The sequence below is a fragment of the Miniopterus natalensis genome, chromosome 19 (genome assembly GCF_054644295.1).
Source record: "Miniopterus natalensis isolate mMinNat1 chromosome 19, mMinNat1.hap1, whole genome shotgun sequence".
NCBI lineage: Eukaryota > Metazoa > Chordata > Mammalia > Chiroptera > Miniopteridae > Miniopterus > Miniopterus natalensis.
In genome coordinates, this window is record NC_142099.1 from 23,284,490 (window position 1) to 23,861,205 (window position 576,716).

At 38.7% G+C, this 576,716-nt stretch overlaps 5 protein-coding genes and 3 pseudogenes across 6 annotated transcripts; 4 read left to right on the top strand and 4 right to left on the bottom strand.

Annotated features, from left to right (window-relative positions):
* The first annotated feature begins 25,662 nt into the window (after window positions 1-25,662).
* HMCN1 (hemicentin 1) lies at window positions 25,663-371,002 on the top strand. The gene is made up of 107 exons (XM_016224594.2): window positions 25,663-26,160; window positions 108,090-108,160; window positions 116,657-116,815; window positions 117,773-117,895; window positions 145,657-145,828; window positions 147,769-147,875; window positions 157,522-157,642; window positions 158,568-158,831; window positions 160,064-160,208; window positions 163,578-163,699; window positions 167,517-167,792; window positions 180,723-180,864; window positions 181,913-182,040; window positions 184,527-184,640; window positions 189,694-189,852; window positions 197,023-197,217; window positions 199,662-199,757; window positions 201,120-201,247; window positions 202,682-202,826; window positions 205,862-205,974; window positions 207,624-207,783; window positions 208,377-208,545; window positions 210,331-210,458; window positions 211,947-212,219; window positions 214,453-214,548; window positions 217,083-217,277; window positions 218,510-218,640; window positions 218,799-218,946; window positions 220,581-220,707; window positions 223,236-223,390; window positions 225,590-225,868; window positions 226,334-226,615; window positions 227,205-227,313; window positions 228,317-228,486; window positions 230,035-230,189; window positions 233,719-233,842; window positions 242,803-242,904; window positions 243,663-243,839; window positions 244,579-244,730; window positions 245,858-245,981; window positions 250,345-250,520; window positions 252,787-252,883; window positions 255,256-255,378; window positions 256,147-256,308; window positions 259,720-260,001; window positions 261,022-261,189; window positions 265,153-265,266; window positions 265,849-265,935; window positions 267,939-268,130; window positions 269,844-270,017; window positions 271,310-271,423; window positions 272,263-272,408; window positions 275,789-275,939; window positions 277,790-277,984; window positions 279,437-279,550; window positions 281,521-281,708; window positions 283,273-283,369; window positions 286,400-286,561; window positions 287,268-287,381; window positions 287,499-287,701; window positions 287,976-288,057; window positions 288,167-288,298; window positions 289,154-289,303; window positions 291,188-291,347; window positions 293,579-293,703; window positions 293,912-294,095; window positions 294,710-294,807; window positions 295,836-296,114; window positions 301,429-301,625; window positions 304,798-304,879; window positions 306,240-306,376; window positions 308,363-308,504; window positions 309,575-309,719; window positions 310,095-310,222; window positions 310,534-310,690; window positions 312,101-312,222; window positions 312,415-312,582; window positions 314,172-314,279; window positions 314,939-315,076; window positions 315,202-315,336; window positions 318,459-318,728; window positions 321,148-321,338; window positions 322,391-322,604; window positions 324,146-324,280; window positions 324,681-324,871; window positions 326,344-326,425; window positions 330,611-330,880; window positions 331,474-331,644; window positions 331,964-332,134; window positions 335,817-335,987; window positions 336,156-336,326; window positions 336,966-337,136; window positions 337,306-337,476; window positions 340,329-340,478; window positions 340,770-340,907; window positions 341,865-341,986; window positions 343,435-343,672; window positions 349,563-349,625; window positions 350,622-350,741; window positions 351,655-351,789; window positions 354,003-354,116; window positions 354,765-354,890; window positions 356,881-357,009; window positions 359,235-359,585; window positions 363,011-363,130; window positions 367,929-368,055; window positions 369,545-371,002. The coding sequence occupies exons 1-107, from the start codon at window positions 25,893-25,895 to the stop codon at window positions 369,909-369,911; spliced, it is 16,911 nt and encodes a 5,636-aa protein (XP_016080080.2). The 5' UTR covers window positions 25,663-25,892; the 3' UTR covers window positions 369,912-371,002.
* On the top strand, window positions 178,162-180,149 carry LOC107546258 (1-acyl-sn-glycerol-3-phosphate acyltransferase beta pseudogene; annotated as a pseudogene).
* Window positions 371,003-420,739: 49,737 nt separating the features above from the next.
* Window positions 420,740-436,454, top strand: PRG4 (proteoglycan 4). The gene is made up of 11 exons (XM_087828296.1): window positions 420,740-420,767; window positions 421,356-421,439; window positions 423,895-424,017; window positions 425,370-425,486; window positions 430,005-431,663; window positions 432,489-432,566; window positions 433,382-433,518; window positions 433,993-434,149; window positions 434,601-434,798; window positions 435,230-435,355; window positions 436,096-436,454. Exons 2-11 carry the CDS (start codon window positions 421,364-421,366, stop codon window positions 436,191-436,193), a joined length of 2,769 nt encoding a protein of 922 aa, XP_087684422.1. The 5' UTR covers window positions 420,740-420,767; window positions 421,356-421,363; the 3' UTR covers window positions 436,194-436,454.
* On the bottom strand, window positions 436,234-493,764 carry TPR (translocated promoter region, nuclear basket protein). The gene is made up of 52 exons (XM_016224619.2): window positions 493,680-493,764; window positions 493,008-493,316; window positions 491,463-491,567; window positions 490,123-490,196; window positions 488,713-488,809; window positions 487,259-487,362; window positions 486,759-486,923; window positions 486,218-486,310; window positions 485,760-485,840; window positions 485,592-485,679; window positions 484,722-484,862; window positions 483,983-484,074; window positions 483,528-483,725; window positions 481,236-481,343; window positions 480,041-480,267; window positions 479,230-479,393; window positions 478,658-478,791; window positions 478,430-478,578; window positions 476,493-476,655; window positions 474,705-474,839; window positions 474,047-474,187; window positions 472,902-473,067; window positions 471,712-471,878; window positions 470,620-470,772; window positions 470,085-470,201; window positions 468,594-468,797; window positions 468,301-468,485; window positions 467,480-467,627; window positions 465,769-465,906; window positions 465,540-465,671; window positions 464,159-464,289; window positions 462,791-463,001; window positions 461,512-461,655; window positions 460,964-461,162; window positions 459,881-460,086; window positions 459,615-459,676; window positions 458,835-459,043; window positions 457,303-457,575; window positions 456,699-456,847; window positions 455,758-455,841; window positions 453,980-454,177; window positions 453,043-453,174; window positions 452,747-452,837; window positions 445,623-445,804; window positions 444,245-444,313; window positions 444,044-444,138; window positions 442,694-442,800; window positions 441,332-441,427; window positions 441,043-441,199; window positions 439,404-439,522; window positions 437,002-437,097; window positions 436,234-436,435 (listed from the first exon to the last, which is right to left on the bottom strand). Exons 1-52 carry the CDS (start codon window positions 493,747-493,749, stop codon window positions 436,380-436,382), a joined length of 7,314 nt encoding a protein of 2,437 aa, XP_016080105.2. The 5' UTR covers window positions 493,750-493,764; the 3' UTR covers window positions 436,234-436,379.
* Window positions 478,308-478,407, bottom strand: LOC148090919 (U6 spliceosomal RNA; annotated as a pseudogene).
* LOC148090920 (small nucleolar RNA SNORA66) lies at window positions 483,162-483,277 on the bottom strand (annotated as a pseudogene).
* A 199-nt stretch (window positions 493,765-493,963) lies between the features above and the next one.
* Window positions 493,964-516,095, top strand: ODR4 (odr-4 GPCR localization factor homolog). Of its 2 annotated transcripts, XR_015716124.1 has the most exons (15): window positions 493,964-494,085; window positions 496,955-497,075; window positions 499,087-499,221; window positions 502,669-502,764; window positions 504,581-504,687; window positions 505,734-505,770; window positions 506,527-506,667; window positions 507,406-507,501; window positions 508,247-508,312; window positions 509,247-509,375; window positions 510,239-510,327; window positions 512,318-512,505; window positions 513,321-513,431; window positions 514,582-514,776; window positions 514,941-516,092. XR_015716124.1 is itself a non-coding variant. In XM_087827977.1 (14 exons), exons 2-14 carry the CDS (start codon window positions 496,977-496,979, stop codon window positions 514,647-514,649), a joined length of 1,362 nt encoding a protein of 453 aa, XP_087684103.1. In that variant the 5' UTR covers window positions 493,964-494,085; window positions 496,955-496,976; the 3' UTR covers window positions 514,650-516,095. The 2 variants fall into 2 exon arrangements, 1 of the variants encoding a protein (XP_087684103.1); XM_087827977.1 differs by having other exon boundaries at window positions 514,582-516,095.
* Window positions 516,096-531,660: 15,565 nt separating this feature from the next.
* On the bottom strand, window positions 531,661-542,557 carry PDC (phosducin). Its single transcript, XM_016224593.2, has 4 exons — window positions 542,507-542,557; window positions 536,435-536,519; window positions 534,509-534,660; window positions 531,661-532,185 (listed from the first exon to the last, which is right to left on the bottom strand). Exons 2-4 carry the CDS (start codon window positions 536,493-536,495, stop codon window positions 531,661-531,663), a joined length of 738 nt encoding a protein of 245 aa, XP_016080079.1. The 5' UTR covers window positions 536,496-536,519; window positions 542,507-542,557.
* Window positions 542,558-576,716: the final 34,159 nt, after the last annotated feature.

Below are 576,716 nucleotides of genomic sequence, written 5' to 3' on the forward strand. Positions count from 1 at the left end.
CCCTCTCCCTTCCTCTCTCTGAAATCAATAAAGATATATTTTTTTAAATGTACTCATGATCAAGTAATATAACAATAATCTTCTACTTTAGACCTAAAGCTTGTAATTTCTAATATAATCGATGCCTCTATTATATTAGCAATTTCTAATATAATTGCTGCCTGGCAATGTGCTGCTTAGAGCTTCCATACATACTTGCAGCCATGCCTATTTCTAGCTTATCTAAAAGGCCACTGATACACAAGCCCTGCGTTTTCCTCTATCTTAAAATAAGTCCATTTCCGACACAACCTGAGAACACGTACAACTCCAACCTTAAGTCAGAAGTTCTGGATTCTGAGTTGAGTTCAGCTGTGAAACTAATCTTTGCTTTAGATCTCCACCTTGTGGTTAGATGTTTAAAAGGTAAATTCCGTTGGATTTTATTATCCTGGATTATATATAGGTTGTTTTTAAAAGGAAGTCAGGATGGACATTGTCTGAAAATACCTTAGTAGAGATGACATTGTCTAAAAACAACTGACGGTTGGGTGTTTAGACATTTATAATTCAGATTTAGCTTTCTCCCGCATGAGTTTTCTCTCCAGGCACTCATTGGCCACTTTTTGTTCATCTACCTTGAGAAATTAGTTTTGGGTTCCTGAAGGATTGAAGAGACTTTCAGAGACCCTCTTTGAGTTAGCGCTGGTGTAGAAGGAGCCAGTAAGGGGAATCTCATTTGTAGCATCTGTCCACGCCTTGGGGAAACTCCAATGGGTGACACAAAAGTGTTGGAGAGCTTACAACCTCAACACTGGGGAGAAATGTGAGAGAGACTTCACCATGTGGTTTAACGTTGTCTAAGAAAGCAGACAGGCGACAGCTAGAACATCCTGTGATTTCATTTTCTGAGTTCCCTCAGGACCATATAGAAAAGCTGTACAGCACCTGTAGGTGTACAGGGGCCCCCTGTGCAGCTTCAAAGACCAGCACGTAGTTCCAGCTCAAAGTCCCTGAGGGTGGGCCTGATGCGCTGGGATCGAGACCAGAGCTCTTTGAATTTACAAGAGACTGGATTTATGTATTTGGTTAACAAAACCACAGTATTTTATTATACTCACTTGTTTACATAGCATCCTGCGCTTGTCTTTTTTTCTTCTTTTTTTCACACTCCAGCAGCAAATGGCGACTTCACCTTAAAACCATACTCCAAATCTGACAACTTCTTGTCACTTCCATTGTTCAAGGTGGGTCCTCTTAGAATGTAAGTCAGGTTCCCATCACTCCTCTGCTTAAAAACCTTCCAGGACTCTCCTCTTACTCAGAGAAAAAGCCCAAGTTCTAACAGTGGCCTTCAAGGCTCACTCTACCTGGCCCATGTTATCCCTCCAGCCTCCTGTCCCCTGACTGTCACTCACCCTCCGTCTGCCGCAGCCAGACAGCCTTCTTGGTGGGCTTGGTGCAGAAAAGCCTTTGAGTTACTGCTCTCCTTCCAGACACCCCCACGGCGAGCTTCCTCGCCTTTCAGGGGTACTCAAAATTTATGTCTTTTCTAGCCACCCTATTTAAAACTGCAATACACCCATTCTTGCTCCACTGATTTATTTCCTTTTCTTAGCCCTATTCCACACCTTATACTTTTTACTTATTTATCTCATGTACAGTACTCCCCCCCCCCCATCTGTGGTTTCAGTTTCCGAGGTTTCAGTTACCTGCGGTCAATCCCAGTCTGAAAATATTAAATAGAAAATCCCTGGACTAAACAATTCATAAGATTTTTATTGTGCTCTGAGTATCGTGGTGAAACCTTGTGCGGTTCTGCTCCATCACACCTGCGACGGGAATCACCCTTCGTCCAGGGTATCCATGCGTGAGCTGCTTGCCCGTTGGACACCTAGTAGCCGTCTCAGTGATCAGACTGGTCATTGGGGAGAGAGAGAGTGACCACGTCTGCATAACTTTTAGTACAGTATACTGTTATAATTGTTCTATTTTATTATTAGTTATTGTAGTTCATCTCTTACTGTGCCTAATTAATGAAACTTTATCCTAGGTATGTATATGAGGGGAAGAGCACAGAGCATAGTGGGTTTGGTACACTCCGAGGTTTCTGGCACCCACGGGGGGTCTTGGGATGTATCTCCTGCAGATAAGGAGGGGGATCGACTGTATTATCCATCTCCTCTACTAGACCGTAAGCCCCGTGAGTAGGGGTTTTGCTTGTTTTGTCCACTCTTGCGTTCCTCGTGCTCATGACAGTGCCTGGATCAAGTTTAAGTGACTTGCCCAAAGTCACACAGCTTGCGAGCATCAGAGCCAGGACTCGTGCCCTCAGAGCCCATTTGCAGGGCCAATAAATGGAAAATATAGGCTTGATCTGGCTACCCTGGCAGTAGGTGGATAATGGGAATTCATGCTGGAGGAGAGATCTGGTCTGAGTCCTCATTTTATAGAGGCCAAGTGACATGTCCCACTGTCCCAAACCAGGCACTAGTGATTGGCCAGAGCTCTGATTGGAACCAACCCCCGACACTCGCTCCTTTGGTGTCTTCTCCACTCTGCTTCCTTGGACTAAACGTGTTGGCCACAGGAGGTGGTCCTTTCTCCTTACATCAATTAAACTGAGGCTATGGACATTCTCTGGCAATTCCTTTCCTCATGTTACTTTAGGAATATCTTATCCCCCCTCGCCCCCCCCCCCCGCACCCCAGTGTTTTTATTGATTTCAGAGAGAGGAAGGGGGAGGGAAAGAGAGAGAAAAACATCAATGATGAAAATCATGGATCAGCTGCCTCTTGCACGCCCCCTACTGGGGGTCAAGCCCGAAGTGGAGGCGTGTGCCCTGACCGGGAACTGAATCTTCACCTCCTGGTCCGTGGGTCAATGCTCAACCCCTGAGCCACAGCAGTCAGGCAGGAATATCTTATTTTATGTAATGTGTTCTCTTGAAAGTTGCCTGTAAGTCATGGAATGGGACTGGATGGAACCTCAGGACTCAGTTGGCCAACTCTTTCATTGTTGGGTAAGGAAATCCTATCCAAGAGGGATGAATGGGTTTCTAAGGTCACCCACCACCTGTGGTACCAAAGCCGTATTCATTCTGCCACTCTGCTCTAAGTATTTGTCTTGAAAAAGAGATAGAAGGATAAGGGAAGGAAGACAAGGGAAAGTTTCAAGCCCTAGGGGGTTTTGCTCCTAAGAGGTCTTATTATGAATTGTTTTGTTCAGTGGAAAATCCTTGAATGAAGGGAGTAATTTTCTCATTTATATCTTTTCTGGTTTTCCTATTTTCAATTTACTGGATTCATCATATACCTCAGCTTTTCGTCCATGGAAGCATGGATCATTAGACTGGGAATTAGCCACAGAATTTAAAATTCAGGTCTGAAATTGTCCACACCTCCCCCCACCTCCCAAACCTTGGGTATGTGAACCGACGATCATTCATATGGCTCAAAGTAGCCACGAATTCAGCGGAAATGTGGCTCCGAGTTTTGCCAAATGGTCTCTGTGACGATGAGGATTACATATTAACAAGGTGCAAAACAGCTTAACCCAACAAGCCCGCTCCTTCAGAGCTCAGCCTTGCTTTGTCTCCCGTTGGCAGCAACACTGGAATGAAACTGTATTTCACATGTGTGATGCTAGCCAGACATTGTTAGCATGTGGTAACATGAGCCTTATCTCTCAGATCATTAATAAAGATTGGAATAAGCAAAGAAAGGGAAGCCAATAGCAATTGTTACGGCGATTCCGAACTCATTGCGAATACGCTTGTAGAAGAGGCCTTAGAACTTCTGCCAGCTGATCGCGCAGCAGCGAGGAGCAGCTGTGCTTCATTATGCCAATGGCCCGGGCGCAAGAATGCCCCTCGGAGGAAACCCGCAGAGAAACCCCGAATTGCTTCAGCAGATGCGTCGGGAAGTGATAATTCACATTGCCAAATAATTTTTCATTTTGTAAAAAAATCGTGATAATTATTTTCCTCGGAGCTTTCTCAGGGATCCTCGCATAGAATGTTTAGAAAAATGAAAACCATGACTCACATGCAAATATAAAATGAACACATGTCAAAAATTGTATTCACTCCTGTCTTAATGAGGGAGTTGGGAGATGTTAAGACTGGTTCAAAGAACATTTGAAGACTTAGGTACTTAGAGGCAATTGAATAATAATTTTAAAAGTTAGGATAAGATTGCTGGGCCAGATACCCCAAACTGGTTAATGTCCTACAGGGAAATAACCATAACTTTTGGGATTATCTGTTCCACAAATTAGACATTATTTGAATCTCCACTGGACAAAATCTGTAGGTTTCACGGTAACATCACTAAGTCTGGAACCTTTAATCAGCAGTAAATAGTAAATGAAACAGTGACATTCCCTAGATAGTCCTTGGGTCGGCCTTCAGCCCATATGATTCTGACAGGGCTTGCCATGTAAATTTCTTCCCTCCTTTTTCCAATTTTGAGTACTTTGCCTTAACAAGACATTTAAGCCAAATCCTCAATTGTTGGCTCCAAAGCTTGTGCTTTATATAGGTAACTCTATACTCTGCCGCTTCTCACCGTAGCGCGATAGGGGTAAGAATCTTAACATTTTGCACCTTTAATTTTAGACACAAATATTGACTCTCAGTACTTATCTCAGTATAAAACCTGGAGCTGATATTCGGTGGAGATCTACTGGTTGATAGTCACTGAGCAAGTGCCTCGCCCTTGCTGTCTTATCGGATCATTCTAATAACTCCATGAGGGGGTGCAAAAAAGCACCCTGAGCCCTGGCCAGGTGGCTCGGTTGGTAGGAGCATTGTCCTGTAGTTTGATTCTGGGGCAGGGTGTTTATGGGAGGCAACCCATCGATGTCTCTCTCTCTCTCCCCCCCCCACCTTCCTCTCTCTCTCTCTAGGATCAATAAAAACATATTCTCAAGTGAGGATTTAAAAAAGCACCCTCAGTTTACAGTTTAAGTCCAAACACAATGATATTTAACAAAATCACTATTTGTTCTCATTTAAGAATCTCCAAGCGTCTTGTTGCATAGTATCTATAAAATAATCTCTTTCCCTCTCAGGGTTTATAATTCAAGAGCGACTGTGCAAATGTGAGAGCATATTGACATTTATAAAACTTTGCAAATATTGAACAGGAACATAGATTAGACAGAGATGTAAGTCATGTACTGTTAGCAGCTTTCCTGGTACATTTCATAGAGAAAATGTATCATCGGTACCTTCTAACTTTTGGAAAATCATGAGCTCTATTAACGTGGTACAGAGACGAGTTCAGTAATTTAGACTTTCTGACTCTTGGTCCACAATTTAGAAAGTGGAATTTTATTCTCTGATATTCTTTTTAAATCTTTCTTTCTTTTTTTCTTTCTTCTTTTTAAAATCTCTTCATACAAGATTTCTTGGCAGGACACAAGACTTGAGAAGCACAAATTTGTCATAATAGCCACATTTTATTTTCTATTAAGGCAGTTACAATGGTTCTCCTGGTTTCAAGAGGAGGGTACACAGGCTTCATCATTGAATTATTAGAGTGTCAATAGCACTATCTTTGTAGCCATCTGCCAGTGATATCCTTGTGGCCTCTGCCAGAGGTGGAAATAAGTAGTAGTAAGTTAAGTTAAGGTTCTTATTGGTACTTATTGGAAGTTAAGGTTATTTTCTTTTGGGTGGTGGGTTCATGGGATCTTGCTACATTATTAAAAATACACAACTAAACAATCAAACATGAAAGTTAAGAACATTAAGAATATTTGTGGATCAGTGAGGAGACTATCTTAAACCAAGTTTTATGATTCTTATACTTGGGTACCCTTGAGGCCCGATAAATAAGTAAAAACAAACCTGAAGGTTACTACTTATTTTCTTCAACTTGGATGCCCCAACTTTCTTCAACGTTCCTCCTCTGATGGGCCTTTAAAGCCTCTTAACATGCCCTTCTCAATGGTCTCCAGTTAGTAAGCATTTCTCTTAAAGTGTCACCCCAGAGGGCAAAGATGGATTCTGTCTAATGCAGGATACGGTGGACTGTTTGCTCTTATGGTGGGTGTAGAATATTTCTATTAAGACTAAAATTTCCATTGACTTAGTACCCATCTCACATCATTGGCTCATACTGAGTGGTGGACAATTGAAACCTTTATTTTTTCATTTCATACCATACCGTATTTTTCAGACCATTGAGTCCAGATTCTCTCATATTAAATTTTAGATTTGTTTTCATGAATCTAATGATAGTAATTTTCATTTGTCTTTGTTAAAATTTTAAATAGATGTCTTTCAGCCCATCTTTAAGATATTTGCGATAAGGTAGAATCTCAGTTCGTTTATATAGTGTATGTCCTCACCAATTTTTTAACAGTTGCAAATCTGATTAGAATGCTGATTATGTCTTTATCCAAGTTGATCAAAACAGGGCAAAGAATAGGATCCTGGCAAGTTTGGCCTAGCGTGATTTGTTTTTAGTGAATCAAGGCTCTCTTTCTTTCTAAGGGGGTCACAATCCATCTACACACAGTCAGTCTTCACTTAACATTGTAGATATGTTCTGCGACTTAAAGCAAAACAACATGTAACAAAACCAACTTACCATAGGTTAATTGATATAAACAAGAGTTGAGTTCCTACGGCATCTCAATGATGTTATAAGGAAACAACGGTGAACGAAACGACCTTATTTGAAAACCTGCTGTATTTCTCATTTCAAGAAAAAGTAGATGTTATATTTGCCAGTCTATGGTTTTCAGAATCTGTCTGAATTGATTATATTCATTCATTCATTTTCATTCATTCATTCATTCATTCATTCATTCATTAATTCATTCATTCATGTTACAGACCCTGCTCTAGGTGCTGGCAACAGAAAAATAAATAGGATTTAGCCTTTTACTTCAACAATGTTATACTTTTGTGTCTCCTGCTCCCCACGCCCGTGAAGGTCAGGCTTTGCTTATCTTTGGCCTTCTGGCGCACCTCCATCGTTTCCCTAGAAGCGCTGACAGTGGGATCCGATTTATGAATGTGATATTGAGAAGGTAAGGACAGGGTGAGCGGACAGGAAATTGCCACCTTCCTCAGGCAAGTGTTTGTGGAGGGGATGGAATTTCAGGAAGCCTTCAACACTTGAGGGATCTTGTTTAAATCTTGGCTGGATCTTGTTAGATTTGAATGTTGTTAGATTTGTCAGATTTTGATATATAGGAATATAGTAGAACTCAGAACTAATTATTAACTTATCCTGAGCCACAAAGCAAACGTGAAATTTTTTACTGCTGTTGGTATAAACCTTAGGACGTGAGAACTAGCATGCCTCTCACACTCAAACTCGTTTTCTTTTTGAAAAGTGAACCCTATTAAATTTCTCCCTTGAAGTTTTATTTTGATAATCTGGTGCTCTACAGGTTCAGAGAAACCTCTTAGTAACAAAATATAGAAATGACCCCTGAAAGTATAGTCTTTATTTTGATATTCTGTATGTGCACATATCCTAGGCTAAAACAAAGCTTCTGGGAACAGTGCCTCAGGCATTGAAGAAACAGTGTTTACAAATTTTATTGTAGAACCAACTTTTCTTCTTCAAAGCACCAACTTCTAACTGCCTAGCTGTACTCTGTTATAGTGCTAATAAATAAATCTATAGGGGTAAGAAAGTGAGATTTTACCAGAAGTGAGCCAAGGGTACCTCCCCCCAAAGCAAGTCCTAGAACTGTCATTTCGTGGCTGACATGGACCTCATGTTACCATTCCGTTAATCTTTTCAACCAAAATTTGCCCGTTATGGGGTGTGTGTGTGTGTGTGCATTTTGCTGCTGTTTTCTTGTTTCCCCCTTTCCTTTTACCCCCCGATTTCTGTCTTCTTTCAGAGGGAGAAAATGATAAAGATTTTCTCGGGTCCTTTCTTTAGTCCTGTTGGTTCTCTGGCCAAATTGAAGGTGGCAAGAAACACTGGGTGTGGGATGACTTTAGTGACGGAGTTTTTCTTGGGGCTTCTTAAAGCCAATCCAGTCGTTGAGGGGTTGTTAAGCGAAAAGAAACAGAAGTAACAGAAAGAAGGTGGAAATGTTGGGGCCGGAGACATCGCTGCCATGCGTTCAAGGACATTTCTGCAGCTACTATGTGAGTTAGTCCTGGACTGACCCCCCCCCCCGACTTTGTGAAGGGGCAGGGGAATCGGGGGTGGAGGCCCAGGCCTGGAGGGATGTTGGAGAAAGAGCAGGGAAGGATCGAGGGGGCGCAGGATGCCCTGTGTAATTAGGAGCCCAGGGGTAGGAACTTAATGAGGCTCCTTATTAAATTCTGAGCATGAAGGCAATTTCGAGGGTACCGTTGATGATCTTGGCCAGTGCCAGGTCACACTCGGGTGCTGGGCATAGTAAGGAAAACTCAGAACTTCTGCGATTCTTTCTACGACATGACCGAGAAGAAAGATGAGCTTTGTCCTGGCTGCTTCGCTTGTCCAATGAGCAGATAGGAAAAGCAGTGAATATTGGCAAACTCCAATCCATTGATTTGTAAATTATTATTTTTTAAAGTTAGGTCTGTACTTCCTTTTCTTGGACACAGCATAAACTTATAAACTTGAAAGACGACCTTTGCCCCCCAGAAAGCCTCTTCCAGAAGTTGTTACAAACATACTTATTGTTAGTATGTTAATGAAGGTAGAAGGTGGCAGTAAAGTTTCTATTTTATAACCTACTCTTTTCAAGTGATTCATTATTTATTTCCTGTTAACAAAGATGCTATTTGTATTTAACTTTCCTTTCCCATGTTTTATTCCAATTCTATTTAATCTTCAGCTTACCCCCTGAAGTTTCCCATTGTTGATTGAACTTTTTAAGACAAGCAACAGTTATTACTTTATTTCCACTGAAAATTAACATACAGAAGGGTTTGTATTTACAGCTAATCTTCTTTACACATTTTGCTGCTGTTTCCTTGTTTCTGAATAATGGATCCATTTGAGAATATGTTGAAAGAATAAGCCTTGTCTGCATAAAAATGCACATGCCCAATGTTGCACACAATTTCCAAGGGATAAAATTCCCTTAAAGGTACCAGGATCCATCCCAGCTTAGTACATTTATCTGGGATGCGGAGCAGCGGCAGGGTGAGAATGAATCATGTTGTTAAGATCTAGACTCGGAGACAGATCCGGCACAGGAACAGAGGCGAGCAGGTGTCGCACATCTCGGTACAGCATCTTCCTGGACGGCGCGGGAGCTCCTCTCCTTAAAATACGATGGGAACAGCTGGCCACCAGCTCCCACTGGCAGCACAGCAAGAACGTCGATACATGCATCACAGAAGAAAGCTCCCAGGCGCAGCTGTTTCTAATGGAGACGCCGAGTCTGAGCCCTCACGGGCGAGGGCTTCAGCTTTTCCATTCTACTTACACTTTCTGTAGCATCTTCAATGTTCAAAATAAACGGAGAGCTCCCCCGAATTGTTTAAAAAATACCACCGAGGGCATCTAGGCTTTGTAACATGCTGGAAAAGTAGTTAATGCCAAACAGCTCACCACATGTCTCCTGGTGGGTCCCTGAGGAAGCAAGAAAAGCATGAGCTCCACCACGATGACTTGGTTACCTCCTGGAACGAGCGGACAGCCGTCCCCTTGGCAGGGGAGAGGCTTGGTGCCGGGGTGCATGCCCAGAGTGGACGACAGGGAGCACCGGCGAGCACAGAACGGCCGCCCCTGAGCAGCCGCAGCCGCAGGGCCTCCCAGGTGGCTCAGGAGTGGTCTCGGGCCGAGTCAGAATGTAGGGCTTCTGGTTTCAGTCCCCCTCTTTGGCAGCCCCCCTTTTTTCTCCCCTGAGTTTCCTTATATTTAAAATGGGGGCTAATGTGAAACGGAAGGGAGAGAGTACGGATTAAAGTGTTTTGAAATCTGCGGATCAAATCCTTAGTCTCATGGAAGGTATTCTAATGTCTCCACTTCTACTTGACCTGGAAACGACAGTAAGTAAAGTAAATTTTCCCAGTGCTTTTTCTACCATTGGTAACCTCTTTTGAAGTCAGTAGAAGCGGGAAAGCAAGCAAAACATGGGAGCTTATACGTACATATTCTCATTCCTGGCGAGGGAAAGAAAGGTTTGGCGATTTAAGCAGATAGCATAAGTACCGCACATTCTCTCTCTTGTCGTCTCCAAGCGGATCCGAGCTGAATTTGTTGCCTAATACTGATGAACAAGAAAGAGGTTAAGTCATTTACCTGAAACGAAAGGGGAGGGAGTGAAATTTTTGAGTGTTTATTATATGCCCGATACTTCACCTATCTTCCCTCCTCTAGTCCCTCCAGCGCCATCCGAAGGGAGTGTGACGTTCCTGAGACTGAGGCGGCTTTCCTGCTGCACAGCTGGGTGTCCAAGCTGGGACGCAGGGTCCAGCCCGTCCAGCTCCGGCCATGGGAGCTTCCTACATCCCACATCCCACCCCACTGGAAGCCTTTCAGCTGAGAAATAGGCCTAATTTGCTTAAACACGGTAAGTGGAAGAGACTGATTCACTTATCTATTCAATGAAGCTCTCCTTAAATGCGTGTTCTAAAGGAGGCGCTGTGCTAAGTACCAGAAATATAAAGATGAAATAAAAGTGTTAGTTTGCAGCCAAAGCTTCTACATTTACGAAAAAAAAAAAAAGAAAAACCCGGAGTGCTGTCCTGTACACCAAAAAGGTCGGGGGTTGGATCTCAGTCAGGGCATGTACAGGAGGCAAACGATCGATGTTTCTCTCTCACATTGATGTTCCTCTCTCTCTCTCTCTCTCTCTAAAACAAGTAAACATATCCTCGGGTAAGGATACAAAAAAGAGAAAGGGAAACCCATTAATGAATGTTGGAAGCAACTCCCAAGCATGATTCAAATATTTTTAACTAACAAGGAGCTTTCATTTTATAAGGCCTCTCAATCTATTAACATGGGATTGTCTAAAACTGAGAATTTGCACAACTGTGTTGAGACCGTCACAAGCCCAGATCTCATGCCACATCTGAAGTTTTAACTAGAGCAAATTCATTCACCTCAGTGGAGGAAAGAGAGGCATAATTCTCCGTTATTTGGGGTGACATAGGCTGGCGCTCTGCTCTGACACAGTGTCTTCCTTCACACAATGTAGATAGAGCTACTTTTTAAAGTATTTATTTTGGTTGGTGCTGACTGTGCTTATCATCATTGTCTAGACATTTTGGACTTTGTGGCAAAAGGAATTCCAGGTATTACTTGTAAGAAGCAAGCTCCAGTCTCTTAATGTCAAAATGTATCTCCAAAGACTAAAGAATATGGTAAAATGGCAAAACACACACAATGATGTGTACTTAAGGAACCTGCCAGCAGGGGGCAATATTAGTTTTCACACTTTCTAATACCTCTACTGATCCTAAACCATTAAGTATAAAATAGCCATTTAGTAAAAATCTTAGGCTATCTTTTTTTTTTCTTTCTTCTTCTTCTTCTTCTAGGCAAATAAGACTAGTAACGTATTAGAAGCAAAGATCAGGCATAATGCTGATTAGTTAAATTTCAACATCTCTGATAAGAAATAAGATTATTTATTAAATTGCCATGAGAACTCTTGATATTTGCTGGTTGTAACGCAGCTGGAGAGTTACCATCTCTTTATGGTTTTCCCCTAGATTCTAGCATATAGAAGGTTGTCAATGACTGTTCATTGAATGACTTAAGAGTAAATAAATGCTGATCAAATGTACACATGCTTGGGCTGGGGTGGAGGCTGAGGGTAACCTGCAATCTTCTCACACTTTCCTTTATTTAAAATGGAATCATTTTCTCATGGTTTGTCCGATTGCTTTGAATAGCACCTTGGAAAGTTGTTTCTGTTATTCTGGAAATTTCAGGGCAACTTTAAATCAATGTGCTTAATCATCATAGTGTTACATTAGGAGAAAACAAATACTATTGCTGAATTTTCCAAAGGAGGGTTCTGAGGTTTACTTAATATTAGTAAAGACATTTGGCTAGACTGTATTTATGAAGAGAAAGATTAGGGAAATTAAAATATCATTCATCAGCACTGGGCCAGCTGGTGGCTTGATTGGTTGGAGTGTGGTCCTGTACACCAAAAGGGTTGTGGGTTCAATTCCAGGTTGGGGCACATGCCTGAGCTGCAGGTTTGAACCCCAGTCAGGGTGCATCCAGGAGGCAACCGATCAATGTTTCTCTCTCTCCCTTCCTCTCTAAAATCAATTATGTGTGTGTATATATATAAATATATACACACACACACACACATATATATATATATAAAACATACATACACATTTGATCAATTGCTGGTAAGATTAAATGAACCACTTGACAGAACTAAAGTCAGAAAGACAAACTAATTTTTTTTAGGCTGAATTCAGTTGAGAGATTTAATACAAATTGTGAGTCAAGCATGTCTGCTGGATATCTGTGCATCTTATTTTGTCCATTTTGGTGTACAGGTATTTTATTATTATTTTGTTTCATACATAGGATGATAGCAGCAGTGTTGGTATTTGAATTAGTTGACATAATGCCCAATTGTTTTTTAACATCTGCTAAATACGGTTCTAATTTTGTACTCTCAGTTTCAGCATAGAGCTAAATATTTAGTATTAAGGAATGCCCTTTGGGGATGACTGAATGAGTTTTCTTGCTTCCAACAGTTCATGCGCATTTGTGTTTAGAAAATCAACTTTAAGGCACAAACTAAGGGCCCAGTGGGAAAAAAGCCTTTTTCTGTGCACTCCTGACATTTCATTCTTTGGCCAATCTATAAGTCACAGCAGAAGAAATTTGTGGCCATGCTTTAAATGTCGTACAGGAAATCCTCTGTGGACAGACCTGGGTTTAGCTGCAATGTGAGTGTGAGGCTTTTGCTGAAATTTGTGCATCAAATCTCAGCAAAGTTCTCCCACCAGAGTCACTTATAGTAGAACTTGCTTTGCCTCCGCTCATGTTCTTTTCCTGGGTCAATACAGGTCAAGTTTCATAAGAAAACCCCACACCTGATCTATCATCAATAAGACGTCCTGTTTTAGCAATTTTTCCAGGAAGGGTTCGGGTTTTTGCTGACTAGGCACACTCTTGCCCCACACTGACGAATGGCTGCAAGGCAATAAGCTGGTATTGGGCTGGAGTTTGTCCCGAATATAGTCAAACAGAGTGATACCCGTGTTAATGAGTCTGGTTCTATTAGCAAGCAGTTCTGATTGAGTACAGCCCTTGTAATTTTTTATAGATGGGTGTTGTTTTTTTAACAAATAATCATGAATCTCTTCCATCCTTAGTGTTTCAGTGACTAACACTGTACTTTATAAGCCTTGCTTGAGTGGCAGTGATTTGCCACATGGCAATGAGCAACAGCAGTCTTCTTGCTTCAGGGGACATCTCAGTGTTTATTTATGCAATATATGCCTTTTGTCTGACTTCCAATAGGCCCAACAGAATTCCTTTCAGATGTTCTGTCTTTTAAGGGTAAGACATTATTCTGTTGGTAAAGTGCAGTCATGCATCCCCAGGAATTATGTAATCCCTTTATTGTATGAAGGACAAATGACTAATAAATATTATTTGTATTTCTTGATGCTATCATAGTCATCCCTCATTAAAAATGGTTTGGGGGCTACTTTTGCTATATGTTTATCTTATTTTATAAATAACCTCTTTATTTTACAATGTAGATCTCTAAGAAAGATGTAAAGATGGAACAGAAAGTTCCCATTATAGCCCATACCCGTTTCTCCTGTTGTTAACGTCTTTCATTGGTATGGCGCATTTGTTACAACTAGTGGACCAATGTTAACTAAATATTAACTAACCTTCACCATTCTTTCTTCGTATTTGCTCAGTTTTTACCTGATGCTCCTCCCTGTTCCAGAATCCCATCCGGGATACCACATTGCACTTTAGGCCATTAGAAAGGAAGCCTGAGCGCTAAGTGTGCTCATTGCTATTGGAGTGTCATTGCCTCTAGGCTCGCTCAGCTGACAGAGCAGTGAAATCCGGGTGTGCCTGTTAACCGGCATATATACACATCTCAGTAAGTATTTTTATATGTATCCATCTGTATCTGAAGTAACTCAAACTTGGATTCATTCTTTTTGGCATGTGCTTGTTCTTTATTTCTCAGCGTAGGTCAGATGGATGTTGAGTTCCATGGGTTAAGGGAAAGGCGTGTGCTCTGTTGTGAGCCTCACCCAGCTTGGCACCTATTACCTCCTGGTGGCAAAACCCAGTCATGATGTCCTTTTTATTTTCTTTTTTAAAATATGATTTTATTGATTTTAGAGAGAGAGGATTTTAGAGGGACCGAGAGATAGAAACATTGATGAGAGAGAAACATCAATCTGCTGCCTCCTGCACGCCCCCTACTGGGGATCGAGCCGGAATCCTGGGCTTGTGCTCTGCTCCAGAATGTAATCGGTGACTTCTTTGTTCAAGGCTCAGTACTCAACCACTGCGCCACACTGGCCGGGCATCATGTCCTTTTATGCATTCAAACGCTTCTCATTTGTCTAGTATTTCTGGAGGCTGGGACGTCCAAGATCAAGGTGCTGGCTGGCCAACTGGGTGCCTGGGGAGGGGTCACTCCCTGGTTCTCATGTCCTGAGATGGTGAAGAGCTAGAAACTTCACTCTGACATTTCCAAATCTAATCTATCTGTGGTGACAGTTTCAAGCTAGCCTTCTTTCTGCTTAAAATTTTTCAAAAGCATCTTGATTTTTAACTGAATATTAAAAAAAATATTTAGTGTAGGCTGGAAATAAAAAGATTGATGTTCATGATATATTCCCTTATTTCTTCAAAGGAACCTGGAATTATTTATTGTATTTTCATTGATGTGATTTAAATAGGACTAAGGTATTAAAAAGTGGAGGCAGAAAGCATAAATCCAGTTTATTATCATTGAGGCCAACACTTTTTCCCTTTTGTTAACTAATACAGAAAAAAAAAATGTGGAAAGTTGTGACCAGCTGTAGTTCTTCGGAAAACAGGAAAAAAAAGAAGAAAGGAGATTAAATTATATTAGAAGAAATATTGAGGGAAAATATTCTAATAAAGGGAGTTACTGAATGTTGGAATGTAAGATAAGAAATTAGAAAGTTTTCCTCTTCTTTGAAATTAGGACAGATTCCCAGCTGTCTAGAATGTAGGTGTTTTCTGATTTTCAAAGCGCTTTCCTTCCATGAAATCTGGGACTTTTTACCCAAAATCAATGCCTTGGCCTAGGAAAATCCCTATTTTAAGACAGGGGTGGGAGGTCTGCAAAAAATGAAGAAACATTTCACCCTCAAAAAAAACCCACACACACCACAAAACTAACCTTAGAATAAAGGTGAAAACAGAAAACAGGTTATATCTACCACCAGAACTGTACTCTCAAACCTTTGCATACTCTCCACGATCAAGTAAATCCATCTGAGGACGTTGGTCTTTCCCTTTCCCATCGCCCTTCATGATGAACAGAAACTGGTCACAGGCTCTGATGGGTGCTTCCTTCCAATAAACAGATGAGCGGCTAGGTAGTCATAGCCTCATACTATTCCCCTTTTTTAGAGCCACTTTTTTTTTAAAGCTACTTTTTGCTAAAATGTACTTACTTCTACAACCCTTTGATTATCTGGAGATGAGTAAAGATAAGTTTCGCATAAACAAGATGGTCTAAGCAAGTATTTTGGCCTTAACTTTCTCTACAGACTATATATTATCCTAGAAATGGCATATTCAGGAGATTAAAGAAATTATTTTGCATGGTGGCAATAAAGTGTATTGGAAAGAGTCCTGAAAGACCCGCGTTTTACCCCTAGGTGTACCACGTACTACCAGTCTTGGGCAAATTGCTTGATATTCTGAATTTACTTTGCTTGTCTCTGACGTGGTTATAGAAGCACTTATCTTCAAGCTTACTATGAATATTAAATATAGTGAACATGAGTTCACTTATGTGCAAAGGCCGTGGTTAAAGTACTCATTAGATGGCAGTTGTTATTACTGCTATCATTATTATTAATAATCATGAATTCAGCAATTCATTAAAGAAATGTTATTGAATTCCTACTGGGTGTTGGGTACCAGGTGTTTATAGAAATGGCTCAGGCTTAGCCCTTATTTGCAAGGAATTCATGGCACCATGGGGAAAATATAAAATGGGCTTGAATTGGTAAGGGAGGGAGAAAGCTCAGAAATAGGCTTAGGGGCGGGAAAAGCTCATTCAAGGCCAGAGAATGCTTCGTGGGTAATTCACAAAGCAAAAGAACCAAGACTGTAATATTATTTGTTTTTCCGGAAAAGGTCAACATAGTATGTGTATCATATTAATGATGAAGTTTGAAATATACTGTCAAGGAGTTATGTATGTCAACATTTCATTATGACAATTTTAAATTTAATGTAAAATAATAGGGGAAATATGGACTAGAAGTGAAATGAGGAGAATCTAAAGGATGAGCTATGAGGCCCAGGACAGATGGCCTGAGCTGCTGGTGTGAATTTCATCTTCAGTTTCCTTTTCTGTAAACTGCAGATCACTACGTTAACTGCCTCATAGCTTTGGAATAAGGTTTAATGGTGATTAAAGGTGTTATTGTATGTAAAACACTTAAAATGGTCCTGCGACGTAGTAAATACTCAATAAATATTAGGCTAATACATCTGATAAGATGGAAGAGTGGCAATTATAGGGCCAAAATACACTTCCAGCCCTACTTGAAAATGTCACGAGTTCTTGGACAAGTCACTCCCTGGGCTCAGTTTTCTCTCTGTAAAACGAAGGCCCTGGAGTAGAAAAAAAAGATACCTCAAATCCTTTCTGGCTTTCGAATTGGGATAAAGGAGCAGAAAAGACTGGGTGTGTGAATGTTGTCTGGGCCCTGACATTACGGGGACAGCTGCTACTGTGAGAGAGGCTGGAGGTTTGAGAGGCCATCTCGAGAGGGGTCATTGAGGATAAAGTTTAATTTCTTCAACATATTTTTAGAAGGTGAAGCTGAGACATTCTTAGTTCAAATTCCTCTTGTCCATTAAGTGTTCAGTTAACCTTTTTTTTAAAAATCTTTTTTGTTGAAAGTATTATAGATGTCCCCTTTTTTCTCCATTGACCCTCTCTTCCCCACTCCCCTCCCCTCCCCAGGCCTTCACCTCACTGTTGTCTGTGTCCATGGGTTATGAGTATATGCATATAAGTTCTTTGGTTGATCTCTTCCCTCCCTCCCTCCCTCTGAAAAATGTCAGTCTGTTGCATGCTTCCATGTCTCTGGATCTATTTTGTCTGTCAGTTTTTTTGTTCATTAGATTCCACATATAAGTGAAATTATGTGATACTTGTCTTTCTCTGACTGGCTTATTCCACTTAGCATAACACCCTCCAGGTCCCTCCATGCTGTCCCAAAGGGTAAGAGATCAATAAATCACCAAACAAGTGCTGGCGAAGATGTGGAGAAAAAGAAAACCTTGTGTACTGTTGGTGGGAATGCAGACTGGTACGACCACTATGGAAAACAGTGTGGGGCTTCCTAAAAAAATTAGAAATGGAACTGTCATTTGACCCAGTGATCCCACTTCTAGGCATATATCCTAAGAAGCCTGAGACACCAATCAGAAAGAATATATGCTCCCCTGTGTTCATAGTGGCACTATTTATAACGGCTAAGATCTGGAAACAGCCCAAGTGCCCATCAGTAGATGAGTGGATGAAAAAGCTGTGGGACATTTACACAGCTAAGCTTTGAAAACTTTCCCTCAAGTAGTGGGGACAGCTTATAGGTCTTTGGGTCTTTATTTTTGGGAGTGAGTGGATAGCGGAGGTCCTTCTACAAGAAGATCACAGTTGAAACACACACCAGAATCATGAGTCCTAGAAAACTAGGACAGCAGCTGAGCCAGAAGGGAGACTCCCTTTGGACAAGGTACCAGACACATGTGGCCTGCGTCCTCCCTGTGGTGCAGTGAGCTGCTCCCTTCCCACAGCAGCAGGCTTCTTGTTCCATTAGACACAGGGAGTTTTGCCTGTATAAGGAGTAGAAAACTAGGCCCCCCCATGCTTTCCCCCTTTTTGGCTGTCCCCCTTGCTGACCACAGGCTCCATGGCTTCATTAAAAAATGTAAAAGCAGAGTGTTACATTCCCCAAAGTATGCCATGGCATAGTTATTCTGTGCTTTCTTCTCTTGACATTAGTACCAAAGAGAGTAAGAATGTAAACATCTGTTTTATATAAGCCAATTCCAGACTTATAACCTGATTAGTCTAAGAGAATATTTGATGTGATTAATTTTCCAGTTACAACATGATGGTTTTCCATCCTTTTATTGCCTTCTTCAGGGAGACAAGAGAAAAAAAAAGGATAACTATTTTTTTTTTTTTTTTAGTTTCATAGCAGTGCCAAGTATAACCATTATGGCTGGTGCAAAAGTACTCTACATTTAATTCAGTTGTAATAGCAAGTTCCTTACCCTGTAGAAATGTGCTAAAGAAAACATAAAATAATCCCGGGCCTCACTGCATAGAGAACCAGACATTTGGGGAGGGGTCCTTGGGGATAACATCAAACCATCTAGTGGTTTGCAGGAGGCAGTTACAACAAGGCAGCGACTGTACACACTACCTGACAGCAGCCGCCTTCAGAAGCCTGGTTAAGTCAGTGTGCTTCTGGCCCAGGCTTTGTCAGGCCTACTCTGATGAATGCGTCCAATGAGGTGATCCCTTGAAGCACAGCCCGTGAGCAGTTTTATCTTCTCCAGGGCAGGTAGACAATTTCCAAGGGAGAAAACTGGGTTGGAGAGAGGATTTTAATATTAATTTTGCTATAAATATGCTGGAGTATTTTTTAAAAAAATATTACTTTTTAGTCCTGACCAGGTAGCTCAGTTGGTTGGAGCGTGGTCCTGATGCACCAAGGTTGCGGGTTCCATCCGGGGTCAGGGCACGTGCAAGAATCAACCGAGTGCGTAGACAGGTGGACCAACAAATTGATCTCTCTCTCTCTCTCAAATCAATCTATAGAATATATATATTTGAAAATACTACCTTTTCATATACCGCCCCCCAAATATGACATGAATGCGGAGAATGTATGTACAGAGATAGCTGGGAGCTAATTTGGCGACGGCATGACACCGCAAAGGTCCACAGCCCACTGCATGCCACTGCAGCGTCTGCCTTTGTGTGTGAATCTCCAGGAGGAGCTAATCCCTTCTCCACTCTAAACCCCTTACCTCCTAGGAGCTTCTAGAACTTCGGGGGAGGGCGGGTTAGGGTAACTCAAGGATAGGTGTCAGGTTCCATTAAATTAAAAAGTTCTTTTATCTTTTTCTCTTGTTCCCGACTCTGTCCCCAGAGCCTTTGAAGGGTGTTTTATGCTAGTGCTTATTTGGAGCTATCTATGTAGATCTTTTCATAAAAAGCAACTGGAGATTACCACCTAATTTTGATATTACACTCACAGGCTCTCCTTGTATTATCCATGGCTGTGTCTTCATAACTTAGAGCCGAGGGCAGCCTCGCAAAGCAGCGAAGAGCCTGCATTTGGGAGTCACCCTGCCCAGGTTCAAGTCCCAGTTCAACTGCTCAGTAATACTGATTTTAGGCAAATTGTTTAAACTAAGTTTCAGTTTCCTTAAATGAAGGATGTCCTTAATATTATTACTGCAGCCTACTTTTATTCAGTCCCTTTTCCCAAATTGTTTCCCTTATTCCATTTCCCCTCGTTGTCGGAGTGATTTTGTTGAAGTATAACTCTAATATTTTTGCCCTTCAGCTTAAATTCCTTCAGTGTCTTTAGGATATGATCCAAGCTCCAGCCAGCTTCATGCCGGTGCAGCCTGACAGTGTCTTGCCTTATACGTCTCCTGTGTATCTCCTGTCTCTGTCATGGACTTTTCTGTGGATGTCTCAGAGCAGGATGCCAAGGAATCCAGATTAGCACCCATGTACGTGGGATGCAAAGATGTGGGGTTGTTTAAGCTCCACAGGGTAAGCCTTTGACCAATGAAGATAGGAGCTGATGGGTAGGTACTTTTCCCTTTCACCCTACCTACTCCCCTTTCTCCTTCCCAGTTTTGAGACACCCAAAATAAGGGTTTCAGTCAGTTTTGTGGGACTCAGTAACTTGTGGTTTATAGGAGGGGTCAACTTGAAAATGGACCCTTGTACTGGCTCTCCATTCTTCCAGCTTCATTTCCCCTATCCCTGGTGCCTACAGCTGGGACTCGTACCCCAGACTTTCATCTCAGGCTTCCTGGGGAACTTTGGCTAAGACCATCGGAGAATGTTACAGCTGAAATGAATTCTAGAAATTGTTCAGTATAATCTTCTTGTGAGTGACAGAACTGAAACAATTAGTGGATAAAGCAAGATTAGATTTGCAGATGAGCGCTCCTTCCAGCCTCGTGGAGACTGTTTTTAATAACAAAAGCAGGAAAAGGGTTAGGATATACTGTTATTTCTGGGCAATACTCTGGTTTAAGCATCACTGTCTTTGCCCAACCCTTCCTGCCCCCATCCTGGGCGTGCCCTCTTCCTAACCCAATCAGCTTCTCCCAATTTACATCCTTGGTGTCCCTGGCTGGCTGCCTGCCAAAATGTACTTTCACAGACTCATTTATATTAAAGTGTAAATAAGATTTTTATCCAAGGGGCTATCTTGTTCCCAGAGATCTGCACTTCAACAGAGATCAGAGATCAAATTTTACTGAAAAGGCGTAGAAGAGCCCATATATATGTCTCTTCTATCCTCCAGTCATGCAGTCTTCAGTTAGCTACACGAGACTAAAGGGGAGAAACACACTGAGGTTACAGAAAACAAACACGCATCTCTACATGAATGCCTTTGAGACATTAAATAAGCCTTTTCTTTGCCACCCATCTTTCCTTAACACAGTGCCCTGTGGACCTTAAACATGTGCTTAAGTGCTACCACCCACTTAAATTTCAGGATGTTAGTGAAGCTACAAAAGACCTTCTATAAACCAAGAAATAAAACAGCCTGTCTATTCATCTGTCTCTTCCAAAGCACTGTGTCCCCTGTGCATATGCACATAGGCTCAAACTTCCAAAGCTGTATTCTAAAATAAATACAATGGTATTGAAAATACTTAACTTTTATTAAGTACTTGCCGCATTGCCAGGCGCTGGGCCAAATGAGTTAAAAACATTCTTTCTTTTTAAAAAAATATATCTTTATTGACTTCAGAGAGAGGAAGGGAGAGGGAGAGAGATAGAAACATCAGGGATGAGAGAGTTGTCATTGATCGGCTGCCTCCTGCATGACTCCAACTGAGGATCCAGCCCAAAACCCGGGCATGTGCCCTGACAGGGAATCGAACCACGATCTCCTGAATCCCAGGCAGACGTTCAACCGCTGAGCCACACACAGCTGGGCAAAAGCGTTCTTTCATTTTATTCTTGAGACCATGGTTGCAGAGAGATGGATAACAAATGAAGTGAGCCCTATGAGTCCTATAATTGCCTCAGTTTACTACCTCCAGAGACTTCTTAGGTCAAGGTGTATGGTTATGCAAATGAGGAGGAGCCTAGAGGCCGGCTGAGCTGAGGAGATGGAGCTGAAAGTACAGGGAGACCCAGACAGCTGGAGTTTGCAGGAGCGAATACCTGAAGATGCTATGTAGACAGAAAACTCCAGAGTATATTCAGCTGAAGACTGACCCACATATGCAAGTGAGGAAACTACCCAAAGACCAAGAAAAAAATACTTGAAAGGATTAAAGGTGACGGTTTCTATACTCACACGAGGGTGGGGATAGGTCTGTCTCCATCAACCAGACTGAAAAACCTCATGATTCACAGAGTATTGGGTAGAGAACACAGAAGGCTTTTTTCTCAGCAGTGGGGAATACTTTGTCCTAGACGGAATACTTCTTTGGTCTAATCTAACAAGTTTTAAAAGTAAGTCCCCAAAAGATCAAATTGTTTCCAAATACTTAACTTTGTCCCAGAACGAAGCTCAAGAATATTTATAGGAATACAAAAATACCTGTATGTAGTACTGCGCAAGGTAAAATTCACAATGTCTGGTATCCAATTAAAGATGACGAGGCCTGGAAGGAAGCAGAAAAATAGAACCCATAAGAAGGTTCAATTGAAAGTGACACAGAACTGACAGAGATGTTAGGATTACCAATCAATGGCATTAAATCAGTTGTTATATTCCTACACTTAAAATGAGACCTGGGAGATATAAAAGATTCAAATCCAACTTCTAGAGAAAAGTATATTGTTTGAGATGAAAACTACAGTGAATAAGAGAATTGACACGATAGACAGTGGAGAAGAAAAGATTAGTGAACTTGAAGAAATAGTTACGGAAACTATCAAAATGAAATACAATGAGAAAAGAAAATAACAATTAAAAAAAATTAACAGAGCATCAGTGAGTCAGAATCATTTCAAGTGGACTCTTCTATGTGAACTGGGGTCCCCAAAGGAAAGAAGGTAAAAATATTTGAGGAAATTAAGGCCAAAAATTTCCAGATTTGATGAAAAACATACACTCAACTACAAGAAGCTTGACAATCTCTAAGTACAAAAAATATGAAGGAAACCACACCAAGGCACATATAATCAGATTGCTCAAAAACAGCGACAATAAGAAAATTCTTAAGCACATATAGAAGAAAAATATATGGCTCATCTAGAGGAACCCATACAAATACATAGCGATTTCTCACTGGAGACAATGCAAGCAAGAAGACAGTGGAGTAGCATCTTTAAAGCACAGAAAGAAAAAGAAAAACTTGTTTACCTAGAATCCTCCACCCAACAAAAAAAGTATCTTTCAAAAGCAAAGGTGAAATAAAGACTTTTTTAAACACACAAAAGTGAAAGAATTTATCACCAGCAGAACTGCACTACAGGAAATACTAGAGAAAGTCCTTCAGGGGGAAGGAACATGATACCAGCTGGAATCTAGAGCTACATGAAAGAATGAACAAACAGCACCAGGAGTGGTAAGTACATGGGTAAATATAGTAATTTTTTCTTATTAAATATATCTCTTTAAAAGCTAATTGACTATTTAAACAAAAAGTAACATCAATGTAGTGTGGGGTTTAAAATGCAGTAATATAAAATAGATGACAACAGCAAAAAAGATCAGGAGAGGAGTAATGAAAGCGTACAGTTCTGAGGTTTTTATAGTATACATGAAATGGTGTACTATTACTTGAAGGAAGAGTGTGATAAATCAAAGATGTTTACTGTAAACCCTAAAGCAACCACTAAAATAACAGTTATAGCTAATAAGCTAGCAATGGAAATAAATGGAATCACAAAAAATATTCAATAAATCTAAACAAAGGCAGAAAAATGGAAAAAAGAATAAAGAACAGATGGGACAGATAGAAAACAAACAAAGATGATAGATTTAATCATATGCATAATCACATTGAATATAAATGGTCTAAACAGCCCAATTAAAAGGCAGGGATTGTTTGATTGCATATAAAAAGCAAGGAAGGCCCAATTGTATGATGACTACAAGAAACACACTTTAAATATAAAACACAAATCTGTTTAAAGTGACAGGACGGAAAATGATAGGAGAGCTGGAATGGCTATATTGTTATCAGACAGTGTATTTCAAAGCAACTAGTACTATCAGTGATAAAGATGGTAACTTTATAATGATAAAGGTGTCAATTAATCAAGAGGACATGATAATCCTAAATGTTCAGGGCTTCACAATGCCTGAAGCAAAAACTCACCGCAAGGAAAAACAGATAAATGCACAATTATAGTCAGAAATTTCGGTACTGTTTTCAATTACCTATAGGACTAGTAGGAAGAAACCAGAAACCAGTAAACATGTAGATTTCAATAACACCATGGAACAACCTGACCTAATTGACATTTACAGAACATTCCACCCAATATCAAACATTCTTTTTAATGCATATGGAACGTTTTCTAAGGTGGATCATTTAATTCTTATTAGATAGGTACTATCACTGTTCCCATTTCCACCTGAATCAATGAAGGTGGAAGGTACTGTTATTAAGTGTTACATCTGGCCTTGGAACCCAGGCTCTCTGACCCAGAACTCTGCACCACCAGGCTCTGCCACCTCCCTTGAACACCTGGAATGGCTCAGGTCTCAGCGAAAACTCGAGGACTTAGAAGGCAATCCCTTTTCAATAAACAAAGGAGCAGGCTACTCAGATAGCATTCTCTAAATACTACTTGGAAAAAGAAGGCCATCCCCCTCTCCTCTCATTCCTGCTCAGCCCAAAGGGCCCGTCTGCTTCCTTTAGGTGACATGACTTATAGGTGTCATAAACTCAGGTCTGACAGAGGAGACAGTTGCTGACTATAAAAGGCTCTGGGGAGGCTCTTCCCCAGGCTGCCTCGGTGGGATGGGTGGTCTCACACACACTGCAACCGGATCAGGACGCCTGCTGCCACGCATTCAATGCCAGGATCCGGACAATTCCTTCCCCTGGAAGGAAATACATTTTTACTAAAAAGCAGCAAAGAATCCTTAGCTGATGGTTGACTTTTCTTTGCCCACCTTATCTCTGTTATTAGTATTATCATGTATATAATAATTACAAAACGGAAAAACTTGGTCATGTTTTCCAGGGCGAGGTTTCCTTCCTTATCAGCAGCAAGAAAATGCTGCGGACGGGAACAGCCCCTTGAATGGGTTTTTGGCTGAGACTTGGCACCCGGCAGCTCTAGGGGAGGAAATGTGAAATGGGGATATTATTCTGTCTGCCTCGCCATGCTAAGGGGAGGGGGGCGATTAAAACTGCGCAGCAAACGCGAATCTTGATACTGAAATTTAAAAATCAGTTTTTTCTTTAATAACCTCCCACCTCCCCCCCCCCCCCCCCCCAGCGCCGCATCCTTTCCACCTGGGCTTCCATCCTGTCTCCGGCCCAGCTTCCTCCCCCTCTCCCGTCTTTCCCAGCCACAGGCAGCGACACCCCAGCTCCTGCGCTCCCGCGTTTCCTTCCACGGCTCCTTCCCCGCTCCCCTCGCCTTCCGCCCGCCCCGCGCTCGCCTTCCCGCTCCACGTCTGCAAAGTCCCCGCGGAGATCAAAGCGCGGCGGTGGCTGCAGCCCCGCCGGAGACGTTTCCAGCTCCCCCTTCTGGCCGGGCGGAGGGGGCGGGAGGCTGGGCTGGGGCGCCCGGGCTCCTGGGGGGGGTGGCGGGTGGAAATGATGGAAGAGGGGTCTGAAGCGGCGTCGTACGCGGCAGAAGCAGACGCAGCCCCTTTGTGCTCGTTAGCGCGGGCGACCTTGGGCCCGGGTCCGTGCCGCCCGCCCCCGACCGGCCATTGTTCCCCCCGGGGGCAGGCAGGTCGGGAGCAGCGCCGGTGGGACGGCGCGCACGCCGGGCGCGCTTCCCTGGAACTGGATTGACCCCCGGATCGGCGCGGAGGCAGGGGGCGGGGGGGGGGGGGCTCCAGAGCCGCGGCGGGGGGGCTGCACCGGCCAATCAGGAGGCGAGGCCGAGCCAGGCTCCCCTCGCGGCTGCCGAGCGAGCGGCCGGCAGTGGAAAGTTGGGCGGCGCGGCGGGCGGCGCGGAGCGGCGGCGAGGGCAGCGGGACTCGCGGGCGGGGGGCGCGCGCCGCAGGGCTCAGCGCGGCCCCGGGGTCGGGTCGGGTCGGGCCGGGCGCGCCGCCCGCACTCGGCCACACGCCGCCCGGGCCGCGGGCAGAGAGCGCCCGGGAGGAAGCGGCGTCCGGACAAAAGCTGCCGCCTCTCCGCCGCTCAGCCCCTGCGGCGGGGCTTCGGGTCGGTGCCCGTCCCCGCCGAGTCTCCGCTGCAAACTTTCGGCCGGTTCCAAGAGCCTTCCAGAGTCTAATGAGTTGCTCGGGGAGGCGACCCTCTGCGTGCTGTTGAGGAGGGCTGAGCCCCGCGCCTGGACGCTCAGAAAGGGGAGGGGGGGAGAGAAAAGAAAAGAAAATGAGCTCCCGGGACACGGTGCGCGCCGCGTTCCTGCTCGCCCTGCTGCGCGCCTGCCTAGCCCAGGCTGCGAGCCCGCAGCCCGAGGTCCGCGCCGAGGACACCCCCGAGGGCGCCTCCACCTTGGCTTTTGTGTTCGACGTGACGGGGTCCATGTACGATGACTTAGTGCAGGTGATCGAAGGGGCTTCCAAAATTTTGGAGACGTCTTTGAAAAGACCGAAGAGACCTCTTTACAACTTCGCGCTGGTGCCCTTCCACGACCCAGGTAAGGGGGATGTTTGTTCTTTGTTGTTCCCCGTGACCCCGTCGCGTCTCGGGCTGTGGACTGGTTTCAGGGCTGGGGAGCCTCGAAGCTTTGTTTTAGATACATGTGTAGCCGAAAATAGTTGTAAACAAAGAGTCGCTGGTGGGCTTCTGGGGTGACTGAGACCTGCCAGGGTCTCAGCCCTGGAGCGGAGGGATGATGGCTTGTTGTTTTGGGGGGGCTCGTTCGCTGGTCCCCGCACCTGGAGGTGTGGACTTAGGAAAACCAGAATCCAAGGTCATGAGCAACGACGTCCCAGTGAGCGTTCATTGACTTGAATTTTAGAGCCAAAGGGTGTTTAATCATAAAGGCAGATTGGACGGAGGCTTTCAGCAGGAGCCCTCAGGAGCTAGCATCCAGGTCGAGAGCACGCGCGGGACAGCGCATGTGGGACGCGGGGGGAAGTCCTGGGTGCGACAGGGAATCTTGTCGGAATCACTGCCAGTGGCACGGAAGAGGTCAGAATGCGAGAAACCGTTCATTGCTTCGCAGAATCTGGTCCCCTTTGCACCAGGGCATCATTAGCGAGGCTCGCAGATGGGTGTAAACAGCCTGTCCGTGGCTCATGCAGTAGAAAGGCATGTAATTTGGTATGTCAGGGCTCTTTAGAGGTAGTCGAAGCAAAAGGAGTTTTTATTTATTTATTTATTTATTTTGCCCTAAAGCTATGAAGGTTTCAGCTGCTCCACTGTAATATGACCCCATTTCCTTTTTTTTTTCTTCCCCTTTTTTCTCCAGTGTCTCTTTAAAGTGGCACCTTTCTGTGAGGCCCCTAGGAGCCTTCATGGTCGTTGGTGAGGGTGGCCTTGCCCAGGGGAGCCCCGGGGCTTGTTCTCTAACATCCACCTAAGTTTCATTAGCACAAGTTGCTGCCCAGTTGAAGAAGTAAAGCAGTGGTTTCTTACAAGTCCCCCCTGACTGTTCTCCCACATTGTTCCGGCTTTGAAATGCTCTCTTTTTGCTAGAAGACCTTGATACAACCTGTTCACGGTGAGAGCTGGGTACTGAGAATTTCAGATTCTTTCTTTTGTGCATTTGACAAACATGTCAGTTCAAAGTATTGCGAGGTGTTAAATGTGGTAGGTGTCAGCTATTTTAAAAATAGTTGGCTAGGGAGAAATTTGGAGGAGAGGGAGAACTTTCTAGGATTTGTTTTTCATACTCTTCTGGGACATGTATACAGATATATGAAATAGACATTGGTGAAATATTCTTAATATTTGAATGAAGAAATGAAATAGTCATTTACTGTGTTGACGCTCTTAGTAAGATGCCTCATATCTTATAATGTTTCAATTTATTAAATGTGAAGATGTCAGTGTTGATGCAGTTCAAGACTTGTTATTTTGGAATAGCCTAAATGTGTTTCTTCTGTAAGAGTAAATCTGAAGTTGGCTAAAAGATAAAGTAAAAATTGTTTTCTCTAATTAACACCACAATTTGCTCTTCTCAAAAAGACTCTTATGAAATGATGTTGCTGCAGACAGAACACAGAAGTTGCCTCAAGTCATAAATGGAAACTGGATCATCATGATATTTTGATGTGATATGAAAATTATTGGAATGAATTGCATTGTGGTATGCCGCATTCCAATTGTTACCAAATGGGAAAGTTTGCTGTGGTTGACTTTCTTATAGTTTAGCAATCATGTTTCAAAGTGGGGGAAACTTGGCATGCTAATAAGAGATGACTAATAAATTAGAACTTTTAGCATTAATACACAAAAATGATTAAATTGGCCCCATAAAATTAATTGTAAGTATAATTCAGCAAAACTATTAATTCTGTCTCCACTGTGATTAAAGTAGAGAGAGGTGGCCAAGTGTTTCTGATATCTAAGAGTATTTAAAGTATTTTTGAAGATAGAGGGAAACAGAAGTTAGAACATAGTAATAACCTTTAGTTTACTAATTCATTTTAGTGGATCGTAATAATATCTTGGTGTGCCATTTTCTCTCTCACACTCTCTGAGTGTGTGTGTGTAATCATTAAATGTTTTTGATTTCCTATTACTTCTGATTGGTGATCAGCTTGGAATGACAGAAAGAGCCTTGCGTGGGGATTGGCTGTTTCCCTGAGTGATACTGGAAAAGTCGGTGTATCTTTTTGAATGTTCCCTCAACTATAAAATGAGGGACTTGTACTTGAACATCTCTAAGGTCGCTTCTAACTGTGACATTTTATGACTGATTATTTTACATGTGGTTGCTTTTCATCTTTTCTAACACATATTCCTACGGTGGAGTGATACAACTGACATGGAAAGAAGTAACGTGTGTTATTTAATATAATAATTACATTAATTATAATCATAATTACTAATTCTATTAATGACCTTGACTACAGCTTTTCAAAGCCCTTTGATATCTGCTACTTCATTTAGCTGGATGAAATGATGGAGAAGATCTGGGATAGAGTCTCAGGCATTTGACAGAGACCTTTAGGCATTTTCAGGTGACTGCTTTGGACCTCTGCATTACAGTTTGGGGTGTGTTTGCAGATGGGGGTAAAAATTAAAACACATGGAAAACATAGCCGTACAAGAGGAAGAAGCCTAACAACTTGATAAGAAAGTGATGAAATCATTCATAAAATGTGCACATAGGAAGCCAGTCTTGGAGGACCAACAAATAACACACCTGTGGTGGGAAGAAGCATCAGAGAGGACCAGGGACATGGAGCGTCCATGCCAGCTTTTTGATGCTATTATGCTTAAAATGGTTTTTTTACTTCTATAATCACATTTAATGCATTAATTTTTAACAGCTTTATTGAGATATAATTTCCATACCTTATGAACATTCATATTCACGGATATATACAACCATCACCACAATTTTGGAACTTTTTTAAAAAAAAATATATCTTTATTGACTTCAGAGAGAGGAAGGTAGGGGGAGAGAGAGAGATAGAAACATCAATGATGAGAGAGTCATTGATCGGCTGCTTCCTGCACATCCCCCACTGGGGATCGAGCCTGCAACCCGGGCATGTGCGCTGACTGGGAATCAAACCACAATCTCCTGGATCATAGGGTGATGCTCAGCCGCTGAGCCACGCCCGGCCAGGCTGCAACATTTTTATGAGCTCAAAGAGAAACCTCATGCCTTTTATTATTTATTTATTTATTTAAATTTTTCTATATTGTTGAAAGTATTACAGATGTTCCCTTTCCCCCCCTTTGATCCCCTCCACCCCACATTCACCCCACCCCCAGGCCTTCCCCATGCCAATGTCTGGGTCCATAGGTTATGCCTATAAGCATATAAGTTCTTTGATTAATCTCCCCCCACCCACTCCCCCACCCCCACCTTCCCTCTGAGACCCCTCAGTCTGTTCCATGCTAAAGAGGACATACAGATGGCCAAGAGACATATGAAAAAATGCTCAAAGTCACTAATCATCAGAGAGATGCAAATTAAAACCACAGTGAGGTATCACTTCACATCTGCCAAAACGGCTCCATCAACAAATCAAACAGCAGGTGCTGGCGAGGGTGTGGAGAAGAGGGAACCCTGGTGCACTGCTGGTGGGGATGCAGACTGGTGCAGCCACCATGGAAAACAGTATGGAGTTTCCTCAAAAAATTAAAAATGGAACTGCCGTTTGACCCAGTGATCTCACTTCTAGGAATATATCCTAAGAATCCTGAAACACTAATCAGAAAGAACTTATGCTCCCCTATGTTCATAGCAGCGCAGCTTACAGTAGCTAAGATCTGGAAACAGCCCAAGTGCCCATCAGGAGATGAGTGGATGAAAAAGCTGTGGGACACTCACACCATGGAATACTACGCAGCTGTAAAAAAGAAGGATCTCTTATCCTTTGGCACAGCATAGGGGGAACTGGAGAGTATTATGCAAGTGAAATAAGCCAGGCACTAATTTACTTTCTGTCTCTATAGATTTTCCCGTTCTGGACTTTTATATGAATGGAGTCACATTCATATGTTCTTTTATGACTGGCTTCTTTTATATAATGTTTTCAAGGGTCGCTCATGGTGTTGCACGAGGATAGCTGACGGGTGCCAGGAGACTCAACTTTGAGATTAGAGGGTTGAAACTCTCTCCCACTCCTGACCTCGGGAGGAGAGAGGAGCTAGACGTCAAATCAGTTGCCTGTTGCCAGTGATTTAATCAGTCATGGCTATGTGATGAAGCCTTCATAAAAACCCGAAAGGACAGTCTTCAGAGAGCTTCGGGTTGGGGAACACATGGAGCTGCGGGGAGAGTGGTGAGCACTGAGAGCATGGGAGCTCCGTGTCCTGTTCCCCATACCTCACTCTGTGTATCTCTTCCATCTGGCTATTCCTGATGTTGAAGCAGAAACATCCAAACCTGTAGAGAATTAGTTTACTTGAGCCAAACTGATGACAATTGGCAGGAAGCAAAATCTCAATGAATTGAGACAATGCTCCAGAGAATGGCAGTTTTGCAGCTTTATTTATACATTAGATTCAGAGGGAATCTGTAAGGAGGGTGACATGAAATCCATTGGTGGTAGATTAAGGGGGTGGGAGAAAGCAAACGGGGGAACCTCTGGGATTGGAAAAAATGTAAATCAGAAACATGTGTTTCTCTTACTTTGGTGGGTGTAGGGTAGTTAATAATTAACATTTACAGCCACAAAGAGATGGTTTGCTGGAAACAAGATAACAGTGAGGGGTTCTGCTGAAGGTTGTGCCCTGAGGGATCTGGAAAAGATTACTCTGACATTTCAAAGGTGTGTTATCGTAGATCCAAAAAGACGGTAGGCAGGCTCACTTAAGTTAAAGATTCACCTTTGTCAGGGAACTTACAGGCCTAGGACAGAACTACCCACTATGACCCACTTCTAGTTAGGAACTTCTATGTTCAGAACATCCTGTGTAGTTACTTTCTGTCTCTGAATTCGTAGGGCCTTTTATGCAGGCCTCCCCTGAACTTGTCAGGTTTTGTATGTGGCCCCTTTTTCATGCAGACTGAGTTATGTCTTTTTATAATGAAACTGGTAATCTAATGAGTAAATAGGTTTTCTGAGTTTTTTGAGCTGCTCTAGCAAATTAATTGAACCCAAGGAGGGGGTTGTGGGAACCTCTGATTTATTGGTGGTTGGTCAGGAGCACAAGAAACAACTTGGGCTTGTGATTGAAGTCTCAAGTTGGGGAGAGGGTGCAGTCTTGTAGAACTAAACCCTTTAACCTGCAGAATCTGATGCTCTTTCTGGGTAGACAAACATCAGAATCCAGTTGAACTGAGTTTAATTCTCAGACCTTGAAAACCTATAGAAATTGAAGTTTATATGAACTAAATTTGAAGTTTATATGAACTAAACTTCAAATTGAAATGTCAGTTTCAGTATGTGTAGGAAAAAGATCCAAGAAGATGAGCCTCCCTTTGCCTCTGGCCCATCCTGTGTGAAGAGTGCTTTTCATGAGGAAAAGGGTTGCCTTTTTAAATCCAAGAGAAACTAAACTAAAGTAGAATTTAAGAGTGAGAGATTTTGGTTGGCAATGATTACTTCGTTTCCTAGCATGAGAAAGTATTTTAACTTGAGAGTGGATCCCACATCACTGGATGTTTTCTGAGGACATGGAGAAGCGTTTTGCTATCCACAATGAAAACTTTCTCCCGAAGTATGAGGACCACATTTTGATAAGTCAAGTATGTTACATGTGCTAGAAATGTTACTAGTTAACAGAATCCTCTCTGACTCCCACTGTTTTGTTTGTTTGTTAAGTTGAGGAACAGTGTTCAATTGAGTGCTGGTAAATCAGAATTTGCTTTCGCTTATGGTGTGTCTCTGGTCAGACATACAATAACCGTTCTCTGTGGGCTTGATAACTCTGCTTCCCTACTTTTCTCTGTGATGAGACATTAAGCAATTTGGACAGGACTCATTTATATTACAGGCCTGGCACATAGTACATACTCCAGACACGTTTCATGACTAAATGCTGGAAACAACTGAGGATTTCTCTGGGTATTTTAATCTTGCCTTGCATGTCTGTGATTTTACTTTTTAAATCATAACAGGAGAATAAAACTAAACAACATAATAATTTGCTAAGTAGACCTTTTTGGTGATGTATGTCTCCCATCCAAGCTTGAAATGAAATGAAATGATCATTGTGACCCAGGTGATGACAGAGTCTTGGGTAGTCACTGAATGTTTGTATAGCAGGTAAACTGGGGGGGAATTTCTATGCAGTCGGGAGCGTCTCAGTTGTATGCTGTAAGACAGTCTGCCTACTTTCCAGTTTTAATTGGGCTGGTGGAAGGAGTGGCACTACAGTGGTACCTGGATTTTCGAATGTGATCCATCCTGGAAGCCCGTTTGAGTTCTGAAATGTTCGAATACCGAGGGGTCCACCGCCGACAGCGAGGCCTCAGGATCTTGCCCTCAGGAGGCCATGTGGCATGTTCGATTTCCGGGGCGTGTTCGAAAACCGAAGTGTTTCCTTTTGGTTTACGGCATTCAGAAACTGAAATGTCCACCCACAGAGATGTTTGAAAACCCAGGTGCCACTGTATGAAGAAACTGATTTCTAAAGAGCGCCGTGCAAACAAAGATCCACAGCATAGGTGGATCTCACGAGCCTACAGGTATTCTCAGCCTTGGTTTGGTTTTGTTTTTCTGATAAATCCCATGAGGATCCCCATCTCTATGGAGAATGGGAAAAATTTAAAACTGATGTTGAGCGTGTTGAGCATGTTATACAATTTTTTTCTCGTGATGAGAACTTTGAAGGCCTACTCTCTTAGCAACTTTCAAATATGCACTTCAGTACTGAGTATAGTCACCATGTTGCACATCGCATCACCATGACTTATTTATTTTATAATTGGAAGTTTGTCCCTCTTGACCTCCTTCATTTCACCCACCCCCTACTCTCTATCTCTTGCAACCACAGAGGTGTATGTTCTCTGTATCTGTGAGCTCAGTTTTTTTCTTAGATTCCACATACAGTATTTGTATTTCTCTGTCTGGCTTATTTAATGCCCAAGGTCCATTCATATTGTCACAAATGGCAAGACTTCTTTCTCTTTTATGGCTGAATAATATTCCAGTGTGTGTGTGTGTGTGTGTGTGTGTGCAGGTGTGTATATATATATATATATTCATCCATTGATGGACACTTAGGTTGTTTCCACATTTTGGCTATTGTAAATAATGCAGTGAACATGGGGTACATATAAATTTTTATGGTAGTGTTTTTGTTTTCTTCAGGTAAATACTCAGAAGTGGAATTGATGGATTATATGGTACTTCTATTTTTAACTTTTTGAGGAACCTCCACAGTTTCCCATAGTGGCTACACCAATTTACATCTCCACTAATAGTACACAAGGGTTCCCTTTCTTCCACATTCTCTCCAACACTTGTTATTTCTTGTCTTTTTGATAATAGCCATTCTAACAGGTGTGAGGTGTCTCCTTGTGATTTCGATTTACCTTTCCCTGATGATTAGTGATGTTGAGCACGTTTTCATGTACCCGTTGGCCAACTGTATTCTTCTTTGGAAAGATATTTCTTCAGATCCTCTGCCCATTTTTTTTAATTGAATGATTTGGGTGTTGTTGTTTTTTTTGTGTGCCAACTTTGATCAGAGTATTAGTTCATTCTGCACTTAAATAACCAGTCCACCCATAAGCAGCATTCCAACTGTAGTGATAGACTGTTTATCTTTATAAATATGTAATGATGTCATTACATATTTGGATCATACTATTAACTCTCCTAGTTTTGGTTTCATGCTCACCAAAGAGACGCTTGATAATTTAACCTCAAACACTTTCCTTATAGGGAGAGAAAGCTCTTGTCAGACTGGCACATACATCAGACTTACCAGACAGTTATATTCCTGATTGGTAACTCATATTTTGGCACACCAGTTTTATACATCAGTCTCTATTGTTTAAAATACTCTGACAGTGTCAAGTTAAAGTTTCTGAGTCTGTAAGTCTGAGAGCCAGACCTTAGTTGATGGTGAATTTATCAAAGTCAATGTCTTCTGAGTGGATCTGTTTGGGTGGCCTGTCTCTCTCCAGGTATCATCCCCTCAGCATTTCCGACTGTCAGTGTTAGTGCGAATAGTGCCAAGTAGCTGTTCTGTCCACTTGAAACTTATATTGATGACAGCTGAAGCCATCAGAATAAGTGAGATTATCCAAGGAGAGTATGTAGACTGAGAGAAGAAGGAAGATAGAAGTATGAAGAACATAAACACTTAAAAGACAGTGAGAAGGGCCGTTCATAAAGGATTCTGGGAAGGAAAGTCCAGGTTAGTAGGAAGAGAAACAGGCATAAGCAGTTTGTGGAAATCTAAAAAGTTGTTAGAGTTAAGCAGGGGATGTTATCAACTCTATCCATGTGTAAGATTACTGAAAATAAAAGCTAAACTAAAAAGCTAAAATGCAGTTTTATCGGGATTGTGAGGCCTGAGTGCTGAAGTGATGGATGAGAAAATTGTGGTTAAAAGCATAGGCTCTAAAGTCTGATGCCTGGGTTGGAAGCCTGGCTGCACCAGTTACTTGTCCCACGATCTTAACTTCTTTGTGCTTCAGTTTCAGTAACTGGGGATAATATCTACTCAACAAAGTTGATGTGAGGATTGAAACGATAGATGTCCAAAATTTAGCACATTCCCCTGAACACAGTAAATTCTCAATAAATATTAGTTTTTGGGACTTAGAGTTGAGAAAGAACATTTGAAGATGGGAGAGAGGAGAGAATGTTTAATTCCGGAAGAGTCAATGAATAGGATAGAAGATGCCAAGGAGAGAAGAGGTAATTTATGAAGCCAGGGCTTTGAGGAAGCAAGAGGAGATGGGATGCAAAGTAGAGGGATTGGTCGTTGGCAGGAGAAGACCTTTGGTTGATTTGTGATAGGAGAGAAGCAGACCATAGACAGCATGCATGGTCATGGATAAGGGGTAGGTTGGGATGCAGGATGATGGGGGACTTCCTGTCTGATGGACTCTTTTTTCCTGAAAGACACAGAAAGGAGAGTCATTTGATGAGAGGAGGGAGGAGTAGAAGGGCAAGTAAGGAGTTTTGAAGGTAGAAGGCGACTATGGACACAGATGGTTTCCCAGGATGAGCTGGGGTTCAGAAGATGGATTTGTAATGCTCGAACACTGCCTTGCTATGCGATTTTCTCCATCAGCTCTCAGCAGCCTGGGCATAACTGTTGAGGTTGACTACTGATTTGATCTGGGACTGGGATTTTGTAGAGCAAGTGTGACTAAAGCAATAGGATATGGCTGAGAGGATATTTACGAGAGAGAGAATGAAGTGGCGCATCATAGAGTCCAATGTGGATGTATTAGACTGACACGAGCTGAGCATTTTCATGTGAAGGATGCTCTGACAGGAAGTTTAGATTATTGGTAAGAATAGCCAGAGTGATTGATCACAGAATTTAGCTTGAGTAGAAAAGAAAGTTAAACCGGAATGACGATTGTGGGGTTGAGATCAGGGCACTTGAGTCTGCAGGGTTGAATGTGGATGTTAAAGTAACCCAGAGCTTAGAATGGTGAGAAAGACAGTGAGCCAGGCATCACATTTTTATTTCATAAGAATTGTTGAGAAGTCTCCAGGTGGCAGTTAACTGTGATGGGGAGAGTTACAGGGTGTCGTAGGTGGCATGCACCTCAAGATGGCAGGTGTTTTGTCTGAAGGTAGAGAAATGATGGAGGGGATAAAATGCTGACCCATCTCCTGACCCTGGTGTATCTGGGTGTTGGAGAGTGAGCAGATCTCACGGGGGAGCACTGTAGGATGAGGGGCGGTGCCGTCAGTGGAGAACCCTGTGTCAGCTCAAGGGGGCAGTAGATTTCCTGTGGAAAGATGGTTTGGCAGGTCACAGCATTTGCGAGGGCATCGGATGGAGAAAAGAATGGTCAGCAGGGAGGAAAGAGAGAGGATGAGAGTAAGAGAAAAGGGAGTGGTTTGCATTTGGGGGAGTGACCACAGATGGTGGTGGGTGGGAGATGCTGGTACAGAGTCTAACTGAGGCTTGGGTATTAAGTGGAAGACACCAGATCAAGCCCTGGGAGAGTTGGAGTCTCATGACGTCAGCTGTTGGCAACCGTGAGGGCAGAGGCTCTTGAGAAAATCTCATCTCACATGTCGTCTTGACACAGGCTTAGTAGCATAAGTTTTATTTCTAGTAATAACAGCTACCATTTTATTTTGTGAGTCACTACTATGGACCAGACACTAAACTTGATGCATGTTGTGCTTTATATCATTTAAGGCTCACGAAAGTCTTAAGTGGTGGGTGTTATCTTTATTTTACATAGGAAGCAACTAAGACTTATATGAATTCTCACAAAATGTGCACAATTTTCTGAAAAAGAGTAGCTTTCTGCACATAATTTTTTGCCCCTTCCTGGGTTTTGAGACGTGTGAGGATAGAGGAGCTGTGCCCAAGAAGGCATGGCAAAGGGACCTCTGTGTGTGTCGCTAGGTCTGCCATAACCAAGCACCCCAAATGGGGTGGCTCAAACAACAGAAATTTATTGTCTCAGTTCTGGAAGTTAGAAGCCTGAAACCAAGATGTTGGCAGATTCCTTCTGCAGGTGTGAGGGAGAATCTGTCCCATGCCTCTCTCCTGGCTTCTGGTGGTTTGCGGGCAATCTTTGGTGTTCCTTGGCCTGCAGATGCTCCGTTCGCTGCCTTCCCGTGCCCAGGGCGGTCTCTCTGTACTCTGTGTCAAATTTCCCTTTTTTATAAGGACACCAGTCATATTGGATTATCGGCCCGCCCTACTCAAGTATGACCTCATCTTAACTAACTACATCTGCGACAATCTTATTTCCAAATAAGTTCACATTTTGAGGTGCTGGGACATAAAGACTTTAACGTATGAATTTTGGGCAGACACACTTCAGCTCATACCGAGAGCACTCAGTAATTAACATTTAAAAACCAAAACTCTATTACTCTTTTACCAGAGAGACTCGGTTTATTCTATAAATTTCTGATAAAAATGTTTACATTCGAGAGATGATGAACTCTAAGCTCTAATCTCCTTGTGGATAGGAACGGGATCCTTGGTGGTAATGATGGAGAGAGGCATTAATAGGTTTGGGATGCTATTTCAGTCTTCGAAATAATTTGCACTTAAGAAAAAAAATCTGTGAATTTTACTTTTAAAGCATTTAATTCTTTAGAGTGTTTACTCTCAGAACATTTAATAAAGCTTTATTGGATTTTTTTGGAGATGTTGAGATATTTAATTTTGAAATGGGGAAAATCCTATAGGAGCTAGGGATTCTGGGAATTAGGTGTGGGTTCCAAAATATTTTGAGTTTGTATACCTCTAGGTTTTGTTTGTTTTTTTTCTTGGAAACTTCAAACATACTAATTGGAGCAGTTTTTCTGTGAGCACCTAATCTCTGAAAGCTAACCTTTAAGCACTGTTTTATAGCGGGGTGGGGGTGGGCGGGGGGGTGTGGATTGGGGGGACGGGGGAGGGAGGAATTCCTTGAAGTTCCCAGACTGGAAGGCACTCTTATGGCCTCCGGAAATGCTTCCACTCTGAGTTGCTCTTGTCAAGATCTGGCTGTGGGAGGCTGGGTAAATGAGACTGATGGGTGATGCGAAAGAGAGAAATACTTGAGATGGGTCTTGCTCTTGGATGTTATTTGCACCAAGTAGAAAGGTGAGAAAATACATCATTTCATTAAGCTGTAGAGAACACAACTCCAAAAGGATATACTATCTGGAATGTCAGTTTTTGAGATTCAAAGTGAAATCTGTTTTGCTTTTTGGTTAGTTCATTATTCCCACTTCAAAGCCCTTTGCCAGAGCACACAAAAAAACCTCACTTTTATTGTTTCATGCTCCCCAGAGGGTCTTCCCTGCTCTTCTTAGGTGGACGTGTTCACCACCCCTTGGATCAGATGGTTACACTTCTGCCTGGAAGTTTTCTCTGGAGCCACACCCCGTGTTGGAATGTCTCCCTGTGTGCCAGACATTTTCTCTTCTATAATTAAAAAGATTTGTTAAAATTTCACCTCTTCCAAGGAATTTTCCTGGAGTATTGGAAAAGTGTCACTTAATATTGAGATTCCCCTTTTATAATTATTGTACCTTTTATGGACTTAACCAGTGCCTTTATAACTTCACTCCTCTTTTTTTCCTTCTGTATTGTAACAGAAATGAACAGTTGTTTGATTTATCTTGACAAAGTAAGATTTAATAGAGTCAGGATGACATAGGTTTTGAGTGAATTGACTCTAATAACAAAAGGACCAACATTTGATTATTAGTCAGCTGCTAAGTTCTCAAAGCTTTAGTTCCCTTAACATTAAAGTGAAAAGAACGGTCATACTTCTTTTGTAGAGTTGTGAGCATTAGAGGAGAAAAAGCATGCAAAACATTTGGTACAAAGCCTGACACAAAGGAAGGACCCGAGAGGATTTTATAAGGAAAATAGCACTTGACATAGAGTCAAAACACCTGGGTGCTGGCTCTATAACTGGGCAGGTCACTTGATTTAGAGCCTCAGTTTCTTTCTGTCTGAAATAAAGATATAATCACTGGTGTGCTGATCAGTGTTCAACCACTGCCCTGGGGGTGGGGGTGGGGTGAGGTCCTTACTTGTAGCATTTGGCCCATTTCCATGGTGTAAATACTCCCCCACTGCCAATTTCAAACTACCAAAATGTTATCACTGGATGTGGAGCTAAGAATAGATGTGTGTAACTGTCCATTCCTGATTCCACAAAGGGGGGTATTTATGCTTAAGTGAGATGATATTTGTGAAAGGACTTAGTGTAATAGGCATTCACTAGTGTTAGTTTAATTTTGCTTGGAAAAGTCCTTTAGATGGGAAAATTAGTTAGGGCAGAATTAGTTTTATGATGGAAAAAGCAGATTGAGCATTTTCTTCTCCATGACAGTTTGAGAAATTTCAACAGTAAATACCCAGAGAGGCTGGGCAGGCACCACTAATGCAGAAGTGGAACAGGAGGACCCCACTGCCTTACATATCTGCTGGGGCATGCAAGAGATAGCTCACATTTACCAGCACCCCTCCCCGCCTCACATGCATTTTCCCCAGTGTTCCCCATCTCAGCGAAGGTGCTACATTTTCCTTTGGCTTAAAGCAATAAAAATTTATCATCACATATTTCTGGAGGTACAAGTCAGAAATGGGTCTCACTGAACTAAAACAAGATGTGCATTCCTTTTGGAAACTCTAGGAAAGAACCCATGTCTGGGCCTTTTCTGATTTTAGAGGCTGCCTGCATTCCATGACCTCCTGTCTCCCTCTTCAAAGCCTGCAGCGGGCCAGCCAAGTCTTTGTCCCGCTGCATGACTGACAGTGACATTTCAGTCTCAACGTGGCTTCTCCTTCATATCGTTAGTTATAAGGCTTCTGTTCAGCTAGTCTTCACATGGTTCTCCAGGCTGATTGTTCTATAATTTAGTTGTAATTTTGATGTGGTCCTGGGAAGAGGCGAGCACAGCGTTTAACTCAGGGTGCTACCATTTTCTCACAGTTGTTCCAGACAACACCCTTGGAGTCATCTCTTTCACACCCCACATCTAATCTCTCTGTAAATTCTTTTGGTCCTACCTTTAAGATTTTTAATTTGACCAGTACTCTCCCCTTCTACCCCTGATCTTGTAGCCCGAGAGTCACTTTAACTGGTCTTCCTGCTACTCTCCCCAGAGCTGCCAGAGGATTCTTTTAAAATGAATTGCAGGTCACATGATTCCCAGCTCCCCTTTCTGACCTCCTTTTAGCATATTGTGCTCTTTATTGATTCTTTCAAGCCAGTCACACACCCTCTCTAGAGCCATTGCTCTTGCTGTCCTTTCCCAGATCCTTGCATGGCTTATATCATGACTGATGCGGCTGTTGGCTCAAAATCACCTATTCACAGAGAACTTCCTTGGCCAAAGTCTGACATAGCTCCTCCCATGACTGTCCTATTATCCTGCTTTATTTCTATTTTTATCGGCTTAGCACTGCTTGACATTTGACACGATGTGAGCCCATTCATTGAAGCTCTATCCCCTCCACTCAGTATAAACTCCAAGAGGGCAGAGACTTAATTCTCATGACTGTTTCCCAGAGCCTCACATAGAAGGGTCCCTGGCATGTAGGAGGCACTCAACAAATAGATATTTAATGAAAGAACAAATTTTTATAAATGTTCTGTAAGTACTTGAAAAATTCTCTAATGGTTGAGTGCTGAGTTCTACATATGTTCATAATGACAAGCTTGTTAATTATGTTATTCAGATACTCTTTTTATCATTTATTGCCCAATTGATCCAGCAGTTTTTGAATAAATTATGTTAACATTTTCTACTGTGTTTGTGCTTTTGTTCATTTCTTCTTGTAACTCCAGTCAGTTTTTGCTTTAAGGACACGTTGGGTACATATTGGCTCAGGATTGTTTTATGTTCATAGTGAATTATTCATTTTATCTTTAGCTTAAATAAAGATAGAATGATTCAGTAGGAAATAATTTTTTAAAAATTATGTATAGCACCGTCATTCTTGATTAGTGGTTTAGTTAAGTGTAGAATTATGTACCTACCTTAGCCCATTGAGGATCTTATTTTTTTGTTTCTTGACTTCTTTTGTGTTGATAAGTCTTCTGTCAGTTTAGTTGTCATTCCGTTTTAGGTAAGCCGTCTTTTCTTTTATGGTTATTTTAAGATGATCTCTTTTGCTTTTCTGTCTCTGAAGTTTCTCATTTAGTGCCTAAGCATGGACTTGAATTTGCTTTTCCTATTTGCCTCCCCAGCCTGAGGACCTAAGTTTGTATTCCATTCTGGATAATTCATATCTTTCAAATATTTTCTCTCTTCTTTCTGTAATGTCCCCTTCAAAAAATCCTATTGAGTGTAATTTGAATCTCCTTCTATCCTCCAAGGCTCTTTATCTTCCCTATTTCCCATTTCTTCTCTTTGCTGCTTTTTGGGTGATTTCCTCAAATCTTTCATGCCATTGTTGGCAAGTCTAATCTACTCTTATGTCATCCATTGAGCTTTCAAGTTCAATAACCATAGTTTTCTATTTTCAGAAGTTTCATATGGTTCTGTTTCAAATCTGCCTATTTTGTATCGTATGTTCTTAAATATTATAGCCTCTTTAATATTATTGTATTATTTTTACCTCATAGAGTAGTGCAAATTCTCCCAACTGTTTGGTCTGCCAAATCTCTCATTGTGCTTTGTTTTTGTGTGGCTGCTTAATGTTCACTGTGAATGCATCTTCAGCAGGGAGTCTGGGGTACCCACACTGTGTACCACTGGTATGTCTATAGACGGGTGTTGCATTTGCTTTTGTTGGGGCCTTAAAATTCGCTTGTGGGCTAATTTTTTGGCTTTAAATTCCTGCACCATACATTTAATACAACTCCTACTAACCCTTATATGTTTCTGGCTTAGTGTTTCAACTTCTCTTAGGAGATTTATTTCCCACAGTAGAGACCTGGATAGATGGCAGGTCTCTTGCCAGTTTTCTGGCTTAGTGTGAGGAATTTTTCCTGATCCCCATTTCACTGATAGGGCTTGGCTTTAAACAGGGTACTCTATTGTACTTCTCTGATCCAAAAAGGCTGATACCACGAAAACTGTACTCACATGGACATTAGCATCTTAGCAGCCAAACTCGGTATCAGGATCTGACGCCCTCTTCTGCTGCTGTGGTGACAACTGGTTTACTTCTGGTTTCAGTTCCCTTTTTATTTTAGGTAGATGGGAGGCTTCCCTTTATTTGTTATCATCAGAGCTTGGCTATTTTTTAAAAAGGAAATTTAATTTTTATCCAGCATTTCTGTTTTGTAGAGGGAGTATCTTCCATGTCAACTTAGTCTGCCATGTTTCTGAAAGGTCACCTCTCATATCTTTACACTTTTCCTTGCCTCAATGTTTTTTCCCCACGTCTAAATTTCTACCATTTTAAAAGAAGGTTTTCTTCATATTAATATATTGCCTTCAAAGAAAACCTTCTGTTATTTAAGAGTATAGTTCTTTAGTTTCCAATATCTGTTTTTTCCTATTAAAAATTGTTGAGAGATTTTTGTGAACTAGTTTGCCAATTATTATTTTCTAAATACTTTGAGGGTGTTTAGAAAACATGAGTTTTCTCTGCTTATTGGATATATGATTCTTTACATATACTTTAGCTAAACCTATTAACTATACTGTTTAGAGAGGCACTGTAACATAGAGGTTAAGAACACAAGCCATCCTGGCTCTGCTGCTTACTAGCTCTGTGAACTTGGGTATAACCTCTCTATCCTCAGTTTCTTCATCTGTAAAATGTAGATAATAATAATAGTACCTTCTCATGGAGTTGTTTTCAGGGTTAAATTATTTAATATTTAAGTTTTTAGATGAACAAGATGGCTGCGTAGGTAACAGCTGCACCTGCCCCGCTGCCTTCCACAACCACATCAAAATTACAACTAAAATATAGAACCGCCGTCACTCAGAGCCTCCTGAGATCTGGCTGAACAGAAGCCCCACAACCAGGGAACTGAAGGAGCATCGAGACCGGTAGGAGGGGCTGGGACGCCGGCAGGTTGGGGCTGAATCGGAGACTTGGCCGCGGGCCCACACCCGGCGCCTCATGTTAAACCTGGGAGGTAATCTCAGCGGTGGCGGTTTCCCCAATGAGCGAGGGGTCCCGGCCCACATTAGGCCCCCAGCCCAGGGCTCCAGGGCCGGGAAGAGAAGTCCCCACAACTCCAGGCTGTGAAGCCAGCGGGGACTGTGGCTGAGGGTCGTGGAGGCTGCGGAAGCCCCAGGCTTTCCCCTTAAGGGCCCGGCACCGACTCACTCGGACGCTCCCTCTGAGCCCAGCGCCGGGCAGCAGCTTGAAAGGACGTGGGACACTTGGGGAGGAATTAACTTGCCTGGAATCAGGGCGAGAGGTGGAGGGGCCGCTTCTTCCCAGGCAGAAGGGCTGGCGGAGGCTGTTGGTCCTTTGGCGAGTCCTCCCCGCACACAGCCGGCAGGCAGGCGCCATGTTGGAGTCGCCAGCACCTGACTCACACCTTTGGCCCCGCCCCGTGATTCCCGGAGGCCCCGCCCTCCCCACCTGCAGCTCATCCAGGCCATTTCCAGGGGCTTTTTTATGCAAGTGGCCTCTTGAGCCTCAGGCTTAGGACTCTCCTAAAATCTCTCAAACAATCAGCAGCCGGCCTCAGCATGCCCCATACGTCTTGATAAGTGGCCCCAGGCCTGGCGCTAGTGTCAGCCTGCTCTGGTTCATAGCTTGGCCTCTGCTGGACACCTCCAAGCCCAGCACAAGTAACAGCCAACTATGGTTTGCTGTGTAGCTCATGCTGGGTGGCCCTGGGCAGGGCACAGGCAGAGGCTGACTTTGCACCTCCTGGGAGGCCCCAGAGACAGTGCATCTTGTGGTCAGACTCCACCACACTGGATTACAACCCTACCACATCCACGAATGACACACTCAAGGGGCGCACTTGGTGACACCAAAGCTCCACTGAAGTAAATCCTGATCCATAGGAGTGTCTCCAGCACAGAAGCTCTCTGGCTGTAGTTGCAGCTGGTCCTCACAGCTGATTGGTCTGGGGGTCAGTTCCTCCCAGGGATGCCAACAGCAACCAAGGCTCAACTACAACAAGACAGTGCACACAGCCCACACAGGGGAGCACCCAGAAGGCCCAGCTCAGGTGACTGGGGAGGCTGTGCCACTGGACCCTACAGGACACCTACTATACAAAGCCACTCTACAAATTCCAGGAGACATAGCAGCTCTACCTAATACCTAGAAACAAATACCTGGAAGCAGCCAAAATGCGGAGGCAAAGAAACATGTCACAAAGGAAAGAACAGAAGAAATCTCTAGAAGAGGAACTAAATGAAATAGATCAAAGCAAGCTAACAGATAGAGAGTTCAGAATTTTGTTTATAAGGATGTTTAAGCAGACTAGGGAAATAACTGAGAAAATCGATAACATAATAAAGTACCAATTTGAAATGAAGGCTACAGGAACTGAAATGAAGAATAATTTACAGGGAATCAACAGTGGAGTGGAGGACGCTGAGAATCCAATCAGCAGTTTGGAACATGAGGAAGCAAAAAAACACCCAACCAGAAGAGCCAAAAGAAAAAAGAATCCAGAAATATGAAGATGGTATAAGGAGCACTCTGGGACAACTTCAGGTGGTCCAACATTTGAATTATTGGGGTGCCAGAAGGGGAAGAAAGAGCAAGAAATTGAAAACCTATTTGAAAAAAAAATGACAGAAAACTTCCCCTACCTTGGAAAAGAAATAGACTTATAAGTCCAGGAAGCACAGAGAGTCCCAAATAAGCGGAACCCAAAGAGGCCCACAGCAAGACACATCATAATTAAAATGCCAAAGGTTAAAGACAAAGAGAGAATCTTAAAAGCAGCAAGAGAAAAGCAGTTAGTTACCCAGAAGGGAGCACCCATATGACTATCAGCTGATTTCTCAACTGAAACCTTGTGGGCCAGAAGGGAGTGGCAAGAAATATTCAAAGTGATGAAAAGCAAGAACCTACAACCAAGATTATTCTACCCAGCAAAGCTATCATTTAGAACTGAAGGTCAGATAAAGAGCTTCTCAGACAAGGAAAACCTAAAGGAGTTCATCACCACCAGAACAGTATTACATGAAATGTTGAAGGGTCTTCTTTAAGAAGAGGCTAATGAACAAAAGAATCTGACAAACTAAATAGATCCAGGGACATTGACACATGACACAGACTATCATATTTCAGCGGGAAGAGGGAAGGGGGGTGGAGGGTGGGAAGAGATTAACCAAAGAAGTTATATACATATATGCATAATCCATGGACACAGATAATAACAGGGTGAAGGCCTGGGGAGGGGGCGGGAGCGAGGTGGAGGGGGTCAATGGGGAAAAAAATGGGACACCTGTAATGCTTTCAACAATAAAGATAAATTAAAAAATAAAGTTTTTAGAGTAGTGTCTCGCACATATTAAGTGCCACGGAATACGTCTAAAATGCTGTTGTTCAAATCTATCTCTAATATTTTTATTTCCTTGCTTTATCCATTTGTGATGGAGGTATATTGAAGTTATTCACGCTGTGTTTTTCTCCCTGTACTTTCATCAGTCAGCCTTTACTCTTTGTGGTAAAGCTATAATGTTGTGAGCATATAGAATTATTGTAATATTTACTTGGTGGATTTATCCATTTTGTTATTACACTGTGGTAGCTTTTTAAATCCAGGGCCTCTCCTTGGTCTAGGTGCCTTGGTGGAGATTAGAAAAAGCCATATCCTGTGGGTCAAGCAGCTTGGCCTATGGCCAACTGAGGTGGTTGTCCCTGGTGGCTTAGAGGTGTGTAGGCCAAACAGCATCACAACTGACCAAAGCTTGTCTGGAAGGCTGCCTTTCACTGGATTTCCACTGGAGGGTGATGCTGAGCCTCAGGGCACAGTGGCAGGGAAGGCTGCAGAACTCATCCTTAGCCACTGTGAGATCACGTGCTGCTTGGACATACTTGCATGAGGCTGGGAAACCTAGAGCAAAAAGCCTCAGTATTGCCTCATCAGCTGGCTGAGGGGATCCCAGCTGCTTTAACAGCCACCCCTGGAGTTCAGGAATGGGCTGAGGAGCGTAGCAGGCCAGGGTGGCCATGCCTGATGACAATCAGAGGAGACTGGAGCCCCATTGTTGGGGCTGACGGTGTTCCAGGGAGAGAGGAATGGGAGTGAAGGGGCTACTCATGAACAGAGTAAAGGAGAACCAAAGTTCTTAACACGCTGCAGCTACCTCAGAAAGCACGGTTTCTTTTAGAATATCAAATCCATGGGCTGGACAGAAAACACTCACCAATGAAGGTTTGGCAGTGGGTGTCAGTAGGACAGCGGGTTTGGGTGGGGGAGCCTGGAGAGAGATGTTAAGCCAAGATTTTTACGGGGCATCCATGGTAAAAATCTTGGGCTAATGGTGGGATTCTGGGAGAAGAGACAGTTGTTAAAGGCTGTAGCTAAGTCAGCTTTTTATTAGTCAAACTGTGAGACTTCAGGTTTCCCATGCAGACCTTTTCTGCCCTTGTGTCTTTACGCTCACCTTTAGCTCCAAGCAGATACTAGGTCAAAAAAGCACTCAGGTTTTGATTCAGATGGACCTGGATTTGAAGCTATTCTCTCCTAGTCATGGGACCTTGGGCAATGTAGTTAACATATTTCCTCCTTAATTTACCTCAGTATAAAACAAGGGAAGGGGTGATGGTAATATTTACCTGTGCAATTACTGTGAGGATTCAATGAAATAATCTATATAAAGTAGCTATGCGTAACAAATGACCAATAACTATGAATTCTTTTTCGCTTTCCTCACTTTCAGTTGCCCGTTTTCTACCAGCATTCTAAATGGTCAAGCCAAACAATTTTACACACACACACACACACACACACACGCACACACGTCTGGATCTGCCCCTTTCTCTCGGTTGCCAGCATTATCAACCAATCAACCACTTACCATCATCTCTCTTAACTTCTGCAATAACTTTTTACCTGGTCGTCATGCTTCAGAATACAGTAGCCGTGGGAATCTTTTCAAAATGGAAATAAATCCCTTTAGAAACCTTTCAACAGCTTCCCGTAGATTCTGAACTAAACGGTAAATTCCTTCAAGTCATGTACGAGTTTCTATGTATTCTGGACCCTGAGCACCTCTCTCCTCTTCTCCTACCCTTCCCTTTTCCAACTTATTCCAGCTTTTCGACCAGTGCTCTCTTACACTCAGCTCATTCTCATTTCAAGGCCTTTGCACGTCTCTCTGCCAAAAATGTTTTCAGTTATCAACTCAAATGTCTCAAAAACTTCAGAGAGATCTTTCTTGGCCGCTTTATCTGAAGTTGCCTCCTTCTGTCCCAAATTGTTTGCTGTCAGATTACCCTATTTTAATGTCTTCAGAAAAAAATTTCAGTGTCTAAAGTGATTGTTCCTGGATCCTTAAATAGTATCTGGTATATGGGAAAAATGCCAAAATATATTTGCTTCATTCAAGAATGAATGGGTGAATATTATTTTCTTCATAAAGTCTTTCAGAATCCATCCAATGATGGAAATTTTTTCCTCCTTAGAGTCCCTATTGTATTTTTTTTGCATTTCTTCTTATACTGAACACATTGTTCCTTGCATTTTTGTTATGAATATTATCATGTATACTCTGCTAGACCATAGAGTGCTGCAGACACATTTGGAGGGCAAGCATTCAATAAAATTACCCTTATTGAAAGTCGTGATAGAAGTGGCAGTGCTGAAAATGGCCTCAGCCTGGCTCATGATCACTTCTCAACTCTTCTTGACAGTTGTGGCATTTGGACAGTAACGAGGCTCGTTGGAAGATGTATGTCTTCTCCAGGACTGCTCTCCACATGCCCATGCCCCTGTCTGAGCCTTGTTAGGTTTGTAAAATCAATTCATTCCTCATTCGTTTATACACAGCATCTCAAGCAGACCACCAGCTTGTGGCTTTATTTCTTTTTATTCTTTTGATCTTACAGCCATTACAATTCCCATGTTTGATGACATTGGTGATGTAACAAACCTTTCCATTGTCTTTCTTCTCCCCCTCCACTTATTTTTTCTTTCTTTCTTTTTTTTTTTTAAATATCTTTATTGATTACAGGGAAAAGAAGGGGGAGAGAGAGAGAGATAGAAACATCAATGATGAGAGAGCCATTGATCAGCTGCCTCCTACACGCCCCCAACTGGGGATCGAGCCCGCAACCCGGGCATGTGCCCTGACGGGGAATCGAACCTCGATCTCCTGGATCCTAGGTCAATGCTCAACCACTGAGCCACACCCGGCCAGGCCACTTATATATTTCTTCTTCCTTTCCTCCTCTTCCTACTTCTTTTTTAAAAATTAATTTTTGAGTCAGTAGCTAGGTAGCCAGAGTTTGTTAGTCATCTCATGCATTTTTTAAAAATCCATATAACAAACCTGTGAAGTAGCTGTTATTTTACAGCCGCTTTGTAGATGAACATCAGAGAAATTAAATACCTGTCCAAGACCGACCTCTACAGGTGGTACAGGTGAGATTCCAACCCGGGGATTCCTGCTTCCAAAGTCTTAACTCCAGACTAACTCCACACCGTTGCTCGGATCTGTATTAATGATAAAGCAGAACAGAAACTTTACCGAAGGCCATGGTTGGAGATTTAGGAGCACAAATTACATCTATTCCTGACAGCCTACGGCTATACTAGAAGAAGTATGCGGACATGTAAACAACTTCACTGGAACCTGTTTTTTGTGTTGTCTATGATTGTAAACACTTGAGAATGTTGTCCTTTCCCCTCATTTCCTTTTTGCCACATGAACATATTTTCACTCTTTTCACCCCAGCAGTAATGTGATGCACTGTACAGTTGAGGAGGATTGTGGAAGGATCAGCTCTATGGCTGTTGAACTTTGCTTCCCTCCTTGCCTTTTCTGGAATGTTTCCTGGTATGTCAAGACCAGGGCATTATAATGAATTGGGCATTACCTTTCCATTTGACTATATCCTGACCTAAAGACAAGGATCATAAGGAGAGAAAGTCCTTTTGGATATGTTCTATTTATATTTAGGGGAGATTTAATAGAATAATACATGTCTTCCAAAAGGGATGATTTCAGCAGCTATTCTCCAAGGTCACGATGGCACCATTTCTGTTGTTGAGCAAAATTGGATAACTGTGCTTTTACTTCAAATGCTAAGTATTATTTTAACCTAAATTTAAATCCACTAACTTGTGACCTTTTAAAGGCACAGAATATGATGTATTTGTCTTCATGCAGGAATTCAGTGCATGTTTTTGAATGGACAGATAAAATAAGGTTGTTTTAGTATCCTTGAAGTGGACTTGTATATAACCTACCAGAATCATCCCATAATTTTGTTAGTATAAAACACTTCCTCTTAGATGTCATGGACAATGGGATGGAGTTATAAATATGGAAGATGTTTAGACATTACAATTAATAAATCGCAGAAGAGTAAAGTGATACTGAATGTATTGAATCAAGTCATTAACGGGACCACTTGTAATTGTACCATAATAATGAGAGGGTAACAAACAGTAGAATTCCAGTTGATGTTAAGAACAGATAATCCTTCTCTTTTCTAGAGCTGCCTAGTTGGGGAACAAAGTCATATTTTGGGGTGTTTTGTCATCCATTTCCTTGATTACTGGTGGCGATAGGATATAGACTAAATGTGAGAAAACGCTTGTCTAGAGGGTAACCCAGAGCAGGGTATTTCTTTTGTACAGTTAGGGTACAAAGGTCTATAAACAGTCTAGGAAACAAACGAAGTCCAAACACCCAGCAAGTCTAAGAATCTAGTACTTTAGTTCAGGAGTCAAATCATCACATTATATACAGTATTCGAAGAGCTGACTCAAGTCTGAAAGACTCAGTGCTCAGTGGAACTCAGTGTGAGAGGTATCAAGGAATAATTCTGGAGCAGTTGAACCCCTGTAGTTGTGAGTGGAGGACATGGACTTGTAGGGGTACAATTCCCTAAATCGGACAGTTGGATTCCTGGCTTGGAGGCAGACTCATTGTCTGACAATAATTCACTTATACAGTGACTCATGAAAAGTTTATTGAGTGCCTTTTCTATGCCTTATATAGTATTTGGTGCTCAGAATGCAGCAGTTAATGAGCCAGGTAAGATCCTTTCCCTTACAGAGCTATAATGTTTGGAGGGTCATGGTAAGAAAATAAGAATTATAGCCCAGCGGGTGTTGCTCAGTGGTTGAGCGTTGTCCCATGCACCGAGGTCTCTGGTTCGATTCCCGGTCAGAGCTCACGCCCAGGTTTCCGGCTCTATCCCCAGTAGGGGATGTGCAGGAGGCAGCCGGTTAGTATTTCTATCTCTTCCTCTCCCTTTCTCTCTTTCTCTCAAATTATAAAAACATATTTTTAAAAAAGAAAATAAGAATTATAATAACTAAAAATCATTATAATATAAAATAATCATAGGATGTGGGAAATCTAAATTTTGCAGAAATAGTGCTTATTGAATAGTCACTATGCATCAGGCTCTGTACTTGTGTTTTACATGCATTAGTGTATTTAATCCTCACAACTCGACAAAGTAAGTGTTACTATTATTTATATTTCATGTATGAGGAAGTGGAGGCCCAGAAAGGTGAACTTTTCCTACTCAGGGCCTTACAACTAGTAAATGATAGATCTAAGATTTGAAATTCAAGATTTATGTCTAGATTCCAAGCTTTTAGTCATTACACTTCCACTTCCCTGCTGCCTGTTAATTTCTCTGGTCTTCAGTGGGAGGTGGGTGTGGGGCTGCGACAGGGAGCCCAGAAACCTTTCCCCAAGCAGGGGCATTGCGACAAGACCTGGTTGAAGGGATGGGAGGTGTAGTTGGAGAGAACGGTGGGTTGTGTCCAGCAGTGGGGAAGGGAGAGAGGCAAAGCATGTTCAAGGGCGCAAGGCAAGAAGGAGATGGTGAAGTTGGGGAGCAGTGGGACAATCAGGATGGGGTGGTGGAGGTGTTTTATTGGCAGGTGGGTGTACTTCGACATGAAGTTAGTAGGTTCATGGGGAGAGGCTTTTGACTGTAGACGCATAGAAACTAAATAAGAACGTGACCAGGAGGATGAGATGCTTGGTTGAATGGAGTCTTAGGAGTGAGATGCTTGATTATTAGTAAGATCGTAAGTCCCATATAATTAATCTCTAAAAATACTAAATTTAAGTATTTTAGCCCTAGAGAAGGAATAGTGATAAATAAAAAGTCATGTCTTAAAACGGAATCCATCGTTGAAGTTGGCCATGTACGAAGATAATTTCCTGGCCTGTTACCCCGTTTGGACAGGCTTGCCGCAGACTCCAGCCTTTCCAGTTGTAGGCGACCAGAAAGAATTTCCCACGTAGAACGCTCTTGAGTGATTTGTCATTTAGGGAAAAAAGAGGGAAGAGTATCTTACTTAGAACAGTGATCTCCTGTGTTTTTAAGGGAAGACTTAAACTCTATTCTGCATTTTCATTCTGTCTGAAAAGGAATAACTGACATTATTATTTTTTTTAAAGGGGGTTCCCTTGACTTTAGATGTCTCTGTACTTTTTAAAACTGCAACAGTGTGTTTTAATGAAGTTCTGGTTTCATCAGGAGATGATGTGCAGATGACTCACATTTACAGATGCCTGAGTATACATGGCATTTCTGAGTGCATGTCTAATGCGTACTTGAACTTGAGTGAAGTTGCTCATGTTTTGCTTCAACGCTGATGTAATTAAAGTGAATGAAATTTGTGCTTATGTCTTTTTAGGTTAGTCCCGAAACTTTAGTTTTCATAGTCATGGCTCCTCATAAATAAGAAAAGTGGGAAAACTAGAAGTTGCCGTGTTATCAGTCTATCAGTGATGAGCCAGAGAAGGAAATTTCACCCCTCCTAGGGGTAAAGTCAGGCAGAGAGGCTAACAAGACAGGACAGATAGATTGCGGCAGTATTGGCCATCAGCATAACATACGTAATTAAGTGAATCCATTTTAACACGGGCCCTGGTGATAAAAGTGTCAACGATATCCTAAAAGAAAATCACCCCAGGAGCCTGAATAGAAAGCTTTTAGTGTAGAAGGGAGTTAGAGGTTGGTTGAGACCACAAGATTCGAGATATTTTACTACCGAGGCTGTTTATGCAAAACTTTTTAGACTTTTAAAGCAATTTCTGTTCTTTCCTCTAACGATATTGTCCACCTCCTTGTTGTCCTCAAATGACAGAAGTTTCTCCCTTGGTTCACTTATTTATCACGTTTATTTACACTCACAGCTGTCGTGCCCCTAGGGTTAAGGAACAGGGCTGGGGGCATGAGAAGAAGAGGGATCTGTCCTCTGGGTGAGGTTGCCTGGAAAAGGGCAGCATTGAGTCTGGGAGTCCCTAGGCCCCCAAACCCAGGGACACTGGTAAATTGATCACGCCTGGAGAGAGTCCATTTTCTGCAACAAAATGTGAAGGAGAGCTGATACCAGATATGGTATCAGACACCCGAGAACTGGCACTGGGGCAGCTAGAGACAGGCAGACAATCACAGAGATGCATTTAGGCCTAAGGGAAAATTCCAAGGGTGAAGTATGGGGTCAAGAGCTGGCCGGAACTACTGAGAAACAAAGGCAGATTCCAAAACTGAGGATTCAGTTGCTGAAAGGATCCGCTTGAAGGAGGATCAGAATAATTAAGCTAAAGGTAGAGGCACAAAAAAGATTTTGTCTACAATGATATCCTTTATGGGTGCTCCCTCCTCCCGTTGCTGAAATCTGGCCCTTTATATTAATTAACTTTTGGAGTAAGCTCATGGTATCTGTTCCAGGAACTTTACAGTGTCTTCTCCTAAATGTCTAGTAAAAATAAAGAGCTACAGCACATTTTAATGAAGATTCTGTTGTCTATTTTATATTGTAGAAGAAAAGGAAAGAAACTTATGCTTCTTAAAAATGGATACTCTTTTGAGTGCTCACATGTGTTATGTCACTTAACTCTCACAATTTTGGCTTGAGGTAGGTTCTCTGTATCCTTATATTACGGATGAGAAAGGTAAGGCTCCAAGAGAGATTATGTAATTTATCTTAAGTTGCTCACACGCATGTTCTAAGTTTTATGAGCTATAGTATTTGTAACATTTTTATTGTATAATTTAAAGTTCAAGTGATATGACAGTGTCCCATAATTGAGGAATACCTGTATAAAAGTGATTGTGCAAGTTGTTTAATCAGGACAGGAAGAGAAAATATATTCTAGGACCTGGGAGATGGATGTTAACCCTGTGATGGGGCCCATGAGAATAAAGGTCTGTCCAGTTTCCTGAATGGGGGACAAATGTATACAGTTAAGAATAGTTCACAACTCTCTTGCCTCTTGAGTCAGCTGATGTACTCCCACAAAATGAATTCAGGAAAGATTAAGTATATACCAACATGTAGTGTTAATGGACATGTTGAGAGGAGAAACCTACATTATATTCAACTTCCTTGCATGGTGAAGTGGAGGGTTGGTCAGGGAGGCAGAAAAAGATGTGTGTGTAATGTTTCAACATTACAAATAAGTTCAGTAAAGATTTTGGTAAACTCCTAGATGATGGAGCCATAACCAGTATTTCTGTACGAAGTTAGGGCTGTAGTGGTTGGTATTTCAAGATGGTGTTTTTCAAGCAAGTACCACTTTGAATATAGAATTATTATCTGGTGTGATTTTTAGAAAGAGCTGGGTCCAGCCCTTCCTGTCTCCTGGAGGCCCCTCCTCTCTTCTCGTAGTTTGGATTGTTCAGTTACTCCTGGGGTCCTGCTCACCCGTATCTTTATAACTACCCTCACTTATTTGTGGTAGCTTGAAGTACATTTATTACTTGTAATTAAAAGATATAATTAAAAGAAACACTTCAAACACCTGGAATATGTTTGCTTTAATGAGGCTTGTTAAACTCAGGGAAGGTTCTATTCCTGGAAGCATCAGGGCCTAGGATACTCAGACCCTGAATCCTGCCACTGAAAACAGCGAAAAAAGCTGGGATGAACACATATGTAATCTTAAGAGCACCAGAAAGCCAAAAAAAATAGTAAGGAATCAACTGGTCAAAATCTCAGAAGAAGATGAGAACCCTGAAAGGTCAGTGGAGCACGGAAGCCGCTTCTGCTTGAGGACACTGGCCAGGTGTTATGATGGGCTGCAGAACCCCATCACGGAGCCCAGGGCTCACCCATGGTAGGGAGTCTAAGAGGAGACGTTTTCCCTGTGGAAAGCTGATTTTCCAAGGGCTACACTCTCAGGATAAGGGTGAACCAGAAGCCAGTACTCCCTGCCCACCCACTCCAGGAACCTGTTAGTGCTGAGTAGAAGAGGGCACGAAACCCAGACCAAAATGAAATAAATCATTGAGAAGGTGTGGCCAAATACTGATGTTCTCAAGGATACGCAGCTTAGGTCCACCTCACCTTAGGCTGTTCAAAGAATGGTTGGTGTGAATTTGGTTTCAGGTGGCCCTGAACCTGTAGTGCCCATGTGTGTGCCTAGTAGAAGCAATGAAAACCCTAGGCCTCCAGGAATTCCCACAAATAGTTCCATGAGTAAAATGGGAAAATCAACTGAAAAATTTAACCAAGCACACAAAGGAGCCAGGCACCAAGGACAAGAACCAGCAGAAACAACCAACTGCCAAAACAGACCTGCAGAAATGTAAGGGTTTAGAATTGTCAGATTATAAAACACAGTTTTTTGGTTAAAAGAAATTAGATGAGCTTGAAAATATTTTAAGGGAATAGGAAATGAAAATCCTAGCAGATTTGAGAAAAATGGAATTTAGAGGAATAAAAAAATAGTAAAAGAAATTAAACCAAGGGACTGATAACAAAAGATACACTATTTTCTCTTTGAATAACTTTCTGTATTTTTTGATAAGAGTAGATTTTTTGAGCTATGTTTTATGTAGTTAACTTTTGGTTTAAATTTATTTAATAAATAAAGGACATGCTTGGATTAATATTTAAATTGTAAGTTGTCGATATATAAAGATATTTAAAATGCATTGAACTTATATTAATCTGTATTTCAGTTTCCACATCCAACTGAAATATAGATATAGATATTGACATAGATGTATGAGGGAGCTCTCCAGTCAATTAATCAGTGACCTAATTCTGGTCTCAATTGTCTGAATGTATCATGAACACCTGTGGATTTTGAGACTAAATATATCAGTTCAATGGCATCAGTTCTCCATTTTATATATCAACTTTAATTAAAGTGTTAAAAGAGTTTAAGTAACATTGGAAGAAATGCAAAAATATGATAATAGTGTCAATTTTCTGAGAGTGCAAGTGGAAAGTTTCTGGGTTCCACTATCATGCAACTGATTCATCAGTAACACAATCTGTGTTCTCCAGAGAATAATTTCAATTTTCAGGACTGGGAAAACTCATAACTGAGGCTTAGTGTGTGGAAAGGATAGAACCACTGTTTTCTAACTGTGACTAAATGTAGCTGCAAATGATGGATATGTAATATCCAATTCTTCCCTCGAGATGCTAATTATTCTTTAAAAATGTAGTAATGAGGCAAAACATACTGTGTGCCAGCAGGCATAACAGATCATATTTCATATCATTCATTTAAATCAGAGCATTAATTTTCATTACAAGATAGAGTCAGTGATAGAAACGGAGGCAAACTCTGGGGAAAGTAACGTTTAGCAAGTACAGACAATGAGCCACACAATAGTTGGCTCTTGAAATGCTGATCTCATTTACTTGCAGCCAGACTTGTTGAAAGATGGCTATCAGAAGAAAAACAAAAATCCCCTCCATGGCGCAATATTTATGTTAATATCCTTTAGCAAGGAAAAAACATGAAGTTCAAGTTAAATGCCGTAAGAGATAATTCTTTTGAATGCACATGAAGCCAGGGGGGAGGGGGACATAGTTTCTACTCCTGTATTATTAGTCCTCAACATCCATTTACCGAACACCCATTATGTGAAAATATAAAGGGAGAAGTAAACTTTGTCCAGAAAGCTTACAGTATGTGTAACCAAGAGCCAGGGATGAAGCTCATAGGTGAGAGTAGGTTGGCATCTTACCTTTAAAGAGTATTTTCATGTTTTGATTTGCCTTCTTGCTCTGTCCTCTATCTGCTTCTATTGTAGATTAGAAGGCAGGCTGGAAAAGGTAAGAAATTTTAGATGAAGGGCTGATTTGTTCAACAGAAAAGCACATGTACAAATGAGTAGGTAGGTTAAAGTGGCTTAGTCCAATGTCACAACCTCTGAGACAAGAAAAATCAGGAAAGTAGGTCGGTCAACCCTGAGAATCAGTGCTCGAGGGAATGGTGGAATCAAAAGAGTTCACATTCTTTTTTTAAAATAAAATATATCTTTATTGATTTCAGAGAGAGAAAGGGAGAGGGGTAGAGAAAGTTGAAACATCAATGATGAGAGAGTCATTGATCGGCCGCCTCCTGCAGGACCCCGCCTGGGGATTGAGCCCACAACCCAGGCATGTGCCCTGATGGAGAATCGAATCGCAGTCTCCTGGATCCTAGGTTGATGCTCAACTGTTGAGCCACGCCTGGCCAGGCAAGAGTTCACATTCTTATGCCACATCTGCCTTTTGAATGTCAAATGAACGAACAACCCAACTTAAGGATTTTGGTCTTAGTTCTACAAGTTGACACAAAATTTAGTATATCTAAGTCTTTAAGAAATTGGAGCATTGGTCACATCCTCTCAGAGTGAGGGTAGCCAACATGGTTTAGTGGGAAAAGCATAAGCTCTGGAAGCAGAAAGACATGAAGACATAAATTAACCTAATTTCTCATAGAAAAGATGAAAGGAGATATGGTTTGCAAAATACCTGGCATGTAGCCGATTATAATCCTAAAAGGAATAGAGAAAGATTTGTTCTTATATTCTATGACAACCATATGAATTAGTATAATCTTAAAAATTTGATCTTTGAGGGGAAGTCTACGCACTTCCTTTGTTATTATGTGGTTAAGAACATCCTTTCCAAATACTTTGGGAATGAGGAGGATATTTTCATTGCACTATAAGAATTTTTATTATATTCTTAAGTGAAAATATAGTCTAGTTGATGAGAAATATTTAGCCTATCATGTAAGAGGAAAAGTAGCAAGGTAGAGAAGAAGAGGACCGTTGTTAAGAAATGTGTATGGTCAGCTGTATTAGGTAGCTTTTGCTGCGTAACAAATTATCCCAAAGCTTAGTGGTTTAAAAAAAACAAACATTTAATAAAGTTCACAGTTCTCTGGGCCAAAAATTTTGGCTGAGCTCAGGGTATTTCTTCTGGTGTTGGCTGGCCTTCTTGATGCTTCCGTGATAAGCTGCTTAGTCAGTTTTTGCAAACTGCTACAGCAGGGAAGTAAGTTCTAGTTGATTTTGTGATGAGAACAAAAGAACTTGAGAAGGAACTGCAAGTGGATGGTTTTCACCAAGTCCAACAATTTTCTCAACAGAAGGGGTTAGAAAGGCCTAGAAGGGTGATGTAGAACTTTATGGGCACCCTGTTTAGAGAGAATACTGAAGAGAGGAGCACATAGGGATTTAATTTTTTCAGAGAGAACATATATTTGTTATTCTGCAGAAAAAAGAAATTAGCATTAGAGAAAAAAAGAAATTACTTTGCTTGAATCTTTAAATTAGATAAGATGTTGGAGATAGTTGGGTAATTGTGATATAGAGAAATCTGGTAGACTGATTAAAAGTTAAAAAAGAAGAGTAAGGGAACACATAAAGAAAAAGAAATGCAGATTCTATCCAAAAATATACATATGACGTATAGCTAGCTATGATTTTTTTTTTTTTTTTTTTACTATAGACATGCAGTGCTTTTGTTTTCTAAGGCAGTGAGCTCTCTTTTAGACGACCTAAATGCAAACAGGAATTTCTGAGAGATCTGATCTTTTTGCACTTTTAAACGGGATGGGGTGGGGAAGAAAAAGTCTTTTCTCGTCAGCCCTGTGAACTGCCTCTAGTTCTGCAGTGTGGGAATGTGCTTTGCCCTCTTCATAATTTATACTCTTTATATGCCTGTCACTAATATTTAGTGGCAACCACTACACAGCAATCACTTAGCAATTCTCATTCTAGTCCAACTGATCAACCAGGAAGTGAAAATAAAAATGACATTTCAGTGCAGGACCTTAATAAACTAGATTGCTAGTTAAAGGCAGTAGGATCACGCTACAGCCGGCTGAGCTTAGGGCATCTTACTAATTTTGCCTCTTTTTTGGTGCCTGTAGTAGTTTTATGTTGTTACAGAATGGAATTGTTCCTGGCAAATGGGGTTACATAGGAATCTAAGAGACAGAGGGGACAGGGCCACATTAGAACATTGTTATGCAAATCTCACTTTGGATAGAAGATTTAGCAATGTGTTATTGGAACACTAATTATAGCCTTTTAAATAGAGTTACAAGATTGGTTTTATGTTTACACAAAAAGAGGAAGCCTGTGGAACTACAGGTTCAGAGTCCTGACTCACTTGAGCCATGGCCAACAGGCTAACACAGGTAAAGTCCCCTACAAAGAATGGGAGGGGTTAGCAGGGTTTGGCAGCCAATCACAGGTGTTCTTCCCCATGACAGACAGTGAGGTGTCCAGACTGGGACTTCCATGAGGATGCCAGAAGCTGCTAATTTTAATTTTTTTTTAGTGAAACCTCATAAACAACTGTCAGCTAATCTGTAATCTTTGGAACAATGCTGATGAAGCGTATGACTGCAGTTCTGAGTTGAATTCCAAGCTTCCCGGACTTTCCAAGAAGGAGGTGAAACTGGACCAGTTCCTCCATCAGGCCAGCAGACCTTCCTCGGTGGCAGTCCACCCAGACACTGGCCTTTCCAGGGGCGGCTGCTCGGTCATGCCTGCGCTCAGAGGCACATGTCCATGGATGAAATATAAAGTTTAGAAATTGCTTCCGCTTCCGCATAGCCATTCTCTTTTTGGGGTATATTTAGGTAGAGTCTTTCCACATACGATTTTTAAAACTAATACAATTATCAGGCGTCATAAACATCTCTGCATGTTTTCACATAGATGTCATACAGTCTTTAGAGCTAATTGCATTGAGTGGAAAATATGTAATTAATTGGTCTTCTACACTGGGTTTGTAGGTCACTTGAAAAATATTGTTTATAAAGAAAGCTGTAGAAACATCTTTGTGCTTACATGTTCCTTCTTCTGGGTTTTTTATTCTTGGCCTGGCAAAGATTCCCAAAATGGAATGTCTGCGACAGAGGGAGCACACATCTTTGGGACTCAGCACATCTTGTCACATTGCTTCCCCAATATATAGGCCCTTATCGGTTCTGTTCTTGGCATTTATCCTCTAGTCAGGCATCCTGTGACCAAGGGACGTGACATCAGACTCAAAGTGATTATGCCTCTGTTGGTGTCTCTCCCAGAATGTCTCCTTTACCCTGGTCCTTTGTTTGTTCAGTTTCTACTTTGGTTTGGCTTAAGAAACCAAAACAACCACCCAACTTCCTTCTTCTTCTAGAAATTCCTCAGACCTAGTTGCTTTGCTATTTGGCCTTTTTTGGGGTACAAGGACACTCTTACTCTAGCCCCTGTTCTCAGAGACCCACCCATTCGCTGTTCATCATTGGGGTGATGTGTGAGGAGGGATTTGGGTAATCTCCAGGAATTCATATGTAGCAGCCTCTTTGCATCATACAGAGAATTGGAAATGATCACCCTTCTTAACATTTTAATGATTTCACTGTATTTTTATTTGTCACACCAGTTTTCACTTTTTTGACTTGTTATTTGACTATTAAACAAGTATTTATTAACATTTTATGTGGGATATACATTTTTCAGAATATTTGGCTTATTGTTAGAGGTAAATACGTTTAGCTAACCAATTGGACCTTAATCCTTGAGACTTCTTATAATTTTGGGCAAATACATTGAAATCAGTTTAATTTATTTCCTTCATTTCATTAGCCCTTTATTTAGAGCTCTCTTGTTATGCTCTGAGCACTGTGCCTGAAACTACTGATATAGATAGAGATACTACCTCACTTTCAGTGGCCTATGAGCTAGCTGGGCAGACTGCATAAAACTATAATATGATGTTTTAAGTGCTTCAATTAGAACTATCTTTCTTATAAGTACTATGGGGATACAGATGCTAGAGTAATTAATTTTCTCCTGGGGAAAATAGAAGTCCCCCAAAAAGAAATAAAGAAATAATGCATGAGAAGTGTCAAGGACTTGAAGGATGAGGAATTGAGTGGAGAGGTCATCCCAGGCAGAAGGACTAACACACACAAGTCACTTATGTATCACATGGCATGTCTGGCTTTAGAAACAATAAATAATCTGAAGTGGTAAAGATAAGCAGAGTGGCTAGAGGTGAACTTGTAGCAGTGGGCAAAGAATACGTCATTAAGGAGCCTGTCTGATAGGCTGAAGATTTCAGTTCACTTTTGTGTGTAATGAGAAGTCATCAAATTATTTTAAGTTGGGGGGGGGGGGCGTGATTTGACTTGTTTTGGTCTTTAAAAGATAACTCTCAAAACTTTAGGAAAGCCCAGGAGGCAGGAAACATAGTAAGGAGGCAACCACTGAGATACTCAGGTGAGAATGGAAATGGAGAGAACACAATATGCTTTATCATCACTATTGATAGGAACTGTTGACAGTTGGACCTGGGCAATAAAGGAGGTATCGAGATGACTCCAGGGTTCTTAGTTTGGGCCATTGGGTATCTACACAGTGACATGTTAATGAACATTGGGAATTCAGGGGGAAGATATATTTTGGAGGAGAGAAGTAGAAAACAAGTTTATTTTTGGACATTGTAGTGGTGACTATTGGCTGCCTGGTCAACATTCATTTTCTGTCTTCTTTCTTAAGAGTAGATAACCTTTATTTTTGTTCCTAAGGCTATTTTATGGTTATTCTAAGCCAGCAGTTCTCAATCAAGGGTGATTTAGCCTCCCAGGGGATTTTTGGAGACATTTTTGGTTGTCACAGTGGGGAATGCTACTGGCATGTAGTGGATAGAGGCCAAGCATGCTGCTAAACACTATAGTGCATAGCATAGCACTGTACAGAATTATCCAAGGTTGAGAAACCCTGGTCTAAGCTAAGTATGGTGAACTCATTCTGTTTGCCAGTGATTGGTGTAGGAAATAAGTGCAGACCTCATTCAGTGGGACTTCTATAAAGTTTTTCTCTTAAGGAAGTGAAACACTTCCTTTAGGGGTAATGTTATGTTTGAAAATGACACCTAGAATTGTTACATCCATCTTGCCATTAGCTTGAGGATGAAGCCAACGTGCAGTGGAGGGCAGAGCCAAGAAAAATGCAAAGAAAAGGATCCAGAGCCTTGAGATACATTTCAACAGTGCCCGTAGCCTGCTCTACCTCTTGTTACATGGGGCTGTAAATTGACTTATGGCCTAAGATAGGTAAGTAGAAGTTCCTGTTACTTATTACCAAAAGCATCCTGATTCTGCTATGTTGAGTTGCTTGTGGATGATTCATAATGGTAGTGTTAAGTAAAGTGTTGAAAGTGTGATATTGGAGCTTAGCTGAAAGGTTAAGACTGGAGTTACAGCTGTGAAAGATTTCGTACAGAGGTGATAGGCGCAGTCATGGAACTGATAATCTAAACCAAGCAGGGCTTGGAGAGAAAGAAGAAAAGGCAATGAAAGTAACATCTTCGAGTACAGCTCTTAAATTGTAAAAGACTTGCTGAAAGGAGATGGAAAAGCTAAGCGCTGAATCTAGCGAGAGAGATGGTGGGATAGAGACAACTTGCCGTCTGTTGAAAAGTTGTGCTTTTTGTTCCATGCTAGGGAACAATCACTGGTATGCAGATGCTCAACCAGAGCTCCTTTCCCACACTCCTTTAACCTCAAGAAAGTCTAATGGAAGAGAACTTGTTCGTTATGAAAAGTTTGGGAGAGTTTTGAGCATATATCCCAAACAGAAGGGAAAAGAAAAGCTCTGGAGTAGAAGAGAAAAATTGATTAAAAAAGTGGAAACTGTGATTGGTAGCTTTGGAAGCTATGTGAAGAGCTGCATTTGAATTCACTGAAGGAGGTATAGCTTTGGAAAAGAAACCATGCAGATAGTAGTTTGTCTACTAACAGGAGGGAAGGTGGGACGAATGGATACAGTCTCCATGAAGAGGGCAGATGAGGGAGTTCTTGGCTTAAGTCTTCTATTTTTTTCTGATAGTTGTCTGCTAAGAATGATGCTGGCAGGAATGTTGCTGAAATAATTGAACATCACATTGTCAGTAGAAACACATTTAGATAAATTCTGAAACTTAGAGTGTTGGAGAATACATTAGGAGCTATGAATGGTTAGAATGGATTATTAGCCATCAATTAATATTTCAGGGATGAAGCTTGTGGGGTAGGGGTGGGGCTGGAATGCTTATTTAAAACGAGAACAGGAGAAAGTGTAATTGAAGGCAGCAGATCACTTCTTGGATGTCCTCTGTTTCATAATCACATTCCGAAATAGACATGGAATGACCAAATTTCTTTACCTTGTAGGTAAAGAATCTGACCTTCAGAGAGGCCAAGGGTAGATACTCAGGGTCAGGTAGCTTTCAGTGACTGAACTGAGGTTATAACTTGGATATTTTTGTTCTCAGCTGAATGTGTTCTTTCCTGAGCCGTTCTGCAGTAGACAAAAGAAAGATACTTGACAAAGACTTCATGAAAAGTACAAGAAAGGGAACGAGTGAGTTTCTTCAATTAAACAAATAAGACAAATGCCTCAGTTGCCCTGGGGAATTATCTGGAAAACATTTTTCTACCTACCATATTCTTGAAGTTCTAGAAAGCTAGTCCCATCTACAGAGGCTGGCTCCCAGGGCCTGGGAGGCGCATGCTTTGCAGGAAATCTGGATGAAAGCCAGGTGAGGCATTGTTTAGGAGTCAAGTAACAGGGTGGCAGAAAGTCACTGGAGGGAAACAAAAGGGGGTTTGATGTAACTAATTGTTTGTGAATGTAGCCTGAAGCATGCGAATTGGGGGAGACCTCCACAGTCCACTGGCTGAGTATGTGCTTTCTAATCAAGAGGTTAGTGTTCATGTGAGTCCTGTTTCTCTTTTGAAAAGGGCTTATTCACTGGGGGAGTTATTGGGAACATGTGTTTATTAGGCAGGGATGCTGAAAGCTTTAACGTTGAAAGAGGTCAGCCGTGTTCCCCAACCTCTGCTGTACACTGGGGTGATCCCCACAATGCCGCTAATAGGAGCTCCGTGTATGGACAAGCTGTGTTTCACCCTCAGGTTTTATTGACTGTTCTCTGTGTTGCAGTGTAGTGCTGCGAAGTCTGGGTTTGTTTTTTAAGTGACCCAGTTTATGGCTCAGAGCATATGGTTTACTAGGTGATAAGCCATTGGTATTTTCTGCTAATATTTGTTATTGGGTCTAGTTTATTGTTTTCATATTTAAATGCTTTGTAAGCTCACTCGAGTTTTCTTCTTCGAGTTGTTTATGAACCATTAAATTGTCTCTGTTGTGTATTTAATAATTGGGGAGCGGAGCTGTCTTTCTGCATTTTAATGAGATAGTTTGTTTTTAGGGCCACGTGTTTTCTTCACTCTGCGTGGAATGTCAGTTGTCATTGAATTTTCCCACAAGTGAGCAGCTGAACAACATTCCCTTCAGGTGGTCATCACCATTCCGTATCAACAGTAATTGTATAGGTTTGTCTGTCTGTCTTTCTTCTTTTTCCCCCCTTTCTTTGCTTTCTTTCTCACTCAGTGAAAATAGCCATACTATAATGTAGAATATATTAACGTGAGTAAATAGAAATCTCTGTTTTGAGCAGTTACATTGCCATGACTTTACTTTTTCTGTAATTAAAAAAATCGCCCCAAGGATGAAGCTCACTTCCTTAGGTCTCTGCTGGGGGTAATTTGTTTAGAAAGCTTTGTAAAATAAATAGGATTATTATGAGTGTGGGGAAAATATATAAGGTTTTAGCACACACAGATGCTTCACTTAATCTGGGACATAGAAAGCGAGATGACATAAAAATTCATAATACAAATGGCACGTATTCTGGCTGCCTATTTAGGATGCTTGCTTTCCTTTGATCTCGCTTTTTGTAAGACTGTACAGATTTTATTTCAATAGTTGCAGCTTTCATTTGGTGAACTCCACTTTGTTGTATTATTGTTCATTGTTAAAAATAGGGTCAGCATTGCCTTTCAAAGTATGGTTTGCTCATAGCCAATTAAAAAATAGGCAAGGGAGAGGGCAGTCATGCTGCATGTCTTACTCTCCCACTTCACTGTGCAGGGGTGAAAGTGGAGTCAGTAGATTAATACAGGAAAATACTTATTATTACAGCCTTATTTTGCATAATTTTCAGTACTTTGGGGCTGCTATAAGTTCCAGTGCCTTTTCCCATCCTTTATTTCTGCTCTTTCTGGTTAGTTGTCTGGTAGATAAAGACATAGAGGGTGGGAAGGAAGAGTACAGATGTAGGTCTCTGGCTGTCTCTTTCCTTCTGCCTCTGTTCAAAGGCATCGTCAGTACAGAGCCCGTCGTCTGCTGACATCTCTATCAGGTGTTTACTGGTTGCATGCAATGACTCACTCTCCGTAATCTTACACTTGTGTTACGAAACATTTTGCGATTTCAGATGGTTAACCACGTTAAAGTACGACTATGAGAATCCCAGTCTAAACAATTCTGGTGCACCATGCTGTTTCTTTACATTTTATTCATGTTAGATGCAGGCAGCTCCATCACCCTCTAATTGTGATGTGGTCTTGATGAATTCTCCTTGCCTTGACCCTACTTGAGGCCTGTTTGTTGTGTCCCTAACTGCTCTTCCAGCACTGGGTATATTGGGTCTTCAGTAGGCTTTTCTTTGACCTGGCAGCATGGGGTAGGGAAGAGTGGCTGCCAAGGTGATTTCTGTGTTTGCCTAAAGACCATTGAAAACACCTGAGCTAAGGTTTCCTCTGCCTATTTGGGGGGACTTTCTTATTCCTGTGGGTTTCAGAACTTTTCCCGGATTAAAAGTGAACTCCCAGAAAGTTCACCGCTTTCCAAGATAGTTGGCCGTAGGTGTTCACTTGCCCTGATTTCTTCCAGGAGCCCTTACTCCTTTCAGTGTGTGAGGGGACCACTCTAGGCTTTGGCCATAGCCTATTGGTTCACAGAGGTGTGGGGGCTTCCATAGGGACCCTCTGTGTTTTTCTCTCTGAAGTGTATCCCATTTCCTCAGAAAATCATTTTACTTTTTTCCTTTTGCCAAATCCTTCTTTATGGCTGGAGAGTCAGTGGGTTGGTTTTGATAGTTCTGTTTTCTCACCTCAGATTTCTTTGTAGGCAGGAAAAATGAGTTGGACATTCAATGAAACTTTCTGAACCTGTGACACACTGTAGTGGTAGGGAGGCCTTATCTTTGTGTGTGTTTGAGGTAGGCGGACTTCCAAGTTTTTTTACTGGGGTATCCACTTATCCTACCCCTTCAGCTGCATCTTTTATTCACTTATTTTGTATTTTTAAAAATTAATCATAGTATAATTTATACACAGTAAAATATGCAATTCTGCAGTGTATGGTTTGATGGGTCTGACCATGTAAACCATAGAGCAATCAAGATAGAGAACACTTCCATGTCCTTCTCTGCCATTGCTCCCGCTATGTAGCAACCATTTTTCTAATTACCGTCATCATGGATTAGCTTTGCATGTAAATGGAATCACGGAGTATGTACTCATTTATGTTTCACTTCTTTTACCAATTCAATATTTTGCATATATAATTCATTTTTCATTATTAAATATTCAGTTATACCTGAATATCTGTTTATCTATTCCTCTGTTGATAGGCTTTTTGGGTTGCTTCTGGTTTTTGGCTATTAAGATTATTCTTGTACAAGTCCTTTTGTGGGCACATATTTTCATGTCTCTCGAATAAAAAGCTGAAATACAGTTGCTGGGTCATAGATTGATATACGTTGCTCAGGCTGCTTAAAAAACGAATTGGGGATATTAGTGGAAAACGTGGGGATGTGGTCCATTCATCTCTCCTCCTTACTGCTCTGGTGTATGTAACGTGGTTTGGGATGGCTGAGCCACTTTCTAGAATCTTCTCCTTCTCTCTCCTTTGGCCACGTTTCTTAAAAACAAAGTGCCATTAGGATTGTGCCTCTTAGTTTATCTTATTGCTATGCTATATTTCCTGGTCAGTTTTAATGTTTTTTTGTTTGTTTTTTTTTTCATTTGTTAGGTTTGTGGGAAGGACGACTCTGTGATCTGGCCTCAAACTGCTAATTTTCCTTGGAAGTACCAATTTATAGCAGGAAAAAATTGAAAATTATTCAACTAATTTAGAGTCCCTTTCCATATTTTGTTTATACATTTCTCAAAGCAGATATAACTTTTAAAACTAAATTTGGCTTTATTCTGCCATCTTGCCTCAGAAGTCCAATATTTCTGTTTTGAAGGCCAGATAGGGAGAATTTTCCTGCAGCCTGGCAATCGCAACACTATCATGCTGTGGCTGATGGGAGACTCCCTGTCCTTCAAAATCAGACATGTCATTGACATGAACAAATCCTAGGGTGATTCTGAGAAAGATTCATCTTCTTTAGTTGGATGTTTTAAAAATACATGAGTCATTCTCCTCACTTATGGGATTTTAAGTGGTGATGTTATGAATATACTTGACTTTAAAACAGCACCGCCTACTGGATAGAGATCTGTTATATAAACTGGGTGATGACTTGGTTCCTAATCTTGTCTTCATTTATCAGCTATTTTTGGCAAGTCATTTTTTTCTGTGATCGAAGCCCTCAATCAGTAAAAAGCTGAATGTGTACCTCGGAAAATTCCATGCAGATTAACACAAAGATACTTGTAAGACATTTTGAGATATTTTAGAAAAGAGCGCATTGTGATTTTATAGCATCACAGAGATGTTGTTATTTATCTGGCTCCAAGGAGGCCTCTTTTAGTTTCCAAATTGAAGGCCCAGAAGTCAGTTTCCCTAACATGAGGTTTTCCATGGAAATGCAGAAAACAGTGTTTGGAACTTGCATTTATGCAGTACATGTTCTTCATGTTCTCTCTACATGCCCATTACTTTGTATTTAGCCTGTTGTTTTTCCCCATTACTGTCGTGTATTTCTTTGTAGGGTGCTCACTATTTGGCCACTAGGAAATGATCTCAGTTTTGTTGTAGGATGAAAATGCGCATAGGCAAAAGGAGGCTGGGCTTTGTATTAAAAATGGCATCTTGGCTCTCTTTGCCTCATCTGAGGTTCTCTTGCATCTTGGCTTTCTTTGACTTCCTTGGATATCTGTTCTATGGCGCAGTCTGGTTCCAGCAGTCACAGTGTATCACTGTGCAAACCTTTGCTAGCTGCAAATACCCTCTTCAAAATGTATTTAACCGCAGATTTCAATCTGCAAATTATTAATGTTAAAACTATTTCAAGAAGGACACATTTCCAGATACCAAGCCAATATGAAGCTTTTACGTAAATCAAATATGGCAGAACCAAATTAAAACGATTGCATTTTCCCCAGTCTCCAGGTTTGGGCCATAGCGATTGCCTAATTTCCCATCACGGTTAGCATCATCATATCCCACACTATATGTCACGCCTGTTGCATTTGCCAACATCCCTTCAAGCTTGTTAAAAGTTCAATATGGGATGAAGGGACATGCTTTTTTGACTTGCCTCTGGCAACATGAGATGACTCTGCTTTTCAATGTCTTCTCTTTTTCTTCTATTTTAATGTAATTTTACAGTTAAAATATGTTCTTTTTTTGAATTTGAACCTATGAGGTGAATGTGTGCACGTGTGTGTGTGGTAGAGTGGGAGAGCGAAAAGGGCATGGAACATTATGTTATACATAAGTTTTCTTGATGAAAAATTAGCCTAAAAGGCAGATACCTTCAGGGGTATCCTTTTGATCTGAGATGAGAAGAATTAGATGAAGAGGGGGCCCGAAGGTGGGAGAGAATGTCCTTCTCAGAAGCTGCTTTCAGCTCTATCCTGGTCTCCCACTAGGGGCTGGGAGAGTGGGAATCCGCCGGCCTGTGCCACACAGGATCAGAGTCCAGAGAGACTGGCAGGAGCACACCCAGTGGCCAGGGATGCCCTGTAGCCAAAGTGTATGGTATGCCACCATCACAGATTCAATTGTCATGTGGTCTGAGAGCTCCCAGGAGAGTGTGCAGGGGAGGGTGTCACCCCTGTGGGACCTAGGAAGACAGAAAAGCATAAAAATCCTGAGCGCTTCCATTGACATTTTCCAGCTCTCCTTGGCAAGGCCTTGTTCGCTGTTACTGAAATCCTCAATCACCAAAACGCTGGGATATAGTTTATCTGTGTATCTCAGGGTAGAAGGAAAAATGCTGGAGAAGAGAAGGAAACGGATCCATCGTGCTTACATGTATTTTCTACAAAGTGGTGTTTATTTGTTTGTTTATTATTTGTGGTGTTTATTAATCCTACGAAGTGGTGTTTGTTTGTTAGCTTATTAATACCATATTAGAGGTAATAAGGTAAAGCTCTAAGAGGTCAGGTAACTTATCAAAGGCCAAGCAACAGGTAGGTGGTAACTAGAACTCAGGCCTAAGTGTTTGGATTCAGAGCGTACGTTCGGATTGATTTATACTAAACCTTTCACTCCCACTCACCCCCAAATACTGATATCCAAAGTAGTAGGTCTGTGTATGGTAAAAATCGCCTTAGCTTGCTCTCTCCTACAGGCCATGACCCAGTGAATTAAATTAATTTTAGGCCAGTGGTTTGATGGGTTTGGAATGTGCGATATTGCCTTCTATTTTGATTTTTGCTTTTGAAAGACTTCAAGGATTATTGGCAGTTTTGACATTTCTCTAATGCCAGCTCCACAGACAGAAAGTGAACACAGCTTCATCTATGCATTCATTAAAGTGCTGTTATAAATACTTAATTCAACACATCTGTACATACATGTGTAAGGCATTGTGCTCAGCCTTTGCCTCCCCTCGCTCTTTCTCAAAAAAAAAAAAAAAATCCATAAAAGCAAACCACCTCAAAAACAACCCACTCCAATGAGAGATAGTGCGCATTAATCAGAAAACATGATGGTTTCTTTTTATTTTTGTGGACCATGTAAAACCCAAGGAAACTGAGATAGAAAAGATTCACTGTTGACAGAGAAATGCCCACTTCAGCTTTTAAATAACAGACTTTTACCCTACGCTAGAGGTTTGCTTGGAGTCTTGCCATATTGTTTCAATTAGCCCCGTAGCCTAGAGGGAGCTTTTGCAGGAAACCATTGTAATTTTCATCCCTAGACACTGGTATTTTCATGAGCTGAAGTTAAGCGTCTCAAGGGATAATGGAATATCACTCAGACATTTCCTGAGCGCTCTGGAGCTGGACGTGGGCATGCCCACGCCTCCCCTCCGAAGAACAGAGCTTTTGTTTCACTTTGTGACCAAATGGTGTTGCCCCAAATGCACTGTTTTTAATGGAGATTAGAAAGAATTATATTCAGAAAAGTTCAGGTAATTTATTCAGTAAAAATGCTCCATACTTAGTTTGAAGGAATTGTAGGAACTCAATTATTTTTATTTGCCTTTTAATACCTGTGTAATAAAGCAACAAATTCGAAATCTTTGGTGAACCCAAGGCTTTCTGATAAATTATGAACCAAAGCTTCATAGCCATTTCGAGATAGAGAAGTAAAAACACTTTGACTACACTTGCTTTTTATTAGAAATTCCCAAAGACTTCTAAGTTATTTTTATAGAATTAAAATTCACATACGGTATTTGTCACGACCTTTTCACCACTGATACCTATCAAGCAATAAAAGGCAGTCGTAAACCGTGGTACCTTATTGGATATTAATGGGACCTGACGGACATTTATTTTATGTCCTAGCTTTGGTGGCTGGGTGAATGGGTTTTCTGCTGGTCAAGAAAAGAAAACAAGGGCATGTGAGAAAATCGTAAACTGGTTGAGTCTTGTTAAAATTGGCTTGTGGGCCACTCACTAGTCATCACAGAGACACTGGCAAATGACTCCAGGGAGGCTTAGCAGGACCTGGTCTGCAGACCTCAGCATAGCTCAGGGAACATCTTACTACGCTATAATCAGAATGCCTGATTGTGTTCATTACAAAGCATGGCATGTACCTTGGTTACTTTGTGATTTTGTGCAACAGAAATATCAGTGTAAATTTTACCTAAATGATGCCACAGATTATGGTAACCATCTGAAGAATGACATATGACACGGCTATTTTCTCTGCCACGTTTCTGGGTGGAGATCACTTCCGTGGTTGTGGCCCTGTGATTACACTGGAAGTTCCTTATGATCTGTAATTTCAGTGACTCGGCCCCTGGCTTTTGTGCGAGGCAACTTTATTTACTATCTCTTAGCTCCCGTGGGCTCAGGCAGGGGCCCTCTGCCCCAGGGTCACAGATAATCTCTGAGTTAACTGCTCACTGGTGCCGTCATTAACTGCTCCCCCACCCCATCTCTATAGACTCTACCTGCATTTTTCTGTTGAAAAGATTTTCAGTACTTGAGTATTTGTCAGATCCTTCCTTCCTAGAAGAATAACTTGTGGTTCCATTCCTCCAAGGCTGTCGTCTGCAGTCAGTTGTAACTGGCGCTTATAGTTTCTCCTATCATTTGTGAAACACACACACAGTCCCCATACCCCAGATAGTCTCCTGATCAAAACGAAAACAGTAAGAGCAAATCTTGCTGCTACAACCTCACAACTCCTTCAGACTGCTGCTTTGCTATCATGAGACTTTAATATGCGTTGCCCAATTTATTGAAAGCACATTTTAAACCTACTCGGAATTTCCACATCCTAATCACCCCTTCCTGTATTCCTTGTAATGGACCCACTACTGTTCTCCAGCGGTTGCCAGCAACATGCCTGTTGCCAGAGCAAACAGCGACAGGCGAGTGTCATTCCCCTTCCCTTTTCTGTGGACTGTGATGCTACTCGCCACCCAGCCCTTGCCAAAGCCGCGTCCTTCTGCTCGGTTTTCGTACCACGGCTTTATCCTGACTTGCGGAAAGAACAAAGCTTTGCCATCAGATGGACTTGGTGGGAACCTCGGGCGTGGTGTGATTCTTGCTGTCTGCGTGTGGGCACCTTTTCTAACCACTGGACCTCCAGATCAGGAGGCACAGAAGGAAGAGGGAGAGAGGAAGATCCTTTGATGCCACCCAGCCTGGAGCAGTGCCTTTTAACTTGGCACTGGGGGCGGGACAATTCTTCCTTGTGAGGAACTCGTCCACACATTGCAGGATGTTGGCATTCCTGACCTCCATGCACTAATCGCTGGTTGCAATCCCCCTCCCATTGTGCCAACCCCAAAATGCCCCCCCCCCAGATGTCCTCCAGAGGTGGCACTGCGCTGGGTTGAGGGGAAATGGGAGATTGTGGTTGACATTTCCTGTGAGTGTCCTTAGCATCTCCTACTGGCCCTTATTTTTTTTCTTTCATGACACTAGTGTGGTATGTAAGTGCCAGCATCATTGATTTATTTCTATTACCCCTGTTGCAAAATGTGCACCTCCCATAGTATCAATTTTCTGTTTCCAAACTTACTTCTTCTTTACTTCCATGCCTCTTTCTTTGTTGTGGAAGTGTCATGCCTGAGAAGCTCCTACTCATCTGTGGATTCCACCAAGACCTAAGCTCCTTGACCCCTCAATAGGAGCTGCCTCCTGTGAGCTTCCTTCCCACCTGCAGAGCGTTTATTACATAGAAATCAGTGTTTCTATGTCTCCTTCTTGCAGTAACTCAAGGACAGAGACCCTGTCTTGTTTAGCTTATTATAGTGTCTGGCACATAGTAGGCCTTCCATAAATATTTGTTCTTATGCAAATCGATGGTTGCCAGAAGGGAGGGGCGTGGGGCAGGTATGAGTCAAAAAGGCGAAGGGAATAAGTGGTAGAAAAAATATACTTGCTGCTATGCGAATAAATCCCAAAAGAAGGAAAGTGTAGTGAGATTCAGAAGCATTTTTAGGTAGAAAGGAAGTACCAAGAGCTTATGTTAACTGGTCATGAACGTTGTAAAGTGAGGTGGGTTATGTTAAAAACGTGAGGTGCGGAGGGAAATTTCATTGTCTTTATCCTGACAGTGAGAGTGAGTCCACAGAGAATCAGTGGACTATGAGCTTAGAAAGAATGTCTTTGTTGTAAGGGTAATTTTTTGTTCAAGTCATTTTCTAAAACCCGGAGCAAGATTGAAAAAAATGTCAAGGCGAAATCCGAAACATGAGGAATTGCGATTATTCAGAAAGGCTTCTAAAGATTACAAATGGGCAAGAAGGAAGGGTTGGGATCCCTCAAAACAAAAGCAAATTATTAAAAAAAAGCAGTGAGCTGTGCCTCTTTAATGCAGAGACGAAATGAATTTTGACAAATTTCATCATTTCTGAAACCCTTTTCTTGATCATTGAGGATATTTAAAAGATGAACCTTTATTTTGAAATTTAGCTCTTTCTGGTTGCCAGATTATATTGTCAAAATTCTATTCCATTTACTCTTATAAGCATGTCTTCAATTCTTCGTACATTTACTTTACTCAAGCTAGTAAAAGTTGGCACAGCCGGTTTGTATAGAAGCCTTTTTTTCCTTAGCTTATAGAAAAATATTTGGTGCTATTCATTGGGCATAAGCCCATCTGCTGGTATTTTTCTGGCCTTCAATCGTCTCTTTATTAGTGCTTTATAAGCATTTTATGTGGTTCAAGAGACAGGATACTGGTTTGGTTTCCTACTAGTGTTCTAATTTGGTTCATAAACACTGTTCTGTAGCTAATAAACCAAACCATTGGCCAAGGGTCTTTGTAGTTTTCTTGTTCTGTAGTCAAGAAGTCAGAAAAGAGATCTTTGCCTTAGGGTTTGATAGTTCACTGTTAATATAACCTCTTGTTGGGAGATGAAAATTTAGTTAATGCTTAAAACCAGATGAATTCCTTTTTTTTAATGCCGGTTTTGTTTTTGTTTTTTACTGATTTTATTCAGTAGTATTTGAACTGTTAACTGCCTGAGAGTATATTTATGTCTTTGTAGAAGAAAAAAACTGGAGTACTCAGGACTAAGTTACTCAGCCTTGGTTTAAATATTCAAATTGAATGATGTAATTTTTAACACATCATGAGTGAGCAGGAGAGTTCTAAGTAGCTTAGGCAAACCCATGTAAATCCTGAGCTTGCAACAGGTAAATTTGCTGTGTTTTGCTCTGGAATCTGTTTCCCTTGGGTGTAGGCCAAGGTAAGAGTGAAGGGTATTGATAAGTAGGTGGATTAATTTAATAAACATTTAACTGAATAAATGTTTGTTGAATAAACATTAAAATGCTTACTGTGTTCTAGGAGATGAGGAAATAGACATAAAAAAATAGCTATGATTAAAAACTCAGATGCCATGTAATGGAAGGGTAGAAGTCATTCTAGAAGGACAACTCTGAAGGTGGTATGGCTTGTTGCCCCTTGCATCGTTCTGATACTTCTTCCACTGTTGTATCTCCTTCTCGGACTCTGACCCTCTTGCCTCCCTCTTGTAAGAGCTCCTATGATAACCTTGGGCCTACCTGAATAATCCAGGATGATCTCCCCATGTCTAGGTCCTTAATCACACTTGCAAATTCCCTTAGTAACATATTTTCAGGTTCGGGGTGTTAAGATGTGGACATGTTTGGTGGGGGAATTTTTTTGGTCTATCACAGGTATCAAAAATAAAAGAGTCTAGATTGTTAAGAATTATTTTAACTAACATTTTAAATGCTGATTAATGTCAGAAAAGATTGACATCCAATACTGAAATTTTTTAAACGGGATGGGAAAATATTTTAAGAAATCACCTAGGTTTTAGAAGGTTATTTTTCAAATAATATGGGCCTCTAAGAAGATTCTTATATAATCCACCCGGAGGGTTAAAGGTTGCATTCCCCTTCCCTCCCCTTGGTTGAGAATCACTGCCTGTAATGAGAGATACTACTAATTGGCGTGTCTTGTGCAGATGAACCATCTGCAGACCTAAAAAGATGGTTCAGAACCAGTGAGTTCAATTTTTGTCAAGACTATCAGAAGGTTGAGCCATTAACTGTGTTTAGATAAGGAAATCCCAGTGCATTCCAAATGCTAATAATTTCTCACTTTAATGGCATTAACGTACCACCACCAATGCTGTTATTTGATATCTGTAGAACTTCTTGATAAGTAGACAGTTCTGGGAAATGTTGTGATTCGCCTCAATTATCCAGGATTTTGTATTATTTGATACGTCCTCTTGCCATTTCTAGTTTCTTCCTTTAAAAGGAGCAAACTTTTTTTAAACCTTGTTGAAAACAGCAGGGGTGTTCTAATAACCCTGTAATGTGGCCACATTCTCAGGGCCAGATTATCTCTTTAGCTATGTCTTACTGAATGTATGTAGAACATTAATTTTTTTAAAAAAATGTCATAATAACATTTCCCCAACATGACTTTTGTAAGGAAAATGAAAGCAACGCCACTATATTTAAAGCAGGAATTCTTAGATCAGAACCTTAACTTTTAGGATATTAATATCAGTCCTGAAATTGTTTCCATTCCCGATGAAGATCCACTGTCTATTTCTGGAAACAGCTAGAAGTATTGGCTTTTTATTGAATGTGTGTGTATATTGTATCAGAAAGAAAAAAGTCCACCTTAATGAGTGTTCTCCATTAGACTTTACCAAAAGGTCCCACAAGTGAGTGTCGGATAGTAATAGGATTTTAAAGGTAGGAGAGGTCGTAGTTGAGCTTGTGAAGTATCTTTCCCATAGTAATTGGCCACTAGCTGACAGAAGCTATAGTGCCTTTGACTTACTTATAACTTTCTGTTGCCAATGCAAATATTTCGGTTTCCTTGCTGTCCAAGAAATGCACATATTTATCTTATTACTTCATATAGTCACTGAATCCTAAAAAAATAGTCATTTTAACATCTTTTCCCAAGAGAAACCTTTCCCCTCCCCAAGGATCTGCATGTTGAGTTGGTTGTGTTACAAATCATCAGTTTCTGACTGTTGAAATGACCGTGTGGTAACATAATAAATTTGTTGCCCTCATACCAGAGACACAACTCAAGAAATCATGGTGAGCGTTTGGGTGCCAGATTCTACTTTGTAGTTCCTCACAGGGTTGTCTTGAGTGCAGAGATGTCTCCTCATTGCTTGTAGCTCTCAGAAAATGATGTGATTTCTGTTTACATCGATAGGTCATAAAGAGGAGCATGTCTAGCATATGAAAAATAAGAATTTTCTCACCCTTTTAATTCTAGAAAACAGCTATTTAAAGAACCAAGGTCTTGGAGTTTCCCTTTTAAACCGCAACACTGACTTCTTCTGCTTATAGGTTTTAAAAGCTACACTGTGTAGCTTCAGTGAGGATCAAGGACTGTGTCTGTCTTTGTTCTGTTGCACCCCAAGTCTAGCACATAGTAGGTATTCCTTAAATATCTGTTGACTGATGAAATGAATAATGTTAGTGGTACATGCTATAGTTTTATCACCTTATTTTTAAATACGTGTTGAAAATCATCTAGTTGTCTGTTTAGCCTTTAACTTTTACAAGCTTCTGTAAGTATGATTAATTACATATTATATTATATTATATTTATCATATCATATCATATCATCATCAGGTTGTTTTAAAGATTTGTAATAAACACCTAATACATAATAGATACTTATTACATAGTAGGAAATTTTGTTATAAATGGAATAATTACAACTTTAATTATATCATGTTTATATTGTTTTGCAAATGAATTAGATCTTTCAGTAAAACTTTCCATGCCTCAAAGTATTTGAATTAACCACATCCAATCTATGAATTGTCTTACTATTTATGAATTGTTTATCTTAAAGAGAAAATAAGTGCCTGCTATTGCAGATGTTAGGCCAAATGTGAGACACTGATACCTGATAACATCTCTTATGTTTTATTTTTGTGGAAAATAAAGCTTTTAAAAATATATAGATTTATATGACAGCTGAGAAAAGCTATATTGCACAAAGCAAAAGATGAGCTGCTTTGGGCACATTTAAAAATAAAACAAAACAACTACACCAAAACAAATAAGCACATTAGCGTAGCACATGTTATAGTACCAAGTACACAGGAGACACTTTTTGTTTTCAGTTGAATTGAGTAGAAAAGCAGCCCCTCCTGAATGAAAATCATATACTGCAGACCTTTCCTGGTTAGTTTGGTGAGTACAGTCGTCCCCCCTTATGAATGGGGGATATGTTCCAAGACCCCCAGCAGATGCCTGAAGCCACATATTGTACTGAACCCTTTATATACTATGTTTTTTTCTATACATACATATCTATGATAAAGTTTAATTTATAAATCAGCCAATTTCACAGGCAGAAGATTTGTTCTTATATAGATCTTAGCAACCTCAGCGTACAAAAGTTTTTCCTTATTAATTGGAGAACTTTTCCCTTTTCCCTTAAAGGAACCACTTTAGGGCTTCTCTTTGGCATATCTGAATTGCCATCATCACTACTATTATGCTTTGGGTCCATTCTTAAGTAAAATAAGGATTACATGAGCACAGGCACTGTGATACTGAGAAAGTTGATCTGGTAACCTAGACACTACCTGGTGACTAACAGGAGGGTAGGTAGTGTATGGGGCCTGGCTCTGCTGGATGAGCCACATCCCCACGAGGGACAGAGTAGGATGGCGTGAGATTTCATTACCCGACTCAGAATGGCGTGCAATTGAAACCTCACGAACTGTTTATTTCTGGAATTTCCCATTTAATATTTTCGGACAGTGGTTGACTATGGGTAACTGAAACCATGGAAAGCAAAACTGCGGATAAGCCCATGGGGGGGCTACTGTAATTCAGAATGATTCATATGAGTGCTGAGCGCTAAAACAGAAAAAAGTCATTCTAAGATACTATCTTTTGCGTGCTGAGAAAAATAAGTGTTCTGGGAAAACAACAACCCAAATGGCTGGATACAGTTTTCTTCCGTTCTTGCTTGAGATCTCTAATAACCGCAGGTTATTCTGGTGGTTCAGTGCTCTGAAGGCCTAGCTTGGTCGTTTACTCTTTCATTCAACAAATATTACTTCCACAACGTGTGAGGCGCTCGTTTGGCGCTGGGATGGTTGAAAACCAATAACAGATGCAGTCCCTTCCCCCTCTGGCTAACAATCTTCTGGAATGACAGAAATTGATTAAATAGATTAAACAGTTGAAAATGTAAAATGCAACTTAGAGAGTATGACATAGCTGAGGGAGTCAGGCAAGGCAAAAATCCACGCCAAGGAGGAATAGGCGTTAACCAGAGAAAAGGGTGGAGGGAGGGACCCTCTGCGGTAAGGACACAAAGGAAAGTCCTATGGGATGAGAGTGGCCAAGGTGAGTAAGAGAAACTAAAGGGTGGGTAGGGAGACAGTTAGGGCTCGCTGGAGGAAAAGGTAGAAGCCAGGCCATGCAAATAGGAGCGTCATTAGTCCCTGTTTAGTTTCTATTTTATCCTAAGAGCAGTAAGTCCCACTGGAAAGGTTGTTAGATCATATAACCAGATTTATGTCTCAGAAAAATCATTTTGGCTCCCTGGGGAGAATGGGTTAGAAAGGAGTTCACAGTGAATGATGGAAGAACTGTTGGGGAGCTCTATCCATACATGTCTAGGTCCCCTAAGAGAGAAAAGTGGTAGAACTAGGACTGAGGCTGTGGTTGAGGAGACAGGGAACAGTGGAAAGATTCAAGAGCTATTTAGTGGGTAAAATGGTTAGGGCTTGGTGATGGTTTAGGTCATGGAGGAGTGAGTCTGGGGGGACTGAGTAATGATAACTCCTGAGTGTTTGTATTGTGCAAAGAGGTGGGAGACGGTGGAAGAAAACCAGATTGGCGGGGAGAGAGAAAATGATAAGTTTTTCTTTTATATATTGAACTAAATGTAACTTAGAGTCATTTTAGTAAAAATGTAGACTGGAGATGTACATTGGTGAGTCACCCATCGCATAGGTGTTAACTGGAGTTACTGGCATGGAGGAGGTCCGCTAGGGAAAGGGTAGGTAAGATGGTCTAGAAATGAGCCTGTAGGAACGGCAGACTCTTTCTTGGGCAGGGAAGGAAGAATGAATGAGTTTGCAACGGAGAGACCTAGAATCAGTGATAAAAGATGGCGGGGAAGGGAAAAGATCAGGACAGTGTTCTGTCAAGGTCACCAAGGAAAGAAGGTGTTTCAAGAGAGAAGAAATAGCTCCAAATGCTGCCGAGAGATCTGGCAAGATGCGGGCGAGAAGCGCTTGATTGAGTGTGACACAGGTGACTTCACCCAGAGTTGTTTTTTTAGTGAAGTGCTGGAGGGCGAAGCCCCATTGCACTCAGGTTGAGGCCTCAGAGGGAGGTGAGGAAATCCTGAGCGCAGGCAAGTATTTTGACAAGTTTGTCTGTGGAGAGGGAGACAGAGAGAGACGGTGGCAGTGGGGTCACAATAAGAACAGGGAGGTGGTTCTTTTGTTTTTGTTGAAATTGGAGAAATTGGAAAGGTTTAAAAGCTAATGGGAAAGAGCAAGGGCTGAGATAGATGCAGTAGAGAGATCCAGTAGTCCAGGTAATGTTTGGAATTAGGTTTCTGCTTTTTGGTTTTAGAATCTGGTTGCTTATTTGCAACGACCTGTAAGAAGAGGAATGTCAGGATTCTCTGTGAACTTGCTGGACCCCCTCAAAAGTACCTTGACACAGGAAAGATTGTCCTCTTTATTAAATTGCCTCCAGGAAACTTAGCAGGACCAAGAGAACACAAAGGAAATTACTTTGGGGAGTAAAAATGGTAAGATAAGAAAGAAAAGGAAAGATAACTTCCTCTAAAGTTACTCTAACCTTCATAAACACCTTCAAATACATATATTCTTTGACATTTTTATAACTATGAAATAGTCTCCTTACAAACACTCACCATGGTAACTTAAGTCTATAGAAACAAAGATGAATCTGTGGAATTCAGGCAACATCTGGTCATTTAAGCGGAAAGATCCATTATTTTTGTCAATAGCCCCTTTTCCCCCAGTCAGTTTTACCTTCCAAAAGGATTTGTTGTTGGGGGGAAAAAAGGAGTTGAAAAGCAAATTTCTAATATCACATGTTCTCCCAACATTTAAAGAATAAGACACAGAAAGGTTGAGGTAGGAAAAGTACCTTTGAATAGTTGGTACCTGCTTAGGAAAAAGAGGGAAGTAGAATTAAGTAGAATTCTAGTTGTTTGAAAGTTTTCGTATACTTCAGACACTGCTTTTTATGGCATTTCCCCCCCATTTATGTTAAAACTTTCCTGTCCTCTCTTATAATGCCTACTAACTAGATGTGTAAACAGGAGAGCCCACACTCCTGTTTTGTCATCTGTATAACAAAGGGGTAGGAAGAGATGACATCCAAGTTCCCTTCATGATTCATGAGTCCAGGACTCAGCAAACTAGCCTTTGCTCCTTGGGTATCATATAATTGTCCTCACATTGAGTCTCCTTGCATCCTTCAGTTATCTGTTAAAAAAATTAAGTTCTTTGTCTTTATTTCTGAAATAGCCCTCTTGCTTTCCCAGATGTGTGAATTGGTACAGAAAAGAGAGAAAGTGTGTATCCGTTTCTGCCCCACACTACCTAAATCAGCTGGGTCATAAAGAGTTTGCAGATCAGTGGTGCTTTTTTACATTTATTTGAAAATTTAGAGAAATGGCTAATGAGTGCACACCATATACTCTCTGCTTTCAAAGTAAATTTGTAGTGATCAAAGTATGATTGTGTTCACTCCAAAAATAACACTAATCACTACACATTGAGTACCACAAAAATAGCGCCAACAGATCCTTATTTGGTATAAGTTCTGCTCCCTGAAGTATTGAGTGCTTTGGAAATGGTAACCGCGGTCATCATGATTTTGTGTTTATTGAGTTGTTGTCTGTCTGCTTGACGGTCTTCAGCAGTACTCATTCCCTGAACTCATATATCTAGATCTTTTTCTGCTGAATATCTTGAGTGCCTCACTGACTCACTCAAAAGAAAGCCTGATTTCCCTCAAACTTACGGTACAACTTCACCTCCTGCAGGATCTCAGGAGTGTCCAGGGTCCCCGCAACTCAAAATCCTTATGAAATTTTTGTTGGACTTGTGGGAGGTTACAAACACTTTTATGACTCTCAACTCAGAGCTTTTGTGTGCGGGGAGATGGGTTCTTTTAGCACCAGGTGGAGCCCCCCCCCCACTTCAGCTTGTGGTCATTCTTCATCTGTTGTTGCTCACCTTTAGGACATTGCTGAAATATGTCCTTGACTTGACCCGATTCTGTGGAAATTCTTATTTGTGCCTTAATTGTTTCCTGTCCTGACCACAGCGGTTTCTTTCATGGCCTCCTAAGTCCTCGCGCTTTCAGCTTCAGGGGGCACTAGGCCCTAGAATACTGCGGGGGCCTGCTCTTGGAAAGGACGCGCAGTGTGTTGAAGTAATGTCTGCTGACCTAGTGTTTTGTTTTTTAAACTATACTATTTCCCTGTTGAGTTGTTATGATTGTTTGGTTAGGAAATGGATGAGAGTAGCATTTGGAAGGAGTGGTACAGCTGACAGATCTTGTTGGAAACTGCATTCGGAATCATTTCAGTTAGATTTTCAGTACAGAAAAATGATCATGATGGCAGAGTTTCCTGAAATTTATGGTAGACTGTTATTTAAGGTTCACTTACCTAGCCTTAGACTGGGAGGATGAGACAAGGTTGTGGCCCGGCCGGGTGTGGTTCAGCTGTTGAGCATGAACCTAGGATCCAGGAGATTGAGGTTTGATTCCCAGTCAGGGCACATGCCTGGGATGTGGGTTCAACCCCCAGCAGGGGGTGTGCAGGAGGCAGCTGATCAATGACTCTCATCATTGATGTTTCTCTCTCTCTTTCCCTCTCCCTTCCTCTCTCTGAAAACAATAAAAAAAATACATATTTTAAAGAAGGTTGTAAAATATTATCATCTTTCTCTTATTCTAAAGACATTAAAATGCCTTTCACAGTTATAATTATAGTAGGACTTGTAGTGTTTTGTATGATATTTCCAAATTATTTTTAAAGTAATAATCCAACCCCCAAATATGCATATGAAGTGTACAATGGACAGTTTTGCCCTCCCCCATTCACAGCTCTCAAGTGGAGGGACTGAATTCAGACATCTTACTTCTGGAAGTAGGAAATATTTCATTGTTACCTAATAACACTTAGGGAGAAAGGTCAATTTTTGTGTGTGTGAAATGAAAGTACTTGACTGTCAAAATGTGACACTTCTTAACTTTAATAAGAATTATGGTTGACTTTGTAACAACTCATTTTTTATTTTTTTGATTTATCTTTATTGTTGAAAGTATTACAGATATCTCCTTAAAAAGGAGCATGTGTATTTTATCTCCCTCAAAAAATATCTTTAGGGAATCTTCTTATTTTTGTGAAAATATTGTTTTAACCATCTGATCTTTTTGTGAATTTATTCTGGGAAAACGAATTTGCTATAGCATATGTGCTTCTGGCTCTCTCTCTCTCTCTGTGTCTGTCTGTCTGTCTCTGTCTCTCCTCAATCTCAGTCTCTGTCTCTTCAGCACATATGTCTAGTAATCATCCGCAGGGTACAAAGGTACTTCTGAAGACTGTGTTGGCAGCACAGCACGTGAGCTCTACATGCCTTCTGAAATGCTCCAGTGTCTGTAGAGCCAATGCTTGAGTTGATCCTGGTGCAGACAAAACACGTGCTCTAATCATTACCATTTGGTGCCACATTCATGATTGTGGCATGGCTCCTGGAAAAGGAAAATTTTAAAAATTAAAAAAAGTGCAGCTAACAAAAGAGGACTCAGATGTTTTTATTCCTGGGGAAGACATTCTCCATTGCAGAAGAATCTTTTTAGCTGAAGAAATGAAAGCTGGCTGGAGTGAATCTCAGCATGCACAAACTTGACACAGTGATAATCGTAGGTAACTTTTACTGAGAGCTGGCCACATACTAATTGTCACTGTTCTAAGTGCTTTTCATTTATTAACTCACTTAAATGTGCAATAATGCTACAAAGTAATTCTGTTATTTGGTAGATGAGGAAACTGGCACTAAAAGAACAGCTAAAAAGAGACAGAAATGGGATTTGAACACGGTCTGACTCTAAGGCCCACATTCTTATACCAGTTGGCTTTACTGCCTCTGATACCTTGGGGGGCTTTACCCAGATTTACCTTGTACATGTTGTTGAGGTCCAACAGGATTTTCATCCAGCAATATTTACCAAGTATCTCTCATGCATGTTAGCATTGCTTCTGGCTTCATTTACCTTCACCAATGGTCTTGCTTCTGAGAAAGCCTTTTTATTTTTCATTTAAATGTAACCCGCTATAAAGGTTTGTATTGGTGTAATGTTATGAATACCTACGTAAAATGCCCACTGTGTTTTGGGTATGTTTAGCTTTATTTGAGGTGGCTTAATGTAGGCAATATATTGAGAGGGTTGAATTAAGTCTTATGATGGGAGGCCTCCCATTCTCATTTCCTCTCTTGCAAATTTTTTTAACATTTCTTCAGTGAAACAGTTGGAGTTTTTCCTCACCGACTGAAAAAAAATTATGCATTTGACTTTGAAATAACTTTAACTTCACTAGATTTTATGATTACAATAGTAATTAGTAAAAGGATGGATGTTTAAGGTTTGAGATTCTTGTATGTTGAAGATTGTAAAATAAGTGAAAAACAGATTTTCTGTTAAATAAAGTCCCTGTCGCAACAAAGAATATTCACAAACCAGAATGTGATAAATTTTAAGACTTCAGGGTGATTGTTTCCTGAAAAGATTGCATAGTCCTTGCGAAATAAAGTTATGTTTTGGTAACAACGAGTCAATATTCAGACTTTTTTCTTTTAAATCCGGCCACTCCTTTACCCAAGATTTGCATGTAATTTTTTGGCTCTATTTAGTTGTTATACATTCTACATAGTTCACAAACAAGAAAAAATATTGCCTTGCAGAAGATGGATAAATATGATAAAGGCAAGCAAACCAGCACATTAACACATGCATTCACATGCAAACACGCACAAACACATCTATACACAGGCACACAAGCTCACGTACATTCACATACTTATGCACACTCACACAAACTTACACACATGCTTATGCACACTCATGTACGTACACGCACTAACCTGCAAATAAAAACATACATGTGCACACACTCACACATACACACTCAACAGATACACTCATCATATGAACAAATGCTAATACACACATGTATTTGAAAATAGGCTTACTTTGGGCCAAAGGCTGTTTTTGCATAACTGGTTTTGTTTTGTTTTGTTTTGGTGGGTTGTTTTTTTTGGTGTTGGGATTCAAGAACTCCTTTAAAATAAGCTTTCCAACATTATTTATAATTTCTGAGACTGAGCCTTGCATTCCTATCTTTAGTATCACTTCCTTCATGTTTATGAATTTTATATCTTTACGTTGGATTCTTTCTGCAAAAATTCTTTTATGACAGGAAGACTTTTTTCCCCCCCTTGTAGTCTCAAAGACTACATTAAGTGGTATAACTTTACTAGTTTTCTAAAAAGTAAATATCTTGGAAACACTATTATGTTCAGCAAAACAAGTGACAGAAACTTTCTCCTTTGGAAACATTTAAGGCATGGAACTTTCTGATTTAATTCTTGGATGTAGATAGACAATTCTGGTTTGTATTGACATTTCCAAATAATTATAAAAATAATTCATTGAAAAATCCCTTAAAACCCAGCCCATTATCTCTGGTTTGTCTTTGTTATTGTGTATGTAAGGGCTACTTACTAACTTTTTGAATGGGGTGTGATACTTCCCACAAGATATTTTTTGGGGGAATAAACTGCATTTCATATTACATTTCAATCTTTGCAACTTGATAATCCGCACAAAATAAGGTAACCCTTCAGAGTGCATCTATTCCTCAGGCACCCGAGTGATGCAAGAGGTTAACGGTTCCATTGTTCTGGGGAGATCAGTGTTTCTTCCTTTGGATGTTAATGATGTGATGGCATCCAACATGGATCCTTGGGCAACTCTTACAAGAGTCAAAAGTATTCAGAAGGGAAATAGCACTAGGCAGTACGTCATGGATTTGCTCTTTGGAATGGATAGCTATTAATTTATACCAGATCACTTCTTCAAGGTTACTTTACCCACCCTCTTCTGTGATCCAGAGCCAAAGGATTCAAGTGGGTAATTACCTTTTGTCAAATTATATTTTGACCTACCTTATGATAGCATTTGGTATAGAATTTTCCTCCCAAAGGACATATAAGCACTTTATTAACATCTCTTTCATTCCTAACATATGTCGAAGATTAAAATAGAGGCCAAGTCTTTTCCTTCACCATAGTAAAAACCCCATTTTACAGACAGGGCTGGAGACGAAGGCCATTTTCTGGAAACAGACTTTGGCTGTTTTCCCCAAGAATTTTAATTTTGAAATGCTCTCTTTTAACAATCTCAGAAAGATTATTAGTAAGAATCTTTGAGCTACTCATGATTAACAAAATATGTTCTGTATTCTGTTAGCAATTATACATAATTATATATACATATACACACGTGATTGTATATAAATATGTACTAGGCATTCCTAGGCACTGTATATAAAATAGTTTCAAGCATTCCTGAAATGCCAACTATGCATGTTGTGTTCGGTTCTGGGATGAAGTTGGGAAGTTAATGTTGATCAAAAGGTGATCCTTGCCCTTAATACAGTCAAGTAGGATCTTAACATACTTTCTGATATATGGATGTTGGATCTGCCAGGTATGAAGTGTTCCAAAAGTATTTAGATTTCATCTACGCTTACCAGATTTAGTAAATTACATTTAGTCATTAGTCACCACTTTACAAGGCTTAAGATAGGTTCTGAAGCAATTTAAACTCCTAGCACTACCCACTAGAAGCTTCAGAATGTTCGTTGTAGAATGTAGGCTACTTTCTTCTCTTTGTTATCAGTTTTTATTTTGTATTCTGGAATCCCTTTGGCCCGACTTATTTACGTCTTATCTAGTGAGGAGATTGAAGGTGAGGAAATAAACTCTTCAAGAGGCAAGCTCATCACTGAAGCTCTTTTCAGGGGTTACTGGTTGATTGCAAAGCAGTCTTTTGACACTTTGGTTCTATCACTACAAAGTACACGAGAGTCAGACTCATGTGAGCCTCCATCACATTATTAAGTGGAATGAGGGGGAAAACGTATTCTGCAGTTAAATTATTCAACCTGGTCCTCCTTCATGTATTAATTTTTTTCAATGATCAATAAGCTTATAGTATTTCAGTAGGGCAACTGCATTATAATTGAATTTAGGAAGTTATCCTTAATGGTTGGGAGAATTCTGCATTTGCACACAGAGTTAGGGAGGAGATGGAAGTGAAACTTTTCAAATATACACAGTGAACATTTTCAGTCTAAAAGGAAAGAAGATTATTTGGCCTAATAAAAAGATTCAGAGGCATCACAGTAATTACTGAAATATAAGAACACCTGCGCCAATGTTTTGTTTTTTTACATTTAAAAAAATTATTTCTTTCAATTACAGCTTACATTCAATATTATTTTGTATTAGTTTCAGGTGTATAGCACAGTGGTTGGACAACCATATTATTGTTGAATATTTTTTCCTATTGACACTGAGTACTTAAATATAGGTAGTTTTGCATATTATGTAAAAATGGACCAAATGCTGTATGTAGTAAAATGAAATATTTTATCCCATTATCTGTTTATGGACAACTTTAAATATGTTCCTAAAGAGTGACAGTTGAATAAATACCAACTCTGTGTGTGTGTACGTGCACACATGACATGGGAAGACCCTGAATTCGTCCCATAATTATTAAAATTTATAAAGTACGTGGAAAAAAGAAAAGTTGTACAAAGAAATATTGATCAGAAAACATCGACTGTATAAGCTCATTCACACTCAATTTGGTAAAGTCCATTTTTCAAAGTTCAGTTGGGTGGTGGTTTAAGAAAAAAATTATTCAGACATTTCAACATTGTTTGCTTATGGAAAACATTTGTAATTCTGCTAGCAAAGAACAGTGTCAAAAATCTAAACGTTTTCCCTCAACATCTGCATTTGCTTATTAAAAAACACCCCACACCCCCAATCTCTCAAACAAGTTAAGTTTGTCACGGAATGTTTTTCAAGTGTCATGAAGTACAATCTCAACTATTTCATGAATCTATGAGTTTTAGTCTTATTTGTTTATTTCATTTCCACATGACCTTACGTTTAAGGCTTAAGATAGCCCGGCCGGTGGGACTCAGTTGAGCGTCATCTCATGCACCAGGAGGTCGCTGGTTCGATTCCCGGCCAGGGCACATGCCCGGGTTTTGGGCTCAGTCCCCAGTAGGGGGATGCAGGAGGCGGCCCATCAGTGTTTCTACCTTTCTTTCTTTCTCTCTCTGTAATCAATTAAAAAACTTTTTTTTTTTTTTAAAAAGACTTAAGATAGGTGTGGTATAATAAGATTTTGAAAAAATGCTTGAAGAAAAAGTCATTTTAGGGTCTGAATCCAAGGGACACAGTAGATTAGATTCTCCTAACATGCTTCACAAAGAAGTGTGTGTCCCCCCACACAAGTGCTTCATCAACTGAATTTCATATATTTGGGGGTTGGGGGCGCATTAGGCTACTTGAAACAGGGAAATAGAATTTTGATACAAGTGTGTGAAGGTCTGTTGGTATAACTGCTTTTCTCGTAAGTCTGATTTTTAACCTTAGGGGACTAAAAAGAAAGAAAAGGCAACATGATCTCTCTCTTTCTCTGAAAGAAATAAATGTGTATAAAGTACAGATGCATAGACCTTCACTGGAGTATTTTAACTAAAACATTGAAAGAAAATGCCGAACGTACTGAACTATGAGATATTCCTCCTTGACATTGTTTTTTACATAGTTTTCTTTTTAATACTTGTTGATTGCTTCAGCTAGGGAGATGAACTAGTTTCTAGGGCATTTCCTTAAGAATTTTAATGTAGAAAACGAGACAGATTTGATCATGTTTTCAAAGGTCATTTATTTTCAATTTAAGGCAGATCCTGTGAATCTGAGCCCTAGAAGTCTCAGCTTTTAGTAACCCCATCAGCTACTCTCTAGATGGTATATAGTTTTTCAGATGGTCAACTTAAAAAATTTACAGCTGCTTAATAGTGTATTGTTATTTTTATTGCACGATTTAAGCATTGATAACAAGGAAAGAAAGGGCATGAATGATTGGTGGGTGGGGTGATCGCTGTCATGCCCTGTCTCCATTATTTCCCTGATTTCCTCTCAATCAGTATTTTTCTACTGAAATAATAATTTTAGTATTATATTTGAAATGTCTGACAAAAACATAATACACACACACACATGCTCAAATCAGTGGAAATCATATATAGAAGAGACTGGATCATATTATAAGAACTAATTGACATGGAAAAATGAGTATAATTTTGGCTTACTGGTACTATTTCTTTTTTGTCTTTTTTTTTTAAAGGTCTGTTGCCATATGCAGCTCCAAGAGAAATTAAAGTGATTTCTTACCTGAAATACCTTTCAGTTTTTCACATTCTCTGATTATTTATTGGTTGCACAACATACAATATTTGAGATCTAAGGAGTGAAGATTATAATTATGATTTGCTTCCCATTACAAAACACATTTCATGAATATTTAAAGGTAAATATTTTGTGCAGATATTAGGCTTTGGATGCAGTTTATATGTTTGTATATAAAGTAAGAATAATTTAATAATTGAAGGAAAGTGTTGAACAACCCCCCCCCACATATATATTTCTTCATTGATAAGCATCATACTGACTGAGATGGGAATGAATCCTAACTCCTTTTTAATGTAAGAGAGAAAATATATAGCATAAAATTTCCCAATTTTCAGTACTATACTTTTACAGAAATTAATGAGTTTTCTCTACACAGTGCACATGGGCATACTTTTCACATGCTTTTCTCATGAAAGTATTTCCCGATTTCCTCACTGCATCTGATTAATGTGATAGTGACAACCTGAGTAAGGACTTGTTTAATTTTTCTCCCTCCATACACGGTAAAGTCCATATCTGCCTTGCTCTATTCTACTTCCCAGAGCTTAACATAGGACTTGGCTTATAATATGTAGGTGCTCAATTAATGTTTGTGGATGAATGAATCAACAGATGTATACTTAATTGTATAAAGTTTGTTCATTTATTAAAAGTGAAACATGGGTTCATGGGAACAGGGCAAATTAAATTTAATTACTAAAGTTTTATTTTACTGCCTAGTTAAAATGTGAAAATATAAGCCAGAATAGAAACTTAGTACAATATCAGTAATTTCTATTTAATTTTACTTTTGGACACACTTTAAGCAAAATCATATCCTAATTACTCTGGTAAGATATACTCTTATAGGAGCTTTAGGTCAAGTTTTTTGTTTGTTTGTTTGTTTTAGACTTTATTTTTATTTTGAAGTCAGTTTTGGATAAATAAATTTAGCAAGACCAGCCAACAAAAGGTTTTTAACATAGATCTAGATGCCAGTAGGTGGCGCTGTATTCCAGTGCTGAATAACAAATGGACTCTTCCAGAGGGTTGACTCCATGTGGTAGAACCAAAATTCTGGTCAATCATTTTATAGTGAATTTTCTATACCCTGGTATACATTACACATCTTAAATTCTGCATACATGTAAAATAACCATAATTTAGAATTTAATAGGGAACTTTTTTTACCCTTTTACATTACTTTTGGATTTGAACTATGAATTTGCTGTCATGTAAGTAGTTATAATTTTGCTATATTACATTTAATTTATCTTTAATGTATATGAACAAAACACACACACATCAGGGACTGAAACGGGAGTCACTGCAAAATCAAGTTTAGATTCACCATGAAGAAAGATGAAGAAATGACAAGTGGCTGAACAGGAGACGGAGTTTACTCCAAAGTGGCAGAAACTAGTGGAATTTTGTGTATTTAGTTCCCGGAAGCATGTTTGCTGCGTATCACGTCCCTGCAGATGGCATTTTGCTAGTCACTGCTGAAGATGCTGCATATTTTGTTCTGAGTAATGAAGTAGAATCCGAAAAAGTGAAACTGCAGTTTTAGATGTGAACAGTTGTTTAATCCCTAATCTGAAGAGAAATAAAGAAGCTGACAACTTGCACATGGGCGAGTCCTTCCCATGCGAGTCTTTTCTTCCCTTAACCAGCAATCGTGTAAGCTGCTCTTTTCAATTGTTGGTAGGTCTCTGACTTAAATGTTTTATTCTCTTGCCTTTTAAATAGATGATATTTTTTCTGGAACATCTATGTACTATAAAATGGAAAATTAGTGCTAGACATGGGCATGGGGAAATAGTTATAGTTCCCAATATATACGGATTTTCATAGTACAATAAATTTTAATAGACAATTGAAGTAGAGTTCTTCTGAGAAATTCCCGCCAGTCCTACCTGGGTGCAGTTGATGATGAACATCTTTCATGCTGCCTTTCTCACCGAAACAATCATTTAATCAAACTATGTTCTGTGTTTCTTGATCAATCACGGTAGAAGCCATGCATTTTAAATAAAGGAATTGCTGCTCGTTTAATATATTTTCGTGTTTGTTCACATGCAACCACATCTTTTTCTAAATACTCACGACCATTTTGGATATTTTCTTGAATTTACAATTAGGTTTACCTATCCATATATGCTTTCCAGTATTTGCCACTCTTGCCCTCTTCTTTGAAAATAACATTTTTTCTCTTTGTCACTTTCTGTTACATTTTCTCTTTCAGGAACTAAAACATAATTTAGTCCGGCATTGGAGGAAATATCTCAGTCAAACTGATTTGTTTTCCTCCTCTTGTCTTTTCAGTCATTTTGTACCCGTATCTCTGACTGCAGTAGCTTTTTCTGTAAATCCCTATGATCTTTCTTCTTAAATATTTTCCTTTAAAAAAAATGCTCTTCTTTTGTTGTTGGCAAAGAATTGGAGAAAGAAGCAATCTTCTCAGAAATTGCCCCAAATATTTAAAAAAATACAAGAGAAATCTAAAACAAGTCAAGGCATTACATTGAAGCAATGAGGCGGTCACAGGGGAGTAGTCACTGAAACAGTTGAATGTGATAAACCCCAACCGAGATGCTGAAGTGTAGTTTTTAATCCCCCGTTTACTAACACTGCATTGCGCCATGAAACCTGTGCATCGTGACCTCTTAAAGGCCCAGTGAGGCACAGGAGAGAGAGAAAAACCCAGAGAAGGGGCAGAAAGATAAAGGAAGTTGCAGAAAGGAATGAAAGCACAGTGAAGCATGGTAAGGGGGCCAGTGGGGTGCGGGGGCTGCTGCCAGGGGGCTTGCAAATATATGTATGCTCTTTGCCTTTGGGGACTGTCAGCAGGGGAAGGAGTTGCTATAATGTCTGAGGCTGCTTAGGTCTTACTCTCCAAGACACACGGTTGGTTTGGGGCATGGATCCCAAACGAGAGCAGCCGCCTCTCATCTCACCCAGACCGCCTCCCCAGGAGCATTGTTTCTGTTGCACACGGATGACTCAAGTCGGGCCGTGCCGGTTGGCAGTGCATTTTGCCGAATTCATTTCACAGCCCAAGGCGTTCTTCATCTGTGTCCTTGAAACTGGGATTTAAAATGATGGAGCCGAGACAGCCCCAAATAATGGATAATTCTTGGTTTGTAGAACAGACTGACCATCGGCAGGTCCAGATCAAACTAGTTAGAAGAGAAAGGTTTGGTTTCCAGGGGCTTCAGTGTTCGAGGGAATCCCTCTCTGTCTCTGAAATGGACATTGTTGCCTTTGGTTCAAAGAAGGCTATAAGTGGTAAATTCTAAAATATGGTCTGAGAAATATATTTAAGCATGTCGGTGGTGTTCTTTGCAGTTTTAGGATTTAGGGGATTAATAGGATTAAAATCAAGCTGAAGGCCATTAGTCACATGCATTTGAGTCATCAAAGAACGCTGTGTGGGAAACAGGATTGATGAAATATGGAACATTTTAATGCTGTGCAGCGTATTTTCTGGTTGTGAAGCACTTGTAATAAACTGCCAGTGAAGTGGACCTTCTGCTGCCTTGATCTGTGTGAAGATACTGCTCAGGTGGATATTAGCACACTGATTTTTATGTATAAACTTTTTTTACATAGACATTTCCTTTGACAGTTCTGATCATCAAATTTTTAACCTTTAAAATCAAACACCCTGCCCAGCTGGGTGTGGCTCAGCGGTTGAGCGTTGACCTAGGATCCAGGAGATGGGGGTTCGATTCCTGGTCAGGGCACATGCCCGGATTGTGGGCTCGGTCCCCAGTCGGGGGCCTGCCGGAGGCAGCCAATCAATGACTCTCTCATCATTGATGTTTCTACCTCTATCTCCCTCTCCTTCTCTCTGAAATCAATAAAGATATACTTAAAAAAAATCAAACACCCTTATTGATAAAAATAGAGAGTATATAACTATAATGATATGTGTATTACCTCATAAATCACACGCATGTACTGTTGTTCTAACAAATTATGTTAACTTAAAGCCAGAAAATTATAAGGGGCTGAGATAAATAAATATGAGCAGATATTTCCTGCATACAGATGTCCGTATGCACCCTTTTGAGATGAGTGTGCCTCACTGTAGAGACCACCGATGTGAAGGATTTGCTTTTTCTGGCAGAATTTAACTAAAGACATCTACAGTGAGGGGAATTCTGAAGTTAGCTCCAAGTTTTTTCTCCCTTTCTAAATTTATAGAAGCTGTATGTCATTAGGTTTTGACATATGTTTGACCTAAGGGAAATGAATTTTCTTATGGGTAGAAGGGTTCAGGAGACTTGTTCAGTCAGTATTCATAAAAACTAATGGATAACCAAGTTTAAGGGTAGTTCACTGTAACCCCTACTGAGTTGCAGACAACACTGGACAATTTGTTTCCTCAGTATTGATGCATATAACTCTCGCAACCCAACCAACTCTCTAGAATATAATTGACTTACCGGCTGTGTGAGAGCCTGATGACAGTTATACTCTGTGTATGTGTGTGTGTGACAACTACATTTCAGCCCTGCCTGGCTCAGCTTTATTGGCTTTGCTGAGCGCTAAGGGGCCAATCTGACCATATCTTGATATTTTGAGCTCAAGAATAGTCTTAGCGGCAGGGTCTGAGCGTGGTCCCCTTGTGCTTGGCCAACTTGGGGGCCTCAGGAAAGCCAGGAAGGCTAGGCATTGGGGAAGTAGCTGGGCAGGCAGAGTAGGTTCTGGAAGGATGAGAGATAGTGGGCCTGCTCTGGGATGTGAAACTATTACCTGCTGATCACTTTGCTGTAAATTAAGCTTTCTATTCTGCATGCAGCCGGGAAACCAGGAGCCCCAAACATGTCAAAGCTGGGTGTTCTAGCTCTTGTCTGCCTGGTCAACATTCTCTTATTAACCTGCAGGACTCAACAGTGTCCACTGTAAATGAAATCAAACCCTTCCTCACACATTTACATTAATGTAGTTGACCGAGTCCATTAGAATATCCAGGAGTGCTTTCTTGCAGCCAATAAGTGTTTTTAGTTAACGGATCAGGGTTTTTTTTTGCTTGTTTTTTTAAATGTTTGGCTAGAATCAGAAATTAGTCCGTTGTTGAATCGGTTTCAGTGAGATTTAGTGGCATATTGGTTGCCCAACAGGAGTTAATGCATCCAAAATAAATAACATTTTAGCTAAAGATATGGACTTCTTCATTGAGGATTTCATAATTTTAAAAATGGGTAATGTTTTTCTTTACAGAAAACATCCATGTAGTGGACAGGAAATACCCTGTTTGACAGAGAGTACTTCAGATGCAGGATTTTTTTGTTTGTTTGCTTGTGAGAGCAACTTATGTTCCTTGTTGAAAACTTGGAAACCATATACAAGTATAAAGAAAAAAATCAGCAAAATTCTAACAGTCTCACTATTAAAATTTAGTGTATTTCTTTTGTCTCCTTTATTTCCCTCCCCTCCTTTTACTGGTCTTTCTTCTCTTTTTGTTTCAAATGGAGGTTGTATGGGATATTTGGTTTTATATTTCATTTTTTTCACCCTACCCATACATCCTGAATATTTCCACCAGCAAATTAACCTTATTCCAAAACAGCATTTAAAATATTACATATGGACCATTGTTTATTTCATTATCTTCTATTGGACATTAAAGGAATTTTTCCCCTTGAAAGAGAATATTTGATTAGGTATTATAATTTCTTAGGAACAATGTATTCTTGATATGAGACATGTCATTTTATGGAAAAAGGCAGTTCCCTTCTTTCCCTCGATCCACAGCATATCTAAGATATGATAGAGTAGGCGGCATATTAAAAAATGCTCTTAGAAATTTAAGGAAAATTGTCAATGATGTTTAATGGTAATTTCGTAGCTCTACACATTCGTAGGTATTTTTTGTTGTTCTTTGGCCTTAATTGACCACAAGTTTGATGTTGCCTCAATTTACTACAGATTTCTGGCAAAGGTGCTTATGTTTGATTGAAGTTAGTCATGAACTTCCCAGGCGCCATCTCTTGGTTTTGTGGTTTTAGCAGAATCCAAGTCAGGTCCATTGAGTAGTTCATGACTGGAAGCCAGAAGATAGAACGGAGGTAAAATATCCTGTTCTGGAAAAACAAACCACCCGAAGGACCTGCGTGTCTTTCCTGATTTCTTTTTATTTCTAAATTAAGGACTAAAATGTAAACAAGAAGCAGCATTTTCAATCTAATTAAAACAATCCAGACTTCTACAAAGAAGTAATTGAATTACCAAGGTTCATAGTGCAGCCAAGTGTGTTATTATATTTTTATTGCTTTACTACTATGCTACTATTTTTATTTTTTTCTTCCAAACATATCTGAACACTTTGGAACTGACAGCAAGTAGGTCTTTTTGGTTTGGTTGCTTGTTTTAATCACCATCAGCAACATTTTATGGGGGAAATGCCAGCATATCTTTGATAGAAATGGGATTAGATGTACAAATATTCTGTCCTCACTGTGAGATTTTAAAGCTGACAATATCATCATTAATTTGCGTGTCCTGCATGCTGGGCTTTATGCTTCAGTTGGCTTAATTCACTCAACAACTCTGGGAAGGTTTGTTAAATAACTCGTTATAGCTAGTAAGCAGCAAAGCCAGAACTGGCATTCATGTTTGTTTCCTTCCATAGCCGACGTTTTTCTGACTTTTTATTCCATCAGAGCAATAGATATGTTTTCTTAAAAGACAAACAAGCCTAAAATGGTACAGAAAACTTTCTGAGTCCGTTCTGAATTTAACTCTTACTTCTTTATGTGGCCAAAGATAGAGGAAGAAATAAGGGGAGGGTTGATAGAACTGTAGGCTAATGTATCCTTGAGAAGATCTGTGAGTAGAGTTTTGTTACCGTTGTTCTATAATATCTTAACGCAACAGAAGGGAGAACAGGGAATTGTTCCTAACGTTCCTCAGCTTCGGTAGATACTTACTGAGCACCTACTATGTCTTAGAAAATATGCTGACTGTTTACACAGGTATTAGCCGCACAGACATAATTTATTTTATATACAAAGGCACTGACCCTTAGAACGTTAAGCAACTTGTCCCTAAGAATATAGAACTGGCTTAAAAACACAGGCCTTGCCTTGAAATGCGGTGTTCTTCTATTGTGTCTTTCTTTAGTGCCATTGTTAGAGGATATCCATTAAAATTTTTTCATAAAACTTTATTTTAAAATAGGCAGGATTTGTGTCGTGCTTACTTTGTTTTGAATGGCAAGAGAAGCGTGGTAGCAATTGCTGATTTCTATCTGTAACTGTGTTTGAGATATTGGATGTCTGGAGTTTTGCTACATGTAGCAAGTTTAAAATGTTCATGAAATTATTCTATCGATTCTGCCCCAAAATGAAGCATTTTAATCTTACTCTTAAATGGTCTGTCGCTTGAATTCTCGCCTGTTTATTATTTATGGTATATTTATTCAGCGTTTGCATTTTAGGTAGGGGGTGTGTCAACATTCTTAATCTTTGTCAAATCTACTGGCAGGCACATTTATCCTAGTGTTTGGTCAGTTGCTTAGGGGACAAAACCAAACAGCATATTGGTTGTGTTATGTTGGGCTTTGTGGTTTTACAGTTTAGGAAGTCCAGTCCTTGTTCAATATCATGCAACCATTTCTGTTCTAAAATTTTTTCTACTATATGTAACCAGTGGTTTAAAAAAGTATTTGGAGGAGACTAGAGAAATTTAGATTCCAAAACGAGGCAAGGATGCCAGAATCTAATCAATCAGGAATTCCTTTGTTTCTACAACAATTAAACATTTAAAAATTACCTCTGGTGAATGGGAACTGATTTGAATGTGGTTTGGAGGAAGGAATGTGGGCTTTAGAGTCAGATAGATCCAGGTTGAAGTCTGGGCTCTGCTATTAATTTGTCAAATGGAGATAATAATACCTAACTTGCGGGGCTGCTCTGAGGAGTGCACAATAAAATCAATGCACGGTGCCAGACGAAAAGCAGACGGCTATTATTATTTCCTAGTACTTCCAACTGAACTCCTAAACATATAAAACATGTGGATTTTGAGAACGTTCAACTGTTAAGACTAAAAATTAAAGAATTTAGGAGATGACCTTGAGTTGAATGCGATAGCTTCAAGCCACATTATCCCATACTCTTCCTATAAATTATCCAAAACAACAAGGTAATGAGAAACCAAAATGTAAACAACCATTTCTGGTGAAAGTGAGAGAGTGCTAAAACCCCAGATACCCCTCTCCCCCCAGAAAGGAATTTCTGCCCACAGCTGTGGCAATGGACAGGAGTGGAGACAGAATGCAGCCGCTGAGCTAAGGGAGGGCTGCTTTTGAAGGTGGAGAGACTCACTGAGGGATGGCATCTGAACTCCATTTTTATAACAGGACAAATTGGCTGCACCGGTAGAGGGCAGACTTTCTCAGACCCAGTGTGGTTCTCAGCAGTGAAGAGAGGGGCTAACCACCCAAAACACAGCCCAGGTCTTACCAGCATGGTGGTTAGACAATCATATACTTTACAAAGTGGCCCTCCTGATACTTCCAGTACCACATGGCACTGCACACAGTTACCACAATAGTATCGACTGTATTCCCTATGTTGTACTTTATATTAATTTGCACTTCTTAAACTCTTCACCTTTTTCACCCAGTCCCCTAACCTCCCTCCCCTCTGGCAACTGTCAGTCTTTTCTCTGTGTCTATGAGTCTGTTTCTATTTTGTTTATTCATTAATTTTGCTCTTTAGATTCCACATATAAGTGAAATCATATGGTATTTGTCTTTTTATATCTGACTTATTTCACTTTGCATAATACCCTCTAGGTTCATCCATGCCATTGCAAATGGTAAGATTTCATTCTTTTTTATGGCTGAATAATATTCCATTGTATATATGTGCCACAACTTCTTTATCTACTCGTCTATTGATGGCCACTTGGGTTGCTTCCCTATCTTGGCTATTATAAATAACACTGCAGTAATATTGAATCTGAACTGTAGTTGAAAAAAGATTTAAACTATAAAGAGCCACATTTATTCTTTATAAGTATAAACAAAAAATGTAGGCTTTAATTTTTTAATTGAAAAGAAAAACCTTGGCTTCAAAATTATGTATTAATAAATGTATCATCAAGCTATTTATATGATTATATTATGTTAAACTTGGGGTTATATTTGCCGAACCTGTGATCCCCATTTTTCCCCAAATATTAAAGGAGCAAAACAGAAACAAACACACAAAACCCCCACAAACCATACTTTCAGCAAATGGCCATTCTCTGTTGCAGTGGAGGAGAAAACAGTGAGTTATGAAAACCATAGCAGTTGCTGTGTCCATTGGCTGTGTCCTTTGTTTGTTAATGTACAAACAAAGTCATTTATCATGAGAAAAAGTGCTGTTATCCTGGAACATGTCCTTGGATGCTTCCCCACATGGACCTCCAGCAAACAGCTGGTACAGAAGAAAAGAACCAGTTTCAATACTGTGATACAAAAAAGAAACAACTCAAGACCTTTAAAAAAAAAAAGAATCATAAGGAAAAAATGAGGACATGAAGGGGAAAAACCAAAAGTTAGGCAAAGAAAACTTATGAGAAAAAAGGAAACAATGTGACCACAAAAGAGACAGAAACGGTTATTGAACATTGTGCCATAAATTTAAGAATAAAGCAAAATAGAACCTTAAAGAAATAAATGTCTCTATGAAGAATTAGTATGAATAAAAAATACAAGAACTCAGAAAAGAGTTGGTAGGTGAACAGCGGAGAGGCTCACAAAAGAAATAGAAGAGAAAAATGAAACCACAGAAATAAAAGTGAAATTGGCAGGAAAACAAGAAAGATTAAACACTGCTGAAAACATAGCAAAGATCTAAAGGATGGATGTGAGGAAAGTGAACAAAATGAAACAAATTTTAAGAGTTCAAAAGGATTAGAGAGAGAGTAGTAGCTATTGAAAGCAGGCAAAGGAAATCAAGCATGCAGATCACTGCAGCCACTAATAGGGGACATGGGAATCGTGACAGAACAAATATTTAAAGATATAAATTAACTGAAGCTCCATAAATTAAAGGGCTTGAGTTGACATGTTGAAAAAGTATACCAGATCCAGTGGAAATTGCCCCAGAGCCATCAGTTAGAAATTTCCCCAGAGCCCCAAGTTAGATTGCTTAACACCTGAGATACTGAAAGAATCCTTTGAATGGCCAAGAAAGAAGTCACTTGTAGAAGAAAAAGATTAATGTGACCTCATTGAACTCTCAGGACAACTCTGAGGTGTAGGTATGATAATTATCCCTATGTTATAGATGAGGAAACTGTGTCTTTGAGATTAAGGAACTTGACAAAAATGAAAAAACATTAACACTAATACATGGCAGTGCCATGATTCTAACCCAGGTAGTTTTGATTACCATGCCTGAGCTCTTAACTGAAACCGTAGATTTGCCTCTTAGGTTAAACATTTAGTGAATGTAGGCCATGTGAGTGAACAATTCCACAGCAAATGCTGCTCTTGATCTCTGCTCGGCAGCTCTGCCGGTGGAGTCTGGAGCAGCACCGATCTGAGAACTATTAGGCAGTGTGCTTGGGAACTTCACTTGGACATAACTCCCTTTCAGTGTCTCTGCTAATTGTTATTAATGGATGCCTGTAAAACACATGTTAATTATTGCGTTTTGGTCGGAGTACAGATCGTACAACAGAGAAACAGCCCCTGCCTTTGGGAGTGCAGGTTTGAAAGGGAAGGCTCGATATGATCAGTTAACTGGAATGTTCTTCAGAGTGAAGCAGAGAAGCCTGGGAACTTGGAGCAGAGATATTGAAACCCAGTGGTGATAAGAGAGAACTGATCACTGTGATACCAGAGAAATGCAGAATGTCTCTTGTTGCTTGTCTATAGTTTGGGGAAAGTGTTGGATATGTGCCACAGCTTCTTGGTATCTGTGGGACACACATGCCTCTCCTTGAAGTGCAGCTGTGCTTTGGTGAGAGAGGGAGTGGGATGGCTCCTATGTGCAGGCTTTTCCATGACCAGGTATGGGCACAACGTGGTCTTGGGTTAAAAATACCTTTGGAGAAGGTTGACACCGGAACAAAGTAATTAACTTCATTGACCTTGAATAGACTATGGTAACTTCCAAATCTGGGATACTTTTCATCACTAACTAGAGAAAATAGACATCAATAATAACCAGAAGGGAACCCAAATGTGACTGTGGTTGAATTTCAGTGTTATGAGTCTGGAGTGTTTTATTTCATTCAATCCAAAGGAATTCTTTGTATGTTCAGTAAAGACTAACTGTAGGAAGATGACATTGCCAAAGTTGTGCACTTAAAAGGAAATGAAAGCTTGAAGTGAGAGGGTTGAAAAAGAATAGCATATCCAGATAATGACTGTTTTGATTAGCTTCTAAATACTTAAAATATTTCACCTCACAGCATTAACAGATGATTCCTCAAGTCAGTGATTTCCTTGTTGTCTTGCCTAATGTGCAGAAATACTTTTGTGCCTTTTCCTAGTGGCCGTTGTAAAGCAATTAAGAACCACACGCAGCCAAAATTCAGCCAAAATTCATGAGCACAATCTCAAGCTTGTGTGTGATCAAGTGAAATTCCTCTCTTCTTAAAGTATAAGTACAGTGATTTCAAAAATTTGAAGAAGGAAGTACTCTCTCTAGTCTGCCTATTCTAAATATTAATTTTTAATCTGGTGTGACCTTTAAGAATTTGTTCTTACGCATATTTGTCTTTGTAGATAGTTAGAACAAAGTGTGTACTCAATTCTGCTTTGCCTTTTTATTTAATATTATTTGATAAACTTTTATTTCTGTTTCTTTGCTGCCTAATGTTATTTAGAGAATCATATGTTTTTAATCATATCTTTATTTTGACATTATTTATATACTAGTAATGTCAATGTCTCTTTATTCTCTGTGAATTATCACAAAGAAGGAAATGACTTGATCACAACATAATTTTAGGACTCACACTTGTAATACACATAACTGGTAAATTCACAAAAGTGGTAGCCACTTACAGTCTTGCCAACAGTACAAATATTCCAGGTTTATTATGATCCTGATTGGAGTGATAATCTTTAAGATTTTGTGTTCTTTCTTATAAGGTACTTCAGATTTGCTGTATTCTGCATCTCTTTCATTCTAACTAAAGATGGACATTTGCTCCTGGCCTCGTTTCTTTGCTGCTGCTCTTTCAATGAGTTTTCCTTTCACCTAGTAATCGGTAATTTTTTTTTTTTTTTTTTTTTTTTTGTATAAATGGAATGATCTCTTTAGGTAGTGTAGATTTTCATCTATTTTAATTGATGACATAAATATTGTCAAACCTGGCTTTATTTTTTTTATATTTTAATTTTCATTTGATTTTTTCTATCTTAAGACCCGTCAGTATTTTCCCGTATACTTTCTCTATTACATTGAAAAGGAGAGTGTTATTTGTTTATATATCTGATACATACTCTAATTTAGGTTCAGTTAAAATAACTGTAATGATTATATTGAACCATTTAATCCTTTTGGAGCTTATTTGATTAAATACTGTAAAAGTTGAAGTTAAATGTCTTTTTAAATAAATAATCCTGTTTCATATACCTTGCCTTCAGATACTAGTCTTTCTATAGATTATTCATTCTTTTCTAGTTATTACGTATTTATTTGCATGCCAGCTCTTCTATCCTCTTAGTTACGGGTGCTTGTAATGTCCTTCTCTGTCTTGTCAGTTTTCATTGATAAAATTGCCCGTGTGCTGTTCAAAATAAATTTAAGAATATTGTTACTAAGTATTCTGAAACACACACAAGCAAAAAAGAATTCTTTTTGAGATTTGTGATATATGATATCCATAAATTAACTTGCCTGAGTACACATACTTTAATATTTAGCTTCCTTTATATAACCATGCTTTGTTTATTAAAAATATTTTATGTTTTTCAATAAGCAGTACTATGTAATTCAGTGTCATGGTAAACCTGGGCCTTCACACCATTGCTGGGGTTATAGTGAATGGTTCCTTTTCAACCTTCCTAAACCTGGTAGGCGCATGTATGTCTTTGGACAGCTGGAGGCTCCGTGTGGCGTCACCCATGAAATATGAACTGTGTAATTTGGGTGAATCCCTATGAGTTAAATGCTCTGATATTTGCATTTAGAATTGGCATCACACAAAATAAAGATGGATGCTAAAATTCACGCTGATCGTTTAAGCCACAGGGTTGCAAGGAGGACAAGGTCCCCTGGGCATGGTGCCTGCGAGGGAGCGCCCGTGGGCACCAGGATGCCTGCGGGCAAGTGCAGAGCCAGGGTGGCCCCGAGGTCGCTCTGGGTTGCAGCTGAGCTCAGCTTCTGGCCAGGTGAGCCGCCTGCCACCCCTTACTGCCAAGCGTGGGACCAAAGCCCTGTGCGCCGCTGGGAGGGAACCTGGGGGAGCTGAGCCAGACATTTCCTCTTCCCATGGCCCCGCTGCCTTAACCTTGGCAGACAGGCTCCCCCAGGGATCTTTAAACATCAGTGCTGGGGTGTGCTTGGTGTCTGGACTGGGAGATGTGGAAAGGCTTGCTCCGGCTGGGGCCTGAGACTTGGCCTCTGGCCTTGGCCAGTCACCTCAGCCAGCCCCACCCTCCCATCCAGGTCCCCGCCAGGGCCAGGGCGGGTGGGGGATGGTGACAGCCAGCAGAAGCAGCCAAGGGGCAGCTGGGCAGGACCTGGGTTATCTGAGGGTAGGAGAACAGGTGGCTGAGAACCTGTCCCCAGAAGGTGCTGAGAGGCAGGACCACACGTGAGCCACGGCTCCAAGCTCAGAGTCTAGAGCCTGTTCCATCGTCCCGTGGACCTTCACTTGCAGAACACAAATATAAGATAAAATTATTTCAGGACAGTGACTGAGAAGCATTAAACCCCAGAGTGAGGGCCCTTTTGGGGGGGGCCCTGTACTACTGCAGTGGTCATAAGTGTGCAGCGCGCCCCTTGATTTGTAAGACACACCCAGATATGTCTGACTCTGTTTCAGTGCATTTGCTGGCTTGTGCTTCTCCTGCCAGCTTGAACCAGCCTTAACGATATACTGTCTGGGTGTTGAATGAATGGATGCAAGTGTTTAGGGAAAACCATACACATATTATCACATATATATAGACACATAAAAGCATCTATTATAGTTTTAGCAATATTTCTAATTCCCATATTTTTGCAAATAAAGTGTTTATTTCCTAAATACGGTTTTGGATCATGGAATTATATTTTCCGTGAAAGCATGATCAAAGGACTGCATACATTTGTTTAGCTGTGGAAACAGTCAGGGCTGAAGTTAAGTCTATTCTCCTAACATGTGGAAATTTCAACAATATTAAGGATTCTTTCCTAAGGACTTGCAAACGTATTTTTTCTTCTTCGACATTTTACATCTCCTTTCCTAATTTTTCTTTTCTGTATCCCTCACTGATATCTAGATATATTATTTGGAAGACCATTAAAGAATTGTCTAAGAGAACAAATAAAACTTTGAAATGAATTCTGATATGTCTTCTTAAAATTTAAAACACCTGTTTCTATAAAAATACCATTATTTAAATTTAAAAATGTTCTTGTACACAGTATTAATTTTCCTTTGTTTGTTCTCAAGGTACCTTGATCACATTGGAAAGATTGTTAATTAAATTTTATTAAATAGCATGACTTAAAATACTATGTTTTCTTACCTCTCTGAGTATACCTTATCAATGCACAGATATATTTTGATGTTAAAAATGCCATTTTGTTTTTAAGATTACAGGTAAAACTGAAAGTCTGAACTTCTTTGGCCATTAAAAATCCCACGGCTGTTTTTGCAAGAGTGCTGGCTGCAGCCCTGGCCAAAGTCCAGTCTAAGCAATAACATCCTACTCAGTGTACCTCAAAGTCCTGTGTCAATTATTAAGGCATTCTCCTTTGCTTCCTGTTCTAAACAACTGTGTAACATTGCTGAATTCGTGTTCATGATTTTTCTATATCCTGTTCAGCAGTCCAAGTGAAATGACTTGCATTCATTATACATATATCATCTGCAATCTTGTTAAGTGCATATGTTTCAGGTTATCATACAACTCATTGTTAAATGAATAATCTCTTTGGATGGTGGAGCAGAATGCTATTTAATCACTATTAGCCAACAGGCTATGCATGAATTCATCATTGACCTGGATTTTATAAAACACACCAAATTCATCACTTCATGTCAAAACAATCATTAAGAGCCTTTAAGTGGTCTTGAAAATTACCTGTTTAATGTGAGTAGGAATGCACTCAATTAAACGAGTCCTGAAATATAGTTGGCGTCAGCCCAGCTCCAAGTCAGGAAACAGTTCTGTTTTTGTGGATTAGATGCAGATCATTTAAAAATGGTGCTGGACAGCAGCGTTATAATTGAATGAAGATAGAGAAATCTGGAAGAGTATATTGCAGATTAAATTGAAAACAGTAAAAGTAAATATAGTTATTTATCTGATTTTCTGTAGCACCTCAAAGCAGGAAATAGGATTTTTCCATTTTCATTTAGAGAATGTTAATGATTTGAATATGTATCTTTATACTAACAACTTTGCGAATAGAAAACATCATAATTGACTTGTGTTAAATTAATTGACTGGGAGTAGAAGTTTTAGGGAGTGGAACTTGCTGAGATTTAGCTCATTGAAGGGATTTTTGAGCAGGCCATGTCCCAATGTCTGGAACTGTTTTGCTCTGATGTCACCCTCTGTTAACCTGGTGTTTCTTCAAATCCCGACTCAAACCTCATCTCTTCCTTGATGCCTTTACGATGTGCTTCCCGAGAGCTCAGGGGGGTCTCTATCCGCTCGGGACACTGAGAAATCTTGCTGCCCCTCCACCTCTGTATCACCTGGCTGTTCCCAGAGGCTAGATTAGATTTTTAAACTTTTCATTGCTTGGTATTTTTTTAAGATTTCAAACTATATTTAAATTTCCATCATGGCAGGCCTAGTGATTTATATATTTCTTTGCTTCTATGTTTTATAAATATTGATTATAAACTAATCAATAATGCAGCTTAGAGAGTTCTCATTTTAACTTCTCACATATTTATGTGTAACTATAAATACACGGTGTCCCAGCAACATGTATACACGCTTTGAATAATAATTAATTTCAGTGGGTTAAATCTGAAGAGAAAGAAACATCAATTGAACTATCAGTTGTTAAGTGTGTACACATGTTTTTGGGATACCCTGTGTAAGGTTAAGAACTATATACACAGGTATGTTTTAAAAAACAAAGACAATTTGAACCCTTATCAAATCATTCACATGCTGTGTTTAGACCCCAAGAAGCAGCAATCAATCTTCCTCATATTATCAAGGAACCACTCTGAGTGAAGAAGAAACACTGTAAGGAGCAGAAGCCTGTTCGTGGAAAGGAAAAAGGAAATGAGCAACTGGATATCGATCTTGCCAAGTGAAGCAGTGAAAGAAAATACGACCTTGTGAATTTCTTTCCATTATTTTCTCAAATACAATCCAGCAGCAACTCAGATTACAAGAACAATGGCTGAGATGCTGGAAAAAAAATCCAAGCATCTGATAAATCGCTAGGAAACGGGCAATAACAAAATTAATGAAAAGAGGAAAGACTTCCTTAGAGTTTCATTAATAACAAAATTAATGAAAAGAGGAAAGACTTCCTTAGTTTCAGATGTTTTTTAAAAATCAAACGTGGTCTTCCGAAGAGAGACACATTTCTCCTATTTGTAATAATACAAGTTACCTTAAGGATTCTTTTGTTTTTAAAGATTCACTGTATGTGGAAAATTGTCTGTTGATTACCTACATCAATTCCTTGATTCAAGTCAAGAACAAAACGTTTTGGTTAGCAGAGGAAACGGAAAAGCTTTGGTTGGCTGATCAGTGTGACGCCGACCATGTAGCATGATCTTCGGTAGTAGCCCATGGAGCCTCCATGGTGTAATGAAAGAAAGAAAGGGTCTGGGTTTAACCTTCATTCTTTCTTTTTCTTGCCTCCCTCCTTTCCATCTTGAAACATTTATTGAGAATCTACTGTAGGTACATTGAGACCATTCATCTTTTACTGACAGTCAGGTGAGGGAGACACAAAAGCAGTGGCAGTCAGTGTCACGCAGTGTCATGTGGTAGATGCTGCTGTGTCCCAGGCACAGGGCACTGGGTGGCCTTGGCTTATCACCTGACCTCCAATTGTTCATGTAATTGTATCTGTTCTGCCTTTTTCATGAGGTTGTTGTGAGGCTCAGAGGGAGTCACTCTGTGTCACCAAGCATTGTGAATTGTAAAAATACTTGTAAAGATAGATACTTACAGGGAATAACAGTAATTTGATAGAATATGGGATTACCTAGTAAACTTGGTATATAGCATTTAAAAAGAAATTAGCCTTATAAAGGATTTGTTTTCTTTCATTTGAAATCCTGCATTTTCATCTCCTCCTTGAAATCTCCCTTGGCTCTTTCTAAAAAAAACAAACGAAACACGTTCTCTATATGAATTTGTGCTTCCACACTTCCTTTTCCATACTTATGTTTCTGCACTTGCTGCATTGTACTGTGATTGCATATTTGCAGTTTTATCTTCTCCACCAGACCGTCAGGACTTGAGGGCAGGGTTCATGTTTGTTTGGCCTTGTTACCAGGGACAACCGCATCAACCACATATACTAGATGCTCAATATGTGTTTGTTAAATGGATTGTAGAAGGAATTTTCCAGTGAGGTTTCTCTGTGTGTTTAATTATAGTATCTACTAGGCAAGGGGGAGAGATATATTGGTCTATTAAAGATGATGCCTAGGCATGTGACAGTAAAGAATTCTGGATGTTGTGTGCATCAAATTAGGTGTCTGGACCATGGCCTGTCCTGCCCATGGTCCAGAGGAAAGGAGAAAGTTAGTGGTGATGTGATCGGTGACAGAATGGAGATCTTGGGAGACAGGAAATGTTAGAGAGCTGCGCAGTTTACTCCGTGTAGAAATGTTTTCAGATATCTTAACCTCTTTCCTTACTGCCAAAGGTTTTCAGTTCCATCTTCTCTGGACCTCTTATTTTCTTGAAGGTAGAAAAGGGGATTGAACCAAATGATCTTTAATGCCTCTTCTAGCTCAATGATTCTCTTTGGAGATGGACAGTTGTTTCATTATTTTTTTGGTGGCTTTTCTTTGGAAACAGTTGGGTACCATTAATTGAACGAGGTGGAGAGGATCTCTGCATCCCGTTAAATGTTAACGCACCTTCATTCTTCCCGTGTATTTATTATACAAATACTATCAAAATAACATTAAAGCAAATTAGAGAAAAGGCAAAACATTCAAGGGGGTAGGGCTTAACTGGGGCTTTACAGAACAAGAGGTGGATGGGCAGATGAAAGGCAGTGGGGGTGGCCCCGGGGGTGGCGAGGAAGCACAGTAGCTCCATGCCAGGTCAAGGGTGCTGGTGAATTTGGAGGGTTGGATTGATAGAAGAGAGGGCCTGGAACGCCTCGGAGACTTCTCACTTAACTCTGAGCAACGGAGGACCATGTTCAGGCAGGAAGAGAAGACAAAGTTGTACCTGCTGAATGTCATCAAAGGCTTGGCAGGGGATGAAACCGGCATGAGCGGAAAGGAAGAGAGGAGGAAACTGCTCATGACGGGACTGGCACAGGCTCCACCAAGAGAAGGGAAAGCCTGGGATGGAGGCGAGTCCTGAAGGGAGGAGGGCCGGTTCTGCCAAATAGTCGTATCATTCAGTTCCAGAAGAGTTGGAAAGGATGCTTACAGCTGGAAGGATATGGCAGTTCCACAAGTCTTTACCTCTCCTGAGTATTTCTCATAACTGATAAAAGATTTATCTCAGCTGTCCATGTGGTTTGCAAAAATGTTTATTAATGAGCTGCAGCAGAGATTTCCTATCTTTTTTGAACACAGGTGGATATTGGAGTCTCTGGAAAACTAAATGAAGGCTAATCGGTTCTCTTATTTTAATAGCATTTCTTGGTCTCCACCCTTGAAGAACAGGCATATATCCAGGGCTCTTTTTAAAAATTGTTATTAAAGGGAATGTTGTTGCATGTATGCACTTTTCATTGATCCGTGATGGCTTTTCTCTAGCATTTTTTTGCATACCTTCCTGCTGCTTGAGTTTTGAGCTCTAGAATTATTTCAGTATTAAGCCATGTAGGAACATAGAAGCTTGGCCTGACAATCCTGCTGACAATTTATATGTCAGTGTGACTGCCTGGCATGTTCTGCGCTGTTTGGCATTCCTTTGCAAAGTATGCCTTTGTTTAGTCTTCAGGGAGTAGGCTTCGCCGATTTTCCATATACTTGGGACGTGACTTTTACACAGCTCATGACTGCTCCGCTCTGTATGGAATGTAGATGTTTGCATTTTCACAGTTTCTCCCATTGCCTCTCCATTCCTTTTGCATACTGCGATGTGTCTAATCTGTGGTGAAGAATGGAGATCATTTTTTCATGTAGTTTCTAAAAACAATTACGTGGGTTATAGTGGACAAATTGTGCTTCTTTTCCAATTTGCTTCTTTTGTTTTTAAAATCCTAGTCTGTTTTTGTATCACATTGAGCTCATTATAGAAGGCCTGGCTAATTAATGCTTCTCCTTTGAAGTCACAAAACCCTTTTCTAGCAGTGTTCCTTTGAAGCTAGAAAATGTCTTGTAAAAACTAAATGTTAAGTATTTTTTATGATTTTGTGCTGTAGTTGCATATTACAATTTTGAATGCTGCCTATATATTCATTAGATGTAATAACTTTTTTTTATCTACCCTGGGAATTTAAGATGGTATTGTCTGCACATATGATACTCAGATGAATTTTAATATTATTATTTTGATATATAGGTGTTTTCTGGGGAAAGTCTTTAACACCTGTAAGGGCCACTTTCCCCTTGTCTATTTTAAAGGTTGATTTTTCGTCTTTAAAAGAGGTGAAAGTGTTTCCAATAGACATGCTATATCCTAAAAACAAATATTGAAAATCACCCCACATTGGTATCTGGGATCATTCTCTTCACCTGACTTTGCTCCTGGTTTTCCATGAGTGCCATGGCTCCCACTCGTTTCTCTTGGAAGCAGCGATGTTTGCAATACATCAGGGCAGTTATGAGAGGGGCAGCGACCCCAGAAATAACCATGGTGGTCAAAGCCAGCTCAGGAGAATGGTGGTAACAATGGACATCAACCCCAGCCATGGGAAAGAAAGTGACAGGGACAATATCCTGAACTTTTAATGTTCTCATATCTTTACTTCTGCAAGATCTTAAAAATCCTGTGGAATAGGTATTGAAGGCCATTTGTTCTTTTTGTCTGTTTATTTAGTGTTCACCTGTTCATTTGAAGTGAATTCGGACTTCCAGAAAAGCTGCAGCCACATTTACAATTTATAGTTGAAAAAACAGAATCATAAGATGAATAAGTGATTCATTTAGAGTCCAATAACATAGTAGGTGTTCAATAAATACTGACCTGTGAAAGTAAAAAGGGATTGAAACTGGAATCCCCTCTTTGTCTTGTGACATTTTTGACTACTCAGTTGTATTTTGCAAGGCTAAAAACCTACTCTTTTAGGTATGCATAATTTACAGCAAATTATAAGTTATTCTTTGGTAAGTATAAATTAAGAAATAGTCTGTCTTTTTGCAGATTATTTTGTAGTAAAAAATAACCATGTAGTGCACAGTGAGAAGACATTTGCAAACACAGAGCATTAAATCTTTTATGCTGTTGATTGCTATTTATTTATCTATGTCATTTTTATCTTCACAGAAATTGGCCCAGTGACAATTACCACAGATCCCAAGAAATTTCAGTATGAACTGAGAGAACTATATGTTCAGGTGAGTGCTTACTTTCATTTTTATTTCTTTTTTAGGGAAAGGAAAATAATGAACTTCTAGCTGGTTTTCCTTATTTTTATATCTGAAAGAAGTTATTATCAATGTTTCTATTCCAAAACAACTTCTTTTTCTCACTTGAGTCTTGAATGAATTGAACAATGGATCAGGGAGATTGGGTTCAAAGTATCACCATTCATTCATGCATTGTCAGTGGCTGCTTTCATGCAGCAAAGGCTGAATTGAGTAGTTGTGACAGAATGTTTGGCCCACATAGTCTTATGTGACCTTGTACAGAAGTAGTTTACTGACCCCTGCGCTTGATGAATCTCTTCACTGAGAATCATAAGGAACAGTTAATTATTTTTCTTATTTTATTGAGAGAGAGACAGACAGACATCGATTTGTTGTTCCTTTTATTTATGCATTCATTGGTTGCTTTTTGTATGTGCAAATTCAGAGTCCAAATTAGACTTTGAAGTTTAATACCTTGGTTTCACTGTTGGGTGAATGACTTAAGAACTGTGTATGGTATGAGCATAATTAGGGCATATACGGAAAAGCCCAAAGTTTGGTATTCCAAATAAATATCCAGTCATGATCCTTGTCTTGTGCATATCTCTAGTTTAAAATTATATACTAAGTTGAGCCCAGCCGGGCATGGCTCAGCGGTTGAGCGTCGACCTGGGATCCAGGCAATCAGGGTTCGATTCCCGGTCAGGGCACATGCCCGGGTCGTGGGCTCGATCAATGACTCTCTCATCGTTGATGTTTCTCTCTCTCTCTCCCCCTCTCCTTTCCTCTCTCTGAAATCAATAAAGATATATTTAAAAAAAATAAAAATAAAATTATATACTAAATTGAATTATATTTCATAAGTATCTAAATAGATTTTATATAGTCATCCCTTGACTATTTTTCTCTTTTACTAAATTTATTCTGATAATTATCTTCACTAATATACCTCCATTTCTTTTCTCTTATACAATGTTATTCTTTCTCAGTCATTATCTTGATAATTACAGTTTACTTTACTGTCCCTCAATACAGCCAGTTCTTTGCCACTTTGGATGTCTAGATTCTCTGGAAAAAAATAAAATCTTTACATAAAAATGTCTATCCTATACATGGATCGTGGGAATTAGAAATTGTGCTGTGCCCTGGCCTGTGTGGCTCAGTTGGTTAGGCATCATCCAGTGAACCAAAAGGCCACCGGTTCAATTCCCGGTCAGGACACATGCCCAGGTTGCAGGCTCAATCCCCACCCAGTAAGGGGAGAGCAGGAGCCAGCCAGTCAATGTTTCTATCTCTCCCTTCCTCTCTCTCTAAAAAAAAATCAATAAAAACCATATATAAAAAAAGAAATTATATTGCCCTGTTGTGTACATTTTTATGGCGCCCTGTTCTGCCACGTGCTCCTGAGGCACTCGCCATGTAGCTCTTATTGAGCATCTGATCCACCCAGGGGATGAATTAGTGCCTGCAGCAGAGTGGGCTTCATTGGCTGTGGAATAAATGAATGCCATAGGAAGGTGGCTTTACTTGATGGTATAAAAAACGCCTTAAAAACCTAATCATCAGGACCTGGAGAATATTATGCTAAGCAAAATAAGCCAGTCTGACAAGGGCAAATATCACATGATCTCATTTATATGTGGAATCTAAGGAACAAAGCAAATTGACAAACAAGATAGGACCACAGACGTGGAAGCATGAAACAGGCTGACAGATCTCTGAGGGAAGGTGGGAAGGAGGGCGGGAAGAGATTAACCACAGAACTTAAAAGCATATATGCACAGCCCATGGACACAGACAGCAGACAGGGGAAGAACTGGGGAGAACATGGGGGACATCTGTAATACTTTCAACAATAAAATAAATTTTTAAAAAATCCCCCAAAACCTAATCATCCCTTTTTATTTTATTTATTTATTTTTTAAATCCTCACCCGAGGATATGTTTTTATTGATTTTAGAGAGAGGAAGGGAGAGAGAAACATCGATGTGAGAGAGAAACATCGATCAGTTGCCCCCTGTACACGCCCCGATGGGGGATTGAACCGCAACCTGGGTATGTGCCCTGATCTGGAACCGAACCCACAACTTTTTGGTGTTCGGGACAACACTCCAACCAACTGAGCCACCCGGCCAGGGCAGGTCGCCACTTTTTATTACAGAGAGATTCAGAAGGGCCAAGTATGCAGATTTCTAGCTGACAGAATATTAGGAAGGGATTTACTGTATTCTTTTTTTTGCCTCTGCAAGAATACAGCTGGGCTACATTCTTGGATGTCTGGCCAGAATAAAAATACCTATATTCTTATTGAAACCTGGCACGGATATATCCTGACTTCCTGCCTCTCCCCTTCTTTTGTTCGGAAGGATTTTCAGGGAGTACCCATATCCTTCTTGTTTCATTGGTCTCGTGAAGGACCCCGATTCCTGACTCATGCTCCATTGATTCCTTCCCCAGTGCACCACCCGCTTGTGAAACTGAACCTGATACACTCTACGGGGTCATATAATGACTCTGTTCAAGAAAATAATCTTTCTGTGTTTTTCCCTTGGAATGAAAGCCGGTGTCCATTTCTCTGGAGGTTTCCTCTGGACTGGCTGCATCTTAGGGATTCATTTTGCACTGTCTTGGGAGCCAGAAGAATGCCTGATTAGAGCAGCCAGCCAGGGAAGACGTCAGTATTTACTTTTAACCTTTATTCAACATTGGGTACTGTTCTAGGCAGTGAGGATACCACGGAAGTGTTTTTCCTTTCAAAGTTTCCAGTGAATTATTCTGTTTTAAATCTGGCAAACATTTCATTAAGTAGGGGTCGAATATGGAAAGACTCTAGGCTACATCATCACTTACCACCTAACCTAAAGAGTATATTTTGTTTTCTGTGTTTGCTTAGAGAATATGTTATTTCATAATTCAGTCTGAGAAACAAAATTTTACAATACTAAATTTTGTTTTGTGTGTAATTTCCAGACCATTTTTCATTTCCCCTTCTACCATTGTTAATAAATCCCCCTAAATCACTGATATCGAGAGCAAAAAGGATTGCCTTCCTATTAAAGCTAACTTGGATTTTTTTAAAAAAGGGAGCCTTTGAAAATATTTTTTCACATTTGTAATAGTTTTGAAAACCAGAAAAGTAAATTTAGTTTGAAGTAAATTTAAATAACCGCTCATTAATATTTCACTAGACTCGGCTATTTTTTTATAGAGATATGGAATCGAGGAAAAGCAATTTAAAATTTTCCAAGAAACACTCAGCAAAAAAAAAAAAAAAATCACTAAATTTAAATCATTAAATTTATAACATTAATTTTATTTGGCTTTATCCCTTCTAGAATACAGATAAGTTGCTTGAAAAGCAACTGAGCTTTCTCTCCGGGGGAAAGAGGGGAAGAAAAATGACAGCAAATGGTATTCAGATCGCACAGAGCTTTGGGAATTAATATCCTTGTGGATATGCAGTGTGAGGCCCTGCCTTGGGCCACATTCTTTATAAGACAGTCTAAAGCTAGTTGGTTTTTAGAAAATGGTGCTGGCAGTGACATGCTTTCAAGCCATTTATTCAAATGTTTAACAAGAGGCATATTAGTCAAACATTTGAAGTGTAAAAAAGGGTATTACTATAATAAATGGAATTACAGTTCTTTTCTATAGATAGCTGATCCCCCAAACTGAGAAGCTTCCCATGTAATTTAGTTTTCCTTTGGGAAGGATTTTAATAAAACTGACCTTTAAAAGGGCAGGAATAGGAGCGAAAATACATAGAAGAGCATCGTCACAGAGCAACAAGAGAGAGTCAGAAGATGGTAAAGGCATGGTCCAGTTATTGTCTGTTTAACAGCGGCAGGGGACTAAATAAGCAGACTGAGGTTGGCAGTTAGTTTTGCGGTACTGTACGAACACTAGATGTCCGAATTAAGTGTCCCAGGAGCATATGAAAAACCGTGGCCAGGTAGATAAAGGCTGTTCAAAGGAGATGGTCAGAGAATGGTGATTTTAGAAAAACGATTCCTGATGCCAGCTTGGCATACACACTTTATCTACTTTTCAGTATATGCTACTAGGGAAAAGTGTGCTTTTATTTCTAGATTTATAGAGAAGTCTTCTATATGAATTAAAAAAAAATTAAATTGAGGTATAAACCCCCCAAAAATAAGGAAGCAAAAAGAAAAAAAAATTGACTATAAAAATAAAGGGAAAGAGAGTATATGTCAGTAGAGATACATATAAAATATAGAGCAATAAAATATTGATCATTTTTGTCAAGGCCTAAAATAACATAAGCAGTAAAAATATATTTTATTGAATAAAAAGAATCACAACATTACAATCTCCTTCAACTACCCAATAACAGATGTGCCTCAGAGCCTGTGAAATCCGTCTGTGAGCCGTGGAGCAGAAAGGAAGGGAGATTTTAGTGGGCAGGTTAAGTAGCACCGAGAAAAGGTAAAGGCCATAGCAGGGGGAGATGGGGAGACAGAAAGCCTGTCCAGAGGCAGGACGAGCAGCATGAATGCCTCGTTCTTGAATAAGCAAATGGTGGTTGGCTACAAGGGCCTCTTTAGATCCTGCCTTGCCCCTCTCCTGGCTGGTTCTCCCTGAGCTCTTTAGGAGGGACCAGGAATCCGTCCCAACCAGGGACCAGGGCAGTGTCTTAATTTGATGGGAAAAAAGAAGCGCACAATAAAAAGGTACAGAAGCCTTGAAGGAGAGAGGAAGGAATTCTCTAAGAAGTAGGGAAGGGGAGAAGTACTGAGGGGGAGGCTGAGGCTACCAAAATATCATTTTTGCCCTGAGTTAACCCTGCTTACTGACACCTGCCTTCTGGTCATTAGACCCTGTACGCGGTGATCTTGTTATACTTGGCTGCTTCCATGTCACTTTCCTCTTCAAAGGGCCATGGTCCATTATAATTCATGTGACCTTATGAAGCTTTTGAAATGTTTCAAAGTATGAAGGCACATCACTTTCTGATTTATTTATCAAGAAATTGAGTGCCAGGAACATAGTGTATCTTTGTGATTATTTGAATGGAAGTGAACTGAATCTCCTTTTGAGACCACACATGAAAAAAGTTCCAACAGATTGGAAGATCAGTTGTTGAAGAGTTAGACCCTTGCCACTGACAGGTGGTCACCCGAAAGCCTGGATATGGCTGTAATTGTTGACCTTTGATGTGTCTGGAATCGAGGTCAGCGGTTCTTTGATCGGGACTCCGCCTTCTTCAAACTGGTGAAGGACCGCATGGTGGGCCACCTGGGATGAGACATCTCCTTTCATTGTGATTACGGAGATTTAAAGTTTGGGCTCGGATTGTCTCTCGGCGCATCCCTGCCCTGTTTTCTACAAGTGATGCAGCCCAGCACATGTTACCGACTGTAGAATTCTGCAGTTCTGATTTATTTTATACTTGCTTGGACCCAACTTTAAATCAGAGTCAGTGTAATCAGATGGTCTCCACATGTCTTCTTGGTCATAGACTCGCACAGCTGTATTGTAAGAACAAGGCCTGAGGGTTGTAAATTTTTTGTTGCTTGCAACTGGGTGTCATTCCTAAATTTTATAGGTAAAGGGCAAATTATGCACATAAGACATTTCAAGCAGTGGGTATTCCATGTGAAAGGAATACAGTGTGACTTTGAGACTAGGCTCTGCTCAGTAGGTTGTACTCATGTTGGAATGAGGGTAAGTATTGCAATGGTGGTAAGAATTCTTTTGGGCAGAGGCATGAGCCTACCAATGACTCTCATCATTCATGTTTCTCTCTCTCTCCCTCTCCCTTCCTCTCTCTGAAATCAATAAAGATAAATTTAAAGGAAAAAAAAGAGATAAAACCTTATCTCTTCCATTTGAATATTTAAGCAGATAGTATTATTAACAAAAATGGGAAAAACATGATTGGAGGAAATACATAATGATTTCCATTTTAGATGTATTGAATTGTAGAGACCCATAAAACATCTAAGAGCAGATGTGTAACAAGTAATGGAAAATAGAAAATTAGAATGTGGGTGATAACTACAGTCTGAGGATATGAGTGCACAAAATTTCAAAAGCAGTGTTATCTGTTAAACTAAATACCATGGAAATGCATATACGTAATTGAGGATAGAAGATAAGTCCTGCAAAAATAGAAGGGGCTGCTAACTCAGTAAGATTCCTGGGAGTCTGTAGTGATATCTTCGCAAAAATGAAGATAGGTCACTACAGCATCCAGCACCCTACTACCATTAAGAAAGTGACATGATACTTAATGGGTTTCCCAAATTTAGAAGCATTTTATAACAGTCGGTGCTCTTGTCCAGCTCACTTGCAAATGGCAATGAAAGGCTGCAAGTTTTGAGTGGGATCCAATGCAAGAAAAGATTCTCCAGCTCCTCCAGGCTGCAGTATAAACAATTCCAATGCTTGGTTCTTATGACACTGACTAGATCTATGATGCTCAAGATATCTGTGTCAGAGTCTGAGACTGTTTGGAGCCTGGGGAGCACCCCAAATAGAATCTCCAGAGTTTGAAGATAAAACCATATCCCTTCCATCAAGTATTATTTATTGTTAATCCTTACCCGAGGATATTTTTTTCTATTGATTTTTAGAGAAAGTGGAAGGGGGCGGTGGGGAGAGAGAAAGAGAAACATCAAAAGAGAGACACATTCATTGGCTGCCTCCTGCACGTGCCTTGACCAGGCTGGGGATCAAACCTGCGACCCAGGAATGTGCCTTTGACCAGGAATTGAACCAGTGACCCTCCGTGCTCAGGCTGATACTCTAACTGCTGAGCCACACTGGCCAGGGCTCATGGAGTATTTATTTTATTTTAGAGAAAGAGCTCTTACTGGATTCTGGCGGGCTGGGGAAGCCCAAAGCTCCCCATTATCCCAAGCTGCCTTGCTTTTTATTGGATTGTCTGTTCTAGACTATGAGTTCCTGTAGAACAGTACTTTAGCTTATTCATTTTTGTGTGTCTAAACCCTAGCAAGGGCAGTTATTAATTGCTCAAAACAGATTGGTAGAAAGTCCATTCCCTGGGCCCTGTAGTTATTGACATTTATGCTAAGGAAATAATCAGATGCGACAAGAAGTCCTCTTAGAGTGAGGATTGTTCTTTGTTTAGGAAAATTTATAGAGCCTGTTCAAGTAGAAAATAAAACTCAGAGATCATGTGTTCATGGGAAAAATGAAGCAGAGTGAAAAGAATGACACAGAGGGTGTATTTTATATACGGTGGTCATGGAAGGCTTCTCTGATAGGTAGCATTTGAGCAAAAACTTGGGGTATGGGAGATATACCAGTATGTTTGTTTGCTGGTAGGAATGATGCAGTAAAGAGGGATTGTTTGGTGATGAAGTAGAGAGAGGAGACAGCCACAGGGGCCATGTCCTTGCTTAGACACAGGTGAGTAGTCAGCCTTACCAGTGAGCACAAATGACTCCTTCACAGGAGAAGGCAGAGCATGTGGCTGCTATTGCAGGCAGGTTTGCAGGTATTGTAGCAGGAGTTTATGAAAGTTCTCTTCTGATTGCTTTCATTTCCCCGGTAAAATAGAAGCAAGGCCATCAAATAAGAGTGAGAAGATAGCCCAGCCGGGCGTGGCTCAGTGGTTGAGCATTGACCTAGGATCCAGGAGATCACGGTTCAATCCTCAGTCGGGGGCATGCAGGAGGCAGCTGATCAGTGACAACTCCCTCATCATTGATGTTTCTCTCTCTCCCTCTCCCTTCATCTCTCTGAAATCAATAAAGACATATTTTTTAAAAAAAAAGAGTGAGAAGATGTAAGAAAAGAAGAGACGTATGAAATAGTCATGAAAGAGAATGGGAGAGTGAATCAACATTTAATTAAAAACATAACAGATGAGATTGGGTGTGTTCAGGGTGGTGTGGCTTTAGACGTGCTAAGCAAAATAAATCAGACAGAAAAAGTCAAGAACCATATGGTTTTACTAATATGTGGGATATAAAGCTGAAAGCAACAAAGAAACAAACAAGACAAACAAGCAAAAACTCATAGACACAGAAAACAATATGGTGGTGACCCAAAGGAAGAGGGTGGGGGCATGAAGGGAGTCAGATACATATATGGTGACGGAAGAATGTTTGACTTTGGGTGGTAAACACACAATGCAATATGTAGGTGATGTATCATAGAATTGTACATTTAAACTTACAGTTTTATTAACCACTGTCACCTCAACAAGTTCAAGAAAAAATAAACCTATGTAACAATTTCTATTATTTTGTATATTTTGGGTGAATTTTTAATTTATTCATAGGTACAGTTTTTTATCACCTTCACATCACTGTATATCTTTTCCATTTTCTCATAACCAAAGTGGTTAATTTTCTGTGGCTAACTCACAGAAAATCAAAGTGAAGAGAGCTCGTTCAGTTCTAGAGCTCCTAAAGCCACCTGTCATAATCAGAACATCCCTTTCTTTTCTGTTTCTGAAATAATTGCATTTTTTTCCTCTCGACTTCTCAACAGGGTGGTGGTGATTGCCCGGAAATGAGTATTGGAGCTATAAAAATTGCCTTGGAAATTTCTCTTCCTGGTTCTTTCATCTATGTTTTCACTGATGCACGGTCCAAGGATTATCGGCTCACTCATGAGGTGCTGCAGCTTATCCAACAGAAACAGTCACAGGTGAGTGGGAAGCAACCCCTGAACGATCCATCTGAACACAGTTGAAAGGAGTACAGCATGTGAGAGCTCGCATCTCCTCTTTGACTATGCTATGTGTGGCCAATGTCAATAATTACGACTGTTAATCCATATATGTGTACTCCAATATGTATGTGTCATTTAATGTAAACACGTAAGTGGATATGTGACATTTGTACATTGCATATGAATGCCTTGTCGTTTTTATACAGAGAAGAAATGATTTGGGTATTAATTAAGGTGCTTGTTATCATTGTGTCCTTATAACTGAGAAAACCATAAGCCTTGCAAAATAAGGCCTATATTTAAATTGTCATCCCCTATGTGGAATCTTGTCAGAGCAGAGTTACTCATTGTATCAGTTAGCTATTGCTGTGTAACAAGGATTTCTGACTCTCAGTAGCTTAAAACTAAAGCATTTATTTCTCACATGTTAAGAGGACTTAGATGAGCTTGGCTAGGTTTACTCACTTGTATGTCTGGGGATAGTTTGAGTTTCGCTTATGTAGGCCTATCTCTGGGGTAACTTGACTCTGCCTCACAGGCTTCTCAGTTTCTTATCGATGACCAGTAAGCAAGCTGATATCGGAATGTTCTTCTCATGGTCAAAGCAGAAACACTAGAGATCAAGTGGAAATACTCAAGGCTTCTTGAGTGTAGGCTCAGAACTGATAGAATGTTCCTTTTGCCTGATAGTATGGGCCAAAGCAAGTCACATGCCTAAGTTTTGATTCAGAGATGACAATATAAGCTTCATCTGCTTAGTAAGAAGAACTTTAAAACCTTTTGCCAAGTGCATGGATATAGGGAGGAATATATAAATATATATTATACATATTCCACTTGCCTAGTTGTATGTGAACACATAATAGGTGCTCAATAAATGTATATTGATTTCTGAAAACCCTTTAAATTGTTTTCTTTTTAAAAAAATCAAAGGTGGTATTTGTGCTCACTGGAGATTGTGATGACAGGAGCCATATTGGATACAAAGTCTATGAAGAAATTGCCTCCACCAGTTCTGGTCAAGTCTTCCACCTGGACAAAAAGCAAGTCAACGAGGTGAGTTTCGTAATGCGGGTCTATTTTTATTACAAGCTACTTTAGCAACATCAGCTAGGCCAACCTAATCATGACAGCTTTGATTTCAAAAACAACTTAAACAAAAAGGTTTTATTTTCCTAGGCCACAGGTCAATAAAGGCATTAAACCAATGCAGAGAAGTATAGATTTATCTAGTGTTAATTTCTAGATTGTCTTACGCTGTACTGACAACTTATTTAGACTTAAGCATAAATGTATTTAGAATTTATTTGGTGGGATTCGAACACTTTTGTAGTTCTTGTTGCTTCGTAAGGTCAATTCATATTTCTGATGCACAGTTTTTGGATAACTGGCCAAATGAGGCTTGTTTGTATACTGAAGTAGAAAGTTATTGAGCAAAATTCTAAAGAACTTTGATCTCTAAAATGAAAAGTAAAAACTGTAAGTACTATATAGTTTTCTAAAAACTTTTTGGTAATAAAATCTATAACTTACCTACTATGAAAATCTTGGTATTTTCTAAAAAAAGTGTTTGAGATATGTCTAATTGTCCCAATTCTTTTTTTCCCTCTTTTGTCACCTTTCCTTGGCTTCACTGTGATAAAAAAAAAAAAAAAGTGTTTATTTGTCTCCCACTTAAGTTTCTAGGAACATGCCACTGTAAAGATAAGGTTTTACGTAGGCATAATTCACATTTGGTTGATATGGTCACTGTATCTACACACGTTCTGTTAATTTCATGATAGACTCCTTTGTGTCTGGAATGAAATGGCTCAGTAATCCTCTTATAACTAAAGAGTTTTCTTATCACATTATGATGGAACTAACAGGACATTGAAGATTTCCAGAATAAACAATCTAGCAAAAATATTTTTTACCAACAGACAATATACAAACCTGGAAGGTTACTTGAGTCTAAAAATTTTTTTTCTTGGGAAAAAAAGCCTCAGAGAGGGTTATGGGCTTGAGTCCATAATGCGTCCACTGTAGGGATCAGAAATGCCTGGGCAGGATCTGGTCACTACAGGGGGGAGCCCTGGGCCGTTATTTGTATGAACATTTGCATGAGTATTTGGGAGCCTGGGAAGAAAGAGTTGGGGAAGAGCACAGGACTCTCTCAGGAACTGGGTTTCCTGTCCCATCCCACAGACTGTGATTGACCCTCACGAGGGAAAAGCCACTGGATGTAGTTGTTTTTCATCTGAAATTGTGTGAGACCCTGCGGCACAATTTATGAGCACAAAGTAGGGCGTTAGTGAGAAAGGGCATTATTCTTTCCTGCATCAGTGAGGACACCACCCGCTCAGGGTGTTGTTAGGCTCTTAGTTGGAGGTGGCAGTGGAGTTCAGCACAGACAGATGGGACGTTGGTGCCAGCGGAGGATGCCACACCCAGTGGACGTGGTGGTTCTCAGCAGCGGTACTGGGGAAGAGAAGCAGTGTAAAGAGACATGGCCAGCACCCAGGGCATTGGGAAGAATAGTTGTTTGAATCTGTTTGTGAGCAGTCAAGCGCAGTTGGGTGATTCCCAGTACCAGTTGGGTGCAACTTTAAGCGGATAGCCATAGGCTTCATTAGGGCCCCATAGCTAGAAAATAACATGGCACGCCCTGTGAATATAACTCCACTTATATCCATATACCCAGGGAGATTGGCTTACACAAAATTGAAAATATTGTTGTTGCCTTAAACAGAGAAAATAAGCCCTACAGAGGTACTTTATTTATTAAATAAGTGGCCCGGTGCATAATTTTTGTAGTCCTAATCATTTTTAACAACCTCCAAATAGTTTACAAGAATAACAGTTTATAAAAATGTGTATATTGCATAACATTTTATAGATATAGGTATATAAGAGAAACTTAACCCACTGGTTTGTTAATAGTCTCTCTCCCAGATCATTAACTGGTATTCTGATCTTTAAATTTAGGTTAGGCAGAACAGGACTTGAGAGAAGCATTGCTAAAATTGCCCATTTTTATAAAATGGAGTTTGATGCCGATAGGGATGGGCCTTTAATTTATCTGTCAGTCATGGCCATTTCAACCCTCTCACCGACTGGTTCAGGAAAGATTATCTCCTCTACTTTGGCCCACTGAGACTCAAGGGGAATTTAGCTGAGGGTGTCTTGGACAAGTTCTCTTCTTCCAGATATTGTCCTATATAAATGTGAATCTCAGATCTGTTGCTGTGTCTTCATCTATGTCAGACGTGAAACAAATACAAGGGGGCATAGAGAGCTAAGAAAATCCAAAACCTTTGGATAACTCAGCATTTTAACCCATCCTACTGCTAAGTCTCCAGAATGAAGGAAATGATCTTTTTGCTTAAGTCAGTTAGAGTATTCAGTTGCCTGAAGGTAAATGCATCCTTAACTGATAAAAATTCTATATTTTTTTGTGACATGATCCCTCTAAGGCCCCAGTTTCCTTGTTTGTAAAACGGGAGTAATAGAATTATCCATTTCAGAGAGTTCTTCTAAGATTAAGTGAGAAAACACATGTAAATATTCCACCCGAGGACTGGTGCAGGGCAGGTGCCTAATGTTTTTTAACTAGAATTATTACAATCTTTGTAATGTTGTTATTTTGCTTTCAAATGGAGAAACTGGGCCAATGTGTTTGTTAGAAACCAGATGGCTAGCTGGTACTGGGAAATAAATTTGAGTGGGAGCGTGTGGGAAGAGGCTGGAGAGATGGTTTCTTTTTTCTTGTGTGCGAGGAAAAGATACTGCAGAGGGGTTCCTGGAACTGTATATAAGTCAGTCTATTTCTTGCAGAAAGCCACTGTGGTGGAAGATTTTGCTAACGAAAAGCAGAGTGACAGTGTTAAAATTGGATTTACAAAACCTTTCGTGTGTAATGTAGCCATTTGTCTTTCCTCATTGTTCCAAACATTCCTATTATATAAACATTATAAACTCTAGGGAAACTAGATGCTATAGAGATACCTGTACATTTAATAGACACAGAATTTAAGGGAAGCCATACACATCCTTAAGTTCTTTCATTTTACTCCAGAGCGATTTTTCATAATGCTGGAGAGTATTATGCTTTTCCTTAACCTAGTTCATCAACTTCCTGACCTAGTGAGGTCTATTTTTGTATCAACTCTCTTGAGCTAGCTTAAAGTTTTTTCCATGAGTTTTTTCTCTCTCTCCTACATGATTAAATAGAGGATCTAGGTATCTTTCATCTCTATTTAACATAAAGGGGAAACCAAAGTAAAGAAATTAGTTGGCCAAGCGTGAGTGGTCTGTAAATCTTTGTAGAGTATTACGTTTTAGAAACACAAGTTAAGACACACCCCAAGGATGCACTGAAACAATTCGCCTCTGAAGATGAAAACGGAACTGGACAGTCTTACTCCCCCATCTCTTCGTAAACTGGGCGATTGTCAGTGGATCCGACTGATGCTTCCTTTGGTATAAGAGAAGTCCAAGTTTGGAATCTCAGAGTTGCTCACAGATGTTATATTCTTGGGAAATGGAAGCAAAGATCCGCTGCAGGCTGCTTCTTCATCTCTTCTCATTTCCTGGTGCCTTCCATTTCCCCCAGTCTAACGGGAAAGGGAAAGGCCAGGGAGCCCTGTCGAGGGATTCCGTAAAGGTCAGCACAGAGCCAGGGCATAGAGCCGACGGAGGGTAGAAAACACACCTGGAGAGACAAAATGAAGATATCCAACACAAGCAGCATTGTGTTGAAGTGAAGACCCCAGCCTCCGGGGCTCGGGCTCACATTCCAGCCACATGGCCTTAGACAGGTGGTTACTTGTCTTTCTGGCTTCAGTTTCCTCATCTGTAAAATGGGGACAGTGATAGCACCTACTTCATACGGCTGTTGTGTTTAGCACATATCAATAACTACGAACCGCTGTTATTTTTATTTAGTGATAGGTGCTAGTCAGAATATTCCAGCCACATCTTTAGAATTTTCCCCGAAAACAAAGAAATATATATTAGCTTCCCTCTGTGATGAGATGCCCAAAGGCAGCATGATGTCGGGGGAGACGCTGGGGCTTTAGCATCAGGGAGACCTGGGTTTGAATGACCTCTTTGTCATTTGCTGGCTGAACAGCTTTACTCTACTTTATTTAACTTCTCTGAGGCTATTTATTTATGTGAACAAAGGCGTATGAATTAACTCATAGGACTGTTGTGAATATTGACTAGAATAAAGAATATGTGTAGTAAGCCCTGTAGAGTCCCAGGAGAATGGAAATCACCCAGCCTGGAGCCTCTTAGGACAGGATGTCTCTCTCATCTCCCAGAGAGGACACAGTTCTGCTTCGATTGCAGGTCCTATGAAAGGCTCAGAAGGAGACGGGTATTTTGATGAGCCCCCCACCCCTCTAGAAATAAATACCGAAGGGAGAATGGACTCAGAACTACTAAAGACTTTGTAAGAGTCTCAAACTTTTACAGTTTCCCATTTTCACATCACAATAAAACCACTAAGAAAGTAAAGAGTTTTAACTGCTTATTCTGAGATGGTAATAACATCAATAATAATCATAGTTGTATAGGTCACCCTTACAGAATGCTTATTATATTTCAGGCACCAGGCTGAGTGTAGTCCTTTAATTCTCACAGGCCTGTGGGTAATAGATACATTTTCAAACAATAAACTAAGTATATATATTTTTCTAAACAATTGAAACATAACGTACACGTGGCTTTATTTAACCATATTACTGACCTATAAAGCACTAATAATAATGACAACATAGTAAGATAATATGCACTCTCTGGAAAATAAGCCCCACTCCCCTGCGAGTCCTGGAGTGTGCATGTGTAGGTGCAGCGAAGGAGAGGAGAGGAAAGGAGGCAGAGTCCCTGGGGGCCCCGGGTCAAGGAGGAGGGAGGTGACCGGGCCTGAGAAGCATCCTGGAGCTGAGCAAACACAGGTGCATGGAGCTCTTCTGGAGGAAGACAGAGCAGACAAGCCTCTCTTCCGTTTGCAACAGGAGCGGAGGCTATAAGATAAAACATCTTTCTTTTCTTCCACTAGGGAATGCCAGTGGGAAAGGGAGAGGTGAATTCGCTAGATATTTCAGAGGAAGTAGCTAAAACCCAGGGATTGCAGCCAATCCGTGAAAAATACTGACAGCCTAGCAGCAGAAGGCCTCATGCATTAGATTAGTGGATTGATTTCTCTTGCTCGCTTTAGACTCATTTTCACTGGGGTCAGTACTGATATCAGAAAAACGATAAACTTTGCTGGAGCATGAATTCGGCACAGTCCCCTCCTGCTGCTTTGGCTGACAGCCACTTGGGACTAGAACTCGGACTGAGAGTGTTCTGCCCACGGGCCTCACGTCGAGCCTCTGAAGCCCGGGGTTTGAACAGCAAATGCTCTGAAACCGGCGACCTGCCGTTTTGTTTTCACTCTATTCTGAGTTTCGCTCCAGACGTTATTTCGAAAACATAACCTTAGCCCTGACCTTGAAAGTCAGTAGAAACCGGTGTTTCCTCTGAAATGTGAAAACGTACCCGAGACAGTTCTGACATCGGGGAACGCTGCAGGAAGTGTGTGAGAACCGTGTGTAAATGTTTCCACTTACCCTCCTTTGAAGTCACCTAATGAAATGCTGCAAGTGAAGCCCAGAGCTCAGAGCTCGGACTTTAAAACATTCGGGATGCCTGTACATCCCCAAACACACCCATAAAGGAGCACTTCCCCTAGATCCAGGGGACCGCTTGCTTCCTGTGCTGCTGGGCCGAGAGTGACATGCTGTCCTCCAGGGCCCACCGTGGGAACTCGGGCTCCAGCCGCAGGTTCCTTATCACGCCCAGGCACCTGGAAGCGCTTTATAGGTCACCCATGTGGTTAAACGAAGCCACGTGTACTTCAGGTTTCCATTTGCTGAGAAAAAGCAAAACAGAACGTAATTGACTGTTCAGAAAATTATTTGCTGCTCCTAGGTCTCTGAGTATGGGGACAGTTTTTCAAAATGACATTTATAGTGTACAGAGTACGTAATATTCCTTGCAAGAGTAGAAAAAGATGTTTCATCTCAATAGAACCCCGATACTAAGAGTCAGGCAGAGCCCTGTGTTCTGTGAAATGTGGGTGAGTGGGGAATGCGTCGTTTAAAAAGAGAAACTTCGAAAGCATGAGCATGTCCACCTCCCATTTCGTGGTGTCCTGTGTTGGCTCCGGGGACTGTTGGAAGCCGAAGTCACCAACTGTGGCAGAACATTCTGGGAGGGCAGTAGGAGTCATACCTACAAAACTCACTGCTTGTGACAATATAAGTTTCCATATGAAAGTTGCTGTCCCACAGTCCCTCATAAGACTATCATAATATGTGACCCCTGGTATCACTTGTCTATAAATTTCAGAAAACAGATGGACACTACTCACTAAAGCATCTTCCTAAGATGGGAAGAATGCAGAGGGGAAGGAGAAAGCAGCTTATCGAAATGACTGAAAGAGTATTTCTCAAAAGAAGAGAAAGATGTTATTTAAGAGCATATGTTAGCCAGTAGGTTTCATGCATTCCACAGGATGAAAACAAATAGTAAAAGAAATAAACCTGTTTACTTAGCTGACTCTATTTTGATTAGAAGTTGATTTTGAGTATGAGATATCTGCTTTAACCGAGCCAATCAGTTCCTTGCAAAGTTAACTCTGGGTTTGCAAGGTTCTTACCTCTAAAAAAGTTATAGTGTCAACCTCAAAGTCTTTGAAAAATTCAATCAAACTGGCAGTGGCTTGAAAGAGATGATCTGTGGCCCCCATTGAGAGAGCTGGTCTTTATTTATTTACTGGAATGTGATGGAAAGTAAAGATTTGAATTGAGAGAAAGATGCCCCAGTGCTTGATCGTTAAAACTGAAACAGCTGGTTTACCACTGAAGTCACTGCCCATGATCTCTTGAAGAGTAACCCACCTTGGGAACCACAAAGGAACACAAGAAAACATGAAGACCATCTTCAGTGTTGAAACAAATAAAATCCTACTGAGCCATTTTCACAGAGCATCGCCTATTTGGATACTCCCTTTCATATTTTATATCTTCAAATTTTAAAGATTCTTTTTAAAGTATTTTTTGTTTGTTTAGAGAAAGCATATATCTGTGGTCAGTTAATAAGCATCTCTCGCTCTCCACACACACACACAGACACACACACACCAGAGAGTATTTGATCTCATAAGAATTCAGAAAGAACAAGAGAACTAACCCATTTAAAAGGTTAGGTTATATACCTAGTTTCAAAAAATATTGTATTGGTATTTTGCAAAGATTTTAAATCATTGTTAAGAAAGCAATCACATTTTAATAATCTAATCTAGGAATTATTAGGGACACATACAGTAAGAATTATTTTGTGAAATCCAAGTGAGATTATGTGTTCAAAGTATTTTGAAAAGGGTCTAATTTTGAATTGTGGGAGGAAATAATTTTTCAGTCTTAGTTTCTTCTTTCCCCAAAGGTTCTTGAATATCTAGGCTAGTTGGTCAGTCTGCCCAAGAGATTTATGTACCCAAGATACCAAAGGCCAGTCTTTTGTCTATAACAAAAGGGGGCAAGCAGAAAAGGTCTGGTCACTCCATCTTTTCTCCAGGTAAAGAGGTGCCTACTGCTAGTATTTTCTTTTAATAATGATAATTTACTAATTTAACCCAAAGTAATTGGCTGTTGTTAATCCCTAGACATATAAGAGTTTATATAATTTTCTAATTTTCTTTCTTAATTACCTACCCAGGAGTCCTATTATATAATTACTATTCATATGGAAGAAAAAGTCGTAACTCTTGTACTACACACAGTAGATAAATATTATTTTGAAGTTGGAAGAAAAGATTTGGCTAGTACCTTTGCCAGAAATAATTGTGTCAGTTAAAAGTAGCTTAATACCTTTGGAGAAAACATGTAAATTTGCTTTTTGAAAAAAAGTTTAAAGGATTTCATACATAAAGAATGAGGAAAAGTCAAGGCCTTATTTTCAGTGTTTCTGTGTGATAGGAGCCAGCAGTCAACTTCAAACATACTAGGCTTGTCTAATGAAGTGGTAAGCAGTTTCATGAAGATATGAGTGGCAAATCCTGTGCAAAAGCCAGATATCTATCATGATTTATCCCTATTTGCACTTGGTTCAATGTAAATAAAAACATTCCTCAAGGACAGTGTAACTTTTGCTTATCCTGCCATAGCAAAGAGGAGATGAAAGAGTTAAGAGTCAAAGTAGGGTAAGTTTTATTTAAGAAATTTCCTTATGACCAAAGATAAATAAATGGAAACAGAATCCATGCTTCATATATTTTCCAGGTTCCCTTAAACATTCCTAGAATGAACCAACAGTAATAGTTATAAAAGCAAAACCTTATGCGAGATGGTATGAGCTACTTTTGAGAGCTCCCTTGTAACATTTTGGTTATGATTTGGCTTTGTGACAAAGATTACAAATGGCTTTTCTCTTTCTTGCTACAGGCCCCAGAAGAAACATGTACTTTAAGGTCATTTATTACGTAATTTAAACAGTTTTGGTGTGAGTGAATAGATATAGAGAAAGTAAAAAAACACACCCAACTTTCAAAACTCTTAATTATAATTTTAAATAGGCACAAATAATTTATTTATTTTAAGAATATCATTGTTGGGTTGTTTTATCACCTTCTTAAATGATAAACTTAAAAAAAAGATATGATATGGTTAAACCATTTAAAATTTGAATATTAAAATCATCTGTAAGTAGGAAGAAAATCATCAGGAATTAGTGAGCTTTATTTGTGAAAATTTGTCCACTGTTCATTCAAATAATATTTATTAGATTAACAAGTTAACTCAATAATATAATAGTGAATAAAATAAATATAAACAAATTAATAAAAACAAGTAATATCATTACTTCAAATAATGTTTATTAAAATTATATGCCTGGTAAGGTTGAAGTTTTAAAAATAGATTACTTTATTTACATATATATGTGTAGTTCTAGAAAGAAAATGGAAAAGTCATACCAAATATGTTGATGGTAATCGCTAAATAATGCAATTATAGGTTATTTGACATTTTTTTGTTCTTTGTGTTTTCTTGATTTATAAAATAAGTATTATTTTTAAAATAAATTAAAACAATGAAGGCGTTTTCTAAAAAAAGAAAATTCCAAGCACATCCCACATACTTACGGAATGAGTTTATAAGCAAGGCTCTACGCTGTGAGCTCTGGGGATGCAGGGATGAATCAATCACACATAGACCCAATATCTGAGGATGTCAGATTTTGGAATCTAGGTAGAGAGAGATCCAACCTCTCCTATCCATAATCAATCAAAATAAAACCCCAAACTTTACCTTCTAAATTTTGCTTCATCCTCAAGTATTGGGCTTCCAAGTTCTCAGCTGGGAACTCTGTAACAAAAGATAGATTAACAAGAGAAACATAAACAAAAGTTTGTTAACATGTATGCCTCATGTGTACATGGGAGATACCCAGGAAAAATCAGTAACTCTCGGAGATGGCTTGGAACTCAGGCTTCAATAATCCCATCTTCAGCTAAAGATGAATGAAAGGTGTGGAGAGGCCAGTTTCGGGGAAGACGACCAGGAAAAGGGTAGGCTTTGTTATGTGGATTTAAGTCAGAGCCTAATCCTGTCTGCTGTTCCTTTATCAGCTCAAATTAAGCCTTATGCCAGAAAGGCATATTTTATGGTAATATATTCTGTCATCCTTCAGAAGCTCTTTCAGATACTTGCTTAATTTCTTTGAATCGGCCTGTCCTTTAGCTGACATTGTCTTCTTTCTGCAGTCACACATTCAGCTTTCAGATTGTTCTTGCCACTAAATATACTTTCCCCTCCGCTTTGGGATTTTTGGTTTTCTTGATAGGATAACCAAGACTAAAGGTGGTGGTTTTAGAAAAATACATATCTAGAGGTATCAGAGCTATTAGAAATTTGTCACACAGATTTACTTTTAAGAGGCAATTGATACATGAAAGCAGGACTTTTTTGTAGTGATATCTAAGTTGGCATAGTCGGAGTGGAGAAAGGTAGTGGGTCAGCTAGGAATGTGTAACACTTTACTCCTTTTTAATGAAATATACTGTGTTATGCAATGAATTTAAGTAATAAAGTCATGAATAGGGAAAGATCACACAAAAGGACCAATTTGATATGCTAATAAATTAAGTTTCTTATTTTCTCTAAATAAATAATTTGTCTTGAATTTCAGTGATTTTCTAGTAATAGGAATGTCAGAAGAATAGGTAGCCTGATCCAAGATTCCTGGGTTTTTGGTTGTTGTTGTGTTTGTTTGTTTTTAAGCGTCTTCAATTTTTATTAGAAATATAGATAAGACGCAGTGTTGAATACATAATTTTAGAATTTTAGATAAATATCATTTATTCAGCCTGCAGTATCAAACAGAATAAAGTTTATTTTCAGATGAGTTTCCTAAGCAAACATAATAAGAATAGCCAATTTAAAAAAAATAAAAACCAATTTGTACTTTTCCCCCCAAATTTGCCCTGAATATTTTTTGCAGCTTCAAAAATATTTGGATAAGCCTTTTAGTATTTTTTTATTTCACTCACTCCTTATACTTTCTCTTTTAGATGGGTTCTGGAAGTCGAAGTTCAGACTTTCACAAGAGAACTGTTCTTTCAGAAATTTCTAGCTTAAACAGATGTGGAAAAGACTGGGGCCCTAATGGAAAACCATCATTAAATATATGAATGCCTGTCAGACCCAATAATTTTTTTTTTTTTTTTGAGAAGTTTAAACTTAGTTTTTGTTTTGGACTAGTACTTAAGTGTTATTTTAAAGGGCACATAAACTTACTTGGCTAGCTGTATGAACCATGAGGACTTTCCATATATGCATTGATTTATGCAACTATGGAAGGAAGCAAAGCTTACTCCCGCCTGGAGGGACCCTATGAGCCGATCGTCACTGCAGAAACTCTAACGGAGCGCTCCCAGTTTATTATTATTCCCTGAGCAAATTAATATACTTTCCTTGTGCCATTATTACGGAAATGAATCAGTTTTTTTTAAGTTATGAAATTTTTATTTCATAATAAATATAAAAAATTAATAAATACAAAATAATTTCAATAAATTTTGTGCTATTTTAATTAATCTGAATCAGTTTTTTTTAGTTATAATGTTATGCTTTGATTACTCAGCTAAATGGTTTTAAACTGTGCTTCAGGAAACAACCTGAGTGTCCATCAGTGGGTGAATGGATAAAGAAAATATGGCATCATACATACGTACATACATTCAGTGGAATATTATTCAGCCATAAAAGAATGGAATCTTGCCCGGCCAGCATGGCTCAGTGGTTGAGCATTGACCTATGATTCAGGTGATCGAGGTTCAATTCCTGCTCAGGGCACATGGGACCCACTGAGAATGTATTTAAAAAATAATCTTAGGAAAGACTCCAGTGCTGAATACTTCTTTCCAGTTTCTTTTTTCTAAATCTTAGTTATAGAGCAGTAGGAGCTAAGCCTATACCACAAGAGACCTAATTTAGAGGACTGAATATAAGAACGTAGTCGAATCATGCCGGTGAGTTAGAAAAAGCAAGTATTTGGGGAAACTGGGCACAACTTAAAAATAAAAAGGTGGCTTTTAACATAGCTCACAATAAAAGACTTACTATTCACGTATGGGGCATAATTTCAGAAACTGATGGAATCAGATTATCCAGTTCTCTATTTCAACTGTGTCTAAAACTCCGAAGAGAGATGGTGATAAAGGTGGTTTAATGATTTTAAAAGCGATGTAATCATGATATTTATGTCTATATGCCTATATGTAAGCGAACTACAGTTATTCCTGTTCTTTCCGATATTTTTTTCTTTGCATATTATCTTCACATTTATGAAGTCATTCAATAATGTATCTTCATTCATAAGAAGGACTAACCTTTTCTAATATACTGAATCCATAAAACCATCAGTAACTTTGCTTCCTCTGGAATTCACGTTTTTCAGGTGGTTGTGAATGAATAGATAATTTTATTTCCCAATGCCAGACGCACTGTCCCCTTAATTATATCTACTTGGAGGAAAGGAGGGACAATAGCCAGTCTTCTATCCTGCAATCGATAAAACTTCCAAGAAAAAAATTGATTCCAATTTTCTCTTTGCAGGTAATACTGTGTTTTCATAGCACTACAGCTTAAGGGAATGATTCCCTATCGTGTATGTGATGCCAAGTTTAATTTAAAAGTCGTCTCCTTATAGCTTTGTAGGCATTCTAGAAGGATTTACCAACTGGAAATCTACCTTTTGAAGTTAAGGAGGTGTGTAAATGCTTATTACGTACCTGAGATTCTGTCTAAAGATAGATGACGATCATTTGCATAACTCAGTGATGAAGACCACAAAGACTTTGCCCCATTTCATTAAACAAAGCATTTTACTAAACATTCTAGGCCTTGATGTTGGTATAGAGATTATAAGCCCTGGAGGCTCTGTGTTCTGCCTATTCTGTTGCAAGAAAACTAGCTAGAGGGTAAAAAGGAATAGAGATAGGTGGAGGTGAGAGAAACCCAATTACTTACATGCTCAATGGCTTATAGTCATTCATGACCTAAATGAAGTAAACATCCAACGTACATAGGTTAGTAGGTAAATACACAAGATATTCTTTAGGTGTCTTAGAAACTTGAGGATAAAGCTTGAATGATTCTTTTTGGAAAAGAAGATTCGTATTTCTCATTATAACTTTTTATTCATCTCTTATTTATTTCTCATAACTGTTTTATTCATTATATCTGTTTTATTCATCTCTTTTACTTGCACAAAATATATTTATAGATCAAGCGCATGTTCAAATTTCCAATCTTAAGTCAAATGTTTCATAAAAAAGAAAAGCATGTACATAGTTTCTTTTTAGGAAGTTGTACTCACCATAACATCAAGTTTAGTTTTACATATGGAATGCATCATGAAGATAAATTGTGGAAATTTGTATTTCATGCACTTTCAGATGTCAGCACTCCAGCCCAGGTCTTCATCACCTCACACCTGTGTCACTGCAATAATGTCTTCTTTCCCTACTTCTAGTTTTTCCAGCCCAGCCCAGTGAGATAAATTTCCTCAAACATCACTTCAATCATGTCTGGTCCCTGTTCTAAAATCGACCCTTCCTGCCAATTGAATGGTATCCAGATTGTTTCTGTTGGAAGTCCAGCCCCTCCGTAGCCTGGCCTCACCTTGCCATCCAGATACCTCCAGTTATTTCCCAATACTCCATTCCCCTCCCTAGTTAGTCTGTCTCCTCTCTGTCTCCACAGTGCCGAGCACTTTGCTGCCTCCGCGCTTCTGCTTCTGAAGCTTCCTTAACCTGGAGTAACCTCACCTCCCAGCTTTTAACTTCTTTCCTCTCCACCTTTCAAGGACCATCGTTTGTCCCACCAATACGGGAATCCTTCATGGGGTACACCTGCCCTGTGGACCCTTCCCTAGTCTGACCACCCACAGGACTTACTGTCTATTACGCACATGTCTCACCCATTCTAAGGGGCATTTAAAAAAATAAAAACAATATGTTTTACATGGAATTTATTTTACAATCAGTGGCATGAAGGGTTTTTTCATTTCTAACTGGCACATAAAATAAGAGTTCATCTTAGGATTTGTGGTAGCCTAAGAGTTGGACAATCAGTGTATTATATTATTGCTGATTATTTCCCATTGTTTTCCCGTGTGTCTGGCAGGTTGCCCAGCATTATTAAAATTTTTACAACCATGGACATCTTTATTTTTTTTTTTCTGTCTTTTGAATACCCTATAGTTCTAGGTATATAGTTGGGCTTCTTGAATTTAATTAGTGAAATTTTATTGTAATTAAATGTAATAAATATCATGAGTATGCTTGGTTACAAAGTGCTTTTATGAATTACTGTTAATTTTTTCTTTCATCTTAAACTTTTCATTAAAGTACATACGTACAGAAAGTGCACATAAAGATGCAGCTTAATACTTTTTTCATAAACTCAGTATACCCAGGGTAACCAACACCAAGATCAAGAAACAATACACTACCAGGATCCCAGAAACCCTTCTTCAGGCCATCTTCCAGTCATGAGGGTAACCATTATACTGGCTTTGAAAAGTATATATTAGTTTGGCAAGTTAGGTTCTTTATTCTAGGACATGTCATTTGTTATACATATGTATTAATTTATCCTGATTCAATATCTAGGGGCAAGAATGCTGGGTCACAGAGTAGGGTAAAGTCACCTTCAGGAGATGCCACCTAACTGTCTCCCAAATTCAATTCAGTTATGCTTTCAGCAGCATTATGTAAGAATCTTGACTGTTCATATCTTCAGCAGCGCTTGGTGTTCTTTGTCTTTTCCATTTTAACCCTTATGGTGGATGTGTACAGTATTGTTACTATTTTTTTTGTGTGCAGATAAAAAAATGCTTTCAGCATATTTTTTGGATTTTTCCCTCAGCAATGTGACAGTTATTAAATATGAGCATGATAGGTTGAACTATAGGGATTCTCATAAAAATAGTTACTGAAGCTGTTACAGTACTCATTTTGGATATCTGCCTGACTGTAGTTCAATGCCTGCATGACTAATAAACACCGTATTTTGGGCCATTTCTGGTGATGGGAGATGGAGACTATATAACTCACATTTTGTTCATTACCTCTTCGGATTAATATCATTTGTTATTTTTTTGTTTGCTAGTGCCTCTGATTAAAGCAGCATTATTTAGTGGGCAGATAAAGTTAAAATTAAACATTTGAGCCCCACTGCTGGTACAACTGTTATCTGTTGTGAATATATGTTGCACATGAAAGCCATGGTTTGAAATCTGTGTACTTAATCTATTTCTCATTGATTTTTCATATGTTCTAAGATATTTTATGTGCTTGAAGTATTATATAATTAGCCTATAATTCTATTTCTCTACCCTACGATTGCTGAGAGAAACAGTGTGGTCACTTTTCTTGCCAATATTCTTTCCTACTCATGTTCAGGCCAAGACATTTGGTTTCTTACTGAGTCATAGAGCTATATTTTTTAAATTGCTCTAAAATCAAAGATGCTGACTTCAGTGTATTTAAATGCAGAATTCTGCTGTACAGAGTTGTGTGGCTAATTACTGTAAAAATTAATTATGGCTCAGAAATGAGAGAGGTGTACTCCCTCCATCACAGCGATCCATTTATAGAACTAGGCCTTAGGAAGCAGCCAAGGGAACAGTGCAATAGTTTTGCGAAACCATGATGAATTTCCACCTTTTTCTTTTGTGGTCTGGAAACTTGAAGTGCTGAGTTCCATCAGCCTGTGATGGATTGGATATTAAGAGCCTCTTACTGAATGAGCATGGATAGGGCTTTTTTTACATAGTTACTGGGTAAAGAGTATCTAATTTTGGGATCTGCCTCTTCCTCTGGTATGCTGGACACTGATTAGTTCATTACCTATAAATTGCTGCATTTGATTTGTCTCCCAACTCCAACCTAAAGCACCTTATAACAATCTTATTAAATAATCTAAAATTCTGCTTCAAGACAGGAAGTCTGTCTGATTTCTTTAATATGTGGAAATGTCTGCTAGATGGATGAAAACATAGTAAGTGTTCATATATATGTACTTAAATAAAAAGGTAGAAAACTATATGTGAAATATAATCCTAATTATGTAAATAAGTCTATGTGTATCACACACACACACACACACACACACACAAATGCACAAATATGGAAAGAAATACCAAAACGTTGAAGAGCGATTATTTGCAGGTAGTGCAATAGTGGGTGTTATTTATTTTCTTCTTATGTGATTGTCTCTTTTCCACTTTTTTTTTTTAGATAGCATCTGTTACTGTTATGAGAAAATGTTTTAATGTAAAATTTGAAAATAAAGATGTAATATAAAGTTGTTTATCTAATTTATATTAGATACAGAAACAGCAGGACCCTTAGAACTGATCCCTCCAAATCTCTCGGTCAAACATCTTCTCAGTGTTACACTGATACAGAAACTAGCATTCTTCTCGTTGGTCCAATACATAAACGAGCGTGATACTCATGAACAGAGCAGACCTGTGGTCATTCTATTGTAGTGTAGGAATCCAAAACTGAGGAGTTTACTTACTATTTGAACTTACAGGGACACTATAACTCGAGCTTTTTCTTATAGAGTCATTTGTAACTGGTATACCATTTTGTCTTAGTAGCAAATTTCAATTATACTTCTGTTTTGTTTTAGTTTTCCATATTTTCCTTAGTAGTTGAAGTATTGGTTTTCCAACGTGCTGCCTCTTGAACTTGGTTTCCTCCTGTATTTCTGGTCATAATTAAAACAGCACCAGCATTCTTGTTTCTCAAGCCGGAGATCTGAGAGTCATTCCAGACCCCCCCCCCATGTCTCACATTCAGTCGCTCCCTGGGTAACGCTGAATCTAAGGACACCTCCGGCACCTGTCCCCTCTTCTTCTTCCCACTCTCCCTGGTTCTTGGTTAATTTTTTGCCTAGTCTGTTTGAACTGCCCCACTGCTGATGCTTCCCCGACCCCCCCCCCACATTCTCCCTGGTGACCCATCCAAATGTAAAGCCATTGGGCTGCTGTGTTTCTGACCCCTGTCTGTGGCCCCTCATCTCCAGCTGAGGTTGGGCACCGAGCGTGGCGAGTGAGGACATGAGAGCCCATGAGGTGTCCCCGGCCCTCGCCCTGCGCCCCGCCAGGAAGCGGGCGTGTGGCTGGCAGATCCCCCACCGTGTGGCCCACCTCTGTGCCCGGGGACCTGCCACTCCTTCTTTCCCAAGGGCTCCCCCTCCTCTTGTCTGCTGACTCCCGAGTTTCCCCTGAATCCCGCCTCAGGCCTGGAGGCCGCCTTTCCAGATGGGCCCGCAGTTGGCCTGTCTCTGCGCCCTCGCGCCTGGCGCACCCTTTTATTCTGCTCCTCCACGAGCCCTGCTCTTGCTCACTTACATGTTGGTTTTCTCCACGAGACCACGAAGCCCCCCCATTTTGATATTGCACTGCTCCCCCCCCCCCAGAGTGCGTGCGTTCGCTTTCCCCTGTGTGGGTGCTGGATGTTACAGAACACCCCTTCACCCACCCTGCCTGCCCTTCCAGTTGGTGCCTCACAGTGGGAAAAGCGGGCAGAAGTTGTTCAGTGGCATCACAGCAATACCTTAGATGGCAAAACCGAAGGGAGACCTGGAGAAGAGCCTCCTGCTTCTCACTTTATTTCATATTCACCGCCCACCCAGGCATGGGCAGTGAGGCCGGAGGGTGGTGGCCCTCCGGCCACATAGGGGACTTCCAGCGATGGGTATGATACAGAGAACAGAGCATGCGGGAGACTGGGGTGTGAAAAACTAGTCAGACAAAGGCAAAACCACTAGAGGAACCTGGGGCAAAAGTAAGATACTTAAACTGTGATTGCTTAAGATTGCTGTCGTCTTCAACTCTGACTTCCTTTCTGACCTATGTGTCTTTGTGTCCAGTGACACCAGGGTGATTTAGGCTATTTTTTTTTTTTTTTAGATCCATAGCTATAGCAATACTACAAACACCGAGTATGTCAGTGTATGAAGTTGAAAGTTTTAAAGCCTACCAGATAGGAATAAATTTTTTTTGGATAGAAGATATTAGAGAAAAGACTGAATTATCTTTCTCGTCTCTAGATAGAAAATATTACACTTTTGTGTGTGTGTCATGGGAGTAGTTATTCAAAGAGTATGCAGCCAAAAACACAGGGGAAAGAGCGTCGTGGACCCTCGTCAGTCAACAATAACACAGTTGTTACTCCTTTCTAGATTTTGTGGGGTTTGCAGTATTTGTCGGCTTTTAATGATTTGAAATGGATGTGGACAATTATGTTTCGTGTAGATAACTATTTTTGTATCTACTTTTATAGTGTAAGCTTGCTCTCTTTTCCTAAAGGGGGCCCCCAAATTGTATGAGCCTTCGGCCCACGGAACCCGGGTCTGTCTCTGAATAGAAGATCTATCTGGGGGAACATTGATGTTTTATTACCTTTTGCTGAGGCATCTCCCCATTGCTCTTCAGGCAGACACCCTGCTTAAAAAAAGCATGAATTTACTAGGGGGCGAGTCAGACGATCTGTTATCCTAGATTACAACAGCAAATGCCAAGCGCACGTGTGCTGTAGTTTTTTGAAACTGGCCTTGTAAACAGTTATAGGCAGGAAACATACCTTTCATCCATGTGTCTGTCATACCCAACCCAAGCTTTTGGTAAAACGACTGTACTTAAATGTTTATGGACTTAATACCGCGTCCCTTTTCTGGCCATAAATCACTTCCATTCTCTCTTCAGTTGTTAATAAACTGTGAACGTTAGCTCTGAAATAAATATAAACAGACCTTAATAGGCTATGAGTTGGATGTTTTTTCTTTTTCTGCCTCCTTGCCCCCCGCCCCCCGTTGGAAATGTCTCCTTCCTGCCTCTACCACCTTCACTTTGCAATCTTGTCTTTTTTCAGTCGATTACCTGTTGGAACACTGATGGGCCTGTTTTTCTCTGACGTATTCCAGTACTTCCATTTATTTCCCAAATGTGGATCCTTGCTTTACTTTTTCTCTTTTCCCCTTAGGACCTCCTAAGATTGTACAGTTGTTTCCAACTACCATCTCCGCAGTGCTGATTTAGTTGTGGGAGCTAATAAAACTTTACTGCCATTTAAAAGGGTGACTGAAGATGTCTGGCAAGTGCTGAATATTCACCTATGTTATTGCTCACGTTACCAGTAAAACCCAGCCTGTTACACATCGAAGGGTCCTTTCTAAAGATGAGAGGGAATCTGGAAAGAGTTAGTGTGACTAAGGTTTTTGTGCACGGTGCCAGATTTTAAAAGCTGTATAATGTTGAAGTTTTACCACCTCTATAAAGCGTTTCCCAGTAATGTTAGTCCACATGGATGGCTCCCCTCTTGACGGCCTGAAGCACACATGGTTACTAGCATTTATGCCTTGTGGAGCCTCTGAAACAACTGGACCTTTACAACCCTCTAGTTTATCTCCTCATTGAATGCACTTAAAGCTCTATTATGTGACATTCGAATGCACGCTTCCCAAAGCTTCTTGTTGTTGAATATATTAGTTCTTAGGAGGCTATGTGGAAATATGGAAAATATGATGAGATCTTGAAAGCTTCACTGTAAAATCAACACATAATCACAGCAGAGATATACAAAAGGCTCCTTTTAGTGACTGAAGGGCCTGGGGGTAGGCAAAACTTGCCTGTAACTTGACTACATGTTAAAATATTTAAACAAGCGTCAATCAGAGTGGGTGCAAATCAACATGGAAGCCTAGAGACAGTTAAGTCATTAAGGGGAGTGTTTGTAGTGCCCACCCAGGCACTGTCTAAAAGTGGGGGAGCCTCACCAGCTGAGTTAGGAGTCCGTTTGGTGCTATATGAGTCTGATTAGTGAAGAAAAGAATTGTAGATTCTTTTCCATGAGATTTTCCATCTCATTGATAAGAAAACTTCTGTTGTGAGATTAATCAACCAAATGCTATGAAGTGTTTAACGCATGGAAATCACTTCCTCTGTCTTGTTTCCAAACTCAACAAGCACTGGACAGTACGGTGGATTTGCATTTAAAGTGTAGGGGGACCATCTTAAACCAGGACATAGTTTGAACATTGTATATAGTCAAGGTTATGCTTAAAATCTGTTGAATCACTTTAAATTACCAAGACCTAGGTAGGCCCTTAGAATAGCTCAGAATCTAATATATTTATTTTCCTTTCCTTTCCTCCTTTCCTTCCCCCTCCCCTTCTCTTTTTCTCTCTCTTTTTTCCTTTCCCTGGGCCAGTTGGAGTCTAAGATTTCTTTCAAAGCTAGGTGTGAAGGGTAATGGGTACCTAAAGAACTTCACCCTATATTATAATCTCACAGTGTTTGAGAGCAAGAGATCTGGAGTCCTGTGCCTTTTTTTGAATCTTATACTTACAATATCTTAGTTACTTGCTTTAAAAAGTAAGTACTTACAGCTTATGGAAAAAATTAAATGAGGTCAGACCTCAGAGGGGAGGGGCGGGGGGGGAAGGAAACAGATTAATCAAAGGACACATATACATATATGCATAGCCCATGGACTCGGACTAGTGTGGTGAAGGGCTGGGGAGGGGTGGGGGCGGGGAGGAGGGGAGCAAAAGGGGGCGGGGATGGGGGACATCTGTAATACTGTCAACAATAAATTTTTAAAAATTAAATGAGGTAAAGTTTGTAAAGTTCTTTGCCTGGGTGCTATTTATGTAGTAGCTATCAAAACCACCACCCAGTTATGTTTTGGGTTCCAGAATAAGTCTACCTCTAGAAGCCGGTGGAGAAGCCATGTGGTCATAAATGTGACCCTCCTCCTTGTGAATGTGCGACTTGACATTGTCAGTTTGGGGGGTTCAATGTAAGTGTGTTTGCCCCAAAGAAATAACTTCCTTACCCCAAATTCATTTAATCTCTGTTGAAATGAGGTTCCTGAATTTAAGAGCCAGATTTTAGACCCTAGGAAATTCTTCTTGGGAATTAAATGTATATTTTGAGGTATTTTGGAGAGATCTTGCTAATTTTAGTTAGGTGTATGCTGCAGGAGACTAATAGGATTTTTACATGTCAAGCATAAACCATATCCTCTTGTATATTAGCTCACTTCCAGTAAAATGGGCGTTGTTGGGGGCAGATCAGGGCACATAAATACTTCTCTTAGTTATTATAAATTAAAACTTGTTTTAGTACTGGGGAATGCTTTGGTTTCATAGTTTCTTATCTTAATTACATATTTAATGACTATAAACAAATACTTGGAAAGAGCCTGAAATGCAGAATTCCTTTCCAGTGTGAATTATTTCATGCTTTAATTTATCTATTTTAAGATGTTCAAATACTTTTAGAAATTAGCAGTATGAAAGACTTTTCTAGAGAAGAGATGGTAGCTCTGTAAAGTTGTTTTTAAAATGCCCTTTCTATATAGTTTTGAGACTCTGGCCAAATCCTGTGTACTGTACATTTATATCAAGATCTTCATAGTATACAGTTGGCCCTCCATATCCGCAGGTTCCATATCTGCAGATTTGAGCAAAAAGGGTTACGTGGTTGCTAACAATGTAGTTAAGCCTACTTTGGTTATTTCTGTACTAAACATGTACAGACTTTTCCCCCCCTTGTCATTATTCTTTAAACAATAAGGTATAACAACTACTTACATAGCATTTACATTGTATTAGGTATTACAAGTAACCTAGAGATGATTTAAAATATACAGGAGGATATGCATAGGTTATAAGCAAATACTATGTCATTTTATTTTATTTTAAACTTTATTTTTATTGATTTCAGAGAGAGGAAGAGAGCAAGAGAGAAATATCTGTGTGAGAGAGAAATATTGATCAGTTGCCTCCCATATGTGCCCCAACCGGGGATCAAACCCGCAACCTGGGTATGCGCCCTGACCAGGAATCAAACCCACAGCCTTTCTGTGTATGGGATGACGCTGCAGCCAACTGAGCCATACCCACCAGGTCATACTATGCCATTTTATACAAGGGACTTGAGTGTGGAGACTTGGATTTTGGTAGCTGGGAGACAGTCCTGGAACCAATGTCCTGTTGTTACCAAGGGACATTGTATATTCAAATAAAAAAGCTCACTTGGATAGTGCTCAAGTACCTCCTTAATTAGGTGTTGTTTTCTTTGTTACTCATAAAGAGCCTTGAGTGCAGATTGGACTTTTTCCTGTTTTCATTGTAGCCAGGAGTGAGAGCAGGTAGTTTATGTATGTAGGCATAAATGCGTGTATACGTGTTTGTACAGATGTATGTGAATGTATGTATTTATGCACTAATTTCATAATTCCTTTTTCTAGTGTAACCAGGAAGAGGTTTTTTTCCTTTTAAAATTGTTATTATTATTATTTTTATTGTTGACACTATGACAGATATCCCCCAGTTGCCTCCTGCACTTTGCCCACCTCCACCCAGCTCCCACCAACTAGGAAGAGTTTTAATGGGACAATTGGATTCCCTGAGATTTTTTAAATTCTAAAATAGGTATTTAGTAGAGGGGAAAAAAAGCATTAAATAAACAAACTGAAAAATACCCCAAGGAAACAAAACAGGATTCAATTAAATACATAAATGAAAAAGTTAACCTTTTATTTTTATTTTTTTTTATGTTTTTCCAGCTTTATTGGGGTATAATGGACAAAAGAATTGTAAGATATTTAAAGTTTACATTGTGATGATTTGATATATGTACGTATTAAGAAAGGATTCCCTTCATCTAGTTAGTGATTACATCATCACCTCACATGTTTATCTTTAAAAAAATTATTATTATTTTAGGTGAGAACATGTCAGTTCTACTCTCAGCAAATTTCAATCATACAATACAGTGTTATCAGCATGGTATCACTTATACATGGAATCTAATAGTATTATTTTTGGTGATAACATTTATGTTCTACTCTCTTAGCAAATTTGTACAATGTGTACAAATTTGTACTATACTGTGTTGTCAGCATGGTATCACTTATACATGGAACTTAAAAAAAAAAGTCAAACTCATAGAAATAGAGTAAAATGGTGGTTGCCAAGGGCTAGGAGGTGAGGGAAATAGGGAGAGGTTGATAAAAGAGTATTAACTTTCAGCTATAAGATGAATGAGGTCTGAGGATCTAATGTACAAAAGACAATCTTTTAGATTTTTATTTTTTAAAATAATAATTATTTTTTAGCAAGCTGAATTTCCTCAATCATTTGTAACACATTGACATGGTGACACATAAGAAATTTTTGGAGATAAGTTAATGACATACACTTTGACACTTTAAAATAGCTAGCAGGAGTGATTTCACCCTTCAGAAATGTCTGAAGATTGCTTTTATTTTCTCAGCTGCTGCACACTGGGGAACTTTCATCACGTGGAAGGTGTGGTAGTTTATACAAGTTTTAGGTGTTCATAGAGTTGAAGTTGAGGGTCACTTTTGCTGTCAGTCCTCTGGAGTGTCTGCATTGAACCCAAGTTTCCTAATGCTTTTCCAATTTCTAAGCCTCCCTGCAACCCATTTTCTCCATATGAACTGGGTAAAATTGTAGTTCCACCAGAAAAACACACCTCATGACATAACTTTCTTATTTCATGGTCTGTACAATGAATGACCAACCACACTTGTTTATGAGCACTTACTGTTAGAATAGCTCACTCTGCAATTTTCCAAATTAAGTAGGCATAAGGTTCACAAAGAGTGATACAAATGGAAATTATCAGTGGATGATCTCAGGAGACCTCAAAGTGTGACCGTCTTTGGTGGATTTGCTATGATTTGCAGGCTATGAAACTGGTTTTGTCAGCGCTCTTAAGAATGGACCCATCCTCGGGAATAGACTCTTATAAAAACCGGAGTCATAGCAGTGCTGTCTAAAATCAGAATAAGTGAGACAGAGAAAGACACATTCTGTGTGATCTCACTTATATGTGAATCTAAAACAAAAATAAAAACTGAACTCAGATACAGAGAATAGATAAGTGGTTGCCAGAGACTTGGGGTGGATGAAATGGGTGAAGGGGCTCAAAACGTACCAATTTCTAGCTATAAAACAAATAAGTCCTGGGGATGTAATGTATAGCGTGGTGACTAGAGTCAATAGTACTGTACGGTATGTTTGAAAGCTGCTGAGAGACGAAATCAAGATCTCATCAGAAGAGAAAAAAATTGTGATTATGTGTGGTGATGGATGTTAACTAGACTTACTGTGGTTATCACTTTGCAATATGAACAAATATTGAATCATTATGTTATATACCTGATACTAATACAATGTTATATGTCAATTACATCTTAATAAAAAAAAGGAAAAATATTCTTCTAAGCAAAGTTTCTTTCAAATTCTGTTCTCGAAGATGTATACAAAGATTGACTTCACTTTCATTTCTACTTAATACTATTCTATTTCATGATACATAATAATGTATGCTGCTTTTTTGGTTTAAAACAATATTTGCATCTCAGTCCAGAGTGGAATGTACATATCAGCTTATTTTTAAGTATTGATTACGATTGACAATGTGAAATATATTTAAACTAAGAGAGAGTCTCAGGAACACAGGAGTTTATGTAAAAAATAACCATTGAGCCACAAGTGTCCTGGTTAGATGTTTAAAAAATACAAGAACTCTTTCAGCTATCAGTTTCCTCATCTATAAAATAAAGAAGCTGGATTAGGTGGTCTCAAAGGCCCTTTGAAATATAGACTGCTACAAATCAATAGAGAACCATTTTTATATTAAAACTCTTAATGTACAATTAATGGTTCCTTAGTGATTTGAAACAGCTTTTGTGTTAGTACAAATGCACCAGTGCAAAGCCTCTTACACTATTCTTCCTTTATTCCATTTGTCATTATAATCGACGACCGTTTCCAATCTCCTGAGAACGTTTCTCATGGTTAGATAATTTAAGGTTTTTTTTTTTTTCTTCTTATATGTGGCAACAGGAGAGGCCAGGAACCTCACTTAATGGTGATTCTCTAGTTTACAGTGATCTAGTTTTATTCAGATGTTGGCAAGATCTGTATTTTCTAATAAAATGGGTTGCAACTGTTTCCAATTTGATTTTTTCTTAAGTGGATGAAAAAGTGATTTGAGACTCCCGACAGAAGTCTGTTCTGTATCTTTCCCAACTAGTAATAGTATGGTACATGATAATCCCGTTGTGAAAGCCTCATAAATGTTGATGAATTGGAAACCGTATTAAGAGCAAATCAAAGCCTGCTTATAGTCTGTACCATTTGAACACACTTGCCTTGTGAAAATGCAACTAAATTAGATAGTCTTCCATTTTCATAAGAATGCCTAGACTTAGTGATTTCCATGCATAGAGAGTAGACAGTAGGATAGACTTCTGGTGATGATATTTGATAACTTCTCTCCCTTGGGTTTGAAAGAAAGATATATTTGAGATGCATTATACTTAAAAAAAATGTTTTTATTGATTTCAGAGAGAGGAAGGGAGAGGGAGAGGGAGAGAGAAACATCGATGATGAAAGAGTCATTGATCGGCTGCCTCCTGCAGGCCCCCACTGGGGATCGAGCCTGCAACCCAGGCATGTGCCCTCACCGAGAATCGAACCCTGACCTCCTGGTTCATAGGTCAGCACTCAACCTCGGAGCCACACTGGCCTGGCGAGATGTATTATGCTTTTAAAGAAGGGTGCATAGACATTGATATTACTTCCATTTCTACTTAATGCGATTGCATTTCATTGTTAAAGTTGAGATACTCTACAATTCTTGTTTTCTGATTTTTTTCCTCCTTTTCAATTGAGAATTATTTATGGCCACATTATGTGTCTTGCCCTTGAAACAAATATTCTGTCCATGTATTCAGTTTCGCTTTCCTTTGCTCTCTTAAGTCTCTACATCGGACATTATCCTCAAAGTTATTTATTATCAATCAAATTTATCAAATGCTTTCTCAGACAAGTCAGTCGTTGCCATTTCCTTGAGTTAAGAAGCCACCTTCTATGTTTAAGACATAAAAATGTCAGCGGTCTGATTATTGAAATATGTGTCCTATTTATGGTCAAATTTTAGTTACAGTCTGATTTCTGTAGCTAGTGTATGTATTTGATGAGCAGAATGAGCCATACAGCTTAGTTCAAGCATGATATATCACTCAGAATTCCGTTTTTCAAAATATGGCATCTGCTTCTTTAGACCATTATGTTGATATATGCTTTATTTCATATGTAAAATTCCAGGAGCTTTATAAGGTTAAAACTTGAGGAAATATATCACTTGATTTATGGGATAATTACCTATAATGCATAGATTTGTTTTTTTCTGTTCAGTTCATCTCTGATACCTCTACAAGTTTTCTTTGTAAAATACCACTTTCATTGTTTCTGCTTAAGCCCTTCCATAATTTTTCACTGGGTCTTTGGAATAAAATCTACACGTCACACAGCTTGACTTTGTGACCGTAAATAGTCTGTCCCTGACACAAGCTTCCAAGCTCATCTTCTGCTTCCCCCTTTTCTGAGCACTTAACTGTAGCCAGTTGGGGTCAGTCATGTTCCCAACAGTGTTTGGAGTACTTTTGTTTCCGTGTCTTTTCCCACGTCCTCAGTTCTACCTAGAATGACTTGACCTCTCTTTTTCATTTACAGAAATCTAATCGGACTTTCATGGATGAATATTTTCACTTTGCCTATCAAGCTGTTGTTGAGATATTTAATTAGGGGACAGGAGGGAATTTAATTGGAAAGGGAAGAAAACGTGACTGTCTACTATGTGACAAGTACTGTGCTGGGCACTGTACATACGTTATTTCAACAAGGGGTCCCTGTGTCATGAATTCCCATACCATTCTTTTAGTTATGAGAACATTATTATCAGCATTGTGACCACCTTCATGGACATTAGTGTATCTCCCACCTTTATCATGGGTAAAGCATGCCACTTGGTGCTGGGTATTCACAGATGAAGGAGATGTGGTTCTTGATCCTGGAGGAAAGGCAGGAAGATTCATTAAAAATAATGTGTAACGTGCAAAGAATTCAGTAAATACTACTAGTTCAGAAAAGTAGAGTTGTTAGCAAACACTAAAATTTTGCTCATGAATACTTAGTACCGAAAGAGCGCCTTGAGCAATGAACATTTGTTTTATGAGTGAACAGAACTGTCTCACATTATCACTTATATGATAATATGTCTTAGTCACTTTCCTGATCCTTGAGGACAGATAAAAAGGGGATACTTTTTATAGAGAGTGAAGTTATTGCACAGTATTTGCTGTTTGATTAATTGATTTGTGACTACCGCTATTGAAATTTTAAAGAAGTTTTTGTTTATTTTGAATAGCTTGACTGTAGCTTAATATCCAGCTCTGTTCAGTGTTTTATGCGTAATTCTAATAAAAATTGTTCACAATAATATATTGTCTTGAAGGATATATGGACCAGACAAAGATCTGAGGTAGACTAAAGATTATCATGATTTAGAATTAATTGTGGTAAGTTCGGCTAAGCAGCCACCTGCCTGCTCAGATATACACTCTTTGTTAAATGGGGAATTGTATTTGCTGCAGACATGCCTATGAACTGAAAGTTTTCCCTTGTTCACAGTGAGGCATTAACTCCCTTTTAGAACCCAATTTCTTAACATATTCCAAAAGACTACTTTTCAAGAGTACACTGCTTAAATTGACTCTAACCTGAAGTATTTTTCTGTCTTTTAAAAATACATTGGTTACTTTTTCTATTACCTTTGGTATTTATTTCATCATAAAAATGCATAGTTTGCTGGCATTGCCATTGTTTTTGAGTAATATACTATAATATGTTACAATATATAATATATAATTACAATATATTATGTTAGAATAATTTATATACCTAATAGGTTGAAATTGGATTTGATAATTTGCTAATTATTCTTTATAAATTGGATTTTGAAAGCAATCTAGAAAGAAAAGGTGGAGAGAAAAGAGACCTCTTGGGGAATATAAAACAGACTGTAATATCTCTGCATGTTTCACTGAACCGGTTTTGGACACTATAATCTCATTTTGAATATATTATTCCAAGACCAAGAACTTGAAATTTGACTAGTGTTCAACTAGTAATTATTCTGAATCTACTACAATAACTGGATGTAGGAAAAGCTTTGTCTTCGCTCTCATGGAAATAAACCTCACACCAGTGTAGAAGTGCCTGAGTCATGTGACTAACCAAAGCCAACCTCTGCACCTGGAAGCCACAGTGCTATAAAATGGTAATGTTTCTGATATCACTCACACTTCTCTTTTTCTCTGATAGGTGTTAAAATGGGTAGAGGAAGCAGTGCAGGCCTCCAAAGTTCACCTCTTATCTACAGATCATTTGGAACAGGCTGTAAACACATGGAAAATTCCTTTTGATCCCAGCCTGAAAGAGGTTACTGTGTCCCTGAGTGGCCCTTCTCCAGTGATTGAAATTCGCAATCCCTTAGGTGAGATATACCAACATCATATAATAAAATACAAAAGCTGTGAAATGTTTTGCACACTTACATATGTTAACGCTAGCTTTATGAATAAATTCAAAAGTGACTAGAGAAGATGTATAAAAATACAACCAATGTTTTTTAGTCATAAGTATTGAATTAACATGAGATTTTAAAAATTAAAACTCCTAATAATTTAAACAGATGGGAGTTAGTAACTTAGTTGTACTAAATTACCCAAAAGGAAAAATATGTAAGTTGAACCTGAAATTATATTTTCCTAATTTATGAAGAAATAGTTCAGTATTTTGCTATTTTTAAATGAATCACATGAAGAAAACTTTTAAAACAGCTGTCTAATTTTTAAAAAGTATATCTTTATTGATTTCAGAGAGAGGAAGGGAGAGAGAGAGTTGAAACGTCAATGATGAGACCAGTTGCCTCCTATACGTGCCTGACTGGGGATTGAGCCTGCAACCCAGGCATGTGCCCTGACCAGGAATCGAACCGTGATCTTCGGTCGATGCTCAGCTGCTGAGCCATGCCCGACAGGGCTGTCTAATTTTTTATTTTTACTGATTACCTTCTTGATAAAGTTTAAATTTTCAGATGACAGTTGTTAAAAAATAAATTTATAATTTTATTAGAATAATGTGCTAATTTACTTTGCTTCTATATGTTAAAACCCCAAGATTTGGCCTGATTCCATTTCTGGTCAAATATTACAATAAGACTTACATTGACAAGTAATCTAGTAAAAACAGAAACCTTATTTTTTCTAATATTTGCACTTAGAAATATTCTTTACCTCTTGGTGTTTGCAGAACATTTTTATTTCCATTATGGCTTTAGTATATGATACATCCTTTTTTATCTGTGAGTATTTATAAATGTGGAAGGAGTAACCAGCTTTCTTACTTTATTTAATTTGAGTCTTAGAAAATAACTAATACCTGAAAGAAAGCGGCATATGAAATTGTCCTCAAAGGCCTTGTTCACACTAGCAACCAAATTGAAATTTACAAAACAAGCAAAATCTCTTTTTTCAAGACTTCTACAGGTTTGGCCTTATAAATAGATTTGTCTGGCGATGTAGCATCCCACCTGTAATAGCATCCATACTGCCCCGGAAAGACTTGTGTTTTCCACTACCTGGATACTTAAAAGTGCCTCTACTCAATGCATTATGTTTCTACTACTTTTAAAAGTCATTGATGTTGTCATTGATATTTGAAAAGTCATTTTTAATTATTATAAAGCTTTTGATACAAATACAGAATTCATATACTTGACTTGTTCATATAACTGCAGGAGGAGTCCATAGGAGAGCCAAAAGTAAAGTGAGTAACTAAACGATGGCTTAATTCCAAATTTTCTTTTTTCTCTCTAAATTCCAGCTATAAGATACTTCAGATAAATCTCAAGTCAGTAGGGGATGGTATTATGCTACTTCATTACCCTGCCTCCTTTAATTATTCCTCTGACAATAGAAGCCTTCTCCTGTGCTTTGTGGAACCAGTTAAAGTTTTCCACTTTGTGCGAAGATATGCCCAGCCTCTCATGTTGTAATACCTTGAGTGATCTCCAAAAAGACATTTATTCTGTTTCCTATTTTGTCATCTATTCGACCTAAATGTCTCTAGCGCCTGCACATAACTTTCCAGTAGCCATAATAATTGTTATCTAAGATGGCTTTGGAAATATGGTCATAGACTGCCGGTTGTTATTCTCATTTTAAGATCAAATTGGCATAGCACATGGGAATCAGTTACTTCAGTCTCAATGCCCAGAAACCCTAAAATTAAGTGCTTTTTAGATATAACTGAAACAGTGTTTTGAACTATAGAAACGCATGTCCATTAGGCAATTTATACTGGAAATGTATACAGCTAATACACACAGCTGAAAGAAAGGTTATGCTTGTTACCTTTATGTCTGTCTTTCAGGAAAGCTGATCAAAAAGGGATTTGGCCTGAATGAGCTATTGAATATCCATAACTCTGCCAAGGTGGTGAACGTGAAAGAGCCAGAGGCTGGAATGTGGACAGTGAAGGTACTGTTATTTGACAGAGTCTGTTTATTGTTTTTTCTTGATGTTGGCATGTTCTCTAAAGTGTGTACAATAGTTGACTTATATCTTCTCTTGCAGTCATGGAGAGTGCTTTTACTGAGAAGCAATATACACACTGCACTCACAGGCCTCTTGGTCACATGAATTTGATGGTGTTCAGTCTGATGACCATAAAAGGCATCAGTGCCCCACAGATACGCTTAAAATTCTCCGATGATTTTCCGGTCATTAAATCTGTAGATTGATTGTATCATCTACCTCCTGCCTCTAAAGCAATCAGAGATGGAGGTAGCAGAGGGGCGTAGGCTCTGGCATGGAAGGCCTGGGTTTGAATCTCGACACCACTTAAAAGCTGTATTGCCTGGCATTCCTCCTGTGTGACATAGCGATGTCAAGAATAGCCCTTTATTTTATTAAATTGTGCTGAGAATTACGTTAAGATGATGCAAATAAAATGCTTAGCGTATTTCCTGTTATAAAGTTAGCACTCAAGTGCTGTTGGCTATGGTTACTTGGTGGGCCTCCATCCATTGTTTAACGCAGAGTGGTATTTATTTCCTAGGATTACATTAAGTAGTATATATTCACTGTAAGAAAGCACTGTATTTTGGCAATATGGAGGAAAGAACATACACCCGAAATTCAGGATACCATAAATCTGGGATCCAGTTCTACTGCAAATTGTGTGTGTGTGTGACGCTCTGTGGTAGACGTTCTGAGTGCCTTGCCCGTATTTCTCAGACTTTTCCGTGTGCTCTGGTCTACTTCCAACTGCAGTGTCTGCATGTCTGTGTCTGAGAGGTGTTTTTCCAGAACAAGAAAAGGCTGTTCTGCTGGAGAATTAACTCCCCCAGGAACAGCTTTGAGCCCGCTGGGATAAGCCCCGGTTGTGCAAGGGGAAGCAGGATTAACAGCACCCTTAGTCGTCTGCGTCTCTCTCCCTGGGTCACTTCACTTCTTCTATCAGCGTCCTTTGCACCTCCGAAATAAACGACTTGACCTAGAGCCCTTCTGGGACAGCTCAAATGAAGATACCCCTTGCAGCATTTCTTCTTTTGCGGCCTTGGCTACCCTACATAAAACATGGGATTCAGGGGTTCATGATTCAAATTATAGTGTTGCTGCGAAAGTGTGTGCAGGTGTGTTATACCATACACATTGGAAGGGCCCGTTCTGCATTCCAGTTTCTTTTTTTTTTTTAAAGAATACTTGAAATTTCCATTGTAACTCCATTCAAATCCTAGAATATCAGTTCTTTATCCTCAGAATGCTGAGCCTTTGTAAGGAAAGTAGAAACTGTAATACTGATTTTTTAATTTTTTTTTTTGAGGCGGATAATATGGAAGGAGGGTATAGGTAAGGCGACAATGTGAAATCATAAAACCTGGGAATTTCTTACTGAATGGACCAGAAATGGTCCCATATTCCTGTTTTATTCACCCAGTTCTTTGCACATAGTAGTTGCTCAGTATTTATTGAGTCCATTAGGTTGGCAACGGTGAAGAGTTTTGCTGCTGTATTTAAAATAAATGTGGCCAAATTTGATGTGAAAGTCATTTTGACCAACTTGCCCCAAATATGACTAGTGTTGAGTGTGACTTTCTGAGACCACAGTAGGAAAGAGAACAAGAAATTCTGAATCTGGTTTTCAAGCCCAGCCTAAACCAGCAGTGTCCTGAGCTGGCTTGTCTACCAAAGTAATTCACTGTCGCTTTCTGAATAGAACATTAAGGTGTTGATTACTAGCAGCTTATTGCGAGGCATTTGAACACATTTAGGTGATTTGGATCGCGACCTGTGGTATTTCCTCCGGTATAATTCTTGCCTAGAAGGGGGCTATGGCATGTCTGTCTTATCTTGTGACTGCCACACCTATTCATAGTCATCCATTCAATAAACATTTGCTGAGCGTCGGCTCTTGGCGGTGTTCCTGATACTTCATGGGGGCTAAGCACATTTTAATTGATAATTAGAACAGAGAAGCACTGAGGATTAGTCTGTGAGTGAGAAGGGAAGACGGTAAGGTGATGAGATGATGGGAACCCTGTTTAGACAGGTCTCTAAGCTCAGGCTCCTGTAATTAAGGAAACAATAAGAGGACAGTATGTATTATCATATTATCTTAAATTTATATCTAGTCTTCACCAAAAAGAGCCTGTGGTTCTGGTGTTACACCGTTTCTAGAGTACAATTAGTGGTAGCTAAACAAAGGATAAGTGTTTCAGTGCAACTTAATAAACGTCATTTGCTCCTGTGTGAAATACCAAAATGATGTACCAGTTTAATGCAAAGGAAATTGAGTTGAACCTACTGACATAAATATTGGTGCTGACTTTGGATCTCCCTTTTGGATGGTGAATGAGTGGTAATGTTTTACATGTGTGCTTCCTCAAGAAGAGAAATGCCTGAGTTTAGATAGTGCTGCATATCTCCAGTGCTGTCTCCTGCCTGGAAGATGTCTGCTCTATCGGTAGAATTAATCATGGCTTTTTGAATGCTTCACATAACAGCTTTTATCCCAAATACTGAGAACAGTCTGCCTAGTATTTGACCTTAGCATGGTAGTCAAGGACCAGCCGATGGAGCCTCGCTCAGTCTTTCTGGTTCTCAGTCGCTTGCCTTGACACTCTAGCAAATAAAGTGCTGTTCTTTTACCCTCTCTCCTACCACATTACTGTTCCATTCCTGGAATCCCCCGTCCTTTCAGTCTGACTTACAGCCAATCCCCTAAAGCTCGAATGGCAGTACTATCATCAAGCCTTGTCCGATTTCTTCTGCCTAAAATGCTCTCTTACCCTCTGCTTTCTGCAGTTTTTCTGCACCTCCCTTTTGGATTATTCTCACCCTCATTTCATACTTATTTCTATATGGATTTCCTATTCCTATTTTACTGTAGACCAGATTTTGTCACTAATGGACTAGCATGTGTCAGCACCTGGGAAAGAACTATACCAATATTCATGAATAAAAATTAATACATGATATCCAAGGAGGCAGGCCAAAGGGTTGACTTAGCCTGTAGTTGATGTACTGGCACAAAACGCTTCCTTTTTTCCTTGGTTTGAAATGTGATGAGAGTGGCATTCTTTATTCTGTGGTTTCCCTCTGAAATGACTTTTCTGCAACTTATGGGGACACTTTTACTAGAGACAGTGAGTCAATTTATCTGTATAGTTTGTATAAATGACTCAAGTGTTTTGGGTTGTCTCTGATCTAGGTTATAAAAAGCATGTTAAAAAAAGAGGTAACTGAAAAGAATGTGCAGTTTTACTACAAATAAAAGAGAAGGTTGTTTTATGTCCTTAAATTCTCATTTGTGGAGAAGCTGCAAATCCTGGATCTTATTGCTGAGAAGCAATATACATTTTCCATTCAGGGAGTTATATCTATATATAGAGTATTTGAACATAACCACAGAGCTCTCAGGCCAAATTTTGTCTTTTGGTCGTAAAGGGAAACTCCCAGCAAAGATATTAAGTAGTTGTCAGCACACTTTGGATTTAGGTGGTACAAACTGTTTCTATTAGTCTAGGATTATCAGTGTGATCAAGTAACTTAACACATCCCCTGGGGGATCTTTCCATTAAGTAAATTTGGATAAACTGTCCTTAGATAATCTCCCAAGGAGAGAAGGGAGTGTACCCAACCACACGATTATATTGAGATTTGGAGACTAGTAGAAATATTTTGGTTTTAGATAGCTGTGTTGGTTGCCAGAGCCTACCAATGCATTTTCTAAGGATAAAGATATTTTAGAAACCATACTGAAGTGGCATAAGCTTGTTTAGGAATCATAATTAAATAAGCCTCTAGGCTACAAAGGACCACACAAGAAGAATATTGTGCTGGCCTCCAGTTATTCTCACCTGGTGACTCTTTTGAATAAGCCTGAAGACTACCCCAGGTGTGGCATTTAAATGGATTAGGTGCCGCATTAATTCAGTGTTTTGGGTCAATGGAATGTTTTATAGATTTTTTTCCTGGAAAATTTCCCAGTTGTTTTGGTCTGCCAACATCAGAGTGTCAACCAAATGGAATGTTTCCTTTTTTAATAAAAGGATATCTGCACACTTGTGTGTATATAAATTGTGTATGTGTGTGTACATATATTGAAATAGTTTATTCTGTGCTTTGGGTATATTTATCTCGCTCTATCACATTTCTCTGAACATACAGTGCCTAATAAAATGATAGTATTTAAATCTAGCTGGCAGTATTGTATCTTTGTGTCTGGCACAGTGCCTAGCCCCAGTAAATTCTCATTAAATATTTTATTGAAACCGTCATATTCTTTAATTTGTAAAGAATGGTATGTCATTTAAGAATAAATGCTTTGAAAAGAGCTTTAATTCAAGATTCACTACTTAGTATATAAAGTTGATTTTTAGAGAGAGAGGAAAGGAGAGGAAGAGAGAGATAGAAACATCGATGAGAGAGAAACATCATCAATCAGTTGCTTCCTGTATGCCCCCTACTGGGGATGGAGCCTGTAACCCGAGCATGTGACCTGACCTGGAATCGAACAGGTGACCTCTTGTTTCATGGGTCAATGCTCAACCACTGAGCCGCATCAGCTGGGCTCTAATAATCACATTTTAATTCAATTATAAAAGGGCAGACTTCACATTTAGTACTAGGAAGAATTATCACTATATCAATATAAGAAAGTTAATTCTCTCCAGTGGTCTAGGTCCTGTGGGGGTTGACATGACATTTTACTTCACACAGTCACTCTAGAACCCAAAGTGATGGAGGAACCACCATTATTTAGAAAAGGCAGTTTCTTCAGTTACTGTAATGGGGGAAAAGACTGGAGAATATTTCTTTGAGTTAAAACAAAAAAAAGAGAGAAGGAATTTGTGTTACTTCTGGGATGAGACAGACATCTCTGTGAGTGACAGACTCACTTCATGCCATTTATATCACATTGGCCAGAAATATTATCATGGCCTAATATGCTGAAGCTCTGAAGCTGGCTCATCGTGGCTCATGGGAAGTCAATCATGCACTTTCCCTTCCCATCTCTGTGCTCAATGACATCATGTTGGGAGCTTGAAATCAGCCATGGTGGTAGCATTTATACCACAGAAACTGGAAAACGCCCAAAATTAGGGGTTTCTTTTTTCAAAGAGCATTTTAGCAACACTCCACTAACTTGACCCCTCCTAAATGAGTGTTTAGAAATGTGGAATGGCAAATGAATAGCTGGGGGCTCTTATTGTCTTCTCTGCCATAGGGTCCAAATCAACCCAGAGATTATGCTATCTTAAAATGTGGTGCATAGACTTAGATACTATAGAAAGAGAGTATTGAATTTGGAATAATTGCAATTTAACATGCTGTATAAACCTAACAAGTAATCACTTCTTTGAGCCTCAGTTTCTTTATGGTGCTCTAAAATACTCTTTGGGTATAATAGGATTTTAGGAGATAATGTGTGAACATGCTTAACATAATGCTTCTAGAAAAAAATTCAAAGAATTTTGATGAATCTGACATTAGCTGCTCCCAGGAGAGAATCTAAGGAAAAGCAACATTAGGCATTTGGATGACTTTTAATATTTATTAAACCCGCATCTATTAAGTGCCTATTGAGTAATATTTTGTAGGTGGTGACTATGACATAGCTATTGCCATAAGGGACTTTCAGTATAGAGAGGCATTTAATAGCCCTTCATCCTGAAACTCAGAAGTACACCCATCTACAACAGAGCTGACCAAGAGGATATCCGAGGAGAAACTCATGTTTCCTGGAGCTCTCCATGGTGCTTGCTCCATGGGGCTTCAGCCTCTCCTGATCCTTCATTCACTCCAATTCAGAAACCTAGACTCCGGTCCACTCTGCTGCTTTTCTCATACTTCTTTCTGAATCAAGGTTCCCTATTTACAATTTTAATTGCCCGTCGGTATCTACTACAACCTCATATTTACCTGTTTTGCTTACATTGCGGCAGCCTGTGTAATTCTGACTCAGGCCCTTCACCTTTCCACGCTTGACCGTGACATTCTATCTCAGAGTAGTAATGTGGCTCATTGTGAACTTTTAAAAATCATGTGAATAAATATATTGTTTGAAATACAACTCTCAGAATTTATAACCCATACAAGCCCTGTCCAGTGTCTAGTTTCTAGAAAATTTCCTGTTATGCTTGGAGCCATGAGGCTGCTCTTAGATTTCCCTCTTCTTAAAAAAACACTACAGAAGCCATGAGGTTAGGCTGGCTCTGTGCAGGAGTGATACCTCAAGAAATTCTGTGGAAGAGAGATGCTTTTTGGAGCCAAATTCTAATTTTAGAATAGCCTGCAGGTTAAATCTACATGATATAAAAACCAAATAGAAAAAAACCCAAACATTAAATCAGTACTTTTGGTTTTACTAAATTTATTGCATATACAGAAAAATGCTACTAAGATGGCTAAAATCATTTGGGAGAGAAGAGAGGGGGAAGAAGTACGCAGTCGACTCAATTAGAGAGTCAGCCAAATGCCCCTTGCCCCCAAGGCCTTCGTGCCATCCAGCCCTGCCCCAGCCCTGCTGTGCCCCTAACAGGTTAGGTTCCGAGGCCTTTCCCCGACGCTCCTGGAGCCTCCTGAACGCTGGTTTCCTTACAGTGCCCTTGCCTCCTAGTCATCGTGTGTTGATTCTAGCCTTTTGTCCTTGGATGCACACACAAGCTCAGCCCCTCCAAAAATGTCACGGGAAACCCACCAACAGCCATCCTTCTGTGAGCGTAGGGGATTCTCCTGCAGACCTGGGGACACGCCTTGAAGTGCCTTTTTCCCTTCTGCTCTCTCCCTGTCCCTCATCGCTGTCCCCCCATTTTGGCTCTGCTTCTCCCCCGGATTGCCCAGAGTTTTGTGTTTCTTCTGTTATGTGGAGCACGTCAGCACATTTCAGCCTCAACGGACACCAGTGCAGCCGAGTCCACGGAGATAACCGCGAGCCGTGCGTGGCGGAGCTGCACTGCGGAGGTCGGCTTCTGGAGCCCCCTGAATTCATGCCCCGCTCTGCCCCTGCTGTATCTGTGACTCTGAGCAAGTCGCCTAACCTGTCTCATCTGTGACATGAGGGGAATAATGGTACTGTCTCACAGGGGCTTCTTTGAAGATTAAAAATGATGATTTATGTAAAAGAACGCATTTTGTGTATGTGAAAACTTCTCTTTCCTGTTTTCATTTACTGGTTTGTCTTACCATCGTTAAACCTAAAACTTGTATGTTCCTATTACAGTAAAATTTGAAAAAGGGAGCTGAGCTAAGAAACAGAGTAAAATAATACCTTGCTTAAAAAGGAAAGACTAAAATAGTAAAGTATTGGTGGTTTTCACCAAGAAATTTAATGTGATGTTTTGTCTTCCTAGAATATTGTCCTAATATTGTTGCAATATTTTAAGAGAATGGGCGAAGAATGACAGTTGTGTGTGAATATCAGCGGTCATTTTAAACTAAATTAGTGGGTTTTTCTTTTTAATATGTTTTTAAAACATCATTTTGGTTTATTTGTGATGTCCTTTGCTCCCATTATCCTGACTAATACAGAGCTGGATAGAGTTGTGCATAAAAATGGGCTTGCTTGGAAATATCTTTTATTTACCAACCCTTCAAATTCTTTGCAGACATTCCCACTGTTTACAATATAATACAGAAACGTGAAGTTAACAAAAATTTTGAACTTAATTACTCTTCATGTTTTTAGCATTGCTCAGAGAATAGTCATCATATGTTCTTATTTCCACATATGTTGTTGGTGTGCTATTTTTCAGGATCAAAATTAATTTATTTTACAATAATTTTATAAAGATTTTGAGGGGCTCCCTCTTCGTCAGCTCAGTTTTATTTTAAGGTGTTATTTAGCAACAGAGGATGGCTTATTTTCAAACACTTGGGTAATCTCTAATTTTCTCACTTAGATATTAAGCACCACTTCTTTTCCATGTGAACTCTTGTCAGTTGGTGTGTGCACAGAACGCTCGGCGGACAATTAGCACGTAAGAGGCGTCGCTCGACAAATTGTGGCATATTTTTCGTAGCCTCAACAGCTGTTTTATCACAGGGGACTTTCTGAGTATCAAGGCAACTAACAGTGATATATGATGCTGGTGAATAAATGGGAATCAGCTCATCATAATACGGAACATTTGTCTGTCCTCACATGAAATCAGTAAGCAATAGTGTCTTCAATGAAGCTGTACATTATCTAAAGCTGCTGAAATTAGTAGAAAGGTGTTTTTTTAATAATCCTAAAGGAAATCCTCGATTTAAAATGGGATCATGATTCTTAGGTTCCTTTTTTGTGTCTATTATATAGAACTCATAACACTTCTTCCTTGAAAAGTAATGGACTAAGTGGCACTGTTGAGACCCCTACAGTGACACACACAGTCCTTTGGAGCCCTTCTGAAACTGAGCCACGGTCATTAATTAGCAGCATCGTTCATGCTAAGAGTACCACAGCACTTTTCATGAAGATGTGTTTTTCTTTCTCCTGACTTTCACTTGCCTTTCCTTCGAGCTCTGGCAGGTCTGCTCAGTGAGGAATAAATCTGGTAGCAACAGGGCTATGTCTCTCCCCCTTTCCCCTCCTCATGGCCAAATAAGAAGCCCCAGTGACTCAGGGACTACTGTGTAGCTAGCATTCTGTCCTTGCTGATACCTGAATATGTGTTGAAACTCTGGTAATTGTTTGGTGCCCTGTGTTGCCCTGGGGAGGCTTTTCTCTCACCCCCATATTCTGCTCTTGCTGAAATGCAGCTATCATGTAGTTACCTGTATGGGGGTGATAATGGTGATACCCCTCTGGTAGAACTGCAAATAAGCCGATATATTTAAAGCACCTGGGCATAGAGAGTGTGACCAGTAAATGGTAGTGTTGTTATTATTATTTAGTACTTACCCACCCGTGAGTCACTTTAGTATTTAGTATCATTCACCAGTTAGTCCAGCCACCATCCCCATTAGGAAGTTTTAGCTGAACTGTCCACTTCTATGCTCCTTTTATGTATTTCTGTGTACATGGCATGTATTTCTATCACTACATCGTATTAAAGATTTCCGTTTATCCATCTGTCCCCTCCCTGGCCATGAGCTCTCCTTCCCTGGCCACATACTCGCCTGTGTGTGAAGCAGCGGGTGCTTGGCTGGGACGCTGCTGAGCTGAGTGTGAGGTCAGCTTGTTGTGAATGTATCTTTCAGAGCCACCGAGAGAGGAAATATCTTTCTTAATCGAACCTGAATGGTGTTTAGGGGAGAAGATATAGCCCTTCATTCATTTCCTCGGTATTTACTGAGCATCTACCATGGTTCGCACACTGAACAAAACTAAGATCCATGTCCTCATAGAGCTTTTACAGATTTACTTCAGGTTCACTCGCTGGTGACTGTAAACACCCGAATCTTTCACCATTGGGCATGCAGGGCATTACTGAATTGTATTTCAGCGCAGTCCCCTGGCATATGTATCAGAAAACATGCACTTAAGATGGAGAATCATAGTTCTGAATACTCAGATCAGAGCCACGACTGATGGACATCGATCTTAATAAGCACCCTGCAGTTTCCAATACTGGTGTTCAGTGTGACCAGCACCCTGGATCGGCTGCTCATGGGGTTTGTCATTGATTGTTTTCAGACTTCCAGCAGCGGACGACACTCTGTTCGCATCACCGGCCTCAGTACTATTGATTTCCGAGCTGGCTTTTCCCGAAAGCCCACCCTGGACTTCAAAAAAACAGTCAGCAGACCAGTGCAAGGTTTGTATGTGTGTCTTGCTTAAACTGGAATAATAGAGATCCAAATGAAAGTATTTCTCAGAATGTCTGTGATTTTATGATTCTGCATGAGTCGATAAAATTGGGAAACATCACATCTTTAAACATGATTGTGCTCTCGGCCTAGTCACTTTTTCGGCATGTAGTCCCAAGACCAGTGGTACTGAAATCTCTCAGGGAGACGGTAAGAGATTAAGATTCCTGAGCCCTGCCCCAGCTCTCCTGCATCAGACCACAGGAGGCAGGGCCTAGGAATATGTACCTCCAGGAGTACCCCAGTTGATGGCTATACTTACTAAACTTTGAAAACTGCTGACCTAGAACTAGAGTCTTTCTCTTATTAATATCTATAAATTATCTTGTCAAGGTGAAAAGGTAGATTGCGTATGTATAAATATGGCTAAAAAATGAAAGATATTATATATCAGTATATGTTCAAAGGTGAAATTATTGATGATTTTTAAAGTTTGTTCTTCCTCTTATTTTACTCATGCATGATTTTTATAGTTTTAGAGCTATAAAAAAAGGCTCAACCCTACTGCGACTCTTCAGATTTCTTTTTGTGGTTGTTCATTTATTTTTATTGCTGCAGTTACTGGAAAGACACAAATAGTGAACTTTAAAAATGTAAATGTAATCAAATATCATATAACGCAATATTCACAATTCTATGTATAAACATAACTAATAGACTACAAAATAACCACTTAGGATTTCCTAAGTACCTCTGGTCATTAATAAACTGTCTTTTATGTAGAAAAGATTCTACAACTGGGCCACAGACTGTAGGGCAGTTCATAGTATTTATACTTACGGTGCTTGCAACCTGTTAGTATAATGCAAAAACTTGATATCAAACCTCAGTTGCACGTTACTTGTAAACAATAACAAAGTCTTTCTCTTGTAGGAATACCAACCTATGTGCTTCTGAACACTTCTGGAATTTCCGTCCCAGCTAGAGTAGATCGTCTTGAACTTCTGAGTATCTCAGGCAATTCTCTTAAGACTATTCCTGTTAAATATTACCCAGATCGGAAACCTTATGGCATATGGAATATTTCTGACTTTATACCACCAAAGGAAGCTTTCTTTCTCAGAGTAGCTGGTTATGATAAGGACGATTATCTCTTCCAGAGAGTATCAAGTGTTTCCTTCTCTAGCATCATCCCAGGTGAGACATTGTTTCATTCAACACTGGAGTATTGATAGCTTAAGGTGTGTGTGTGTTGGGGGGGGAATGTGGTCCTGTAGGTAAAGAATAGACTAGAAAGTTAAAAATAATATCCTCACATTGTTACTGGGTTAGCGAATTGATGAGCATTTACACACAGGTTAGATAACTTTTAACTTTTCTTCACTGTGAAATCCAGTGTTTCATGTGGAGTCTCACTGATGGTGGTTCTGAAAATTTCGATTATGTCAATCAATGTAAGAAGTCAAACTGGGAAACTCAGGTGCTCTTATTGTCCCTACAAAACCTGGCACATGTGTTTAATGTTTGAATAATCCATCTAAATGGGATAAATGTTTATGTACAATTGTCGGAAACCTTCTACTATGTTAGCCCTAGTTCACTCTAAACAACTGGTGATCATTCTGCCTTCATTTGGTAAGTTGGTTGGTTAGTTAATTAGTAAACTACTTATATGTTTGCTATTATCTAGAGGTGAGATCACAGCTTAAAGACTATTTGGAGACAACAGGTAGCTTTAAAGTTGGTCTGTACTTGAGCTGTTTCTTAAGGCTGATGGCGGAACTCTGATCAAAACTTTAGAATTGTAGACAAAGACATAGGATTGTTTCTAATATTGTGCTGTTGGATGGAGGAGCAGCATTTACCATTTATACATAAGGCTGTGATTTGGGAAATTCAGGAACAACTCTATAGCTATTGTTTAAAATTGTAAAATGATGGGAACAGATCCAACATCAATGCTTCCTCATTACAATATTCAAAGTTAGTTGTCTCAGCTCCTAAATTGAATACTTTAAAATCTATTGGATTCTTAAAAATAATTTTGCCATTCTTTTTAGAAAAATAATTACCCCATAAATTCAATTCGAAGATGTGGGTTCTTTTCATATGTTTACATTTTTTAAATCAAAATGTTTTCTACAATTGGTGATATATTATAACTAATTTGGTAGCTTTTTATCCTATCTTGGTAGTATAAAAAGTAATGTCACATCTTAAAATCAATAGAGTCTTAGATTCAGTGAATACTTGAGTACAGGGTTCATGAAGACATTGAAATGAATAAGCTTTGAACAAAGAAAGATAATGAAAGTGATTTAGATTAATTGGGATACAGAAGATTTACTGGAAGAATTTAAGTATGAAGCTTTTGAACAAGAAGTGCTCAATATCATTACAACCTTCTCGCCCATGCTCTTTTCCCCCAGATGCTCCCAAAGTCACAATGCCTAAGAAGACCCCAGGATACTACCTGCAGCCCGGCCGAATTCCCTGCTCTGTTGAAAGTCTTTTGCCCTTTACCTTGAGCTTTGTCAGAAACGGAATCATACTCGGAGTAGACCAATATTTAAAGTGGGTACATGTTTATATTAATAATTGATAGCATTAAACATCTAAATGCAAATAATACTTATTTGCAGAAAATACTTATTTTAATGTGTTTTTAATTGAAAATTCTCATACATTTGCTCTTTGGTCTTGGAATATAGCAATGAACAAAACAGACACAGCTCTGGTCCTTGAGGAGCTTGTATGTGATGGAGGAAGAGAGAAAAATGATAAATACGTTAATATAATAAATGCTAGAATCCATTCAATAGTTGACTTAAGCTCTGTAGAATCTGAGTTTTATACAATTTGAGGGTTCCTTGTAAGTCAAAGAATACAAAATTATGAATACAAAGGTAGGTACCGAACCTTGGAAGGATCCTTGCGAAGGAGAGGCCGTGGAGCTTCAGCTTTATTGGCTTCTGGGCGGACGTGTCTCCGAATCTAATTGGAAGTTTAGGGTGAGTGAATCTGATCAGCGTTAAGGTACAGTGGAGAACAGTTCATCGGGACGAGTGATGCTGACAGGTCAGGTGCATGTGGTCTTGGTCAAGTTGCAATTTTAAAATTCAGAATAAGGAGCATTTGTGCAAAGACCTGAACATGGTGAGAGAGCTGGATGCACATGCCCGAAGGCTGGAGCGAGCAGGGCATGTGGGGAGGAAAGAACCAGTGAGCCAGGAGGAGGGAGGCAGATGTCAGGGAAAAGTGGTGTGTGCTGGGGGGCGGGGGTGGCAGGTGGAGCACAGACCTGTGTGGCCACCGCATGCAGTGGTGGCCCAAAGTAGGTTCACAGTCGTGAGTACTCGAAACGGAGTTTATTCTTGTATTCTTGTTTATTAATTATTGTGTTATTTTCCATACTAACAACTGGAAATCTACTTTTGCCCCACCCTGTATAACAGGGGAGTGTACCAGAAGGCATGGACTGTCTTTGTGAAGATGGGTAACTTTTTTAGGCAAAAATTAAGTAGGCCTTGAAAACTAGAGGGTGATTTCTGGAAAATGGTGTTGGTTTTTTTTAACTTACTATGAAACCAACTACATTTTGGAAAAAACTCTAAGAATTATTTTATAAAACTTTTATACTGTTAATTCAATATTACTATAAATAACTTCCATAAGATGTTAAATATTTGACAGTCTTAGTTTATACAGTCTCTTTATGGGGTGGTCATTATAAGTCAAAACTAGGGCAGAAATGTTCCTTATAAATTTAGAAACTTTTCCATTATTTAAAGATTGAACTGCATTATTTCCTGCCACTCTTTTTTCCTCACATAGTCTATCTTGATGATTTACTTAGCTACATATTTAATAACCATAAATCAAACATAACTGACCAGGATATAAAACGATGAAGCTACATAACTGACTGATGAAATCAAACCATTCTGCTTCATGTTTAAATAGTAACATTTTTCAAAGACACAGGATTCTTTATAAACATTAATTCCATGCAGTTTCTGGGAGGTAAGCCACAAGAATTCTTGCTCTCATTTTTCCAGCTTTGTGATGCAGAGATGTAACATGCCTGTGCTGACATATAGTAGAGCTATTTGGATGTGAGAGGCTAAAGACAGAATTAGGCATGGGTGATGATGGATTGATACCCTAACCCTGGTTCTCTCGCATATCTGAACTAGATTTCCTAATAACGTGAGACATGGGACTGAATCCTTGTTACGTGAATCACTGTGGTCACTAGGGGATGGAAGATAATTAGTTTGCATTAACGGCAGAACACATTTTTGTTAGACGTGTTCTTTCCCCTAATCCCAAGGCCATCCCTGCAAAACTTTTTACTGTGGCCATATCGTCTTAGTGTCAACCGAGAAGGCTACATGAAAGGAAAAATTATTTTCATGACCTATTTCATAAATAAGAGAGGAACTAGGGTGACTGTAAAGAATAGCCTTCAAGCAGTTTGTACGCTGGTTATGTGCCTTGGAGCAAATTACTTGTCCTTCTTTTCTGGATCTCAACTTGCTCTTTTTTAAAATGAGGGAGTTGGGACTAGAAGAATTGTCACTTTCTGTTCAAAATTTCCATGTGCAGTGTTTTGGATGAATCTTAATATATGTTCAGCTCTGAAGTGGGCCCTGCAGAGGACACAGAAGACGTATGTATTTTAAGTGTCTGCCTTCCTGGAACTCACCAGCGCCTCTAGGCAATGAGATAACGTTGGGCATGGTTTGCTGCTGGTTAGCATTCAGGATACAGCCCCGGTGGTCAGTACAGCATAGTCAAGTCATATTCCGTTTTCTCCTGACTGTGACAACAAGGACCACTGGCACCTAGCACTACACAATTCAAAGGAAACGACCTTCACCGAATAGTCTCAGTTACTAAGGTATAGGGACAAAGGTATTGTTTAGTTTCTGACGTTTCTGAGAATGTCCTCTTACCAACTCTAGGTTAGTGCTGAACATGTGCTGAGTGCTCAGGCATTCTTCGTGGTTGTTTGTTGATGAGTATGGTTGGTTTGGATGGCAGGAGTTATTACTGTGGGGCATTATTACTCAGTTTTTTACTTCAGTGGAAGGTGTCTTGACCCTGCAATGAGATTTTCATCTCATCTGTATCTTGACCGTTTCAAACGGTTATAAAAAGCTATGGGTGATTGTAAGAAAAAAATTACAAAAACATTTATGCATTGCAGTCATATTTTAAAACAAAATAATGCCTGTTTTATGGATTATTAGAAGATTTTAAATAAGGATTGAGCTTCTATTACTCAGACATTTTCAAAAAAATAGATTCAATGAGATATAATTTGAACAGTGTTAAAGAACAAACTATAAATATTTATTAAATGAATAAATACACAGTATAGCCAAGGGATTTTTTTTTTTTTTTTTACTTAAGTGACAAGTTTGACTATAAAACATATTTTTTTCTTTTTTAAATGCATACATAGATTGCATACGGAACTTCTATATGAGAAAGTTAAACAGTATTTATCTTTTTGGAATCAAAAAGTCTGTTTTCTACCTTCAGACTGGTTGAATTGCTTTGTCTAAGAGCCTCACTGAACACAACCGAAAACTGGAAGTAATAAGGAAGGAGAGAGGATTTAAGCAGTATTTCTCTAACAGACCTTTATCTTATATTTTGACAAAGCCAGAAAATATTTCCTTAAAGAAATTTATAATCTCCATAACTTATTGTCTTTGGTGTGTCTCTGTTCAAAGTAGAGAAGCTTAACTTTCTAATTAAAATAAAGAAGTTGTGCAATTTTAAGCTAGAAAGAACTCTGAAGCTTACTTAATCAACTTATTTTCTTGATCATGTTCTTTTGAAAGAAGACTTCAGAACAGATAGTGGAATCACTGCTTTCAGCTGGGTCTTGTTGTTAGAGTAACTAACACTGTTTCTGTTTTCTTACCCCAGAGAATCTGCCAGTGTGAACTGGGATATCGAAAAGGTCACCTTGTCTGACGAAGGCCCCTATGAGTGCGTCGCTGTCAGCACTGCAGGGACCGGACGGGCCCAGACATTTTTTGACGTGTCAGGTGATTATCACCGATGGCTTTGCAGTTACCTGGGTGTTCACGTGGCTGTGGAAGCGGAGTGTTTGCTTCTCCTCCCTCACCACGCGTTAGCTGTATGACCTTCCTCGGGCCAGTTCCTTAAGGACTCAGTGTCTTGGCTTCTCTGTTAGAAAATGAGGATAATAGCTCTGGCTGGTGTAGCTCAGTTGGCTGGGCATCATCCCGTGCACTGAAAGGCTGCTGCTTCTTGGTCAGGGCACATGCTCGGGTTGTGGGTTCGATCCCAGGTGGGGGGCGTGCAGGAGGAGGCCGATCTGATGTTTCTCTCTCACATCAATGTTTCTCTCTCCCTCTCTCTAAAAATCAATTAAAAAATCTTTAAAAAAATAAAAATAATACAATGAGGATCATAACAGTAACAGTATCTCATGGAGAAACTGTGAGGATTAAATTAGATAGTAGATGGAATGCACTTAAAAGAGAGCCTTGCACGTAGAAACACGTACTAGACATTAGCTATTGTTATTATTTTGTTATTTATGTTGTTATTATTGTAGAGGCTTAATAAATTATTTTTGTAATGGCCATATAGCATTTTTCTCTGAAAAAAATAAAATTTAAGGAAAGGAAGGGATCTGTTCTGATAAAGGTTGAACTTTCTCTTTCTTTCTCCCATATTCATAATGAGCAGAGTGCTTGCATGAGTGGATCCTGACATCAAAATTGAAGATAATAGTGAAAGTGATCGCATTCAAGAAACACCGCACCTCAGCGGCAATACTGGTGTTAAGAGAGGCAGAAGACACGCTCTTTATTTTATACTCAGATAGCGTGTTTCCTGGGAATAAATGGGAGGCAAGACTCAGATTATTTTACCTGGTAGATTATCTTTTAGTGAAAAAAAAAATTTTTCTCTCTCTAATCTCCCAGGATTCTTAGGAAACAAAAAACTACCAGAATTTAAGCCCCTCATTCAGCACATATTTAGAATTTATTGCATTGTTTTGACTGAATTTTTTTCCGTCTGCCTTGTAGACTAGTGTTGCTGAGTGTTTAATAGTAAGTCTATTCTGACCTAAGTGTGGCCCCTGAGTGTCTAGCAATGTCTGTACCTGCTGTTAGCATTGGTGTGTGTTTTCTTGGTCTTCAGGACAAAAGAAGCTTTATAATTGCAAGACAGAGCTGAAGACTGTGATTTATGGTTGTTATCAATACGTCCAAGCTGAGCTTTAAAGCAGAGGCGTGCAAGCATGCTCTTCTTGCAGTAAATTATTCGTATTCTCTTATTCTTAGAAAAATAAAGTTTGTCCTCTGGAACAATTTAGCAAGTTGACATGCACCATAAAGTATTCGTGTTTTTTCATCTCCAGTAATTATGCAAAGCGTTGGAATCCTGTCAACATTCCTCAGCTTCTGGGAAAACAAACACTTGAGCACTAAAGTTGTTTTCCCAGCAATACTCGTGAAGGGAAGGACAACAGGGAAAGGTTTGAGTGAGCTGGTTCAGACATCTCGCATAAATAACGGGGAAGCGCCAGTAAGAACTTATGAACTGACTGTGAAGAATTTGGCTCTCTGGTGTCAGCAACTTCTGTATGTGTGTTCTACACAGGCCCTGCTAGCGAGAATCCGTGCCAGCCGAGCAGTGGTATCACTCGGAAATTGGACTGTGCCTAAGCCAATTTTCAGGAATTATGTCCCACTTAGTCAGTTATGAAAGAAGGAGGCAGAAGCGTTGGTGGTAACGGCAGTGACTCTAACAGCAGAAGTAACAAGCAGGAGCCCCTTTAGACTTGGAAGAGAGGCCACTTCTTTCTGGCCTGACTTTTGCTTAACCTGCCAGCCTCAAATCCGCACCCACTTCTGAATCTCCCCCAGTCTAGGCTGAGGTCCCAGCACAGCCACCCTACTTTGCAGTCTTCAGAAAGGTTTGGATAGAATTAAACACATGCACACAAATAGCCACTCCCGGATCTTTGGTGGATCTTGTTAGAATCATAGATCACACCCTCCTGTATGTTAGAATCATAGAACCTCAGCACTAGAAGGGGTCTTTACAATTACCAAATTCATTCATCTCATTTTTCAGATTGGCAAACACTGTGTGTAAATTGGCTTATCTAAGATCACATAAGTAGTTAGGGGTAGAACTAAGTAGCTTATGTTTGCCGAGTTTAGCAAATAAAAACCTAAGATGCCCAGTTAAATTTGAATTTTACGTAAATGTTTCCCAAATATTTCATCAGACCTAGTTATAGTTAAACATTATTTGATATTTATTCTAAGTTCACACTTTACAAAGCATCCTGTATTTTCTCTGTCCAACTTAACCGGACTCTAGTTCAGAGCCTCCTAACATTGCCATGTACTCTTTCCACTTGATTCACCGGCTGTTTTCAGAAGAGATTTTAAAAACATAGCAGAATGATAAAAATATGTTTATTTTTTACAATTAAAAATAGCATATGTTCCTCTAAAAATGGGAAACAGGGATAAATAAAGGAAAATCTGGAATATATATGCATTTCTTTTACTCAGAGATAACCACTGTGGTTTTGGCATATTGCTTCCAGGTTTTATTCTAGGCTTATGATATTCATCTGTACTTATATACCATTTTAAATAAAGAAGGATAGTTTGAATATCTGATACTCTTTTATAGTTAAACTAAAACAGACATGCGGGTTTCCAGCCAGCGTAGCTCACCACAGATTTTATTGCTGTATTATTACTCAATAATGGCTTGCTACAGCAGGTCATTGAAAGCATTTGGGCAAAGTGAGCCGTAGAGGGGCATTTAGATTTATTCTAAAACCTAAACCGAGCACTAAGTGATGCTAGAAATGTTGGTTCAACAGTTAATTAATAATTGGCTTTTGACCACATCTGAAATGTGCATGCGTTAGTCAATGCCTTTGTGTACGTGGCTCTTTGTATACAATTTTATTAAAGGCCTCTCCCCACTGTTAGCTTGACATCCTTAAATACAAATGTTTTCCATCCCTGCTGGGGAACATTTGTCTTACTCTGCTGTTGTAGTATTGTATCCTCTTAATGAGATTGTAACTCCCGCCCCCACACACTTAAAGCTGGTACTGCCTTATCTTTGCCATATCTACCATATTTTATGTGCTGTTTTCTTTAAAACACTAAATAAATATTTTAAATTAAATCTATTGGGGTGATATTGGTTAATAAAATTATAGAGGTTTCAAGTGTGCAATTCTGTGATACATAAATGTTTTTAAATTTAAAAAAATCTTAAATTCGACTTTCCTCAAAACTCAAATCAAGATTTGACTTATTGCACAATCCTGAATCACCCTAGTCATGTCCTTTTGCCATGTCGCTTTTTATAATTTATAGATTTAGGCTTGAATATACTTTGGTATGTAAATATGCTCTAGTTTTTAAAGCATCTTTCAGCCTTTCTTAAGATGATCGACATGTATTAATGAATAAGTTGTGTTGTGCTGCATCTTTTCTCCTAGATATTGAAAACATATTCATTACATTTTTTTAACCCTCACCTGAGGACATGCTTATTGATTTTAGAGAGAAGGGGAGGGAGAGTGAGAGAGGGGGAGAGAGATATTGAGAGATCAAGAGAGAGAGAGACATCAATCTGTTTCCTTCTCGTGCGCACCCCAACTGGGGATTGAACCCACAACCCAGGTATGTACCCTGACCAGGAATCGAACCCTCAGCGTTTCTGTGTACTGGACGATGCTCCAACCAACCGAGTCACACTGGCCAGGGAGACTCATTAAATTTTGGAACCACATCTCTAAGTGTGCACATTGGGGACTCTTGATTTGAATCTTTCTATTTTGCACAGAGCCCCCTCCAGTCATCCAAGTGCCCAGTAATGTTACCGTCGCTCCTGGAGAAAGAGCAGCTTTGACATGTCTCGTCATCAGTGCGGTGGATTACAATCTAACCTGGCAGAGGAACGACAGGGACGTCAGGCTGGCAGACCCAGCAAGAATGCGGATCTTGGCTAACCTCTCCCTGGAGCTCAGGACCGTGAAATCCACTGATGCTGGGGAGTATCGTTGTCTGGTTTCCAACGAAGGGGGATCATCAGCCGCTTCAGTTTTCCTCACAGTGCAAGGTACTGTGCCCATGCTAACTTCTCAGTTACAGTGTCCTTCCCTCTCCTCCTTTGATCTCTGCTCCCTTAAGTTGGCTACCTGAGAGTGACAGTCTCTACCGAGACAATTACAGTTTGAATGATAGAGGGCTTGTGGATCTGGAGCTGTCGGTCGAAAGCCGACTAACGTGGAAACTAAACCATCACTAATAAGTACGTGGTATTAAAGCTAACACAACTTATCCTAGTAGTTGAAGACTTTTATTTCAAGAGAATATAAATAGAAATTGTCTCTGGATGATTTAATCGTTTTAAATTCTCCAATCTATTTCGTGGATCTAAAAGAAAATCTAATTGTTTTAATAACTTGTTCAAAAAATTTCTTCTCAATTTGAGTATAGTAGTGTCATATCTAACTAATGTACTTGTATTGTTTTAATTAAGTTTTAAGGAGTTTCTCATCTTGGTTCAATTTTATTGAAACTTTAACAGAGTTGTTTTTACCTTATTTATTTTACACACACACAGAATGCTTATTGAAAACAAACTAATTGTAAGCCAAACTTGAATTATGTCTACATAGACTAAATGTTCTGATACCCGAAAACAAGTGTATTAACAATGGTTTAATGGCTACTAAATATGTATATTACTCAGGACCAACAAATTAAGATCAGAGACATTCCAAAGTATCTCTTTCAGTAAGATCATATTTGGCTTCTAAATGTCTATAGACCAGCTGACAGTCTTAATGTAATGTGCAAATTACTGTTGGCAGATTTTCACTGTTAGGCTGAAAGTTTTGGTTGCTGCCTCAGCAGAATATTTAATTTCAAATCCTTGATGTGGGAAACCGATTACATCAGAATTGGGTCTGGCTCTTTGGTTATGGTTTTAGAAACAAATTTATATCATGCCTGAAGTAACACCCTCAGATGATTTCTTAACAAGATTATCTAAGAAACTAACCAGTGAGTTTCAAGGCTAGCTCTCAGAATGTTATTAATGGCAGAAAAATGAAACTACCTAGAGAATTAATAAAATGGTTGACCTCTGATTCTAGTTTTCTCACTGGTAGTTGAGTTATGTTCTGCAGTTCGAATGTGTGCCTTTTGTTGGTTGATTTGGTGAAACCTCTAGGGGAAGATTGCTTTGTAAATGGTTCCCTACATTTCCACATGGTAAACTGCCTAGATAATTTGAGTCAATCCAAGTAGAAGAGTTACCAGAATTTTGAAACAATTTTTACTAAACTGATTGTTTCAGATACAATAAATGCTAATGGACTTTGGAAATTTAATCTTGGTTCTTTACCTGAAGTCCTTTAGAATGGGACTATAAAAATAAAATCAGAGCCTTTCTTCTTTACACAGGTTAATGTTTTAGTTTGTTAATATTCTCTTTAGTGAATTAGAGCAGTGATTTTCAGACTTTCATGGATAAAGAATTATCCAAGGAACTTATTTTTATTAAAAAAAATTTTTTTTAAGTATATCTTTATTGATTTCAGAGAGAGGAAAGGAGAGGGAGAGAGAGAGAGATAGAAACATCAATGATGAGGGAATCACTGATCGGCTGCCTCCTGCACACCCCTGACTGGGGATCGAGCCCACAACCCAGGCATGTGCCCTGACCAGGAATTGAACCCCGATCTCTTGGATCCTAGGCCGACGTTAAACCTCTGAGCCACACCTGGCCGGGCCAAGGAACTTATTTTTAAGAAACAAATTTCTAACCCTATGTTCAGAGATTCTAATTCCATAGGCCTGGTGTGAGGCTTGGGAGTCTGCATTTATAGCAGGCCTCTCAGGTGGATTCATGGATAACACTCTCTGAAAATAGCATTTGAATCTATTCTGTAGAATGAATTCTGTGATCTAGAAATGTATATATTTAAAGGAAGCCCTTGATTCTCTTCTCTTTGGTAAAACAGAGTAATTATTATCAAATGATTTAAATAAGTGTTGAGGTAAGATGTTACTTAATATACAAAACATAAATATAAAAACATGTGGCATTACATGATTACTGGTTAGTCTGTATAATCTCTAGTGGTATAAATCTGTGTAGAGGCATTATTTTATGGCCTGTCTAGTTGGCCTTGAATTTGTGGGATCAATTTGGATAAAAAAGGATGTTTTGAGAATATAATAAAAATATATTCCAGAACTGATGACACTGTTTAATAAAAAAATAAGAGACTCTAGCTAGTTGTAGCTGTCTGAATATATTATTGTATATACCTAGGGTTATAATTCAGAAAATGGAACTTCAATCTAAGGTTTATAGGTATATAGCATGTATGGGTATACATAAACAACTGAAAGTAAAGAAATAGTCAAAGATATAATTGAAGAAAATTGCCCTAGGGAGGAATAAAAATGTATCCTGGGTGAGCAAATCAAGCAAAGTCAATGAAAGGAGAACTGCATCTAGATATATCCTGGCTGAAAATTTAAATTCCTAGTATGAAAGGAAGAAACTCCACAAGAATATAGACTAAACCAATATGATGTAGAAAGAGGGATAAAGTTAAACTGGTGTCAGACTTCTCAGATATTCTGAAGGCTAGAAGATAATTACAGGGGATACTTGTCATATTTTGATCTTAGGATATGAATACTTTCCCTAATTTTGGAGGAATTCTTTATTATCTTTGTGGGAAGCAGAAAATAAATGAGATCAGAGAATTCCCTTCCCTCATCCCTTGGCAGGTCACATGACCTAGTCAGCCACCCAGATGCTCCCAGTGGGCCTTTGACTTTGCTAAAACTGTGGACACTAAAAAGACTTCAGTTTTGGCAGCATTATGGGATTTTGAGCCCAACAGCAGAAGAAACAAATGTCCCAAAAAAATGGCCTTTTTTCTGTTATTCTAACAGACTATTTCTTTAGCATTATATTGGCCTTGTTCTCAGATACCTAGCCTCCTTTGGTTTCTACCTGATATCCACTCTCCTTTTGATTCTGTAGTTCAAAAAATATGGTTCCAGTGAATTTATTCTCTGCTTCAGTTAGCCAGTACTGGTGTCTGTTGTTTGCAATTGAAAATCTTAACTGGCAGAGTAATGGAAAAGACACATGTAGTTTTGAAAGAAAACGTTGGGATCCAAGAATTTATAAGATCCAGTTAAATGACCTTTTCTATGAAAAGCCATCAAAAGAACATTCTCAAATTTTCAAGGATTTAGGAAAAATACCCAACATATAACCTTCTTAAAATGATTTATTGAAAATGCTAGTTAAATACCTTAAATAGATTTTTTTTTTTTCCTAGAAAAAGAAAAGGTATAAAAATTGGAGAGGCTATGGTACAAAGAACTGGTGAAATTCTCTCAGTGACTACTAGGCTCTCCGTTTCTGAGAGTAGAAATGCTCATCTCAGAAACGATGGCTGTTTGAAGCAGTCACACTCAGGGGCATGTGAGCATGTGAATGGGTTGATCCTGCAGGTACCTGTCATGTGGGTAAAGAATCTCTGGAAATCTCAGCATTGTGAGTAACGATAACTTGGAGAAATCACTGCTTGATTTTAATTCCCGGCCCCCCCTTCTCTCCTTCCTTTTCTGGTAAACAGTTAGATTGCAGCAGTGTGGTGAGCACTTTGACTCAAGCTCTGGTAGAGGAGCTGCTAAGGAGCAGTCTAGAGGAGAGAGAATAAATATGTTACCGAAGCAATCACGCAGAGAACATATAAGATAACTGGACCGTAGCTCTTTTAAGGCAGGACCCAGTGGTTTTTTTGGTGCCTGGCATTGTATTTAGCGCACAGTGTTACACGAATGCATGTGTGATGGGAGTGAGAAGCCGAGTGCTCAGATAACGGAACTTCTGCTGAGTGTAAAACTCTACTTACGCCGTAGCACATGCTAAAATGTTATTTGATTCAAACTCCCCCTAAGCGTCAAGTCATGTTGATTTGAGTTATTATGTTATAAATTAATTACCCAACTAAAAAAGAAATCCTGTTTCTGTAGATTAGATATGCATAATACAGGACAGAACATACTAACTTGCTCTTTTTATGTGTGAGGAAGGGGGTGCGACATTTGACTATTATGAATGAAACTGTACTAGAGCTAATACTAAATAGTGGGGATACTCATTGCTGCATCTGCAGAAAGGTGTAATATGTTAGGAGCGGTTGGTGACTAAAGTTCAAAACTGATCATGATGATGATGGTATCTTCACTTATGCTGTTTCCCACAGCGCTATCTAAATACTGTGATGTCATAGTTACACCTTTTCCCCCTAATAATGAAACAAATGCTGAAACACAGGAAGCCCCTCGACCAGAAGCGCATTGCTAGGAAGAGTCAGAACTGCTCTCTTGTTTGTTAACTTGTTTGTACATTTTTCCATTCATCCCCGTAGCCACCAAAGATGTAAGCATCAGGCATTAAGCTCCTTGCTGACGATATAAATGAAAAGAAAACAATATTCTTCCCTTTGTACGCCCGTAGTACCAGAAAGAGAGTAGCTAAGTGAAATGAATGAATGCTTACAACGCCGTGTGCTAAGAACTACACCATGGTACTCCAGGAGCCTTTAATTCTGTCTCAAGGGATGGGTAGAGATTGAGAAGGAGCCAAGAGGTGGTGCCCGGACTGTGAGTCAACATTTGCCTGGAGAAAGTCAGGAAAAAGCCTTTTAGGGTGGAGAAAACTGCACGTGCAAAGCCATGGCAGAAAGAGCACACAGAACCGTGCACTTGCTGAGAGCAGAGGGCCCTGTGAATGCAGTTGTGGCCTTTTCAGATTGGCTCCTTCACTTAGTCATATGCATTTAAGGTTCCTCCATGTCTTTTCATAGTTTGATAGCTCATTTCTTTTTAGCCCTGGATAATATTCCTTTTTCTGATTTACATAACCAACTTTGGATAGTCAAAAGAAATCCTTTCCATGATTGAGTCTGCAGCAGGAGATACACGTACATATATGTAAAGCTTTAATAGCATCCTTCCAGTAGGCCACGAAGTAATAATGCTAATTATGACTTGCCACTTTTTTTTAAGTCAGATGAGATTTAGTCTTCCTCTTTTATTTGGAAATTCTGTGATTCTGGAAAATTGTTATAAATAGACCTAGTAAAAAAAGGCAATGCAAGAGTCAATGCTAATCAGCATCCAGTTGAAGATTTTCTAAGCAAGAAAGAATAAAATTTTAAAAATTCTATCCTGGTTATCAGTTATATTTATTGTCTTAATCTGTTTTGGTTAATCACCCAAAGAAGCTCCTGAATTCATGATATTTTTTGTTGTTGTTAAGGAAAGAAAAAATATTAAATGGAAACAATATTAATGTGTAAACATTGTATGCTAGGAATTACTTAAAGTGGACATCAAGGAAGCAAACGTTTTGTACATATACATATCCTTGTATCTTATAGGAAAATAAGAACTGTAAATTTTTAAGAAATTTTGATGCATATTTGCCATTAAGATTTTGTCATTAAAATAGAACCTAGCCTAAATTTTTTATTGTATACCTCTGAAATTTTTACCCTTCCCTGACTAACTGAATTTCATAACCATACTGTTGTTTGGGATGAATTTTTTGCAAATCGAGCAAATAACTCTGTCAAGATGTAGTCCTTGCCTTGTGTTTTATTGCCAATGCACCACCTACTGGTAACTCAATGAATTAGTGGCCCTCTTTCTGAGATTTAATAGACCTCTCTAGTCCAGCACTGCCCAGTAGGACTTTCTATAATGAAGGAAATCTGTGTATCTTGTACATATGTGCTGTCCCAGGTGGTGGCTACTAGCTATATGTGGCAACTGAGTACTGAAATATGGCTAGTGCACCTAAAGAATTTATATTGAAATTTGATGTAGTTTTAGATAATTTAAAATTGCATTTAAATAGACGTGTCCAGTGGATACCATATTGGGCGGCACAACTCTAGTCTATTCTGGAGAAAGAAGAAAGGCAGAAATAGCAAGAGCAGAAGTTTTAGGACACTTATTGCAACTTCCATGTAGATTAACCACTATGAAAATTCATTTGGATTATTGCCACTTAGTAATAATTTTACTGCTTTGAAAAGGTTGTAGCCAGGTCTTCATATTTCTATTGATGAGATGATTTGGAAATGTTGCATTTGATTCCATATCTTTGGGATTTCAGTGGCCCTTGTCTCTTTTCCCAGGCAATTGATCTCTGTTCTTGTTTGTTTAGTTGATTGGTTGGTTTTTGGTTTTCATCATTTGCTCTTTGGAAGGAATCTCTGGCCACTTGTATGAACTCTCTAGTAGGCATGGGAAAACTTAAAAAATGTTAAAATATATTCCATTGCCATTTCTACTCATTGAAAATTAAGGAAAAGTTAAGTGAGTAAGCACATTTATTCAGTGTAAATCATTCCTAGTGAAATTTTGTTACTCTTATTGTGCAAGCTTCATGCTTAAAAGTTAGTTAACACCAGCACTAGCAGGAGTTACCTCCCTAATCAGAAATGAAGTAATATACTTGTGAACAGCGTGAATATGTTTTAAATAAATGGATTGAGCTAAATCAGTAGGTACACCTCTGACAGGATAGGACATAGCTACTAATTACAATTCTCAGCAGGCTCAATAATACTCATCAGTGATTTTCAACCTGTGTGCCCCCATAAATTTTAAAACATTCAATACCTGACTATTAGGGGCACTGACCTCTTTTCCCTCAGGTTGTCAAATAAAAAAAATGACAACAGCCAACACAACAATAAATCACCTCCTTTCTGAATATTGTTGGTCTCTTTGTTCTGTTTTCCTATCGAATTATTATTTTTGCCACACACTTTTGCTCTTAATCATGATCAATTTCATGTGTTTAGTTTTTTTTCCCCCCAATTGTATTACATATACTGTGAGATACTTTTCTTAATCATAGTGCCTTGTACGGAAGGAAAAAACACACAAGTTCACTCAATAGGTGTGTGTTCCATAATTGCCGAATGAAAGCCAAAGTAACAGTAACAGAAGATCTGAGTCACTAACCTAATTTTTCATGTTCCCGTGTTAACTTCCATGGTTTATCTGAATGATATCACCAATTTTAGATTTCGTTATGTAAGTACTTTCTTTTCCACGTGTTGCACATGTAAGCATATAACTGCTTACATTTAAACCCATATTTCATAACAAAATCTGATAATTACCTCATGACAAATTTATAGAGAAGTCATTTTCAAAGTATTGTTTAATTAGTTCACCCTAATTTAAAAATTATGTCATGTGAGTGAGTTTTGCAAAAACGTATGAAACAGTCTAAAGCAATTTATCACTTTTAAGGTGACACCATAGCTGCCAAATTTCCAAAGGAGTTAAAGTTAGATTAAGTGGGGTACTATTTATTTACAAGGTATGAGTTTAAGGTTTTGTTTAAAAGAGACTGTTTTTTAAAATTATCTGAGGACAGAAAAAAATTTCCTATAGATTTTATTATCTGTTCCATAAGGAGGGTTTTTGAAGAAAGAAGAACGCAGGCAATTTTTCCAGGTTAAATTTGAGCATATTCAGTATATAATGACATTTCTGCACAATCTCATGCTGCCACATGGAGATCAAAGGGCCAAAGTCTCCTTTTCTCCTTCATATTACGTCTGTATGAACATTGGGTGTATTAATTTGTCTTCTGTGGTGTCAGGAAAGGCAGGCTGTCTGTCGTTAATTAGTCCATGTCACCAGAGAGAACATTGCAATGGAAAGGAAATATTTCTCAAGATGATTGATGAAGTAAGTCCCTAATGACCAGAATTACTTCACTAACTATGAAATTGACATTATCATAACCATATGCTCATTACATCATCATAACTCTTTTTAATATGTGCAAGGTGACATAGGTATGAGTGTGCTTTTTGGCATCAATAAAATGTGCAAAAACTAAATTTATCTATATTGGAATTTCTTATAAATTTTGAGTATCTAGAAACATCTCAAATTTCAGAATCAAATAAGGTATAGTATTTTTTATTAGTAGGATATATAATCTAAATAGAATATGCACGTGTGAGGACTGTGATCAATTTTCATTTGTGAATGTCTATATATTATACATGGAAATATGTATTTCAAACACTACAGCACTTACCATTTTTGTCATACTTTATCATATAATGGGATATTAATAATAGCACAAATTACATAGTGCTTACTGTGTGCCAAGAGTTGTTCTAAGTGTTTCATGTGTATTAATTTAGCTAATCCACAGTAATAGTGAGTGAGGTACTATTATTGTTCCTACTGAGGTATGGACCAGATACCATGGATTATTTAACCAATTTGAGCCTTAGTTTCTTTAACTGTAAAATATCAGTAGCGCTTCATAAGGCTATCGTGGAAGATAAATGATGGGTCTAGCATAAGATACTCAACACATACAAGGCACTTAGTCACTTTTTCCCATCTTCCTGTTTCAATGAACTGACTACTAGAAAGAGATTTAGTCCCTAAGTATACATAATATGTTTCCGTATCCGGTATTCTGTGCGATCCTTGTGATCATAAAGTGTTGGAAACATTGTGGGTACTCAATAAATGTTTGTTGTGTGCAAGAATGAAAACACAAAGGAATCTGCCCAAGTCCTCCAAATGCACCAGTGGCCAAAAAGATTTTAAATTGTTGCGTAGGTAATTCAGTGCATTATCATTATCTTATTAATTTGTTGATTATAATTAAATCACCTTAAAGAAAAAGTACTTAGGTCTTCTTTTTGAGGATTTCCTACCAGGATCATAGCAGCAACAAATCAGATCCCGATGACTACTAACCAGAAATACAGGGTGGGGCAAAAGTAGGTTTACAGTTGTAAATACTCAAAACAGAGTTTATTCTTGTATTATTGTTTATTAATTATTGTATTATTTTTCATATGAACAACTGTAAACCTACTTTTGCCTCACCCTGTATGTCTCCTGCATGTGAGTATGATATTGAAGATCCAAGAATTAGGCAAGATTTTATCTTCTCCAGTTTTTGTAGGAAGAGCATGGGCTGTTTTCATAGGCACTTATAATTCATTTTGCCAACTCACCGCGAATAGTGTGTTAAGACACCTAAGTCTTAAAGTAGTGTTTATTATTTCTTTTAAGTATCATAATATATGTTTAACTTTTAAAAATAATTGGGGAGAAATTATAAAAACATACATATTTTGCTTTTGTCATGATTAAAATATAAAGAATGAATTAATGCCTTAATACCTTATAGCATGCCATATTCCTATTGTTCTATCAGATGAAAAGAATTTGTTGTTTATGATGATGGTTTGATGGCTGACGGTGGTGGTGGTGATGATGATGATGGTGTTGATAATGGTGATGAATGCGGTGGTGAAAAGAGACTGAAAACCAACTGGGAATGGATTACTTCTCTCCAAAGCCAAAAATTGGACTCTGGACTTTGATAGAGTTGAACCATGGTTATTTAATTCCTTGTTTTTGCTCCATCAGACTTCACTAAAACAAGGGGAGCTTTATCCTAGGAATTAAAAAAAAAAAAGCTACTGAAATAATTATGTGAAGTTTATTACATCCTTATATAAACTAATCAAGCAAAGGCTGAATCATTCTGACCATCTTCATTCAACTATTACTTGGTGGAAATCCAATGTTGCTTCCCTGTTTGTTCGTGTCCTTTCTGATTTTCTTATCATCAGCAGGAATATTCTTTCCAGGGCAATGGTGAATTTCTCACCTTCTGTGGGATGATGTCATCCCATCTGTATGCTGCACACAGACTTATTTCATGACCCTGAGCAACACCCTATATCCAGGCTTTATTTGAGAAATGACCTCTTAGCTCTCTGCATCCTGGTTTGGGTAACTGACATTTATTTTCACTTTGATATCTGAACTACAGAGCATACCAGTGGGATTCTTGCTGGGAGAGATGCCAGGTCCATTCTGGCAGACTCCATCGGAAGGCACTGTGTTTAGACAGAAATCTCGAGAGCTGCTGAATCTTTGCAGCAATCCTATGTCAAGACATGAGAAATATTTTATTTTGAGGAAGATGGGACTGAGTAGGTGTGGGTATTGAGTAAATTCCAAAGAGAAAGTAGTATTCATTTCCCGTCCCCCCCATCCCCTAAAGACTGTCTCTAACACCCCTCCAGCATGTGCAGTCATCCAGCATTTCAGAATTGATGGACTCCAGATGGAATTCCAATTTGAACTTACTGGCCATGGCCAGTCTGCCCTTGACCTCACACATTTCTTTAGTCCTATGTTGACCAAGAAGAACCCATGGAATAATGAGACTATCAACCAGGTCCAGAGGCTGGGAAAACCCTTAGAACATTAACTTCAAAGGCCGTCATTTGAAAAACACAATGTAAACAGAAAAAAAAAGGGGCACAATTGTAAGCTGCTAGGAATTAAGCAAAAATTAAGTTTGTTCAGTTGTATAGCTGCCCAGTCTAGCAGTACCACTGTATCTCTTTCAAATGTATGGAGATTCCACAGACTAAATTTTTCTTAGTGAAACTAAGCCACAATTCGCAGACAAATTTATAGTGAAGATATGTCATAAATATATCCAGATCTAATGAACTGAATTTTTCAAATTCCTTTATAGTAGAAACCCAATTAAATGGGAAGCTGACACCATGCATATCTGTTTGGCTTGTCAGTGTATCCCTTATAAGTTAGCACAGAGCTTGGAACATAATAATTGTGCAAAAAGAATCACGGTATTGAATTTATTTATTTATTTTTGTCGATACTCATGACCTCTATTTCAGACTGTGAAAATGAATTTATTTTTATTTATCTTATTGAGTAGAGGATATTTACACTAAAAAAAATTATCTAATACTTTTTGATGGTCTTTTCTTTGAAAATTAGGTCTTACTAAAAATATAGATGTAGATGTGTAATTGATTAGACCAGCTATATCAACATCCCAGTTACCCCAGATAATTTTTGTATCCTTTTTGAGAATGAATTTCTAATTTAATATTTTATTTTCAAAAATCTTTTTTTTTTCCTACCGTAAGAGTGGAATACAATTGGAACTTTGAATAATTAATATTTTTTGTTAAGCTGAGGTTCTGTGAATCTATGAACATGGGGCAGATGATCAATATAGCAGGTTCCTGAGAAGCTGGCGGACATAAACATTCTCACAGCCAAGTTAGGGCTTGATGGTCCCATATTCCATCTACAGTTTTAAGTGTCTGTTATTTACAAGTCACTGCATAGCATGCAAAGGATGTTAAGTACTGTAGGATATAATGAAATATGGAATAATATGAAGGACTTAGTCTCTACCTCAACAAGTTTATAATCTAATAAATAAAAAAAGAGCATTTCAAACAAAGCAGTCAATAGTCAGGATATGTGGTGGTCCCAAACCTGTGTTCAGTATATAGAAAGAGGTAAAAAGACCCCATCTAGGGTCTTTGCCTGAAAACAGGTTTATACTGAAGTTCCAGATTAACAGACCAAAGCCAGTGGTTAGCTGGTGGGAGTAAGTAGCCAAGAGCCACAGGGTAACTACCGGAAACAGAAACATGACATCGGGGTCATACTGATTTTCCTCTCAATGAGAATTTACTTCTGCTGCTTTCATTACCTTCAGTTTCCCTCCTGCACTGATGGGGCAGGTCCCTGATGGAATCACCCAGAGGGCCCCTTCATAGTCTCCACCATGGCCACAGTCATCTGCCTACTACACCACCGTGGCTGGATGGCGGAGAACCATGAACATCGCCAGCTGGTTCACCCAGTCCTTTGAGTATATACCTACCTCCACTTTGAGATAAAGGGCTTCTGGAAGCTGGAGGTGGGCCACCCCTGTGTTGTCATTTCTAACCACCAGAGTGTCCTAGACGTGATGGACCTCATGGAGGCCCTTCCCAAGCACTGTGTACAAATGGGCAAGAGGGAGCTGGTCTTCATGGGGCCTGTGAGCTTGATAATGTACCTCAGAGGCACCTTCTTCATCAACCGCAGCACTCCAGGACCACTGTGACCATGATGGACCACATGGGCAAGAGCAGGGTCAGGAAGAACCTCAAAGTGTGGGTTTACCCCAAGAGCATGTGGAACAGCAATGGGGACCTGCCACCTTTCAAGAAAGGTGTCTTCTACCTGGCTATCCAGATCCAAGTGTCCCTCTTCCCTGTGGCACACTACACCTTTTACAACCCAAGATGAAGCTCTTTACCTCAGGAACAGCCCAGGTGGAGGTGCTGGATGCCATCCCCACCAATGGCCTCACAGTGGCTGACATTCATGGACACCTGCTACCAGGCCATGAGGACCACCTTCTTCCACATGTCCAAGATACCCCAGGAGAATAGGGCCACTGCAGGGCCTGGTGTTCAGCCTCCCCTTTGGCCAAAGCCTGGGGCTGGGGCAGGACCTAGCTAGTGAATGGATAGAATGACCATCTCCCTCCACCTCCCAGATGCCAAATATTACTGTCTCCCCTGGCTTTCATTCAGGCCCCTTCCAGTCACTAGCCTTGGATCCAGGCCCCTGATATCCTTCAAAGGAAAGTCAGCTGGACCCTCCCTAATCTCTAAGGGCATCCTCATGCCTTCAAGACCCAGGAACAGGAGCAGGCTTTGGGGCTCCAGATGGGCTGAGCTGCTAGGCCTTGGAAAGAATGGCCAGAGGTAAGGCCTTCTGCCCTCCTGCCCCAGGCCTGTGGGGTGCAGAGGCAGGCCCCAGGGCCCTGGCCACAGCCTGCATTAGGCCTGTCCAACCTCGGCCTCAGAGAGTCAGAAAGCAGGGTCTGCCCCTCCTGCTGGCCTTGGGGAGCAAGTCTGCCGAATCGGTACTACACTCAGTTGATTGTTAATTTTTATTAATGAACTCTTGGAAGTGCAAAAAAAAAAACAAAAAACGGAGGAGGTGTGCTGGTGAGAAGCTTACCAGTCTGCTAACAGAGGGAGCTCCTAAAATCAAGGGAAGTTGGCATTTCACTCTATAAGTTTCTTTTTATTTGCAGAATCTCCCAGAGTCACTGTGATGCCCAAGAACCAATCTTTCACAGGAGGATCTGAGGTCTCCATCATGTGCTCTGCAACAGGTTATCCCAAACCAAAGATCGCCTGGACTGTTAATGATATGTTTATCGTGGGGTCACACAGGTACTGGGTTTGTATCATGTTCTTTGTTTTTACTGAGTGAGAAGGGTGAATGAAATTTCTCTGGGGAACACTAATCTGACCAAATCCTTAAGGTTAAGGGAAGACTGACCAAAATTCACAGCTTTAGATTTTTCTAAATAGGCCAGGAGATGCCCATAAAATAATCAAGGATGGATGTATAGAATTTGAGGTTCTGAGTTCTTGACTTCGAAAGCTGGGATCAAGTTCTTTCCAATACTCTGTGTTCAAAATAACACCGTGACACTTGGTTTGCCTTGAATATTTGAAATGAGGGTAATGAACTTAAGGTGTGGTCCTGAGATTTAACAGGAGAGAGTGGAGGCCAAGGACAGAACAGTAGCTCTAATTGGAGTGTGTGCAGACATCCTTCATAATCCCTGCTCACTTTTGCCATACTCCATTGAAATGCTTTTTTTTTCCTACTGGATGCTTTTGAAAGACACTGAATCCTCTCATGCTCCAAGAGCGTAATGAACATGTGGAACATAAACAGGGAAGCTTCCAGCTATTGGGCTTCCGTTACTCTGGGTTTGGCATGCGGAGCAGGGCTCAGGTGTGAGCCAGATTCTATTCCTAGACTCATCAGTGACTCACTGTGTGACATGAGGCCTTGCATCTCCCGTGCTTTCATTTTGAGGAACTGTTTAGTATAGCAGAACACGATTTCTGGGTGTAAATTCCACTTCCTCCGTCTACTAAATCCAACTTTGAGTGAGTTATAGAACCTCTTTGCCCATCTGTAAAACAGAGATAATAGTAGTATCTAACTCATTGGGTCATTTGAAGATTTAAAACATTAATACATATACAGCTCTTAGAGCAATCCCTGGTTCATAGAAGTACTGGATACATAGAATCTATTATTATCATTATTATTATTACAGTTCTGCTTGTAAAATGATGATATTTAATCATTTCTGCAGTCAACATCAAAAATGTAACTCTAAAGTATTTGAAGATATTTGGAAGAAAGATTCCTTGATACTATTATTAGGGTATTTTAGATTTTCTTTTCTTTTGTCTGTAGGTATAGGATGACCTCAGAAGGTACCTTATTTATCAAAAATGCAGTTCCCAAAGATGCAGGGATCTATGGTTGCCTGGCAAGTAATTCAGCGGGAATGGATAAACAGACTTCTACCCTCAGATACATCGGCAAGTATAATCAATTTAAGAGGCAATTAAAATAGGATGCGTGTCATGTAAAAATACTTCGCTGAAAATTAATATTATGAATGAGTTATACACAGTCTTATAATTTATTACTCATTTCCACACATTGATGAAAGCAAATATTGTGACTAATTGAAGTTAAAAGTCAGGGAGTGATACCTTCCTTAGCAGAAATCAAGGAAGCTTCCAGCATGTGGAAGAGTTCCAGGTTGCCCACAGAGTTCTGTCCTTCTAAGGTTACCTGTTCTCTGCAATATTTCACTTGCTAGTTAATAAGTCCACTATATTTTCTAGTTCACCTCAACTTCTATTTGCTCTTTTCCACTTACATTAAAAACTGTTTCTAACATTTCTGTCCTAATTAAATGTTTATAATATTTCTGTCATTTATCTTGTCTGGATATTATTTTCACTTTTCATCTTCAGCCTTCCTCTCCAAACTCAAACATTTATTGAAGATGCACTTTATGACAATTATTCTATAATATAATACTCCATAATGAAATTGAATAAAATATATTCTAATATACAATGTAATCTAATAGTCTAATATATAAGGTTGCACATTCCAATAATATATAATATAGAATAGAATTTTTTAAAAAATATGTCTTTATTGATTTCAGAGAGAGGAAGGGAGAGGGAGAGAGAGATGGAAACATCAACAATGAGAGAGTCATTGATCGGCTGCCTCCTGCATGCCCTCTCCTGGGGATGGAGCCCACAACCCGGGCATGTGCCCTGACTGGGAATCAAACCGAGATCTCCTGGATCCTAGGTCGATGCTTAACCGCTGAGCCACGCCTGGCCGGGCTAGAGTATTTTCTTTAATTTGGTCTTCCTTAAACAAACAAAGGACAGTGGCATACATGTTCAGTGTTAGTTTGTAAAACTGAATAATTAAGGGCTAGCAATCTTCCCTTTCGTTCATTCTTATTTGCCATTCATAATACGGTAGTGAAACAGGCAGCGGGGAGGAAGGGGTGTAAAGATCCATAGTAAAGACCGAGCGTTATAATTGGTGTGTATAGACGAGGAAGGTAACAAAAGTATCATAAATATTGCGCCTGAAAGCTGGGAAAGAAGTGGTCTTACTTATAGAAATGGCCAAGGTGCTCGGCAAATAAGTTGAGAAGGGAAGAGGCCTCAGATGTAGATCATTAAAAATGTTCACAGAACACCCACAATGTAGAAAGGAGGTAGAAACAGATTCTGCATTGCAGAAATGAATTTTGGTTCATTTTCAAAGAAGCCAGACTCTTGGACCCATTTATTTAACTTATCACCCGGAATATGTAAAATGTGGAGTGTAAAATTTTTAAATGTATGTTACCCAGAGCCCTTACCTTTCAAGAGCTTTCATAATGGGAGTGGGTATACTTACAGAACTATAGTAAGACAGACAGATAAGTACTACAATGGAAGTTAGGCCAGAGGGAAGATTAATTTCTATGGGGAATTTGCAAAGATTTCTCAAAAGACAGCATTTCAGCTCAGTCTAGAGGAAGGAGTGGGATTTAAAGAGTTGGGGCAAAGGGCGTTTCAGGCCCAGGAAACAGTTTTAGCAAAAGCAGGATGAGACTGGAGCGTGCTTTGGACACCACTGAGGCTCATGCTTCATGAAAAGAAAGGGACTGCAAGGCTCCATGACTGGTTATGATATTTGAAAGCCAAACCGGGGATTTGTGAAAACCTGAAGGTTTTCTAGTAGAAGAGAAACATGACCTCTGAGAGGCTGTCTCTTGGCTTTGTTTAAATTGACCTCAGTGGAAGTTAGAAAGTCCTAAAATGTCCAGTTAAGGGAAAAGTGTGTGAGTGAACTGAAGCATTAGGCAAAGGGATGAACCAGACAGAGCTAAGGAAAGGAGCTTGGAGAATGTCTACAGTTCTCACCAAGGGGAACAACAGAGTCAAAACTGAGAGACTACTCTTTATAGATGCAAATTTTAGCCTTAGCCTACAGCTATCTCTCTGCAGTTAAACATGACTATCCTTAAATCCACATAGAAAATATTCTGGCACATTCCTTTGCAGTTGTATTATCCTCAAGTCCTACTGTAGCTTGGCTACATCATCTTTCTTTTGCTATATTTTTATTACTATTATCCCTCTTTCTGCTCCTTTCGTATTGTTTCTATAAGATGTGTTCAGCTTTCCAAAATTTTTCTTTCCTTATATACTTTTTTTCCCTCCATAAAGGTTATTCCATTAATTTTCTAAATTTCTTGGACTCTGTTTTATCAGAATTATTTTTCCTGATATCCTTTTTTGGCCTTAATAAATGATCTTTTCAGCACACGCATCTATGTGCCGTGCTTCTCAGAGTTTCTTTCTGTTCATAAACACTGAAAGAGCCACAAGCGCATAAATAATGGTAAACTTTTTTCTGGGTTCTTTTAGTAAACATAGACAAGGTGCGCGGGGCTTTGTGCTAGACGTTAACTCTGTTATGTGTTCGTTGTCTTCAGAAGCCCCCAAGTTGATGGTCGTTCAGAGTGAGCTCTTGGTTGCCCTTGGGGACACAACAGTGATGGAATGTAAGACCTCCGGTGTTCCTCCACCTCACGTCAAATGGTTCAAAGGTACATTTCTTAAGTCTGTTCACGTCTGGACTTAGTTTTGTTTCCTCTTTTTTTTAAAAAAATGACTTGTTAAACATTTGTTTTGGTGTGGGACTTAGCAGCCCCATCAGATGTGTTTACGATCACACTAGAGGCACTCATTTGAAATTCTGAACTCGGAGCTTCAGGACTTGACATCTGGTGTGGATTACAGGACCGTGAAAATCAAGGCAGGGAAAGTTCGCCCGTGCTAATCCAGCTGAACATTCTCCGTGTTAGTTTAGGATTGTTTCCTGCAGAACATCGTCCAAGAGGACTCAGTTCACGTTGAAAATAGCTTCACAGATTTCGGTTCACTTTCCCTAAAGATAATGGCTCTCACTAGATTCTCAAGGACACTTTCTATAAAGTGCTCAAATAAAGACACGCTGAAGCTTGGAATGGAATGACATTTGCAGTTGAACTTACATTGAGTATAGAAAGTGTCTTCCTATATTTATAACATAGAGATTGCACCCCTGTGATTCTAGAATAAAATAGCAGTCGTGTACTGCTTGTCCTTAGTGGGCCCTGGTCCAGGCTCAGATGCTGACAGAATATATCTGTGTAAAACATTCTGCTTCTGTTTCTGTCTCAGCTCTTCCAATTCATGAGAAAGAAAAATTCCCACAAACACCCTAACAGGGAGGTTGCTAGGATTATTGAGATACTGTTTTCAAAATACTTTTTAATCTTCAGATGAAAAATGCTAAATAGCATAAAGCACTATTGTTATGATTCTGTTTGTTAAATCACAGACATTTCCATGGTGACGGGTTGATGTCATAATCACAAAATTATTAATTCACCTCGGGTTCAAATGCTCGGGGAACATGAGGTGAAAAAGAAAGGCTTTGTGTAGCAAACAAACACTTAAATAACACGAATAAAAAACAGGCTCGGAAACTAGGGGATGATACCATTTTCGTGGGTTTCCATGTTAAAGGATTTTTAGTCTTCGTGTTTTTCTGATAAGAAACCATTTCTGGTTTTGCTTCTTAGGTTGATTTCAGTTCCATAAACTAACGTTACTTATTTAAAATACCTAAATCTTCGAATTATAAAGGAAATAGAAATCGTTTCAAGTTCACATCATAATTAAATAGATCCAAAAATATGCTATAGAGGCAGTACTTTTTTATTTATCAGTCAGTGGTGTATAATAAAATAAAAAGTTTTAAAGTAACGGAGCCTGCTGATTTCTCTGCCTGTATAGAACAGAACAGTTGCAAAGAAAGTCTTTTACTCTCTCAAACTGAGGCTACTTCCCTGAATAACAGCCTTCTTGCCGGTCTTGGTCCCCACATGGCTTGGAAGCTAACGGAGGATTAGGGAGTCACACAGCCACCACATGGAAGATTCTAGAATTGACTACCTATTAGTTTCTTCTCTCAACCATAGATGTGGGAACTTAATGGGCCCAATAAATAATATCCCATTTCTCTGTCTAAGTTGTGAGCCAGCAGAGTTGGAACATGTGCATTAAATGCTGACAGACCGTATGGGACGCCAGTGTTCATTGCCAATATGCAGAGTGGCCCTGCACCCGAGGACCAGCCAGCTTGCTGTTACGCTTACCCATAGCACAGTCTGCAGCGTCAGGAGCAAGACCAGAGGACAGGCTCTTCTGCATGCAGATGGCTCCAAAAAGAAAGGGGGGAGGCCACCTGGCCTTTTCTTTGCCACCTCTGCAGGGGGTGAGACGTCGGGAAGCTTAGGAAAATCCTTGTGATGGAAACTCCAGGGGTGAAGGAGAGCAGTTACCATAATCATAAGAAGACGTTTTCTTCATACCCTTTTTCCAGACAATGCTAATTGAATAAAGTTGGTGGTTGGCTATTTGTTTGGTTGGTTAGTTATAAGAATACTTCACAGAAGATCTTCCTTCTTGGTACATTTGTAAGCGAGCAGTAAGTACAGTTTTGTTAACTGCAGGCATTCTGTTGTACAGCAGGCCTCTGGAACTTACTTATCTTGTGTTCCATTCAGACCCTCAGAGAAATTCCATAAGTACAAATGGCCAGCAAAACTTTAGATTTTTCATATTTAGATATGAGCAACACAAAGTGGGTTCCAAGGAGAAATAGGGACACTGTTAAAGTGTTATATAAAGGATATTTCTGCTAAAATATTAACTAAATTTAATGTTTAGATTATTTAGGTTTAATAAACAAACAAATTTAAAGAAATTTTAAAAACTTAAATAAATTTATTTATTTAGATCAATGGTTCTTAAAGTCTAGTTAGTCAGGAATCCCTGCAGGTTTGCCACAATATTTTGAAGGGAATCCATGAGATCAAAATTATTTTCCTAGTAATACTCAGATGTTATTTGTCTTTTTCACACTCATTGTCCTCACAACTCATAGGGGAGTTTTGGGAGGCTCCGCGACATGTGACATCCAGAAGCAAATCTGAACACTCAGTTTTCTTTTCTTTTTATTTTTTATTTGTTAACCCTCATTGGTTGCCCGACTGGGCCAAGATCGAATCCGCAACCCAGGTATGTGCCCCTGACTGGGAATCAAACCCGAGGCCCTTTGGTCGGAGGGCTGACACTCTAATTGCTGAGCCAAACTGGCCGGGGCTCAGCTCTTTTTTATTAAGCTAGCAGTTATTCCAGAGATTTGTAAAAATGTGAAACAATGCCACTTTTCTCACTAAATTTCTCTTGTTTAGGGAGATATTATTTTTTCATAAAATATGTTCATTATTTAAAATGTCATGAGTTTATGGTTTAAAATAAATTCATACATTTAAAAGTTTTTCAGTTTCATTTTCTAAAACACTAAGTACAAGTAAATATAATAAAATACAAGTAAATATAAAAAACACTTTGCAAAGTACCCAATAATTTTTAAGACAAACATGGAGACATTTTTGAGAACCACTTAATTTCCATAAACTATTTTAAAAGATTTTATGCCAAGAATAATGATTTCTCTGTTAGTCTTTACATCACAGAGGCCAGAATTGAGTTTAAACTGCAGCAAAGAGACCCCTCCTCAATGGTAATATTAAATCCTAGAGTAGATTGTCAGGAAAATTTATATATATTACTATGTATAACGTTCTTCTAATCTCATATTAAAACTAAACCTCATTTCATTTTCATCTTAAAGTTTTGTATTTCTCTGTGGCTCCTCAGTAATTCAATGATTAATTTTTTCAGGAGAAATCAAGAAAGGAGAGATTCTTACAATGTGATCAAAACGCAAACTTAAACCGGTGTTTTCCACTTTGTATTTTGTTTCATTACTGCTGTTCTTCAAACATTGTTATTTGGGGGGAGAGGGGTGACTAGCAAAAATGTTTTTATTTCCTCCTGTTATGTTCTCTGACATACACAGAAGAAATAAAGGAGAAGCAAATTCCAAAAATCTAAATGCATTTTAGTCCAAATATTTTAATTCCTGATGAACAGCTAGGTCACATTGCAGCCTCCCTTAGTGGGAAGAAAGTTTAGGTCACCATCATCTGCTTTTATTTATGAAAATTTCCCAGAGGCACATAGACACGCCTTTAGTTGCTTCTCCTTCTCGTGTGGTATGTAGTAGCAAGTTTAAAGGGATGATTGGGGTTTTAAATATTGGAATGTTGAAAATACTTTATTTTTGGCACTGGCGGCTGCTAATGTCATTTTTTGTGTTTTTAAATTTATGGCTCCTTTGACCTCTTCTCCTCCCAAAATTATAAAAACAAAAAGAGAATTGTCTCTTTGTTTCCCTGAGTCTAGTGATTGGTGTTTTTCATAATGTCCCAGAGAATGGCTAGCTCTGGGGTTTTCTTTGTCCATTAGAAGCTAAGGGAGTTACTTCTATGGACCTCAGGCCCAGGGCACATGGCTAGGCTACCATGTGACATTTTGGAGAATAGCTTTTCAGGCTTGACATCTGGGCATGTCCCTAAAATCCCCTGGAAGTTTTCAGGACTTCCACAGAGAGTTTGATAAGACCCTTTACAAAAACAGATTAAAGATAGAGACACGAAGCTGGCATTAAATATCCAGCGCTGGGCATTTTTTAATGATACTGGTCATTCTGGTTAATTACATTCTTAAGAAAGGAGAGAGCCTGGAGGAGGGGAAGCCTAGTGAGGGGCTAACCTAACTTACAGATTTGTCGAGGCATTGCCTACCTTCAAATAGAAAGGGCTCTCAGGGGACTTGGGGTGCTGCGGGCCAGCAGCACACACACATGACTCAGAGATAACTAAGCTTTCTTGGGCCGTCCTACCCTCACACTGGCGTCAAACTCAGTAAGTAGTTCCATTCCCCATACATTTAGTCTCTAACTGCTTCTTCCAAAAAACTCACAACTCCAACTTAAAGAACTTTGATGAATAATACAGATTGAGTAGAGGTAACCTGGGAGATTTATATGACATCTCCTCTTTGGTCATTGTCAGGCGTTTCTCATCCATTCTTCTGCTAACAAGCTCCCCCCCCCCCCCCCCCTTAGCTCTCTGGTTCCTTTTTCCTCAGACATCCTCAGGGTCCTTTCAGGCAGTTACACACCATCTAACTAATAGCATGTAGCAAATCAAAATGTGGTCATTCATCAAGCAAACTAAGAACACCTATGGTCTCCGAAGCATTTCCTGGGTGACTGGAATTCATCCTGCCACAGAGATAGTAGAAATCTCTTTTCAACCTTCATCTCCCCATTCCCCATTCCCTTCTCACTTCACACAGCCGTGGTGACAGCCGGTATCCTTTCCAAGTTCCCCAGTGTAGCTTCAAAGGCTTCGTTCTTATTTAGGTTACCTATGCAGTAGGAAATACTTGTACATAATTCATGTAGGACCAGATTTTTGGCCATAGGTTAGCCCATAGAATTATATAGACTAATCAGCTCAGTGCCAAGAAACACTTCATTCTTTCATTGCAAAAACGTTGTTTAAGTGTCTACATTGTGCCAGACACTTGTATTTAAAAATTTTACAATCAGTTTTCCTTAGAAGCTTTGAAATCAGACCAATAGCAAACTATGTAATTACTTCAGTGTTTAATGTTCTCTCCTTTGTTTTGACTTAGGGGACCTTGAGCTGAGGCCCTCAACTTTTCTCATTATTGATCCTTTCTTGGGACTGTTGAAGATTCCAGAAACTCAGGACCTCGATGCTGGTGATTATACGTGTGTAGCTGTCAATGACGCTGGAAGAGCAACTGGCAAGATAACTCTGGATGTTGGCTGTAAGCATCCCCGGTCTGATAGACACATTTATTTTAAAACTGATCTGCTGTTTTTTTCTGTGTTCATAACTTTGAAACAATTGGCTGGAAGTATTTTTCAGAAAGGCAAAATTAGAGTTAGCATTTAAGGTTATTACTATAATAATGGTAGTTAGCATTTACCAAGTGCTTTCTGTGGGCCATGCACTGTGCTAAGAACTTGTATATGTGCTATCTCCTTAAATGTTCATAACAATTTTAAGGGGAAGATACTATAACTATCTGCATTATCTAAAAAGGAAATAGAGGTTTAAATAAGCTAAGCAACTTGACCAGGGTTACAGAGCTATGGAGGGGCAGAGCCTGAATGTTTGAACCCAGGTTGTCTGACTTCAGACTGTAGACTGACTTGGTATATCATCTATTGCCAAATATTTTCCAATCCAGAATCATTCATTCTGACACCAAATTTCTAAGTAATAACATCTGGAGGCCATAAATTAGACCTTGGCCGTAGATGTAATTTGGAGATGTTGATGACAGCAAAGGTAGCAGATGGTGCTTTTACTTTTTTAAAAAATTCACCAGCAATGACTCCTCTGTGTATGAAATAAAGTACTAACTACAAATAAACGTCAATCACAATGTGAAGGATACAGCACGCACATGACAGGTATGGTCGGATTACTCAAGAAGTTCGGTTCTCCCTCCTTTGTCTCTCCATATCACGTTTCTTGGGGGGGGGGGGGGGAGTTCTACACAGTATGGTAACACTTGAAATGAAACAGAGCTTGCTTTTATGAAAAAGAACCTGGCAGCTTCATTTTAAGAGATAATTCAAACTTTTGCATCACTTAAACTTATAAAACATGACATTCGTTAAGTTTTACTTCCATTTATGTATGATTTCCTTCCCTCCTTCCCTCCTTCCCTCCTTCCCTCCTTCCCTCCTTCCCTCCTTCCCTCCTTCCCTCCTTCCCTCCTTCCCTCCTTCCCTCCTTCCCTCCTTCCCTCCTTCCTTCCTTCCTTCCTTCCTCTTTATTGATTTCAGAAGAAGGGAGAGAGAGAGAGAGAAACATCAATGATGAGAGAGTCATTGATCGGCTGCCTCCTGCACCCCCCTGACTGGGGATGGAACCTGCAACCCAGGCACATGCCCTAACCGGGTATTGAACTGCAATCTCCTGGATCCTAGGTCATTGCTCAACCACTGAGCCATGCCTGGCTGGGCATATGTATGATGATTTTCATGCCAAAGCTGTTTTTATTTTTTTAAGCAAAAGTTAGGAACTGTAAAGAAAATGCATTTTTTTAGGATAAAATAACATAAAACATTGTAATTCTACTCTCTAAGTCTTTAAGTAAAAATCATGACCCTCTAAGCTTAATATTTTGTTTCATATAAACTAAAATGTTTTCCTCCTGGGATCTTTTGTGGCCCCCTTTGTCCCTAGGTTGTCTGGTGGACGCTCTGCCTTCTTGGTGTTTATGCTCTTGGAGTAGAATCAACAAAGCTGGAAATGTCCACAAAGACCACTGCAGGGTCTGCCTAGGACATAGCAAGATGTGTTGCAACCATGAAGGAACTCTGTGGTCATTAAGAGAAGTGCTTTAGAAATGAGATTAGAATCCTGGGTGGAGAGTATTGAATCTATCAGCAGAGTGTGAAACACAAGTAACGCTTAGAATGTAAGGTCCAGCCCTGGCGGTGTGGCTCAGTTGGTTGTGTGTCATCATGTGCACCAAAGGTTCTATTCCCGTCAGGACACATGCCCAGGTTGCAGGCTCGATCCCCAGTAGGGGGCGGGCGTGTAGGAGGCAGCCAGTCCATGGGTGTCCCACTGTCACGTTGATGTTTCTCTTTCTCTTTCCCTTCCTCTCTCTCTCAAAAAATCAATAAAAATTGTTTTTGAAAAGAAAAGAAATGTAAGGTCCAAAAGAAGAAGGTCAGTAAGTACAGATTCTTGTTGTCAAGGAATCTGCATAGTGCCTTTCGGTTCTCAAGCTACATGCTTCTCCCTCCTGGCGCGCAAGGTCCTTGAGAGTTACCTGGCTCTAGAGGGAGAGGGAAGGAGCCTCAGTAATCGTTCCCAGCAAAAAAGGGAACGACACTCTCATTCCTCCTCCAAGATAGAAAAATAAACACCGAACACATGTTCCTTTGCTTACTTACTGCCTTCTTGATAATCTTTTTAGCTTCTGGAGTTTCCAGGTTCTCTCTTGTGACTAGCGATAAACCATATAAGGATTAAGGCTGTCTGTGCTGGAGTGACTTGCATTGGATTAGGAAACGTCCTTTCTTCCTTAAATGGAATTTTGTTTTATCTTCACTTATATTCAAGCTGATCTTTTCTAAAACAAGGCCTTTCTCAACTATTATTCCAGAAACTGCTCTGATTTTTGAAACCATTCACATAAACTCAGTTGTTTACTCACTGTAACCTTGACCATTGTTAACAATTGTCAAGTAATATTACAGTCAGTGCCTCGTGTTTCTGTCATGCCTTAATTATTCCCTCATTCACCGTCGAAGTCCTGATCCTTGTAGCTTACGAAGTTTGATAATCCACATAACACTACTGTTCCATGTCCTAGGAGATACAGGATGTAACTGCCAGGATCTGTACAAATTACAGTTGTGGGGATGGTTGTGGTTATCACTATTAGGTTTCAAAGCAAGCAAACAAAAAAACCCCAAACTTTTCCCAGAATGTTACGTAGTGGTTAAGAGGATGGGCAGTGGAGAGAAACTGGTTTTCCGCATGGCATTTAATAGGACCTACCTGATGGGTTGGTTGTAAAGATGAAATGAGACAGCATTGCCCATGTGCATTTAGCATGTCATTGGTTACTGCTGTTCTTTGAAGCTGCTTAATGGGACATGGAGCAATAGGTGAATATTAACTTCACAAACCGATTGGTCATTTTGATTCTTTGAGTCTTGGAAAATAATATAGAAATGCATATATAATAGTGGCATAGTATTGAAAATTAAGCATTGGGATCTTAATATGAAAGTCATTGTTTGTTTCCACTAATTTTTTTTAAAGTCTTAAGACAAGTTAAGTACTGCTATTAGTAGTGCATAAAATTATTCATATGCGTTCCAGAACTATTGGGCATAAATCTAAGTAGATTATGATTTAAGAAGAAAAACATGCTTTTTATCCATATCATGTTAACTGGATTTGCAGATTGTTTTTGTGGGCTTATTACTTCACATCAACTATACTCAATCAAACATTTTTATTTTATGTTATTATAAAAAGACTGTAATGTAATTTTTGAGTTGTAGCTTCTTGCAGTGAGTCTCTTTCTTTGTATTTCTCATTATGATGGCTTTAAGTTGTGGACATTTCAGGTCAACGGGGAAAGTTACCAGTGCTTTTCATCCGTTTGAAAAAGAGGCAGTGGGTTGTGAAGTCATTTGGAAGAAAAGAAGATTGGCCACATCAAACAAAAAGTTGGCCTGGCAATGATTTTATTTGCAGCATTCCACACCACACGGGGTTTGAGTTGTAGACGGTGGTTTCATGTTTTGTGGTTTGGTAGAAACAAAACAGTGTGTTCAGCCATGTTCGGAAAGAAAAATCTCTGTTTGACTAATTTAATGCAAGAGTTGCCTTAACGGAGATTAATTATCACTAAAGGAACAAGAATCATTTTATGGAATAAGTTTTAGAGCAAGACGGTCATTCTGTTTATAACTTTGATATTTTCACAGGAATGTGTACTGATAGGTACAGAAATACCTATTAGTAAATGACAAAGCTCTATGTGCATTAACCCTGAGCAGTTGTCAAGGAACGTATACACAAATATTTAGGGGATCACAGAGGATTCAGCGTAATTCTGACAGACTATCTGCAGTGGCCAAAATTGAAATGAACAATTACAGACACTCCAGAACTGTGGTTTAATAAATTAACTCTACAATATTTATGATCAGTGATTATTACTATTTGGGTGATGACTACTTGTTAAATGATTACTTAGCATTCTCTCTTTTAATAACACAAAATAAGAAATGTTGTTATCCCCTTTTGTTCATGGGGAAATTTAGACTGGGGGAGGTAAAATCATCTTCCAAGTTTACAGACTTAAATAGTGGAACTGCCATTTGAAACCACCGAGTGGGCTGTAACTTCTCTAAGCAGCACAGCCTCCTCTGTACAAGCTCAGTATCTTGTACTATAATCACTTCTGCACCCTTCCCCCCCAGTCTCTTAATCTGTTTACCATCCACCCAATATAATTCACTTGGAGTCCGAATTGGCCACACTCGGGAGTAGGAAGTATTTAGGAGGCTGCTTGGCCTGAGGTCGGAGTTGTTTAATGTTTGAGGTTCATGTCATGGATGCTGTCTTGGCTGCTTACCCAGCCTGGGCCTGGTACTTTCATTTGCCTTGTTTTCTGCTACCAATCCCTTACTCTCTGACCGAGAGCTTGTCTTGTACCTGACACTGTTCCCGAAGCTCCTTCTCCCCAGATGACTTCTCCTGTCTTTAATTGAGTTTTATGGGCACGACTTGAGTTTCACTTACTCATTTATATTCCAGTTTGTTCTTGGCATTCTTAGTTCTGAAAATTCTCGTTTGTCTTCATTTGCACTCATGGCTCTGTTCTATTGTGTCAGTAAGCTTGGTTCCCTCCCAAGTACTTGGTTGATCCCAGGCTTCTACATATCCTTTGCTCTTCTGGAATTTATTTTCTGTCCCATCTCCACATTCACCTACCCCCACTCCGAGCCTAACACATCCTGAGACTGTTCCGTTTAACTTCTGTTTTTCAGAAAAGCAACCAGCTCTGGAGTAAATGACTACTGTCTCTCCAGAGAAAAATAACTAGGCCTTGTCCACCTAGAATGAGCAAACAATGAGTAATTTTAGAAACTATTTAAAAAGTATGTTTATTTTGCCTATTAGTTTCGTAAGCCAAATTCTCTTGTAGATGGATTAAGAAAAATCTAAACCGATACACTACTTCTTTTTAAAAACACATTGCTGCCCGGCTGGGCATGGCTCAGTGTCTGAGCATCCACCTGGGATCCATGAGATCACGGTTCGATTCCCAGTCAGGGCACATGCCCGGGTTCCCGGGTTCCCGGCTTGATCCCCAACAAGGGGCGTACAGGAGGCAGCCGATCCATGACTCTCTCATCATTGATGTTTCTATCTGTCTCTCTCTCCCTCTCCCTTCCTCTCTCTGAAATCAATAAAGATATATTAAAACAAACAAACAAATAAAAAACACATTGCTCAATTGTGGTATTTAACAACTTTATTTTATTTAGGTTTTGTAAAGAAATAGGGTTTCTAAAATTGCCATTTTTGGGAAAAATGCAAGTTAAAATGCACCGGATCAAGGTGGTTATCATCATCATATGCACACACATGGACACACACAGTTCTTGGTAAAGCGTTTTAATATTGATTGAATCACTGACAAAAATCTGGCAGCCATGTATAGTGCACAAAGCACTGTGTTCGTTGCTTTGAAAGGTAAAAATATGGTTGCAAAAATGAGCCCTCTAGGGAAAAATCAAACGTATAGTCCAATAAAAGGGTGAATATGGCCGTTGCCATGAGAGTGGGTTCTCTGAAACCTCAAGAGGGAAGAAATCATACTCATTTGGATGGTAAGAAATGGCACTGAGGAGGGGCCTTTTGAACTGGGTTAAATAACTGTCAGTATTTCAAGAGGCAAGATGAACAGCAGACATTGCGTGTGAAAGGGATGGCCCCTGGGGAAGGTCAGTCCCTGTTCAGAGAAGGGTCCTGAGAATAGGGTTTGTGTAGGGACCTCATGGGAGATGAGGCTGTGAAGTTATGGGTGGTTCTTTATCCCAGGCCAATGAAGAACTAATGCTGCTCGGAAGACACGTGTACATCCGAGTCTCCGAATTCCCAGAAGGAAAGATGTGATCTCTGTACCCATTTTTACTGGCCCGATAAACAGCTGAACTGTGGGCAGTTTTAAGAACCAGTAGAAAAGGGGAGGCTGATCGAATGACAAAGCCTCGTGACTCTGAAGTTGGATCAACCTGGTTTTCAATCCTAGCTCCAGTGCTCAACTCCATGTGACACTTAGCAAGTTAACTATCTGTGCCTCAGTTTCTTCACCTATAAATTAGAGTAATAAGTAATGGAAATCAAGTAACACCCGTCCCTGGCTCTGTGAGTAAAAGTAGTTGTAATTCCTTTTGTTTAATCTTGACATTATAAAGGAGAAGAACCTCTCCTTGATACGCCCTCCTAGAGTCCTGCATGATCAGGTTTCCTGAGTTACCTCCAGTAGTATCACAGTATTGTATATATTTCTCCTTGCCTGGTGCCTCAGACATCATTACTCATAAGTTCTGGAGGACATACTGAGAGCCTCATCTATTTGGGCTTGATGACAGCATCGTCCCTGTCTTACATTCTGGTGGTTTCCAAGGTGTCCCTGACATATTTCCAATTCTTGCTCCAGGCTTCTGTGGTTACCTGAATTTTGTGGATAATTATAGTCTTATTATCTATAATTTTATAATTTCTGAATCCCCACTTAACTCTAAGATTTTAAGCACTCATTTTTTTTAATCAAATACCATAATCTGTTACTTTAATTTGTATTATTAATTCTCAAGGTTAAATGTCTTTAACCCAAAAATACGAAAAAATGAAGCATTGACAAGTAAGGATGTGATACAGAATGGATTTAATTTGGGATTAGATACTTTCAGCTTGTGTAATGATCTGTTGAAGAATGAACTCTGCTATAAATTAAGTTCATTTAAAATTTTGACTAAAAGTAAGTTTTGGAAAGGGTAAAAAATATTTCATTACAAGGCAAACTTATTTATAAGAAAGCTTAAAGGTTTGAGCAGTGTATGACATAAACTAAAATTGAAAACAGATTTCTAAAATGAAAGGTTCTATTTAAAGTAATTTTGATTTAAATTTTCACTGTTCATCATCACTTGAAACAGATAGTTGAAGTTTTTTGGGCCTCTTCAGTGAAAAAAGGGAAAAGAAATGTCTGCTATTTCAATGGCAGACAGGATACTAAAATGGTAAATTTATAATATATGAAAAATGGTTTGATTCACATTTGATCTGTTGATAGTTTAATAATTTTCTATTTAATGTATACCTATGTACTATGCCAATGACCTTTGTTGCTGTTGTTGCTGTTTTAAATACCTTCTAGCACCTCCAGTTTTCATACAAGAACCTGCTGATGTGTCTATGGAAATTGGTTCGAATGTGACATTACCTTGCTACGTCCAGGGCTACCCAGAACCAAAGATTAAATGGCAAAGATTAGACAACATGCCCATCTTCTCAAGACCCTTTTCAGTGAGTTCCATCAGCCAGCTAAGAACAGGAGCTCTGTTTATTTCAAGTAGGTTAAAGGAAATATATTTTTATTCAAGTATGTAGATGTATCTACATATAGACTATACATTCATGTTTTATGCATAAGCGTTGCTATGTTTGAAATAGTGAGTTAATCTTGCCATCACATTTGGTGTTTGTTGCATGTTACTTTAAACCAGTATTGGACTCTTACATTTAGGAATTGTCATAAATGAATCTATCTGGAGCAAAAGATTAAAATAAAATATCAAGTACTCCATCATCCAAAAAATTCATCTGTGAACTATTAAGCATTCTGATATTTATAAACACTTTGTACTTTCTAAAATAATGTTCGGAATATTTGGATAGTGGCCCCAGAGGAGTAACAACATTTAGATAATGAATTGGTTTTTTAAAAAGTAATTGCATGTTTGGAGTATTCTGTATCAAGCCTCCAACAACTGATTCCCAGGTTTAGTAACAACATTAAATGTACATTAGCCACTTAAACTTTCAAATACAAGTACAACTGTCTAATTGCAAGTGTTTAAGTGTTCAGCTCTGAACTAGGCTCTGTGGTGAAGGCAGAAGTCAAGTATAAGCTCCTTAAGGTAGGCATTTTACAATCCACCATCTGAGTGGATGGCCCCAGAAGTACCTACTGGGAAATATGGGTTGGATTGGGTCACATTGTGCAGGACCTCAAATGTGCAGGCGAATAGATGCATTTAATGAGATTGCAAAGAGAGCCCCTCAATATTCATCGGCAGGTGAAAATACTATTTCAGAACAACTCCTCTGCAGGACGGGTAGAGATGAGAGGGAGGGAAGAATGGGGAGGCCCACATAGTTATACAGGTAGGGTGATGGTGGGTTGAGAAGCATCCCAGAGGGAAACAATTAGACCTGTAAACAAATCAATTAGAGGAGGTGAAAGAAAAGGAAGAATAAGTGAGGGCAATGTATTGACCAATAATTTCCCAGTTGTCCAAATTAAATCATCTAGAAGGAAACTAGTGATTAGAAACTTAGTTCTCAGTAGTATGCTGTATTTTTGCACAGATCAGTCCAAGAGTTGATAATATAAAAAATATCTTGCTTAGAAGCAATGTATGACGTATTAGCAGGTGATCTGCTGGATTTTCCTTTGCAAATGAAGGTTTGCTATTGTTGAGAGTGGCCACTGCCTGAGGTTCCCAGATGCCGTTCTGCAGTTAATATGCTTATGGTTAACAGAGTAGGAGGACCTTTGTCCCTGCTCTGTATCTGAAAGGGTGTGGATCTACTCATAATGGAAAGATTCCTTTTTCTCTGTCAGCATCTTATCAACAGATTAAGCTGTGCTTATTTTAGTCATGGTATTTGCAAAGATGATGATCATTCCTCTATTTAAAATCTTCGCTTGCTCACAAGTCAAAACCACTTTCTCTATAAGGCACCAGGCTACCTGTTCAGGTTCAGTCTCCTGTCTCCACACAACCTATAACCCGGTGGTCCTCACCTAGTCCCCCAACACCCTTTTTAACTAAACTTATTTTGTAGTATTTTTATTATCCTGAAAAGTTCCATATATTATTTGATCTGTCTACATAATAAAAATCACTTTAGTACCCAAAATGTAGCACAGAGGAAAATAAAGGAACGTAATTTATTAGAATGATAGGTGTTCCAGATTACTCTGTGAATACGCTGGTAACATTTACTCAATAGGCATACGCATTTATGCACATCGCCATGAATTTGACAGCTCAACTGTAGACTGATATAGGAGTATGGGATTGATGACTCAGAAACTCCAAGCTGGTCAAGTGATTTTCTAAAATGGTGGATAATTCTTGCTAAAGTACTTTTCTTCCTTCCGCTTACACAGAATTGGGTTGTAGGCTCATACTGTAATTATAAACAAAGCCTTCAAATCCATGAGTTTCCTGTTGGACCTTCAGAAGTCTTGCTGGACTTGGGATAATTGTTGTTCCTTTTGTGAATCTACTCCAAGCATCAGTTCCCTAGTTTTTGACCACTAAATGCCAGAAGACCGACTAAAAAAAAAATCTCCCCTGCAAACTTCCAGAATGCCCCCAGGGAGGTGGCTTAGCTTCCCATTCTTTGAACGGACCATGATTTTTCAAGTCCAGCTTTTGCCTTTGCAGCCCATTGGGTTTGGACTGCCCTCCCTCTACTCTACCTGCAGTTTAAGGTACAACTGAGATGTTACCACCTATGTTAAATTAAGCCTTCCTTACCTCCTCCACATGCCATCATCAGTCACTCCCCTCTCTGCTCCTGCAGCTCATTGTTTGAAACTCATATGATAGGATTTATCGCACTGGGTGTGAGTGTTGGCTGCTGTGTCCGTCTCCTCCCCTAGAATGGGAACTACCAGAAGGTAGTATCATAGTATCCACCCATAGCTCTCAGCACTATGCCCAGCACATAATTAATGCTCCAGAGATGGTGTTGAGTGAGTAAATGATCTCTTATTTTTAGACTTATGGGCAAGTGATAAAGGAACCTATATCTGTGAAGCTGAAAACCAGTTTGGAAAGATCCAGTCCCAGACAACAATAACAGTGACAGGACTTGGTAAGATCGACTCACTGCTTAGACACCACACTCTTCGAAACCATCAGACTTCTTTTACTACGTCATCTCTTGCCTGTACTACTTTTATTTCTTAGACAAACAGGTAAATAGCTGATTGCTAGGTTAACCTTCCCTCCCCACCCTGTTTCATAGTTCATAGGATGTTAGAACTGAAAATAATCTTAGAGGTCATCTGCACCAAGCCCCTCATCTTCCATTTAAAGAAATGAAGGTCAATTTAAATAAATTGATTTAAGTCTAAATATGAAAACACATCCACATGCACACACATATTAGAGTAGTGGAGTTCTTGTTTGTTTACCTTTTTACATTTATTATTTTAGTTCACATGGAATTATTTGTGTATGATATGAAGCAAGAATATAATATAGTGGGCTTCCAAGTAGTAAGACATTCGTTTCAATATATTCTATTGAATATTATCTTCCCACTGATTAAAATGCCCATTTGGTCACATGCTAAATTTGTATCCCTACATTTATTCCTTGGAACTTTATGTGCAAACTCTACATTGTTTGAATTATAGCATTTGGTGTGATTTTTTAACCTGTCAGTGCATGGTTCTCATCCATACACTTCCATAAAATTTTCTTTATGAATCTCCCTTTTTTCATCTACATGTACTTAAGTTTGCCAAGTAGACTTTCTCATGGATTTGCTTTGATTTATGTCAGATTTATTCACTGATTTCTAGAAAAGGACATCTTCACAATACTTCTTTCCCATTCCATCTCAGGGAGTCCTCCTCATTTTACAGTCTCCTCCCCAATCTCATCTCTTCTCTAATAAGTTTTTCCCTTTCCCAAATAGTTCTCTTCATGATTTTCAGAAGGAAACCTTACCTTTTGAGACAGCATGGATCGACCTGGAGAGTATTATGCTAAGTGAAATGTCACACAGAGAAAGACAAATAACATATGATTCTACTTATATGTGGATTCTTATGGACATAGTAAACAACAAACAAAATAGAAACAGATTAGTATTTCCTGAAGATGGTTCTGATGATTCCTCTTTTCTGTTTATAGATGCTTTTGGGCACTGTCCACCTGTCTGTTGAATACATTGTGAATTTCTTGGCTTGACCTTTCTCACCTCCCACGCCGTAACTGAATTCTTTTACTTTCTCTGTCTCTGTGCTATTACCTGTCCTCTTGCCATTCTCCAGGCTTAGAAGGGGCTTTTATCTGTATTTTCTAATTCACACTTATTTACATTTTAAAATCTTACTCCTGAAAAATCATTTTAAAAAATATCACAAGTAGGCATGTTGGCCTCTAAAAGAGTTGCCTTCCTTTGGGTGAAAAGGAGTTGTTAGTGCCTGTGCTTTCTCTCTCTCAGTTGCTCCACTCATTGGAATCAGCCCTTCAGTGACCAGTGTAATCGAAGGACAGCAGCTGACTTTGCCTTGTGCTCTATTGGCTGGAAATCCCATTCCAGAGCGTCGGTGGATTAAGAATTCAGCCATGGTAAGAACATTTTTTTATTATTTTAGAATCATTATTTTATTTTATTTTACTTTATTTTATTATTTTTTCCATCACCATTTATCCCCTCTATGCCTTATCCCACCTCTACCCACCCCTTTCTCCTGTAAGAACATTTTAAATTCACACATTCACATTCCTAATTTTCTTGAGTAAGAGGTAATGTAGTCCAACCATTGAAATTTCAATTTGATAAATATACAAAAATATATTTTGTAAGCGCACCAAAACTTTTCTTCAGTATTAACATGTTTGTGCAGTTCATATGACTTTGGAATTAATAAGATGGAGAAATAATCAATAGTGTAATTTTTATAATTTTGCATTAAATTTAATATAATAAACTCTTCAGATTACATAAAAACTGAAAAAGTATGAAGTTTTCCATAGCATTTAAATATTTTTATATACTTCTTTGCAAGATGTAATGAAATGTTAATATTCATAAAAATTCTTCCATTTTATATATTAATTTTTATTATTAACTTCAAATGTTATGTCTTTTATTGTGACCTATTTTAAAATGTGGATCTAGTGTGTGTTGCTGTTTTTCAGTGTATGACTTTTTAATTCTGCAAGGATATGAAAGATTTTCTTATTTCTGTGCAGTTTTTCTGTAACCATGCTATCTATGGCAATAAATTTTTACCTGGTTCACAGCATTTTTTTTCTCCATTTTCCAGAGCAGTTGGACTCACTCTCTTCTTGAAGTACCAATAAGGAGTGAATTGAGTCCATGGACTAAGTTGTAAAATTGTTCATATTTGCATACAAACCTGAGAAAAAGGTGTACACCTATCAATAAAAAATGCCCTTATAACATAGGATGATACTAGTTGAGAACTAAGGTTTCCTGTGATTAAACGAAGTGCATAAATGCTACAGTGAGAGGTGATCATTCTGGCAACAGAAAATATTGCCAGCCTTCTGTGACACATTTTCCCCTCTAATATTTGTATCTGTCCCTGCAAAGGGTGGGTGTTGAGAGCAAGTCCATTCTGTCAGCTTGAATAAGTGTCTACTGGCCAAAATAAAAATGTCAAATGGCTCGCAAATGAAGGATTTCCTGCAAAAGAACAAATTAATCCAAAAGTAAAAATTACCAAGGAAATCTGGGTGCTGAGTACTAATAAAAGTTACAGAAACAAGAAGCAAGTGGCGTCTCTGTTTCTTTCCTTTTTCCAGCATGTGCGCTACTCTCCCCGATGTTAGTTGGTATCATCTTTGGTGGTATATCAGGATGACATACAATTGGTACTACCCTTGGTAGCATTTTTGCTCAGAATTCTTCACTTAAGGATGTTAAAATATTTTGTTATTTTATAAGACATCTAATAACCCAGTTGAAAGAAAGCAGATTCAGTTTTGGCTTTGGCCACATGGCCTTTTTAATTAAATGACTTTTTTTTCTTTAAGTTGGTCCAAAATCCTTACATCACCGTACGCAGTGATGGGAGTCTCCACATTGAAAGAGTCCGCCTTCAGGATGGAGGTGAATACACTTGTGTGGCCAGTAATGTTGCTGGAACCATTAACAAAACGACCACTGTGGATGTGCATGGTAAGAGACACACCCATTGTCATTCCTTCCAAACCGCATTCAAAGCTAAGTCAAAGGACTCCGTTCCTCTAGTTACAAGAAGTAGATGTCTTTCCTAATTGTCATTCTTAACAAAAAGCATTATTTCTTGAACAATATTTACATGGTTCAGGCTGTTTACAGACTTTCCTTTCCTGTATACACAGAAAGGCATTATTGGGATTTGCCTTGCTGAGTCTGGCCCAGGGCTTTTGTGAGTCATTTCTTAATTGATAAAAGTGGACTCAGTTCTCAAAGAGTTATGTTTAAAAATACATTTTAATTTCAGGCAAGCTGAATTTATTATACAATCCAAATTGCCTTGTCTTTTTGGATTGCGAAATAAGCATGTCCTTACTAATGACCCCTTTGTGTGTTCGCTAGAAATGACCTCAACTTTTCTAAAGGTCACCAAACAATCTTGTTTGCATGTTAAATAACTTAAGAGTCACAAGGAAGAAAATCCAGAAGCTATCTGTTTCCATTCCTGACTAACAGTTACCAACCTTCTACATCGCGATAAATAAGTGACAGCTTCATAGTTTGAGATATTGTCTAAACTTTTTTGTATATTCCCTTTAAAGACTTTGCAACATTGCTTTTTTTTAAAGTGTGGCATTACAAAATAGTTCTGTGTACAGAGATGAAAGTAGCACAGAACATTTATTTTTAGTAGATAATTCAGTCTTTTATTAAGACATGAATTGGAGAATCCAGTAATTTCCAAATTCCGCTTGGTCTATTGAAATTTTCAGTGGATGTGGACCATCTTCTTTTAAAATGGTCATCATTTAAAAAAATTATTTTAAGTAATTTATTTAACTGCAATTGACATTCAATATTACATTAATTTCAGGTATACACCAATAGTTAGACATCTATAGACCCTCTTTTTTAAAATATGTGTTTCTCATTGTAAATAGCCCCTTCCACCTCTCTCAATCTTATACCAATTTCCACCACTATCATATGAGATATTCTTGAAGAAATATTATTTTGAAGAAATACAGATGTAACACTAAATTAGTTATGGTCTAAATAAACATATATATATATAGAGAGAGAGAGAGAGAAAATTGGATATAGTTGTGTTGAACTGTTTTTGAAGATCAGTTCATACATTTCCTGGAAAGTGTTTATGGACTGGTTTAAGAATCCAGTGTAGAGGTACATTCATGTCATCTCCCTTTGGCTTCTATTAACAGTGTAGAATATGGTGATGAGAAGGATTCTGAGGCACCTTTTCCCTTGGGTGAAAGAGTAACACAGTTAGTTGTGATATATGTCAGATCAGGAGAGTAGGGAGAAGACAGATAAACCAATGATGTAATTTATTATGATGCAATAAATTTTAACAATTAAAAGTTAAAAGGCCATATTAGTCCAAAATGAGTAACTGATTTAGTCAATAAGGTTAAAGAAACATCAGCTCAGCCTTTCGACATGAACTAAACCAAGCATCCACTTAACCCACAGATTTGTCTTTGAGTTGGACTTGATGCAACATCCCAGGTTCTGTATTAAGAATTGCCACTCTTTCATCACTTTTAAGAATACTCACTAAGGACTCTCAATCAGTTCTTAAAAGAATGAATTAATGAATGCAAATATAAATGCAAATTAAAATGACAAATACACCATTTGCTTGTCATGTTGATTTACATAGATTGACAATCTGGAAAGAAACAGCTCTTCCATACTCAGATGACATCAGATTTGAAAACCGTTGCCTGAATTTGCTACTTTTCTTTATAGCTGTCAAACTCAATATGAATTTGAGAGTATGGCTTATTCCATGTGGCCGCAAAATGACAGCATAGTTGAAAGTTGACTAATCCATGATGATCCTGGAATTTCCATTTCTTGCTTTAGAGAGTAGCCTGACATTCTTGTTTAAGGCTGGGGATTTGCTGCCAATTCTTTAGGAATAAATTATCTAAAGAATAAACCCAGCCCTAGGAAAATATGAGTATGTAGCAAAGCTGATTTAAGCCTTCCAAGGAAGTTTTTGCATTGAGGTCTCTGGTATCTCTTGATCTCATAAACTTCTACTCCAGAGTAGCTATGATAATTCTAGAGAAATTCGACTTAAACGCAGGTGACTTAGTGAGAGTTTGAGCTCTAGTTTCATCTTTCCAAGGGAAGGAAAGGAAATGCCTGCTATTATTGGGTTTTTTTATTGTGTTTCTTGCACGATGTTAGGAACTTTCACGTATGGAAGATTTTAAAATCAAATTTATTACTTTGAGAACATTGAGTATTGGTCATTTTTGTGTACAAGTTGGTTATGACTGATGGAGATGTACACAGAATGGAATGGTGAACTTTCTGCCTTTTCCATTTGCTTCTACTCACATCTTAAATCTTCAGTTGCTTTCTAAAAAATCAAAAGGTGTGTTGTTCTTAACAATCTTGACTTAGAATCGTTTATTTTAGTCTTTTAAATGAAAACTCTTAAGGCCTTTCAAATTTTACTGTTGAATTCCTATTAAGTAAATAAGTCATTTTTTCCAGGTTAAATGTAGTAGCTCGCTAAGTGATTCTTGTGTACAGACAGGCATTTAATGTGTAGCGTTTAAACAGCCCATTTCTCTGCAGATAGGCTTATGTCAGCTCACTGCAGCTTAATGGGTAATAGTGATGAAAGATAGGTCTTCAGTGTAGAACACCTAGGATGTAGTTTTATCTATCAGTTTTTCATGGAAAAATTGGTTTTCTTCAGTCCTCTTATTTTTGTTAGAAAAGTCAACGTATTACACATAATTTATTACTTGGTTTTAAACTTTTATTAAATTCTTCAGATCATAACTATTGCATTTGTTTGGTCTATTACATTCACTCCTTTGCAAATTACCCTACATTTCTATCAGAAAATGTCGAGTCTTCACTACTTTTTTTTTTTTCGAGTCTTCACTACTTTTTACAAATACTCATCATATCCTAAAAATGTTTAACTTTAAAGCTATGGGCCTGAATGGAAGGACAGATGCTCAGATTCTGAATATTCCTTTTTTCAGTTCTTCCAACCATTCAGCATGGACAGCAGATCCTCAGTACAATTGAAGGCATCCCAGTAACTCTGCCCTGCAAAGCAAGCGGCATTCCCAAACCGTCTATCACCTGGTCCAAGGTAAACGGCACATCGAGTGATGTGTGTGAATGTTACGTGTTCTAACAATGTTTAACTGTTGTTAGTCGTACATGGAACTTGCGACTGTATCATAAAACCTTGTGAAAAAGGAAAACCCATGCAGCCACACACCACTTGGAGGGGACCTTAACATGTCCTTATTGCAATCACCTACCTGGTGCTTGAGTGGTACTCACAACACAACAGGAAACACTAATAAAACACCTTCTGCATGCCCTGGAACTTTCTAAGCACTTTCCATGTGGCCACAGGTCTCTTTTTGCCCCTTGCCACATCCCCTAAGCCCTTTGATTTCAGCGCATCTCTGGGCAGCTCTGGGCACTCTGCTGGGGTCACACTTCATGCAGGCGCCTCTCTGGTGTTTGGGCTCAGGGCTTTGTCCAAAGCCCACAAGTCCACTCAGCCTGCTAAGAGGTGTCCAGGAAGTGCAAGGAGACTAACTCCTCTCTGGGGCAGGTGTCCTACATAAATACCTCATTTCTCATCCCTCAGAAGAGTCCTTCTGAAGTGCATCCGCACAGTTTCTCGGAGGGTCCCCAACGTATTGAAGCTTCTCAGCCCAGCCACAGAGGAAACCAGAGCAGCGAAGCCCTTTATTAGCCTTCCTCTCTCTGTGCCTCACTCAAGCCTCTAGGGGTCACATCCCATATAACCTTGCTGCCCCCAAATCTTTGTCCCAGACTGTGCTCTAGCAGGAAGCCAAAATAAGACACATATGTGAACCCATATATTCCCCCTCTGTACCCGTCATGAAGTTGTACGGCTTTTACTTGTATCCTTGCAATGAGGAAAAACCCATTTCCTGAGGAAGTCCTTTTCATCTTTAAACAGCCACGAACATGGCATATTTTCTGTAAATTAATTCCAACCTGGCAGATATAAAGTAATATAAAATAATGGCACAATAATGAAATGTGGTGTTTTGTATAGTTACTAGCTACAACAAAGTATTTTGTCAGACCATCTAATGTTATCCATCTAAAATACCCCACTCTGAAAGGTAGAGAAGTTGGTGTTGACCTCAGTAAAATAAAGTTAATATTTCTGCATCTGGACACAAACGTACAATGGTGAAGCTGATCCCCAAACTGCACAGAGTCTGGTACTGAGAAGTTAAGGGCATTTTTTTAGGAAACTGTAAAAATGAAATCTTCTTTCCATGCTGGCCTTTGTGCTGTGATCAAGCCCAGAGGTTCAGAATTTAGGCTCCAGAGCCTGACTGCTGGGGTCAGTGCCAGCTCTCCCATCGCCTGCGACTCCACACTGCCCCCTAGCTGTAAAATGGTTGTGGTAGTTCCTACTCCTAAGATGTGAGCATGAACTAGTTAATTGATGAGAGGTGCTCAAAACAGTGCCTGGCTTAGCATAAGCCCTGCCCCATCCATTGCTGTTGGCATTACCTCTCCATTTTCCAGCAGGTCTGGAAGGAAGGGGGCATAGTTTGGTATGAAGAACTATCACCTTTGCTTTATTTGTTTAATCTTTCTTACAAATACCTTTCTTCAAATCCGCGTGTTTTTTTGAATCTGGTATTTTTTTCCTCTTGGAGAATTTTTTTCTTCCCCTTCCAGACATTAAGTCACTCTTTATTATCTTAAAAACACTTTGCTCTCGGTCCTGTTTTGCAGAAAGGCGAGCTCATTTCCACCAGCAATGCTAAGTTTTCCGCGGGGGCTGACGGGAGTCTGTATGTGGTGTCACCCGGGGGCGAGGAGAGCGGGGAGTATGTCTGCACCGCCACCAATGCCGCCGGCTACGCCAAAAGGAAAGTGCAGCTGACGGTCTATGGTGAGAGTTTGCCGAGGAATGTTTTTCTTCTATACTGTCTCTGGGCCAAAACTCACAAGTCTGTCCCGAATAATGTTACCAGAAGGCTATCCCCACAAAGTGAACTGCTCCCCCAGGTTTATATTTCTTACTGCCAACCAACATCTCCTCTATTTAGATTCTGATTTAAAGGGCGAGTAATTGTGCAGCCTTTTGGAAACATTTTGTGGTTTTGTCCCAAGGAGTATGCTCATTGCACCCAGCCCTCTTCAGAAGCACAGGTTAGTTAACTCCCGGCGAAGCCAGACCTCAGCTGTGACTTGGTTAACACTCTGCCTGCAGGGTCCCTTTTTCAGATGGCAGACTCTGAAAGGACCTCTCAGCTGACCTCTCTGTGGTCTCATAAGGAAGAGCTAAAAAGGGAAACTTTCGAGTCATTTTCCTTTCAGCTCTGACAAGCCATATATTTATGGAAAGTTTCAGATATGCCCCTATACCTTGGGATAAACAGCATCTTTTTCTAAATGATTTAAGAGTGTTTGTAGTCCACATTTGATTGTAAATTAAATGTTTTCAATGTACTATTTCCCTCCTAAAACATGTGTTTATTTTAGTAAGGCCCAGAGTGTTTGGAGAGCAAAGAGGACTGTCCCAGGATAAGCCCGTGGAGATCTCTGTCCTTGCTGGGGAGGAGGTGACCCTTCCATGTGAAGTGAAGAGCTCGCCCCCGCCCATAATTACATGGGCCAAGCAAAGCCAGCTCATCTCACCATTCTCTCCAAGGTAGGACACTTGGGACGAATTGCAACCCACGGAAACAATATCTCAGGGTAGAAGGTTGCACCTATCCGTCTTTTCAGTTGTTTCAAAAAATAACTTTGTACATTTGAGCCTATAGAAAATAGATGTGCTTTCTAAATCACTCTTTGGTATCAGAAATGCTAACACTCAGCTTTGATATAATTTTTCACAAGTGCATCCTACAAGTGGTTATCAAAATGGAGCATATTTGTGCAGAGATTCAAGTCAGCACGAAGTGCCTATTTTACATAGATTCCATTAATCCCACAAGGGAATAAAACACAGTAGATTGTCTGGTGTCTAGGATTTGATTTTCGTTGGAATGGTTTTGTAAAAATCTTCACTATTAAACCCTTGTACAAATAAAGGCCCCCTTAGGGAATATATTTGATAAGCTAAGTGACATGGTAGGCAGAATGCGGGAGCCTTTAAGAGCACAACCTTTGTTGCCATGCGGGCATGGCTTTACGTTGACCTCTGCCACCTAAAGCTTGCCTGTGACTTCTGGCAGTTTTTCCAGTGGACTTCTGTGAACCTCAGATTTATTTATAAAATCCGGCTAATGCTTACCTGAAGGTAATACATTCCATACTTCTTGTCTCTAGTTCTCCAGAAGTGGTAGCAATTACTATTTTAACTCAATATTATGCACAGTTTTCTGGTGACTTGTCTTTTTCTTGTTGAATGTACACATTTGGTCTTTGTTCTCAATAACATTCCTTTGTTTGTTGTCTGTGTTGAAATTATCTTCTCTCAGTCCACTGTGAGGCTTCTAACTTTACTTATGTATGGTGTCTGCTTGTACAGAATTTAAAATTTTTGTGCAGTTCAATGTATTCATCTGTTGTTGAGATTTGTACTTTGTGAAGATCATAAGCATGGCCTACAGAGTTCTTCCAATATTTTAAGTTTTACTTATCACATTTTGGACTTTGATTCATATGAATTTTTGTATTGTGCATTATATTGGGTAGTACTCTAATTTTACTTATTTATTTTCCCATGTGGAGAGCCAGTTACCCAACACCACCCAACACCACTTTTGAATAGTCAGTCCTTTCCTTGCTTTTTGTAATATCACCTCTGATATTGCATATTACTTGTTGAGTTCTCATATGTGCTTAGTTCTTTTGGGGGGAAATCTCTGTCTTTTACTGTTTATTCATTTGCCTGTCTCTGTGCCAATAGCACACTTTATTTATCTTAACTTTATAAGAAATCTTGATATTAAGTAGGTCTGTTTGCCCCCCCACCCAAAAGCTATTTTTAATACAATTAATGTAATAAAGTTTTTATATGTAGGTCTGGTTCATCCAACCAACTACATGTAGTTCTATAGTAGAAATATATTCAGTACATGTTCGAGAATTACACATGTACTTCCTTTTGCCTTGATATTAACACACTAAATTTTTAAATAAAACTTTGTAGAAGAGCAATAAAGTATTCAAACATATCAAAATTTACTAAAATATACATTTGCTTTGTATACCTGCAACTTGATAAACCAGAGATGTATAGTTATTTGATGATTTCAGACCGTTAGGTTATTTTTAAAGGAAAAATAAATTGATTTTGTATTTGCAAGAACATCATACAGAATACACAAGATAATTATAAAACTAAGCTGACTTTTAAGGTGTATAAAAAGATATTACAGCTGGGAAAATGGTTTCAGAACCTGCTTGCAGAATAGTAATTCCACGAGGCGTAGGGAGTATTTCAATTCCCATGTTCTGTTGTCAATTAGGTGTTTCTTTCTTTTAGACACACGTTCCTCCCTTCTGGCTCAATGAAGATCACTGAGGCCCGAGTTTCAGACAGTGGGATGTATCTCTGCGTTGCCACAAACATTGCTGGGAACGTGACTCAGTCCGTTAAATTAAGTGTTCACGGTGAGTTTAGAAATGAAGGCATCGAAGTCACTGGCCTCAGGGACTTCCCTCATCCCAGTTTCTTTAATAGATAACCTCCAAATTGTATACAGAGTAATTAGAGAAAAGTTTTCTAAAATCCGAGATGTGATTTTCTTTCATTGACTCTGAAAAGTTTATCTCCCGTTTCCCTCAAATGAACAGTATTAAATCTTTGGATCTCAGTTTTATTAGATGTCCACAGTGACTTATGACTATTTTTGATACACAGTAATAAAAATATGTTTAGACTGGTGGCTTTTTGTAGAAATGAATGTGAGTTCTCAAGAAGAATTTAATAGTAGTTAAATGGCCATTTTTACTATTAAAAGAACTCAGCAACTGAAAATATTCTGCTTCCTAGGATTTTTAAACTACTTTAAAACTCTTTAATTAGTCAGCTTTCTTCCCTCAGTTTATCGTAGTCTGTTCAGGTATTCATTCAACCAATGCAAACTTAGCGAGTACATGCTCTAAGCCAGGCCTTGGGTAGGTGCCAAGCATTCAAATAGAAGAAATTTTCTGATAGTATTGACCTGATTTCACTCTCAGATTAATCACTACAATAGCATCCTGGTGGTCATGGGGTTTGAAATCCCATGAGAGTTCTCCATTTGCTAGTCCTAGGGCACTAGGCATATTGCCTTACCTCTCTTATCTTTCATTTTCTCCTTCATGAAATAATGGCAATAATACTATCAAACTTATAAGGTGGTTGTTAGTGATGACCTGTAGAAAGTATTGGTTAAATATTAAGTTTAAAAGAAAGGACAGATAAATGGTTTTATTTAGGGGGAATAAGGTCTATAAATTCTAATTATATCCTTATGAGTCACTTTGATTCTATAGCACATACAGCATGCATGCAGAACCCAATAATACATGCCAGTGTTCTGATACATTATCCCATTTAAATTCCTAAAGGAAGGTAGGTAAAGAGAAATAATAGAGAATTTATCTTGCTTTTCTTCTCTGAAACTAGCAGAGGCTTTTATGGGAACCTTTTCTTACTGTCTGGCCAAAGCTTCCACAAAGAAAACAAAACCTAAGAGTATATGGAGAGAGGTGCTTTTTGGTTTAGTCTCTTATATTATAAAAATGATCTGGATTGCCTTTTAAGAAGGTTTTAAACTTTAAATTGTTTACAAATGAAAGGAAATCTAACATTTTTAAGTGCTTGCTCTTCCTCAGATTTAGAATGAGGTGTTTTCTGTTTATTACGTGCCATAGTCCTTGCAGTGTGCTGGTGTTGAAGAGCTTATTTTGCCTGGATTATGAAACAAACAGGCCTCAGGAAATTGACTGACTTGCCCTAGAACACAGAGTTAGTAAGTGGCCTGAGCCTGGGTCCAAATCCTGAGATTATTCCACTTTGTCACGCTGCTTCTTGGTAAGGAGCGCTCATTTAAGGTGAGAAAAGGAAGGACATTTTAAAAAATTGGATTATTGATATTCAATTGTTGTTTCCAGTTCCTCCAAAGATACAGCGTGGCCCTAAACTTCTGAAAGTCCAAGTTGGTCAAAGAGTGGACCTTCCCTGCAATGCTCAAGGGACGCCTCTTCCTGTGATCACCTGGTTTAGAGGTGGAAGCGCCGTGCTGGTGGATGGGGTCCAGCTTGTTAGTCATCCCGGTGGAACATTAAGCATCACCCAAGCCACGCTCTCGGATGCCGGAGCCTACACGTGCGTCGCTGCTAACATAGCGGGCAGCGATGAAACAGAGGTCACACTCCACGTCCAAGGTGATTCGGGGCCTGGGAGGTGTAGGTACAGCGGGGTGGGGAGTGGGAGAGAACCCCTGGAGTCTACACACAAAGTCTATAGTCTTGGATGGTCTGGGATCACTTTCAGAAGATGTCTGTGTAACCTTTATGACTCTTTACTTGAAAGGAGAACCATTCCAGAAAGAAAGGAAACCATACTATTACTAAACCTGCCTCCATTTCTCTATGTTTACCTTTGAAAATGAAATTGCCATGAACGATGTAGATGATGGAATCAGTCCTAGGTCACTGATTTGGGAGAAACTGTGGGCAGAGCGAGTTGGAGTAGGATTTCGCCTCATACTAGTAGGGTGCTCTCAATATAGATCCCTAGAAAATCTAGTTCCACGGTTTGTGATGATGTTGGCCTTGTTTAGAGGGTTTAAAGATCAATAATTGTTCCTCCAAGCTACAAATATTTATCAAGCTCCTACCAGGTGTCTGTCATGTTTTTGGCAGTGAGGAGGAAGCAGTGACAAAGGCAAAGCACCTGCTTTTATGAGCTGTTCTACTGTGAGTAAGCAGAGAGCAAACAAATAAACAAAAATACAGATCGTGAGGAGTGCTGGGTGTAAAATTAAAATAGGGTCATGCTCCCAGCAGTTGGCTACTTTAGGTTGGATTGTCAGGTAGGACTCCGATGAGGAGGTGATATTTAGGGTAAGATCTTGTTGACGGTGAGGGACCAGCCATGTGGAAATCAGGGGGAAGGACATTCCTGGTCCCGGAGAATACCAGTATGAAGGCAAGAAGGAAAGATAAGTAGGTGTCGGACTTAGCTTGGTACTTAGTACTTTGTCCCTGGCACTTTGCAGTGCTTTTTGGATGGGTGGCTAGGACATTGTTGAAGAGCTTCCCTGGCTCATTCATCCACTCAGCAAAGTTTGAGTGCTTATGTTTATGGTTTAATGGGAGAGATGGACATTATAAAATAACCTCATAATTACAAACTGGTTAGTGCCTTCATGAAATGGTAGAAATATCTGAGTTTTTAACACAAAGCTAAATCAAAGAAGCCTTCCTTAGGGTAGGGGCATGCCAGTTGAGATGTGAAGAATGGACAGAAGTGTGTTAGGTGACATGCAGGGTGTGGTGGGATGGGATGGGGAAAGCCTTTGGGAGAAGAGCATAGAGTGTGGAAGGAGGGAATGTGACATTTTGGATACACTGGGATAGATAAATAGCTCAGTCAATAAAAGCCACATGGCTGCATTCCAGACTGAATGCTGAGTGGCATGTGATAAAGCTGGACACATAATCATGAACCAGATTATCCAAGATCTGGGAACCCAGACTAGGTTTTCAGACTTTAAGTGTAATGAAAAGGCTTAGAGACCTTGTTATTGGGAAAGTGATGTGTCAGACTCAAGATTTTAAAAGATCACTCTCTGGGGAGAGAATGATTTAGCTGGAGAAGGTGAGAGGAAAAGTAGTTCAGGCAAAAGATGATGGTAGTTGGACTGTGGGAAAGAATAGAATGGACTAAAAAATAATTAGGAGAGGAAATCAACAGGAAATGGTGACATTATATGTGGGGAGTGAAGGACGTGGAATGACTCCCAAATTTATTCATGAAGTCAATGGATAGTGAGGCTGTTCAGAGACTTCAGATGCATGGAGGGTTCCCTGAAGAAAGAACAGGTGTCAAATTTATCCTACAGACAAAATGAATAAAAGTACCAACTTTAATCAGGTGAGCCACACGGTGAGACTTGTGGCTCAGAGAGAGTATCCTGAGGGGTCTGAGGAATATGAATCCCAGTGGGCACGTGCATGAGGAAAGGACCCGAATAAGGAGCCTATTGAAATGGTTCTTAAGGGTTTGAAATAAATAGTGACATTAAGGATAGCGGGGGAGTCGCAGGTATGGGAACATGTGGCTTTATGTGACTGATTGGATGTGGAGGTCGGGAGTAAGGGAGAAAGGCACAAACACTGGCTGAAGCCTGATGCCGTCACTGCAGGAATAAAGGAAACAGGGCAGCATTGTAGGAGGAATTAAATAATGAATTTTTGTGGGAACATTTGGAGTTTCAGATCTCTGGGCCACATCCAAGTAAAAATGTCCGGCAGTTAGAAGAAATACAAATTGTATCTGAAAGAAGAATCAGGAAAGCCATCAACTCACCAATGTAGATGGTTTGATGATACTTCAGGAGAGTGTGATGTTGCTCAAGGAAAGCCTATGATAATGCATCCATTTTTCTTATAGAACCACCTACCCTGGAAGATCTGGAACCTCCATATAACACTCCATTCCAAGAAAGAGTGGCCAATCAGCGCATTGCATTTCCATGTCCTGCAAAAGGTTTGTAACACTCAGACATGTGGGCATCGGTGTAATACTGTTATATTGTTCCTTCTACACTGAACCCGGAATGTCCATTCATAAAACTCCACTTGTGAGTCCTTGTTATAATACTTGAGCATAATAGAAACTAATCCCTCTTTCAAATAACAGCTCTTTGAATAAGTGTTTTTCCCTCTCAGGTATTTTATTTCCTTCAATGGAGAGACCTTCGAGTCTTCCAGACTTGCCTCGTCTAGTATGTCTTCCACTTAGTTCACGCTCTTTCCCTTAACTTCTCAGTTCATTCTGTTTTGACAGTATTTCTGTTTAAAATGTGGCGTCTAGGGCTATTCAAAATATTCCACATTTCTCTCACCCAGTTAGAAATATAAATTAGGACTATCCCCTTGTTTGTTCTGAATACTTCTCTTTTAAAAAACCTCTTTTCTTAGATTTACCCTCTATTGGTAATTTCAGAGCCAGGTTATAACTTGGTTCTGCCAGGCTTGTTTCAGCTCCTCTCCTTGAATTTCTGGGTTTTCTAATTACCATGTGTCCTGGCAGGAGATTGTTATTTTCTCTCCTTGGGGCATGTGGGAGAGGCACTCACTCTTAACCTTCCTCTGGGTGCTCAGCAGGTGGTTAAGAACCTCCTCTAGTTCACCTATGCATTCATCTGCAGTGACTCAGAAGGGTTCCAAGCAGTTCTGGCAAAGTCCAAGTAGTTTTCTTTTCAGGACCTAAATGTAGGGCCTTCGATGCACTGGGACTATTAGTGCCCTGCATGTGCCTCTTAGCAGTTGTCCTGGAGGAAGCAGCTGTGGAAGGGCCTCATGTCTGCCTCCTCCTGTAGCAAGATTTTGCATCTCTCAAAAGTAGCTCTCCAGTGATTGTTTCTACCAGCATTAAAAGATAACTTTCACAAGCTTTTCAGATAGCAAAAGAATTATCAGTAAACATTCCCAGAGCCACTGGGGAGGGGAGGCAAAGCCTGGAGAGGGAACCTTCAGAGAAGGGGTTAGGTTCAGGTGGGTACTGTGGGCACTCACTGCTGCTGGACCCCGGACAGTGGTCGCCTCTGCTCCTTGCTCTCCACTTGGGTCCCTGATTCCTGAGCTGGCTTGGACTCCCCCTTTCCACTTTGAAATACCACCTCTGCCCTGTTCCCCGTTTTCACCTGGGACATAATGCGTGAGTTTATTTAAACGAGCTCCATGCTTTTGTGTTATCTTTTGCAATGCCTTTCATTTTGTCCATGGTTGTGCTACCATTTATAAATTAAAGATAATGTAGCTTATTTCTTCGCTTGCTAATTTATTTTTTTCATTTCTTAACTCAACAAATATTGAGAAGTCTGATTGAAATCCATAATGGAAAGAGTGGGATGTAAAGAAATGAGGAAATAATTATATCTTTTTTTCCTTGACAACATAGACGACTGCAGTCCATCAATTTTACCTTCTCTTCCTGATCAGTCCGTGTTTTATTAGCACAATGAAATACACCTATTTTTGTTTTATTTTTCTCATAAATATAACTTTCACAGTCACTGTTATAATTCTTCTACTCAATTTGAGTTGAGCCTTACTGACACATTATGTGTCTATTTCCTGACATTCTTTTGTACTTGTCTTTGATTATATGACTATTCTTTAATATTTTATTATCTTGAATATAAAATTATTAACAATGTGTTATATAATTATTAATTTTACTAAATGTGCTTTCTTTCTATCTTTAGAGGGATTAAGTAAATTTTAAAGTACTTATAATACGGCCTGACACACGGCTTGCTAAATAAATACATTCCTAAGACAAAGTTAATGTCTCTTCCTAGTATGTCCTTTTTGGCTCTACTATGCCCCTTAGGATGGTTTCATCACCTTTATTCACAAGCCCATCACTCTGTTGGTCATATATAAACCAATCCAGAATATTAATTCTGCTCACTGGTTTCTCAACTTTCTTTTCAGGAAAAAAAAGTCAAGATTTATTCTGTAGTCCTAGGTTTAATAATATGAGATCTTCAGAAGATATTTCTCACTTCTACTCTATCAGGCCTATTTAAAATGTGAATTATAAAGTGTTATTTTATTACATCACTTATGCAGTCTATTTGGTTGGGCAGTCTCTGTGGTTATTCCTGTGATAATATCTTATTTTCGCTCTTCCTTTATTTTCATCCAAAAACTCCTCATATATCTAGTTAGTCTATTTGATTAATATAGCTTTTCCCACTAAGCACCATGAACTCACCCAGGAAAATGCTTTGCTTTGCTAACTATCATCTGAATGCCTGGATTAAAGTAACTTTGATAAAACTCTACACTAGAGATCTTAGGTCCCTTAAGACTCAAGAGGAATTAGAGGTGCTAAATACCATAATCTCTTCAAAATTCCACGCCAGAAGAAATGTCTTGAAAGTAGCAGACTACATTAGGGTACAAATTATAGTTGTAACAGAAATTTTATTTCTCCTCAGTATACCTGATATTTACTAGTGATTTCTAATTTTGTTATAAAATACCACAAGGCTTTAATTCCCTTTTTAGGTACTCCCAGACCAACCATCAAATGGTTACGGAATGGCAGAGAGCTGACAGGCAGAGAGCCTGGGGTTTCTGTCTTGGACGATGGCACGTTGTTGGTTATTGCTGCCGTTACACCGTATGACAATGGGGAGTACATCTGTGTGGCAGTCAATGAGGCTGGGACCACGGAAAAAAAATACAACCTCAAAGTCCATGGTAAATACAGATGAAAATGCTAAAATAACATAATTGAATCTGTGACATTTTCAAATTATATGTAAGTTATTCTCAGTGTAGTAGTAGTTAATATTAATGTGAATAGAAATGTTATTAAACAAAACTGGTGACCTGATTGTATTTATTGAGTGATTTGATTAAAATTTCATGTAATTTTTTATTGCAACTTTATTATTTTAAAAATTTTTTAATTGAATTTGTTGTGGTGACATTGGTTAATACAGTTACATAGGTTTCAGGTGTACAATTCTACAACACATCATCTATATATGGTCTTGTGTGTTCACCACCCCAAGTCAAGCCTCCTTCCATCACCACTTATCCCTGCTTTACCTGCCCCCTTCCCTCTGGTAATCACCATAGTGTTATCTGTGTCTGTGAGGCTTGTTTCTGCTTTGCTTAATCCCTTCACCTATATCATTCAAAATTCAAATGGTAGAAAGAGATACTTAGTCAAAATTTTCATGACCCTGAGCTGAGCCATTTACTAATCCTCCCAAGGGCCAAAGAAAGCTATTAGCTTTATATGTACGTGGGTGTATCTCCCCAGGGATATTTATACATATGCAAAGAAATATGAATATTTCCTCCTCATTACTCTGCACCTTGTCTGTATCACTAAAAAATCTATCTTTGGGATTAGTTCAATATTCCTAACCCTAATTTATGCCTACATAGTATTCCACTTTATGGCTATGCCATTATTTACTTAACCTTCCTCTATTAATGATGGCCATTTAGGTTATTACCAGTTTATTTCCTGTTATAAGTAACACTTCAATGAAACTCTTGTATTTTTGTCATTTTGTCAAAGCTATGTACCTTTTAAAATGTGATGGATATCGGCTTCCATAGACCCTGGGCAATATTCATTTCTGTCAGGACAGTAGTGAGGCCCATGTGACTTCATTAAGACCCTAGCAATTTGTATTTTAAGTGATGTGTGGAATAAACAGGTTTTCCCTTATATTTATCCTAAAGTGTATCCTCAGTTCAAAATGCTGAAATAATAAAGTAAAAATTCAATTAGGATTACTCATAAATACACTGATTGAGACTCTTCATTTTCTATTAAGGCACGTGCCTAAATATGACCAGCCTTGCTAGCTGTCAGATAGCCCAGAATTTGCTTTCTAAAGGCCTGTGCAGAGAAACTTTATAAATGATATTTATTATAAAATTACCTGGCCATGACTCCTCTCTTTTTACAGTTCCCCCAGTAATTAAAGATAAAGAAAAGGTGACAAACGTGTCCGTGTTGGTGAATCAGCTGACCAATCTCTTCTGTGAAGTCGAAGGTATTCCATCTCCCATCATTATGTGGTACAAAGATAATGTCCAGGTAAGAGGAGATTCCAGATATGCCTCATTTCTTGCCTCTGAAGTGAATCGTTCAGATGTGACGTTCTTCTTAAAAATAATACAAGAACTTTACTTGGATTTTTGATTATGCATTCTCATTAGGATTGGAAATAACACTGAGCATTTTGGCCCTTAAAGGTGACTGAGAGCAGCACCATTCAGATTGTGAACAACGGGAAGATACTGAAGCTCTTCAAAGCCACTCCAAAGGATGCGGGACGATACTCCTGCAAGGCAATTAATGTTGCAGGCACCTCTCAGAAGTATTTTAACATCGATGTGCTAGGTAAGCAAAACAGTTTTTTAAAAACACTACAGATCAGATGCATTTGTTGCATAGGATAGAGCTGACTGAAGGAGTAAAGAGAAAAATAAATGGGTAAGATGAATATCTTCATGTCTCTATCATTATTTTCATCATTAATATTTGTTGAACAGAACCATAGTGTCTGGAAATTTCAAAGGTATTACTACTTATCAGAGAAGTCTGTAGGTATTTGGTACCATCTTATACATAAAATAGTAAATTATAATCCTTGTCAATTTCTCCAGCTAGGTGGGCAGGAAATCCTGTGGGAAGTAACTGCGTAGGACGAGGCAGAGTAAAACCCACTCATGCTGTCGACATCTCCTGCAGCTACTTGATTGCACTTGAACTTGGGTGGCAGAAAATGCACCTTCCCCTGCATTCTAATTAATTTTTGTAACTAAATCACCTCAGCTCTGAGTCTAATTAAGGGGGGAGAATTCTGGGGTAGAAAACATTTTTAATTGTTTAACAGTAATCATAAATTTAAAATTTTATAATTTTAGTGTGTGAAATTATGTTTTACCAACTTGAGTTTACATAGTGATAAAATGACTTCCTCTTTTTTCCCATATTTTGCTCATCAAAATGGGCACATGATTTGTAAGTCTGGGGTGGAAGTAGGTCTAGGAATGATGCTGCATTAAAATTACCATGTAAAACTGTTATAACAGAAAATTAATCTCTCTCATTAGTCTACTCAAAGCCTGAAGTACTTTGCATTTCCTATACCAAAATTACCATCATTATATTTAAGTATAGGCTATGAAAACTAAGTCATCTTTTCTGTCACCGGTCTCATTGGCATCATTTCTCTTGGCACATTCATTTGCTTTCAATTCTACCTGTGTGCTGAGGACTCCCAGACTTTTATCTCCAGCTCAGCTTTCTTCTCTGGTATGGTAAACCGAATGTTCTCAATGAATGTCTGTTGTGGTCAACATTTGTAAGCTGAATTAATACCGTATAATAGCCCCCTAACTGCTCCCCTTCATCTATCTTTGCCACGGGAATCCACTCTCCATTCAGTAGCCTGCGTGATCTTAAAATGCAAATCTGGTCACACCCCTCCTCTCCTGAAACCCTGTGGTGCCTGGAGATGAAACCCTTCATTTCCCTGAGGATGAAGACCAGACAGCTATAGTGTATAGTCAACGCTATACTCATATCCAATTTTAGTGCAGGAGCCCTGAAAAAGAGACAAGGGTAGTATGTTTCAAGCAAGACTATGGTGTAACACGCAGAATTTCAACATTCCTAGATTGACCTTGGTTATGTCATTGAGTATCTGAAATGTAGAGCAGTAGTAAATCGTATCATATGAGATTCACTACTCACTTATATTCTGAACTCCTTTTGTACATGGGTTTAATACTCCTCGAAATGAGTTCTCTACTGCCAAGAATTGTCCTGCTATCAAGTCTCTCATGAATGTATTCCTACCCTTGAATTTAACATTTGGTTCCATAGATGTGGTATGAAAAGGGATTATTCTGTGATATGTTTAACAGTAAGATCTTGTTGAAATACTGGGGAAATCATTGGTTATCTGATCTTCCCCCTGCTCTTTTTGCAAAGTTACAGATTTTCATGATAATATGTCTTTGTTCAAGTCCCACCCACCATAATAGGTGCCAACTCCCCCAGTGAAGTCTCAGTTGTCCTCAACCACGACACCAGCCTTGAATGCCAGGTCAAGGGCACTCCCTTCCCAGTGATTGACTGGTTCAAAGATGGCAAGTGAGTATCTTTTCTGTATTTGTTACAAGGATCCAAGCGATAGGAAATAGATATGTAAACACATGTGGATTTTCTCTCTCTTCATTATTTTACCTCACGGAATATTACTGAATGAACATGACAGAAAAAACAGTATTGCTCAAAGTGGTGTCAAAGTCTTATACATAATACCTTTCATGCTTATGACTTACAAGGCTCTTTATAATCGCTGGGGGTTTTATTTGAGAAACATAGAGGAACTTAAGTCTGTTATGCACTAAATAGCCTGTCCACAAGATAAGAATGAAAAATGGAAAATGTAACATCCAAATGCAGAGGTTAATTTTGCTTTGATGTGGAATTGTTTGAATTATGTAAAAAGCAAATTTGTTTATGACAGTGAGGCGAATACTTAAGCTAGTTCTCTGTACAGGCAGAAAGGAACAGCCACGGAAGAGCAGTCAGATGGTTCTTAGGCTTCAAGTTCAAGGGCTGCTGAGGGTTGTCCACACTGATGTAACTGCGTGGTTTGTCTTGCTCCTGAGAGTTCATTTCTCACCGCATGGTCACAGTTCATGTACTAGTGTAGTTTCTGACAGCAGGTGTCTAAGACCTAAGTAGCCAAGGGTAAAAATTTGCAGTGTATGATATAAAGGACTGTACGCAAACTTTTTAAAGATCAAGAAGCCAAACAACAGTGTAGAAAAATGTATGGAGGGGTATGAACAGCCAATTAAAAATATATTAGGTAAGCAATAAATGTATTAAAAGGTGCTCACCCTCAATAACTTGGAGAACGTAAACAAAAATCATACAGTTTTATTATTCACAAGTCAGATTGGCAAAAATAAAAAAGCAACATTTGAAAAATATCAAGTGTTGGCTAGAGTGTGGGAAACTAGGATCTAGTATCCTGCTGGAGAGAATGGAAATTGGTGCTATGAAAGGCAATCGGTTGATATTTATTAAAATGTGGATGCTCCTGTGCTGTCATGGGGCACTTACACTTCCAGCATCTAGGAGCAGGAAGCGGTCCTGGGTGCCCACAGGGAGGCCTTTGCGATACATTCCCTGCAACTGTGACTGCAGAAAAGCAAAAACTGCCCAAAGCACCACACTAGGAAAATGGGTAGATAACCCATGGCATGGTCATATTAGGAAACACGGTGCAGCAATTAAAAAGAGGAAGATCACACTATATGTACCAAAACTATCTGCATAGCTATTGTCCAGTGAAAAACAACAAGAACACAATACCCTTTATGTATAAAAAAATGTTAGATTCCTTTAAAAACACATCGATGGGGAAAATGTTTAGAAAAAGGTGAGACTGATAATGGTGAGAAGTCTTGAGATAAGCCTCACATGAGGGGGAATAAACCAAGGAGGCCTTTTCTTATTATAATGCTTACTTTTTTGCTTGTTTAAATTATTATGTTACTTGCATAATTAACAATCAGTAAAAGTTTTAAAGTTACTTGAATTTGAATAACTGTATCAAGCATTCACTTCCTTAAACAGTTAAAATGCATTGAACTAAGGTATTTTATTTTTTATTCTAGCTTTGGAGAACTTTATACAGAATGTCATACCAAGAAACAGTAAAAATGCTACTGTAGAAAATTAAATGTGTTTCCATTTAATCTTGAAGTCTGACTAGTGGCTTATTAATATAGCAATGCTTCTAACTATTTATCATGTGGTTAACTCACTGCAACTTTTAAAAAACTAGCTATGAGTATTCCTAAAAGAAGATCAATGGATTTTAAAGGGATGACTCTTGGGATAGCATAGACTTTAATAACCATGATGTTTCGAGTATTAAATAAAGCTGCTGCCAGTTATATAAAAGTGAGCATTTCATTGTAGTCAGTAAGTGATTCTCTATAGTAGAAAAAACTTCCTAGATAACTGTTTATGAGCTGCTTTTGTCATAAATATCTTTCAGTATTTATGATTATAAAACCATTCATATTTACTATAATATCTACTTTTTAGAAAAGTTGGCGTGGTCATTGCGTTTAGTAAGTAATAACCATTCATTCTAGCCTGAATACTTTTCCAGATATTATAGTGATAATTGGTTTAAAAATAATACTGGTTGACCTGAAGCTCCTATACTCTTTAGTTCTTTTCTAAATGATGGTAGAAATTTTGGCTGTGCAAACCCAAAATAAAAGCAAAACAAAACAAAAACCCAACGACCAGAAGAAAAAGAGGAGGGGATGAGTGAATGAAGCAGATAATGACACTGCCCGTTTTCTATTAATATTATTCAACAATCTAAGTTTGAAATGAAGAAACTTTTCATCTTAAAGTGATAATTATCTCACTTTCATTAGATAAGTAGTTTAATAATTTCAATGTTTCATTAGATAAGTAGTTTAATAATTTCAATCACATCATATATATATATTTTTAATTTATGCTAAAAATTTCAGCTTTGATTTTTAACTTCATATGACTTAATGATTTTTGTTGTGATTAGGAAGAGAGGAAACATAGGAAAATGGAAATGGACTCATGGAATAAAATTGCATTTTTTCTAGGCCTTTATTTTTGGGAGATCCTAATATTGAACTTCTAGACAGAGGACAAGTGTTGCATTTAAAGAACACACGAAGAAGTGACAAGGGGCGCTACCAGTGTGCTGTGTCTAATGCAGCAGGCAAGCAAGCCAAGGATATAAAGCTGACTGTCCATAGTAAGTGGGATTTCTTATGCTTTTTATTGGTATCAGTTCTTAGTATAAATTGAAAAGCAGGTTTTACTCTAATGTTAACTGTCCTTTTATTCAGACTGAATAATTTGGAATTCTACCTCCTTTAGAAGAAAGTCTGTCTTTATGTGTTTTAGGCTAGAATGTTGTATCCAATTTTAATGCATTTTACCAGTAAGTATGGATTTTTTCAAGTGGTCTAGTGGTTTTTGTATGACCTCACTTAAGAGGTCACGTATTTCATACTTGGTTAGTATATACATAAACCAAATGTTTATATCCTTAAAGGGATTAAAAAAAGACCCTCTAAAAAGAGCAAAGATGCATGACATAGAATGAAGCTGATGGTATACAAACAACTCAATTACTCTTTTCACTTCATCTTGGCCTTTATCCTGACCACATTGTAATATTTTAAATGCCTTATGTTTGTGGTGTTATTTGCTATTTTCTCCTGGCTGAGTCCCCATCGGAGATATGTAGCCCTCATTTCACTAAAATTTTCGGTATCCCCTGAGGAACACTGTCAAAGTCATTTTACTTTTTACTCACAGAGCCGTAAGGAAGGCGTCTGAACTTTATGTGGCAGGTATGAAGCATTAAACAATAGAAAATAAAAGAAGTCAGTAGGTCAGCCATGCTTATTGTGGGTCTACTCACTGCACTAGTTTCTGTGTTTCCATAGTGAATGACACTCAGGACCTTCCCACCCAAAGCAGTGACTCTCTGTCGCATTGCACGCAAAGGCAGAAATGCACATGGTGCCTGAATAAGGGGGAAAATGGAGATAAGAGAAGAGTGAAAAATAAGAGATGGAGGGAAAAATAAAGGTGGGGATGGGGGTGGGGGGAATGTGAAAGAAGGAAGGAACTGAAAGAGTGTTTAATAAAATGGAAGCTCAGTTCTCGAACTTAATTCGTCCCGAAGGCTGTTCAAGAAACCATTTGTTCGAAAACTGAATCGTGTTTCTCCCCCCCTCATTAGAAATTATGTCAATTGAATTCATCCATCCAGAACCCCCCAAACGATTCTGTGTTTTAACCTTTCTCAGAATATAAATTAAGTTTTCATGAGTCCATATTGATATAAAGACATGATTGGATAAATAAATAACTTGGAGAGGAGAGACAAATCTCCCATTTAGAAGATCCCAAATAAATTATATAGGTATTCCCCTCTCAAGGACGTAGAATATCACTTCCTACCCCATAGGTATGAGCTGGGGAGAGGGATTCTCTTCCAAAGAAAAGGGGAAAAAAAACGGAAAAAACAGCCCTGACCTGCTTGTCAAGGTTTCCACCGTCAGGAATAAATGTGCTGATAGTATGTCCCCTGGACCGAGAATGGGACTTTTCCTCTGTGATCCGTCTCCCAAAAACCCATGACTTAGTCTAACCATAAGAAAAAACATTTCACAATAGCCTATTCTAAAATTTGAAAGTATAATAAAATAATGTGAAGGCACTAAACTTAGGCACATGCCATTTGGTTTCTTTTAAACTGTTGCAATTATAGCACAATCCTGGAGCGAGCATGTTCAGAGTATGCAGCAGTTTTGAGCCACTTGGGTTGTTTTTCCAACAGCAGAGTCCTCAGGTGTGAGAAGCCAGGCATGTGGCTGCTGAATTGTGGAAGATACACATGCAGCCAATTAGATGAGTAAAGTCCAGTGAATGAAGTCTTGGCAATTAAAAAAAAACCAAAAAACAAAACAAAACAAAACTAAGAAGCAAAAGTGGAAGACTGCCCAGCTATTGCCAGCAGCTGGTTCAGAAAGGACTTTAGACCTTTAGTATTTCTTGGGGACAGAGCATGAAGTTGTACCACACCTGACATTTTTGCTCCCTTGGCCTGATTTCAAACATTTTTATATCTACTTTAAGTGGCGTTTTGTTTTGTTTTGCTTGTTCGTTAAATGTAACGTTCTTAGTCCTGTAATATGATCTATTGGACTTGAATGAACCTCTGAAACTAAGGCTGTGACTTTCTGCTTTATCTGAAACCCATAAGGAGGGTGATAAAAAATAGACAAAACAGGCAATTAACTCTCAGTAGATAAATCACGGACTTCCTCGATGTCTTTATATTTACTTTGAATGCATTATTTAAACATCTGTAGCATTTAAGATTCTATGCAGATGGGAAAGCTTAGAAAACTTGTTTCTGTCCTGAAATCCTTTGTAGTTCCACCCAGTATTAAAGGAGGGAATGTCACCACGGAAATATCAGCTTTGATCAACAGCATGATTAAGCTGGAGTGTGAAACTCGGGGACTTCCAGTGCCAGCTGTTACGTGGTATAAGGATGGCCAGCCGATCATGTCCAGCTCGCAAGCACTTTATATTGATAAAGGGCAGTTTCTTCATATCCCTCGAGCACAGGTCTCTGATTCAGCCACGTATACGTGTCATGTGAGCAATGTTGCTGGAACTGCTGAAAAGTCCTTCCACGTGGACGTTTATGGTAAGGAATAAATAGGTGCTGTAATCATCCTTTATCTATGGTTTCTAATATGCCAACTTTCAGTTTGTTCACTAATAAAGTCCTGTTGGATCTGGTCATTTTCAATATGCATGGGTAGGAATTAGAAGAATTCGTCCCATGATTTGGAAAAATATTTGTAAAATCTACCATGAGCAGGAAGCGGTCCGTTCATTGAGCCAACCACTTGCCTGTGGCTCTTGGGGCTACCATACCACTTGTTTTTTATGCAGAAGGTAAATTCGTCATTAGGACTAAGATCATTCCCCACTATTTGGCCCTTCGTAAGCCAGACACAGTAGAGAGTGTCCCACGATATTTAGAATAGTCGTAGATTAACTGAACCAAGCAATTCTTTCCTTAGCTGTCTACGTGGAGATGGGCATTTAGAATTCCTATTCCATTAGGATTCAAAGAAGTGCCTGAAATATTACTTTTTTCTCATAGTTCCTCCAGTGATTGAAGGTGACTCGGCTGTACCTCTGCATAAGCAAGTGGTCCTTGCTCACTCACTGACGCTGGAGTGCAAAGCTGGCGGCAACCCTCCGCCAGTCCTCACCTGGTTAAAGGACAGTGTCCCCGTGAAAGCCAGCGACAATATCCGCATAGAAGCTGGTGGGAAGAAACTAGAAATCACCAGTGCCCTGGAAGTCGATCGGGGCCAGTATGTGTGTGTGGCTACCAGTGTGGCAGGAGAAAAGGAAATAAAATATGACGTTGATGTCTTAGGTACGTAAGGATGCCACTATCTGGATTCTCAGATTCATAGCCAAACCTGACTTGTTTATTAAAGTTGTTTTGTTTTTTTTTTCGGTCATGCAGTAATAAAATAATCTTGGAGAAGGTTTAGCTTTCTGTTCATCTCTGGACTGCACATTACTGAGTGGTGGATTTGTCACCAGAGTCCCAAGATCTAAAATCTCACATAAATCTTCCACTGATTTTGATAGAATACTTTGTTTGTAAGTGCATAGGTGCATTTTACATCTATGATAACATCTGACTGCAGTGAGGGAAAACATGGTCTTCTGTCCTGAGCACCATGCTAGACAGCAGGAAACTTTGTCTCTGGGTCTTCAGAGGTCATCTTGGAACCCCGAATCTGACTTCTTTATAAATCGAAGGCTTTTGAACAGAGGCCCAATTATTGAGGTTCCCTCTTATTATTATTATGAAAATAAGCAACATAAAATATGAATCAACTTTATATTCAGGTGACGTCAGTAACACTATAGGGCTAGATAATTGAGGAAAATCCGGATGGTGTATTTTTTCTTGTAAACATTTCACTGCGTGTCGCGTCTCTGTTGTTTTCCAGTGCCGCCAGCTGTAGAAGGAGGAGAGGAAACATCTTACTTCATAGTGATGGTTAATAACTTACTGGAGCTGGATTGTCAAGTGACAGGCTCTCCCCCACCAACTATCATGTAAGGGTTTTGGTATGTCTATTAAATACCTCCCACTTCTTTTTTGAGTGTTTTAGAGCTATCTTGAAAGAGATCCTGTGTCACTAAACAGTGGTTGTATAGGATTACGATCTTTATATTTCTCTTTTAAAAGACACACGCTATAGACAAGGTGGCTTTTAATTGATACTTACAGGGTCCTTAAATCTGCTCAATTAGAGAAATTCCATTGATGCTCTTAGAAATTACAGTTTCAGTTTATAGAAACAGACTATTAAGCAGTATCTGTTAACTCTTCCCAGGCCCTGAAATGTTTAATAAACAACTAAGTAAAAAGAAATGTACCGGACATATCAGGGAAATAGTTAACATGCATATATGTTTACCAATTCTTTTTTCTCATTTTTTCCTTCACAAAGCATATCTTAAATGCTTATCTTTCATTTCTGAAGTGCTATAGGATATGCAATTAAGGAACCGTCAACTAAGGGAATAAAATACGTTGACATATGATTATAAAACTGTATGGAAAGCGATAACTTATAAGAAAGGAAAAAATATAATGCTCTAAAATTTCAGGGTTTTATTTTACAGATATTTTAGGATTGTGTTCATTTTGCTAGTTAGTATTATTTAAATGTTTCAAGGGAATAATATTTAGGAACATTTGCCTGGTTTTGTAACTTAACGTTAATAGATGAATGACGAATTCAACACATAGTTACTGGGTTCCAACAATATGCCAACTTCTGTGTTAGACCGGGGTTCTTTTTTTTCCTTTCCCCATGTACAGTTTATTTTATAAAGTGATAAAATAGGAAATTAGGCAAATGCATAATTGAGAATTTATATATGTATATGTATAAAAATGTAATATATAAATAAATTTAGTTCCTCCAAGACACACACACACACACACGCACACACCCATACACACACACATATATGAAGATATACATATATATTCCAGGAACTTAATTATTTAAAATATATATCCATACTGCTTTTTGACTTGTTTCTATAGGTGGCTGAAGGATGGCCAGCTAATCGATGAAAGGGATGGATTCAAGATTTTACTGAATGGCCGCAAACTGGTCATTGCCCAGGCCCAAGTGTCAGATACAGGCCTTTATCAGTGTGTGGCAACCAACACTGCTGGAGACCACAGGAAGGAGTTTGAAGTGACTGTTCATGGTAGGCTGAAAAGGGCAAGAGCATTACATTTAAAATTAATTTTTGTGTTGTTTCATTATCTAATTATCAAATTGTAGCTCTGGATAAATCTTGAGGTGTGGAAGTAATGTAAAGAATGTGAATGTGTGCCCTGGCCCGCGTGGCTCCATTGGTTGGGCATCGTCCCATGCACTGAAAGGCTGCTGGTTCGATCCCTGGTCAGGCTCATGCCTGAGTTGCAGGCTCAATCCTTGGTAGGAGGCATGCAGGAGGCAGCCAGTCAATGTTTTGCTCTCATATTGCTGTTTCTCTCTCCCTCTCCCTTCCTCTCTCTCTAAAAACCACTTTTTTAAAAATGTGAATTTGCCCTCAGTTGATTGGAGCTTCATCCCGTATACCACCTAAAGGTTGCAGGTTCGATCCCTGGTTGGTTGTGTATGGGAGGCAACCAATCTATGTTTTTCTCTCACATTGATGTTTCTCCCCCCCCACTCCTCTCTCTCTAAAATCAATGAAAACATATCCTTAAGTGAGGATTAAAAAAAGAAAGAATGTGAATTTGAATTAAATAAAGGTAGATTTTAAGTCACTTTATTAACACAGGGACTTACCCGAGAGATACCACGTGAATGAGCGTAGACAGAAGTTAAATGGCAGGAAGTGTGTTCTGCATAGAATGCCAGGGTCTGAGGAAGTAGACCAAGTAAGATAAAAGGGGTAGGCAGAAAATTCCAAGTAAAAGGGTTATGTCAGCATGGGAGAGTTTAGCCAAAACAGGAGGGAGTGTGAATAGAGTCATTTCCAGAAATGGAAGCTGAGGATGTTATGCAGGATCCAGGGCACGCACGTGCATTCACAAAACTGGCACAATCGTGTTAAAACCATTAAGGCGGCGACAGAAGCAGCTTTCTGCCAGGTTATTATGTGTCTCTCCTGCCAGCAGAGCTTGGGAAGGAGGGACTGGAACGAGAAACGGGAGAGCCATTTGGAAGCCACCGCAGAGGTTTCTATGAATGTCAGGTTCATTTTCCCCTCTGTCTATGCAGACTTTTCCCCCCGCTTTTTCAGTCCTGTGATGGAATATAGCCGTCCTGTTTCTCAGTCTTAGTTCCAGTTTCCGGGGGAGGGGGTCTGGCAGGGCCAGCTTAAATCAAGTGACCGTCCTGGGTTCAATCAGCCTGGCTGGGGCAGAGTCATGCACTATAAATCTGGGTACGGGAACCTCACCTGATTGACTGAGAGAGTTCGTGAGGAAGGGAGGGTCATAATAGACTGGGAAGACACGCCAAAAGGTGGAAACAAACATAGGATTGCAGCTGCTGCAAATATATTTTACTCAGTTTTTGGAGAATTAGAGAGTTATAATTAAGAAATAAGTACTCCCTAAAATATAAATTAAGTCCATGGGATAAAATTATTTCACCCTTTGTTTACATTTTTAAAGTTTCAGGTGGTTTTGCACACAGATTTTTAAGTGTCTGACCCCACTGATTATGGTTTTTGTTTCCTCCCTCCCTCCTTCCCTTCCTTTCTTCCTTCCTATTTTCTTCTTCTTTTTTTTAAATCTAGTTCCTCCAACAATCAAATCCTCAGGCCTTTCTGAGAGAGCCGTAGTGAAATACAAGCCTATCACCTTACAGTGCATAGCCAATGGCATTCCCAATCCATCCCTCACGTGGTTGAAAGATGGCCAGCCTGTGAACACCGCCCAAGGAAACTTCAAAGTAAGTATAACTACTAGTGAGCCCCAAATGAGAAGGCTACATAGATCTTCCTGTAGTACCACATACTTCTTTCCTAATTATAGATTTTCCTGTTGTATTTTGCAGAAAATTTATTAACACAATATGTGTTTTCCTTAGCATTTTTTTAGAATTTGACCTAATGCTTTCATATGAAGAATGGAATTAGTTAAAGACTAATAACCTTAACAATGATATCAGTTTTTAACCTATCAGTGGGTACTCTTATTATTTTGATTGATGGCTGTCTTAACTATTGAAAAAATGGTGTTTTGTGGATGAAAAATGTTCATCAATACCAAGAGTATCCCCAATATGTTCATCATAAACTAAGATTAAGGTAAAGTCACATCTATATAAACCTAGCCGAAATTTCTTGAAAAACGTATTTTAACCAGTTTATAAACTTCAGGAGGGCAGAGATTCAATCTCTGAATAAATTCATTTCTGTATCCTTCATCCTGAATATAGTCCCTGACATAACTGTATCTCAGTACATATTTGTTAAATTGATAGATACATAGATACATAGATTTCAAACCCAGGTCATTTAAAAGATGCATTTAAAATCCAGATTAATAGATATTGCTACTAGGTTCAAGTTAATTGATTAATGTGCGCATGAACTTCACTTGTAGTAAGTTTTCAACAAGGAGGGATGTGCTGAGTTCTTTTCTCAGTACGAACGGTGGATATTTGTTCATTTATCACTCCCATTCCAAATCCAATGGAACGAGTCTTAACACTTTGGTGAGTGAAAGATTCAGCATGTAGCCTTCACACACAGTGCAGGTAAACAACTGTTTACTGGAAATAGATATTTACCACATAATCATAAATAGTATAATTGCAAAGTGTAATGAGTAATTTTAAGAGAAAATAAAGAGAGGTATGACAACGGAAAATGAGGGAAGCCTTTAAGCATGAGAGTAATTTGTGGAGAAAGCCTTTGGGCAGAGATCTGAAGAATACGTAGGAGTTAACTGGGTGAATTAATGGAAGAGAAATGGAAGGGTGTTTCAGAAATGGAAGGGTGTGCTCACAGGCAAACAACCAAAGTAAAGGAGACGATAACACCTTCTGAGGACCTGAAGCAACCAGTGGAGTGAGGAACAGAGAGCAAAGATGGGGTGGTATCAGGGGGGACCAGAGCGCAGGTAGGAGGCATTTAAGTAATATTAATATTATTTCCACTTCAAAGCAATGGGAGCTCTTCGAAGGGTTTTAAGAGAGGAGAGACATGATCAGGTTTGCATTTTAAGTAGTTACCCAGGCTCCTTTTGGAGAATGAGTTGAAGGATCAAGAGTAGATATGTGGCCTGGTGGGCATGGCTCCGCGGTTGAGCATCAACCTGAGACCCAGGAGATCTCGGTTCAATTTCTGGTCAGGGCACATGCCCAGGTTTCGGGCTTGACCCCCAGCAGGGGGAGTGCAGGAGGCAGCCGATCAATGACTCTCTCATCATTGATGTTTCTGTCTCTCTCCCCCTCTCCCTTCCTCTCTCTGAAGTCAATAAAGATATTTTTAAAAAAAAAGTAGATATGTGGAAATCAATTAGGATTTATTTGTGTAGGCGAGAGAAAAGATAGAAATTTAGATTCACATCTTGGCCGTAGAGATGAGGGTACATATTAGATTTGAGAGTTATTTATTGGGTATATCATTAGGGTTCAGTGATAGATTGCTTATGAAAGGTGAGAGAGAGGGAAGCACCAAGGAAAACTCATAGGAACCTAACCTACACAAATGCATAGACTGTCATGACATTCAGTGAGATAAGAGACTCTGGAGGACAAGTTTGGGGGGGGGGGAAACTGTGATTTGAGTTTTAGACTTTGGGGGTTGAGATGACTTTGAAATAAAGTAATGAAAATGTCAGGTAGACCATTGAATATGTGGTCCTGGAACTCAAAGGAGAGCTCTGGCTGGAGATGCTGACACAGAAATGATATTTGAAACTGCGGTCACGGTTGAGTTTATTTAATGAGAGAGTAAAGGGTAAGAAATAGGAGAGAGAACTGACCCAGTTCAGAGGCATAAGAAATTATGGATGTAAAGGCCACGTGCAACAGTCCAGAAGTGAATATAGACATGTGAATGTGCTGCTTAACATGTTTAGTACATATGGCTGGAGAAATGGAGTTTACGTGGGAGCTTATGGAGGTCCCACTTGGGGTCAGAATGTGGTATGCCTGGAGGGCTGTGATGAGCTGGGGTTTCATTCTGGGCAAAGTAGGGAGCCATGAATGAGCTTTGAGGGAGGACTGGTAAAAGGATCAAATTTTCATTGTGGACAAATTATTCTGGCAACGGTATGCAAGATAGATGAACAGTTTGGGAGGTTGGAGACACTGGAATATAAATTAAGCTATTATAATCCCACAGTGGCTGTGAGAATGGAAAATCAGGGATCTGAGAAACATGGAGTAGTATAATTAATAGGAGAGTCATAGTGGGCTCCAAAACCCAGCCGACTGGGAGAGAGAGCGGGTGCCATTAAACAAGATTGGAAACATGCAGTGGGAAGTCGGGTTAGAGACACAGGAAACGGTCCTAAGCTTTGTTTTGGACATGCTAAGTGCTGTGTGCTAACCTGTCCAGCAGATGGCTGGAACCACAAGTGCTGAGCTCAGGAGAGAAGTGGAGGCCAATGCTGTAAATTTAGGTGTCTGCACAGGATTGTTCACTGAAGCCAAGGGTTTGGCTGAAGACGGTCAGAAAATTAAGTTTCCTCTTTATGGGACAGGAGGAGGAAGCAGATTCTGTCAAGTCAACTGAGGAAGTCAGAGAATGAGAACTGAGGGAAAATGCTGTGTCTTGTCGTCAATACCCAGAAAGTAGAGCGACTCAAGGAAAAGGTGGTCAGTCAGCAACGCCAAGTGCTCTAGATGATGAGAGGACAGTGTGAGCTCCCTACGTGGGCATCTGGGTATTGTCATTGGAAGTCGCTGGTAGCCTCTGAGAAACAGTTTCAAACAGTAACCACTGAATCACTGCTTCCAAAATGATGGAGGACAGTTGCACTGAGTTTAAGAGGGAAGTTAGGAAAAACAGGAAAAAATTTATCTGCATTTTCATGACTTACACTTTATAATTTTTATTGTTTTTTCTGGCCCCCATGACCATTTAATCAAAAAAGATTGTTGTTTTAAAACTATTTATGAAGTGTTATATAAATGTGACCATGTTTTCTCGAATAGCTTAAATTTTAATCACATAACTCATAGTGCTAAAGTCTTTTATTCAGTGGAGTTTTATGACTCTACCAGCAGGCTGGCCTAAGGTTATTTTGTGTTTTCCAATGAATAAGAAAAGCCTTTTAATCAAATGAGTCTCTTTTCTTGTGCATGATGAAGTGATCTGGCTCTAATCGTTTAAGAGAAAATTGAGACACTGGCATAAAAATATAATTAGATGTTACAAAGTTAAGTGAGTTTGTCTATCTCCACAAAGGTTTTCAAGTCCAAGGGTAAAGTACCAAATGCTGCCATGCTTTCTGCTCCCAATTAGATACAGTCTTCTGGTCGCGTTCTACAAATTGCCAAAACCCTGATGGAAGATGCTGGCAAGTACACATGTGTGGCCACCAATGCGGCTGGGGAAGCACAGCAGCACATTCAACTGCATGTGCACGGTAATGCCATTCCCATGTCTTAACAAAAGAATATTTCTTTGCCTTTTCTTTTTTAAACACAGTGGGGCTCATTTTTATTGAATTACACTGTAAAAAAAGCCACAAGTGTTTATTTTAGTCTGTATTAAAAAACTTAGTGTAGTTTTTTTTTTTTTTTACATTATTGTAATTATAATTGCTTGTATTAAGATCTTTAGTTTTCAGGTTGACAAATAGGATATGCCAGGGCTGATAAATAAACACACTACCCTGTGTTTGAAAGTATTTGAATTCTGTTGGTAACTTTCTGCAGACAACTTTTGTTGAAAAGGCAGAAGTTGCAAGGTTGTTCATAGGATGTTCTGTGATCTCCTTGCCTGTAAGAGGGATTTTGTGAGTAGAAGCTAGCCTTGAGGCAGGATCTTCTCTCATGGTGGCCGTGGTATGGCTCATGAATAGTACAGCTTCAGAGTAAACCTGAAAGACTACTGACCTTGAATGTAAGACTTTGATCTCTGGAGGGTCATCAGAAAGAGCCAAGAAATATAGACTTGGACTTGCCTAAATCATCCAAGGATATTTGCAGAGAGCTATTCAAGATCTCTACCAAACATTGTTCATTTTCTCTAATATCTAATTGCTGTTAAATCATTCATTCATTCACTTCACATTTACTAAACAATTTAACCTAAAAGAATGACCCAGCACCTACCTTAATTCCAGGTACATAGTAGGCAGTTGGTAAATATTTAATAAACGAAAGAGTAAATAGTAAGTAAAAAAATTAGAACATTGAATTCTTCTAATCTATTTCTTTACATGTTTTATTTTATTTTAAAAGATTCAAATCATCAGTTCCCTAAATGTTTCCAATAAACCAATTTATTCTTCCCCCGGTTTCCCAAAGATGAACACCTAAGCTATGGATGTTATACACACAAACCATGTTCCTGAAGGAGGACCTTTAAAGACCAGCGTCTGATTGTAACCATCTTGGAATTGGCTCACCATGCTTGAGGCTTTGGTGACAGGCTAACCCTACTCTCCCTTAAATTGCCTTGAATTTACCTTGTTCCTCGTAAGGCCTAATCTGTCTCCCTAGTGCTCTTTGGCAGCCGTCTCCAGCAGACTCAGACCTCCACTTCCATCTAAGAGTATGTTGGGGTGAGCTTGCTCTGTTTTCCCCATTTTTCTAGCCTGAGGCTCCATTTCTCCTCCTTGTATAGGCTGTTGATCTTCTCTGTTCCAACATTTCACTCCTTATCTGGTCTCCATTGGCTAAGAGGAAGCAGTTAGGTGGGATAGCTTGTTACGGTGGCGTCATCTCACGCACTGGGGTCCAGCTCACTTTGGTGTAAATTCTGTGCTAACCACGATCTAAGTAACTTTGAACAAACCATTTATTTTCTATGACTACCTGACTTGTGGCATGCTTTTGAAGATTAGAGGTGTTAGGTATAAAATATCTCCCACTTCTACTCTCTCAGTTTATCAAAAAGAAAGATGTTTTTGTACTCAAGAATGACTTTAAAAATACTTAAATGATGACTCTGTAGTGAAGAACAGAGTGTATGTCTCCAGAACCAGGAAGAACTGAACTTTATTGTTTGGGGTACCCAAACTTTAATGTTCGTAAAGATCATACATATTGCATGTTAAAGATACAGCTTCCTGGGCCCAGCCCCAGATCTTCTGAAACAGCATCTCTGGTGCAAGTGGTCTGTGTGCTGTTACTTGGAGCAACATTGGCCCAAACCCTGAAGACTGGCCTAGAGTCTCCCTAGTGTAGTCAAGAATGACTGATAACCAAAGTCCGGGAAAGAAAGCAAGCATCCCATCAAATCCAGAGCAGTAACAGAATAGAAAAAAGAGTCAATGCCTAGGAAAACATAAGTCTATAAACCTAGGGTCTGATTATGGTAACAGAATGTCTGTTAGCAGGAGATGGAATTAGGGTACACACAGTTACATGGAAAATCATCAGGGAGTGGCAGACCAAGCTTGAAGACGTGGGTCAATGTGAGAAGAAAGAAACAGAAGGTGAGTCATTGTAAGGATTTATTAAAAACCACCAAGTCAGATGAAGAATATAAAACCATCTTCTTGATGTGAGTCACAAATAGAATAGAGGTAAGGTACAGTACCAGCTAAAAATGTTTCATTCAATACCATCTTGACTTGTCTGGATCACAGCCCATCAGCCTGAATGAGGAATCAATAATAAAGTGAGCTTTTAATTTAATACTTATTGTGATCAATCTTGAGAAAGTAGTTGGCTAAGTAAATGTGACAGGAATCTGGACGGAAAGCTGGAATGTCATCTCGGCACTCATGACAGCAATATTGTGCTGAATACAAATGACCCTAAATCTGATCTGTCTTCTTCAGATCTGTCACTTGTATTATGAACTTCAGCGAGAATTGGAGATACTAAAGAAGGGTAGGAATTTCTAAGGGATTAGTTGATGACAGATCTCAAAAAGATCTCAGAGGTTAAAATGACAAGTTAATCTGATGTGGGAAACCGCGTAAGAACAGGGTGGAGAAGAGGGGCTTAAAGACACCATGCATTGAAATAATAGATGTATTAATGGCTTTCTTCAATTACTGTACATATGGCAATTCAGTTTCGTAATAAAGTTAATCAATCTTAGATGTCAGTAATAGAAGCTTATGGTATGAAAAAGGAGAATTGATTCTATTATACTCTTCCTCCTGGAATGCTTCCAAAGTAATATATCTAATTCTGTTACTGTATATTAAAAGGGATATTGAAAAATCTGTAAGGAAGCAGATAGCCTTTAATTTAGTTCATTTATTAATCTATTTAAGCAATTCTATAGTTGCCTTTTCAGTTGGGGTTTGCCTTTATCCTAACCTTTATTTGGGAGGTAACACATTCAGCAAAAGAGCATTTATGACAAATGTCATCCAAAAGTGTTCAGTCCTAACAAACTCAGCCTCCCAGTTGTTTAATATCTTTCTTATAAAAAAGATCGTAGACGCTTCTGTTCTTCTCAAGCATGGAAAAAAGTCTTTCTAAAAGGTGAAGTAAGGGTGCATGGCCTCCTGGACTGGAAGACCAAGACATGATCATGAGAAAAGGGACGTTCTCATGACCCCCTGGGTTTTTCAGGAGCGTTTTCTGCAGTACAGAAGGCAGCGACTCTCAGTAGGTGGTCCTTTTGTTCATCAAGGTTTCCTAATTTTGGAAGTTTTAATTCTCTAGACCAAGCTGTGAAATTCTATCTAACCCTCAGGTATTTGCCAAGTAAGACAGATGTTTCCACACACAAACGATAATATGGGGTCTAATGGCTCAAGCATTTATTTCATCTGCACTTAATTATTTCCTAGGAAAAATCAGCCGTGGTAAAACACCCAGAAGTCTAATGTTGTGGATAAAAGCATGGGCTTTGAATTGGGTTCATAGACTGCCAAGTGATATCTGTAGAACAGTGCTTTTCGATGTTAAATGTTTGAGAGTTGTTTCCTCATCTGTAAAATTGGATGACAATTGTCATAAAGGCTCATTTGCTGAATGTGTTACCCCAAAAATAAAGGTTGGGATAAAAACAAATCCTAACTGAAAAGGCAACTATAGAATTGCTTAAGTAAATTAATAAATGAACTAAATTAAAGGATAGCTGCTTCCTTATAGATTTTTCAATATTCCTTTTAATATACAGTAACAGAATTAATGAAAATGCCATAATCAGGGAGGTTGTTGTGAAGAGTAAATGAAAGACTACGCATGAAAAGCTCAGCCTGGCGTTTGGTTCCTATTCGTCATCTGTAAATGGTAGCCGAACCACTGTTTGGGCCAAACACATATTTGGCTTTTTGCCCCTCTCACCGCACCAACGTTTTAACAAATATATCTAAAGCCCTTTACTGTTGGCCAGGAACAGTCTGGGAGCTGTATTAGTTGTCTGGTGAAAACATTAATGGAGCACCCCTTCATTTAATTTTATTATTTTAAAGTATTTGCTTGGCTAACATCTGCTAACACCCACTTAAAAAAGGCTTCTCTATCGTTTCTGTGTTTTACTTACTAACTCACTTGTGGCCTCAAAGAGACTTGGGAATATTGTAGGGGGAACATTTTTTTTCTTAATGCGTCACTTTAGTTCAGGACTCTACTGTTCTGTTTTTTCAGTGTAGATGAATTTATTACTCTATCGTAATTTTGGTGGTTAAGGAGGGTTAACTCATCCATATTACTTTTAGATCAGTTATGTATTAATTCAAATTTAACCAAGACTTGAAAAAGTCAATTCATGCCTTTGAGTGATTGAAATAATAGGCAGAATCTAGCCTCCGATGTGTCCAGAAGAAGGTACTGTGGTTTTGGCGTGATATGGTTTTGGAAGAAGGAAGATAGTGGAAAAAACCAACAATGTGAATGGAATTCAACCTCCTGCTTGGAGAATGCAGACATTTTCTCATTTGTAACATAACATAATGTTACCTTACTAATGCTTCTGTCTAGAAAAGTGTTCCACTGAATTCAAATTGCAAGACTATCCTTTTAAACCCTCCAAGGGAATAATTGAATTTATATTTGTATTTACATTTTACCTAAAAATGTCCCAGCACCATGTGTTGAGAAGACTATTTTTCCCCCTGCTGAATGGACTTGGCACTCTTTTTGGAAATTATTTGACTTTAAATGTAAGTGTTTATTTCTGTAATCTCAAATCTGTCCTATTGCTTAAATGTCTATAGTTATGCCTGTACTACACTGTTTTTTTTATTCATTTCCCCCCCAGCTTTATTGAGGCATAATTGTCAAATAAAATTATACATATTTAAAGTGTGATGATTTGATATATGTATGCTTTGTGAAATGATTACTACAGTCAGATTCCTTAACACATCCCTCACCTCAGGTAGTTACCTCTGTGTGTGTGTGTGTGTGTGTGTGTGTGTGTGTGTGTGTGTGTGGTGAAACACTTAAGATCTGCTCTCTGCCCGTATTATTGCGATGCTATTCATGAGATCCTCAGAGTTTATTCATTTTATAAATGAAGGCTTGTACCCTTTGACCAGCATCTCTCCATTTCCCCCATCCCTCAGCCCCTGGTAACCGCCATTCTACCTGTTTCCATGAGTTTAACTTTTTCACATATGTGACATCATATAGTATTTGTCTTTCTCTGTCTGGCTCATTTCACTTAACATAATGTCCTATAGGGTCATCCATGTTGTGTGAAGTGGCAGGATTTCCTTCTTTTTCATAGCTGAATCATATTCCTCTGTGTGTGTGTGTGTGTGTGTGTGTGTGTGTGTGTGACATCTTTTATCCATTCATGTGTTGATGGGACACTTGGGTTATTTCTATATCTTGGCTATTGTGAATAATGCTGAAATGCACACGGGAGTGCAGATATCTCTTTGAGATACTGATTTTATTTCCTTCCGATATATACCCAGAAGTATGATTGCTGGAGCATATGGTCGTAATTTTCATTTTTTGAGGAACCTGTATAATGTTTTTCATAGTTGCTGTATCAATTCACATTCCAATAACAGCGCACAGGGGTTCTCTTTTCTCCACATCCTTGTTGACACTTGTTATCTCTTGTATTTTTACCATGGCCATCCTAACAGGTGTTGGGTGATACCTCATTGTGATTTTGATTTGCATCTTCCTGATAATAAGCGATGTTGGGCACCTTTGCATGTACCTGTTGGCCATTTGTATGTCTTCTTTGAAAAAATGTCTATTCAGATTCTTTGGCGATTACTTAATCAGATTATTTGATATTTTGCAATTGAGTTGTGCAAGTTTTTTATATATTTTGGATATGAACCCCTTATCAGATCGGATGTATGGTTTGCAAATTTTTTCTCCCATTTCGTAGGTTGATTTTTCATTCTGTTGACGGTTTCCCTTCCATGCAGAAGCCTTTTAGTTTGATGTAGTCCCACTTGCTTAGTTCGCTTTTGTTGTTTGTGCTTTTGGTGTCATACCCCAAAAATCCTTGCCAAGACCAATGTTAAGAGCTTTGTCCCTATGTTTTCTCTTAGGAGCTCTGTGGTTTTAGGTCTTAAATTTAAGTCTTGAATTCACTTTGAAAGTGCCACACTGTCCTGATTAAGCTGATTGATTTTCATGTTAAACCAACCCTGCCTTCCTGGGATAAGTCTTTCTTATTCATGGTGCGTAATCTGTTTTATGTGCTGCTAGGTTCACCTTACTGGTATTTTGCTGACTATTTTTGTGCATGTCTTCATAAGGCACATTGGTCTGTAGTGTCTTTTTATTGGCAGTCTCTGTCTGGTTTTGTTATCATGGTAAAACTATCCTCTTAGAATTATTTGAGAAGTGTTTCCTCTCTGCTATATTTTGAAAGTGTTCTTGAAGGGTTCATGTTAATTCTTTTTAAATGTTTGGTAGAATTCACCAGTCAAGTCATGTGTGCCTGGCGTTTCCTTTGTGGGAAGTTCTTGATTACTAATCCAGAGATCTGAAAAAGTTGATTTTGACAATTATAGTGCTTGTGTGTGTGTGTGTGTGTGTTTAATGGAGGAGTGGATTTTTGGAGTCCTTACTCCACTGTTCTTGCTGACATCTAATCTTTTTTCTTTAAGTCCTCTAGTGGAGTGAGAAATGACCAACCCACTCCATAGCTCTCTCCTTTCTTGTTCCCACCATATTGTTTTTTGGGGGCAGCTGCGTGGTCTGCCAAGGCCTTCAGTGATCACTTCAGCCCAGAAGGCTTTAAGTGAGTATTTAAATAACTGTTTTTGAAGGAATGTGCCATGGACTAATTATTTTTTCTTTCCAGTTGAAAAAAGTCAGATAGCCATTTCTAAAGGCCTTTGCCCTTAAATGCTATATCATAAATCAGAATTCAGTAGAGAAAAAAGAAACATTCTAACCATTTTAAACCAAAAACAAGGGAAGGGGAGGGGAGGGTTAATCCATTGAATTGGATGGATAGAAAAGAACTACAGGTGTGAAAGAGGAGTGGGTTCTGAGCTTTGTCTTTAGGAATAACTTCCAGAAAAACAGAGATCTGATCCAGACAGACACCTACTTCTGAGGACAGACTTTATTTTAAACTTGTGAAAACCCAGCTTTGAATTTCATTACCTTTTTTGTTGTTTTTCTTGTTTTCTTTGGGGTTGTCTTCTGCTTTGAGGATTAATGTTTCTTTATTCCTGGCTTCTTCTGGTTTATCTAATTGGTCTTTTCCTAGAATCTGAGTTGAATGCTTAGGACATTTATTTTCATTATTAATTAGTTTTTAATATATTAATTAGGGCTGTAAAATTTTCTTTGAGTATTCTACTGCTTGGTGACATTCCATAGATTTTAATTTTAATCAATCTCATTTTTATTTTTATTTTTTATAATTTTATACTTTATTTTGATTTTCTCTTTAATGACTTTTTTCTTCATGTAGAAAGCTTTATATCTTTATTTTTTATTTCTAGACATTTTATTATAGTTTTGTTGTGGTGTAAATGCTTTATTGGCATTTTATGGCCTAATATATAGTTTATTTTGAAAATATTCTATGGGCATTTGAAAAGAATATATGTTCTTTGTTAACTGTAAATACACATGCATACATACATACATACATCTGGGTGGGTAATCTTATTTTTCAAGTTCTTTATAACTATATTTCACTACATAGTCCATTTCTGAAAAAGATGTACTAAAATATACTACTTTTAGATCTTTCACATCATCTCTGCTTTCTAACAATTTTTCTTTGTTAGTCAGTGCGTAGAACATTGTCACTATAATGGATTCTTCATAAATTGTAACAGTTTAATCACTAGAAAGCATGCTGCCCTAGTGTTTAATGATTTTTGCTTTGTATACCAGTTTGTCAGAAATTGATGGCACCTTGTTATCTTGGTATACCTTTCTTGGGCTCTTTATTGTGAACTTTTTTGTCGGTTTTTAAATCTGTTCTTTTTATCCACTTTTACTTTAAAAATCCGTGTCAACCCTCAGTGTTACTATAACCCTTTGCCTGTTGAACAAGAAAATGAACTCACTCATATTTATGTTCTTGATTTAAATATTTAATTTTATTTTTGCCATCTTATTTAGGCTTAATCATTTTATTGTTCCCCTTCTTTCCTCCTTTTCTGATTTTGCTAAACTAGTAGATTAATTGCTTGATTGTATTTGAGGTGGGGGTGAGGGGCTCAAGTGCATCGAATGAGCTAAATTTAGCAAATCTTTAAAATGTAGCTTGATTAACTTCAAATATGAACTTCTCTCTACAGCATTTCTCTCTATAAAACAAGGCCTCTAGTTTACTTGTCCCTTTTTCATCCCGGCATCTCTTACACACCCTTTGGGTGTTGCTGTTCCAGGTCATCATTCCTTTTACACCGGGCCTCTCAGACTTCCTGAACGGCCACATTTAATAATAGAGAAGTATCTTCTATGCTTATTTCAAGTTAAAAGGTAGTCTTTTGTTTTATGTTACCGACAATTTAATTGTAACTTTTATATCAAAAGAAAAACCTGGTATAAATAAGAATATGATTTGAATTTCTCTGAAGCGGTTTAAAAAGAGTACTATTCAAAGATAAGGTCAGCTAGTTTCAGGAAATGTTGATTTCTCCTTCACTGCAAGAGTTCCAACGCCATCGATTTCTTCTTGGTGAAGGCACTTCATCATTGGGCTGATCAAATTTATTGGGATAAAAACAAGTTCTCTTTAACATTTTTCACTACTCAGCTAATCTACAGTTCTAAGGATTTTCCTACCTGAGCACAGAGAAATGCTTGATCTAGAAAACCTATTAAGATCCTTTTTCCATCTTGTTCTTAAATTCTACTTAACGGTATGCTTTAGTTTTATTCCAAATTTATATATATATGTGTGTGTATATAATACATATACATTATATATATGGAAGAAATTGTAATTCCCACTGAGCAAACAATTCCACTTTAACTGTCCTACTTATGTGAATTGGTGACCTGCCTGGCCTTCTTGCAGAGCCACCCAGCCTGGAGGGTGCAGGGAAGATGCTGAATGAGACCGTGGTGGTGAACAACCCTGCACAACTGGAGTGTAAGGCCGCTGGAAATCCCTTGCCTGGTATGCCTCCTTGTGGACTCTGTAATTTATCAACATTTTAAGATTTCTGGGAAAAGCTAAATCTGTTTGTGAGCATAATACAGTAATTACTAATAAAGGAGAGATTATAGATACATTTCAAGGGTAAAAGGATATCATTGGGTAGATGGTATTTTCAAATTTTCACTGCTTTCAGTGAATAATTAATTGTCTTGTCCTTACTGTGGCCACAAAACACACAATGACATTTCATATACATTTATGTTGAAAAATTATATTTTTATCTAGTCTATATTGGTTATCTTTATACATAAAATCATTTGATGAGACTATTACTTCGTTAATTCTCATCACTGGTAAGTTATTCCTACGAATCAATAATCATACACATTTTTGAGGCTAATAGTGGATATATGTTTGATTTTGATTAGATGTGAAGAGAACGTTTTTGTAGAAGAGAGGAATATGTACAACAAAATGGAAATAGAACCAGTTAAAATTTTGCTACCAAACAATATTGATACATTAGAGAGAAAGTAAATATTTTTTATAAATTCATTTCAGGACTCTTTTGCTGGTTTGACTACTCATGCTCTTGTTAAGGTTACTTCCTCGTAAAACTCAACTCTACAGAGAAATTTAAACAGATTAAACTGAAATGATAGCTCAAGAATAAAGCAATTGTTACTATTTTAGTTAAGGTCCAGTTTAGTGTATGTGTTGAGCTTTTACAAGAAAAAAAATTAAACAGATGGGCTTCTCTCCTCTTCCCCTTGCAGTTATTACATGGTACAAAGATAACCGTCCGCTCTCAGGTTCCACCAGTGTGACTTTCTTGAACAGAGGACAGATCATTGATATCGAAAGTGCCCAGATCGCAGATGCTGGCATCTATAAATGTGTGGCCATCAACTCAGCTGGAGCTACAGAATTATACTACAGCCTTCAGGTCCATGGTTAGTGCTGCTTCTCCTAGATTTACCCTGGGGTAAAGAAACATTCAAAATGACTAAGTCCTTCTATAAAATTCTAGTGTAAATATTTAACGGAGTATGTTAGTATCGTCTTTACAGAAGAGTACAGTGTTCTAAAGCTGATAAACGTTTTTATTTCCTAATTCTTATTAAAATGCTCTATTTTCACTTGATGTTGAGCTTGTTAGCTTTATATAAATTGTTGAAATAGTTATCAACCAATCATATCAGCCGTGACAATAGCCCTATTTGTAAATACAGTACTATCAGAATCATATTTTTAAACAAATGTGTCCAACTTACTATCTCAATGCTTTTAAGAAGAGTTGGTAGTTAACACACTAGAGTGGATACTGTGGTGGGACACCAGTCACACACACACACACACACACACACACACACACACACACACACACGCCTGGAAACCAAGAAATAAAAATATACTCTGGTGTCAAAGACTGGATTTCCTAAACAAAGTAACGAAACCTTATTTCCCTCATCTGTAAGATGGAGAAATTGATCAGTGCCCTACTTACCTCACTAGATAGATGCGATTAGAATCCCAAATAAGAAAGGGAAAGAACTTACCAAAAAATATATACCCAAAACCCGCAATGTAAAAACACTACTGTGGACATTACATATAGTTTTCATTATTTTGAGGTGAAATCTTTCGTGATGTTAACACATCTTATTTTCTTTATTTTTTATTCCTTTTCAGTGCCCCCATCCATTTCTGGCAGCAGTAATGTGGTGGCGGTGGTGGTGAATAACCTGGTGAGGCTAGAATGTGAAGCCAGAGGCATCCCTGCCCCAAGTCTGACCTGGTTGAAAGATGGGAGCCCTGTGTCTGGTTTTGCTAATGGGATACAGGTACTCTGTCTTTCCTTCGGTGAAATCTACTACCCGATTATTCAATACAGGAAGTACAGATAGGTAAAGCTGCTAAAGAGATTTGGCGAACAAGGATTCACAAATGTTATCCAAAACCATAGACATATACATTCATAAATACCATGGACACACAATTGGGATTTCTGAACAATTCGTTAAAAACTCAGTATATCTAAGAGTTCCCTTGTATCATATGTAGTGCTCTATTTTAGATACTTTCTACCTCCCCGCTTCCATTCCCTGGTACTTCCACAAGAGATACTTTACACAAATAAATGTTCATCAACACCAATAAACAGGAATTTCCTGGTAGAATTTATATTTAAATGTGTGGAAATAATAATGAATCAGAAAACCATATAGAGTATATTTTCTTCTACAAAGTCATCAAATAAAAAAGTAAGACACCATAAAGGCAACATTATAAGAAATAGAGTCTGAAAAAAATGTATGCTTTATACTGATTCAGAATTTAAAATACCAAAACATGTATATCTCATTTAAAGTGTAGTTTAATTTTACTTCGTTTAGCAGAGAACATAGTTCTCCTACCATTCTAAGTCTTCAGCTTTTCTTAAAATTCCAATGCTTGCAGAATTTGGGATCATAAAAGTTGTAGAGTTAAGGTCAATATTTTAGAGGTACAACTAGATCATTGGGATAAAAAAAAAAAAAGCAATGAATGTGACTCATTAATTTATTTGGCTGCTACTTTGCTATTAATTTTAACTTCTTACTTGTTTTCCCAGGGAGAAATTAGAAGGAGAATTAGCTCCTCTTATTCCCACCTCTGCTCCTATTTCTCCCCTGGTGGCTTCCTCTTTCTCTGTAGTAAGCGTGGGTGAAATTCGACCTTCCCTTGATGCTGTGGAGACAGACTTGTTTTCAGTGGTTATTACCACATTGGGTTCTGGCCTCTGAGTTTTCCTCCACAGAGAAGATGAGATGGGGATTAAGTGATGCTTACACACTTTAAAATATCCAAGTGGAAATCCTTCTAGAGACCAATGTCCATTGATTAACCTCAGAAAATAAGAGAAAAGGTCTGTTTACATCTGTTCTTCTCAGGGGCCGTGTTGGCTATTTAGCTTTCTTGTCTTTGAAAGGTTCTGTCTGGGGGCCGCATCCTGGCTTTGACTAGCGCCCAGATCGGTGATACCGGGAGATACACCTGCGTGGCAGTGAATGCTGCTGGGGAGAAGCAAAGGGACATAGACCTCAGAGTGTATGGTGAGACATTTTATCGATGATTTCTGCTCTGATATAACTGTGTTTAAGTCCTAAGATCGTTGAGGACAGGTAAGGGAAGTTTTTGACAGTAAAGAGCTATGAACAATAGAAATGATATTACAAGATTAAGTCAAATCAGATTCTCCCTTTCTGCTCTATATTTAACTAATTTTCCTTTTTTAAGGTGTGAGAAATTAAAGTGCATACATTAATCACGTAGGGTGTGGGTTCTATGGTGTACCCCGAGGAACGTGACTACGGAGAGCAGCTTTGTAACTGGGAAGATGTAATCTCCTCCCTAAAGCAAGCATCTGTTCAAGAAGCTCTGTTGAGCTATTTTGCTCAAAGCCTTGGTTTTATTGCTTTTTAATTACATTTATCATCAGCATACACTTACAGTCAGCATTTTGTAGTCAATACTATGTCTATGAATTAAAGGCTATTTGAGAAGAAAAAGTTAAACTAAACATAAACTTAGACAAAATTTAAGTTTTGGGTGTGTTTTTTAATCTTTGCTGCAGCTATAAGGTACAAAAGGGAATGTCTGAAGCTAATGGCCCCCAGAATGAAGTTGGGGCCCATTGGACCCCATTCATAGATTACACTTGCTGTCCCACATTCTGGTGTACCTTTGAGTTTAGAACTCCTTCAAGCTTTTTCTCAGGGCCTTGGTTCATGGAATAATGAATTTGTTTCTTCTGTAGCCCCTCAAAATATCTGTCTAGTGTTGGCATTTTCTTCTAAGTCCCACCTCACTTCCAAATAATTCACTCCTATTCAAATATATTACTTTTTTTTTTAACCTCTGGGCCATGTGTTGACTCCTTTTTTTAAGTTTGCCAAAAACAAATGAAATTATCACAAATAATTTCAATAAGTTATAATTTTATAATAAAGAGGCCACTTGTTGCAACGTGGATACCATGCATGTCTCATTAAGCTGAAAAGCCCCAGGAGACGACTAAAGGCCTCTCTGTGCATCTCTTTCCTGTTTCTTCTGCATTTGACATAGGTCTATGTCACACTTCCAGTTTTGCTGGCGTGCTCTTTCTGAGGGAGAAAATGGGTCTGAAATACCCCTAGGGACTCCAACTCCTTCCCTTCATGGGCCACTTTTATGCTTAATGGAGACCTGGAATGTGCCAATCTCAAATATCTTTAGAGAATGGTTCATCAATCAAAGTATGTGACACAATAGCTCCTTCAGTCATCAGCAAGCAGACAGAGGGGTGACATTGGTATTTACTGGGTTTCAGTCAGCAGTGAAAATTGGGATTGGCTCCTTCCGTTTCTGCATGTTAAGGAGTTGATGTTTTCTAGGACTTACAGAGATGTGCGTCGCTATTATGAATAATTGGCTAAGATACTTCCACACCACCCTTTTAGTCTGAAAAAAACAGATCTTTCATTTGTTGTAAAATTCAGATGGCTAGCTAGAAAGTGCGTATGTTTGAGAATGTGTGTGTGTTTAGCATTTGAAATATATATATGTGGCAAGCTACTGTAAAATTAAAACAGGTTTTCAATCTGAAATTACTTTCCAATCTTCGTTCCACTGTTAGTATTATTTCTATACATTATATTCCTGTCTTTGTAGTAGTAACCTTGGCCATCTAGTGTCTAATTGGAGCCTAAAGAATGTGTATCCCCAAAGGTAAATTTCCTTCAGATTTACGTTGCAGAATGTGAGGATGGTAAGAGGAGTAGAGAGTGAATGAAGTACTTTTCCTTACAATTACGAGGGTAGTTCATTAACATTTTTCCTCCTGGTATAAATTCAGAGTATGTTCTACCACATTCTGAGGTGCCCAAACAAAAGTTGAATTTTTAAATGATCTGGATTCCTGTGGTATCTTTTCTTTAAACTTAAGCTCAGAGAACTTTCTTAGAGATCACACATCCCCCAGTGTCTCAACAAGTATAACCCCTATGGCAATTCTAATTTTGATAATTAAACAAGTATAATGCATAGGATGAGAAACAGGCACAACACACCCCTTCCAAAGCAACATAACCACAAAGCAAATTAGGGAGAACATCTAAGAAAGCTGAGGATCTGAAGGGTAAAAGCTTTTCTCTTCTCAGACTAAACAAAAAGCTGAAAATGAAAGACAGGTTAGAAAAAATAAATGTGCTTTGGTAATATATATCCTTGGCTGTAATTAGATTTGCTTTATGTTCTTTAAGAAACAAATACTCTATTGTTTTTGCATTTTTCCTCTCAATTTTAAAATTCTGGTATCCTTTTGAACTTGATTTAACTCACTTAGCTGTAAAGAAAAGTAACTGAAAGAAAAATATTTGGAAATAAATTAGCATTCTGCTTTCTTGAATTATTTCCGGCCTTTAATCCTACAAGGAGCCATCAAGAATTCATGCTTTTTTGTAAATTCCACAAATAATCTAACATAAATATATTTTCATGCAGTTATAGTACTTTTTAACCACTGAGACCAGACTACCTGAAATTATTTCCAAGCTGTGAAATCAGCTATTCTATTTAGTGCTTTTTGTACTGAGACTAGTGAGTGTATCTGTTTTCATAATATCTTAGGAAATGGCACTAATTGTGCTGATTTTGCCAACATTATAGCAGTTTTAACCTGAAACCGGACTAGTTGTGTATCTTTTATCTAATGTGTCCCATATTGAAAACAATCCCACTGTTTTCCATTCCCCATAGCTTACTTTAAGCTCATCGAGAGCCAGATGTCTGCGTGTGCTATTAAATTTAACAGGAGGGGCATCATCTCTACACACATGCTCCACTGGTCTGTTCCGGTCGGGGTGCATGGCAGGTCTTCCTTCAGCATCAATTCCTTTGGCTTTAGCACAAGTCCTGCATCCAGAAACAGCACATGAAAGTGCTCTTAGTCCATTGCATATGCCTTTCCCTCTGTAGTAGGTAGGCATGGTAGCAGAGAAACCTGTTGGTTGCAGAAACACACTGTTACTGGTTAAAGTCAATTGCATATTTGCCATTTTTGCCACATGCTGCAGTATGGAGCCTGAGCTAGTAGACTATACTAACATTCCTCAGCACGAAAATTTTATTTCTATCAAGGCGTTTGCAAAGTTTTTTAGGAGTCGTTTCAATGAAACTTATCCTTTCCTATAAAACAAAACAACAAAAACTAGAAATAAGGTAAATTTCCCACAATCCTAAATAGTTACAGAATTTCATGAGAAATGGCTGGGGAAATTACCCTCTGTGAGTTTTGCAGTGGCCTTTTTATAGCAACAGGCTTGATTTCATCATTCGTTTGTGTGTTTGAATTATTATAAATACAGGCCTGAAAGAGTCCTTCAGAGGTTACAGAGCCCACCCTCCCATTCTTGGCAGGGCTGTACCTAAACCGTCTAAGACAAATGACTGTTTACTTTATTTTTTAATACACCCAAAGGAAGGAGATTCCTTAAACTTCTCCAAGAACACATTTCAGCATCTGACAAGCCTTCGAGCCAGGGAATTCAAATCTTAATCTCATTAACATTTCAACTCATTTCCTCTTTTTATGTAATTGTGAGTGTGTTGTACAGCTGGTCACTGATTTAGTTTGTTCTTTATTGTGCCATTTATTCCACATGGTTTTTATTCCTTAGAAAGTTGACAAGGTACCGTGGAAAACCACAAAGAGCTCTAAACTACAAGTCAGAAGACTCCTGGCTTTCCCACCCATTAGGTTATTTCAGATAAGCTGATATCTGTCACCTACTTGGTTTTGCACGTGGTGACTGGATGGGACTGGATTCTCTCTTTCACCTCTATACCTCTATGTGTTTATTTTGCCTCTGTTACAACGAAATTTTTTTTTCTTTTGCAAAAAATATAAATAAATATCAAAAATGCATTTGCTGTAATTCATTGTTATTTCTAAAATATTTCATGAATGATTTATTCCTCTGAAAATCTTAAGTAGTAATAGCGAGTTCAAGATGTTTCTTCCATGGGCACTTGGTGAGAGTTCCAGTTCTAAAACCTTTTTCCCCCCTGTATTTTATTCTACTTTTACCATCACCACTTATCCCCCCAGCCCTCCTCCACTTCCACCCATCCCTTTCCCTCCCTCCCTCTGTCCCTCCCTCCCTCCCGCCCACAGTCACCACAGTGTCCACGTCCGTGAGTACTTTTGCTTGTTTTTAAGAAGAGATAGTGAAAACTATTTTTCTTCAGCAGCACGTTATGAGTGATTTATTAACACATGATTCTAAAACAAATGATGCAGAGAGGTTTATTAGAATGATCACAACCTTACATCTTAAAAGAACCGGTCGAGTTTCCCAGTATATATCCTGATGATTAATAATCATGAGCAGTGTGCTAGCCTGTTTGATACTGAGCGAAACCCCATCTTTCACTTAGTTCCACCAAACATCGTGGGGGAAGAACAGAACGTCTCTGCCCTCATTGGCCAGGCTGTGGAGCTGCTGTGTCAAAGCGACGCTGTCCCCTCGCCCACTCTGACTTGGTTAAAAGACGGCCGCCCCTTGCTGAAGAAACCAGGCCTCAAGATTTCTGAGAATGGAAGTGTGTTAAAGGTGAGGCCATCACTTTATTTATTTCTTCTTATATTGCTCCTGAGCTCATGGCTTCGGCATGACTGCTATGAAACTTGCCTGTCTCTACAAATGTTCTATTAATTTCATATTATAAAAGTCTAGGAACCCTTTCATTAAGGGGGTTTGTAATATTTTTTAAATTTGGGGCTAAGTAAGATTTAAAGTTTAATTTCTATCCATATTTGTAGCCAGAAGCCATCCAAAAATGCTTCTAGGAAAATATTATAGGAATGTTGTAGGACAGCCTCAGCCACAGCCATTCAATCAATCAGCAAAGACCCGTTCTAGGTGCTCTAGGTAGGGAATCCAGAAAGTGTAAGATGCATTTCCTGCCCTCGGTGTCTTCTAATGTCACAAAAATATCGGAAAACTTGACTGAGCGTTCAGTCAAAAATGCACTAAGTGCTGTAAGCCTGAGTTAATGGCCAAGTGGATACATTTTGGGAGGTAGCAAAAGATGAGGCTGCGGTTGCCTGGAATGGCATTGGAAGGCTACTTGCATTTTTATGGGGCATAAGGCCTGATTAAGGAAAGCTAGTGTGGCTGAAACAGAGAATTTAACAGAGCAAATATTTGGAAATAATTCTGGCATGGTTGACTTGAGTAAAAAGAACTAACATTTGAAGCCAGCTTAAGGAATTAGGATTCAGGAATGTTTGTAAAATCTGCATCATAACCCTATCGAAAAATTGAAAGAATGGCTCAGTAACGTGCCCACGGTTACTAAGTGGCTGAAATGGGCTGTGAATGCAGGAGCATAGCTTCAGAATCCATGCTGTGAACTACTGTACCTTCCAGCCTCTTGGTAAAAGAGGGTTATTAGTGGCAAGTAAAGAGAGTGTTGAGCAGTGGTTGATGGGTGTCAGCACAGAGGAAGCTGAGAAGCTTACGCAGAACAGAAGCATGGGGCAGAGCGGGAGGGAGTGTGAAAGTGCATTAGAGGCAAGAGGGTAGAGACCTTGTTCATTGTGATCCTGAAATAATGGAGCTGTTGAGCAAGGAAAGGCCAGAATCACTGAGGGAGGAAAGTAGGATGTCAATTGAGCTTTATAGAAAGAAAGGAGCAGCAGCAAAAAGCACAGCCCCTGCTCAGAGGCAGAGCCCAGAGTTCTAGACGGCAGCCGGTGGAATTCTCAAACCTTAACTCTCACTGCATGATAAGAGGAAACGACAATATGGATACAAGCCCCAGCACTGGTAGGGGAGAGCTCTGTGTGGTTTGAACTGTCAGAAAGTTTCACTGAGCGTAGCAGTTTATTTCTTCAGAGCAGAGATCCCAAGGGGTTGGGAAGCCCAGAGAGAGGTGATGGATGGTGAAGCAGCCCTGACATTCATTGAATCCCTACCATGAGGGTCGGCCAGGCACCCTGGAGTGTGCAGGTCCCAGTGAGGGGTACAGAGAGACCTCCTGGAAATGAAAGCTCGTAGTGCACCCCCAATATACTAAATACTTTCATTGATAACTTTAACTCCAGTGATTCAACTCTTTTGAATGATTTAATAATTGACTGCAAAGTTATTTGGCAATCGATATCACACTGTTTGTTGTAATCTCTTGTGTTATCTTCTGTTAGTATTTATACTTTGTTTATTATTAAAATTTCTTATTTTCACATGCTTTATATTCTCAACCAGATTGTAAATTCAAGTCAGAAACCATGTATCACACTAAACTTCTTTGTATTTTCTATGTGTAGTACCTGGTACAGTGTTCTCAATAACTGCTGAATGGTCAGTGAACAGATGAATGAGTATTGATGCATGTTGCAGATAAATACATGGAAAATATTTACTGATACTCAGTTATCTACCAAGCACCAAATTGGTTACTAGGAGATTGAGTCTAACTGAGTATAATATTTGGCTTAAAAAAGCTTACAAGCCCCATATGGGAGAAGAGATGTAGTAGATCAAACAAAGGGTGTTATTTTACTGAACAATATCCTAGATGTATAAAGATTGTATATTTTAAAGCCTTAAATAACTTATTCAGAAATTGTGGGGTTTTTTGCTATTTTATCTGAAATATATTTAAAAGACCTTTCTAGATCTTCAGTGACTAATATTAATGAGATTAAAATAAGGTTTGACATAGAAATTGTTGAATCTTGATAAGCGCTAGATGTAGATAATGGGTGTATAACCATGATACAAATAAAAAATAAGAGGTCACAAATAACATTAACAGAAAAGCCCCATTACTTATAAAATAGAAACTGGTCTTAAAGCTTGATTTTGTTTTCAGATTGAAGACGCTCAGGTTCAAGACACTGGTCGTTACACTTGTGAGGCAACGAATGTTGCTGGGAAAACTGAGAAAAATTATAATGTTAATATTTGGGGTAAGTGTGATCAGTTCCTGCAAAGCAAATGATGCAGCATGTGGTTTAACCTTTTATTCTGTGTTTCAACTCTTAAAATGACATCCACGTACCTAAAATTGATCATAATACATAGATGGACATGAATCAATATGCTTAGATGATTCTAAACTGCCCTGAATATCAGCTCATATAAATTCAAGAGCAACTATAGATAGACTCTTAGAACCTAAGTGTATTAGGCATAAACTACAAAGTGTACTTTATAAATTCCTCTAATAGAGGAAAACAGAATACAGTAGATGTAAGAATGAATGGGAAGAAAATGTTAAGATATCAAGGATAGATTCACTAAAAAATATTACACTTTGCTTCTGTGTTCTAGGCACTGTGCCTAGAGAGGTTATTGAGAAAAGACAGTGCCACTGTTTGGATAGAACTTATGTTCTGCTGGTCTAGGAATAGCTTTCAATAGCCAGTTTGAATTTTGTAAGAGCTATTGTAGGAAGTTTTATAAGAAAACATATCAGGGGCTCGTGATATCTACTTGGGTTGTTAAGGATGAGTAGGCATTCGCTCTGACAGAGAATGGAAGCATTACAAACCTGAAGAATACTGCCTGCATTCAGTTCCCCAAACATCATTCAGTATGGAGCCTAGGGTGGTGCAGAGGAGAGTGAGAAGATGTTATGTAGGAAAGGTTGAATGGGGCATGCTGAAGAGGGTCTCTAAAATGAATTTTAAAAGTATGGATTGGTTTTAAAGGTGATACGATGGCATTAAAGAGATTTAAAGGAGGCATGAGGTGTTCAGATCTGTACTCTAGGAAGAAAGAAGCAGATGAATTCTAGAAGTATTTAAGGAATTGAGTTACTAGGATTAATTGGTAAGTGGAGAGATGTGGAAACGAGGAGTCAAGGATGGATGTCAGTATGGGTTGGCCATCTCGGCTGTGTGGACAGTAGTGTCCTTCCCTCAGAGAGGGAACAAAGATGACTGAGTTTGTTTCCAGGCAAGCCAACTTTGATAGTGCCTCTAGGAAGGCATCCAAGTTGAGATGTTAAGTAGTCAGAGGGGGTCTGCATTACAGGTACAGGTTTGCAAGTATTTGTATTAATGGAAGCCGTGGGAGTGGAAGAGGGTAGAGTTTAGGTTGGCGATCATGAATTTATAGTGGTGGCAATTCATGTAATTGTCACTTTCTTCTGTAGAACTTTCCATCTGTTGGTATTGGTGATGACTATAAGATTCATCCAGGGTAATATAGTGTTACCAACTGGAAAGGTTACAAAGCAGTTGAGGATATTGGCAAAGGAGTAGTTGAAATTATGGGTCATGAAATCTAAGCTGAATAGAGAAGTCAGTTAACAAAAGAGTAAGCAGCGAGATAGGGAGACTTTTGAGAGGTGAAAGGACTTGAGATTCAACTGGGTTGATGAATTGAGAATTGGGGAAAAGTATATGAAAGAGCTCTAAGGATGGAGTAGTTGTCAGAGAGTAGCCTAAAGTTATAAATTTATAAGAGAATGTTCTAGATGATGAAAAAGCCTTGGATGGAGAAAGGGATGAGCAGATCAATGAACTGAGTAGCTGGGGTGCTTAGTTCCTACAGGAGGATGGCAGGTCTTCATGCGAAGAGGAGGGGTAGAAACAATGGAGAGATGTAAGCTGGTGGCCTGAGCCTCAAGAGCATAGGGCTATCGTGGGGGCGGTTGAGCAATGACTGGAAGCTGCTTTGGGAGGCGAGGAGGATTCTCCCACAGCTGCACTCGCACGGCCATCTGCCACCTGATAATCCTGCGGCCAGAGGAGTGGCCGAGGGGAGAGTCCGGCCAGCACGTGCAGACTCGGCCCCTGAGACAATCTCGGGTAGTCAGGATTCACTTCTCAAGCTCCAAGGAGAAGCTGGAGTCCAGTGGGAGGCAGGCTGTGCAGTCTAGTACAGATAACAGGTGTGTTTCTGAGATCAAATCCCTTGCCTCCCTTCTTTACTGTGTGTTATATGCCTGTTGTTTTCCAGTTCTGTTCAGCCTCTGAGATATCAAAGCTGGGTAGGTGCCACGACTGGGCTAGGCTTATACTTGGTAAGTGACTTAGCTTTTTGGTGCAAGATGTCTAAATATCTATAACAAATTAGCTTCTATTTATGCCACTCTCAATAGTTTGATAATTAAGTTTCTATCTGTGAAAATGGGAAGTCTGCTATTAGGTATGTAGGGTTCGTCTTACCGTGGTCTTTTAATGTGGTGTGGATATGTCAACCTCAGGTGCTAATTATTTTCTTTGTCAGTTGAATGCAACCTTTTTTTTAAAACACATAAAGTATTAGGGAACTTTTGTATTAAATGAGTGTGAAAATAGTATTTTGTATTTCTCTTTTTTTTATCTTTCAGTGCCACCAAATATATATGGTTCTGATGAACTTGCTCAGCTTACAGTCATTGAAGGGAGTCTCATCAGCCTACTGTGTGAATCGAGTGGCATCCCACCCCCAAATCTCACTTGGAAGAAGAAAGGTCGGTTTTCATCCTGTAACATTTATAAAATTAAATATAATTTAGATGAATTTACATTTTATCTTACAAATATGTTAATTTATTAACAAACTTTCCAAGGGTTTGCATACTAAAATACCAGGTAGCATAATAAATACTCAATGCACAATGTGATACTTCTGCACTGTCCAGCTGAAAAGCTTCGCTGCCCCTCAGGAAGAAAAATCGCATTGTTCTTTAGTCAGGGTAGCTGTAATGATCAAGAATCCACCATTCAAAGAATTCTGATTTTTCCTTAAAGCAAACATTTTCGCTATGTTTGTGACAGTTTTGTAATGTGTGTTGGGATTCATTTCTGCAGCTGGACAAGATTTTCAATTTATTCATCGACCGATATTTATGTGCATCCGTTAAGTATCAGACAGATCCTCTAAATGTTTAGCTGACCTTAAAAATCATTTTTGTTTTCCTGTTTCAATATTTAATTTTGCTTGCGTTTCTAAGGATGTTTTCTTTCAAGTGCAATATTGGTTGAAAATTTACCAAAATGTTGCTGCTTTTCTTGGTAAACGTTTCCCCCTTCCTCCTTCCTCTGTTCCCCATCCTGCTCTTATCCCTGTGCTAATTCTCATTCCTCCTTTCCCAGGTGGGGTTACTTTACAGTGTCACCTGCCTTTTAGGAGCTTGAGCTGGAAGTCAGCAAATAAGTATACACACTTATCAGGAGATGCACGCACAGTGCTTATTTCCATTGCTTCATTCATGTCCTGCCATTTGGTTCCTCTGTAGGCTCCCCGGTGCTGGCTGACTCTGCGGGGCGGGTCAGAGCTTTGTCTGGAGGCAGACAGTTGCAGATCGCAGTTGCTGAAAAATCCGATGCAGGGCTTTATACGTGTGTGGCATCGAATGTTGCTGGAACGACACAGAAAGACTACAATCTGCAAGTGTATAGTAAGTGATTGATTAGCCAGGCCTTGGCACAGTTGTCTTTTAAATATTCCCATCTTTCCCTTTTACCTTTTCTTCATAACTTTGAGATACATTCCGAGTTATATGGTTGTAATATACCTGTCGTAAGGCCCACAAATTTAAATTGTGCTGACACAATCAGAGATCAGTTGCTTATTTGTGGCTGTTGTTTATTCAGCAGTTCAGCTGCCCACTCTGTATCAGCTTGGTGGTGGCGGGCACGTGAATGTGGCTGTAATTTGTTGGGGGCAGGATAATGGATGTATGAGATGAGGAGGGATGACACTGTACCACAGAGTATATGTATAATATGTAGAAATATATGATTTTAAAGAATAATTTGTATAAGATTTTAAAGTGCTTAAAATATGTAATTATCTCATTTAATCTTTACCTGAGTTGTGATATGAGGCAAAACTATTGCCTGCCCCCATTTTGCGTTAATGAAAACATAAGCCCCAAGACGATTCAATGAGCAGCTGAGGTCCCGTGCTTGTAATGTGGTAGGAATGGCACTAGAACACAGGATTGCTAACACCGGCCCACACACATATGTATTAGAGTTGGTGAAATTTTCTTTCTTGGAATCAGTATCCATTAGGTGAATTCAGCTGCACAGTTACAGAGTAACTGGTGATCAGTGCCTTAAACAAGTAGAGGTTTATTTTGGCACATAATGAGAGGCCTGAGGTTGGTCAGCACCTAAACAAATGAAAAAAATCAGAACTAAAAGTTACAACTTTTAGAACAGAAATTCAGAGGATCCCCAGAGATTACCACAGTAATTGTATGCCATAAGATTGGACAACCTGAAAGAAATCGACGAATTCCTAGAAACATACGATCTTTCAAGATTGAATCATAAAAAAGTGGAAAATGTGAATAGACAGATTACTAGTAATGAGACTGAATCAGTAATAAAAAACTCCCAACAAACAAAAGTGTTCCAACTCAAGAGGACCATCTGGTGAGTTCACTGGTGAATTTTACCATTTAAAGATTTAAATACCTATCCTTCTCAAACTTTTCCAAAACATTTAAGTGGAGGCAATGATACCAAACCCATATAAGGGCACCACACACACAAAAATTTACAGACCAATATCTTTAATGAACATAGATGCAAAAATCTTCAACACTAATTTGAAAAGATATGTACACCCCTGTGTTTATTGCAGTATTGCTTATAATAGCCAAGATATGGAAACAACCTAAGTGTTCATCAATGGATGAATGGATAAAGAAGATATGGTATATGTATACAATGGAATACTACTCAGCCATGAAAAAGAGTGAAATCTTACCATTATTACATAGATGGATCTTGAGGTTATTTTGTGAAGTGAAATAAATCAGATGGAGGAAGAGAAATATTGTATGATTTCACTCATATGTGAAACCTAAAAAACTAAAAAGGAAGAAAACAAACAAAAGTAAACAAAAACAAACTCGTAGATACAGAGCACAGATTGGTGGTTCCTGAAAGGGAAGGTGCTGGGGGGGGGAGGGGTGTGTGAAATGGGTGAAGGGGATCAGTTTTATGGTGAAAGATGGTAACTAGATTTTTTATGGTGATCACTTTGTAGTGCATGCAGATGCAAATTACAGTGTTGTACACTTGAAACTTATATAATGTTATATACCAATTATACCTCAGTGAAAAAAAAAAAAGTTATGTGTTTCCTTTTTATCAGGAGAGCTAAATGTTCCCAGAATCCATAGCTCCCACCCCCTGCCAGCAGACCTTTATTTAGATTTTATTGGCCTAAATAGATTCATGTGGCCACTTGAGTTTTCAGAGGAGACTGAGAAATAGTTTCAGCTTTTCCAACTCCTGTAGCAGAAAGTGGAAGGAAGAAAGGAATTGGTAATAGATGTTGGCTTGTGAGCTAGGCTACCATATCTATTTTAAAATTAATACTACAAAAACTTCTGCAGATGATACGCTCAGATAGTTGTATAACTTCTCAGAAGCAGGGAAAGTAGCAAGCACAACATTATTTTTTTTACTGTGTTATTAGGTTTATGTTAAATATGAACCCATTTAGAAACAGTGGAGAATTCTGCCTCTCAGTATAGCTGTGCCACCTCTGTTAATCTTAGACCTTCCTCTAGCAGTTAATCTTTTGACATAAAAAATGAATTTAAAATCAACAAACGATAAGTGTTGATGAGGGTATGGAGAAAAGAGAATGTTCCTTTACTTTTGGTGGGAATGCAGATTGGTGCAGCCACTGTGGAAAGCAGTATGGAGGTTCCCCCAAAAATGAAAAGTGGAACTGCCTTATGACCCAACAATTCCATTCTCCATATATATCCAAAGAAACTCAAAACACTAATTCAAAAGAATATATGCACCCTTATGTTCAACATTATTTATAATAGCCAAGCTATGGAAGCAACCCAGGTGGCCATCAATAGACGAGTGGATAAAGAAGAGGTGGTACATATATACAGTGGAATATTAGTCAGCCATAAAAAAGAATGAAATTTTACCATTTGCAACACCATGGATGGACCTAGAGGATATTATTCTAAGTGAAATAGTCAGACAAAGAAAGACAAATAGCATATGCTTTCAGATATATGTGGAATCTAAAGAACAAAAGAAAGAAACAGACAAAATAGAAACAGACTCATAGATACAGAGAACAGGTGGAGGTTGCCAGAGAGGAGGGGCATTGGGGGGCTGGGTGAAAAAGGTGAAAAGATTAAGAACTATGCACTGGTAGTCACAAAATAGTCATGGGGATATAAAGTACAGCATAAGGAATGTAATCAATAATATTGTAATAACTGTGTATGGTGTCAGGTGGGTACTTGAAATATTGGGGGGAGCACTTTGCAAAGTATATGATTGTCTAACCGCTATGCTATACACTGGAAACTAATACAGAATAATACTGAATGTAAACTATAATTGAAAAATAAAATTTGTAAAGGATTAAAGGTTGCCAAGGCTCTGGGGAGGGAGGGATAAATAGGCAGAGCCCAGAGGATTTTTAGGGCAGTGAACTATTCTGAATAATGTAATAATGGTGGATATATGTCATCATACATTTGTCAAAATCCATAGAATATACAACCCCAAGAGTGAATTGTAGTGTAAACTATAGACCTTGAGAAACCATGATATATCAATGTACATTCATCAGTTTAAACACATGTGCCACCGTGGTCCATGGTGTCGATATTTGGGGAAGCTGTGTTGGGGCAGAGTATATGGGGACTCTGTATTTTCCGCACAGTTTTGCTATAAACCTAAAACTGCTCTAAAAAAAATAAAATCTATGTTTGTAAAAAAAAATGAATTTAACTTTGGCTGGTGAAAATTTCTATATAAAACTTAAAAATTTTTCTTATTTTATCTTTTCTGTCTTTTTTTAAATCCAGTTCGACCAACCATATCCAACAGTGGCAGCCACCCCACCGAAGTTATTGTGACTCGAGGAAAGAGTATTTCCCTGGAGTGCGAGGTGCAGGGTGTCCCTCAGCCCACAGTGACCTGGATGAAAGATGGGCGCCCCTTGACCAAGGGAAGGGGAATGGAAATACTGGATGAAGGTCGCACCCTTCAGCTGAAGAATATTCATGTCTCTGACACAGGCCGTTATGTGTGTGTTGCTATAAACGTGGCAGGAATGACTGACAGAAAATATGACTTAAGTGTACATAGTAAGTATAAAGGAGCTCCATACGTCTGTTCGCTGGCTGATATAATCTACAGGATCCTGGGTGGGAGATACAGGCCTTGAGTGTTGAGTCTTTTCTGTATAGATGTTATTTCCCACATCTGCACCACTTCTCTAGATCCGTCTCATCACTTATCCGGCAGACCTCCCATTTCTCACTTTAATGAATAAGCATGTATTAGATATTCTTTTAGGAAAGCACATAGTGAGATAGATAATGGTCATTTTCAAGTGCTTTGGGTTCAGTGATATCCCAACTGGTATTCTTTGACTTTCTGTTTTCCGAATTAGCTATCTTGGCTCGTGTAAACCTAGGCTCCTTGGAGCTTACTGACTCAGCGTCAGTTGGTCATGAGTTCTACTGAAGTCAGCTTTAATGTTCTAATTAATGAGTCATAAATGTCCTTAGGAAGAGATCAGACACATCAGTTCTCAGGGATACTTATATAACTTGAATTGCACATTTTGGATCCGTAGACACAATGGTAAATTTAATAGACACAGTCTAACAACTCGAATCCAGTTAGGACTCACACAAAGTCCAGTATTAATGTCCTATAGTTTGCAGCTTAATGGGTGAGCCAAAGCCAATGAAATTGGAATGTGGAAGAGAAAAGGAATCAATCTTAAGTATCTTTTTATGAAGTTACTTTTAATATGTAGGATTAGGATAATTTGCTAGAAAATCCTGCCTATAAGGCCATGAATCCATATTTATCAGAAAAGATGAGTGATTCATAGAAAATCGCTCACCTCCATTCGAGTAATAACATCAAAGTCATTTATTGCTATTAGTGGAGGAGTAACACTTTTACTTCAGAGAATGTCATGCTAAAATACTACTACTACTACCACGACTGTCCTTGACGTGGTACATATTTTGTTTATCGTTGACCAGAAAATGGAAGTCATATTATTAACAATAAACTGTTGAGGATTGGGTGTTTCATACATATCAGCTACCTGCCTTTCCATCTCCTGTTTGTTTTGCTTTGTCTTGCAGCCCCTCCAAGCATCATAGGAAACCACGGGACACCTGAAAATATCAGTGTGGTGGAAAAAAACTCAGTGTCCCTGACTTGTGAAGCTTCAGGAATCCCTTTGCCTTCAATTACCTGGCTTAAAGATGGGTGGCCCATCAGCCTTAGCAGTTCCGTGAGAATTCTCTCAGGTATGAGAAGGTCTCCTATTCTCATCATCTGGTTATCTTCACGTGGCCATAGTTTCTCCTTAATTTTCTCATTTCTTCCTGTCTTACCTTTCTTTCTGATATAGCTGCTCACTGTAATACCCATTGATCATATTAAGAAAAAAAAAATATCTAGAAGGACATCAGAAGTTATTGGAAAAGGGGAAAATCTCCAAATTACCTCTAGATCGTTTTACAAAAGAAATCTTGGCGCTCGCTTATTACTTAAATTATGGTGATGTCAGAGCAGTCACGCTACAGTGAGTACCAACCAATTTGAAACGTGAAGAATGGAAAGAAATACTAAAATTGAAACCAGAATCTAGAGAGATTCATTTTGTGTAGGATGCCCCCATAAGCAAGTATTTCACCTTGTTCACGACTCTAATCTGAGTGAGTTTTATATTTATGAGAGAGACTAGTTTACTGTGAGCTAAGACTTTATTATTGTAAAGAAGATATTCAGCTTATTCTTCATCTAATTAGGTAGGAAAATCTACCGGCTTCTCCTTTATGGGTCCGTGTAAGTGTGCAGAGAGGTGTCTTGGGGCATGCCACGGGGATCTGCACTCGGCCCCTTTCTGTAATGACTTGGATACACACTAAGAAGATACTCTTGCCAAGTCTGTGGTTAATAAAAAGCTTGGATACTTAGAAAAATACCTAATGTGTTGAATGGAGACATCCGAATTCAAACGCACCTCATGAACTTTGGAGTTTAACCTAACAAAATGAAAGTTAAATAAACTCCTGCGCTGAAGTTCAAAAGCCAATGATGAAAACTTGGGTGATTCTTCAGATGAAAAGCTTTCTGAATTGTGTTTTTCATTCATTGTGCATTGACCATGTATTGTGGTTATCAAGAAAATAAATGCAATGTTTTGCCACATTAACAAAATATGTTTTCACTGGTAAGAAAAGTAAGAGACCACTTGTACTCTGGATTTAACTCACTTATTAGGAAAACTAGGAGGATCTATTGACAATATTTTTTTAAGGAAGGTAACCATGATAGTCAGTGATTACAAAATAATTTATGTCTGATCTTATTGAACCTGGAAAAATAAACCCTATGCAACCTTACGCTCACATAGTGAAAACCGAAATTAATTTAAATAGTTGAAGAGCCTTGATATAGAAGAAGATTATGTTGGTTCTGTCTAGTTCCAGAGGTAGAAAATCGTGCCAATGTAAGGAAGCTTCTAGGGACAAATTTGGGTTTGAATAGAAAGAACTTTAAAAATGTATATTGTTTAAAGTCAAGATTAGCTGTTTTAATAGGTAGTGAGCTCCCTGCCCCTAAATTGGTTCAAAAATTAAATTCCCACTTTTGAAGGCTTATGCAGAAAAGATTCTTTTCTAGTGTTTGAATTACGTCTAAATATCCTAAGGTTCCTCAGTTTCTTCAAGATCTTACTCTATAAATGATAGGGGCTTGATGAGGAATATACATTGCTAGTAACCTCATTTATTGCCTATAATACTCACCTTATGACCTCAGGCAAGTTACTTGACTTTGCTCGCTTGAGTTTCTTTACTGGAAAAGTGAAGGTATTAATAGAATTGTTCTCTTAGAGTTTTTGGAAAGATGAAATGAGTCATTGTATGTAAAGCAATGAACACAGGGCCTGCTCATAGGGTAAGCATCCAGCACGTGTTTTTGTTATTACCACAGACGACCTGATGAAAAGTGTGTGCACTCCCTGACCTGGGAGCCGGTCCTATGTCCTCAGTATGATGCTTTCATTGTCATGGACTCCCAGGCCCTGCTGGTATTGGGAAACAATAATAGCCAAGGTTTTATTACAATTTGGTTACCCAAAACCTGAACACATTATCTTTGTGTCTTGAAATTATTCTCATATTTTTTCCTGTTTTTCCCTAATTCCCAATTGCTTAAAAAGTAAGAATTCTCACTAACTATAATCACTACATCAGAACTCCTAGAGATGAAGAAGGCAGGACAGAGCGATGTCCTCTGGCTTGTAGATGCACAGGAGTGGTGGTGGGGTGTTCTTTCGTTTTGTTCTGCTTGACCAGCAGCTGGCGATCCCTGAGTGAACACAGTAAAAGTATTTCACCTCGTGGCTCTGCCAGAGGAGTCATTCAGTTTTACGGCCTGACATGTGTGCTGTGCAGTAGATGAATGAAAATCAGATGAATGGCATATGACTCGCTTGGTCCTGCGTCCGCTGCACACTTCAGTTTCATTAAGATTCGTTCTCCTGAGACTTCAAGCACAGCTTTTCTGAAAGCAGGGCTTCGGGGAAGTCTCTATTATTGCTACGACGTTATGTGCCAAGAAGAGATAACTGCTATAAAAATTTAATAGGTACAAGAAACGTCTCTGTATAAGTATAACTAACTGTCAGACCCATTCCCTCCCCCCCTCCACTGGATTAAGTGAGAGACCAGGAGAAAAAGAGAAATCATGAGACTCATGAGGTTGAGGTTTGCCGAGCCAGCAATGACTCATAAAAGTTGGACTGTTTTAATATCTCTCAACTGGAACTGCAGTATGGTTACACTAATCTGAAGTAGCAGCCAGTGCTTGAATCTTTTCCTAATGAATACAAGTCTTTGACATGTTTAGATAATTTCTTTATTCAACTTTGCTTATGTAAATTCGGTTGGGGGGAAAAAAAGACCAAATTCAGGTAATCAGCTTTGTTTGTCTAAATAAGATACTAAGTTGACCTTTCAGCGGTTTGAGGATGGGAAGGTTGCTTATTGGAAAACTCAGTGACATCCTGTGTGTTTTAGAAACTGGAAAGGAAATGGAAACTCCTGGCAAATTTAGATTCGGGTGAATATTTACATTAAAAATTCCATGTTTAATCATTTTGATTTTTTTTGTTTAGATTCAGGGTGCTAAGCAAAAATATACCAGCTAGAAAATTATTACAAAATATATGAAATGGTGTGCATTTTTTACCTAGACTCTGCTCCTTCGGTAGTTTCGAGAACTCGAGTCCCTTGGGTGTCTCTTGGTTCCCTCGCAGACTTAGCTTCGGCCTGGTCTGCTTGCTCCTCCCTCTTCTTTTGCCCTCAATGGCGTTTCCCTCCAAATTACACCCTTCAGGATGTCAGAGTTTCATTCTCAGTCTAAATATATTTCTGGGGTGAAGAATCTTTCTTCATCGCATAGCAGTTCAAAATATAAAAACAAAAGCAGGATGGCACTAGCAAATGAGGTGACCCCTGCCCCCCACGTAAATTTTGATATAAATAATTCTAGGATTCCACGAAGCTCAGTTGAAAACTGGTGGCCAGGCTTCATGGTCTCAGCCATCCCTTACGTATTATTGTCACCCATATCTGGGTTGCTGGTGCACTGTCCTTTCTAACATTCCCATTTTATGTATTCAGTGGCCAACTGGGAGTTGTTTCTCTAAACATCCTGTCACAGTTGTCTTTCTAAAGCACAGATCATCAGGTCATGACCTTTTTTTTGTTTATACGCTTCCCTAGCCTTCATTGACCACGAAGTCTAGATTCCTTAGCATTGCTTCCAAGGGCTCACAGAATCTGGCCACACTCCATCGAGACTCATCTGTCACCATTTTCTCCACCTGCCCTGCTTCAGGTGCCACCCCTCACATCTGCTGTAGACCCTGCCTACAGTGAAGCCTCTCAGCTCCTCTGTGGATTGAAGTACACTTACCTTGTAAGGTTGTGCTCAGTCATCACCTTGTGACACTCCATTCTTGCTTGCTGTCACTTAGCATTGTATTTAGTTTTTTATCCATCAATCCAGAAAATTCTTCTGAATTACCTATTTTGTTTCACATAGGCTTAAAACGTGATTTTTTAAAAAAATTGTCATCAGTTCATTTAAAGACCTTCGAAGCATATTGGTTAAGTTTAACCTATATTGAACATCACTTGGACCGCTGGTCAAGTGTCAGGTTTCTTTTTGCGTCACCTGGCGGTTTGCTTCTCTAGGCGGGAGGACCCTGCGGTTGATGCAGACCAGAATGGAAGACGCCGGCCAGTATGCCTGTGTCGTAAGGAATGCCGCTGGTGAAGAGAGAAAACTCTTCGGGCTTTCAGTGTTAGGTATTTATATAATTTGCACTCTCTAGGAAAAAATCCAACTGGCTCAAATGCCTTCTAGAATCAGAGTCAAAATTTACCTACAGCTTGATCTCACATTTATGTATTCTTTGGCCTCTGGACTGTCACTGTTGACAAGAATTCAGTGTTAGGATGATTTGGAGGTAATCAGTTGCACTAAATGGGTAAAATTTCATGTTGTTTGTTCACAGTTGTTCAACAATATGCTAAGACTCTCCGTTAACTTGTTTAATGTGAGTGCTGCTTACAGTTAAAGTGGGAAAAATAAAGGACTAATAAATGTTCTTATCCACTGATTTGTTGACATTTTAATCTAGACTTTATGATTTACATTACAATAAAATTCATTATATAATTGAATTCATGACATATCACTTTATAATATATCTTAAAATTAGAATTGATCAAAATAATATGACATAATTCTAATAATCAATGAGAATTTGGGGTTATGCTGTAAAGGTTATAACTTAATGAAAATATAAACCTAAATGTCTCTAAAATAACATTCCAGGGGTTAGAATTGTTACTGTTTCTATTTGGGTTTTTGTGTTGTTTTTTCAGTACCACCTCACATTGTGGGTGAGAACACGTTGGAAGATGTGAAGGTAAAAGAGAAGCAGAGCGTTACACTGACATGTGAAGTGACAGGTAAGGGACTCAGCCCTCCTGCTTCTACTGTTCCCCCCTCACTGATTAGCCGTCGCCGCCACCACATATCTTAATTAGCTGAGAAATATTCAAGCTGCTGTAATGCGTCTGAAAGTGAATTCTAGTCCAGTATAGCTGGTAGAAATGTGGGGGGAAAACTCTCAGATTCTGGGGAGATAAAAAGGAAATTCCTTCATGGAAGGAAGGCGGGGAGGGAGGAAGAGAGGAAGGAAAGAAAAAGGAAGGACATTCTGGCCTTTTCTTTCAATTCAATAAATTAATCTTTTGTAATCTGCTATTTGAATGTAGGGCTTCTCTGCCCCACCCCCCGCCTCCTCTTATTTTTTCTTCACTGTTGGTGGAGGTTGTACCTTCCTTTTCATTTTCTGTTCTCTTAAATTTCACTTCAAGTAAATAACTAGTAGTTTTGGTGGAAGGATGGCATTATTGATAGTGGGGATTACCCCAAAACAAAGTGTCACCTTTTGTTAACATGTTTAATTTCCATGTTTTTATTTGTGAATTTTCCAGCTTTCCTCCTGTTGTTGATTTCTAGTGTCAACCATCATGGTCAGAAAAGATACTTGGTATGGTTTCAATCATCTGAAATTTGCCAAGACTTGTTTTTTTGGTCTAACATCTGATCTATCCTAGGAAATGTTCCATTGCCCTTGAGAAGAATGTGTATTCTGCTGTTGTTGGATGGAATGTTCTGTGTATCTCTGTTAGGTCTATGGTGTTTTTTCAGATCCTCTGTTTTGTTACTGATTCATTCTCAGACTAATCCACTATTCATCGTGGAGAGTGGGGTATTAAAGTCCCCAACTATTATTGTACTGCTGTTTATTTTTACTTTTAGTTCTGTTAGTATTTGCTTTTTATATTTAGGTGCTCTGATATTGGGTGCATGGATATTTACTATTATATCTTCTTGATGGATTGACCCCTTTTTTGTTGTATAATAACCTTCTTTGATTTTTTTGACCACTTTTAGCTTAAAGTCTATATTGTCTGATATAAATATAGCTACCCTTGCTTTCTTTTGATTACCGTTTTCTTGAAATATCTTTATATATCTGTTGACTCTCAGTCATATTTGTCTTTAAAGCTAAAGTGAGTTTCTCATAGGCAGCATATTGTTACATTTGTTTTGTTATCCATTCAGCCATTCTGCCTTTTGATTAAAGATTTTAATCCATTTACATTTAAAGTAATTATTGATAAGCAGGGACTTACTATTGCCATTTTGTTAATTCTTTTGTGATCCTGTGTTCCTTCTTATCTTGCTCTTATTTTGTGATTTGATGACTTTGGAAAGTTCACAGATTCTTTCTCCTGCTTGATCAAGTCTGTTGTTGAAGCTCTCTTAAATTCTCCCATTCAGTCATTCTATTCTTCAGCTCTGGGATTTGTTAAAATAAATATAAAATATATTTACCTATAGACTATAAATATTAAAGGAATGATTATTATATATCTCTATTTTCTTATCTATATAGCTATGCGGGAATTCTGTTATAAACTCAAAATATCTGTTTATTGAATTATTTAATTAAAGGTTTTCCCTTTTTATAGCTATCTCTCAAAATTATGGAAATATTTAAAAATTTAATATGAATGCAAAGGTATTTGTGAGTAATAATTTTAATAAAAATACATACTCCATTCTTTTTAAGTGTATCTTGTCTTTTTAAGTGTATGAAAATATTTCATTATAGTAGTATATAAATTTAAACATGAAGACTAATTTTGAATTATTTCACTTGTAGATAAAAATTAATCTTCATTGGAAAATTATTTTTAATCTTTGTACATTTTTTAATCATAGCATGATTATAAAACATAAATTAGGTTATGTCTGACATTTATTTTGGAATGAACGGTTACTGCATTGTTTTCGAAGTGGGGTGTTTAAAAAGGCAAATGAGTGAGATGCCTTCTTTCAGTTATTCCTCGTAGGCATGTGATTATAGCCAGCTCTCAGAAATGGCTTTTTGTTACAGGGAATCCAGTTCCAGAAATTACATGGCACAAAGATGGGCAACTCCTCCAAGAAGATGACACCCATCACAGTATGTCTGGTGGCCGTTTCCTTCAAATTACCAATGCCCAAGTGTCACACACTGGCAGATACACATGTTTGGCTTCTAACACAGCTGGTGACAAGAGCAAAAGTTTCAGCCTTAACGTGTTGGGTAGGTAAAGCATTGCTTCAGAGGTTGAAGCATCAGGCATGACTATTGGCTAAATTCTCTTCTTTTTCTGTTTACTTACTATTTCTACCATTGAATTTCATTACTTAAGGAGGACCAGTGCTTGTGGACATTTGCTGTTTTTTGTTTTTTTAAAAAAATAAATCTTCCTAGTTACTTACCTATTTCTGGTCATTCTCCCTCATTCATTGAAGACTGAGGGATCTGCATCGAAGCTTTCTTTTCTACCAACATCGTAGAATTGAGAGTGCTGAGCGTGTGTGTCTGCAGCTTCCAGTCCGCCCAGCCTTAATTCAGTGCCTCTACCCTTTCTTCGCCCAGGCGATGAGCTACCCTTATTCTTGGTTACTGCTTGCACATGTGCCCTTGACCCTGTACTTTCTACCTTCTTTGATGTGGCAGCCATTCCAGTCACCCTCCTTAGCTACGACTTCACCTTCTACTGTGTCCATCACTTCATAGTGTAACCACTCCCTGCTCACAGTTCTTACCCCACTAAAAACAGGCTTCTGCCCACACCATGATTCACACTGCTATGGCAACGACTACCTTGCGGCTAGATCCAACAATTATTTTTCAGTCCTTCCCTTCATGGTTTGGACGTTATTTATCACTTTGCCCGTGACAGTGTTCTTCTCTGCTTATCCTTGCTCACCTTTGGGTGCTCCCTTTCTGTGCCCTTTATGGACTCTTATGTAACCTCTCTCTTACACAGGAAGTCCCCATCTCTTTGTCCTTACTTCACTGCTCATTGTACTCCAGGTATTCTCTCCAAGTAATAAACTTAATTCCCAGAGGTTTAATTATCCTATAGACTGGTGACTTTTTAATCCATACCTGCAATCCAGATCTTTCTCCCAAGGTTTGGATATCTATATACAATGGCTTATTGGGCATTTCTACCTGGAATTCTCATGGGCACTAAAAATTCAAGATATTCAGAACTGAACAAAAGGTCTTTTCCTCCTAACTGAGCAAATCTTTCCATAGTTTCCATTTAGGTTGCTTTACTGCAGTTTATCTAGACTCCCAACCAAGCAAACCGGAAAATATCTTTGACTTTGGTTTCCCATAACCCCGAAATTCTATCAAGACCCACCAGTTGACTTCCTAAATACTTCTTTAGTTGCTCCCTCCTCTTTATGCTTCCTTTAAATGCTCTAATTCCATCCCTCATTGTCTTTTATGAAAGAGATGTACCTGTCTCGGTTACCCTTGCTTCCAGTATCGACCCCCTTGGGTCCATCCTCTATATATTTCCTGCTTATCACTCATTGTTTATACTCCTCTGCTCCCAGTATGTTCCCTCTTCCTACTAATCTCCCTTCTTTCACCCTTTAACTACCACTAATTCTTTAAGGCTCACTTTGAAATCTCCTTTAGAGGGCCTTCCTCGAGGGGAGTCCTCACACCTCACACCCTGGATTGGATTAAATGCTATGCCTCCATATATCCTGAACCAAAATTCCCGTTCTTGCCCTTATCACACTGTGTATGATTCCTTTTTAATGCCCTCTTTTCCATTACTCTGTGAGCCTTTTGAGGTTCTCAATGCTTTTGTGTAGAATACCAAGAGTAATCAATTGTTTTCTGAAATATTAGGGAATTGAATTACATAAGTAAGTACAATGGAAATTTAGAAGTGCACAGAGAGAGAAATTTCTAAACACATTTCTTCCTTTAAATCTTTTTTAGTATCTCCTACTATTGCTGGTGTCGATGGTGATGGCAGCCCTGAAGACGTCATTGTTATCCTGAACAGCCCCACATCTTTGGTCTGCGAAGCTTATTCCTATCCTCCAGCGACCATCACCTGGTTTAAGGATGGGACTCCTCTAGAATCCAACCGAAATATTCGGATTCTTCCAGGTAATGAGTTTACTTCAGGTGCCCGAGGTGCTGCTGGTGCCATCTACTGTTGTAGGAAAGCAGAACCATTGGGGTTTTTTATAGAAGTATTGATGTTCTTGGTTGTGTTACAGTCCATTGATATTTTAATTTATAAAATTATTTGTATATATAATGTAATATAAGGTACTCGAAATTACTTTTTGAAAGACTAATAAAATATCTAAATAAAAGGGCACATAAATAAATACTACAATGTAATGAATTGCTAAAATATATTATGTGGAATGACAAAAAAAGTAGAAATTTATTTCTTGTTGAATTGAAACTTGAAGGTTAGTATTTAGATTGAGTTTATTTATTCCTAATTAATACCTGGCAATATGTATGAAAATAGAAAGAATTAAAAAGTATGATCACTGGCTTTGAGAAATTTGCAGTCCTATGTGGAGGAGAGATAAAACGTGTGAAAGTTAATTAACAACATGAATGCATGAGTAATCGTGGGTTATGAATAGTCATGGGGCATGATTAATGGAATAGTCACAAGTTTTGTAGGCATTCAGAAGACAGAATGGCTGTTGTGGGCTGAAGTGGTTAGGAAATGCTTTGTTGTGGTCAGAACTTGAACCAGACCTTAAAGAAAGTTATAGAAACTCTGTTGGTTGGAATTGAGTTAGTAGAGATTTCAGATCCATCGAGATGACTAAAGTGGGAAAGGTATAAAGTGAAAATGATCTATTTATGTATAAGTAATAACAATTAGACTCCTCCCCTCCCAATTGAGTGGAGACAGTGTGTATATGTGTGTTATGTGTGTCTGTTACACAGAGGAGCAGGTAGAAGACAAGGTCAGGAAGGAATGTAGGAGTCAGGAAGGGATGTTGGAGTCATGTTTTGAATGCCTGGATTAAAGAGTTTTGACTTTATACTTTAATCAATTGAGGACCATTGAAGATTTTTAAGGAGAAATGTACCATAATAAAAGCTGTGTTTTAGCAAGACCAATCTCTACTGATAGGCCAGGTAGACGAGAGGAAGGAGATGACTAAGGCAGAGACCTATTTATGAAGAGAGAGAAATAGGGACCTTAGCTAGAATATGTGCAGAGGCATGAGAGGGTCAGAATGAACACGAGATGGTCATGCAGTGCCCATCTATTTTGTAGTTTATCTTTGTGTTAAATCTCTATTACAGAATTGGCATATAGAAGAAGAAATATATTAATTGTAAGAATTAAAACCTTGGTAGTTTGTGCATGCTCTGCTGCTGCTGTGATTTCAGAGATTCTTTGGTGTTCCATGATTTTTCAGGAGGTAGGACTCTGCAGATCCTAAATGCACAGGAGGACAATGCTGGAAGGTACTCGTGTGTAGCCACGAACGAGGCAGGGGAAATGATAAAGCACTACGAAGTGAAAGTCTACAGTAAGTTCTGAAAGAACACTATGTTTTATATTTTCCCCAAGTTGTCTAACTTGTTCAATTCTGTCTTTTGTTATGGGTCTGTAATTATTTATACTGATTATCAAAGTTTGTTGTTTATGCAGCTTGCTTTGTTAAGGTGGATGTTGAATTAAGCTTTGTGCCCATGACCTCAATTACTTAAAGATATAAAGAACCCACTCAATCTACTCACTAACATCTCGTTGGAGAATTTGTCATGGCACTTCCTTAAGTTTCTCTGTTTTTCCTTCTGAATTACCCTCTGGGCTAAGTTATAGTACTTTCATGCATAAAACTGTTGTTTGAATACATATGCTCCAATCAACAGTCTAGGATGGATTCATCAGTGTCTTTGAGCTGATCCACTATAGACTGACCTATAAATAAAAAGCAAAGCTAACACTAGCTAGTGCCAATATTTCAAGATTTTGTTTGTGTTTCTACAAAGGAAGAATATCTTTCTGGTTGTCTTTAGTTCTTTGAATAGATCTCTTTAATAACCGATAAAATATATTTTATGGGTTGTGCTCAGACTGTGTCTGGGGACCTGGAACAAATGACACTAACTGTTCTGGGAAGAACTTTAGCCTCGTTGTTAGTATTTTAATGACAAAGGAAGAATGATATTTTCCTTCATAATCTGTATCTGAGCACTACCCTTTCATAAGATGGTAACTTGGGTTCTTGATGAAAGGGGAGCATAGAAAATGCCTCAGTTATTTCCTTGTTTTCTTGTAAAGTGATCCTCAGTATGGTTTTCATGGAATTCCATGTATTTGAAAGAACCGATGTTTAACTGTTTTATATTTGTTTTTATGCAGTTCCACCCGTAATCAATAAAGGGGACCTCCTGGGACCAGGTCTTTCCCCTAAAGAAGTAAAGATCAAAGTAAACACCACCCTGACCTTGGAATGTGAAGCCTATGCTATCCCTTCGGCCTCTCTCAGCTGGTACAAGGACGGACAGGCCAGTCACAAGATTTTTCATTTGCTGATGGTTTCTTAAAGATTAAAATGGTCAATTAAATAATAACAATAATAGGAGTAGTAGTAAAAACAGACACAAGTAACTCAGAGAATCAGTGTGACCTTAAAACCAGCACAGTCTCATGCTCTCAGAATATAAAACTGCAAAAACACTTGAACTGTGTTCAACAATATTAGTATTAGTCCATCATTGAAAAGGATTGTCTTTGTGTACATTAGCAGTTGTCCATGAAAATTCAGCCACCTTCCCACTGGGAAACAGTTTTTGTGTTCTTTGGTTTTGCAGAGTAAATAAACTTTGTGGAGAAGAAACACAAAAACAGTGCCAAACCAGCTTATGATAGGCATAACATGGGCGCTAAGCTTAATCAGAACTTTCTGTAAGCACCTTTAACTCTTTTACCAAAGGTAACGTTTTCAACATTCCAGGATGAAGGGGGGAAAAGCTAAATGTGATGATTAAGTCCCCAACCCATTTAACTGGAGGCAATGAGAAACTTTCAAGAAAAAAGACATCTTTCAGTTATGTGATCTGACTCAGACCACACACTCTCATTTCTCATTCAACTTACTTCCTTCTATGCCTGTTTTAAAGAAGTACGTTGGTGTCTTAAACCAAAATAGATTCTTTTTAGCTGCTATTAATACTGCTTAATACAGATGTGACAAGGCTAAGCTGCTCTTTGTCTTGTTTTACACATAATCAACCAAATGGCCAGTTAAATCCAGTTGTAGCAGTTCAGGTCGGAGTCATGATTTAAGACGCAAAAAGATATAGCTTTATTTTTTCAGATCACAGATGGATTTTGCAATACTGGCAACTAAAAAAAATCATCTCTTATAAAATAAGCAAGTTTCATCTGGAAACCATTACAAAGGGAAAAATACGGAACTCCCACCATGTTCTGTTTATAGTTTCTTTCCTGACTGCAAGCACACTTCATGGTACAACATTAAGTCTATACGAGTTTACTCGGAAATAAAATAATTCCTTTCTCCTGGAAATCTTATTTTATTTCTAATTGTACCTAAAGACTTGTCATTCATTGTAGTTACTACACATGTACACACACACACACACACACACACACACACACACACACAAACACATGCACACATAACAGTTGGATAATGACTGGAAATGCACTAAGAATGAGGCAGTTTTTTAAAATTTTATAACGAAATCATTAAAGCCCAGTTTCAAATCCAGACTCTGAAATTGATCCAGTTGTGATCATTTAAGCTGCTACATTTTTAGGGTTTGGGATTGGGTTTTTTAGGGTTAGGGTTTGAATGTGTAAAAAAAAAAACAAAACCCTGTATTTTTTGTTTGCTTGTTTGTTTGTTTGTTTTCCCCAACCTTTCTTCTGTTATTTCATTCCTCAGACAAACACCACCACTGGAGCAAAGGTGTTTTTGTAGAAAGCAGCAAAAAATAGTGCCAGTGTTAGACCCAATAAGTTTTGATACAGCCTTTGAGTTCTGTCTATTCATGCACCGAAGTTTTTGTTAAGCACAGAAATGTTAAATTATGCATTTTTATACAAGTGGTATAATGCTACTAATGATTTGTTGCATCCTGCATTATATATTGAGCATATCATACTCTTGGGCAAGCCTTGTTTTAGGTGTGGGTGGTACAGCTATGAAGGAAAAAAGAGAAACATCTCTGTTCATATGAAGTTTGGAGAGACAAAAACTAAACAAACATACCAGTGAACCATACAGTGTGCCAGATGAGGTAGACATTATGGAGGAAATTCAGGAAAGAAGAAGAAAAGTGAGAAAAATATATGTCTCATTTATACAGGGAAGGCCTCGCTGATGAGGATATATATGAGCAGAAACTCAAAGAAAGTGAAGGAGGCAAACATTAGATATCTGTGGGGGAAATATACTAAAGTAGAGGGAATCCCAGGGGCAAAGGCCCTGAGCATTTTGACTGGAGGGCAGTGATCCACGAGAACACTGAAGATGTGAGCGGAAGATTAATGGAGAGCCAGGGTACACTGCCTGGTAGACCAGTTGGCCTTTATTCTGGAGGGAAGCCACTGGAGATTTTTAAATATAAGAGTGATGTGTTCTGATTTAAGGCTTTAAAAGGATTACATTGCTTCTGTATTGGGAGAACAAAGAGATAGTCTAGACTCCAATTTATTGTAGTGGTCCAGAGGAGAGTTGGTGGTTTCTTGTATGACGGTGGTAGTGGGATGTGAGTGCAAGAGATGGTCCAAGGTTTTGCATGAGATCACATTAGGACAGTGAGCTTAGACAGAAAGAGGAGAGGTCCACGGTTCAAGCCCTGGGAACGCCTTCACATAGAGGGAAAAGTCTATCAAAATGATGACTGTGTAGCTATTGAAATCACCAAGAATTATGAGAAAAGTATCAGTAGAAGAAATGGCCTTGATTCAGGAGCTAAAATCTTCAAGGAATAAGAGAGAATGCAGTGTCAATGAGAATACGTAGGAGATGAGAAATGTCCTATTAAGTGTAGGTAATGTTATCAATGAAACATCATAATATAAATATCTGTAAGTTAATAACCCATTAAATACAGTAATAGTTTCGATAAAATGTCATAATATAAATATCTGTTGGTTAAAATTTTTATTTATGAAGTAATGATATTTCTAAATGAACAACAGCGATTTTTAGATTAAATCAGACTATGTTAATACCCTCAATCTTTAATTAAAAAACTCTAGCATTTTTGAAAAAATATAATAAAAGATATGCTTTTTAATACATTGTGGGGTCAACTGAAAATATTGTTTTCCTAATTGGATATGGTACCTCTAACATTTTTTATCATAAAAATATATAAATGTACCACCCTGAAATACCTGGAACAGATGTAAACTATATGAGCTATAATTTTCAATAAATGTGTGATTACTCAGTAACAGAGTACAGTAAATTAATACAATTATTCCTGTCCTGAGTATGTCACATAAAATTTAAGTCTATTTATTTTGGTTTTTTAAAAAGTCAACAGTTGCACAGTGCTCAGATGTGAGTGGTGCTGCTTTATTTTATTTATTTTTTAAATATATCTTTATTGATTTCAAAGAGAGGAAAGGAGAGGGAGAGAGAGATAAAAACATCAACGATGAGAGAGTCATTGACTGGCTGCCTCCTGCACGACCCTTACTGGGGATCGAGCCCCCAACCTGGGCATGTGCCCTGACCGGGAATCGAACTGTGATCTCCTGGACCATAAGTCGATACTCAACCACTGAGCCATGCCCAGCCGGGCTAATTCTATTTATTTTGAATCATAAAAATTATCAGCTGCATGGTCTCTTAGAGGATTTATTAGCATACTTAATGCTAACATTAATTATAATTGAATCACAGCCTCTTAAATCAGATGATCATGTTAATATTGCTGCCAATGGACACACACTTCAAATAAAGGAAGCTCAAATATCAGACACTGGACGATACACTTGTGTGGCATCTAATATTGCAGGTGAAGATGAGCTGGATTTTGATGTGAATATACAAGGTAATACTAATACGCTTATTGTATATCATTTAAATTATATGATATGTCAAAGCAGTGAAAAACAGATTTGACTTGGTTTATTTCAGATAGTTCTTTTTCTGTTGACAATGATATAAATTCATTATTGAAAACTTGGACACCAGAAATTAACTAAGAAGAAAAGAATCCCATTATTCAGGATTACTTGAGTTATTTTTATGTATTTCCTTTTGATATTTTTTCTTCTGTTATATTTTGTAAATGTAAACTGCATTTACAAATTAGGATCACATGATACATACTTATCTGCTACATTAACTTTCCCCCAATGTTATGTCATGAAGCTTTATTTTTTAATTTTTTAATAATTTTTGTTAATCCTTACCTGAGGATATTTTTCCATTGATTTTTACAGAGGGTGGAAGGGAGGGAGGGTGGGGGGAGAGAGAGAAACATCCATGTAAGAGACACATTGACTGGTTGCCTCCCTCAGGCGCCCAGACCAGGGCCGGGGATCGAGCCTGCAACCCTGGTACCTGCCCTTGGCGGGAATCAAACCCGAGACCCTTTGTGCGCTGGCCTACGAGCTAACCACTGAGAAACACCATCAGGGTGCTTTCTTTTCTTTTTTTTTCATAGCACTTATATGGAAAGAAAAAGGAAGTACAGTATTTAAAATACTCAGACTTGGGATAGAATGATGATTTTAGGCTTCTAAAACCTTTGTGACTAAAACAAAAATCAAACAAACAAAACTATTTTGTACTTGGGTAAGTTACTTAAATATTTTAAACCCTAGTTTCCTTGCTCTTAAAATTAATGTTTTGTAGAATTATGGTGAGTATTAAGATAAAGTATGTAAAACTCTTAGAAAAATGCTTAAGATATGACACCTGGTATTATTGTTGATATTACTCTCAATATGATCTTTTATATATATCTTTATTGATTTCAGAGAGAGGAAAGGAGAGGGAGGGAGAGAGAGAGATAGAAACATCAATGATGAGAGAGTCATTGATCGAGCCCGCAACTGGGCACATGCCCTTACCGGGAATCGAACCCCCATCGCCTGGATCCTAGGTTGACACTCAACCGCTGAGCCACGCCCGGCCGGGCTCAATGTGATCTTTAATAACTATATCTATTTTATCACTTGAGTATCCAAGTATTTATTTAACCCGATTCCTGTTGTGAATGCCTGGGTTGTTTCCAAGTTTTCACTCCTCATATGTAATGCTTCACTGGGCAATTTCTACATAAAACTTTTGGACATCTATGATTTTTTTCATAAGTTACTAATAGTGGAAATTTCAGGTCAAGCGTTGTGCACATTTTTAATGTTCTTGATGTACAGGCAAATTGCCTTCCGGAAAGTTTCTACTTGTTCCCCAGAAAAGTTTGAGAACATCCTATTATTTTAGTTAATGGACTTATTAATCTTGATATCCTAACTTCTTTAGCTTTCTTTAGTAAGACAAATTATTGGAAAATGCTCTCGACCGAGCCATTATTTTTTAATGGCTCTTCAAAATATGTTTTTCCTGCTATGATTATATTCCTTAGCCAGGCTCATTGTAGTAGGTTCTTGCTGAGAGCAGGCGGCTTTAAGACGGAAGGAGAGCAGGGGGTGAGCACAGCTTCCTGAGCCCCACAGCTCTGCCCTCCACAGTGAGAACCAGCCCAGCTTCTGTCTGCTACTTTTCTGGCTAACGGCTAGAGTTGGTAGATGGATAAATACTTGAAGATATTTTCACATTGTCTCACTTATGACATCTACATATCACGCCTGTGAGGACACAGCCAAGATCTTCGTTTAATGGATTGACACTGGCATTCATATGTATCCAAAATTCCATGCCTTTCCTCCCTAGTTCCTCCAAGTTTTCAGAAGCTCTGGGAAATAGGAAACATGCTGGATACCGGCAGGAGTGGCGAAGCCAAGGATGTGATCATCAACAATCCCATTTCTCTTTACTGCGAGACAAACGCTGCTCCTCCGCCTACGCTGACATGGTACAAGGACGGCCGTCCTCTGACTTCGAGTGACAGAGTGTTGATTTTACCAGGTAAAGATTGCTATGAACAGGGGGAAAGCCTTAATCTCTGCCAGATGTGTTTCTTCTCTTTTATGAGGACCAAAAGAATTGATTGACTTTCTGGCTATGTAATTTAACTGACAGGCTGCCAAATGTCACAGCCACCCCTGCAGCTTCAAGCTAGGAGAGTCTAGGTCGAGAAGTTGGCATAGGACAGAACCCCTTAGTGAATCTTCAGATCTGCTGCAGGATCATTCTGTCAACTGAAGGACGTCCTTTGGCTTCCCTGTGCCTCTTTTTTTCTAATAGTGCGATGAAATAATCACTTTGGTGGCTATACCTTATTAATGATAAATTCTAAAATATATTTGTGAAGAGTTATACTCAGTTTATTAAATGCATTTATCATAAATCAATGGTAAAGATTATTAGTTTCAAATATTTTAGTTATTACCTGGTTTATTGATGGAAAGGAGATATTTAAATTGTGGAATAGTAATATTTTCAAGACTTCTATTCACTTTCAGCAAACATTCAAATTGTATACTGTATGTAAATTTCATCTTCACTAAATGAAAGAATATCTTGAAAAAAATGGACACTAAATGGAAATGACAAATAAATGTAATATGTGATCCTAATTGGATCTGGGTTTGGGAACAAAAAGCTATAAAAGACAATATTATTATAATAATGACATTTGACTATGGGCTATGAATTCAATAGTGCTTTCGTATTGATTTTAAATTTTCTGATTTTGAGTATCATACTATAGTTACATAAGGAATTTTCCTTGCTTTTATGATATATAGATCTATGAGTATTTAGGAGTAAAAGCACACCATGGGTCCAACTTCCAACTTACTCTCAAATGGTTCACAAAAAGATTATATATATATACATAATATATGTAATATATGTGACAGATCATATGTATATACAACAAAGATAAAACAGTAAAATATAAATAATTGATAAACATAGGTAAAAATTTTTATACAATTGCAACTTTTCTCTATGTTTGAAATTATATCAACATTAAAAATTAGTACACAGTTATTATTTCAAGATTATATGTATAATGGTGTTCTGTCTGCCTTTTGCATCCTTGGCTATTATTTTTCTCAAGCCACTACTTGCATGCAACAGTGTAAACTTCTTTATAGGTGTTCAAACTGTAAAAGCAAGAACTTACTTCTTAGTAACATTTCACATGGAACATGGTGAGGGGCATAGAGCAATGCTCCTACCTCAAGGAAAATCCACACGAGCTTTTCATTTCTCAGGAGTTCTGACTCATATGTTGGACCACTTTTCAATAAGGCAGCGTTTGTTATAAAAGTGGTATGTGGGATTAAAACTGGACCAGTGGAACCTCAGAAGAAATGTAAGGAAGTCATTAGACCTGAAAAATGGTATCTGTTTATAACCAGTATTCACGCTAAGATGTACAGAAGTAAACACATTAGGATATCTTTTCAGGTGGGAGAGTGCTGCAGATTCCCCGGGCGAGGGTAGAAGATGCGGGGAGGTACACGTGTGTCGCTGTGAATGAAGCTGGAGAAGATTCCCTTCAGTATGATGTCCGTGTCCTCTGTGAGTTTGTTTTCTTCTGTTTATCACACATTCTTTTGCTCAAAAATATTTTTGAGGAGCTAATGTTTGCAAGATGTTGCACTAAACATCCTAAAGACTATAAAGATAATCAGAAACTGATCTTTCATTGTCTTACGCAAATGGAGAGCACCTTACTTAAGACTCCTGAATTATCAAACTGGCTTAAACCAAAAAAAGAGAGATGGGGAGAGAGAGAGAGAATTCATTGACTCATAAATCAATGGGGAATGTGGTAGGCGGTCAGGGGTTGAAGGCGGAGCTAACTGGGCTCAGTCCTTGCTTTCTGGAGCTACCCTCAGTAACCTGGGGGCGAAGGTAGAAAAATAGATGATGTGGCCTAAGGGAGGAGGGGGAGCCTGTGGGGACATGCTCAAGATAACAGGATGCACATTTTGCAAGCACTGGGGGGTGAGAGAACATAGAATGTGCAGTAGTCAGGCCATCTCTGAAATGACTCACGATGAGATCTGGGCAGGGCAAGAGGAAAAATGAGCTTAGAGGGAGGCAAGTAGGTTGGTGGTAACTAAGAGCAGCTTACGGAGGAACCCTGAAAAGAGATGGAAGAGAAAAGCACGAGTTGCTTATTTGACAGATATCTATTGATTGCTCACTGTGTGCCAGGCAGCGTACTAGACACTGAGGATACAGTGAACACAGTAAACATCAGTCCTTCATCAGGTAGCTTATAAACTTGCAGAGGGAAGAAGTGTTGTTATTGAATAGTCCAAGGTATGAGCGCCAGTGATTAGCTGAAGTGCAGTAGAGGTGAAACTAATTAGGATGGGTTGGGTCATCGACATAGACTTTAAAGTCTGCAAGATAGTGATAAGAAAATAGAAAAGGAATGAAAAGATAATTAAAATCATTGCTAACATCATCAAGAACCGTGAAGGAGCATCCTAGACCATGTGGCTTAATTTGACCTAAGTTTGGAAAGAGTTTATTTAGTTTAAGACAGGATAGGATCTGATTTTAAAAAAAAAAAGAAAGGTAGTGTAGTTTGGGAAAGACTGCGATTCCATCAAGTTGAAATTGAATTTGGGAATTCAGTTGTCAACTGTAGAGTTCCATGCTTCAGGCTGTTCTTAATAAAGAGGCAGTTGGAAAACACTGGAGATTAGTTTAGAGAGGTGGGAACCAAGCAGGAAAAATGAACTGGCCCCAAAATTCTGTCTCAATTAGGGATGTTCCACAGTTTGATTCTCACCCCCTGAGTACCACTAAGAACAACTGTGAGTGGTGTAAGCCAGTCAGCTGGAGGGGCAGGTGAGAGAAAATCATTCCGGTGGAGACCTCTACAGGCCAGACCTTGGACCTAGACTGTGCCTCCCAGTAACTACCAGTGGTTCAGTACTAGGCAAAAGTTGAGGAAAACATTGAATCTTTAATGTTTTAAACATTTCATTTGATCACTTTTCATGGTGTGGGGTTAGTGATAACATTTAATCTAAAATTCAGGTTTTTTATTTACTGATCTTCAGTTCAAGTTATATATTTCATGTTATTTAAAGTAGAGTAAAAGTCACATAACGTTGAAAGTGAAAATAAGCATTCACAGAAACATTGAAGTTCTATTATGTGCCTCATAGCATTGATCATTTCCTCTACCGACTTTCAGTTTATTTTTTTAATTCAATTTTATTTTTTTAATTGAATCCATTGGGGTGACATCTGTCAATAAAATTATATAGGTCTCAGGTGCACAACTAAATGGGCATGAAACTGTAGCAGGGGTTAGTCCAGGGCAGGTAAAGAGGGGGAAGAAAATCAACCCAAATTCACATAATTTTTATCTCTGCTAATTTTTAAGTGTAAACTGATCCTTGTGGATCATGATTCTTCACGTTTTGCTCCTGTTACCCCACCGTTTTTGAAATGGTCAGAAAAGTAGGATTGTTTAGAAAAGGCCTCATTTCCTGTTCCTGTCCTTTTTTTGCATCGCTTGTTAGTGCCGCCGGTCATCAAGGGAGCGCACGGCGACCTGCCGGAGGAGGTGACGGTGCTGGTGAGCAAGGGCGCGCTGCTGGAGTGCCTGTCCGGCGGCAGCCCGGTGCCAAGGAACTCCTGGCACAAGGATGGGCAGCCCTTGCTGGAAGATGAACAGCATAAGTTTCTGTCTAATGGAAGAATCCTGCAGGTAAAAGTAAAAAATCGGATTTTAAAAATAGCTGTTTGACTTTGTATTTCATAATTGCCTTTATGGCTTTAAAAAAAAATTCTTATTATTTAGAAATAGGCTTGTCAAAATAACTAAACAAAAAGGATATAAAATAAAATGTTTGTTCCTCATTTTATTCACCCTATGAGGGCTGACCGTGATGAACAGTTGCGTGTGAATTCTTCTAGAAATTGTCTGTATATGCAACACACATACACACACCCTGAAGTTTAATACAATGTGGCCTTTGTGATAAAAACCACATCTAAGCAAATTATTACAATCCTTTCCATTGCATATCTCTGATGGTAAAATTGTGGCTGGTATAAGTAATTACCTGTTGATTAAAATTTGCTCACTATTGGCAAAGAATTAATATAATAATGGAAACCACATAAATACCCAGAATTGTTGTTCACTGATGGGCATGTCTATACTTTTTAAAGTGTCCTAAAAGGTATTTGGGCACTTGTAGAAATAACACCAATTCTTTTGTTAGGTTACAACTTATTAAATTATTTCTTGAACATGTAAATGATAGCCTATAGGCCCAAAAATCTAAGCATAACTTTATATCAGTTTATCTAACACAGGACGTATCTCATGGAGTTCTTTATCTAAAAAAAAAAAAAAAAAAAAAGGTGAGTCAGGTTTACTGCCTGTAAATAATTTTGAATTCTCAGTGCATCTTCTAAAATCCTATTTCTATTTGATGAGCATACAACCTCTACCGAAATACTTAAATGTTTCTGTGTCTAGGGCCAAAAGATACATAGATGGATAGCACTTTCTGCTAAATAAAATAAGCTATCACTGCTATATTAGCTAACCATTGCTATGCAAAACCACTCCAAAACAAGGACCTAAAACAATAAGCATTTGTTCAGCTCACAGTTCTTCCGCTTGGCCGGGGGATTCTTCTGGCCTCAGCTGGGCTTACCCAAGTGTCTGCCTGCTGTGGGTAGGACAAGTGGTCTGGGGACCTTGGCTGGGCTCTTGTCCATATCACCCGGGGCCTCAGTTGCACTAATGAGGCTGATTCTTCCCCATATGATCCCAAACCCTTGAGCAGGTTAGCCCTGGCTTCCTCCCATGGTGGTGGCAGGGTTCCAAAAGTGAAAAAAAATTAGCAGTGCCTTTTGAGGCCTAGGTTTGAGATGACACACTGTCACTTCCATCACGTTCTATGGGTCAAGGCCAGATACAAGGCCAACACAAATTCCACCTTTACCTCGGAATTGGGGGAGCTTCAAAGTCACATTGCTTGGGGTGTAGGTGGGGAAGTGGGAGAATAATTTGGGACACTTATAGTCAGTATACCACAGGGATGTATAAAATTGCCTTTTCTGATTGGAAATGTTTATAAATAAATATTTACTTGATTGACCTGATTAATAAAAGCCAACACCAATGCTAACATGTATACATTTTTTTATGTCCATCTGGTATTAACTAGGAAGTATATGTATTATTTATTCTCTAAATGATGACAAGTGGCTTTAATAAAAAAAATTCAGTTGGAATTTCTTTATTTTTCCCTCAGATTCTAAATACTCAAATAACAGATATTGGCAGGTATGTGTGTATTGCTGAGAACACAGCTGGAAGTGCCAAGAAATATTTTAACCTCAATGTTCACGGTAAGAGCTCAGTTCCAAAAAACATCTGTTAGAGTATGCTCGAAAAAGCAGGAAAACTGTGTTTTAGATTATGTAGGCTTTTTTTTGTATTTTTAACTTGAAACAATGTGTGGGGCCTGCATTCATACACTCGCCTCCCTTTCTCCCCACCACAGCTAGTAGGATTTATAAAGTACAAAGTACAGATCTTCTAGGGAGTCTGTTTTTATATTATTTCAGTCCCTCAGGAGAAAAATAGTGACTCCTACATATTTGAAAGTTAAAAAAAAAAAAATCAAAATCTGAAATCCCAAAGATTACACATTTTTATGAAGTTAGAACTAAATGTAGGTCTTTACTCATAAAAATCCATTCACTAGTCCTGACTGAAACCAGTTTCCATCATCAAGGGTAGAATTCATGTTGAGCTACACCCTCTAGTACCTGATATACTCCCTGGAAAATAAGTTATTTTGAGGAGTGAAATAATTCCAAAGACCACCAGCACACCGAATTCATTCATCACACTTTAAGTTTTCAATATATGCTAGTAACTCCATAAATACTAATATATTTTTTTTGGGGGGGGGCCCTAAAAAAGCAGTTGTCTGTCTTCCACGAGAGAGTAGTTTTGTTCTTGTGACACAGCAGCTTTCAGAATATTAAATTGGAAATGGTGAACAATCGTTATAAAAGATTTCCTGTCCATGTGTGATGGACATGAAATCCAGCTTGTGTTGCATAAATTCCAGCTTGTGTTGGAGATCGCTGAGATTTGAAAATTCACGAAGAATTCCCCCCCCCGAAAGGACTTTGAGTTAGCAACTTAGATCTTCTTTTCGGGTGTGACCTGTAGCGGGTATTGATGTCTAGCAGTGTTTGGTGTTTGTGTAGCCGATATTTGAAACACTTTCATCTTTGCATTCCCAGTAGTTAGCACAGTGAGCAATATACAATAGGTGCTTCGTAAATATCTTCAGGGTTCTTTCAATGAATAAATCTAACCAAACAGAAACAAATGTGTCACGCATTCCCAGGAAGAATGAATTAATTGAACAACTGTAGCTGTTGTGAAAGCACACATTCTAATTTACCCAAGTGCAATAGGATAAATGTTTAAAAATAAAAATGTTCATTATTCTTTCTGCTTCGCCATGGCAGAATTAGTTTTCCCTCCTCTGTGTGATCAAGAGCATTGTATAAACACCCGTTATCCTACTTAAGCAATTACGTATGTTGCCTTGTGCTATCTTTGTATGTCTATAATCTCAGTTCTGTCCATAACCTTATTATAAAGTCTGTAGACAAGTGGTCATTTCTTATGGACGCTGGTCTCCCTAACATTAGAATGGTGTCTATAGTTGCCATAGTTGCTAAATAAATATTTGTTGTTTCTTTATTATACTTTGTTTATATTAACTAATATGCCTTTTTTTTTTAAAAAAAAAAATATGTTCTTACTGGTTTTAGAGAGAGAAAGGGCGAGGGCGAGAGAGAGAGAAACATTGATGAGCAAGAAGCATCGATCGGCTGCCTCCTGCACGCCCCCTACTGGGGATGGAGCCCCCAACCTGGGCATGTGCCTGGACCAGGAGTCAAACAGGTGACCTCTCGGTGCATGGGAGACGCCCAACCAACTGACCCACATGGGCCAGGGCCTCAATTGCCAAAGGGAAGCCGTAAGTGCTTCCTTTAAGTGAAAAGATTTAAAAAACAGTATATATATGGTTCAATGCCATCTTTGGTTTCAGGCATCCACTGGGGGTCTTGGAAGGCAGCTCCTGCGGATAAAGGGGGACTGCTCTATGTTGTGGCTTCTTTCTGGAAGATACACCCATCTCCTGTCTTCCACTGAGTTTACTCCTGGTCATATTTCAAGCATCTTTTTCCTTTTTGCTTTTTATTGAATTTGCTGGGGTGACATTGGTTCACAGAATGATACAGGTTTCAGGTGCACAGTTCCACAACCTATCATCTGTACCTCAAGTGTCTTCTTAAATGTCACGCCCTCCTCCTGATCCCCAAACTGTCACCCTGCTCTTCAGATTGATGCTCCTTGAGCTTGTAATTACTAGAGCGGGCTGAGAATCAGGGCCCTCAGCCAGCCTGCTCAACTGCCAGGCCAGGAGCTAGCGGCGAACTCTCGGGCTTCCTCGCCGCAGTTCAAGGGGAGGAACTGTATCTAGCACGTGAGGCCATGCAGAAAGTCCGTGCGTTATTAATCTTACTCTCTTGTACTCCACTTTTCCTCTGCACTACTTTTGCTTGTGGAATTCTTTTCTGTATTTATTTACTTATTTATTTATGGTTTTGAACAAATCACAGTATTGTTTACTTCTTAAATTTTCTGCTCATCTTTAAAGTCATCGAGTTACATTGCTGAAATAGCCTGTAAATTTGATAGATATCCCCTAAAATTAGATTTCTACTTTATTAAATGCAGGAAAATAAAAATTTTAAATAGGGATGTAATAGTAAAAACAAGAATATTCACCCGGGTGGGCGTGGCTCAGTGGTTGAGCATTGACTTAGGATCCTCGAGATCGAGGTTCGATTCCTGGTCAGGCCACATGCCTGGGTTGGGGGCTTGATCCCCAATCGGGAGTGTGCAGGAGGCAGCCGATCAATGACTCTCATCACTGATGTTTCTCTCTCTCTCTCCCTTCCTCTCTCTGAAATCAATGAAGATACATATTTAAATAAGTAAATAAATAAAAATAAATAAAAACAAGAATATTCAAACGTATTAAAAAGTACTGTTGGCTACATTGACAAAACCATCTTAGGAACTGCCAACTACATCTTCCAGTAAAATGCAGAAGAATTCTGTCTTTGAAAATTCTGGCACTCTCTTTCAACTGGGAGAAACAAGACTGGTCGCCGTAGGTTTGATGAAGGCATTGGGGAATCCTAAGAGGGAAGACAGCTGGGTCACTAACAGTGTTGTTCACACGGGGCGTTCGCGGAGTACAGTGGCTGGGCTTATGTTAACAAATTGGAAGCTATTACGGGTAATATCAGATCTCTCATTTAATACATTTTCTCTTATAGTTCCTCCAAGCGTCATTGGCCCGAACCCTGAGAACCTCACTGTCGTGATGAACAGCTTCATCTCTTTGACCTGTGAGGTCTCTGGTTTCCCACCCCCTGATCTCAGCTGGCTCAAGAACGAGCAGCCTCTCAAGCCAAACACAAATGCTCTCATTGTGCCCGGTAAGGAACTCGGTCCTCCTGCAAGGGGGGCAGGGCGCTCTGATTTTTCTTTACTTTAAATACAGGTGGCGTTTCAGCTCAGTCTCTTTCCAAACTCTTGTCTTAGGCCATTTATTTGCTCACATTAAATGCCTCTCTTTACCTAATAAGTCCATTAGAATAAGATTGCATAGACTTTCACGATTTTAGTGGGAACGTACAGTAACAGGGTCTACATCAAGAAATTATGAAATTTAGGAGCAGAACTGCTTAGTAATTCCATGGGGGGGTGAGGGTGATGGGCTAGTAAATAGTGCTTTCAGTGGATAAATTCACTGGTTGGTTGTAATCAAATCCTAAGGCTCCTTGCTGACAGATAAACAGACCAACAGACAGACAAACATGTCTGAACTGCGGGAGATTTAAACCCAGAAAATACTTGTTACCATGTTTGACTATAGTACAGTTACTCTTTGCTCGCTGGGACCTATACCAAACAGTTCTCTGCATGTTTGGTTAATAGAGAGGAAAAAAATTACAAATTTTCCATTTTTTATAAAGAAGTAGAATCAGTCATAAAGGAAGAATGAAAGAAAACAGATTCAATTCTTTCATCTTATATATAAATTTTACTCTCACGGGATATCTTGTCATTTATCCTGTTGATAAAGTAGTTATTAGAACAACCTCTGTACCCCTCTTCACTTTCCATTATATTTGCCCACAGGGGGTCGAACTCTGCAGATTATCCGGGCCAAGGAATCCGATGGGGGTCAGTACACGTGTATAGCTATCAACCAAGCTGGCGAAAGCAAGAAGAAAGTCTCCCTGACCGTTTACGGTTTGTTTGCACTCTCCTCATAAAATTCTTTCATTTTTAAACTGGGATGAAACATTCTCTATCTGCGCACCTTGATGAAAAAAAACCAATCCTTCTGTTCTTGTTTCTTCCCCTCAGTGCCCCCAAGCATTAAAGATCATGGCAGTGACTCTCTTTCTGTAGTTAACGTAAGAGAGGGGACCTCAGTGTCATTAGAGTGTGAGTCCAACGCTGTCCCACCTCCAGTCGTCACGTGGTATAAGAATGGGCGGATGATAACAGAGTCGACTCACGTGGAGATCTTAGCAGATGGACAAATGCTGCACATCCAGAAAGCTGAGGTGCATCTTTTACTCTTGTTTGCGTGTCGTGACTCTTCGGTGGGTTCGTGGAAGAGAGAACCGAGAGTTGCATGTTCCCTTTTCTACAGCTCGTTGTACAATAACATCGTCAATGCCATTGACCTTACTTTCATAAAAAAGCAGGATTGCAGAAAGCAATTAGAAGTGGGGCGTTGGAGCGTAAAGATGACTGATGATTTAATCTGCGCTGGCACAGTGTGATTGGTCATCTGTACCTTAATGGAGCACATACAATAGTATCTTTTTCTTTTAGGTATCTGACACAGGCCAGTATGTATGTAGAGCTATAAATGTAGCAGGACGGGATGATAGAAATTTCCACCTCAATGTATATGGTGAGCATCTGCCTCTAATACAACTCTTTTTCCCCCAGATATGCCAATGAAAGAAAGCGTCCTGAGCTAGCTTAATGAGGGCACGTGATTTTCTTCTGTCTTGTTGCAGTGCCGCCCAGCATCGAAGGACCTGAAAGAGAAGTGGTCGTTGAGATAATCAGCAATCCTGTGACCTTAACCTGCGATGCCACTGGAATCCCGCCTCCCACCCTAGCATGGCTGAAGGACCACAAGCCCATAGGTAACATAGTTCTGCATTTTTTTTTAATTTTTTTTTTTGGTGGTTTTCTTTGGCTCTGAATGCACTAGATTTATAAACATTTTTTGGCCAGCCGGTGTGGCTCAGTGGTTGAGCATCAACCCAGGAACCAAGAGGTCACCAGTTCGATTCCTGGTCAGGGCACATGCCCGGGTTGTGGGCTCCATCCCCAGTAGGGGGCGTGCAGGAGGCAGCCGGTGGATGCTGCTGCTGCTGTTTCTCTCATCAGTGTTTCTATCTCGATATCCCTCTCTCCCTCTCTCTCTAAAAATCAATAAAAACATATATTTTTACAATAAACATAAACGAGCACATTTTCATATTATGCTCATAGAGATGTTTAGTTCAGAAAGCCTAATATACTGAAGTATACACTGACACAATAGACTATTAAATTACTTATTTTATAAACAGGATTTTCTTTGCGTTTCGAGAAGGCTCTCATTTAATATAAAAGCACAAAGGGAGGAACTTTTTGAAATTTCTTTTCAATCACAGTTGACACAATATTATATTAGTTTCAGGTGCACAACAGTGATTAGACATTTATATACCTCAGGAAGTGATGGCCCCAGTAAATCTAGTACCCATCTGACACCATGCATAGTTCTTACAATATTACTGACTCTATGCCCGAGGCTGTACTTTGTATCTCCGTGACTATGTTTATAACTGACAATTTGTACTTCTTAGTCCCTTCACGTCTCTCACACATCCCCAATCCCCCTCCCATTAAGAAATCTATTTATCACAAGAAGCAAGACAGTTTTATGCTGAATTTTAGAGGTTAAAATCAAAGCTTTACTTTGTTTTGTTTTGCTTTGTTTCTACCTCTAGAAAATTCTGACTCACTCGAAGTTCATATTTTGTCTGGAGGTAGCAAACTCCAAATTGCTCGGTCTCAGCATTCAGATAGCGGAAACTATACGTGCATTGCATCAAATATGGAAGGAAAAGCAGAGAAAAATTACATTCTTTCAATTCAAGGTATGTGATTTATCTTCAATATCTTCAGTTTATTCTTTCTGTAGCCCCAAAGAAGTCTACAATTAAAGAGATGATTTGTAATCGATTCAAAGTGTCTTTAGAGCAACAAAAAATATTAACAGTTCTTTGCCCTGCATTAGCCAGTAGATTTGATTTTCATGGAAATTGGCCTAGATGTGAAAAAAAGAATAGTGAAATTTGATAATCTTTATTTTTGGTATGTTTACCAAAATTCTTACTGAATTATACTTATTTATTTACAACTGGCATAATTTATTTTGATGCTAAGCCCATAGGTCTGTTCTTATTTATATATATAAGTAATATTTAATTCATGAAGAGGTTGCATTATATTTTAACTACAGGTAGGGAGGGGATTCGGTAAATTTCAAGTAATGCTGAATCTTATGCTATTTCGGGTTGAGAATAAGAAACATTAATTCATCCAATAAATATTTACTAAACCCTACTGTATTGTAACATAGTACTGAGTAATGCAAGGACAACTTATATCTTTTTGATTTTCGGTAAACCTCTAATTGGTACTTTTGTTCCAATAGTTTATTGAAATGAAAATCTAATTGGAAACTAAGTCGAAATGCTTGCTTTTTCCAATGTTAATATAGTTATTTTGAAACTAATGTTTCATAAATTATAAATGTGCATTATTATCGATCTGTTGTGTGCTCTGCTAAAGGTAACTACAACAAACGAAATTAAAGAGGAAGTAAAATATGTTTATGGGCATCAGTGTTTTCTTGGATTAGTAATACTTTGAGATTTCAGCAACAAAAGGGAGAAATAGCTACTCAGGGATTCAGTGTCAGAAATTACATGTTTCATTATGTTTAATGCACTGATAATAATAGTTGTTAATCATGAGGGTATGTGATGAAATCAAACATTTTATCAGATGCTTTACTAGGACTAGCCTATATATACAGGGCCTATGCAGTGCTTGTCATATATTAGACACTCATTACAGGATATTTCTTTTTAACATTCTTATTGACCTGACTTCTTTCTTACCGTCAATTCTGTAAATTTGTTATAATTATTATCATCTCTGGATGACTGAAATGAGATTTGGAGAGAGTGTGCAGTGGTGTGCTGGTAAATGCTTAAGAATTGACTCTTCAGATAAAAAGGTCCTGAATTTTAGTCAATAATTTGCAAGTTTCCGTGGTGTAAATATCCCCACCATGGCTCATTTCAAACTACCAAGGTGATGTTACTGAACATGGAGTAGGAAAGACGTGCAGAATTGACTGTTGTGAACTGACGTGAGCCGTCCCAGCAGAGCACTATGAGTATATGGAAGAGGAATTCAGATGTGTTTCTGTTTGATACCATTGTCAGTATTTTTTATTACACATTATTTCTCAATTGAATCATTAAAGTAAAAACCAAATGAGAACAGAAACTCTTGGATCTTGAAAGCTCCAATAAGCCTATCCATTATTCAGAATAAATAATATTTAAAATGCATGAGGGGAAAGAAATAACCTAATAGATACTTTTCTCAGACCTTTATGCCAAGATTGTATAAAACAGATTCTCTTGAGTTGTGGTAATTCTCATCTATTGAGAATTTAGTCCAAGAGTGATTCTATTTAGCCAGAAAGTTTGTCCATGAGGTAGGCTTGTCACCAGTCCCTATGACTAAATAATTATATCAACTTACAGATATACCAGGAATATTGAAGTGATTGCTTTAGCTGTTCCTTATTTTTAAATAATTCATGAGGATGATACTAGTTTTATCTTGAACCACAATCTAGGAAGAATAAATAATAAAAATGACATACTGCTCTGTGATTCTGTTGTGTGCATTAGAATTTATATCATCGTGCCTTGCTAATGGACACTTTTATTTCTCCAAAGTTCCTCCGAGCGTTGCTGGAGCTGAAATTCCAAGTGAAGTCAGTGTCCTTCTAGGGGAAAATGTTGAGCTGGCCTGCAGTGCAAATGGCATTCCCGCCCCAGTCATTCAGTGGCTTAGAGATGGAAGACCCCTAGCTAGCAGTGAAATGGAAGGAAACCGGTATGTTTAAAAAGAGTCTTCACATTTCACATGAATAATTAATGCCAAATTTCATCTCCTTGGAGTATGAGTATCACTGTATTCAGAGAGAGAGAAATATAACATTTTGGAGCGTTGCACACACAGTTTCTTCCTGGAAAATCACTCAGGAGTGTGTGTGTGTGTGTGTGTGTGTGTGTGTGTGTGTGTGGGTGTGTGTGTGTGTGTGTGTGTGTGTGCGCGCGTGTGTGTGTGATCTTCATTCATCAACTCCAAGCTGCAAAATACCCTCAGACATTCATTCCTACAGATGGTAGTTAACTGCTGCTGGTTTTATTCCTCTCATCTCAGGATGTTTACCCTAAAGCCCGCGTCATAGGATAGTTCTTTCTTGCTAATGTCACACCAGTTTTGTCCTACAGAAGAATCATCAATAAGCTTAGATATGATTTCGTGTCCTGAGATCAGCAAACCACCAAATGCTCCGTATTTCTTGGCTCATTTTGAGAAAAGATACAATATCATCATAACCCACTTAATTCTTTGTAGTGATTTGTCCAGATCCCTTTTTCAGCTGACACTTTTTATTCGTTCCCCAAACCACGTAGGGATGGAAAAACCACGTGGCAAGGGCCTCCTGCTCTTTCAACAGCAAATAACCTTTGGAAGAACAATCCAGAATTCTACTCTCTACTAGATTACTTTATCACAAAGCCTTATTATGTTCAAAACCAGAGTAATTATAATTCCTTGAAGAGTTGTATATACCTAAGTAGGCATTAATGAAATATATTGCAATCTTTGTCATTTTGAACCAATAGTTTAAATGTAACAGTTTGGAGTGTATTTTCTGGTTAATGAATTGAACATACATAATTTAAAGAAAGATAGTTGTTGTTTTTCAAGTTATTTTATATTAAAATTCAGATGTTTGTTCCCTTTACCAGATGAAGTAAATTGCCTAATATCTTAGAGCTACATTTGAAGTTTCACTTCTCTGGCGTGGACATTTCTGAAAGTTAACAAATATTTAATTATTTTTCTTAAATCAGCTGCTATCAACACTATTCCAAGCCAAGTATTAGATAGCTGGTGGGACCTAAAGATCTTATATAAGATAATATTTGTACCTAGGAATTTACAATCTATCATTTATTTTATGTGAAGAACCTAACTGTACTTATTCTTATATCCACTTTAGTGATTATTTGTTCACTGCTCCACAATATGTATAGGTTTGTAAATAGAACAATTCATCAATCAAATAAAGTAAGTTTTCCAAAGTCAACTAAGTAATTGGTCATGGTAACTTGCTTTTTTTTGTTCATTCATATGGTTAGACTAATGGAATTTTAAAATTCACATTTTGAAAAAGAAAAAATACACTAGACCCAAAAAATAATATTATAATTCTCAATAATCATATTTAATAACACTATATGTTAGAAATAGACTATTTACTTTTGACCCTGGGAGAAACTAATAAAATCACTATTGTAGGAGTAACTATAGATAGCAATTTAATCTCTTTCTAAAACACTGGAAGTTTTGTTTGATAATGTATGATCTGTGAAGAGAGTCAGTAATGCAATGATCCTAAATCGGTATCTTTGATAATCTAACTATATAGTTGTTATTTACCATTATATAGTTCAAAGGAAAAGCTTTAGCAACTTGTAGAAAAATTTTTGCAAAATATATCCATCCATAATCCTGAGCTGGTGTCACAGTTTAAATAAAATACTCTATTCTGCTTCTTTTCATTGAGTATTACTCAGCTGTTTATAACTAGATTTTTAATATATACTTTCTTTAATTTGTCATTGTAACATGTTTGTTTTCATACCAGAATTTTTATAATTTTTATTTAATTCAAACCTTATATTGACAACTGAGGATAAAATATTCTGACTGTGAGGGGGAAAAAGCAAAGCAGGCCTTTGCCAATAGTCTGGATAGAGAAGGTGCTAACCTGGTTTTGTTCATTTTCGTTTTCTCATAAGGAGGCAGCGGATATGTGAGCCCTGTGACTGCAGAATTTTAGTTGGTTGCCTGAAATCTCCATCTCTTTGACCAGCTCTGACTTTTCAGGCTTCCATGGAGTTAGCAAAAAGCATTTGAACCATTATATCCAAGGGAAAGATATATTTTATGGTCTGTTTTTTACAAGAGCACCATAATCTGGGCTGAGCCTTCCAGACTTTAGCTCGACACAAAGCATCTCTGTGCCTCTTTTATGACCCCTTCTCCAGGGTGACTGCAAATGGCAGCACATTAGTCATCCACGGGGCTCTCCCGTCCGACGTGGGGAAATACTCGTGTGTCGCTACCAATCCCGCAGGAGAAGACGACCGCATTTTCAACTTAAATGTTTACGGTAAATACGACATTCCACCCTCCTTTGCGTGTGCTCCTTCAGGAGTCTCTCAGTAAAATAGGAAGGTCCGGCAGTAGGTGTCCAAAGCATTTGATTTTAAAATAGGATGTCATCGAGGTTTCCTTGTGGGATACAGAACAGAAATGGGGGCATTTGTGGAGATGACTTGAACTTGTAATATGCACCCACCCCCTTCTCTCTCTCCTAGTGCCACCTGCAATTAGGGGTAATAAAGAAGAAGCGGAGAGACTGACAGCCTTGGTGGATACTTCAATAAACATTGAGTGCAGGGCCACGGGGACGCCTCCACCCCAGATAAACTGGCTGAAGAACGGCCTTCCCCTGCCTCTGACCTCGCACACCCGGCTGCTGTCAGGAGGGCAGGTTATCAGGTCAGCGTTACTGTATGTGATTTGCTCTTTGCTAGACGGATAAAGTCACTGTGATTGTAGACTTGAACTTATCTAAACAGTGTTTAAGAAATATTTTTTCCTAAGTTTTTACTGTGGTTTGTTTTCTTTTTTAGCATCTCTTTAGAAGAGGGGGGAAAACAAATAGAAAATTGCAATGGCTTTTTATTCTTAGTTAAGTGCTCACGTGTCAGTAAATGGTATAAAATAGGTCTTTTATAAAGAGACGTATCTATCACATATGTATTTCCAAGAACAGCTCTTTCAGCTCAAATGTATATGGCAAAATGATAGGAAGATGCCTGCTACAGTCATGTGATTTTCACATTAATATCATTCTCTACTAGAGTATATTTGAAAAGTATTCACCTCAAATTATGTCATATTTTCAGTGGCCCACTGTCAGTGTCTCATCAGCTTTGTAGAATAAATTGCCTTTGAGGCATCTGTGTTTCATGATGGATGGTTCTATTCTTGATGCCTAAAATTTCCCAGCGTAAATCACTTTCCATAACCTATGTTTAAACCCTAAGTATTTCATTTGTGTGTGTTGAATGAGATCAGGTTATGAAATTTTGTGTCAAATTGTCTTCCAGGATTGTGAGAGCTCAGGTGTCTGATGTTGCTGTGTACACGTGTGTGGCCTCCAACAGAGCTGGGGTGGATAATAAACATTATAGTCTTCAAGTTTTAGGTATGTCACAGATAAACCCTAGGGCTGTGCCATGGGTCTAGGATTAAGCAACAAGCTCATATTTAGATGTCGCCATATCAGAGAAGATTGGTCAGATAGGGTCCTGCTAACTGAGAAAAGACATTTTCTCCCAAGGGCTTCATGTTTATTAGAGCATACTGTCTGTCTGCCAACATGTTCTTCTAACCTGGAATTTCACATGAAATCAAATCTAAATTTTTAAAAACAACATTTCAGTCCAGACATAAGACCAGTCTTTTCATACAAATAGAAAGTTAAGACTGATTTCTAATATTATTCACAGTGGCCCATTTAGAGTATTGAAAATGTGAATTGATGTGTACATATACAGGGTGTCCTCCCAAAAATGTATGCACACTTTGAGTAATTATTAATTCCAATGGGTTAAATCTGAAAAGAAAGAAACATCAATTGAGCTATCATATGTACAGGGTGTATGCAATTTTGGGGATACTCTATATATCTCTCTGTGTGTTTGTGGAGATAGAGAACTCACATTTCATTTCTGAAATGTTAAGGTTTCTGGGTGATATTTCTCCATCCCTAAGGACATCTCAGAATAGTTAACTAACTAATAGAGCCTGCAAATGACTGATGTTGGATTATATAAAATTTACTCTAGAATATAATATTATTTTATTTATTACACAGAAAGTAGTTGAAAGTATACTTCTGGAATTTATCATATGTATTATAACAAATTAAAGAGACAAAACTCAGCAGTTAAAAAATGGCCAAAATGTAAACACATTGGAACAGTGTATATTTTAAAGGAAACAGTCCTGAGGTTTCATCGCTAATGCTTTGGAAGATTAATAATTAGCCTACTTAACACATGTTTTTATGGTGAAGTCATCGATTACATTATGTGCTATTTTAAATTCTATCTTTTTACAGATCATAGAAACATTAAAAAACTAATTGAACCCTTCAGTTTTTCTAAATCTAAATTGATCTCAAATTAAAATAGATATATAAAATATGCTCTTTTTCTTTTATGTATATAGTGCCACCAAATCTGGACAATGCAATGGGAACAGAGGAAATCACAATTGTCAGGGGCAGTTCTACCTCCATGACATGCCTCACGGATGGAACCCCAACTCCCAGGATGTCGTGGCTGAGGGATGGCCAGCCTCTGGGGCTTGACACCCATCTGACAGTCAGCACTCAAGGGATGGTCCTTCAGCTCATCAAAGCAGAGACTGAAGACTCGGGGAGGTACACCTGCATTGCCTCCAACGAAGCTGGAGAAGTCAGCAAGCACTTTATCCTGAAGGTCCTGGGTACGTAAACAGTCAATATTGATTGGGAAGGAAGAGACAAGAAAGAAAGACTTAGTAAAAAAGTGTAATTCTTAGAATCATTTGTTATGGGACAAAGTTTGTCAAAACTTCATTGTACGTCATATTCCTGTTTTATAATTCACCTAGGACAGCTATTTTCAACCTTTTTCATCTCATGGCACATAAACTAATTATTAAAATTCTATGGCACACCGAAAAAATATGCTATATTTTTGCAGATCTGACAAAAATAGGTATAATTGTGATTCATTCACACTGGATGACTGTTGTCATTTTTTTATTTGACAATCTGGGGGAAAAGAGGTCAGTGACCCTGGCTAAATAGTCAAGTACTGCATGTTTTAAAAATTCTTACGGCACAGCAGTTGAAAATCGCTGACCTAGGATTATTCTTATCTGAAGCATGTTAAATTTAAATTACTGTTTTTTATCTGTCTAAAAAGATGTGAACTACTACTTGTAAATTATTATTCCAAGAACTAAAAGCACATCTGATAACAGCAATTTAATGAAAAAGTATAATATTTTTGCTCATGTATGTTATTCCAAACAGCCTTTAAATGATCCAGTGTGTCAATTATAGTCATAATCCTCATTTCACATTACCTCGTTCCACTTACTCTTGTATGCATTAACATAAATATTTAAGATGTGTGTTCCAGTGTTCTACGTGCAAACAAAATAGTATAAAGACAAAACACATCTTTTCCTTGAAGTCAAAAATTTTTGACTTAGGAAGAGAAGTGAAGATGAGTGAAAGGAGCTATTTCAATAAGCAATACTTTCATGGAGGTTTTTTTTTTTCCTTCAGTATTGTGTAAGTAAAAACCTCAGTCTCTTTACATAGAACAGAATGCACCCCTTAGGGCAATGAACCGGAAGAATGTTGGCAAGGGTCTAGCCAAAAAAGCTAGCATATGATTTTGGATGCCCTGTAATCTTTCTCATAGTACCTATTATAATTTAATTATTTGTGTATCTTTAACAGTCTGCTTTATCCTTAGTTAAATGCTATGATTGGCAGTACCCATCTTATTGCTGCATTCACAGTGCACTTGACATGACACGATGTTTATTTGTTGGATTGAATTGAATGGAATTAGATACTTGTCAGCTGGATTAAAGGGCGTTTTTAACTGTAGAGGGAGGCAAGACAATATCTAAATAAACAAAGAGAGATACTGTGGTGTAGATGAGTGTTCCATAGAATGAAGGGTGGTAGTGGAAGCAGGACTCCAGGGTATTGAGAGACAAAGACAGAAGAAAGTGTGTGTCTGTGAGGAGGGGTGGCATGTCCTGTGCATCAGTTCATAGAACATGAAGAATAACAGGAGGTGACATAAATGGGATTTGTATCTCAATTATTGACTTATTAAGTATTAATTATTGACTATATGTTATGTGCCAGGCATGTTGTAGTCCTTATGTAACAAATAATTATTGAAAAACTGTTATGTGACCTACGGAGTGACAGCTACTTGAATGCATCATTGAATGAAAAAGAAGTGCTCTCAGGTTCCTACATCTGGGGGAACACTTGAACCAGTAAATACTTTGGCATGTGATGCGGATCGCGTGGCTAAAATAACATTCTGTGGGATGGTAAGGTTCAGAGGAGATCTCCTCAAGGATCCCTTTGTGCCTTCAAGGGCAAGGCGTAGAGGTGAGAGAGGAAAGTGAAAGTGATAGAGCTTGAGTTGTCCGTCTGTACTCACGTTGCTGAGTGTGAAAGGAAGAATAGCAAGAGGCAAGACTGGAAACCTGCAGACCGTGAAGAGCTTGGGGAACATTTTGGGGAAGTTGGACCTCTTTACAAAGGCAGGAAAGAAACTCAAGCAGGGATGTGTTACAACTAGATTTCATCTCGCAGAAATTCATTCTGATGACAGTGAAGAATGAATTGAAGAGCCTCTTGTATTCATACAGGCCTGAAAACGCAGGGCCCTGGCCCAGGACGGGGCCATGAGTGGGGGGAGAGAGAAGGAAACCCCCCCTCTAGGAATTCAGGAACTCAGAAACAGAATCACAGTGCATTTCTGGATGTAAGAGGCGAAGGAGAAAAAATAGCACTAATATTGTTAGCGTCGTTTACAAAGAGCAGCCTTCCCAGCTGAAGGGTTTATAAGGATATTTTTCTTAGAGCAGATTTGAAAACTGGCTCAGCAGAAAGATGAAATGTTTCTGCATTTCAGCAGCTGTTGAAAGCTAATTCCATTAAAACCCGAAAAACTCTACACTTGACCCAGTGCTACACTCAGAATTTGAGTGTAAATGTGCTCATTTGGGGAACTGCTGTTCTCAACTTAATTCTATCCACATGGTGGGAGGTGTCGTGAGGTATTACTGGTTCTGGAAAGTCCAGTTTGGCAAGAAGACCGAAAGAGAGGGAGGAAATCCTACAAAATAAAACTGAGGGGTTTTGACAGGGTCCAGGCTGTGAAGGGCTGTGTCAGCCACTCTAAAAAATTGTGGTTCTTATCCTCGAACAGTGGAAAACCATTCAAGGTTCTCCTAACTGGGATGCCATGAGCAGAGTTACAGTTTGAAAAGACCACTCTTAACTGCAAAGAAGAGAGTGACTTAGAGCCGGAGACCAGTGTGTTAATTAGGAATTGTGTTTGGGAATATCATAGCGTCTAAAAATATGGCAGCTGAAACAAAGAACTTTTGTTTCTCTTGCCGAGCGAGATGCGTGGAGGGAGGCAGTAGTCGCATTGGGTCACCAGTTCAGATACTTACAGTTCCCTTGGCCTTCACACCATAGTTGTTCAGTGGCCAGGCATTGTCTGCTCCCCGCGCCCCTGGAGTCACTAGATGCAGCAATAAAGCAGGAAAAATTAGAAGGGCAAAGAGTTGGCCCTTTAGGGACTTTCTTAGATGTCCCATGAAACCCCTTCCATTTGTATCTCACGGGTCAGAAGACTCACACGCCACTCCATCTACTCTCTACGAAAGGGGCACGGCCCCAGCAAAAGGGGAGTCTGGTAATGAGAAAGAAAGAAGCAAGCAATGGTGTAGGCACCTGCAGCCGGGAAGGGGGAGTTATGAGTCCAAGCAAATGGTTTTTCACTCAGATTTGTGATGGAGGCGAGAGGAAAACAAGGTGTAATCTAGAAATAGTTGTAGGTAGATGTGTCAGGACTCAGGTGTGGGCTTGAACACAGGCGAAGAAGGTATCGAGGGTGACTCCTAGTTTCTGGCTCGTGTGACTAAGTGGTCGATGGGTCTGTCACAGAAATGCAGGGAGAGGACCAGGTATTGAGGTAGAAGGCAGCAGGTTGGGGCTGGGTACGTGTTGGGTTTGAAGTAGTTTCCAAAGGTCCCACTGAAGATGTTTATCCAATAATTGGGTTTATGGGTCTAGAGTTCAGAAGAGAGACCTAGGCTGGAAATAAAGTTGTGGAGTTGTCAGCGTGTGGACAACTCCTGCACTGCCCGAAGTGCAAGACACCTGGACGAGACCCAGGGGACAGTAGTTCACAATCACTTAACACGGGTGGGCTCTGGTGACTGGGTCTTCAGCCGGTCGGGAACATGTTGTTAGTGTTGTTGTGGTTTTAAATCTAGTGACTATAACCTCTTGAGGATAAAGGCCACGCCTGACTAATCTTTTTATCCACAGCGACTGACACATAGTAAATAAACAAGTGGGAGGAATAAAGAATTGACCGTAGTCAAAAAAAGAATCAGATGCGTGCTTGATCGATACAGACAACATGTTATGGAAATTAAAAGGGATAGAGATTTTATAGTTTGTTGAGAGAGTCAAGAAAGGGTTTATAGTTTTTACAAGCGAACTTAACGACCTTCATGTGACCTTGGTTGTACTTGAATATGCTCAGTTAGGAGATGGGACTATTGGAGACTGTTCCACTGGAAGGAATATCGTGAGCAAAGTCAGAATGAGAAAGCGCTGGACATGTTGAGGGACAAGTAGTCTGATTTAAAATCTGGGTTACATTAAAGGTAGATAATGTTGTAAGGATAGATTAAACCATATTATGAAAGTCTTGGAAGCTGTAGTGTAGAGCTTATATTTAATTCAGTAAGCAACATGCAGACACAAATCTTTTAAGCAAGATATATTGAATCAATCTAAAATACACATAAGGAAATGTATTTTGTCTGACTTCTTAATTATAATCTAAAAATCAATACAGATTTAATATATTCTCTTTTTTCCAGAAAGGAAAATGAAGACCATAGGTAGAAATTTTTAGGAGGCAGGTTTTAATAATACTAATACCAACAGTTGTAGTAGACATTGTTGTAGTAATAACTTTTTAAAAAAACTTTAATTGTAAAATAAAACAGATTCAGGAAACACAAAAGAAGCGTACATTGTTTATAGATTATCTCATTGAATCCTCACAACAGTCCTATAGTTAAATTATAGTACCATCCTTATTTTGAGATTTGTCTAAATGCACTAACCTAATAATTTTTGGAGCCCGGATTCAAACTCAAGCTATTTGACTCCAGATCCTTTGCTGTGAGCCTCTGTTCTAAACTATGTGCCTGATTAAAAAATAAAAAGACAGCTAATATTTGGAGCTGTCCAACAGCTATTTTGGCTGCCTTGTGAAACAGTAAGCTGGAAATGTTCATAGAACACTTGAACGATCATTATAAAGAAAGTCTGTTTCAGAGAGATTCCTGAACTTAGGAAGAGTGAACTGAGAAACCTTGCTGCTCCTTTCAAGTGTCGAGATTCCTTAACATCCCCTTGAGAATGATAATTTAGAAGTATAAATAACAAAGAAGGAAAATATTTCTGTCCACACATAACAAATGTGTTTTATGCAGAAAATGTTACTGTTTTTTCTTTTGCTGAGTGGTTGTTTTCTCTTAAAGTTCTGCATGGAAGAGATGATAGCAACATTCCATAGCATTTGCCTATTGCTTTTGTAGAAACAGTATTTAAAAGATAAAAAAACACACTATTAAGTACCTCTCTTTGAAAAATGGTACAAGATGGGTTTAGTTTTTATTATTTTCAAATTTCCAGTTAGGTCAGACTGCTCTAATGATCTGAACCCCAATTACTGAGGTGTAACTACCTCATAATGGCTTGTTACTTTGTGATCTGTTATAGCCATGATCCATCCCTTTTAAAATATTGCCAGTTTAAAAATGGTAATAACATCTAATAATTATTTAGATATCGTGTTCTAACCAATTTAAATCATATGAACCATAGATTGGAGTCAAGTTTTCTTTTAAAGTTTTTCTAATCAGCAGTATTTTATCAAACAGCAAGTTTAGTTTGTTGTTTCTCATTTCCTTTAAATAGAACCACCTCATATCAATGGATCTGAAGAACCTATAGAGGTATCAGTGATTGTTAACAATCCACTTGAACTTACTTGCATTGCTTCTGGAATCCCAGCTCCCAAAATCACCTGGATGAAAGATGGACGGCCCCTTCTCCAGACAGATCAGGTACAAACTCTTGGAGGAGGAGAGATTCTTCGAATATCTAGTAGTCAGGTAAGTTCAGTTCATGCAATTATTTTATCCTAGGTTCAGCTTCTCCCTTGCTGATATGTGAGACATGTTGGAAAAAATTGTATCTTTGAATTCGAATATATCACAGCTCTCAGTAACGTTAGCAACGGTGGATTGGCACTACAATATGCATGACTAGGTAGACACTTACAGGGTGACATGACTAAAAAGAAGTGGAAGTATCATGTTAAACTCAGAAGAAAGCAAGATATCTGCACATTAACTTTTATAAATTCTCACAGTGCTATAACTGATAAAATATCTTTTGTGCCATGTAGCACTTTATGGAACCAGCAAAAAGCGACAACATACATACATATATGAAGCCTCAAAGAGCACTTTTGATCTTCAGAATGAACTACCAGACCTGAAAATCTGAAGAGACACATTAAAAAAAAACAAAAAAAAAACAATTCAGTAAAATTGACTGTTCTTTTAGGTTGTATTTAAGGGAACTAATCAGAAATGTGAATATATGAAAGAGAAATATTTCTGGGTATCTTAGTGTCACAGTCTTCTGTTCTCACAAAGGCAAGCCTTATATTCCAGATATTATCCACCTGTGCCCCGGTGCCCTCATCTGTAAACTGAGGGTAAAAATAATAATAATACCAAACTCATACACTTGGGGGTCTGGAGATAGTCTAACATGATGTGCTTAGACCATGCCACAGCCATGTAGTGATTCTGAACTAGAGTGAGATGGAATTATTGTCATTGCTGCTGCTAATATTGTTATAATCATCATTTCTTTAAAGAATAGAATAACACATTAATTAATCTTATTTTGTTTGCATTGTCACTGAGGAAAGAGGAAGGAAAGAGCTGGTAAAAGAGCGCTAAGGATTATAAATTGTGTCTTTATATGTCTTGGTCCCCATACTACAAATCCACAAACAAACCCCTAGAGATTGAGCACTTATCTGCCAAGGACTTATCATTGCTCAGCGATGAGGCGGGTCTCCTCCTGGGTTTGGTTCCAAAGCCTCGCTGGTGGAGCTCAGCACAGTTCTCACTTCCAACACCAAGAACATGCCTTCTGTTCCCCTCTTCCATCCGTCAGACATGGCAATAACCCAGAGAAAACTCCTTTCAAACTAGCAAACCACTTGAATGTTACCATTTCAACAGACCGAAAAGGAAGGCAAAGAATTTTGTAACATAAAGAATAGCATGAATACAGGAAAGCATGCGGAATATAAATCATAAATTTACGAAGGAATCATAAATGTAAAGGAATCATGATAAATACAGCTGAAGAGGGAGATTCAGGCCACATTGCAGTGGGTCTTGAATGTGAGAATGAAAAGTTAGGTTATAACCAAACAAGACAGAGGTGCCATAGATTGTTAAATGGTGACCCATGTATTCTAGCTGTTGTGGAAAATACCAGCATAACCCATAAGACATTTCACAGCCTTCAAGAAATTTTCAGTGGTCTAGGAGACATAAAACTACAGGTATGATGAAATTAGGAAAAGACGTTATAAGAAAACCATTAAAAACATTATAGAAGTGAAGATTTTAATATTATCAAGTATAAAGACTGCTCTTGGTTCCTCCACACCTCTGTTTTCATAACATTTTGTACACATCTCTGTTAAAGCATTTACTAAGTTATGCTTTACTTGTTTGAACTTTGTCTTTTCATGTATGTGTCATTAACATATAGATTGCCTGGCACGTAATGGATGTTTTGCAATTCCAAAATGTGTGGTAGAGACAAGAGTTTCCTCAAACATCTTTCATCAAACATTCGTCTGTGATTCATTCCAAAGGGGGAAGAATTATATGACCAAATAGACTTGGAAAACTATGAACTGTACCTCTCCCTCCTTTGTGTGCCATAACAGTTGTCAACAACTTGGCAAAATCTTACTCTAAAAAAATCTGATCAACTATAATTTTCAAACACCCTATTAACAGAACACATTTTAGAAAATGTAGCTACAAATAATGACTTTTGATATCCTGAAGGGCATAAGTTGTCAGGAAATATTTCTTGGAGGAGGCAATATTTAAGAGTAGCCATGAATGATGGGTTCAAGTTTGGCTAAGTCAGGACAAGGGGAGGGGAAAGTATCATTTGGGAATAAATTGAGTTGGTAGAGAAGAATTGACTTTTAGAGGCTTTGAAAATATGATGAGAAATTCAGAAATGATTCTCTAGGTAGTAGCACATCATTTTAAATTCTTAATTGAAGGACTGTGTGAGTGCCATTCTTCTAAAGTTGTGTTTAAGTATTTTTCCAAAAATACTAGTCTTAACGTACTGGTCTTAAATTTTTTCAAAGGAGTTACTGCAGCCTACCAAAAGGTTTTTCCATAATCTATAAAGTCAGTTTTGAATGTAAGAATTTTAAAATTTCCAATATATGAGGAATGTTCAAGTAGTAAAATAAATGAAAACAAGATTTTCCTACTTTTCCAAAATAACATTTTTTCACAGTAGTAAGATCATCTATTTTCCAGAGTTGTACTTTATACATGCATCAGCATGGGCCGTTTCTACACAACATCAAACATGTGAATGAAGACTAACACTTCCAGTGGAAACTATGCATGAGGTTTTTGAAAGAAATGTTCTGGCTTTAGTGAGAAAATAATAGATTTTGCTGTCACTCTGACCCTGTTTGCAGCCAAATTACATAATGTAGCCCTTTCGTTTCCTCATGTATGTCAAAGGTGGATTCAAAATGTGTCATTCATGTGCTTTATTTAAATAACCTGATATTTATTCATTTACTTAATTTTCTTCAGGAAGACTCCAATTGAACTTTTCAGTCTGAAATTCAGACTCACAAATACTTATTCAGTTAACGTTGAGCATCTAGCCTGTCATGTATGGCACTAGGTTCCTATATGTACCTGCCTTTCCTGAGACCATTCAATATACCTAATATGCAATAATCCTGAGATAAAGTACTGAAACCCTATTAAAACATAGATTTACATAGACTAGAGGTACCAAGCAATGCTCTATATCTGAGTGCTATCAGAAATCTTAAGACAGTTCATTAAATCTTAATTATTATGCCATCTTAATGTAAAGCTGCTTGGTGTGAGATTTTCAAATTCATTCTAGTGGATATTTATTCTCATCACCAAAACCAACACGGTAACACTGTGTAATTTACTTACCTGGATTTTTTAGGTGGAAGATACAGGAAGATACACATGCCTGGCATCCAGCCCTGCAGGAGATGATGACAAAGAATATTTAGTGAGAGTGCACGGTAAATTTGGCAAAGTGCTCGGCAGTCCATCAGACCCTAATACTCAATTAGAGGCCATATTTTATGGAACCTGGGGCAACTCCACAGCATATCATATGTTTATGCGTTAGGAAATATGTGTTTTGCAAATCCGATGCTTATATTTGACTGATCAAATGCTTTTAAGGAATAGTTCAGTGGATTTTGTTACTTGTTTTGTTCCTGCATAAATAATCCATATTTATTGATTTAAAATAATAGAATATAAATTATGATAAAAAGAAAATTTTTTAAATTCATCATCTTACCACACAAAAGATAGGACTATTTTGCATACTAATATTTTGTCACAGAAATGTGGTCATACAGCATATAGTAGTTAATCTATTTTTTAATCTCACTTAATGGAATGGTAAATATGTTTTCATGTCAAAAAATATTTTTTATAACATTATTTTTTTGGTAATTGTGTGCTATTCCAGTTAACCTATATGCCATCGTTTGTTTAATCCATTCCGTATGTTTGGATACTAAGGCTCTTTCTTTATTTTCACCAATATAAGCAACACTATTATAAACATCCTTGTATATACATGTACAGGGATGGTGTATTTCCTTAATTATTTTATTTTGATAAATTTCTTGCTTGTTTACACAGATACGCACACACACACATGCACATGCACACACGCTTAAGGCCAAATTACCTTCTAAAAAGTTTGAACAGTTACACTCTGACAGAGAAATGGGAATCTCTCCTGGTGGAGAGGAACATGTTAAAAACGAAGCACAGTTTTTTCTCATCCTCACAGCCTAAATGCCTAGCAGTGTAAGCTATAGGGCTGGCGTAATATAGGAGGGTCCTCCTCTGCCCACCTGCCCTACATACAGATTAGACCTACCACTATTGACATGTAAATTGTGTATTATATATAACATAGTTACATTAAAAAGATACATTTCTGCAAATAAAGAAAAAAATATATATTTATACATATTACAATAGACCCTGATTTAGTGGTTTTAAAATCTGATATTCAGAAAAAATCATTACCAAGTGTGTTCCTGGGCATGGAATCCCCTATTTGTGCCTTAGTTTTTTCAACTGTTAAATGGTGATATTAATGTGGTTTATTACTTATCCCAATCATGCGACTGAGGAAGGATTTCATTACTTAATGTATGTAAAAGTATTGAATAAGTAAAAACACATGCCACTATTTATAATAATTTGTACCATAAATTGAATGAGTAATGTTTTAACTATATGCCTTTTATTTCCTATAGCAGAAGCAATATTTGTTGATTACCTATTAGAATTCAGATTGTTTTACGTCTCGTTTATTGAAAGCTTTCAGTGTATTTTTTTCCTCACACCCAGTGCCCCCTAATATTGCTGGAACTGATGGGTCTCAAGATTTCACTGTGCTACGGAACAGACAAGTGACATTGGAATGCAAATCGGATGCAGTGCCCCCACCTGTAATCACTTGGCTCAAAAATGGAGAACAGTTACAAGTAAGTCTTGTAACTTCAAGAGATTCATTTTGAGAAAAAAAAAAAATCGGCTGTGGAGTCTTTGCTAGGTAGACAAAACCAAACAAACATCAGGCTACTAGTGATTTAACACTGCAGGGGTGGGCCTAAGGCCCCTGACTTTTCCTGCGTGGTCTTGTCTCCCATGTGCTCATTTCACTCTAGACCGTTAGGTATTCATATAGAGACTGATGGTGTTGATGATGATGAAGTTGAGGCTAATCCCAGATATGACCAAGTTATGTGAGTACTAGGACAGACTTGAGTTCGCCAGTTACAAAAAATGTAAGATGAGCTCAGTTTTAGCTATTTTGAGTTTGGATTACCTATATGTTATCCAAGTGGAGATTCTTAAAAAGCATTAAGGAATATGGGTCCAAATTTCATTAAAAAGGTTTTGATTTGGTAGTCTTCACGGTAGAGCTTCTTATTGAAGCCTTAAGGTTGCATGAGGTTGACCAGAAAGCTTACAGGGTAACATGCCCAGTGACTGAGACTAAAACCTGAGGCTATACCAACAATTACAGGGTGAGCGAAGGAAGAAGAGAAAGTGAGTGGGACAGGGAAGGAGGATTCAGAGAGACAAGGTGAAACCTAGGAGACACCGGTGTACTGAAAGTCAAGGAAAGAGAGAGATTAACAGAGGCCGCATTAGGATACAAATTAAGTTGTGTCCCTTGGCTTTGAGAATACACAGAAGTGACTAAAGATCTTAACAATGGTTCTTCAGTAGCGTGGTCAAAGTAGAGGACAGGTTATGGTTGTTGGGGGAGTTAAAGAACAAGAAGAACTGGAAATAATCATGGACTATTCTTGAAATCGTGTAGAAAAGATTTATATATTTTTATTTACTGAGAGAAAGTGATTGAAGATGTAGGAGAGAAAAGAGAAGTTTAAAAGACAAAGTGAAAGGCACGGGACCCTGATCGCAGGAGAAGAGATTATCCTTGGACTGATGGGTTGACCTTTTTTCACAGAAAATATCAATCTTTGATGGTACCTGAATTTTTTAACAATGATGAGCATCAGGCATTTTCATTTATACAAAATTATTTGTTTATATTAATTGGACTTAATAGCAGAGGTTAAATTTAATTATCTCTATGTTTTCATAATTCTTGATTCCATGCCTGGACATAAAATAAATGCTTTACAAATATTTGTAAACTAAAATAATTTATTTACTTATTTTTAAAATGTTAGGGGATAATTGTTTTCTATAAGTTACCCAAAGTTAATTTTCGAGTCAAGAAGCTTTCAGTTGTGAGTAAGAGACTGAAACCAACTTAAAAAGTTTTTAAAGTTATTTATTAGCATCAGTATATGAACTCAGGCTTTAGACATCACTAGATCCAGAGGCTCTAATCATGTCTTCAAGCATCTATGTCCTTTCTCCGAATCTCCACTCTGCTTGCTTTGTCTTAGAGTCAACGCAGGCTGTCCCCACGTGCCACCAGCCTCATGTCATCCTCACTACCAGTGATTCTAGTGAAGAAAGCATGCCTTATTGCCCAGCACCTAGAGCAGAGTCCTGCGGTGGGCTCTGATGGGCCCACATTGAGTAGCCTGCCCATCCTTGAGTGGATCATTTTGGCCAGGACAACTGGGACATTTATTATGTCCTTGCCTTAACCACACTCATAGAAATAATTCTCATGGGTGTGTTTTTTTAAATATATCTTTATTGTTGAAAATATTACAGGTGTCTGCTCCCGCCCCCATTGACCCCGTCCGCCCTGCTCCCACCCCCTCCCGGTCCTTCACTGCACTATTTTCTGTGTCCATGGGTTATGCATATATGCGTATCCTCATGGGGTTTTGATACCAAGGTAATGGTGAAGGAAGCAGACAAAGGGTACTGAAAGACAGGTGCTCTACAGTTTACTATAGTGACTTTTGATGTTATAAGGTAATATTTTATTTCCTTTTCCTGACATTTTAATGATTAATTTTATTTGCTGAATCCAGGCAACACCTCGAGTACGAATCCTATCTGGAGGAAGATACTTGCAAATTAATAATGCAGATCTGGGTGATACAGCCAATTATACCTGTGTTGCCAGCAACATCGCAGGGAAGACTACAAGAGAATTTATTCTCACTGTAAATGGTAAGAAAAACTCATCATTGTTTCACAATTTAAAAATTTAACCAAAAACATTCAAGTGGATGATGACCTTTTTGTTTTTTATGAATCTATTAAACTGATTTTTGTGATTATCTTATTTCTCTAGAAAAAGACAACCTGTAGTATTTGTGTTGTGGTCATTTTCAAACTAACTCAAATTCAAAAAAAAAAAAAAATAGTTAAAGATATATTACTGTCTTAGAGGATAATATATGCCCAGTTGTCATCAGCATATCCTGGTGTTTTGTGTCATTCAGATCAGAGCCATTAAGGAAGTTAATATATTAAATCTCCAAATGACAAGTGACCCATTATTTAGTTCACCTTTATTGATGTTGGTGTTTCAGTATACATGTGCTAGACAGAGACTGCAGAACTATATAGTTCTAAAATTATAGAACTATAATTTTATCAGATATAAAATCTAAACACTAAACATTGCCAAATTTCAGGAAGATAATACAGACTTTGCCCACAAACAATCCCTTTGGATTTTTAATATATGAAACCTTACAGGATATTGGGTGAACCACACAACTAATATCTCTACTGCTAAAATTAAAATTCAGGTTTTCTATTCCCATATGCATTCAATGATTAATAAAATACATGCTCTGAGACTTGCATGATTAATCACAGATGTGCTTTTTGTTAGAACAGCCCACTTTCTGTTCTTTATTTAAAGTGAAGTGGTGCCAGTGTTAACATTCTCTGACCATTATTTGGCCAAAGAGAAATAAGAAATATCATCTTTAATTTGCATCAGACTAGAGCTGATTTTTATTCAAGCCTCTCTTATAGAAAGCCAGATTTCACACACCATACCAGGGATTTAAAATCCCCTTCCCCCATCTACTCTTTAGTTTTAAACACAAAGTATCTTGAATAATATTTTAGCAATAAAACCCCGATTCTATTTATACTGATCTGAATTAGCTGTGGGCAAAGTTATCCATCTAACTCAAAGCTCACCTTGTATTACCACTTCAAAGTCTTAATTCAGGCTGTGGTATTAACATAAATGAAGTTTTCCATATGCATCTCTCCTGCAGTTCCTCCAAGCATAAAGAGTGGCCCCCAGAGTCTTGTCATTCACTTAAATAAGTCAACTGTATTGGAATGCTTTGCCGAAGGCCTGCCGGCCCCGAGGATCACATGGAGAAAGGATGGAGCTGTTCTCTCTGGGAATCATGCAAGGTAACAGTCTGGGAAGGGGTGAAAGCTGTAAGAACTGAAATATAAGTCCTTAACTATTTTTCCAGTGCATTATTTTGATCTTGTTATATTAGAATTAATCTCTTCACCTTCTTATGAGAATCAGAATACAGTATTCTAAAAGCGTAACTCCTAAGACTTACATCCAAAACATGATGATAATTCTTCAAAGAACACAAGCCCATCTGCTGTGCACCTTTGCAGAATAGCCCTTTATTCCGCCAGGATATTGTAAATTTCTGAAGCAGGGAAAGGACTAGAAATGGATCTAACTAAGCCTTTAAAAGTGCTCTCAGTCAAAATGTGGATAATCGGAAAAGGCTGACTCAAGGGACTCCGCTGTGATCTTTCTTGTAGATATTCCATCTTGGAAAATGGATTCCTTCACATCCAGTCAGCACATGTCACCGATGCTGGGCGGTATTTGTGTATGGCGACCAATGTTGCTGGAACAGACCGCAGACGGATAGATTTACAAGTCCATGGTAAATACACTCCTGTGAACAACATCCAACCTTTGGGTCCCATGTTCTTTGATAGCCTAAACCCGTAAGATTGTCAAGACCTTGATATCCAAGACTACTCACATGTATTACACTATATTATGAACAGGCAAGACCCATATTTTCCCCTCATTGTGAACAGCACCATCGCAGCACTATTTAAATTCACAGAACCATGCTGTTTACCTAACTATGAGGCACATTACCAGTGGTTAAATTCACTTGGGCAAAAATACTTGAGAAGGCATAGTACTTGCTGAGTGTGTTTCTCTCTTATTTGGTGACTATTTTAGTTCCTCCATCCATTGCTCTGGGTCCTACCAACATCACTGTAACAGTAAATGTTCAAACTACTCTGGCTTGTGAGGCTGCTGGAATCCCAAAACCATCCATCAGTTGGAGAAAAAATGGGCACCTTCTCAATGTGGATCAGAATCAGAATTCCTACAGGTAAGAAATAGTTTCATTGAAAAACCCCACCTACTATTTAGAAAAATAGTTTAAAAATAATACTTTAACTCTAGCAGTGAAGACAACAAATAATATATTTAAAGCATGAGGAATTAGGTCTACTTTTTTTTTTTTAAGCACCTTTTGGAATTTTATAAAGACAAAAGATGATATCATCATTTGGTACAAAAGAAACACTATTCTGTAAAAACAATTCAAGCTTCAGTTGTAGAATAAAACTCAAATTTTATACCTTGAAACACAACCTAAGTATTTGGCAGCCTGTGTGGGAAGAAAAAACAGCATTTTCTCCAATTTTTTGGCATTTCTCTGGCTCTGCCACCGTACCTCATAATATGGCAGTGCATGATTTTTAAGGGTTAACCTTTAAGTGACTAGGAATTTCTGATGCTTTAGATGAGCATAATTTATTGTATCTCAATTAAGTTAATAGATAGTAATCTTGTCAAAAGATTTGCAGTAGTACCTAAAAGAAATGTTCTCTTTGAAATGATCTACTTTGACAAAAATCAATTCTAATACAATTCTAATACATCAGGAAATATGAAGCTAAGAGTGTTTCACCTGAAATGCGATTGCTTCCCTCTCTTTCTCACCCTTTGAATCTTTTGGCATTGGAGTTTAGTGACTTGAAGGTACACAGTATGTGAAAAATGTACAATGCCCTTGAATTTAAAAACATGTCAAACATGTCCCATTCAGATTATTTCTATTCTATTAGTGCACAGTTTGAAGTAAGAAAATAGATATTCTTATTCAGATTTACTTTAAATAATGTATGTGTAGTTAACTAAACCTCCTAAACATTCCATGTGATCCATATCACTTCAGTTTTTAATTCATTGGGAGGAAAAGACATTGATATATGTATTGTGCATCTCCAAGGTATCCAATACATGTAAGAAGATATGTGAAATGGGTAATTACTAATGACCCATCCGTCAACGGAAATAACCAAATACCAACCTGCGAAGTTATTGCTGAAATTTAGAGATAATTTTTGTGAAGCATTTGACATGGTGCCAGGAATGTAGTCAATGCTCAGTAAACAGTGGCTGTCATCAGTGTGCTCAGTGCACTGCATTCACGTAGGAGGGCATGGTTGATCGTGATCATGGTTGCTCGTGGTTGATTTTTCGAAAATGCAAGATCCCCCCTTCAGGCAATCCTTCTACCCACTGCCTCCTGTAAATGTCAAGGCTGAGGCCCTATCAATGAACTGCCATATAAATTTAAAGTCTGATACCCTAAGTATCAGAAATGATGCTCATTTTAACAGGAAAGAGTTCCATTTCCCTCAATTCACAACATGGGACCATATTGAACCAACTGGAAACACTTATGTAAACTGATATGTCATATCTCATTGTTTTAAATTCTTTCTTCTAGGCTCCTTTCTTCTGGTTCACTAGTAATTATTTCCCCTTCTGTGGATGACACTGCCACTTACGAGTGCACTGTGACCAACGATGCAGGAGAGGACAAGAGAACCGTGGATCTCACTGTCCAAGGTAGAACTGGCTTAGTGTGTGGATTGAAAGTTGGACTGACGTCATTCATCATTCCAGCCTCCCAAGAGGGCTTCCTTTTCCCCTTAATGAACATTTGCTTTCACTGTGGAAAGAGAAAGGTGTGTGATAACTCTTTGGAAATCTGTGAGCATTGGAAACATGGCATTTTCTTTTTTTGTGTTGTTGTTTTAGTTCCACCTTCCATAGCTGATGAGCCGACCGACTTCCTAGTAACCAAACACTCCCCAGCAGTAATTACCTGCACTGCTTCAGGGGTTCCATTTCCCTCCATTCACTGGATGAAAAATGGTATAAGACTGCTTCCCAGAGGAGATGGCTACAGAATTATTCAGTCCTCAGGTAAGACCAAGTTTAGCGATTGCACATCTGTTGATTGGACTAAGGGTGAATGGATGGCCTCACCAGACATTTTTGCACCAAAATTTAAAAAATGAAATACATATGAATTTCTGTGCTTAGGCAGCTGGGGGGAAAAATGCAATTGGCATAAGAAGAGAGGAAAGAAGTCTGCAAACAAAGTTACAATATCTAAGGCTGATCTGAATAAGCATGATCCACTGGAATTTTGTGGGCATATTTACTAAATCTAAGGTTTAACAAATTCACCGGTTGGCTTTGAGTGGACAGCATTTCTTTCATTGGCTAAATAGCATGTCCATTTATTTAACAAACATTTGTGCCTAAAATATACTATATACTCCACTAAGTTTCAGATGGTATAAAACTAAGACAGGGTTCTTGCTTTCAGTTTATAATTTAGCAGGTAAGGCTGGGTGATAAGTGCTGTGATGAGTAATTTTTGAGGGTGGTAGCCATCATTTATAGAAGTTAAGTATTGAAAATCTATAGAATTGAAGAGAGGAAAAATAATTCACCCATATGAAAGTATAGGTGATGCACATTGGTGTTTCTGAAAACTCACCCTGCATTGGGGAGGGCACTGGAGATACACTAAAGCAACAACTAGCATCCAGGGGCTTTATGAGTGTGTGCATATTATTCTGAAAGAATTTTTTTATTTCTTCAATAAAAGGGAAATAATGGAAGATTTGCTCTTGGGGTGGAACTTGGCTTTCAAGGCAAAGTATTTTTTGCCTTCTCAGAAACCTGTATAAGTTGATAGTAATTAAAATCATAAAATATACATTAATTACCCATCAGCACAAAGTATTGTGCAAAGAAAACAGTTTGGAACTTTCTCATAATGTTAAACAGTTACCATATCACCCAGCAACTCCATTCCTAGGTATCTACTCAGAGAAATGAAAACATATGTCCACAGAAAGACCTGTTTGCAAATGTTCAAACAGCATAATTCTCTATAGCCAAAAAGTAGAAACAATTCAGTTGCCCATCAGGTGGTGAATGGATAAAGAAAATGTGGATAATCCATACAGTGGAATTCTATGTAGCAATAAAATGGAACAAAAATATTGACACATGTTAGAATAGGTGAAACCCGAAAACTATGCTCACCGTGACATGTCAGACACGAAAGGCTTCCGTATGATTTCATCTGTATGAAATAGTCTATAAAGGGAAATATATAGACAGAAAGCAAATTAGTGATTGCCTAGGGCTGGTGTTGAGAGTGAAGTGAGGAGTGACTGTAAATGTGATAAGATTTCTTTTTAGGGAAATGGAAATATTCTAAAATTAGATTATGATGATAGTTGCATAACTGTAAATAGACTAAAATTTCTGAATTGCAAATCTAAATGGGTGAATTTTATGATATGTAAATTTTGCTTCAATAAAGCTGTTAATAATGATTTTAAAAGTTCTTTGCTAGGCACCTCAGAGGTTACAAGTATTAATATAAGCCAGCACCACTGTGCTATGGGGATGAAAACACAGAAATCAGAGAGATACAGTTCATCGAACCAGAAAAATGGGTACACCGTGTGCAAAAACTTTTTTCTTTTTAGGAGCAATTGAAATATTTGCCAGTGAATTGAACCATGCTGGGAGATACACTTGTGTCGCCAGGAATGCGGCCGGTTCTGCACATCGACACGTGACCCTTCACGTCCAGGGTATGGAGGACTCTTGACTCATTAAAAGCTTGATGTTGGTTTTTAGTTTTGTTTTATCGTGTTTATTCTTGAAAGGTGGTACTGTCTAGAGCTGTGAACCACAGAAATATGCTGAGGATAAGAAAGCCTGGTAGATAGTCTTCAGTAGCCTAAAGAGAACGCACAGTGCTGGCCAGTTTTGCTCAGTGGTTAGAGCATCGGCCTGGGGACAGAAGGGGTCTCAGGTTCGACTCCCAGTCAAGGGCACATACCTCAGTTGCATGATCAACAAATCGATGTGTCTCTCTTATGTCAATATTTCTTTCTCTCTCGCTCTCGCTCTCTCTCCCCCCCTCCCTTCCACTCTCTCTAAAAATCAGTGGAAAAAATAAAAATAAGAAAGAAGACCCACAGACAACAAACCCCACAGAACAACTCTCGAATCACTTCTCTCCCTAAATTTGTATAATCTATTCCTGTTTCTGGTCTTCTAATAGAAACTGGCTGTAGTAGCAAGACTCAAAAAAATGTAATGTGGCCAATATTCACTTTTCCCTGGGACAGTCAAATCACTCCAGTTTTGGAATTATGAGTCTGGGCATGTTTAACCTCATGGCTACTGTAGACTTTTCTGCCACTACCGAGTGTCATTGCTGATTTCCATTGATTGGTCCTTCTAGAGCCTCCTGTCATTCAGCCTCAGCCAAGTGAACTAGACGTCATCCTGAACAATCCCATTTTGTTACCGTGTGAAGCAACAGGGACACCCAGTCCTTTCATTACTTGGCAAAAAGAAGGCATCAATGTCATCACTTCAGGTATCTACACTGTTTTTATCAAGAAAAACCATGGCTCTAGGGTGTTCTCTAATTCAGAAGTCGGTATGATTTTTTTTCACAGAAATAAAAACTCTTCTCACTCTGCTTCTGTTACTGTGATATAGGCAAAAGCCACACAGTTCTTCCCAGGGGCGGCCTGCAGATCTCCAGAGCTGACAGAGGGGATGCCGGCACTTACATGTGTGTGGCTCAGAACCCGGCGGGCACAGCCTTGGGCAGAATCAAGTTGAATGTTCAAGGTATGCAAGTAACAACTCTCTGTGTCTTTATGCAAAGGTGCTTGTCGCCATGAATACTAAAATTCATAGAGCTAAAGTCGTTCTCAGCACTTTTAGTTTATATCATCTATGACCCTTATTGAGGAAGAAAATTTAGTGTGTTGGGAGGGTTTTTTTACATTGAAGAAGAAAACTGAGGCATCGCATCATATTTTGATCTTCTGTGAACCTCCGTTTGGTCCTCTGTTTCATTGTAGCACATATTTAAGGTGATTTTTAAAACTATTTTCTCCATAATACTACTATGGATATACTATGAAACACTAGGTTGCAATATCCACCTAAGAAAACAAATCATGATCGCTGTTAAACCAACTTGACGGGATAAAACTGTTCTCAAGACACAATGGGGTTTTTTCACATTTCACTGATATTTCCTTGGTATAATTTTTACACCTTATATGCATGGCTTTTGTGAATAAGAAAATGCACTAAAAATAGGTTCTGAGCAGCTGAATTTGCGTTAGCTGATTTTGAATTTCCTCGTGGTGCGATTTTCCTGTGATCAATTAATGACTATAGTAGAGCTCACTTACCTGCAGATTGTAAATCTAATTTCTTTGTATTTTTCAACAAATACTTACTGGGATAATCAGTGGAAATACATTGAACATCACAGACACAACCGTTCCCTTACAGTACGAAGAAGGAAAAAACTAAACTACCAAATAAATAAAATAATTCTAAATTCTGATATATGCTATGTGGAGGTGAAAGCAGATGGCTGAGATTGAGAATAAAGGGGACGTGTGGGGACCTCTTCAGCCATTCAAGTAGCTTCTCTGAGGGGTCCCCTATAAACTGAGACTTGACCGATGAGCTAGGGTAACCTGTAAAGGTGTCCGAGTGTCCGAGGCAAAGAGGACAGCATGTGCCAGGGCCCGAGGCAGGAAAGGGTAAGGGTAAGAGAAGCAGCGTGCCAGTGTGGCTAGACGGCGATGAGCGAGGGGGGGCTGGCGACTGTGCGCGGAGGGCCGAAGGGCCACAAGAAGGTGAGATCTCATAGTCTACGCAGCGGGAAGCCTTTAGCCAAGACTCTGATTTGGTTGTAGGACGACCTCTTTTGCTGCTGTGTAGATAATGGCTTAGAGAAAAGGCCCGACTAGAGCTGGAAGAACCATTCGGGCCATCTTGGCAGGGTATTGTGGTCTGGCCAGGAGTGGCGGCCGGCGTGTGGGTTGCAAGGGCTAATGAAAAAAGTGATGGGTTGGCAATGCTTTTGGAGATGTAATCGCTAGGACTGCTGATAAATCAGATTTGGGAGGTTAGGAAAACAGAAGAATTAGTGTTGTTTCCTGGGCCTTGGGCTTGAGCTAGTGAGTGAGGATAGCGCCACGGGGAATGCAAGGGAGAACCATGATTTCTGTGTAATCCTGTTAAACGTGGGAAACTATTAGAGATCCTAGTGGAGATGTCAAATAGAGAGTTGACTGTTTATGAATTCAAGGCTCATGGGAGAAGTATAGTCGAAGGTATAAATTAGGGAAGTACTCAGTGTATTTTAACTCACAAGAGTGGTTGAGAACTTGGATAAAGAGGAGCTAAGGACAAAGCCCCGGGACGCTGCATTGTGTAGGGGGCTCCGAGAAAGGAGAGGACAGTGGAAAAAATTAAAAGGAGAGGGCAGCGGTGTTGAAGTACTAGACGGAGGCTAGGAGAGATTCAAGAAGTGAGTGGACAGTTTTGTTGGGTGCAGGTGAGGTCATGGAAGGTAAGGACCGAGAAATGCTCATTGGTTTTGGCAATATAGAGGTCATGGGAAAGAGCAGTTCCAGATTTGAGCGGTTTTTTTTGTTTTGTTTTCACCAATGGAATAAAATTATTGATATGAGCAATTGTGGGACAAAGACACATTAAACAATAGCATTTCAACATCCTAAAAGCAACCAGAGATGATTGTGGGCTCTAGATTCGTGCAAAATCCTGAATACAACTTCTCCTTGCAGATACAGCATGTAATTTGCAAGCACAACTCCAACCAAATAATTTTGGTTGGTAAAAATAATTTTAGCATGCTTATTCCTATTTTTTCACAACTTGGCGATTTTATTTTACTCATCACCAGGAGTGTGCAGCCTAAGATTTGGTCTCTACATAGTTGACCATTTCTCCACAGCCTTGGAGATGTAGCAGATAGTTCCGGGTCCCTGGGTCTGGCCATGCACAGGGCTTTACTTGGAAGAGTGGAGTTCTTAGAGATCTCTTGTTTCTGATTTCACTTCTTCATCAGCATGTGGTGACAATGAATATCACTGGCCTTGTTTCTCAAGCTTTTTTGAGTCCGTGGTGGATGATTCAGAGGATTTTTTTTTTTTTCATACGCACACTTAAAGTGGCATTTTTACCATCATGGTTGTCTCTGCAACTTGTCACTGTCTCTGGACTTGAAGGCAGCAGAGTCATCCTCTCTTTCCTTTCTCTTTGCTTATGGTTGGCTGTTCTCTCATACTTATTTAATATGTCTAAATCAGTAGAATATCCAGGCCAATATGTACGTGGTAATCAACCTATTCTAAACAATAGGAAGAAAAATCCTTATCATAAGCCCTTGCGTTGTTTTCTGAAGAAGTGGGAAGATTTTGAGCTATACAATTATTTTCCATGATCCATTCATTTATTTATTCATTCATTCAAATACTACATTAAATTTGGCCACTGGATATGACACGCCATGCTGAGCACTGTAGGAATGCATGAGTAGAGACCCAGTGAAATAATTTCCAAACTTTGAAGGGGTCTGTTTTGAAAGTTTAAGTAGCTGAAATGAATCACATAATACATGTATGTTAAAGGAAGTGCCTCTGGCAACACAGCTTAAATTTTCTGGAAATGCAATCCCTCAGGAATGTATGTTTATATCCTATTTAAAGCTGATTATTATTTACATTTGTTAACTACATCAGAGAATAATTTTCTGAAATGAGGTCGATGAAAACAAACTGCAGTGATCCTTTGCTGATACCCTGAAATCAGGGTTGTGTTTCTTTCTTATCTACGTGACTTCCCTTTGCTAGGGCAATATCAAAGTCTATAAGTGGTCCATTCATGCTTTTAAGATGAGACGTGAACTTCATATCTTTCAGTTCCCCCAGTCATCAGCCCCCATCCGAAGGAATATATCATTGCTGTGGATAAGCCCTTCACGTTACCGTGTGAGGCGGACGGCCTCCCGCCGCCTGACATCACGTGGCACAAGGACGGCCACACGGTTGTGGCTTCAGTCCGCCGGCGCCTCATCAGCTCGGGGGCCCTGCACATAGCCTTTGCCCGGCCGGAGGACGCCGGCCAGTACACGTGCACGGCGGCTAACGCGGCAGGGGCCAGCAGCGCCAGCACCAGGCTCACCGTCCACGGTAGGTGCTGTCCCCTAAACTGGTTCACCCTGCTGCAGACATGGCAACGAGAAGAGGCCACGAAGAAGACATCCGATGGAAATCAAAACCGTGCAAAGCCAGGAGTTCAGAGTGTGTGTCTGGTGCAAGTACACTTGCCCCTCAAATCTGTTTTGTATAGGTATTATTTATTTATGTGCGAGAAAGAGATATTTTATTAATATAGCCAGGATAATTAATGTGTTAGCAATAATCCCCTCGTATTGTGATTCTTGAGATCTGTACTCTGGCTTATGAGAAGGCCGTTTTTCTTGGCGACTCTTCTGCTTTCCTTCTCAAGTTGAAAGTCATCTTGGCTCCACACTGATCACCATGACCTACATTATAAATCCCGTATGAACCTACTGAGTATTGGAGATATACTGGAGTCATTATTTTAAAGTAGCAAAATATTTACACGTATATTTTTGTAACAGAAAAAAATTACCATTTTTTCCCTTTGTACTCAATTACAAATTACCTGAAGACCAGTATTGAAATATTTTAGTTGTTAATATATATCGTAAGACTAAAGATAGAATAACTATTCATATCAGTGGTAGGAAACAACAAGCAAATCAAACTGTTCCTAACTACTATTTTCAGTACTATTATTAGTACTAGTAATATTAATATTAGTAATAGTGCTGTTAGTCTCGTTTTAATGATGAGTTTTGCTTTTCTTTGAAAATTTGTGAAAGCTATTTTTTATTTTTCAGCTGTATTTGAATTTCCTACAGCTTCATAGGTAACAGTAAAAGTTCAAGTGAAACCACTTTTAATTGATAAATGAATAATTTAGCCAAAATAAGAAAATCACCGTTTATGAGTTTTCTAAATTTCTTTTCCTGATTTATACCTGCTTTCAGTGAATATACTTGAACTAATCAATACACATTAGTCCCTTAGTAAATAAGGTACGAATATAATACATCAACAATACTCCTTTTCTAGTATTTGTAGAAAATTTACCAAAATTGATCAGATACCAAACAGCAAAGAAATCGTTAAGATTTAAAAATACATGCACAATTCCTACCCACAATGCAATATAGCTAGACATGTGTAATGAACCTTTAATGCCAAAAACCCCAACCCCAGGCTAATTAAAAAATAGCATTCTAGCCAGCAAGTAGGTCAAAGAATATGTTTTTATTTTTAGGTTTTTAGAAAATAATAAAAATAAGGACACTAGAAATCAAAATGTATGGTGTGTGGCCAAAACTAAACTCAAATATAAAGGCATAGCCTTAAATTTTTCATTTCAAAAAAGAATGAATTGAATTAAGTGTAGTAATGTGGGAACTCTGTAACAACCAACAAAAGAAATAACAACTCCAAGGAAACGAGCATAAAAGAGATAATAAAAACACAGCACAATTTAATTTAAAAAAAAAATTGAGTATGGTGCACCATTAAGCAAAATAGATTATGTTTTTCATGTTATCTGTAGTGATTATGCATATGCTCAATCATATGCTTATATATTTACTCAGGTAATTATCGAAAGGATGAAAAATTGGAGTTTACAGAATAGCTTTATTTTTGCTGACACCAACTGTTGTCCCTTTTTAAAGGGTATTAAATTTGATTTATTTCTCATTGATACATTTGAATAATTCCAAAGTTTATTGTTTTAGGAGGGGAGGTATTTTTACGTTTTGAGCCAAAAAACTTTCAAGATTTTTCCTTTAGAATATCTTAGTTCTACATCCACCAAGGAATTTTTTAGCACACCAAAACATTCCTCTTATCTTTATTGCCTATATTGTAGTTCAAAAAAATTGAGGCACAGGAAATATTTGGTATCATAATGCACGGTGATTAAATCACTGTAAAATTTCCCTTTGTTACTGTATAAAATCTGAATTGTCTTGACCTGGTTTTACTTGCATTTGTTGTAAGACATATGGAATACTGCAATAATTTTTTTTTCTTTAGCACTTTATGATATTCAGTATGGGATAGTGTTTTATAGTGTTTAAACTAGTAACTTTCATTAGTTCGTTCTCATAATACGTCTGTGATACAAATCCAGTAGTTATACAACCATAGAAGCATTCCTGTTTTTTGTTGGTTTGTTTTACTTTGCTGCAAAAAAGAGAAGAAACTCAACTAAGAAAAGTCAGGAAGTCAAATAAAATGTTGAGATTTTCAGCCCTGTTCTAAGTCATTTGCTCTGAAACTGATTGTAAAATACTCAATAAATTCAAACTCATTACAATTCAGCTAGCATAAAAAATATTGATTACTTTTATAGTAACAAATTAGTATCTTAATAGATTTTTTTAGTATTTCTAGGAAATTTCAAAAGACTCTTTTGTGTGTTAATTTTCAATGTAAATAAAGATATTATTGAACTCAATATCCTGAATAACCGTCTATTTTAAACTCTTCGTAGTGCCACCCAAAATTCGAAGTACGGAAGCATACTACACGGTCACTGAGAATTCACAAGCTGTTCTTCCATGTGTGGCGGATGGAATCCCCACGCCAGCAATTAACTGGAAAAAAGACGACGTTCTTTTAGCTAACTTGTTAGGAAAATACACTGTTGAACCCTATGGAGAACTCATTCTGGAAAATGTTGTGGTAAGTATAATAGACATGAATAGATACACTGAGCCAGACTGTTGATTTATCTTCTCACTTTTAATATCTTTACTTGGAGATATATTTTTAATAAGAAAAGAAAAATACTCTTATAAATTCAGTTTACAAAATTAATTTTACACTTACTTTATGTCCCAGGCCTGAGGCTAGTATTGAACCGAGAGTAGGAACTCGTAAATGGCCTCCTTCTAAAATTGTCCTTTTATTTTTATTAAAACCTGTTTCTCAGAAAGAATTGTAAGTGTCTTCGTTATAGTCCATACTTATAACCGTGTATGGGAATGATTGAAAGAATGGAGATGTAAGAGAGTCTGATGTCTTATTGAGCAAATACAAAAAGCAGTTTTTTGGTTCTTTCCAGGTTTTAAATAACCCTTTCTAACTGACAAGGAAACTAAAGCCTTGGAGATCTATGCATGCTGAGGTCTTTTAATATTCTTAGGTGGTACCTCACCAGCCTGCAGAGCTGTAGCTACCAGAAGCATCTCAGTTTCTCAGTGGCCGTCCCCTTGGAGAGAAATATGTGTCTATACGTACCACATACCTAAAAAATTGTCATGTGTTTTGAGAGTATCATTCTTAGCACCAAATAGTAAACATAATTAAAATGTGAATCAATTTCAGAGCTTCTGAGCGTATCTTACTCCTCCTCGTTACCCTTTAAAATGCCTAAATTTCATAACTAAATCTTGGTGGACTTAATTTGAACAGATTAAAAGGATAAAGTTGATCCCATTCATTTTATGGTATAATCTTGGCTGTTTAATAGACTCTAGAATCCGAAGTTTTCTGAGCGCTCATGACTATAAAACACCAGAGTTCTGTAAGGAATGGGCTTTTGTTTAAACGCTTATCCATGATAAATTATGTTATGCTGAAAGCTAGACAGGTGCGTCAGACTACAAGATGGAAATTTAAGCTGTCTTTACATAAGAATGCTCCTTTGGGGACCAGGCTATGCAAGTTTGTGTTTTATGTAATATGATGTGAGGTTAAGTAATTTTAAGCACTGCGGTTTTTCTTTCTTTAAGCCCGAGGATTCTGGCACCTATACCTGTGTTGCAAACAATGCTGTGGGTGAAGACACACACACTGTCAGCCTCACCGTGCAGGTTCTCCCCACGTTTACTGAGCTCCCTGGAGATGTGTCATTAAATAAAGGCGAACAGCTACGATTAAGCTGCAGAGCCACTGGTATTCCACTGCCCAAGTTAACATGGACCTTCAATAACAATATTATCCCAGGTTGGTAATTTAATTCTTCAGAAGAGAGTAAATACAGCCATAAAGAACTCTAACCCAGTCTTCATTTCCTTTAGCCGTGGGAACCGGTGGAAAGTTACATGAAGAACTGATTGCTCTGCATTCTCTAAAATGTGTGTCTTTGCCTGGGTTTTACCCTCTACCTAGTAAAGTATGTTCTTGTCGTTCTTTTGAAAGGATAAGTTGGTCCCGGGACCATATGTTGCAGGGTCTAAGTAGGTTTTTTAACCTAAAAATAATCTGTCTCCCCCTGGGGAAGACCTTATTGCAAATACTGGCATTGAAATGTATCCCCACTGAAACTCCTTCAGCATTGATAAAGGGAGTAAGGTGGCTGCTGTCAGAGTCCTGAAGATTCACCCAGTTTTACAGAGAGCTCTGCTGCTCACTGTATGCATTAACCTCTATTATAGTGTAGCTCGATTACGTAGAAATTTCTAATCATTATGTGAACTACATGTTGAGGTAGTTAGTGCCTGGAACCCAGGAGCTGAGGGGACAAGTATCTCCTTACTTGCTAAACTTTGTCATCCACATAAAGACATTACAGTAATGAGAACTTGCCCAAAATTGAGTTCTGAAATCCTATACTATTAGCATTTAATAAATATCTTGTTAGAAATGTAGTAATACTCTTGAGTGTTTTGTGTTATACATATTTATGTTAATAACTGGAATACACCAACTATATTATTTTAATAATAATGATAGTATATGTCACTAAGGGAAAATAATGTGCAGAAATGTCTAAGTACTGTTTTCTGAAGGTATAGTACTGGTTTAGCTATTTAAATGTTAAAGCTCAATTTTTCACTTAGTGTTCAGCAGTGTGAAATTTTAAAAGATACTTTGAATGGGGAAAGCATGCACGATCAATATATACCTAACATAATTAGATATTGGCTGGTCTAATCAGAATCTTGTTCGGTATCCTTTGTCTTAGGATTAACCTTATAGTGTATTCCAAATATTACAACTACCTTTGTAAGTATTTATACCATCACCATTTATGGAGAAGTTTAAATTATTACAAATTTAATCATATTGTCATCACCTACCTGGCATATATTTTCTTGACATCCCCTCTGACCTACCATGCCAGTTGATTTATGACTGAAAAGGTTTTCATGTTTTTGATGTAAATTGTTTGGGAGGAAATGTGGTGGTGAGATAAATTAAATGGGAAATGTCATATTTCTGAATGAAAGATATTCAGATTTAGGCCACACTTTTGAGACGAAGGGTGTACTTTTAATCTAAAATAATTTTTTTAAATGTTTGTTTTCATTCCCTCTTCCTGTTCCTTCTGCTGTTTTTCATTCTTCAAACAAGCATCTATAGACAGCAAATAGCTCAGAGGAAGGGATCTGTGGAAAAAGCCCTCTTTCCCGAGGTCAGGATGAGACCTCTGGTTCAATTGCTGACCAACCCATAAATCTAACCTGCAAAATACTGAGCTGTTGTGATTATTTTCCTAGGTTACTGAGAAGCATTTGTGTTGTTTCCTAACTTGTTTCTCTCAGCCCACTTTGACAGTGTCAACGGACACAGTGAACTTGTTATTGAAAGGGTTTCAAAAGAGGATTCGGGTACTTACGTGTGCACTGCAGAGAACAGCATCGGTTTTGTGAAGGCAATTGGATTTGTTTATGTGAAAGGTAGGCAAAAGTGCTCTATTTTTTATTCATAATCTATTTATAATAAATGGTTGGTATTTTGCTTCCTTGTTATGTAGTAATACACCATAACTTCAGTTTATTAATCCATTTAGCCCTAATTCACGGATGTGCAAATTCATGAGAAATAGAATTTTATGAACATTCAACTCAAAGTAAGTGAGCAGTAAGTAAGGAGATGACTTGGCACAAAGTTAATCGTCTACTTACGTTCTTGAAACTGATGAGATTAGTTGATTAGCATGAGCAGTTGATTTTGGAAAATTCATGGGGTTTGAAAGTGGCTATGCCCATCACTAAATAACCTTTCTACATAGGTCAAAATCCCCAAAAAATGACCAGAGCTTCCTCTTGCTTATACTTGTCCTGTGTTTTTCCCCAGAACCTCCAGTCTTCAAAGGTGATTACCCTTCTAACTGGATTGAACCGCTTGGCGGAAATGCAATTCTGAACTGTGAGGTGAAAGGGGATCCTGCCCCAACCATCCAGTGGAGCAGAAAGGGGGTGGATATTGAAATTAACCACAGAATCCGGCAACTTGGCAATGGCTCCCTGGCCATTTACGGCACTGTAGTAAGTCACTCAGGAATTGCCACAACGAAGGCCTTTCTATAGGTGCCATGGATGGGAAGAGCTTCTCTTGCATTCTCATTTAAATCATAACATCTGAATCAATGGGTTCTTATAAAAAACTGAAACAATGGTTCAAATCAATTCTTTTTAGCCCTTTTGAAGAAGTACAAGCAATAAAATAATTTTTCTGCTTTGTTCCCGATCATTGCCCTGTTATTTAGCATCAGTAGAACAGGAAATTGAAAAATCACAAACATGACTACAAGTAAATTATAGGGCAGTTTTCATCACTAAGCCGATAACTATACATCAGGCTTTCCAAAAACTTCTGTAATTTGGAAAATGAGTGGTGCCCTAAGTTATTCTGATTTAGGGGTCACATGAATGAGATATCTTATCTAAAAATTTCTCAGTTAGACTACATATGGGTAATTTGTTGAATTAGTTGAAATAATCATTAAAATATACTATCTAATCACTTATTCCAATGGACCACTCTCAGTCTTTTATTCTCGTTGGTTTGATTTCAACATTAGATTTAGTTGATTACCCTTAAGTTTTGAGATGATATCTACCTGTAGCTGCTGAACACTAATGAGTCTCAGGTTTCTTCATTACCCATCTCCCCTCTTTTGTCTACACAAATATTACCACTTCTCTAGTTGTTGGTCCTTCTCCTACCAACGTTAATACTAATACAACATTTTTTTCGCCATCCAGTTTCAGATTATTAAATATCTATCCCCAACCCTGAAAGTCTTCCGACTTCTACTTACATTTCCCTGCTAAAAGCTTCTATTTCGAGAATACGGTGGCAGCCCCAGCTGGACATCTAAATCAGCGTCTGTCTTCCTTCTCCCACGCTCCTCTGTTTCCTGCAATTCAGTTTCCCTTTATTGGCGTCATGTTTCTATTAACAAGACCAGAATTCTCCTATTCATAAGACCTTTGGCGAAATCTGTGACTTACTAGTTGCCAAATCTAAACTCATACAGTGCTTATTTTTATATCACATACATATAAATTGGGGAATTGCATTCTGCGAGTTAGCTTTTCACTTTCTCTCCTAAATCTCAAACTCTCGAGATAGAGGCTAAGCTTAATTTTTTTTTATTACCTAATCTCCATTAGAAAGGACTCGATATTTATTAATTTGTCCTGATTATTTTAATGCTTTTTAAATTACTATAAGAATAGCATCAGCATTTTCCTTTAGTAAGGTAATTTTGAATAGATGGTTATTAAAAAATGCTATTTTTGCTTTGGTTTCTTAGTAATTATTATGTCAGAGAGCAATAATAGGCTGTTTTGAAAAAATTTAGCCGGGGAAATTTTTTCTTCTTCTTTTAACCTGTTTATGAGGTTAAACACATGTAGGTTTTCTCTTTCCATTAAAACGCCTTCTCACAAAGGAAATTCCATGTAAACTCTGCTCCGTAAGCTCACGTTGTCGTAAACGCTCTTTTCCCTAGAACGAGGATGCCGGCGACTACACGTGCGTAGCTGCGAATGAAGCTGGGGTGGTGCAGCGCAGCATGAGCCTGACTCTGCAGAGTAAGCCGCCGAATTAAATTCTAACTAAACACCTGGTTTTAGCAATGTTGCCCAATAAAGAATGTTCCGTTTCCTTAACGTTATAGCAGGTGCATCAATGGTAGCTTTCAGAGTGTGTCTACTTTAGTGTTCTCTGCTGCTGGAGCAGTTGTCACTGAGCACAAGACTCAACATGGTCTCAGTTATTGAGCATGAGACTCAGGAAGACCCAGTTTGGCGCAGATATTTTTCCCTGTTTGATCTAACTCATGCAGTTCAATTGCTTCACTGCAGAACTTTCTGTTTATCCGTTTGCAGTACTTTCCATTGACTATTCTTCTTAGAGTTCACCACAATTCTTGTAAAGTGCTTACAAAGGTGCCATTCTGTGCACTTTAAAGATACGTATTAAAAATAAAGACTAGTGGAAACAAACTCAAGAGTGCTCCAGGTCGATGGCTGTGTCCGTGAAATAGCTGTGTGATCTGGGCAGGGTTGCCGTGCCCATCGTGAAGCCCCTCAGTGTAAGCCCTCGGAAGACAGAGCTTTCATAATTAGAGAAACAGGAGGGACTGCAGTGTCCCATTGAATAGTCTCCAGAACCACGTCAGGGCTCGCCCGAGGACATCACTGACCTGAGACTTAGGCCAACCTACTTACTTGGTGAATGAGCTCAGTATTTAAGGGGGTGAATTTACGTTTTCTTTATTCTCTATCGAGAGATGCTATTGACTGGTATTTACTAACAGCTATTTGCCAAACCAGTTCTCTGCAAAACTTTAACATTGAATAGGTATTTTTACAATATCTAAGACAGTGTTATTCCTCCAGCTTTATCGAGGTATAGCTGACAAAATTGTAAAGATTTAGAGTGTACAGTGTGATGATTTGATATGTGTATGTGTTGTGACATGATTACCACAATGAAGTTAATTAACACATCCATCACCTTACCCAGTTACTGTTTGTTTTGGTTTATTTTTTGGTGAGAACACTAATGACCTGTGTGCTTAGCAAATTTCAAGTATACAATGCAGTATTATTAACTATTGTCACCGTGCTATACATTAGCTCCTCAGAACTTACACATCTTAAGACTGAAAGTTTGTATACTTTGACCAGCATCTTCCCATTTTTTCCCACCCTCCAGCCCCTGGCAACCACTAAGCTACTGTTTGTTTCTATGAGTTTAACTTTCTTTTTATTTTTAGGATTCCACATATAAGTGATACCATATGTGCTTTGTCTCTTTCTGTCTGGTTTCCTTCCCTTTTTAGGGCTGAATAGTACACACACAATACACACACACACCATTTTCTTTATCCACTCTTCCATCGACAGACACTTAGGTTGTTTCCATATCTTGCTAAGTACATATTTATCAAATGATAACCTTGTGGGATTCTTTTAGAAAAATAGTAGAGTTCAGTGGTCCAATAAGTCTGAGGGGAAAAAAAGATTAAATTAAGTTCATTCATTTATTCAGTAGGTAAAGAGCACGTGCTATGTGCCAAGCCCTACTTAGGTGTATCAAGTTTCTTTACTGCACATCTTTCCAAAAATGTTAATATGCTGATGTGAGTTTTAACTCAACAAGAGGAAGATCTAAAGTGCCACATTTCCCAAATAAATGTTATTTCTGTGAAAACTTCTCCCTTTTTTGTCTGGGTGAATATAGGTAGAACATCACATGATGAATCTCTTCTGGAAGGGTGTTCCACTGACCCGGTTTAAGACAGGCTGCATTAGATTAGCTCATTTACAATTACTGACAGCAAACTCGTTTAAATAAATGAGTCATATAAAAGAAGCCAGAAATATAATTTGTTTAAAATTAAGATTAAAGAACCAGAAACAATGTCTTCATTTAGATAAAACGATCATGTTTAACTGATCATTATGTGACCGGCAGAGTTAAGTCAACCTTGAAAGCAGTACATAAGGAATTTTATTGTTGGATTAATTCACAGCCTTGTGTGCAATTGGAAATGTTCAAATATGGTATCTAAATTAAGATTCTGAGTTTTATTTGACACTTTCTTTGACCATAATAACATGAGCAGATGAGCTCATTTAGTTATTTAGTGGGAGCGATTAAGCTGAAGTGTTTACTTTATTAAGCAAGTTTATTGAATACATAATGTAATGTGAACACTGGGAGAGAAATAAAAGCTCCAGCACTGAATGTTCCTAGAGCAAGGTTAGTGTAAATATCAATAGGAAGGCAGATTTGTAGAATGATATGTGCATTTCTATAAATGATGCATTAATGACTCTCACTGAGATTCAAACTTCATATGAAAAGACAGCACCTTTACATGAAATACTAGCATATTACTATCACAATAAAACACATTTTACTTCTATTTTTTTGTTTCATGTTCTGTGGTTTTAGATACAGTTCTCAGTCTAAAATATGCAGCCACCACCCTGAATTCTCTGATATTCATTTCCTCTCATTGAGCAAATCATCCTACCTTTTAATTCAGTCCCACGAAAACACTGCTTTCATCCCATCATGTTCCTTCAAGAATATACTCGCTCTCTTTTGCTTACCTATTTAAATGCATATCCTTCTGATTTTCTTTGAAGGTTTTAACCAAACATTTAAAACCTTGTATGCCAGAGGATGAATCATCCTTTCAAAGCTAAATCCATCTCCATGCTATTTTCTTCTCTCCAATAGGCTCCTGTTTCTTATATATAATCTTAGCAATTTTTGAAAATGCAGTCAAGCTTCTTATCCCCCATGAAGTCCTTCATGTTCTTTCTTGACACTGTAGACTTGTAAAAAGATAAATATTCCATCAGCAGCTATGAACAACTTCTCTTACATTCTCTCCAAATATTTCACTTGAGCAGGTATCATCTACTGGAGAAACTATTAAACCCCCCCCTTCTTGAAACTCCTTCCTTTGATTGCCAGGATACCATTTTCTCTGATTTTCTTCCTACCTCACTGACCAGTTCTTAGTACCACTGATGGCTTTGTCTTGTGTCCATCTCTTAAATAATAATGTTGCAGTAGTTTCTGTCTTTGGCCCTCTTCCTCTCATTTTAGACTCACTTGTGAAGAAATCTCATCTCACTCATGAAAGACTCACAGATCTGTAGATCTAGCCCATATCTTTATTCTGAATTCCAGAAGGGAATATTCACTTTCCATCTAGACATTTCTACAGCAATGTCCTGCAGATACCTCAAGCTCGACAGTTCTAAATGAATGCAAATCATCATTCCTTACTCCCAACAAATCTGTTCTTCCTCCCATGTTTTATCAAATTGTCCAACATACACTATATTGCCCAAGTCAAAACCCTGTAGTCATTCATTACTCCCTTTACTTCATACAATTCAGTGAGAAAGTCTAATCGTAAGAAAGTCTTTTCTTAATAATTCTTGAATGTCTTCTTTTTCTATTTCCAGTGACATGTTTTCATGTGATTTATTAACATACTGTTGCTTATGTTCCCATATCGCCACACGTTTACCTACTCTACTAAATTGTCTTCTACCTAATCTATTACTTAATTCTATAGGTATATTATAATACAACTAAATAACTAGTTACTTGTCTGTCTTATCAGTGGAGTAAGAGCTCCTTTAGATCAGGAGAAGCTGTATCTGTTATTTCTATACATCTAGCACAATACCTGGGAAATAGTTGGCTCTCAATATATGCTTATTGAATTAATGAGTAATGACCAGTAGTGAAAGAATAAGTTAATAATGACTCTTTACCACTCAAATTATATAAGAGAAAGAAGTGAATGGTCACCATGCAAAAACCGCAATGATAACAATAGTACTTACACTCTTTTGTGCTTTCCCCATCAAAGAGCTGTGCTTACATCATCTTAGTAGAGTCTAACAAGAATCCTCCAAATTAGGCAACATTTTTAAGGACACAAAGGCTCAGAGAAGGCAGTAAGGAGCAGAAGCAGAACTTGAATTCAGAAAATGTGACTGCAGATCCCATGCTCTAGGCTAATCTGCTTAGGGATTTAAAATTTTTGACATTTACTAAGTAAAACAGAGCTATGAAAATTCTATCAATAGAAATTATAACCTTAGTAGTTGAGAAGCTACAGTGTTTTATAAACTAATTAACCTAATTTTTAAAATTATGTTATTATATAATATTGATTAAAATGTTAATATTACTCCACCAAAACTAAGAAACATTATGTGCTTTTTTCCCCATAGGTCCTCCTATTATCACTCTTGAGCCAATAGCAACTATTATTAATGCTGGTGGCAAAGTCATATTGAATTGTCAGGCCACTGGAGAGCCTCATCCAGCCATTACATGGTCTCGTCAAGGGCACGCTATTCCCTGGGATGACCGAGTGAACGTGTTGTCCAACAACTCGTTATATATCTCTGCTGCTCAGAAAGAAGATACATCTGAATATGAATGTGTTGCTCGAAATTTGATGGGTTCTGTCCTTGTCAGAGTACCAGTCACAGTCCAAGGTGAGTGTGATCAGACAGATACTCATATTAAACAGCACCCGGAGCAACTCAGATCATAAAAATTATTGAGCGTCTTAATCCAAGTCTCCTTTACCCTTAAAATACTTCTAGATTATGGAGCTAGGACAAAAATCTCATCACAGTCTGCAGACTGAAGGTACTAAATACAGATTAGAGCTGAAAAGTACCAAGTTAATAATTTAAATACCCAAACTGAATTTTTGATTGAAAAATAGTCAATGTGTATATTTTGTGTGCGTGTTTTGCTTTTTTTTAAAAAAAGAAATCAATGTGTGTATTTTGCTTTAAAAAAAAAAAAAGACATATTCAAAAGGTAAAAAACACATAAACTTCTTGGCTGTGTACTTTTTCAGTAGCCGTGTCCGAGTGAGTCAGGATTAGAGCTGGGCAGAGACTTGAGTTAACTGAAGTTCTCTCACACTTAGATTTTAATTTTGCCATAGAAGAGCTTCCATAAGCATTTCTCAGCAGTTCCAGATTTACCTATAGACCCAGTGCACATCTTCATGAAATCGAACTTGCAATTTTTGTGTTTGCTAAAACAGAGACAAAGTAGAATGTTTTCTTTGCAGTTCATGGTGGGTTTTCCCAGTGGTCTGCCTGGAGGGCCTGCAGTGTCACCTGTGGAAGAGGCATCCAAAAGAGAAGTCGCCTGTGCAATAACCCCCTCCCAGCCAACGGTGGGAAGCCTTGCCAAGGGTCGGATTCAGAAATGCGTAACTGTCAACATAAGCTGTGTCCAGGTACAGCTCTGCTCACAGATAGGCATGTGTTCATTTCTGTTCCCTATGGGCTGCCCCAGTGTTAGTACTTTCTTCGTTATTGAATTTATTGGGTTGACATTGGTTAATAAAATTAGACAGGTTTCAGGTATTCAGTTCTGCGGTATGTCATCTGTATATTGTATTGTGTGTTCACCACCTCCAGTCAGGCCTCCTTTTGTCACCATGTGTCACCCCTTCACCTTCTTTTTTCCCCATCACTTTTTATCCCGTCTTTGCCCCAGGTTTAGTAGTTTCAGTCGAAGTGCCCCTGATGGTGTAATGTCTCACTTTCGTGCAGTGGATGGTAGCTGGTCAGAGTGGAGCCCTTGGGAAGAATGCACGAGGAGCTGTGGGCGTGGCAACCGAACCCGGACCAGAACTTGCAGTAATCCACCCGCTCAGCACGGCGGGCGGCCTTGTGAAGGGAGCGCTGTGGAAATGATCATGTGCAACGTTAGGCCTTGCCCAGGTGAGAATCCGCCCATGAGCAAGACTCTGCTGTTTTTAGCTCCTATCAGGGGCCTATAATGACCTTTTCTTCTTCCTTCTGAAAAGATGTTATGGCCTCTACCTTGCAATATATTCATTCTCCATGTTCTTAGTTCTGTCTCATGGATAAACTTGTGGAGGTAGAGCATGAATCGATGTTAAGTAAAATACCTGATTTAATTGAACATGATTAAAGGCTGCAGACTGTGGTGCGCTTTTAATCATGTAGAGAAAACATAAGTAATTACAGAGTCATAAAATTTTAGAGGTGATGACCTTTGGTAATACCTAATGCAGTCATTCATTTTCAGGTGAGAGAAATAAAGCCTAGAGAGGTTAAAAGGTTTCCCAGAAACACACAATTAATGAGGGCAAAAATAATAATAGTTACCATTGACTAAATACCTATCCTGTGCCAGGAGCCATGCTACATGCTTTATATACATGCTATTTTGGACTTTGTGAAACAACCCTACAACATAGGTAATCGGGGGCTCTTTGAGATTAAAGTGACAGAAATCAAACTTACATATGCTTAAGTAAAAATTCTACTTTCAGGTATGATTGAATCCAAAGATTTGGCCAATGTTTTACCAGCATGTTTTCCATCTCTCATCTCTGCTTTCCTCTCTTGGCTTCAATCTCCTTTAAACTCTTTCCATGTGGTGGAAAAAATGACTGCTGGCAGCTACTGACTCCCAGGGGCCTTATAGTCTAAGGCCTCAGAGACAAAGAGTTCCTCTCTCTCACAATTCATATCAGCCTCTGGGAAAGGACCCCTGTTTGATTTTGTTTGGATCCCATGTTCACCTCTGACCTTGAGTCTAGGAGAACGACACTTGGATAGCCAGCTTGGGCTACTTGCCCGCAGTGTGTAAAGAAGGCCAGGGCTTCTTGTTTGACAGCCTGAAAGAAATCATATGGAATAGAGGAGTGGCTGTTCATTCATTCATTCATTCATTCATTCATTCATTCATTCATTTATTCACCCCAAAAAATATTCATTGAGCACCCATTCTGTGCTCAAGGCACTATTCTAATTGCTCAAACTAGAATGACAAACAGATAATATCCTTCAAATATTAACAAGCATAGAGAACAGACTCACATAGTTGAAGTGATAGAGCATAAGTAGGAGAGACACCTTAGCTTGGGCGGTCAACAAAAGGTATATTGACAAACCAAAATGGGATAGTTACCCAGTTCACTGGGTATTGCATCCTGTTGTACAGACGAGGGAACTAAGATTCAGAAAATATGTGGTAGTTAACTCACTGAGGTTACATAGCTAGTAAAAGGTAAATCAAGGATTTGGACCCAGGTCCATCTGATGATTCCCAAGCTTATTCACTTAAATCCTGGGCATCTTGATTTGCAGTTCAAAACTTCCATTACATTATAAAAATAAAATGCTGTCATGAAATCTTAAAGAAAATAAACCAAAAGCCAAAATTGAGGGTTTTTTTCACCTTGAAGAATTAGAAAGCTAATTATAATAGAATGTGACAAAATAAAAAGAGCCAGAAATACCTGATTGCAGCAATCTTTGTACAGGTTGTTAACTGTGATATCTGTATAATGAAGAACTAAATGATTTTTATAAATGTCCTTGATTCCTGAACACTTCCTTGCTTTCTGGTGCAAATTGATATTTTAGTTTTATCAAGTATCTTTTGGAAAATCGTTGAGAACTGTGAAGAATGTCCGTACTAGCTCCGAGCTCACATGTATGTAGTCCCTACTGCGTGTGCTGTACTGATCCCAGCATTTTCATCTACAAACTCATTATTCCTCACCCTGACCCTAAAAAGGCAGGTTCTTTTATTATCTGGATATGGCAGATTATAAACTAAGCACACGGGCGCCCAGTAACTTGCCCAGGACTGCACGGTTAGTAGTGGGCCGAGCGGTCCATTCAGGCCCGAGGCCCATGGTCCAGAGTCCCTGCAAGGACCATGCTCTGTTGTCTTCCCAGAATCAGAATCGCAATATAGTGTAACAACAAATTTATCTATTACATTTTGCATTTTTCCTATATACCAACTCCTCCACGGTTGTCTTTGCTATTATTTAGACACCATGGCATTTTATGCCTTCTCTGGTTTATATTATTATTCCTTCTTTTTATCATTCCATTCATATAAAAGAAACATTTCATCTCCACCCTATTTTATGTCATGAAGTTCACTTCTGGTTAAGGTTTTCTGTATTGATTTAAAAAATAAAGATCTTCGGTCAAAAACCTCTATTTATATGTAGTAGAAACTACAGAAATAATACATGAATAAAGGTTACCCAGTTAGAATCCTCCAGTAAAAGTGCATCTATGCTGTAAGGCTTTATATTGAAAGAGCTCTTGTTAACCAACAGCCTTGAAAATGGAACATATGAAAATAATTGGAATAGCAGAATTTTTAAAATCTCATAGTCCATGTATAAGGACTATGCGCATTAGCCATCTGAATTAATAAAGAAATAGTTTTGAATAATACCTGCCAGATATTTAAATAAATTTGTGTGGCTGTGTTTGCCTGTGTCTACAAAGTACAGGAATATGCAGTCAACTCAATTAGAAAACATTTAATGAAAAGAAAATGCAAAGTGTCTTTTTGAAAATCGTTGAGAACTTTGAGTAAAGAATGGCCGTACTAGCTCATAGCTCACACGTACGTAGCTGTGTTTAAAAATTTTTCTAAACAGAGCAGCCAACTGATAATTTCATTATGTGGTTTTCAACTTAGTCCTTTGGTGTCTAATAGGTTGTTAAGAGAATAGTTAGATGCAGACGAAGGCCTTGTTTTGGTTCATATCTCCGTTAAACTGGGTGACCACAAAAACATACGTTAGGAGCCCCATATTTAGAGATTACCCTCAAAACAAATGTATGGCCTGATACTGACTTATACAGGAGAGAAACCATAACCATGACTTAGTAAGAAACAAGGTTGCTCTAGTCTTGTGGTTCGATGGTGTAATATGTTAGTTACCAAATGGAAGGCCTTGGACACTCCTTGGAAAATACTGGTCAGATTTTTTTGTTAGGTTTCAGAAGCAGGTGAGTGTGTAATTCAGAACTTTTCATTCATGAACATTATGTAATGGAGAAATTTTGTTTTCAAAGAGTTACAACTGTGCAAATCATCATGTTGTTGAAAGAGCCAAGTACATTTTTAAACATGGAGCTGAATTGGGCTTAAAGACGTGCTCTTGCAACCTGGGGTCCAAGTTATCACTGTGGAAACATTTGTATTGTCCATAACCGCATCTGGATCTGCTTTATAGCCTTGTTCCTAAGCTTTCAGTTCCTCCCACTTTCCCCAGAGCGCAGGCAAATGCTTATCTATCTGGGATTTTAAAACTCAGATTGTGTTTACATATGGTAGCTTGATTAAATTTTATTTTAATAGAATAGCCCCTTTGGATAGTGTTAAGCATTTATTTTGGCATTAGTTAACCTTCTGAATTTTCCTATAGACGCGAATTTCCATGAAAATCTAACCAGAAGGAGAAAGGAAGAACATCACTCACGTTTTATTTGGTTCCATTTTAATTATTTTCAATTCTGGGCTAATTTCACTCATTACTGAGTTAATTTGCTTCTCTGATTTTTTCAACAAACATGGTTCTGTGACTTGAAACTCTGTCTCTTGGGATATTTGTAGTTCATGGAGCATGGAGCACGTGGCAGCCATGGAGTGTGTGCAGCAGAAGCTGTGGCCAGGGCACCCAGACAAGAACGAGACTGTGCAATAACCCACCACCAACGTTTGGCGGCTCCTACTGTGATGGAGCAGAAACACAGATGCACGTTTGCCATGAAAGACACTGTCCAGGTAAGAGAAATACAGTATTTATACCCTCCATAAATTAACACCTGCCTCTTATGTAGGTGGTAGAATCAGTGTCAGTAAGAACATCACTCAACCTAGTAATACCCACCCAGTGTTTAACCTGCTCATTGTTAAGTAATGACAAAGTACATTTGTTTTTCCTTAATCCAGTGGATGGCAAGTGGGCCAGCTGGGCCAGTTGGAGCGCCTGCACTGTGTCCTGTGGAGGAGGGGCCAGACAGAGAACAAGGGACTGCTCTGACCCTGTTCCACAGCATGGAGGAAGCAAATGTGAAGGGAGCGATGTCCAGAGCGATTTCTGCAATAGTGACCCTTGTCCAAGTGAGTGTTGGAAATAGTGAGTCAAAATTATACTTTCTTAAAGTTCCGTTACGGCTTTAAGTCCTTAAAGTTATAATATTCTGTTAGTCGATTCGTCTGCCTTTGATTTAGAACGTCAAAATGTTGCATGGTTCTGTGTGTCTGTATAAGACCACAGACGTAATTGATTCGTATGGGCAGGGGCTGTGTCCTATTTCATTTACTCTGTGGGACCCGCTGCAGAGCACAGGGACGGCGGCACCCTGACCGGCTAACTTTTAATAATGATGATTCCTTTATGGAGGTAGGCAGGCAGTTCTCTGCCTTAATTCAGGGTCCAAGCTAGATTTTTAGACCCCAGCAGCATCTGAATCCACTGTATCTTCAGTGTGATAGCCTTGACTCACTGAGAACCGAGACCTTGTCTCGTTCGTATCCTTCAGCTCCTAGAATACTGTAAGACTCGATAAATGTGTGTTAAATGGAATTGTACAGTCACTGGGTTGTATGCCCAGTTTCTGGTCAAAACAACCGGCTGATCCATCTACCTTTGGAAGTTGCCTATTTATAGACTTGAATGTTTACGTTCCTGGGGAGAGTCTTTCCAGACTTTTTGAGTGAATGTCACTGTTTCGCACTTCTGTGGCTCTGTGTTTGTAGCTCACGGTAACTGGAGCCCTTGGAGTGGCTGGGGAACCTGCAGTCGGTCGTGCAGTGGAGGCCAGATGCGGCGTTACCGCACGTGTGATAACCCTCGGCCCTCCCACGGAGGAAGAGCTTGTGGGGGGCCAGACTCCCAGATCCAGAGATGCAGCACTGACGTGTGTCCTGGTGAGTCCCCGACTCCTGGCAGTGGAACAAGCGAAGCATTCCGTTTAGTGTTCATTGTAGCAGCGCCATCGTTTTAGATCCTAAAATGAAAGTTGTGTAGGCGGGGCCACTCTAAATGTAAATTTTAAGACCGATTTGTTAATAGTGACCATTCCGTTCTTGTTCACAGTGGATGGGAGTTGGGGAAGCTGGCAGAGCTGGGGCCTGTGTTCTGCTTCTTGTGGAGGGGGTGAAAAGACTCGAAAACGGCTGTGCAACAACCCAGAGCCTTCTAACCGCGGGCGCCACTGTCCAGGAGACGCCACTCAGGTATCCAGGTGCAATACGCAGGCTTGCCCAGGTGAGCAACTCAGATTTGGGCAGAACTATGGCTGGCACATTTACAGCCTTTCTGCAGATTAAAAAAGGGTGTCACTCTGAGCCCATAAATTACAAAACAGTGCCATCTCTGGGAGGAAGAATTAGGAAAAAAAGTACTTCCCTCCTTTAGCTGGTCCCCCTGAACCCCGAAACCCATGGCTGGATTTGAGCGTCTACTTGCCCCTTTCCAGGGTCCCTTGTAAAAGGATGTGGTCCACACAGCCATTGCAGTCCTGGGTGTGAGGGGTAAACGGGCGTGGGAAAGTGGGGAAGGCCTGGCTGAGACTCCAGGCTAAAGAATGAGGGTAGAGCAGAAACTAAGCATCTAACAGGAATACAGTATTGAAAGCTGTTATTTCACAGATGTAAATGAGAACATGAGTGTGGAAAGTAATATAGAGGCCAATTCAGTTTGAAGACAAATAGGAGGAGGAGCTCAGTTCATCTACCATAACTCAAATCATGGAAGGAGCAGGAAGCTTAGGAACAAGGCTATATAACAGATCCAGATGTTCGAATTGTAAAAATTTAGAAGGAACGAAGTCAGAATTCTAGAACTCATGGACCTTGGAAAGAGTTTGCTGGTGTCCTAAGAAATGGCAGGTAGTCCTAAAGGTACTTGTCTCAGGGGATAGACTTTCTAAGGGCTAAAAGCCGACCAGAAAGGACAGTTTGACATTGTTGAAGTGTTGAGATACGACTGGACTTTCCAAAGCTTTAAGGTTGCTTTAGAAATAAAATGTCCCTGGAAATCAAAAAAGCCCATTGGCAGAGTGAGAGAGAGAGGTTATATGAAAAGATTTATAGGCTCTAGACAAGCTGAAGGGCAAGTGTCTTATCAGTCAACTGCTCAACGTATCTTCTCAACATATCAACTGATTCCCAAGGATTCAGAGGCTCTCCTAACACATAGGGGTGGTGATAGGTCCCATTTCAGTGAAGGCATTTTGTAGCTTAGCCTCTGGTGGCACCAGGGCCCTGGCGGCAGAAGGAAATCCAAATATACAGTTTGGATTACAGTGTCTGACAGAACATTTCAAGCGTCCCAACTAGGTATCCAGACGAGACGTCTGTTGAGCACTGGGGCTCAAGTTCTCCTGCGAGCCTGGAGAACCAAGGTGACGATGGGAGGCCATGTTCGTTAGCAGGGACCCAGAGAACTAAGTGAATTAGTGATCCTTCTACCCCTCTCCTCCCCTGCCTAGGAATAAAGATAAAAACCCAAACGGCCTCCCAGGTTCTGATGGGACCTGCTGTCTACTTTGCTGCATCCTCTTGCAGTGTGGTTCCCAGCGCGCTCTAAGCTCTCACTTTTGGTTTCTCCAGGGTAGCAAGTGACCACCTCCCACACGTGCCGTTTTCTCTACCTGGAAAGCCCTTCTTCTTTGGTTTTCCCTGGCTTAGTTAAGACATCTGCTTTTCTTAAATCTCCACTGAAGTTTTACTTCCTTTTCACACTTGACCAAGTAGTAAATCTTACATATTAGTACATTTCAATTTTACATTTTTTATGGAATTCTAATTAATGTCTCTCTCCCCTATTCAGACATAAGCTCTAGGAAGACAGGTCTCATGTATTTTTTTTCTCTTTCTTATTACTGATGTATCCTCAGGCCTTCATGACCAAATGAATGTGGTCCAGGACACCAAGGCTGAATCGAGGTGAAGGAGATGTTTTCTCTCGCCAGTAAAGGAAGGCAGATTAAAATGGTGAAATACTATAGGGATTGATTTTTCTGAGAGTGAATATAATTGTATTTCTCCCTCGTAGATAATGCCAGAGAACAATATCTGAAACACCTAGTGATTGTTTTAAAATACATTCGATTAAAAGGCATGGAATAATGAATATTTATGAATTTCACCATCAGCTTCTTCGCAGTATGTTTCTGCCTCTTATCAAAGCATGCAGTTCATTTAAGAAATAGTCGTTAGCCACCTGTTCTGTGTTAGTAACCAGTAATTTTGTTGAACAATGGAAAGAAGGCATAAAATTACTATAGAGGTGCTTTTTTAAAAACTTATAATTGTTTTTCAATCTGATTGTCTTGGTATAAATTTTGCAGCACTGTGAAAAGTACAATATTCTTCAAATTTTTGTCGTTAAGTATTTTTAAATATATATGTAATACGAAGACCTTGATAAGTCCAAGATCTGAAACCCAAGACTGAACAATAAAAACCTCTTAGATGTGTCACGTTTATGTTAACAGTGACCTGTCGCAAGGCTTAGGAACTATTTTTTGCTGGTGATTCCTCCTGTCCCTTTGTTTTTATGAAGGAGGGAAACAGATAAAAGAACATGGGTTTTGATGTCAGTCACGTCTGTGTTCAGATCCTATTCCACCACCTCCTACCTGTAACGATGATTTCTCTGAACTTTATTTTCCTAGTCTGCCAACTGTGGCTACTTAAAATAAACTATCTTATGGGATTCTTGATAGGATTAAAAGAGTTAACATATATTAAGTGCTTGCTATAGTGCATGACACGCTCAATAAACTCATATTATCATCATTTCATTACCATCAACAAACACGCACTTTATTTTGGCTTTGGGACTGGGCGCTGATTGTGTTCTTTGGATTGTGAAATACTGTCATGATTGCATAGATTGGAAGGATCCTAGATTTATGTGGGATGATGAGTGCTACATTAGAGTAGAATGTTTTGAAAGCTTATTTATTACGCTCTTAAATTCGGATGTCATATGGTCTTTTCAAAGAAAAGAGAGAAGATTTGTAGCATCTTTGAAAATTGGCCTTCTTTTCTCCCGTGTAATGTTGATGAAATTATTCCCTTATCCAGGAATGTTTTTCCTTCCCCCAATAGGTGGGCCCCAGCGAGCCAGAGGAAGTGTTATTGGAAATATTAATGATGTTGAATTTGGAATTGCTTTCCTTAACGCCACAGTAACAGATAGCCCTACTTCTGATACTAAAATAATACATGCCAAAATTACCAATGTGCCTCGCAGACTTGGTAAGTTTCTTTGCTTATAAAAGTAATTAATAAGCCCCTTTTTAAAAATGCATATGGTAGTCTTCATCTCATTATTTCCAGTTAAAATTTCTAGAGGATGTTACTACCAAATGATCAGCATAGTAATTTTATCCCAGTGGTCAGCTCTTAAAGATACATGAGATACTGGTATTTATTTTATTGTTATTCAAGATTATTTAGGAATTGTCCTTATAATACGCCATAAAGACAGTAATAACAGTGAACTATAAATATTTTGCTTTGTCACTTTATTTATTCTTTTTTATCTAGGTCCAGCAATGAGAAAGATAGTTTCTATTTTAAATCCCATTTATTGGACAACAGCAAAGGAAATTGGAGAAGCAGTTAATGGCTTCACCCTCACCAATGCAGTCTTCAAGAGAGAAACCCAAGTGGAATTTGCAACTGGTTGGTGCCAGCTCAACTTAGTATTTTCTCTTACTGTAAAAATGTGATTGCCTTAAAAATTGGTAGTTAAATAAAATACATTATATGTTTCCACAGAGAATAATTTTAAAGTTTTTGAGGCAATCATATCATAAACAATATAAAAGCAATTTTGTATTTCCCTGTAAATTTTTACTCACATGGGTCTCTAAGAGGCCATATGTTTTCAAACAGTGTGTTGATTTTTATACCCCAAAACTTTTTCATTGTATTTTCCATATCTTTTCACCTTAAATCCTTAGAAAAAAGTTTTCAAGGCCAAACAGAACAGCAAAATGAGTCATTGCTATTAATGTCCGACTTCTTGGTCTGCGAACCTGAGATTCAATTAGAATACCTTGTAGGCATTCTTTATCAAAAAGATGGGAGTAAGGACAAGCAAATTTAAACGCTTTTTGCTCTAGCCTTAGTGTTAATGAATATGCATTAGCTGTTCATGGCTCTTTCCACGTGCCCACGGTCCGTTTCAACCTCACCAAAGGTGGTCAAGTGGCAGTGATCTTTAAGGAAGAAGGACTGAAGGAGGGCGCAGCTTTAATCTTCCCAGAAGCGGGTCTGTCACAACCATCCACTTACTAAGATGCACCTTCGCCTGCAACGTCGGAAAGAGCAAAGCTCTGTGGACAGACTTGTGGTTCTTTGCCAGCTCTCCTGGTGAAGCTGGCTGTCCCTCTCACAAGCAGCCCATTTTTGTGGCACTGCTTTGCTGTTGCTGGGATTTTAACGAGTGGGATCCTTCACATAATCAAGCCTACCTTTAATCTGGGGCCTGAATGCTAATTTCATCTTCGTGTTATCTATGCTCATTGAAGCTTTTGGTAAAATAGCAGAGCTGCCCCGAATGTGAGTCAGTCTGCTGCGCGCTTGCACGCACCGGAGGCGGTGGTTCTGCAGCTAAATGCACATTGTAATCCCCAGGGGAGATCTTGCGCATGACGCACATCGCTCGGGGCCTGGATTCCGACGGTGCTCTGCTGCTCGACGTTGTCGTGAGCGGCTACGTGCTGCAGCTCCCTGCCCCCGCCGAGCTGACCCTGAAGGTAAGCCGTCTGTCTGTCTGTCGGGCAGCTCAGAGCTGACCCTGAAGGTAAGCCGTCTGTCTGTCTGTCGGGCAACTTGGAGCTGACCCTGAAGGTAAGCCGTCTGTCTGTCTGTCGGGCAGCTTGGAGCTGACCCTGAAGGTAAGCCGTCTGTCTGTTTGTCTGTCTGTCTGTCGGGCAGCTTGTAGCTGACCCTGAAGGTAAGCTGTCTGTCTGTCTGTCGGGCAGCTCGCCTTCGCTGTGCAGTGACACAGTGGCAGGAGCAGGAGCCAGAGCCGCGTAGAAAGGGCCCGGAGAGCGTGCACCGTTCCCTTGCTTGCTTTGGGGGGTGAGTGTCTATAGCGCTGAGGTCAGAAGTGGCTCCCCCGGCCTTGCTTACATTCGCCAGAACGTGGGAGCGACCGGCATGTCCAGAGACAGGTGGCTGGGTGACAACGGTGCGACGCTTATGTCCATAGCTCCGCACGTGTGCATCTTGACAGTGTGTGCAAAGGGAAGTGAGTCAGTGCAAAAGCACAAAACCCATACGATTTCACTTGCATGTGGGCTGGAACGCAAAAGATAGCACCGAAGAGTTGCGGGTTCGATTCTGGTCAAGGGCATGCACCTGGGTTGCGGGTTCGATCCCTGACCCCAGTCGGTGACCGTGAGGGAGGCACTCACACTGATGTCTCTCTCTCTCTGCCCCTTCCTTTCTCCTTTCCACTCTCTCGAAAACAATCAAAAAAAATGTCTTCAGGTGAGAATTAGCAAACAGAAAAACAGGACATAAACAGAAGCAAACTCACAGACAGACAGCAGGACGGCGGTTACCAGAGGGGAGCAGAGTGTGGGAGGGAGAGGGGGGCAAAGAGGACCAAATATATGGTAGTGAGGAGACTAGGTTGCAGGTGTCAGCCTGCAGTAGGGAACACGGATGTCCAATTATAATCCTACGCACCTGACAGTTATATCATGTTATTAGCCAGTGCACCCCAATACATTTAACCAAAAGAAATCTTCAGGGGCAAGGCTTTCCAAACTTTTAGTGGTCTATTATTCTGCTTAGCAGGACCAAGATCACCGCTATGTTGGTTTAAGCCATTTGTTTAGTTTTCGGCAAAAACAGTGGCAACTCTTGCGTAAAAGTTTTTGTATAGCATCTATAAAAGTTTCTGAAATTAAAGAATAAACAATCGCCTTTTCACATCTTTTCTTGACTTTTGACCTACACCTTTGATTCCCTCATGAAACTAATTTATAACAATAAAATCATGAAATTAATGTAATCATAAGAGGTTCACATTTTCTTTCCTGAACTCTACTGTACAGTTACAATTTTATTTAGAACTAAAATAATTGAGCCTCTAAGCCTCCCCCCCCCCATTCTGCATCTCATAACACCCTCAAGGAAAAAAAATATATAGGATGAGTCGTGCTGATCCTCAAATCCGTATTGTCCTCCGTAGGATTACACAGAGGACTACGTTCAGACAGGTCCTGGGCAGCTATATGCCTACTCAACCCGGCTGTTCACCGTCGATGGCATCGGCGTCCCCTACACGTGGAACCACACCGTTTCGTACGATCAGGCTCGGGGAAGGATGCCCTTCTTGGTAGAAACACTTCGTGCATCCTCTGTGGAATCTGACTACAACCAGTTAGAGGAGACATTGGGCTTTAAAATTCATGCTTCAATTTCCAAAGGTAATTTGGTTAAGGGGAAGCCCAAATCTTTCTAAAAGGTTAAAGAATTGCACTGATGCCCTTCGAAATAAGGGTATTAAGGCGTAGACCAAGCGCGATGACATCAGGCTTTTCCCGTGTGTTGTCTGTGTTTTCTGGTGGTAAAGCCATTCCAGGGAGAGTTCTTGTTTTACTAATATGATGCTTCCTCTAGCATAATGGAGTTGTTCTATCCTATGTGCAGAGAGGTTTAAAAATACTGTCAGAATGTTTTTCCTTTGGGTAATAAAACCCGTTTGTTCTTGTTCAGAATTGTATATTTTGTCAAGGAATTTTTCAGAGTTCCTGAAATGGAATGTCAGGTATGTATTAACCTAAACTAGTCCCCCAAAAAAGTCTCCATATTTTAAAAGCAGAGCAACAATAATCAGGATTCCAACTCTCATTTCTTGTTCCTGCAAGTTATAATTTTTGAACGGCTTTCCATTTTCCAAGCATAGTTCTAAAACCCATGATCTCAGCAGTCTCCCTTTGCTCTGTGGTTCTTTGATGTGTCTGTACCCTGGGATTTCCTTTTCAGTCATAAGAGGCACCGCAACAATTAGCATTTCATATTCCATGGGGTATTGGTGGTAGGAAATACTTGCATGTAGTTATGTTGACACTGTTTGACTTTAACTTTGAACATTAGGCTCCCATGAGAACACTTAAAATGATTCATACTGGCCTTGTGAATGTGTGTGTTTTGCTGTGTGCTTGCTTTCCTAAAATAGATCCAAGTAGATTTAAACAGCATCATATTGTCTTACCATGCTCAGAAGATACACTAAAATTTTATTTTTACCACTTACTCTTGTTTTTATCAGTTACACATGTGACTAGTTTCTTCATTCATAACTGCTGCATTAAATTCGAGATTATTGTAATCTAGGAGTTTGTGTTCATATTAGATTCATTGAAGCCTTATAGTCAGTGGAGCCCATAGCCCTCTACCTCCCCCACCCACATGTCACCACCAACACCTCATTCTACTGTTGACATGCGTGATCAGGTCACCAAAGGAAAGAGCCTCTGGAATGGTTATATTTTCTCTTCCTCGATAATGCCTTCTTTTCAAATCTAATCTGTTTCTATTTTTTCTAGTACTCCAGATAATTTTTAAAAAGTTATCTTGAGCCCAGCCAGCGTGGCTCAGCAGTTGAGCATCGACCTAGGATCCAGGAGATCGAGGTTCGATTCCGGGTCAGGGCACATGCGCGGGTTGCGGGCTCGATCCCCGGTAGGGGGCACGCAGGAGGCAGCCGATCCATGACTCTCTCATCATTGATGTTTCTATCTCTCCCTCTCCCTTCCTCTCTCAATAAAGACATATTTTTTTAAAAATAATAATAATTTGGAACAAGACTTTGGATAAAAAATGGATTTATGCCATCTGGGACTAGAGGAATTAAGATGATTTTTGAAAAGTTATGTATATTTTCTTCCCAGTTGTATAAATCCTTTAAGCCTGAAACAGCTGGGAGGTCTTTTTGGTACCTGTAGAGGTATTTTGGGGGGGGTTGGGTCCCAATATATGACATTTAAAACCCCTTGCTATCCTTAAATACTATGATTGTATACATTACAGCTGATATGTGTGCCCATTTGCTTGTTGGCATAATTGCTGAGAATTGAGTTGTGTACCTGAAATTTCTTCTTAAGTGACCAAAGTGACCACCAGGGGGCAGGCTTGCATTCTTGGTTACTTTACCAGAAGGTTCTTTCTCTGCTATGTTGGGCCTAGACAACAGTTATGGTTACAGTGCAATTAGAATCACCTAGAGAGTTTGATGAAAGTTCAGATTTATAAGCACAAAGATTTTGGTTTAGCTAGACTAAGGTAGACCCTGGGAGTGTGTACTTTTTAAAAAATATATCGTTACTGATTTCAGAGAGAGGAAGGGGGAAAGAGATAGAGACATCAATGATGAGAGAGCCATCACTGATCAGCTGCCTCCTGCATGCCCCAAAAGGGGATCGAGCTTGCAACCTGGGCATGTGCCCTGACCAGGAATCGAACCTCGGTCTCCTGAATTTAGGTCAATGCTCAGCCACTGAGCAGTGCCTGGCCAGGCGGGAGTTTGTATTTTTAACAACCCCTAAGTGATTCTAATATGGGGTCTGCACACTGGCATTTGGAAACTACTGGTCAAGACAACACAGTATACATCAATATAATTTTTAAAAATTGATCTTTAAAATCAAATGGATTCCTTTTTAAAATATAATTATAAAATATATTTAATTTTACAAGTTAAACAAAAAATATCAGAAACAATAGAGGAAAAGATAAATAAATTTAACTACAAATAAATTTTTAAAACTTTTTCATGGGAGAAAAATACAAAATTGAGAAAGTAAGATATACACCAAGAAAAAATATTTGCATTACATATGAACAACTATGATTAACCTTAGTATATACAAGGCTTTTAACAATTAGTACGAAAAAGGCAAACACCCCAATAGAAAAGCACATAAAGGCTACGAACAGGAAATGCTCAAAGGAAAAACCAATAATGACAAAATGAATTTGAAAAATTGTTTCACTTCATCAGTAAGCAAAGAAATGCACATTGAAACAGGGAAGTACCATTTTTCAGTTATGGCTCAGACATTAATAAATACGATACAGTCGGTATTGGAGCAGCACAGGGAATGCACCCCCCACACTGCCAGCAGAGGTGGTGACTTTGCTTAACATTCTGGAAAGCAGGATGTGCCAGTGGCCTTCCAAATCTTCCCATCTTTTTCGTTATCTCGTTCTGCCCTAAGAAAACCACAAAATGGCCAATAATAAATGTCCTGGAAGTAAGAGGTAAATATGTACATGATGGCACAGCTATGTGATAAACTCGTAAGCAGTCATTAAAATAATTTTAGAGGAATATTTAGCTCACTTAGTCATTTGAAAATGTTTGTTGAGCGCCTGCTGTGAACCGGGCACTGTTCTAGGTATTGACCGAGTAGCTATGACAAGGGACAAAGGAGATTGTACACCACACAATAATGATTGAAAAGCGGCACATACACAGTGTGATCCCCGCCTGGGTTGCCCACACCACGGTGCATATAAGAAAAACTTTATATGGGTGAAACAGATTCCGAGGCTCTTCCCTGGCAATGCTGACTGAGATCGGACTGAGAGATCTATATTTTTAAGAAGCTCTCCAAGAGATTGTCTGATCAGTAAAGTACGGCCGTTACTCTGTAGAGTGGAAGATTCTAACTTACTTTTTGAAGGCTATGCTCATAAAAGTTACTAGAGGGAGAGGCATCAAAATGTTGGCAGTAGTTTGTTTAAAGTGACAAGTTTACAGGGAATTTTACACTTTCCACAGTTTCTACAATGATCTCTAACACAAACAAATATTTTGCGTTGTCCCCTTAATATGGCAGGATGAAAATCATAACTAATGTAATTCAAAATAACATACTTTATAACCTAAAGAATAAATAAAAGAGAAACAGTTTATAAACAAAATATGATGTCTTTCAATGTAAAAACCTTTAGACATTACTACAGTGTAAGATAAGACAGAAGTGTTCATATGGCTGAGCCTATAATATGTAGAGCCCCAGTGTGATATTTAAAAATATATATATATTGAGTAATTCTTGGTTATGTTCTGAATAAAACAATGTAGAGTCAAACAATTTATATTACAGTAGCATTCTTAGAAAATTTATTGTATATTTTAATCACACAAAACACTGTTTACTATGTGGAAGATGGTTTCTAGCCTTAGATAATTAAAACCAGCTCTCTCACTTCCATGAAACTCTTTCAGAGCAAGGGGCAGATCTCCATCTTGCATCAATATACCACACACTGCAGCATTTTAAAACCTGCCCCGGGGTCTGCCCTTCTCTCCAAATTGTAATAGGCCTCCCTATCATTGTGAAAATCAAAGTATCTCCCAAAAAGCTGCCCAAATGCCACCTAAAAGGACAATATCCACCCCATTCAGAACCAAAAATCAAAAGCTACCCTCAGGTACTAACTTACTGTGTTTATATGACATGGGTTTTCCAAAAGTACATTCACAACACAGTGCCCTACACAACATACTGGCTGGATTAAAGAATGTACAACTAAGTGAACAGGCAAAACTGAAGCATGCGTTAGAATCACCACCTGGGTTGTGTTCTTGATTTCCGTGGTTGAAAGTCAAACCAATTTGCATCTAACTTGTTGCTCCAGTTATATTAGGTCTTTGGCTTTAGGCAGCTTGCATAACCTCGGTCTCTAATTCCTCATCAGAAAATTGGTTATAAGAGTAGAGGAGTTGTGAGGTTTAAATGAAATAAAGCACATGAGACTCACAGTGCTGCCTGACAACACAGTCACCATGCAATAATCACTTAGCACTATGCTCAAGACGTTTCTGTTCCACCCATCCTATTCCTGTTCCCTTGCAGGTGCAACAAGACTTGGATGCTCTCAGGGTCATGTTTACAGTCACGGTAGAAATGGATCATGAACCTCTGCTTTCTCTTTAAGGTTTTAAGCAATCAGGTTGCATAGAAATAGCAACTAGGACTCTAGTTTTCCAGTCAAGAAAATATTTTCGTTGGAGTAGTGTTTCTTACACCCTCTAAATACATAAACAATTTGGAACAGTTGCATGTCCTCAGCAGGGCTCAAGCAATATTGTACTCAGAGACTCTCCAAAGTAGGATGAATCTGAAAAATTAACTAATGCCCAGATTCCCTCTATGAAGAGCTCCTAAAACAATAATAAAAATCATCACAAACCTGGCTGGTGTGGCTCAGCGGTTGAACATCAACCTAGGATCCGGGAGATCGAGGTTCGATTCCTAGTCAGGGCACATGCCTGGGTTGTGGGCTTGATCCCCAGTAGGGAGCGTGCAGGAGGGAGCTGATCAATGACTCTCTCATCATTGATGTTTCTATCTCTCCCTCTCCCTTCCTCTCTAAAATCAATAAAAACATTTTAAAAATAATAATAATAATCACAGTTTCTTGCATTTAGAAAGGAAAGAAAATCTAAGATTATTTCTAAAAGGTTGAATATGAGCTGAATATACAATATGAATACAATAAAATTTCCCTTAAGAGAAATTTATTAGACTTAACGATTGACTTTTATGCTGTGTACATATTCATTATTTTGGTAACTTGAAAAATGAGTTTCATTTAAGTTTATTCAGGTCACTAATGTTTGAAAAATATTTGCTAAACTGCTTAAAACAGTCAAGACTCTGTTACTTTCTAAGGAAAGAGATTCCCTAACTAACCTGTTTATTTTTGTTAGTATGTTTTTTTCTGTCTCTAACTTTAATCCTATTCTATCGCAATATTCCCATTTCCCTTTGCTTTTACTACATGGAAAAGGAGAACTCTTGGTCACACGGAGGGGACTTTGACTCTGGAGCCCCACATTACAAAGGAAAGAGATCCACAGAAGGAGAGGGTTTCTTCATTAGAGTTTCTGTTTTTCATGAAATTATTTCCAGCGGCTTGAAAATAGCTTCCTCGCTTCTGGAACAAACAGTAATGGCTGGAAGAAGAGGACTTCTCCTTGGTTATTTGTAGTATACACATTGATTTTGGGTCTTTTTTCATTGTCACTGAATAATTTTATTTAACTTTCTTTTGATTAATATAAACAACTTAAACAGAAAATCTGTTTCCAGTGGCTGCTTGCCAATAGTCTCTGAGCTATGATTCATTTAGTTCTTGGTTGAGAAACAGGAGTTTTCCATTCCTGCTTGTTTTCACCTCAGTGCACTTGATGTGCTGTGTGTTCCATCCTTGGCGCACCTTCCCAGGGAAGATTGTGCTGGAAACAAACAAGTGCTATCATTCCAACAAGCCAGTTAATTTTGCTTTTTTTCTCTATGGTAGGAGATCGCAGTAATCAGTGTCCCTCCGGGTTTGCCTTAGACTCAGTTGGACCCTTTTGTGCTGGTAAGTATAGGAATAAATAATGCATTTTTATTTATATTAAAATGCTAATAATGGATACCATTAAATGGACATTTATCACCACTTTGCTAGAAATTTAATCATAGTATTATAAATGTCCCTTTTTACAGCTGAAGACATTGAGATGGAAAGGAGTGCCTAAGGTCACTCCGCTTTCCAACAGCAGAGCTGGGTTTGAATTTTAGATACAAAGTCTGTGCTCTTTCCATTTGGCCACAATCAGGTGTGTCAGGGATCAATATGAAGTGAGGAGGTGGAGTGAGCACAGGGACAAAACACTGGATGCTGTGGCCTCTTAATTGCCATGGATGTGAAACAGCAGTAATTCAACTCTAGATCACCTAACCCTAGAATTGCTCAGTCATAGGGCAAGGTGGGACCTCAGGCCAAAGCCTGATGACTAAACCAGCCTTGTCTCAGCCAAGTACCAGCACAACAGCCACGGATAAGCAAAGGGCAGAGTGAATGGCTCCAGCAGCTCACGTTTGCATGCACCACGCCCTCCTTCCACTGATAGCAGTGTCATGTAGTGTGTTGGTTAAAAGGGGGTCTTTAGAAATTATATCGCCCAAGTTCTCAAATTTCAGCTCCACCGATAATGACCTGTGTAACCTTGGGCAGTTTGCTTAACGTCTTTGCCCCTCCGTTTTATCATGCAAATGAGGCTAGTCATAAAAATGCTTGTCTCCTAGGACCCTTGTAAGCAATGGGTTCAGGTAGGTAAAAAGAGGTTGTATCCAGTAAGTGATTGTTATATCTTAGCTATCATCATCACTGTTCTAGAATCAACCTAAACATCTGTTCACTATCAAAGATAATTTCGGGACTCAGGATTAATTTTTTTTCAGCATTTCCATCTTATAGAGTATTTTCTGTTACACATGACTCAATTCATTGGCCCCTTTAAACGCTGACTTTGATAACTCCTAGAAAGTAGAGGGTTCATGTGCTAATCGGGCCCTTTCTTTCCTCTTTCAGATGAAGATGAGTGTGCCACGGGGAAGCCCTGCTCCCATATCTGCCACAATGCTGTGGGGACCTATTACTGCTCCTGCCCTAAAGGCCTCACCATCGCTGCTGATGGAAGAACTTGTCAAGGTCTTTGTTCACAAACCTAAGTCTAATGGATGTATTTCAGCAAAACTCATGACAGTCCCAACCTAGGGAAAGTGTGGCAGACCGACTCTCTTCACTCTTTCTGCCCCACCTTGGCAACAGACAGAGATCTTCATTTGGTCGAGAAAGGAAGAGGGAATATTGCTCACACAGCGCCTTCGTATGGGGCCCTTCCTTTGGGTGCCTGTAGTGACTCTCTCATGCCCCACAACACGATCAGGAGAGGCCTCATGACTATTATGCACATCTTACGATGATAAAACTAAGGAAGCAGTTATAAGGAATTTAAATTGCACAATCCTGATAGCACTTTGGGAACATTAACCCAAAAAAGCACATTTTTCTGTCAGACACTAGGTGTGCTTCAGAGTTAGAATTGTGTAAGAATCTAGTTTTATAATTAAAAAATGAAGAAAAACAGAAAGGATTTCACCCTCTCTGCCCAAGGAGGTCCCCTTCTAAATGCAAAAGAGAGAGAGAGTAGGGGAACAGGAGGGGAGAGGAACTACCACTTTTATGGAGTGTCCGGTATGAATTGAGCCCCTTATATACGTTATTTCCTTTAATTTTTAAAGCAACACTGAGAGACAGATATTATTATTCTCATTTTACAGATGAGAAAACTGTGATCTCAGAAAGGAGAAGTAACTTTTCAAAAACCCCTAATTTATAGGTGATCTGGTGGATGGGTTGGTCTGTGGAGATATCACACTGCCGCTGTGAGCTTGTCAGCCATTTAACCCCCCTGAAATGGCTCAACCAAAAAAAAAATCAGCATTCTTGCTCTTGTATGTGTTTCGAGCGCTGTTGATTGCTTTCCGTATTCCCATTTCGCAGCAGGCTCTTAGCTTGGTTTCTTCAGCTCACCTTGGTTGCCTCTCCGACTTCGTTGCAGATATTGACGAGTGTGCTTTGGGCGGACACTCTTGCCACGCCGGCCAGGACTGTGACAACACCATCGGATCCTATCGCTGTGTGGTCCGCTGCGGAGTTGGCTTTCGCAGAACCTCTGATGGGCTGAGTTGTCAAGGTATAGAAGTGGAGGCCCTTGCTTTATCTCTTTATACGAAGAATGAAGACACCCTGACTTCGGAATCATTTAAAGTAAACTCTTTTCTAGATTGAGCTTCTCCATGAGGTCTCTGGATGTAATATTCCAGGGCTCTTTCAAATGTTTGCAGCACAGTGGTTTTCAATAATAACATTTGCCTGTTATATTTGAGAGAGGAAATGACACTGGATGATCTAATAGAATCTACTTTATTAAACTCCAGTGCATGAAACTACAAGGATATTTATTGCAGGACTTTTTTTAAAAGATTTTATTTTTAGGTTCACAGCAAAATTGAGTGAAAGGTAGAGATCTGCCCCACACACCCTCTGCCCCAACTCATGCATGGCCTCCCCCACAGTTTACATCCTGCACCAGACCAGCCTATTTTTTACCAAGGACTAACCTACGTGGATACATCGTTATCACCCAAAGTCCATAGTTTACATGGGGATTCACTCTTGGTGTTGTACATTCCATGGGTTTGGACAAATGAATAATGACATGTGTCCTCCACTATGGTATCCTAAACTATAGAATAGTTTTCCTGCCCTAAAAATCTTCTCTGTTCCACCTGCTCACCCCTTCTTTTCCCAAACCTCTGGAAACCACTGATACTCTTATTGTCCCCACAGTTTGGCATTTTCCAGAATGTCATATAGTATGTCGCCTTTTTAGGTTGACTTTTTCACTTAGAAATATGCATTTACGTTTCCTCCATGTCTTTTCATGGGATGATAGCTCATTTCTTTTTCATGCTGAATATTTCATTTGTGAATGTACCATAGTATTCACCCACTTACCTACTGAAGGACATCCTGGTTGCTTCCAAGTTTAGGCAATTATGTATTAATGACGCTACCAGGATTTTTCATAGAAGCAGAAACCGTGGCTACAAAACTGAATGCTTATCAATAATAGAAAAAATGAATTAATTACGGAACGTCCTCAAGACAAACCATTGTGCAGCTGTTATAAAGAGGAGAATGGAGCTCAGCTATTTGCCTGAAAGGAATTTCCATAAGGTGCTGTTGCGTGAGGACACCAGGGTGTAGGAAAGTATATGTAACTTGTGTAGAAAAGATTATGTGACTAGAGAACAAACAGTAACAAAGAGAAAGGAAATGGATCTATATATTTAGGTAGAGCTATGTATGTGTACCTAGAAGAGACGTGTTATTTACACTAGATTGTTCATACAGGTTGGTTTTGGTGGGCAGGGGAGTAAGAAGGGGTAAGAGGGGCCAAGCAAAAGAGAAGAAAGTGTATGAAAACTTTTTTAAAGTAGATGATCGCATTTGTGAATTTACATTAACGTGCAGAATTTGAAAGATTAAATGAGACATGCTCAAATAGAAGGCAAGTCCAAAATAAGACATCGGCAATCTCGGGTTTGGGAAGGGAAGGTGTCTGTAGGGTTATGGGAAAGATGACTGTGAGTAGGAAGGACTTTAAAATACACGAGAGTAGGGAATTATCGATGGACCACGGTCCTCATCTCGGGAGGTGGGCTGCAGAGCTCAGAAGCTCAAATAGGGGGACTTTTCGTCGGTGGGAGGAGAGATCTCTCCTCCTTTGGGCCTGGAAGGAAGGAGAGAGGAGAAGGTACAGAAACCAGGGAGTTGCGTGAGTTTGGGGAGATCACCCTGCGCTTCTTCGTTGCAGTGTGACCCGGGTAGCGTTTGGGAAGACTGACTGGCGAGGGCAGCAGACAAGGGGAAATGCTAAGGTTGCTGCAGTCGCTCTGCGCAAGGTGATGAAGCCCTGCCTCTGACCGACAGCAGCAGAAGCGAGGAGAAAGGTCAGCTGCACATGGACTGCAGAAGACCTTGGCTCCCATTCCCTTTTTCCTATCTTTGTCTCCCGGCCTGTCGGCAGCATCCAGGGCTGGAACTCCCTGGAAACAGGAGTGGGAGCCAGATGGTGAAGCACTCAAGCAGAGGTGTGCGTGTCGACATAGCTGAGTCACTAGCAAATGTCTACCTTTGAGGAGTGTTGAAGAGAGAGACTCTTTCCAGCAATTAAGTCTATCAATCATCTAGCAGATTATACGAGAGCAATTGTACTGAATTCGTTTTAGGGAAGATCTTAAGCAGGATCATTATCAAAGATTATTAAAATGTTAAACATTCGGGGTAAATCAATCCAAGTTTCCTAACAGAGTATAATGAAAGCTTTGTTTTATTTGACAGATATCAATGAATGTCAAGAATCCAGTCCCTGCCACCACCGCTGTTTCAATGCCATAGGAAGTTTTCACTGCGGCTGTGAGCCCGGGTATCTGCTCAAAGGCAGAAAATGCATGGGTGAGAAAGGCCTTTGGATTCAAGAGCAGAACATCTTTGTAACTTCTGAACGGTGTCTGACCTGTTCCGTATGCTGTGCCCGAGTCTGATTTAGAGATAGGACACCTACCACACATCACGTATATAATCCATGTGAAAACAAAATAGAAGCAAATGCTGTGCTTTACCAGTTACATAACCACTTTTTAAACATTTCCTCTATTATATTTACCAATTTTTTTCACAGAAATACAATACAGGGTGGGGCAAAATAGGTTTACAGTTGTCCGTATGAAAAATAACACAATAATTAATAAATAATAATACAAGGATATACTGTCTTTCACAAACTCACAACAGTAAACCTACTTTTGTCCTTCCATATATAATGTATGCATATATAAAGCTATATAACATATATAATTTTTGTTTTTCTTGGAGAAAGAAGTGGGTTTCCAGCTCTGTGACATGTTTTTTATTTTTATTACTGTTTTAAAATTAAGTTTGTTGCATACCTTGTTGGATTGAAACACTTGAACTTTACACGATGATTATGCAATCAGCGTCTATATTAGTGGATAATATCCTTACAATCCAAAAGTACAGTTTTTATGGAAACGTTGATGCAGTCACCTTCTCAGTCTGCATGCCCTTTGTTCTCCTGTGAAGATGTGAACGAATGTCGCCAGAACGTGTGCAGACCAGACCAGCACTGCGAGAACACCCGCGGGGGTTACAAGTGCATTGATCTCTGTCCCAGTGGAATGACCAAGGCGGAGAACGGAACCTGCATTGGTGAGTGGCTGGCTAGTTCCATGACTGAGATACATTTACCATTGACAGGCCACGTAAGGCATCCATTTCAAAACTAATGATGAGAGAAAGTTTAATCTAACAAGGAAATACTTCTTTTTCCATAGGTTGTGTGGTTTGTTTTTATTTCCAACTTCTAGTGTGGTTGACCTCTGGGGCTCTGGGGTCATGGCCATACCAGGAAATGGAAGCTCACCATGAAGACATATGACCATTTTGAGCTCCCATTAGTTACACATTTGGTTTGCATAGTTTAATATCCACATAAATTAATAGTCTCTATTTCTCATATGAAGTTTAACATATATGTTTAGAATTTCATAGGAGGGTTAAGAAAAAATTGTTTGTAGAATTTATTGAAAGTTCAAAATATAATTACTGTAGAACTAAATATTCCTTAAATGTCAAATCAGTGACCAGACAGTAAAGTAAATTATATTTCTAAGTTTATTCTTTACATGCCTGTTCTGTACCAGACTGTCATAGTTAGAAGAACTATGAACTGCATGATTTACAAAAATTAAAAAGATAGTATTGCTGCTCTTATATTTTTACAACCTACTGGAATAGATTAGCCAGCTCCACATCCTTCACCAAAAGAAAGAAACAAACTATAATACAAGACAGAATGAAACACCACAGAAGAGGTAAAATAAAATTGTACGAGGATACTTGAACAAGTGACCATATGTAGTGGGAGTGACGATCAGAGGTGTCATGGAAGTGATCACATTTAAATATAGCCTTGAATAGGATGTTACCAGGTGGAGGTGGTAGAAAAAGGAAAGAAAGCCCTGTTCAAGGGGGAAAGAGCTGGACTTCGAGATAACATGTTAAAATTCATCCTTCCTTCTTGACAGCTGTCTCTCCTTCAATGAACCTTAAGATGACACAGAAATTTGAGTTTAAGTTTCTCATTTTAAAAACAGGGCTTTATTTAAAATTATGAAATATTTATTAATAAAGTTATAATGTGTCTTGGATTTGTTTCAAAATAATATGAGTAGAGGGAGGGCATAGATGAAGCAATACTGCCTTCAGTTGATACTTGTTGAAGTAAATGGATGTTTAGTATATTACTTTAAAAAAACTGGGGAGTTGGACTCTTTTCAGCTCAATGGATATAGATGAATATGATGAATATTTTTCTGAACACCTAAGAATAGTAACCAACTCAGAGCATATAGGCAGTTATGTGCAATTATAAATATTTTTTAAGACCATTGACTCTGTAATTATGTATAAGGTTAATTAGAAATGAGATGAGCTGAAAGATCAGAAGGCTGTTTAAGATGGTACAGCAAAAATATAGCTCAGTGGAAAAGAGAAGTGGGGACATGTGTATTTGATTAAAGGAAGTAGAATTACCCAACCCTGGAAGCTGAGGGAATAAGTTGCAGATAACTCTGGCGTTTGCACCCTGGTTGACTGGGGAGAAAGAATACTGTGACCGTAAATAAGGAAGTAATGATAAGACTCTGGGGACGTGTTGACTTTGGAGAACTGGGAAAAGAGGGAGATGGAGATGACCGGCCAGCAGCTAGGCGTGTAGGACTGTAGAAAAGAAGCATTGTAGTACTAAACATACAGCACTGTAGTACTAAACATACAGCACTGTAGTACTAAACATATAGCACTATAGTACTAAATATGCAATAATGTAGTACTAAATATGCATCAACAAGCTTACCAGAGGCACTAATATAAATGGCCAAAGGAGGAGGGAGTATTGAGAAGGGGGGGGGGGGGAAACAAAGCTGAGAATAGACCTCTTTCCATAGTAAGGAGCAAGAGGAAGAAAGTAACCAGTTAATAAGTGGCAGAGTGAGGACTTGAACCGAGGTTTTCTGACTCCAGGTCTCAACCATATGGTGAGAAATACAACCTTTGGCAATGCTAAAGAATGTTCACTTTAAATATTAGGTTCTGAAAGAGGAAATGTTACTACTTTTTATTGCCTTCATGTCTGTAGATATTGATGAGTGTAAAGATGGGACCCATCAGTGCAGATATAACCAGATATGTGAGAATACAAGAGGCAGCTATCGTTGTGTATGTCCAAGAGGTTACCGGTCTCAAGGAGTGGGAAGACCATGTATGGGTAAGTTAAGAGGAACTCTTATTGAGTAATGAAGTTACTCCTATAGTTACTGAGCCTTCTATCCTCAAATGCTTTCTTGCTACAATTAGAAGATTTGTAACTTGGTTTAAGTAATTCATAACATAATTTGAATAACAGTTGACCTTTAAACAATAAGGGTTTGAACTTCACGGGTACACTTATATGCAGATTTTTTTCAATAAATATACACCCAGCCCTCTGTATCCCTGGGTTTTGCCTCTGCGGATTCAGCCAACTATGGATTGAAAACAGTATTTTCAATTTGCAGCTGGTAATTCATGAGGCGGAGAGCTAAATGCACTGGCCTATGCCATTTTGTCTAAGGAACTTGAGCATCCATGGATTTTGGTATCCACAAGGTCCCAGTACCAGTCTCCCTGCAGATACTGAGGGATGACTGAATTTGGGGGGAATCAAAAGTTATACACAGATTTTTGACTGTATGGAGATTGGCATCCCTAACCACCTCGTTGTTCAAGGGTCACCTGTACTTCTTAGAGACTTCATATTGAGTTCAATTTACTCTAACTTCAAGTGATAATAATAACCACTACAGAGTGCTTACTGCATACTATACATATCAAACTGAAGTTCTGATGTAATTGCCATGACAACTTAATTGTGAAGATTATCTCATTGATTATCTCTCTATGCACATGACATACATGTTTGCATAGATATATTGAATTTGAATATGAAGTATACTTGTATGTAATATGAAGGTTTAGGCATGAGGGATTAAAATGTGGACACAGAATTTAAGCAAATTGCTAATTATTACTTTATTTACCATTTATTTAGTGCTTACTGGATGTCATTCCCTGCACTAAGAATATCTCATTTAATACTCCCAATTATCTGTTTGTTTCCATTTTAGTTATAATTGAATATAAATTAAGATAAGTAACAAATATCTGAGAAAAGGTAACCCTATGCTTTTTATTAAATTAATACATTTATAATAAAGAAACTGACCTGTCAAATTCTATTTCTCATCAGAATACTTAAGTGCAGCAAAAAACTGTGTGAGCTTTTAAATATTGACTTCTGTTTTGCATGCTGTGCTTTTAAAATTGGTTGCCTTTCTTGCCTACTTAACAATTACTTGTAGCAAATTCTCCCATAAAGACTTAGTTCTGGCTTTATACAGTACATAGCATAGTACTTTGCACATAGCAAATGCTCAAAGTAATACCATTACTAGAATAAATAAATACTAATACTTTTTAGTAACAGAAATACATGTTATTTCTGTGTTCTCTTTAGATATTGTAATTTATACATAATTTAACATCTTGATCAATCATAACAGAGACCTAGCAGAATGAAATGTGTTTATTTGTTCAGTAATTTGACCAGAAGTTGAATATTAGGCACTTGACTGAGCAATAAGTCAATGAAGAAGGCAAGGCCATTGCCTTAAAGAGACTAAAAATGTTAATTTAGGCTTTTGGCTACTGAAATAATTTTTAAAGCAAAATTTACTACTTTTATTTTACTTTTTCATGGTTTTTTTTCATGCCACTGTGGTAATGAATTAAAAAATGTGATTTTGATCTCTGGTTTTTATACACTTATCCAATTGACAGGAAAAGTTGACCTAGGAATAGGAAAAAAAGTAACTTTTTAAAATTGTATGGACTTTATGAGTTTATATCTTAATAAGAAATTATTCTATCTTCATGTCCTTTTTAATTTTTGGTAAAATGTGTGATTGGTTTGATTGTTAATTAATAATTATTGATTCAAAATATACAAAAGAAAATAAACATGTTTGTAGTTGTACTAATATCCCAGCATCTGAAACTTATAAATGTATGAAAAATTAGAGGCACTAGTGGTCAATACTATAACTAAGTGCAAACTAGTAATGTGACTGTTCCACCAAGAGAATTAAGATCTAGATTAGCTTCGAACTCTAGTTTTTCTTGCTTCAAGACCACATTTTTTCCATATGACCTTTTATGTTTCTACTGTGCATGTGAAGCAATCTTTAGGGAGAATCATAAAATCTTTCCATATATTCATAACTGAATGGTTAAAGCTTTCTCAAAAGTTCACAAGTTGAGAAATTACTGTATTCCTGACTTTGGAGGGTAACGATGTCTTAAGTTTGTTTCACAGACTGATTCTTTTATTCCTGTGTTTTGTGTGTATATGTGTCTTTTTTTTTCTCTCTTTTATGTATCATGGCACACGAGCAGACATTAATGAGTGTGAACAAATGCCTAAGCCTTGTGCATATCAGTGCTTCAACACCCCCGGCAGCTTCAAGTGTATCTGTCCACCAGGACAACATTTATTAGGGGACGGGAAATCTTGCGCTGGATTGGAGAGGCTGCCAAATTATGGCACTCAGTACAGTAGCTATAACCATGCTCGGTTCTCCCCCGTGAGAAACAACTATCAACCTCAACAGCATTACAGACAGTACTCACATCTCTACAGCTCCTACTCAGAGTATAGAAACAGCAGAACATCTCTCTCCAGGACTAGAAGGACTTTTAGGAAAACTTGCCCTGAAGGCTCTGAGGCAAACCATGACACATGTGTAGGTAAATGTCAGCCGTATTGCATTTCCTTTCTGTGGGCTCACAATGGGCCAGTCTGAGCATATGTACAGCACCTGTGGTCGTTTGGGTGCCGTGAACCACATCTGATCTCAAATCTGGGATGACTCAGAGTTGCAAGACATTTACTCTGGCACCAAAAACTCTTACAATTTCGATTCAAGTAAATAATGTATTTACATGTGTGCATTTTAGTAATCTACTGTTTTATATTGACAGTCCTTTGGTCACCTGCAAGTGTTCCTAAATTTAATGCTATATAGAAATAAATTTCAGTGGCATCCAAAATACGGTTTTAAAAAAGAGAATATGCATGCTGTCACACATAATATAATACCATCGTTATGGCTGTATCTGAGTGATGCCAAAGCAGTGGTTAAAAGTGAAACTTCCAGCTACTCAGTTGACTGTTTGTTCTATATGACAACCAACACTGTGTTGACTGCTATCCCACACTCGCCAGAGAATTTTTCAGTTCGATTATTTTGTATAGAAGTCCCCGAAAAGGTCATGTGAGCCAAGACAAATTGCTTCCATCACTCTAAAGTATGTGCTTTCCAATGTCTTTATCTAAACTCATAAGTCTGAATTTTAATTTGTTTGCAAAAGGGAAGTGTAATTTCCAGCTCAAAAATTGAAACCTTGCTTTCCGTTAAGTTGCAAGTATTACCATCTGTCCTTCATTTAAATCAGTTGTCTGTGAGCGTTCAGTTCGCATGCACCAAGAGGAATTAGCCAACAGGAATTAGCCCCACTATTTGTTAGAGGAAGAAAGAAAGCTAAGTGGAGAGGGAAGAGGGGCAGGAGGGGAGGGAAGAAATTGCTTAAATGTAAGAGACCTCTGTTTACATTTAAGAGACCTCTACGCCTATCTGATTTTCTTGTATTTTTCTTAAGTGTTCTACACTTTGCTTGTTCTCTCCTAAATATGCTTTCTGTTCAACATTTCTCTTAAACATTTTTAAAATTTCATCTGCTGACTTACCTTTTTACCTCTCCAGGCCTTTCCCTGCATCAGCATCTTCTCAGATAGACTTCCTTGGTCCCTCTTGGGTGGACCAGCTACTCACACCACCTGTACTCGTCTGGACCCTCAAACCCTCTGGGTACTTCAACTTGAACTTTCTTCTTAGGTCCGTATTTTCCCAGGACTTCCCTCTCTAGATGTCTAATGTACCTGAAGCATAACAGGACATAGCGTCTTTTTCCTGTGATCAGCTTCCTAGATCAGTGGACAGGCCTAGTTTCTTTTAACTCCTTAAACTTCAGACATTAATGCATTCATTAACTACTCTCTGCGTTTCTTCTCACATGGTAAAGCACTACTCAGTTACTAAATCTGAGGACTCCACTCTCCTTACCAGTATGTCAAACTCCACTCCCAACCTGCTCCAAACTGTTCTATTCGCAATTGTCCATGCCCACAATTTTGACAGGACCCTTTGTTAGTTAAAACCTTTCCCTGTTCTTTTATTGACAGAATTAGCATTTCACATTTTGTCTTTCAAAATTTCTTCCAAATAGTTTCTGTATCCTATTATCACCCCACTCTTCACCTTTGTTTTAGACAAGTTCTTCTCTTCTACCTTTGTTCTTCTGCCCCAAAAGTCTTTGTCTACACCCTGATAAAAGAATTAAACTACACCCTCACCCACACACCATATGCTGTCTAGCTGACTACTCAGTCATCTGAAAGCCCAAGTCATTTTAAGAAAGTGTTCCTCATTGATGACCCAGTTCTGCTCCTTCATCACTCCCTACGCCCTGTAGTCTCGTCATGGTCTTATATATGTTTTCCGTGTCTTTGTGTTTATGTCACACTGATACTATGTTTACAGGAATTCATCTTCCCCAAACCATCTCCTGTTTGAGGCAGCTACTGTTTCAGAGTGAGGACCAGTCTTGGAAAATTTAAAGTAAACCTCTATAACTAGTCAATTACTGGATATTTAAGTTTTACTTAGGGCCAGTTGATAGGCTTGGACATTTGGAAATAGTTCTTAAAGTATGGGGAATATTTTATTGTGTTGGTGCTAATAAAGAAATTTACACCAAGATTGCAGACAGCTTTGGAATTAGGAGATGAGCAACTTGCAATAAACAGATGCCTTTAATTAACCATCTGGGATAGATAATTTACAAAAGATTCAGATTAACATTATGGGATCATTAGACTTGGGCTAAAATTTAACTTTTCAAGGACATGATTGCAAAGCTTCACAGGAAAAAGGGAGACTGCAGAGCTTCTGAATACAGGAATCACTTTAGAATTCACACTCTGGGACATGTGATATTGACTGTCTGGAGTCCATCATCACTTTCACTTCTGTTGTTATTTTAGGTAAAAGCAGTTACCTTTTTATAGTTTAGAAAATGTTTCCACATATATTACTATATATGAACCTTCCAAACACCTATAAACTAGGGAGGTTGTATCGGAGACTCCTTTTGGCAGAAAAATTAACAGATATTGAGAAGTTAAGTAATCTGCCCAAGGTGATGCAGCAATTATATATATTTACAGGGTGTCCCAAAAAATGTATACATGCTTTGAATAATTATAAAGGCAGTGTTTAATAAATAATTTTATTTTCAAAATTGAGCTATCAGTTGTTAAAGTGTGTATCCATTTTGGGGGACACCCTGTATTAGTTGTATATATATGTACATATATATATGTAGTCCCCAAAAATGTATACACATTTAAACAGCTGATTCTATTACATTTTGAAAATAAACACTGCCTTTATAATTATTCAAAGTGTGTGTATACATTTTTGGGACACTGTATATATACACACACACACGTATATACGTATAAAGTACTAATGACAACTACATATATATATATATATATATATATATATATACACACACACACACACTTTACAAGTTTATGAAGTCTGATGAATATTCACAAAAATAAACACACCTCCACTGGATAATATCTGTGTGTGGAAAAGCTATGCATGAGTGTTGGGGGAGGGTGCAAGGAGAGAAAGAGGGAGAGGCAGCTGAAGTTTAAATAAAATAAAAACGAATATTCTCTTAGGTAAATTCTCCTAGTCTGTCAAGAGTTCATGCTTTGGTGGTTTAGGATCTTGTACAAACCTGTTTTGTCTGTCATTCCAGTCTTACTTAACTAATACAGAAATTGGCCATTTGGGGGTTTCAGCTTATAAGTGTTTATACACAGAAAAGATGTTCACATTTTGTAAAATAGTCCAGTTTATATTGGACTCCACTGAAAACAGACCCTGATATAAAACAGCTCTGAGCATTTTTAAACAGATGAGTATTAAATCTCCTAGAAGTGTTTTGAGTGTGTACCAACAGCTTGGTTATTATTGGTTCCATCACAGTTCCCCTTTGTTTTGCGTGGTCAGCCACTCTGCTTTCTTTCTCCACAGATATTGATGAATGTGCCAACCGAGACACATGCCAACATGAGTGTAAAAATACCTTTGGAAGCTATCAGTGCATCTGCCCACCTGGCTATCGACTCATGCTCAATGGAAAGACGTGTCAAGGTGAGACAGCTGGTCTGCAAAGCCCCTCAGCCAGATGTTTAAGGGTTATGTTATGTCCAACTCTCCTGTTCTTCTCTTCTTAATTATTCCAGTTTTCTTTTTAATTGCCCTTGTCACTCATTCAGTGTAGAACATTTTTCAGCTTTCAGCTGAGCTTCAGAGAGTGGAAAATAACGTGAAGAAATCAGAAACAGGTGTTATTTGAAACGTTTGCAATTTAAATGGGTTGCATATATTTGTGGTTTTAAAAAAGACTTGAGAGAAAACAATTACGCCCTTTAAAGAAGTCTGTACCCAAAAGACTAACTTGGAGTCTTTATAGCTTTAGAAAAGTGAGGCATTTACAAGGAACAAAAGACTACTTTTCATTCACATGTGCATTTTGAAGCTTTATACGTTAGTCTAGAAATATCAGTACTGAAAGGAAACTAGAGCGAATTTGACATTGAACAACGACAGAGACTCTAGTCAAAAGTGGAAGTCACCAGGCTGCAAATGGAAAACAAAACACACACCCAATCATGACTTGCCCAAGAAGGGAAGAGAAACTAAAACAATCTTTATGCTAATTTTAAGCACCGCTAGTCTAATTCTGAAAATGTAAAAACACTATATTGGCATTGCATTTGAAAAGAGCGTTCGAAGCTATCCAGGTTTTCAAAGTCACCCATAATATTTGTCAAGAATCTGAGTTGCTCTACACTTTCCTTAAGATAAATGTTGCAAGTATGTTTACCCTAAATTATATTTAATGTATTCAGAAGCACTTGGTTAAGTGCATTCATATGTTCTAAAGCTATGTATAGAGAAGTTTTTCACCTCATCTTGGTATCTTTTTCTTGTAGCAATCATGTTTATGTTATAAAATGACTATAATTTCTATCCTAATAATTTTCTTACAATGCTACATAAGAACCAGGCATCACCACAATGTCAGTTAGCAGAAGACAGCACAATCTCTCCATCTTTCTTGCTTTTTTTTTTTCCAAATATGTTTTTATTGATTTTTTTTTTAGAGAGAGAGAGGAAGGGAGAGGGTTAGAGAGATAGAAACATCGATGAGAGAGAAACATTGATGGGCTGCCTCCTGCACGACCCCCACTGGTGATTGAGCCCGCAACCCGGGCATGTGCCCTCGCCAGGAATCAAACCCATCACCTCTGGGTTCATGCTCAACCACTGAGCCACACCTGCTGGGCCTGGCTTCTTTTTTTAAGGCCATTTGGTAGAAAGATGAGCAGAGAGTTGAGTGAATGCCCGTATGGTGCTTAATCCTGAGGAAAGACGAATAGACCGAAGACAAAGGAGAGTCCCCTTCCCAGAAGCTCGAATACTTAAGAAAGCTTTTCTGTGGGAAGTGTTGCATTATTATGAAGCTAAGGACAAACACTTTGTATATTAGATCCTGACATTTCCTTATAGATTCCTATTTAGCTAATGAAAATACACAGTAAGGTAGCTGTTCTTATGCATACAGACGCATGTTCAGATTCTGGCCTCTCTGCCACCGTTTCCGTGGGCCCTGGAGCCCACAGGCCTGCGTGTTTCTGCATGAGTTCACTGTAAAAATCACAGCTAAAATGAAATGTGGAGGATGGGTGTGAAGGGAATGTGTTTTGATGAGAGAAAAGAAGATAAGGCTAATTGAATTTCTTTCACATGTCCCTAGGGGGCCATCTCATTCTGTCAAGGAGATGAAGCACTTCTGGCAGATAAAATCATAATTAGAAATTGGTTCACAGAGACGATAGGCAAAGACTTCACTGAAATAAAAATTTGTTTCGCAGTGTGTTCCATCCCTGTGGGAAAACTAGTTCTAATAGAAAACTAGTAACGGGAAGCACGTTGTCATCACATCTAAGTGAAAAGTCAAGTGAGTGATGCACTCCTTCTCATTCTAGCCCAGTAGCTTTTATTTTGTGCAGACTATTAACTTTAAAGTAAATAATTACATTTTCTGTCATTGCCTCAGAAAACGGAATATATCTAGAGCCAATCTAAAATGCTAATTTATGAGACAGAAATGCAAGTAGTAAATAATTCAGAAATAAAATTTAACATTTACTGTCCATGATTAATATACAGTAGTCCCCGTTATCTGTGGTCTTGCTTTCTACTGTATCAGTTACCCAGGTCAGCCATGGTCGAAAAAATTAAATGAAAAATTCCAGAAATAAACAATTCATAAGTTTTAAATTGAGCGCCATTTTTAAGAGCCTGAGGAAACCTCAGGCCATCCCATTCTGTACTGCTCAGGGCATGACCCATCCCTGTGTCCAGTGGATCTTGCTGTGGCTGCTACCCACCCATTCATCACTTAGTTATCAGAGAGAGAGAGAAAGAGAGAGACCACATCCCCATAACTTTTATTACAGTATATTATCATAATTGTTCTATTTTATTATTTGTTACTCTCTTACTGTGTCTAATTTATAAATTAATCTTCCTCATAGGTATATATGTTAGGAAAAAACATAGTATATATAGGGTTGGAACTATACACAGTTTCAGGCATCTTCTGAGATGTTTGTATGACTACTATCTCTTGGAATTTCTTCTCTCCTTTCTCTTTTTTAATAGCATTATTTCAAGTTATTTAAGAGTCCAGAAAAGAACTTCACAACTTTAACCCAAGTCCAATATAAAGACCATTATCCAGATTCCAAGTCACTTACCACTGTGAAATGACATAATAGTTACACATGCCCATTGGTCTTGGCACCAGTTCCATGATAGAAATGCACTTAACCTTCAGGACCTACCTCATCAGAGAACTGGTTTGGGTCCAATTAATTATATTTATTCCCTCCTATACATCACATTATATTTCTTTATGCCATAAATCTAAAATTAATCAAAGTTCGGCCTTCAGGCAAAGACTGGCCAGTTGCTATCATGAGGGTATCAAGAATAAAAGATTATAGGGGAGGATTGTGGGTTCATCTTTAGGGGTCAGGTCTGAGCAACTGGAGTAAAAACAGTGTCTGATTTGAGAGATAGTTTAATCTACAAAAGTACTTTCCTTGCATGATGATTTTATGTTATATTTTCTCATATGTTACAAGTACCTATGTGCAGCCAATTGACTTAGACTTATTCTAAAGTAAGTAGTCTTCAAATTGTTGGCTTGTCTATTCCAAAAAGAAATTTGAAAACCTTATTCTTAGTTCATACTTTTTTTAAAAGACGTCTAAAGTTTATTATTGTGTTTAAGTAGTTGCAATGGATGTGAATCCTGGCAGTGTTCTTTAATGGGCACGTGCTTTAAATATCTCTTTATTAAAACTTTGGCGCTGCGGATTTAACTCACTCAGTTAATGGAGGATGACCACTATATAATTTAAAAGTCTGGGCTCATTGTTAAACCAACCAGATTGACAGTCAGAAAAAGTCTATGATCATTTTCCTATTTAAGTAAAAGTGTTAGTACGTGCTCCCATGACAACCAGCTCACTTCTGAAATCTAATTTAAAAAATAGAGAGAGCTAAGACCATTGATTTGTAGCCATGATGAAATAAGGCCTGTCACCATTAATGTGTTCTCACCCTTGAAGCATTTTATACCCAGCTGTCATAAAGAGACTAGGGATTAGAGGAAACCTTTCTTTTGTAAAGCAGAATGGAGAATTTCAGGCCCCAGGAAGTTTTCAGGTAGATTGCTTTTAGCAAGAATTTATGAAAAATGAAGATATGGATGAAAATTGACTCCCTGAAATATTTGCCTGCTCTCATACTGCTAGAAAGCTTTCATGCACCACCAGGAGAATGCAAATCCCACAGCCTGAAAGTATTAGTCTAAAATGTAGTTCTTAATTTTGGGATCTTAAAATCCCTTGAAATTTTTGTAGAACCCTATAGACCCTTGTTCCCGAAAATTCATCTCTCTCTCTCTTGAAAACACACACCCACACCCACACACTCTCATTCACAGATCTCCTGATGCTCAGATATAGAGCCCAAGTTAAGAGTCAAGGCTTAAAAACGCTCATTTTCAGATAGCTCATAAAAAGTTTTCTTTAGCTCCATCTTTATGTCTGAATTTTAGCGTTTTTAGTGTGTTTCAATTTAACAGCTTTGTGTAGAAAATGACAAAGTAAAGAGCATTTCTTCTGCATGTGTCTCCATCATCCCAAGGAGAGCTATTGCCCTAGGGAGAGCATCTCGTTGCCATAACAACTGTGGATGAATTCTGCACAGTTCAGATTTGATCAAACGTGGGTCATGGCTCTTGGGTCATTTCACTTGACCCTGTTTTCTCTGTATTTTGTCTCTGTCCGCAGGTCAGACTGACTTGTACGGTCTCCTCTGAATTTTTTACTTGACTCCTCTATTTCCCACTGCCTACCTCCTACTCAGCAATTTGAACTTATAAAACAAAATGCTGGGGAAGGCTCACTCAGGGTTCACAAATGTCCTTGAAATATCTAGCTTGTTTTTAGTGAATGGAAAGTATTATTTGCTTTACAAAACTCAAATGCACTCTATATTCCAAACATAGAAAACACCAGAGAGATCTTAATAGCTTCCCATCTACTTTTATAGTGCTTATTTTTCTGTGTCCTTTCACATATGTTAAAAAACACACCAACAAATCTTATCCTCAGAGCAATCTGGGAAATAGCACAGCAGGTGTCAGGACCCCCACTTTGTGGCTGAGGAATCTTAGGTTCAGCAACCAAGTTCATTCCTGGGGAGAAGACTAACCCTGGACGTGCCGGTCGGATGTCCCCACCGCCTGCTCCGATGGCCCGTTCTGACCTGCGTCGCTCACTCTGCATGTCCCTTGTGCTGTTGCTAGATGTTGATGAGTGCCTGGAGCAGAATGTGCGCTGTGGGCCCAGCCGCATGTGCTTCAACATGAGGGGGAGCTACCAGTGCCTCGACACCCCTTGTCCGCCCGACTACCAACGGGATCCTGTCTCAGGGTAAGGCTTGCCTTCTCTTCGCAGACATGCTCTTGAAAACCCTTCTTCCTCCCTCCCCTTGACCACAAACCCCGTCTGTAATCATGTTTAACTCACAGGGAGTCATAACCCAACGGGATGTGGGGTAACGGGCAAGAAATGAAGTCATCCCGCAGCCCCCGCTGCGGCCTAAGCTCCCAGTGCGGGCTGCCAAGGCTTCCCGGAGCCGTCTCCACCGCGTGTGATCCGCTCTGCGATGCAACGTCTAGCATTCTGCCTCGGCAGTGAGCATTTGATGGGCGTCTGCCTTTCTGTGAAGTTTTCTAGTGTCTGTCTGTGTTGGCTCAGAGTCTTCAGGCCTCTGGGCGCTGCGAGCATTCCAAGAAGGACCTTGGCTGTCACTGTGGTGACTCACGGTGACTTCATGAGAGAGTGGAGAGGAGCAGGCGTGAGTCAGTAGTCTGCCCGTCCATCCATCCCCTGCTGTCTGAATAAACGATTCCTCTGGTTTCTCCCTCCCCTTACAGAAATGTTCTGCACTGGTCAGGTCCCGAGTTACTGGGGGCCTGGAACACACGGATGATGGTCCTCGAGGGTAAGACCTGCTAGGGAGAAGGGGCTCTGAAGCCCAATGGCGTTGGAGCTCACGCTCTGCCTTTCCTGTCAGCAGCGACTGCCCCCTTCCTGCACCAAGGTCAAGTGTGGCCTGCCTGGCATCCACCAGAAAGCTCTTCATAACCGGTCTCGGGGAATAAGAAAGGGAGGGAGAAAATTAAAAATAAGATTTATGAAATTTCTACAAATGCTGTGATTGAAGAATCTATCCGTATCTTCAGAAAATGATCCTTTGTGCATTTTTTTTTAAGTTTACTCTTTGTTACCAATGATTTCAGCAGAGAGTTGAAAAGTCATGATGACTCCAAAACAGCTAAGTTGGGCTCATGAAAGAGAAATTACAATTAGAGGAATTACAATTAGGCTAGAAAGTTTCTAATCTGAAATAACGCGGAAGACAAATACGAAAGGAAAGCGTCCCCCCCCCCCACCTCGGGAACCCTAATTAACCTTTTATTATTTTCAAAAAATAAATGAAATGATATCAATATCTATTTCAGCTTTCAAACAGTGTTAAGATAGATGTTAAAATTTTTTAAAGCCTGTGTTCCTCTCTTTAAGAGGCACTGTTTCCAGCAGATGCTTCCATTTCTGCAACTGACTTTTTAAAGTTACTCTGTGGTACTCATCCCTTCTTCCGTGGCTCAAAAGCTTCTGCCTTTCATGGAGCTGAGAGATGGCTGCTTGACTCTAGACCAGCCTGCTGTCACAGCCATGTGGCATCTGGTTAGAGTTAGCGACGCAGAGCATGGGGCAAGCCTTTCTGCTCTTGCATGCGGCCTGCCTCCTGCCTCGGATGCCTGAGAGTTGTCATGGATCACCGTCACCTGCATCTTGTCTTCTCCTGCTTCCAAGCCAGAAAACTAGATGCACTTATGTGTTTTCTTGTCCTCAGGTTCTGCCTCAAGAACTGTCCACCCAATGATCTGGAATGTGCCTCGAGCCCATATGCCTTGGAATACAAACTCGTGTCCCTCCCCTTTGGAATAGCCGCCAGTCAGGATTTAATCCGGCTGGTCGCCTACACGCAGGACGGAGTGATGCATCCCAGGACGACGTTTCTCATGGTAGATGAGGAACAGACCGTTCCCTTCGCCTTAAGGGTTGAACACTTGAAAGGAGTGGTGTACACAACGCGACCGCTGCGAGAGCCAGAGACCTACCGCATGCGGGTCCGGGCCCGGTCCTACAGCGCCAACGGGACCCTTGAGTACCAGACCACGTTCATAGTGTACATCGCCGTGTCTGCCTATCCGTACTGAGCAGCTCGCCGAAGCCAGGCCCACGTATTTAAACTGCGTTAATCCTGGGGATCCAGTTCGCTTCCAGATCACCGTCTCCTGAATGGTTGCAATCTTGGCAACTTGAAAATGGTGCTAATGCTCTGTTTTGCGTGTCTTCCTTGGTACTGCTGAGGTATTTTCATGATCCCACCATGGTCCCATCCTTTCGTTAAGGTCTAGAAAAGCCCCTTGTTTTCTTTATTTATTACACTGGAACAGTTACCCTCCAAGGATTATTCTGAACATCTAACAGGACACATCGGTGATGTTTTATGGTAGCATAGTAGCTAAGATCATTTTCCTTAAAAAAAAACAACAACCCAATAAAATAACTATAATAATTCAAAGTCAAGTAGATTTTTGAGCGTTTGGCCATTTTTAAAGTAATAAAACTGGTTGCTGTGTTTTTTGAGCAAAGCTTAAGTAACTTATGAAGATGCTTTTTTTAAGAGAAGTATTGATATTTTATTAAAGGACTTATACACCTCTTTTCACTTTAAGGAAAAAAAGAAATACCACTCATTTTAAAAATATAGTACAGCTTCTAGAAGGTTATATTGATCCCAGATGGTGCACGCCTTGATTGAACACCCAAAATAAGGATATTCCTTTCAGTGATTTTGTAAAATCAGTTGAACCACTTATGATAATAGAAAAAAATATTACTTTGTCCTCAGATAATTGTTGATGGCATGGATCTTTGTTCTAATATTTTGATATAACCTGCCATTCAGTTAGCTCCTTAACTTTCACATTCCAGAATTGTTTTTACTTATCGATTGGAAACAATTTTTTAAAATATCCATGGGACCGTTTTCTTCGTTTTTCTTGAAAAATCTCATATGTTAAATCAGCATAAATGTTAAACGTCAATACACTGTACATGGTGGTAACCAACTCTGGAAGCAATTGCCAAGATGTATTCTATTTTTATGAAGTGTACATATATTACCTTAGTGTGTATTTTCTATGTAATATCTTGATGAACTCTTTTATAAGATTATTTTATAAAATAATACAATGTTACAGGAAAACCAGCTTAAATAAAATTTTCACATCTTTTTTCTTAATTTTTTTGAAGACCTAAAATTTGTTTCCTTAACAGCTATACCAAGTATTCAAGTGTATAGTCACATGTGATGCATATCATGATTTAATCATCACAACAGTTCTTGAGATAGGTAGTACTGTATTGTTATACACATTTTATAGGTCAAGAATCTGTGACTCAGATAACTTACGCAACTTCCTTAAAATAGCACAGCTAATTAGTGGCAGAAATGTCATGCTTTCTACCTCTTATGACTCCACATCAAATGTTATCTCCATTGCATGTCAGTTTTCTCACCTAAATAGTTTCTTTATATCTTATCTCAGGTAAATTCATCTCCTACCTATGATAGGTAATAAAGTAGTGAAAGCCTAATCATGGCCTGTGCTTGAAGGATTTTTACTAGAATCACATTATTCAAAGAAACCTGGAAAAATCATCTCGTTTACAGCCTTCCAGTCAGGCAGGGTATTGTTTAAATCAGTGTTTGACAAAGAATATTCTGGAGAACATGAGTTCAGTTAAGATATTGTGAGTCAACGGGCTCCATGGTCAAACAAGTTTGGAAACACTGTAGAATATGTCTTCTTATTAAACATTTACTGGGACCACTGACACTAAAGGATCTTAGCACTTCAGTCCTAAATAGTTTTCATTTGTTCAAGTCAAAATTTTCCCCAATATATCGTAACATTTCACTGAACACTTGGAGAAATGCTGGTTTAATATAGCCAAGACATCTGCATGACTCCTCAGTGCGTGGGAAGGACGCTCATAGCCTACTTGGGTAAACAGTTCCAGCACATGACCCTGATTATCGAGCTTTCTAAAATTAAGCCACATTAATTTTTCTCATCTCGTCTGTCCAGCGTTCTGCAAACACAGAGTGACCAGCCATGAGCTACTGCACCGTCATTGGTAGCAGTAGACTTCTGGTTACTTATACTATTTGATTTGGAAATTCCTGTGTGGAGCCAGAAGAGCCAGTCAAAATCTTGATTTGAACCAAGTACCTTGGGCAGAATTATCTCGAAATGCCTTGTAATCATCCTCGTGGTTGAGCAGAGATGGGCCATGATACCAATTCTCAAACCTGATCGTGCCCTTAGGATGACAGGACAGGGCGTTGAAGGCCTCCGCAGCTTCAAGCAGCGCTGTGAGGAGCACGCCTGTATCTTGGGTGTGAGCACTGCAGTCCTCGGAGCCTGCAGATTCCAGAGACCTCACAGGGTGACTAGCAGAAAGGGGAACATCTCCACAGGGAGGACGCCAAAGGGGAAAATGAGAAATCTAATAGGTAATATTAGACTCAAATAGGTATATTCCCTTACACGTCAGATGAAGTCTACCTACAAGGCGGGATAAGTAATTAACCGAATGTTAATATATTAAGGAGTGTCATCTGCACTGGTGGTCAGCAAACTTTTTCTATAAAGGGAAAGAGAGTGAATATTGTAGGCTTTATAGGCCACATGGTTTCTCTTGCTACCCCCCAACTCCGCTGATTTGGCACAAAAGCAGCCAGAGACAATATGTATATGTGTGTTCCCTGTGTTCTGTTGAGATTTGCTTTTCAAGGCTTATGTCCGTTTATGCCCATAGGTTGTGTGTGTGTGTGTGTGTGTGTGTGTGTGTGTGTGTGTGTGCATATGAGGGGGAGGGTGTCATTTGACTCAAGAAGAAGCCCTGTGTTCTAACCACCCTAAGAATGTTTCTAATGATAATAGTGCACTTTGATCCGGTGGGACAATTGCTTGCTTGCTTTCCAGGCGTCCTCGCTGCCCCATGATTTTCTGGTGCTAGGAGGCTGCCCTTGTGCGCTGGTGTTCAGGCTCCCAGGGCACCTGATTTCCCGCTTATAATCCACACAAGCTGATGTCCTGATGTTTCTAGTTTCTTCCACCTCCGAGTCAGACAGCAGGATAGAGACCACTCATTGGCTCTGGCCCTGGCTCCTGAATAAAGCAGTTCCATGTGTGGAGGTGGTGCCTGACATGTCCCGTTAGCCACGGCTTATTCCAACTCTGTAGGGACACTGAAAGAATGTATCAACAGACTTGCCCAGGTATCTAAAACACATTTTCAAAATGTCAAGTGACCCTTGATGACCAGTGTGCTGATTAGCTGCAGCGTTCCAGGGGTCCTTGGAGGGGACAAGCTGAGGCCAAGTTTTCAGTGTGTAATCACCGCACCACTGAGTCAGAAAGCTCCCTGCCAAGCTGGAGCAGCGGTAGGACATGTAACTGGTCAGGATGATTGTAGTTTTCCAATCACCATCCTCTGCCAAGGTTCTGTTTCCAATTCTCCGCTCTCAGAGGAGCAGCCTGGGAATTTGGAAGTTCTTCACAGTGGTTTCAGGATGAGCTCCTCCCTCGCATTTCTACCACCTCAACCCTCGTGCTGGCCATGTTACGTCTCAGCTGCATCTGCTTGTTTCCATCTTAGTTGTTCCATCTTTCACATCAGCCTGTACCCAGTAGCAGAGTTACCTTCTGCTAGGATTGATCTCTGTCTTTCTTGGAACCTTCAGTCATAGTTGCGAGTGATGTAGAGATGATATTAAGCCAGCAACCAAGCCCCTCAACCAACTGTTGGCCACCCGATAAGTTTGCACAGAGAGATACAAAAAGTTAAGACAAAAATATAGGCTCCTCTTGAGCTAGGATGCCTTCTGCTTACACTATGAGTAGGACCAAAGTCCTCACCAAAATCAGACTAAGGGATATTTTTTGTTTCTTTTTCCTGGGACTTTCTAGGGAAGGTGTGCCTCCCATAGTTGCATGGGAGATGGACTGTAGAATTCAAGAGAGATTGTGAATCTCATTGAAAAGAAATGTGAAGCTCAAAGAAATAAACACACCAGATAAGAAGCCCAAGCTTTTAACCCTTCTATTCATTCCATTAAATGTGCCATTCTTGCCTGGCTGGTGTGGTTCAGTGGTTGAGTGTCAACCTATGAACCAGGAGGTCATGGTTTGATTCCTGGTCAGGGCACATGCCCAGGTTTCAGGCTCGATCCCCAGTAGGGGGCATGCAGGAGGCAGCTGATCAATGACTGTCTCATCATTGATGTTTCTATCTCGCCCCTCTTCCTTTCCCTGAAATCGAGAAAGATATATTTAAAAAAAAAACTTATTCCTAGGTGGGGTTTTTTTTATGCAATTGTCAATGGGATTGTTTTCTTAGTTTCCCTTTCTGATAGTTCATTATTGTATAAAAATGCAACTGATCTGGGTATTTATTTTGTATCCTGCTAATTGACTGAATTCATTTATCAGTTCTCGTCATTTTTCGGCGGAATCTTTAGGTTTCTCTATATACAGTATCATGTCATCTGCAAATAATGACTATTGGTTTTTGGTTTTTGTTGTTTTTAACAGTCTTTAGTTAGTTATTAAAGGGAAGAAAGCAAGCAAAGTGAGAAATTGTTAAGCATGGTTATTTGGGGACACTGAGCCTGTTTGCTTCACTAGGAAGCTACAGCTTTACACCCCAAGGAAGTGCAGCATTGCCCCTCCAAGGGGATTAACACCCCTTGCTTCTCCCCATTTCTGTATGGTCGGTGTGTGGTGTGGGGGAGGTAAGAACACATGCAATAAAGTCAAAATGGGGCAGGGGGAGGTACTTAGCCATAGAGGCCTGTCATTGTAACCTGGGGAAAATATTATCAGCTAGGGGGTGGGCCCCCTCAGAAGCCTGCTGAAAACAAGGTTGGACTTTTTCCATGGCAGGACAGCGAGCTGTGGGATATTGGAAACCCAGGGGCAGGGGAAGACTTCCTGAGTAAATCTTGCCACGAGATCACAATCTCCTGTGCGTGGGTCCTTGGAATTCTTTCTTCACAATCCCATGGAAGAGCTTCATTTCAGCCAACAACAGTTCTGCTTCTTTCCTTCCAATTTAGGTGCCTTTTATGTTTTCTTCCTGTCTGATGGCTGTGGCTAGGACTTCCAGTGCTATGTCGAATGAGAGTGGTGAAAGCGGGCATCCCTGCCTTGTTCTAGATCTTAAGGGAAACGCTTTTAGTTTTTCGCATTGATACGATGTTGGCTGTGTGTTTGTCATATAGGACCTCTGTTACATTAAGGTATGTTTCCTCTAGTCCCATTTTGCTGAGAAAGGCACCTGATTTTTTAAAAAGTCGCTTTGGAGCAAAAAAGGATAGGTAATTACTATTATTAATATTTGGGAGGTAAATTAATCAAAAAATTTTTTTTTGTCAGATACACACAAAATATATTTTTTTGGTATGCCACAGAATTTTAGTAATTAGTTCATGTGTCCCATGAGATGAAAAAGGTTGAAAATTGCTATTCTAAGTCCATACCAATGCATTTGTCAATACTGTGTCTCCTGCATTTAGCACAGTACTTGGCATATAGTAGGACTGAATGAATGTTTGATAAGTGTATGGGTGACTTTCATATGCCTAATACGTTTGTGGTCAATGTGGTGAGCCTTATTGATTTGCCTGGCTTTAGGTAGAGGGAAAAACCCTCTATATTGAGTATTAACTTAAAGACACTTGAAAGGTGCTCAAACACTCTTCCTGATGGCATCCTTGTCTCCAAAATCAAAGGTCCTGAAGTTATGGTTAATGGGATTAAAACTGGCAATGTTCTGCCATTCTATACCATATCCATTTAATTCCTATGTGTGGATTGTTGTATTAGGACTTTTTAAAGAGTTAACACTTCAGTGGAACAGACTGAAGAGCTCGTAGTTACAGAATAAGACCAAATGAAAAATTTACTGAGAGGAGCAGAAGCGTGGTTACTAAATGATCTGCTGTTTTGATGTCAAGAAGACAAATATGAGATTAAAGGAACCGGGCAGTGCATGGAAACATCTGGATGGCAAATGAAAAATTCTGTCAATTTTCCCAGATGTTTGTTCTACCCAGAGCTTCACTCCTCGGTATCTGAAAGCATTCAGAAGAGTGCTTTCTCCTGAACTTCTCTTGTGTGGTCAGGCACAGTCAAGCTGCTCATAGTCTTGACTCCTGGTAAGTTCAAAGCCTGAAAAACAATACTAGTGCCAAATGATGATAGCTGCCAACAGGGCAGGACGGTGTGTGTGTCCTATGGCATTTCCAGGAGGTGGTCAGTAGCAGTAGAAGCAGTAGTAAAAAGATGTGTGATGACACATATGTGCCTTACATACATCTTTGTATTTATCACCAAGGGCGAGGCAGAGCTGGAAATCGATCTGTGACAGGTAGAATTTCCTCATCATAAACTCCGCAAGGCATCCTAGCCCTTTGGTATAGAAAAACTCGGTGAAAACAATGTACTCTGTGTCAAAGACTCACTGTTGTGAGTTAGCATGCGAAAAGTCCTGTCTGCCCGGTTGGGAAAGAACAGGATGCTTCACAGGCATGGCTTTCATCTAGTCCTCCTTGGAAAACTAACCTTATGTGGCATCTTTGGGAACTTAAGGGGCATTCTTTAGGTGACTTGAATATTCACTACAGGAGAGAGTGCAAAGAGATCAAGTGTAATTGCTACCTACAAATTATTTAGTACCTATAATTAAATGCCTATGAACAGGACTGCTCTCGTGCATACATCCCAGACTTCTTCCCCATAGTACAATACTGCATGACAAGTGATATGACAAGGAAAGGCTAAGCACAGGATAAAATTAAGAAACATGTAGGGCTGTTAAACCAGGATAAAGGGGTCCCCAAAGAATATAGCAGCTAAAATCTGAACCATAATAAAATTAGCTCACCCTGAACCACACACAGCTTTCCATGCTTTACATATATTGCCTAAATTAGATAATGAAGACTTTAACAATTCCTTGAGGTAGGTACTGTAATTTTTGCTTAGCTTATAGTGAAGAAAAAGAGGCATAAAAAGTGAGGTAATATGGGTAGTAAGTGGCAGGGACATGATGTAAAATCAGGCTATATTGGTTCTTAACCTCTATGCTCCATTGTGCAATAGATGGCCAAGAGTTACCCAGGGGGCAAAGCAGAAGTCAGAGGATATTGGCCACAGAGAGCCCACGGTGAGTGAGTAGTTCAGTGTGGCTTAAAAGCTGAGGAATTAAGCAGATGCCAAAATATGAAGGGTCCTGTAAATCTTTTTAAGGAGTTTTTACTTTCCAGAATCATAGGAAACAGAATTTGTCTTTGAGAGACCCAGAAGGGCTAGATTCAGTGAGGCCAACCCTGGGAAGCTGGTCCTCATTCCAAACTGAAGAACATTAGAGGAAATTTAGGAATAGATTGTTTTCTAGTTTGCTATAAAGTTCACTTATTTTCCATAAAGTGAGTAAATGCTCATAGTCTAGGCGGTAAAGTCAAGTGAGTTTTAGTCTGATGCTCTTCAACGAGAATGTTCCTCACAGTGAGCAAGGAGTCCAGGAAGCCTGAGGTAGACTTATTGGCACAAGAAAACCAGAACTATCTGTCTCAGAAATGGGATTCCCTCACAAATTAGAGCTTTATCAACCATTGCTTCTCTAGCAAAAGCCTGAATCTGCCCATTAAAAGGCAAACAGGGTCATTGCTACAGCTGATTCATAGGTTTCTTCACGATAATTCTCATTCCTGGTCTGAGATCAAAGGTACCAACAGTTGTGGAAGAGCTGTAGAAGGAAATAGAGCACTTGGCAGATTTGGGAAGCCATTACTATCAACAGACAAAATTCCTAAGTATTTATTGTCACGTGAGATTCAAGGCAAGAATCATATTTATTAAATTGACATTATCAAGCTAAGTGGTGTTCTATCTTGTTTGCAATTTTTAATTTCACTTTGAAATAAACTACAACTCAAATTACCTGATTGCACTCAGAAAGATAGATAGATAGATGATAGATTAGATAGATAGATAGATAGATAGATAGATAGATAGATAGATAGATAGATGATTGATAGATAGATAGATAGATAGATAGATAGATAGATAGATAGATAGATGATAGATAGATAGATGATAGATAGATAGATAGATGATAGATAGATAGATGATAGATAGATGATGATAGATTAGATAGATAGATAGATGATAGATAGATGATAGATAGATGATAGAGATGATAGATAGATGATAGATAGATAGATGATGATAGATGATTAGATAGATAGATAGATAGATAGATAGATAGATAGATAGATAGATAGATAGATAGATAGATAGATGATAGATAGATGATAGATAGATGATAGATAGATAGATGATAGATAGATAGATAGATAGATAGATAGATAGATTAACGGCCCTATCTATCCACTCAGCTTCCAGCCTTCAGGGTATTATTGGTCCACAGACTAAAGGTAAAACATGGAGACACTTTAATTTTTCTCACACCTCAGGAGCTTCATTCCCATAAACTGACTTTTGAATACCAATTGCTACATCTGGATCCCGAACAAATGAAGCTGAGCTTTCTTAGCCTCCATTTAGAACAGGCACACGCATCTGTCCTCAATTGACACACACCCAGCTAAAACGTTGCAGCCTTGGTTGGCTTTTTGTCATTGCTCTCTTGACAGCAAAATAACTATCATCTGGTCTAGCGGGATCAAAGGGGGACATGCATTTGATGTAGGGCTCTTCCTTTACAGCGTAGCACTTTGTTATTATTACCTCTTTGGCATGTGGAACGGAGATGAAAAATAGGCATCCTTTGATATGCAACAAAAACAATGGCCAGACCTACAGACTGAACTTGACTGTTTGCCTGGTGGGCTCTTTCAAACTGCTGCTTCCACAGTTCCTCCATTCTTTGGAGGGTAGGTTTGAGGAAAAACCTTAAAGCGTGAGCCAAAAACAACAGGAGAGAGATGTTAATACATTTGCTCCAATCGAGAAACGAGGAAGGACCACAGTTTAGCTGCAGGTCCCCATGTGCCAAACAGTAGGGCTTGTTTGAGGCTGTCCTAATCCCCACCCCTAATCAAAGACCTCTGTCTGAGAAACGTTGGCTACCCCAGTATGTTCACACATATTCGTACTTCCCAAGCTCGGAGATCTAGAGGTCACTTTACACAAGAAGACACTGAGTTCCAGAAAGGATGGATGGTAAGGGTAAGCTCAAACCAAGTGGTTTAGGTTCCCTCCTTAGGTGAGATGCCACTCAATGGAGCATTTTCCAATCTTTTCGTTTTGGTTATATTTATACATTTTACATTGTACCTTGGTCACCTGAGTATAGATAATGGAAATAATCCTAAGGAAAAGAAATAGGAGAAAGAGTTTGGAGGTGGTAGCTGTTATGGGTGTGAACATGCGGTATAGCAATAAGTAATAGTTTATAGATTATGAAACAGAATAAGATAATGGAAGAATTTTAAGAAGAATAAAGAGAATGCTTCTTGTGGGTTCAATTTTATCTCCTATTTATCAATTTAAAAAATATATCTTAAAGTCCCAAGCCCTACTGTGAAAATGACTTGATTTGGAAAGAAGGCCTTTATAGGTGGAATAAAATTAAAATGAGATCACTAGAGTGGGCTGTAATATAACATGACTAGTGTCCTTATAAGAAAAGGAAAGTGTCATGTGAAGAGACAGACAAACAGGGAGAATGCCAAGTGATGACAGAGGCAGAGACTGGAGTGATACAGCCGCAAGCCAGCCAACGTCAAGGATTGACAGCCACCACCAGGAGCTAGGAAGAGGCGGGAAGAATTCTCCCCTCCAGGTTTCAGAAGGAGTGTGGCCCTGTGAACACTTTGACTTTGGACTTCAAGCCTCCCGATCTGAGAGAATAAATTTCTGTTGTTTTGAGCCATCCAATTTGTGAGAAATTAATACAAGGCTTATGAGGAGGAGACTGAACCTGAGATCATCCAACTATATACCCTTATGTGAAGTAGAATTAAGGAGATTCACCTTCGTGCACACAAAGCCTACCATGTTCAGAATCTTCTTTATCCTTTTGAAAATCAAAACAATCTTTGCTTATGTTAAGCTTTCCAACACCTCTCCACTTCTTCACAGTGGTATGGAGGTTTGTGAAGCCAACTTGATTTCATTTACCAGTTCTCTCAATAGTTCAGGATTTTTTAACCTGTTAAGCGAGTGTCAACCCATCTTTACATGGTAGTTTCATCTTTCTGTCTTCTTCAACCTGAAGTTCAATCTTGTCAACAGAGCTGAAACCAACTCAATTCAGAGAAGTTCCATTTCCCCCTGTTAGCCATAGTGGACTTGAGTCAGTTTTCTGCCTAACACACAACTGTCGGCCTGTTTGGTGGGGTATTTTGCATTGTGTATAAGATTGCTGGTACAAGGGACCTCATCCAGTTCCTCCCTCCAACAACCAAAGTAAAGAGGACTCACCTCTTGCCATCCCCCCGCATGGGACCTTGCATAAGGTACAAATGGCACAAAGCAACCCAAAAACAAAGGAATGCCTGAATTATTCGAGACAACTTTGTATTTATACTTTGTCAACTGCTACATCCTGGTCATGTTGTTCTGCCAAGAGGTAATCATGATATTTCCTCTTTCTTGCTTATGATTTTTCTTCAGCATAAATAGCTGTTTCCTGTACGTACTTTTCAATTACATCTTTGCTTGTCATCTAAGAATGACTTCTGGAAGTGGAATTACTGGGCAATGATGACTCCTGAGGTTTCTGAAACATATCTCCACATCGAGCTGAGCACAGGTTGTACCAATTTACACTCCCAGGTGCGGAAACCTTGATTTTTGTCAACTTCATCATATATTTTTATTCATATAAATATAAAAACTGTCTACACTTTATTGTAAACTTACCTATTTATAAATCTACCTATAAATAGACAAGGATAACACTGAAGCCAATGTTTGACCTTAACTCTAATTTTTGTTAGAGTTCCCTTTTAGAAACTTGTGTTTTGCCCTGGCTGGGTGGCTCAGTTGGTTGGACTGTCATCCAGAACATCAAAAGGTTGCCAGTTCCATTCCTGGTCAGGGCACATACCTAGGTTGTGGGTTTGATCCCCCATCGGGGTGCATACGGAGGCAACCAATCAGTGTTTCTCGTACACGTCGATGTTTCTCTCTCTCTCTCCTGACCTCTCTCTCTAAAATCAATTTTTAAAAAGCTTGTGTTTTTTATTTTCCAGTGTACCCTCACACCTGCACAACAAGTAAAAGATAGTTATGTGTATAACAAAAATTTAAATAAATTAATGCGAATTAATGTCTGAATGAGAGACCAGTTTGAGGAATGGAAATCAATGACATTGCAGAGAACATTATTAATGTTTGGTTTTTTTCAAAATAGAAATGTCCTTAGGAGGTAATAGGACAAACAACTCAAACAGAAAAGAATACACTATCAAGATTTTTCCAAATATTATTTTATTTATTCTTTAATCTTTACTTTTGAACAAGTGATTTATTAACCAAGTACAAACAAAACCACAAACCACAGATACAGAAGTGAAAAGTAAATCTCCTTTCCATTCTTATGACTGAATCTCCCCCTTTCCTTCCAAGAAGCAGATACTGTTACAGCCAAACAACATTTTTAAATGATATTAATTCACTCAGAGGTATTCGCCGAATTCCATCAATCAGTGAGCACCATTCCTACAGATAAAAGCATGCTTTGCGAAGCATTCCACAGTCTCTCTTTCTACCGTTGGATGTAGGTACAGGCTGGAGGGCTCCATGGTGATGGGTGACATCTGGAGATCAACATCACTTTCCACATCACCCTGGGGGGGAAAGCAGCCATCTGTGGAGTTGGCCTTGCCTTCCCAAAGAGGGCCTGAGAGCACATTTGTGTGTCCTAAGGGTGACATCCACTGGTGTCCAATCATAACTGCATGTGCCAGGCTTTCTAAGATCTGCAAACAAAAAATCCTTAACTTAAACATTACACCAGGCATGGTGATTCTCAGTCATTAATTATGCAATACCCATAATTTTCCAAACATAATGTCCGGGTTACCTATTTTGAAACTCAGAAGAAAGAAAAAATATAATAACCACCAAGTCAACATGCTGCATCAATAAAACGTGTATCTCTAGACATTGATTCACTTGTATCACAAATAATATTGAGCATGAACTACATGCCAGTTACTGAACTAGGAACAATGATAACAAAGACACAGCCACATCTGTGTACTTGTTTGGACTTATATTATTTCCTGTAGCCCTCATAACAATTTCAGAATAAGCAGAATTTTACATATAGGAAACCCAAGGCTCAGAGAGGTTAAGTGACCTGCCCACAGCTACACAATAAATGTCTGAATCCATTTGGGCTTGATTCCAAAATCCAAGCTTCCAACACCTCCCGATGCAATCCATCAGCTTAGTTCATAGGTTACCGGCCAATGCATATTGATTTTTTTAGGTTTTCTAGCTTGTATCTTATGTTTTTTTAAGGATATCTCTATCACAGATTCAGTAGAGAATTTCTATTCCTATAGAATTATTCCCCCATAAAACTACTATCAGACATAGTAAAATTATAAACACAGAAGGAAGTTAAAGTCATCAAAGTTGGCAAATCATTCCTGCCAGTTCACCTATTAGCAGACTTGTTGCATCCATATAGGTCCTTAGTTTATAACTCCTTGTGAGCTAACCTTTCTTAGAGAAAGAAACTCTGGCTTACACACTCTTGATCACCAAAACAAATTCCAAATTTGTTACGGTTTGATCAGAGAAGCAAAACCACTAGGAAGGTGTATCTGTAAAAGGAGATTATGGTAGAGATTTGACCCCACATGATGGCGGGAGCTGATTAAAAAGTTTACTTTCTGCTGTTATTTCCACATCTCTTGCTGGGCTGAGGTCAGCAGGGCAGACGGTTGGGAAGGAAAGGTGGTTGTGAAGCAGCGAGGGAGAGCAATGACAAATTGGAACCCACAGCACAAGCTGGAATCCGTGTTGGTCTCTTACAGGCTGCAAGCATCCAACCTGGATGATGCAGGTAACCTGCAGGAGGAGCTGGAACTCCACCATGGAGCTAACCATGCACTCGGCCAGAGTAGAAGCTGAAGGACAAGTGTGGTGAGGGCTGGAGATGTCCAGCTGCTGCCCCATGCCGACAAGATGAGCCCGCAGATCCAGGACCGCCTGTGTCACCTGCATGGATCGTCTGAGTGTAAAAATAATATGACTGCTGCTTCCAAATGAAGTGTAAAATGTCTCTTGGGATCCACACTAACCTGGAACTATGCCTTGAAAGATATTCTGGGAAACATGGCTTAGATATGTTGACTCAAGTCAAGGCAAAATACAATACACAAGCAGAGTTGTTCCGCACGGTTTTATTTAAATGGGGAGATTTCTCTCTCTAAATAGTTGCTACTGAGGCCAATCTTTGGCTTATTTCACTAAACTATGATGTCATTTCCAATCTAATGGCCAGATAATAACTAAGAAAATTCCTCCCAGTCATGAGGAATAAACAGCATGAACGCTTTGTTTAACCTAATAAAGGTATCTTATAGGAAATAAGGGAAATGGACATAAAGCTATGTGCATTCTGAGAAAACCCAAAACTCTTCAATAATTACAATATCCACCTGAATTTCTTCTATGTCATCATCCTCAGGAAACTAATATCACTCTAGCTACAGCAGTAGACCAATCCTGAAGGCCTAGGCTTTTTTAATACAACCATTGATGACATGAGATTCCACCTGCTCATGACTTTATGAAGCTGGAATCTGAGACTACACTCTCCAATTATATGTAGCATGATTCTCTCTGCACAGTGGCTGCCCACCGGGCTTCTCACCCACTCCTCCTGGGCATTACTAAAGTAACAATCACAGCAAATAATCCTTGAGGATCCACAAGTTCTTCAAGGAGATACTCCTCAGCAGGGTCTCACTCAGGACAGGAAGAGTGGAATATATTCTGGCCATTACAATACATTCTTTCACATTCAACCATTTCTAAAATCTCTTTACAGATTTTGATTTTGATTGATTAATTAAAAGCAGCTTAATTCTTATAAAAATAATGTTAATTCATGCATGGCTTAAGTGTAGTTTTAGTATAGAATTAAATTACCAGCTACAGTCTCCTGGTCTCTTGATAGACTTAATTAAAAATCTCACTTTACCTGATCTTTCTATTATACTCAATTTATAATGTCAGCTTTCAGAATAAAACACATGACAGACTTGAAAAATAGACTGTCTCCATTTGCAAATATGTGACTGTTTAAGGTAACCAGATATCCTACCTTTCAGTAATCTATACTTAAGTGGGTGGGAGACTTATGAGTAGCCAAGAAAAAGTTCTGGTAAATCTCATCACATACATTGAAATCTGCCAGATGCTGGTAAATTTTCATGATTTAATTAGATTGATGACATAGTTGCAAACTCCAAGTTGAGACACTCTGGATATTCGACCTGTGAGCAAATCATGATTGCTTTGGAATCTGGCAAAATTACTTTGGGAACGAACATGAGTATAGAATCTGTGAGACTAAATAAATCAATATTTTGTGTTTCCCGTTCGAAATCATTACCAGTGAGAAATATGAATTCTTAAAAATAAAGTTGTTGTATAGCATAAAGAATGTTTAGTGTGAAGGGATTATTAAATATCACAATGGCGATCATGAAAATATAAGGCATTGCTGTAATTCCAAAAGAAATTTTCATGCAACAAGTCCATTGCTTGCATAACAAATAAATACATCAACCTTGCCCGGCTGGCGTGGCTCAGCGGTTGAGCATTGACCTAGGATCCAGGAGATCACAGTTCAATTCCCAGTCAGGGCACATGCCCGGGTTGTGGGCTCGATGCCCCAGTTGGGGGCATGCAGGAGGCAGCCCATCAACAACTCTGATCATTAATGTCTTGCGCTCTCTCCCCCTCTCCCTCTCTCTGAATTCAATAAAAGTATATTTTTAAAAATAATAAATAAATACAGCAGCCTTCCAATTGAAATTATAAAAATAAAAAAATAAACCTTATTGCATGAATAATGCCAAAGCATCAATCAAAACTTATTCTTACATATCAGGCATTAAAAATTCAAGGACTCAGACAATAATAAAGGCCTTAAATAAATGGGCACCCAATCCCGTACATCAGGAGATCTGAGAGAAGAGCCCAGAAAAAATGATATTATGGGAGACTCCACACCAAGAAGAGTCAAAGCATGTCTGTTGTAGCTTTTCTTGTGGATTCTTTAACTGATGGGTGTCTTAGTCTCCCCCTGGGAGGTTGAGTACAAAATTGTTCACACACAGCACAGATTTGTGAACAAATAGGGCTTTATGGTTTTTCTCTGCTGAGAAAGATCTGTACCAACAGGACCTCACTCTGTGGCACACAGTTTGTGTTCTTGATAGAGGAAGGGAAACTCGTATTTATTAAGTGCCTTATGATATCACCACACATAGTTGCAATTTCTTTTCTTGTAACGAGAACTTTTAAGATCTTAGCCATCCATATGTTATCTTATTATATCCTCATCTCAGCATCCCAAGCAGAGTGTTATTAAGTCACAATTGAGAGAGCTAAAGATTTGGGAAGTTCAGTCACTTATCTAGGGTGACGCTGTTCGTGAGCGACAGGGCTGGAACCAAAGCCCCCATGGGCCTGACTTACCCACGTTGGGCGGCTCCCGGTACCGATAGATGCTCAAGTTCCAATTTGCAGACCCTCCCTGCCAGCAACTCACGCAGCTGCCTGCAAAGGAGAACTGACAGTCGAGAATGGAAAAGAAATCACTAAGTTTGTTTCAAATGCTCCACGTATTTCTGTTAAGTCATTTGCAGCTAAAGAATCCTAGCATTTGCCAAACTAGGAGAACTCTGCACCTGGTTCCCTTTCTTGGGATTATTCAACAGAAAGAAAATGATTTCAGAAATCATTCGACCAATAAAATGCTCAAGGATGACTCTGAACCCCACTGCCTGCTGATGTTCTGTCACAAGGGGGAACCTTGGCGCCAGTAGGACTCGGCTGGGTAACCAGGCCGGGTTTGCTTCTCTGTAATAGCTTGTTATTTGACAAAGCGGATGTCGGGGAGCCCGGGGAAGATGAAAATCTCTGGGATTTGGGTGTGTTCGGAAAAACATATTTGCAGCAGAGCGAGATGGTCTCAGTTGATGTCATTGGGTTGGGTCTGACCAGGGGCAAATGCCTCTCCCTGGCTCACTAGTGGTTTGGGATTTCCAACCCCCGAATGCCTCAGAACAGCGAGATCCTGGTGGAAAAAAGAAGAAAGCTTCCCTGGAGCTTCCCTGTGCAAAGAACCAAAGAGGGACACTGAGGAGAGCCAGGAATTCACGCCTCCTCCGGAGGACACCGCAATGTGCTGCGGCGTTTAGAATATAGTAGCTCAGAATAATCTTCTTATGAAACAAATATTAAGCACATGGGGGAAGGAGGGGGTGGGCTACAAAAGGAATGGAAAACAAGATGCTGGACTCTTCTAGAAGGGGACATGATTATCCTTGTTAAGTAAGTGCTACTACATGGCTGTTCTCATGCAGCTGAAGGAAATTTATATACCACTGGCAGGACTTTCCTCCATGGAAAATGTCCCGAATTGGCACTTCTTAGCTCCTTTGTACGGCTTTTAAAACATGTGTGAACCCTGAAAACAGCAGCATCGTCCTCCCCCGAAGCCCACCTCTCCATGGTAGACGACCCAGGCCCAGTGTCCTGCCCAGCGGAGGAGCCCCCAGCCGGGACAGCCAGGCGCTGCTGGTGGAAGTTCTCTCGGTTCTCAGTTTCCCTGCAGGGGTGAGGGGGTGGAAATTTGGGCTTTGGTAGACCCCAGGCTATATGACAGCAGCGGAGTCACTTTGGCAGAAGACACAAGGCGATCCAGAATGAGTCTCAAAGTGGAAGGTGTGGGGAAGAAAAACATTCTATACACCCACGAGGCTGTTCACAAATGTTGGATCTAGAGCCCAGGGATAAAGACACACTCCCATGCGACAGCTGCTCCTAGAGGTGCCAGGATGGGGCCCTTTTCCTTAAATACTTGGGAAAATTCAATCTCTAGTGTCATGACCCTCTCTCCATACTGGATCTGAATACTAACTATTGATATAGCTCTTATCAATAATTTTACTTAGACACTTTACCCACACAACCACCTCCCTGAACACATCACCCCAGGAGAACTGGTCAGCATTAGATCTAATGTTTGCTACCTCTCAGAGTTGAACCATCCATTTAAAAAATAAAAAAATTCTCAAAATAGGAGAGGTTTAATTCCATCTTATCCCTTGATCTCTGGCACCCTGCCCCCTCCAGAAACCTTCCCAGGGTCTTATTTTTCACAAGAACTTTGCTGTTAAATGAATCTCAAATACAGGGATGGTCAATAACTTTACCCATTTCTTGACAGGTGTGTATATTTTAATGGGGATTCTATAAAGGAATGAGCCTCCTTCATGACCCACAGATTTTTGACTTTCCAAGCAGCCCTCATGGCGCCACATTCTGCGGGCTCCTCTAGGAGTCTTGTTGTTTAGCAAAAGACATCACAGGGCACAAGCTCACATCTAATTTTTAAATCATCTTCCTCTGCAGTAAGAAAGTACAAGATGTTCTTTGATGTGAAATCTGCTAGATGACTCTAGAGATTAGGGAGGGGATAGAAGGGAAACGGAATTTTCACAAAACAAGCCACTAAAATTCAAGCCATGTAGCTAAGAAAAAACGTGTCTAAAGGAAGCCTTCTCCGTTCAAGTCCCTGCCCTAAATAGTCGATAAAATCCTGTTTACCTTCCCTGTGCTTCATGAAAGAAAAAGAGGCATAAATCCCCAAAAATGAGTCAGCAAAGCAACCAAGTGTGGACCAGGGGGCTGATCTTTCCCTTGACATTCACTTCGCTTCATGACTAGGTGGCTTCGGGCTTTGTCATCATCCTTTAAGAGGTTAATTATATGTGTCTCTGAGATGTAGCCCTAAAAGAAAAACATCCCCTAAAGTTAACGCCAAAGACACTAAGAGTTTTCACCACCACCACCACCCCAGCCTCTGATTTATTTAATATCATTAAGGCTTCAATTATCCCATAAAAGCCCAAGAACATTGGCTTTCCTCTAGGCCTCTTCTGAGACCTCAAGAGGTCCACTGGGCCCCCTCCAGAGTGTTCTCTATCTCAAATGTTCTGCCACGTGTTTTTGTTGCGGGTGGCTGAGCATGTGATGACCACTACTTAATCAGGGCAAGATTTAACCTCTTAAAAGAAGATACGGCTCATGATTTCACTCATATATGGAATCTGCAAAAAACAACAACAAGCAAAACAGAAACAGGCTCATTGATACAGAGAGCATTTTGATGGTTGCCAGTGGGGAGGAAGCTTGGGGAGATGGGTGAAAAGGGGGAAGGGATTAAGAAGTACAGATTGGTAGTTACAAATAGTCACGGGGATGTAAAACACAGCATGGGGAATACAGTCAATAATATTGTAATGACCGTGTATGGTGTCAGATGGGTACATCACTCATCATAATTTCAACCAAATATGAACTTCCTTCAGACACATTTTTATAATCATCTACTTTTGTTTCATTTTTTATAGTTATTTTCTTTGCTTTGTGCATTCTTTCTATTTTATATTTCATCAGTGAGAGAGGTATATTTTAAGCCCCTTGTATAATTTTATTTTATATGTGTCAGAATGATGACAATGAAACTACCGTCTCCAGGAGGGATTCTCCTCAACATTGGCACAAGTTGAAGTAGCTTTATGCCATAAAGTGAATGAATAGCAATAGGAAATTGTTACTACATATGATATAAAACACAGTGCTTGCTCTTGATATACAGTGTGATATAGTGCTTACTCTGAGACAGGCACTATTCTAAGTGCTTTACATGTAGGAACTCATTTAATCCTCAAAACAATCCTGTGGAAGGCATTATAATGATTTCTACAGATGAGGGGTTGGAAGCAAAGAGGGGTTAAATAACCCTCCCCAGTCACCAGCTAATAAGCATCAGAGCTAGTTTTTAAGCACAAACAACCTAACAGAGATCCATTTTCCCAGCCACTACACGGAGCTGCCTATTATTGCTCACAGCCAATGTAATAGCCAACATAGAAAACCAGAAGGATATATAGATAAATTAGAATTAATATGGAGGGCTATCAAAATTTCCAAATATATATCAATAGGTAAAAATTCATCATAATTCTATGCACCAGTAATAATGAGAATGTTTTCTTAAATCTGTACATGTGCTTGACAGTGTTCCTCTGTGGGGGCCATGTGACGGGCTCTCCCAGCCAGTGTCTCCTGGGCCTGCTCCATGATCAGTGTCCCTTGGTGTCTTGTTGAAACTAGGGTCCCAGACTAGAGATTTCGAAGCAGGAGGCTTCTGGGCAGGATCTGCAGTGGTTCTCAGGATCAGGTAAGCTGAAATACCATACTAGGGGAAGGCTCTTCCGAGAGGGCAGAATCTAAAGCTGTGCTTCTGAAGTGTGGTTTTTGACCCAGCAGCATCACAGCACTTGGGAACTTGTTAGATACTCAAATTCTCCACCTACCCAGACCTGCTGAATCAGAAGCTCCCTAATGTTTTTTTATTAATTCATTCAATAAATATGCATTTAGTATCTGCTCTGTCTAGACACTGAGGATTTATGAGCAGGACTGACACTCTCCCTGCTCCCTCAGAGCTTACATTCAGGGAGAGGAGACAGAAAATAAACAAGACAAAAAGCCCCGTGATTTGGATGTGGGGTGTGACGAGAGGGTAAAGATGGTCTGAGTGACCACGAATACGGTGTCACTTACTGAGGGAGGGAGAAAGTAAGTGCACTGAGAGGGTGTTGATCCCGGAGGACACTGAAATACGCATACGAAGGAAAGGTGTAGTTGGACGGACACTTGGCTGAAAACACTGAAAAATTGTTCAAGTCCCCATTTGTCTCCAAGTCATGGAAAAAGGAAAACCTTTGTTTTTATTATGAAAATTTCAGTCTGAGTTAAGCACTGTTTATTGGGGAGGGGGGGATTGAAAATTAAAGGATTTTCAGATTCTAGGGCTCCTTTCAGGTCTCAGCTTGCCTGAGAGGCTGAGAGAATTAGGTGTGGGAGCTTCCAAGAGGCATTTTACAGGATTCTTTGATCAAATTCAGTTCATGATCGGCCCGGATTTTTACGGAGGCTCCAAGCCTGATGTTTTAACATCATACAAAACTCATGCTTTTGTCAGTTACCAATAGATTCGTATGACGTTAATAAATGGCAACCTATCGTGGCTTTTATAAAGCATCAGAAGTTAAATTACTGTTGCACCCTCACACACCTGAGGAGCAACCTGCACCCCTTGATTTCATATAGAGAAAATTTTCAGTATCGTTCACGTGACAACCAAATCATAGGAAGGTCTCTACGATTTCAAACCTCCCCTCCCCGTCCCCATCCCCTGGTCTGCGGGGGTTATTCTATTGCTGCTCCCCTTTCACAGCACTTTTTAGGGGTTCCCCCACCTAATGTCCCTCCCTGGCCCCTGTTCCCCCGACGGTTAGGCGCTGCCATCTCCATGGCTCTCTCTGCTCTTCCCTGGCTCATGGCTACGTTGAACTTGTTTACTTACCCGCATCGATCATTGATCACCAAAGGCCCACGCGCTGTGCTAGGGGCTGGGCAACGGGGGGTCAAGCAAGAGTCCTGGTCCCAAAGCCCTGGAGGAAACGGAGCTTTTACAGTTCGTGCTCACTGGTTTTTAATTGCGTGAATAAGTTAATTAATTTGGAGACTAGATGGAGGCCTTGTTATCACAAGGTTGGTCATTAAAAACATATTAACTTTGGGGATTATAATAGCTTCCGTGATTAGTTCAGCAAAGCATCGAGAAGCCTCTACAAGGTGAGAAAATTTCCATTGGTCCTTTGACTTAGAATCTTAAAGAAATTAAAACACTTTTAATTAAAAGAAATAAAAAGCAGTCAGAATATGAGCTTTTCAAAGCACTGAAGCAGTCCTTCCTTCGGGCCTTAACTGCAGGGTGGAGCAACAGGAGGTTTACAGTTGTTCACCTGTAATTATTAATAAATAATAATATAAGAATAAACTGTTTCATGGACCCACAACTTTTGCCATATCCTGTATGTTTTGTTTTGTTTTCACCTCTACCTTTTACTGTTGAGAGAATTACAGATGTCTCCCCTTTTTCCCCCCATTGACGCCCTCCTGCTCACTCCTGCCCAGTCCTCAGGCCTTCACCGCACTATTGTCTGTGTCCTTCTGTCTCCGAAGATTGTTATGAGGTTCGGCTGAGCCATCATGGGTGTGGAAGTTCATAAAAACTTGAAATTCACTAGAGAAATGTATTCTGTTGGAAGTGAAATTCTGTCACTGCTATCTGGGGTAGGCAGAATAAAGGCCCCCAAGGATGCACAAATCCTGATTCCCAGAGCCTGTGAGCATGTTACCTTACATGGCAACAAGTCCTTTACCAATTGATTAAGAACCGTGAGAGAGAGATAATCCAGGCAAAGATCCTCTCCTTGATCGAACTCTAGCCAGGCTCTTTGGAGCCCTCTTCTTGACTGGACCTCTACCATGGTCTATAAAGATTTGAATGAACACTAACATAGTTTCTAACAGCCCAAGGGCTCATCCCTAGGATGAACCTAGACCCCCTTAGAGTGTCTGCTGGAGAAAGCTCAAGCCTGCTAGAAGAATTTACTGTTTGTTCCAGCCAACCCCTGAAGACAGGGCCCCTGTCTCCCAGTCTCTGTGGGAGGGCAGGAGTCACTTCCATAAACACCAGTTAACAAACCCAGGTTGGTTTTGCATGGACCAGACTCCGCTTCCTGCTTTATATAATTTTTAATGTCCCTGACTTTGCTAAGGTCATCCCCCCGTTCTTCCTCCCTAGTCTCTCATCCTGTGAGAGGCACCTCTCACAGACACCAGAGAGGTGTTACCAGGCAGCCCCCTGACTCGGTGGGAGAGGGCTGTCCCCAACCTCGATTCCTGTCTTCTCATATAAATGAATTTATTCGACAGACATTGGTTGCATTATGATGAAGTCAATTTTATTAAAGCATGTACCTTTCTTAAAGAAGCTAGGCAAGCAAATCGCTACATCTGGCTGGTGAAGCACAGGCGGGCTCTCAGCTAATCTGAAGAGCAAGTTGGGTGGGGGTCCGAGGTGTTATATACAGTCCTGTCTATAGGTCTCAAAACTCTTCTGCTGAATATTTTGGTACAGATTAATTCTCAAGGTCCCTTTTTACTTTGTTGTGGCCTTCCCAGAATTCATGAGAAGCACCTGGCGATTTTATCTTACCAAGCCTAGAGACTGCTGGGTTTTCTGTTTAGGGAGTAAAACTGCCCGTTTTCCTTTCCCCTCCCTCCCTCCTTTCCTGCATTCTCTCCTTAGGGAGGCTTTTAACCATTTGTTCTCAAGTGTCCTTGGCTTGGGGAAGATAATGGCTTTTTATTTACAAGCCAGCTGCAGATTGCTGACATAATTTGGCCTTGTTTTAACTTTCCTGTCTCAGTTTCCCTGTTCCGCTTGCCTTGAAATTTGCCTAGCTTCTTATTTTCCTGTAACAGTCCTCCCTTTAAAATGCCCAGTCACTCCACAAATCGGAATGGGGCTCCGTTCTTTTTCCTACTGTCAGTAGTCACCGGATAAAATCAGTTTTCACTGCTTTAACTTATGTGTGACTGCACTGATTTTTGACAGGCCCAATATAAAAATCACAAGGGTCCTTGTAAGAGGGAGGGAGGAAGATCTGAAATGAGAAGATGCAACAACAGAAGCAGAGGTAGTGAGGCAACCGTGAGCCCAGGAATATAGGCAGCCTCTGCGGACTGGAAGGGGCAGGTGAGAAGAGCCTCAAGAAGGAATGCAGCCCTGCTGACACCTTGATTTTAGTCCAACCAGACCCTTTCCAGACTTCTGACCTTCAAAACTATAAAATAATAAATTTGTGCTTTTTTAAGCCACTAAGTTTGTGGTAACTTATTGCAACAGCAATAGGAAACTAACTATACCATCCATGCTGCTTAATGAGCCCAACAGAAGCGTGTTAATGTCACATAACAGCTAAAGATAGTATTTAGTCATCGGCATGGACTTTGGTGACCATGGACGGTCATGAACTTGTGACACACTGACATCATGACATCAACACATTTTTAAGAAATATATCTTCATGTAATTTAAAACCAAACATCGGCCTTTGGGAACATGTAGCACACACTAAATACCAGAGCCCTTGCAAAAGCCCGAGGAGAATTTCTTGCCAAGCACTTAAGTGTTAAATCATGATCATTTCTCTCAACACTTTTAACAGGGCTGATTCATTTTTACTGAAATTGTTTCATTGCTTAATTTCTAACAGAAAATTTTGAGTTATAGCATAATGTACTCTTAATGAGCTCTGCTCATAAGGGCACTATAATAAAATGATATACTGTAGACCCAATACCAGCTTCTGATGAAACCTTCCAGGGTTGCTTGTGGTTCGCTTGGTGTGCTTTCCTATCAAAGGGGAAGACTGATGGACTACCGTCCCAGGAACAGTGTAAGGAGACGAGGTGGACAAGATCGGCAACTCCACGTTACCTCTAGGCTGCAGGCCAGCTGTGATTTCTATTTGGTAATGCATCTTCCCTCTCTAGAGTTTAGAGGGACTGAAGACACTTGTATTTTATTGTTTGTTTGTTTTTAATCCTGAGAGGCAAAAATACAATCAATGCACTGCTACCGAGTTAGCCCCTTTGAGTGTCCTATTTGAGACCCAGACGTGGTAGTCATTAGGTTGTTTTATTTGCTTGCAGCAAATAAAGGAGACTGTGGATTCACATCCAAAGCTCTGTCTCCCCAAAGGGTAGGTTAACCATATACACTATTTGGCCAATTACATGTTGATTTCTTCTTTGAAGTTGGCTAAACTTACCCAGTTGGGTTCCATCAAGCTCATCCGGTTAAGGCTGCATCTGCAAAAGTGTGCTGCAGCTTAACATTTAGCAAGAATAGAATTTAGTAAGAAATGCCCAGACCTTGAGACCCTTGTCTTACCTAACACCACCATCAGTTCTTTTTGTGTTTTCTAACTTACTGATTTGATAAATTTCCATAGTTAATATTATTCAGAATAAGTATCTCGGGTCTAAGTTTGCCCAGCCCTTAAGATGGTCATTAACATTCCCCATTAATCTCATATTTCTCTAAAACTCTTACATGTGTATTTTATAATCCCTAATAATACCTCTGGCCTTTCACAAAGCAATTTCCCCAAGATATACTTAATACGGATTGTGCCAAATTCTATTCTGCTGTATTTTTGCCTGCCACAACCAGAAGATAACTTATTTTCAGGACTCTTCCTGATCTTCACCTTGGTTCAGGGATACTTAAGTATTCAAACCTATTGAACACTGCAGCAGGAGAAGTGGAAATTACATTTTTCTGGGAACTCCTCTGTTGCCACCGTTAATTCATGCTAAGAAATGGTAGAAATGGTTTCAGATTAGAGAGAGTTCATCTTTGAGACATGGGGGTCCTGTGGCTCCAACTGGGCATTTCCCTTCAAGTTATAAACTTCCTTTAGCTTAGTTTAAATTTAAATTAACTTCAACAGGAAAGTGGGTAAAGAAAAATATTATGTTTCAGCTGTAAGTTTGGAAGGGAGTTTGTTGTGTCCCTCGGCAATTTTGTAATGGCAAAATTGCATTGACTGCAAACAACCCTTCTTTCAACAGATGTGCATGATACACATGGTTTAGGAAAAGGAAACCAATTACGGTCTGAGGTCCATTTGTAATGAAGTAATGTCTCCAAAATGACCGTGGACACTCAACCTCCTTTGGTGGCAAGTCTTGCAAAAGCAACAGCTAAATGAATGGATTTCTGACTTCAATTTGTGGAGGTTTATAACCGGTGCTTCCTCTCATGAGTGCCTTAATGTTTATTAATTGAGGGCTGCATTCTAAGTTAATTAACAAGAACCCAATAAGAGAAAAACTTAGAACTGGCCAACTTCATCGTGAAACTTTGAGATGTAACAAGTCTCTAGAAGTTAAATTTCTTAAAACTGACGCTGTCTTTAAAGAAAAGCAAACCGCTCTCTTAGAGAGTCAAATTAATTTGGTTGCCTGTGATGTTTTGGGACAGTGAGGCACTGGACGACAACTTATTCTTACTAAGAAAGGGTTTGAAAATATGTCTTACCTAGACTGCTAATTTTATGCAGGGACTTTAAGGATAATAAATGTAATTAATTTTTTTAAATGTGTGGTATACATGTATGTTTCTAGGAATGGCAGACCAACCTTTGTTTGCTTCTAAAGTTTCACCAATAAGCATAATTGCTTTAGTCTTTATTATATATACTTTTTCAAGTTAAGGTAAATTTCTTCTCTCCCTTGTTTGAGGTGTGTGTGTGTGTGTGTGTGTCTGTATTGTGAATAGGTGTTAGATTTTATCAAATGATTTTCAACATCTATTAAGGTATCAAATGGTCTTCCCCACTTAATCTAATTTAATAAATTATAATAATTATTTTTCTAATGTAGAACTATCCTAACATTTCTGAGAAAAATCTATCTAGGCCATAAAGTATTATTCATTTAGTTTACTGTAGTATTCAACTTACTAATGTTTTACTTATATTTGTGCTCAATAATAAAATTGGCTTAAAATTTTCTATTGCAATTCCTGTCCAGTTTTGGTACAGGGTTTATCCTGGATTCATAAAATGAATTGAGTAGCTTTCTAGCTTTACCTAGATTCTGGGACATTTGTATAAATGGGATGTGTTTGTTGAAGGTGGGCAAAGCTTACCCATAATATTGCAGAGATCCAGGGTCTTTTAGAGTTAGATTTTTACTACCATATAAGTTTCTTATATGAATCTTGGTCTATTCAGGTTTTTTACTTGAAGGGGTGATGTTAGTAATTTATATTTTATAAAACAGTTGGCATAATGTATAGTATTCTCATAATTTAAAAAAATCTATTTAGCATCTGAAGTAACTCTTATTTTTCTTTCTTGATGTTGCTTATTTGTAGATTCCCTTTTTATTTGATGATCTTGACACTCTCGCCTACCTTTTTTATCTTAATATTAGGTTTGATTTTATTGAACAACTTTTCTTATTTCTTTAGTTTCATTTTCAATTTCATTAATTTCGTCTCCCCTCCACCCCCCAGCCCTGCCTACTTTCTTTGGATTTATTTTGTTTTACTTTACTAATTTCAATTCAATTAGTTTCTTGAATTGAAAGATTACTTGATTGCCCGGCCAGTGTGGCTCACTCAGTTGGTTGAGCGTCTTCCCATGCACAGGGAGAGTGCCGGTTCTATTCCTGGTCAGGGCACATGCCGGGTTTCAGGCTTGATCTTCAGTAAGCAGCCAGTCTATGTTTTTAAAACTTAATTAAAAAAAAAAATTACTTGATTTAATTTTGGTTTGTTTTCAAATAAATGCATTACACTAAGTCTTTTCTCTAAACACTATTTTAACTACATTCCACAGGTCTTACTTGCTTTCATTTGTTCATTCAACAAATATTCATTGAGCACCTAGTGTTCCAAGGACTGTTCTGACTGCTGGAAGACAACGGTGAGTGAAGCAGTTCTTTCTCTCATAGAACTTATAGTCAACTCTTATTTTAAATGGACTGAATAGAAAATGCCCCCTACAGAGGTAAAGTTAGATAAAAATGAGGAAAAAAGTCCTCTTTTTAAAAAAATTTGGAAGGAAATCACAGTTAGCACAGAGAACAGGAAGTGCAAAGGCCCTGAGGTAGAAACTTGCTTGACTTGCTTGTAGCAGAAGCAGGAGGCTGGAGTGGAAGCAGCACAGCCGGTGAGGAGGAAAATGGGAGAAAAGGAAAGCCGACGGGACCTGGAAGGCTGTGCTTAAGACTCTTAGGCTTTATTCCAGTTGTGATACGACACCAATGGAAGGTTGGAGCTGGGAAGCGACATGATCTCCCTCATGTTCTTAAAGTCCCTCTCTGGCTGCTCTGTGAGTAATGGGCTGGAGTGAACAAGAATCTTTCAGTCCTGAGGTGGTTCAAATTTACACCTTGGATTTTCTTAACCTCAAAGTCATTGAGCAGCGAGTTTCTATTTTCCAAATTTATCTTTTTTTTTTTTTTTTTAATTTGACAAATTTCAATATGTATTGCATTGAGGGGAGAGAATATACCGCCTATATTTCCAGGTTTATTTTATATTATTGAGATTGTTCAAATTATTTAATGAGGCTCCGAAACTTTTCATTCAAATCACAATGTCTTTCATATGCTTTGTCTTCGTGACTAGTAGATCCTGTAGAAAGGGTGTAAAGTTCTCCCTCGGCGACAATCAACGTTTCATTAAATTACTGTTAGTTGTACGTTAACATGTTTTGAGGTGACACTGTGACATGTAACAGCCCGAGGCCTCTTTTTTGGTAGAGTTTGCCATTTCCCACCAAGATTTTCTCTCCTTGGCCCCCCTTTTTTTTGGCCTTAGGTAACGTTTCATTTATACGGTTGACCTGCCATCTGGTGGCTGTTTGCTTGGCATTTATTCCCCCCTCTCCTCTTCTGTACGGATCGTGTCCGTGCCCGTTTCTGATGATGCCTCGGCCCGTGGGCAGTGGGAAGAGTATCTGGAAAAGGCCCCGCGGTTGGGAAGGATCTGGAAATGTGTGGCGGGGATACGCTCAGAACACTAGCGCACGACCACAGAACCGACAGGGAGCATACGAGCTACCTTCAAATATCAGAAGGTCCTGTGAACAGTTATTGGGACCTAAAATTTGAGAACTAAAAATGCTATTGTCTTCTTCCGAGCTCTTCGTTCCATAGGCCAGAGAAGTTGTCTCAGGGAGATTAAAGCTGAGTTAGTCTTATTCTTTGTAGCTATAGGTAAGTAGTCTTAGTGCCCCATAAATAAGAAGTTTCTAGTAATTAGAGTGCTTTAAAAATGGGCTCTCACAGGTTGAATGGCGCTCCCTAAAATGATAGGTGAGAAACCGGCCCGGAACATGCATGGTGCCAAAGAACTATGGATATACGTGATCTATGAATGTCCAGGGACTTATGTTGGGGGTGTTGATCTCAAAAAGTCACATACTAGCCCTAGCAGGATTGGCTCAGTGGTTAGAGTGTTGGCCTGCGGACTGAAGGGTCCCGGGTTCGATTCCAGCCAAGGGCACGTACCTCTGTTGCAGGCTCCATCAGGGCGCATGTGGAGGCAACCAATGGATGAGTCTCTCTCACATCGATGCTTCTCTCTCTCTCCCTCCCTCCCCCTCCGCTCTCTCTGAAAAACAATGGAAACTTCAGGTGAGGATTACAGAAAAAAAAGGAGTCACATACTATATGATTTCATAGCCATAACATTCATGAAATGACAAAATTATAGAGATGAAAATCTTGTGGTTGCCAGAGGTTAGGGGCAATAGGAGAGAGAGGGGTTGTGACTATGAAAGAGAAGCACCGGGGAGGCCCTGGGGTGATGGAATAGTCTGTATCTTTGTGTTGGTGGTTACACAAATCAACACACGTGAGACAATGGCACAGAACACACATGAGGAAAATGTCAATTACCTAATTTTGATATTTTGCTATGTTAATAATTACTATAATTTTATTTATATAAAGCACTATTGTACTATAGTTACATAGAGTTGAATAAAATGTGACCACAGGGGCAAACTAGATGTAGGGTACACAGTCTTCCCTGTATAACCTTTACAACTTCCTCTGAACTCGTAATTATTTCAAAAGAAGTGATGACGAATTTGACAGCCGTTTGGTTTGGAGGGGCTTTGCTTAGTCATGCTTTCTAATGATGTAGCATCGCCTTCTGGGACATCTGGTTGAAATTTGAATGAATTACCACTAGATGACACCATAGGTTGCGTAGCCAAGCCATCGCAGCGTTCTCCGAGGGTTTGAAGTTCATTTAAACCTCTATTGTTTTCAAAGACATATTTTAGAATAAAAAGATGAACTTTAGAGTCAGACAAAATTGGACTCTGTTGATCTTAAATTTTACTTTTAATTATATCTTAAACCTCAGATTTTTTTTTTTAATTTGGGGGCCAGTTACAAAAAGCGTTTAGTTTAAAAAAAAAAGAAAAAAAGCACACGTGTAAGGATTTCCTTGGAGGTGCTAAACTTTGTGGCCAGGATTAAAGATGAGGGACGGTGGAAACATCACTGAAGAACTCAGAGGTGTGAATCCTGTGTGAAGCTGCAAAGCAGCTTTAGATGAAAGGTATCTGCTCGAGCCTTCCCTAGTTGTTACAAACATCTAGGGGCGCTTTTAATCCAAGTCACCCCACACCCTCTTTTTTCTTGAAGGTGCACCTGTTTCCCCTGGTCTTGGAGTTGAAGAGCCTTGTGAGGTGACAAATATATTCCAACCTCAGAACCTTTGTTCTTGTTACCCTTTCCTGGAAAAATCTCTTCCCCCGTGTCCATAGCGTCCTGGCTCTTACTTTACATAAGTCTCTAAAATGTCATCTACGCACGGATGTCTTCCCCGAGGCACCCTATCAGGCACAGCACACCCCTCCCCAGGCCCCGTATTTCTCTAGCCATGTTCTCTGTCCCCTCACCCCCGGTACTTATATCACATTATGGTATTTTTTCCCCAAGGTAGGAACTTAGTTTATTTTATTCACTCCTCCCATCCACCCAGATCAGTGCAAACACTTGTTTGTGAGATAAATGGGCAATTAAGAGAGATACATAGCTGTGCATATAGTACGTGCTCAATAAATCCTAATTTCTAGGGCTCCTGGGTCTTCTATGTTGCTAGTAAGCCTGTTCCTGGTATCGTCTTCTGACATCTAAAAGTCTATAAGCAAAACATGGCTGTTTGAAGCTCTTAACAGCTTAGTATTTAAAACTCGATGGCTTTCCAAGGGATTTTTAATTTTACTTTTTCCATCAGCGTCCAGCCCCTCTGTGCCCTCTCCCCCCCCCCCCCCAGTCTCCACACTGTCGTCCGTGTCCCTGAGCTCTCAGGGCTGCCTGCCTGCTCTCTATCTATGAGTCTGTCCCTATTTTGCTTGGTAGTTCAATGAATTTTTATAATGAAGTCATATATTTTTTAAATAGCATATTTTTACAGGGCCAAAATATCAGAACACAGGGTAATTACTAGCCAGTGAAACTTGTATATTTATAAAAGAGTTATAACTTTAATTAAATTTTTATATTAGTTTTACTTTCTGCCAGTAAAAACCAAAACATTTGGGTCTGCATTTTCTTATAAAAAGCTAAAAAGTGTTTCTTCATAAAAATAGGTATAAATCAGCAGTAATATTATTTTCTTCTCATGTAAGCAGTATTACAACAATGATACTTCATAATATCAAAATAATAATTTAGTAACCCATGGACACAGAAAACAGCATGGGGAAGGCCTGGGGATGTGGCGGATGCGAGGTGGAGGGGACCAATAGGGGGAAAAGGGGAACATCTGTAATACTTTCAACAATAAAGATAAATTTTTTAAAAATTTAAAAAATAATAAGAAGTAATAGTTTAGTGCTCATGTTTAATCGCTAGCCTCATCAGCACTTTCTTACTGTATGTTGAGAAAATTATATCTTCAGTCATACAATTTTGTTATCTCCTTAAGTCAAGTCATATGTACACCGAGAAGGTGAATTAACTAAAAATAAATAAATAAACAAACAAATAAATAAATAATAAGTAAATAAGGGCATGATTGATATTCAAAGCAAAACATTATTCACAATTCTACAATTCCAAAAAGTTCTGAAAATCCAAAGTTTTCTCTAACCTATAAAATTGTAGAGAAACACTCCTGGAATGGCCAAATAAGCAGCTCTGAAAACCAGCTCCACTCTAACAGCGGTGGCAGTGCTGGCAAAAACCGATTTTTTCAGGACTCTGAAGGAGGACCTCAGGCTTGGGGTGACACAGGGAGCTTTTAGGGGGAGCGGCCACAACTCAACGGGAAATTCACGAGCGGCCCAACTTTAAAAAGGGCAAACTATTTGAATAGCTCTCCAAAAGAGATATAGAAAATAAGTCTGAGAAAAGCTGTTGGACATCATCAGCCATCGGGGAAGTGCAAATTAGGATCCCGGCGAAATACCACTTCGCAGGCCCGGAGCCGGCTGCAACATAAAAGATAGAACCAGTGCGGGCCGGGAGGGGACATGGAGCCTCCCGCGCTGCTGCTGGGGCTGTAAAGCGGTGCAAACTTTGGGAAACAGTTTTTCACTTCCTCAGAAACCTTAACCGGGGTCACCACATGACCGGGCAACTCTATGCTTAGATGAGTCCTCACATCTTCTCACACGAAACTTGTCCCTGATGGTCCACACTAGCATTACTCATAATAACAAAAAAGGGGACGACCTCAATGTCCATCATCTGGTGAATGGGTAAACAAAATGACATGTCCATACCGTGAAATATTATTCAGCAACGAAAAGGAAAGAGGTACTGATATTGAGAGATGCTAAAACACGGATGACCCTGGGAAACGTTATGCTAAGTTAAAGAAGCCCGACACAAAAACACACACAATGGATATCTGTATATATATAATTCTGATTATATGAAGCGTCCGGAATAGGCGAATCCATCAAGACAGAAAGTGGATTAGCGATTGCCAGGAGCAAAGGCAGGGAGAAATGGGGTGTGATGAAAATATTCTAAACTTAGATAGTGGTGATGGTTGTACACTTTAAAATGGTGAATTTCATCGTATGTGAATTATATCTCAATAGCCTGTTTTAAAGAGTAAAAGAAAAAATCTGACTTAAACTCATTTGATAGCAAAATTGTTCTCTGTCTTTATGCCATGAGCGTGAGTATACATTTCCTGCAGAAACATTAATGCATTTCTTTATCAGGCACTGTCCTGGACCCTGCTAGAGGGGTTACGTATCACAAAATGTGATACCTGTTTACCATTCTGAAGTGCAAGGAAATTGGAATCTTAAGTCTGAAACACGTCTGGTTCCAGGGGTATTTGAATAACAGATATGAACCTGGATTATTATTGATAATCACTCGCATAATAATAAATACTGAGCTTCAATTTTACTTCCTCTCTTGCAGCCCAAGCCCAGGGTGAACAGATGCATGTTCAATGAAAAGGCTAGTGTGGGGTTCTGTGGCCTGAAAGCCCTCCTAGCCGCTTAGAGGAGAAAGGGAATATCTACGGTCTCTGCAGGTCTGAAGGTGGTTTGTAAACTCGGTTTGGTACTTAATTCACAGGATTCACAGTTCTCAGAGTTCTTTATTGATACGTCTACCGTCTCCCACCTTCAGTTATGGCCACAAAGAAATGTTACCACCTCCAAGAGGTGCTCAGTTCTTTTCTTTTTTTTTCTAAACACTTTTTATAATGGAACCAAAAAGTTAAAAGAAAAACAAAAATAAACAAAGCCAAACAAACACACACCTGGACAATGTGTCCTTTCTGATGTAAAAATCACCATCATCAGTAAGAAGACTAAGATTTCTCTTAATGAATCACTGGTGGGGTGAAACCTGAACCAATGAAATACTGTAAGTCAATGTTCCTTCCCTATTAGAAACACAGGCACTGTCATATACACATCAACACTAACAAAACAGCATGTGGGTCTCTGGTAATTCTTAACGGATTATGAGTAGTTCTTGGTCTACAGTTTTGAAAATACTAGATTGAGGTTTAATGACAAATACAAAAATTCCAACAAAAGGAGACCTATTTTTTTAGTTTGCCCCTTGTTGGGAATTGACAGATATAAAGGACCCCTGAAAATACACTTAAACCCAAGTGCTTTGGGTACCACATACCTAGGCCAGTGGTCCCCAAAGTGGTCCCTGGAACAGCAGCGTCAGCATCACCTGCACAGTTGTTAGAAGTGCAGATTCTTGGGCCTGCCACAAACCTACTGAGTCAGAAACTCCAGTCAGGCTGTGACAGCATTGTTTTAGCAAGGCCTCCACATGCTTCTGGTGCATGCTAAACTTTGAGAACTTCTGGCCTGTGCAGATGTCCCACATATCCCAAATCCATTCGGAAAATGCTTTATATAACATTCCCCCTTAACAAAGTCATGCTGCACATTAACTGCATATTAAAGGCTCTGAGCAGGCCTGCAGTAAAGGAAACATGAAAGCGTAGGAACTCAGAAGGACGAAAGCAAGGGCATTACAGTGTGTTCAGGGGCAGTTGGCCGCTTTCCTGGAGATACAACTTCAGTGTGTAGAGACCAAATCTGTTTTTCCTTTAAGCAGAGCAATAAAAATTATTTTTTTAATGATGATTTCTGTTCTCTTTTTGCCTTGCTAGACCTCTATTGGTCTCTATGTAGGGCACATCTGTGCCTAGAATGAGGTATGGTGAACGGCTCTGGTCCCCAGAGGGACCACACATGGCTTGGCAGCCTCTCTCCCTGGGAGCAGCTTGGTTTTAGCCTGCCATTTTCCATAAAAGAAAAGCAGGGATGTGAGCCCAACCAGGGACAAGTTGCAAAAACTCAGAAGCTGTCACAGATGGGGTTCATTAGAAATATTCTAAAAAGGCCAAAGGAAGCCAAGAGTAGAACATTCTCTCTCTTGTTCTCTCTCATTCTTTGTGTGATATTCTTTCTTTGTTACAGTACAGCAAATTCATCCTTTGCCTCTTAAACATCTGTTTTAAACTAAGAAAGCGATTTTTAAAAACATACATTTTTTTAAAATTGATTTTAAAGAGAGAGGAAGGAAGAGGGAGAGAGAGAGAAACATTGATGTGAGAGAGAAATGTCGATCGTCTGCCTCCCCACTCACCCCAACTGGGGAATCGAACCCACAACCTGGGTATGTATCCTGACCAGAAATCAAACTGGTGACCTTTTGGTGCACAGGACAACACTCAACCCACTGAGCCACACAGACCGGGGCAAGGAGCTTGGAAGTCACCACTCCATCCTAACAACAAGTAAAAAGCTAAACAGACTGAAAAGTCAGTAATTCTTGGGTCTGTAAGAGAAGCGAGGCCATAGAGCAAACCATGACCCCCAAACTGGAAAGACCGGCAGGTGAATTCAGAGAATCTCAACTTATTAGAGCAGAAACCCAGGAGCTGAAACCTCCATGGAAAACACTGTCAAGGTACAAACACCAGGACTGTAATTGAAGAATTGCTGGAGGCTCAGATTGGACAAGATTTAGAGTTAAAAACTACAAGGGGACCCAGTCCTAGATGAGCCCCCATACTTTCGTGAGTTTTACTTCGGGCTTCCAGCAAAGGGAAGGGAAAAGGGAGCATTTTGAAATACACCAGAATACTCCATTATTTTTTAAAAATATATATTTTTATTGATTTTAGAGAGAGATGAAAGGAGAGGGAGAGAGAGAAACATTGATGTGAGAAAGAAACATTGATCGGCTGCCTCCTGCGCACCCCCTAATGGGGATCGAGCCCACAACAGGGGCATATGCCCTGATCAGAAATTGAACTGACCACCTCTGGGTGCGTGGGACAACGCTCCACCCCTGAGCCACACAGGCCAGAGCGAGCACTCTGTTTTTAACAAGGCCTGTCCTCAGGGGAAACTAGTTACCCAGAGCCTAACCTGCTGGGGCCTTATCAGAGGCTAACTGACCCAGGGGAAGGGAAATGCCCAAGTCCAGCCCACTCTAACCATCCTGTCCCATATAACTCTGTGTGGGGGGGTGGGGGGGTGGGGGGGGTTAAAGAAACACTTGTGAGGTTCACTGTCCAGAGGCAAAGGCTCACTAAAAGAGAGACCTAATCACAGGATTACTGAGTGCTTCCCGCCCCCCACCTCTTACCATCTCATAACTAAAGGCCTATTTACGCAGTTCCTTTTACCAAGTACATCATGCCTGGCTACAAGCAAAACTTAAATATATAATAGAAGTAAAAAACAAAACAAAACAAACTGCTTGAAGATACAGAGCAAGCAGAATCAAATATGGCAGGGATGTTGGACCCATCAGACCAGAAATTTAAAACAAGTGTGATTAATATGTGAAGGGTGCTAATAGATAAAGTAGACAGCCTACAAGAATAGATGGACAATGTAAGCAGAGAAATGAAAATCCTAAGACAGAATCAAAAAGAAATGTCAGAGATCAAAATTACTGCAACGAAAATGAAGACCACCTTTGATGGGTTCGTTGGTAGACTGGACGTGCTGAGGAAAGAATCTTTGAGCTTGAGGATGTCTCAATAGAAATATCCAAAATGGAAAAGCAAAGAGAACAAAGACTGAAAAATATATATAACAGAATTGTCAACAACCGTGGGGCAACTACAAAAGATAAAACATACCTGTAATGGGAATACCAGGACAAGAAAGAAATAGAAGAAATACTTGAATTAATAATAATTGAGAATTATGCCCAAATTAATGTCAGATACCAAACTGCAGATTCAGTAAATTCAGAGAACACCAAGCAGGAAAAATGCCAAAAACCCCACACTAACCCTAGGGATATTGTTGTTTTTTTAATAAAAAAAGCCTCAAGGAAGCCAGAATGGGGGAAATTCCTACCTATAGAGCAACAAAGATAAGAATTTTATCTGCCTTCTCAGAAACCATGCAAACAGGAGAGTGGAATGAAAGTGTGTTTTAGTGTTAAAAGAAAAAAATGTAACACACTGTGGAATGATGAAATGTAAGCTGCCCACCGTAATGTTTTGAGGTTTCCGCAATGGTGAAGTTCGGGGTCAATTCTGAGTGACCCGGCTGAAAAGGCACACTGCCACTTACAGACAGGCGAGGAGAGTTTCCGCTCCGGCTCTTTATACCAGTTGCCACAGGCACTTCATAAAATTACTCTCCAGAGGTGGGACTGTGTTTAAATTTTATCTCCAGGGTATGCTCTACTTTACTGGAAGAAAAATCATATTTTACCAGTTTTGTAAGATTTCTGTCTTAGTAAGGCTATGCTAACTGCTATTTTCAAAGAAAATAACCCTGGCTGGTGTGGCTCAGTTGGTTGGAGCGTCATCCCAGACACCAAAAGGTTGCGGGTTCAATTCCCAGTCAGGGCGCATGGCCGGTTGGGGGCTCAGTCCCCAGTAGGGGGTGTGCAGGAGGCAGCTGATTGATATTTCTCTCTCACATCAATGTTCCTCTCTCTCCCTCCCTCTCTAGTTCTTTCTCTCTAAAATCAATTTTAAAAACATATTTAAAAAAGAAATTATGAAAAAGACAAGAGTGATAATGAAAGGTAACTTTCCCCGAATGTTCACTATGTAGCTAGTATTATTCCAAGTGCTTTTTATGCACTAGCCCACACGGATTACTACAACATCCTTCTAAAACAGGTATTATTGGCACAGAGAGGTTAAATAATTTACCAATTCACACAGCTAGAGATGGGCAGAACCAAGATCTGAGTAACTTTATTACAGTAATTTTCATATAATATTCTTCCTATCCACAGGGGCAGTTTTCAACAGCTTTTCAAAATTTACAGTAGATCACCAATGAGATTATGAATTCACATTGCTCTTAGTTCACAGTATAAATACCTCATCTATCTTACCTCATCTAGGTGTTATTTTGTTTATTATTGCCAAATATGCCCACATATTAGATACCATGTAGTATACTTAGATTTATAAAAATTTATAAAGTGTCCTATTATATCTGGATTTGCATTCCAATTTTTACATGCCTGTCCCTATTTTATGATTATGTAAGTTAACAGTCCAAATCATAGGAAACCTACCCAAGTCTGCTCCTAATTCCCTGATTAATGATGAATTGGTCAGAACCTCTACATGGTTCCTTTTCCCAAAGTTTAAAATCAAGGTGTGAAGCCTTGCTTATTAAATTCACGCAGGCAAAGTATTTATGATAAAGGTTGACACTGTAATTGCAGTTCTGGGTTTTCATGTTTTTAAAATATATATCGTTTTCTTTTCTTTAATTAGGTGTTTGTTAATGTCTAAAAAAGCAAGTTAAGGGGGCGGGGGGGAAATCCAGGTTACATATGAGAAAAAAATAGTCTCATTCTGACCTGGGACAGAAGTTTATGATCTGATGCTCGACTTGATAGATTTTAATGAGTTTAAGAGCCCCTTCTGTGAACCTAACCTCTTGTCTCTCAGCCCTGGGAGAAACTTAATAAACTTTTACCATGAGTCCCTCAAAGAGTAATGATCGTAGACTACACTACTTTATTTTCTTACCTAATCTAACTATAAGAATATAAGGTTTCTACTTTCCTATTGAATGTCTCTATCAGGAGATAAAACATTCAATTGATTTCTCAGAGAACTTTTCCCTTGTAGCAAGCCTGAAATAAAAGTTTGACTCTCTGTAATGATTTTTGTCTGAGAAATTGGTTTAGAAAGTTTGAATAGGACTTTGTGATTTTTATTAAAATTCAAAGTTAACTGAGACAGAGGTAGCCGGTAAGTCTTTATCAGCCTCATTGTTGAATTGACTCATTTCTGTTTCAAAGGCTAGCTTTTGGTGGCTTTGGTAGGAGGCCGTAGCCTCAGGATACTGATGCCCAAGGGGATGAGAGGGGCACCTCTAAAGGGGAGAAAGTATTAGATTAGAAAGTCAGCATAATTAAAAAGCCAAGAGAGCCCTGGCCAGTTTGGCTCAGTGGCTCTAGCGTCGGCCTGTGGCCTGAAGGTCCCGGCATGTGGGAGGCGACCAGTCGATGTGTCTCTCTCACATCGATGTTTCTCTCTCTTTCTGCCTCTCTCTCTCTCCCTTCCACCTTCTCTGAAAAACAATGGAAAAATATCCTCAGGTGAGGGCTCAAAAACAAACAGACAAAAAAGTCAAGAGAGACCCAGGGACAGTTTGTGCTAAAGGACAGTCCCTCTCCAGCTCTGTGACTGTGAACCCGAAAAGCCAAGTGTGAGTTAGTCCAGTAAAACCTCGATATAACAGACTAATTCGGGTGACGGGGTGTCTGTTAAAGTGGAAAGTCCACTATATAGTAAAGTAGGTTTTCCGACTGAATATGTTAAAAAATTGACATATTAGTTTTTTTACCTGTTTTTACATATGTAGACATATTTGTGTAATTAAAATTGATTATGCACGAAAAGTTTAAACTTTTCACAGAAACGTTTTCTATATGTATTACTGTAATTTTAAATGTATACCTAGTAGGTCTAACACCTGCGCTTGGAATGACTGGAATAGAGTTGTCTCATCTATCTTGAAACCATAAAATTTATGTTTTTGAAAAATACATACATATATTTTAAAATGTAAGAAAACTCATGGGTGGTATAAAAAAATGTATTAACTAAAACATGATCCTTTGAGGAACTGTTCAAATAGACTTTCCTCAAAAAGTACAAAGATAAAAAGGAAAAGAAAAGACGCCATGCCTGACTTCCTAGTTCTCCAAGCAGCCCTTTCTTCTGTTGAGAAAGCCTGTAATCTATATTTCTTTTTTCTTTTTTTAAAATATATCTTTATTGATTTCAGAGAGAGGAAGGGAGAGGAAGAAAGAGAGAAAAACATCAATGATGAGAGAGTCATTGATGGGCTGCCTCCTGCACGCCCCCTGCTGGGGATCGAGCCCGCAACCCGGGCCTGTGCCCTGACCGGGAATCGAACCCCAATCGCCTGGATCCTAGGTCTATGCTCAGCTGCTGAGCCGCGCCCCGCCCAGCTGTAATCTGTATTTCCAAGGTGAGGTGGGGGATGGGGGTGGGGGAAGTAGGGAGGGGGTCCCTTCAAATGTCCACCAGATGGCGCTCCGCCTAGTCAGGTCTCAGGGAGTCCTCTTGGGACCTTTCCTTGCTCAGCTCTGTCCCATTGGTATCACAAGTTACTACCAGGTCTAAAATGTCTATTCACGATTGTTGTTCCTGGATGATCAGAATGACTGGGTTGTCCCCCACCTGCCACCCTGGAGAGCAATTACCTTCTGAGACCCAGGATTCAGATTCGTGACTCATCCTTTATTGCCTGAAATTCCCGACACCGATTATTACTTATTTTATGTTCTACAATTCCCTGCTGGTACTTTCTCACTAATGCTAGCAGTTCTGCACTTGGCTGCTTTTTAGGCAAAACACACTTTCCTACTGAGATTTTTCTGAAATTTCTCTCCTGATTCCCCCCTATAGCTTCTATACTCCCCCTACCTGTGGTTTTTGTAAGATTCAGTCAATAGCAGGGCATACGCTGGTCTGTCTGTCCCATCTGTCAGACTCCTAGGGTGAGCCCATCAGCTGTCACAGAAACCTCAGCAACAGCTGCAAATAATCAGCACTAGCAACTTCTAAAAGAAATCTTCTGAAGGAGTGAATGATTTTGGTGTGTTGCCAATGGCAGGACGCCTGGACTAGCGATTAGGTCACCCACTGAGTCTTTGAATCATAGGTTTGCTTCCTGTAAGAGACTTTAAAAAGTTGGAGACGAACCCAACTTTCCTTGATGCAATAAAACAGAAAAAGAGCCCTGGCCGGGTGGTTCAGTGGGTTGGAGCATCGTCTCATACACCAAAATGTTGCGGGTTTGATCCCCAGTCGGGGCTTGTGCAGGAGGCAACCGATCCATGTTTCTCTCTCTCACACCCCCTTCTCTCTCTAAAATCAATAAAAAATATCCTTGGGTGAGAATTTTTAAAAAACAACAACAAAAATAAACATAAAAGGAGTGTTCAGGTGAAATTCCAAGAGCAAAGGAAGAGGAATTATAGCTCAAAGTGTTGGGGCTACAGGAGCTGCACCAGGTGTTAGAATGGGGGGGGGGCATACTGGACCCGGGTTCAGCAACCTCGGTACTTGAGTTCCATCTGGGAAAGAATTCCGGGTCCAAGACTCAAACTATGTGAGAACATTTATTTAGAAAATCACAGAGGTAGAAGGAGTAATTTGTAGAAGGAATGGGCTTAGGAAACAAGTTGGAGAGGCCAAGGAAGGGCCCTTGGAGCTCAGAGGTGAGGAAGGTCAAGGTGACACACCTGGGGCGATGAGAGGGGGTGGAGGTGGGGGGCTCAGGCCCGCTTTCAGGAGGGAGAGCGCTGGGTCCTCTCTGTCCTAAGGGTGTTAAGGGTGGAGATTTTAGGGGAGGTCCCAGGGGAAGATCTCAATAGAATATTCAGCAGCTTTCCAGGTGTGTCCTTTCAGGGTCAAGGTCTCCACTGATTGATTAGTCAGCTCTAGGGCAGGGGCTCATGATCCAATGCAGCTGGTCTCAAGGTCAGCCTTGGCTTTGCTTGTCTGGTTTTGCTGCTTTTCTGGGCCTGGAGCTGAAATACAACTGTGGCCTTGATATTATCTCTAGGGAGGAAAAGTCAGGGGGTCCAAACCACATGAATAGCTATATGCTAGGGGAGGAAAGGTCACCCTGGGGATGAGGTCCTACCCTACCATTGAGGAAGGTCTCCAGGGTGGGAAGCCCTAGGTACCTGGGCTTTGCACCCTGGTGACCTTCTGGACCTGGCCCATCGTCCTTGCTCTGCTCATGTCTGTCTAGCTGCCTACCACAAAACCAGAAGATATAAAGTGCCCTATTACCCCAAAGTTGCTGTAGTTTGTTGACCAATTTCTCACTATCCCTTCCCTTCAGTGAGTCACTGGGGCTGTCAGCCTTCATTCCGGTTTATAACAGGGCATCACTTATAAGAATCACCATCAAGGAAGGAGGAACTGGCCACAATCCACAAATAACAGCCACCTTTCCCTTTCCTTTTTTATATTTCAAAACTTTCCCTTGCTGTTAGAATTATGTTCTTTATATCATGATTAACTACTGTTCAATTCGATGATAGGACAACATGTAAACAAAAACCCACACTGTGCTCTCTCCAGTCCTTAGATACCTCAACCCAGGACTTTCAAATCGCTGCCTGGGACAGACCAAGGATCAGCCCAGCCAGGACTCTGTGCCTCACAGAGGCCCCTGGGGAAAGGGCAGGGCTCTGCCCCGCAGTCTTCCACGTAGTCTCCCAGGTCTGGGAGATGTTTCCTCAAACACTTTGATGACCTCTAACTTAACCTACTGCAGCTATTCGTGCTTTCAGCACATACCCCTCCTCATGATTATGAGCCTCTGAAAGCGAGTCTGATGAGAACCTGCCTTTTCCTAACATGTTACATGTTAGAAGGCATCTCATTACTCAGTGTCCTTGGAGGTAAAGTATGAGAGTAACCCATACGTAGCTTCTGGTTTTGCTCTGTGCCAACTGTGACTCTTTCTCTCTTCATCTATCTATCTATCTATCTATCTATCTATCTATCTATCTATCATCTATCTATCTATCTATCTATCTATCTATCTATCTATCTATCTATCTATCTATCATCTATCATCTATCTATCTATCTATCTATCTATCTATCTATCATCTATCTATCTATCTATCATCTATCTATCTATCTATCTATCTATCTATCTATCTATCTATCTATCTATCTATCATCTATCTATCATCATCTATCATCTATCTGTCTCTAAAAGAACCTACTTAAATCCAATGATATCAAAAGCTTTTGCGGAAGCTGTGGGATTTATTAAAGATTGTGTAAGGAGCAGGGAGAGGAGGAGTTGGCTGCATTGCACAGCACAGAGCATATGACTTAGTAAATATCCACTAGTCAGTTGCTGTTTATCTCAATTCCCCCTTCAGCCCCACTCTCCTCCCATTGGAGATCCCTTCCTTTCTCCCCGGCTTCCTCCCAACCCAGCCCTCTCTTTCTCTGCTTGCTTCTATCTTTCTTTATTACGCAGAGTGCCCGAGTGCCTTTGCTGAGGACCTATTAAAAATCTTATATCAACAAGAGGGTGTAGCTCAGGGAGGCAAGACAGAGGTGAAAAATGGGCTGTTGTTTTAAAAATTAATTATTCCAGATCATTACATTATACAATACATAGTTTCTTTACTTTACTGTGTTAAACTAATTTTTAGATCCAAAAACAGGCCCACAAAATAGTTCACTTGGTTTCTCAAAAGTTTTAAGCAATCTCAATTTTAGTTTTACTGGCATTCATGTATGACTACTTTTTCCCCGTCTGGCATTCCTACCTGCCTTCTACCAGATAGAAGATAGACGGTCGGTGCAAGATGTCATCAATTTACATCAAAACTTATCTTTTTTGGCCTTTCACGTCTTCTCACCACATTCCACAGCCCTCGGTCTCAAGAAGCATGGAAGAGATAAAGTGTGTCGGGAAAGAAATTAGTTTTTGGCTATGTTCCTCAGTTTCTCAACTGTACCTTCTGTGTTTATCTGCTAACTTTTGTCTAGCAATGTTTTAAGGAAAGGAAAGGGAGGGGAAAAAAGAAGAACCAAAGCAGGTAGCTGTTTCTGTCTCAATGCAATGGAGAGCTGATTGTAACCCTCCTGAGTTCTGGGATCATTCAGCGGAAGGTTCCTTCAGAAGGCACTTGTTTCCTGGCATAGTTCCTTATCTTACTGTTTTCCAACCACCTGTTAAGTCTCAGTTTCTACATATACAGGCTATCAAGGGAGAAAATAAACAAGGATTGTGTGTCTAAGTACCAATTCATTTCCATGGTTGGGCTGGGAAAAAGAAGTTTTTAAATGCTTGTCAAACTGATGACCATCTTACGGTTTCATTAAATTCAACTTGGTATCTCATCAAACGCTTCATAAGTACAAGTCCTTTGCTAGGTGCTGGGATACAAATGTGTATGATGAATTTACAATCTAGACAGTAAGATTCTTTGACAATAGTTATTGAGTCATAAAGATGTTCCCACTCTTCGTAATTTATTTTAAAAGGTAAAATTCAACACAAACTGCATGGGGGTGGGAAAAGGAGTTTATTGCAGCATTAATCATAAGCAAAGGACTGGAAGCAACGTGCCTAGAGGTCAGTCAGAGAATATTGCTAAGTAAGAACTGAAATAAATATCATCATTTAAAATAATAATATCGAAGACGAAATAGAAAGATTAACCCTAAGGTTATGCCACTTGTATTTACTAAATTCAATTTCACGATGAAGGCATGCTTAATCTCATTTTTATAGTTCATCAGACAGATTTAAGGACATACATACCCTAAGAACTATGGTATATAGGGTCAGGGAGTTTATAGAAATTAGGACAAGGAGAGGCTAATTCTTTTTTTATATATAATATTTTTAAATTGATTTCAGAGAGAGGACTGGAGAGAGAGAGAAATGGAGGGAGAGAAACATTGATGTGAAAGAGAAATATTGATCGGCTGCCTGCCACACTCCCCCCTACTGGGGATCAAAGCCACAGCCTGGGTATGTGCCCTGACTGGGAATCAAACACCACCTTTTGGTGAATGGCACAATGCTCCAGCCACTGAGTCAAACCAGCCAGGGCAAGGCTAATACTTTCAAACACACTAGAATTGTACACGGACCACTGGGAGGAGAATTCATAACACATATAATTTTTCTTTAGTAACCAAAATTTAAATTTATGCGGCTGAAGCTCTAGATATCTCTAAGACGGCCTTTGTACCTCCAAAAGCCTCTTCTGTGCAGTGTCCCCAAGTTTTCTTTAGTAAAAGAAAAAAGCTAAATGCATATTTTTATTACAAAATAGCCAAAAAAATAGTCTTACAATAGAGAAATAGTTCAATAAAATTGAACTATGGTACCTTAACTACATGGAGTATTATATAAGAATTAACATGACAATTATGAAAAAGCATAAACATGTTTGCTAATTCAATAAGTAAAAAATTAAAAATATAAATTATTATTGATCTTGAATATATTTATAACAATTTTAATTGCATAAAGACAAAATCTGCAAAAGAATATGTAAGAATGTAAATAGTTGTGTCAGCGTGGTAAAATTATAGGTGAATTCTTTTCTTTTATCAATTAAAATATTTTTACAATAAAATAAAAAGGAAAATTAGACGCTTAGAGTTACTTGTCATATTCTGCTGAATTCATCATGACAGCCTATCCGTCTGTGAAGGAGGAAGACACATCTGCCTTTTAAACTAAAAAATGCTTTAAAGATCCAAACTAATTCAGTCTTAGAATGTGGAATATAATATCAGGAAAAGTCTAGTTCTATAATTTTCAGGCAAATATAGGCTGGCAATCAGCTTCATAGGAAAAGCTGCTGAAATTCTGATGCTCAGCTTCCTTATTTATAAAGAGAATCATTTTTAAAAACTTACTTTGCCATTTTGTTTTGTTTTTATTTCTGTTGGTTTTTCATTTATGTCAACAAGTGCCTGGTACCTGCTTGGTACTCAGTGAATGTGGATGGCTGGTGGGAGCGCTGTGCCAAGCCTTGTAGGATGGGGGCATGACTGTGACCTTGAGTTTGTGTCCACAAAGGTCATGGCTCTTCACTAAACCACTTCAAGGAGGACTTGAGAAGACAGAGGCCTGGCCTCCATTAGTGCCCCTTTGTGCAAAGGGCAGAATACAAATAAAAGGACAATTAAATAACCATTTGTCTCATCTCCTTTCTCCATCCCTTCACTCTTGAGGTCTGACCGACACGTACCAAGAACCCAGGGGCTTGTAAATACAAAGACCTCCTTTCCAGGCCAAGGGGGAAGCAGAACAGGTGCTAATAGCAGCAGTGACATTTGTCCATTAATTCATTCAACCAACACCTATTGAGCCCCAGAGGTGTAAAGATCTTCTGATGTCTAGTTTCATAAGGGATCAGCAAAAAGGACCCAGAGAGGGAGAAATGTTGAGTTTTATGTTAAGCTTCTGATTGGGTTTTCTTTATCAAGCTTAGTAAAGGCTTTCTTGGGGCAATTCATTGCAAATGTCCTGCTGACAGAAATGAGCTGTCAATCCTTTTCACAGAAGTTAGCTACTACTGCAGGGAAGGAGATTTCACAAGCCCAAACTGCATTATACTCAATATCTTCAAAGAGTCTGGTGTTCCTGCTTCGGAATGACTCAATCGAATGTTCTCAATGTGTCTCTTGAGAGACTTCTCTCCTGTCCCACCTATCTGTGGTCCTTTTACCACACCCAAACTTTGCTCCCACTCTCCGAATTTCCCAATTCTCAAGTATTTGTCACACTGTGTTATTATAGCACCCAATCTCACTTTCACTCACTTAAATAGTTATGTGGAAATTACTCATGTTGTTGACTACTGGAAAATAAATTTGTAATGATTTTTGTCTGAGTTGTGACATAGTATGTGTCCTTGCCATCTGGAATCCAAGGGATATAGACGGGAATGATCACAAAGCTTATTGATAAGAGCTAGAAAACAGAGTTATGATGGCAAGGTGGCCATTAGAAGAAAGACCTTAAACTTAAGTTGAATTCAACAAGCAGACAGAGAATTAGCAATCGTGTGCAAAAGGAAACTATGCTAGCTGTGAGAAAGACTATAAGATGAATTAGATGTAATCATACTGGAACCTTAGGAAGCTTATGACCTAGTAAGAGAGATTGATATTGATAATTGTAAAATGCCATTTTAGAAATACAGATAAAGTCATGGTGGGAGCACAAAGACAGGAGTTACTAATCCTGGATATTATGGCACATGGGCCATAGAATTGGTTAAAGTCATGGGCTTTGTAGTCAGACAGACCTGGGTTAAAATACTAACTTTACCACTTACTAGCTTTTTAGTTTGTTCTGGTTTTTTATCTTGAGCAAGTTACTTAACCTTTCTGTGTCTCAGAGACCTCAAAGGTAAAATGGGTTTAATAATAATAATTTCAAAAGATCACTGTGAGGTTTCATAAAGTCATGTACATGCACCATGTGACAAAGCAAATGCTCAACACATTACCTATTGTTATTAGGTTATAAAATGGTCCGCTAGAGGCCCTGGGCAGGTCCAGAGCATCTTCCCGATACACCAAAGTTGCAGGTTCGATCCCCAGTCAGGGCACTTACAAGAAGCAACCAATGAATGCATGAGTGAGTGGTCAACAAACAGAAGTTTCTCTCTCTCTCTCTCAAATCAATCAATAAAAATAAATAAATAAAATGGTCCACTAGAAAAAGCCTATATTAGGATGATTACAAGGTCATTTTTTCCTTCTACAGTTTAGTTCCATGCAGCAAGAAGAAGCCAGATTATTAAGAGCTAACGAGCACATAGGTGAGAAGCATGAAAAAGAGAAGCTGTGTCATTGCGTCTGCTCTCATGACCTTTGTCTTCTTTCCCTGTCCCCAGCCATGGAGCTTTCAGACTCCAGGTTACATGTCAGCCCTCCATGAAGAATTCCCCAGGTGAGTTGGCAGGCCCTCATTCAGGTTTCCATAACAATTTGTATACAGCGCTAGAATCATAGTCACAGCCACAATCATAATACCTATAATTTATTGAGCACCTGTCACTAACATTTAATATAATTCTCTCTTATCTTCGATGCGTCTCGGCCGTGCCAAATTATAACAGGAATTATCATTCCCGCTTTGCAGATAAGGTAACTGAGGACTGGGTAAGTCAAAGGAAACGTATTAACCCACCAGGCAGAACATTTCAAAGCTGAGATTGGAACAGTGGTCCAACTGGTGCCAAAGACCAATTCTAGCTGTTTCCCACATTGCCTCCTGTTTTTCGCAGGTGATTTGAATTAGTGATTTAAATGTTTGGCTCCCTGACTGGACAAAAAAATCTTAGAGACCAGAGACACTACTTGGACATATGTACAGCATGTGTCCCCAGTAATCACATGAGGGCTGGGCTGCAGTGAGCCCTATTTGCTCCTCAAAAGCATTGAATGAACGAACAAGTGAAGGAGCTCTTATCCTATGAACATTCAGAGGGGGCAACACATCTGGGTTCATGCACTAAAGGGGTCTCGACACAAGTCTTGCTATTGACCTTGTGTCATAGGATCTTGATACGTTCATTAGTTTTGAAACTTTTTGTAGATTCCTCGAGATTTTTCCATATACAATCACATATCATCTGCAGATAAAAATAGCTTATTCCTTCCTTCCCAATACCAATAGCTCGTTGCTCATAGTTCATTCCTTTGCATGGTGATGTGGGATACAAATCAATTTTTGGAATATGAGTCCTATAAATATGTGGGAATTCCCTAAGGTTTCTGTTAAGGTAACATCTAAGCTAAAGTAGCAAAAACAACCCAAATTAGAGTTGTTCAAATTACATGGAGATCTATTTCCTTTCACGCAGCCTTCTGACCAGTCCAGGCAGAGGAAGTGCTTGCGTGGCCCGTAAAGGACTCTGCCTGCAGGCTGCCCTTCTTGTCTGCACGGTGGGCGCTGGTGTCTGTCTGCCTTCCAGCCTGCGGGAAGGTGGAAGGAGTCCAGGTCAAGCGATTTCCTGTTAGGAAAGTAGGGTGAAACTTGCCCATATCCCTTCTAGTCACATTTCATTGGAGAAAATGCGGTCATTTGGCCACACATAGCAGAAGGGGAAGCCGGGCAATGTAACCTCTAGCTGGGCAGCTGGAAAAAGTAGAAAAGAGCAGGAGGACTTATCTGGCTGCTACTATCTCCAAAAACAAATGCAATAATATTTGTCTTACTAATGGTCAGTCTTTTAATCCACATCTGGAAAAAAAGAGCCACGACCCTTTCCAGTACCTGAAAATGCCCTAAGAGAATAGACAGAGCCAGGCCCTACATCCAGGTCTCTGCTCCAAATGAGAGGAGAGGAGCTTTCCACTTCTGGGGTACACCAGCCTAGCATTGGGAGCAAAACTGGGGCAAGAAAGAGCCGCTTGCCTCTGCGGACCCCCCGCTCTGCCCCTCATGCTTCAGTGTTTCCTAGGCCACCGCTCGCAGGCAATGAGGCACATCAAAGACATGGAGAGGTGGAGAGAAGCCACTAGGTACAGACACACTGGCTATAGGACAAAGTGACAGCTAACAGCAGGGATGGAGACAGGGCGCATCGAGCAGAAGGGCACACAGTCCGGGATAATTTACTGCAGAGAAAATACCCCTAAGCACACTGAGTGTTCTCTGAAGGCAGCACTGTGGGGCTGCCAAGCACACAAACAGGCTCACGAGGGAGAACTGTCTGAAGGTCGTGCCCAGAAGACGAGTAGAAGATCTAATATTATTTACCTCCTTTCCACCTCTTTACTCTCCCCACCTCCCCCTTACGGAAAACCAATCCTGCGATAATTTTATCCCAATTAAATGAGATTTAAGTGAACGTTAATAAAATACCTTTAATGAAAAAAATAAATCTCAAGGGGAGAGCCTGAACCTAATGGAACAATTGCTGTGTGATCAGCAAGGAAGGTTAAATGGCCCAATAGTCACAGAAGGAAGCGTTTAGTATAGTTTATAAAGATACATTAAAAAGATAAAATTGAAATGCTTCCATGCTTTAGGGGCAAACTATTTATCCAGACAGCCTCATTACCCGATAGAATTATACAAACCAGGTATTTATAAGTTAAACCTCAGGAGCTTGACATTTAATAAAGTTTCTCGGTCTTTTTCATAATTATACAGAGAAAATACATTTGATGACAATGGGAATGTGCTGTTGAGTTGGCCATAGCAGTGTGTGTGTGTTTTGTTTTATTTTTTCAGTTTTCCAAGCTTAGAGCTTGAACTGAAGAGTATGTATTACTGGAGCAGAGTATTCAACCAATTTAAGAATGTCATTTTCCATCATTATAATAAACTTGTCTAAAGGGGTATGGATAGTTCCAAGAGGCAATTATCAGAAAACAATTTTTTATTTGTGTTAAGAATGTGTGTCTGTGTGAATATCTGTCTCTGACAAATAAGAAGGGAACACTGTCAAGGTCTGGCTTGAAAAGGCTACAAAGCTTCTAGCTGCCCCCTCTTGACTTCAGTAAAATTAAGAACCAAGAGAATTCGGTTTAATTCCATCCAGTACGGTGTTTTGAATATATACTATGTTTTGATTAGTGATTTTATTTTATTTTTTAAATTTTTAAAAAATTATTATTATTGATTTCAGAGAATAGAAGGGAGAGGAAGAGAGAGAAACATCAGTAATGAGAATCATTAATCAACTGCCTCTTGCACGCCCCCTACTGGGTATCAAGACCGAAACTGGAGCACGTCCCCTGACCCGTAATCGAACCATGGGCCTCCAGGTTCGTAGATTGACGCTCAACCACTGGGCCACACTAGCCGGGCTTGATTAGTGATTTTAAGGAACTGAAAGCTTCTTTAGCCAGCTTCAGCCCCAACCGGGGAGTCTGCCATGAGGATCCAGAGCAAGGAGGCATCTGGGCCTGAGGATCAGAGTAGCCAAGACCTAGAAGCGCTCAGAGCTCTCTCTGCCTCTCTCTGCAGGCCTGTTTCATTTTTCCCCTCTTTATTCTGAAGCACTTTCTCCTGCTTCCTTGGACCGTGGACAGAAACGGACGCAATAAACGTCTACCTAGACGGACTTGCAGTCTCAGAATCGCACCTCCAAATAGCCAGGGCAGGGGAACTGGCTGGCCCAGTTTAGTCTAGGTTAATCCTATCAGCTGTGGTTGGTGTGGCAAGGTGACATCTATAAAAGTGGCTAGAAGGGTAATACCCCTAAAGAGGAGGAGGTAGTTCCCAGAGAAAGGAAATTACTTAGAGGTGAGCAGATCGTCTCTAAATTGTCTTTGTACGTTATTTATTTAGCCCAGAATAAGCACTGTGGGAACAAAAGAGATGCTAATGTCACAATTCCCGTCTTTCCCAAGGTCACAGTCTCATGAACCTGCTACATGGCCACGTGAAGGAGTATGGTTAAGTCCTGAAGTGATGGCTTTGATGGAAAGGGAGCTGGATATAGTGGGAACATGATGGGACTCAAAGTGAAAAGACATGGGTGCGAATCTTCGCTCTGGCTCCGGCTCCTGTGTGTCCCTACGTGGGTCACAGGTTCTTCATTTGTGGGTTTTCGTCTTATTTGTAACATGTGGATAGCTATCTTCAACGTAAAGCATTTGTAATAACTCAACGCGGCACCCAGCAAATACGTGACACGGTGGAACCCAGGTGACAAGAGTTTGTTTCGATGAGCCTGTCAGGCAGCCTCGGCGAATCACTGACTAGATGCTGGGAACAGAATTAAGACAAAGACGCTGCTGTCTGTGAGGAAATCACAGTCTGTTGGGGTGGGAAGGATATAGATGAATAAATAATTTCAGTGAAATGTAGGACATTTGTTGACTACGATTCCGGATGTGATCGATCTGCGGCTGATCCGAGGTGTCACAAAGGTGCTGGGACAGGAGCAAGGCCTTAGGCGGGTGGGTAGGATGTGAACAGGGACATTGCTCATCGGGATGGGGTGAAGCCTTGAGCCGAGCTGGCTCAGCTCTGCAGGCCGACAGTTTACATGTTCTCTGTGGCAAGGAAGCTAAATTAGTAATTTAAAAAGACCTGCAAACACTTCTGGGCTTAAACAAAAGAACTAAGGGAGTGATACAATTTTTAAGCAGGTTTTTACATGGTAAAGGAACCTAGAAAATCCACCCTGTGGATTATGTACCTGTAGGTAACTGAGAGCATATTTTCTGAGCTCTGTGAAAACAAAAATACTCTAGAAAAAATTTGTACATTTGATTTAATAATATAAGGTCAGAAAAATACATGCCAAAAGCTAACACTAGATAAGTTTCAAAACTACTTTTTGCTAGATTAACTGGAAGAAGAAAAAAAAAAAGAAAGGATACCAGCATTTGACATTTTAAAAGTTGCTGTTTCAATACACCAGTCAAAGCTGGCCAGGGTGCTTTGCCATCTCAGAACAATTTGTTCACTTAGGAATCAGAAGTGTTTGGGCCAATAAATTGAAATTTATTTTGTAGTAGTCATTTCTCTTAATGGAAGTGTTTTCCAGATGTTGCCTAAGTCTAGTCGTCCGGGCTCTGTTCCAATAAATGAGGAAAGTTTGATTTCATTGGCTGTCACTGTTGATTTTGTCTAACCTTTGGACGAATTGGTTCATCCTAGTAGATCTGCACTGATATATAAGACTTCCAGGACATTGGAGAAATTCATCCATCCTCTTACTGGTAAGTGTCAACGTTAACTTGCTTCGTGGAATTAAATGCGTTTTCAGTTCAATAGGGATAAGCTTTATTAAAGGCATTTGAAAAATATTTGTAAGGATAGTAGTTGGAAGGTTTTGAAAAAGATCACATTTATGCAGTACACCTGTCGGAAGCTTGTAAATTTATACTGAGAGTTAAGGGAAAGTTGGAACAATAACTCCTGTGTTTATTAAATTAAATTTTACTGAAGCTGGTTATTTTTCCCCTCAAGATAGGATTTAAACCTTGCACTGTAAGTACCTGTTTTCATTGGAAGGGAGTTTTAAGATGAGTTTGTATTCTAGTGGGGGGAGTGCTAAAGAATTAAAATGTCCAATTATATGATGGAGATGGTGACTTGATTTCCTCTGCAGAAGATTCAATCCAACGGTCAAAATACTTACTATAGAATTAAAGCTGATTACTTCAGAAAGTCTTGTTTCAAGAATGAGATGGTTTTATCTTTAAATTGCATTTTAAAAGTTACTGAAACACTATCTGCAGCACAGACATAAGCTAGTGGGGAGATTAAAGAGGTAGATTAAAAAGATGCTTTTCTTTTCTTTCCAGGGACTGCCATGGAGTGGAAAATTCTTCCCATTTACTTGCTGCTGCTGCTTTCTGTTCTCTTGATCCAGCAAGTGTCTTCTCAAGGTATCTTAAATATCACAAATCGTTCTATTTCACAACTACTGCTAATCATTCAGGTCTAACTCTTATGACAAAAGAAATTAGATTTCTAGCAATGTATATTTGTTTAAGTGCAATGCAGAGTACAACCTTATAATTATGTGAAACGTGTTAACTTCCATGAGCATTTTGGAATTCTCATTTTTGTCTCCTGTATTACGAAATCTTTCAAGAAGTTTTGAGCTTTCCTATAGAGTAATTTTTGTATTAATTATCCCCACGGTTCTCCCAAAAGCTAAAAAAAATATACAGACATTGAAGGAATGATACGACATCATCTGATTAACTGATAAGAACAATATTTAAATAGTGTGTAATTTTAATCCACATGTTTACAAAGACATTTAACTAATTTCTTACATCACATAAGTTATCGATAAATAACTTCCTTTGGCCTAGTGTAGATAGAGATATCATGTTACAAGGAACATTTGCAATGTTGGAAACAGCATTTTATTAATCTTGAAAATGCCTCTTTCTTGTAAGGACTGTTCACCTAGGTACGGACTTACACCGGTGGGAATGTCATTCGGTAGCAGGTGCATGATTGTGGTGGTGAAATTACATTTATAAAGTAGACATTTCCATAAAAGAATTGAAATTCTCAGGAATCTGAGCAAGAAAGATAACTGCCTGCCATGGACATAGTTTCAGAATCGCTTAGATAAGATGGAAAATGCATGAAGCAAATACAAATATTTCCAAAGGAATTATGACGGCTCTGGTAGCCCCAGGCCCCGCGGCCCTCTCACAATAAAATCACAAGGTTCCCAGCACTGGGTGCATTTTCTAACGGTTCTACTCTCCTTTAAGTAAATGAATTTAAAATGAGTTGCTAAAATGGACAGCAAGACAGACATTTAAACTATGAAAATAAACTTTTTCTGTAAAGGCATTTGATTTCCTGTTTCAGAAATCTGCTAACGGTAAAGGAAAGACCTTTCGATGCTGTCTTATATGCTTTTCTTGCCAACTCAACCTCTCCCCACTGCCTTTTTTTCTTTATATATAATATATGTATTCATATACATACACTATATATGCATTTCTGTGTGTATTGTGCGCATATGTATGCAAAAAAACCTGAAAGTTTTCCTAAAATTTACTGTTTAATTTGCATATTAAGACCTTCACTCTCCTGGACTCATCATTTTGAGGTTTTTTTTCAGTGTGTTTCAAACGTCCCTCTATGGATTTAGGACATTGCACCTGCCAATTTCCATTCCAGAGACGGATTCGATCGTTATGTTTCTGTGCTTCTCTCTCAGGGAGGTTTTCAAGGTGTTTTCCAAATGATTTTGAAAATATATTTGGGGATAATTATGCTTTTGTTTTGTTTTACCCAGAACAACTCTGTTCATGACCTTTAGATTCATGTCCAGATGCTATTTTAAGAGTTATCAGTTTTGTAGGCATTTTAGCAGTGGTTGTAAACATCTGACTTTCATGACATTTAAAGACCCCGGGTAGCCCACCCACACAAGGAAAGGGAAGCCTAGGAGAGCTTATGGCACAGCCAGCTTCTTTCAACTCTTCTTCAAGAACGAGAGGCCCTGTGGTGGGGCAAGCCCAGGTTTTAGGATCAGATGCACCAGAGCTCAAATTCTAGATGGGCTGTTGACTTAAGATGACCATGTAGGTTAGGATCCAACTCAGGCCACGCCTGAGTGAAAGAGGCCAGTACGAATAACTCACAGGCGTTCATTTACCTGCAGTACCTGTATCCCGAACCTACTCACTGGCTGGGCGCCCTGAGCGAGTTATTAAAATGTCAAGGTTGCAGCTTTCTTATCTCTAAAGAGAAGCTGCTCATACTCTCTTGGCAACATTTTCATAAGCATCAGAGATAATGTAGGACTCAGTGCCCAGCACAAAGATGCTCCAACAATGGCAGTAAGCCATCACCTTTCTAAAAAATGTTTTTTATTAACTTTTAGAGAGAGAGAAAGAGAAAGGGAAAGAGGGACAGAAACATCAATGAGAAACATCATCGATCGGCCGCCTCCTGCACGTCCCCTACTGGGGATCGAGCCCCCAACCCAGGCATGTGCCCTGACCAGGCATTGAACCAGCAACCTCTAGGTTCATGGGCCGATGCTCAACCACTGAGCCACACCGGCCAGGCAAGCCATCCTCTTAGTACAGTAGAGCTGTAGCTGCCAACCCCGCCCAGGAGGGGCGCAAAGCTCTTACTTCGACTGATTCTCAAGGGTATTTATCTTCGCAGTCTAGGAAAGAGTAAAGTGGATCTTGTAAAAGATCAGGTGAAGGTCACCTGGACGGACCTGCCGCTAACTTTGACTCGCCACGTTTTCCAACAGACAGGATCCCCTCTCACCGAGTGGCTTTGCCCTCGTTAGAATCCCTCCCCTCCTGCGAAGTGGTTTGGCCATGTTTACCCTATATTGTATGATTTTAGATTTATCAAGCTGTGCAGGGAGATGCGGGGAAGGGTATTCTAGAGATTCCCCCTGCAACTGTGATTATAACTGTCAACACTACATGGAGTGCTGCCCTGATTTCAAGAGATTCTGCACTGCGGGTAAGTCCCCAGAGCTGGTGCCTCCTCTGTCAAGCGACGCTGCTCTCGAGAGCCCCTCGCTGCACCCTGTTCACACGTTCGCCTCTTTCTGCTCAAGTGCCTTTCCCTTCACTTGCCTCAGTGTCGCTGGCTGCTCTACCTGGGGATGGCGGCAGGGCCTGTCGCTGGCGGGGGGGGGGGGGGGGCGCCCGAAGAGCTGCTGCCACTTGTGCGAGGTTTTTGACAAGTGCCAAATAAAATGTCTTGTTTTCAATAGAGACTTAGCACCGTAACTCCGGAGGCATTCAGTAAATAGTAATGAGATGTAATTGCTTAGTGACGAGGCCCTTCAGGAGTTTCATCAGAAGAATCCATGGACGTAAAATAACCTTGTCTACTACTTGATTTAAAAAAAAAAAAAAAATTAACATGTTTCTAAATTACCTGAAAATGGCACTTTAAAGATGAAGCATTAGTGTTCAATGATGAGTTTCAATTAAAACCCAAAGGGCCTTAGGGGGAAAATGGGAGGACATCTGTAATACCCTCAATAATAAAGATAAATAAATTATATATATATATATATATATATATATATATATATCATATAGGGGGAAAAACCCCAAAGGGTCTGAATTTTCAATTAATGGTAGGTATTTTGGGCCATTTTGTTGTTAACACAGAAACATGTCATATTTAATTTATAAAAATTATAATTAAAGTTGTTTTAAAGTTACATTTGCTTTAGAATTTGCATGTGAAGCTCATAAATATACCGTTGTACAATGTATGTGTGCGTAAAGGGATTCATTCAAAGAGGCCTGCTGGCGTCATTGTGCTCTAAGGTTTGTTCTGAAATAAGCAGGCCTGTCTGACACAGTCCATGGTGGCCGAGGCTGGAATCTCACCTCTGCACCCTGCCCGGTCGGTCCTGATAAAGGTTCCGCATTAACAGTAATGTTGAGCTGAAACATTGGCCCATCTGGGATGCATTGTTGTAGGATCTGAAGAGTAAATTAACAAAAATCTATGACAAAGCAGTGGTGTGGGGAGGAAAAAAGATGGATTTCATGTGAAGGGTAACTCACTATTGAGACATTTCCCAGTTTTCCATTGTCCATACATGTAAATAACTCAGGTGGCACTGTGCTGTCCTTTGGAGCCTTGAAGGGCAAGAACAGTTTCCCTAAGTCCCCATATTTCTTTCTTGACTTGGGCTGTCTCCATTTGGGAAACCACCCATTTTCCTAAGTAAAGGACTTAGAAATGCACGTTGGGGGCTCCAGTTGGCTCTAGAAGGTGGGAAAGGGCTCTCCATCCACGGGTTGGCTGCATCGTCACTAATCCTTAATGCTTTGTTTTGCTCTGGGTAGAGCTTTCCTGCAAAGGCCGCTGCTTCGAGTCCTTTGAACGAGGGAGGGAGTGTGACTGTGACGCCCAATGTAAGAAGTATGGCAAGTGCTGCTCCGATTACGACGATTTCTGTGAAGGTAAGCAAAGCACCACAGCACCGGGGGGCCCCCGGGGCCGCCAGAGCTGGGCGCCACCCTAGCTTCCCCGACAGTGTCCAGCTCAGTCCCCCGAGGTCTGGATTTCACTGACGTATGAGCTATTTCACACATTTTGTTTCATCCACATGAACTAAATAACAAAAGCCTCTTCCAGGCTCCAGGAGTGCAAGAGACCGCAGGCTAAGTAACAGAGAGGAGGGGCCTGAGTGTAAATGCTTTTTCCTTCAGGTGTGGTTCAGTTTCAGGTGAAATCAAGTCACCAGCTCCCTTGATGATTTCTTGTCTCACCTGAATGGTGCGGATCCCACTGCGTCAACCATCGTTTGAGCTCTCTGTGCTTTCAGTCATGATTTTCAGTGTGTGTTTAAGGGGAGAACCGGCACTTTCAGCTTCTCTGAATTAGCAAATTTATGAATTAGCTTAAGGCACTAAATTAACAAGCAAACCTTCCAAGAATTTGTTAACTGTCTCTTCCCATCTCCACAGTGTCCAGGGCCTGCGCCGTGATAGTCGTTACAAAGGCATAGTCTCACCTTAAAATCTTCTCTGGTTATAGGTCCCAAAGGAGTACCCTGAGCGTGTAATAAAACCCTCTAAATTTTACCCAAAAGCCGAGATTTTAAAATATATTTAGACAATGGATTTCTTTCTTTTAGCAAATGTTCCTTCTTAAAGCCTGCTTTGTTAGAACAAGAATATTTGTGTAAGAAAGTGAAGATAAGCATTGCTGGCGTGACCTTATCATTTTATTTAAATAAGGCCTCACCTCCTGCAGTGGAGAAGCGGTGAAAAGCTGTGAAACAGCAGAGCCGGGGGGCATTTCTTAACTGTTCAGTGTTTTCATTGGAAAGTATTCCAAAAATAAAAGAGATGACACCCTGGTCATCAAAACCTCAGAGCAGAGTCCCTGCAGCTTTCAGAAGGACCCATGGTGGGCGGGATGTATTTACTCACGGCCCTGGGAATCCTGTTGGCTGTGAGACAGAAAGCTAAGAATGCATTTGGGGCAGAAGATAGGTGGGGAGTGAGGGTGGCTGGAGTGACGAAGCATTGAGAGAACCTGTTAATAAAGGGAACGGTTTATGCTCCTACGTGGTGGATCCGATTTCATGAGGTCTATGGAAAACTCAATGAAAAAATTTGATGAAAATAAAGGAACACCCAGAGCTTCAATTCTTCACTTTTAAAGAATAGCAACGAAGTTATCTTGTGACTCCCCACTGAGTCGCTTGGAGATTGCTAGAGATGCTGCTTGTTGGCATCTCTAAATCTCAGTGTCATCACATTGCAAGAATCGGAGGAGTCAGCAGTCGAGCTATGAATGCGGGTGAGAAAAGCCAAGAGGTTAAGTGTTTTGCTGAAGATCACTAGCTAGTATACGGCAGCACAGTTTCTCAAATTGAGGTACTTGTCGTTTTTTTGGGGGGAGCAGGGGGGCGAGAGAGGAGCAGCGGTCCGCTCAGGGAGACCGCAGCAGTCCAGTCCTGCGGTGTTTGGTAAGAGCAGCAGGATTTATGACAACGCTCCACGACCCAGAGCGTCCCCCCTGTCCTCTGCTTTCCACTCTTGCACAAGTCCCTCTCCTTTTCTTCTGGTTCCTAATGATCAAAACATGTCTTCTCTTCTAGACTTGAAAAGAGGTGGGCCGAGGGGTGACAAAAAGTTTAAAAGAAACATATCAAACCATTCACAGCTGTTTAGCTTGGGGAAGGGCAATGAGTTTTGAGAAAAGCATCACGCGAAGCTGTGGAAGTTTTACAAGAATAAATTTTCATATAGAAATTTCAGGGTTAAAAAAATAACTGGAAGGTAAATTGGCATCATTTATTTAAAAATAATATGAAAACAAAAAATGTAATTATTGTATTTCGCATCCCAATGCAGTCATTATTTTGATAATCACAGAAGGCAGGTACAAGGGATGGAGTTTATAAACTCAAGTATTTTTTAGACAGACAAATGCCTCCAGAAATCATCTAGAATACATACCTCAGTTTGCAAACAAGAAAACGAAGTTCAGAACGAATTCGCCCATTTCCCTTGCAGGTCAAGGGCTGGAATTCTCCTGACCCCTGAGCCTTTGTTTCCTGTCCTGACTTACAACAGTTTGAGAACCGGTATTTTATAGCAATGCATCCTCAGGATTCACTGGTTTGGAGTAATTAGTGTTGGGCCAAAGCCTGCCTACCCTGGTTTTCACCTGCATCTCCTCTAGAAGCCAGAGGCACCCGCTGCTTTCACAGTTAGAGTTGCTGACGAATGTAAAGATGTTAACCCACCTGTCTTGCTTGGCCTCAGTGCTTAACCCCACACCACCGCCGTCCGCAAAGGCCGCACCTCCGCCTGCAGGAGCACGTCAACCCATCAAATCAACCACCAAACGCTCACCCAAACCAGCAAACAAGAAGACGACTAAGAAAGTTATAGAATCAGAGGAGATAACAGAAGGTAGGAAGATGACAGACGCAACACAGGAGGTTTCTAGATGAAATAAGCTGTAGGTGACGGTTAATACAAGGCTCCTCACAGAACAGACTGTTGTATGAGTCATTAAAGGCTCATTACGCTTTTCGTTTACTTGTTTTAAGTAGAAGTTTAAGCCAAACGATAAACCCTCAGATATTTATTTTCCCTATTTACTGAACCCCGTATGGGTCTAGGTTAAAATAATCAGGAGAGACAAGTTTTGATGTTGAAAGAGCAAGACCATGATTCCCCCCCAGAATAACTGTGAGATACAAGAAAGTTGTAGTTATATTGCTAGTATCTGTGATGAGCTCAAACATCTTGCTTTTAGCTGACAACTAAATTCGAAGGGCAGTGGATTACGTTACCGATAAAATAAAATCAGGACACAAGCCATCTGTCAGTTAGTGAACAGCATTCCTTGTTGTGTTTGGACTGGCGGTTCTTCTCTAAATCACAATTGGTGTGATCCCCTTTTTATTTGATTTATAGAACATTCTGTTTCTGAAAACCAAGAGTCCTCCTCCTCCTCTTCTTCTTCCTCTTCAAGTATTCGGAAAATCAAGTCCTCCAAAAATGCAGCCGCTAATAAAGAATTAAAGAAGAAACCCAAAGGTTTGAGCATTGATAAAGACCAAAGACTCTATCAATGCCGTGACAGTAGTGATCTAAGCGTGATGCGTGCTGATAGAGTGATTTGAGGACATCTCAGTATTTGGGGGCTGGGCGGGCGGGTATATAACTTCACAGAGGCTATTTTAGAAAAAACCGATGCCGGCTTCCTGCAGGAAATCAGTGCCAAGCAGCCAAGGGGCCGGCCAAAGCGAAGCGTAAGGCGCCGCCGTAGCAGGAGCCGAGGGACCACAGGGTGGCGCCGGAGAGGACCGTGGTTTTCCCTTCCAGTTCCTGCCTCCCTGACATCCTGTTCCTTCCTCCCTCTTCTTCCCCCGACGTCCTCGTGTTTTCATTTTCCCTTCCCCCGATTTTTTATTTTATTTAACAAACACGTATGCGCTGCTTTAAGATGTCTATTTATTAAAATTCTCATACACCTTTCTGGGAAATGCCATCCTTAGCTGCCCACGTTTTACAGGTCCTCTTTATTGTTTTCCTGATAAATTAGGTGTCCTACCCGGCTGATTTTTCTGTAGTAGAGAACATACTACAGAGGAGGCTATTACCTCCTGAAAAGGGGTTGCCTTTTATTCTGCTTCTTATTTCTCAAAATTCTAAACCATATTCTCTTTCTCCAGGAAGTACTGCATTTTGGATACTGGAGTTTTAAAGAACTATTTCCTGGGGGTTGTGATTTCCCCCGAAGCCTTCTCTCTAGCTGAATAGCCAGATATTTAATCTTTGAGTCATCCAGAGGGTCCTGCACGCATTGGAAGTGTTAATACATGTTTGCTAAATGGAGCGCATCTCAGTGATGGGCCCGTGGGGCTCTGTTGGTTCACCCAGGGGGGAGCTGCTATGGCAAATCCTGTTAAATGGGGTCTTTTTGCTGCTGTGGCACCCTAATCTCTTTTCTATACACCCTGGGACTGGGCAGAGGAAAGAGGACAGCAAACAGCCCTGTGTATGGAAACGGGGCTCAGCAGGGACGAGGGGGTGACTGGAGCATCCTTGGAGACTTCACTGTAGAAGTCTCTCAAGCTGACTGGTGCAGTGAATCTACAAGAGCGGGAACTAGGTTTCCAGGAGGGAGGGGCACTGAGCAATGAGAAAGGGCAGGGCAGGGGGCTGTAATGTGAAGAGATGAATCAGTTGTTGACCTGTGGGTAATTTCAAATTTGCCACTTGTTTCCATGTAGTAATTGTATAGTTTTACTTGTGCTTTCTCCCCTTATCTCACTCATTTCCTAAAATAGCCCAATAAAATAGGTTGAGTCTTTAACATTTTACAGTAAATTAATAGACGTATTAGAGGTGAGCAACCTGCCCAGAGACAGCTATAAGAATGGGACCTTTAGATCATTGTTAAAGGCAAACTACTCAAAAATAAAAGATGTATTTTTTTTCTCCCTCAAGTAAAAGATAACAAGAAACAACCCCCTAAGAAGAAACCTGCCCCGGAACCACCGGTTGTAGATGAAGCTGGAAGCGGATCGGACAACGGTGACCTCAAGCCCACCACAGCTCCTAATGTGCCCACCACCCAAAGCAGCAAAGTTACCACAACCTCCAAAGTTACAGCCGTGACAACTAACAACCCTAAACCCAGTCCGTCGCCCAATTCTGAAACATCCAAAGACACAACAGCCAATAAGGAGACAACAGTTGAAACTAAAGAGACTTCTAAAACAACTAAAGAGTCTTCAGTTAGTACATCAGAGAAGACGACTTCAGGTAAAGAGACGCGAAGTGCAGAGAAAACATCTAAAGATTTGGAAGCCACTGAAACTACAACTGAATCTCTTACTCCCACCCCCCCCAAGGAACCTACAACCACCCCCACTACCACCAAAAAGCCTGAACCCACCACCACCAAAAAGCCTGAACCCACCACCACCAAAAAGCCTGAACCCACCACCACCAAAAAGCCTGAACCCACCACCACCAAAAAGCCTGAACCCACCACCACCAAAAAGCCTGAACCCACCACCACCAAAAAACCTGAACCCACCAAAAAGCCTGAACCCACCACCACCAAAAAGCCTGAACCCACCACCACCAAAAAGCCTGAACCCACCACCACCAAAAAGCCTGAACCCACCACACCCAAAAAGCCTGAACCCACCACACCCAAAAAGCCTGAACCCACCACACCCGAGGAGCCTGAACCCACCAACCCCAAGGAGCCTGTACCAACCACCCCTAAGGAGGCTGCACCCACCCCACCCAAGGATCCTGCTCCAACCACCGCGGAGGCCTCTACCCCGGCTACCCCCATGAACGCTGTAGAACTCACACCAAAGGCTCTTGAAAACAGTCCCAAGGAGCCCACTCTACCTACAACCGAGGCTCCTGAAGGGACCAAACCTGAAATGACCACCACAGCGAAGGATGAGACAACAGAAGGCACGCACACCACAACGGAAATCACAACGGCTACATCTAAGAGTACAACAAAAGAGACAGCGACTCCAACGGAAGACGAGACCACTGAATCCAAAACCAGTACAACTGTGAAGGTAACCACCACAACCAAGGACACCACGACATCGGCCAAAGTGACTCCTAAGGAAACAACGCCTGAACCCAAAGTGACGACTGCCACAAAAAAGACAACCACAACTGAAGAGACTGTGAACACCTCTGAAGAAACAGTAACTGAATTGGAAGATACAGCTACTAGTTCTAAAGTGACAACTGCTAAACCCCCAAAGCCAACCAAAGCGCCCCAGATGCCCACTACTACCAAAAAGCCAAACACAACACCTAAAGTGAGGAAACCAAAGCCCACGCCATCTCCTCCAAAGGTGCCCACGTCAACAGTGCCTACAGTGGACCCCGCCTCCTCGGAGGAAGCCCTGCTTCAGACCACCGCCAGCTCTGACCCAGCTCCTAACCCAGAGGATGAAAACCCAGAGGATGAAAAGCCAGAGCAGGAAGACGCAGATGCTGCTGAGGAGGAAAAACCTGACGTGATCCTCAGGCGCCCCGGGTTAACTCCTATCGTCGTCCCAGGCGCTGACTTCATAGTGAGGGGACTCAATCAGGGCATTGACGTCAACCCCATGCTTTCAGGTAAGGGGGATTGTTTTTCAAAGTTCGTAATGCTAACATAAGCCTACCAGAACCGGAATGCCCTGATTTAATAGCGTGTGTTTACCTAGGGCCCTGAACTTGTTAATTTGTAAGGTTTCACAGCTTCTCTGCAGGTGAGCAGAGGAGCAGTCACAGTAAGATGATTTGATCTTTGGAAAATGGTTAATGACCTAGCATTAGGAACTGAGCACACCTGTGAGCAGAGCCAGGGTACAGAATGCCAAAAGTATTTAGTTGGGAGTCTATCCTTAAAAGAAAGTACAGTGCAAAGCAAACATCTGCAGTATTATCTTTCATAAACCAATTCCAAAGGGCAATCAGAACTGAAAAATGCAATGTCATGTTGAGATTAAACATCCAATAAAGAATTTACTTGAAGATCAGGTAACCTGGTCCATTCCAACTTTTTTTTTTTTTTTTTTTTAACAAAGAGAGAGGGAGAAAAGCAGAAACAGTGATGTGAGAAACATCGATTGGTTGCCTTCTGCACAATGGAACCCACGACTGACTGGGAATCACACCTAACCTGCCACCTTTTGGTGCAGGGGCCGATGCTCCAACCAACCGGGCCACAGTGGCCAGGCCATCACTTATTTTTATATACTTTTTGAACAGTATCACCTTTAAGTAAAAACAATTATGAAATGTATCACTTCTCTCTCACCTGTGAAATACACACACCTCAAACTATATGCCCCTCAGGAGCTTAGGAAAGGGTGAATAGAGGAAACAGAACTCTGTGAAAAAAACCATAACACTTTCTCATTTTGTTTTGTGTTGACTTAATTTTTCAATTTGTTTTAGATGAGACTAATTTATGCAACGGTAAACCGGTAGATGGACTGACTACTCTGGCCAATGGGACACTAGTTGCATTTAGAGGTGAGCTCTGCACACACTTCTTTTTCTGCCCATCATTTTGTTCCCAGCGTTTATGAGAAGCAAAGCCATAGGAGGTGGTAGTTTGGGTTGAGCTTTCTGAAGGGGAACCTGATTAATGACCTTACCTCACACAGTGATGAAAACCTGAGAGCAATTGCTAAAATATTGGATTAACAAAATTAGACATGTTAAGAGTAGCAAAACAAACGGCTTGGAATGATCCTGATTTTTTGTACCGTTAGGAATGAAAAGGTAATTCAAATTCCAATTTCCTATCAAGGAAGTGGCATCAGGATTTGTCTTCCCTGCTCTAGTGTATTTGAAAATAACAAGCTGACTGCGATGGATTCGTGTTACTCTTCGTAGAGGAATCACAGAACAGCAGTTACATGTTAAGTCTCTGTACTGACACTAGTGCTGTCTTACACTTAAATCTGAAAGGAAGCCCCAGACTTGCTCAGTGGAGGCTGGAGAGATTCAGTTGCCCTTTAATTATAACTGAATTCTGAAAGATAAAGAAATTGAGAGAAAAGGGACTTTCTGTAAGTCACAAAGTCAGAAGACTCTTTCTAGAGAAACTGGAAAACTAAAATATTTCAACGGTTGTGCTGAACTTGACTTGAGAAAGATCTACTCTCAGAAACATTCAAACATGTTCTGTATTCGTACAGTCCTCACAAAACTTCTAGTCTTGGAACACTCATTAACCCGTCCAGTGTGTTCAAGATAATCAGAAGTTTTTCACTTTGGTCTCTTTTGGGATAGGACTTCATGGTCATTCAGCTTGTAGGCTGATCTGTCACTTTCAATGTTAGGTCATTATTTCTGGATGCTCAGTCCACGCAGTCCGCCGTCTCCTCCTCGGAGGATTACTGAAGTCTGGGGCATTCCCTCTCCCATCGACACTGTTTTCACCAGGTGCAACTGTGACGGAAAAACTTTCTTCTTTAAGGTAAGAAAAGTATCTTTGTAAGGGAAATCAGCAATTAGTTATTCTTTGCTTATTATGAAAACATGAATCAGCCTAAGCTCCACTTCAGAAGGGTTTCCATATTTATTTTTATTGGAGAGAGGAAAGGGGGGCGGGAGAGACAAGGAGAGCATCGATGTGAGCAAGAAACACCGATTGGTTGCTTTCTGTACAGACCCCAACTGGGGATCAAGCCCGAACCCGGGGTATGTGCCCTGACCAGGAATCAAACCTGCACCCGTTTTCTGCTCTGGGGCGACGCTCCAACCAATGGAGCCGCCTGGCCAGGCAGGCTTTCTATATTTTAATAAAAGATTCTATCACAATTTGGTAACATTAACGGTCAACTTATTCAAACCCCAAAGTTAAAACTTTCTCCCTATACTTCAACCTAAGAATGAATTCCTAATCTTTTCCCCCCAACGCTGTTAACATCACTTTCTCTTTTAACATCAGGATTCTCAGTACTGGCGTTTTACCAATGACGTAAAAGATGCTGGGTACCCCAAACAAATTGTGAAAGGATTCGGAGGACTGAATGGAAAAATAGTGGCAGCACTTTCAGTACCTAAATATAAGGAAAGACCCGAATCTGTGTACTTTTTCAAGACAGGTATGTGTTACATAATTGACAAAATTACACAACTTTGAATAATTGATTTGCCAGCAAAATTTTATGCCATATTTTCATTTACTACTGGGTTTACTGTCAAAAGATATCTTTAATGGCTGGATCAAATATTTAAAAAGATATTGAAGAAGTGTTTAGATCTCTCAACATGCAAATAACAATTTCACCTGTTTTCTGGTCACTGACATAAAGAATGTCATCATTTACTCTCACACGAAGTTAAATACATAACTATGCAGTCTGTTGCCTTCATTCATCGTGCAAGTAGTTCAAGATTTGGAAATTACTTTCATAATACTCTTCACTAACAGCCATTATTGTCTAGACATACTTTACGGAGAACAGTTTCTTCCACCTTGTAAAAGCTCTTTTCCATCTTGGGGGGGGGATTACATTAATTCTCATTTATGTATGATTTTCTAATACATAACAGGTGGCAGAGTTCAGCAGTACACGTACAGACAGGAACCCAATAGAAAGTGCTCTGGGAGGAGGCCTGCCCTGAATTACCCAGTCTACGGAGAAACGACACACGTTAGGAGGCGTCGCTTTGAACGGGCTCTCGGACCTCAAACACACACCATCAGAATCCAATACTCGCCGCCCGTCAGAGTCGTTTATCAAGACAGAGGTGACTATTTTTTCTGTTAAAAATCCTTACATATGAAGTAGGTGTAATAGTTTCTTATAAAGTAAAGCTTATTAAATATGAATGCTGACCAAACAACCCTAAAATTTTAAGCTTATTGATGCAAAACATCAATCTGCCTCAGTGAATGATCAAAGATCAATACTTTCTTTTCCTATGTGCGTAAGGTATGCAGTTTGAATGTTTGTTCATTATAGTAAATACCATTTATCAAATATCTCTTACCAAGAACATTATATACAAATCTGTGACTCTCAAAACAGTGACAAAAGGTAGGTATTCGCACCATGTCTGAGGGCAAGGGCTACGCACTGTAGTTAAATAACAGTCAAGGTAACAGAGCTACTAAGTGGCCAGGTTGGAATTAATACCCAGGTATGTCTGACAGCTGCTCTTTCCAACGTCACCTACAGGTTCCCTCCACGATGAAGTTAAAGTGAGCGCACTGTGGAGAGGACTCCCCAGTTTGGTGACTTCAGCTATATCACTGCCCAACGTCAGAAAACCCGATGGCTATGACTACTATGCCTTTTCTAAGGGTGAGTTACGTAAAACCTCGGTAGCTTCCCAAAGGTGTGATCTAATCTCTGAAATACAAATATAATCCAAACAAAAACACCAAGTGTTCAATGGTGATTGAGGGTGAGAAGTTAAACTATATAGTACTCATTCTAACTGCCCCGAAGAGGAATTTTAAATTTTTGCTTTACTTTCACATTAAGTTGAAAGAATTGCAACTGAATTCTGCTGCAGCCTTCACGAGATAAGAGTCTATTATGATAAAACATCAATTGTGTAAAATTGCTACTGGAAACAGCATTTGGTATTTAATGGGGGGCTTGTCTGCCATAAAGTTATCCTGATCTACATCATTACACAGTCCACAGGATCAGAAATAAGTTCCCGAGAAACTAATTTTATTAATTAAATTACATTACCCAAGACTCTGAAACATCCGGTATTTCCTATGTAAATGGCATTAGGGTGTTGTAAAAGGACAAAACCCAAGTGAGTTACTATTTTTAAAATTTACTTGGTTTTCTCAGACTTTTACTTTGAAAAAGGAGAGCTAAACCCAATTTGATTAAGAGGGGGTGAAAGGTCAATCTGTCAAGGAAATTTGTTTTTCTTCTTGTCAGAAAGCTCAAATTAATTAGAAACATTTCTGGTATTAAAATGACAAACACTGCCTTTGAGTGTAATAATCAACATAATCTGTTCTTAAGTTCGAGAGCTTTGTTTTCCTTTTAACTAATGAAATGATTTACCTTCTATCTAGATCGATCCTACAACATCGACGTGCCCAGCAGGACAGCGAGAGCCATCACTACTCGTTCTGGGCAGACCTTATCCAACGTCTGGTACAACTGTCCTTAGGCCGACGGGCAAGGAACAGGCAGGAAAGCAAAGAACGATAAACTTGACACTGAAATACCTTTTATTAATAAAGAATGTTGAGATAAGCATATCAATTTAAATACAAAAATGTTTTCAAACTCGACAATCATAACACTAAAACAGACTGGACAATCTTATTCACAGTTATTACAATTCATAGAACATTTAATTAATATTTCCTCTATTTATTCCGCCTCTCCCTCCCATTGCATGGCTCACACCTGTAAGAGGAAAAAAAGAATCAAACTGAATGAGTCTTTTATGTTAACCCAAAACTAGAGTATTTACTTACTCTAGCTCATTATAAAAATTGTTTTCAAAAACTGTTACCATAAACTTTTCACATCTTCAATGAAAATCATTACAATGAGATTAATATTTTTTATGCCATGAATGCAATCTCTAATAGTTACATTACAAAACATGGAGATATTAAAATTTTACATGTTTTACTAGCTAAACAAAGTCACAAAGCTTTATACTGTTGTATAAAAAGTATAATAGGCAGAGATGTACCAAACGACCACATAGCACTTTTTAAACCCTACTCTGAACTCAAGGAAGAAATGAGTAAACAGAAGCACATGTTCACTACATACCCGTGGCACATATATCTGTCTACAAGAAGCTTGTGTACTAGTGAGCATCCCACACTCAATGTGTAGTTATTTAATCAATCCTTGGAACATATTTTAAAAATAGGATACAAGTTGGAACCTTAGATAAGGATTAGATAAGGATTTATCATCCCACATCCTTTCACGTAGTCAATATGGTAGAAATTTACCTCTCTGTCTGTTAAACTGACGACCACGGACACCTTGTCTCAATGTCGTCTGAAGTCTCACTCGTCTGAAAGGCTTTGGCTGACTACTGCTAGTATCTAAGAAGAAAAACATTAAGATACAAGAAAGCAAGTCAAAAAACAAAAACAGCAGTTATAATGGCAAAAACTGACTAAATGAATGCAGGGCTAAAATGCAGAGGAGTCCATTTGTTTTCAATATTTAAAAGTTTTTTAACTAGGAATTCTTAATCAAAAATGGGTAAAAAGAAAAAAACTTCTTTAAAAAGAAAAGTTCTTGATTTTTTTCATTCGTTCACTCCACTGACTTAATAAGTATTTACTTGGTGCCTCTCCATGTATCACACACTGTGCTCAGGGTTGGGGAATACGATGGAAAATGAAAACAAGAAAGTAACAGTCCACTTATAATACACTGTGAGTCACACCCAACTCTCTTTTTCAGATACCCCAACTCCAATCATTAGAAATCCCGCCAGCTCTAATCTAAATATACATCCCAAATCTGACCTCTTTTCACAACCTCAGTGCTCTACAAGCCTGTCTAAAACATCATCATCTTTACCTTCGATTATTGAAAAACCCTCCAAATTTTCTCCTTGTTTCTGTCCATTACTCATTTTCAGTCTCTTCTCTACATGGCAGCAAAACTGACAGATCTTTAAGCCAGATCATGTCACTGCTGTTTGAAGCCCTCTCAAAACTTCCTTTATCCATGGAAGTCAATGCAATTACAATGACCTGCTAGAAGTACCTTCCCCATCTCATCTGTCACCAGCTAGTATCTCTCTGTCCGTACTGTAGTCCAGCCACACTGGCCTCCTTGCTGACCTTGAACACATCACACTCCTGCCTCATAGACTTTGCATCTGCCATTTCTCTCGACCTAGGACACTCTTCCCCCAAATGATTGCACAGCTTCACTCCCGAACCTCCTATAGGTGTTTACTTAAGTGTCACTTTCTTAGTAGTGCTTTCTGTGAAATTGTCTGGCACATAGCAGGCACTCAAATATTTGTTGACCAAATGAATAACTGCTCAGATGGGAAAGTGTAGTGTTTTATATTATCGAATAAATTTAAAGAGATCCTAACTTCATATTATATCATAAAAGGGAACTAGAACCATATTTTTCCATGCAAGCTCTAGTAAGATACAACTAGTTCCAATTCTGCTGAGAAAAAACAATTCTCATGGGATGTCAGAATATAACTGGGGGCACCAAACTTCACTAACTGTATTATTAATAATTATGATAGTTATAATTTTTCAGCCTTACTCTGTGTAGTAAAATATTGAGTTATAACATTTATATACATCATTTCTAATCTTGGCTGCAAGATTAGTTATGAATGTGCATATTTCACAATGAAATGTGCAGTGACTTAAAGTTACTCGCTGTTAAAAAGTGGATATGAGATTGGAAACCAGGGTTGTTGGCTGGTGTGTCAGAGGTTGGTGTGTCAGAGAAGAAGCTGAAAGGGAGAAGAGATATTGAGATGATAATGTTCCATGACTGAAAACGTAGTAACTGAGCATGTCTTCCATAACCTGGCAGAGTTTGAGAATGACTGCTATAACAATTCAAAATGAAAGTAATCAGAATAGATGACTGAGTACTGTATTTCTTTAATAATAAAAGTAACTCCCTACCTAAAAATTGTGAGATAGGTAAGTTGGTATAGTGTATTGTTTAAGACTGGAGTCTCTGGAGCCAAACTTTGTGAGCTTGCACTGGGCTTGCCCATCCTTTACTGCTATGTGACTTCGGAGAAGTGATTCAACCTTTTAGTGCCTCAGTTTCCATGCTTACCACATTGGGTTGATGTGAGAATTAAATGAGTAAATATATGTAAAGGGCTTAGCATATTGCTAAGTGCTCAACAAATGCTATTTTTAAGAAGTACTGCAGAAATAATTTTATTATAAGAAAGAGACATAAAATAGCCTTTTTCAAAGTTGACTTCAAAAACGTGAGAAGCCGCACTTTGAAACTGTTTCCATCAGTAAATTTCAAGCATTTCTTTTAAAGGAAAAGAGCTCCTTCTCACCTCTCAACTCTCTGTATCAAGTCTCTTGCAGAAGCCTAATATGTAGAACAAATAAAAATGGAGCTGCTCTGGTTTAAACAGAGGTAAGAGAGAGGCCTAGAGTACTACTCCTTAGCTTCCCTCCAGTAACCCACCCCCCACAGCCCCTTTAGCACCACTAATACAACCAATTCCCTTTAATATAAACCAAGTTCCCTGTAGTAAAATTTCCCTTTTAAATACAGCATTTTAAAATTAAAGAAAAAAAGATGATAAAACTCTTCCTAATAAAAGTGTCTTTTGAAAACAAGTGTGATGTGTAAAGCTGTGCTGCAGTGGACAGCAGAAACTCACCTACGGAAGAGCTGGAAGGAGGGTCCTGGCTGGTGGACGGGAGGTCTGACTCATCAGATGCCTGCACAGGCTCTTCTTCCTGCTGGCTATCAATTTCTAGGCCTGCCTCTGAACTAATACTGAGAATGGAAAACAAAATGGTTAGAAAATACAAACTGATCCCAGAGTGTATCCTCTGTTTCCAAACTCCTTTCGTCACAGTTTATCACTTAATGTAGAGCTCTACTCCAACTCGAAGCTGCCAGCTCTGACCCTGGAGGCCATCTAAGAGGGGCAGGGAACAAACTGCTTCTTCCTCCCCCCTCCTCTAATACATTCCAAATTTAGTTTTTGTTTTTCCTCTTTTTTGTTACATGTTTTTTTCTTTTTGAGAAGGGATGTCTAACATTCTTAACATTCACAGGAGATATATTCTCCAGATTTTGATAAATCTCAAAACAACTTTCTAGGAAAGTAGAGTAGTAAAATAATTCACAATAATTCCAACGATTAACAGACTACTAACTCAGCAGGGCTCTAGCACAGATGAGACATGCTGTGGGTAGGATCCCTGGCTCAATGGCTATAATTCCACTTCCCTCTCCCATTCTAGAAAGCACACCAAAAAGCAAGTGAGGAGGTAAGAGTACAAGGACAACTTCAGTCTGCTCCAGTTCTTATCACCTGTGGAATTTAATATAGTTAATAGTAACCATGTACCTGAAAGCTCTCTCTCATGACTACGTGCTGATGAGGCATCAAGCCAAAGCACATGGGGCTGAAGTCAGACACCAGAGGTACGTGCTCTGACTCTGAGCTTTCTCATTTGTATTGTGTGAGTTAGAAATGACATATATGAAGTGGCCTGCATACAGGGTATGGAATTGATGGCAGCAAGTATTCTCAGCAGGGTCTGTAACCTCCCTCAAATTAAGTAGCACTGTGTTTGAGCATAATAAATAGACCTGCTTATTTCTTCATATACTAGAACTGGCCTATGATTATGCAAGGAAATGTTGCTAAATAAAACAAAATCTTTGAGTTCTACCTAGGAAATCTGGGTTCTACTTCTAGCTATGCTTCTGACCCATGAAACAGCCCAACTTTTTATTTTATTTGTAAAAATTAAATTAGGTTCCACCTTGAAAGTTAAACTTCTTCAAGACCACCTTGTTTATAACAAATGTGTTACACATGTAGTCAGATCTTGAAAACTACTAGATAATTTCTAATTTGTAAGAAGTTCTAAATGCACCTAAATAAAGGATAAGTAAGGTTCACTTGAAAACCCACTACTAAATGGAAAGGTGAGTCATTTCCTAATATTCCTAATTTTCACAGAAAGACTTCCTTCTTGGGGGAAACTTCAAGTAGCTATGTTAATGGAAGAGTACCAGTGATTTTAAAGAAATACTTTGCTCTAGAATAAATATATCACACAATTTTCAGGCAGCTAACCTTTGTCTTCTATAGTAACAACTTCCAAGTCCAAAAATATTATTACATTCAAAAATTAGTCTTTCAAAATACATGGTTCTGTTTACTTTTGTAATAGGGTGCTATTGAAAATACAGCTCAACAGATTGTTTCCCGGCTAAAGGAAAACAAATTCAAGTCTGACATGTCTAAAGCGAGCAAATATTCCAAAGTATACATTTACCCTTCAGATTCTGCCTCCACAAACACTTCATCTCCATCATCCCCTGCTGCTGTCTCATTGGTAGTGGATAAAGTGCCAGTCGATGTTGTCACCATTGGAACAGACTGGGAGGCATGCTCCGAAGCATCAGAGGTGGTACTCTCAGTAAATACGTTCACTTCAAAACAAGGCCAGAAAAGCAATGAACACTCTAACTTCGTGATTTACATAATTTTCAGCCAAAAGATGCCTCACAAATTTCAATTTTACCAATAAAACACACAATCTACTAATCCGCCCTGAAACCTACCTGGAGCTGCTACTTGTAGAGGAGTAGTGGGAACACTTCGGCCACCCGACTCTTCTTCATGAGCTAGGAAGAGAGGTGTTTCATACATTCCTAAACCTAAAGACAATTCTGAATATTAATAAATGATTGAAAGAACAAAAAGTGTCAATATGAGAGGTATATGAAAGAATAACTTAATCAGTAAAGACACACAACTTTTTAAAAATACACAATTAGCCCACTGAGCAAACATCAATCCCTCAAAAATGTAAATACAATTTAAACACATCCTTTAAGCTCCCTAACACTAACGTAAGTATCCTTAAAAAGCCAGCTCAAATGCTGCTCTTAGAGTTTCATACAAGCTAACTTTATTGAGTACCCAACTATGAACTAGGTACTATGTTAGAATCTACGTATTTCCCAAACTGCAAGGTATTATTTAGTCCCCTTTTTGCTAAAGAAACTGACTTTCAAGAAGGTTAATGAACTTTCCCAAAGTTACAAAGTTAGTAAGTGGTGGCACTCCAATTTAAGCCTAGAGCTAACTTCCAAGTCTAGAAATTGCCTTATAAAATACCAAGCCACGTAAAAATTTGAATTTATATGAAGTCAACTTGCAATGCATGCTGGTAGAAGCATGTAGTGTTAAAACTAACATCCTAAACCATCAGGGACAAATTTATACTACACTTATATGAGGGCTGCAGATTAATCTTTCCTTTGGGGCTTGTTATTTAAGTAGCATGTATTCCCTATTCACTTATAAAATGCTGTAACAGTATCCCAGAAACACAGTAGGCTATTTGGGTATCAAGTGAAGATTAAAAGGTAATTATTCCAGAAATAGCATAATTCATGTCCAAATAACCAATTACTATTACTTAATTTAGGGGTCATTTTATTCCACATATTTTTAACATTTTATTTTTCTTATTTTTAATGTTAATGGAAAGTATCGAACTAGTTTTATGCATTTAATTAGAAATGTTAACTGTCAAGCCAAACAGAAAATATGTTGCATTCCTTCTAAAAACTTTAAAACGGCTGGTAGTATTTAAGTGTATTTACTGGTTTAAGAAATATTTCTGAATACTCAGTACATGTATGATGCTATACTAGGTGCCAGAAGAGACACAAATGTAAAAGCTAGTCTTTATTTTCAAAGAGCTCAGAACTTTGTTGAAAAGATAAGATTTATATGTAAGGCAATGTTTTGTTAGTAGTACATATATTATAGCTTTTCCCATAAATCAGCATAGGAATTATTTAGATCTCAACCTCTCTTATATGCGCTTACTTAAAAAAAAAAATCACATCAGAATAGTTTATCACCAAATACATACAGACCCGGGAGATACAAGCCTTTATTTAGCTGTTTACCTCCTTGAGAAGCCAGCTGGCCAAGGTCAGAGTGACTAGAACTTGTTTGTGGCATATCTTCCGGTGGCCCAAATCGGAACCTAGGAACACCAGCAACCTGTGGGGAACTAAAGAGGCAAAAGTTAACTTAAGATGAAACTTAAAGTTATCCTGTTTAAACCACAATGATATAAAGAATATAGAAAAATAAAGCATAAGCAAAATGGGAAGGAAAGAAATTGAAAATAAAGTTGATAAAGGAATTCTTACTTACACATTTTCAAAATATCAGCAGTCAAAGAATTTGTAACAATATGAATCAATTCATACTACATGTGATTTATGTATACAAGATTTATATGTAAATAACTTTCACCTCTCCTGAACTATATGCCTCACATTTCTTGAATTTGCTAGAAATCTCTATGTACCTATGCGTGTATTAAACATACACATTAAACATCTCTATGTGTCTATGCACACATCAATCACATATTTTCACACGGAAAGCCTTTCTGTCCTCTAAGTGGAGTGGTACAGCACCACAGTTAACAAAGGTTATAGAGCCAGACTGACTGGCTTGAAACCAAAAACTGCCACTTCCTGATGTCTGACCTCTGGCGAATTCATGAATGTCTCTGTGCTTCCTTATCTGTAAGAGGGCAACAGTAACACTCTCTGACAGGCCGTGAATATGCAATAAACTGGTTTGTGGAAATAAGTGTTAGGTATTCTTTTCCATAACTCAATTCAATGCTCCTCCCATGAAGTCCTCTCAGATGCTTTCCTCCTAATTACTGAAATCACATCTGTGTTAAGAAAGCCTACTGCTTATGCCTCTATTCTCCTACGTAATTAAGATTGTATTTGTTTGTGCATATGTTTAGCTTTCACAATGACACTAACCACCACCATGATCACTATAATTATCAACACCTTCACCAACACCTAGAAAGCATTTTACTATGTGCTGGGTGATATTCTCAGTAAATTAACATAAATTAATTTATTTAATTCTCATAACTTGTGAGACAGGAACTACTATATCATTATTCCCATAAGTAATATGAGGATATTCAGGAACAGGGAACCTAGCTACATGGCACAGCTAGTTTCAAACCCAGGTTGTTCATGTTCTTAACCAGTTTTACTGACTCTAAATTTCACATTCCTGATGAAAGCAACTGTATTTCACTCACCTCTATAATTGTCCCAACACGACATCCTCAGCCCTTCTACCCTGAGCCCTAAAACTTGTTAGTATAGCAGAGAAGGACTCAGTACATCATGAGCCAATCGAATACAAACAAATTAACAGGGAAACAGGAAGAATTTGATCAGTCACAAAATGCTTCTCTTTCATTAACTTACTGAATTGCTTCAGCAAATCCATCAGTACGATGTGGCACCACAAGAGTTGGGGTACTTGGAACTGTCCTGTCTTCATCATCAAAAAAATGCTGCTGCTACAACAAAAACAGGAACTAAACAGGCATGACAGGAACACACATATTGACTAAACAAATATTTGTTAACAAATAAATTGATTTTACATGGGGTGTAGGTACTTACCATGCTACCAATTCCTGGAGTCAACTGAAGCCCACGTCCCACAGACTGCCTCCGAGACATCTGAATTCTCTGTGTCCAGAAAGGAATTACATTTGTTTTAAAGAATTAGACAATGAAACAAATACTAAACATCAACAGATATAGCTTATTATGCCGGTAATAAAATAACCAAAATGTTAGCAGATGATGTAAAAATCAGGATATATTTTTAGGAAAAACTGCCACTAATCCTATACTAAAGAAATCAGTTTTAAACTGTGACAACTTCTTAATTATACAGACTGTAATATTAACTAACAAATATTTTATTAACCAATAGACAAAATATTAACCAATATCTAAAACGAATCTTTGATCATATATTATTTCTTTGTAACTAAATTTACTTACTTACTTATTTAAAAAAAAAAAAACTTTATTGATTTCAGAGAAAGGAAAGGAGAGGGAGAGATAGAAACATCAATGATGAGAGAGTCACTGATCACTGCCTCAAGCCCGCAACCCGGGCATGTGCCCTGACCAGGAATCGCACCCTGATCGCCTGGATCTTAGGTCGATGCTCAACTTGATGCCCAGCGGGCTGTAACTAATTTATTAGCAAGTATGCTTTTGGATCTTATGGCTTAAATTATCCTTTGGATATAATACTTGCAGTACTAACTACATATAAAGTTTCCCAATTTAGACAATTCTAAATTGATAGATCTGGCATATTTTGCAGGATGCATACACAATCCTTTAAGACTTTATATTTTCACATAATGCGGTTTTTCTTCACCAGCAGTATTTTAGTAGGATCTACACTTGAAAATGTACTGTACACTAAAGGATAAGACTCATGCTAGATTATTAATAGAGCCTTTGTACTTTCCTGTTTCTGCAAGAGCTTCTGATTAAGAGATGTCCAAAAAATGCTACACGTAAAGGGTCACGCGCACTTGCATTAATTTTAAAAGTGAGAATTAATGTGATTATTAAAAAATGAGGGAAGAATGTTTTGTTAAGCAGAATAGAATTTCTTTTTTTTAAAAAACATATGCAACTTAGAGAAAGAAACTTTCAAAACAGATGGTGGTCAGCTGCTAAAATACATTTTACATTAGAAAATCTTTTTCCTTTTGTAACCTGTAGAACATAGTGAGAAGACTTTTACTTGCTATGACTATAACCATTTCAGCTTATACACAACTTTTAGTAAGCTTTGCCTTTTCAAGGAAAAGAAATTAGAGATGCATTTTGGTTCAAAAAATTTTATAAAAATATGCCAAAACATTAAAGAGTTCACTTAATTTCTAAAAAAAAGTACTATCTACTGGAAAGGGAGAAAAGCCAAGATTTTTAAAAGTTCATTTTTCAGAATGACTACTACTTTTCATACCTGAACTGGTGGTCCCAACTCTTGAGGGGGGGCATGAATGGTTAGTCGTGGGGGAAGTGGGTGTGGTGGGCGCCTTGGTGACTGAGGTGCTCGAGGAGTCTGCCTTTCAGACGCTGATGATGGCTGTTCTCTAGAAATCTCCTGGGAAAAAGAGGACTCTGCAGCACCTGTATTTCCTTCACCTACAGGAAAAGAGAAGCTTACTTTGAACGATTAAATTTACCACAAAATACCTTGGACAATCCCTAGAAGTATGAATCTTGCCACTAGGAATGTTCACCTCACTAATATTTTCAGAAGGTAAGTTCGTGAGCTATGGTGGGCCTAGAGACAATAGATATGCAATTATCAGTACTATGGCTTTTAGGCAAGTCCCTTAACTTCGCTGAGTCTATTTCTTTGGCTGGTTAATGGGACAAATGTAACCTAAAGAAAAGGTTTTTACGAAGATTTCAAATAGTAGACATAAAGCACTTAGCCTAACACTTGACAAAGTAAACATTTAATAAATTTAGGCTCATATTATTAAAATGGGCAAAAAGGTCAGACCACTATGGTATCAGGATTACACTCAAAGAGGATGAAGATTGGGAAAAAGCCTTACTATGACACTCTTATATTTTGGTTGTCCTAAATTTTGAATTTAATGGTCCTTCAGATGTCTGGGCCCTCTATGTACATGGTAGTAACAACAAAAGCTATTACCTACTTTGAAAGTTCAACAGAATATCACAGAATTTAGTAGTTTAAAGTCAGGTCTAGAACAGATTCTAGCTCTAACACTTAATAGCTTTGTGACCTTGGTTAAGTCACTGCTTGTTTCTGCTTCTGTTTCTCAGATCCCTTACACTGGTACTTAAACCTGACAAGCTTATTGTGAGAATTCAATACAAGCATATATGCTTGGAAAAAGCATTTTTATAACTATTGGCAATGGGCACAATCTATCCACTAACTTAATTTTATCTAGACTACTGTAAGGCCTATTTTCGCTTGAGTGAAAAATTCTCTAACAAGTATTCAGTGAGCACCTGTTACATGCTCTGTATCTAGGAAAAATGGCTATGAACACTTTCCCTCAAAACACTTAATATTTAGAGAGAACACCTACAGATACAACCACAGATCAGCTCAAAATGGTCCTATCCTAACAAGATACTGAAGTGCTTTTCAGAGACGACAAACCAAAACTGCAGGTTATGCAGTGAAGCACGTGCAGAGGAGAGAGCTCTGATCTCCAGCTGTACCTGGAACCAAAGTCTTGTCCCTCAACCAAAGGACCAGGACACAACCAAACTTGAATGCTGGAACTCCTTCAGACACCAACAACCTGCTGTCCAGGAAGATCCGGTGTTGATGCCCCGTTACAAAAAATGGCTAAGCTCCAAGGTTCCCCAATTACAACTTGCCCTACCAGCACTGTTCCCACAACCCCTTAAAAACCCTTAACCTCGGCCAGTGAGTAAGATGGATGTGAGGTACCATTAGGTCTCCTGTCTTCTCAATCAATAAACTTTTCCTTACTCCAAACTCTTAACCTTTTAAGTTTTGGCCTTTTGAAGCATCGTACACACAAACTTTGGTGTCAGTAACAATTTGCTGAGCGAGCTAGGAGCTACGGCTCCTGGAACAGCGGTCAAGGCTGTTTTGCCTTGGGGGCTCGGAAGGGACTTTCCCTGGCAGGTACTGGCCAACCTCGGCACATAGCTCATTTGGAGTAAGAAAATGCCTTTGGACTTCAATCTATGTTGGTTCTGTTTTGGGATAAGTTGCTCTACTTGGGGGGTAAGTGTGCAGATGGGAAACTCTGTGGGCTTTCTCTCCCTCGGGATAAAGCTATCTGGACTTTACTTTTAGTTGAAGGCCTCCATCTGAGAGTAAGATCAGAATTGCTGGGCTCTACTCATCTGTGTCTTTGTGTTTGGTAGATCGTGTTAAGTGTGTTTGTTGTGTCTGTGTGTGTCTCTGCAAGCCAATGAGTTAGATTTGGAAGCAGGGAAGTCATCCTGGTGTGCACAACCAGGAACTCCCTTCTCCTCCATGTTCCCTTGGAATAAGCCACATTGTTTTGATTTGAGGTTCCCTGTTTGAGACAGGAATAATTGTAGGACTTTTACCTGATTTTTGAACCAGTGTGTTTGCGTTTGGCCACTTGAATTTGAAATCTGTAACTCGTCTAGCTTATCTGAGATTTGGTTAGGGGAATACTCCGTTTACCACCTTGTTATTTGCGTGTGGATCTTGCTCTGTGTGTACTTTGGTCATTGGCTTAAAGTTGAGAATATTGAGTCTGTGGCTTCTTCCCCTCCATCTTCATCTCCAGACAGGTGGCAGCTGCCACGTGTGCTCAGGCTCCATCCCCGCCACCTTCCTCCAGGAAAATATACCACTTTTAACTCACGCGTTCTGAAGCCACTCTTTTTACCTCCTGATTTTCCAACTTTATTGTGCACGCTCGCTTTCCATTTTCTGTTGTGTTTGTTGACAACACCATGTAAAGGGACACCCTTGAAGGAGGATCTCAGGGCTCTTGGAGACAATGGAATGCATTCTTTGATTGATAATAAATTACTTTTAAAATGGCTTTAAAGGAATTCCTACAGCATGCAAAGCTGGGTAATCTGAATAAAATCTTAACTCAGTCCATCTGCCAGAAACATCATTTGGATCCAGTTTTATACCACTGAGTTATTCACTATACCTGGGCAATAAAAACTGATGTTTTAAAATGAAAGCTATGAGATCTGTCTACATTAATCTGTATGTATGTCAATATATGTGTGTTCTAGATATAGGATATTTCTAACCTGAATGGTATTGCTAATTTGTATTAAATTGGCTTAAACAAACAAGTGCTTATATGAGAATTCTCAAAATATGTAACAAACGAACCCAAATGCTTTTCAGAACCACATAATCTAGGAAAATATTTGATATTAAAGCTGGTTTTAAGTTGGTTTGGTTAAGTAGGCATAGAATCACCAGAGTTAAACAATACTTTTATTCTACCTGTGTTTATTATTCAAATAAGTAAGCTGATACAAAATTAGAGTTAGGTTTTCTCTACACTAAAAAAGCACTACTGGTCTGTTACTAATACTGTGAAAAAATTTTCTGCCTAGAAAGCAAAGATTCTGTGCTTCATCAAAATAATTTTCTGTGTTATACTGTCTTAATCAGGAACTTGATTACTTAAGAAAATGGAATCTCCTAAATAATGAGAACAAAAGTTTTGCTATGTAAACTTCTGCATTTTTCTTTTTCTTTCAGAATTTATAGAACTTTATGGGAAATTTGGAGAAGGCTCCAAAGACACACATCTTTATGACAAAGAAAAAAGGTACCTATTTTCATATTTAGACACTAAGAATAGGTTATCTTCCAAAGCAAAATCATGTTACTTGAAAGTTATAGTATATTTTCCTAAAGAAACGGTGAAATAAGGATAGTTATGGTTTTAGCCAGAGGTCTCCTGAAGTGAGAAGTACTTGTTACTGTAGTGTTCATGTTGTGAGGGCCGTCTGCATGTATTTTTCTTTAAATGGATAATTAAGTATAGCTTCATGATGACTTATGATCACATTTAGTCAAATGTCCAAACCTTTTGATACTTCCCGAAATTTAAATTAATAGTCACGACCTGGGAATAACTGAGGTTTTCCAGAGGGCCCCTGAAACATCTCAAAAGATTTGTTTTCTCTCCTTACAAAAGAGAAATATTAAACTAGGCTTATATTGGTGTGTTCAAATTACATGGGAAACACTGTAAAATAAAAAATAATGGAGTCTTCCTTATGCTGTATTTTTATGTTATAAACATCCCAGAAATATATTTGAAATTGCTCAAAATCTGAGGTATCCTGACCTAAGATGTCTGTGGTCAAAATTGAGGGCTGAATTAAAACAACCGAACCTGATTATCAATTCGTGGCGCATGTAAGATGAAGTTCATTCCATTTTTGCAAAAAGGACTCCTCATTGCCCAACTTTTGCCATCCTGATGTACTTGTAACATGGCAACAGTCTGTTTCTAAATCCCAGAAATTAAATGGGTAAACAATGACTGAAAATTAAATGAATAGTTAGGGCTATGGGAAACTCAAGATGGCCACTTGGGTAACTCAGCTCCCTGGTAATTTTTTGTTTTTTGCATGCCTTCATCCATCATAGTACTTTTAAATTCAACTTCATTCAACTGCCACTTAGTTTGGGTTACCAATATGTTGTTTTTTGTGTGTGTATATAATCTGGGTGAGTAGAAGCCTTCTCCTGCCATAAGGTTGATGCTCTTACAATGGCAAAGAAACTGTTAGAAAATGTGTTTCCCACTAGGGGTGTATCTTCCACAATCTCTAGTGATTGAGGTACCCAACTTCACTGAGCAAACCATACGAACCTTGAGAGACAACCCTGCAATTACCAGGAAAAACTGGATTCAAGCAGAACAAGTTCAATTTCATAGGACTGAAAGAGCTGATGAAAATGGTTACAATTTTTATGACTTTTTCGTTTGAGATTGTTGACTTTTAATCTTTTGTTTTCCAGATAAAAGGAAACTTGTTTACCAATGACTTAGCAATTTGGTAAATTATATCTTTGTTAGCAGAATTGAAACACTTATTTTTTTTCTCCCTACTGGATCCCTCCAGAATCTAGAAATTTCTAAGGAGTATTTTTATTTTCATGGCAAAGTGATTATTTGGATAAGTTCAATAAAAATCTGTTCTTTATAACAGGCTACAATTGGAAATTGGTTTTATTACCAAGATTTGACTAGAAAATCATTATTTGAGAGAGACATGCAGACTCAGGTATGACCAGAAAGCTTTGAGGAGTTAAGATTGACTTTGCAACCCAATAAAAGACCCTTTGGGAAAACAGCCTGGTACCTTGTTTACATGGTTCACAGCAGTCTTACCAGGTGAGGAACTAAGGTTGCTTTTTGGATAGAAAGAACCTCAGAATATGTTGAAGACCTTGAGAGGAATTCACCCAGATCTACAGGCACTGCAAAAGTCTGATAGCTTGGCTTCTTAGTCTCCAGACGCTCAAGTTCAATCTGAATATTCCTTAGGAAAATTCCAGCAAAGCAGACTTAAAGGTGCCTTTATGGTTAATTACTATTCTTGCTGGACTTATACAAATAAACAGGCCAAGTTTATTGACACTAGACTTATTCTGCAGATAAATCAGTCTTAATTTGGCTATTTTTGGTAAAAATGCGGGTGATTTTTAGAGAGAAAATTACGTTTCAATAGGAACTATAATATACCTTTGTGGATTTTAGATTCTAGTGCTGCCCATGGTCTTTTGAGTTTTGTTTTGCTTTCTACTTATAAACTGGACTGGATCCTGAATCTGTAGTGACTTGAAATGATTAAGAACTGGCCTTTTCCTGAATGCTGCCAGCTCATCATGGTTTGAGGACATAGTAACAAAAGCTACTCTACTCTTCATTTCATTAGGGAACAGGTATCCTACTTGCTGCTTCCTCTACCGCTGTGGTCTCTGCTGGTAAACTGAACAGTCTGTATGCCCTCTCTAAGGTGCAGGGATCACTGTGGAAGAGGCAGATGTAAGAGCTGAGTAACAGGCACAATGGGCAGCGAATCCTCCCTCTTAACTAAACCCAGACCTGGCTGCCCTATTTCTCTCAAGATTAAGGGATGAACAACCAAAAGGGGGTATGTGTAACCACAGAAACAGCTCAAAATGGTCCTATCCTGTTCAACAAAATACTAAATTGCTTTTCAGAGGCAACAGACCAAAACTGCAAGTCATAGGAGACGCATAAGCAGAGGAGAGAACTTTGACCTTCAGCTGCACCTAGAACCAAAGCCTCACCCCTCCACCCAACCAAAGGACCAGGACATAGCTGGAACTTGAACACCGGAATCCTTGCCAAGGGTCCCTTGTCCAGGAAGATCCTGTGTTGTCATCCCTTTACCACAAATAGCCAAGTTCCAAGGTCCTCCACTTAAAACTAACCCTACCAGCATTTCCGCATACCTATTCCCCTCCGTCCCTTAACTCAGTCCAGCAAGCAAGATGGATCTAAGGCACTATTAGGTCTCTATCTTTTCCGTTGGCACCTTCTCAATCAATAAACCTTTCCTCACTCCAAATTCTGACTTTCAGAATTTTGGCCATTCGAAGTGCCAGGCACATGAACTCTGGTTTCAGCAACAAGGCAAAAAATTTCCCTCTTTATCCCAACCAAACAAAAGATGTATCTTAAATCTACAAAATGCCTTATAAAATGTGTATTACCCAAGCATCATTAATCTCTCCCTACCTCATCTTTCTTAAAAACTATTCATTATATGGTTTAACATTCATTAGTTTATTTTTCTCTTAAAAATTTAAAATGAAAAATTGCCCATCCTTACTTTCCTTAATTCAAATGAGCACACATCTTGTACTTTAAAATACACAGCCCTATATGAAAACTCATGAGATACTGTTTTCCCATTAGTATAAATATATAAGGTTTTTATTACATGACTATTAATGATTTTGGCTTAGTATTATCTATAAAACCAGAATATTATACCAGATGGTCAAAATTCTTCAAAACACATTTTAAAGTTATTCTAAAATAATTTTTTTCTATGAATTTCATAATCCTTTACTGCCTACAACATTTCAATGGCCCTCCAGGACTCATCCTTTCAAAGATTTAACAAAAAGCATGCTGTTGGTCAAAAAGTCTTTTATTCATTGGATAAGCAGACAATATTGCAAAGCTCCAAACCCACACTCTTAAAACATGTAGCTTGATTAGACTGACCTCTTCTGGTTGTGAACTGCTGTTAGATGTTCCTGATTTAATTTTTCCACTTAACAAGAACAGCAGCAACACATGGCATTTATAATACTTTATATAGATTTCAAAATGTTTTAACCTTATAGTAGTCCAATGAGGTAGAAAAGATAATATAATGACTGCACTTTACAAATATAAATATAGCAGACTTTATGACGGACTAAAATAACAAAGCTAGGACAAACGCCAATCTTTTGCTTACCAATTTACTAACCAAGTTTTATGCGATAATTAAATGCAATCCTAATTTAGAAAATATTACCGGAATCTTCAATGAAAAAGAGACTAAGAATCTCACCACTATTTTGAGAATCAGCAGCTCTCTGATTACTTTCACCTCCACCCATACTTTCTTCTGTTTCTGTACCTGGATCAGTCCCATCACCACCCTAAAAACAAAATATAAATACTAAGTGCAAATAAATCAAACATAATTATCTTAAAAATTATTAATCAACTACACAAAAGATATAAAAACCCAAAAGTAAACAAAGTTGTAGTGTTCTGAGAACAGAAGCCTTTTAATACCCTTGGAGAACAGAAAGTGCTCTGAGGAAGTCCTTAAAACAGACAGTCAAAATTCTAACCAGTTACCTCAGCATCGTCAGCTTCATATCCATCATTGCCATCTGCACTACCAGTGCCTTCATTACTATCATCACCCTCTTCTCCCATCCCTGTGTCATCTTCATCATCATCATCTTCTTCCTCATCTTCTTCATAATCCTAGTAAAAAAAAACCCTAAGTATAAATAAAGACCTAGGATACAGCACACATGTTCTGCACATCTTGATACCACACTTAGAAATTTACATGACACATTGTTGACCAGGGTATAGGAGTGGCCCTGAAAGTTGTTATGGGATTAGTTTAGTGGTAGCAACTGTGAAGTTTACCAGAAGTAGTATGATAACAATCAATTCTGAATCTAATCAGTTCAAAGATTAAAGCTCCTGGATGTCCACAAAATGTCAAATGGTCCATTTTAATTCTAAATTTAAAATGTGGCATTGAAGATTGGTGAAATTATACTATACGAGGTTTTTAAAACACAGTTTGGTTAATGTAAGAATCTAAAATGTGACACTGTCAATACAGGATTAACTCCCAAAATAAAACGAGTTTCACTTAAAATATGCTTCAATAATCATGACACCTCAATTTCTTTTGAAAAGGACTATAGGGCTCCATGAGAACAAAAATCCTAGTTTCTTCTATTATTTCCTGAAATCACAGATCTCACAAGTAAATCCTGTCACTTATCAGTAAGATTTAAGATTAACTAATCTAACATCCTAAAGTACTTAGCAATCGTTTAAAAAACAAACTGGGATTTTCCATCACTTGTTCTACATTCAATTTTACTATAAAATATTAATTGAGGAGCTAATCAGGATAAAAGAAAAGCAAGATAACTGATTTATGCAGACAGAGAATCAGAATTTATTGGCTGATGCATTAGCAGTCCTGAGGGTTTCAGCATTTCATCCAGCAGTTTAAAAATAATGAGTGATTTCAAGCCAAATTTACCTCATGATCGCCATCATTTTCATCATCATCATCTTCTTCATCATCACTGTCAATTACAATGACATCATCTCCTTTGCCCTGACCATCTTGGGATAAAGCTGTTTGCTGATCTGACTGAAGGCCTCCAAGGTCTATTTGTAAAGACTGAGAGGTTTCTTCATTGTCTTCCATTGGAGTATAATCTCCCTGAGCGACTCCCTTTAAACATTAAAAAAAATTATAAAAAGTCAAAGATGCCTAACATTATCAGTAACATACCCTAGATCCAAGTAAAGACTAAAGAACACGTATGGACCACTAGCATTTTATTTTTAAAAACATGGTTTTCAAAAGGAGAATTAATTTAAAAAATAAATGAAAGAAGATAAACCTTTGGGTTTCTTTACTGTTTTCCTATAGAAGAATTATTATACATCTCACTGGGTAATACTCCCATCAAAAATAGAAAAAAAAAACAGCCTTGGCTGCTGTGGCTCAGTTGGCTGGAACATTGTCCTGTGCACCGGAAGGTCTTGAGTTAGATTCTTGGTCAGGGCATATACCTAGGTTGCCGGTTCAGTCCCCAGTTGGGGAGCATATGGGAGGCAACCGATCAGTATCTCTTAGATCGATGTCTCTCTCTCTCCCCCACTCCCTTCCTCTCTAAAATCGATTAAAAAAGACCCCACAATAAAAAAATATAAAAGATACACAGATATAGGTGTGTCAAAACTACCAGTGATATAGATCAGTGCTGTCCAACAGAAATATAACAAGAGTCACAATGTGATTCATATGCAGCTAAGAAACTAAAATTTACTTGTAATCTATGGTTACTCATGATTAGCTTAAGACAGTTTCTTTATTTTATACAGATAAAATAATTTTAGAATAAAATGATCCTGAAAATTTATCCAGATATGAAGTATTGTTTCAAGCTTAAGAGGGCAATAGAAAACTAGATGGCCCAAGTTCGAATCCAGCTTCGATTTTATGAGAACCTGGGTTATGTGACTTATCTGGGCATTGTTTTATTCCCACCTATAAAACGGGGTTGTTTCGAGGATTAAATTAGTTAATAAATGCAAACTTCTAGAAACAACATTAGGCTTATAGTAATGAGTTCTGTGAACATTACTTGTTATAAAGTCTCAATCTGTGGGCAGAAGGGTGAAAGGAAAGTAAATAAAACTTTGAGTGTCAAATATGTTGCAGGTATTATTTTAGGTATTTTATAATACTAAAAATTATGTTATATTAGTCCAACAGATGAGAAAACTGAGGCTTAGAGAGAATTAACAACTTGCTTATAGTCACACAGCTTCTAAGTGGTAGAGTTAGGAATAGAACCTAGTGCTTTGTTACTTCAGAGTCTATGCATTTTCACTAGTGAGGTGGTCTCTGGAGAGGCCTCAATAAATGAAGAAGTGTATAAATGCATTTCCTTCCATGGATTAATTTAATTCAGTAAGGGACGAAATAGAAGACCACCATACTGGGCACTATGGGTTAACTGAAAACTCAACTGGCACTTGTCCTTCCAAATAACTGAGTGGGTAATATTTACTCATGACAACTCTTAGCATGGAAAATATGTGCTAAGTGTAAACAAAAACATTTCTTTAATGAAGTTTAGAAGGCATTATACCAATCAGGAGTTAAAAAAAGCAGAAATTGCACTGGTAATTCTAATATTTCATTAGATGTAAAAGCAGCCAATTAAAAAAGTCTGATTCAATTGTCAAAGCTAATTTCATTCATTAAAAGCAACAATTTGTTACTTTAAATATTTTACTTACTTCTCCAATGGAATCTTGAGAATCTTGGTTGTATACTTGAGTCTCTACCTCTCCATCAGTACTTTCTTCTGCCGTAACTTCTTCCTGAATCATGATATACAAGTGTTAGTCATATCAGTTCATGAGCTAATGCATTAAGCTAGTTCTCCCAATAAAAGAAAATTCATCTGTAATTTTATAAAACTGTACATCAGAAATGTTCACTTATGTTTACTTATAAAATATAATGAAATTCTTTTTCAGTAATACAAAATAAGGCTTATGAACAATAATTAAATACACACTAATGAAACTGACTTAGTAGTCTCAATGTTTGATAATAAAACAATTCATTATAATTTAGCCTCAAAAAATGAAAATAAAGAACTGTTAATTCTGGTTAATCTGAGAAAAAGACAGTAGGTAGCAGTTTAAAATGTGCATGAGACTATAAATTTCCTTATTCTTTAAATTAAAAACAAACAAACCCTGAGCCCTGGCCGGTGTGGCTCAGTGGTTAGAGCATCGGCCCATGCACCAAAGGTTCGTGGGTTCAATTCCTGGTCAAGGGCATGTACCCGGGTTGCAGGTTTGGCCGCGCAGGAGGCAATCGATCCATGGGTCTCTTTCTCATCGGTGTTTCTCTCCCCCTCCCACCCTCTGATGAGGATTAACAAAAAGCAAAAACAAAACAACAAACAAAAAACTGAAAGGGAAATCAACGTATGTTTTGTAACTGTATTTTTTAAGTTAAAATGGGAACTAATTTAATCAAAGATATGCAAAGGATATAAACACTGTTGGCAACAGCAACAACACTTGAGCCATCAGTGGAAACTTTGCAGTAAGTTAAGAAACTTTTCTGGATTTGGGCCCCAAAAGGCCTATTCACCTAATAATGCTGTAACAGAAAGAATATCTTAACTCTATTGATAGAAAATAAACAGGAGGACCTCACACACCTCAGCTGCTACAGGTGTAACACTTTTCAATTTCTTTGGGAGAGGCATCTCCACTGCATCATCGGGGACCTGGTCCGAGGCTTCCATGGTGCTGTCCTCCTCCTCTTCCCGTGTGCGCTTAGGCAGAGAAGAACTTGGGGTAGCTGAAACTTTGAAATTACATAGTTTAAATCTTGAATTAGGGCATGATAACAAACTCAATTTAGACAAAGTTAATTTTAAAAACTAAACAGAAAGTGTTAGGAATACATTCATACATTCTAATACCTCGTAGAAAACAAGTTATGTACAAAGAATATTCAAGACATGTGTTGCCTGGCCAGCGTGGCTCAGAGGCTGAGCATTGACCTCGGATCCAGGAGATCTCGGTTGGATTCCAGGTCAGGGCAAGTGCCTGGGTTGCAGGCTGGATCCCCAGTAGGGGGCATGAAGGAGGCAGCTGACCTATGATTCTCTCTCATCATTGATGTTTCTCTCTCTCTCCCTTCCTCTCTCTGAAATCAATAAAAACGTATATATATATATTTTTTAAAAGACATGTACCACATCCAAGAAACTACAAACACACAGGCCTACTATAACTTCACTTTAAAATTAATCTTACCAGTGCCAAATACTGCTGTGGAAGTAGATGGTCGCTCAACTGGCGAACTCTGAACCACCTCTACTATGTTTGGGGACAGCTCTTGATTTGCAGGCTCAATCTGAGGATGACTCTGTTGAGTGGGTTGCACAAAAGCCGTAGCCTGGGTTTGCTGCTGAATGGTTAAAATGGGTTGAGGAATAGAAGGCTGGACGTTAGGACTAGTAGAACGAACAGATCCACTTGTGCTTCCAAAAACTGGAACATGTTCCACAGGCCCTTCAGATTGCATAGCTGAAAAGTAATTAAAATACTTAATACAATTAATAAGTCTCCTATTCTTATCAAAGCCGGGATTATCCTCCCTATTCTGTGGTATAGGTGACAAAAACAGAAGATAAAGGCAATGAATTACTCATTTTTGTATTGCTTATGTGACTGATAGGTAGCTGAATTAAATACCTGAAACTGTTTTTGATCTATTATCTTATTTAAATTATATAAAGTTATATAAAATAAATGAAATTTAAAAGCCAGAGTCAATCAGATGTGAGTTTTTATTAAGTATCATTTTTGTTTTTCATTGATATAAAATGACCATTAAGTTTAATTGGTAATATAGGTGAAAATCATTGTACTGAATGTAGCTGAAATAAAATATTCTGTACTTTTATAGTATATGTACATATTATGTATTTCTAAATGCTTAAAAAGTTTACTGAATTCTAACATTTGTTAAGACAAAAAGTCAAGGAAATTGCATTTAGTAAAGTTTTACTAAACACCTACCTATCTCAGGGTTGGATAAAAAGATTTAATAATGAAAATTCTTACCTTTAGGAACTCAACCTAATGGAATAAAAAAGTATGTATTTAACTGAATTGTAACTGATGTAATAACTAAGAAAGTGCCATGGGAACAAAGTGGAGAAAGCAATGAAGAGATCAGACAATTTCAATAAAAAGTGATGTTTGGGTTCAACCAATGACAATGTGGTTTTCCAAAGAGGATTTCATATTCTCTTTCTTAGCCATTAGAAGTGAAAATTTGCCCTGGCTGGTGTGGCTCAGTTAGTTGGGCATCGTCCCATGCACCAAGAGGTCAATGGTTCGATTCCCGGTCAGGGCACTTGCCTGGGTTGTGGGCTCGATCCCCAGTAGGGACCATGCAGGAGGCAGCCGACTGATGTTTCCCTCTTTTTCCCTTCCTCTCTCTCTCTCTCTAAAATAAAACATATTAAAAAAATTCCTTAAAAAGAAAAAAGTGAAAATTTTGATCCTGGAAAAGACATGCCATACACTTATAGGAGTAAATTTCCCTCCTTGTTTAGTTAAAAAACACAACAAAGCAAGAAGGGAGGGAGGGAGGAAATTTGCTACATTATCAAGTATCCTGGGAGGTATCACTTGAAAATATTAACTGCCTACTTTTATTATCATGTGTGACTTTTAGCTTCGGTGGAAGCCTTATTTTTCCTTAAAGTTACTGTCATCCTCTCATAATACATCTAAATAACCAGCTAGTCCACTCATATCTGTATTATTCTACTTACCTTCTTGTGATTCCACTTGTGTAGTGGGCATCACTGTAGCTGTCGGGGTGGTGGTAGGGTTTGTAACGGTTGCAGGTGTGACCATTGGGCGGATACTAGCCCTGGGTGTTGACTTATTCCCAGCCATAGCTGCAGCTGTCACTTTACTTGGAGTAGACACAACAGGAGTTGGCTTGATATTAGCTGTTGGTGGGTCTGATGTGCTGGCACTTATAGAGGGGGAAAACAAGAATAACTGAATTACTACAAATATTCTTTATAAAGTACGTATGCTCTATCAAAAGCAAAGCACATATATTTCCTGAAGTGAGTGTTCAACAAGTATGGTCTTATATGCATTCAGACCTTACTAATTCTGTTTTTCTAACACTGCTTTGGGTAGGCTTTAGGCAGATTAAAATAAAAATTAATGAGACAGTAAGTTTAGCTTTATACTGTTTACTAAATCTTTCAAAACTCTTCTTGAAAAGGTTTGAATTTAAGCATTAAAATCTGTGCAAGAAATACTCTGCAGTAGTGTATTCTGACAATGTGAAATGTATTCAACTGTTGACCACTTTACCCAAGTCTCAACTCAGCTCCTTATATTTGTATCCTTAACATCCCAGGGAGAATCAGTAGCCTATCTTGGACGTCAATCACAAACTAAAAGATAAAAGATGCTCTACCTAATGGGACATATTTTTGTAATAGAGTCCAGATTTGCTTGTCTCCCCAAAGATCACTAGATCTTCCCTAACCTTTAAAAGAAAAACAGACTATAAAAGAACTAAAACTCACATTCCCCTTTCACCAGAAGCTGGAGCTGTTTTCAGCGTGATCTGTCTCTGCTGTTCTGGGACCTATATAAAAAGAAAACTATGGATTACTGTGCCTATCCCACAAGATTCCACTTAAAAGTGCCATCAAAATATTTTATTTTTGTTAATTATTTCTGTATTCTGGGTTTAGCCAAAATTCACTCTGATAAAGGTTCCTTAATCACCAGATACCTTCAAGTAAAATGTACAAAAAGATCTGCCATTTAAACGGAATTAGCTAATCACCTTATTAGTAGGTTCTTGAGGTTCATCTCTCTGCTCCAGGTGTCTCTCTTGATGCTCCCTGAGTTCTCTTTCCAAGCGACTAATTCGACCTTCATACTGGGACTTAAGAGCAGTCATACGAACATCTAATTCATCTTTCTGCTGATCTAAAGCTCCATTCCGTTGTTTAAGCTCCTCATTTTCTTTAGTTAGCTGATCTTTTACACCTAAAGAAGTATTTGTGATTCTATTAATATTACAATCAAACATTGGAAATAATGTTTATGTGCTTAATAGATACTCAAAGGCCATATCAGATTCTATTCCTGAACTTTTACATTTACAATAGTTTTGATGCACTATACATCTCAATAGGCAAAGTTCTAAACATATTTGTATTTACTACTCCAGTATAAAATATACTTATTCAAACATAAAAATGTGTAACTTTTCCTAACAAAGATCTCAAAAAGATAAAGGATCCACCATAAATTATAGCCAGCGAAAGTCCTTTTATATTTCAATGTATTATAAAATACAAGAATGTTATAAACTGCATTTCATACAATTTCATACAATCTATTGTATACACTAAAAAATAAATAACTTTTTTTTTTATTTTATTTTATTTTGTTGCTGGGACACTATCTTAGAGATTAAAAAAATTGCTCATAATAAAATCCAACTAATTTGGCATTTTATTTACCTACTAAGACGACTGGAAAACAAGGTACAGTGAGGCCCTCTGTGTTGCAACACAGGGCTCCTCCTAAACCTGACATATTCTGAAATGTATTTTTCCTGAAGGGCTATGCTAGAGGGGCCCTCAGTGAAGTGAGAGGCACAGAAAAATCCCTGGGCTGGTAGGATCCAGTTCTGTCTAGGAGTTTCCAGAAGGCATCTGGACAGTATACCGTGGACTCAAAGGATCTCCATCAAAAGGTCATGATAGTTATACACCAAAGCAGAAAGATAGCAGGACTCCCTATCTAGTCATTACCAATTAACAAGACTTCATATATCAAGGGAATTCTCAATCACTTGCAAACTAAGACAGCTTATTTTGTGTCTAACTAAATAAACCTAATATATACAGAAATTTACCAGCTAAATGTGCAATTTTTGATTTTGCTGCTACAATAGCCTTTCTTGTCTTTTCTTCCTTTTCAGTTATCTGCTGTCGGAGCTGCTCTTCCTGTGTGGTTCTATCTTGAAGATCCTGACGAAGTCGTGCAAGTTCAGATTGAAGCTGCACAGTTTGTTCCTGCAGATTTCTTGCTTCAGTCTCTTTTTCAGATAATGTCTTTTAAAGGAAAACAAGTATTTACTATGTAGCAATCAAATCAATTCAAACTGTGGGCCCTACAAACTTAAAATGTAAAACATTACTTTGCTTATTTAAATTAAATGGAAGTATAAATACAAAATGCTGGTCAAACCAAGTAAGCAAACACTTGAAGATGATTAGCTACTACTTTCATACAGGAGTCATTCAATGTAAAAAGCATAAGATACATACATTTTCATACGATAACAGAAAGTCTTTAGCATATATTTCTTTTTTAAGTTCTTTTTTAGGACTGAATAATATTTCATTCTATTTCTTTAAGCATTCAAACAAGGAAGAATTGGGACATATTTCACACTCATACCTTCTGCAGATTCTCTACTTGATTCTCAAGTGATTTTGACTTTGTTTCAGCTTGGTTAAGGGTTTCTTTGAGCTCCTGCATTTCCTGGATTGAGACATGCTGTTCCTGATGGTCTCCAGAAGATTGAGCTGAAGACTCCATGACCTAATATAACAAAAAGTAATAATACACTCCACTTCCACATATTCAGCAATCCCACTTCTAAAAGTTTATTTAAGAAAATTAATCATAATTATGCAAAGAAATTTAAGGCATTCATAAATGACTTTTCTATGGAACAACTTTAATGTCCAATAGTAAGTTGTTAAATAGGTTAGGGTTTTCCATAAAATGGAATGTTAACCAGCTAATCAAGATGATGATGTAATGTTTAACATAAAATTGTTTGGAATGACAAATTATTCACAAGTAAAGAAAAGCATACTAGAAGTGGTTAACACTGAGGGGTAAGAATTTTGGACTTTTTTTCTTTACATATTTTCTAATCTAATGTGCAAAGTATGTCATTAAATCAATATACAGTTCTTTACCTTTGGGAATTAAAGACAAAATGCAGAGTCAAAATATAACAAGGATTTTAAAATTCTTTTAGATAGGTGGTTAACATCAACTACTTATTTAAAACTATAATACAGCCCGCCCGGGCCAGTGTGGCTCAGCTGGTTGGAGCAAACAGTACAAGAAAAGGTTGCAGGTTTGATTTCTGGTCAGGGCACATACCCAGGTTGCAGGTTCCATCCCCAGTCTGAGTGTGAATGTGTGTACAGGAGGCCACCAATTGATATTTCTCTCTCACATTGATGTTTCTCTCTCTCCCCCCCCCACCTCTCCTCTCTCTCGCTAAAATCAATAAAAACATATCTGTAGTCGAGGCTAAAAAAATTAAATACATAAATAAATAAAACTGTATCATAGCCTAACTATAAAGAACTATCATTCTTTGATATACACAATTTTAATCAGCAATGAGTTACCAGAACACAGTTTGAAAAGGGACAATATTTGAAACAGGAAAACTGAACTAACATTTATTAGAATTTTTTTATGAACTTACGGTGCATTTTGGGACATATTAAAGAGCTAATCTTAAACAACAGTGCCGTAAATTACCTTAAAGTTTAGAACCTAAAAACCAATAATCAACATTATGAATAAGATTTTTATGTCATCCTGATATGTAAAATGGTGTGTGAATTGTGTAGATCAAAATTGTGTACGTCAAAAAACATACAAATATATATGTATGTTATACATAGAGCAAGAAAATCCCTTCAAATACCTTGTCTTGCTGGGCTTTGAGCTCTTCATACTGAGTCTTATACCTACGTCCAATTTTCTTGACTTGAGTAATAGTTTTGACCTTTTCCTGGATATCAATTATTTTGGCATCTAAGTCCTTCTGGATACCTTCCTTTTCAGTTCTTATTTTATTTAAATCTTCCTTTAGACTCTGGATTAAGTTCTGATTGTTAGTCAAAGATGCATTTGATCTAAAAAAAAAATCAAAGACTAAGTATATGAGACCTCTCAAGTTTTAAAATCCTTCGATTTACACTTTTTATTGTGTTGCTTTAGTAAAAGTTGTATTTAAGAAATCCTAAAAAAACCCCATGCATGCTTTAAAAGATAATTCCTTAACTTATGATTATGTGGTCCTTTATAAAGATGTTATATGCTTATTAGATAGGCATACATGCCCATGTTAGAAATGAGAAAAATCCAGTTATAAGTGGTCAACTAACATACACGATTTTACATAGCAATCAAGTGTTAGTACAGATTTTAATTCACATCTGACTGATAGCAAAATCTATACTCCACTTGATCTGGTGTTGAGTATATGTTAGGTTTTGTAGACCACATACACTCTGTCACATGTTCTTTTTCCTTTTAAACAATGCTTTAAAATGTAAAAAAGCATTCTTAGCTCACAGGCCATACAAAACAGGCCTGTGGGTTACAGTTTGCCAAACCATGTACATTATCATAAACTTACATGACATGACCCTGAGTTAAGAGTATGGGTTTAACAACTACTAACTCTGCAACCTCGGGTACCTTCCTGAATTTTAGCTTTCTCATTTTTAAAATTAAGTAACATTACTGAAGAAATGAAATGCTAGACTACTGTTATAAAACAAGTAAAAAAATACATGTGACAAAAATTTGTAAGCTATCAAGCATCATATAAATAGGGGTTATGACATGGACAACTGACATTAAACCTTTAAAAAAGTAAACCAGAAACATCCATTTTAATATTCAACTTATCTTTAAAAGGACAATATAAGTTCATGTAAATATTTTATTAAAATACTTCAAAATAGGTTCATAAATATATTTGAACCAAAATAAAAATAAAAATCTATTTGCAAAAGTTATTTTGACTGTTTAGAAAATAAACACATTTAGCCTTATACCAACTGTAGTTTTTAAAGTCATAAAATACAGAGAAGTAATTTATATAAGGAGACATAAAGAAAATTACTGTTTGCGTGGCTCCTTAAAGTAATAAAAGGGAAAGTCAGGGCTCTAATACTTTCCATTCTTTCTAAAATCAGAAAGCACTTGGGGTATCTTATAAAGAACAGAAACAAACTTCTCTGAGTCCATGTATTATAGACAATTTAAGGCTTCTTCCTTATACCTTGCAATCTCAGCTTTAAGTCTCCCAATTTCTTCAGTTAACTGCTGAATACGCTTAGTATGAACTTCCTTTTCAGAAAGGAGCTTCCGATACTCTTCTGTATCTGGATCTTTCTGTTGACTTATTAGATGCTAAAATAGCAAAAATGCATAACATGGTTTTACAGGTTTTTTTCAAACCAATATGCTATAAAATAGCAAAACACCTATCATGTTTACATTAGGTATCTTGCATACACAGTAATGAAGCACCAAGCTACAAGATAATGAAGATCAAACCTTTAGTTTGTTTAGCTAAAAAGTTCAGCCGAAATAGAAAATGCCATTAACTATTCATTATCCAGGGTGGGGCAAAAGTAGGTTTACAGTTGTTTGTATGGAAATTAATACAATAATTAATTAATGAAACAAGAATAAACTGTGTTTCATGCACTAACAATGGTAAACCTACTTTTGTTCCACCCTGTATTTTCATAGTTGCAAATGAACATTTCAGAACAGTTACAATGGAGCCAAATAAAGAGATCCAAAAATCTACAAGCTTTTAATATTAAACACCTATTTCAAGAGATGCAAAAATCTACAAGCTTTTAATATTAAACATCTATTTCAATAAAGTGCCATTTACAAGGAAAAAAAGAGTTTCTAATGCATTGTAATCTAGAAACAGAAATCCTAAATATAACTGATTAAACAGGACAGAAAGCAGCACAATTTAATAGAAATATATGTAGATTTGGGTAGAAGACCCTCCTTTCTTGACTTTTCAGGTTACTTATGTGATTAAAAAAAAGAGAAAGATTAAATGGGCTCTTAAATCTTACAGTCCCATTCTGATAAAATGTTTACCATCCTAGAGCATTTTCTAGGTACCAGGTGATGGGTGAACTGCTGCTTCACATTTATTGTTTAATTTTTGTAACATGAAAAGTGTTATCATGTCCTCATTTTTACACACAAGGAAAACTGCCTCTGAAGACTAAGAAACTCTGACAAATCACATAACTAACACGAGGCAAGGCAGATTTTCAACCTTCTGTTTGAATATAGAGCTGGAGTTTCCAGCAGTACTGTGTGATATGGTTTTGTCCCCCCCAAAAAGGTCTTCTTAAAGTGCTTCAATAAACTATATAAATCCATTTTTTCATGAACAAAAGCATTTCAGAGATAAAGTGAAAGCCTAAATTTGGAGTTAAAATTAGCCATTTTTACAAAACATGCAAAATATGACCAAAAATTTTAAAAAACGAGTTATGTACATGTAATAGACTGTTAAACACAATAACTTTTAGCTAGTTCTTCAAATAATTTATCCCCTTAAATTTTACTCCATTTAAAAAATTTAATGTTCCATGTTTTGGAATAGGTTTAATTGCATTTACCTGGTTACGTGCTTTCCAACGTTTAACATCTTCTTCTAATAACTTCTTCTCTGCTTGCAACATACCGCTTTTCTCACTTAGCTCAGCATTTGCTTCTTGTAAAGGCAAAATATCTAACTCCAGTTTCCTCACCTGAAAATAATGCCAATTTTTTTTTTAATACCTGATGTAAAAATTCGTATTTTAATAAAAATAACATGCACTTACTATTGATCAGTAAGTTACAAACCTTTGCTTGCATCTGCTGTAGATCCTGTTCTAGCCTCTCCTTCTCTTCTCTTAGCATCTTATTGGTCTCCATAACTACGTTCATTGTTTCTGTTTTCTTCATCAGTTCTTCATGCTGGGCCATTGTTTTTGCAGTTACCTAAAGATTTCAAGCACATGTATATATACACCAACATCTAACAACATGTGAAGACCTACCTTTTCCTACCAGTTCTAATCTTCCCTACAAAAAGTGAGAATTTAAATATCAACTTTTAACACTAAAGTTTTAAGTTTCTTTTTCTGTGCGCTTGTTGATTACAAAGACTAAACAAACGCAAGAAGTCACAAAGATGAAAGTAAAAAGATACTTCAAACCCCACTGACAAATAATCCATTTTACCCTTAGGTAAGAACAGCAATCCAGATCTCTATCTTTCTATTATCTATTCTTTAGATACTGAATTTATTAATAGTTTAAAAACAATGTTATTTTGGTCCTCCCCCACCTTTGTTCAGAAATTCTTTCATTTCATTCAGTTGTTTTATCACTTTGGTTTCGAGCACTTTTACTGAGTATTTGTTCACCTGTAAAGAACTTCCTTCCTGTTCTCAATGGGTGTAATTATCTATCTTTTACATATTACTTTATTCCCTAACCATTTTCAAAGCTATGGCTCACAGTTGCTATGCTATAGTGTTCACAGTGGGTAGACATTCTATAATTTTTGATATAATGTGTTACTTCCTGACTTTCTTCCTACTCTATGTAAGAATTGGTTTTTCCTCTTTGATGTTGTTTGTGGGACGGATATTTTCGAATATTATTTGTGTTTCTATAGTCCAAAAAACAACAAAGGAAGCAGCAGAGACTGAGAGAATATGCAATCTTTGTTAGAAACCCTGATTTTGCCACTTTCCTCCAAGTGTTAACTCCAAAGAATTAGAGGGGCTGTTTATTATTTCTACAATGGGCTATATTTGAATTTGGATTGCTTTCTCAACATGATGTAATTCTAGAGATTTAAATTTGTCTGAAAACGTAAATTCCATAAATCTAATTATTCACTTTCCTGTGTCAATGGTTTCTATCTAGCAGTCATTCCAACTACCTATCAGTTAAAAGAAGATCAACGATTCAATTTCCTTCCTTGTAGATGTGGGGTTGTATTACTGCATCTCCTCATAATGAGGTCATGCAGTAAGTTTTTGGGTGTTAGTGAGGGTTAAGGAGTCGAGCTTGTGTTGCGACCATCCATTCACTATACCATTTTCTTATCCTTTCTTTGATAGTAGTTATTATTTTTTGCTCCTTTTTTGAGGAAAAAATAACCCGTGGCAGTTTTAATCCACCATGTTTTCCTAGAATGCCTATCCAGATGCATTATGACAACTACAATTAAGGTAACTGAAATTTAAGTGCTTACTACACACCAGACAGGATTCTAAATGCTTCATGTGCACTAATTCACTTAATCCTCATTATCGTCGCCCATTATTACAGATGAGGAAATTTAAGAGCAGGGAAATTACAACATCTAATGATATGAAGCTAGAATATGAAACCAGGCAGTCTGGTTACCACTCCTTTCTTAAGCATTACTGTATCATTGCCTAATAATGTTTAATGAATTGAGGAGTTTAAGAAGAAAGCTAATTTCAAGTTAAATTTTATGTTATTGGAAACTAAAATGACCTCGTAACAACTGCTTTCTTACAGCTTGGATACATACCTGGACTTTCTCCCTTTCAGCATTTAGACTATCCTGCAGTTCCTGCAGCTCCCTTTCTAAAAGTTCAACCCTTTGTCGATATCGCAGACTCTCAACCTGAGCCACCTCAAACCTCGTTTCAGCAATTTCTTTCTCTCGTCGTATAAATCTACAAGAATACGCAAGATTTTATTTGAATAAAAAAATGACAGCAACATTTTAAAATGGGTAATTTTAATATAAGTTCCATTCACTTTAATAATAATTTTAATAATTTTCATTAAGAAATAATGAGACATTATAGACGGTGGCTTTAGAAATGTGTATCTTTAAAATGATCTGAAAGGCAGTTAGTTTTTTAAAGAACCCACTCAAGTTCTTACTATCAAGTTCAACTTAAAGCCATTTATTTAAAGTGGCATATGTCTAAATGTCAAGTGACCACCATATGAGTGGCAGTGGGTTTATTGGCCAAGAGACAGTATGAGCTTTATACGAAAATAGCAAATAACCCGCACTTATCTAATTTATATATTTGGAGTTATAGTTCATAGTTGTCATACCACAGAAATAAAGCATTAAGAATATACTTGGTGCCCAGCCGGGCGTGGCTCAGTGGTTGAGCGTGGACCTAGGATCCAGGCAATCGGGGTTCGATTCCGGGTCAGGGCTCATGCCCAGGTTGGGGGCTTGCTCCCCAGTCAGGGACATGCAGGAGGCAGCTGATCAATGACTCTCTCATCATTGATGTTTCTCTCTCTCTCCCCCTCTCCTTTCCTCTCTCTGAAATCAACAAAGATATACTTAAAAAAGAAAAAAAGAAAAGGATATACTTGGTTTACCTGAGAATTTCTAAAATCTGCTCTTGAGATTTTCCTTCTTCACTGAAAGACACATTCAGCGGACCTTGTACACGTTCCTTCACAGAGGCAATGACCTTGTCACTTAATTTTTCAATCTGATCATGAAGTAATCTGTTTTGTTTCTCTAGATCTTCACAGCGAGACACACACTTGGTAACTTCATCCTGTAAGCCAAGACTCTGTCATAATAGCAGGTTTTCCCATGCATATTAAAAAGAAAAACCCAAACTTTTCAGTTCTCCAGAACTTTCTATTATGATGTGCAATAATACCTTTAACACTCTCTCTCTCTCCTCCCAAGATGCTTTACACTCCAACAACTGTGATTCTGCTTTCTGGGTTGTTTCTTCCAAATGCTGACGAACTGAGGCCATTTTGGAAACCTGTTCCTTGGCAGCTTGTAGAGCTTCAACATCAGCAGCATGGAGCATCAATTCTCTTTCATACTTATTCTGAGCTTCCACAGCTATTTTAGCCTATAAGAAATTATCCCCCCATTGACACAAAAGATTAAAAATCCAAAGCTAATCAGTACAAAAGAAAAGATGCACAATGCATTATTTAAAATAAAAGTGGAGACCATGTAAATGCACCAAAATGGAATAATTAAAAGTTACACTATTATCTATTTAATGAAATATTAAAGAGCTGGTCCAAATGAAACTTATGAAGACTATGTAGTAATCTGGAACAGATTTTATAGAATAAAAGCTAAATATAACTCATGTAAAATACATGCATACACACAAAAACTTAAAAGTAAACAAAAAAATGAAAAATTAATTTGAAAATTGAATTATAGATATATTCTCTGATTTTAATTTCCAATGTTATGCTGTTTCGCAATAAGCCAAGAACAATTCATTCTTGTGTAATTTACCTTTGAAGCATTTTCCCCTGTATTGCATCGTTAAAGCAACTGTGACACACATACATGCTGTGTATATGTAGGCAATAAAGAATAGTAACCAAACAAGTGGCTATCAATATACCACTGAACTTAAAAATGAGAACATTAGTAATATTCTTACAGATATTCATTTTTCATTCTACCATTTAAATAATCCCCATTACCGTGAATTATGTTTTATCACTTTTTTGTTCATAAAAAAAAAAACTTGTCCATATATGCATGTGTGTACATATACTTACAACAAATAAGGTGGTTTCGTATTAAGCTTTATAAAAAGTGGTGTGTGCCCTGGCTGGTGTGGCTCAGTTGGTTGGGCTTTGTCCCATGCACCAACCAAAAGGATGCTGGTTTGATTCCCAGTCAAGGCACATGCCCAGAGTATAGGCTTGATCCCCAGTAGGGGGTGGGGGTGGGGGGGTGCAGGAGGCAGCTGACTGATGTTCTACTCTCACATTTATGTTTCTCTTTCTCTCTCCCTTCTTCTCTCTAAAAATAAAAATACTAAGGAAAAAAAAGTGGTGTGTAAAAATCTGTAACCTCAGTAATGTATTAAAAATGTTTTGCCGAGGAAAGTATCTCTATCTTGCTTATAATAGTTTTACAACCAGAACTAGTAAAGGACTGCAATAGTACAAAAAAAAAGAGCGAAGCCCACACTTACTCTCCTACTCCCATCTTTGTATTTTAGTGTCATCTACACTTTTCAACTGACCTTAGCCCAAGTTCCCCAAAAGTGGCAATAACCCTGCAATTCTGTAAGACTCACCAACTCCCAAACGGCATTAATGCCCCCAAGAACTGTTCCCTAGATCAAAGCTCACTCAATACTGGCTACAAGGGCAACACTTACTTGTTCCTGACAGTCACGCCTGGCTTGCTGCTCGTTACTCAGAGCTGTGCCGGCTCTCTGAAGAGCTTCTTGTACTTCATTCTGAACACTACTGAGTGTTTTCTTTAACTCAGATAACTAAATTAAAAGAACAAGATTAAAAACCAGAGTTAACTGCCAACTTATTTTTAAAGTAGTGAAAACAGACCTTTAAAAGCCCAATTACCCAAAGGGACTTCTTACAAAGTTTAAAAGTTATAACCTGATATAATCTACAAATTTTGCAGCTCCATATTCTGTCCCTACTAATATTTGGAAAAGTCAGGTCTCAGGCAGAAGTTTCTAAAAAGCAGCACTGAGACTTACTACCATAAAGCAGTCTAAAACATTCAAAGAAAACATGAACACATGTAAGAGCAAAATACAACATAAAACTAAAATTGTATGTGCTCAATCATCTGTTGAGATGAACCAAATGGTAACTAATGAGCTATTTAAGAATTCAAATACTTATATACACAAACAAAAAGACTGATATGGTAATAACCGAATTTACCTGTTGTTCCATGCTCTCTATGGCCTTTCTCTTGTCATCCTGAAGTTCCTGTTTTTCCTTCTCTACTTCCATCAACTTCTTTTCCAACTGTGTCTGAAACTCGGCTGACTCTTTTAAACGAACTTCAATATTCTTACGTACTTCTTCTGTTACCTTCACCATCATCCAAACAGTAGGATACAAAATATTATACACATTTAAAATTAAATAATTACTTTCTCCAAATCTAAACTAAACTTGAAAAGTACTAAAATTATTTTTTGCCTTTTTTTTTTAAAGCCACCAAATGCTGATTAAAGAGTTCAGAAACATTTAAAACTATAAGCATAATTTACCTTTCGACTTGGCCACCGGACATTTTTCTCTTTTGAATTGAAATTTCCAATTCTCATTTCTCTGTCAATCCTCATTATCCACTTGCCAAATCTGTTCTTTCTACTAACTACTGAAAGAATTCCCCCCTCCACGTATTTTAATTTCCATGATGCCAACCACAAAAAGATCTTTTAAAACTATGACCCTAGACTACTGATATAGTCTCCAAAACAAATTTTGTGTCCTTCAATCTACCACATTAATCTTTCTAATTAAAACAAATTATGGCAATAACATGTTGGGGGGGAAAATCAACAATTTTACATTCAAAACATTTCACATTTGGTTCTCAACTACACTCATGATTATATGCATTAGTATTCAATGTCACAAATTCAATACACTAGTCAAACTAGCCTTTTTTACCTTGGCTGAGGTTCCTGCTACAGAATAACTTTGACTACCCAAATGATACTTTCAAGGCTGTGCACAAATACCATCTGTTTTGTTAAGTCATTATTGTTCAGGAGACAAATATCCTTACCTACCTGCCATTCACATTAACATCTGATCTGTAACCTTTGCTACAGCAATTATACCCTTCCTTGTTCTGTGGGTTGTTTTTATCTCACTTATTAGACTCAAGCACTTTTAAGAGGTAAGCATAAGGATATCAGTCCAACTTGCTCTTACCACAGTGCCTTACACACAGCAGGCTCCTAACTGGAAAAAAAAAAAAAGTCAGTGCATTCAAATTGAATTCAAAATTGTACATACCTGTTTTTCTTTATTAAGGGATTCTTCTAAACTAGTAACCATTGCCCGATACTGTTCCACATTACTAGTACTTGTTTTGAGTCTCTCCTTCAAGTCATTCACCTGCTCTTCTGTCTGCCTCAATTGACTCAGAAGATCATCCACATCTTCTTTGTTGCTAGGCTGACCTAAAATATTTAACAGCTTTCTTAAAATTAACATTTTAAATGATATAAGAGATTATCATCAAATAGTTTGTGAAATTAGGATTAAGGCTCAAATGTAGAAGAACTTAGCTATCTACAATGTATATTTCAACCTATGCTGAATACCAAAATTTAAAAACATTATTTGGTCAGTGTTATTTCTTTTTAAAAAAATCAAATATTTGAAATCTGCTGTTACAAATATTAAGGATATTTAAGAGAAGAGTACAAAATATTTCCACTGAACTGAGGAGCTACCTGAAGGAATTACTGATTATTATCATTTAAACACTGTTTAGTCTAAAACACCAAATCTTTAATCACTTAGCCTAAATTTTCATTCTAAAATCCTTGGAAAAGGAAGAAATTACAGACTGAAGTTTTTTTTATCAAATGGTATCAATAAGAGAGGACTATTAGATATGTATTTATGTACATACACATATACATACACACATACATATACAGTTACAGTTTTTTATTTCTCTTCTATTAAGAAATAAAACCATATAGAAAGATTATCTGGACACAAAGGCTTTGCACTTGAAATGGTGTATTCCCACAGAGAAGCAAAATCTAAGGAAACAAATCTTTTACCTGAGGCTATCAAAGAGCAAAAATTAGGAATACTGCTCTGAAAGACACCAAACAAATCAATTATTTCTGTAAATGAGCCTTGTTATTATAGATTTAATAAGTAGCTACATCTCAAAACGGAGTTTAAAATTCAAGTATCAGCCTCCAAAAGGTATATATTTAAAGTATGAATAATTGATTTCAACAATTGGAAAACTAAGATCATACCTTGACAGATGCCTGCAGCACTATTCTGAATCTTCCAAGTCTGCAAATCTATTAATTTAGGCCTAAAACAGCTTTACTATATGAAGAATAAAAGTATTTTTTTTTCTTTTAATAGTACCCACAAAGAAAAGACTATTTATTGACAGATGTTACAAATGTTTCTAAAGAAATACTTTATTTCCAGTCTAAGCATTTAGTTACCTTTACCAGTTCTCTGTGAGGACTGGGAGGCAAGCTGGACTTCCATATTACTGAGGTACTGTTTCAATGTAGCAATTTCCTTCTGAGCATTTTTTAATAGTTCTTTTGTGTTAAGATGAAGATTTGTCTCAGTATCCAGCTGCCTCTTTGTATCTAAAAGTTGAACCTACAAGAAAAAAAATACATTAACCCTACAAACACTGTTTTAAGAGTCTTAAATAACTTGAAGTTCAATTTTCTTTTTTTTTACAGAACTTTAAACTCTGGCTGAGATCAGAGTAACAGAAACACAGAAACCAGATTTACCTTCTCATCTGAAATAGCCCACTAAAAAAACCAAAAACCAAAACAAAACAAACACAGACCTCATACATCAGAGAAACAGAAATGGACATGACACATAAAACAATTTCACAATTGTGGGTTGACAGGATATAAGAAAGGCTAGCTCTACAATTTTCTTAGCTTACTGATTTAAGAGTGCCCAGGCTATGACACAGTGTAAGGGAAATGAGGAAGAGACCAGCAGGCTCCCTGAACTGAGAACACAAAACTGAGAGTACAAGGCAGCTAAATTAGTTTGAATTCATAAGATAGGCCATTAGAGATAAGAGAGCTATACAGATAATACACTGGAGATTTGCAGAGGATCCCTCTTGAATATTCAGTGAAACTGATCAGCACATGTATCTGAAGTTACCCCAGACAGGGTAAAGAATCATCCAAAGAGACTGGAGTGAAGAGTGCCTGGTGCCAGTCAGGGATAATGCCTTTTCCCAGACTGAAAAAAACGCATAATCCATCAAACACTGAGGACCAGTACTCAGGAAGGTCTAACTCAGAAATGAGCAATAACTTGTTCTAGACTGAGCACTGCTTTGGGCCTGCCTAATAAATCATAAAAAGCAACACTCAAGAGAACAAAGCTCAAGATTTACAGAAATACAGAAGTATCCAGCACTTGAGAGGGTAAAACTCACTGTGTGTAGCACCCGATAAAATTATTAGGCACACAGAGGCAAGAAAGAGAGTTTGTAAGGTCTCATTAAAACATGCTTCAACAGGAGATAACAGTGTGTCCACACACCAGCTTGACTGTTGAACAAAAACAAACCCACAGAAATTCAGAACCCTGACAGACTCACGTCTAGGTTCCTAGTAAGCGTGTGCCTTTGCTCCACCTCGTTTTCCAGCTTCTTTTTTAGATGGGTTATCTCATGGTCCAGTTTTTCTATCTGGCTACTAAGTCTTTGCTTGGTTTCTGTTTCAGATCTCTCTAGTATTCCCTAAGGTAAAGAAAAGATTTTGGTTATGCTTTTAAACAAAGTTAAAAAAAGGAATACAAATGAGAGGATATAGGGGATTACAGGATTACACCATTTCTACATGAAGTTAAGATCTATGACATTGGCCAAGAAATTTATTTTGACACTTTACATATTAAAACACCTATTAAAAAGTGAAAAAAAGAGAAACATATTAAAAGAGAAATTCAGATTTCTTCAAGTTTTATAGCAAAAAATAAACCCCCCCAATTTAATCTTGTAAACAACAAAACTGCACAGAACTCTGTGAAAGTAGACCTGAAGATCAAAACTGTCAATTGGGTGAATTTCAGGTCTCTTTCATGTTTTATTTAGAATACTGACATATCTTAATAAACCTCAAAATTCAATGATCACCATAATACATGACAAAAATGAGATAAATTTTCTAATGAAGAAAACTGAGACGATATAATGTTAAAGCTATTTACATTTAACTTTAAAATTGTTTTCTATATGCGCCTTTTTATTTGGTTACCTGAATTGTTTGCAGATTAGTTAGCAGTAAGTTTTGCCCTCTTTGTTCAGCTAACAAAGACTCTCTTTGCTGAGAAAGACGAACTTCTGATAATTTAAGCATTTCCTTTTCTTTTTTCAAATTTTCTGCTCTTACCTTGAGGAAAATACAAATGAAAACAATGCTGAAAAACAATGTGTCAAATGTAATACAATTATAAATTAAAATGATCATTTGTTACTCCATATTCTTGATGCTAATTAGAGACTATTTTCATTATGTAAGAAAATATAACTTAGTTTCATGTGTTGAAATGTGAAGCAAAAATGACAGGGAACACCAACAGATCAAAGGAAAAAATCTTGCAATGACCACAAATACTTATATTTCTTTGCTCTAACAAATCAGACTTTAAAATAAAAAATAAAAAATGTCAGAGTAAAAGAAACACAATTGCAAAATTATGCTACAGGCTACTTGCATACTGTTAAATTATTCAAGTGTTAGAAGGTAGCTTGGTTACTATCTGAGAGTGCCAACTAATGTATTTAAACTTTTTCCCCCCATGAAGAGTATACTCTGAGTCTCGGGACTTTCGAGGGTGATTTGAAGATCAATATCCTCAAAGTTTTCATATTGACATATTAATATTTACATATTTACATAATCAATCATAAAACTAACTCCACCAGTCTGAAAAAGTACATTCCCTATAAAGGAGTGGAAGAAATATAAAAATAAAAGAATACAGCCAATAGCTTTAGATAACCTTGGCTTAAGTCAGAACCAACTCATACCGTATAATTGTCCCCAAATAGGTAAATCACTTAGCTTTTGAATTCGTTTCTCAACAAATAAAGTGGAAGACAACTTCACCTAGTTCACAAGTAGTGATTGAAAGATGAGAGAAAGCCCTAACTGGTGCTGCTCCGTGGTTAGAGCGTTGGCCTGCACACCAAAGGGTTGAGGGTTTGATTCCCGGTCAAGGGCATGTACCTGGGTTGCAGGTTTGATTCCTTGCCCCCAGTTGGGGTACATGCGAGAGGAAACCAAGTGATGTATCTCTCTCTCTGTCTCCCTCTCCCCCTTCAATTTTCTCTAAAAATCAATGGGAAAAATATCCGCGGGTAAGGATTAACAACAAAAAAGTTGAGATAACTTCACAGAAAAGCAAAACTCTACATAAAAATTAGTCATTAAAGAATTCAGTCCTGACGGACATTTATATTCATGTTCAAATTCAGAAATATAATTCAATGCTAATGTGATTTTTATATTATCTTTTATTAGAAATGAGCAAGAATGAATAAAATACCTGTCTTTGTTGTAGCTACAGAAAGTGATTTACAACTTTATTTTGAAATGGATGATTTGTAAGAAAATCTTAGTACAGAGAAACAAACTTCTTTGCCCTTTCAGTTTTAATAGAAACAAACACCCAGCTGATGCAAAACTGGATACAGCTGACCCTTCAACAAAGCAGCAATTAGGGGTTCCAACCGGCTACACAGGTGAATATCTACGTGTAACTTAATTTGGCCCTCTGCCTACAGATTCCCAACCTTGGCTCTGACTACTATTGACCCTTGAACAACATGGGTTTGAACTGCACAGGTTTACTTATACTGGGTTCACATATATGCAGATTTATGGGTACGTGGCCCTGTGCAGTTTAAACCTTGATCAAGGACCTGTAATACACAAACCTCTCAGATATCTATGTCATACCAACCAGTAAAATCAAATAACTAAAAAACAAATGTCAAATGCAATTTATAATGCAAGTCAGATGAGAAAAATTGGTCTCACTTCTGCAACAGCTAGCTTTTCGTTTGCTCCTCTCAAATCTTGTGTCATTGTATTGATGATCTGTTCCTGCTTTTGAGTTGTTGCAGTGAGTTTCTGATTTCTCTCATGTAGGGATGTTATTTCTCGGCGATATCCTTCAACATTATCTTGTAGCATTTCGTAACTTGTATGAAAGAAAAATAATTCTATAAGACACTGAAATACTATATCCTAGCTTAGTTCCTTAAAGAATTTCACATTAGCTTAATTTTAAATGATTAGCTATATAAAAAAAGTGGCTTTGTAATAATGTAACACCTTCATACTTTTTTCTAAACTCCAAAGTTAGCAGTTAAATTCAAATTCTAAATAAGGACAGCATTTCATGATGAATTAACTTTTTAATCTTATTCATTTACAAGAATTTTAATCATATTCAAAATATTGCCAATACAATGTTGATACACCAGAAACCCACCACAATGCAGTATGCAAATTTATATACGTATGCATGGTTCATGATAAATACTTTGCCATCCTTTTTCCTCTGTAACTCTTCATCTTATGTTTTTGATGAATGAATTTTTTAGAGAGAGGAAGGGGGGAGGGAGGGAGGGAGGGAGAGAGAGAGAGAGACACTGATGTGAGAGAGAAACATCAATTGGTTGCCTTCTGCATGCACTCTGATAGAGATTGAACCTGCAACCTGGGTATGTGCCCTTGTGGTGTACAGGACAATGATCCAACCAACCGAGCCACACTAGCCAAGGTTCATCTTATTTTCTTAAGTGCCTAAAATCTTAGAAAATTGCTGGTTATAGCTATGAATGTAGGGGGAAAAGATGCTTTTATTTGGAATATCTATCTTGGAATTTATCCTTACAAAAACATAGTTTTATCATTTAGTACAGGCATACCTCATTTTATTGTACTTCCACAGATACTGCATTTTCATGAACACAAAGGCAAGACCCTTCACCAGCAAAAATATCATGACTTGTTAAAGGCTCAGACAAATTAGCATTAATTTTAAGCAATAGTTTTTAATTAAGGTATGCATTTTTTTAGACATAATGCTACTGCACACTTAACACTACAGTATAGTGTAAGTATAACTTTTTCTGCCCTGGGAAATCAATCAATGCGTGTGACTTGCTTTACTGCAATATTCGTTTCATCGCAGTGGTCTGAAATTGAACCTCGCGACATCTCTGAGGTATGCCTGCATATACAGAAGTAAAATTTGTCCTACTTTTTAAACTAACAAGTATTCAATGGATCTAACAACTATGGAATGAAATTGACTATTATACCTTTGTAAGTGACCAAGAAAGTGAATTTCCCCAAAATTAACTATCTAGTATCTCTTCGTCTTCTATCTAAAATAGCAAGGGCTGAATGAAATTGGATCATGTTATGCTCACTGTCTCTGGTGCATTTATAAAATAATCAAGTCCTACAGAGAGAGTAGGCCTTTCACACTCAATAAGGAAAACCAACAACATTCCTCACATGGAACTTCAGCTTTAAATAACTATCTGGACTCCTTAGCAATGCCTATGAGAATCATTAACCAATATTAAAACTGAAACCTATAGCATCTCATATGGATCATGATCCACAAAAAAGTAACACTATTGCAAATTAACCCTTGAATTTGGTTCATCTGAATACTGCAGTATACCATTTAGGTTTCATTGATAATCTAAATGTGATTTCTGTTTTCAAATTAAATTGATTGGGGTGACATTGGTTAGTAAAATCATATAGGTTTCAAGTGTACAATTCTATGACACATCACCTGTATACTATATTGTGTGCCCACCACCCAAAGTTAAAAAGTATGGAATCTTCATGAATTTGAGAGTCATCCCTTGGGCAGAAGCCATGCTAATCTTCTCTGTATCATTCCAATATATATGCTGCTGAATTGAGCTCTAGACTTAAAGAAAATTTACCGTTTAGAAGCAAAATCTAGCTGGGTAGAAATTTTGGTGTTTTGTGATCGCAAGTCTGTGACTTGCTCCTGAAGTTTCTCAAGCTGCTCATTCTGTATTTTTTCATTATCTGCCTTTTCTTTTTTGTAGTTCTCAAAAATTTCCTGCAACTAAATATTAGAGAAATTATTAGATGACACTGTGTTCTTGAAAACCTAACCCAAGATAATAAAGGGGTGTGGTCTTTACCTGTTTAAGGGCAGCCTTGGCTTCTATAACCTCTGCTGACTCGATTATAGGTACTGAAGTAGGAGTGGAAACAGTCTGTGATGTACTTGAACGTTTTGGAGTTGATACAAGAGAAATATCGTCTAAACTTGCAGCTTCAGAAATGTAAAAACATAAAAATAAATGATATAACATTTCTTTGTAAATACATCATTACCCAAATCAATAAGCTAGTCTTAAATAAAATCATAGACCACAGAAATTATGAAATAAGGAATCTACTAAATAACCTATTAAGGTTATTTTTGGTTTCTCATTAAATATATTTGCAGATTGAATGTTAAAACCAAACATGACCAAAATAAATATAATTCATTGATTTTAAGATGCACACTTTTCAACAATGGTCAGCATTTCTTCTTTCTTAATAATATCTAAAACAATAGTATACTTTAGGATTGATGACCTGTTGTGATCACTCACATATGGTAGTCAAGTTTGAAGTTACCATTATTAGAGTGCGTATTGCTTACATTGCAAAATCCATTCCCTAATATACGTTTCAGAAAAATTTCCCCCAACTAAAAACCTACCTTGTAAAGGAATGACAACTCCTGTTGTTTGTGACAACAAAATACGGTACATATCACGCTGACGAACTATGGAATCAACAAGCTGCATCTGATGTTGTCGTGACCCACGGAGTTGTTCCAATTCAGTGAGGGCGCTCTCAAGTTTGAGCTGAAGCTCAGTAATTCTCCAAAAAAAAAAGAGCGAAGTCTACTTCACTGAGATTAAGCAGCATTATAACTTCTACAGTATACATAGACTAATAAGTATTTTAGCACCTATCATTAAGTGTAACATTTTTGTCTCTTAGGACCTTTCTTTCTTCTACTGATACTATAAGAAACACTTTTAAAGGCCCACCACAGGACTCAGGCACTCACCACTGTCACCTGAAAATCTTGTTTGCAAAAATTAAACCAATTCCACTGAGTCTAAACTGAAGTCTTCTTGTGTTCATAGCCCTTCCTCCTCCTCCAGCACCAAACACATTTTAAAAATATTCTTTACTTTGCCTGAAGAATTCCTACATAGCTTCTCCATGAAGCCTGGTCTGTTCTCTAAAACCTAGGCTCTGCCCTCCACCTCAAGGCGCCCTCAAGTAGGCTTTTATCCACGAGAGCACTCACCACACTGAACTAAGTTATCTACTTATTTATCTACATTATTGATCTCACCCACAAACCAAGGTCCCAGAATTTTTTATTTTGTTTTGTAGTGCTGCTCAATTTTTTCTCTCCCTCCTAAATCACTATTTCCCCAGTATCCAGCACTGCTAGGGGGTACACAAGGTTTCAACAAACGTTTGCTGAACAAACAGAGATGGCCATAACCTACTTGGACGCAGTTGTTTCTTGCTCTTCCCTTTCTCTGGTCTCCCCAAGTTCTCTAAGAGCCACCAACAGACGCTGGTTTTGCTGCTGAAGTTCTTCAATGTTTCTGTAAGATACTAGGTGCTGTGATATCACTTCAGATGAACTGCTTATATCAGCAGAGCTTACTTCCTCGTCACGGATGACATGGTTACCCCTTGCTTCTTCAAGTTCCATTAAAAGCACTCTAATCTAAAAACAAAGTTTTAATATATTATCAAATAGCATTGGCTTCAATTCTGGAGAAATGGAAATTTTAAATTAGAAATATTACTTTATAAACACCATCAATGTGTATTAAATTATCTTAAAAAAATATCAAGCATCTCATTAAGAGATTAAAACCTTAAAAAAATTTTAACAAAAAAATTATTCTCATTTCTATTAAAGTGTGTAAAGAAGGCTGGCACTTTTAAAAAGCAGCCAACTTACAATTCCAGAAGCATGGCTCAATTTTTTGTAAAACAATAACCCAATAAAATACACAGATATAGACACCATTGTGTGTACAAGTGTGTGCTTGCACTTGCATCTTTATGCATGTATTATATAATGGAGCAGAAGAGCATGAAAAATAGATTTTAATCCATTCATATAAAATTTTTGTGTTGTGTTTATGTGTGTAGACCCACAAACAAAAATTAGGGTAAAATACATGAACAAAAATAGATGTACATTTCCTGACTAGTTCAGTTAAAAAAAAAAAAAAAAAGTGGCAGAGTAATGAATATGACATGGTTCTGTATCAGTAACAACAAAAAAACTTGTATGTGTTTACATATGCTCATGTGTGCCTGTACATACAAAAAGGGTGACATGAAAGAATATACTGAAGTCTGTGATTTGGTTATATTCTGGGACATTGGCAGGGGGAAAAGCAAATTCATACAAAGTTTGCTTTTATTTATCTTTGAATTATTTCATTTATGACAACCAGTACCTATCATTTCAAAATTTATCAAACATTTAAGGACAAAAGAAAAAAAGGGAGGGGCTACAAAAAAACAATGACTAGGCTGCAATTCTGCTGGAGTAGTATTCCTAACTGATGAGAATTTCTGAGGTGGCAGTCCTCTCTTAGATAACTGCAAACAGATTCAAACATCACCGGGCCATCAGTTTAGGGGGAAAAAATAGGAAAAGAAACAAAAACTTCTAACCTGTTGTGACAGATCTTTTATTTGTATTTCCATTCTCTGATTGTCTCTTTCAAGTACAGATGAATGTTTATTGGCTTTATCAGTGTCCTCCTGCAATCGCTGAATCTCCTTCAAAATGTAAATTCAAGTGAGAATTCTATATTTCCTTCTAAGATCTATACAAATGAAGCAGTTATACAAATAACAAAAATATACAGTGCTCAAATACCATAGCAATCAACTTATAAACTAAAAACATTCTATACAATATATGCATTCTATATAACAGCCCCTAAAATAAAATTCTTTATAAATACGAACATATACATTTCTTAATATCTCAGATTGTTCATCATTAGAGTGCTCATCACTATATAAAAACAACAGGCAATGTGCGACTTCCCCCAAATTAAATGTCAATTACAATCTTATAACCATACTAAATTCAAATGATACCATGTAAATAATCTCAACAGTTTTGTTACTAAGAGGAAAACAAAGGACTACATTACAATAATCATTACACTGGTTATCTGAAAATAGCAGTTAAGTAAAAAATGGTGGGTAAGATGCACAAAAGACTTGATTTTATAAAAAATACATTAGGAATTAATTATGAAGGCTCAGTAGCCAAAGTCACAAGCCTGTAAAGCAAAACAAAACAAAAAAATGATAGTATATGGAGTGCTACATGTAAAGATAGTATATGTAAAGTTTGGCATCATAGTACCATTAGAGAATTAGAGGCACAGTTTAAAGGAGCCTGATAAAAGCACAAAATATCTTTGAAATATTATGTTACCTCAAATTCATACATAGTTTGCTTCTTAATGTGTTGTTTTAACATGAACAATTTTTAAACACCATTCAAGTGAAAGATGGTGCACATTTATCCTGGTATTTCTGAGCACATTGCTCTAAAGGTCTACATGAACCAAGTTCAAAAGACACAAGTATGTGACAAAACGAAGCAGGCGAATTTCATAAACTATGGCAATAATACAAATCTACTGAGTTCAAAATGGGATTAAGACGTCAAGGAAGGAAGTTAATTGGTTATGAAACCCAAAAAATCTAACAAATGATCATCACAGAATCTAGACTGAAGGACACATAATGTACGTTAAAGACAGAAGATTCAGTTATTAAAAAAAGCTATAGTAATTAGCTTTAAATTCCTTGGCAGTTATTAAAAAAATAGGTATTTTTATTACTGTACCTGTACATTAGTGAAGAAACAAATAGGTTTCTCCACAATGAATAGCTGCTATTTTCTGATTCTTAAGCCTCTCTATCTCACTATCTATTCCCTTCAGACAAAAAGCTGCAATCAAAATGCTTACTCTCAACAGAGAAACTCAAGATCTAATTAGATCCAAGGGACCACTTCTCAAACCAGATGAGGAAAGAGGGTGTCAAAGAGCCAATATTCTGTCAAAGTAAGACTGGTAGATGTCATCTGATTCAGGAAAGAGACAATAAGATATAACATACACGGATTTAAACTGATGTTGAAATTGTATTAGCAACAGCAACAAAAGTTTTAAGGTTGAATTAAGGATACAATTTATTTATACTATTCTCAAAAAAAGGAAGAAGGAAATGAAATGTATCAGTTTAGAATAGCAGATACAAATTGATTTAACTGAATTTCCTCAAAAATTTATTTAATAAATCTTAAAGATTTCTCAGCAATATTAATAGCTATACCCTAAAAGCAAAATTATCAGGGTACAAGTACTCATATTTCATCATTATCTATTGGAAGGGAATCTTAAGAGGTAAAAGATATTTATGAATTTCCTTGGTAGTGTTAACATATAAAGAAACAGGAACAAAATAATGTATATGAAGGTTTGCCAAATTGTCACATGGTATAAAAAGTCCTTCCCTATGGTGAAACTGTACTATCACTTCTAGACAGAATTACCACACCCCTTTTCCTCACACTATAGGAGGACAGAATGGACGACCTCAGCACTTTCCCAGGCGAATGCATTTCCATCACAGTTACTTTAGCAAATCCAGTTCCCCTCACTTCAGCAACATCATGCAGTTTGACTAGGCTAAGTTTAGTAGCATCCTATTACAAAGATAGATTTGAAGTGGATACTTACCATGTGCTACAGAACCCTACAGAAATAATCTCAAAAGTCTTAAAAAATGTAAAAGGCTCTCACAATTTTTGCTAAATAAAGGTAGAACATTTTGTGATTACAGGTGTTTTACAATGTGATGACAAGCTTTAATATATCTAATTACTGTTTCTCATATGTATTTTCCCTACAGCTAAAATTTGGGAATGGAACCAACCTTCATAGCTTGTTCAAGCTTAACGGATAAACTTGCCACAGCTTTCTGTGCACGTTCATACTCCTCACGCTGGCGTTTCAAAATTGGTGCTTTGGCTTCAACTTCTTTCACTATTTCATCTAAGTACTTATTAATTCTTTTGTTCTCTAGTTTCTCCAAAAGCAACTGATCCTGAGTTTCCACATAAGCATTATACAGCTGAAAGAAGAAGAGGGTTCATTTCAAATGTAGACATAACAACAAAAGTATACAGTCTATCTTCATAATAAACATTCAGTAGCACTTACACAGATGAAATATTTACTATGTTACACAGAACTAGGAACCAAGAAAACCTTTCCCAGAATGATGCATTAATTATCAAATGATTTTAATATTAATTTTTCTGAGGATTATGTTTCAGAAAGACATGAACACCTTTGCTGAAGGAAAATAATATTTAACACCATTCTTACCTCAGTTAATTTCATGCCAGGTTTCACTATCTTAGCTACAGCTGCTGCAGTAGGAGACATGGCTGCAAGCTCTTCTTCAGATAATATGGCTCCTGTGCCAACACACAGAAATCTATTTTTGTAAAATTTCAAACTAAAGGCACTAATATTTTTCAAGTTAAGAAGTGACATCTACTGTACATTACATATAAATTCCTACATTTAAAACTATGACATTCAAGAGTAATATAACATGACTCAATTAAAAGAATCATGCAGCCCAGCCAGTGTGGCTCAGCGGTTGAGCACCTACGTATGATCCAGGAGATCAAGGTTCTATTACTGATCAGGGCACATGCCCGGGTTGTGGGCTTGATCCCCAGTGGGGGGTGTACAGGAGACAGCCGATCAATGATTCTCTCTCATCACTGATGTTTCCCCCTCTCTCCCTCTCCCTTCCTCTCTCTGAAATCAATAGATATATTTAAAAATATAAAATAAAAATCATGCAGTAATTATAGTTAAAACTATTCTGAAAATTGACACACAATTATGTGTAACCAAATGATACTTCTGTCTGACAATACAGTAAAGGTACATCTAAAGTACTAATTTTAAACTAAAAGTACATTCTAATGCTATAGCTGGATCGAGTTTCCTAATCACAACATTACAGAGAAATTCTATTAGTAAAATTAAGTGAGACCCACGTAGGGAAGTTCTAATGTTTCAAGCCATTAATAAGCATTTTAATCCATACCTTTACGTTTTGTGGCAGAAAGCAGGTCATTTGCATTCTCTAGTTCTTTCTCCAATTTCCCTATTTTCTCAAGCATTTCTTTTTCCATTTGATCTTTAGATTCCTCTACCTCTAGAAGGTGATCCTGTATTGCTTTATTTGCTAAAAACATTTTTAAAGACAATATTCAAACAAATAATTAAAATGTTGGAGCTTACAAAATGAACAGAATAGTCCTTTCCCCCTCCATCAGACAGTATTAAAATCTAGACAGGCTGTGGACGACAGTTACTACCCACTAAAGCTTGTGCTCTACTTATAATTCCTGAAAAGCCCTGGCCTGGTGAATCTATTTCTCCCTTTGATGTCTTCTATTCACAGAGAAAATAAGGGAACTCAAATTGTAAAAAAGTGCCTCTAAGTGTCTCTTTGGTTTTAATCTCATCTTTAGAAGACAGAAAACTGAAAAAGATCATACATAAATAACTTACATTTCAAAAAAAGCAAGAATATAAGAAAATCAGAGACTTTAAAGTACACTATTTATAATTTAAAAGTGAGGCTTGTTTATGGACTAAGGGAGTACCCAAACTATAAACCTATATGTACTTAGCAAAATATTTTAAATATGGAAGAAAAATTTTCTATTAGAAATCAGATTATACATAAGGTTATTAGCTGAAAGAAATAAAAAAGACAGTAACTATTTACATTTTTAAATATAGTATTTGCTGAAAAAACAGTTTAAAACATCTTAATCCAGGATCTTCTATACTAGAGTTTGTGTCCCTAATAAAGTTAATCTAATATCTAAATCCAACAATCTACACAAAGGTAAAGAAAAAAGTACCATCTAAAAATAAAATCATCTTTGAAAAACTGCAAAGTTACCTTCTCCAGCTTCTTTCAAAAGTTTGTGTAACTCATCTACTGCTCGGGTCAGTTCATTGCTCTTTGCCTCGGAGTCATCAGCAGCACTCTAAAATTTAATCTTAAAAAGTTACCAGAACATCCAATAATGTAACATTAGGGCACTAAAATGTGTGGTAGGGTACCTACCTTGTATAGGTTAGAGAGTTTTATGTGAGCATTTAATTCATTGTGGAATTTCTCTTCCATACTGGCCTGCTGCTCCTTGGCCTGAAAATAATAAACAAAAAACCCAACTGCAACAGACACTATAGATCTGAATTTAGAAGACTTATCAAACACCAAGATAAAAAAATACAGCTTTGTATAGTATGATAAAATTTAAAAACTAAACTGTTTTCATGATAAAAATGAATTACTTTAAGAATAAAATATTAATGACAACTGAAAATTTAAATAATATTAAAATTAATGATACTCATTTTAGACATTACTTTGGATACTGCATGTAATTGTTATAGCTGATTAGGTAAGTGTCCTTACTATGGTGCCAGCAACAGTTTAAAACATAAAATAATTTTATAAAATAAGTTTCATAAACGCTTTAATATTTCTATAAAAGAAACATTTTAAAGTGGTTACTACACCTCTTTCAGTTTGGTCAACAGATCCTCTACATGCTTTTGAAGATTCTCATTTGATGTTTTCAAGCCGTTCATCTGTTCTTCCATTCTAGTAACCTAGAAACACAAAGTGGAGATGGATAAGGGGAGAATGTTGATTTAACTGAACTTAATTTGATATGAAGTTCGGCTCCCAAGGACAAACTAACCCCCCACACCCTAAAAAAATTTCATATACAGTGAGGATATTTGAGAAAATAAAAAATAATAGCTCATAAAATCATGTTTGGATTCTTAGCTCCTAAAAACTTTCCACTACTTCTTAAACATGCCTTAAAAAAGATATATAAGATCGTAGTAGTACCAAAATTCATCAAAGAATATCATAAATTCTTATTTCAAAGCAACTGGTTAATTTCCCAGGCAAAATGTTTATGAGTTATGTTCTCCACGTTTAACCCTTAATCCTACAATACATTTATCTGTTTACACCTCTAAATAAGTTTAATAAATTGGCACACAAACATGTTATAACAAACACAAAGGTACAACTTTTCTAACATACCTCCTCTTTTTTGTTTTCAAGATTACATTTAAGCTCTAGAATCTCATTTCCTTTTTCTCTGCCAAGAGCCAGAAGTTCATCAGTTTTGGTTTTCAACTCTGTATTCAGCCATGTATTCTGATTATGCAACAATTCCTTTTCTTGCTCCAAGCGTTTTTCTCGATACTAAAGAAATAAAAAAACACACAAAAAAAATTTGTAGGGAAAGATAATGTATGGTATTTAAAAGATTTTGTCTGCAGCCAAGGAACACAAGCAGAATACCTTACAACATAAATATCTGCAAGAATTCTTAACAGAAAACATAATTAGAAAAGAACAAGAAACTAAAATACCACGTAAGCAAAATAGTTTAATTAAAATTATCTTAATGCTTAATTCCCTGACATTAAAAATTAAACACAGCTTTAATTACTTTAGAGATGTCTTGCTTAAATTTAATTTAGGTGAGTTTTAAGCAAAAATTCTATTTTGTGCATTAGGAATTACTTGTTACTTGCCTTAACAGTAACATCAGAAGCTTGAAGTTCATCCAGTTTTAACTGAAGTTCACCCTTTGTTGAGTTGCTTTCTTTAAGTTTTTCATTTAGACGTTTAACATCCTCTAGAAAGGTCAGAAGAGAATTTGAAAACAATAACTAATTACTGATTAGAGGAACCAAACATCAAAAATGCATATCTAGGAATATAAACTTTTAATACTAAGTAAGAAGTTCTCAACTCCATTTTAACTTATTTGAGACAATTACAAATTTAACAAATAGATGATAACCAAATTCCTGCACCCAACCAAACATTTAAATTATACTGGTTCTTTTATTTTAAATGCAGTATCTTGCCCGGCCGGGCCTGGCTCAGCGGTTGAGCGTCGACCTAGGATCCAGGTGAACAGGGTTCGATTCCTGGTCAGGGCACATGCCCCAGTTGTGGGCTCGATCAATGACTCTCTCATCATTGATGTTTCTATCTCTCTCTCCCTCTCCTTTCCTCTCTCTGAAATCAATAAAGATATATTTAAAAATAAAAAAAATAAATGCAGTATCTTAAGTTAAATACACAAAATTAACATTAATTTTTATGATATATAACCAAAGGTTTATTAATATTTCACAAATAGCTATTTGTTAAGTTAAAAAACAATGATACATATAAAGACCTTCTATACAAAACTACCAGAATACATACACTTACTTTTCTTTATATTCCTTACATCAAGGCTTTTATGAAAAAAATTCTTTTAATTTTACCTACTTATCAACTGATTAACATCATCAACATATACTTTGAAGTAACTTTTTTCTGAGACTGGAAGTCTAATTAAATATTATATAGCAACATAAATATTTGAAAATTCTTCCTTCAATAAAACTTTTCAAAACTCTTACAAAAGCAAAGGGAACTTGATACCAGTAAACTGCATAAGAGTCATGTTCACCTGAACATATCCACTGTATTATATACTATAGTCTGGGTTTATATATTTTATATTCTTGTTTCCTAACTACTTCAGCATGTTTTTAAATATGGGTTCTCCATTTAGGTTCTTATATTGAATACTTGTGGATAGCTTATACAAGCAAAGATATATATATATATATATATATATATATATATATATATATATATATATATATAAAATAAAGGATTTCGGCCTCTATAAATGAACACTTAAACTGCTTCCAATTTGGTATTATAATATTAAGTATCTTTGCATGTAGATTTTGGTCCAAATTACTACTTCTTTGAGATGTTTTTAATTTGTGTACTTGTCTAGACACTTCTTTAAATCCTTGATAAAGACCTAAAGATAAATAAGTGGGAGAAACAATAGGCTATTACCCTGAACTCTGAGTTATGATAAACATCAACAACAGACATGGACAGGAGATTAATTCCTAGCACTGTTAGAAGAGAAAGGAAAAGAGTGGGAGTTAGAGGCTAAAGCACTCCATACCTGTTAAATATTCAAGTTCTTGAGACAGTCTCTCATTAGTTCTAATTAAGTCTCTTTTCTCAGCTTCTAATTCATCCTTTGTTCTTGTAAACTGGCTCTGTCACACAGAGGAGTAAGCAGAAGTTAAAAAAAATCAAGCTGATCAATCAATACATGAACTTGAATATGGAATTGTCACTTTAGTTAATGTTAGCTGCAGTTTAAAAATGGTTGGTTTTCTTTCTCTTATAACTCATACAGCAAAAAGTTAAAAAATTACCTATACCCTCAACATTTCTGTTCATGTTTTGGATTTTTAAAAATTATTTTTCCTTGGCTCATGAAAAAACTCATGTCACTATCACTCGGAAATGTCCTACTTAAACATGCCTTTGTAGGACAGTTAATTTGCTCCTAATTTTTTGCTGTCACTACATTTATACCTTGGTTCAAATTATTTCTCAAGAGAAGATCCCTAGAAAAGGAGTTACTTAAAACCCTTAATGTATTTAGTCAAATTGCTTTGTAGCAAGACAACAACAATTAATATGCTTTTGAGTCATAAGTAGCAATTCTCAAGCCCAAGCCAAGAGTATCGATTGTTCTTAAAACAAAACAAAAAACAAAGAAATTACTGTTAATATAGGGAGTTGAAAAACAATTACATTACCTTTGTTTTACCTGCATTTTTCTGCTCATAAACAGAGCATTTCACATTGCCATTAACCATTTATGCAGCTTCCTGTTTTTTAAAAATTGCTTTGCCCATTTTCCCTCTTAACTTTTTCTTGTGCCTTTCACACTCAAATCAAATGCAAATTTTAAAAAAGCAATGGAAAAGAGTCTAAAGTGCCTTCCGGTTAAAGAATCACAGGGCATGACCACTCAGACAAATTGGCTAACAACCCTTGTAATTGCATTCGGTCTGCTATTCATAACACTAATCTAAGGAAGTGGTTTCCGATGTGAACCCACTCATATGCCCAACTGTATCACAATACTTGACACAGTGCCTGGGCAACAGTCCGCATTAAGTAGGCAATTTCTGAGAGAAAGTAAAGATGGAAGGCAGGTAGATAAGGGGGCGAGTAGATAGATAGATGGACCTCGGAATATCTATCCTACGTCTAATTCTATGGGACTATACTTAAAATGATAATTTAAAAAATCACAACCTAAGAGTGCTTCAGAGCTAAAAACAAGTGTTTTTTAAATAACAAATACCAATATATTCAAAGGAGTAAAAGAAATGTCCAATCTATCAATAAAACATAAAGATCCAACTAAGAAATTTATGTATACATGTTTTTGTTAGTAGCTTCTCCTAACAGAGTATGTTTCATCTTCTCATTGACTAAATAACTAATAAAATCAGAATAGAAAACTTCCTGAAGTATCATGCTTATAATTATTCATAGGAATAACATTTACCTGAATGGAAATATTCTGATCCTGAGCAAATTCAAGTTCTTTGTTTTTCTCAGATAGTGCCTTCATTTGACTGTCTGGATAAAAGGAATTTTGTGATCATACACACATAGGCTTAAAACTTGCAATGAACAGGTTTTATCCAACTGCCACCCACACATACTTTAAAATTAAGAAACTGAATCTCAGAAAGACTATTATACACTGTATTCCAAATTCATAAATATATCCCAAATTTACTGTATTTCTATCTCGTCTCCAAAATTCCATGTGATCATTCTAGCCAACATGTCTGTGTTGGTTTATCTCCATCTTCCCCTCCCTCTCCCAGATCTCATACAAGCAGATGTAATCAGTCATTTTCTTGAAATTCTTTAGCATTGCTACTGTAAAGACCTTTTTATTAGGCCAAGGCAAATCGACCTATAGATAATAACTGGATCTAGTTACTCAATAAGTACTTATGCCCTCATTACACATGTATCCATACCATATCATCCTATGTATGCCATGTTTTAAAAATGAGTTGTGCCAAAATTAGCTGGAAAAAAATTATGACCCAAACAAATAGCCAATGGGCACAAACCTGGTTAAGAAAGAAGGTTGAAGTTTTAATCATTCTTATTGTTAGCTTCCTGAGTTCCTAATCAAGTTAAAACCCAGCTATATCTAGTAACAAGTATTATGTCCCTACTCTACCCAGATCTTTTTTGACATTTGCTTTCTTCTACTGTAGACAAAGCAAATACATATCATCTTCCCAAGACACGTCAAAGAACTTTAACTAAGATCTTGTGTACCTTCTAGGACTTGATGTTAGAAAATGAATTAAGAAATTAGCTACTCATCTTTCACCTGAACTAGGATTAAGTAGGAAATATCCCGAGATTAAAGAATATTTACAAAAATTGTAACAAAAAGAGTTAAAACAAACGTAATGGAATAGGTTTTAATTTTTCAACAATATAAAAATAATTAAGTCACTATCTTTACCTTTTCAGTTGCATAATTGCTTTTTTCAAAATACTTTCCAACATATCACATTTGATCTGTACAGTTGTGTAAGTAGGCGGGCATGTGGTTTTAGCCATTTTATAAACAGTCAGGCACGTTTATGAGTTACATATGGCAAAAGAGCTTTAAAATAGCACTCAGAATTAGAGCCCGGGCCTCCTGACCACTAAACCCTATTTTCTTTTACGGTCTTAACCACTGAATCAAAAACCAAAATATTACCATAAATGAGAATATTTTTATATACAGTAAATGTTTCCAAAGCATACGAAGGTGTCTGAAGAGCTCAATATGCCATGAATATTATAAAGATGCAATTAAATACTTACTGAGCTTCTCTAGCTCAAGCCGCAAGCTTTGGCACTCTCGGGTTTCATTCACAAGTCTCTCCTGACTGTGGGACAGCCTCTTCTCTACCTCAAAGTACTGTTGTTCTACAGAAGAGCAGAGAAAAAAAGAAAATCAAACACAGATGTACTCACAATTTCGATACTGCTACTTATTTTTAATAAGCTTCATTTAAAAATTTAAGGCACAGGATTGGAACTGTACTCCAAGTAAGAGAATTTAGATAAAGGTAAATACATCTAGCACTGAAAATGACTTCAATATTTCCAACTGACTTATAAGCATATGACAAAAGAAAATAAGGCCTGAGGGGGATTTTACAAATTACTTGTCTGTCTACCCCACAAGATTCCAAACTTCTTCAAAGCAGGTAGCATGTCTTATCTCAGTGTTTTCCCCACACATCAGTAGACAGTTTAGCATAAAGCAGCCAAGTAAGCTTTATTAAGTGGAGAAAAATTTTAGATTAAAAAATACTTTGTTTTAAAAGGCTTGTGTTAAAATAGCCAAAATACCAAAAGTATAAAATTATTACACTTATGTAAAAACAAATGTGTTAACTTACCACAGGAAGGGACTTGAGTATGCTGTTCAGCACTGTATCAGGCACATCAAAGGTACTCAATATTTATTGTCAATTAATGAATAGAGTGCAGTGTACCATATTCACTTTTGGGACCCAGAAAATTCATTTTTAACACATCAACCCTACTTGATAATTAGTTTTTGAAGTAAAAATTTATTCAGAATTTTCAATCAACTTATTAAAACCCAGTACCAATTACTCCAAACAACTGATAAACCAAGGCATACAGCAGGAAGTTTGGATTTTACTAATGGTACTAGCTCTTAACCTTTCATCAAGGATGCTCAAGTCACTATTGTCGGTAACTCTGCCCTTATCTGAGGGTCTACTGCAGGTATTAATAATAGGTCTTAACATGTTCTCTGCTAAACTCCCACTTTTAGATATAAAGTCCGATATATTAAACTTATTTACTGCACGTTCGCTTCATTGCAACGCCGTCCTATGCACCTACTCATTTTTCTGAACATCTAGTTCCTCCTGGACCAGAGCAACACACACTCAAAATAAGTGCACGAAGCAGTCAATTGGCCAAAGGCCTCTGAAGGCAGGGGCCCAGACGACAGACAGGCGGAAATCACCACTGTTTTCCGTGAAACGTACAGACAGGGCACTCCCGGCTTAGACAGGGGATGCAGGCTCTTTAGTCCGGTATAAACAGACCCCAAATCTTCACAACTTCTTGTTATAAGGAGACTACCCTGATTTCAAAGACAACAGACCTGACTGTGGATTCAGATTCACAAAAACAAACGAACAAAAAGGCTCCTTTCGTCTCAACGCGTGAGAGGAGCAGGGAAGACCGGGCCCGCGGTGCCCACGGAGCGAGGACTCGGTGCTCCCAGGGACGTCGCAGCCAGAGCGGGCAGGTCAGGAGAGAGGACCAGCCTCGGCTCCGAGTCCCGCCCAGACCGCGGGGCGCGAAGAGCGTCTTACTTACCGCTCTCCACCTTAAATTTCTCGTGCCGCCCCTTCAGGCCATCGATCTCGGACTGCTGGTCGGCCAGGAACTTTTCAAGTTTGTTCTGCACAGACTTGGGCAGCTTGTTCAGTTCCGTGCGCTCCAGGACCTGCTGCAGCACCGCCGCCATGTCGGCCGAGCCGGGGGCCGCAGCGGCAGCGGCCGACGGAGCAGAAACGGAGAAGAAAGACGGAGACCAGGAGGACCCCGAAGCCTGGGCGGCCACCTCTGTCACCTCGCTCGGTGGCTCCCGCGCGCCCGCCCGCCGGAGGCTCCCGCGGCGGGACCCTGGGAAATCGAGTCTTGCGTTAGCCGCGGCACCAGCGGCGCCACTGTGCCCGCGCCCGACTGCGCGCGCACCCGCTGGAAACTGCGCACCCTGGGAAGACGAGTTCAGAGGCGGCCTCTGACCCGGACCTGCACCGGACTTCCGGCTCCCTTTTCCGCCCGCTTCCAGCCCCGTAGGACTCTGGGAAATGTATTTTTTTCTCAATGCCTCCAGCGAGCCCGAGTCCTCGCGGTCGGTTCAGCTTCCTCCTTTCTCCCCGCCCCCCGGCTCTCCTAGCCCGGCCCCGCGACCGCTCTCCGCGAGGTGGCGCCACACGGTGCTCGTTAACCCACGGCCCCGCCTGGAAAGCAGGGCAGCCTTACCGTCAAAGCTTCTGGACGCCATGGGCAGTCCTCTTTGGCGGCTTCTAGGCACTGAGCCGCTAGAGGGCATCGGCCCCGGCAGGGCCGGACCGCAGGCAGCGGGGAAACGCCTCGCTCTCAAGGGTGCCCGGAAGGGGGCGGGGTGGCGGCCGCAGGCGCTTTGGCTGAGGCGCAGCGGGAAAGGCAGGGGGGCGATCGCGTCATCAGTCTGCGCCGCCTGACTCGTGAGACCCTGGGTTTGGAGCGGGAAGCGGGGGGGGGGGGGGGGGGGGGGGCGGCGTCCGTCGCTTTCTGATGAATTCATCGGCCCCGGGCGCCGCAGGGGAATCTGACCCCCGGAGGCTGGTGCTCGAACCCTGAACTCTCGTCTCCTGCGGACTGACAGGTTTGTCGGCCACGCGGACAGGTGAGTCAGCCTCGGGCTGGAACTCGTGTGCGTGGAGGTGGTGCGTGTGCGCCTGGGCTCAGAGAGCTTTCTTTTAGGGAAAAAAGGAACAGACTGTAGGAAACATATGGGCAGACACTGCGGCGCGGCACACTCAGAGCCGAGCACGACAGACCGTGTTGGGAGCGGCTGTGTAGCTGCCGGGTGTGTGTGTGTGTGTCGAGGTGGAGAGCAGGGATCCAACAGGAATTGAAGGAAGAAGATTTTTAAAAAAGAAGCGAGGAGGAGTTTGAGTGTAACCTTTGTTTTATGTTTTCAGGTAAACGTTGCAGAAAATGTGACCTGACGTTTATATATTTTTTTAAATGGAAGGACTTCTGTTGTAACAGAAGTTTGTAAACATTCTTAAAAACCGCTTCTCACTCCGCCACCATAAGAGAACTGCTTGTTTCCAGTTCGGAGCTGAATCTGAAAATTATTTCATGTGTGATTGCTCTCCTAAAATAATCTATTAAGTTCTCTATTGAAAATAAAGCGTTGCTAATTTTGCTCACCCTGCGATTCCCCGCAGTAGCAGGCGTTTTGCAAATATCAGTAAGGAACTTGAGGTTGATTTTTTTTTTTTTTAACACCCTTGAAATATTTTATGTAAGCACTTTGAATTAAGGTGCGGATATGTGCAGTACTGTACTATGCCCTAGGTCCACAATGTTATCATATCATCTGCCATTTGGAAAATGCAGATATTTTGTACATGAACTCACAGGATCCTGAAGTTAGATAGGTTTTCGGACCTGCTAGGATCCAAATTTTTTATTTTGTAGACTAGATCGTCATAGTGCAGGGAGGTTGAGTTGTCTCAAGTCAACCTGCTTTCCTTCTGGCCCAGTGTTTGGACAGCTTGTAACGCTTCTGCTGACACAACATTTCAGAAGTAATTGAACTGTGTAAGGCAAGGCCTACCATTTTAGTAGAGTCCTTTGTAAAGTATCGTTGGCTACATGTAAAAGTTTTAAAGGAGCACTGAACAAAAATATCTAACATTCAACCAGATTTTATGACCCAATACATTTTCATATTCCTCTTACATTATTTCTTACTCATTAACATGGCTAGTAGGTGGCACTTTGGCAGAAATAAGATTAGAAAGTTACATACCATAATTTTGGAGTCACTGTCACTGCTCTTTCTTGCAAGAATGAGGAATTGTTAGTTCAGAAGGGAAGGAGTAGAATAGCAAGATGAAGTAGAGGAATGTTTAATGCACAGAAATGCATACCTTAAGGCACTATAAAAAGTCAAAAGGCCTTAACTTTATTGAGGCATTAATGATTTAGACAATTCTAGACTTAATCTAAACAGAAATGGTGTGCAAACTCAGCTTATTTGTACGGTTGTCAGAAAAGAAGTAGGAAGAAATTTAATGCATTTTGAGACAAAACTGAACAGGCTCTTTAAAAATAACAATAACAACAACAATAAAACCCAGCATCCAGTAGGACATTACAAAATGGAACCAATTCTCAGGGCTTTGGTTTTAGAGAATGCAAAATCATTGTGACTGGCAGTTTACTGGTGTCAGATACGCCACCCCAGCACATCTCTAGTTGCCTTCACTTTGTTGTACTGACTCAGATTAAAATTTTTTATACAAAGAACTCAAATGACTATTATCTCTATTCAAAATGCTGCAACTGTGTTCCTGCAGTCTTTTATATCTATTTTATAACATTTTTGAATATCATCTCTTCACATTTTTATTTCCCACACTGAATGCAAACTCTTTGAGATCATCATTCATTACTGCCTAGCTCTTTTAGTCAGCATTTTTGGTTTTTAGCTACAGAAAATCAAATCAAATAATCCAGTAAGAGGAATACACTGGTTCTCATCCACAGCCCAGGGCTACCTTAATGATGGTTTAGTAGAGAGACTGGGTATGATTCCTCAGTATGAGCATAGTATTTAAGGGCATGAACTCTAGAACCAGACTGAGTTTAAATCCCGCCTTTGCCACTTACCAGCTCTGTCATTTGGGCAAGTTAAATTACCTTTCTTTGTTTCAGTAGAAGCTATACAAATGTTTGTTACTATTGCATTGCCATTTATCTGCTTCAATAACTCTTATTGGGCTATGAGTTACTCAAGAGCAGAGATCAAGTATTACCTTCGTAACATCCCACCTGGCACAGTTTCTAGCACGTAGTAGTCCTTCATAGTGTGCTTAGATTCTTTCTACCTCTCAGTGAGCAAATCAAATATTACCATCTTTGCCCTGGCCAGGTGGCTCAGTTGGAACGTCATCTCATGCACAAAAAGTTTGCTCGTTTGATTCCCAGTCAGGGCACATACCTAGGTTGCAGGTTCTGTCCCCAGTTGTGACACTCATAGGAGACAACCAATCAGTGTTTCTCTCCCACATCGATGTTTCTGTCTCCCCCCCTTTCCTCTCTCTCTAACAATCAAAATATATCCTCAGGTGAGGATTAAAAAAAATTATCATCTTTCCTGTTTGAGAAATGAGCACACTGGGGCTCAGCAATAGATTATCAAAGATAACACAACTAAGGAATAGTAAATCTGAAATAAGGAATCAGGTGTGTCAACTACTAATTTAGTGTCCTCTCCCATATCCCAGGTAAGGAATTAAGTTTCATCCCTCATATCAACTCTGGTTGATTAGTAGTCAGTTACCGTAGCACTGCACTGAGAATTCAGAAGCTACATTTGAACTTTGCAAATAAGAACACCCTGTTTAATAAGCAATCACTGCAAGGCATGAGGTAATATTGAGGTAGTACTACTTCTCTCTATATACTTCCCCCATGAGGAAAACATTGCAAGTTATATTTTTTCCCTAAAAATACTATGTTTTTTTCTTGTAATTTAGGAGATTGAATTAGTTCTCAGTAATGGGGAGAACCTACATTGTAGAAGAGACTGTTGGCCAGTATCTTTCAAACCTCAATCTCCAAGGAAAGTCTTTGGTCTCCGGTCTTTTAATAGGACAGGTATGTATCGTTTACTTTGTTTTATACTCCCTTCTAATCTTTATTCATTCCTGGTTGTTCAGTTCTTTATAGAAGTAGCTTTTGACAGTTTTATTCCCATTCTAGGTAGTCTTATCTCAGACTTGTAACAACAGTGGTCCTATATTTTGTCACATAGTGTAGTACCTGTCTTACTGATATTTTTAAATGTTGATTCAGTGGAGAGAAATCTGAAAATTAGATACATTCTATTTGCCTCATAGAGTTAAACCTTAAAAAATCAACACAAAATGGAATAGCAATTTGGACAGTTACTTTAGAAAGCATAAGCACCAACTGATTTATTATAATTGAAGGAAGACTGTGTTAATAAGCAAGGAGGACTGGTCAGCAATACAAAGCAACAATAACAACAACAAAAAGAGAGTTACATAGACAAACTGCCTCTTTCCACCTAAACGCTATTTAGGGGAAAGTGCACTGTGGCCAAAGGACCTGAGTTTGAGGCCTATTAGCAATAAAGCTCTATTGTGACAGTTTTCTTTCTGGATATTTTATCATGATGTCTTAGAATATTCAAATTGCTTAATTAACTTTGCTTGTTCTGATTCTATTCACATTCCCATGAGTCCTCTAGTCATACCTTCATGGTAACATCTGATTCTTAACTTGTAAGACAGAGGGCAGACCCTGCACTGTTCACCCAGGTAGTATCATCCTATGAGGCCCCTCATTAGATAGCCAGTCTACCTCTCTTGGCAACAATCTGGACTACTTTTTTATTCAGGATACTTAATATCTAATACAGGGCTTTTTTTGCTAGGAACTTTTTATTTAAGGTTTTTACTTCCCATTATTTTTTTAAAAAATTTAAGGGAAGAATTGTTTTAGAGAAAGATGGGATCAGTAAAATAAAAGGTCAGTGAGAAATACCCTCTTCCAAACTTGCCTTACTGCACCTAGACTGTTTCTCACAAATAAGTCTCCCAATTAGGACGTTCCTTGTGGTCTTGCTTCATGCTGCCTTTTCATTCCATCCACTATTCTACATGTTTCTGCTTCCTCTTTATTCCAGGGTTCATCACTCTCTCCTTCCCCTCAGGCTTGTCTGTTTCCTCCTTCTAGGGTCATTTTCTTTTCAAAGTCATAGATTTTACGAGAAGGAAGAGCTTTCTTAATCAGCACCTACCTTTTCCTGTGTACATAACTTTTTATTCCTGCAAATCACTTCTGTAGAAATAATTTCTCTTTCTTTATTTTCTAGTCCAAGATGACACTAATGATGGGAATTGCAGGTCGTGCCCGAGGATGACAACATCCTAACTTGTATTACCAGCCTTATTTTTACTTTCTTTATGGGAAACTTCCACTGCGGTAACACTGAGCTATTAAATGTTCCCTGAGTTTATCTTTGGACTTCCCACCTTGGATTACCATTTAACTGCTACTAAAACTGAGTAACATAAATCTGATATCACTTCAGTTATGCGTCCCATTGTTTTTCTGTGGACACACGTGCAAGTTCCCCATTTTTGTCATTTCTTTTTGTTGTTGTTTGTTCTTTTTTCTTCTTTTTAAGTTTCTGTTGACATACAGTATTTTTCATTTTGCTGAAAGTAAGATGCATAAGGTCATTTGTTGCTTTATTTTACTGAATCACCCAATCTCAAGTTATATAGAAAATAAATATAATAACTAGAAAAATTGACCAAGCTCATTTATTATTTTTTGGTTTAAATGTATTTCATTCACCCGTCCAGTAAGCTATTTTTAGTGACTACTATGTGATTCACATTTGGATGTCCAAATAAATAAGAGGCTGATGTTAAATATACTAAAAGATGACATGTGAGGGAAGTATTAGAAGGATATTTATGAAAATCAATTTCTCTATAGATTCCATTATAATATAGGTATAACAATTATATTGTTTTAAGCTGTTATAAATTTTACTCAGTTTTTGCATATCATAAGAGCTTTACATTCCTCTGTCAGATATCATTCTAATAAGTTTTTCTAATTTGTTTTTAAGTGTTCTCCACAAAAGGATTATGTGCTTCTTGCCACTAGAACACCACCCAAAGAGGAAAAAAATGAGAACCTCAAACATCCCGAAGATAAGTTGGATAACTTGGATGAAGAATGGGCCACAGAGCATGCTAACCAGGTCATCATAGTTTTCTCCTTGTATAGTTGAGTTTGTGTTTATTGACTGACAAAATAAAAGCACTTCATCCTCAGATTACCAGACTAGGATTTCAGAGTGCTCATTCTTTTTTATTTAAATATGTTTTTAGTGATTTTAGAGAGAGTAAGGGAGAGGGAGACATAGAGAAACATCTCCTGGCTGCCTCCTGCATGCCCCCCACTGGGGATCGAGCCCACAACCCTGGCATGTGCCCTGACCGGAAATCGAACAGGAGACCTCTTGGTGCATGGGATGATGCTCAGCCAGCTGAGCCACACCGGCCAGGGTGGAGTACTCATTCTTAAGTTTTCACAACTTGCATTTTCTTACTTGAAGTTAAGTAACCTACCCAAAATTATAGAATAAGTAGTGGAACTGGGATTCGAACCCAGGCAGTCTGACTTTTTGATCTTATATGCTATGCTTTTCCATTGTTAATTTTTATCTGTTGTATTTTTTAACCTATCTCCTACTGTGGTCATTTAGCATATTTTTATTTATTTTTTTACTTTAAAATAATACTAGTTTTTGATAATATAGTTTCTGGTCAGATTGTTTTAAAGACTTAGTCTAGGCACTGAGGCAATAAAACAATGGTTAAATTTAAAAAATATATACCCTCAGAATTTATGTTTTAACCAAAGCAAAAGACGTTACCCAAACCAGTTATAAGAGAAATGAGATGTAAATGGAAAAGTGTTGCAGGAATATAGAGAGGGTAATGACTAAACACCTGCCGGTGGCTGGATTCAGACAGCTTCATCGAAGGCTGGGAACTTGAAGATGAATAGGACTTTGCCAGTAGAAGTCAGGGAACAAATTGAATGCCTAAAGGAAGGTGTGGGTAAATGACCTGAAGGCATGGAAGTTAAAGATGTGTTAGGAGAGTAGCAAGCAACTGGGTGTAATTGAAACACAGGGTATATAAAAGAATATAGTTAGACATAAGACTATAAGGGGCCAGTTAGGGACGGCTTTGGAGTCCCATCCTAAGAAATGAGGAGTTTGTATGGTAGACTTCCAGAGCTCCCTATTTTGAGGAGTTAATATTGATCTGTCAGTAATTTAGAAAATAATTTTAATGCCTTGGTACAGTGTAAATGGAGAGTAGAGAGACTGGAAACAGAAGAGAAAACGTATAGTTATAGCAGTAGTCCAAAAAAGGATGATGTGAGTCTAAGCAAGGCTCAGCTTCATAAGGAACAGAGTTTATGTCTGTTGTTTATGGCTATATCCTCAGTGGCAATCACAGTATTTTCATGGCGTATAAAGAAAACTCCAAAATATTGAATAAATGAATGCATGAATAAACTAAAGCAGTGAGCTAAATCTTTATTGTGAAAACATTTAAGAGAAAGAGCTGATATCAAGATGTTTAGTGACCAAGTAGATTGGGAGTGGAGAGATATTGTGAAAGAGTAGCTAAAGATAACTAAGATTTTTAGCCTGGGTTTCTAGGAAGATGGTGCTGCTATTACATGGGCAGGAAACAGATTTGAGGATGGGCAAGGAAATGATGTTTAAATCAATTAAAACTAGATGTTGAATGGATTATATCATCTAATAGAGAATGTTAGAGTAAGATAAAAGTAAAATTATTTCCTTCCCCAATGAACTTTAAATCTTTTAAACACATACATGTTTATTGGTGTCTGTGTGTATATGTTTGTGAAGGGGGGGAGGGTAGGTATGTAGTTATAAAAAAAAGTCCAAGAAATATTGAATACCATCTTCTAACAAAAATAAAAAAATATTTTAAACTTATATTTCCAAAGGGCTTAGTGTATGTATATATGTATGTATGTTTATTTATGTAGCTTATGTATGTATATAGAGAGATGTATTTTATATACAGTATACAAATATGTATGTATATATAGATGTAGAAACATAAAACTTAAATAGCAAAATAGATTCACACTTTTTGCGTTTAGGAAGAAATGGTTAATTTTATGTTGGTGATTTGAAGATATGCAGATGCCCCATGCTAAATATGAAAATTGTATTCTTTATATGTCAAGCTTGTGTTATTATAATAAGTAGAATTTATGGAATCAGAGGGAGCCACCGGCAGATACTACACCATTATATTAGGGATTATATTATGGTATCTGAATTTCTGAAGACTTAATTTTGTCATCAGTTTGTTCATGTATTAACTACACAAAAGGTAACCAAAGCACTCCTATCTCTGAGTATAGATGGTAGAAAGAAATCCATGTGGCATTAAGAAGTAGCCACAATCTTGTGAAGAGAAATCATAGATATTACGGAAGACAAAACTGGTAGTATGCATCACTTAAAAATATGCATAACTTCTTAAATTAGGAATCCGCCTCAAGAGACTTATCCTAAACAAACAATCCATTGAACACAGAAAGACTTGCTAGGATTTTTAACCAGTATTATTTTAGAGTAAAGAAAAATTACAAATGACATAAAGCTAAATTATATTAATAAATAGATTTTAAAAACTGAGGTAAACCTAAACAATAGGAAACAATGGATTTTCAAGTCAGACTCTCTCTGTTCAAATTCCAGGCTCTCGTATTCTGCTAAATACTATAGGGATACAAACATAGTAAAGCATTATTTCTTCCCTTAAGAACCTCCCAGATCAACTAGTAAGGCACCCAAAGCATAAGAAAAAGTCCACCCAGGCTGAGGGAGCAGCCCGAGTAAAGTATAGAGTTAGAAAGCCTAGTCATATGTATGGAGAACAGCAAGAAGTTTTTGACCAGTATTTTACTATTTCAGAGAAAGTAATGTCAAATGAGGGAGGCTCTGAATATCAGATTAGCCAGATTTTAGAGTCTGAAATAGCAATCTAAAGCAAAATTGATACTTTACTTAGCAGATAACAGAAGCCATTAAAAAAATCTTAGGAGATATTTCAGTCTTGGATTTCATGAGAAACGGGCTTATTTATGTAGCTGATGGGTTTCATTATTAAATGGTTTTATTTAGCCCTGCCGGGTGTGGCTCAGCGGTTGAGCGTCGAACTGGGATCCAGGTGATCAGGGTTCGATTCCTGGTCAGGGCACTTGCCCGGGTTACAGGCTCGATCAATGACTCTCTCATCATTGTTGTTTCTCTCTCTCTCTCTCTCCCTCCTTCCCTTTCTCTGAAATCAATAAAGATATATTTTAGAAAAAAATGTTTTAAATGGTTTTATTTATAAGGCAATTTTAGAGTAAAAGTTCAGGATACTCTAAGAAGATTGTATACATAATGACACCCCATTCATCTTTATTATCATCCATTTCTCACTATTTTAACCAGTTTTTTATAGCTCCTACCTCCATGCTATGCATATAGTTGGTATTCAGTAGGTATTTGCTGATCTAATATTTAGCTTCTCAAACACAAAGGATTGCATATAATCCCAAATGTTTATACTAGCTAATACTGTATTTCTATTTTTAGGTATCCAGAATGCTACCTGGTGGACTCTTAGTTCTTGGAGTATTTATTATTACAACATTAGAAATGGGAAATGATTTTCAAAACACCCTGCGCAGAGTAAGTCTGAAATAGAAAAAGTCTTAATATGATCAAAGTTATATCTTATTTTAATTGGTTATACATATATACAGTCATCCTAGGCATATTTAGATTATTGTTCCATAATTCTTTATGCTGAGATTATGTTGAAACACCTTTTCCACCCATTTGCATGGTATCTTGTGTGTGATAAAACAAGTTATTTAACTGTTTTTGTCATGCAATAGCAGTATTCATTTAGTTCCGAGTGATTGCTATTATGTGAAATAGGTTTTGCGATGCTTCACCTGTTCAGTTCTCTCAGTATCTTAAGAGTAAATCATAAAGTAACAATAATCAGATACGTTTTCTTTATTGCTGGACAGAGTATCATGAATCCCATCTTTTGTTTTATTCCTACATCAGTGAATTGGGTAATATAGTCTAGATGTAAATACTAAGGTTTGCAAGCTATTTCCCCTTAAAGGCTAAAGCAAACTCTGCAGCAGCTTTCATCTCTCTTTGTACTCAAGAGCCAAATGAGCCTTTAAAAAGTTATTGAGACCCTATAATCTGCAAAGTGCAGAATTCCCCCAAAACTTTTTCTAGTAAAAAAATATGCAGCTAAGAATTTCAGATGCTATAGATTCTTCCAGTTTTATAACCTTACCTATCAGATGTCCCACCCTCAAACCTTTGATATTTGTATCTAAGGGAGTAAAGGAAGCAAATGGAGATATATCCCTCCCTTGGCAAGTTACTCAACCTTCTGCCATCTTTTCCATTTTGAATAAATGTGTATCACACAGTTACTCAATCTCATTAGCATTTTGGAATATAATCTAAACCTTTATGTATTAATAACATTGGTTGTGCATCCTTTTGTGGTTGGCACTGGATTGAATGGGGTGAATGTGGGCTCAGTGCTAGAGAGAATCAGTCAGGTTCTCTTTCCTTTTGCTTTTGTATCTCTCTTCCTAAGAAGCATAAGAGACTTTAGAAATGCTGTATTTCAGAAATTATGGAGTTTGAATTATCTGATTTTGTTTCCATTAGCGAGCATTGAGGGACACTATAAGAAAGAATTTCATAAAACTTGCCATTGCCAGTGTCTCCCATAAGGTCATTCATTGTTGAGAACTTTGTTTGTTATATCACATAATACTGTCTTTGAAGAAATTTCTTTTGATGTCATTATGAAGAAAGTTGTGCCTTTTCTAATCAATTGTTATCAGCTTTATGGACCATGTGAATCTTTAGGCAACATTAGGTTTCTCTGTTCACATTATTGTTAGAAAGCACACTCTTGTTAGAAAGCCAAATTTATGACTCCTCTCCCTATGTCAAGTATGCACTTTTATAATTCTTATTTCTGACATAAATGCATGTCACTATTTTTAATTTTTTTTCATTTTAAACTTATGTTACTACTATATTTTATGTGTCCTTATATATTGCTTTAAAATCTTTTGTGACATTTAAATAAACACCAAATGGGTGACATGCTCATTTTTATATAGTTTAAAAATAATTTGTCATTTCTCACTCTAATTAAAATAAAGTCTTTATTCTATATTTCACTTAAATGTTAGTTGCTCCAAAATAATTTTTCATGTCCAGTTGATTCTTAATGACGGTGGATTTTATTTTTCTATTTAAAAATCAATTGTTGCATGAATGAACCCAAATAGTTAATAATCAGTTTCACTCTTTCTTTTGAAGACAATTTAATGATAGAATTGTGGAATTTTAAAGCTAGATGGGGACTTAGGGACATTATAATTGTGTGTTTTTTCTGTACTCACTTTTCTTTCATTTTGCATTCAATTGGAGTGTGTGTTTTCCTCTATTTCAGCTAGTATTTGCTGTGGAAAAATCTATGAATAAAAAGAGACTGTGGAATTTCACAGAGGAGGAAGTCTCAGAGCGAGTGACACTTCACATTTGCTCTTCTACAAAAAAGTATCTTTTATTTAGGTGTTTATGTTTTAAAAGTATGATACCAAAATAATGTTCCTGCAAATGTTTTCCCCCAAACATTTATTTAAATCATTATTTAAAAAAATAGACATAGTTTGTAATTTTTTTCTGTAAGTAACACACAATTAGGACCGCTAATAATAATAATAGTAATAGTGGTTGTTCATCATGTCTCTGGTTTGCAAAGAGTTTGACAGAGGCAGCTAGTACTGGGGATTGGGAACTGTTTACCAGCTGTCTACCCCTGTATGCTGAAGCACAATAGACCCCCAACTGACAACTTAGGCAAAGTAGTGCTTTTATTATATTAAATTTTCACCTCCAATTGCTATTGATAAAATGTTCAATTCAAAGCACAGGTGCACTGAGCTGGGCAGTTAGGACATCCAAGAAATTGTTATGTCTTTAGCCAAGATCAAATGACACTAACATCCAGTTAAAGGGCCTCCTTAGCTTCTGTCCTCTACATCTTGCCAGGGCAAGAGTGCTTCCCAAGCGAGAGACAGCCTCACGAAGGGAGTGAAGCAATGCAAGGGCCCAATGAGTCGGGATTTGAAAAAGACAGAATTAAAAAAGTGATCATTCCTGCAGAAGCTGGACTTTTAACTTCTTTGGATACTGAATGAGAAAGTCTCATGTACAGGCGCCTTGACCCAATAAAGATTCTCAGGCTTGACTCCATCCAAAACACCACACCTTTTTCTCATACAGAGTGTGTATTTGAGGAAATTTTCTCAAGTGCTTTTATTCTAATCATTGTGATTAGCAGGATTTAGAAGCTGTAGGACATAGTTTAAAGCACCACAACTATAATCAGAGCAATTTATACATGTGTGTATATATATATATATATATATTTGTACAAACATATACACTCATATGCATATATATCTTTAAATGTGTAAAGTGGTATGATTTTATAAAAACTCTTGGATGCTTATACTTTATTTTGTTTTTATTTTTCGATGTTTTCTTTGATTATCAAGAATTACTTCATTTTGGGTCATTTTTATCCTTAATTAGTAAAGAATATTTTGTCGAACTTATGATATCCATGATCCAAAGGTAAGAAAAATTGCTCTTTAAAGATTTTTCTGTGTTGCAAACTATTTTAAAAATAAAATTCAATTCTTTATTTAGTTTTAAAATTTTTCAGCGCTGACCCTCCTATTGATGTCCACAACTACCTATAGTTCTTGATTTTGAAATGTCAATTTCATTACTGACAAGGAAAATCTGTTTCTTTCTTAATTGTTAACATATTTTTATTAAACTCCCCATTCTTTGTTTATGTGTTAGTATCATACTTGAGAGGCTGTTGGTAAAAGTATGTGGGCTTTTGGTAGCTATAGTGCCTAGTAAGCAAGCTACTTGTACTTAGCAGAATCCAAACTAACATTTTACTAAAGTGTTTAAAAGCAATGTAAAAAGGTAACTTGTAGAATTCTGTTAGCACGGATGGGACAGCAAGGAGAACATGTGGCACCTAGTAGTCACTCAGTGGTTACTTGCTTCACATCAGGAGCTTCAGAATTGACATTGTTGAAACTACAGTTGAGAACAAGAGGACTTGTCTGAATTCTAAACAGGGACCATCTGATCCTTTTCAGCCAACTGCTGGGGGAGGAAGTTGCTAAGTTCAGTATTCTGAAGATTGCTAAACTTAAATGCATGCTTTATTTTTATATAGTTCTAATCTAATTGCCCTTTGATGAAAGAATTCCGCCAAATGTGTTAGTTATCAGGTTGTACGGGTTAGGTTTTACATATTATGACCTACATCTCATGTTTTATGTTTTTTCCCCTCCCTCCCTGCTAAAGACTTCAGCAAAACCAGCAGACTGGAAGTATCAAAATGGACTGTCAACTTCATGGCTTTCTTTGGAGTGTACAGTTCATATTAATATTCACATCCCATTGTCTACTACTTCTGTCAGCTATACTCTGGAGAAAAATACAAAGGTATCAGGGTAAAACGAACTTTCTGCAGTTATTGCTGAATAGATAATCTGCTTTTATTTTGGTTGTATGCCATTCATTTTATAATCCTCAAAATTGCATCTAATTATAATGATATTACTAGGGGTAGCTAATGTATTACCCCAGATTACAAGTTTAGAGGTGGGACAATGTCATAATACTAATTAAATATTTGTTAATTAACATAATTATGTACATTATAAAATATAGTTATGTAAGAAGATATACTGTTTGGTCTTTTTGCTTTCTCTTTGGTCTTGTTTTGTTCTCTTTTCAGTTCTTTTAAAAATTTTCTGTATCATTCTTTTGTTTATATCTCATTTCTCCTGTTGAAGGAAGCAGTTGGAGGTGGCTTATTTTTTCCTGTTTAATACTGCTTTATATATTTGAGGCTCTTTCTCTTTTCTCACATGTTTAAAAGATAATGGAAATTACTGAATTTATTTGACTGTGGTTGTGTAGTTATTAAGCCTCCTAAGTCTGTGATATGAATGGTAGTTTGGGATAAAGATTAGAAAAACTGTTATTAAATATGAGTAAGGTGCCAAAAATTGGGGATATACTTTTTGTTGTTGTTTATGAGACTGAGTTTAAATACCAAATTACTGATACTTAGAGATTTTTACTACTTCAGTGTATTAAGTGGAAAAAGTTGAGTCTAGGGAGTTTATTTGAGATGGCATCATTTCTGAAAGATACCCATGTTGTGTTTCTCATAAGAATGGACTTGCACGCTGGGCCAAGCAAATAGAAAATGGTGTTTATTTGATAAATGGACAAGTTAAAGCTGAAGATTGTGACCTACTAGAAGGACAGGTGAGTTAAGAGAAAATCATCTTATGAAATTTTGTTAAGGGAAAATAAAAGATGACTTATCTGTAGTTCTTAAGTCCTTTCCTTCATGAAAACAGTTTTCATCTACTTCTTTTTTCTAAGGTCTTTTAAAGTAAAGGGCAGATGTTTTTCTCAGAAAATGATGGGAGATTATTTCTGAAATAATCAGAATCCTGCTCTGATAGCAGTTTGAAGACTAAGTTTCACCATTTTAAAGTGGGATCTATATGGGCTCCTAAAGTAGCTGTGATCTGAAGAGAAACTTTAGTGATCTCTCCTTTCAGAGCAAGGATCAGTGAACTTTATGTAAAAAAACCAATGGTAAATATTTTGAACTTTGAGGGGCCATTAGGCCTCTGCTGCAGCTGTTCAACTCTGATGTTGTAGCATGAAAGCAGCCACAGATAATATGTAAATGAATGATGTTGGGGTATGCCAGTAAAAATTTATTTATAAAGACTGGTGGTAGTCTGGATTTGACCCACAGACCATAATTTGCCAATCCTTGCTTTAGAGGAATAAAAGTAGGAAACTAATGGTTTTTATCAATATACATTGATTGCTATAGAATACACAAAGTAACACGTTTATAGAAAAAACTAAAATAAAACAAATAATAAGACTTTTTTCCTTTAAGTTACTTCGTAAGTGTAGGAGAGTTTCTAAATCATCTTTTAATCATCCACTCTAATCTCAAGAATTTAGTTTTTTAACTTTTTTTTTCCAGAAAAAATCTAGAGGAAATGCTCAAGCAAGTAGCCATTCTTTTGATGTCAGAGTGTTAACGCAGTTGGTAAATATTTAAAAATCCTACTTATCTAAAATATGTTATTTCTAAGAATAATGTTTCGATGCTTTCCTTGTTTTGGCACTTACTAAAATGATAAGGTTAAAAATGTCTGTAAAATACGTCAGAACCAAGCATGAACTAACACTTTTTAGATTAGAGAAGAATGGGACTATAAGATGAACATAACTGCTTATAACCACTGATACCATTTCTGGTGGCAGGCATAGCTGACTTGCTTTTTTATTTTATTTTATTTTTTTGGTGGAGCATATAGCATTAACTTCAGTCTACGAAAATTATGAGTTGAAAGCATATAAATAAATGTCTATACATTGCTTGTAATTTTACCATATTTATCACATCCTGCTGTGTAGTCCAGTTATTTTTGTGCAAATCTTATATTGCATGCTGTATGGCTCCTATTAGATCAGGTCTTCTTTATACATCTTTTCATCATAATACTTACCTGAGTAACCTGCAGATAACATACAGGATGTCCTGCAAAAATGTGTACACACTTTGAATGATTATAAAGTCAGTGTTTATTAACACACAGTTCATACAGTTCATTTTCAAAATTAAGTAAGTTATCAGCTATTAAAGTTGTGTACATTTTTTTGGGACACCCTATATAATTTAGGGAATGTAATGATTGAATATTGGTACTTTGGATGGTTATGTCAGTAAGAAAAAATTTATAGTTGTGTTTAATTTCAGAATATATTCAGTATACTCAGCAAATAACATATAACTTATGAGAAATATGAAAGCCTTTTAATAATTTATGGAGAGTATTTCACTTAGTTCAGTCAAAAATTTCTTCTCGCTTTATGAAGTGGCTTCCATAATGTTTAAATATTTCATATAGTTATTAATGTAGTTTATATAGTTAATAGAATGTTGGCTATGAGAACTTAAAGTGATTTTTGTCTTTGAGCTTCTGAATTCAGATCACAGATCCACAGCCACCGTCCAGATTTGCAGCGGCTCTATAAACCTTAAGGGTGCTGTGAAATGCAGAGCGTATATTCACAGCAATAAACCCAAAGTTAAAGATGCTGTGCAGGTAAAAGGAATAACCGGTACATGAAAAACAGATACATGTTAACATAACTATTCACAAATCCTAAAATTTTATTTCTTTCAGTCTCCGATATCATAATTATTAATTTAATTTTAACTAATAAAATTAGTGCCCAATCGGTTGGGCAGTAGTCACAAGATTTTCGTATGTAGAACATCCATTTTATGCCTTTTCAAAAAATTGATTTTAGAGGCAGAGAGAGAGAGAAAGAGAGAAAGAGAAACATTGATTTGTTGTTATACATTCATTGGTTGATTCTTGTATGTGCCCTGACCTGGGATTGAATCCATAACCTTGGCATTTTGGTTTGATGCTCTAACCAACTGAGCTACCCGGCCAGGACTCATTTTAAGCCTTTTTTAAAATGATTATACAAGTACATTAAGTACTTCATAGTTGTAACTTATTAGTACATTGGAAATATTTCTTCTAAGGGAAATTGAGCTTTTTAAATAATGGGAAAAGTATTCATTGGAAGAATTATTAGGTGTAGTATTCTACAATCTGTATAATTCACAAATTTAAAAAGGATGATTAACACTTTTGTCATAGTTATATATTTCCTACTTCAGAACACTAGGAGCATCTGTTTAGATACAAAATTTTATTTATTTATTTGGTTTTAATTTATTGTTTAGATGAGGTAGGCAAATTTGCTTTTAAACTATTAATGTTGTTAATAAGCATATGAAGTGGACATTTTAAAAGGAATGATGTATCATTTATTTTAGTGAACATGACTATACAGGGAATCCAGTTATGTGAAGGTTTTTTGGTAATAAAATAATGCTAATATAAAGTAACAGATTTTATTTCTTATTGTAATTTGTCGTATTTTTCCATAGGCAGTGAAGAGAGATATATTGAATACAGTTGCTGATCGTTGTGAAATACTCTTTGAGGATCTGATTTTGAATGAAATTCCAGAAAAAAAAGTTATGAGTATAAAATTAAGTACTTTTTTTGGCATGTGTTCAATTGATAGGACGTCAGGATATAATAGATATGTCATCTTTCATAACTACCTATATCTATCTTTAATAACAATATGTCATCTTTTACTTTTCTTATTGAATGACCAGCAGATGCTCTGCTGTGGGAATATTCCTAAAGGACTCCTCTTTAGAATACTTTTTTTAAGAAGTATCTTTTTAAAAAGGTCTCCCCTCCATTTTTAACCTCAGACCAACTGGAAAACTTGGTCTTATTTAAATGCTAAATGGCTAACTTAACATTTTAATTTGAAAATTATAAGAGCTTTTCATTTTATAACGAGTAATTAAAACTCATTGCAACCAGTTCTTTAACATTTGATTTATAGTAAGCATACTTACCTCTTTTTTTAGGCAAAGCAAGAATGAATGCAGTTTGAAATAGTTTTTAAGTTTTGCATGCCAATTACATAAACACATTATAGCCATCATTGAAAACTTTGAGCTTAACCTGTTTCAAGAAACTGTGGCCGCAAATAAAATAATATATTCCTAATATCAGTGTGTGGACAACGCGCGTGCTACAGTACAAATTGCAGGAACATAACTTTACAGATAGAGGGCAATCTGGTCAAAGAGTAAAACTGCTCTTCCAGTTCTCGTATGAAAACAAGATAATAAGCAGAAGATGGCAGGAACACGTAATTTAAGTCAGGGCACTTCCCCAGACAGACACCCTTCGCCTTCTGTTTGGAGTTGTGTAAAACTACCACTTGTTTCTTGGCAAAGAAATAGGTTACTATTAGAGTGAGCCCTACTTTTCTACTTGGTCTGTACATTGGTAGATTTAAAAACCTTACCCATTACTGAAAGAGGCCATTCTTTACACAAAACCTTCATCTTTGTTGGTAGTTCATTAGAATCATTGTGTAGAACCAAACAATAATTGTGTGTATGTAGACCAGTGATGATGCTAGAAATTGGGGGAAATCTATTTTACTTTGTGAGTCGTCAAGGAAGAGCAGAAGCATAGTTAATTCTTCACTGTTTGTTTAGATCCAGGTTGCTTTTTCAAAAAAATTACTTAACTCTATTTATGACAATATGTAGCACTAATTGTTGCCCCAGAAATACTAATTCTAATTTAGTGCATGTAGTATGTCTACTTATTAGATATTCATTAAACATTTGCTCTGTTCAAAGCAATGTGATAGATACAAATCAGTGACCAGTCTCCTTTCCTCAAGAAGCATATAATCTGATTTGAAAGATAGAATGTGGATGCATTATTAATTACCCAAGGCATGTAATAAAATCCTAAGAGTAACTAAGAACTTAGGGTTAATGGTCAGAGTCATAAATATCAGCAATATGAATGAGGCAAAGGGAAAATGAAACGAAAACAAGATGGAGTTGGTAGTGAAGTTAGTATGTAAAACATGACTGGATGTCCTACACATGTTTGATGTGGGGGCTACTAGCATCCCATAGAGGACGTGAGTGGTGACATTGCTTTGTACATACATGTACACAAATGCATGCTGTCATATTCTATACACTCGATATAGATGGGCCACTAATTTGGCTCCAGACTGGCATGAAGAGGGGAAAATTGCTTATAAAATTTAGTACTTGTAAAGTTAAACAAGAAAAACAACAGCTCCGGAGACCAGGGACGAAATTCTCTTGTGGGTATTTTATAGGAGAGTGGCTAATACAAGAATATATAATCAACAGCATCCTCATATTGAGGGCAGTGATCAGCTTATTTCATAGATGTCTCATTTAGGTCCCTTGCAGGGGCCAGGGGTATTGAGGTAAAGCAGGAGTCAGTAAGAGCAATTTTGTGCCAGGTCAGTCAGAAAATGAAAGTAACTTTTAGGTTTTATTTCTAGTACATGATGCTTTCACCTTATTTTAGGTTTTATTTCTGTTGGTATGTGATACCAGTGACAGACCTATCTAAATATTGGTAATGTTTCTTCTCCTTTTAGATTCTGAAAAAGAGTTTCACATCCTTCCTCACCGAGTTTTTGTCCCCATTCCGGGATCCACAGTAATGTTATGTGATTATAAATTTGGCGATGAGTCAGCTGAAGAAATCAGAGACCATTTTATAGAGATGTTAGATCAGAGGATTCAAATAGAAGATTTGGAAATTGCAGAGGAAATAAACACAGGTAATTCTATGATGTTATTTAAGAACCTGATTAGACTACTGCTAAGATTTCCTGTAATACTTTCAACAATAAAGATAAATTAGAAGAAAAAAAAGCCATAAAAAGTAGAGTTCAAATATTTAAGTTTAAAAGTTGAAGTTGATTGCTGTATAGTTAAACTTGTTATAAGTATCTAGCTTTCTTTTCTAAGTACTCAGTGTTATTTGTTTGGTTATTATTTAATTATTTCTGTTCTGTAATATATTGCCAAGTAGTTGCTATGTTTAAAATACATGTTTGCCAAGTAAATATCTTAAAATAACATAGTTTTAAATGACTTAAGGGATGAAGAACAATTTGTTTGTCAAAATGACTCACTTAAGGTGAGGGATAACTATGGCTTTAAAATTACTTAGATGCATTAGTCATCTCCTAGTAGATATTAACTTAATAATTCAGACGTACTTTATCCACAGTATCAGCTAAAATTTGGAGACACACCTTTAAAATCTGATGAAACTTCCCAGGTTTTATATTCCATCTGTAAAACAAGATAATGTGCTTGCCTCGCTTAACAGTTTTTTAAAGGTCAAATATATTACCATATTTTGCTTGCATATTTCAAATTTCAGGTTAGATCAAGAATCAGAAAACTTTTCTGTATGGGTCCAAATTACTATTTTAGGCTTTGTGGACACGTGAAGTCTAGCCCATGTGCTGCAAGTTTGGCCCATGGGCTGCAGTTTGCTGGTCCTGTCTCTATTATTAATACTTAATTATTTGAAATTATTAAATGCCAAAACCACGTAGGATTCATGATTCTTATCCTTTTGCAGCTTTTCTGAGCTCCTCTATGAATACTGAAGCTTCATTGGACAACACACATGATGATCAACCAAAAGAGCCAATCAAAACTACAGTAGTAGTGAAAATTCAACAAAACATGGGTATTTTATTTCTTTTATAACATTGAAAAAGATGGTATTTTGGGTTTCAGTTTTGTTACTTTAAAGTTATTGTGTTTTATTTTACTTAAAAGTGCTAGATTAAGCCAGTATTTATTGAGAATTGTAGAAAGTGCTGGGCCCTGGAGATGGAAAGATTTACAAATGATGCATTATCCCAAGTGCCCTCAAAGATGACACTTCCTACTAATTTTTTTCTTGTTTTTAGAAGAAAAGCAGCATGTTGAGTTTAGGGAATCGACTAGTATAGTAGGGCCAGTGTTTTCCAAACTGGTGTTCCCAGGAGTGCCATTGCAGTTTTTGATATCTGTTCTGTGAAAAAAAGTCAAATTTGAGTCTGAAAATTTATAATGCACTTCAGTATTTTAAAGGTTCCACGATAGTGTGGCAGTCACTGTCATGCTTTTCAGACTTATTGATCAAAGAACATGTACAGTCTTGTTTTGTGGAAAGTATTAAGATTTTTGACTGAGAGCCAGAAGTTTTAGTTGTTCTTCTTGTCACTTATTCGATAAACTTAAGCTAATTACGTAAATTCTTTGTGTGTGTGTGTGTATGTCTGGGATTCTCTGGTCCGTTTTGTTTTGTTTGAACTTACTAATTACTGTGGGGGGTGGGAGGTATGAGTTACCAACATAGAGTTACTAATTCTTAGAGTTTAGAATGGTGGAATCTGAGTTTCTGTAGTTTTCAATAGCTCTGCAAATGACTGCATTTTAATGATTGAGAACCACTGCACACTGGAGCTGTCTTTTTGGTTTAAGCCAAGAAGCATGAGACCGCTAGAATGTCAATGTAAATTGATAGAACCCTTTAAAAGTATGTGTTAGTTTCTCTTACACGTGTGTGAGTGCATACATGTGTATCTTTTGTTGTTTAAGTTTCATTAAGGTGGTGAAATACGTGATTATCAGGCTAACCTTTGCAATCTACTTTTTTTTCAACTTATTGCTGTATTTTCCTCTAAGACTTTGTCGACTTTTAGGACATGTCTATATGCATGTAAGAATATGTGTTTGTATGTGTGCTATTGTTTAGGCCCATCAGTTACCTACATTTCAGAGGCTAGAATCAGCTAAGCCCTTCTTTTGCTCATCCCATTTCCATTTGTTTTGTGTTTGTTTCCTTGTAGGTATGATTGCAGCATTTGCAGTTGCAGTCCTTGCTGCGGGTATCTCCTTTCACTACTTCAGTGATTAGGGTGAGGCACAAAGAGCTTGCTGATCATCCAGAAAATACTGACCAACAATTATGAATAATAAAGATGCAAGCAAGACATCTGCATTTAAGACAACAGCAGCCAGACCTGCTGCCAAACTCCTATTAGGTGTGTTTCTGTAAAATGAAATCACCAGCTGCCTTGTTTATTAGCCCTGCTTCTATTGGCTCAGGCTTCCAAAAATAAAGTTATTTATCTAGATGGAAGCTTTGTGTAACAAATCATTATTATTTATTTTTTTAAATGTTCAAAATGATGGTTTATTTTCACAGATTTTAGTCCTCTTGATCTGGATCACATATTCATCAGGACATTGAAAATTTGAATAGTCAGGGTTGGCTGAATATCTTAGTGATAGAACAACAGGAGAAAGTTCTACAAAGTGGGGCAACAACCTATTGGGTAAGTTCATACTGTAGGACCTTTCTAATGTATACCTAGTTCCAAAATATTGATCAAGTTCTGATCAAGGTATAGGAAACCTTTCCAGATTTGAATCAGTAAGGGTTGCCAGAAATCATGTGCTTTCTCATGTTTGCATATCATAATTATTTTACTCTATTAAATAAAACTTTTCTTCCAGCAGCACATTAGACTAGGTACTGCAAAACAGCTAGATCCTGAATAAAAATATACCTTTGAATGCATTAATAGGCTCAAGGAAAGTAGGGGAGATCTCCAAGGACCATACCTTTATTTTTCTTTCCCCACAAAAATGAACACATTTTGAATTGGAAATCGTGGATATTGTGTTAAGCATACAGGTGGACTATGGTTGCTCAGATGGCAGATACCAATTTTAGCACTGCCTTATGCCGTTTGCCTCAGACCACAAACAAGGGGATTAAGCGGAATCTGAGACTCTACCCTAGCCAGCACAGTTGAAGCTGCCCTCGTCTTGAAGTTCCCTACAACTCCTGACAGAAGCAAGAAATAGGCCAGAGATTCTCATAGATTAAGATAAAGCAATGTCATTTCATGACTAGAGATCACCAGGCACAAGCTGAAACTAGCTAGCATGAGAAAGAACCTATAGAAATAACCAGCTTTGAATTAAATTCTCCAAGGTCTCATCACCAACATACATGAAGGATGGAACCACAGGCAGATATGCAAAATAAAGAAATGGAACTGCTAGAAATGAGAAATGTTACTTGAAATTAAAAAAACCCTAAGACTTTGAATATCATATTAGACTAAGCTGAAAAGACAGTGGATAAACTGAAAGCTAAAGCTAAAGAAATGACCCCGTGCACAGCAAGGAGAAATGAGTTGCTGGAAGATCTAAATACTAAGGTATCGAGGGAAGAATTATGGAGACTGAAGTACCAGGGGGAGAGAATGGAGCAGTGGCAATATTTGAAGAAATAACTTTCCACATTTGTTGGAAAACATGAATTCATAAATTCAGGAAGCCCAGTCTGTCCCAAGCATATATAGGTAAAATTCATGACTCAGCCCAATGTAATGTAACTGCTGGATAACCAACCCAAGGTTTTGAAAGCAATCAAAGGGGGGGGAAGATCAATAAAGGCGAGAGAAATACTGAGTAGGCTTTATGGCAATGACGTACCCGAAAGATGGTAAAATATGCCTTCAAAATTTTGAGACTAACCAACTTAGGCTTTGTACCAAGCAAGACAAACTGAAATAAAGACATGCTCCACTGAAAAACAGATTTTACTGTCAACAGACCTTCATTAAAGAAACTGCAAAGAGATGATCTTCAGGAAGGGAGAGGGTTCCAAAAGGATGCTCTGACGTTGAAGAATTAGCGAGTAAATGAAATGACAAACACGTAAATCAAGTGTTTTTTATAGGAAACAAATGTAATGAAAGATGTGTTCATAAGAAGTAAAGTTATAAACAAATGTAAAAACATTTTATGCAACAATGTGTCCTTTTAAAATAGGATATAATTGAAAAACTGGACAATGGCTTATAAAATGAGAGGAGAGTGATTAGAATTAAAGTGTTCTGAGGTGCTTTTATTCAGAAAATGGGTAAGATTGTTTAACTTTAAAATTATATTAAGTATGTATAATAAAATCTCAAGTATTACTGCTAAAGAATAGGTATGGGATGAATCATTCTGGAAGAAAGGAAGTTTAAAATACAGAATAAGTCAATAACTCAGTACAAAAGGAAAAATTATGGGTGGGAGAAGGGACAAAATTAGATAATAGTAAGAAGTAAACTAATTAAATATGAATAGACTAAAGTAAATCAACAAGTTTTTTTAAAATCCTGCTATAGGCTGGATTTAAAAACAAAACATTACGCAAATAGCAAAAGAAAATAACGTGTAGCTTTAGTGATGCTAAATCAGAATTAGACTTTATTATGTAAAAGCATGGAGAAGGCTACTAAATAACAGGAAAAGGATCAGTTCACTAGGAATATGTAACAATTTTAAATTTGTATATCCTTTATAAAATGACCTCAAAAAGTATGAACTATAGGGCTAAATCAACAAATTGAACAGCAGTCGGAGATTTCAGCAGCTCTCAATTATTGATAAATCAAGCAGACTAAAGTTTGTGAATACAGATTTGAATAATTTTCAATATTGGTTCAATGAACATATTTAGAATAATCAACAGAGAATATTCTTAATCATTGTACATTAGCAAAAATTGATCATGTCCTAGGCATAAAGGAAGTCAGTAAATTTCACGTTAGTATTAAACGGATAATCAGAAATAAGTTAGAGGTCAGTAATAAAGGCTGATTCTTAAAAATCATAACTTTACAGGTTCAATAAAACTTTATAGATGAAAGAAAAACACACGCTTAGAATCTACATACGACATTTGGGCCAAGTGTATGACACAGCAGGAACAGCACCGAGGGACACGGTTTTCAGTGCTTAAGGGGAAAGGCTAAATGTGTAACTAAAAGAAGGAAAGGAACAGCAGAGTAAACAGTGTGGGAGCAAGGAGATAAAGGAAATGCAAGAAATGAATGCATTGGAAAACAGAATCATGATGCCTAAGTTGGTATCATCACAAAATAAAGTTGGCATAATTTGGACAAGAAGAAAACAAGACAAGTAAACAACATGATTGAAAAAGTTCTGTAGATACAATAAAGGGACTACCAGGAGCTGATGTTTACTGGCAGTGTGACCTTGGCCAAGTTACTTAACCCCCTGTGTCTCTCTTTCTCATCTGTAAAATGGAGATAATAATAGTATTTACTCATAGAATTGAGCATTCATTTATTTTGTATATATAAATCACCTAGAGCAGTGCCTGATATGCAGTAAGCATTCAATAAACGAGCAATTATTAAAAAAAAAAAAGTATGGGTTTTGTCATTTTATTTAGCAGGGAGAATTACCTGAGAAATAAAGTGATAATTAAATCAAGTCTAAGAAGCCTACATGCAGTGTGATCCAATTTTTATAAAGCTTGAAAACACGCACATTTAGCCCTGGCCGGTGTGGCTCTGTGGTTACAGCGTCAGCCCATGCACTGAAGGGTCTTAGGTTCAATTCCTGAGGGCACATACTTGGGTTGCTGGTTAGATCGCAGCCCCAGTCGGGATGCATGTGGGAGGCAACCAATCAATGTGTCTCTCACATGGATGTTTTTCTCCTTTCTCTCCCTCCCTTCCTCCCTTCCTCCCTTCCTCCCTCTCTCTCTAAAAATCAGTGGGAAAATCCTCAGTTAAGGATTAACAAAAACCAAACAAAAAACGCACATTTAAACTATGTTAAATATGTATATAGGATGCCCTAGCTGGTTTTGCTCAGTGGTGAGGCGTTGGTCCTTGGACCAAAGGGTTCCGGGTTTGTTTCTGGCCAAGGACATGTACCTCAGTTGCAGGCTTGGCCCTGGTAGGGGTGCGAGCGGGAGGCAACTACTCGATGTGTCTCACATCGAAGTTTCTCGCCCACTCTCTCTGAAAAAGCAATGGAAAAAATATCCTTTGATAAGGATTCAAATTATATATATATATATGAATTTAATATTTAATATATAAATACATATATTTGAGATAAAACTTTAAAAAATGACATAACATAAATTCAGGATTGTGGGTATAGTTTCAAGGTGAGAATGATGACAGGAAGGCAAGGAGGAAAATGAAATAGATGAAACAATACTGGTGATGTTTCAGTTCTTGAGTTGAAATGGGTTTCTTGATGTTAATTTATTAATGTCATTACTGTATGTATTATTTTGGCTGTCTATTGCTAACAAACCATTCCCAAACTTATTTGGCTTGAAACAACAACCATTTCTTTTTTCTCATAGTCCTGACTTGACAGGGATCAGTTGGGTGGGCCTTCTCCACATGATGTTGACTAGAGCTATAATTTTCTAGGAGCTTGATTGAGCTTGAAACATCTGAGATAGATTATTCACGTGGTTGGCAACTGATGGTGACTGTCAACTGGAAACTCAGCCGACACCTCAGTTCTTCTCCAAGTTGCTTTGGGTTCTCCCTATCATGATGCCCAGGATCCAAGAAGTAGCATCCTAAGTATGAGTATTCCAAGGAGGTAAACATAGAAACTGTCCTTTGAGACCTTGTCCTGAAAGTCTCAGAACATCTTTTCCTCTACATTGTATTGGTCAAAATAACCTACAAGACCAGCATGGATTTAAGGGAAAGGGGGAAAAGAACCTTACCCCCTCAATGGGCATACAGATACAAGAAGAAAAGGGGTTGAGAGCAGCCATATTTGGAGATTAGTTAATGTACTCTCTAACCATAACAATTTACATTCCTGATGTGGAAAGTGGACTCACCACCTCCCAGAACACCTTAAAAACCTCATCTCAATGTCTCAGATTCAGGTTCAAGGCCTATAATCTCATCACCTACATCCATTTCAGGTGCATATAATCCATCTTTACTGTAGTTACTCTCAAGCTGGAGATACATGAACTAAAGAAAAATTTTCTTCCCATACTCACCTAGCATAAACTGACAAGATAGGCAATAGGCACTCCTATTTCAAAAAGAGGGGAAATGAGAGGTACAAAACAGTGAATTGTCCAGAGCAATTCTGAGCTTCAGTGGGGCACAGGTCTCCAATTCATCATTATCACAGAAGCAGAGTAGTTCTCAGCTCTAGGCTCTTTCCTACGAAATTTTAACTACTCTCACTCATCGTTTTTCATGAGAAATGGCTTATGTTTGAAGATGAGTAGCTTTCTCAACCTGCTTCCCTAATTTTTGAAGGTTCAAGGGCCCAGGACCCCCTTTCTATTTTGAACTGTTTCTCCCTTTTAGACTAAACTTAGGGTATTCTTTTAAAGATACTGTGCATTTCCTATCACTCACATTATAATACACTCCTTTAGACAAAAGGCACAACCCCAAGTCTGTTCAAGACTGGCCTCTCTCTCTACTTGGAGCTGAGAGGGTGCTAAGCCACAATACCCTGAAGAACCTTAGGTACTCCCTGTCTAGCTAAGTAGACCATAGTGAGTGCTCACAAGATTCTTAGTAGTCTTTTTGTCCACCAAAAAGTTGGAAATAAGCTTTATTACGATGTTTATTGTGTTTGTTGACCCTTATCTAAATGATTCATCTAAATATAAATTAGCCAAATACAGTAAGTATCTAGTAAATTGTTCTTAATTTCTGACTTTAATAAATATATTGAAAGTATCAGTATTTTAATGAGTATTCACTAAAGGTAGCCAATGAGTTCTCATATAATTCATAACCTAGTATAAGGTAAATTAATACTTTAATACATTTTGATTTATCAAGGACAAGAGATAAAAGTGCAGGTAGAAATGACAAATGTGTGTCTCTACTTTTGCCATTTCTAAAGTGTCACCATATCTCTGGATTTTTACAACACTCACGTAGTAAGCAGGGCAGAGATTTGTTGAATGTGTTCAAATTTGATGGATACAATTGAAGGACACATTAATTATCATGTATTGTATCCAAGGACCACATAGTTAGGAAGAATAGACATTTGGCTAAGTAACTATTATCTCTCAATAATTGTAAATAGATTATTCATTTTTTCATCTTTGCAAAAATATTTTATAAATATTTAACATACTAAGCACCAAGTGAAGCTAGACTTTATACTGTACTGTGAAACTTCTGAAATTTTGATCCCAAAAGAGCCCTGTACAAAAATTCTGAATTAAAAAAGATGATCTTTTAGGAAAAAGTTTTTCACTCAATTTGTTCAGTTTGTTAAGGAGATCTTTTGTTTACAGAATTGCAAAGAGGAACTTAACGATAGGGATGAAGATAGTTTAATCAGCTCTTAGATTCTATTTTAGTCAAATCCAATTTAGTTGTACACCAGATGCCTGTCCTCAGGATTAAAATTCTGAACGTCAATAAGCTAAGATGCTAGACTGCAATATGTGTATCTAAACCAAATGCAGCAAGGTTTAAATAATATTCCTATGCTTTTAACTTGGCACTACTGAAAATATTTTCTAGATTCTAATTATAAATAAAATAATAGCTAATTATTATGGGGAACTGAGTAGTTATACCCTTAGATTTTTCAGTGAATGAAGAAACAGTAAAACCTTGGAAAGTTGTTTAATTCCTTTGATTTTTAGGCTGGAACAATTGTTAACAATATTAAACTAACTCATTATATAGTATAGTGCTTTACAATTTATAAAGCATTTTTATTTTTATTATGCCCTTTTAATGCAGAAACTGCGGTTCAGGAAAGTGGCTTGCTAAACCTAGTAGCCAGTGGGACATATACATATTAAGGAAGCGATGGAGAGGAGTGATAATGGAATATGTAGAGCAAGAGGGATGACTATGAGAAGTTAAAAAACAAACCATGAGTTTAATATCCCTGAAGAAGTGAGAGCAGATAGTTTCTAAAGCATTGGCAGCTACTGGCCATGGGAGAAGGAACATTTAATCTAAAGGTCAGAGAGAGGAGAAAATTGGTGCAGGTGTATATGAGGCTTGTAGGTTTGGTAGTAGAAAGTCAAAGATGATTTCCTCTGATGCCTTCAGATTTCTATGAAGTCGGCAAGGTCATGTCCTGAAAGAAGAGAATTAAGATTTCAAATAATTGTTGCAAAGAGTGGGAGATCATGTTCACCAAAGAAACATCATGGGACTGCCAGACAGTGGCAAAGCCCCATGTGAGGTTAGTAATAATAAATAAATAAGTGAAATCATCTAATTTCCCCCCCCCAGTAGTCTTTGTTTTCTCAGATTTAGGAACAGAAAAATTGAATAACGGTATTCGGAAGTCTTGTCTAATACATTGAAAGCAAATAAGGGCTAGGAAATTCATGCTATTGGCAAGAATACTGTTTAAAGAATATTTAAGTGGTGAACCATGACATCTAAGTTAAAGAGGGAGAGAGAGAAAGATTTGATGAATTATAAATGTCACGTAAAGGCATCAATGCAGTGGAAATCCAGAAGAAATCAAAGACCCAACGTTTTGGCAGTAGTCGACAAATAAGGAGACGTGATGGTGATAAAAAAGTAAAGATGCTTGGAATAGTGATTTGGGGGAAAAAACACATAGGTGATAGCAAATGAAGTGAGTGGCAGAGGTGAAAGTAGGTTATTGCAGGTCAAGGAACAGAGAGTCCAAGTTATGGACAGGTGGCCTGATACAATAACGTGACGACAGCACCTGAAACAAAGGAAGGCGGTGTGAGTTAGGGCCTCGTTTCTGATGAATGAGGGAGAGCGACCAGAAGGTCAGTAGCTGACAGTTCCAAGGGCAGAGGGCAAGTGATACAGACAAACAGCATGAGCCTTTTAACAAGTACACAGACTTTTTTTTCCAGAAGCAAGTGGGAAAAATGATCTGGAATAAAGAAGACTGTCAAGAATGCTACTTGGGTCTCGCAGAACCGGCAGTCACCACCTGGAAGGGAGAAAGGGAAAGCGTGACTTCTTTGAAGAACCAGGTTTCAGTCCTGGCAAAGATGTGGAAGAAACGCCCGGAGAACAGGTTGGAAATAGAAGGAAACGCGCTGCTTTTAGACAGAAAGGGGAATGGGGTGGGGTGGAGATGGTGACGCAGCAGGGCGCTGCGGCACGTGGCGTGTCGGAGTGGGCAAGCAGCGGTCAGTGGGAAGAGGCAGGGAGCTTTCGCTTTGGGTGTGGACTGGACGCACCCAAGGTTAAGACTCACGGCAGACCTAATCTCAGTGTTTTCGAGGAGGCTGGGTTATGGATCCAACCTGAGTTAGTAGTCCCTGCAGTTGCGATGCATTTTGGTAGCTGCACCTGTACTGCCTGGAGGTGGGAAGAGGCGCAGGTAGTGATGCCAGCAACTGAAGACGTCAAAGCTCGCGCAGGAGCATAACCTGCAGTTACGAACTTCATCCATTCCGGGCTTCCCTCTCACTTGGTCACGCTTTATCCTTTACAAACCCTGTTAGACTCTATTTGCTAATGTTTTATTTAGAATTCCATACGAATAAGTGGCATTGGCCTGTAATTTCCCTTTCCTGTTTACTGCCCTTGTCCAATTTTGGTATCAAGATTATACCAATTTCATCAATGGCTTGGTGGCTATACTCCCTGTTTCTGTTCTCTGGAAAAGCCTATGTAAAATGATCTGTTTCTTTTCCGTCTGGTAGAATTAACATGGAAATACATCTGGACCTCGTGTTTTGGCAGTAATATTTGTAAACACTTTCCTAGTTTCTTTGCTTGTTGAAGGATTGTTCAGACGTTCTGTTTTTAAATCAGTTTTGGTAAGCTATATTTTTCTAGAAATGTTTCCATTTTATCTGCTTTCAAATTTGTTTGGCATTAAGTTGTTCATAAAGTTTTGTATCTTAATATCAGGTATCTGTATATATGTTTTGAAAAGGATTCCTAATACTGTTTATGCTCCTTCCCCTTGCATGAATCTGGCAGATATTCCTCTATTCTCTTAGTTTTTTAAAAGAATCAACTTTTGGCCTGGTGGGCGTGGCTCAGTGGTTGAGCTTTGACCTATGAACCAGGAGGTCACGGTTCGATTCCCTATCAGGGCGCATGCCCTGGGTGCCGATCAATGACTTTTTCTCATCCTTGATGTTCCTGTCTCTCTCCTTCCTCTCTCTGAAATCAATAAAAACATATTTTTAAAAAAATTTAAAATAAAGGAAACAACTTTTGATGTTTTGGATTCTATCTATAGTTATAATTTATATTTTATTGATTTCTGATCATATTTATTTCCTCTTTTTTCTGATTTGCTGGTTTACCTCATTTTTTTTTAACTTATTAAGTTAGTTACTGAGGTCATTTATTTTTTTTCTTTCTTCTTTTGTAATTTATGTTTTTAAGACTAAAACTTTCCCTGATATAGCCTTTTTGCTTTATTCCAGAAGTTTTGATGTAAAGAATATTATTATTTTTCAGTTTTGATAATTTGAAACTTCCAGTATAATTTTATACTTGACACAGGAGTTATTTAGTAGTGTATGTATATATCCATCAGGAATTTCTACTGAATTGCATTGTGTTCCTAAAATGTCATCTGTCTTATAGTGGCCTGGTTATTTAACTTTTGAAAATCTTTGTGTGCTAGAAGGGGAAAACAGTTAGTTCACTAGTTATTGGTTGCAGTGCTTTATATGTGTCCCTTAGATCAAGCTTTTTAATTACGTGGTTAATATCTATATTGATGCTAATTTTTGTTACTTGATCTATTAAGGATTGAAAGAACTGTACTAAAATCTCTGACGATAATCACTTTCTCCCTGTATTCTACCAATTTATACTGTGAATATTTTACAACATTTTATTAGGTATATGTAAGTTTAAAATAGATCTTGCTGGTGAAATTTTATTGTTATGTAATGACCATTTCTGTATTTAATAATGCTTTTTCTCTTTAAGCTTATTTGTCTGATATTGACTTAGTGATACTTGCTTTTAAAAATAATTAGGTTGTTATAACTTTTTCATCATTTTACTTCTGACTTTCCTATATCCTTATGCTTTAAATGTATCTCTTAAACAGTAATTGGACGTTTAAAGTCTAATTTGACAACATGTGCCTTTTAACTAGTGATTTTATATCATTTAGATTTCTCATTATTGTTACATTTGGAACAATTTCTACTTTAACTTTTCACTGCGGATCTGAGAAGAGTAGTAAAATCACTCTAGTTTCAGCTGGAGAGCAATTCACTGCCACTCGACCTCAGAAAAAGTCAAATGGAGATTTAGAAGTTCTCCCTATTCCGCCACCAAAACACAAGCAAAAGCAAAATAATACTAAATGTCCTACTTATCCTTAAACGCTCAAAGTAGGAAAAATGATAGGCAAAAATGGCATCTGTATTGATTTTCAATAAAACGTAAGCATAATATACAGTCATGGTCTTATGCTTCTGAATTTCTGTGGGACTTACAGAAGTTTAGAAGCATGAGAATCTCTAATTCAAGTTACCTGGCAAATTGAATTTCACATGATTATTATTGCCTGTTGAAAGTGTATTAATTTGTTAGAACAGGAATACTGTATGGGAGATAATTATGGGTTGTCAGCAATGAATAAATGTCAGCCTTTAAAAATGAATTACTGTTTTTGCGATAAGATGAGTAAATCAAGCTTGTCTGTGTTCAGGGATTGAGAATTGGGAGTGGACACTCTGAGAAATAAAATTGCCTAGGGCGAAACACCTGGTTTTATGAAAACTAATTTTTGGAGCATTGTCTTGGATACTATGGCAAAAAAAAAAAAAAATCCTGAAAGATAAAAAGACTGATACTTGTTACAGCTGAGAGCCTCAAGTGAAGATAAAATTTAATGTTTTCCTTAAACGCTGTTGCCCAAAAAAAGGAAATTCCGTAATTGAAAACTGAGATCACTGTATACTTAGCCTCGCTCTCTCTGCCACGGCCCCTCTCACTGCGTTAGTTGTTGGAGTTATGAGACACCTACTGAAGCTTTATCTGGTAACTTTGTGTGTTTTTTTCCCCCTAAAGAATTTACATACAGACCCAAAATATATTAAGAAAGATCTTCTAATCTTAGGGAACCCCAAATTTGGTTATTAATGTTTTTGTTTTTGTTTTTGTCTCCGAAACTGCTAGGTAAGGAGTATGATATAATGTCAAGAACGTAGGCACTAGGATTGGGAGACCCAAGGTTAAGTTCAAACTCTACATTTACTAGCTGTATGAACCTGGAGGGGTCAGATAACCACAAACACTTCAGTTACTTCATCCTCTGTGTTAATTAACTCAACTGGGACTAAGGCGGAATCCTTTCACAGCGTCTGTGTACATCAAATCATTATGCTGTGCACTTTAGATGTCCTACAATTTTATTTGTCAATTATGTCTCAATAAAACTAGAAAAAATTTTTCTCCATCCTTGAACTGGACATATTAAAACCATTGCTCTAACTCATAGGGCAATTGTGAGACTAAAATGAGACAATGTGTGTGAAATTGTTATATATTATATAGTACACTACAGAAATGTTAGCTGTGTTCGGGTCTCCAAAGTCGCCGTTTCACAGCACAGATGGTATTACTTTCACATGAATTCTTTAGTAATCATGACTTACATAGTGTTTTGACTTCATATATGTTTCAGGAATTTAATATTTAACTTGTTTATGAACTATTTTATTTTCATAACAGTATACAAACAACTGCCCATGGCAAATGTATTTGTTCTTAAGTAACTTTTCATAATTTTCTTATTAAAAGCACTAGGGTTATTGAAACAAATCTAACTGCTATGAAAATAATAACTTTTGTCATAAAACCTCTGTATCTTTATCTAAATGGTATGTCAATACCATACTAGTCTTTATAATCTTTTCAGGTTTCACACTTTCAATTAGAGATCAAATTCTTGAAAATTGACTAGAGAAAATTGCTGTTAAATTTTTCTTCTTTTGAAAGAATATATTTTTCTACTGATGGGAGTTATAATATTTCTGTGCACAGCCACTTTACTCCCACAAGTCACAGGTCATCAAGAAGAATGTCTCTATCCCCAAATGTTTCAGAGTATAGGTCTAGAACCTTTACAAGTCCACTTTTTATTTGTTTTACAGATGTTCCAAGACACCTTCAGTTGTATAGCCTGACAGCCTTGGGATTTTCTCACCCACCCACAACCTTTTATAGAACGTTCTGGTGTCAATCTGAAGACTGGAATTCATGGAGCCCAGTTAGGGAATAATTACAATGGTCCAATTGAAGAATGATGAGTGGTTATATTTTCATCAGCATGGAACTCAGGAGATAGAAGATATACATTTTATAGGTAAAGGTAAGTGGTTCTTGACCGGGGGGTGATTTTGTCTCCCAGAGGGCACTCGGCAATGTTTTGAGATAGTTTTATTTGTCACACTGGAGTAGGATGGCTACTGGCATCCAGAGGGTAGAGACCAGGGATACTGCTAAACATCCTATAATACACAGGACAACCCCCCACAACGAAGAATTATATGGCCCAAAATATCAGTGGTGGCAAGGTTCAGAAGCTTTGTGTAGGTGGTACCTGAAGCCATCAGAGTGATTAACAGAATACAAAGGGCCTGGGAAGCTAGTCCAAGAAAACATTAATATGCCAAGGTAGAAAGACCAAAAGATAAAACAGGGAATCGAACACCTATCTCCTGGATTCTAGGTTCATGCTCAACCGCTGAGCCACGGCCGGCCAGAAAGGACATGGATTTAAAAAAAAATAGTATGTCAGTGAAGGAAAGGGAAATGCTAGAGAGCATCACAGCTAGTGAGGGTTCTGAAGAACCAGAGACTTGCTTTTAGGTTGTGAGTAAGAGGCTGATGTAGAACAAGAGAATAAAATGATATAAGCAAAAACCGTGTGAAATCTGAATGCGATATAATCTGATTAAGAACACAGATGGCATAATTAGCCTTGCACAACGAGACACCGTTGAGAACAATGAGACGGGGAACTGATGGGTTCGTGCATGTGGATAAACCGTTAGGGAGCCTCATCCTGTGTGGGCTCAGGTTTCTCCTGGGATGTCGAAGGCAAGGCCGTTTGTTCAGAGCGGGAAGGATTTGGGAGAGGAAGACTGAGGGGAATCATAAAGGCCTGAAATATATTAGACACTCAAACCTTGGTGGACTATTTGAAAAAGGGAACAAAGAACTTTCACCACGAGGTGATCATTTACTAGACAGATTTCAGCAGCTGATGATATGATCATAATTTTATTCTGCGATAAATTCTGTATCAAACTCTTCCAAGTTCTATAAATTTCTTATTTGTGTTTGAATGTTTATTTTGCACTTCTGTTTTCAGAATTAATTTAATTTATACTTATAGTGGTACCTGCAGTCCATCTTAAACAGTGGGTTTTTAGATCACTCTCCTACAATTCAAATACGTAGAATTTTTAATAAGGTCCTATATAGAAGAATGTGTTTGTGTTTGGCGTAGACGAGTTGCATCCCAACTTCTTAAATTACCTTTATTTCCATAATCCTATCTTTAAGATTTTATATCTATGTATGCTATGCACCATTTTGGTTCATGTATATCTATTAGTAATAAAAACAATAATAATAACATTTGAGTAAGACTTATTATGTGACAGGCACTGTTCTAAGTAGTTTACAGTTTACTTATTTTTTCCTCATAGCAACCCAATGAGGCTGAGCGATTATTATGATATTATAGATGAAGAAACAGGCACAGAGAGGTTAACTAACGTGCCCAAGGTCACAAAATTAGTGAGTGAATTCAAACCTAAGAATTCTGGTACCAGCGCTCAGCATATTAACCATCACGACTAATATAGACATAGACAGAGCTACAAATGCAGATGAATTTACCACCTATTGCTGATTTGAGTGTCCTTTACCTTGAGCTCCCTAAGGCCAAGGACACTGCAGGGCACAGTGCAACTTGTCAATAAATATTTTATGAGCAAATGAATGAATGAGCTTCGCACTTTCCAAGAGAATTTTGCGATTCCCTACAGATTTTTCTATTATTTCCACATTATTTTACAACCAGCACTCTGGGCTTTTCTTGCAGGTCTATTCCAGTGTATTTGGGTGGTTCATTATGAGACATGTTATGACACTGTGACCCTTTACATTTAAAACATTACTCTTGCTGAGACGAAAATGGGCTCTTCCTCTCCTCCTGCCTCATACAATAGCAGATTAAGTGTTTACACGAGGGGAGTTTGAAACCCAGGATCTCTGCAGCAGCGGGTTTCAGATATTCTAGTCAAATCCTGCCTTTTTGTCCGACTCTTGCTGGTGAGTGTTGCCATCAAAGCTTTCACTCTGGCATCCATTAGTCACCGGGTGCTTATATTTTGAGAATGGTTGCTATCATCACTTACTCCCTACAAAGGTGCCACCTAGTTACTTTTGTTTTGGCAATTATGGGTTAACTACATTCCTGGGGTTAGTCCTGCTTAAGCTTGCTAGCTCTTCCTTTTAAATTGATGCACAGTGGGTTGTTTCTTACAGGAGTGAATCTTTCGTTGAGCAGGGGTCTTTCCGAGCGCTCGTTTTTAACTTCCATTTCCACAGATAAGAGCCTTCTCTGGCTCTTCATCTATACTTTTCTACCCCTGTCCTACAAAGCCGTATCATATTGTGGTTAATGACTAGCAATCGAAAAGAACTTACATTTTATTTTTAAAGTATTGTTCTCTTTGGAGATACCCATTTGACTGTCCTCCCTCACTGTCTTGCCGTCATCTTTTTAAGTATTTACTACCAGTCCATGGAATTAACGTCAGTCTAAAGAATTGTTCTACTAAGGAGTTTTAAAATTATAAACATCTCGTATAAAGCTCCTGTTTTTCTCTATGGTTTCTTTAAATCCCAGTAATTTCCTAACAGAGGACTCTGTAAGGGATTAATCAATTTGATAGCAATTACTTGATAGGGGAAAACATGTTTATTTATTTTTCTAAAAGCTCCTTATTTTTTTATATATTATTACCTACATGTCTCCCTCCTAGAATTTTTCCACCTTGTGTCTGATTCCCATCAGCCATAGGGTATTGAAATGCCTTTCTCAATCAATAAAGAGGAAGAGAAGATGGGATTTTAGATTCGTGAGCAAGAACACTACCCACTGCAGCAACTATATGTTAGGGACTGGCCAATAACGAGGCCTGATTGGTGTGGGGTGAAAAAATTAGAAATGACAAATAAAGATAGTGACTTTGGATACTTCTTTCAAGAGACATGACTGTAAAGAAAAGCAGAGAAGTGAAGGATGGCTGGGCATTTTAAATTATAGATGGGCATATTTTAAATAGTGGGTAATTTAAAAACTCATTTATGTCAATATGAATAATACAACAGAGAAACAGATGATGCAGTGAGAGGTGCAATTATTTAATTGCCGTAGAAAAATTACTGTGTGGGCGAGAAGGATGGGATCTACAGCATAATTTGATCAGCTGGCCTTCGACAGCTGCACCAACGCCTCCAGTGCGTCAGCGGAAACAGTGCTTGCGTGTAGGTGCACATCTTAGACTGGCGATGGAGAGATGAGGAAGGACTCACCTGATAACTTCTGTCTTCTCAAAGAAGTGTGAGCAAAGTGAAGTGTTACTGAGGGGAAAGGGCATTAAAGGTTAGAGGAGAAGCCATAAAATAGTAGTTTAGAAGAGTGGAGACTAGAACTTGTGACAAATCTCTGGTTTCCACAATGGGCCACCACGGGGAACATGTACAAACCTGTTTTAAGCTCACTTATTGCAGGGAGCCCATTTTTTGTTACTTATCAAGCACCATGTCTTCAATTACAGGCCATAGGGCTTTAGCTCTCACTCACTGTTATTTTCCACTCTGATTCAGACACCTAGAAATTTCTTTTATCTTGCTCTTCTGCCCATTCACATATTTCAAAACATTTTTCAAGCTTTATTTTGTATTTTCATGTGTTCATTTAGGAGCAGAGGTTTTCAAGTATTTTCAAGGGAATTAGAAGTAGAACTTCCACTTCTCGGAATTTCAGTTTCATCATTTATAGAATGAGAGTAGTATTACCCACTTGCAGGAGCGTAGTTAAGAATTAGAGATGATATGTGTAAATTACTAGCCCATAATTGGCACTCAATAAATGATAGTTATAATCATTATTACTACTAAATGTTATCCTTTTGTCCAAAAAATAAAAAGAACTTGCTTCTGTGCTGCCTTTTTTCATAGATAAGGTTAACTTACGAAATTTTACGTTTAACACTTTTTTTTTACAACTGTATTTTAAATATATATTTTTTAAAGAATAGTTTATTGATTTTTAGAGAGAGAGGAATGGAAAAGGAGAGAGAGAGAGAGAGAAACATTGATGTGAGTGCAACATTGATCAGCTGCCTCCTGCACGCCCCCCACCGGGGATAGAGCCCAAACCCCAGGCATGTGCCATCGACTGGGAATAGAACTGGCAACCTCCTGGGGCATGGGGATGATACCCAACCAGTGAGCCACACCAGCTGGGGCTTTAAAAAATATTTTTTTTATTACAACTTTAACCCAGTACAATGTTTCTAAGCTTCTCGTGCATTAGTTTGGTTGGAATATAAGATATCTTTCTGAATGATAATTTTTTTTTTGTACTATAGGTTATATAATGTTTTTCGGGCCTTGATGTTGTAATACTTGAGAAAGAATAGACTTCGCATAGAATATTTATTTCCTCATGAGACTTTATTCTTGTTATGTAGGAAAAGTGGTGTATTTAATGGTGTATTTTTAAAAGTCCAAATAATAACACTGTGGAAAAAACAAGGAGTAAAAAAAAGCTAACGCATAACTTGAAAGGGATTTTTGAGAACTGTCACAATATTATCCATGTTCTCTTTGTGTGCTAGCATGTTTCTGGAGACTATAATGTTTTGAAATCAAGCATTGCGTCAATTTGAGTAGCTAATACTAAGAAAAGCTACTCCTATAACTTCGGTGTCAGCCTGGCTTTATCGCCACATTAGAATAGCCATGCCCACACTTGGTACTCTCTAAAGGACCATGGGTACTACCCCATCAGTGTTCAGTACGTAAGAGAGAAATAGGAGACACCGACATGGGGAACCCTTATTCAATACCTTCTTCCATGTTGCTCTGCTCTAGGGCGTGGATCTCTCTTTCAGGCAGTAACCCATATTCATGCAGGAAAGACTCCACATCCCCGGCAAAAAATTCTTCAGCAAACTGTTCAGCAACACTAAGGAAATTGCTTATGAGTTCCCCACCTTTGTAGACGAGCAGCGTGGGGAGTACATCTGAGGAAAAGCGGTCCCCAGCGCCTGTATTAGAAGCTTTAATTTTACAAAACTTGACCATGGGGTATTCGGCTGCGAGGCATATGAGGCTCCTGCTTAGAGCATGGCAGCCCTTAATGCCCTCTTCATAAATGTGGACAATGATGGTGGTGATTTTCGGCTCCTTTTCAATGGTCTCCAGGAATTGCTCCCCGGTTTCCAGCTCATACACAAACCCATATCTAGGCCCAAAGCTCAGCTTCTGGTGCATATCCTGCATGCACTGTCTACGGTATTTACGAAGGCAGCTTTCATCTTCTCTGTCTTGGTGGATTAGTTCATATTCTTGAATGCTCATCTGGGAATAAATAAAAGCATGATAGAGATTATTCAGCCAGGAATTCAGTTCTTCACACACACCAAACCCATCCTCAACTCAAAGAGTTTACAGTTGCTGTCCTCCCTCACCCCCAACGTGGCCTTCTCCTTGACCTCATTTAAGCTTTTGTTCAAGTGTCACCGTCTTTGATCAGGCTACCTAAAAGAGTCCCTGCCCCAAGCTTTCTGTTCCTTATATGGGTTTAGCTTTTCTTCGTAGCAATAAGCACTACCTGATATTGTATTAAATATTTACTTGTTGAATTGCTTAATATTAATAATTGTTTTCCTAACTGATACGTTTCATGGGGGCAGGAATTTTTTTTGTCTCACTACTCTCCAATATCTGCTATAATGTCTGGCACAAAATAGGGGTTCAGTAATTATTTCATGATAGAAATGGATGCATAAATATTGCTGAATATAGTTGAGCCATGAGACGATCATAACCTGTCAGAAATGTGCCACGTAACTACCTATCCCTTGGGTGAAAAAACAAACAGGAAGGTCTACTCTGGAGTGACTTTCATAAAACACACACACACACATGCATTTAAATGTGTCCTCAACAAATGCCTTTGGATGCTAGCGTCTCATCCAGGAAAGTTGTTAAAAAGATTGTATCTTATCGCTTGCCGATTTTTTGAATGTGTAGAGTAGGACTCAGCCGAGACAGCTTTTACTACTGCTATTTAGAGTCCATCAGATTAGCCAGGAGGTTCCTGCTGTACCAGCAGCAGCAGCAGCAGCAGCACCTGAGAAGTTCTGGGAAATGCAAATTTTTGGGCACCACCCCAGATCTCTCAAATCAGAACCTGTGAGGGTGAGGCTGGGTGAGCCATATTTAAACAAGCCCTCCAGGCAATTCTTATCCCCTGGCTTAGGCTGAGGTGAGAAATGACCCAACTTTTATCTTCCAAGACAGCCAGCTGCTTATCACTGCAGATGGAATATAAAATTACTTGTAGAACCTTTCTTAATAGCTACATAAATTATCAATTTATTCAATAGACTGTTAGAAACCCATCCCTCACAACCACAAAAACAAACGAAGGAGGGAGTAGTAGAAGAAAGGGTGTAAAGGAGCAAGAAAGGGTATAAAGAGGCCTGGGGCAGCACAGCACCCTGGAAGTTGGGCCGTTCCCAAGGGGGATCAATTAGCCTTCTCCTCAAGTAGCCTCTCAAACAGCAACTGCTGACAATATTGCAAGTAGACAGTTGAGAAGGCAAGAAACTGGTATTTATGAAAAATCTATGCCTTAGGCACTTCACAGAGATGATTTTTCTTAATCCTCACGACAAACCTACGAGGTAGGTATTACAGAATTTCGCAGGAGGCATTGAGATTCAGGTTAAGCAAAAGCATCTGATGCTTTCCTGAGTCCTCTTGTTTCTGCCTCTTAGATTTGTTTTTCTAATGTTCTCACTCTTTTTCTTATCATATTATTTTTTTTCCACTTTAAGATTATTGTCCCAATTTAAAAATTTTCACCCTAAAAAATTGTTCAATGTTTCGTATAATTTCTAAGTCGCTACTACAGTTCTGTTCATTTAACAGACTAAACCACACAAATGTGGACTTACGCATTTGAGCATTTTTATGAGAACTTGTCCCGTTCACACATTCAGGCATGTAGGTATTTAGGCACTTAGATGCCTTTCTAAAGCTTAACCTTGGTACAGCTCTGATAATGATAATGCCTCATGCTTGTGTAGCATTTTACATGTTTCAAAACACTTTTACACTTGTTTTCTCTGCACATCCCTTTAAAGCAAGGGGAGGAGGTGTTGGTCCCGTTCCTAAGACTGGAAAATGTAATCGCCTCGTCCACATCACATAACGAAGGAGCCAAAACCAAGATCTTAGACTTGAAAATTTTTACGGTGGCCAGAAGCCTGGAAGCAAGTATATTTCTGAAGCACTGTCTGTTGAGAACCAACATACAGCTCAAACAGACTGATCTGGAGATAATCCACTGAAGTGATTTTCCCCCCACAGTGAAAAGTCACTTTATGGTTTCTTTTATTAATATTGTTGCTCTATAAGTTAATACATGCTACTTATAAAGATTTAAAAAATGATCTATAAGCTAAAGGTGGAAAGTAATGCCACCATTCTGATACTCTGGGGTAACCTCCACTAACATCATAGAGAACATCACCTTCTAACATCTCTTCACGCACATAGACATGCACATTGTACAAGTAAATAAGTGAGGTTAAAAAAATGGTGCTGTAAAAAAAACACGTGATTCATGTTTACACATTGTAAATTATTTATTATCGATTTTCCCTTAGCTTACCTTTCTGCTGAATCTTTCTTTTGGGTCTTTGTCATCCCTACTCTGAGGAGAAGACATTTGTCTGAGAATCTCCTTCTTGCTAGGTGGGACCGAGTCCCTGTCTTCGCTCTCTAATTTAAACTTTCTCCAATCATTTATTACTCCTTTGGGTCCTGGAATACAAGGAAAAACCAATTGTTTCCCTTTTTATTTTCAAAAGGACTTTATACCATTGAGATTTGCACGAGCATCGCCATGGGAATAGACTTGTCATGTTCCGTATCAGAAACAAACGTCTTGTTTGGGCTAGAACTTTCTAACTGCCACACTCATAAAAACGTTCTACCGCATTAATCTTGTTAAATGGCTTTTGGCTAAGACTCTTCCTGAAACATCTGCATCGATGAAAATGCAGATTACGGACTTTCAACTATTGTCAATATTTGGGGGGCAGCGGTATTAAAAATTTAGAGGGTAGAGAGGAAAGTAGAATTTTAGAAAAGCAGCACTTTTATTACATCAGAAGGCAGCTTCAGCAATAAACTGAAATTGGCAGCACGCTAGTAACAAAAGAAGCTAGGATTGTTGGAGAAACAAATTAAAATTAAAGAAAACAAATTCTCAAGATCCAGAATAACAAAGAGCACATACAAGAAAGCCAGTGAGAGGGAGGCTCCACCTCAATTAAAAAATCGTTACATAACCATCCCAGTTCCTTCTCTGATTCTAAGAATCTTTCTCAAATGCAGAAAGGACAGGACTTGCAGATTTAAATCAAGGGCGACCCAGCTGGCATTCTGACGTTCGGCTGCCCTGATAAATAATACCAGTACTTGGAAGAAGGTCTAAGTTCTTGAAAATACGCAGTTTTCCATACCCCTCTCTACCGCTCAGCCATACCCATGCCTTTGACGCCGCGTTACACCTATGGACGTATTTTATCTTTCTCCACAGAGTTCCTAAGAATTGTTATGTAAGTAATTTTAATATAAATTTATGTCTGCAGCGGGGGACAAAAATAGGTTTATAGTTGTGAGCGCACGAAATAGTTTATTCTTATAATATTACTTATTAATTACTGTATTATTTTCCATATGAACAACTACCTGTAAGCCCGCTTTGGCCCACCGCTGCATTCGTTATATTTGGCCAATTCATGCTTTTTGTTTACTTGTGTCGTCGTCTTCCAGGGACATGTTTGCGTGTACAAAACATGCGTGGGTGTAGCATGTGCTTATACGTATAGAAAGAGGATCTCCTATTCCTCTTGTTTCTTTAAACAATGGTAGCATATTATACACACTTGCCCTAACCTTGATTTTTTTTTTTTATTTCATAATATATCTCAGAGATTTTTTTCACATACATACAGAGAGGCTTCCTTTTTTAAAAACTGGAGTCATGGTATTCCGTTGCATAGGTGCTGATTTACTTAAACAGTTTTCTTTTTGATACACGTTGTCGCTTCCACATTTTTTTCTATGACAAACCTAAGTCTTAGGGTTTCCTGGAGCGATACTGATTTAAGAATGTTTTGTCATTACCTTTATTTTGTTTTAAGTCAAAAAATTAAAAACGTGCTTTTTTTTACTGTTTGGTCTACTATTGTTTACAATGGCAAAGAAAGTCCATAATGGGGGATATTAGGGGAGAGGATAATGGCTTAATTTTAGCGTATATAGAGAGGTCTTACGATAGTTGGGCAGCAAGAAATCCTCAGTAATTAGTGTTTCTAATTCAATTTCTCATTCCTTAGCATCTAAGTAAAACTGTTTTTAAAGTACTTGATCTCACATTAATGTACCCACTCAATTATTATTAGATGAGTCCATCAGTCCACTCAAAGGTATAACAAATTTCATACTGGACAGTGGCAATAAGAACATTAGAGATATCCAGATTTAATCTTAATTTAATAATTAGTTTTCTTCCTGTAGCTTTGCTTACCTGTATGTGTGGCCTGTCCTTCAAAATCTTCTTCCAAACTTTGGCTTTTGGCTTCTTCCATTTTAAAGATTAGATTTGATATAATCTATAGGATGAACAAAGAAATAATGACAGATGAGAAACAAATAAGTAAATAGATAAATAAATAAATAAATAAATAAATAAATAAATATTCCCCTGCTGTTAGGTTTTATGGAGGTTAAGGATTATTACCAGCAGATGAAGTGTTTAGTATGTTTCTATCGGCTTGTAAAAGGACATTAACATTTGTGTTATTAAAGATATTTGGACCTAAGGATCTTACATAATTCACAGTTTGTCTTTTTTTACTTAAAAAGCCTTCAGTTTAGGCCTATGTACTTAGTGAACATTATTTATTACCGATTTTCTTTCTTTATTACTGTTTGTTACTGAATTTTGTAAAATTATATCTCAATATTTTATATAATAAAAACATTTTAATTCATAATAATTATATACTCACTTACTATGAACATTTATTGTGTGCCAGGCATTGTTCCAATTATTATAAGTGTCAAAAATCATTTAATTCTCACACAGCCACATGTGACCGGGCCAGTTATCAAGCTGCTTTACAAAAAGACTTGACAATTTCAAAGAATCACTTTAATGAAAAGTTAATCCAGTTACTTGGGAAAAACCAGGTTCATTGATTATATTAGTATATGTTAAGAACAGACTATGCACCAGGCATTTCCCTGGGCTCTGAAAAACGCGAGGAACACAACTCTTCTAGTATGGCACTCACAAATACTAAGACTTAAGGCAGCTGGGTTACCTGTTCAGTAAAACACAGAGTCCATTCTTACCTAATGCCTCTATTTGAGTTAGAGTGCAAAGACCGGTGAAATGTACTACTTTTTACTACTAGGGGAGCCAGTGAACAGAGACATAAATTGGAAGGAAAATATTGAAACATGAGGCATATTTGCTTGCACTGCTTGAAGACTCAGTAGAGAAAGACACAGTCGAGTATAATTAGCTATGAATGTATTTTATCTACACTCCTATTAATATCCCCTGCCATCAAATAATTTATCTTCTTCAAAATTTGCATCAGTATCCTAAAATTAATCAAAACAGTATTTGGAAGGTGCTTAGATCTTGACACATAGCAAGTGCTATACAGATTTGTAAAATAAAATAAACACCCTAGAGTGAGTTGATTACACTGAGCTTTCTGTGGGGATTTGTGCAGCGAAGTGAGATATTGCACTCATGGATTTATATCAACCATTTAAAAGAATTCTATATTTCAAAGAATAGTATTTGAATTTTTAAAATGTTTTTATTGATTTTAGAGAGAAAGGAAGGGAGAGGGAGAGAGAGAGAAACATCTATGTGAGAGAGAAACATTGATCGATTGTCTCCCATTACCACCTGAACAGGGATTAAACCCACAACCAGGGTATGTGCCTGACCAGGAATTGAACCAGTGATCTTTTGGTGCATGGGATGCTCAGCAAACTGAGCCACACTGGCAGGGCAGTATTTGAATTTTTAAATGTAATTGAAATAACAATTCTATTGCTTCACTAGTATTTAAGATAAACTTCTAAAATTAAGTCTGTTTCTTAGTGCTGTTATTATGTAGCCCAAGTTTTATATAAAAATCTTCTCAATGTATGGTGTATCGTTGAAAACTAACACTTCAGTCTCTCAAACTTTCTGCTACTTTTCTATTTATCAGCAATCACATATGAACGTAGTTTCCTGGTATCTTTGTCTGCTTGAGCTGCTACAACAAAATACAACAGACATTGAGGCTTAGACAACAGAAATTTATTTTCTGACAGTTAGTAGCCTAGACGTCCCAGACCAAGGTCTGACAAGGTTGGTTTCTGGTGAAGCCTCTCTTCCTGGCTTGTAGACAGCCACCTTCTTGTGCTGACTTTACATGGTAGGGAGAGAGGGAGCTCTCTTGTGTCTCTTCTTGTAAGGACACCCATTCTTTGGATCAGGGCCCTACCCTTATGACCTCATTTGACCATTAATTACTTCCTTGTTAATTACTATAGTAGTTCCCTGCCTAGTAGATGCCTGAAACCAAGAATAGTACCAAACCCTATATATACTATGTTTTTTTTCCTATACATACATAACCATGATAGAGTATAAATTAGGCATAGTGAGAGATTAGCAAAAAAAACTAATAATAAAATATAATAATTATAACCGTATACTCTAATAAAAATTATGTGAATGTGGTCTCTCTCTCTCAAAATATCTTATTGTATTGTATGTACAGGGTGGAAATGCAGAACAAAGGGATTCACGTTCCGGATGGGACAGAGTGGGATGGCACGGGATTTCATCACCCTACTCAGACCAGTGAGTGTGCAATTTAAAACTCATGAATTGTTTATTCTGGAATTTTCCATTTAATATTGTCAGACTGTGGTTGAGCACAGGTAACTGAAACGATGAAAAGCAATACCATGGAGAAGGGGGACTACGTATTTAGTTTGAGAGTAGGTCATCAACATCTGAATTTGGGGGAACACAACTCATTCCATAGCACTTGGCTTTGACTTACGTAAAGAATTACCTAAGTTATGTAGATGCTGGCCTCTATGTCTGTGCTCTGGGCCCTGGGCTGATACAGCCTGCCTCTTCCTCAATTTCTAACGCTTTGGTGACTCTAGATTTCTCAGGGGCCCCATTGATCCTCTAAGAATTACCTTTGGGCAAATGAGGCTCACCTGGGATTAACTAGTCCGTTTTTGGATGCTTCCCTAGTTCTTCCCCTGCTTCTGGACCCACATTCTTGGATGCTGCGGAAGAGCCTACAAAAATATGGGCCAGGAAACATGCCAGGTAATACAAATGCCAATTATTTCCTTGGGCAGTGCCTGGGTTGTCCTGATGTCCTAATAATAGTTTCAGTAACTATTATTTTCTGTTGAGAAATAAAAGGCATAGATGCCTGGGGAAAGAAAGCTCAATAGAAGTATTCCATTCTATTTAGTAAGGCTGAGGTTCAGATAAGTGTGCCTTCATTCATTTTTTTAAAAATTATAATTGAAGGTTTGAGATGACGTATTCTAATACTGGTTTCCCTAAGTACAGAGTAAAACTATTAAACAACCAAATGTTAAAATTACCCTCTACCTATGATATGTGTGGTGTCTTTCCATGGACATAAAAATACAGAAAACATAGAGCATTGAAGTAGCTCCAATGTGAAATTTTCAAAATAAGTTTTTTTGTTGTGCAATTTAAAACAATTTTCCTTCTCTCTTATACATGAATGCACATGTTTCCTTTTGGAAACACAAGATAACAAGCTGTTTCAGAGAAAGTGCTCTACTGTGCATGGCATTATTGTATCTGAGAATGATTAGCCGTGGGAAAGAAATAACTGACCAGGAATCAAGTACTGAAGGGCTTGATTAAAATAAATTTTTAATCCAAGTAAGGTGGAATTTAGTAAATTATCTCCAAGGCCTATCTGAAACCAAGCAAGACTGCTAGGTGGGGAAAGTCTATAGAAATTCTGCTTCACTCTTGATAGAAACCTAGATTCTGTCTTGATCTGCGCTCTGTAAGGTATCACACTGTCTGCGTCCACCCTTGCAGGGCTTCATGTCCTACCTTTCTCTGCCTCTAGCCATCCATCTCCTTAGATCTCTGCTCTCCTGTGTTTTCCAAGGTGACTGTGAGCTAATCTGATCAACTAAGCCAGGCTAATGTTCTCACCAAGACTAATATATTCAGTCAGATGTTTAACCCCTGCCATGACTGTCCTCTCAATGTCATATTGGACTCCTATAGAAAATAGTTCTGCCTTTTCTTTCTTATTAAAAAATGATTAGGGGTGGGAATTTTACATCAAATAGGCCTGACAGTAGCATGTCCAGTCCTGGGAGTTATTACTAGGCGTGTGGAGACCTCTATTATCTCTCAAATCATAAATGTAGCTCTAATAATTTTACCTGAGGCATACTTCCCCCCCAAGGAGGAACTAAGTTTCTTGTGGCAGGAGCCATGCATTACAATGCTTCCAAGTGGCAGTATAGCAGCATGATTAACATACAGGGTGGGGCAAAAGAAGGTTTACAGTTGTTAATACTACAGTAATTAATAAATAATAATTCAAGAATACACTGTGTTTCGAGTGTTCACAACTCGAAAGTGTAAACCTACAGTGCGTAAGTGGAAAACAGCAGGTGATGATTTCATCTGAATGTAACATACTTGTTTCCCAATGAACTGGCTTCTCTACCTCTGATTTTACAAACCATAAGTGATTTGCTGTTTTATTTTCCTTTACTGTTTATGTCACAGTGGTTTATATATTTTTTTCTACTTTTCGGTTGTCTAATGGAGTAGGACTGTGCACAGACACTAACAACACTCAGTTTCTGTTGCCACCTTTTGTGATGCTAGCTGTTAATTTTGTTGTAGGTCAACTTTTATGTTTTTGTATCAAAATGAGAGTTAAAAAGAAATCCCAGAAGCATGAGTGGCATTTAGGACACACCATCCTCAAAATGGCTGTGACAAATAAATGGTGAGCAATGGTTGGCACTAAGCCAGTTAGCTTTCTTTCCTTCCGCATAAAACACCCACCTTGATGCTATTTAAGACATCCCTTACTCCATTTATTTCTTTCCCCCTTTCTAGTATCTAAAGTTCGTAACAACCTTGACAGGAGAATTGTGATAGAAGCTTTGTTGTAAGACACTGCAGAGCCAATACAATGTTTTCTCAGCTTCTACCCTTCCCAAATAGCTTTGCTTTTTCAACAAATGAGACGGGGCAGGTAGGAGGCTTAGGGAGCCTTTTCAATAATTTGTAAATCAGGAATGCATAATAAATAGCAATTTCTACTTGTCAACCAGTATCATCAGTAAAAAATGTTCTGGGAAAATATGAGCTTTCAAATTATACCTGGATTCTTGCTCCTAATCAAAGGAAAAGATATTAACTTACCCAGGTTTGCTCTTACAGATATTCTCTTACTTAATTCTGAAGAAAATAGAAATGTCAGGGTCTTGCAGGGAATTCAGAGCACCTACCTTATTTTGAATATTTCTGTATCTTATAAATACATTATTCCAGCACATATGGTTTGAATTCCATTATAGACATTATCGTGAATGGTTCATATATATTTTGACAACTTATGCAATATCAAATTCAGTTTATAAACATAATATTTAGGCAAAGAATTGCCATGATGAGTTAGATGATCTCTAAATTTTTTTTAGATTTTAATGTTAGGTGTTCTAAGTAGCATGTATTATGGTCAAAAATATATATTTAAAATGGATGCCATGGTTAAAGCTATTTTTGCAGTTAATGGAAATATTTCATGGGAAAACAATGAGAAAAAAATCTTACTTCATTCATTTTCATGATGTAAACTGTAAAGTTTATTGTATTAATAATCACCTCCATGCATGCAAAATAGCAAAGTAAAACCAACTGAAAGAAATATTTCACCCAGTTTAATAGCAGTGAACTTCTTGTATTCTTTTCTTTTAAAAACATCATTTCTGTTTCATTAAATTTTGAAGTAACCTTCTGAAACAAATACCTTTATTATTATTATTATTCCCACTTTAAAGGTTAAAACAAAACAACAAAAAATATAATATTAAGGAAAAGGCCCAAGAATACAGGTTTAGTATTTCGTTCAGAGGCCTGAGAGTGTTTCAGTGTTGAATGTAAGGCTTATTCCCTTTGACATCCTGGGAGGCAAACCTTAAGACACAAAGTGCAAGGAATCATCACTTCTTCCCTTCAGTCCTTTTACTCAAAGGGATGACTGAAGAACTTTAAATTTCAAAGTTAATTCTCTATGCATGGTCTTATTTTAACTTTCTAGAATCATCAGACTCAAAATTACATGTTTACTCTGAATTTACATTAGTGAAGATGCCTGGGAAGATACACAGTATTTAATTGTCTTTATAGTAAATTATTAATTAATGTTACTTTGCAGTATTTTAAAAGAACACACAATAATATACAAACAGTGAACTCAATATTCTTTCCCTGAAGGTAAATTTTTAAAAATTATCAAGAAGACTATCTGAGACTCACGGTTTGGTTCTCTGTGTCTGGTGTCCTTGACTATGTTCAGTGGGTGAGAATCCCTGGATAACAGAACTCCTCTTGAACTTGGACAGGTTTAAGCTCAGACTTAAGATCCCTGGATATTGATGACCTTGCAGAAATAGCTCTGAACAAGTAATAGGATTGACATAAGAGAATTAACAAAGCCTGTTTGTTAACGGTAGGGTGAAAACAGACAAATAAACTAAAAAAAGAGCTTCAAGTCCTGTGGTAAATGCAATCTTTGTCCACCTATTGCATGTTATTTAAGAAAAAATATTTCTCTTCTCAGCATGGACTGAGATCTATTCTTGCCATTTTGAAAGAAAAAATTAGTTTTTCTGAATAAGAAATGTTTCTTGATTTAACTGTACTATCCTTCTCAGCAACATTCGGCATGGTACATTTTTCCTCTTAAATGCAACAATTACTTTCTTTCCTGTTTTTTAGTGCCCGGAAGTGTCTCATGTATTAAAATCTCTGCTGTTCCTTATTATTTTTATTTTTTTGTTTTGCCAAAAAAAAAAAAAAAAAAATCCCGGAAACATCTGAATACAGTCTTTAGCACTGTTGATGGCCTTTGCTTTATTGTATCTTGTCTTGTCCTTGTTTGTTCCACTATGCTGGTCATTTCACTTTTCTTCCATGTGCCATTCAAAACAATGAACTTTTGTTCAACAGCAATGTATTGACCATACCCTTTGCTAGGGGAAGCTTACCAAAAGTTTTATTGCAGTCTTCAGAAATGAGACTTTTGCACTGAGACTGACGGTCAAGGCTATCCTATAGAACGACTATTCCACGAACTAAGAGTAGTCAGCGTATAGTTTACAGGACGCATCGAATGGCCGATAGACAGCAATTACATGGCTGTTTAGTTTTGCCAAATAGAAGCATAGAAAGGAAAAGCCAAGAAAGCAATAAGATTGGCTATCTACTGGGAATGGATAGAAATGAAGGTTTGGGGATGCGGGGGTGACTCTTCTCTAAGTATAATTTTTGTACAGTTTGACTTTTGTAGTCATGATAACATTTTACATACACAAACTAAACCCACAAAGTAATGTAAAGCCAGTAAGAATGAGGGGACTCTAAAATGGGATACAAACAGAAGCAAGTTAAACTAAATATTTCAAATTTAAAAATACAGCCACATTGAAGTTGGGGGGCAATGAGCCCAAGTAACTTTTGAATACAATATTTTGAAAACTTAACCTTAGAATGACGAAAAGAATTGTACACAAATATTGAACTCTAGTCAGTAGGATTGTTTTTGTGTGTGTTGCAGGTTAGCAATCTATTGTCTACTTTGTGTGGCATGCTCATGAGTATATACATTGAGGGTAAAAGAAGTCTAGTTTCTTACCGTTGTTGATTGGAGTATAACTATGCACTGGGGGAAGATTGGCATAAAGCTGGCAATTTTGGATTGGGATTGGAAGTGTCAGTATGAATTCATGGCTTGTTCTATCATCTCTCTCTCTCTCTCTCTCTCTCTCTCTCTCTCTATCATCTATCTATCTATCTATCTATCTATCTATCTATCTATCTATCTATCTAATCATCTATCATCTATCTATCTACCCATCTATCTATTATCTACGTACCTATCTACCTACCTACCTAGGTGTGTATATATACACACATACATACATTTCCTAGTTCTGTGTTTGGAGGGCGTAGAAACAACACTCCAGGAGCATGAGCACACTTAGTACTCTGGCTGTGAAAAGCAGTGGGCATTCAGTCCGCCAGGGAGAGATGGGAGAGCATCGTGCTAAGTGAAATAAGCCAGTCAGAGAGAGACAAGTACCATATGATTTCACTCACATGTGAAATCTAATGAAGAAAACAAACAAACAAACAAAATAGAAAGACTCATACCTACAGAGAACAGGCAGACACCTGTCAGAGTTGAGGAGGGTTGGGGGGCTGGGTGAAAAAAGGAAAGGGATTAAAAAACAACCACCTCATAGACACAGACAACAGTGTGATGATAACCAGAGGGAAAGGGGAGTGGGGACAGGAGGAGGGTGAAGCGAGGAGAAACGGTGACAGAAGAGGACTTGACTTTGGGTGGTGAACACACAATACAACATGCAGATGATGTGTGATAGAATTGTATGCTTGAAACCTATGTACTTTCATCAATCAATGTCACCCCAATAAATTCAATAAAAATTTAAAAACAAAAAATGTATAATTGCCTCAAAAAGAGAATAAATTAATATTGGTAAATATTCTTTTCTAAAAATAAATTCTGTATTTAGTACCTGTATTTCTGTAAGAACTAAAAGGAAGAAGCTTCCAGATCTCTGACTGGCAGGAAGCCCAGCTCTCATTCTTACACACAAAGGTCCTCCCGTTATCTATTCTTTTTTCAAGTATACACATTTACACCTCTCTACATGAGTAACCCAGTCAAGACCTGAATATCTCTTTTTTCCCCCCACTACCTCAATCTAGTATGTTTTAAGAGCTATCACGGTAACATTCATTCAGGTGAGAATTATAAATGGATGCTAACACCGGGTGACGACTGGACATCTATAGAGTCTCAGAGCACCTCGCCACAATTAAAAAGAGAAAAGTAGCAAGTTACAGTGGAGAAATCTGTAAAAACTTCCCAGTAGAGTCATTAGTTAACATCATCTGCAATGAGACAAACCGACATCACAGGCCTCTCTGATGCTGAGAAAGACCCAGCAGCACGCTTGTGGAATTCTAACAAAAAATGCGAAGTCTGGATCTAATCACGAGGAAATATTAGACAAACCAAAACTGAGGGTCATCATGAGGAAGATGTCAAAGACAGAGAATGAACAACTGTTTCAGATCAAAGGAGATGAAAGAGCTGTGTGTGTCTCATTGCAGATGACGAAAAACGTGACCTGGGATTGTAGGATCCTGGATTACAACAGCCCAGGATCGATATTAGTCCTTTGCTTTTGACAACTATCCTGTGGTTATGAAAGAGAGTGTTCTTGTTCTTTTCAGGAAATACACATTGAAGTAGTCTAAGGTAACCCAACACATCAAACACGGAACTACCTAGGCATATAATAGTTTAGTAAACAAGTTTGACTCAAGCTTTTGAACATGTTCCTAAGAGACATTAATATTTTGGACCCAACTGCTCAAAGGTCATTGACTAGACCGTAGTGCAGTTTGTGTAAATCTGATGTAGAAATCAACCACACAACAGTAGTCAGATGATTCTGACCTTACTCTAACAGAACTAGCAATTAAATCTGAAAGCAACACAACTTTTTAGGAATTAGACAGATAAGATAACAGCATTGGGATAAAACAAAGAGACTTTGTTTCAGCTGCTTGTTCAATAGGCTGTTCCTCAATTTTAGATAATGAGGATAAAGGTAGCACACTAAATAATCTTCAACCTTACTTTCTAATGATTCAGATGAAGGGAAAAAAAAATTATCTGTAAAATACACACCCTTGCCCAGCTAGTGTGGCTCAGTGGTTGAGCATCGACCAATGAACCAGGAGGTTGAGGTTCGATTCTGGGTCAGGGCACATGCCCAGGTTTCTGGCTCGGTCCCCAGTAGGAGGGGTGTGGGGTGTGATCGGTTAAGAACATTGTTTTTAGAGTAAGAGATGCCCAAGTCCAAGCCCTAGCTCTTTTGTTTACTGTTGTGACAATCTTCTCTGAGAATCTAATGTATATTAACTACTTTGCACCGTTAACTGTCACACAATAAGCAGACAGTGATCTATTATTATTTCTGCTTCTTCTGTTTCTCTCATTTCTGTGTATCCTTTCTCTTCTCCGGATGTAATTTAAATAATTTGTGTTTACTTTTAAAGCTTTATCCTTTGTTTCTACTACAGGATGTTGCAGGCTCATTTCCATTCTGAGAAACTAATTTTGTATTCTCAAACATCTATATATCTGGCCTTCGAGGAGTTTTTACCTGAATTTTTCATTTTGTATTTTGAGTCTATGGTTTGGAACCTATGAGTAAAATTTATGTTATTTATAGGACCTGCACATTGTCAAAAGTCAAATGTTGAAAAATAAGTAGGAGATATACTATTTTGTTGGGTTGCAGTGTATTTCTTTTAGCTGTTTCTTCCTATTCTGGTGAGGGGGGCTGTCCCATCGTCCCATGCCTAGTTCTGTCTTCCAGTGAGCCTAGGCCTCTGAATGTGAACTTCACAAGGGCCTCTCTGTCACCCACTCTTATGCCCTAGGGGGACAGGTGGTTGGAGGGGGCTAGAGTGGAGTATTTCCCTCCTCCTTCCTGGAAGGCTAAAGGGGGTCACTTAGGTCTCTGATAAAACCCTAATGCGTTCAGCTTTAGCGAAACAGAGTCTCTTGAGCGCAGACCTTGTTACCAAAACTGAATGCTCTGGAGTATTTCAAAAGGGTGTCTTTTGCCCTCCCCATCAGACGCCAAAGGGATTTTTCTGATATTCACTGTGAGAAATTGGTAGAGCTCCAGAAGATAACACTTCCAAAAATGGGGTCCATCCTAGAGTTAACTATTTCAGACTTGTTTACACTGAGCTTTTAGCAATTTGTCAACTGCAGTTCAGATTTTCCTACCCCGTGTTGAGCCCAAGATAGTAGACACCTATCAAGGTGGCCTCCTGGTGGCTAACTGGGCTCAAATGAAAAACAACAACAAAACAGAGCCTAGCAGCCGTTCCAAACAGGAGCCTCTCACACAGACTGCGCTTCAGGGAGAAGCCTGCACTGAGCTGCCTGCCTCTTGCTCTGCCTGCCCGCCCGCACTGTAGTCCTTCGCGAGGGCCGGCCGCGTCTCTCCAACCTCTGCTTCAGTAACCGCAGGGCCTTCTAATTTTCTGTAGTCAAGTCTTCCTCTACATCCCTCTTAAAGACATTTGTGATTACATTTAGGACCCACCTGGAGGCCTTAGGGATCTCTCCCCATCTCAAAATTCTTAACTTAGTCACATCTCCACAATCCGTTTTGCCATATACGGTAACATTCATAGGTTCTAGAAATTAGGACCCAGATATCTTCGGAGATCATTATTCAGCCTGCTACCAATGTGTTTGGAAAAGTATTATCTCCCCTTCTGATTAATGTACCTTGAGCATTTTTTAAAATGAATTGATGGCACTGGACTTCATTGCAGGACAGAATGAATATTATTGGCGAATAGTATAAGAATAACTTTACAAGGGCTATTTTTCCACTGACCAAAATGGTGGCTTAAATTAAACTGAAGGCTCAGTTCTAACAGCGGCAACAAAATAAATTGATATTTACAGATTTTGATAGATGTCTGGTTAGGAAATTTGTATTTCTTCAGCTGGTTAAAAAAAAAAAAAAAAATCACCAAAACCCAACAAACATTGGCAGAGCTCCTATACATAAGCAAGAATACAGCATGTTCTATTTTTTTACTAAAGGATTGTTCCTCTTTTTTTATACACCCTTCTGGACTCTGTTACCATTTTGCTATTTAAATGATTTATCCAAACAAAGTGTTTTTGGACAGAATATATGAAAAGAGCATGTAGAGTGACTTGCCTAGGATCTTAACTACTTTTGAAAGAGCTCTAGACTTTAGTGACTCTAGGTCTGGCCAAAGAATGAGAAATACAAAGCGAAAAGGTAGTCACACAAAAGCATAACACTCCAAAGTATTTAAGGAGAAAAGAGTCTTTTAGTGGGTATCTCTGGTGTTTCAGGATAATCATTTAAGATGCCCAACAAAACAATGAAAATAACTTCAAGCTTTATAAATAGTTGAAAGTTAGGCTTAAATGAAAGCTTTGTCTCAACTTCAAAATATTGAATTTGGCAAGCAGCGTCTCTAATTACCATAATCAGATGCTGGGGCCCCGAAACCACCATCATGTTAAATTGAACCCTCTGACTTCTCTGTCATCTCTCTGCTTCTTTATGTGGTGGAGAAAGGAGAGTTCAGAGATAGTTATGGTGAATCCCGAGTGCACCCCTTCACTGTACACATTTTTATTTCGGTGAGCAGGTCCAACATAAATATTTAAAACTTGAATTCTCCTGCAGGGATGGAACTTTCATGTGAACAATTACTTACAGGATCATTTTCTTCAAATGGGAGCCCAGATCATAAAGAAAGCAGTGATTGGTATCAAATTAGAAAAAGAGCGTCACCATGAAAACAGCAATGCAAATACATAGATGCAAAAACTGGACACTGTTGCTGACTTTGGTGGGTTTTAAAAATAGCTTGTTTGATGTATTACAGATCTGACCTTTATAGAAAGCGAGATAAAAACGTACCCAGAACACATCACCATACAGTCATAAGGTATGAAGCTAGTCTGCCTCCCAGTGACATCATTGTGGGTTCCAGACCATTCTGGGAAAAGACCATGTGGATAGATAAATGTACAGGAAACCTTCTGGTCTTATGGTATTAGAATTCAGGCTACATAAATTATAATTTGTTTATGTCTGCTCTTTGTGTTAAATTAAAAGAAGTTGGATTTCCTAGACAATGAGTGTTGTGCTTAAGTGAGGTTTTAAAAAGAACCTAGTGTTTATAATGTAATGAATCACGCCAACATTTCCCTTTATAAAAGAAAAATCAAAAAAATCAAAGCAATGGTAGATTACAGATTGAGGGAAACAGACTGACTAAGAGGTTGGACTCCCGAGTCAGACAGAGACACACTTCAGTTCTGGCCATGCCACGTACAGCAGTGTAATTTTGGGCAAATTACTGGCACTGTTCATATTTTGGTTTTCTCACTTGACTAATAATATCAACAACAACAAAAATAACAGCAAAACCAACTTCATAGGTGCTTTATGAAAAGTGAAAGAGTTGGTGGTACACAGGAGTGGCGGTAATTGCTCCGTGAGTAGCGGTTGGTATGATGACGATTGTTGGATGAACTTCAAGGTCCAAGTTCCAAAGACTCCAGTGCTCTCTTCCCAGCAAAGGGGGGGAACGGTCCTTGGGAGAGGCCATCGGCCTCAAAAGCTAAGATGGAACTGTGTTTGCGACCTTTTCCGAACAATTTTGTAATAATATGTTTGTATTTTCTCTCTATAGCAGATGTGCTAAGAAATATTTTATAAATTTATGTTGAAATTTAAAACACTATTTCCCTTTATCTGGTATTCCAGCCACTATGAATTTAAAGTGTGTCTGCTTGACCTAGGATTTTATAATTTAGGGAATAAGTTTACATATACTTTTTATACTATTCACACCTGAAAAAACAAAAAAGCACCAAACTTGTTTGAACTCCTACTGTGTGCCAGGCACTGCCCTAGGCATTTTACATACTTCATTTTATTTAATCTTCAAAATTGTCTTATCGTATCTGTTAGGCACAGATGTTTGCGATGCTTTTAGTCAGTATTCATCTTTTCTTTTCTTTTCTTTTCTTTTCTTTTCTTTTCTTTTCTTTTCTTTTCTTTTCTTTTCTTTTCTTTTCTTTTCTTTTCTTTTCTTTTTCTTTTTTTAGTGGTCAGCTATTAACTATCCAGAGCTATATATTAAAGGCAAAACTTGTGAATTATGAAAGACCTTGGTTTGCAATTCTGATTCCAGACTAGTGCTGACCTTGGGGAAGCTGCTTAACTTTCCTGGGTATTTATTACTTCAGTTATAAAGCGGGGCTGATGTTACCTACTTCATAGATTTATTTTGAGGATTAAGTGACTCAATTCATATAGTGAAAAGTGGGCACAGAGCCTGGCACATAATTGGTGCTCATTTAATTGTAGTCAGTGAGAACAGTTAGGGCATTGTACAGATGATTTGGTTGGAATTTGATGAATCCCTGGACGAGGGCAATGACAATAGGAACAGAACAGAGGACTGAATGAGTGTAAGGCATTTCAGAGGTAGAAACCAAAGGCTTTTGTTAATTAATGGCTGTGGCGGGAGTGGGGGTGCAGAAGAGATTAACAATGATGCAAAGTTGTGTTTTCTTTTGATGATGCCGATTTTGAGTGGCGATGTTGATTCACTTTATTTTAAATGTGTTTTTATTGATTTTAGAGAGAGAGGGAGAGAGAGAGAGAAATGTCAACTGGCTGCCTCGTGTAGACATCCTAACCAGGATCGAACCCTCAACCCGGCTATATTCCCTGACCGGGAATGAAACCGGCACCCTTTTGGTGCATGGGACGGCGCCCAACGAGCTGAGCCCCAGCAACCAGGGCGATGTACAGTTTTAACCCGGCGGTTAGAATGACAGTGATAACGTTTCACTGAGACCAAACCCTCATCAGGGAGGTCTGGGCACAGCGATGTTTCTGGACATAATGAATATGAAGTATCTTTGGGTGGGTGGTCCAAGGAAATTTGGGCCTGGAGCTTGAGAGAAGAGTCAGGTTTGGATATAGAAGAATATTGTTATAATTGACAAGGAAATAGAATTTATTTTGAGATACCTCTGAAAACATCGGGCAGCCTTTTGAATTCTTAGTACGATTTCCCAAACCTGAGCGTATAGAACGCACTTATCCTCTGTGTAATCTGCAGTGCGGTTTAGGTGACATACGTCTATTTAAAACCAGGCTCTTATTTTTGTTCTTAGACGGAGGGTACATTCTCTTGGATTAAGGAGAGGCTGTGAGAGAGCCAGTGATTCTGGAATTCACTCCCACAAGTCCTTGACACAACCGTTAGCTCACAGAAACCCTGTACCTGCCGGGCCTTTTCCTTGACAGTCCTGTAATCCTCTTGTGAGAATTAACCGGGCGGCTTTATCTATAAATAATGCTCACTTTCAGGTGCGCGCTTACAAAGGTGTAGTCAAGGTATGAGGGGTTGTCTAGCCTCCTGCTTCTGTAATCCAGGGTTAATCCTTGGAGCATTTGTCGTGCTTGTCACATTTCTAGTATCTCAAGGCATCGTGCATGAAGAAAACAACTCTTCTTGGATGAATTATAAACCTGTGTTAGAATTAAGCTTATTAATATCATTATAATTTTGATGCTTAATTAGGGATTATTGAGTTACTTTTAATAATTTATGATACACCTTTACTGACACGGTTTCATTTTGATCTTCACAATAATCCAAGTGGAGGGAGAGCTGTTACCAAGAGATGAACAAACAGAGTGAGGGAGGTTGAGTAACTTGCACAAGATCCCAGAAACCATAAGGGTTGAAACCGAGACTTGTACTTTAATTTGACCTCGGATGAGGTTTCTTTAGATTCCTGTTGCACATATGTCTCAACTTTTCCTAGTAATATTTCTACATCTGACTATATTCCTTCTTGTATAGTCTCAAATGAATAGACTATAAATATTCTTGCTTTTCACCTTAAAAGTTCTTAACATATTTTACTATGATAAATGTACTATTAAATGTGATCAAAACCTTAGGAAGAAATGTGTGTTAACTCACCATTTTGATAGTGTCAAGGTTTTAGATTCTCCTGAGTTTCTTTCTCTTTTAAAAATGTTTTAAGTAGCTGTATGACTATGTTAAAGCTTAACTAAGTTACAAGTCGGTGTGTGTTTTTTGGTGTGGCTATAGTTGGAAGCAATACTATTATGGCTTTATTTTAAAAAACGTAGATCTTATTTTAAATCATGATATTTAAATTTTTATTAAAACTGGAAAGTAAGAAGAATGGAAAATGGAGACTGAGCAGGTGTGGAACACTCTGCAGGGGCCCTAGACCTGTTGTTCATATCCAGCCCATTCTGACTGGCCATTTCGCCACCTTTCCTTCATTAAAGAAAATATTTTGAATATCATCCTTAAGGATTGGAAAGAAAAAATGGATCCTTTCCCTAAAGAGCGTTGTCTTTTAAATGGGGAGCAGGGGCAGAGGCTAACAGAGAGCCCAGTTTCGGGCACTTCATTGGAAGGAGCGCCGCCAGCTGTGGCTGCTCTTTGCCCTGGTGCAGATGTTAGAGCCAGTCAAGGAATCGGTTGCAATTTCCCCCATATTAAATTTGTATCCCTACTGTTCCTTGGGGTCTTTCCCGGTCACACAAGAGAAGAACTGAAGCAGAAAGTATGTAAAATGGGATCTCAGAGTGTTTTCTTTAGATGTTAAAGACCTGCCATCATCCGTGACAGAAACACATGGTTCACCAGGAGATTAGTAGGGATATTGTACCAATATTTCCTGTGGAAAGAGCAACTGCTGTGCTGCAAATAAGTGTGCAACCTGGAAAAGGTCGGCACAGAAGGACCAACTAACAGCTGCTTTCTCAGATACACAGAAAAGAAAACTGATCTACAGGATCGCTTCCGTGGCTAACTTTCTAGTGCCCATTTTTATAATTTGGGAGGGTTAGATCTCAATTTTAAATGAGTCACGACAACTCCTTTTTCTCATTTGGCAGTACATTATTTTAGTAGTTTTTTTTCTTTAAAAAATTATTTAGTTCATTCTAAACACTTCAAGATATCAAGTGAATAGATATAAAATTTCTTTAGAAACACAACAAAGCCCTTTCCTAACCCGGCTGAGAGGAGACTGAACAGTCTGTTCACTATCCATCCAAGGCTTTAGCATTTCTATATCACTCGTATTTCTATGTGCAGAACGTTTAATCTTTAAAGAGTGAGAATTCATTTGTGGTAGAGTCATCAATTATAAGGTCCTTTAAAACATTTTTTTTTTTTCATTTTTACCCTTTGTTTGCTGTATTTAATCTGTAAACTCTGATAAAAATTTTCCTTCCTTATTGGATAATTTCTGTAGTTCAGTTTAGGCCAACAAGGCCAGTCCCACATAAAATTCTCGAGAAGTCTGTTTTGTTTTGACCTCAGCCCCCTTTCCCTTTGCATGCTTGCCTTCCCTTCATTAAGTGACCTTCCCCTGCTCCCAGTCCCACAGCCTACGGGCTGCTCTCCTCGCCAGCACCCTGAGCTTTGGGTCATCCCTTCACCCTCCTGTCCGTTAAGCAACTACCCACATCGGCGCCCCTCCTCATGTGACTCAGTTGCGGCTTTTCTTTTGACAGTAACTATTCTGATAAATTAATCTGTGCTTGAGAATTTGTGATTTATAGTGTCTTATCTCTCCAGATAATGTTGTATTTTGATATTTCAAAATCAAACTACCAGAGACATCATGCTGAAGTAGAAAAAAATATATTTAGGGCAGGAATCCCAGGCTCTGGAAGCAGACCTGTTTGAGAGAGAATTTGGAGGCCTTTTGGTAGCCTCAGATGCACATTTTCTAGGCAGCTGTCTGCATCATTGAGGATGGAATTTTGATGCTCTGTTTTGAGTTTTTAGGTCCAAATTTGATGAGAATATCATGACCAAGGGGGGAACTTTAGCCACAGACTTTGCAAGCTAACAGACTGCGTCTCCAGGAGGAGAGGACCCTGTGGAGATCTGCCTTGGGTTTTGTTTACGGGCAGGGTTTCCGCTCTTTTATCTCATCAACACAGGCTTTTCCCATGCTCATAATGATGAAGGGAGGATTTAAGTGTATGTTTTAAATCCATGTTTCCAAGATTCAGGTTTAGAAATGGCGGTCCCTGTCAGATTGCATAATCAAATAGGTAAATTACATACACCCTTGGAGAAATTTTGAGACTTTTCCAGTTATTTTTAAAATATAATTTTCAATTTAATATATTAACTTCTTGAGAATTTTCCAGTTTTTAAAATACAATTTTCAATGTAATGTATTAACTTTCTCTATTAGCATTAGAGTTTACAGGGAGAGCATTTCTGAGAGTTCCCACTACCGAACTGCAGATGTATATACTACCTATAAACACACAGTATTGTAAATACCTGCGCTAACTGGATAGCCTCCCACTTTGTTATGTTTCTTTTGTGAAAATCGCATTGGCTTTTGAGAGGGGCCAGTGAAGACCTGGGGAGTAGCTGCTCCCGGTTCCTCTGAGTGGGGCTTCATAGTCTCTGCTGCGAGTCCGCTCTACTTGCAGTTCACAAGGTCTGCCACGTGAGGGCAGCATGATCGCATACAAGCCTGCTGTCCGGTTTGACCTGACCGCGGAGAACGGTTTACAAAGGAAACCAAGAAGCTCAAGAACATGTAAACGGAGTCATTTTCTTCCCCCATACACACTGCTGAACTGATTGAAACACAAGGTGACAATATTAGAACAAACGTGCTTAAGACTATTTTCTATGATTAAAAATTCTTATCAAAAGGATGTGACTGATACTAGGAAAATAACTCATGAATTTAAAATGTAGGGTTTAAAAAGAATCGTACAGGGAGACAGAGAATGGTTTCTTTCCTGTGTGCGGATAAATCCTGCATCGTAGTTAAGCCCTTGGTTGCTAGTGCCAGACTCCTTTGTCTTAATCCACCATAATATTTTGAGCAAGTTATTTAACGTTTCTCTGCCTTAGTCTTTTCAGGTACAAAACGGGAGGAGTCGCAGTACGCATTTTTAGAGTTGTTAAGGATCAAGTGAGATAATGCAGGCAGACCAGTTTGAATATACTCTGTTCATAAGGGCAGTAAAAATGTTAGTTTGCATTTTATTCTTGAGGTAAATGCTGAATTTTTCAAGTTAAAAGGCCCTAAGTATCAGAGCCCAACATACAAGAGAGAATTTGAGTGAGACGCTTGGATTGTATTTTATGGTATTTAGTTGCAAAGATCCTGGGGGGAGAAATGTTTGAAGAAGTTATTTAAAAGGGGTAAACTATTAGAAAATTTAAGATTTAGGTGAGAGGTCTCACATGTGCTTATACAGAAGAGAAAATTTTCCTCTGAGACCTGAACCATTACTTTTTAGTTGGTAACGGCGTAGTGACTGTCTCTTACGTATCCACTTGGCCGCTGTCCATGAAAGCCACATCTCAGTAACTATGACCCCAGAAGATCTTTCCAAAATAGGACAGTTCGGATTGAGGAAATTCAGTCTTGTTGAGTTTCCGACCCACACTCAGTAAACACTTACCAAGAACTTAAAGAGCTTAAAAGAGCTTAAACTTTCTGATAGAAGGATTGAACCAGGAAGGTGAAACTACGCAAATGCCAAAGTGAATGCGGTCAGAGCGTAGAAGGGGGGAGGCTGAGCTGGAATGATCAGGCGGCAGGACAGGAAGAAGGATCTGAGCGTAGCCTTAAGTATTAGAGAGAAGTAGGAAGAGGGAAACTTAGGTGGGTGAGATGGACTGTGTGTTAACCCCCCCAAATTCATATGTTAAAGTCCTGACCCCCAGTACCTCAGAATGTGACTATATTTGGAGTTAGGACCGTTAAAGAGATCAAGTTAAAATGAGGTCCTTAGGGTGGGCTCTAATTTAATAGGACCGCTGTCCTTACAAGAAGAGGAGATTCTAGTCTCCAGGGTTGTGAGAAATACATTTTTGTTGTCTGAGCCACTTATATTGTGGTGCTTGGCTGTGGTAGCCCGCAGTGGGGGGAACGGTGAACAGAGATACGGACGCAGAAATACGTGTTTCCTTGGAGGAGTGCTAGTAAGAAAATAGTGGCTTGGCACTGAGGACTGTTCAGTTGGCTTCTCAGAGAAGCGAGCTGACGTGATTCTGACCGGAAAAGGTGGGACTTACCCCAGCAGGTCGGGGGGAGGTCGGGGCAGAGGCAGAGTTATGAATTCCCTGTCCCTGGAAGCGGAAGCTGGCGGTGGCATGAGGGCCTTCATCAGACCAAGACTGAAGCAGGAGCCGCCTGCGTGGTGAAGGGCATGGCCAGGCGGACGGGTGGAGCTCCGTGCAGGTTATAATTTGAAGTAAGCGTAGGCAGGACTTGATGGCAAGGAGGGGACACCGGAATGCACTACTGTGGCTCCGAGCCAGCGTGGCCGGTGTAGTAGCGGTACCGCCGATAATGCAAACGGAAGGGACGCAGACCCTGCCCCATGGCCAGTAATGGGACAGCCTGGAGGCCAAGGCCAAGAGCGTCACGTAACGGCTGGAGCTAAAAGAATTGGTGAAGTCTGTGCGGAAGTGTTTAAAAGGGCAGAGGGCTAAACTGGATGGCCAAAGGGCTTTTAAGAATACGAATGTCTAGTCCAGCTGGTGTGGCTAAGTGGTTGAGTGTCAACCCAGGAACCAAGAGGCCAGCAATCGGGGCACATGCCAGGGCTGTGGGCCCGATCCCCAGTAGGGGGCGTGCAGGAAGCCGCCAACCGGTGATGCTTCTCTCTCACCGATGTTTCTATCTCTCTCTCCCTCTCCCTTCTTCTCTCCCTAAAAATCATAAAAACGTGTTTAAAAAAACAAATAAGGGTGTCTAAAGTTTAATTTTACAAAGATGCCTACCATAGATATTTGTCACTTGCGTTCCTACACCATAAGCATCTTCTGTTGCCCCACAAACTACCATAAAGTCGTATACAAACACAAATGCCTTGCGTGACTGGTTTTGGGAAAATGCAGGACAAGGGTCTGTGTTTCATGTTCGAGTTAGTGCTCAAGACAGAAGAGAAAAAGAATATCCACATGAGGCAATAATCAAGTGTGGCTCAATAGTCACTGAAAACTTAAGCCCTGGTAGCCAGGAGAAAAGGGAGTCTTCAGCTCCCCTCCTCATTTAAAGAATCCCTGAAGACAGTTGGAGGAGGCTCGCTCCAACATATAGGGATTGGACTTCAAGTCAAATAGTGTTTAAATCTCAAAAGGAAGTCTGCTCACACTTGGGTTACACTCAAGTGTCAGTATCACACAGCGTTTTCTCTCTGAGTTTTTCTTGTCTTTGGTTATGCTAGATACTCCATGTGTCTGAATGAGTTCCAAGAGAATTCTTTGGAAAATTAGGGCAACTGTGTTCACATGTCCGAGGGAACTTTCTGAGGAAGACAGATAGGACCTGTTTGTGCTGCTCCAGAAGGGGAGCAGTATGGAAGTGACAGGAAGATAGGTTTCTGTTCAGTATGAAAACGACCGTCTTCTCGCTGGCCTCTGCCAGTGTCCTCTCCATCACGTCTTCTCCCTCAGCCTTAGGCAAAATTCAGATCTTTCCATCGTGACTCTTCATTTCTTAGAAACGCACAACCAAGTAACCTGGCTATCTAACTAGCTTTAAAAACAATGGGTAGCCCGGCCGGGCGTGGCTCAGTGGTTGAGCGTCGACCTAGGATCCAGGCGATCGGGGTTCGATTCCCGGTCAGGGCACATGCCCGGGTTGCGGGCTCACAGCCAATCAATGACTCTCTCATCATTGATGTTTCTCTCTCTCTCTCTCCCTCTCCCTTCCTCTCTCTGAAACCAATAAAGATATATTTAAAAAAAAATAAAATAAATAAAATAAAATAAAAACAGTGGGTAGGTAAAATAAGCATAATTATTGCATAATGATTCTAAGCCTTAATATCACTTTGTATAACAATTTATATCCACATACTTATAGTTTCTATGTCTGTAGATGGCAAACATATTTTAAGTTCCTTCAAAAATCAGGGGGAAAAAATGACCAATATGGCAGTGACTTCTTAAAATACTTTTCTTTTTCAAGAAAATCGCTTGTTTCATAAGAGTATTGCTAATGAATTCAAGTCGACCATTAGCTTTCTTTCAAAGCACTGCCCCCCGCCATGTTTCCCATTCCTTCCACTACTGGCTCATGGGGGGTATGAATTCCTGACATTAGAAATAACAAGCCAAATCTTCCAACTTTAAATAGAAGGACAATTACATGGTTGATCAGAAGCCAAAAATCATAGCCTTTCTGTTTGTTTTTAAGCTTAGTAGGATGACCAAACAAAGGACATTGGCATAATATGAGTTACTAGAAATATTACTCAAACACTGTAGCTGGAAAAACAATGGAATAATTAGTTACTCTTTCCCACTTCAAAACTTATTATCTATGAAACCAGTGTTACAGTAAAGATCCTGAAAAAATTTTACAAAAGAAAATTTGTAAAGGGAAAGTAACATAAATAGTGAGTCTCTCGAGTTGTCTTAAAACACAGGCAAATTACAAAAAGGGAAGAGAGAAGTGCCGGCAATGAATATTTGATTCCTCAAAAAATCTTTGAGGCGGTCGCCATCAAATGAAACCTAAATTATGGAAAGTTTAACCTGTGAAGATGTCATTGCGGGTTGACCCGAGAAAGCCTAATGACTGGGGTTAGGGTTCTCTGAAAGTTGCACGCACACCATCGGTTAGTTAGCACAGGGTGTTTCAGCCTTAGCATTACTGACATTTGAACTGGATAAGTCTGGGTTGCGGGGGGCATTCCTGTGCACTGTGGGGGGCATTCCTGTGCACTGTGGGATGTTTAGCAGTATCCATGGCCCTGGTCAACTAGGTGCTAGTGGCAACCCTTCCCTCCCCCCCAACCTTGAGTTGTGATAACCAAAAATGTTCCTGGACGTGGCCCATGTCCCCTGGGGAGCAGAATTGCCCCTGGTTGAGCACCACTGATTTAGCACATAAAGGAGTAATGCCTAATTGGAGAAGCTGTTTTCATTTCAGTATATTCACAAGCAAGCCAAGGAGTAATAGTGCAATTTTGGCATACTTAAAGAGCACTGCCAAGTTCTTTGAAGGAGTTGGCTCCGTTCACCCTCCAGGTGGCATGGATCAGTCCTAGAAGAGTAGCACCCAAGACGTATCATAAAATCTTATACCTGCTTTTGCAGTGATGAGTGTACTACTCCTGAGATGCCCTGAGTGGTACCTGCAGACACAGTAATTTCCGATGAGTCATTAAAATTACAGTTTGGGAAATGTGAAGCACATTAAAAATACACTAAAGCCTGCTCATGTTTTACTTTCCCACTTCAAATACGAAGTGAATTTATACTTTTTCCATTTTCACCAATTTCAATGAACTTGCTAGACAGAGTTTTAGTCATACGCCGGCCGGACAGTAGAGGGTATGACTGTCTTAGATTGACTGGGAAGCTATGAATAGCCTTCATACTCAAAGAAAGATGAGATGGTAAATAGAGACTCAAACCAAGGAAAATACTTACCTCGAGAACGTTGAAATAATAAAATGCAAGAAGGGTCGGGACAGCATATGTATTCGGGGATATGCATGATATACGCTTATGTGCGTCTCCACCTTTATGTCTGATTACACAGATACTATCGGAATTTCAGAAAGGAAAGTACTTCTCCTGGCTTCATTTCTTTGAACGATAACATTTAAACTTGGGGCGAATGTTACCAATTTTAGCTAGAATAGCATGTATCAAAACAAGGCCTCTGGTCCTTAGGAACTCAGTTAAGAAACGTCTTGTAAATAATGACCATGAGTCAGGCTCTGGGATGGAAGCTGGAGTCTCCTGAGACCAGAGATTGCTCAAACCAGTGTCTGTCCTCAAAAACCGTATGAGCCAGATAGAGGGAGAGTTATGCATGCAGAGTGTGAGCATAATTAGACATTACAGGGGCCACAGGGGAAGGGGAGGTGGGCCATGCCAGGGAGATAACAGGAAAAAGGGGGGATTATGTCATATTCCTATCAGCAGTGTGCGCTGTCTCACCACACCCTTGTCAGCACGGCGTGTTATTTTTTTTTTTTAAGAATATTTTGATAATTTGGTAAGCGGAACTGATATCTGGTTTTAGTTTGCTTTTGCATATTGAAGAGGGCAGTTTTTAAATACGTGTTTGTTTTTCACTGATATTTCCTCTTTGCGAATTGTCTTCTTATCCGCATTTGTTTTTAAATCTAGTGCCCCCAGCCTCCACCTTCCCTCCGCCACAAGTATGCACAGGCGCGCACGCAGATGCACACTGAAGCCGCTCTGGCAAATGTCGCCCGAAAGAACCCCGCCTCTAAATCCGATGAACGGGTTTCCCGGCTCACCTTACTGGACCGTCAACCAGTACAGTCAGCTCTTGCCCTTCTTTGAAAACTCCACACAGGGCTTCCTCATCAGGTCTGTTTGGGTTTCTATTTTACCTCTCTGACCATTTCTTCTTGGCTTTTACTTGCGGGGCCCTCTTGCTTTGTACCTCCCTTCACGAATGTTGTTTCTGAGGGCTTTGTGCTTTTTCTGTTTCTGGCTCATATCTCTGCTTTCTCCTTTGTGCTCACTTTTACCAGCTTCCTGCATTCTCATGACTTTATCACCCATGCGTGGGTGTCTCTCCAATTCTCATCTCCATCCCAGAACACTTTCTTGATTTCTACCCTCATGTATCTCACTGATTACTGGACAATTCCAGAAGGATATCTCACGTGCATCACACTTAACAGGTATGAAATCAAAGCCCTTGTGGCTCATATGTCAAAATTCAGCTGATTTACCCCAAATCTAAGGAAAAACACGGACTACTCTCCTTTGTGTCCCTACAGTAGCTCGTACGCTCTTTCTCAGAGTAGTCATCACATCTGGCCTTTACTAGACTCTATATTCCTTAAGGCAGAATCTGTATCTTACCTTTGCGTCCTCAGTGCTTGGCACACAGTAAGTGCTCAATAAATGCTTAATAAGTAGATATATCTTTGGTTGTCTAAAGAGTATTCAGACCACAGTAAGTGATCATCCTATTGTATTAAAACACATGTGGGATATTATGTTCAATTAGGGGCTTCAAAAACCAATACTTTGAAAAGTATACGAATGAACAGAAGTATATCAGAAGGAGAGTGACCACAACGATAGAAATCAGACCCTGTGTAACATCATCTGTAATGCCCCCCAAGCAGAGAGTACCACTGTACAGTCTGAGGAATTTTCTTCCAATGTTCTTTTCTAGGTGTACTTTTTCCCCCCATAGAATATATGGTTTTTATGTCCTGCTTTTTTACTTAACATTTTATCATTAACATTTCCCCATATTATTTATTACTCTTTGTAAGTATGATTTTTAATGACTATATCCTGTCCTTAATGTTCTATTACATGAATTTCTTTAGAATTCATTTTTTGTCTCTCAGAACTTAGTAACAAGATTTTGTATATACATTTCTGTACTTTTTTCTGGAATTTTCATATACAGGAACACGTATGTATGGACCTGGTCTATTTATAGAATGAATTTGCAATAACTTAAGTAATGTTGATTATTTTCTCTTTACTTTTGTGTCTCTAAAAAGGTTATATATGCTCACTATTAGCACTTCACATTTGAAATTTTATATCCTATGTATTATTGAAAGTAATATTTTATAAAAGGCTTAATGCTCAATCTTTTTACCAATTTGGACTAGATTTCCCTAAATTAGCCCAGTTTAGCCAGATTTTAACTATTAATTCTGAATTTTCAATATAGCATAATTAAATCTTTGGCATGTATGTAAAAAATTGTAACGGAAAAATGGAAGGTGAGATTCTAAGATCCTCAATTTTGCTAATGCCATTAAAACCACAGGACAGATGGTAAAGCAGTTATGGCTTGGTATTATAACCTAATCGTTTTTTGTTTTGTTTTGTTTTTTACAGTAAAATGGAGATGAGTCAATTTCCTTGAATTCTTAACTTGTGTTCCATGGTTTAGGTTGCAGATGTGATCTGAATACTGTGTTCTTTTCTCATATCACATCGAGATGAAAAAGGCTAAAGAATTTATAGATTTAAATCTTGACCAGACATTGCTGATAACTGAGGCCTTATTAACTCAGTGTTCTTTGGTGAGACAAGGAATTGCAAGAAAGATTACTGTTAGTAATTGTAATGTCCATGAAAATAGAATAGTGTCTCTTGTAAGGAAAAGGTCAAGGAAGATTTTACATGCTGTAAATTTACTCTCCAGGGGTGGTTGGGTGCTTAAATAGTGTTTGAGATGCTTGCGAGCTTAACTCACTCCTTAAGGAACAGATGACTCCGTAACTGCAGTCATAACTGCAAACAGCCCTTCCTGGTCTGCAGGAATGTCAAGGGTTAGAACAGTGGTCCACAAATTATAGTGTTCTATCAGTCACTTGGAAAGCTCGTGAAATATGTAGATTTCTGGGATTTACCAGGAAGGAAGGATTCTTCTTTTGTAGGCCTGGGGTGGGGTCTAGGATCTAAAAGTTTAATAAGGATTCCGGAGACTGCGATACAGATTCCTCTAGAACCAAATTTGGAAGGGCACAGTTGTTTAGCTCATTGTTGAAATGAAGTGGAATTTTTACCTCTATGGAAGACTCTGCATGAATAAAGGAGATTGCTTGTATGGAGAGCTCCCAGCTGGAGTCATGGATTCATGGAATTTAAACTAGAACAGACTCTTCTAGCCCGGCCGGGCGTGGCTCAGTGGTTGAGCATCGACCTGGGATCCAGGCGATCAGGGTTCGATTCCCGGTCAGGGCACATGCCCGGGTTGTGGGCTTGATCAATGACTCTCTCATCATTGATGTTTCTCTCTCTCTCTCTCTCCCTCTCCTTTCCTCTCTCAGAAATCAATAAAGATATATAAAAAAAACAATACGTTATTAAAAAAAGAAAGCAAAATTTCATTAAAAAAAAAAGAACAGACTCTTCTAAATTTTTACTAGTTTGTTTTTTAACATTTTCAGTAATGGAGATTTATTCAATGCTTTGGGCTGTGCAACCTCACTTTGGACTGATGTAAGAATTATAGTGAGATAAAGGTGGTGCTTCTGACACAACCACCATGGCATAACCATCTATTTTTCTCTAATATATACAACAGAAATGTTTGTTCGACTTTGAAGGTACTATTAAAAAGAGGGGAGAGGAGTAAAATAATTACTTTTAAGTCAGAAGGCAAACTTCAAGCATTCTTCTCAAATTAAGGTTGTGCCAATGTTGTAAGTTTAGTGACATTCATGAGTTTAGGCCTACATGTTGCCAATATTGATTTCATTTGCAATCTAGAATTCATAACCAAAACTGCTGCTCAGAATCAACACGCTACTCTATACCTGTATTATTCCTGTTTCCCTTCCCATCAAATCAGAGTGGACTATAAATCAATCAACATCCTTTCCCAGAGTTAATTTCATTCTAAAATTGCGATGTGCTTGTTAAGGATATAAAAATTAAGATTGCCTAAAACTTAATACTTTCTTTTTCTACGCCTTCTTGCCCATCCCATGCCCTTTATCTTGAATGGCCTCTCTTCCTTCAGGAGACCTTCTCATATTTATTTCATACCATTTTGACCATTCTCTCACCCCTTTACCCTCGACACTTTATTCACTGCAATGTCATTATTTCTTGTTCCTCTAATTACCCCTAATTCTTTCATATATGTGTCTTTCTTCCCCTCCCCCCCTCCTCTATATGTAGAGTCCTCGAGAATGGAAACAAAATCTTTAGTTCATTTTGTTCAGTTATTCAGGGAGGACAGTATGGTCGTGTCGATCAGGCAGCAGTCCGTCTGTTTCTTTGTCTCCAGTGTCACATTTCCAACAATTTGCGCCCATTGAAATAGAATCATATGCTGTGATGGGAACCTGTGGAATCAGAAGGGAAAGGATCTGCCGAGTAACTCTTCCTGTTCGGGAGCCTTCAGTAGCAAAGTCAGGCACTGTTAGCCTAGTGACGCCCAAAGGGACTGAGTCCCTAGGAGGCGGTGTTGGCCAAGCGGTCCAGCAGCCGAAACCAGGCTGAAGCTGTGAGAGCAGGTTGGGGACTGGAACGCCGGCGTGTTGACACAAACTGGTTGGAAGAATACTCCTTTTTGCCCTCCCTGAAGTCAAGGTGGTGGTTTTTTCAATATTTGCACAACCCAAGCAGGGGTCCACAAGGTTCCTTTGATGGCTGCTTCCCTTGCTCCTTTCATAGGTGTGTTCGTGTTCCTGGCACAAGTATTTTTAAAGCAGTCTCAAAAGCCATGAGTTAAGTGTGCTGGAATGTCTAGCTTTGGTGGAACCTTGTGGACCGAGCCTTCATAGGGCTGCGACCAAAATTGGAATTTCCAGTTCCCAGAAATCATTTTGAACTCCTTAAATCCTAACTCTCTAATACTAATTTTATTTCTCCCACTGTGTTGGCACATAGTAGATACTAAATATTTGTTAAGTTAAATCAAAGTTTGCCTCTTTTGAATTTGTTGTACCTTGAATTAATTCAATTTTTTTTGTAAAATATTCTCTAACAGTCTGAATTGAAAATGAGGTGATTAGGTGGTAATCAGATCCGTAATCTGGGGATTGTAGTCCAATACTATTATTATGTGTTTTTCTTTGTACTGCTTCTGAAACATTGTAGAGTTATCCAGACCACGGATATTTTCCTGGATTTTGACCATCCTTTAATTTCTGGAATCTGATCTTTCAGTCTGTGTGATATTTGCAAAACTTAAAAGATCACTGTGAAGTAATAGGCTGAGATAATACTTTGGAGAAACATGACCCAGTTCTCAAGAATCCCTCAGGTCCAAGCCAGTAGGCTTTGTCGAATTACTTAGTCTTTTCTCTGCTTGGTTTATTTAACAATTCACATCTTAAGCCTCCTTATTTAAAAGGAATATACAACTGAGAGAAGATGAAAGCTGTTTTGTGAAGCACAAAACAAAACTAGTAAAGCCGTTTAACTGGTAAATCTTACCAGTTTCCATGTACTATGAAGAACCAAACCAGTGCATCAGTTTACATGCGAAAATCGTTAGTTACCAGAGCAGGAGCAGCTTCTCCCCCGAGGGCAGTCAGTGTCCCCCAGAGGGAAGGTTTTCCTACTCAGATACCCCCCGAAAGGAGGAGAGGAAAAGAGGGAGTGAAGAAATGTTAAGGAGAAGGTGAAAGGAGGAGGGACTTTGTTCAGACACAATTCAGAAGCAGCCTTGCATGTCCACCGGAGACCTTAGGACAGCTATTTGAGATAAAACACTTAAATTTAAGTCGTGAAACCATAAAAATCCTAGAAGAAACTATAGGCAGCAAAATCTCAGACATCTCTTGCTAGCGATATGTTTGCTGACACATCTCCTAGGGCAAGGGAAACAAAGGAGAAAGTAAATAAATGGGACTACATCAAAATAAAAAGCTTCTGCACAGCGAAAGAAACCATCAATGAAATGAAAAGGGAGCCCACTGTGTGGGAGAACATACTGCCAATGATGTATCTGATAAGGGGTTAATATCCAAAATATATAACGAATTCATACACATTAACAAAAGGAAGACAAATAATCCAATTAAAAAATGGGCAAAGGACCTAAATAGACACTTCTCCAAAGAGGACATACTCCATATCTTTTCATCCATAGGCCAGTTATTAGAATTATACCCCAGAATGCCCCAGAGTCCACGATCAATCCTGGAAAGTAAAGCTTTACACAGCAGAAGACTGACAGGCAGGAGTGTGCCACTGTATGTTAACCCTAAAGTGGGAAATATGTGTGGGAATGGGTTCGCGGTTGCTTGACTAAGGAAAAAACAGCATGAAAATTGAATTTGTCAATGTGGTTCATGTACCAGAGATACTATATGAAATAGACTAGCTGGGTTGATTCAAACAGTTTTATTTTTTGGTTTAGTTAACACATGTACCCAGACACGCACTTAAAATGCGTTCATTAGTCAAAGAAAGTTGGATGTTATAACATTAGAAATATCTTACTTTAGAAATAGCCAAATCTAGAGAGTCTAGATGAACACCTGAAATATATATATGCATGTAAGGATACAGATATATGCTTACAACATCTGTTTTTAAAATCTGCTTAAAGTGGCTGTTTTCTCTAGTCCAAAAATGCTGGTATGAAAAACTGCACTGGGCTTGAGCAGCACCATGGGGGGGTGGCAGAGACGAGACATGACCATAACAGGCAGTGGGACTGGCACAATCATCAGACTGGCCTGTCTGGGAGAGCTATCTGGCTGTGCCTACTCGAGTAGTAATGAGTTCCCTAGGAAAAAACTGGGAGTGGAACAATCACCACATAATATAAAACAAAACAAAACTCCAAGTCTAGTGAACAGAGGTTTTATTTAAGCCATGAAGAGAGAAAAAAAAAAAAAAATCATGCTTAAATCCCTTCGCCAATTCCCTAACCTAAGTGTTTTATGCTATCAGATCCCCTTGAATGGAGGGAAGACCGGACAACCTTGATGTCAGATCCTGCTGTAAGACTCAGTGTGCACCTGGGAGATGTCAAGATATCCCTACCAAAGAGAAAAACATCTCACTGTGCTTTTGGCCCTGTACCATTAAGAATCTTTAAGAGGCCTGATACTTGGCACACCTTGGAAAGAGCATATATACCCACTCTGTGTATCCTGCTTTGGCCATTTACCAGATGACTTGAAAAGCTGCCAGTTTTGACAGAGGCCCACAACAAGAGAAGATGCACTAGGCCAAAGTGTAAAAAGTGCTACTGAGCTAACCCATGTTCATGGCTGGAACAGAACCGAGGGCGAAAGGAGGGAAAGAATGGGTTATAAACGGTACAAACAGTTATAAGCAATTACACGTGCATGTAATTTTTCCAGAAACATTGGCAGAAGGTGCCTATATTGGAAGCACATGTTCTCAAATTTGGGAATCCACAAAAATAGTTACCTTAATTTCTGATGAATGCAGGATTAGAGCATTTTTCCTACTATACAAAATAGAAATTCCTATTAAAAGTGCAGGCTGAATATCCTGATTTGAGCCCTTTGGTAGCCCCTTGGTTGTGTGGAACTTTCGCACAGAAATTGAGGACACAGAATTGCTCTAGCATGGTATCTAGTTTCTTTCCAGCCCCTAAATTTTGTTATTAAATGTGAATTTTCAGGAACAGAAATTCCTTTGTTTTGGGGTATTATAGTCTCAACATCAGTTTAGGTCACTGGTGTGGGTACATATGTCCTTAGCTTAACATTTCACTATTCTTGACTGTCCATTTTTGTTACTGCTTTAGTTATATTCGAGATTTTAATTGAGCTTATTTGTATTTTTCTGATGTATCATTGTCAATTTAGGGGTTTTAAAAAGTATTATTTATTGAGTCATACACTGCAGTTTTGGCTCATTAGGCATTTACTTTTACATCTCCCTTTTGTCTTAATTTTTAAAAAGGAATGATTTCTTTTGAAAAAGTTATGATATCCTATACTTAGGGTAATCATGTAACTTCTAACTAAATATTCATTATGCTTACATTAAAAGAGAAATAATAGAGATTTAAAAAAATTCAATGTATAGTGGAGCTATTTGCTCATATTTACTATGAAATAGAACATGGAATTTCATCAGGTTCTAAGACCAAAATGCTTCGGTGGAAAAATGATAGAATTCCTAAGCACTATTTTAAGGAACATTAATCTGGGCCTTTTGTTGTGCTGTGCATGTAAGAGACACTGATTACAGGTATCTGGGGGAATAACAGTCTGTAGCTCACGGGTGGGTGTTTTGTGAACATGCTGCCCTTGGATTCTCTCCTCGGTGTCTCACTTCACTTCTTGGAATTCTTCTTTTCACTTAGGAGAAGCGTGAACTTCTAAGAGCTATTTTGAGATGGGCAATAAGTGCATGAGGAATGAATCAAAGGCAGTGTGACATGCTCAGCCTACAAGTTTAATAGGACAAAACTTTACATTCTAGACAAGCGATCAGGTTTGCCATACGAGAGGGACAGCAGATAGGATGCTGTCCTCTGCAAAGGTCTGTTTGCAATATATAAAATACCGTAAGAGGCACAAGAAGGAAGGATTTACAGAATTAAAATAAAGTAAAAAATATATAAATGGAATATGAGAACAGTTGTTAAAAGGGGGGTATAGGCCTTCAAATCCTGGGGGTAGAAGAGGGACTGTCTTCAGATCAGAGCATCTAAGACAATCAACTTTATTTGGTTAACCTCATGTTAGCATTTCTCATGTGTCTTTTTTTGTGGAAAGTGTTTGTCCCCACAAATCTGAGCCATGTTGTGAGTTCTCCCCATTTTATTACCTTAGCTTCAGTATTTGCAGGAACTGGTAATGGGGGAGGGGGACTGGGTGAATGAACGGGGAATCATTACCTATCATGTGTTCAGTCAGTACTTATGAAGCACTCTTCTCATTCCAAGTGCTGTACTCGGTGCTGGAAAGACAGTCATGAACAAGTCACACTCATCCCTGCCTTTCTGGAACTTAGAGTTTGAGAGGGAAGACAGACAAATACAGTACTTTGCAATAATTTAAGCAGTCAAATTAATGTTTCAAAATACAGATACTGGGTTGCTTCATAGCAGTGAGATCTATCCTAGGGCCTCAGGACCATCTGGAGGAAGGAAAATGCACATAAAGACCTGATGAGGGAGTTAGGGTTAGGCAGGTAAAGAGTAGGAGGTGAGGGGTAGTGGAGGGGAGTAGAGGGATGAAAGCAAATGGAAGAGTTTGAAGGAGAGTTAACGATACATGTAAGATAGGAGACTAGAGAGTGTGAGCGTAAAGACAAACAGATCAGTATTGCTGGCATGTTACTTTTGAGGGGAAAAGTAGCAGGAGCTAAGGCTGGACAAGAAAGCAGGGCCCACCCACATCAAGGAGGTCCTTGAAGGCCAAGTCACAATGTTTGCATCTTCCTTAAAGGAAGTGAGAGACCACTGAAGGATTCATGTGGGGTAGTGGGGCAGAATCGAGGCTGAACTGGCTCAGAAAGGATACTCTGGCTGTGGTGCATAGAGCAAGACTGGATGGAGTACAATCAGGCCAACCCTCAATTCACTTAATCTGAAGGCAGGACTCACCTGCAAAAGGTTGACATCCCATACAGAACCCCACGGATTGCCCCAAGTGTAGGGTGGCAGGGTTAAGCGTGAGGGTGTGACAAAGCTCAGTGTGTTAAAGGGCTTCAGGAAGTACTCCAACCCGGAGGCTCAGAGGAGCAGAAGACTTCAGGCCAGTGGCTCTCAATCTCGAGTGCACATTGGAATTCCCCGAGGACCTTTATGAAAACCTTGATGACTGATCCTCCCTGGGAGCCAGTGAATCATAATCTTGAAACTCTATGGAAGCTCCTCCTGAGATTCTAATACAGGAAGCACTGAGAACTAGCAAATTGGTCGAGTCAAAAGGGCGAGCAGGCAATGTGGAAGGAGAGGAGATACGACCTCAGTGGCTTTTTGGGTTAAGATAGTCATCTTAATTGAAAAAGAGAAAGAGAGTCTGAGATATTGGGCCTGCTACACTGACTTGCAGAAGAAAAAACTTTTAGACTGAGCATGAGGTCCATGGCTACTCTGATTGTTTATCCTTAACAACATTTCTTGTTCTATAGACCATTTTATTTTTTATTAATGTAGTTATCTCAGTTTCCTTGTGATTAGCATTTGCCTAGGGCATCTTTTTCTGTTCTTTGGCTTTCACGTACTTTCTTATATACAGCATGTAGTGGCATTTTGTTTTTATTTTTGTTGTTAATCCAGTCTTATCATGTCCATCTTTTAACTGATGATTTTCATAAAAGTTCCTTTGTGTTTGTTTCAGTTGTCATATATTTGGACCTAATTCTACCATGTCTGTCAAGTTTTCTCTTTAGCATTTTTAAGTTTTATTCTTGACTCATGAATTTTTGTTTCTTTGTGTGTGTTTTTCCCTAGGACCGTTTCCCCGCCCCACCCCTCTCAACTGACTTGACATCTTTGTATTTTATATCTGTTCTTTTAGTGGTTATATCCAAAACTTTACTATCTATACTTACCACAGTTTAAATTGCACAACATTCTCTTAAAATTTGAAGGTATGAAGTATAACACATATGGAAAAGTGTAAAAATTAAGGGTGTAATTTAATAGTTATAAAACAAATACCTATGCTCAACTCAGATTACAAACCGTCGTAAACAGCACCCTCAGAAACTTTTTGTCTATTTCATCCCAACCACAAATTTCTCCCTTTTATTTAGAAGTAATCCTTATCTTTATAACAATAGTTTCCTTGCTTTAGTTTTGTTCTACTCTTTTTGAATTTTCTATAAATGCAACCATACTGCATGTTTTTCTTTTATGGCATGCTTCTTTCCCTCTAATTTGTTTCTAAAATTCATCCATATTTCTGTAGGTAGCTCCAACTACGTGATTGGTTGGTTTATTTTTCCTTCCTGTATAGCATTCCATTATAAGATTACTCCACGATTTGTTTATCCAATCAACTGTTGATGGCCTTTGGGTTAGTTCTAGTTTTTGGAAACTGAATAATGTGACTAAGAACATTATTGCATGTTTATGCCGATGCACCATATGCTTGAGTTTCCATCTAAGAATGGAATTCTTGTGCCCAAGCCAATTATAGCATCAACTGTAGTGGGCAAGGCTAGTTTTCCAAGCTAGTTAATCCAGTCTGTACTCCCATCTGCTATGTATTAAGAGTTCCTACAACTTCTCATCTTCAACGTGGTATTATTAGTACTTCAAAATTTTTGCCAATCTGGAGATTGTGTAGTAATTAGTATCTCATTATGGTTTTAAAATGCTTTAAGGAGATTAAATGTGTTTTCATATGCTAACTGGCCATTTAAATGTCCTCTTTAGCCAAGTGATCATTCTTATCTTTCACCTACTTTACTATTGGTGTTTACCTTGTTCTCATTGATTAGTAGGTGCAGTTTTTATATATTCTGGAATTAAATCTTTTGATGATTAGAAGTTATAATGCTATTAAAAGCTGTACCTTTTTTTTTTTTTTTTTTTTAAATATACCTTTATTGATTTCAGAGAGAGGAAGAGAGAGGGAGATAGAGAGATAGAAACATCAATGATGAGAGAGTCGTCATTGATCGGCTGCCTCCTGCACGCCCCCGACTTGGGACCAAGCCCACATCCCGGGCATTTGCCCTGACCGGGAATTGAGCCTCAGTCTCCTGGATCCTAGGTCAATGCTCAACCGCCGAGCCATGCCTAGCCGGGAAAAAGCTGTATCTTTTTAAAATTTAATTTTGTAATAGTTGGGTCATGCTACATAAAAGCTCAATTGATTTTTGTATATAGATTTTCATTCGGTTGCCTTGCTAGATTCTCTTATTAATTCCCGTGGTTTTCCCACAAATTCTATTAGATTTTCTACACGAGCAGCAATAATATCTGTGAATAAATGAGTTTTATTCTGTCCTTTACAATCCCATCTTTCTTGGTGATCACATTTCAGAGGGATGAGCCCCAGGTTCTAAAGAAAGACATTTCCCAGGTTGTAGAAAATGTACATCTCCAAGGAGCAAATAAAAAAATTTAGAATTGCAACTTTTCTAAAGTAAATGTAGTAAGAAAAGGCAGGGAAGGGGCCTCTAGTCAGGAAGAAGCCTGTCTGAAGTTTTGTCAGGTGAGGAGAACATTAAGGCCATCTTGGTCAGGGGTTAACATAACCTTGATTCTAAAACCTGACAGAAACTGTATGAGAAAGGAAAATTACAGATTAATCTCACTCATATACGTAGAGATGAGAATTCTTAACAAAATTTTAGGAAACCAAATTCAGCAATATATACAAAGGATTGAACGTCATGGCCAAGTTGGTTATATCCCAGGAACACAATATTGGGAAATAAGTTACTATAATTCACCACATTAACAGATTAAAGGAAAAATATTATGTGATCCTCATAATATATGCAGATAAAAAGCACTTATTAAAAATCAACATCCAGTCATGATTAAAACTCAAAACTATGAGTACAGTAGAAGGAAACTTTCTTAATTTAATCAAGGTTATTCATAAAGACATATAGTATAGCTTATAATTGACATTTTAAATTTTTTATTTTATTTAGTCATGTATTTTTAAACCCTCTGTGGAACTGTTATTTTGCCATATTTTATCATCTCAGTGTAGATGCATTTAAAATGGTGTAATGTCACCCGGCCAGTGTTGCTCAGTGGTTAAATATCAACACAGGAACCAAGAGGTCACAGTTCCGTTCCCTGTCAGGACACATGCTGGAGCTGCAGGCTCGGTCCCCAGTAGGGGGCGTGCAGGAGGCAGCCAACCACTGATGTTTCTCTCTTATAGATGTTTCTATCTCTCTATTCCTCTCCCTTCCTCTCTCTCTAAAAATCAATATAAACATATTTTAAAAAAATAAAAATAAATGGTGCAATGTCATCATCATTACCAAGACTGAAGATAAGCCTTCAGGTAAAACTTAACATTATCCACAAGACAATTTTTTTACAACATTTTCAGTTCGAAATCTTTCATGTGTACTTCACAATGTCACCCTAAGTTTCTGAAATAATTGACATTTTTAAAAGACTCCCTGTTTTTGACCCAGGATCAGACGAGATGTTTGTTATCACCATTTCTATAAAACTTCCTACTACATCTTTTAGTTAGTGCAAATAGGCACAAAAACCATCAAAAGCATAAGGCTAGAAAGGACAAATGAAAGTGCTATTATTCATAGATGATATATTTTGAGACCATATTATTTGTGCATGCAAAATTAGAATTGTTATCTCTTCCTTGTTAATTAAACCTTTTATCATTTTTCTGTACTAATGTTCTGGCTTAAAGTAAATTTTTTTCATCTTTATGTGTCTAGACTAAATTTCCTTTCTTTAGAATTTGCTGGTGTATCTTTTTTTTAATCCTGTAGCTTTCAATCTTTTTATAAGTGTGCAGTAGTTCTATAAGTTATAAGAAATAACTTACATTTTAGTTATAGCATATAGTTGTGTTTTTCTTTGTTACCCATTTGTCAGACTTCATCTTTAAGATACTTAGTGTTGATAGTCAGCAATGCAGTCACTAGGGAAGAAGGGGAGAGATGATTATGTAAAGATACATTCTATTTCTAAATAAACCAATGGACAAAATGGAGTAAAATCCCAAATTATTAACAAATTGTTCCAGATGTTAATTTGAAAGTTTAGCTTTCATATAGACCCCTGGGAGCCCATTTAACTTGTCGTGTAGCAGGTTACTCATGGGCTCTTTCTTTCAATAAATGATTACCAAGTGCCTGTTACTTGCCAGGCACTGTAATAAGTGCGGGGACACAATAGTAATCAAAGTAAAACTGTTCCTGTTCCCGTATGGCTTACAGTTTAGCCAGAGATACAGACTATACAAGCAGGGCAATGAAAATGTAACCAGCCATGAAAACAATGAAGTACAGGGAGATATGGGAGCACACAAAACATGGAGAGGTTAGCCTGACCAAGGAGAAGGGGAGGGAGAGTTGCAGGAGAAAAGGTGTGCAAGCCCCGGTAGGCAAGGGAAAAATGACAGGGGTGGGCAGAAGGACGCTTGCAGTGTGAGTACATGAAACACAGAGTTTATTCTTGTATTATTATTTACTCATTAATTACCATGTTATTTATTATTATTGTTAACCTGCTTTTGCCCACCTCTGTATTACTGTAGTGAAACAAATAGACGTTTCTAGTGATGGGATAGAAGGAAATGTAGGGTCACTTTTGGGAGGGACTATGAAAGACGAGGTAAACTAAGACCAGATAGTTGAAAGCAATGTTAACATGTTTTCATTTATCCTAACAGCAATGGAGAGTCATTGAAGAATTTTATGCAAGGAAGTAACGTGACTAGGTTTCCATTTTGCAGAGATTCTTTGGCTGGAGTGTGGGAAGTGAAGTGGAATGGTGGGGGTGGGGGGCTCTGTAGTAATCCAGATGAGAGGTGATTTTGCCTTTATAATGTTAATGATGATGGTGGAGGGAAATGGATGGACTCAACAACCATTTATTTGCGCTGCTTGTATGGAAGTGAGAGTTAAGGTTAAGCAGAACTGTTCAAGAGAGAACTCCATGGATTTGGTTTAATCAGCTTTCTCTGGATGTGGAGGGAGAGTTGCAGCTGGAAAATTTGGATCTTAGTAACACATGGTCCTTGCTGCCAACCAAACTTCCATAAGATACTTGTGTAGAGAACAGGTTTCCTTTAGTTTCTTGTTTCTGACTCAGTGAAGAGAAAGGATCCTTTATTTGCTCAGTCCTACATGAGGAGGGAATATTATCTTCAAGGTGGGCATTAAGTAGAAGCAAAACTATCAAATCATCAATATGAGTTGATGGCGATGAAGGGAGCAAAAATAAAGGTCTGTGGGTATCTGTTATGCAGGAGTTGGGGAGAGTAGGGATCCAGGCTTGAGCCTAAGCTGGGGCCACTGCGACCGAGCTCCATCCAGTGGAACTCACAGACTGATAGGATGTGTTCATAAGGAGCCTAACAGCCTCCTAGAAAAGAACACATCCGATACAGTCTTAAATATTATGGAAGAAAAGGTAAATCAGAGTATAGCAGATCGTTTGCAGTGCAGAGGTTAAAAGCCCGGGCGCTAGAGCTGTAGTGGGATGGTTAACAGCAAGAGCTCATTCAACTCCACCACTACACGGCCCAGTTTCCTTATTTGTAAAAAGGGTAACTTCTCTACTTATCTATATGGTTGTTGCGAGGATTAAATTAATACATGCAAAGCACTTTGAACGCTCTCTTGACACATAATAACTCAATACATATTAGCTACTATTATTAGTAGTACACAAAGAGTGCAGCTCTTCATGGAATTCAGACTTGAGTCTCGAGGTGGGGAAAGAGGTGTCAAAAAGTAGGTGAAAATATAATAAATAGTCGTCTTGACTAAAACCTCACTAATATATTAGGGCACAAAAATCACCAAAAAAGGGTGTGTGCGGTGCACTCAGACGTGCCATGGTACCCACCGGGGAAGGCTGGATCCAGAAGATGATGGCTCGTCCTGGACGCCAGATGCTGGCTTCACGCAGGTCCCGGTCAGTGGGCCTCTGAAGGAGGAGGCCAGGGTCCCCAAATACAGATCAAAGTCGCCCCTGGATAATGTTCCCTTCGTGTTTCAAATGAACTTCCACTGTTTGTCATATGATATTTAGTCTTAGAGAAGCATATTACTGGTAAATAAAAAACTGTGACTTATTTCTGAATAGCAAATTAGGTAATTGGGGGCAATCTGAGCAAAGTTCTCAGTTGTGTTGCTGCTAAAGTACGTGAAGACATGCCACTTGCTCAGTAGGAAAGATTGCTGGCAGACTGACAAGGTGATTCATGGCTGAATGTATTCAAACAGAAGAGAGCAGAACTAGGGCTATAACCTAACAGGAAATAAGCCCCATGGGTCATTCTGAGTTAGAACTTTTTCAGTGTGTGTGCATGAGTTTAAGTTTATTTGAATAATTCTAGGATGTACTGTATTGAGCAAGGGGATGACTTTTCTGTAACATACGGGAAAGTTTTCTTTTATCGCTCGGGTTTTATCATCTGGCTTTTCACTTTTCATACAAGTTCTTTCCCCTTCACCTTAGGATAATTTAGGTCAATATTTTTTCAACATATGACACACTTCTATTTTGTCATCTTTAGAAAGAGAAGTCAAATAGTCACAATGGCCTTTTTAAAAAAAATCAAAATAGAATCTCCTCTGCACAAAATTTAAAATTCATTCTTCGTTTTCATCTGAAACTTGAAATATAAGTCAAGGGTGGTGAACACACAGTGCAATATACAGATGATGTAGTATAGAATCGTACACCTGAAACCTATGTAATTTTACTAACTAATGTCACCCCGATACATTCAATAAAAGAAAGAAAGAAAAATAAATCTAATTGATGCCTCTGGTCTTCAGCTTTCAAAGCAGTTTGTGCAATTCCTTTTTCACTCTGCATCCGGAAACGTGGTTTTAAAACTCAAAGACGAGCATGCACTTTTTCTGCTTAAGACTCTCCCATGGTGTCCACACACCTGAAATGTACCAGGCTGCCCCCAAGCTGGCACAAGCGCCCCGCTTCAGCTTCAGCTTCAGCTCCCAGTGTGATTCCTCTTTGTCTCCGTGCTCCAGGCACACAGGACTTCCTTCTGTTCCTCGGTGTACCAACTCCTTTCTAGATCAGATGTTAAAAACCCAGCCACAGACAGGGGCAGATGAATGTAAAGCGAAACAAGTCAGAGAGTGGTTGGTATCTGTGCCCATATACCCTCATGAAAGCATTAGTTCAGCCGATTGCCGCCGTGTGTTAGAGTCTCTCATTTTTTCAAGAAATCTGGAAATCTGATTTTTTTTTACCTGTAATCTCAAAGTTCTTAAATGTTGGTAGCTAATTTTCAAAGCACTCTGAAAGTCAATAAATCATGTTTTGCTTATTTATTCCTGTAGGCAGACAGCTTGCTAACTCTTAAATACACTAGTCTTTCTTTTCCATACCCCTTTCCCTAGGCCACAGCCTCTCACCTCCTCAGGAGATGCCCTCTACAGTTGCATCCCCCTGCTCTGCAGCTCTCATAGCAGCCCTACAGCGCCTTTTGTAACGTGCATCATACTTGTTACCATTATCCTCATTAGACTCACAAATTTCGTGAGGTTAGAGACCATGGGCACTTTTTTCATTGTATCCAGAACAATGCTTGGAATATAAAAGGCCATTCAATTAATATTTGTGAATCTAACTGAAATGGATTATAATGTTATCTTCATTATGTTAATGTTCTATATATCTATCCTATATTATCCCTATATTAGA

What these genes read in the sequence shown, in the direction of transcription:
- HMCN1 (XM_016224594.2), top strand. Translation starts at nt 25,893, where the DNA reads ATGAGCTCCCGGGACACGGTGCGCGCCGCGTTCCTGCTCGCCCTGCTG. An exon ending in CTTCCACGTGGACGTTTATG is followed by an intron (nt 225,869 to 226,333) that starts GTAAGGAATAAA and finishes TTTTTCTCATAG; the next exon opens with TTCCTCCAGTGATTGAAGGT. An exon ending in TCAGGAGGGCAGGTTATCAG is followed by an intron (nt 294,096 to 294,709) that starts GTCAGCGTTACT and finishes ATTGTCTTCCAG; the next exon opens with GATTGTGAGAGCTCAGGTGT.
- PRG4 (XM_087828296.1), top strand. Translation starts at nt 421,364, where the DNA reads ATGGAGTGGAAAATTCTTCCCATTTACTTGCTGCTGCTGCTTTCTGTT. An exon ending in GAAAAACTTTCTTCTTTAAG is followed by an intron (nt 433,519 to 433,992) that starts GTAAGAAAAGTA and finishes TTTTAACATCAG; the next exon opens with GATTCTCAGTACTGGCGTTT. An exon ending in AGTCGTTTATCAAGACAGAG is followed by an intron (nt 434,799 to 435,229) that starts GTGACTATTTTT and finishes CGTCACCTACAG; the next exon opens with GTTCCCTCCACGATGAAGTT.
- TPR (XM_016224619.2), bottom strand. Translation starts at nt 493,749, where the DNA reads ATGCCCTCTAGCGGCTCAGTGCCTAGAAGCCGCCAAAGAGGACTGCCC. An exon ending in AGAACTTGAATATTTAACAG is followed by an intron (nt 487,363 to 488,712) that starts GTATGGAGTGCT and finishes TGACCTTTCTAG; the next exon opens with AGGATGTTAAACGTCTAAAT. An exon ending in TGTTGACCAAACTGAAAGAG is followed by an intron (nt 485,841 to 486,217) that starts GTGTAGTAACCA and finishes TATTATTTTCAG; the next exon opens with GCCAAGGAGCAGCAGGCCAG.
- ODR4 (XM_087827977.1), top strand. Translation starts at nt 496,977, where the DNA reads ATGGGGAGAACCTACATTGTAGAAGAGACTGTTGGCCAGTATCTTTCA. An exon ending in ATGATATCCATGATCCAAAG is followed by an intron (nt 505,771 to 506,526) that starts GTAAGAAAAATT and finishes TCCCTGCTAAAG; the next exon opens with ACTTCAGCAAAACCAGCAGA. An exon ending in GTGACCTACTAGAAGGACAG is followed by an intron (nt 507,502 to 508,246) that starts GTGAGTTAAGAG and finishes TTTTTTTTCCAG; the next exon opens with AAAAAATCTAGAGGAAATGC.
- PDC (XM_016224593.2), bottom strand. Translation starts at nt 536,495, where the DNA reads ATGGAAGAAGCCAAAAGCCAAAGTTTGGAAGAAGATTTTGAAGGACAG. An exon ending in AGGACAGGCCACACATACAG is followed by an intron (nt 534,661 to 536,434) that starts GTAAGCAAAGCT and finishes CTTGTATTCCAG; the next exon opens with GACCCAAAGGAGTAATAAAT. An exon ending in AAGAAAGATTCAGCAGAAAG is followed by an intron (nt 532,186 to 534,508) that starts GTAAGCTAAGGG and finishes ATTTATTCCCAG; the next exon opens with ATGAGCATTCAAGAATATGA.